The sequence below is a fragment of the Aotus nancymaae genome, unplaced genomic scaffold (assembly GCF_030222135.1).
Source record: "Aotus nancymaae isolate 86718 unplaced genomic scaffold, 86718_ANA_hifiasm-v0.15.2.pri h1tg000033l, whole genome shotgun sequence".
NCBI classification, from domain to species: domain Eukaryota; kingdom Metazoa; phylum Chordata; class Mammalia; order Primates; family Aotidae; genus Aotus; species Aotus nancymaae.
This window is the reverse complement of record NW_026988447.1, coordinates 47,370,255-47,946,970: the sequence shown is the minus strand read 5'-3', so window position 1 is coordinate 47,946,970 and position 576,716 is coordinate 47,370,255. Positions and strand designations below refer to the sequence as shown.

Here is a 576,716-nt window from a genome sequence, read left to right as displayed (position 1 = left end):
ATGAGAACACAACCATATTTAATATTCAAATGTGTTATAGAACCAAATTACAACTTTGCTAAGGTTCAAGACTAGACATATTTCATTGAAACAGAATACAAAGCTTATATAAGCTGCATTTAACAAATAATGAAAGAATTATCACAAATTAGTAGGAAATAAATGGATTATTCAATAAATGATATTGTAATAATTAGCTATTTTGAATGAAAAACAAAGAGAAAAGAATCACTCACCTGCCATCATCCATCAAAATTAATTCCAAAGAATTAAAAATATAAACATGAAATGAAAAATCATAATAGTCTAGGAGAAAATGTCGGTAAATATTTTTCTGATTTCTGGTTGGAGGAAGAACTTCTAAGGATAAAATCAATAGGGAAATCCCATAAAGGAAAAAGATATGTACTTAACTATGTAAATATTAAAAGCTTTTATAGATCAAAAAAGCATTAAAAGAAAATAAAGTCAAATATGTCATAATAATAGATTTTTTAAAAAGGGGTTTATGAGTTCTGATGCAGCAGACTTAAACATACCTGCCCAGCAGCTCTGAATGAACAACGGAGCTCACAGCTCAGCCCTTGAGCTACTATAAAGGACAGACTGTCTCCTCAAGCAGCTCCCTGATCCCCGTATATCCAAAGAGTCACCTCATAAAGGAGAGCTCACACTGACATCTGGCGGGTATCCTTCTGGGACAAAGATAGCAGAAGAAGAAACTGGCAGCAACCCTTACTGTTCTGCAGCCACTGCAGGTGATCCCAAGGTAAACGGAGCCTGGAGTGGACCTCAGCAGTCCTACAGTACAGGGACCTGAATGTTAGAAGGAAAACTAAGAAACAGAAAGAAATAACTTCATCTTAAACAAACTGGACATCCACTCAGAGACCCAATCTGAAAGTCAACAACTACAAAGTCGACAGGTGGATAAATCCACAAACATGGGAAGAAACCAGCGCAAAAAGGATGAAAACACCCGAAACCAGAACGCCTCTCCTCCTACAAGGGATCACAACTCCTCACCAGCAAGGGAACGAGGCTGGATGGAGAATGAGTGTGATGAATTGACAGAATCAGGCTTCAGAAGGTGGGTAATAAGAAACTTCTCTGAGCTAAAAGAACATGTTCTAACCCAATGCAAAGAAACTAAGCACCTTGAAAAAAGATTTGACAAGATGCTAACGAGAATAAACAACTTAGAGAGGAATATACGTGAACTGATGGAGCTGAAAAACACAAAACGAGAACTTTGTGAAGCATACACAAGTTTCAACAGCTGCACTGACCAAGCAGAAGAAAGGATATCAGAGGTCAAAGATCAACTCAATCAAATAAAATGAGAAGGCAAGATTAGAGAAAAAAGGGTAAATAGCAATGAACAAAGTCTCCAAGAAATATGGGACTATGTGAAAAGACCTAATCTACGTTTGATAGGTGTACCTGAATGTGACGAAGAGAATCAATCCAAGCTGAAAAATACTCTTCAGGATATCCTGGAAAACTTCCCCAACCTAGCAAGACAGGCCAATATTCAAGTACAGGAAATACAGAGAACACCACAAAGATACTCCTCTAGAAGAGCAACCCCAAGGCACATAATCGTCAGATTCACCAGGGTTGAAAGGAAGGAGAAAATGCTAAGGGCAGCCAGAGAGAAAGGTTGGGTTACCCATAAAGGGAAGCCCATCAGACTCACAGCAGATCTGTCAGCAGAAACCCTACAAGCCAGAAGAGAGTGGGGGCCAATATTCAATATCCTTAAAGAAAAGAATTTTCAACCCAGAATTTCATATCCAGCCAAACTAAGCTTCATAAGTGAAAGAAAAATAAAATCCTTTATGAACAAGCAAGTATTCAGAGATTTCATCACCACCAGGCCTGCTTTACAAGAACTCCTGAAAGAGGCACTAAACATAGAAAGGAACAACCAGTACCAGCCACTCCAAAAACATACCAAATGGTAAAAAGCATCAACACAATGAAGAAACTGCATCAACTAATATGCAAAACAGGCAGCTAGCATCAAAATGGCAGTATCAAATTCACATATAACAATATTAACCCTAAGTGTAAATGGGCTAAATGCCCCAATCAAAAGACACAGACTGGCAAATTGGGTAAAAAGCCAAAACCCATCGGTGTGCTGTATCCAGGAAACTCATCTCAAATGCAAGGATACACAAAGGCTCAAAATAAAGGGATGGAGGAAGATTTACCAAGCAAATGGAAAGCAAAAAAAAGCAGGAATTGCAATTCTCATCTCAGTCAAAAAAGACTTTAAACCAACAAAGATCAAAAGAGACAAAGAATGACATTACATAATGCTAAAAGGATCAATGCAACAAGAAGAGCTAACGATCCTAAATATATACGCACCCAATACAGGAGCATCCAGATACATAAAGCAAGTTCTTAATGACTTCCAAAGAGACTTAGACTCCCACACAATAATAGTGGGAGACTTTAACACCCCATTGTAATATTAGACAGATCAACGAGACAGAAAATTAACAAGGATATACAGGACTTGAACTCAGACCTGAACCAAGCAAACCTAATAGACATTTATAGAACTCTCCACCCCAAATCCACAGAAGATACATTCTTCTCAGCGCCACATCACACCTAGTCTAAAATTGACCACATAATTGGAAGTAAATCACTCGTCAGCAAATGCAAAAGAATGGAAATCATAACAAACAGTCTCTCAGACCACAGTGCAGTCAAGTTAGAACTCAGAATTAAGAAACTAACTCAGAACTGCACAGCTTGATGGAAACTGAACAACTTGCTCTTGAATGCTGACTGGATAAACAATGAAATGGAGGCAGAAAAAAAGATGTTCTTCAAAATCAATGAGAATGAAGATACAACATACCAGAATCTCTGGGACACATTTAAAGCAATGTCTAGAGGAAAATATATAGCAATAAATGTCCACATTAGAAGCAAGAAAAGATCTAAAATCAACACCCCATCGTCAAAATTGAAAGAGCTAGAGGAACAAGATCAAAAAAACTCAAAAGCTAGCAGAAGACAAGAAATAACTAAGATCAGAACAGATTTGAAGGAGATAGAAACACAAAAAAACCCTTCAAAAATATCAATAAATCCCGGAGCTGGTTTTTCAAAAAAATCAACAAAATAGACCACTAACCAGATTAATAAAAAAGAAAACAGAGAATAATCAAATAGATATAATAAAAATCGATTAAGGGGATGTCACCACAGATTCCACAGAAATACAAACCATCATCAGAGATTATTACAAACAACTCTATGCACATAAACTAGTAAACCTGGAAGAAATGGATAAATTCCTGGACACCTTTGTCCTCCCAAGCCTAAACCAGGAAGAAGCCGAAACCCTGAATAGACCAGTAACAAGGTCTGAAGTGGAGGCAGCAATTAAGAGCCTACCACCCAAAAAAAGCCCAGGTCCAGATGGGTTCACAGCCAAATTCTACCAGACATACAAAGAGGAGCTGCTACCACTCCTTCTGAAACTATTCCAAACAATCCAAAAAGAGGGAATCCTTCCCAAATGATTTTATGGGACCAACATCAACCTGATACCAAAACCTGGCAGAGACTTAGCAAGAAAAGAAAACTTCAGGCCAATATCCATGGTGAACATAGATGCAAAAATCTTCAATAAAATACTGGCAAACCAATTGCAACAGCAAATCAAAAAGCTTATCCACCATGAATAAGTAGGCTTCATCCTGGGAATGCAAGGCTGGTTCAACATACGCAAGTTTATAAACGTAATTCACGACATAAATAGAACCAAAGACAAAAACCACATGACTATCTCAACTGATGGAGAAAAGGCCTTTGACAAAATTCAACAGCCCTTTATGCTAAAAACCCTCAATAAACTAGGTATGGATGGAACGTATCTCAAAATAATAAAAGCTATTTACAACAAACCAACAGCCAATATCATACTGAATGGGCAAAAACTGGAAGCATTCTCTTTGAAATCTTGCACTAGATAAGGATGTCCTCTCCCACCACTCTTATTCAATACAGTATTGGAAGTTCTAGCCAGAGCAATCAGGCAAGAAAAAGAAATAAAGGGTATTCAAATAGGAAAGGAGGAAGTCAAATTGTCTCTATTTGCAGACGACATGATTGTATATCTAGAAGACCCCATCGTCTCAGCCCAAAATCTCCTGAAACTAATAAGTAACTTCAGCAAAGTCTCAGGATACAAAATCAACGTGCAAAAATCACAAGCATTCCTATATACCAATAACAGATTTAAAGAGAGCCCAATCAAGAACAAACTGCCATTCACAATTGCTACAAAGAGAATAAAATACCTAGAAATACAACTAAGAAAGAACATAAAGGACCTCTTCAAAGAGAACTACAAACCACGGCTCAACGAAATAAGAGAGGACATAAACAGATGGAGAAATATTCCATGTTCACGGTTAGGAAGGATCAGTATCACAAAAATGGCCATACTGCCTGAAGTAATTTATAGATTAAACGCTATCCCCATCAAGCCACGAATGACCTTCTTCACAGAATTGGAAAAAACCATCTTAAACTTCATACGGAACCAAAAGAGAGCTCACATAGCCAAGTCAATTCTAAGCAAAAAGAACAAAGTGGGAGGCACCACACTACCGGACTTCAAACTATACTACAAGGCTACAGTAATCAAAACAGCATGGTACTGGTACCAAAACAGAGATATAGACCAATGGAACAGAACAGAGGCCTTGGAGGCAACACCACACATCTACAACCATCCAATCTTTGACAAACCTGACAAAAATAAGCAATGGGGAAAGGAATCCCTATTTAATAAATGGTGTTGGGAAAACTGGCTAGCCATGTGCAGAAAGCAGAAATTGGAATCCTTCTTGACACCTTACACTAAAATTAACTCCAGATGGATTAAAGACTTAAATGTAAGACCTAACACCATAAAAACCATAGAAGAAAACCGAGGCAAAACCATTCAGGACATAGGCGTAGGCAAGGACTTCATGACCAAAACACCAAAAGCATTGGCAACAAAAGCCAAAATAGACAAATGGGACCTAATCAAACTCCACAGCTTCTGCACAGCAAAAGAAACAGTCATTAGAGTGAATCTGCAACCAACAGAATGGGAAAAAAATTTTGCAGTCTACCCATCTGACAAAGGGCTATATCCAGAATCTACAAAGAACTAAAACAGATTTACAAGAAAAAAACAAATAAGCCCATTCAAAAGTGGGCAAAGGATATGAACAGACACTTTACAAAAGAAGACATACATGAGGCCAACAAACATATGAAAAAATGCTCATCATAACTGGTCATTAGAGAAATGCAAATCAAAACTACATTGAGACACCATCTCATGCCAGTTAGAATGGCAATCGTTAAAAAATCTGGAGACAACAGATGCTGGAGAGGATGTGGAGAAATAGGAACACTTTACACTGTTGGTGGGAGTGATTAGTTAAACCATTGTGGAAGGCAGTGTGGTGATTCCTCAATGACCTAGAAATAACAATTCTATTTGACCCAGCAATCCCATTACAGGGTATATATCCAAAGGATTATAAATCATTCTACTATAAGGACACATGCACACGAAAGTTCATTGCGCACTGTTTATAATAGCAAAGACCTGGAACCAACCCAAATGCCCATCAATGATAGACTGGACAGGGAAAATGTGGCACATATACACCATGGAATATTATGCAGTCATCAAAAATGATGAGTTTGTGTCCTTTGTAGGGACATGGATGAACCTGGAAACCATCATTCTCAGCAAACTGACACAAGAGCAAAAAAATCAAACACCGCATGTTCTCACTCATAGGTGAGTGTTGAACAATGAGAACACATGAACACAGGGAGGGAAGCATCACACACTGAGGTCTTTTGGGGGGAAATAGGGGAGGGACAGTGGGGGGTGGGGAGTTGGGGAGAGATAGCATGGGGAGAAATGCCAGATATAGGTGATGGGGAGGAAGGCAGCAAATCACACTGCCATGTGTATACCTATACAACAATTTTGCATGTTCTTCACATGTACCGCAAAACCGAAAATGCAATTAAAAAAAACTATTATATAAAAATTCTCCTGAAAATTATTGAGAAAATCCCCAAATACCAAGAGAAAATAAAACAGAATACAGGTACATGTATGTCAGAGGAAACACATTCTTGTCAATAATAAATTTTTGAAGTTTATCTTAATTAATAAATAAATTCAAGTTAAAACAATGGTGAAATTTCATATTTTACCCATCAAATTTCCAAAAATATGTCAACTCTTAAGTAAAATGTAAGAAAAGATCTCACACATTGCTATAAAGATTATCAATTGGCATGACCTGCCTAAAAAGTAACTCCTAAATATGCATCAAACATTATAAAAATACTTTTATTATTTGAAGTTCCTTCTCTAGAAATCTAGCCAAAGAAATAATCACAGATATAAACAAAGATCTGTGTTGGTTGTTTATATCCATGATTATTTCTTTGGCTAATTTCTAGAGAAGAATATTAAATTGCCATTTTTCATATGTATTTTACAATATTTATAAGAGCAAACTATTGGAAATAAAACAATACAGAAATAACCTAATAATCCACTTGCATAAAAATTCATTTGTTTTCATATATGTGTACATGTACGTATATGTAGACACAGATATATTCATTTTTCTTTTTCTTTTTTTGAGATGGAGTCTTGCCCTGTCTAGGCTGGAGTGCAATGACGCTAATCTCAGCTCACTGCAACCTCTGCCTCCCGGGTTCAAGCCATTCTACTGCCTCAGCCTCCCGAGTAGCTGGGATTACAGGCGCATGCCACCACGCCAGGCTAATTTTTTGTGTTTTAAGTATAGACTGGGTTTACCATGTTGGCCAGGTTGGTCTTGAACTCCTGACCTCCTGATCTGCCCCTGCACCCAGCCAATATATTCATTTTTCTAATATCTATAATACATATGCACAAATATACAGAAAAGTATTGAAGTTACTCAAAAGTTGACTTTTTTTAAGTTCTATAACATGGATTGTCTTAATCAAAAGCAAAAAACATTTAAAACAGAAAAATTTAATTTGATGCTATTCATTCATTTTAGAGCATACTCATACATAATTACATTAAGAAAGCAATCTCTTACCTGTTCTGAACAGTTAAGAATTGATAGTATCTTAGAATATATGAAAATAATATTTTTCAAAGTAGCTGGATGAAAAGCCTATGTTGTTATTTTTGAATTTGGGGATTATTTCATATATAATTTCCTCTCGTTTTTGTGCCCTTTAGATTTTCCTCCCAACTCAGAATCCTTCAATTGTTCTATCACCTATCTATATTTCTTCATTCTTTGGTGTCTACATCATTAAAATGAGATAGGATTTGACCACAAGCTTATAATCAATGAGATCACCTCTGCTGCTCGACATGAAGCAAGAGCTGTTGCAAAAAATGCAGTTCATTGACTGGCAAACAACTTTAGAGGTCTTCTCTTGTTTACATTTAAACTTTCGATTACGAAATCAAATTAAAGATTTTTTTTAGTACTTTGAACCTTTACATTCCAAATAGATTGACATCATATTGCTACTTATCTCTAAAACAATTTTATCTGAAACTTTTCTTTTTCACAAATATGAATAACTGTAGACTTTTTCTAGCAATGGAGTATATACTACTTAAGTTTTGGAACAAATAAGCCTTTCAGTATCCAAATTACTTAATTGTCTTTCCCATTTGACCTTTCTTCACATCAGCAGAATCAAAAAGAAAAATCAAAGGACCTCCATAACCCTAAACTTAAAAGCATCAGGAAACAGATTTTACGCAAAATATTTCCCTGAGGCTAAAAGATGAGATCACATAGCCTTTCTTTGGTTTCCTAGCAGCTTAATTCTTTGCCTTGGCACTTTCTGATAAAATAGCAGTCAGACTCTAAATGATAATACTCTATAGAGTGATAAATTGAAGTGAGCTTGTCCATTAAACCACAAGATAGTGTGCATTTATGAAGTTAATGGCAAATCATCTTTTTCTGTATTAATGTATTACTTAATTCACTATAATTATTGATCCCTAAAAGCTATTCTTTGTACTAAAGTGCTTTAGCCAAAGTGTATTAATAGAAAGTTCATTATTGACCTCATAAAATGACACACACAAGCAAAAGAAAAATAGAAGAGTTAAGTCACATAAAGAAAAACATGAATATGACATACACCACTGGAAATCCTTCAACAGAAATAACATATGAACAAGTAGTATAAAGACCATTCTAAGGCTTGTAGAGACTGGCTTCTGTCCAAAGTGGAATCCAACTCAGATTTCCTGCAGGAATACTGCAGTGATCAGTCACATAGCAGACATCAGGAAGTGGAAAAACAAAGGTAATATGTGAAAACACATTTTTAGTAGACCTCAGGCCAAGCCCTATAAATCTACAAATAATGAATTTAGAGGGGAAGAGTATATTGCTGCATAGTACAGTAATTCTTCTTTATCTAATAAGGCATATGCCACACTCAAGTGTGCATAAATTATTTGATGTTTGTTCCATTTGTACCACATGTGGCTTCATAGGAGTACTTGGGATCAATTATTTTCTAATACTTAATAATTCATTTGATATTATAGCTTAAGTATTTATCCCCAAGTTCTTTTGGTGTTCCTTTACTATACTTCTGTCTTCTTGTCAGGGTATTCCTTGGAGATCTGTTTTAAAGCTATTATGAGAAAGATTAGAAGGAAATACATTATAGAAGGCACAAGTTGAACAATATATGTCTAAGAAAGAGGTCAAACAGATTGATGAGCCCTTTAAAAAGGACACTCAGAAAAATTACCACTGATGTGCTGATTTTTGCAATGTTGTCTGTTGCAATTATTTTTATCCACTTTCAAAAAAGAATGCTTATGACATCTAATACTATTACAACTGTAATGTTGTGATGTTTTAAAAACTGTTTGCTATAAGTCAATATTAAAGCAGTGAGAAACACATCTTGAAATGTTCTTAGGTATATTTAATATTCAGATTTAAGTTCTTCACTATTTTATCTATGCATTTTAGAAGATGGGAAAGCTCCTATTCTCCTGAATCCAAAGCCAATGACTAAAACTAAAATCTCAAACCTAACCTAACATCCAGGTTCCAGGTTGGGAGGGTACCCTACTGGTGGTGGAAAAATAAAGATTAATTTTCAGTCAGTGTTTTTTTTAACAAATGGCAGTTTCCCATATGTAGCATTATTCCCAAGTTAAATGAGTTATATTCTTTCTTCTTACTACTGCATATAGGCCTCAGGCTGTATGTCTTGTTTTTATATTTTTGCATTAATATTATGTTTGATGAAAAATTTCAATCTGATCTCTCCAGTGTAATACTTGGGCATCTGAGGTATAAAGATATTTGGGGCATAAGAACAGGATAGCTCACAGTGTGACTGGTCCCAGGCCTCAAATATTGTCTCAGATAATCATGTGAAGCATACTCGATTTCAAATCTACATCTTCCTTTCTTATTCTGCATTTAAAAAATTCTTTCATACTGTAGTTTCCTTATCATTTCAAAGGAAGTATGTGTTTTCCCTTGCAAGTGAGTCAGGATACTATGGGAAGAGAAAAAAGATATTAATAAGAAGCAGTAACATATTATTTTAAAAATCAAGCTAAAATACTACTCAGGAACTTTATAAGATTCTGCTTGCCCTGTGGAGCTTGTGGCACTTACAGGGGTGAAGATTCATCGTCATCTGTGATCTTAGTACCCCACTCGATAATTTCATTTTATTATTCTCTTCACCCCTCTTCAAGGCTCTTCAATCTTTCCAGTTTTATTTTCAGTGTTTTCCTTCAGCATCGAAATCTTATTGAAATAAAACCTGACTGTGGAATCATTATAGGATTTGTTGACAGTGGGATTGTTAAGTTTGTATGAACATCTCCTTTGTCTCTGTTACGTCTTCATTCTTTTAAGGGCATAACATAAAACTCTTATTATTCCTTTTGTGGGAAGAAATGTTTTTCTGTATGTTCTAAAATAGGAGCAAGAGAAATCACACAGCACTAAATCCTGAAATTTTTAGATCAAAGCTAGCACAGATAAATAAAACATGGCTACAATGTCTACATTGTCTAAAATGTCTATATATAGATTATAATTTTTGTTTATAGAGATGATAGTTATTTAAACAAACCAACCACTATACCCAAAAATATGGCACATAAGGACTAATGGAATCACTAGGGTCAGGGAATAAAAAGAGATTTACAATTTCTAAACACTTTATGGCTTCACTTCATGCATAAGAAAAATTTAAAAGGAAGAAATAGGAATTTAAACTTTAGAGTGCACAAAAATCACTTAAGGTGAAAGGTAAAACTATGGTTCCCTCATGCTCCCATCAAAGATTCTAATTTAATAGGTCTAGTGGGAATCTGCCTTTTAGCAAATGTTCTCAATGATTCTGATTCAAAGACTGTTTGAGAAACACTTAAATAAATGGGTAGAACTCAGGGACCTTGACTCCAAGTTCAATGTTGTTTCTGCTACACTACAAGATCTCTGACTTTTATGGATTTTTTTATATTCAATTTTAAACAAAGTGCTATTAAACCTAAGTTGAATACATTAACATTCCAAAGTGATCACTGAGTTTTGGCCATCACTTACAGAAATCAGTAACTAGAAACTTCATTCTCTCTTCCAACTTGACTCCATTCATTTAGTTACACAGCAGTCACTTGGACTATTTCCATAATATTGTGGTTCCGGCTACAGAGAGGAATGACTAAAATCTGATTGGTGATTACTGATCAAAGATATAGCTGGAGACTCTAAACGTGATTTGGGCTAGAACAGAACCTCTAACTAGTGGTGAGTTTATAGGATAACACCACCTTGAAAAGAACTGCCCTGGGAACATATGAGATATTGGTAGCATTTGATTTAACATCATTAAATGTACTCTGTTTAAAAAAAAAAAAAAAGGTACTGTACTTCACTGAAACCGGATTTATTTTTAAAATGGAAAATCATTTAAATACTTTACCTTCTATAGAAACTTCGAAAATAAAACGCAGCAAAATAGAATCTGGAGTGACACATCAAATGTATGAAGCAATTTGCCTATGAAGAGGAAATAATAAACCACTCCACTTTCAACCAGCTTCATACTTCACCTCCCAGAGGCAGAGTCCTTGCATGTTCTACCTTAATCAATTAGAAAAACAACCAAATCTAAAATCGTGTGAAATGTAAGAAATGTAGAGTTTCTTAGAGTTTCTTTTATTTTCAGAGTGGGAGAGAAAGCTGAGTTGTTTAGCTAGGGATAATTATCAGCTTCTTGCAATTTAAATAAACACAGAGCTTTTAATTCTTTAATTTTCTGCCATGTATTTAAAATACCACACCTCCAAAAATAAGTTTCTTTTCACAAGAATGAGAGTAGTTTGTTGGAAAGAATTTAAGAACCAGAATCAAAGGCTTCATTCTACCACTAATTTGAACCTCCAAGAGCCTCGGTTGCTTCACCTGTGTAATAATATGTGACATCATCTAAGACTTCAAGGAGATTAAATTATAAAAGTATTTGCAAAGCATAAAGCCATCTTCTTACATCCCATCTATATTTTAATTTTCTAGTTATGGAATCTATTTCTGTTTTTATAATGTTTCTAATATAATTATAAGGCATTATCAAATTTTTTAAAGGTTTCAACTACCATACTAAGTACACTGAACTGTGCATCATGCGACCCTGCCATCAGTGCTCCCATTGTCCTACAGTGCAAAGTCACATTGAAATACCCTGGAGTGTTTTAGAAAAAGACCACTTCAATTTAGTGATTGTCTTAGTCTATTTTATGTTGCTACAACAGAATACCAAACACTGAGTAATGTACAAAGAAAAGAAATTTGCCTCTCACAGTTCTGGAGGCTGGGAAGTCTGATATCAAGATGCTAGATCTGATGAGGGCCTTCTTGCTGAAGCACTCCATGATGGTAGGTGAGAGGATAAGAGAGAGAGCAAGAGAGGGCCAAATTTCTTTTTATAATAAACCCAGTCCCACAACAAGGAACCTACTCCAAAGATGATGAAATTAATGCATTCATGAAGGCAGAACCCTCATGACCTTCTGAAAGGTCCCACTTCGCAACACTGCTGTATTAAGAATTAGGTTTCCTTAATACGCATGAACTTTGGGGGACACATTCAAACCACAGGAATTATCTATACTCTGCAAAGTACTCTTGAACATGAAAGCCTCTGAGTGTTAACTGACACCTTCATTTTGAATTGGAGAGTCTCTATAAATTTCTAACATTTTTAAATGTCATATTGTACTTATTTTTGCTTAATTTTCTTTACTTACAAAGGAAATATAGTATGATTACACAGACAGGATTACTTCTATCAAGAACAATACACAGGAAATGTAATCCTCAGAGCTATACCTGCTTAATATAACTTTAGTTCAGAAGATAAGATTGCTACAGAATTCCAGAATTCAGGTTTATAGTTCCTCATCTTATATACTCTTCTTAAATCTTTCTTCATGCACGAATTAAACTCACATACTTTTCATTGAAAACAATCTTTTTTTAATAAGTGCAAAATATAGTCAATGAATTTTAGTCTGTATTTATCAATTAACTGCCCTAGAAAATGCAGAAGAGAGGTGGGGTTGAGACTATCCTTTTTAATAGGGAAAAAGTATCAGGTACTTCATGTCATCTAAGTAGTGCGGATAGAAAATTATCTGGGTTAGGAAATGGAGAAATCACAGAGGTCTGAGTTAATCTAAGACAGATTCCATGAAGAAGCTGAAAGTTCAACTGAACTTTAAAGGAAAAGTTTAATTAGGCAAGTGCAGAGCGGGTTAGAGATCATTGTAGGCTGGAAAGTTGAGAAAAGGCTGGAAGAGGGAGCTGTCTAATTTGGCAAACTAATTTGCCAGGAACCAAGGTTTGCTTTAGGGATAAGTTTATGAAGACAAATTGGCACTATTATGTAGAGGATTAGAACTACTACGAACCTTGGACTTGAAAATTTTTAAAAGAAAACTCTCAAACTAAGATTTAGCCAATCTTTAAATTTTAAAAAGCTATAATTAATAATACAGTAAGTTCAAGTTTGCATAATGTTTAACCTAGTGATAGAGTTTGGCTTTGTGTCTCCACCCAAATCTCATCTTCAATTGTAATCCCATAATCCCCACGTGTCATGGGAGGGACCCATGGGAGGTAATTGAATAATTGGGGCAGTTTCCACCATGCTGTTCTCATGACAGTGAGTGAGTTCTCATGACAGTGAGTTCTCATGAGATCTGATGGTTTTGTAAGTGTCTGGCATTTCCCTGCTGGCACTCATCTCTCTCCTGCCACCCAATGAAGAGGTACCTTCTGCCATGATGGTAAGTTTCCTGAGGCCTCCTTGGCCATGTGGAACTGTGAGTCAATTAAACCTCTCTTCTTAATAAATTATCCAGTCTCTGATATTTCTTCATAGCAGAGTGAGAATAGACTAATACAGCAAGCATTTGAAAATATTAGCAAAATCACAGTATATATATATATGTACAAATTTAAAAATTAAGTAATGACCTGCAATCCATCAGTGAACACACAAAAAAAATCTGAGTACCTAAAATAAGCTACAATAGCCAATTGTTAGAAATCTGACTTCTTTTGTGTTCAGTTATTGAGGTCAAATTTCTGAGTACATAAATATGTGGTCTAAATTGACTTTTTAAAAATAGTTAAATTTTATGAAAATGATAAATGGGATATTTTTCCTCTTTTATGCCACATGCTGGTTTGATTGGATTTTTACATCACCACCAGATGTTTTAAAGTAATTTGTTCAAAAACTTTATCTTATAAACATAGAAGCCATGACATTTAAATGTCACAAATATTTGCTAAAAAGGTCTTCATTTTCAAAATGTTAGATCAAAACACTAAAAAGAAGTACACCAAAATATTAATAGTGGATGTCTTTCAGTGTAAAGTAATGGGTAATATTTCTTCTTCTGTATATGTTGTACTTTCCAAACCACCTATAATAAACATGAATTCTTATTATAGTAAACAGTAAAATAAAATAAATGCTAGTTAAAAATATTTATTGTACTATTTGGAATAATTCAGCATCAAGTGACAGAAAATGCAAAGTAACAAAGACTCAAACAAGATATATGCTTATGTTCACATGAATACCCCTCAGGAACCTGGATCTCTTTCAGCTCAAGTATTCATCATCTTGAAAATGACCCTTCAACTTCTTGGTTCAGTAAAGTTATAGCAGAATTCTAAGCAACAAGATGAAAGAAGACATGAAAAAAGAAAAAGGGTAAAGAGTATGTTCCAGCTGCCTCTGAAGGACTGTATTAGTGCCACATAACAAATTGCCACAAACTTAGCAACTGAGGCAACAGACATTTATTATCTCACAGTTTCCCTAGGTCAGGAGTACAAAAACAGCTTATCTAGATACTATGCTTAGGGCTTCATGATGTTGCTATCAACATGTTGATTGGGCTGCATTACAATCTGGGCTTTTGACTGGGGAAGAATCCATTTCCAAGATGACTCGAGTTACTATCAGAATTTATTTTTTGTGGCTGTGTGACTGGGGACTTCAGCTTCCTGCTGGCTGTTGGCTGGAGGCTTCCCTAATATCCTAGAATTCACAATTCCTATAGGCTATTCATTATTTATTGAGGCCTCTTACAGTTTCTTGCCACATGAGTTTCCCCAATGTGGCCATTTGCTTCATCAAGCTAGAAAGGAGAGCCACTAGGATTATCTGGCAGCAAGATGAAGCCTTATGTAACATAATGTAACATAACATAGCGTAACGTAAGGTAACATAACAACATGAGTGAAATCCCATCATATTTGTCAGATTCTATTAGTTATAAGTAAGTCACAGTTCCTTCCCACACTCCAGGGGAGTGTATTTTACAAGGACCTGAACAGCAAGGGGAGGGTACCATGGGGGCTTCTCCAGTGTCTGTCTGCCACAAGACAGTTCCCAGAAACAATCACACAGTCCTTCCTCTACAACCCATTGGTTAGAGCTGAGCCCCATCTTGTTGGAAAATGTAGCCTCTCTTTACGCATCGTCATGTGTCCTATTACAGATGCTATTATTATAGAGGAAGGAGAGACTAAATATTGGAAGACAACTGGCAGATTGCCTTCCAATCAGAGAACTTCCAGTCAAAAATCCTGTAGCAATTAGGTGAGATGAACAAAACAGCATCTGGCAGTCTCAGGTGGTCAAATGATGTCCTATGATTATAGCCACTAAATTTACTACTAGAGTTAGTATTTTTAATATAATAGAAACTAAATTTCCTTTAAAAAAAAAAAAAAAGAAGGAAAGAAAGAAAAGGGTTTGAGTAGAAAATTATGTTCACTTCATTTTTACAGTAAAATTTAAGTCTTAGGTAAGTCAATTATATCTTATCTTATAGCTAATGCTTTTGTTCTTATAGACATGACCAATCTGATAATCTCATCTTCTTAAAAATATCATTTATTTACATATGTTTCTGTAAATTTCATAGCATTTTCTCACATGTTTTACCCTCAATTCTTTTTTTTGAAGGGTCCATTGTTCTCACTTACTAGGTGAGGTGAAGCAATCAGCCCAAAGTTAAGTAACTGGCAAGTGGCATAGCCAGAGCTGAATCCCAGGTCATGCAGCTCTACATAGATTCCACTAAACTATATTGTCAAGAAATTGATTTCATTGAAGAACAAAAATGTGAACATATTAACCATTTGGACAAATATTTGATGTTGGTCATGCTCCAGAATTGTAGCAATATCCAGATAATTGATGACTTTCCATTTCGTCTCTCTCTCTCTCTCTCTCTGTTTGCTGCGCTTGTTCTAGCCCCAACCAAAAGAAAACTGTCACCCCAAGCATAGACAGGTATGAATAAAAAATAATTCTAATACCACCCAAATCCTTTAACCCAGTTTAAATTTGTTTTATTCTGCTGTAAGTACAAAGCTGTTACAACTTTTAGAACTCTAGGGCGTCTCTGCTAACCTTATACCCTTGCCCTGATCAATAATAAAGTCTAAATGTGTAACTTATATATAATACCATAGACACAAACTACTAGTAGAATTTTTCGAAGATTAATTCTTAAATATAGTTTGCCCACAGGGCTTAAGAAAAATAAAATTTTAAGAATTGAATTCATTTGCCCATCAGTATTATTTACCTTTATCTTTCCCAGAGAGCTGAGCTGTATCCTGTGAAAGGAGTATTAAAGGATCATGGTTCCCAATAACTAAAATGAGACTTCAAAAGAAAAATATTTTGTGCTTGACCATTAGTTTCTGTAATTTCATTTTATTTAGGTGTTTGAGTGCTTGAGTTCGAGTATGAGTTTTAAGAAAAATGAATGAGGGCATGTATTCTCTTATCTTCCAGAATGCAAAAGGTGTGGTGCAACACTTGAATTAGTGCTGTGTGAACAGGGTTTCCATTGTCTATTTCTTCTGTTACTACTGAGGGTAGTTGTTCGTGGTTGAGGGGAAAAAACCATATGCACAGATTGTTCCATTTTCCAATTAAATTTTCTTTTTTATACTCACAGTACTCTAATTGTAACTCAGATGTTTAGTGGAGAATTCAGTCAAAAAGCCTCAAGTCTAACAATATTGGATTTGTAATTCATAATGTACAGTGGATCTCAATTTTTTTATTTCTCTTTTTTATACCGACTTCTCATATCACTTTTTCAAAAACATATTTTCAAAGGAGTTAAACTAATTCATACAACTCCTACTTCTTGAATATTTATTTTCTTTAACCTCCTAAAATCCAAGGATTGGGTATAATGGAAATACATCATTGTAACATGGTAGAGAAAATATTCTGGAGTGTTTATGAAGCTTGTTTTCAGACAAATTGAGAGAGAAATTATCCATTTTATTCACAAAATGAATCTCCCTTGTACTACATGGCATAAGGCCAAGCTATAAAATGATGTTTTAATGTTGCAAGCTAGATCAAAGAAACACCTTAATGATATTTGGTCCTGCCTGAATATTACAAGATAGCTTTGAAGACTCAAATTGTTCTACAATCTGATAATTGCTTATATTTCCCCATTAAGATGGAGCAAAACGACAATAATTCAATAGTTTATGCTAAACCTATAGATATGAATATGTTTCTACTACCAAAGAGTCATCACCCAAGGCTTGTAATTAACTACATACCTACAATCAGCATGTAAGAGTTTAAAATACTCTCACATAGAGAAAAAAAAAGCTATTTTTGAGAAAAATGCATTCAGAAATTAAACAAAACAATGTGTAGAGCTAATTTTTGGCTAAGAATTTTTTTATTTTTGACAGGATAAAATAAGGTTACTTTCTTCAGCAGGGACAGTGTAAAACACTACCTGCTACACTAAGAAAGTAATTTCTTTCTCTTCTTTAGTGTGTTTTAAATGATCGTTGGTGTGCAAGGCAGTGCACCTAGAGCAGGCGGAATCACAAAACGAATGGGTAACAGAGGCAGCCCTCGAGGAGGTCAGAGCACACCATCCATTCTCCCATTTCCAAATTCTGCTGTTTTACCAAGACAAAGGCTGTATATTTTTGAATAAGTCATTTTATTTTCTTTGGTAGTAAATCTAATTGATGATATAAAAAACGAATTCAAATACTGAATTTACTGTATATTTATTATGATAACTATAAAAGCAGAAAATTAGCTTTGAAAATCAAATAACTTATTCAGTAATATATGTTCATTTTTGTAGACCCACATAAAGACACTGGGTTCTCAATAATGCTCTAATCCAGGGGTTCTCGAAGTATGGCCTCAGACAAAACCCATTTGCATCACGTAGGAAATTGCTAACATGCAAATTTTCAGGCCCTACCTCCTGGTCTACTCAATCAGAAACGCTGTGAGGCCAAGCAACCTGTGATTTAATAAACCCTCTAGCAATATTAAGGAACACTAAAATTTGAGAATCACTGTTCTAATCTAATCTGTTAAGCTTAAAGTGGTGTTTCATAAAAATTAGACTTTAATACTACTAATTCAGCCTTCTTTACTTTTCACAGGAAAGGTTTGCAAGGAGACTTAGAAGCAGGTGAGATTTATCTTTCTGCGGCTTTAGGGCAGCCTGAAAGGGGTATACCATCTCCTTCCTCCTTCCTCCCAACCAATCATTTTGCTGAGATTTTTGGTTTTGATGTGTTTTCACTTTGACATCTCTTAAGACAATCAAAGTTGGAGTACATTTCCTTGGACTGAGTTAGCATTTCCTAGTTAGAATACGATTTCCATGAAATCTTCACCCTATTACCTTTAAGCAGCTTAACAGTGTCATTAATTACTATAAAGTCCACGCTGAAGATTTTTAAAGAAATTGTAATCACATGCTTATTAGCTGTTTCAAGTGAGAAATATTAATGTGTCCTATATAAATGCTGGGTTTTTTTATATTTGTCATAATAGAATAACATATGGCTTTAAATTAGACATTGAAAAATTGAACTCTGGAAATTAAAATTAGTTTCCCAAAAGTCTCTTATAATCAGCACCCTCTACATAGAAGCATTTAGATAAAGGACAAAAACCCATCAAAAGATACAAATAATTTTTAGCTTATATAAAGCAGAAGTTATTAAATTTCCACATCACCATTAGTTGTTATTCAATGCCTTTGGCCTCAGTGACTAAATACAAGGATTATTTCAATATAAAAAGTACAAGTTTTACTCTTTTTTCTTCTTTTCAATGATTTCTATAGGCATTTAATTTACAAGCAGATGCTTCCTTTTGTGTCTGAAGCAGGGATTCTAATAAAAATATTTTATATTGTCTCAAGGCTTCTCAGAGTTTGGCAGAAGTCTGAGCCTCTTCCATTGTTTGAGATTCTCAGTATTTATGTAAACAGTAATAACAGGAATGCCAAAGGTGGTTACAAAAACTGTAGAATATCCCAAAGGATTAAACTAAACCTAATTCATTTATTCTGTTAAAAAAAATATTGCACAAGTTCATTTGGAGATGGCTCTATTTGAAGTGCTTCACAGATGTCTGGCCCTGAACCAGATCGCCTTCTCCATCTCTACTTTGGTACTGCCACAGTGTTAGACTAACTAGGCTTATCTCTTTGGAGGAAGGTTCACTGACCTTAATGTCCCTGGGTTAGGAACAGAAGATCAGAAGAGAGGGCTACAGGGGCAATGGTTGGCCATGCTGTCTGTCCTTTCTTACCTCTCTGCTGAGCACATAGCCCAGGAGTGAAAGGAAATATACGCAACATATCAATCTGCTACTACACTGGCTTAGATGACATATGTGTGCAAGTGAGGACTTCCCTAATAGAGCTATAAGATTCAACCATCTTGGCGGGGCACAGTGGCTCAAGCCTGTAATCTCAGTATTTTGGGAGGCCAAGGTGGGCAGATCACGAGGTCAGGAGTTCGAGACCAGCATGGGCAACATGGTGAAACCCTGTCTCTACTAAAAATACAAAAATGAGCCCGGCATGGTGGTGGGCACCTGTAATCTCAGCTACTGGGGAGGCTGAGGCAGGAGAATCCCTTGAAACTGGAAGGCAGAGGTTGCAGTGAGCTGAGATCATGCCACTGCACTCCAGCCTGGGCCAAAGAGCAAAACTTCATCTCAAAAAAAAAGAAAAAAGATGAAAAGAGAATGACCCTAAGCTGTTCATAATTGTTGGATGGTTGGAAGGAGCAGTAGCTGGTGAAGGTAGCAACTTTCCCAAACAAAAGCAATGAGAAATTTGATTATGTCTCTTATCCAACATAGCTGAAGAAAACCCCAAAATACAGTCATAAGAATAGCAAATATCTTATTTTGTAGAAGTTTTTCTGGTTTTTTCTTTCTATGCAGAAGAGGTAGAAAAAGAAAAGAAAAAGTATCATTTCTGAACCTGCCTACATTCCCTGAAACATTTAGTAATTTATGGATTCATGTATCTTGTCCATTCTCTGAAATCTTGTAGAAGAGCCTGACCACCTATTGCTTTATCAGTATAAGCAACTGAAGGGCAGAGAGTGATAATGCTTTTCTTTTTTTCAATGTTATGTATTCCCAGAGCCACTTAGTAGGTGTTCAATAATGTTTTGATTACTAAAATGATGAATGCATGGCTGCTCGGAAGACAAGGCAGGCTCTCTCTCAGGTAAGGAATACATAGAAATAAATGCAGGTTCTTAAAATTCCTGAAAGGCACAAGACTTTCAGGGGACTCCAACTAAAAACTAAAATAAATAAAATCAATCTAATACATGTTATTTGGTCAAAGAATTCTAGCATCCTGACATTTCTGTGGGCTTCCAGAAGGAGCAATTGGTTCCGTCACTTCTCTAACCACGCTATAACATAGAACAAAAAGGATGTATAACTTTCTGGCTTTTAAAAACAATTCCAACTAACCCTTTCAGGAATTGGGTTCTAACTGAAGATCTTGTACTATGAATCAAAATGCTCTGATAAAGTTAATAAACAACCAGAATATTTAATTTCTGTATCATCATTTGGGCCTCTTTCAGTTTCAATGGGTAGAAAATGCAGTCCAAGCTGACTTAAGGTAAAAGTGAATGTATTTGTTTATGAATGAAAAATATCCAGAGATAGAACTTGTTTCAGCCAAAACTCGATTCAGAGCTCGAAAATCTCCATCTGGGTTTCACTTTTCTCCAACTCCCAGATCTGCCTTCTTGAGTATCAGCTTTATTTTCAGACTTCACATAGAAACACGAAAAGCTCTAAGCTCACATCTTCTTCATAATGCAAAGTCCAGTAGAAGAGAGTCCATTTCCTTAAGGGAAGGAGAAAAAAAAAAAGTCCCAGAATGGTAGTTTTTGTCTCTGATTGGCCAGACTTGGTTTACATACCCACCCATGCTACCAGGATATAAAGCTACCACTGGCCAGACCTCAGCTGTGGGTCTACCAGCGAGTCAGAGCAGCGGCTGACATCACTTGAAGCAAATGGGCCGAGGGGTGGGATCAAGTGGTTGGATCTTCCAAAATAAACAGGGGTACTGTTTCAACAAGAGTGAGTGTTGAGAAGCAAAACCACAAATGGCCAATACAAGGTATCATTAGTAGACCTCACTTACTAAAGCTCACATGTTAGTGGAACCAAATGAAATTTTTATAAGTAATTATCATTCGATTCAGACTTCTAATCAAACTATAGTTCTGGTGAGGGCAACCTCACACCTTGAATCCAAAATGTCTCTTCAGTCGCTGGCCTTCCACTTGTCTTCAGGAGCTGGAGCACATGGCCTTTGAAAAAACTGGCGAACAGAGGAAACTTGCAGCCTCGCAGCCACCCTGTGTCCAGTGGCGACCGCAGGAGCGAGACAGGCGGGGACGGGACCGCGAGGGTGCGCCCCACCTTCCCAGCGTCGCCTCAGGGACTCGCACCCCTTTCCCTGGCCGCACAAGAGGTTTTATCCTTGGCGGCTGCCGCCAACCTGCTGGGAGGGGCGGTTGGACCTGGCAACCCGGGAGCGAAACCCCCGGGGGCTCCTTATCCAGGCCCCGGGCAGCCAGATCCGCAAGGCCGGCCGGGGCGTGAGCCCGGCGGATGGAGGCGGCTCTCGTCCCCAGCTCCCACTCCCTCCCCTTCCCCGGGGCGGGCGCGCGGGCCTGGAGCTGGGAGGCGGCGGCGAGGGCGGCGGCGGCGGCGGCGGCAGCGGCGCGGCCGGGCGGGTCCTGGGGCCGCGGTTCTCCAGCGCAGGAGTCCCCGGCGCGCCCGCTGCGCTCGCCCCGCAGCCGCCGCCCGGGCGGTCGGAGTCGCCACCAGCTGTGTCCGCGGGGATCCCGGGCGCGGAGGGGAGGGGTCGCCCCCGCCGGACCCCGGGCACAGTGCAGTCCCCGAGCGCCGCCCAGACGCGGGGCCGCCCTGGGGAGCGGTTGAGGCGGAGGACCCAGGAGAAGGAGGAGCCCGCGTTGGCTGCAGCCCCAGGTAATCTCCGTGGAGGACGGGCCGGTCTCCTCGCCCAGAAACCCGAGCCGGGCGCCTTGGAAGGCGGACTCCAGAGGCGGCACCGCGACCACACAAGTTTATCGCGGCTTGAAATGAGGGAGTCCTGAAACCGACACTCGTTTTATTTAACCAGCTTTTTTTCTCCTGTTTTAAATAAGTTTATTTAGACAATGGAAAGAAAAAAACCAAACAGCCTCTTGGGTAACTGTGGGTTTGTAAATGTAATCCTGAAAGTTTTTCATGGTGTGGTTATTTGCTTGCGCATATTTATTAACCTGTTAATTCTTCGGCTAGTCAGAAAATTGACATGTAAAATATTCTTTGAGGAACGTTACAAGTTTGCTGTTGCATACGGGCATCCTGTTATTTATCAGCTTAGTTAGCATCCGTCTTCCCTCAAAGTGGTACCAAAGTCAGTCCCTTGGCGACAGGTCTTGCATGTGACACTCTTGCCCTCTAGTGCCTCACCAGCTTGGTAGCAGTTTGATGGCTAATATTAATAAGATGTTACATAATATGAGAGTACTGGGCCAGGACTGGTGTTGCTGCCACTTGTAAAGTCAAAAAGCCTGAGCCGATGGTAGCGAGTGATACCGTTTCCGTTTCTTTTCCATCTATTGCAACTTTCTCAAGCATTTTCAGCTCTGAACTTTAATTCCAGGTAAGTGTATTTATTTATACTACGCATTAATGCCTCACTCATAAATGTAGGGGCTTTTAAGAGATAACTTTGTTTCCAAATCTAAAAATTTCAAGATTGAACAAGTGCCTCATTTTATTCTTGAAAAAGAAATACAGAGCATTTTGATTACATTAAGTGAAACAAAGGACGGTCTCATTCAGGGATAATTTTAAAGCTTCCCTTTCATAAGATTACAGTATTAAAGAAATAACCTCTTGTAGTTGTTTAAGATATTCACCAACTTATAATGATTCTGCAGTAGATTTGTTTAACAGATCACATGTCTGTTGCCTTGACAAAATTTTGTAAGGAACGTCAGAGACTTAAACTAAACTACCTGCCTATCTACACAGTAATGATCCTCTGAAGGCTTTCTGTTGGATGCAGTTTATTTTATAGACTTTATTTAAAAGTATACAATTAATAAAATTAAATGCAACTGGAAAGAATCAATCTAGATATCAAATAGAGAAACTTTAAATTTAAAGAAAATAGATATATCTTCTATTTAATATATTCATTTTGTGGGAGCAGGTAAAAACAAAGTTACATCTTTAAGGGGTTTTCTCGGATCCTTTTTCAAATAGTTTTTCTAATAGCTGGATACTGTTTAAGCATCAAAGTTATTTAATGTCGAAAATGTATTAATATCTGTATTCTTTATAAACATTGAAATACAGCAACATGTAATGTGGAAGAATTTAGAAGAAAACACATCTAGATAAACAGCTACATTCTTAATACATTTGTATTAAATTAAAATACAAATCAAATATTAAGATGTGTGCAACTGATCTGGGACACTCTCTTTTTTTATTTTTTTACCTTTAGAAATGTCATCTTATCAACTACTGAGCAATGCTGTTCACCACAAGAGAGCAGAATGATAAGACACAGAAACTGTAGAATATCTGATATTTAGCTGTAGGGAATTTTTTTCTTTTTCTTCATCCATAGCTTCCTATCAATATTATATTTGAGATGGAGATTTCAGATATAAGTTTGAAAGAGTCTCCTTTTGAAAATAGTACTGAACACATAAAGAGGCTTGCCTAAGATAAGCTCTTTGTTTTTTTCTTTCTCTGGCTAACACAGTATTTACCATTTCTAATTTTGTTATTGTTTTTCTTTAGCATCTTGATGGTAAAACAGAATATTTGTTTCTTTGTGTAAATAATGTTAATTTTAACCTCATCACATGAGTTAATTTTCTTCATAGTCTTTAAAATGAAAGATTCTCACATTACTAAAATGTTTTAGATAAAATAAAACTTTTATCTCTTTCTGGAGATATTTATTATAGTTTAATTTGGTGGAGTTATATATACCTTCTGTCAAATTACATTGCAGCAACTATTGATTTTTGGTGTAACTGAAAAGTTTGTTAAAAGTATATATAGTAGAAGAGATAATCAGGCATTGGAGGTTCTTTTTGTAAACAATATATTCTGCTAAACAAGTTATTACAAGCTAAAATATAAACATTTAATTGTTTACCTGTCATTTCAAAATTTTAAAAATGTAAAAAAATTACATTTTTTCTTTTAATCTTGGGACTCTGATTATATGACTTCCTTGAAACCTGGTTGAGTTTCAGCTGCTTTTTGGTGATTAGAGCCAATTTTGTAACCTAAATATGCGTTTGTTAAGATACAAAATATATTTTTTAAAACTACATATAAATACTTTGTGATTTATATGCACTATAAAATCAGGGAAATTGAATAAAGTATAAAAACACTATTCTCAATTAAATGAGTGCCTTGAATTTCTAATTGCCTAACGGTACAGACAGTAAGAGAAGACAGTGGAAGTTCACTTTCCGTGCTATGTCTGTTGTAAATGAGCATTCGCACAGACATGCATGAACTCTGGACACCTGTCCACATTAGGGAACTCTGCCAGGCCGCAAAAGTAACGACTTGCATCATAAAGATAATCAGTCTGAACAATGGTCAAAACTATTGTATGACTGAAGTTTCTCTTAGATTAGTGAAGAGGTGGTTTTAGTATTTGTTGGTTTGTCTGTTTGTTTATGGTAAAAAACTACACTCTTAGATACCTGGATATGACAATGAGTGATTTATTCTTTCCTATCACTCTAAATATTTTCATCAATTTCATGTGAGTTATAGGATGAGAAAAAAAAGTAGTACCTACTACAATTAATTAATGTCTATAATAAATCATTTCCCAAAATCTTCTACATATTACTGAGGACTATAATTCTTGATTATCTGTTGCCAAATAAGAGCTTCAATTATTGCAGTCCTATCCTAAAACCTTTAAGCATCTCAGTAATGGGTATCCATTTTACGTATATATCATTGCTGAATGTTTGTGTTTGATTAAAATATTTGAAAATAACATGAAAGTAGATCTAAATTCTAGGCCTGGCTCTGCCAAGAGAGGAGTGGCCTTGAACAGCTCCCTTGCCGGCTCTGGGGTTCGGTTTCCTCACCTGAAAAATGAGGATTCCAGAGACCCTTTTTCATCCTGTTTGTTCAGCATTTTAGAAATTGCTCTGGAGGACAGGACGGAGACACATGAAAAAACATCAGTGAATAATACGAGGTTTAACTTGGTGATCAAGTACTATTGTCTAGATTTTTGCTAGTAGAGATGTTACAGTTTATACTCATAGAATGGCTACCTTGTACCAGGCACTGTTTTACTTTACATACTAATTTCTAGCTCATATAATCTTCACAAAGATTATTTAAGGTAAATATTATTCCTGTTTCACAAATGAGGAAATTGAGGCACTGAGAGGGTACCTACCTGCCTAAGATCACATCCCTGGCAAGTGGTGAAGCTGGAATTAAGTTTGAGTCTGGCTCCAACACACATTCCTTTAACCATTATATTACATTGCCTCTCTACAGGTTTCAAATATTTGTTCTTGATATGCCTCTTGATGTAACAGAGGCAATCCATATACCACTCCAACAATTTCCACCACTTCCCTTACATAAGAAATACTCATTCATTCACCCAGGACGTATTTACCAAGCAACTACTTTTGTGCCAGGCATAAAGCACACCACAGAACAATTAAATGAGTTGCCTTCCCTAATTAAGTATATTCAGTTTAGTTTAGGTGATTTCTTTCTCCTCTTTTGCTACCCTAGTTAGGTTGAGTCTCACTTGTTCTAAAAGGTGCCCAAGGTAACAGAGGAATAATTTACCTGACTCCTTTATTGATGTGTCCATAGAATAGAACCTTCAACCTCCTCAAGACTCCCTATATCATATTTTTTCATTATTCCTTTCTACTCTTTTTGCATCATCTTCTCTCTGCAGATTGGGTGTCTTTCCTTCTCCGGTTCATGTAACCTAGCAGAGCCAACACTGATTCTTAACTTTACATCTTATGGTCCAGGCAACTAACGAGAGGTCAGGTTAACACTCTCTTGTTCCAATGATTCTAATGAAGAACAAAGAAAAGGCTTGGATTAGACCCTGAAAGCTGCGTTGTCAGCACTCACATGTGTCATATGTGAGCATACGTGACAGAGTATGTCAGCATATTTTGATGCATGCATTCTGGTCCAATCTTAGAGGGTATAGGCAGACATTTACCCCCTTAAGTCATAAAGGCAGAATAAACAGCAAAAAGCAGTGGGGTGGTTTTCTTCTCTTGCATCACTGGATGGCATAACACTGAGGGAGGTAAATAAAACATATTCTTCCCTTCATAATTTTTAATACAAAGAGGGAGGGAGGATTACAATAGAAAGTCATTTTCCATTTAATGTACCAAACAAAGCTAATGCTCTCAAGTGCAGCTTTTCTCTCATCCATCTTTTAAAAATTGCAGTTCTAGAGACAGAGTGTATTCTTGGTCATACTCCATGTAAATCAGCTTCTTACTTGCCTACCACAGCAGTGTTTAATTAACATGACACGATTTCACACATTCTTTCCCCAAGAAAAGCTTGCTTTTGTCAATTTTTAATATTATTACTAAATTACTTTTAGCAAATCCATGTAATGTATTTGAGGTCTCCCGCTGCATTTTTCAACATTACAAACTATAGTTTTATAGTTCATTCTTTTTTCAGGAAAAGGAATATTGTCAGCATCTTTTAAATATCTTTCATTTATGTTAGAACCTGAAGCTCTTTAGTTATTAATACTCATTTTCCAGATGGTAATCTTTTTTCACTTTTCTTGTACTGCCAACTTTAACATGATTCTATTTCATTTAGAAATTGATTTTTACTTTGGGATGATGGTGGGTGTTAGTGGAAGAGAAAAGATAGGTTACATTGACAAGTAGGCACTTCCTCTTGCAAATATTGCTTGCAAAATATATGTTTGTATATATTGGGTTCTTTCACTATGTATATGGAATTGTCTGTGATTCCAAAAACTAATTGCTTCCTCTGCCTTTTGTTAATGGTAAATAATTAATGGCTAATATATGCTTGGTGGAGTCTTTTTAAAAACAGATGCACTGCAAAGCAATTCTATTCATGCTGAATTCTGAAAAATCTCAGAATGGGAAAAAATAAGTAGTTGAGTAAATTTCAGTGAAAAGCACATTCTGGATACACCTGATTTATGGCTCTGATCAAGTGGTCACTGCTATTTGCAATGTTTATATTATCGCCTTGACTGTTTGAGGCCAGTGTGACTGATGAAGGTAGCTGTTCATGGAGGATGGTTTGACTTAAATATTGCCCTAGTTTGTGAGTGCCAGCTGCTATTTGTAAAATTTAGTAGAGGCCTTTTTTCACTCATTTAACAATTATTCAATGGGCTGTTCTCACTTCAAGCACTCTATTAGACATTAAAAATACAGAAGTGAACAGGACAAGTACTTACAGATGCTTCCAAGCTATACAGAAAAATTCCATAACTGATTATAACAGAAAATCACATAAGTAATTATAACTTTGGAACACACTACAGAGGTGAAGTAGAGAGTGATGTGACAGATCAGGGGGATCAGGGAAGACTTTTGTGAGGCAGGGATATTTATACTTAGAACCATAGGATTTGGAAGAAGCCAGATGGGGAAGTGGAGTAAAAAACTTCCAGACTAACAGCATGTGGAAAGACCCTGAAACAGGAAAGAGATTCTCTCTCTAGGGGAACTGAAAGAGGACCCATTTGCCTGGAACTTAGAAAGGAGAGTATCATATAACCAGGCCTGAGAGATAAAAGTGGGAAGCATACCACACAGGGTCTTGTGGGACATGTATAAGAATATGAATTTTAACCAGCAAGTAAAATAAGCAGCCATTCACAGGATCTCAGCTGGAAAGAAGTAACAGAGTTCCGCTTTGATGCTGCATTGAGAAAATGGTAGAGGGAGCCAAGAACATTTGTGGTGAGATTAGTTGCTGCAAGTGAAAGAAGGTGTTAAGGATGCACGATTAGGTGATTGTGGGGACCTGAGGATGGCTCTAGTAGGAAGATTATAAATCCAGTTTTAGACAGGTTAAGTTTGCTTGTGACATGATTCTACTGGAATATAATAAGAAAGGGCACAGTCGATGTGAGTTGTTGTTGCTATTATATCAAGTTGATAGATCAATATAAAATCCTAGAGCCTAGAGGAAGGAGGTCTGAGTTACAAATGAACATTCGGAATTTACTAGAGTGTAGATAGTAATGGAAACCAAGAAGTAGATGAGCTCATCTAAGGAAAGAGGGAAGGATGAAAAGAAGCCCAAGGACATGGTGCTGGCGATGCCTCTGATTGAGCCTCTTTCTTTGTTCTAAGATCCATCTGACTTTAGATCTCTGCACTAAGGGTGGGCTTATGTGCTTCCCATACTCTACTCAAGCTAAAGTGCTCATACCTGTCCCTTTATGAACCCTTAGTACACTTTCACTGGCCATCTTCGGGATATTTCTCTCATTTCCTGTGTTATTTCTATTATTATCATCATAGCAGATAAATTTTGTTTGTTCATTGTAGGTGCCAAACACTATTATAAAGAGCTTTGTTTTGTTGTTGTTTTGAGATAGGGTTTTACTCTGTCGCCCAGGCTGGAGTGCAGTGGTGTGATCATGGCTTACTGTAGTCTTCACCTCCCAGGCTCAAGCAATCCAACCACTTCAGCCTCCCAAGTAGCTGGGACCACCTACCACCATAACCAGCTAATTTATACATACATACATATATATAATAGAGATGAGGTTTTGCTGTGTTGCCCAGGCTGGTCTCCACCCCTAAGCTCAAGTGATATGCCCACCTCAGACTCCCCTTGTGCTGGGATTATAGGGGTGAGCCACTGTACCTGGCCTCATTAAAACCCTCTTAGGAAGGTATCATAGTAGCCAATTTTCTTATAAGGAAACTGCAGCATCTAAAGGTAATAGCTTCCCAATATGCATTTCCTACTTGTTCCTAGCGTGGAAGGATCGTGTTGCAGTTATCTTCCCAGGTGTGTGGTATCTTTGATGCAGGCTGTTGGAGTTCACATTTCAGTTCTACCTCTACTAGCTGTGGCATCTTGAGCAGGTTACTGAACCTCTAAAGGGTCTAACACAGTTTCAGTACCTATGTAAGTGTTTATTAATATTAACTGCATTGCTATTGTTACCCTGCCTTCCCATATCATATTATTTCCTTTAGGGTGCCTTATAGGAAATCTTGATGATGTGGTGACATTTGTAACTGATCCAACATTGTAAATTTCTTGAACCTAACTATTTCAGAATGCCTAAGTGATTTGTTGATTTTCAAAACTTAAAATACGGTTTCTTGGTCATTCAGCATAGTCCTCATCATAGGTTGAACAGGGAGCAGAATTCAACCACAGCTGTCAGTTCTGTACGGTTGATCAAGACAGTTGTGTCCATGGGAACTCTCTGACATCCAGGCTAGTGTGTTTGCTCTGTACTTATTCAGAGTACCCTACTGACCATGCAAAAGTCTTCAGTGTTCTATGTGTTTTTGTGAAAGTGTTTTAAGAACATATTCATCACTATACTGAAATGTTTACCTGTTGATATTGATGGCCTTTAAAAGCGTTTTCATCTCATTTCTTATTTGAAAAATTACTGAGAAAAAATGTGAGCCATATGCCTTTGGAAATTTCAGTCTAACAATGAAGACAGACATTAGATAAATAATGGTGTTAATAATATTTCATAAGAGTTATGATAAAGTCTCCAAAGGGAGCCGTCTAAAGGGGAAGAATAGAATTAGTCAGCAAAGGCTTTCCTCAGGAATTGGGTTTTTGTAGCACATTCAGATGTTTCTGTGACCTGTCATTTCCAAAGATTTTGTTTATTATTTTGTCTACATCCAACTATTTTAAATAACATTAGGATTTTGTTGTCTAATCACATGTATAACTTGGTCCATCTATCGATCTGAATCTGAAGTGTACATCACTGAATCAAGCAAGTTTCCCCTCTAAGCTTTGTGTTTCTATTATACTGGCATCTTTATCTTCTAGTCCCCAAGCCTGCTACCTCCCCAACCATAAGCATTTTCTAGCCCCCAAGCCTGCTACCTCCCCAAACCATAAGCATGTTCTTTTCTTCTTTCTTCCCAAATATCTCTCACTTCCATTCTCCCTCCTAACCTTAATCTAGACCTACACCACCTCCCACATGGATTACAGCAGCAGCCCCTTAGCTGGGACTGTCTTGACTCTGCCTACTTCTTCACTCAGTACAGTGCATGTTCTCTCTCTGTTCATATTAATGTTATTCTTCATTCTGGGTGTCACTACATTAATCATCTGTAAACACCATCTTTATCAAATCCCTCTGTTCAAATGCATCCAATGCTCTTTATTTTCAAGTTCATGACCTTGTACTTCACAATCACTTTTTCAAGGATATTCATTAATCTGCAGCACTTTTTAAATCAAATATTATTTCCATTTTCAACCCAAAACATAGTATCCTATATTTTAGTTAATTTCACTCTGAGCTAAGCACATTGCAACCACTCCATTTCTTCAACCTTGCCAGGGAGTTTTGCCTGACATGTTGTCTCCATCCTCACATCCAAACCCAGTGCATCATGGCATGTCCCTTTCAAGTGCCGTGTCTCTTAGAAATTGCCACCGACTTTCCTAAGCCTTACTAATCTCTCTCTGTCTCTGTCTCTCTCTCTTTTGAAATCTGTAGCAGAGAGTCTGTACCACATAAATCACTATTTATTATGTATAACATACTGTTAGCTGCTGTTTCACAAGTCTCATTTACCTTAATAGAGTCCTCTGTCTAGGGGAAAGGATTATTCCTAATATCCTAATATACTTCTGGGGTGTCTGCAGCACTTAGTACAGCACTAATTCCAAAGTAGGTGTTCAATAAATACCTGATCACTAATTGCATAATGATAGGTGTTTTTGGTGAGTGAAGTTTTTATCTACCATAGATATTATGATATTAAATTTATCCCATGTTGGGATGCTATGATTACATTAACTTAACACTGAATGTTACAGTTATTTGTAACCTCAAGAGATAAGTTAAAGCATTAGAATACAGTAAAAGTGTCAAATTAACCTACAGGCATAAGATGCCATTGTATTCCATTAATTCCACAAAAAGTCATTGCTTTTTGTGGCACAAGTGGTGCAGTGATAGATAAAAGAAAGGTATTATCTCTACCCTCTTGGAGCTTCCAGGCATACAGAGAGGCTGACTTTAAACAAAATTTTAATTATGGCAATAAGCACAAAGGAGATATTCTTTTCACAAAGACCATGTATACCCACTGAGTCTTACCAAGTTTGAAAAGTCAGAGAAGACACCACAGGGCAATTGTGGGGAAGAACTTAATTTTCCATATTTATCCATCTGCATGATGCCTCACAAGTGAAGGGCTCAGGTGAAGTCTGTACCTTTGCCTCTGCCTACTGCTACAGTGCCACCTTCCACAGGAGGAGTGATGGCAACAGTTCAGTCTATCCTGAAGTCTTCAGAGCTAATAGAAACATGGCAGAGAATGGGAAGCAGCTGTCCTTGGCTGAGTTTGCAGTATGAATAGTAAATTCTGAGAATCTGTACCAGGGACTGACGTTGATATGGCAAAGTGAGATGTGCAATTGAAAAGGGTTTGCAGAAAACAGGAGAATTTTAATGTATTCATTTAAATATATCAGACCACAAGAACAGAAAGCCAAACACTGCATGTTCTCACTCATAGGTCGGTGTTGAACAGTGAGAACATGTGGACTCAGAGAGAGGAGCATCACACACTGGGGGCAGTTGCAGGGGTAGGGAAGAGACAGCGGGGGTGGGGAGGGATAACATGGGGAGAAATGCCAGATATAGTATGCACTTAAAGTAAAATAAAATATAAAATGAAATGAATATGTTAGACCAACTCCTCAGGGACATACATTGGAATTTTCTTTAGCTTCAGGAGGAAACTTGAAGAGTTTAATGGAAAAGAAATGTCCTTCAGCATTTTATAATGGCTAACAGAGAAGGTAACTTCGATAGGTTCCTAACATCTGTCCTAAATAGTGAGAGCAAATACTCCTCACCACTCTGCCTCATCACAGATAAGAACTGTATAAGTTACATGCCTTTCACTTTTGACAAAGGGAACAAATTGTAAAATGCTGCTATCTGAAATGGAAAATGTAGCAATACATTTTATATCTAGTCAAAAACACTTCACAGGTAAAATTGAAACATAGAAATGGGAAGATATGAGATTTTGTATTCTGCTGTTATGCTCCAGAATATTATAGTCATAAGCATGTACATAACTTTAAAAGTACTATTACTTATCAAATGAAATAACTATAATTACAACAAAAACTCTGTTGCCCCAGTAAATTTGTATTTGCTTTAATATAATCTGTACCTATACCAAAGTATTTAAAAGAGCCTTCATATGGCATATTAAGTTCTCATCCCCCTTTCTTTGCAGTGTTTGTAAGATTTTTCCCCTCCTTACAATTCTCCCTAACCTATGATGATTAAGAGTTTATGACTGCATTGTGAGAAATGAGACTGCACTGGCCTGCCAGATCAACTCTCTAAGATTGCTCTATGATGTTCTCCATGTTATTAATTCTTTTCCCAGAAAAATCTTACTGTTATGTTATCCCCCTAATCAAGAAAGTATAATGTCTCCTGTTTTATTCTGTTTTGTGTGGCCCTAACAGAATACCACAGATTGGGTAATTTATAAACATTCATTTATATGGCTCGCAGTTCTGTAGGTCTGGAAGTTTGTGAGCATGGTGCTGGCATCTGGTGAGGGCCTTCTTACTGTGTCATCTCATGGTGGAAGGTTGAAGGGCAAGATAGCATGCACAAAGGGGCAAGAGAGCAAGAGCAGGCCAAACTTGCTTTTATAACACTCTCGAGATAAGCAACCCCCTTCCAAGATGATGATATTTATCTATTCGTGAGGGCAGACCCTCTTATTAGGCCCCACCTCCCAATACTGTTGCATCGGTGGTTAAATTTCCAACACAAAAACTTTGGGGGACACATGCAAACCGTAAGATCACCCTACAGACTTTCACAACCTCTGTACGCTCAAGTCTTTCCATACTCTGGGTTACCCATACATAGTCAAATTTATTTTTTAAGTATTTCTCACTCTTTCCTCCCACTCATCATTCATGATCCTTGCCCAATATTGCGCTCACTCCTGCCTCTGTAACATTCCCTCTATCTCAAATGTCTGTTTAAATTACTCCCATCCTTCAAGGCTCTCCCCAAATCCTACTCACACATTCTGGAGCATTTCACAGACTCCCCCACTTGCCATGATCACTTTCTTCTCTCATCCTGTTATTGTCATTGTCTCTAATCCATAACCCACACATTATTGTCATTCTTGCCACTGTCTCTGCTTTATAATTTAGAATGTTTTAAAGAAATTCACTCTGCTGAACATTTGTATTTTAAATAGAATGAGAGCTGCCCCATAAATATTTGAATGTATGACATATATATCCTAAATATTTTAATGAATGAACTACAATGTATAATTTAAAAGATAAATAACATGTTTATCCTGTAAATAGAATATCCTATAAATATCCCACAATTCTGTTCCAGAATATATTATTCATAAAGATAAACTTATTGTTCAAAATATTATTCACTGCTTATGTCACAGAATTTGGGAATCAGAATGTTATTGGTGATCATTTATTCTAACCATATCATTTTAGTTGGTACAGGGGCCCAAATGACACAATGAATAAGAAGCAGAGGTGCAATAGACCCTAATCTTATGACAAACACTAAATACAGTATTTTTCACCAATGCTGCTTGTTGTACCAGCTAGCTTTTAGCCTGCCTTATGTACAATCACAAGACCTGTCTTAATTTTTTTAATTTTCCATTATAATTTCTCAAAAAGTTCCAGGACCATAAAAGTCTAATAAGCTTTTGCTCTAAGAAGCACCCAGAAATTCCAGAGAAGGAGGGCAAGATAGCCAACTAGATGCAGCAAAGAAATGCTATTCCCACTGAGAAAAACCAAGGGTTTGAGTAAATCAACATAATTTGGACAGATCTCTAGAGAGAAAATACTAAAAGTGGATGGAGATACAATGCAGATGCTGAGGCTGAGAAGGGAGAAGGCAGGCACAAGGTAGTGGAATGTGGGGGCTAGTCCCCTGCCCTGAACAGCTCCTGGGGAATAGGTACATGAAGGGACTGTGGGACTGTCCACCCTCACCACGGGCCTATGGGATCCTGGCTTAGAGGGCCCCACATCCCCCATGACATTTGAGCTGACAAGGGGATCTGATAGGAGAGTAGACAAAGACAGAGCTTCATCCAGCATGGAACAGGGGCCTTTGTACATGGTGCAGCTCTGGCAGAACATGGTAATAGGCTTCCATAACCTAGGTCTCCCCATCTCCCTCCAAAAAGCTCTAGCCCCACTTAACCACTGGGCCAGAAGAAAGTAGGGCCGACTTCCCTGTGGGACTCGGTTATGTCTGTTTTTCAGGCCTTCAAGCCTGCCAGCACTTTCATGGCCACACCCTAGCAGCCCTACAAGAATGTGTGCACAGTACCATCTCTGCTGCCCAGCCTGGCTGCCTTGCTCCACCTGATTATGTTCCTGGTGGCTTGGGAGCACTTTGTTTTCCTCACCACACCCAGAATCCAGCTCCAAGTGCCTGAAGGATGGACCCCCAAGCCAATCCAAGTGCTCGAGGGCTGCAACAGCCAGCTTGGGAGTGCCAAGTCAAGTTCTGTGGCTGGCACTCAAGTGAGAGAGAAGCTCACACTCTCAAAGCACTAAGAGGGGTGAGACACTCATTCGTGGGCTGGAATGGGAGTGGGAATGCCTCCCTCCACAGGACTGACCAGGAAAGGTTGTCTCCTATCTCCGTGATGCAACTTCTGGCCTGGGAGCCCTGCAGTGCAGAACACCTAACAAAAGAAATGCAGACACACTGTCAGTGATCAGAGGGGCTCCCCCAAGGTCCAAGAGTGGACATGGTGAGAGGTCATCTCTCTCCCTCGCCACCTCAGGGCACAGCTGCAAATGTGAAAAATAGAGAGAAGCCATGCAGCTAGAGAAGAGGCTATCTACTGCCCATTACTCTCCAGCATCATCTACTGGATCCCAGCCCAAACTACAACGCTAAAAATATTTTGCCACTATACACCCCTGTAAAGCCAAAGGCAAGAATTCAGCCACAAATAAAGACCCTATACAAAGCCTTGGCCATGTGAAAACATCCAGAAACAAATCCAACTGAAGTACTCAATTTACATCACTGTTAAAGAAACTCTGGGCTTCTTAGATGTGAAAAAAATCATACTAAGAATTCTCTCCAGCAACTTAAAAAGTTAGAGTGTCTCCTTACCTTCAAATGAGTCCACTAGCTCCCCAGCAATGGTTCTCAACCAGTCTGAAATGACAGGCATAGAATTTAGAATCTGGATGGCAAGAAAGATCAAGATTCAGAAGACAATTGAAACCCAATTCCAGGAATTTATTTATACTATCCAAGAGATGAAATATGAAATACGATCCAGTTTAGTTCCATGTAAGGAAAAACTAAACTGAACTTGTAAAGCTGAAAATTTTAGTATAAGAATTTCATAATACAATTAGAAGTATTAACAACAGAACAGACCAAACTGAGAAAAGAACCTCAAAGCTTGAAGACTGGATCTTTAAACTAACTCAGTCAGACAAAACTAAAGAAAAAGAATTGTTAACACTGAACAAAACCTCTGAGAAAAAGCGTTATGTAAAGACACCAAATTTATGATTGGCATTCTTGAGAGAGAGGGAGACAGAATAAGCAACTGGGAAAATATATTTGAGTATGTAGTCCATGAATATATTTCCCTAATCACACTAGAGAGGTAGAGCTACAATTTCAAGAAATACAGAGAACCTACGCTGGATACTATATGAGATGACCATCCTTAAGGCACACAGTCATCAGATTCACCAAGGTCAATGCAAAAGAAAAAATCTTAAAGGCAACTAGAGAGAAGAAGGGTCAAGTCATGTACAGAGGGAACCCCATTAAGCTAGCAGCAGACATTTCAGCAGAAACCTTACAAGCCAGAAGCATTTTTAAAACAAAAATTCCAACCAAGAATTTCATATGACACCAAACTAAGTTTCTTAGGAGAAAGAGATATAAAATCCTTCTCAGACAAGCAAGTGCTGAATGAATTCATTTCAACTAGACCAGCCTTACAAGAGGTTCTTAAGGGAGTGCCAAATATGGAATTGAAAAGCAACACCTGCTACCACAAAAACACTAAGCACATAGCCTGCAGGCAGTATAATCCAACTAGGCAATCAAGTCTACATAATAACCTGCTAACAACATGATGACAGGACCAAAATCTTACATATCAATATTAATACTGATTGTAAATCAGCTAAACATCCCACTGAAAACAGAATAGCAAGCTAGATAGAAAAACAAGACCCAACCATCTGCTGTTTTCAAGAGACTGATTTCACATGTAATGGTACCCACAGGTACAAAGTAAAAGGATGGAGAAAGATCTACCATGCAAACAAAAAACATACAAAGATCAGGAGTTGCTATTCTTATTTTAGATAAAACAGACTTTAAACCAATAAAAAGTAAGAAAGGCAAAGAATGGCAATACATAATGATAAAGAGCACAAACAAACAACAAGACTTAACTATCCTAAATATATATACACCCAACATTGGAGCACTAGATTCATAAAACAAGTTCTTCTTCACCTACAAAAGAACTTAGACAACCACACAATAATAATGGAAGATGTCAATACCCCACTCACAATGCTAGAGAGATATTCAAGAGAGAAAATCTAATAAACTCTGGAGTTATACTTGACACCTGACCAACTAGACCTAATAGATATACAGAACCACTCCACCCATCAACCACAAAATATATATCTTTCTCATCTGTACATAAAACATATTCTAAGATTGATCACATGTTTGTTCATAAAGCAAGTCTCAATAAATTTTAAAAAACCGAAATTATACCAAGAACACTCACCAACCTCAGTGCAATTAAAAAATAATAAAGAAATCAATATCAAGATCTCTCAAAACTACACAATTACATGGACACTAAACAACTTGCTCCTGAATAACTCCTTTGTGAACATCAAAATTAAGGAAGAAATCAAAAAATTCTTTGAAATTAATGAAGATAGGGACACAACTTAACAAAATCTCTGGGATGCAGCTATGTTAAGAAGAAAGATTATAGCATTAAATGCCTTCATCAAAAAGTTAGAAAGATCTCAAATCCACAGTCTACCTTTGTACCTAAAGGAATTAAGAAAAGAGAACAAACCCTCAAAGCTGGCAGAAAAATAATAACTAAAGTTAAAGAAGAATTTAATGAAATTGAGATGCCAAAATCCATATAAAAGACCAATGAAACCAGGAGTTGGTTCTTAGAAAAAAATAAACAAGACTGATAGATCACTAGCTAGAATAATAAAGAAAAATAAAGAGAATATCCAAAAGAGAGCAATCAAAAATGAGAAATATAACATTACAACTAATTCCACAGAAATAGAAATATCCTTAAAGATACTATGAATATCTCTATTCACATGAATTAGAAAATCTGGAGGAAATGGATAAGTTCCTGGAAACACAGTCTCCCAAAATTGAATCATGAAGAGATTGAAACTCTGAATAGACCAATATCAAGCTCTGAAATTGAATCAGTAATTAAAAATCTACCAACCAAAAAAAGCCCTGGACCAGATGGATTCACAGTAGAATTATACCAGACATACTAAAATGAACTGGTACCAATCCTACTGAAACTATTCCAAAAAATTGAGGAGAAGGAACTTCTTCCTCACTCATTCTATGAAGCAAGCATCAGCTTGTTACCAAAATCTGGCAGAGACATGATGAAAAAATTCAGGCCAATATCTCTGATGAACATAGATGCAGAAATTCTCAACAAAATACTAGCAAACCAAATCCAGCAGCACATCAAAAAGTTAATATGCCACGATCAAGTAAGCTTTATTCCTAGGATGCAAGGCTGTTTCAACATATGCAAATCAATAAATGTCATTTACCACATCAACATAATTAAAAGTAAAAATCATATGATCATCTTAATAGATGCAGAAAACCTTATAATAAAAATCAAACATACCTTCATGATAAAAACCCTCAACAGTCCAGGCATTAAAGGAACGTATCTCAAAATAATAAGAGACATCTATGACAAACCCACAGCCAATGTCATACTGAATAGGTAAAAGCTGGAACCACTACCCTTGAGAACTGGAATGAGATAAGGATGCCCATTCTCACCACTCCTATAGTACTGGAAGTCCTAGCCAGAGCAATTAGGCAACCAGGTATATATGCAAAGGCAAGAGAAAGAAATAAAGCATACAAATAGAAAAAGAAGTCAAACAATATCTTTTTGCTGATGATATGATTTTATACCCAGAAAGTGCTAAAGATTCTGCCAAAAGGCCTTAAAACTTATAAATGATTTCATGAAAGTTTCAGGATACCAAATCAACATACAAAAATCAGTAGTGTTTCTATACATACATCAATAATGTCAGAGCTGAGAGTCCAAGGGAGAATGCAATCCCATGTACAATAGCCACAAAGAAAATGAAATACCTAACAATACAGCTAGCCAAGGAGGTAAAAGATCTCTACAAGGAGAACCAAAAAGCACTGCTGAAATAAATGAAAGATAATACAAATAAATGAAAATATTTTTCATGCTCATGGATTAGAAGAATCAGCATCATTAAAATGGCCATACTGCCCAAAGCAATTTAGCATTACACCTATCAAATTACAAATGTTATTTTTAAATAAATAGGAAAAAAAACTGTTCTAAAATTCACATGGAACCGAAAATATCCTGAATAGCCAAAGCAAGTCTAAGCAAAAAGAACAAAGCCAGAAGCATCACATCACCTGACTTCAAACTATACTACAGTAACCCAAATAGCATGGTACTGGTACAAAAACAGACAGATAAACCAACGGAACACAATAGAAATCTCAGAAATAAAGCCACACACCTACAATTATCTGATCTTTAACAAGACCAACAAAAACAAGCAATAGGTAAAGCACTCTCTATTCAATAAATGGTGCTGGGATAAATGACTAGCCACATGCAGAAGAATGAAACTGGACCCTTACCTTTTACCATATAAAAAAAAAATTAACTCAAGGTAAGTTGCCTAGGCTATAATCCTAAGCAAATTAAGTCAGCAAATTAATTCAAATGCAGGACATCAAACTATAAAAATTTTAAAAGTAAATCTAAGAAATCTGTTTGTGATATCAGCCTTGGCAAAGAATTTTTGGCTAAGTCCCCAAAAGCAATTGCAATGAAAACAAAAGTTGACTAGTGAGACCTAATTAAACTAAAGACCTGCACAGCAGAAGAAACTATCAACAGAGTAAATAGACTACCTACAGAATGGGAGAAAATATCCACAAAGTATGCATCTGACAAAGGTCTAATATCTGGAGTCTACAAGAAACTTAAACAAATCAACAAGCAAGAAACAAACAACACCATTTAAAAACAGGCAAAGGACATGAACAGATGTTTCTTCAAAGAAGCAATCAGGCAAGAGAAAGAACTAAGACATCAAAATAGAAAAAGAAGTCAAATTATCTCTCTTCACTGATGATATGATTCTATACCTAGAAAGTGCTAAACATTCTGCCAAAATCATCTCTTTATTAAAAGAAGACATACAAGTAGCCAATAAACATGAAAAAATGCTCATCATCACTAATCATCAGAGAAATGCAAATCAACGCCATAGTGAGATATCATCTATACCAGTCAGAATGGCAATTAGTAAGAAGTTAAAAGATAAGAGATGCTGGTGAGGCTGCATAGAAAAGGGAATGCTTGTACACTGTTGGTGGAAATGTAAAAGAATTCAACCACTATGGAAAGAAGTTTGGAGATTTCTGAAAGAACTTAAAACAGAGCTATTACTTGACCACGCAATTCCACTACTGGGTATATATCCAAAGGAAAATAAATCATTCTGCTTAAAAAGATGCATACACTTGTATGTTTATCACAGCACTATTTACAATAGTAAGATAAAGAACCAAACTAGTGCCAATCAAGTGTGAACTAGATAAAGAAAATGTGGTACAAATACACCATGGAATACTATGTGGCCGTAATAATGAATGAAGTCGTGTCTTTTGTATCAACATGGATGCAACTGGAGGACTAAACAAATTAACTCAGGAACAAACAACTAAATACCCCATGTTCTCACTTATAAGTGGGAGCTAAACACTGAGCACAAGTGGACATAAACACGAGAACAACAGACACTGCGGACTATTAAAGGGAGGAGAAGGACTGAGAACATGGTGGAAAAACTACCTGTTGAGTACTATGCTCACTTCTGGGTGACAGGAAGCATACCCTAAACGTCAGCATCCCACAGTATCCCCAGGTAGTAAACCTGCATGTGCACACTCTAAAATAACAGTTGAATTTTTTTAAAAGGAAAAGAATTCCTTAGATGCCCAGGTAAATCCAAGTATGGCTATATATTATTTTGGATTTGACTAGCCAGGAAATACGTTTGTTTCCCATTAGTTCAATTACCTGAGAAAAAATATTGTTCAGTTGACAGAGATCTATACACAGTTTGCTTAAGCTTCATACACTGAAAATACTCTTAACAATAAATCTGTATCAGTGTGCTGTGATATTTGAAGAAGTGAAATCCTAATAAATGTAGAACAGCCAAATAAAAAAAAAGCACCCATGTTTCTTCTTAATTATTTTTCAAAGTTACTAAATGTTCAAAGGTTACTAAGACTTGAAAGGGATTTCAAATTATTGCATAACAAGGTGTTTGCATTTTTACAAACATTTTTGGAGTAGTTTTTCACATCATTGCTAAACTCCTTCTCAAAAAGCAGAAATAGAATGGTATAGAAAGTGAATCAATGGGTAAATATGCTCTTCTCCAACAGTATATGATTCCCTATGGTCTCACACCAGATTTGCAGAAACCCTGGGAAGTAGTTTATTCCTCACATTCATCTTATCACATCACTGTTTTGATTTTTGGAAAATGCAACTATGAAAATATACAGTTCTAAAATGATTAATTGCATTGTGGGACCATATATGCATCTTGAAATGGTTATTCTAATGAGAACAATTATCATAAGGGTGTTTCTCTAATGAATGTAAAATGTATATACAATGATAAAACTGACTGTGTTAACAACTTTTCAGAAAAGAAAAAACATGTTTTAATTGTGGCATAAACATTCAGTACATGTAATTAAACACAAACAGCTTGAGTATGTATTACATAATGTGTAGCCAGATGGCAAGACATGCCAGTGTATGGCTCAGGTGACCTCTCCGTGGTCTTTGTTCTATATTATCTATAGAGTTTGATGCAAAGCACAGTGAATATCATGAAATTTCCTGTTAGCCCAGTCTTTTTTGTACTAGGGATAGAGGGCTCAATGGATCCCTTTTCCTCATTCCATCAGTCCCACGTCTTCACACAGATCTGGAAGAAGGAAAGAGAGGGCTTCAAATATACTGTACCTCAGTTCATCTGCCAAATACTCTGCCACTTATGCTAGTCAACAAGATAAAACTTGCTTATTTTAATGCTGCACACTGACTGTTTTATATTCTTTTCTATTTTTCAGACTATATTTTCTGTGAGTCTTGATTAAGTGATACAAATGAGCTGCAATGGTGACATAAACTCTTGACTGAGATTGGAAAAGTAGCTGGAATACCATCTTTTTTTTTACATTTTATGGTGCTTCTATTGGCAGAGTTGAAGAGAGTATCTACAACATGAGTTTTATCATGAAGCTTCACAGACACTTTCAAAGAACGGTCATTCTGCTTGCCACTTTTTGTATGGTGAGCATTATCATTTCTGCTTACTACCTGTACAGTGGCTACAAACAGGAAAATGAACTCTCTGAGATGGCTTCAGAAGTTGACTGTGGTGACCTCCAACACCTACCATATAAGCTAATGGAAGTGAAAGCAATGAAGCTTTTTGATGCCTCAAGGACAGACCCCACAGTCCTAGTATTTGTAGAGAGCCAGTACTCATCTCTTGGTCAAGACATCATTATGATTCTAGAATCAAGTAGATTCCAGTATCACATTGAAATTGCCCCTGGAAAGGGAGATCTCCCAGTGCTTATAGACAAAATGAAAGGCAAATATATTCTTATTATTTATGAGAATATTTTAAAGTATATAAATATGGACTCTTGGAATCGAAGCCTTCTAGACAAATACTGTGTAGAATACGGTGTGGGTGTCATTGGATTCCACAAAACTAGTGAGAAGAGTGTACAGAGCTTTCAGTTAAAAGGTTTCCCTTTTTCCATTTATGGAAATATTGCAGTAAAAGATTGTTGTATTAATCCTCATTCTCCATTGCTTCATATGACCAAATCTTCCAAGCTTGAAAAAGGTTCTTTACCTGGAACTGACTGGACAGTTTTTCAGATCAATCATTCGGCCTACCAACCAGTAATATTTGCCAAAGTAAAGACCCCAGAAAACCTTTCTCCTTCCATCTCTAAAGGTGCTTTTTATGCTACTATCATACATGACCTGGGGCTTCATGATGGAATTCAGAGGGTTCTTTTTGGCAACAACTTGAACTTTTGGCTGCACAAGCTCATCTTCATAGATGCCATCTCCTTCTTATCAGGGAAGAGGCTGACGTTGTCCTTGGACAGGTATATTCTTGTGGACATTGATGACATATTTGTAGGAAAAGAGGGAACAAGAATGAACACCAATGATGTAAAGGTAAGGCTCTATTTTCTCAAGTTTCAAAGTTTAGTTCATCTCCCAGCAGGGCTACAACTATCGCAGTTTGTACCACAACTGAATTACCCAGGACGTGGGATTTATCGGAAAAGTCTGGGCAATCTAAGATTATTGCTCACCCTAAATTAACTAGGAAGATAATATATTTCTATCTGAATCAAGAAAAATAAAGATTTTACTAAAAGATTGAGTGTGGCAGCATCCTGAAATGGTTTTCTACGTGTATTCACAACTAGAGTAGAAACCATTCTGTTTAATTACTTTCCAGAAACTACCTCAGAAAAACTATTACTGATCTCTGACTTAGTTCATTTAAATATGAAATTAAAGTGAATTTGTCTTTATGATAATAAATATTTTCACAAATTTCAAAAATTACAGATCTCATAGTAGCAAGTTCAGATACTTTTGGAGGTCAAATATACAATGCATATTCTCTTATATTTTTCTGAAACTCTGAAAATCAGTACTACTAAATATGAAGATCAATGACTACAAGCATATTTATTCACATATAAATATGAGGATTTAACTTGATTTCAGTGAACACTTCTGACACATATATGAAGCCAATCATGCTGCATTTAAATTGCATTGCATTTCTTATTGTGTAAAACTGCTGCCCTTAAACAGAAAACAATTATTTGAAAGAGTTTTTCATTATTAAGAATTGATTGTGTTACATAAACCGCTGATTGATTACTATTAATAAAATTTTAAATTAAAATTCTCTACATTTATCTTCGTTTCCTATTTGAAGTGCCATAGGATTCTCTCTCTCTTACGCTACATATTGATTTCTCATAAAAGTGAGACTTTTTATACATAATTTTTATTCTACAGCTTTGATCTTTTGGTAGAATATCTAGAACCAAATCAGATAGCAAACAATATGTCTTGAAAACTTCATCCTTTTCTCTAGTCACTAACATCTGGCAAATAATAGTAGTGTTCATAACACTAGTTAAATGAGCTAAGAATGCCAGAAGGACAATTAAAAATTACTATAAAAGAGTGTGAAGACTGAAAAGAAAAAAAAAAGCCCATATTCTTGGCATTATTTTAATCTCTTCCTTTTAGCTAAATAGAAATTAATTAACAAAGAAGCTGTATTTAAGTTTTCATTAAGTCTTTGTATTTACTTTTGAAAGTATAGCTAAATTAAAACCAAGCTGGTAGTTTAAGCAGTTATTATGTGCTTGAAGATTATACGCAATACATAATTCTTCCATTTCTTTATTTGAAATTATTTTGGTAAGAAATGTGTTCAATATGAATATATTTCTGATGTAAAATTGTTTAAAACTGTCAAATATATATTGTTTTGGAATTTTAAAATATGGTAAATAAATCCCTGAGTTTTGTATGTAGCCCCCATTTCCCCTAATATTATACAAAATACAAAATGCCTTTTGAACTCTTTAGAAGTTAAGCCAGTTTTCAGGGGTATGAAAAATTAGAGGCTTATTGAACACATTAAAGAAGAATTGGCAAGTGTATTTTATGAATTGCTCATATTTAGATAGAAATATATTTCCTAAACTGCCTAAAGGCTTTTTAAAAAAATATATTTTGAATAATCTGAGTTTTTAATTACTTCTAAATTGTATCTGTGATTGTGTCTCAAAATACTAATTTAATGTAGTCAGTTGCCCTGTGTGTGTAAACAGTCACTCGTGTATTCATTCTGTAACTAGTTATTAAGTGTGTACTACATGTGAAGCACCTTTTGGAACTTACAGATATAATCTTGAACTGTAGTCCATTCCTTTAGAAAAGGGGTAGGGGAGAGTAGAGTCATAGGAAAGCACATTGTGCTGAGCATCTATCTGTCTGTACTTCATATGGCTATATCCTATGCCAGGCACAGAGGCAGGCTCTAGGGATACAACGATAAATAAAGTGTCTCATGGGGATGATAAATAGGTATATAGCTTGCAACATGGTAAGCACAATAGCAAACATATCTACACAGTTTTATATAAATTATGTTATGGGAAACACTACCATGTGCACTACATACCTGTAACTATTAAGTATGTAGGACAGAGTTCGAAGGCAAGACTAGATTGATGTGATGATTTGGAAAGGTGTAGCAGTAATTCAGACAAAGACAGCAATTTCTTGAAACCAGGAAATTGGAGTAAGAATGGAGAAGGAAGGACCAAATTAAGATCTATCTGGGAAGTAAAATTAAACAACTTAGTAATTGGTTAAATGGAGATGAAAGAGAATAGAATCATGACATTAGAATTTGTCATGAAAGAGAATAGAAGGATGACATTAGGATTTTTAGCATAGATGAATAATTGATGATATCAACAACAGTAAGGAAAAGGATCATAGTGAAGATCATTAAAGGTCAAAATAAAAAATTCAGTCTTATTCAAGTGCATGTGGGATGCAGAGGTATTTCACAAGTAGTTGCCTCACAAGAAAAGTCTGGGTAGGAAATACAGACTTCAAATTAACCATCCTATAGGGAATCATTCACCACACGAAAGTGTGTGAAATCAGCCAGAGAAAGAATTTATAGAGTGATGAGAGAAGATGATCAAATGCTGAATCTTGAGGAAAATCATCTTTTAGAAAACAAATAGAGGGAAATATCCCTTGAATAAGAGTTTAAAAGAACAGTCAGAGACCAGGAGGCTGAGATGCTACAGTTTCAGAAAGAGTGTAATCACCAGTATAAAACCCAACAGCAGGGTCCACTGAAGTAAGGACTAATAAGATCCTTTGGGAAAAGACAGATCACTGAGGACTCATCATTGGGGATCATTTTAACTGGTAGACTAGTAAACTAATCACTGCATGGATGTTGGGTTTTTTTTTTTTTTCCTTATGTGGAACAGAAAATGCGCTTCCTTATTTAATGGGAAGATTTGAATTAGCAATGCAATATCAGCTTTCCCTGCCTAGATGTTGAATAATATGAGTATACTTTAAAGAGCCTCAAAGCCACAAAAGAAACTGTGACATGGTATGAAGTGTTTCATTTTCTGTACCACAAAAAGAAAAAAAAAAAAAAAAAGCAGACCTAAGTTGAGGTATGCATTTGTCTAAGAATATGCAAGCTACAAGCAATAGCCTGTAAAGAGTCAAAGAAGAAAATTGTTTTAGATAATTCAAATATTCCTTTAAAAAGGCAGGACAAATTTCAGTTAAATTGAAGTCAGTAAAATGTGCCCGTGTGTGTGTGTGTGTGTGTGTGTGTGCACATATGCACGCAAATGTGTTTCACTGGACAATTGGATGAGTTCTAGTGATGTTCAAAATTTCAAGTTCCTTGTGATCTAAGACCTACCCTCAAACTTCCTAAGGGTTTTTAGAGAGAGAAAGTGATGTTTCTATGATTAAAAAAAGCTTCTAACATTAAAGTATTTTAGTTTTACATGAAAGCACTTCATGACCCAGTGAACATTAACAACCCATATTGTCTTTTAGAAGCATTAACTCACTCTTGTCGTAAGATCCATTATACCTTTAGACCTATCATTTCATATAATGTTTATGTCCCAAGACAAAGGAGAAGCTGAATGGGGAGATTATGGAAAAGGTGATTCTTCAGGGTTTTACTGAACTCCTTGCAGTTGAATACTCTCAACACATAAAAGGTTACATATCACTCCCTCCTGCGTCTCTCTTCTATTTCTGTAGTAAGTACACATTCCTTTCAAACTTTGAGAAACTTTCTAAAATTCATCAGAAAATGAAGAACTTGCCCAGTCCCACCTGAGCTTACTGAAGAGGTGACCGTAGCCCCTCCGGGGTACCTTGCATCTCTTTCTAGAGGTTCTCAACAGCCACTTTCCTTTTCTTACTACCTCAGATTTTCCCACTATTTTCTTACATTTCAATGTATCTTAACTTGTGTATTTGTGAATTAGCCCTTTAAAAATCTACATTTTTTAAGTGGCCCCAGAAAAGAGGGCAGTTCTTAAATCTTTAATACAGTGTCACTAGTGGCTTCATCATTATTTGCCTCTCTAATGGAAGATCCAAGAGTGCCCAGGGAAAAGAAAGTGCTGAAAATAGATGTGGAAGCCAGAAAACTGTAAAAACTTAAGAGATATCAAGCTCAGAAGACAAACTTGGCTGACTTTTTAGTCTTGCTTGGGGCTGACTGTGCGAGGCTCTAATTGGAGTGTAAAGGTGCATTCTGTGCTGCTTGCCTTCACCACGAATATTCACCACCCCAGCTAAGGGGAAGCCAGAGGCTTCATAAAGTCACTAAAATATAACAACATACCACATATTGGGAGGAGGGGAAAAACACAACTGCAATCTATTATTCTGTCATAAGTACACATAGAAGGGGAGCAAAAATTTTTCCAGACAGTTCACCATTCATGTGCTCTGTATGGATGTCAAGACCTGTACACTGTACATAGTATTAATGTTATTACATTTTTCTCTTAAACTCATATTTCTTGAGTTCCTTTTCATTATATCTGATGTTTCTTAACTCCTACTTATTGATATTCATTTAATTTTATTATGCTATAGAAGCATGTATCTGCTTGATACCAATACTTCAAATTTGCTAGATTTACTTTATAACTGAATACGGTATGCCTCATGTACTTGACAGGGACATATATTCTTCAATCAAGGTATATTAGCACAACATTGTTAACTACATTTTTCAAATCTGTCTTCTTACTGTATTCTTTTTTGGGGACACGGGGATGAGGGAGAGGAATGGTATGCCTGATGCTATCAAAAGAGTTATGTTTAATTCCCCAACTCTGATAGTTGATTGTAAATATTTCCTTCTTATGAAAATTATTGCCTTCTATATTTTGAAGCTATGTTAAGTGCAAATATTTTTAAATTATATTTTAATATATTTTAACATTCTGTATTATCTTTTTATCAATGTCGTTTTGCCTTTGTTTGTTTTGCTTAATACTAATACAGCTATACTAGCTTTCATTTGATTACTATTTGAGAAATATAACTTACCTCCTTTTATATATTTTTAGTCTCTCTACTGTCTGTCTGTGCACTACAAGTTAGCTTTGAAAACAGCCTCTAGATGAACTTTGCTTTTTGTCTATTCTGTCAATCTTTGTCTTTTAATTAACAAGATCAATCTACATATAGTTAATTGGATTATCAGTGTATATGGATTTATTTCAGCTCCTTAATTTTGTGCTTTATATTCACCCCACTTGTTATATTTCTTCTTTCCTTTCTCTTCCTTATTACCTTCACTTTGTCAGTTTCTTTCTTTTTTCTATCCATTCCTGGTTTAAATTAATGTATTTTATCTTTTTTTTTTGAGTAGTTTCTCCAGAAATTTAAACATGTGTGTTAAACAAATGCCAATATCTTCATATCTCAGTCAAAAGGTACAGAGCTCTTTCTCTAACCATGCTCTCTCTCCTTTGGCTGATGGGCTATTCTTGTTCTGGATATTAACTCTGTTGTTGTTTTGCTCCAGATATTAGGAACTGTTGTTTTACCACTATCAAAGTTTGATTAGATTTGCAAGATTTCTACTGTTTTCTTTGATAACCATTCACCTTTTCTCATCTGATGTGATTCCCAGCTTCTACATCTTACCCCTTTTTGCAAAGAGCAGCCAAAGTCACGCCATTAACATATAATTTTGATCATGACCCTCCTCTCCTCAAAACCCTCCATCGACTTTCAGTGTCTTCATCTCTGGTACATGCCCAGCTCCTTTTCCCTCACTCACTCTTCTGCAGCCTCTCTAGTTTCCTTGCTGTTCCTCACTCCTGTTTCTGAATTTTGCATTTACTGTTCTTTCTCCCTGAAGTGTTCTTCCCCTAAATTGGTGCATGGCTCTCTTCTTTGCTTCCTTTAGGTCTTTACTCAAATGTTACTTTCTCAATGAAGTCTTCTCTGACCATTCTCTTTACAGTTGCAACCCTTAAGTCTCCCCATCTTTTCCTGATAGTGTTTCGTTCTAGCAGTTATGATCATCAATGGTGTGCTAAAATTGGCTCACATGGGCTTATAAGGTCAATTGTGTGCACTTCTTCCCAGCTTTATGGAAGGAATATTTACACCATAAAAATGGACAAATGCTACAAATCTGGGCTTTTTATTCACAAAGACCCAGTTGTTAAAGGCTTCACAGCATGCTACCAGACATACCATATATTTTACTAATTTATTAGTTGGTGTAAAAGTAGTTTCAGTTTTTGCCATTACTTTGTGATTTTGACTATTAAAACGTAAGCTTCACAAGGCAAGATTTTTTTTCATCTATTTTGTTCACTGATGTATCTCCAGCACAGAGAAATGTACCTAGCTCAGTATATATTTGATGAATGAATGAACTGCATTCTTTCTGAAGTATATCCTTCAGGCATGATGAAAGAGAAAGTTCAGCTAAATTAAATTTAAAGGAATTTAACTGAGCAACAAACAATTCATGAATCAGGCAGCCTCCCAAGCCAGAGTAGGTTCAGAGACTTCAGTGCAGCCATGTGGTGGAAAAAGATTTGTGGACTGAAAAAGGAAAGTGACATACAGAAAACAGAAATGAGGTACAGAAACAGCTGGATTTGTTACAGGTTGGTGTTTGCCTTATTTGAACATGGTTTGAACACAACTGACTGGCCAAAACACAGTGATTGGCCCAAGCATAGATTATAGTCTGTTTATACCTCCACTTGTTACAGCTCACAATGTACAGAAAAATCTTTAGGCTGAACTGAAATTATGTAAGGAGGTGGCTTTAGGCTAAACTTTATTTTAAAGAGTTCCTTCAGTGAGAATCTATTCACGGTAAACCATCTCAGATTTTATGCATTGCAAGTATCTTTATTTTCCCTCATCCTTAAAAGATAGTTTGGTTGAGTTCACAATGCCTAGTTAACAGTTACTTCACATATATCCATTGCTGCTCATACCAGGAAGACTGGTGCTCCCTGGAAGTCACCTAAACATTTGTGGTAATAGAATGTCTAGTTCCACTGGTCCCTAATTGTTTTATAATTACCACAAAGTTAGGCAATTTGAGGTCATTCTTACAAATGTATATGAAATGTTTCTCTCTCTCTCTCTCTCTCTCTCTCCTTCCCTCCCTCCCCTCCTTCATTCTCTCTCTTAGTTTGATAGAATACTTATTTCTAAATATGGTATAATGTGATCATATTAATACACAGAAAAATTGATTACTCTCAATATTATTATCACATTCAAATAGTCATAGTTGCTAGCAACTATACAGTTATTTTAAGGAAATAACTTTATAATTTAACATAGGGAAATCATAAAATACATTAGCAAAGGGAAAAACTTTCATATTCATAATCTACTTACATTTAATATATTTTATTAAATTTGTTGTTACATTGTGAAATGGAATATTTCTCTACTATTAAGGAGTGCTTTGTTACGCAATGACATTCTCAAAGAATGAATTATAAATCATTTAAAGAAGCCAAGATGTTGTTACTGAACATATGAATGTGTAAACAGGATATGTGGTGACTGATTACATTTTTAAAGGTCTGATGCAATGAATCCAGCCCACGCATGTTACTGGAGGGCTGTCATAGATGGTACCAAAGCTCAACCAGACAATGATGAGTTCTACTTACTGTATAGCAGAAGAATACAAGAGTCAAATTCAGAACAGAGATTTAGGTTCTAGAGATAGTAAGAAAATTATGCACATTTACTCTGTTAAAATAATGTCATAAGGATTTCAAAGGATATGCAGATGACTAATGAAACACATTTTTGATAAATCAAAAACCTTGGAGAAAATTGTAATATTTGCCAGTTACTGGATTATGTCCTTCTCTTGGTTAAGAGAATTTATTTCTTCTAACATTCATGTTTCTAGAAAATAAATCGGCAGTAAAAAAATCATTTTTGTATCTCTATGCTGGTGGTTTATGCTGTTAAACCTACAAAAAATGCAGTAAGTTACTCCCAAGATAAAAAACACTTACTGAGTGCACACATTGTTTTAAGTGTTTTGCTTTATCATTTAATTCACATAGAAATTCTGTAAAACAAAGATTATAAGTAGCATCATTTTACATAAAGAAACTGAGGCTTATAGATTATGATTAACTTGACCAAGATTTTACAACTAGTAAGTTGGCATTCCTAGAATACAAAATGCAGATCTACCTGGCTCCAAAATCTGAGCTTTTCCACCTCATGTGTTTCACAGTTGTGAGCTTAACACAACTGGTGTTAGGTGGTGTCCATAGCAATTTCTTCCTATCAAACTCTACTTTACAGTAAATTACATCCTATCAGCTTCTATTATAGCTTGATGGGTTGTATCTGAAGCTTTGCCCTAGATTTATTTATAAGTCTGGAACAGAAATTAGTATTAGTCACCTCTTGAAATGCCTTGGGCAGAAATAAGTTTTGGATGAATTAGAGTGGCATAGTGACAGCATAGTGGCAGACACTTCTGGTACTCAATCAATTAAAGAACCAAAGTTGCCCATAATTTTTATCATTTCACTTTTCTATCTGCATGTACTCAGATTTTAAAGTCTGTGTGATGTTTTAAAGTGCTTTATGCAGGCATTCCTAACATTTTTTAAAGCACACAAACAAATAGAAAAAGTCAAGGAAATTCTGACATATTGTTACTTACTCTTTGGGAAACATGAATTAATAGCTAAAGCACTTTTTTATTCTTAACTTTTACAGGCTTCCATGCATAATAAAACTGGAGACTGAAATACAAAATGGATCTTAAAGTCATAATGTTAATATAAAATAAATCATGAGATCTACTTGGGATAATTTATAAATTGTTATAACCAAATAAATATAGCCAACTTATTAAACTTCTAGATGAACTGAAATTTTAAAAATTAAAATTAAAATTTATCCATGTAATACATATTTTACCTTAAAAGTTTACATGCATTCTCATTTTAATATTAATAGTTATGATTATACATGATTATTAGTAGTTATACTTATTAATTATACCAATTACTAAAACAGCTATGTATGGTTTACTATTAATGCCAAAGCAAAATACCACCAACTTAGTGGCTTAAAACAACCTAAATGTCATTTTGCATTCTTGAAGATCAGACATCCAACATGGGTCTTACTGGGCTAAGTTCAAGGTGTCCGTCCACAGGGCTGCGTTCCTTTCTGGAGGCTCTGGGGAAAAACCCATCACCTTGCTGTTTCCATCTTCTAGATTCTGCCTACATTCCTTGGCTCATGTTCCCTTACTTCATCATCAAAGCCAGCAATATTCTCTGTGCCTTATTTCACTGCCACCAAGAGTGGCGCGCTCTCTCTCTCTCTCACTAAAACTGGAAAAGGTTATTTGATTTGAAGGACCCATATGGCCTACCTGGATAATCCAGAATAATCTCCCCATATCAAAGTCTTTAACTTAATCACATCTACAAAATCTCTTTTGCCATGTAATGTCCACATTCATAGGTTCCGGGGATTAGGACATGGATTTCTTGGCAGGGGAGGTAAAGGAGATATTCTGTGTACAACAAGCTATGCTCTTCAGGTAATCATGCCACAATTCCTACAATGACTCAACTCCTCAAGAAAGTGTGCTACTTTACTACTGTTTCCTCACTGGGAAATGAAATCTTGATGGCATATGCATGCTCAAATAATTACTCTAGATCTCTGAGTCAGCAGTAGTTAACTGGGGAAAATTAAATTACTGTGCTGTTAAATGCTTCATACCCCTTACACTCTGGAGGTTAACATGGGTGGGCAAGTAACCCTTCCTTCACTTAGGTATCTTAAAAAAATGTAGCTCTTCAAAGATTGCCTAGTTGGAGCAGATATGTGACTATCATCAATTCACTACTTTCAGAGTTTCTAATACCATGTTTCTAGAATGTTTCTCACAATTATGAGACTAGAGTCCGTTTTGAAAGCCAGTTGATTGGGACTACCACATAGTTACCTAAGCACAGTCTACCATTTTCATAGTCAACATTTTCATTATACTTTTTTCTTTTTTGTTCTCTTTATGTCTCTGCATCAACCCCCATTTTAGTGCCCTTATTTTATGTATTAGCCTTTCCCTCTTTGGAATTTCTGTTCCAACTATCCCAATCTAAAAACACAATGGTGTTTTATCTGTTTATCCCTTCTCTTTTTATCTCCCCTGCTTTTATATCCCGGTGCCTGCTTCAAGAATGTACCTTTTCTTCCCCTTCATATGTACATCTTTATTTTTATGTAACTACTTGTCTCTTTTTTTTTTTCTCTGACTATATAAACTGAGTAGAATCAGATTTCTGGGAAAGAAGAACATTACTTGTAGAAATTAGGCCAACTGGTTGAGGCATTGAACAATGATCTATCCTCAAAAATAATAATAATAAATCCTTCACTATCCTTTTGGATTAAATATATATATATATATATATATATATATATATATATATATATATATATATATAATATTTATATATATATATAAAATACCAGAACAACATATAGCAGAGCCATTTTTATCTCTAAGAATCCTAAGAGAGAAAGTATTTGAGTTCACACAGAAAGACAACTTACTTGATACTCTTGAATAAATGAATTCAAGTGGTTTTGACAATAAAATGAAGATTAGAGTTGCTGCCAATGGGGTAGTTAATAGTTATATCCTGCCAAACTCAGATTTCTGATATGCTGAAAAATACTTTTAGAAAATTTTGTATAACATTTAACAAAAATTATTTGACAATATTTTTAGGAAAAAGAAGACATTGAAAACCCATTTAACTCTAGTGTAATTGCTTTGAAAAAGTAAGTTAGGTTAATATTCAAAGGATCTCGACGTAATTTGCCAATCTGCTCTAGAAACGCATTACGCATTTAAAAGAAGTAAAGGAAGAAAATACTGTCCCAGTCTATGTCATTTCTTATGTGATACAGGGACATTGTCATTGCTCTAACTGAAGGGGAAATGAACAATGGAAAACTAAAGGCCTATTTTTCCTTCTTGCTAGGGCTGTCCTGCAAGAAGCAGATCTCCAATAGCACTGTCATTTGCAACTTTGCAAGAACTACTTAGTGCTCAGTCACCATTCTCAAGGAAGACACAGCTGCATTCAAAAAAGTTATGTTTACCTAAGTGGACTCTATCTCTAAGGATGCCATTAGCAAGAGGCTGTTAGTCAAACTTCAGAATAGTTCAGAGCCTCTGAAGAGGCCTAGGAGATCCTATGTTCAAAGCTCTGTACTTCGAAATTGACACAATGTCAGTGTGGGGGGCAAGGGCAAGAGGAGGAAGAGTATCAGGACAAATAGCTAACGCAGGCTGGGCTTCAAACCTAGGTGACGGATTGATAGGTGCAGCAAACCACTATGGCACACGTATACCTATGTAACAAACCTGCACATTCTACATATGTATCCTGGAATGAGAAAAGAAGAAAGAGAAAAAGAAAGAGAGAGGAGAGAGAGAAAGAGAGAGGAGAGAGAGAGAGAGAGAGAGAGAAAGGGAGGGAGGGAGAGGAAAGAAAAAGGAAAGAAATTGACATAATGTCAATGCAACATCCTCAAAAGCAAGGAAAGCCTAAGAGGATACTTAACTACACATCTTTGTTTTCAAGCCATCAGCAGAGTTCAGATTGGTTCTCTGTTGTAACTGAATGTCTTTAAAGAGCAAAGTTATTACTCAATTAAAACTAATCCTTCCAGTCACTTATGTATGATATAGTCCACAGCTTATACCTGCTTTTTTTTTTTTTTTTTTTTGAGACAGAGTCTTACCATGTTGCCCAAGCTGAACCTGAACTCCCAGGCTCGAGCTCACCCTTCCAAGTAGTTGAAATCACAGGAACATGCCAGTACATACAAGTATACCTTTACTTTTACTGTTGATGAAACTATAGCACAGATATTGCTGGTCACCAGTGATGGATCTAATTATAACTTGTAAATGAACATAAAGCAAAGTGCTACTGTATCTTTTTAAAGGAAAGGTTGAAGAAATTGTTACTAGTTTCGTCTTAAACATTCTTTCACTCAGTGATGTTCAAATGTGTTTAATCACTTATCGATATAAGACTATTTTCATGAGTTTCCAAACCACAGAAAAGGCAAATGTTTGCTTAAAAATGCAGATCCCTCAATTCCACGCTAAAAGAGTTTTGTCTTGGTAGATTGGGGGGAAGAGAGGGGCCCGAATCACCTAGATGATTCTAATGCAGGTAGTAGAAATGCACATTTGGGGAAATATGGGTTTAAATAGACTACATTAGATATTATTGTAAAATACAAAGACCTGGATTCTATTATTTTTCCCTGTAGAAAGTATATTAAAATCATGTTGTATAAAAATATTTAATTGTACATATATAAGCAAATATATAATGGAAATGCATCACAATAGAATTAATAGTTTTGTGACTGATTTCAGTCTGATGCTGGAAAAGTTTTTACATTTAGTTATTTTGAACCATATACCAAGACTGTGTGATCATATTTTACCAAATATGTGTACAGGTGAAACTGCCTATGAAGATCAATAGGGTGGATTTTAATGAAGGGATAAGAAACAGAAGATTGAAGAAAGTGGATGACTTGTTAGTATTGCCTAGTAAGAGGACACTAAATAATTTTGACAAAGTAATGAAAGGTACATTGCTTCTGTGATCTTTCGGGAACCTGTACATCAGATCAATCAGAGAAAGACTCCAGCAGAGAAAGTTATAATCAGGAGGTTTAAGAGCTAGGATAGAGAAATGGGAATTGTTTTCCTAAAGGGGAATGACCAGAAAGAGATTAATTATACTTCAGATTTAATTGACTGTGCTTATAATGAGATATCAAAGAAATTACAAAAGAGATCTGGGGTTGAATTATAGGTGGGATAGAGTACCCCATTAGGTGATTTTTTTTTAATGTTAGCAAGAGATGTATTTTTGAATAAAGAAATTTTACCTTAGGAAGGTTTACACATGCCTTTGAGAAGCTACAATTAGGGTGAGCCCTGTTTGGGGACTTTTGTCCAAATGTCCAAAATGAAAATAAATTATTGTTTTAAATATAAACAATCCATGCATTTTGTAATGAAAATAATATAGAAAACTACAAAGAAAAAAGCAAAAACAAAATCTCTCCTCAGTCTCTCTACATGCTGGATTTAGTCAATCTTTAATGTTTGAAAATCTAATAGGTAAAATTTTATATTTCATTCATTTTTTGTTATTTGTATTTAACTGTAAGAAAGGGTTAATATGATCACTTATATTAATTGTCCATTTGTAGTTCCCTTTTGAGAATTGTCCCTTGTCAATAGTTTTCTGTTGGGGTGTTTATTTTTGTTCTTGACCAATCAGTTATTATGTTTCCTCTTATTTCACACTCCATAAATGGAACAGCTTGTTCCTTTGTTGATATTTAACCTTTATGTATTTGTATTCCCAGAAAGTTTTAATTGTTACAAATTAAAAGGTTTTATTAATATCATAGAGGGGAAAGCTGATGCGACCTCTTTCAAAAGATATCAGGTTGTGAACCTGGCACACTGTGCTCCTGCAGTGAGCAACTTACTGACATGTAACCTCTCAGAGCTCATTTCTCCCCTGCAAAGATGGCAATGAAGTAAGAATGCAGTGAACCTGTAAGTGTGAAAGCACTTTACAAATCATAAATCTTTATCTCTGGGTTTGTTTCTTTTCCTGGGATTAGACAATTAGATTTAATCATTAATAAGATCTTGACCAGTTCTAACTCTGTGAAATTCTTTAAAACATTACTAAGGAAAGCCCAGCACCAATTGATTGAACAGAGTCATTATATGATGAAACAGGATTAGCAGAATACTGCTTCTGAGAATTACAATTCCTATCCTTCCTCCACATGGTATGCTTTGCATAACAGCCCCAATGAATGCATGTGTGAGAAGGTGTGGCTGGCCTCCCTGACTTCTGGTGAGGCAAAGAATTCCAAGTCTGTCTGGTTTCCCTGAATAACATTATCCATCTGGTATATAACTTGTTTAAAATATTCTGTAGGTATTTATACGATTACTCCCTATCATCTATTATTTTGATACAGTCCATAAGCTTACTTTTAATTTGAAACAAATTTCCCAGCCTGTGGTTCTTACCAAATCTGTCATCAATGTGTTCAACCCTCAATTCTGTAGACCTCAACCATTCTTATCATGACTTTCAGATTTTCTTATAACTTTCATTTCAGTTTCAAGGATACATGTGCAGGTTTGTTATATAGGTATCCTGCATGTCACAGGGGTTTGGTTTGCTTATTTCATCACTCAGGAAATAAGCATACTGCCCAATATGCTTAGTTTTTCAGTCCTCACACTCCTCATACCCTCCACCCTCAAGTAAGTGCTGTTGTCTTTGCGTTCATATATACTCAATGTTTAGCTCCCACTAATAAGTGAGAACATGCAGTATTTGACTTTCTCTTCCTGCATTAGTTTGCCTAGGATAATGTCCTCCTGCTCCATCCATTGGGTTGTCCTACAAAGGACATGACCTAGTTCTTTTTCATGACTGCATGATATTCCATGGTGTATATGTATCACATTTTCTTTATCCGGTCTACTACTTATGGGCATCTAGGTTGATTCCATGTCTTTACTATTGTGAATAGTGCTGCCATGAAATGCACATGCATATGCATATGTCTTTATGGTAGAACGATTTATATTTCTTTGAGTATGCATCCAATAATATGGTTGCAATGGTAGTCCTATTTTCAGTTCTTTGAGAAATTGCCAAACTGCTTTCCACAGTGGCTGAACTAATTCACACTCCCACCATTCTTTTCTCTGCAACCTCACCAGCATCGTTTATTTTTTGACTTCTTAAGAATAGCCATTCTGACTGGTATGAGACAGTATCTTCTTGTGGTTTTAATTTGCATTTCTCTAATTATTAGTGATGTTGAACATTAGTGATGTTGAACATCTGTATGAAGATCAGATGGTTGTAAGTGTGAGGCTTTATTTCTGGGTTCTCTAACCTGCTCCATTGGTCTATATGTCTCTTTTAGTACCAGTACCATGCTGTTTGGGTTACTATAGCCTTGTAGTATTGTTTGAAGTCAGGTAATGCGATACCTCCAGATTTGTTCTTTTCACTTAGAATTGCTTTGACTCTTCAGGCACTTTTTTTGTTTCATATGACTTTTAGAGTATTTTTTTCTAATTCTGGGAAGAATGTCATTGATAGTTTGATAGGAATAGCACTGAATCTGTAAATTGCTTTGGGCAGTATGCCATTTTAACAATATTGATTCTTCCTATTCATGAGTATGGAATGTTTTTCCTTTCTTTGTGTTGCCTTTGGTTTCTTCCAACAGCGTTGTATAATTCCCCTTGTAGAAATCTTTGACCTCCCTAGTTAACTGTACTCCTAGATATTTTGGTTTTCAGGTGGCTATTGTAAATGGGATTGTGTTCTTGATTTGGCACTCAACTTTGATATTGTTGGTTTATAGAAATGCTACTGATTTTTGTACACAGACTTTGTGTCTTGAAACTTAGCTGAAGTTGTTCATTAGATCTAGGAGTTTTTGAGCAGAGACTGAGTTTTTCTATATATAAAATTATATCATCTGTAAACAGAAATAGTTTGACTTCCTTTCTTCCTATTTGGATGCCTTTCGTTTCTTTCTCTTGCCTAATTTCTCTGGATAGGATTTCCAGTACTATGTTGGATAGGAGTAGTGACAGTGGGCATCCTTGTCTTGTTTCTAGTAGTCAAAGGGAACACTTCTAGCTTTTGCCTGTTCATTATGATATTGGCTGTGTAAGTTTGTCATAGATGTCCCTTATTATTCTGAGGTATGTTCCTTTAATGCCTGCTCTGTTGAGGGTTTTTAACATGAAGGAAGTTTAATTTTATTGAAAGCCTTTTCTACATTAATTGAGATAATCATGTGTTTTTTAATTCTGTTTATGTGATAAATCACATTTATTGATTTGCATATATTGAACCAATCTTACATCCCAGGGATAAAACCTACTTGATTGTGATGGATTAGCTTTTTGATGCACTGCTGGATTCGATTTGCTAATACTTTGTTGAGGATTTTTGCTTCTGTTTTCATCCAGGATATTGGCCTGAAGTTTTCTGTTTTGTTCTATCTCTGCCAGCTTTTGGTATCAGAATGATGCTTGTCTCATAAGTTAAGGAGGCGTCCCTCCTCAATTCTTTTTGGAATAGTTTCAGTAGGAATGGTACCAGCTCTTCTTTGTATGTCTGGTAGAATTCAGCTGTGAATCCATCTGGTCCTGGCATTTTCCTGGTTGGTAGGCTTTTTATTACTGATTCAATTTCAGAACTCATTATTGGTCTGTTCAGGGTTTCAATTTCTTCCTGGTTGAATTTTGGGAGGTTGCATGTTTCCAGAAATTTGTCCATTTCTTGTCGGTATTCTAGTTTTTGTGGATAAAGGTGTTCATAATAGTCTCTGAGGGTGTCTTTTTATTTCTGTGAGGTGAGTGGTATTGTCCCCTTTGTCATTTCTAATTCTGTTTATTGGGATCGTCTCTCTTTTTTTCTTTGTCTAGTTAGCTATCAATCTTATTTATTCTTTAAAAAAAACTAACTTCTGGTTTTGTTGATCTTTTATATGCTTTTTTATGTCTCAATTTTATTCAGTTCATTTTTCATGTCTCAGTTTCATTCAGTTCAGTCCTGATTTTGGTTATTTCTTGTCTTCTTCTGCTTTTCCAGTTGGTTTGCTATTGTTTCTCCAGTTCATCTAGGTGTGATGTTACATTTAAGGTATTTCTAACTTTTTATGTGAACATTTAGTACTATATAAACTTTCCTCTTAACACTGCTTTAGCTGTATCCCAGAGATTCTGGTATGTTGTATCTTTGTTCTCATTATTTTCAAAGAATTTCCTAATTTCTGATTTAATTTCATTTTTTACCAAGAAGTCATTCAGGAGTAGGTTGCCTAATTTTCATGTAATTGTATAGTTTTGAGTGATCTTCTTAGTATTGCTTTCTATTTTTATTGCATTATGGTCTGAGAGTGTGGTTGATATGATTTCAGTTTTTTTTAATTTGCTGAAAATTGTTTTATGGCCAATTGTATGGTTGATTTTAGAGTATATACCATGTGCCAATATGAAGCATGTACATTCTGTTGGTTTTGGATGGAAAGTTCTGTAGATGTCTATTAGGTCCATTTGGGTCAAGTGTCAAGTTTAGGTACCAAATATCTTTGTTAGTTTTCTGTCTCAGAGAAGTCTCCCACTATTACCATGTGGTTATCTAGGTCCCTTCATAGATCTCTAAGAACTCATTTTATGAATCTGGGTGCTCTAGTGTTAGATGCAAATGTATTTAGGATAGTTAACTCCTGTTGAATTGAACCTTTTATCATTGTGTAATGCCCTTCTTTGTCCTTTTTGATCATTGTTGGTTTAAAGTCTGTTTTGTCTGAAATAAGAATAACAACCCCTGGCCAGGCACAGTGCCTCACACCTGTAATGCCAGCACTTTGGGAGGCCGAGGTAGGCAGATCATGAGGTCAAGAGATCGAGACCATCCTGGCCAACATAGTGAAACCCTATCTCTACTAAAAATACAAAAATTAGCTAGGCATGGTGGCTCATACTTGTAGTCCCAGCTTCTGGGGAGGCTGAGGCAGGAAAATTGCTTGAACCTGGGAGGTAGAGATTGCAGTGAGTCGAGATCATGAGAGGAGAAAGACAAGAAACACATGAGCAAATGAACAAATAAAATAATAAAATAAAATAATAAAATAATCTTATAGGGTTAAGGGAGCTATGAAGAAAATAAAACAGGGTCAGTGGGATACAGAGTGGTAGAATATGCCAGGCAGGTTGAGCACAAGGGGAGTGCTGATTTAGAGAAGCTGAAAGGGAAATCTTCCGTGGTGTAACATGTGAACTGAGACCTGAAAGAGAAGAGCCTACAATAAACATAAATACCTAGGGTATGAGAGTTATATACAAAGGAAACAGGCCCTACTATGAAACAAGCCGGGTACAATCAAGAGAGAGAGAAGAAAGGTCACTGTGAGTAGAGTACAGTGGATGTGAGGGAGCCTGGGATGACATAAGTTCAGAAAAACAGACAGGAACCAGATTACATGGGGTCTGGTGGGCCATGGAGAGGAATCAGGATTCTATTCTGATTTCAGGGAGTAGCCATTGGATATCTTTGGCAAGGACCTGGTTTACATTTTTTTTAAATTATACTGGCTTTCATATAGAGAATGGACTATAAAAAAATAATGGAAGCTAAGAGCCCAGTCAGGCAGCTACTGAATTAGACCCAACAAGTGATAACAGTGGTAACAAAGATGTTGAGAAGTTAACAGGTTTGAGATATATTGAAAATATAGCTGAAGGAACTTGCTCATGGATGGTATGTGGGGAGCACTAGGAAAGAATGGAATCAAGGATACCTCCTAGGATTTTGGCCTGGCAGCAGTGTGTTCCTCCGGTTGGGGAAGCCCAGAGAAGAGGACTGTACTGCAGTAGTTGTGAGACATGCACTGCAGACAAACACTAAGTTAGCATCCCCTCTTCATCACTTACTAGCCTTGGCCAAGTTACTTATCCTCTGTATCAGTTTCCTTTTTGGTAAAATTACATAGTCGCACTTATTACTTAGGTGTGCCTTATGGATTAAATTATTAAACACATGTAAAGTACTTAAAACAGTACCTGGTTTAGTTATTATTAAGTGGATGGGGAGGGGGCAGCAAGATTTCTCTTCCACACTTGCTAGGTCTATGATACCTGTCAGATATCCAAGTGGAGATATGCAGAAGATGTGCTTTCAAATCTAGAGTTCAGAGAGATGTCAGGAGGAAAGATATAAATCAGGAACTCATTAGCATATTGATAGTATTTAAAGTCCTGGCACTGGATGAAATCATCTAGGAAAAGACAGTAGAGAAGAGAGTAAAAAAGGATCATCCCTAGGGTATGTCACCATTGAAGGTCATGGCCACATATACTCAGATGTCACAGAAAGGACTTGAGAGTCTGAACGAATTATTTATTTCACTCTTTATTTTTAGGGAACATCATATTTTTAAATTAATGCATGAAAGTCTCATGTGAAGTTCTGGATCACAAACTGCCCTCCATTTTACATTTCACTCATATGTTCTCCTATCAGATTATAGGTCTCTCATGGTGATGTTATATGCCATATATTTTTAATGTCCTTCACTGTTCCTAGCACAGAGTAATACATATAGGCTCCTTCAATAAATGTCTGCTGGGACAATTATTCAAAGAAATTATGATAAATAATCTGTCTTTTCCATGGTACCATATGAAGACAAGAATTATTTTGCTCCGAAAAAGAAGATAAACTGAACTCATTTTATTAGGGGAAAAAAGGTGAACCCTGTGGAAAACCAAAGATGAATCTAGGCTCATAAACTTATCTTCTTAAAACCTTTCTCTACTGCCAAGGAAGGGATGTAAAGTGAAAAGATAATGAGGCTTTAGACTTAGGCAAACTTGCACTCAAATCTCACATCTGTGTAAGTTGTGAAGCCTGAACAAGTTACTTACTCATGTGAACTCATCTCATCTTTAAAATAGGGATGATAATATTACCTACCTCATGGAGTTTGAAAAGGTCTACATGAGTTTTGTGATGTGAAGAGGGTCAGGTGATGCATGCACATACAATGTGTTGCATTATAGGAGAAGAACCCTACAGTTAAATAACTCATATCTTTTATGGCATAAATTGTATACTCACATTTTAGTTTCCTTCTCTTTCCTAAAAAATATACTACATTTTATGGAAGGTTTTTGCACTTATGAATTCATTATGCTCAGAACACAGCTCACAATTACGTGCATATAAAACTCAGTTTATTTTTTAAATGATGCATACAATGCAAGCGGCATATTGTGTGTGTGTGTATGAGAGAGAGAGAGAAAGAGAGAGAGAGAACTGGAGAGAGAGAGATCTGTTGATACAAAAGTACATTGCAGTATAAAAAATGTACTTAGTTTTACATAAATAAATTTACTTCTTGCTTAATGAAAATATATGTGTGACAAGATCCTTCAGATGTAACAGGAGGGATTTCGTACACTGTAGTAATTTGCTGCTTTTAAACAGACTTATCAGCATCCAGAGGCAAAGGCTGTTATGGTCTCATTATTTCCTGCCCCCGAGAGGATGAACTGTGCTAATTAAGTACATTTAAAGGGAAAAAAAAATGCCTCTTTGCTGTGTCCCCATTATGCTACTGTCTCTTCACTTACTGATGCTTGTTACAATTTATTAGCTGTGAGTTATACCTCACAGTAAATTAACCCTTCTTTCTCCACTCAATTTGTCAGATAAAAAAGTTGCATAAACTTACGAGCTAGCCAGTTGGCTTCCTGAGAATATAGATATGAAACAATTTCCTGCAGCATTGAGCCTCAGAAGAATTTAACAGCTTTTGTGAATCTAGTACCAATTCTCATTTTCAAGCCAGGAGCAAACATATAAATCATGTTCAGTACAATGTACCTGCCTTTAGAAAAGCTGTTTACAGCCATGTATATTTATTAGTTTTCCGTGGTTTCAAGCAATATGTTTTCTTTACCCTCTCCTTTTCCTTGCAAGCACAAACACAAATTTCTATCACCGAGTCTCTCTGGTACATCATAAAACACAGCCTTTGGGGATGATTATTTTTCCTGATTTTTTTTACATCCTCATGCCACTGCTTCAGATAGTACCTTAAATAAACTGGATCTCTTGCTGTTCATGTATACTAACAAGTTTCCTTTGCCACTTGTCAAGAGCAATGAAAAGTCTTGAGACTTCATTTGCAAACTAACAAGTCAACCTGATACAGTTTCATACTTGCTGGCAGAAGGCACAACACGCTTAGGTCAAAGGGAAAAGGACTTTAATACTCACAGCATTAGCATTAGCCAGAGTAGCAGCATTTGAACTGGTTCTCCAAATTCTAATTCCTACAAGGTGATGTGAGAGTGCCAGATGATACCTGCACATACAATGGGTTGCATTATAGGAGAGGAACTCTAAGCTTAGGGAAACCTAATATTTTATAATGGACAGTAAGCCTGAGTAACCTTTGCCACAGAAGTAAATATTGTCTTTTTATACTGCAAAATAAACAAAATTGTTTTTTATTACAATGAAAAACACTGTATTTTCCAAGGCTGTTTATGGATGTCCTCGAAATAACTGTACAGAGCAAAGGCACTAAGTGTCTCTGCCCACAAGACATGCATAAATGTAAGAATACTGTATTAGTCTGTTCTTGCATTGCTATGAAGAACTACCTGAGACTGGGTAGTTTATAAAGAAAAGAGGTTTAATTGACTCACAGTTCCACAGGCTGTATAGGAAGTATGGCTAGGGAGGCCTCAGGAAGCTTCAAATTATGGCAGAAGGTGAAGGGGAAGTAGGCATGTCTTACATGGCCAGAAAAAGAGGAAGAGAGAGTTAAGGGGAGGTGCTACATACTTTTAAGCAACTAGATCTTGTGAGAACTCACCCACAATCACCAGAACAGCGAGCAGGAAAACCACCCCATATGATTCAGTAGCTTCCCACCAGGACCCTCCTTCAACACTGAGGATTATAATTCAACATGAGATTTGGGCAGGAACACAAATCCAAACCATATCCAGTACCATGAATTATTTTAAATACCACTGATGCTTTTTCCTCATGAAAGTGTATTACAATTTAATAGTGTTTTCAATACATAACTTTTTGCAGTTAATATGGACTTAATAACTTGAATACATAATACCAAAATCACAGTTTTCTTTCAAAGAATTCCCTAAAATCCTTTAAGTAAATGGAAATTCAATTTTTAGTAAATATACTTAATCTATGTGTACCTCAATTTCCTCACCTGTATAATGAAAAATAAATATAATACTTAATTCAATGGATTGCTGAGTAGATTAAATCAGATAGTCCATGTAGAATGCTTAGCACAGAGCCTGGTATTCAATAACTGTTCATTTCTCCATAAATGTTAGTTTTAATTAGAATTAACTGTAAGTACTCTTTGATGAGAGGTACTTAAAATACCCCCTTCACTAAACCACCACCATTAAGCCCACTTCCAAATGTACCTTGGGAGTGCTGGTTTGCCTTTTGTTGCTATAGAGCCATTCATCAGGAAAGTGTAGAGGTACAAGGAGGTAATATTTTTGAAGATTTATTATGTGTTTTTAGTTGATTATCTGACCTAGTGCTTCCAGGTATTATTTCATTCATTCTTAATAGCATTCTCATAAAGATGGCATTATTTTATAGATGAGCAAACTGAGATTCAGACATTACTGAAGGTCACACCCTTGGTAATGGAAAAGCAGGAGTCAAACCCAGTCTTACTCTAGTCTGACTCTGTGCCTTTACAATTTTTAACCATTCAGTCTTATTTTCCTGAACAATCCTTTCTCTCTTTTAGGACTTGCTATGCCTTTGTGACAGAAAATCCTCTCTACTCTCTAGACTCCATTGCCAATAAGAACAGTAGGTTCACAGCAGGAAGAGAGATTATGCACCCACCTATATTCTTCTAACAATGATATCCATCTCTTCATATTTGACCTTTTTTGAGGACATGAGAATATGTAGGTCAGAGGACACAAAGTAGTAGATATGTAGCACGAACAAGTCTAAAGATCTGATGTACCACATGAGGACTACAGCTAATAAAATTGTACCATATTTGGGATTCCTGCTAAATGAGGTTTTAACTACTCTTGCCATAAAAACAAAAAATCCATGGGTAACTATGTGAGATGATTGATATGTTAATTTGCTTCGCGTATAGTAATCATTTTACTATCCATATGTATCCCATAACATCATTTTTTAATCTTAATTATACCCGATAAAATTTATTTTTTAAAAAACAGTATCCATGATGTATTAGGCTTGAGCAACTTATGGCCCGAAAGCCACTTTTTGTACCAAAGCCTATTGCTGGATTCACAGGCTTAGTCAACATGTTTTTCTCATTCTTTTTGAAAATACCTGATTCCTAGCTCAGTGCTTCTGAAATCTCTCTCAGGAACTTTAATGACAATGTGACATCTTTGAGAAATGCAAGCATGACCTCTGTTCCATTGTATGTTGGTTTTACAAAGGGCATTACATTAAACAGAAAATACTAAGTGATAAGCCTGCAATAATAACAAAATCCTCATTCAGGAAAATGAAAGGACTCGTATTTTACTTTTAGATAGACTCTTACTATTATACTAACACAAATAAAGTAAAAGACACGCCTTTTTAACTTAGCTCCATAGGAATTTTCTTTCTTACCAACTCTGCCCAAAAGCCAATTAAACATTATTTAAAAACAACTGGAATGAAAACCCATATCAGGAAATAATCTTAACACTAAATCAAGTATGTGGAATTAAGATTTTGTATCTCCCAAAAAGTAGCAGACCACATCAAAAGTCTTCTGAAATAATGCTTTTAGCTCTCCAAAAATATGTTCCACATCAAGAAACTTTTAAAATAAAGTAAAATAAATGCCTAGTAGAAGAGTTCATACAATAGTCCCAGAACTGCCTGAAGACATTAGAATTCATATACAATCTTTACACAGATACTAGAGAAAAAAAGTACTAATAGAAATTGTTCCAGTTTGTAATTGCAAGTATAATCACAGAGTTCCTGAAAATAATAGATTGATGTTATAATATTGCACAAGCCAATCAATGAACATAATATGCAGAATGATGAGTGGTGAAAAAAATGTTGCAACCTTTTGTTGATGACATTGTTGAATCCAAACTCCAACCCTTGCTCAAGTTGAACATTCTTGTGCTTCTCTTTGGGTTAGGTGGGGGTTTGTTATTGTTGTTTGTTTGTTTGTTTGTTTTTTGCTTTGCCCTCTTTAAATTTTTTAGGAAAAAAACACAACAGATAAATAACATGGTCTCATGAGAAAACCAGAATACAAAGCCATGAAATGAAGATTTTCACTCTGTCAACCTGTTTAGCTTTCCCTGGGAGTTCAATCACAGTATTGGCTTTTATGTGTTCCACTGAGCATTTACAGAGAACACCAGCAATTATGGACTGCTGCCTAGCTACATGGCCATGTTGTTACTTTGCATTCATCTGGAATCCTCTATTCTCTCAATAGACATTTTTATTCTGCTCCATATGACTACCATTGTAAGAAAGCTTTGTTATTTTACTTGAATGTGGCAGTGAGTAGGCTCTTTATTATTTTCAGGAACATACTTCTCCCCTGTGGCTGTATCTGAAAATTAGGTGACTTTCTTACAGCTTTTTCAAACCTATACCTCTTCTGTCCCTGTCATGCAATGTAATTACTTATATTTCAATTTTAGCATCTTGCAAACAAGTCTCATTCCTGGACCTTGTTTAAACTTTGGGCTGTTTTTAATTTATGAATCATTTTGGAAATTTTTCTTTGCATTGAGTTATAAAATGTAAACTAAAACTCAAGCAATGTAGTAAAATATTTTCAAAGTTTGTCTTTCATTTATTGATATGATACAGATCCTTTTGTGTGCATCTCCCTAGAAGCCTTCAATTTAATCCATTTTTTTCAGTACCCCTAACATCTTAAAACTTAGTCATTCAGACACCACCCACCCGCCCTCTGACACCTTCTTCCTGATTGAAAGAGGCATTTATGCATATGAGTCACCTCCTGCCAGCTTCACAAGAATTACATAAAAGCAATCTGCCAACCATCTTGGCCTAAGGACAAAAAATCACATTTAGTGTCAAAGTAAAAGTCATTCCTGCTTGTTGGAAAATCACAATAGAGCACTTTAGGACTTTAACTCACAGGACATCAGGCCTTAATCTACACTCTATACTACAAATGAGGGAACTCATAAATGCTACGCTTTTGCTTTCATCGGTTTGGATAAGCTTCTTGGCCTAATAATCCTAAATCCATTTTAAATGCTTTTTTGTAGTAGAAAATGAAAGGCTAATTCATATTCAGGAAAGATTATACATATATTAAGGCAGAGAATGTGGACTAAAAAATAAACATAATATTAGCAAAACATGTTATCTTTCCATGCTAATACAAAAATATTCACGCAGAAAGTTATTTAAAAAGCAGTGCTTATGGCAGGAAAGGTGATTTAATGGTCTAAGAAAAATGAATTGAAAGACTTGCCTAGATAAATTGTTATACCTAGAAATATTGGTCTGGATATTTTTAGTTTTTTTGTTTCTAGACAAGACAGCTTAGACTGTATGGAAATATGGGCTTAAATCTCCCATTTAACCTTTTATTTATTGTGTGGGTTTAAGCAAAACTTTAAACATACTTGAGCTTCAGTTTCCTTAAATGTAAAGTGGTGAAATCATGCATGCCCTCTCTCTCAAGTTGTTTTAAAGATCAAATGTGATGGTATGTAAAAGCACAATGTAGCTTTATGTTTGTCTAATTGCTTATAATTATGAAAAAGCTTTTACATATCATCTCATTTGGGTTGGCTACTGTTTTTGCAAGATCCCTAGGAAGGCAGGGAAAGCCTTAACTCTTTCTAGCTGATAAAGAGAATCCTGGAAGATGCCCTGTATTCTGTATCCCTTCCCTTTCCCACAGCCTTTCCACCTACACATACATAGATTCATGGAACCTCAAAGAAAATCCCATTGTGTTTCTCAGACTCACATTTCTTTCAGCTGTGAATATCTCTAATCAGTTACAGAATATCCTAGGAATTTGGGCCTGGCAGAAATCATCACTATTAGAACTGGAATTTTGGCTGCCAACCTAGAGCATCTCCAGTGTCCATACTTGACATGTATGATTGGGCAGGGGGAGGGAGGAAGAGAATGTGTGTCTCTAAAATGCATAGGTCATTGTTCTTCTGAAAAGGATAGCTTTTTAAAGAATCTCTTCTCATTTGCATACAAGGTTTTCTCTCTCTCTGTTACAAAGAACAGCACGTAGAAGATAATTAAAGTGCACACTTAAGGCCAATACAGACTAATGACAGTTCTCCTGAGGAGAGACACTTCCAAGCCCAGAAGTCTAGATTTTAATGCACGGAATTTGACCTTACCAGTTCTTGACTGGGATAGGTTTCTCCATGTTGAAGCTGTGGAATGTCATCAGATTCAATTGGAGACTATCTCTCATAACAAGGAAACTCACCATATGAGAGATGTTAGAGGAGAAGTTTAAGGTTATATCATTTTTTCTTTCTTTGATTTCAATTTCCACCTTTATTCAGATGAAGTTGAAAATAAGTGAAACAGTTGGCAATACAACCTTAACCACTAACTTGAGTTTTCTGTGAAATGCCAGTCAAGTAAAAGGAATGACAGACATCTACGTAAGCCCCCAGTAGTATTCATGTATTGTGAATTAAAATAATAGCCATGAGAGAACTTTAAATCATATTTCAAAAGATACCTTCTTAAAATAATCACTATTCAGAATTTGATGAAAGTAAAATTTTAGCGTTATCTTCAGTTATTCATGTTCAAATAATTTTCTGTGACTAACCTTTGGTCAAAATAGAAAATGTGTTATTTCCTAGGCTGATAAAGGAATTTATTGTGGATGGAAAGAACTACAGAATACAAATAATATGAAACTCAAAATTACATAAACCAAATGCACTCTGCACATTATACCTTCTCACGGTACCAGGCATCCTGAAGAAGCAACACCTCACTCCTAGTCTAGTCAGCCCCTTTACAATTTTTCTTGGAATGACATTAGCTTTTACACAACCTATAGTAGCGAGCTTGTAAAACAAACCTCAATTTAGTTTTTGCCGATTTGGGGTGACTCCAAAATGTTTGTGTTCAAATTGCCAATAAGACTCGTTTTCATGAAGGGCCTTTCTAAAATACACTTTCTAAGCCATTTGCATATTTTCAAACAGAAAAATTGAGAACAAGGTGAATAGTAACTTTCTTGACACTCAGCTGTGCCTTGGTTGAGAAGTTTGGCTATTAACTCACAGCTTCCAGGTCTAGACCGTTGCTGGCTCTCTGATAGTTAATTGTCTCTATTATGGTATTATCATTAGATTCCTCTTAAACAAAAGAAAGCTATAGATTTCTAGGTCTATTCAATTAAAGCAATTGATTTTCATAGTTTCAAGGAATTACCAATTTAACTCCTATTTAGAATTTGTGATATTGGAAATATTTGTGAAACAGGAGCATGTTCTAAAGTCTTTGAAAGTTTCTTTACTAGTTTTTCTCTAAGTCATTGTTCTATAGTAAACACAGAAACGGACAAAATGAACTCCTAAAGATATAATTTTGGAATTTCAAATTAAGATATAATTTATTTGAAAACACAATATGTTGATTTTTAAATCCTCTCTTCCTTAGTAATAGATCATCTATTATGTTCTTCAGTGGTATGCAGATAATAATGGAGAACTTAAAGGGTCCACATAAATTACCTAGACAATTTTATATTTACTACATAAATATGTTTACGTTACCTTTGTAAAGAAAAAATACTTTTCCCATTGAAGAATACATATCATCCTGGACTTCTTCTGGTGTCACTAAAAGGTCATTGATTTACATCTGAACTGGGTCACTGAAAGCCAATGACTATCTGGTGGCCTAAATAGAGTAAAGTAATGGCATCTTTCCCAGTTTAAGAGTCATCTGACCAATTATAACCCAAAATTTAAATCAAACCTACAACTTATTATTAGAAGAAATACTGAGATTGGTCTGAGGTTACGACATAAACAAATGTGATCTTAGATATTCTGTTTAATTATTTCAAAGACCAAAACAGTGAAGTTTACGTTTTATGCTTCACCTGCGTATATATGAATGCCCCGCACCAATTATACATAAGATCTGGATGCATTCCCAATGTCTTCCCAAATGAAAGACCTATGAAAAACTATTTTATAAAAGGTGATATATTTAGAATGAGAAGGGCTTTATGTAAGGAGGAACACATTATTCATCCTGAGAAGATGAAAAGTAAGACACAAACTTTGAGTACAAGGTGAAAGCAGAGGTGATAACTATAAAAGAATATCTCGTCAAAGAAGAAGCCCATGTCAAGCTTACTCCATCATGGAGATAAATGTCAGCCCTGTTTTTGCACAAAGAGCACACCTAAGAGGAAAAGGCACAAAGGGTTAGAGTGCCAATAGAAAAAGACCACCTGCCACTTACCACAAATGAATAAAACAAATATATATCCCTAGCCCACAGGGCAACCATGGCAAAGGACCCTCTGATCCTCATGACATTGTCTTAAAGCATTCCTTACATCCCCATTAGGAATAAGAAACCATTAAAACCAACTCTATCTACACCTATATAACTAGCACAATCCTACTGACAGGGCTTGGAGGGCATCGAGCAGTTCTGCATTTGATCCTTCTTTTTTCACAAAGAGGTGAATAGCAAATATTTTAAACAGCAAGTTAAAGTATGAGAGCAAATATAATGTGAAATTTGGTTCTGCTTTGGGAAATCCATTTTTGAGGCATTTATAAATGGTTGAAAGGCTCATTCTAAACTGGCATGGATTGCCTCATCCTATCAATGCCCTGGAATGAATATAAGGACAGCAGTGGTGGGTTTTAGTTCTATGTTAATTGGCTTGGGTACTTTGACCTTTAATTGAACAAAATATGAATAAATTAACTTTCTTCCTATGTATGACAGAGGCTTGAAATAGTACAAGTTGGGATAACAGTCTCAACAAGATGCTATTTTTTTCACTAACAAATAAATATAAAACATGATGTTGAAATCTGCATACACTATTTTTGACTGATATTGATCTCATTACTTAATTGGAACCTGTAATATTTCATCTGTCTTCACTCAAAAGGAAGAAAAAACATCAGGAAGAAAGGAGCTATTTCTCACTGGATAAACAGGTCAGACATAAGCAATTTACAAATGTCTTGTGAGCTGGTCTCAGTATTAAAAAAGGCTTCTTTAGCAGAATCTCATACAAAAATTCTAGAGCCTTTACAACATAGAAGAGTTTTATGAAAGGATCTGATTGGATCAGATATAAAGAGAAAAATGTATGTCAAATGCAATTTTTTGTTTTGCTTTTTTGGTTTTATGACTTAACTACATTTAAAAATATGCTGTTAGATGAGATTGTGCCACTGCACTTCGGCCTGGGTGACAGAGAGAGATTCCATCTCAAAAAAAAAAAAATGCTGTTAGAACATGGACACAAAGAAGGGCACAGTAGATACAGATACCAGGGCTTACTTGAGGGCGAAGAGTGGGAGTAGCGTGTGGACTGAAAAACTACCTATTGGATACTATGCTCATTCCCTGGGCGATGAAATAATTTGTACACCATACCCCCACAATACACAGTTTACCCATGTAACAAACCTACGCCCTGGACCTAAAATAAAAGTTGGAAAAGAAAAAAGTTAGGGATCATTAGCAGACCATTGCAAAATCTTCTAGGATTTTGCAGATAAAGGATAAGATCCCTCAAAAATCTTCTTCTTTGTAGGAACCATGTCAGTCTATATAGCACGGTCCCAGAAGGTTGAGGGATGGGCAGAAATATGTTCATCCTCCTATTTAGTGAGAGAAGCTTCCCTGCAACAGTTTGAGAAATTCAGCATGGCAGTCTCGAAGGTATCTTCCAGCTCCAAATCCTTCTTTGTGATAATCATGATTAATGTGATGCATCCTTACTCTGACCCCAAGCAGAGGATTCTCTTCTAAGGTTCTGGTTGCCAAACCTCTCCTGCTTTCACTTACTGAGGGAATGGAAGACTATTTCTATGAAGGAACTCCTGGGATCTCTACCCTTTCCTGTTACAGTAGTAATATGTCTGTGCCCTGCTATCACCACCATCACCACCACCACGTCTACTGAAGTAGAGCCTATACAGACCTAATATTAGAGCCCAAAGTATTGTTGTGTGCCTTTTATATTTGTATTATAATTGACTTCATTTTATCTCTACTATATTTTTCTTTTTCTTAATCACTTATATGCAATGTCTATGATATTTCATATTATACATACTTATGATAACTTTTAGTTCCTTTTTTGGCCCCAGAAATGTACCTCAGCTTCAAGCCTAAACTACTCTAAATTTCAGGTCAGAAGCATTAATTAATTTGTTTATTCATTCAATAAATACTTATGAGTGCCTACTACATAGCACTGGGCAATCTGTAGTGAATGGAACAGACATGCACCCTGCTCTCATGTTTCTTATGTTCAATGGAATAGATAACAATAAACAAGTAAGCATATAGTGTAACATATCAGATACTGGCAGGTGTTGTGCAGAAAATAGTGTGGGGCAAAGGAAATAGAGAAGTCTGAGCCTCAGAAAATAGAGGAGTGCTGTTAAGTTTATAAGGATGTCCAGAAAAAAGCCTCTCCGATAAGGTAATATTTGAGCAGAGACATAAAAGAAATGTGAATTTAAAAGTGATGCTCTGAAGAAGAGACTTAGGGGCAGAGAAAAAGAACAGCATGAGCAAAGGCCCAGAAACAGGAATAATCTTGTTTCCCCTAACAACGAGAAGGCCTGTGCGCTAGAACTGAGTGAGAATGAATTGAGTCCTAAAATTGCTTGACTCATCTATAATTCATTCAAGAATGGCATTTGACTTTTAAAATATGAACCATTTTCCAGAAATTTTATTTTAGATTCTATTAATTTTTTTATACATGTATTTAGTGCTTCACAGAGTAAAAAGGCTTTTCCCAGATATTATCTCATTTTCTCCGCAAAACATGCTGTCACTGAGTGATGGGTGTAATTTGATTTGATTATCCCAGTAACTAACACAAGACATGATGCATAGTAAGCACTCAGTAAATGCATATGGGATTAATTAGTTGATTTATTAGTTCTAGGGCAGAACTTTTAATTTTTCAGCTTTACCATGTTCATTATTATTGAACATTAGTGATGGGATTATAATTCAGTGAAGCTTCAGAGGCTATAAAGATTTATCTGGCCATTTGCCTGACCCTAATTTATATATGTATCTAATTTTTGTAGTAATTTACACTTTTTCTGCCTAACTCTTCCAATAAGTTCTTTAACATCTTTCTTTGCAATCAGTTTCTGTACATCCCTAATTTATGATATCTAATCTGCTATATTCCTGGAAACTAGATCACAGGCCTGTTAGACTTATGTGTAAAATAAAGTGACTTTAAGTGAGAGCATGGAACCCTTTCTTAAAGAATAAATTTGCATTAGTTCATTTGTACTGCTACAACAGAACGCCACAGACTAGGTAATTTATACATAACAGAAATTTAGTTCTGGGGGCTGGAAAGTCTAAGATCAAGGCACCAGCAGTTTCAGTGTCTGGTAAGGGTTAAAAGTCTCTCTGCTTCCAAGATGGCACTTTGTTGCTGTATTCTCCAGAAGGGACAACACTGTTTTCACATGGCAGAAGGGATAGAAAGAAGCAACCCCGCTTCCTCAAGCCCTTTTATACGGTCATTAATCCCAATCATGAGAGCTCCACCCTCATGATTGAATCACCTCCTGAAGGCCTCACTTCTTAATTCTACCACACTGACAATTAAGTTTCAACACATGAATTGTGGGGAACACATTCAGACCATAGCAAAATTCAACAGCTTTACTACTTACTTCCTAATAGCTGTCTGATCTCATAGGCATTTTGCTTATTTCTGCACCTGTAATTTAATTCTAGTGGATTAAAGTTGTTAGGCACAGTATACAGTTGTGCCTTTCCCCCAAATTGCATCCAAAAAAAAATATAAAGCAGTTCATCCCATCAAACACAAAATCTATGATATGATCTAAAGCCATATTAAGAGGTTATCCATCACACCAAAGCTGATTTCATTTATCTGAAGTATCCACAGCTTACAGGTTTATCTGAGCCCTTCTTTTTCCTCACTGAAGCAAAGGTTCCCATCCAATACTGATGATCTACCCACTTGGTGCAACATGATTGTAAATGTGCCTCCTGTAATGGGGTACCCTTAATATGTCCTTTCCATAGAAGTCATTATCTCTATTTAACCTCTAACTATAAAAATTTTCAGTCAAATATTATTCTTTCCTCTTCTAAGAATTTTTGGCATTACCAGTAACTCATTTATTCTTTCATTCTTTCAGGGAGTCTACTACATGCCAAGCACTGCTCTGGTCACTGCGGATTTAGCATTGTAGAGACAGAGGTTATATTTATTCTGTTAGAAAGCTAAATGAATAGCTCTAAGGGTAAGAGCTAAATGGATGGCTATAAATAAATATGTAACAATAGTAATAGTAATAAGTTCTATTTTAAAAAAATAAAGGAGAGAATCCAGGTACATAGTAATAGGCTGAGCATTTATTTAAAAGAGAGTAGTCACAAAAAATATACAAGCATGTGAGGTGATGGACACTTTAATTAGCTTAATTTCATCAACCCACAACTACATTTATTAAAACATCACCTTGTACACCATGAATATATGCAATTTTTGTTTGTCAATTATACCTTAACAGATCTGGGTAAAAATTTAAAAGAAAAAAGAAAGAAGAGTAGTCAAGGAAAGCCTCACCAAAGTGGTTATGAGTAAGTGGAGACCTGAAAGACTAAGAGTAAACCACATGAGTATTTGGGGAAAGCATATCCTTACGAGGAAGCAGCAAGACTAAAACCTTGAGGTGTGAACAAACTTGGTATGTTCTAGGAGTAGCATAAAGGCAAGTATGTCTAGAGTATAGTGAGTAGGAAAGGAAATGATAAAACTTAAGGCCTAAGATAAGGGTCACGTAGGGATTTTTGAACACCAGTTGTCACTACTTCCCAATAATTCATTATGTGTTTGACTTGTTGCTACTTCTGGATAGTTTTCTTAAAGTCAGTGTAAAGAGTATAGGACATCTATGGCAAATAATTTTGGTAGGGTAACTTGCATAATACCATTTTAATAAAATTCAGGTGAAAATATGGAGACAACAGTATTCACAGTTGCACATTCTGGTTTTCTTGTGATGGTTGAGGTAGGTAAAATTCACTTACGTAAAATTAACTATTTTAAACAATTCAGTAGCTTTTAGTACATTCACAGTATTGTACAACTACAACCTCTGTCTAGCTCATAACATTTTTATCACTCCAAAAGGAACCCATACTTATTAAGCAGTTGAGCCCAATTTTTCCCGACACTGGTAACTAGCAGTCTATCTATGGCTGTATATTCTAGATATTTCTTGTAAATAGAAGCATACAATATGTGGCCATATATGTCTGGCTTCTCTCACTTAGCATAATGCTTTTGAAGTTCATTAACATGTATCAGTACATCATTTCTTTTTATAGTTGAATAATATTTCATTGTATGTACATTTCCCAATTTGTTTCTCCATTCATCCATAGACACTTGGATTGTTTCTACCTTTTAGCTGTCGTGAATAGTACAACTATGAACATGTATGTAGAAGTATTTGTCTGAACACTGTTTTTTATTCTTGTAGTACATACCTAGAAGTAGAATTGCTAGGTCATATGGTAATTGTATGTTTAACTTTTTGAGTACTCACCAAAATGTTTTCCAAAGAAGTTGAACCGCATTACAGTCCCACCACACTCTGATTCTTAAAGCCCCTCTATATGCAGATGCTCCTTGACATACAATAGGATTATGTTCTCATGTATTGAATGCCTATCACTTTTACACCATAATAAAGCTGAAAAATCTTTACTTGAACCATCATAAGCCAGGGCTTGTCTGTTCTCTGCAACCACTTGCTTCCTCATACCTTATCTTCCCTAGATTGGAGCTGTTCATACTGAGTTATCACACTTTACCAAAACTGACAACCTGATTAGCTGGTTCTCCCAACCCAGTTGAAATGGACTTTAATTAGAAAAACTAAGAAAAATAAAATTAATAAAAATATAAAGCTAAACTTTAGAAGCTAAAATTCTGTTGTATAATTTCTAACCCAAACTACTCTAATCATGATATATATAAAGGATAGATGGATAATCTTCTATTGATTCTGTTTCACTGGAGAACCCCAATACGTACTCCATTATGGCTAGAGTAGATAGATAGATAGATAGATAGATAGATAGATAGATAGATAGATAGATAGATAGATAGATAGGCAGGCAGGCAGGCAGGCATATTTATCAGGAATTAGCTTATGCAGTTATGGAGGCTGAGAAGTCTCAAGATATGCAGGCAGCAAGTTGGAGATCCAGCAGAGCCAAATGTGTAGTTACTGTCTAGGTTTGACAATCTGAGAACCAGGAGAACTGATAGTGTGCGTTCCAGTCTAAAAGCTGACAGGTTCAATATTCAATAGTCAATGTTTCTGTTTAAGTCTAAAGATAGGAAAAGGTTCCAGCTCAAGGCAGTCAGGCAGAAGGAGTTCCCTCTTACTTGCAAAATAATCAATCTTTTTGTTCCATTTAGGACTTCATGTGATTGCATGAGGGCAAATCTCTTTAGAGAAGGCAATCTGCTTTAGTCAGTCTACTAACTGAATGTTAGTCTCATCCAAAACATCCACACACCCACACCCACAATAATGTTTGACCGATTATCTGGGCACCCCATAGCTCATTCAAGTTAACTCAAGAGTACTTTTAAGTTAACCCTTACAGAGTACTTTTGAGCCAGCACAATTTTTAGGACCTCAACTGTATTCAGATGGCTCTTATATATCCCATGTTGTCTAGAATATGTCTTATTGGATAATCCACAGTGTCTATTAATTATAAGGCTTATGAAATCATTGATTAGCTGAATTATTTCCTTAATATGTACCAGTAACTGTACTAAGAAGTGTCAAAATTTCATACTCAAAAGGAAAAAAAAAATCATAAATAAATAAATTAGAAACTACCTTGAACTATTTAAAATCAAGGAATGGAACAGTGATTCTTAAGAGGGTGGTATGATGTCCCCTATATCAAAATCACCCAGGGTATGTTCCCTTGTTCAGGATGATTGTTTAGAATCTCTGGGTTAGGACCTGGAGGTCTACATTTTATTAAGTTTCCCAGATAATCTTTATGTACATAGAAGTTTGAGAACCACTGAAATAGGAAATGCTTTTAACAATTTTCAAAATAAATAGAAATAAAATGTTTTCTAATTACTTTTTCAATTTGAATTATGTTGAAATTCTTCACCAAGATTCAAAACAGTTTATGAAAATAAAATAGTAAATGAATGTTCTATAATGGCCATTTTCAAATATTTATGAGTTTATTGCCTTATTAGATCAATTGAAATTCATTCATGTTCTCATTCAATAAATACTTCCCCTTCTGTTCTTGACATCATGCTGGGTTTTGGGAATGCAGCAGTGAATAGGATGGACATTGTTCACGGAGTTTATAATCCAGTTTTAATCTCACATTTTGTTTTTAAAACCTAACGCAAACCTTTCTTTGGAGGGGCTGGGTTGCTGAACATTTAATCATTGTGGCGTTTTGTAAGTATTTAGCATTTTCACGTCTTAAGCAGAACAGATTCACTACTTAAGGAGTTTCATACCTCTGCAACTAAAAGGAAATCTAATTTGTTTTACAACAACAGTAAGTGGATTGAGACACCTCAGTCTCCTCATGTGAAATCCTACAGCTCTGCTTCCTTTTCTGCTTTGCTGCTAAAAGCAAGTATTTCAAATTAAGGTATTAAAGTTATGTTTAAATATATAAACATCTCTTTTCTGCACAATTGAATGAGTGAGATTTAACTAATAGTGTCTTAAAGATACTATATAGTAAAAAATAGTGAACTATTTTTAATAATTATTTTCTTTTAAAAAGTACATTAGTGTTTTGACTAAGCATGTCAACTAGAAGCTAAATAGACTATACGTAACAATTTCAAGTTAATACTTGGTGATGGTAGCACTTACTTAATAGTTTTCTATTTTCCCTGCTTACCTATCTTTATTTGCCAAATTCACCTCAAGAAATCCTCTCGGAAAATCATCCTTCACCCCTATAAGTTAGAGGTTATATATAATATATGCTCAAGACCATTTAAAGTATGTAACAGAACTCAAGATTGCTATATAACTCTTCTCTGCTTACACACAAACCTTTGTCCTTACTCTGTTAGTTACTACAATAGAAACAATAAGATATATAAGCATTCGGGTGAAGAATGAATTCACTAATGTCATTTAGAAAGAAACACCAAGCACTATAATGCCCTGTGAAGTTACTATAATACAGCTGCTTGCATTATCTTCTCCTTTAGTGCTGATTAGACAACCCCAAAAGTGTTAAGGCTCAACTTAAAAATATACTTTAAAATTTTAGGCATCTGCCTGATGTTTTCATGTAAGTAACAGAAAGTAATAAAACATGGAATTTTTGGACAGGACAATAAGAACCTTTTAAGGTTGGCAGAAGAACAAAGGATTTCATTCACAGAGCTAAAACTCAACTCTGTGTATTAGGAAAGGATTTGGGGCCATATATCCATTTTCTCATTTGATCTTCATATAAAACCTGTGATCTATATTGCTATTCTTGTTTCCCAAAGGAAGAACTGTGATTTGGAAAGGTTCAGTCATTTGTACAAGCTTAATATTACTGCGTAGCAATCAAGTAGCAGAGTCAGAGTCCTAAGTCACTCTCATTTCAATCTGCTGCTCTTTCATCATGGTCACGTTGGTGAGGCCATACTCAAGAACTGGGCATTCAGCAGATGGTGGCCTTGGCCACCATCTTGTTAAAGTCAATTTAACAAGAGTGAAGATAATCTCTAAAACTCCTCACAGTACTTATCAAATTCCTAGGTGAAAGCTCATAGAAAACACATTCCAGCCTTTGGTCTTTAAGACTGTTTTAATCTGGCGGGATAAATACAGTTTCTACCTTTTTATACGTAGACTTCACATTTAGAATATGAGCAGCTGAGAGCTGAGAGATTGTTTTGCAATTAGAAGTGTTATTAAATTAGATAATGCAGTGCTGTCTATAGATTTCTTGTCAAGGGAGTTTAAATACTGTTGCAAAAACTGACCAGGTATTATGCTTCCCACTAGTTTACCCATCTTTCCTGTATTCTTATTTCCCTGCTGAATGTCAATTGTGTAGGTAGGTCGAATAGTAAAGTTGATCCTGGCCTTATTATTTATTATTTTCCTCTAAGGGTATCTTTCCTCTAATTTTGCATGAAGCCCTGCTCCAATGTTAACCTAATTAACTGTTTCCAGCATATTTCAATGTTTTTCTTGTCTAAGAACAAGGCTTGTATAGTCTTTCCAGTTCTACACCTGGTCAGAGAGAAACTAAGATGATCATTAAAGCACTTCATAGTGCTCCAGTGTCCTGCAATCCAACTCTGCAGATGGTACAATGAATAAGTGTTCTTTAATCTTGATGCCAGTGGGTATACATTACTAGTGTGTCTGGTGTAGTGGCTAATCTTATGTGTAAATGTAACTAAGCTAAGGGATGCCCATGTAGCTGCTACAACATGATTTGGGGTGTGTCTGTGGGAGTGTTTCTGGAATAAGTAAGCTTTTGAATTGGTGAGCTGAGTAAAGTAAATGGCCCTCCCCAATGTAGTGGGCATCATCCAACTTGCTGAGGGCCTAAATAGAACAAAGAGGTGGTGGAAGGGCAAATTCACTATCTCAGCTTGATCTGCGTGTCCATCTTTATCTGCCTCAGACATAAGTACCCCTGGCTTCAGGCTTTCAAATTGGCACTTACACCATCACTCACCACCACCACCAATTTTTCAGGCCTTCAGATGAAAATTGAATTATATCACCAGCTTTCTTAGTTCTCCAGCTTGCCTCCAAAACCACATGAGCCAAATCCTATAATAAATGTCCTCCTATATCTATATCCATATCTATTTCCAGTAGGTTTTGTCTCTGGAAAATCCTAAATAATATAGCTGACTATTCACTGACCAACCTAGTCTTCCCATTCCCCTCATACCTTTAGGCTTTGAAAACACAAAGTGACGGTTACATAGTGAAAGTGGAAGAAAAAAGAGCATCCTTGTGTTCCTTTCTGGAAGATTATGTCACCACAGTTCTGTATACCAGTGATAATAGGGTTCATGTTGGTATTTTGTTGTTTCCATGGACAACAGCAGCAGTTTAAAATCCTTGTTTAAATCACTTCTTTAGCTCTTAAATAGCTTCGTGACCAAGGGAAAGCCACTTAAACTATGTAAATGATGTCTGCCACTCTGAAATGGGAACAGTAATCTCTAGTACACTAAGTATATCTGATGCCTGGAGGAGGTATGTGCATGTACGTGTGTGTGTATAGATAGACACGTAGGCGGAGGAGCTTATCATTAGCTGCCCAGTTGATTTCATTTACTCTAGCAAATACAGGCATTTATATATCTAAATAGTATATGATTGATTATAAATATTAACTCTAAAAGTACTGTGCTTGAAAGTATTTTTGTCTGTTAACATAGGTCAAAATATAATCTAAGAAGCACAAATAAGAAACAAAATATTATCAAGACATTCCACCAAGAATGCCACACGTCATGAACGCTAACATAAATCTTCATATAAAACTTCTTTGCAATTACTTTTAATTTTATTTTCTGCCTCTTCATCTATTTGATGATTTCTTCTGCTAACAAAAGTTAGAGAAAATGCAAAGGCTATCATTTTGCTCAGTTCTCAGAACTCAGTTTCTTTAAATTAGATCTTTTTTTGTCTTCAACTAGATATTTTAATGCCTGCAAACTTTCTTAGCTTTGCAGAATGAAGACTTGAAAAAGAAACAAAGTTAGTGGGGTAGCATACATATTAAAATTTGAAAGATAATTTTGAAATTTTTGTGTTAAATTGTATTTGAAATGCAATTATATAATTAAATTGCATATTTTATTCTCTTGTAACACTCTGATAAGCATTTTCAAATGTTTTGTTTGCTAAAGGATACACAGAATTATTTTCTGCTGTAGAAATGGTTGCTTCATTGCTGTAGTCATAAGTGGCTTAATGATGTAGATGTGCTCTAAAAAATGTGTTGTTAGCCAATTTTGTTGTTGTGCAAATGTCAGAGTATACTTACACAAACTAGATAGTATAGCCTGCTACACACCTAGGACCACCATAATATATGTGCTACACTGTTGACCAAAACATGGTTATAAGGTTTATAACTATATAAATACGTATTGATACACAGAGCAGTATTTATATTAGTCAAAAAAGTAAACAACTTAAACATACAACATTAAGATAAAGTGGGTAAATAAATTATAGTACACTCATTTGATACAATATTCTGCATTCTTCTTTTTTTTTTTTTTTTTTTTTGGATAACTTTTCTGTGGGCCATGAGGTTGAGGAGCTAAGGGGAGAGGAGAGAGGAAGCTGGAAGGGAAGATGAGATGCTCAAGTTAAAATGTTTTCTTTTTTTTTTTTTTTTTAAATATTCTGCATTCTTTAGAAAACTTGGTTTTGAAAGATTAATATGATAGGAGAAAGATCATGATATACTACTGTTAAATGAAAAATTCGAAATTCTATATTTTTAATCCTGATTGGTATAGCTCCAATTTTTATTTTATGATACCAATTTACCTATATATCTATCTATCTGTAAATATAGATATATAGATTTATTTAGTTATTGAGAAAAATGGAAAGAAAACACATTGTAATACTTTTTTAGTGATTTTAATTATTTTTAATTAGAGAAAATGTTATTTTAAAAATAACCATTGATACATGGAATTGTAAATTACCTTCCTATATATAATACAGTACTTTGGAATAATTAAAGTCCTATTTTTTTCAATAATCGAACCAGTTTTGAAGATAGAAATCTATGTTCTTAGGGTTCCTGGATTGGTATTTGAGGCGATCACTAAATTGTACCTCCTCAGACAGTCGTGATTCCCTCACAGTACTCTATCAGACAGGTTGTGCTTGCCCAGAATACATGTGGTTTTCCGACTGTGGTGGTGGAGCACTGACTTATTATAATTAGATTTTTAGATATGATCACCCCATTTTAGACATGTTGCATATACAGAATAAAGTATAATTTTATATCATTTTTATATTTTGTTCATAGTAATGAGTAGACTATTTCAGTTTAAAATAGAATAATGCTGAATCAAATCACTCTGGTAATGAAGGGTTTAGTGAAATGGATATGATCTAGGAATATTGCTGGTTGCTTAAGCTTTTTGCAAGGGTTAGGCCAGTAATAAATATATTTTGAAAAGGTGGGAATGATATATGAATATATTGTTCTCATAAATGCCCTCAAAATCTGGTTTATAAAAACAACATAAAAGATGATAAATATCACTGCTTAAGTATATAAAATATCACCTAGAAATAAATTTCCCCTCTTTACCATATATAGGCATAATTAGTATCTGCCATCTGTTTCAGTGTATCTTTTATGTGTTTTAGTGTTTGTTTCTAGAATATCAAATAAATATGTAAAATGGCAACTCAAATCTGCAAATTCTGGGCTAATTTAGTAACTTAAATCATCGTATTCTAGTTGACTGAGAGGTTAGTTCACAGGAACTTTATTTAGCTTCTAAGACCTAAGAACAGGACAGGTTTCTTATGCATAGTTTTTCTTACCAAGTTTTGCAAATGCACATTATAAATACAATCAAAGATCATAAAGCAAAGTTCAAATTCAAATTTAGCTTGAACAAAAAGAAAAGCAAAAAGAAAGAATATTCATCTTACCAATTGTAAGACTTAAAACATTGAACACACAAAAAATAATCTTCAAATAGATTTGGAATCTATATTTTAACCACTGAAAGAAGAAAAATAAGAGACTGAAATGAAGTGAGTTAAAATGGAAAAAGAATAAAGATACGATCTAAGGGGAAGGAAAGATAGGAAGAGCAGGCTAGAATGTTCAACTGGGGAACAAAAGAATTGAGAAAGAGGAAGAAGGGGAGAAGAAAGAAAGGGAAGATACAATTGTCAGCAGGATACATATACATACACACACAAAATGCGTGTGTATTATAATTGTCAATAGTGTACATATACACACACTTATATATGTCTACTAAATACACCTAGGCCCATCCTTCCCCTCACCAGGGTCCAACAACTGGTCTAGAAGTCCCATTTGTAACTTCATCATGCCCAGCTGGCTGGATCCCCCCTCTCCCACCCAACCCATGCCCCACCTTGTAAGGACCTAACCTGTCCCTGATGACATTGATGTCAGTTCATTCTTTTGCTCCCATAGTTAGGTGTAGAGATCCATCAACAGGCCTGTCTTCTATTTTTGAGTGTCATTAGAATGCACATAGTACATGGTTCAGTTGTGCACACCAAAAACTTGGCCATGTTAAGAGAGTAGTGATACAAAAAGAATTAGATAGCTAAATTTCAAAAACTTACATTGGCTAGATAAGTTTAAATTTGAATCCAGAAATTCTCTTCCTTTGCTTTTACAATCAGGAAGAATATCTTGCATTCAGATAAAGCATACAATCATGCAGTAGTCTATGAATAAAAAACTGTATATTTGTTTATGCCCAAAAAAAGCTGGGACCATGAACATAATGAGGCAGACTTTCCAGATGTCAGAATCATGATTAAGAAAACAAGATTTAGTTGTGGGCCCAACTGTACTAAGGAAAGGCAGAAAGAAGATAAGGTGTGGTAGAGTAAAAGGAGCGCCTAATTTGGATCTATATCCTTAAGCTAGGATCTGCCACTAATTATATCCATGAAAGATCATTTATAAATCTAACAGCACTACTTTCTGCCTAGTTGAAGTGAGCACTCAACTATTGTGTGTGTGCATATGTGTATGTATGTGTGTGTGAGTGAGAGACGGAGACAGAGACGGAGACAGAGAAGGAATATAAGAATCAGAATTTAAGTAAGACTGAAAAAGAAAAAAGAACAAAGAAAAGTACATTAAATACTCAGCATGGTAAATATTTTATAGGATATAACAATTAAAACTCTAATTCAAAATAGCTTTACTTATTAGAAGTAGGATATTCTGTCTGTGTTTTAATGAAAGGGCAAATTAGAGATCTACTTTATCATGATATCTCCTTTTGAATAACAATCATTATCTTTTGGGAATCTCAGATTTGGATTTTGAAAACCAAAGATTTGCTGAGAAATAATCTGTTTCTTTCAACATATGTTATTGCATAGCTTCACTTAAAACGAGTGCCCTTCTTCTGACAATTGGTGATCCATGTGCCTGAAGAGTAAACTGGATATATTTTATATATTTATATATTTAGATAATAGTTCCTTTGATACATGCAGAATAAACTTCTCTTTTCATTTAACTTCCTTTTTCCAACTGACACTTTTTGCTGATTTATTGCAAGCTAAAGGATAAAAACATATGTGTTTCATGTAATCTTGAAAGTATCTCTCTACTTTTAAAGTGATAACGCAACTATTTTCCTTCATTTAATTCTCACATGTATAATGAACTGGTTTTATCCTCTGAATGCAAAAAGGAGATATCTTTTGAAAACTTTTTAATGCCATTCTTTACCTGATATATTTTTAAAATTATATATTTCAGGCCCTGCTTGATACTCAGAATCTTCTGCGTGCACAAATCACAAATTTTACATTCAACCTGGGATTTTCAGGGAAATTTTACCATACAGGTAAGAAAAAAGGATTAACTGTTCTCATTAAGGTCTCTCTGACACTCTACTTAAAATTGCACACTCTGCTCACACCTTCCTACATTCCCTATGTCCCTCCCCAACTTTTTATAATTCAATCCATTTAACATGCTATTTTTTAATTTTTGTAAAATGTTAATGGTTTAAAAGTTTATGGAACTATCTGATGGCTTTTCATTTTTATTGAATTATAATTTACATGTATAAAAGTGCATAAATAGTAAATGTGATGTTCAGTGAATTTTCAAAGTGTACACAGCTGTGTAAACAGCAGGCAGATCAAGAAAGAGAACACTTCCAAAATCTCTACTTATTGAGCCCCTCACAGTAACTAACTTCTCTCAAAGAACAGTAGTATCCTGACTTCTAATATCATGAACTAATTTTGCTTGACTTTGAGAGATATGTAAAAGGAATCATAAAGATTCATCTGTATCCAGCTCATTTTATACAACATTATTTTGTTTCATAGATGTTATTGTCTATAGGTTACAATTCTTTCCTTTTCCTTGCTGTACAGTATTCCATTGTTTGAACATACAATTTACTTATCTAGTCCATTCAACTGTAGATGATTGGGAGTTTCCAGACTTTGGGTTTTTCTGAATAGTCCTATTAGGAACATTTTTATACCTGTCATTCAGATGATTTGAGTATTCTGTTAATCATCAACTAGGAATGGAATTGCTAGTTATGTGGCACACTTATAATTAGCTTTAGTATTTTTCAAAATGGTTGTACCTGTTTATGTTCCCGATAGTATAAGTCACCCTTTATGCTTGCTAATATTTTATATTGTTTGTCTCTTTAATTTTAACTTTTCTGGTGAACATGTAGAGATATCATATTAGGGTTTTAATGTACATTTCTCTGAGGAGCAGTAAATGATCATTGTTCATATGTTGACTGGCTATTTGGATATCCTCTCTTGAGAAGTATCTGGATTTTCTGCTTTTACTTAATCATTTGTAGAAATTCTTTCCTTGAAATCCTTTTACAGTTCCACGTGCTGCAAGTACTTTCTCCTGCTGTCTGGCTGTCTTTTCATCTTCCTTACGGTGTTTTTAATGAACAAAAATACTTAGTGTTGTTCAATTTATCATTTTTTAAATGATCAGCCTTTTCTATCTTATTTAAGAAATCTTTGCATACCACAAGATCATGACGTTTTTTCTTTTTGAGACAGGATCTTGCTCTGCTGCCCAGGGTAGAGTGCAGTAGTGCAAACACAACTCACTGCAGCCTCAACCTCTTGGGCTCAAACAATCCTCCCACCTCAGCATTATGTGTAGCTGGAACTACAGGCCCATGCCACCATGCCTGGCTAATGTTTTTGTAGAGAAGGGGTCTCACTTTGTTGCCCAGGCTGCTCAATTTATAAATCTGTGATACATCTGGAATTGATTTTAGTATATATATCAGATAGGGGGTCAGTATAGTTTCTTTTTTTCATAAAAATATCTAATTGGTTAGCCAGACATGGTGACATGTGCCTGGTAGTCCCAGCTACTTGGGAGACTGAGATGGGAGTCATCACTTGAGCTCAGGAGGTCTAGGCTGCAATTAACTATGATCATGCCACTGCACTTCAGTCTGAACAACAGAGCAAGAATCTGTCTCTTGAAAAAAATCTAATTAGCACCCTGTATTAAAAAGACCATCCTTTCCAACTGCTTTATAGTGTCTTATCATCATAAATTATATGGCCATATAACTGTGGACTCTGATTCCAGATTCCTCTATTAAATGTGAAAAGAGATCACTCTAAATATTGAGAATAATTAAAAAGTTTTTTCACAAACATAATTAAAATGAGTAAAGATATTTTGACTTGCCTCAGGATAGCCGAACACAATTTCATGATTGAAAGAATTAATCTGTATTTTTAGAAGTTAAAAAAAAAACAGATTACATTTATTGGCATACTCATAAAATGGAATACTCTGCAGTCATTAAAAAGAGATAATTTTAAACATAAACCATACAGAAAGAGCTCTCAAGAAACTGAAAAATCAGTGTACAGTACAGTGATTAGAACATTTATATAAAAATGAAAGAGAAGGTAAAAGCTATACAAAATCAAGGTATAGTAAAATCATTAGAATATATTCCCATTTGTATAAAAATAAAGGAGGAGGTGAAAGCTATACAACTCCATGTATAGAACTCTTAATTTATAGCTTAGAAAACTCAGTTACTGTGTAGTTAAGTAACTTGCCCACAGTCACAGGGCTATTCATACAGGTATAGGATATCTGTGAAAGAATTCATAATAAACTGATAGGAATGAATATCCATGAATTTATTAGTCAGTTCTCATGCTGCTAATAAACACATATCTGAGACTGGGTAATTTATAAAGAAAATAGGTTTAAAGAACTCACAGTTCTACATGGCTGGGAAGGCCTCACAGTTCTACATGGCTGGGAAGGCCTCACAATCATGGCAGAAGATGAAGGAAGAGCAAAGGGGTGTCTTACATGGTGGCAGGCAAGAGGGTTTGTGCTAGCTCCCATTTATAAAATCATTAAATCTCGTGAGACTTCTTATTCACTATCATGAGAACAGCATGGGGGAAACTGCCCCCATGATTCGGTTGTCTCCACATGACCCACTCTTGACACATGGGGATTATTACAGTTCAAGTTGAGATCTGAGTGGGACACAGAGCCAAACCTTATCAGTGAAGAAGAGACTTTGAGAATCAAACAAGAGAGATGGAAGTTACTTTTGACTCAATTTTTTCTGGGCCTTGGCATTTTATATGTGTCAGATCTAAATGAATAAACATGTAAGTAATTTTTTAAAGTGATATAATATTTAAGCAAGTTTATCAATTTTCTACAATTGCAAATGCTTTTCAAAATTTAAATTTGATAATATGAGCAAGAGTTATTTTGTATGTATTTGATGAGGACCCTTAAGGGTTTAATAAACATATCATGTTGAGAGTTTTATCTATATACTACTAACATCAACATAATTTCCATATGCACATAAACAACAGAAGTAGTAATTCCATTTTTAGATAGAAGTAATACTGTATTTCTAGAGTAAGTGAATTTCCATTTGTTTCCATGGAAGTTATAGAGCCATGAGACTTGACTATAGTGTTTTTCTATTGTACAACTGTGTAATGAATACAATATGTATAATCATACAACTGCATGTAACTTTCACCTATCAATTTGAAAATTCTGTGGGTTTTAAGAATTCCTTTAACATAAGAAGCTCTGAAGCTTTTATTCCCCTGAATTTCTTAGATCAATATGTAAAATATACTTTCTTTTTTTTTTTTTTTTTTTTTTTTGGAGACGGAGTTTCGCTCTTGTTGCCCAGGCTGGAGTGCAATGACGCGATCTCGGCTCACCGCAACCTTCGCCTCCCGGGTTCAGGCAATTCTCCTGCCTCAGCCTCCCGAGTAGCTGGGACTGCAGGCACGCGCCACCATGCCCAGCTAATTTTTTGTATTTTTAGTAGAGACGGGGTTTCACCATGTTGACCAGGATGGTCTCGATCTCTTGACCTCGTGATCCACCTGCCTCGGCCTCCCAAAGTGCTGGGATTATAGGCGTGAGCCACCGCGCCCAGCCCGTCCTCTTTCTTTACTTGGGTATTTCCAATAGCTCATAATAAGAGTATCCTCTCCCCAAGGCACAGAAAGTACAACACAGGTGGAAACGGAGGCCAAGGTTTGAAGGGGTCTTGTTATCTGTGTATAATATGAGAGTTTCCACAAAACTGCAGCCAGGGCTAAGACCAGTTAAATCGTTTCTAGACGGAATAGATACAAAATTTAATACTTGATCTTTCAAAAATTAGAAGGGATAAAATATAATTGACTTACATTGTCTTCCTTTATAAATGAAGAAATTACTATTCCTTTTTCTATAAAAAATTCTATCCATTTTACTCAATCTTGAAGGGAAAAAGAAAAGTGGCCTTGTCATAATCGTAATACTTTATGTCGGAGAGAGCTTTATCTTGTTTGATTTATTTTAATCTTTGAAGGGTATGTGCATTTATGTGAGAAATAAAGGGATGAAAAAAATAAAAACTATAGTTCTCTTTTGGTGCTTTGTTAAGCACTTTTCATATTCCGTTTTACTGAATTCTAGAAGTTAAAGAACATGTTAACTTATTTTCTAGATAAGAACATAGAAACTTAGAGGGGCCCAAGGTCACATAGCTAATGAAGTGTCAAAAAAAAATTAGTCTTAATCCATCCTTGATTAGGGAAGCCGAATGGCAAAAGATTCTCCTTATTTATAGGTTTGTTAGTTTTTGGTATTTCCCCAAGTCACTGAGATCCAATTGTACCTGTATATTCTAATTATATTGTAGAATAAATTAACAATGGGAAGAGCAATGTTATATTGAATGAGTAAATGCTGGTCTTATTTATAGACTCCACATGTGGTCAGTGAATGATAGCTAAGGGCCCTAAATTTGGAGTTGCTCAATCTGAGTTAGGAGTCAGGATTTGAAATCAAGCTCTGTCTCAAACCTCTCAGTGACATGGAACAAGTTACTTCACCTCTCTAAATATCAATTTCCTTATCTGTAAAATGAGGTTTGCAGTGGCCCTTACCTCATGAGGTTGTTTTGAGAATTAAATGAAATGATGTTTGTGAAGTACTCAACACAGTGCTTGACACAATGCTGTCTCAATGATGATTTTAAATATAATATCAGAATAGGAAACACTACAGATAAAATAGTGTAGAGCCAAGTTATTTATATAAATATATTAAAATAAATTATAGTTTGCAATAACTTTGTATGGTTTCAGCATAGTTTCGTGACACGTTAAGAAATGGCACTTAACGCTGTGGAAAGTAGTTTTGAAATTTCTCAAAGAACTTAAAACAGAACTAACATTCAACCCAGCAATCCCATTATTGGATATATTATATATCCAAAGAAAGCAAATCATTCTACCAAAAAGACACATGTACTCGCATATTCACTACAGCACTATCCTCAGTAGCAAAGATGTGGAATAAACCTAGGTATCCATCAGTGGTGGATTGGATAAAGAAAATCTGATACCTATTCCCCATGGAATACTTCACAGCCATAAAAAAGGAATGAAATCATGTCCTTTGCAGCAACATGGATGCAGCTGGGGGCCATTATCCTAAGTGAATCAATGCAAGAGCAGAAAACCAAATTCCACATGTTCTCATTTATAAGTGAGAACTAAACATTGGGTACTCATGGCCATAGAGGTGGCAACAACAGACACTGGGGATGAATAGACACTGGAGAGAGGAGACGTGCGAAGGTTGAAAAACTGTTATTTATTATGCTCACTACTTGAGTGACAAGATCTTTCACACCCCACACCTCAGCATCATGAAGTCTGCCCAGGCAACAAACCTGCATGTCTACCCTGAATCTAAAATAAAGGTTGAAAATAAAATAAATAAAATAAATATAATCTGCTTCTTCCCCTACCCCCAAAACAAAGAAAGAAATGGCACTTAAAATTGAGGAATTTGACTTCTCATTCTTCTCTCTTCCTCCAGTTCTGACAAAGGTGGGCAAAGTGGGGAAGCAAAGGGGTGGCAAGAGGCCACAACAGTCCAATCAAATGTAATTAACCCACAGTTAATTATATTTGAACTGCTTTTTAATCATAATTTTTAAAGAAATAAGCAACAGACACTTGTTCTCAATTAATTCTAACGTAAAACATTCTCAAAGTAAGATTAAAAGAAAGATGAACGTATAAAGAGAAAAGACATAAAATTATGCCTACTATGAACTGAGATAAATATGTCAGAAGGCAGACATCATCTGTCTAACTCTTGCATGATTCAAATGTATGAATATTTTAGTCACAGATTTCACCATGATATTCAGGAAAGGACGACAAATGCCTGAGCTATCTTTTCAAAGAACCCTGAGATCTGCTGCTCTGTTCTGATAAATTTGAGCAGAGCAAAACTAAAAAAAAATAAAGGAAAGATGACAGGAAAGTTGCAAGGAAAGACAGGAATTATAGGCAACAGGGAATAGAGCTTAAAAGCAGTAGGAGAGGAGATTTCTCATAAACTAGGGAATCTTAGCTCACTGACATTGCTGGGTATGTGGAAATCAGGAATGAATCAATTACTGGGAAACTCCAAGAGACTCTGCCTGCTCTCAGTGTGAGAAAATAAAATGGCCACAAATAACTGACACTAATAAAGCATCCTGGAGACTACAAAATGTTAAGCAACAGGGAGTATCATGGATAGAAGTAGAGATGTTTAAATGCAGGGAAACTAAATGACATCATTCTTATGTCAAGCAAAACATGTGTTTAAGATCACCAGTCACACCTACAAAATGTTTCTTTACCAAGGTCACCTTATTTATCACCTCAAATTTAGTAGGACCCAAGAACCTGCTATGGTTGGGATCATCAGAGTTTCTAAACCCCTGAATCCATCTTCCTATTTTTCTTGCCTTTCTCTCTATAAACCTTCCCTGAGCCATAAGATAACCACTCAGAAGTTCCAAGAGTGCTGGTAACTCATTAATCAGGCCAATGAGTTAACATAATCACTTGGTCAGTTTTTGAACATAATGTCACCTCTGCCACATAGGACATGTGAAAACTACCTCCTCTTTTCATGTAGTATTATAATGAGTGGGGGGAAAACCCAAGGAGACATGCAAGGAAACACAAGAAGAACAGAAGTAGGAAATACAGGAGAAAAGAAAGGGGCATTACAAGTTACCCAATATGTGCTAGAATTATCTAAACACTACCTCCCCCTAAAAAATAAAATAGGTATTGCTGTCCATCTTTTTACAATACAGACATTAAAGAGGTCATGTGACTCAGCCATACAACTCAAATGTGTCGGAACCTACAATAAACTAAAAACTTCTAACTCCAAAGGCTGTACTTGTTCTACCATACAATGGTAACATAAGTGTATGTGAAGAAGAAAAAACACAGAAAATAAAACATTAGATTTAAAGATGTAATCTTTATATGTAGGGGAGAGGAAGATCCTTCATATCCAGCAGAGTACTTAAGCATATGAAAGTAAAACTGAAGACTGTCCTTGTTGAAAGATTGTGCTATTCCACTCACTCCATAGCACTCAATCTTTGTTTCTCCTGTATAAATTAGAATGACCATGAAACCTCACAGTATGCCTTTATCTTTAGTAAAGGTTTTCAATGCCCACCAAATCATAGGACCTGATTCTTTTCCTGCCAACAGTCTATGCCCACCGCCCTCCAACTTCTCCTGGGAAACTAAATGAACAAACAATGTTAACAGGAACTGGGTTTAGTTGACTGGTCCAGAGCAGCAGTCCATTCTCCGTCTTTAGCCTGTAGGGCTCTAATAAAACAAATCACATCAGAGCTGCCACTGAAAATATGGGAGGAGATTTTTCTCCACAAGTATGTCCGTAACACTAGTCATTACAAAACCATGCAGCCACACTTGAATTTTAGCCACAACATTGAATCCAATTAGCTCTCAGAGTAGTGGGTTCTTCTATGATGTTCCTTCTGTGTGGATAAAAATCTCCTCCCATATTTTCAATGGCAGGCTTATACGTGTGTAAAACAGAAAAAATGATGTCTTCTAAATACGTATATGAGAATAGATTAGACTGACTGATTGACAGATCATAGATCCATAGATTAGTGTAACTGAAATTAATTGGATAATCTTTTCCCCCCAAAGGAACTGAAGAGGAAGATGAAGGGGATGACTGTCTTTTGGGGTCTGTGGATGAGTTCTGGTGGTTTCCTCACATGTGGAGCCATATGCAGCCCCACCTCTTCCACAATGAGTCATCTTTGGTGGAGCAGATGATTCTCAACAAAAAGTTTGCCTTAGTAAGTAACTCACTTTAACTGTTGCATTGAGGTAGTGTACACTGATTAAAGAAATGAAAAGGTTTTTATATTGTGGCATAGTGGCACTTTTTTATTATTATTATACTTTAAGTTCCGGGGTACATGTGCAGATCATGCAGGATTGTTACATAGGTATAAACATGCCATGGTGATTTGCTTTATCCACCCCCGATCAGCTTTTCCATATGATCATTTAGCAGATTTTGGTATTGCTGCCTTTCAGTATGTGGCTCTTGAGTTTGTATTGAGTTCTCACCACTATGCTTAATGTTTTGAAGGAACTAATTTAAGAGGAACTTCACAAGATACAAGATGTATTATGACATTATGATCAGAGCTCCTAAAACATGGCTCCTGTCTAGCAGGAATTTCTTGCTGCACTGAGGAGGCAGAAATATGCACGTTAAACAATTCCCCAACAAATGAAATACTTTTTCATGACTTAATGCCAAACCATACGGACACAAAAGCCATAGTTCAAAGAAATAAGTATCACTGGGAATGGCCCAAGATGGTTCTTATGGAAATGAGATTTTAGATACATTCTGAAATAATAATAAGTCTTAGGTATCAGGATGAATTGGAATGAAATGAGACTGAGGGAAAAGACCAGGCAGGAGAGCATAATGACTGCATGAGGTAATAAAGACTCAATCTGAACAGTTAAAAGCATTGCAAGCATACATGTTTTATGGATGGAACATTTCCTTTGCTGAAGCAAGGTGCACTGTTTAATACTGAAGGATTTATTATTCAGGACAAGGAAATGTATAGTAAAAGTTTAAATTAGCACATTATGAAGAAAAAATGTGCTTGTGATCAGAGAGAGTACCGAGGTACTCTTACGTGGAATGGTATTCTACATCAACTGCTAGAGCTCGGAAGTTTTAGTTGGTGCTCACGGTACCTTACTCAAATATACAAGACAGGGTTAGAATTTATACACTATATTTTTTTCTTGAGGATATACAAGACCAAATACTTTTTGGTGGCATCAGAAGCCCATATTTGTCTTTTAGCTTTAATCTACTCCCCAAAATAAACAAAGAGCTTCAGGTGCACTTTTGCCACATATGTAGATTTTGTCAAGAAAGGTGCTCCTCCATGCTGATATTGTGAGCAAATGGGTGTCCAAACAAGAATGGAGGTCATGGATGCAATACTCAAATGGTAACTGGGTTAGAGGACATCTGAAGTGCCCTTCCAACTAAAAGAATCTGAGACTCCGATCTAAAACTTTTGGGTTTTGGCCTTTGCTATCATCATCTACAGCCAAACACCTATTTTCATGGAGTTTTAACAAATATATCTTATCTACTATCTTTTTTCACAATGTAGACACATTTGACTCACAAATTTTTGACATCAATTTTAATTTTTTGAAGGCTCTAATAGGTTATTATGAAAGGTCAAGTAAATCCTTTAAGCAAACTTGCATTTGATGTTTACAGCCATCAGGAAATGCAGCTTTAGAAGTTGATTGGAAAAATTTTTTAGTTACCAAATATAGGCTAATTCAGGTGGTAAACCGAAATTTCGAACACGGGATTCTTTCTTGAAAGGTATGAATTCTGAAACAAAGATTAAATGTATCATTAATAATGACCTACAACAAAATTTAAAATATCTACTGTACAGTGTTTAAAATAGAATAACATATCATTATAAAGGTAAAATAATATTCTATTTAAACCTCAAAAAAGTCTTCAATAGTATATACTCTCAATTGAAGAACTATACCTACATTTTGGGAAATGGTGGTAAATTTTTAATGATAAAATAGTTAATAGGTATTTTTATCATAGAATTCTTTGCCAATATCAGATGATATTTAATGCTTTTATAGACAATACTATTAAAATTAGAACAGTATTCCTGATAACAAAATCTTACTGAAGATTGTACTTGTAATTGCGTTATCATCATTCTTTTACAGGGTCTCCTTTTTGCCTCTTTTCCAAGGGCAGCAGGACCTGTTGATTTACATTAGCTAGAATGTCTATTGTCAATTATAAAACTTTTTAGATTAGTGAGCATGTTAACTTTTCCAATATGGAAACAAAGATTATAGTATCAAAATGTAATTTAAAATGTATTGAAAGACTTGCTGGCTTAAGGAATATATGATGATCTTTTAATTAGTTTCCTTGCCAGCTAGAGAATGAATGAATACTATCTCTTTTATTTCAGTGATACACTTCATAAAAAGGCATATGAGATTTTCATTTTATTGATATTGAACACAAAGTATAATTCTAGGCATCCTAATAGAGAATTCCAGTCAGGATGCAAAGAGTCCAGTGAGCTGGTAAACCACTTTAGAGCAATTCAAGCAGCACAGTTTAAGAAAGACGCTGGTCACTGTTCAGAGAAAAATGGCCAATATGATGAAGTCTATCATTTACTTCATAAAATGAATAGCTGAAGGAAATTCAAGAAGGCAAGAGATAAAAGAGACGGCTAAGGGATGTATTATCACGGCTAATATTCAACTAAGAGTACTGGTATGGCCATGCCAGTTATTACAATATTGAAATGTGATAATACTTTGCCCCTACCCCACTACAACATCAGATCCTTCCCCAGGGTGTTCCAAATCTCCTTATAACTCAGGAACTAAAGGGGCCTGGCCCAGAAAGAGTCTCCAGCTGTCCAGCTGGCAGCAGTTCTGATTGGTCAGTGGCATGGCATGCTGGTTGGTAGATATTTTGAATATCACTCCAGAAGACAATCAGTCAATCTTAAGATTTAGAAGGGACTAGAATCAGTATATTTATAAGGAAAGGGATGGAAGTCATATAGATTTAAGGAGTTCTTCTACTCTAGGTAAATCATGTTTGGAGAATGATGCTTGACATCTAGTAGGTTCTCAACGTTTGCTAAATAAAAATAAAAGTAAATATTTTTTCTAGCCCTCAAGATTCTATCATTACTGTATTAAAATGTAGGTTTTATTATTATTCAGATATGGTGAGTCCCACAGATCAGGAGATGACTGCCATTGAAAAGATTAGTTAATCACAGTTCCCAGGAAAGGGAGTGTGCCATGGATGCAGGGCCACTAAGGGAAGCACCAGGGTTGCTCAGAAGGCAGAGGAAGCAAGGGGAAATGTGGGCAAGAGCCTTTATTGTGGTTTCTGCAGGAAAGGTAAGCAAGACAGGGTAGCAGGTTCAGTATTGGCTACTTTGAATAATTTCAGTGTGCTCTGGGTGTAAGGGCTATCTTTAGTCATCTGGTATTTGGCTCTGGGGCGATTAGAGCAGGGAGATAATTCCTCAACATATGAGAGTCTGATAAAGGAAGCAGTGGGGGGTAGGAGCTCTGAATTGCTTGATTTACATTTGGCAGTGCTCTCAGGAGGGTGTTTGCTATCTCTAGGAATTGGCTAGCCCTGGCAACTGCAGTCTCTCCAGGTATCCAGCAAGGCCCCAATATCAAAGCATCAGAAATACAGAAAATAAAGAGGCACGATGCTTTCTCCTGGTTATGCATTCCCTAGGTTTTCAAATCCCCTCATCATCCCAGCTGTCATATTTGTACAATTTCTAATTTGTCATTCTTCTTCCCAATATATGCCCCAATCTGAATATTATTGTCCACTGATGTGGTGTTATCAAACCAGAAAATAGTAAAATATTTTTTCTTAATGTGCACTTTACTTCTATTAACATAGCCAAAGATCACACCAGTGTCTGCCAAACCCTCTGTCCATGAGCCATTTATTAAACCTTCAAGTATTTATTTTTATCCAATTGATTTTGTAAACTAAATGCTAGCCTTGAAATTACAACATCCTGATAAAGACAAACTCTGTTATTTAACACACTTTGTATCTTTCCCAGCTTTGTGTAATCCCTATGTTTTACAAGTATGACTTCTGCACCTTCAAGTTATCAGTATTGCTGAACATAATAGGAATACATATCTTTTAGCTCTGTTCCCTTGGTATATTTCTAGCAATTGTTTTACAACTATTTTTTCACCAGAATATTTTAAAATCTGCTTTTCTAAATTGAAATTTCATATCTAGTTATTTTTAGAATTACATATTTTAAGTATCTTGAACTCCAAGATAACACTGTCATCTACTCCCAAGTTCTAGCACTTAGACATATGTGGTGGAATCACAGAACATTAGAGCAGGAGTGTTTAGGATGAAGACAAGCAGGGGAAAATTGGATGTAAATAGAAATACTGGATTACTATTAAATTAACCAAAGAATAGGAAATAAAAGCCAGCTTTAACTAAACCAGTGGAAGTGGGATCATAAAGAAGTGAGATATGAAAAGCATTTCTGACATAGATTCAATAAGGTTTTTAATCAGATGGATGATGAGGAAGCAAAAGGGAATAACAGGTCAAAAATAACATCAGGGTTTAAGTCTCCCACTTTTCTATGTGTGTGTGCTTCTTTAAACTTTTTGCATATGTGAACTGCTGCTTTTTCTTTAGAAGTTCTATATTTCACCTACATGAGGATACCCCCCTCCTACCCATATCTACAGTGGTACAAAATTTATTCTCATTTGGATATATCATTGAACTTTTGAAAGTGATTTTAATTGGAATTCTTTTCTTTGTAAATTCCTGTCCATATTACCTTCTTTTCTGTCCTATGAGAAGACTCCATACTCTCTAACGAGATAGACATTGTAGAAAGAATTCCTCAATTCCTTTCCCTTTTTTCTCTAACAGAAATACTAGATTTCATCTTCAGCACATATATCTGGTAACTGAAAATGATTTCATAAAAAGAAAGATAAATTTAGCACATGTACTGCATGAAAATAGTGCCTTACTGTCCAAATTTATGTGGACACAAAATGAACTAAAAGCCTTTATGAATTCTCCTAGAAACTCTTACTGGTGGGCTGGAGTTAGATGTGGGTATGAGGGTGGGGCAGGTCTATTTCCAGATCCATGCCTGCTGCTCCCAAATTTTCACTGTTCCTTCCTTTTATGTCTTTCATTTGCTTAAGACAGAGGGGGCACTTGCATTCTGAGAGGTGGTTATAAACATGGCAGAGATGGAAGTGATGGCAGAAGAAGAAGAAGAGTAAATTCCACATGAGTGCTAACCTGGGCTCTGCTTTGGCATTTTCATGTCTCCTACTCTATGTTCCCACTCATTTAACAATTTCTTTCAGTTTTTTTTTTTCTTTTGTACCAGCTCCTGCTCCTTTTCAAAATTTTCCATCCCTACTTCACTTCCAGATTTTTCAGCCCACACCTAGATTATTGCAGCAGGCTCCATACAAGTCTCTCCTATTTTCCACTTTTTTCCTTTAATCTTTGCTCAGATCAGGAAATGTGAAACTTGAAATGCTGTGATTCTGTTTTCCCAGCATGAAACAGAACCTTACATTTCAGTGAGAAAGATTCTTGACTCTCCTGAGGAAATGTAGGAAGAGAAATTGTTGAGCTCCAAATATTTACTAGACATTGTGCTTAGTGCTTTCCATACATTCTCAGTTAATTCTCACAACCACCTGTGAGGTTGCTTATTTTTGTATTGAAAATGCAGAAAGCAAGGCTTAGAGAGCTTGTATAATTTTCCTAAAATCACACAGCCAGAGAAAGCTGGAGAAAGGGTTTTATCTCAGGTCTGTCAAATCCAAAGCCCATTTAACAACCACAGTTTTTATAATTAACAAATTGCCATGCCACTGATGCTGTTATTACTGTTACACAGACCTCATATCAAAATGTTATTACTTCCTTATATTTTTAAACAAATTCAGAATACAAATCTGACTTTTTACAATGTTTTTCTCCTAAATAGCTGTTTATACGATTTATGTAGTTTCTTGTGTTTGCGATCTCAGTGCTGCAAACATTACTGTCCTCGTGGCTTTTATAAATACTAGAGGGTATACAGTGGTTATAACAAAAATAAATATCTACTTATGTTTTCAGAAATATTAAACTTCACTTAAAATTAGTACTATGTAGCCTTAAAGATTCCTAATCAACCTTGCATATTTTCAGAGAGATTAAATGTGTGTGCACATACTCTGAGAATTTAAGGCTGTCCTGGATTATTTATAGCTTTCTTACCTCTCAAAGACCCCCACAGGCTCACATAAAATTCATTGCTTCAAAGTCTGAGAAAGCTGAATTAAACCAAACTTTCCAATTCCTCCATTATGAATCCAGATAATTTTCTTTTCAGTTGTTTTGCTACAGCATAAAAAGTAAGGTTTCATAAATTCTTTTTTTTTTTTTTTACATTTCTATAAACCTCTTCTTGTGTTTACTTGAATACACCCCAGCAATTCAAAATTACCAACCTGGACTGTGCAAAGTACAAGTGTTTACATCATTCTTTTGAGTATTCTCACAAAAGCACATCTTTCAGTGCTATGTTTACTTATGAGACACTCAACAAAGATATGACAACACTTCAAAAATTCTGGAGGGAACTCCAAGAGAGAAAAACAACATACTTCAGTTAAATGAAAATGTACTTGAAAAAAATTTTATAATTGTTAGGGAAGACTAGGAGAAAATCTGTCACTCTCCCCCAAATAGTTCTTTTCTTAAAGGTTACAAGTGAAAATGAAGATTAAGGCCAAGTATGCTACCTTTTATAACCCTTTTTCAGTATTGATACTACATTTTTAATTAACTTTTGTTACTGAAATTTCTTACCACATTTGGCTTACAAAATGTCATTCCATTTCTTCAAGTAATTTAGCTGCTAACTTGGGATGATACCTAAAGAGGACTACATGGTGTCAAAAAGGGGTTTTTGCTGATGTTATTGGTACAGCTTTATCAAATTTATGGTCAACCGGGGTATTCCTTCCCTCCCACTTTATATGTAATATCTAGTATGTATAATAGAAGAAGTGTATACTGTTTAGTAAGACTTTGTTTTTAGACATGATTGATAATGACAATGTATCTTCTCTGAGGAACGTCTGCCCTGAAATAAGCATTCTGAGTTGTCTGAGGATGGAAGTGACGGTCAGAGGAGTCTTACTTTACCTTTTCATTTTGCTTGTGTTTGTTTCCCCCCAAATAAAGAATACTTTTAACTGAATAAAAGAAAATTAAATGGCACTTCACCAATAACTTTGTTTATATACTTCATTCTCGACAACTCTGTGAGATCATTAGTAATAACCCTACTTGGCAAGTGAGGGAATTGAGGCATGGGGACTTTGCATAACCTGCCAAGGTCCTCAGACCAATGACTCAAATCTGTGCTCTCCTAAATCTGTACTCTCTCCATGATATATGCTACTCCCTATCCCTAGGATTCCTGGTACCAGGATAATTTCATTGTCATGGGTTTGGCTATTTTGAGATATTGAAAGAATAAGACTCTTTTCTCACTATATACTAAATTAAACACCATACATTCATCTCTTTTCCGGAGATGAGTAACTCCAGAGTGATAAGGTGACACTTCTGTTTTATAAGTTGCTATAATGCCATTCGATTTTACAAGATCTCATTATTAACACCTTTAACACTTTTATCCAAGGACTTTTGTTACTTTTATTTTATAGCCATATTTTTTTTGCTATCTGTGAGACAAAGAATATCTCCTTCCTGGGATTAGTGGATCCATAGGAATATCACCACCCAGAGAGACTCACCTAAATCTCAAGTTCCAGATTTTTTTTATGAGGGTTTCATTATGTAGGCATGTTTGGTTGTATTATTGGCCATGTGATTGAACTCAGTCTCTAACTCCCCTCGCCTACCCTAAGGTCAGTCTGATATCACCTGGCTCAAAGCTCTAACTCTCTAATTACATGGTAGGACTTCCTGGCATGACTAACCTTCATCCTGAGTCATCTTGCTAGCATAAACTCAGATATAGTTTCAGGGGCTCACCATAAATAACAAAGACATTTCTATCACTCAGGAAATTCCAACGTTAGAAGTTATCTCCCAGGAATCAGGGATAAGGAAGACCAAATTATCTCTTAATACAATAGCTGCCAACAGGGGATGATTTTTGAACTCTTAAAGCAAATTTATTAAAAATAGCATTGTCATCACAGAAATTTTTTCACATTCTAGCCAGCAAACCAAACTTTATATTATAAATCAAAGAGCACCATGTAAGAAAACTAGAGAAATATTTGGTTATCAAATCTATAAATATTAACCAGATTTATGTAACTGTGCCTATCATATTTTAGAAGATTATTACATCCTTAAGTATGTAGAAATAAAATTGTACATGGGAGTTTAAGATTTGTTCATGGATTAAAAATAGTACTTTCATATTTAGCATCTGAATATAAAATCATTTCTAAAACCACAAAGATTATGTCAAAGAAACACAGAATTATAAACCTGGACTTTAGTGACTACTTGCACAACTTCTTTATTTTAAAATTTTTTTAGAAAATTGAAAAATCAGATTCCTATGCTAATGTAATTAGTCAGTTCAAGATTTTTCATTTCAAACCATACCAGAATTATCATTTATCACAGGAACATAGTCTAATACTTAATAATCTTTGCATGAAATATCCAACCTAAATTCCCTAACCTAATGATCCTGACTTGCATTATTCTGTTGTAGGCTAAGAAGACAGTCAGCTTCCTTTGAATAGCAATTTTACATAATTGGGCCACTTTGCCAAGAGCCACACCATTCCTTACTTTCTCTCAGTGATTGCAGCTACTACAGGACTCCTTCCACAGGTGCCAGAGGTTCCACAGGTTCTTACAAGCTGAATTGTGTGTGTGGCCCATCAGTTTTACCTTAGGAAAATGAATCATCCTTAGAAGCTTGAAAATGCTTCACAAATTCAAGGAAATAGTTTCATATATTTATTTTTTTCATATATATCTGTGTGTCTGTGCACACGCATGTGTATGCCTGCACTCACACAAGTGCCTTACATCTTAAAAGGTGCTAATTTGATTTTCTAAACAGAAGGAGGCAGAAGGTGGTCAGAATTATGCTCCTACCATCTAGAAAAAAATGTATTCTTTTCTTTGTTAAATAACATCTCAAATAGCCACAGTTTTTAAGGAAGACACGGTTTTTTTCCCCCAAAAGCCATAGTTTTTAACAAAGACCCTTTGAAACTCTAGGGGAAAAAATGTTGTTCTAAAATCAACTTCAAAATATGCTATCAAATGTAAATATAAGGAAACTTTATCTTCAACCCATGTAAATTATGTATGTAAATTCTCAATACTATGAGATAGTTAACCAAAGCATGAACTTCTGTATACTGAGGAAATGGGACATTCCAACCAAAATGAACTACAGAAAAGCATTTTGAAGTATTTCCAAATTATACTGTAATGAAGCTTGGGACTCTTTTTTCACTGTAGCACACAGAATGTTTGATTTCCTATCACGGTAGGGTTTTCCATAAATTACTTTGCATATTTACTAATCTGCAAAATATGGAAACAGGCAATAAGTCTAGTCATTAATGAAAATTACAAAGGTTTTTCTGTTTAGAGAGAACTTGAAATAGAGACAAAAACTAAAAGTTAAGCAACATTCTTAATCACTAGCAAGAATCTAAATAAAGACATATCATTAAAGACAGTAATAAACAATCTTCTTCAGTAATGAGGCTAACTGTATTTCTCAAATATCTGAATGCTGTTTGTTTCTTTTTTTAGTTCTTGGGGAAATTGTTCCAAAGACTACAGCATTACTTTTTGCTTGACAAAATTATATTATTTTCACATTGTCTATTTGGAAATATTTCAATGCATAATTTAGGAAAATCTTGTAATTTTTAACTTTATATAACAAATATATGAATTTATTGAAATAAAGTCTTCACTGGAACAATAATTTTCTTTAATTTTTAATTATTGTGGGTACTCAGTAGGGGTATATATTTATGGGATACATGAAATATTTGATAGAGGCATGCAGTGTATAATAATCATATCATGAAAAATGGAATATCCACCCCCCCAAGCATTTATCCTTAGTGTTATGAACAATCCAATTATACTCCTTTAGTTATATTTAAATGTACAATTATATAATTTTGACTATAATCATCCTGTTGTGCTTTCAAATACTACATGTTATTCATGCTTCCTAATTATATTTTGTACTCATTAATCAGGCCCACCTCCCCTCCAACATCCACTATCCTACCCAGCTTCTGGTATCCATCCTTTTACTCCCTATCTCCATGTGTTCAATTGTTTGGAGTTTTACATACCACAAATAAGTGAGAACATGTGATGTTTGTCTTTCTGTGTCTGGCTTATTTCACGTAACATAATGACCTTTAGTTCCATCTATATTGTTGCAGATAACTGAATTCCATTGTTTTTTATGGCTGAATAGTGCACCATTGTGTACTATTATACTGTATGTATGTAGGTATATACATATATATGTGTGTGTATGTATGTATGTATACATATATATATACAGTATGTTTGTATATGTATATATACCCATATATATGTATATATACCTGTATATATGTATGTATATATATATCATTATATACCTTCCAAATATTGGCTATTGTAAACAGTGCTGCAACAAACATGAGAGTGCAGATATCTTTGATATACTGATTTCTTTGCTTTTGGATATATACTCAGCAGAGGGATTGCTGGATCATATGGTAGTTCTATTTTTAGTTTTTTGAGAAATCTCCAAACTGTTCTCCATAGTGGGTGTACTAATTTACATTCCCACCAAAAGCACATGAGAGTTTTCTTTTCTCCACATCTTTTCCAGCATTTGTTATTGCCTGTCGTTTTGGAGAAAAGTCATTTTAAGTGGGGTTAGATGATGTCTCACTGTAGTTTTTATTTGCATTTCTCTGATGATCAGTGATGTTGAGCACCTTTTAAAATGCCTGTTTGCCATTTGTATGTATTCTTTTGAGAAATGTCTATTCAAGCCCTTTGCCCATTTTTTATTCAGAGTACTAATTTTTTTTTCCTATAGAGTTGTTTAAATTTCTTATATAGTCTCGTTATTAATCCCTTGTCAGATGGGTACTTTGCAAACATTTTCTCCCATTCTGTGGGTTGTCTCTTCACTTTGTAGATTGTTTCTTTTGCTATGTAGAGTCATTTTAATTTGATGCAATCCCATTTGTCCATTTTTTTGTTGGTTGCCTATGCTTATGGGGTGTTACCCAAGAAATTTTTGCCCAGACCAATGTCTTGGAGAGTTTCCCAATGTTTTCTTAGAGTAGTTTCATAGTTTGCTTAGAGTAGTTTCATAGTTTGAGGTCATATATTTAAGTTTTTAATCTATTTTGATTTGATTTTTGTATATAGCAAGAGATAGGGGTTCAGATCTAGTTTTTCAAGAAGCATTTATTGAAGAGATTGTCCTTTCTCCAATGTATGTTCTTGGCACCTTGTCAAAAATGAATTCACTGTAGGAGTATGAATTTGTTTCTGGGTTCTCTTTTCTATTCCATTGGTCTATGGTATCAGTTTGTATGCCAGTAGCATTCTGTCTTCCATACTATAACTCCATAGTATAATTTGAAATCAGGTAATATGATTCCTCTAGTTTTGTTTCTTTTGTCCACGATAGCTTTGGCTATTCTGGATCTTCTGTGGTTCCATATAAAGTTTTGGGTTATACTATATATTTCATGAAAAATGTCACTGGTATTTTCATAAAGGTTTTATTGAATTTATAGATTGCTTTGTTTAGTATGGACATTTTAATAATATTTCTTCTCATCCATGAACATGGAATATCTTTTAATTTTTTTGGTGTCCTCTTTAATTTCTTTCATCAGTGTTTTACAATTTTCATTGTAGAGATCTTTAACTTTTTGGATAATTCCTAGGTATTTAATTTTATTTGTGGCTACTATAAATAAGATTACATTTTGACTTCTTTTTCACATTGTTCACCACTGGCATATAGAAATGCTACTGGTTTTTGAATGTTGACCTTGTATCTTAAACTTTACTGAATTTGTTTATCAGTTCTAATAATTTTTTGGTGGAGTCTTTAGGTTTTTCCAAATATAAGATTATATCATTTGGAAATAAGGGTAATTTAATTGCTTCCTTTCCAATTGGAATGCCCTTCATTTCTTTCTCTTTTCTGATTGCTATATAGCTAGGACTTTCAGTGCTATGTTGAATAACAGTAGTGACAGCAGGCATTCTTGTTGTCTTCCAGATCTTAGAGGATAGCCTTTCAGTTTTTCCCAATTTAGTATGAATCCAGCCGTGGGTCTGTCATAGATGGCTTTTATTATGATGAGGTATGTACCTTCTATAACAAGTTTGCTGAGGGTTTTTATCACAAAGGGATGTTCAATTTTATCAGATGCTTTTTCAGCATGAATTGAAATGATCCTAAGATTTTTGTCTTTCATTCTGTTGATATGATGTATCATACTGATTGATTTGTATACTGAACAATCTTTGCAACCCAAGGATAAATGTCACTTAGTCATAATTGATCTTTTTAATGTGGTATTGGTTTTGTTTGTATTTTATTGAAAATTTCTGCATCAATATTTATCAGAGATATTGGCCTGTAGTTTTTTTTTTTCTTTTCTTTTGATGTATTTTTATCTGGTTTTGATATCAGTATAATACCAGCATCATAGAATGAATTTGAAAGAATTTTCTCCTCCTCTATTTTTTAGAATAGTTTTAGTAGGATTTCTGTTTGTTCTTCTTTAAATGTTTGGTAGAAATCAGCAGTAAAACCATCAAGTCCTGGGTGTTTCTTTACTGGAAGACATTTTATTATGTCTTCAATCTCATTACTTGTTATTGGTCCTTTCAAGTTTTGGATTTCTTCATGGTTCAGTTTTAGTAGGTTTTATGTGCCTAGTTACTCATTCATTTCCTGTAAATTTTCCAATTTATTAGCATATAGTTGCTCAAGGTAGCCACTATTGATCCTTTGAATTTCTGCAGTATGAGTTATAGTGTTTGCTTTTTCATATCTGATTTTATTTATTTGGGTCCTCACCCATTTTTTTTCTTGTTAATCTGGCCACTTTTGCTGATTTTGTTTATCTTAGAAAAAAACCTTTGTTTCATTGACTTTTTTGTATTTTTTTACTTCAATTTTATTTATTTCTGCTTTGATCTTTATTATTTCTTTTCTTCTATTACTTTGGGTTCAGTTTGCTTTTTTATAGTTCTTTAAGATGTATTGTTAGGTTATTTAAAGGTTTTTTGTTTGTTTTTTATGTAGGCACTTGTAGCCATAACCTTTCCTCTTAGTACTGCTTTTGTTCTGTCCCATAAGCTTTGGTATGTTTCTTTTTCATTAGAATTTATTTTCCAAAAAATTTTTCAGTTTCCATCTTAATTTTGTCATTGACCCACTGACCATTGAAGAACATATTATTTAGTTTCCTTTGAATTTGTATAGTATCCAAAATTCCTCTCATTGTTGATTTCTAGTTTTATTCCATTGTTGCCAGAGAAGGTGCTTGATATTGTTTTGATTTTTATAAATGTTTTAAGACTTGTTTTATGACCTAACATATGGTCTATCCTTGAAAATGATCTATGTGCTGAGAAAAAGAATGTGTATTCTGTAGCCTTTAGTTGAAATGTTCTATAAATATGTACTAGATTCATTTGGTGTATTGTGTTAAGTCCAATATTTTTTGTTGAGTTTCTCTCTGGGACATCTGTCCAGTGTTGAAAGTGGAGTGTTGAAATCTCCAACTATTATTGTATTGGAGTCTATCTCTCTTTAGCCACTAATATTTTCTTTATATAGCTGGGTGCCCAAGAGTTGGGTACATATATATTTAAAATTGTTTTATGCTATTACTGAGTTGACTCCTTTATCATTATATAGTGATCTTCTTTGTCCCTTCTTATAGTGTTTGATTTCAAATATATTTTGTCCTATATACTACTCCTGTTCATTTTTTAATTCAGTTGACATGGAATATCTTTTTACATCCCTATTTTCAGTCTTTGTGTATCTTTATAGTATGGTGAAGTGTGTTTATTGTAGGCAACAGATCATAGGACGTTGTATTTTCATCCATTTGGCCACTCTGTGTCTTTTGATCAGAGAGTTTAGTTCACTTACATTCAGTGTTATTATTTATTTGTAGAAACTTACTCCTGTCATTTTGTTATTTGTTTTCTGGTTGGTCTTGGGTTTTTCTTTCTTCTTTTCTTCCTTTCTGTCTTCCTTCTAGTGAAAGTAATTTTGTCTTGTGGTATGCTTTAATTTCTTGCTTTTTATTTTTTGTGTTTCTGTTGTGTTTTTTGATTTGACGTTATCATGAGACTAGCAAATACTATTTATTTTAAACTGATGACAACACTGATTGCATAAACAAACACACAAAAAGAAAACTAATAATAACTCTACACTTTAATCCTCTCACTTTTTAATTTTTTGTTGTTCCTTATGTCTTGTTGAACTATGTCTTGAAAATTTTTTGTAGTATTACTTTTGATTGATTCATCATTTAGTCTTTCTACTTAAGAGTAGTTTATATACCACCATTGCAGTGTTATTATATTCTGTGTTTCTCTGTGTGCCTACTATTACCAGTGTACCAGTATTTTTACCTTCAGATGATCTCCTCTTGCTCATTAATATTATTTTCTTTCAGATTGGAAAACTCCCTTTAGCATTTCTTATAAGACAGGTCTGGTGTTGATGAAATCCCTCAGTTTTTGTTTGTCTGTGAAAGTCTTTATTTCTCCTTCATGCTTGAGGAATATTTCCACCAGATATACTATTTTAGCAATAAAGTTCTTTTCCTTCAGCACTTTCAATATGTCTTGCCACCCTCTCTTGGCCTGTCAGGGTTCCACTGAAAAGTCTGCTGCCAGATGTACTGAAGCTCCATTGTATGTTATTTGTTATTTTTCTTGTTGCATTTAGGATATTGTCTTTGTCCTTGACTTTCGGGAGTTTGATTATTAGATGTCTTGAGGTAATCTTCTTTGAGTTAATCTGCTTGGTGTTCCACAACCTTCTTGTACTTGAATGTTGATCTCCAGGTTTGGGAGGTTCTGTTATTATTCCTTTGAATAAACTTTTTACCCCTATCTGTTTCTCTATCTCTTTTTTAAAGCCAGTATCTCTGAGATTTGCCCTTTGGAGGCTATTTTCTAGATCTTATATATGTGCTATATTGTTCTTGGGTTTTTTTTGGGGTTTTTTTTTTTTTTTGGTCTCTTCTGACAGTGTGTTTTCTAATAGGCTGTCTTCAAGCTCACAGATTCTTTCTTTTGCTTGATCAATTCTGCTATTAAATGACTCTGAAGCATTCTTCAGTATGTCAATTGCATTTTTCAAGTCTAGAATTTCTGTGTGATTCTCATTATTTCAATCTCTTTCAAAATTTATCTAATAGATTACTGAATTCCATATCTGTGTTCATCTTGAATTTGTCTTTCCTCAAAAATGACTGTTTTGAGTTCTCTGTCTGAAAGGTCACACATCCTTATTTCTCCAGGATTGATCCCTGGTGCCTTATTTAGTTCACTTGGTGAGGTTGTTTTCCTGGATCATCTTGATGCTTGTAGATTTTCATCTGTGTCTGGGCACAGAAAAGTTAGGTCTTTATTATAGCCTTTGCAGTCTGGGCTTGTTTGTACGTGTCCTTGAGAAGGCTTTTCAGATATTCAAAGGTGCTTGGTCCCCAAGCCCAATGTCACTGTAGTTCTTGCAGACTCATAGAGGTATCATCTTGGTGGTCTTGAAGAAGATCTAAAAGAAGGCTATGGCTTATTAGGCAGAAATTCTTGTTCATCTTCCTTACTTTTTCCCAAATAAACAGAGTCCCTTTCTCTGTGCTGAGCTGCCTGGAACTGGGGTTATGATGATGCAAGCACCCCTGTGGCCACCACAACTGGGACTGCACTGGGTCAGACCTAAAGACTCAGTCAGCACAGCGTTGAGTCTTGTCCAATGCCCACTTTAACCAGTACCTGGCTGCCACCTATGTTCACTCAAGACCCTAGGCCACTACAATCAGCAGGTGGCAAAGCCAGCAAGGTTTGTGTCCTTCCCTTCAGAGCAGCAAGTTCCTCCAGGCCCCAGACATGTCCAGAGTTGCTGGCTGGGAGCCAAGGATTAGAGTGAAAAATATTAGAAATTTGATGTTCTATGCTACTGTGGATAAGTTGATACTCAAACCATACTATAAAGTACTTCCTACTTTTCCTTCCCCTTTCCACAGGGAAAAGAGCCTTTCCCTCTGAGTACCACCACAGCAGCCCATGGCAGGGTTCTGCCAAGCCACCAGTGATGTTCACTTAAGCCCAAGGGCTCTTCTTTCAGCTTATGATGAATGCTGCCAGGCTGGGATTCACACTCTGGGCAGTGGGCTTCCCTCTGACCCAGGAAAGGTCCAGAAATGCTGTTCAAGAGCCTAGGCCTGAACTCAGAGACCCCAAGAGCCTGCTTGTTGCTCTACCCCACTATGGCCAAGCTCATATATGAGGTGCAAGAAAAAGTTCCCTTTACTTTTCCCTATACTTTTCTCAAACAGGAGTCTTTCATCATAGTCACCACTGCTGGGAGTGTGCCAAGGTGCACATGTAGTCATTGCGTCCCAGTGCCCAAGGCTCGCAGCATACACCATGGCTATCACTGATGGTTATTCAGGCCCAAGGGCTCTTTAATCATCAGGTGATGAATCCTTCCAAGACTAGATCTTTCTCTTCAGGACAGTGGGTTCTCTTTTGTCCCAGAGTGTGTCAAGAAATGTTCTTCAGGAGCTAGGGCCTGAAAGGGGGCCTCATGACTCTGTCTGGTGCACTTTCCTACTGTGGCTGAGCCAGTATCCAAGATGCAAGACAATGTCCTCTATGCTCTTTGCCCTCCTCCCCTTAAACAGAAGGAAGAAGACGCTTTCAATGCTGTGAGTTGCACTGTCTGGGATTGGGGGAGGAGTGGCACAAGTAACCCTTTAGCTGCTCAGACTAGTGTCTACCTCAGTCACACCTACCCTAGTCTACTGGCTCTAAGCCCAATCCAGAACTAGGAGTTGCCTAGGAATTGCAGTCCTTGTGTGCTGGACTGTCCTTCAAGTGTATCTAGGACCTTAGAGCATGTTGGCCCATGTGGCAAGACTTGACAAGAAACTCGAGCTCTAACTGATGAGATACGTGAATTCCCCTTGGATAAGTCTAGTCCAAATGCTCCATGTGTGGACACCGGCTGAACCCAGCATGGCTTTGCTTTCTGCTATGACAGGGTAGCACTGAGTTCAATGTAAAGTCCCCCAGTCACTGGGCTCTCCCTCCCCCAAGTACATAGACCCTCTGTACTGCATGGCCACTGCCAAGGGATAGGGGAAAGGTGGCACTGATGATTCAAGACTGTCTCCAACCCTCCTCGATGCCATTTTCATTAACTTCTATGAAGATAAAATGAGGTACTATGATTGCTCACCTAATTTTTGCTTTTTCTAAACAGCACTTTTCTGTTCAGGTAGTTGTTAAAATTTGGTCTTTCTGCAAGGGGCACAAATGGTGTAGGCTTCTATTCTGCCATCCTGCTCTGCCCTCATAATTTTTAACTACAGTCTCAAAAGTACTTTCAAGTATTATTTACACAGATATTAAAATTTCCCTGAGAGTTACCATGTGTTTATTCTTGAGCCAAACAGGCAGTGTAACAAAGATAATTGAGAGAGTGAACACTGAAATGAGAGGGAGGTAATCAGAATCAGATCATGTACTTTTTCACTAATATTTGTTGAGTACTTGCTATTGGAAAGACACTGAGCATATTGCAGTGGATAAAACGGAGCCTAAATTTCATGAAGTTTATAGTTTAATGAAAAAGAGAGATATTATATAAATATCTTTTCTATGCTTACAAACTGTGCTGTGTACTATGTAAAACCAAGGAAAGCTACTAAGAGAAGTCTTAATATCGACTTCATTTAAAGGAACTTGTCAGCAAAGTCTTCTCTGAAGATGTGAAAGAATAAATTAAGATTTATCCAGGTGAAGATTTGGAGTAGAAACGTTTCAGGCTAAGAAACTATATATAGGAAGATGCTGAGGTAGAAAAGTGCTTGGTGAGTTTCAGGGAAAGGTTCACGTGACTAAAATTCAGTGAAGGATGGAGAGTGGTGCAAGTTGAGGCTAGATAGAGAAGCAAGGATCATATGCGGTGCTTGTGATCATGCTAAGAGTTTTGTAATTTAAGTGCAAAGGGAAATCAGGAAAGGATTTTGAGTAGGCAGTCACATAATCATATTTATATCTTTTAAATATTACCTTGTAGGGAATGGATTGGAAGGAAGCAAGAGAGAAAATGGGACTATGCCACAAGGCAATGGGATAAGATGGTGCATTTGACTAGAGTGATGATAATGATAGAACTGAAGAAAAGTAGCTAAACTTAAGATGTATACCAGAGATAGTACTGATAGGATGTGACCATGGACTAGATTTAGGAAAGAAGAAACAGGAGGTGTCAAAACTCTATCTTTCAACACAACAACTTGTTTGTTGATGGTTGATGATGTCATTTAATAATATGGAGAAACCCTGGAGAAAGAGAGTATCTGGTAGGGCTGAGATGTGGAGATCATGAATTCAACTATTAAGATTATTAATTCCACTTGTGTTCCAAGTATTTAATTATATTTTATAGTTACATAGCCATATTCCTCAGTGTTTTTGACCCATATCCTCCACTAGAAAAATTTTGACATATAGTTCCTGGATCTAAGATGCTACTTTCAATCAAGGATTAATGAAAAGAATAATTAGAATTAACTTTTAAGGTAGACTTTTTGCTGCAGTTTATAAAATAATATTTGCTTAATCTCAAATTAAACAGTACAGAGGAAGTAATCAGCCGAAATATTAGCATGATGGCTAAACCTTTTAAAACATGATCGCCTGCCTTCCAGATCACACCACCTGCAATCTTAGCCCAAACTTTTCTATACGGTAACATTTCAGGTGTTCTCTCTGGTGATGAATGCAAATTTGGAAGCAAATTTATGTTGTTTTTTTCTAAAATGAATTTAAAAGAGGCCTCCTACTAACTGTAATGACTCACAAGCTGGAACCACATGGCAGTGGCTGAGCATATTTGGAGGAATCAGAAGGGAAGCAGGCTTAGGAAGGAGTACTGAGATAGTAGTCAGAGTTCACCACAGTAGCCTCATGAAAGAGAATCCCAAAATCTACAGGGAAAGTAGAAAAGACAGTCTGTCTCTCTTATTGGAAAAAAAGTGGCCCAGTAGTTTCATAATTTCCACATTATAGTTGAGTGGTAGAATCATAGCATATAAAAATAATAGAAGCAGGGTAGTAATGACAACAATAATTTTAAAAATTCATTAAATGTGTGTCATGTTTCCAGAACTATACTAACTGCCTTTCAAAACTACCTCTGAACCCCTTTGAGTTAATGCCCTTATTATTAGCATTTTAGAAAACAGGAAAGAAGGCTTAGAGCTCATAGGTTGTTTGCCAAAGGCCATGCAGTTGATAAATGACAGCATGAACAGCCAGATATGTCTGATTCCAGAAACGATGTTTTCTGCTTCTATGCCACACTGCACTGCACCAGCACACAAATAAAAGATGAAACTAAAAACCCCCTTTAGTTGGGTGTGCTGGTGTAAACTTGTAGTCCTAACACTATGGAAGGATTGCTTGCGCCCAGGAGGACAAGGCTGCAGTAAGCTATATTCACCACCACTGTACTCCAGCCTGGGCAACAGAGTGAGATCCAGTCTCAATAAATTAATTAATTAATTAAAAAATCACAGTAGATCTTTAGTGTTAAATCTAGGGAGAAAAAAAGTAAAAACTGTATAGACATTGGTTGCCAAATATTTTTAAATTCAAAATAAGGGAAATGTCTCTGCTGTGCTGGGCCATCGTGTTGTGCTGTGTGGGTCCCAAAGACACAGCTGACTACTCACAAGTATTTAAAATTACTTGAGCTTTTTAACAGCATAATTTCTTATAAATTTGCAGATACCTGAATTTTATAACATAACTCCTGTCATTGTGAATTTCTTCCTTGCTTCTTCCCATACTCTTCAAAAAGCTGTGAACCTCCTCATCACCACACAATATTTCCATGTAACAAGCCTGCACATGCACCCCTGAATCTAAAAGTTGAAATTCAAAATAAAAGAATACTATTTCACCACCACTATAGAAATAATAGTTACTACATCACATTTTTTTAAAGTTGTTAATCTATAATTATTCATTTTTTAGTGTTTGTGATTGAAATTCATTTTTCTTCATCTGGTCTTTATCACCATTTCCCTAGCCTTCAGCCACTTTAGATGAACACAAATTATGTGTTGATAAGTGATGTTTAGTGGGAAAGAAATTACTTTAGTTTGAGTTTTTAAAACTAGGAAAAAAGCAATGAAATATTTCAATTCAACTTTTAGTGGAGTTCTGAATATGATGGTTATGTGGTTATGGCAATGTCTACAAAGGATTCAAATAAAATGAAGAATTTAAAACTTCCCTCTTACCCTTCAGAAACACAGGAATGGTCCACTTTACCTCCAATGCCACCCATTCTCTTTCTCACAGCAGTAATGTAGTGGCTCCCATTTTTGGCATCCTCAAGTACAGCCAACTGCTGAGTTTTCAGCAATAAACAGAGTTTACAAGATAAGAAAAGGGCATTCCAATTGAGGAGGACAGTGGGTACAGTAAACAGCAATGACATGAAGGAAATCAGAAATTGGGGGGAATGAGTGCTGATAGGAGATGAGGCCATATAAGTAGGTTGGGACCAAATTTTGAGGGTCTTTTATGCCATACGAAGGAATCTGAACAAGTATTTAGGTAATGGAAACCACTGGCAAGCTGGTTTCCTTCTACATTCAGGCACTTCATATACTTTCTTCCCCTCCTATTATTATTTAGATTTAAAAAAAAAAGCTAACCATATCTCTAACATTTCCATACCAACTGGCTGCATATTTCTGCAATTTAATTCATTCAGCAGCCTGATACTATGATTCTGTGCATGTGAAATTGTTATTTGGCATGAAGACAGTTGTTAATTTAAAAAACCTATCTTAGTGGAATTTTCAAAAACTTTTTTCAAGCAATTGAAAAATATAATCAGAAAATAAAAAGTAATTTTGGAGAAAAAAATATATGTCACTTACAGAAGCCATGGGTGGTCTGTTTCTAAAGGACACATTTCATTTTGTGTTCTGTGTAATTTTCCTCTATCCCTTTTTTTTTTTAACTGGAGTCATTTTAATGTACAAGAGCTTGACTTCAAATCAACTAAGTGTCCAGAAAATTTGGCTATGTCAGTACTTTCAACTTTCACAATAGGGGCTTTTACTTCAAAAAAAAGTTACTCTACAGAATTTTACCACATTATTCGATCAAAAGTGTGTGCTTCACCTAAGGGAGGGAGCATTGTTACTACTGGTCGGAAATGTGGCAAACTTGGTAGAAACTATACAGCAGACAAAATAAAATCTTGTCAGCAGCCTAGTGAATTTGGAATGTGTTCCTCTAATAAATACTGGCTTCGTTTTGTGGGAAATGCTTAGTTTTGTTTTTAATAAGTGTCTAACATTTAGTTTGTCGATGTTGTGGGCAATGGGAAAACAGGTGGTTATGACAAGGATGTGCAAAATAGAGGCTATTTCAAATTATTCATTAAAATCACTAGTTCTGTCTCACCGTCCCTCAAACACAGATGCATCAATGTAGAGACTGGTGGAATGGCTACCAGGCTTCATGACGTCTAGAGGTGTTAATAGTTGGTACTTTAATTTTACCACACAATTAAGTAATGATGCATTTAAACATATATATTTATAGTACATTTGAAACTCCTGAGGTACCAATAGGATCAAGATAAATCTTTACACATTCTAATTAACATCTGCTTGGTCTTAGGAGCATGGCATTCCTACGGACATGGGCTACGCCGTGGCCCCTCACCATTCCGGCGTCTACCCTGTACATGTTCAGCTTTATGAGGCCTGGAAGAAGGTCTGGAATATTAAAATCACCAGCACTGAAGAATATCCACATCTGAAACCAGCTAGATACCGGAGGGGTTTTATCCACAAAAACATCATGGTGAGCTTCCTCCGGTATGCATAGGGTACAACTAATTCTGCCAGATTTACATTCCTCATGTAAGAAAATGTTAGAGAAAAGCAAATGTTAGAAACATAACTGTAGGAGAAGCTCCATGCTCCAGGAAGCATATTTGTCATATCTAAGCTGAAAATGTTTTAATTAAAATCACTTCTTTTCAATTCTTCAAATATAACTGGAAAAGTTTTTTTTACTGACATTACCACTGGTACGCAGGCACTGATGTTAAAATACTAAAAAAAAATTACATTTAACTTGCAGATAATTTTTAGTAGACATCATTTCTTCAAAATGTTATTCAGTATGAAAAACTAACATCAACTCTGTCTATATTAACCATGCTGCTCTTTGACAAGCCAGTCAAACTGTGTTCTTCTGTTTACCAAGTCAGACTAAAAAAGAACTCAACCATTTGCAGCCAGAAGCCACATGTGAGGCCCTGAATAACCATTAACATATAATAATATAGAGTAAAAATGACAGGTGATGTTAATTAAATCATTTGCAAACACCATTTAACTCTATCTGGGCTTCTCTGTTTTGCTTTTTACAATTTTAGTAAATGTATATTGTCAAAATATGCTACTACCTCCCAAAAGTAAGCAATTAAATCCTAATTTATTCCCAAATCAGAAATCCAAAGAAAGTACTAGGATAGCTAGGAATGGGCCTTCTAATTTAGAATCACACACTGGGAAGAAACACCACAGAAGAACACTATGTGATGAGCCATGGTAACACTCTGTTGAACTGATAAGTCTAAAGAGATGTCTACCCTCTAGAATTAGGTTATAACTGACTTCTTTTCAGACAGTTTTTCAATGTCTGCAAGAATTACAGAGTGGATAGACATATAACTTAGATCATCTCCCATCTTGACTTTTCCCTCAATAAAAACTGTTGTAAATGCTAGACAGGGACATTATGTCCACATTTTATCCCAATCTACCCTTCCTTTGTACTGAAAAAGAACTTACAGTGGCTCAAGCTGCTAGCATTCTGACCAGAGGGAGTTTAGAAGACCTGGGTTATATTTTCCATTTCTCCTAAAAACACATTTTATCTATATTACAAATGCATGAATTTTGCAGGTAATTGAGGCTCTAATAGATTTCCTGTTTTGATGGAACTGTCACTGTGGGCCCACTTTTGCAGCAATCTGTGGAAACTTTCTATATTTGGCTTGTGGGCTCTTAGATGAGAGTTTCCAAATGGGAAATATTCAGCAGACAGTTGATTACACAATAAGAGAGAGAAAACAGGGCTAGGAGCCACCCAAATAGAGAAGCAAGTAGAGACCACAGGAGCCAATATGCCTTCCTGGGAAGAGAATGCATCTAGAAAAAGGGAACTAAAGACTAAACTTTAGATCACATTCTTATTTTGTTGTATGAGAAGAGAGCAACATTTTTTTGATGATCCATTTCCAAATCCAACTCAAAAGACTTCATTATTTTCCTTTTAAACCAGCTATCAATTGTGCTATTATCTTTAATTCAGTTCTGTAATTTGAATATCATTCTATCCCCCCCAGCACTTCTAATCAGTGTCTACATTTCATCAATAATTTCTTTATATCCTTTTTATTTCCTTTGCCACTGCCACCATCTTAATCTACTTCCTTGACTTTCATGTGTTAACTCTGGTGCTGCTTTCTACTTTCTCTATTTACAGCTTTCATCCACGCCCTCACTGCAGTCTATCCCATAGACAGTGCCAACCTTTTAATCTTTCTAAAATGCTGCCTTCATCCTGGCCTTTCTAACCTTGATCAGTTCCAATTGCTTCCATACCCACTAATGTAACCTTCAGGGACCTGAAAAACATCTGGTCTGTCTACCTTTCTATTTCCTATTCCCTGTAGCTGAAATACACTCACTCCAACCAAACCCCATAATAGTATTGCTGTTACCATGCCGGTGTCATTCTTTCCACCTTGAGAGACTTTCTGGCCACTCTCTACCTATTTCTATAACCTTTATTCTTCAATATTAAGTCCCATATCTTAAATAATTGAAAGAAAACCTTAGTATATAGCAACTTAATACCTAACTCATACCTACAGGGATCGTATTCTCCTCTGAATTCCTGTAACACATCATTTTGTGTTTTCATCAGGAACATAAACACCAATTACACTTTAAGGTGTTTGAGCCCTAACCAAAGTCTCTGGACCTCCAGTTTTACTGCATTTTCAACTGAGCCATTTTAATTTCCTTCAGTCAGGACCTGATGGAAAACCAGCACTCTCTACTCTAATTTCTGGTTGTTGAACATGACTCTCTAGAAAGAACCAGTGTATTAGTCCATTCTCACATTGCTATGAGGAAATACCCAAGACTGGGGTGATTTATAAAGGAAAGAGGTTTAATTGATTCACCATTCAGCATGGCTGGGCAGACCTCAGGAAACTTACAGGCAGAAGGCAAAGGGGAAGCAAAGCACCTTCCTCACAAGGCAGCAGGAAGAAGAAGTGCCAAATGGATGGGGAAGACCTCTTATAAAATCATCAGATCTCATGAGAACTCACTATCACAAGAACAGCGTGTGGGATACTACTCCCATGATTCAGTTACCTCCACCTGGTCTCTCCATTGACACATGCGTATAATGGGGATTATAATTTAAGATGAGATTTGGGTGAGGACACAAACTCTAACCATATTAGCCAGAGACTCTAAGAAATTAGACTACACATCCTATCTACTTACTGTTTTTAATGGAAATGCCCATTGGTAGAGACTACTATTAATCCTGCTGAAAACCATCTAAGTGGTCTTTATTGGTATTCCCCAGAAGCATTTGTTGGCAGTTGCTCATGAATGAGCCTTAGGTACAGATGTTGGCTTCAGTTCCCATTGGCCAAGATTCTTGTTGATCATGGCTTTCATAATCAACTCTCAGTTATTTTCAGCAGCAATAAAGTTTCCAGGGGTTCACTGGCATCTCAAAGTTTGAATTTGATGTTGTTACATTCCCAGAACCAAGTCTAGGGGGCCTGTCCACAGCAGAATACCTAAAAACGTTTCTCATCCTTTCTGTAGCACAAGAAAGCTGTTTCAAGGAGCATGCTCATCATTTGGTGCCACTGCATTTAAGGAGCAAGGCACTGGAATATGACCCTTTTAACACTCCTGATTATCTCCATAGCCCCCAATGGTAGTCCACTGACTCCCCCAGGGCCCTCGATGGGGCTCATACCCTCAGCAGTAGTGCTCCTGGAGTTGCAGGGAAGACCTGCCACTTCCTCTTCACTGCACTGAAATTCAAAGAATTTGAGAGACAGACAAAACTCAAATATCTTTTCACTTGTCTCTTCATTTTGCACAGAATCAGCTAGGCAATCAAGTCGAAAGGATGGCTCTTTATATATTCTATAATCTTCCAAGCAAGAGATTCAAACTGAACCCTAGAAGTGATTCAGTCATAGTCATACACTTTTAAAATGTAACATTTACTTGGTATTTAACACGTGAGCATTTTATTATTTAGCTTTGAGGTCTTTCTCATTACCCCGATATAGTTTAAATTCTTTAAGAGTAGAAAACATATCTTTATCTGTTCTCTCACATGGACTGGCATGAAACTAGCACATACATCTAGCATTCTAGCATAAAACTAACTCCATGCAACAGATTAACAGAGTCCATAGCTAGTTCCACTAGCATGGAACTAACTCTGTTCTGTGGGCTAGCATAGAGTTTAGAATAAATATTTGTTAAATAAATGCATAAATGCTATATAAAGCATTTATTTGTTCCAAATGCTTTCCATTTTCAAAATTTCATTTTTAATTTCCAAATGTGACATTTATAATAACTGTTAGAAAATATATTTAATTCTGTTAAAATGTGTTTGCATTTAGCTTTTTTTGTGTGTATAGATAGCATTATGAGGATACATAATGCCTTTAAACATCAGAGATAATATTCTGTGCTTTAAACAGATTTTTTTAACTATTTTATTAAGACCAAATAGCTTCTAAGGATATAACTTCTACCAACTTACCAAAATAAATAGGATATATACAGTTTTGATTTATTCAGTAATAGGTGATATGTTGATTGAACTGTCTGTCCAAGGACTAGATTATATAATAGATTGTATTATATAACCAATATTGTACTGTCCAAGAGCTAGATTAAAATTAATTTTAACATACATTCAAGTTTTTTAAAAAAACTAGTATATTTCCAGAGGGTTGCAAAATATAAGAAGTCTTGGACAGGTAATATTTTGAAAGTACTTACTGAACCAAATATGCTTTAAGAGTCAAGACAGAAAACATCAAGATTGATTTGCTTAGGACAATAACCAGAAGGACCTGCCTGTATATGATTCTGTAACATCTGAAGCTCTCTGAAGTATACTTATTAATGTTCTGCTACTTCAAATGTATAGTGACAAACACAGGTCACCATGAAGTCATTGGAAAATATTTAGCTTAAGGCTTTACCATCTTGCACAGCTTTAATTTACACCTTCTTTTATAATTGCAAAAGGCTGTAAAAATTCAAAAAAACTTATCACAAGTATATATAATTGAAGCAGATAATAGCTCTTATATACAAATGATGAAGAGAAGACCTTTTGCTAAATGACCTTTTATCATGTTGTTGTTACACTTTCTAAAAGTAACAAACTAAGTGGATAATCTCTTGGAACTGGCAGGCTTCACATTTACAGTCTGAGGCAATTACTATAGCCTGCAGTAGTCCTTTCGAACGAGAACAGATACTGTGATTTGCTTCTCAAATATTCATTCTAATTTAAAATGTCATTCCCTAAGAAGCATATTGAGTTGATAATCAACTTCATTTTCTAATGCATGACAGAATTTGGCAGAATTTTTATTGCATTTTATGGCAGAATTTTATTCTTAAAATTCTTGCCTATTAGGATTACAATATGCCATAGACAATCCAATACTTTTAAAGTCTCATTTTCACTTCTTTTTTTTAATCTCTTAAAAAAGATCTCTTTAAGATGCTGGAACCTACTAGGCTTCTTAATAGACTTACTTTGATATTTAAAACAAACAAGTGGCTAAAATAACACAATACCTATTTTAGTTTTAAAATATTTCTTCAACTTTCTTCACTCTTCCTTCCATATTAACATCACCCTCTCTTGCCTAGAGTATGATAGATTGTCCAGGCCCTAGTTAGACCTGAATAATGTCACTACCTTGTGCATCATCTTCCATGAGCAAAAAGCTAAGTTTCAACAAATTGACTGAAAAAAGCTTTTTCCTTACTTTTTTCATTTTTCCTTCAGGTTCTCCCAAGACAAACCTGTGGGCTTTTCACTCACACCATTTTCTACAAAGAATATCCAGGGGGTCCTAAAGAGCTGGATAAAAGTATCCAAGGAGGAGAACTTTTCTTCACTGTCATCCTCAACCCTGTAAGTACTTTATTCTCCAAATAAATAGTGAAAAATGATAGGGCTGGCAAAAATTACCCTGGCAAAGAGGCTAGGGATTGGGCAGTCATTTGCCAAGCCAATATGAAGTTCTAGCTTCGAAACGGTAGTAAAAACTAAATGGAACCCCATCTAGAAATGGGGACAAACCAATTCTACAAGTGGCAGTAACATGAGGAATTCATGGCAGAACCAGGGAAGTGCTCCAGCAGATCCTCCTCTGCGTTGGAAAGTGATCAGAAGCTTTTATGGAGAACAAAATTTTTCACCTGTAAAACTCTATTTCCACTGAGAACCAATTGTTTTTTGTTTGTTTGTTTATTTGTTTTCATTTAGGCAACAATTACCTCTATTATTCTTTTTATCTTACTATTTAAAGTTAATGTAGAAGCGAAATGGTAAAGGAATAAGGTAAGCAAATAGAGTCATATTTTCTCCTTCATGTTAGATCTCATCTTGTTAGGTTATAGGCTGAAGCAGAGCAGGCCTATTTAATGTGCAAGTCTTTTACTTCTCATACCTGTGTGTCAGATCCACAATGAATGAACCATTTGCATATATTTATGCTTGAGGCAAGTATTAGAAAGTTGTGTAGAGAAAGAACAAATTGAAGTAAGCTACACAAGGGAAAGAAGGAATTTTATTTCCCTTCTGAAAATCACTAACATAAAAAATAAAGCTAAGTTTATTTATCAGATGATGTATGGGTTTGCTCCTGGCATTGACAATATTCAAGATAAAAAAAAGAATTATGTCCAAATGTAAAAAATTTTATCAGTAAAAAAGTTGGATAAGATAGGGATAAATTGAATAAAATTTGCAAAACCCCTCTCTTGATCTTAGTTTTATAGTCCCTGCAAATAAAATTGCAGATAGTGCATCTACTTGTATTCAAGGAAATTTATTGTATTCAATTCTACTTGTATTGATACACTATACCTATTTTTTAACTTCTAGAAAATGAGATAGAAGAAAGAGTAACTCATCTTTGGACAAATCCTGCTTGTATATTCAAAAATAGGGATAGTTTGAAGTAGTGTGATATTTGGACTTCTGGAAATTTATCAACCTTCAGATCCCAAAATTACCAAAACTCTGGTTTGAACATTAGAAATAATATGACTCTTCTAACTTAGCTATTTTCACAAATGGAAGTATTTTGAATGTCCTTATACAGCTTTCTTTTCTTTTTTCTCAATTCAGTCAGTACAGGAATATACAAGGCAAAAAGAGTTAAACCAATGCCTGGTTATGAACTGAAGAAGCAGTTAAAACACTCTTAAAATGCCAACATTTTCACCAATAATTGTAAGCACTTTAATATGTCATCTGTAAAATTCTGATGTTTCATATTTACTTTCATCATAGAGCAACAGGAGTATTAACAAATAATCATGAACTTTTTTATTGTACTTTTAAGTTCTGGGGTACAGGTGCAGAACATGCAGATTTGTTACATAGGTATACACATGCCGTGGTGGTTGGCTGCATCCACCAACCTGTCATCTATATTAGGTATTTCTCCTAATGCTATCCCTCCCCTAGCCCTTCACCCCCAAACAGCCCCCAGTGTGTGATGTTCCCCTGTGTCCATGTGTTCTCACTGTTCAACTCCCACTTATGAGTAATAACATGTGGTGTTTGGTTTTCTGTTCTTGTGTTAGTTTGCTGAGAATGATGGTTTCCAGTTTCATCCATGTCCCTGCAAAGGACATGAACTCATCCTTTTTTATGGCTGCATAGTATTCCAAATCATGAACTTCTTAAAAGTTCACAATAGTATTTTATCTCTGAATTTCTAAACCAAATGAGTTTCATTTAGCATCGAAGAAATTCAAAGTTAAATCATTCATGTACAATGGATTTATACTAAAAATTTTACCCATTTGTGATAAGAAATATTACATTTTTCATTAATTAAAAACTGAATTATGTCTTAAATTTTAAAAACCTTAAAGTTTATGTTAATTTTGGACATTAATTGGACTAACTGAGCAAATTCTTTAACAAACCTCACTATTTTTCAGGCCTTTATCAATGATATTTGGCAATTTTATGTCTTGATGAGGAGGTTCATAGGAATAAAAGTAGCAGGGGAGACAGGGGAAGCTGCACAAAACTTGTTCTTTCCTGATTCCGAAAACTTTCAGTAGACAATTACTTTCAGAAAAAATACCTAGACTCAAAATAAATCTTGTCAGATACCACAAGACAGATAAGGAATTCAAAGCTAACTTTATCTGGCACACCAACTCTAATGTTGGAAGCAATTCTACTCACCTGGAGACAAGAGGTTAAGAAGCCCACATATGGATTTAGCCTACATCTAGCCAGAGGGAAAACTGTTATCATTAGTTAGTGATGTGGCCTTGGAGAACAGAGTAAGGAGTAGTGGCATGCTTCTCATGAATTCTCCATCCTGAAATTAAGTGCCTGGATAAAGTTTGTATTGAAACTAAGGAAGATTCAGGTGCAGTAAGGCATGCCAGTAATTTAACAGATGACATTTTTTATTAGGCCAGAATGAAAATGAGAAAACCTTGATAGAATCAAAGTATACATTAGCTGCAGGAAAGTCATGAATTGTAATTATAGTGGATATGAAAAATAGCTATTGTAAGTGTAATACCCCAGGCCTCAATTAGAAATGCCATTTTCTGAGAATGCCAAGTGAGGTTATCATTTACTACAAAAAGATAGATGTGTATTAGAAACATGGCACTTAAATACATTCAAATACATTTGAGCTGAAAACAGAAATATAAACAGGACTTTAGTTAATGAGGGTTTTAATTTTTTTCCCATATGTCAACATAATATCAAGGTGCTCTAATAACTTACCAGTACTGGGGTGAGAGATGAATACAATAAGGTGCCCCTCAGAATTAAACTGGAAAGATCACAGAAAAGGTAAAAACTCCTTAAACAGAATAACTCTCTGGCCTTAAATGTTCTAATGTTACCAAAATATTTGTTATTGTGCAAGAAAGAAGTATAAATCAAGTGAATTTAACAAAATAGAGAATTACAAAGATAAACATTAGTACTGTCTAGGGTAGAGAAAACCTTGGTCATCTCTAAATGAGCCTTTCCAAAGTCATAGGCCTGGACACCTCTCATGTAGGTTGGGTGCAGGGGTTTTGATGAATAGACTTTGAGGTTCAGATCCAGCAGGCTATCTGAGCCTGGAACCATTAAGATTTCAATTTTTCTAATTATAATCTTTCTGATTCTAAACCCAACCGATGACTTCCTCATTATGGTTTACTTTCTCATGTAGCTCCTTCTATAGGAGAAAAATATGTTAATCATAAAAACTTGTACTCTTTGGGAGAATAATTTGCAATATAATTTTACAAGTTTTATTTTAATCGATCAATGTAACCAGACCCCCTGGAAAGAGCCCTCTAACTGTATAGACATCAATTGTAGAGTATTTCAGTTCCTCTCTAATTTACAATTACACATTTTAAACTAATAGAAGGTATCCTGTTTTTATTTATCAGTTTCATGAGCTTTTGCTAATTTGATTCTGCCTCAGAAAAACTGACTGCCTCTGCAAGTGTGCTGAATCAGGTTTTGGAGCCTGTCAGTCAGAAACAGACCTCGAAGTGGTTGTTGATTCAGGATGGTAATGAGAGTTACCTCATGATATACCACGGGAGAGAGCCACTGGAAGTACCCCAGAGTCACTGTTAGCTATACATAGGCATGAAATTTCTACACAAACATGTAGTATACCCAGATATAAATATTCTTGATCAATGTACAATCCTACAGAGTACTCATATATATTTTCAAAAATTGTGAGAGTCTATTGACTTTACTTATATAAAATAATATGTAGAAGGGTACTAACAACTAAAACTTATGAAGATAACAAAAGAATTAATTGGCAATGACTGCATCTGCCCTCAATAAATAGAACACTATGTAGTTTATGGCATATATACTTATACAAAGGAATTAGTAAGACTACAGTGTCCATTTTAACAAGTTTCCAGTTCCACCTATCTTAGGAAAATGCAATAATTGGTCTCTAGCCAATCCCATAGATTTGGGAGTAAACTGAACCTCTTTGGAGAGGCTCAAAAGATTCATTTTGAAGCTTGTAAAGTCTGAGTAGAATAAGTAGTTCTCTTGGGTGGGACCAATTAATTTTATCATTTTATTATCTGTATTGCTCCATACTCCCTTGGAATGCAAGCTCCTATAGGACATTTACAACTTGTGTTTTGTTTACTCTAAACCTCAACACTAGGAAGAGTTCTGGTATTATAAGGTGCTTAAAAAATATTTTATAAACGAATAAATGAACTTAAATGTCCGAAAGGGAGAGGGGGAATGGCCAGTAGCAAAATAAATTATGTTCACCCTTATGTAATATAATACATTATATAATAAAATACACTATGTAATAACATATACAATGTAATAAAATACATTCAGGCATTTAAAAACATGTATAATAATTTTGGCTGGGCATGGTGGCTCAAACCTGTAATTCCAGCACTTTGGGAGGCCGAGATGGGTGGATCACCTGAGGTCAGGAGTTTGTGACCAGCCTGGCCAACATGGTGAAACCACGTCTCTACTAAAAATACAAAAATTAGCCAGGCATGGTGGTGCACACCTGTAATCCCAGCTACTCAGGAGGCTGAGGCAGGAGAATCGCTTGAACCAAGGAGGCAGAGGTTGCAGTGAGCTGAGATCATGCCACTGCACTCCAGCCTGGGCAACAGAGCAAGACTCTGTCTAAAATAATAACAGTTATTTTAATGACTTGGGAAATATTTATGATCTACTCAATGGGAAAAGTAAATTACAAGAAATTGAGATATGAATATGGAAATACACTAGAAAGAACTGAGCAGAATATTAGCAGTAGTCATCCTAGATCACATGACTGAAGATGATTTCCATTATCTTCCTCTAATTTTTTTTTTTTTTTTTTTTTTTTTGAGACGGAGTTTCGCTCTTGTTGCCCAGGCTGGAGGGCAATGGCGCGATCTCGGCTCATCGCAACCTCCGCCTCCTGGGTTCAGGCAATTCTCCTGCCTCAGCCTCCTGAGTAGCTGGGATTACAGGCACACGCCACCATGCCCAGCTAATTTTTTGTATTTTTAGTAGAGACGGGGTTTCACCATGTTGACCAGGATGGTCTCGATCTCTTGACCTCGTGATCCACCCGCCTCGGCCTCCCTAAGTGCTGGGATTACAGGCGTGAGCCACCGCGCCCGGCCATCTTCCTCTAATTTTTATATAATATCTACAGTGAACACCTATTAGTGTTACAACCAAAAACTTCAAACACATGCACACACACAGAGACCCAACACACGCAGAGTTACACAATAAATGCTACATTGAAAATGATTATCTAATAGTGATGTATATAAAATGGAATTATTTTGTGTTATTGGTATATCAGGAATAGAATTTCTATTTACTCAGTTCCAATTGTTCTGTATCTGTAAGTCCTATGTCTCATATGTTGCCTAACACCTCCCACACAGTGCGATTACTTGTGTGTGCATCTGTTCCACTGTATAATGGGGCATTCTTATTACAGAGGTAATCTGCTTGTGTTTCGTCTTTGTGCTTTCCATTGTGTCTAGATCAATGTTTGAATCTAATAAGAGTTTACTAAATGTATTTTAATGATTGACTAAATGCATGAGGAGTTATATTTCAGGGACATGTCTTGCTTTAAGGTAAATCTAAATGTTAATAACAAGCCTAGTTTTAATAAAACTGCATCTGGCAGATTCTCTGCTTGCAAGTAAATAAAATTTAGAATTCAGAAAATGTTTAGATGGCCCTAAATCTTTAGCAGGTTTTTGCAAGTGATAATGAAATTTACCTGACACACAACAAAGGACTATTAAACTGGAAAAGACCATGAAGGTTATCTATCAATCTCCTAATTTTTAGTGGAGAACTAGAATTCCAAACAGATTATTTAGCTCTCTGCAGGTCACTTATATAGTATTTTGACCACAACTCTCTTCTTCCTGACTCTTAGTTCACCACTTCACCCACTACAACACACTGTTTCTGCACATTCCTTCTTAATATGACTCAGTGACCTGGTACTGGGAAAATGTGTGAGTAGTTTAACACGCCAGGCTGTTGTTTAAGAAAAGCAAACCATCTCCATGTAGGGTTAAAAAGCAAAGTATTAGTGCTTTTGAGAAAAGCTGTAAGAAGCAGTAGCAGTTAAGGCAAAATGTCTAGTGTACTTTAAAAGAACTACAAATAAAGAACTATGCTCTTTTTATCTTAAACCAATACATTGTATTGATGTTACTTATAAAATGATAAGACTTTTAAATTTATAAAGCCAAAACATTTTATTTCTTTGCTATCCTCCATATAAGTGCTATTTTTCTATTATTAATGTTCTACATCACTAACTGTGGTGTTATATACAGCAGGTCCTTGAATAATGTTATTTCATTTAATATCATTTAGTTACAATGTTGATAAAGAAAAAATCAATTCCCATCCAGGGCCGATCTGTGTGGAGTTTGCACATTCTCCCCATGTCTATGTGGGTTTTCTCCTGGTACTCTGGTTTCTTCCTACAGCCCAAAGATGTGCCTATCAGGTTAATTTTCCTGTCTATATTGTGATGGAATAGCATATCATCCAGGGTTGGTTCTTGCCTTGTACTGTGAACTGTCAGGATAGGCTCTGGCCCCAAGCAATCCTAAACTGGAATAACTGGGTAAATGATTATCTTACTTGCTTTTATTAATCTTTCTTAAACGTATGTAGAGCTCACATTTATTTCAATGTTTAAAGTGCTTTGGTTCCTATTTAGAAGTTGGGTGATATTTTGAGGAACAGAAATATGTCATAGGAAATTAGTCCTGGTTTAGATTATTTTGCCAATGATAAAATTGGTTTTGTTAGATGTCATTTTGTTTATACTTGTAGTTTCTGAGAACCTACCAATAACATTAAGTGAGAACTTACTGTAATTACTTGTCACTGTGAGATTAAGAAAACCAGAAGAAAGCATGATTAAGTCGTTTTGATCTCCATAATTAAGAAAAATAGGAATATGATAAACTTCCAAGTTTTTGGAATATTATCTTAAAATGTAAGAAAATAGACATTAAGTTTGAGAAATGAATATTATGTTATTCTTTGTTTAATCCTTTGATAGGTTCCCACAGCAATCAATGACACCCAGTAGAAAAGAGCTCAGCTAGTTCTCAGATGTTAATTCCTAAACACTGTTTCTAGCATTCAGGATAAACAAAATTTCTTCGCTTGAAAAAAAATAAATCAAATATGGCTACTGTCCACTTTTCTGATCCTTTTTTCAATAACTTCTTATATGCACCTTTCATTCTATCCATACAGAATAATTCATAGTACCTTGAACAAAACTTTTTACTATCTCACTCTGTGTCTTAAAGTGTTACCACCTCAAGCTAGAATGCCCTCCTGCAAATCTAAGCTAACACACCATCTTTTTAAAAATGACATCCCCAATCCTCCAACTTGATTTCTAATGTTTCTCTGTGTTCTGATAGAACTCAGGCATAACCCAATTATAATTTGCCCACAGTCCTAAAATCAATTACCTTTACCTTACAATAATTTTTGACTTTCTTGATGGAAAACATCATGCCTTATTCTATTTTACATTCAGAATACACTACAAAAGGAGATTTTAAATAAATGGTACATAGGAGATTCTAAATAAATGACAATGTGTTACCTTCCCATGATTACATATGTACTATCTTTGGATTTTGAAAGAAAATTTGGTTGCCTTGGAAGTACCTCACCACAGAATTCACTTGATTACAGAGGGTTTGACTAACTGGACTTTTATTCCCTGCCAACATGGCATCCAGTATATGGCCTTATTGAAGTCATTGAATTTACAAGAAGATGCTCAATTTCACTCATAATAAGAAAAATGCAGAGTAAGATTATACTGAGATACTATTTCTATTCTACCAAATTGACAAAAATTCAAGTGATTTATAAGATACTCTGTTAGCAAGTCTGTGGGAAAACAGGTACTCTCATACATCCTAGTGGGTGAGCAAAATTGTGCAACCCTAATGGAAGAAATTTAGCAATATCTAACAAATCTACATAGCACTTGCTCTTTGCTGCAGAAAGTCTACCTTTAGGACTCTACCTTGAAGAAGGAATTACCACAAAGTCAATTTTTTAATGAAAAGTCTGAGTGCAAACCATTTTTCAGTTATTCATTATAGAATTATCTGTACATCGAATAGTAGGAAAAACTTAAACATCCACCCATAAGAGACTGCTTTAAAAACTCTGTGGTAGAGTCATACAAGAGACTACTATACAAATAAAATTAGGAAGATGTTGATGTACTGTGATTTCCACAATATATTAAGGGAGGAAAAAGTGGGCAATTTGAATACATATTGATATTTACCTACTTGTACAAAAAAAATAGGAAATACACATCAAAAATAAAAGAGTTTTGTTAATTATTAATAGAAATTTTTAAAAAGTAAGGGGGTGAGTGGGAAAAACTCTTCACTAAGTACATTTTTTACATAGGTTTTTGTTGTTGTTGTTGTTTTGAGATAGAATCTCACTATGTCACCCAAGCTGAAGTGCAATGGCCGGATCTCGGCTCACTGCAACCTCTGCCTCCCAGGTTCAAGAGATTCTCCTGCCTCAGCCTCCAAGTAGCTGGGAGGCTATAGTTCATGCCACCATGCCTGGCTAATTTTTTGTATTTTCTGTAGAGATGGGGTTTCACCATGTTAACCAGAATGGTCTCCATCTCCTGACCTCATGATCCACCCACCTTGGCCTCCCAAAGTGCTGGGATTACAGACGTGAACCACGGCGCCCTGCTATAGCTCTGATTTTGAACCATGAAATGTTTTACATCTAATCAAAATAATAAATGAAAAAGGATGAGGGGGAAATGAGCAAACCTGACAATTGAAGAAAAATGAACAATTCTAACATGGACATATGTAATATATTACAGAAAATAATTAAAATAATTTTGAGTAGAGTATTCTAACTGCATACATTTAGTGAAATGTAGGACAAAACTGCATGGAAAATGTAAACTTTATTAATAAATTTTTGTTGAATTATGAAACATTTCTCATGTATTGTCAGATAGAGAAAATAAAAGAATATATTGATACTGTTGGGAACTGAGTTTTCACTGCAAAACACAGAATAAAATTATGGAAAAGAGAATAATAAGGGAGAATCAGAGTATTTGAATTTGAAATGAGGAGATTAATAAGAACTTAAGGTTTCCTAACGCTATCTAGAATCAATGACACCCAGTAGCAAAGAGCTCAGCTAATGCTCAAATTTTAATTTCTAAATACCATTTCTCCCCCAAAAGTAAGTGGGCTTTGGGGGAAAAGGCTAAATTCAAGTCAGATACATGGAAAGTACAAATTGAGTCTGGAACACCTTGTACCAGAAAAAAAGGAAACACTCAAACATTAACAAGGTTGTATTAAACAGGACAGAAATCAGCTAAAAGTGCTGTTGATATGAGATAATTTGAGCATCAAAAAAATGGAGATTATAGACATACTCAAATTATGAATAAAGAAGAAGAGTTCTGTAGAAAAGAATGCCAGTGCCAGCTAATAAATTCAGATAGAATGATGGAATTAGAAGATCATCATTTTGCAGACACCAATGAAAAAAATTAATTGAGAAAAGAAACATCAATAGTTGCTGAAACTTTTTGGTGAAAGATTATACAGTCTTAAGGTTTAATTCCATAAATTATTTGTTAATTACAAAGAGAAAAATCATTCTTTAAAATGGAGAAATCTGACAGTTTCTACTGTAACCAAGTGATCAGACTTAACATCACCAAAGATAAGCTGATATTTTGCACCTCCTATTGTGGTTCAATACAAAATAAAGTAGGGTGACATCAATAAAATGATGAAATAAAAAGCCCCAGATCCTCCTTCCTCCCACAGAGTCATCAACTCAACAATAATACATTAACTAATTCCCTTTGTAAAAAATCCAGAAACAAATTAAGACATGTCGGGACCTCAAGCAAGCACAAAACCAACTGCATAGAGGCCAGTAAAAAAATTTCTAACACTCACTTGCCATAGTTTCTTCCACTGACTTAGCAGAGAGCAACTGGAAGAAAACTCTCAGACTTGGCTTGTACATTTTGCACATTCAACATTTAGGCTTTTGGCAGGAGAGAGAGGGACAGAAGGGTGCGGGGTTGGGGGTTGCCTGAGAAACTAGTTTTTATCTTATCTGTCTCAGAGTACTGACAGGACCCAACAATAGTCTAGAAGTCAGGAGCTGCTGACAACAAAAGAGAGCTGGGCAGCTTATAGCAGCTCCAGAGAACACCAGAAGGAGGAATAAATTACAAGGTCTTGGAAGAAAGTCAACCAGTAAATCCCTCTAATTGAGATTTTACACACACAAATCTAGAGCAGATATATCCACAGACCAGATGTGAGAGGACCTCAGAATCTCTAACCTGGCTGATTGGTGAAGGTTTGTTCCTGTACAAAGCCAGTTCTTTACAGAGTGAGAGAGGTAGCTATTTTTTGAAATGCACAGACCCCAACAAAAGGTAACAAGGCACATAAAGAAAAAGGAAAATACAGTTCAATCCAAGGAATAAAGTAAATCTCCAGAAACCAACTTAATGAAATGGAGAGATATAAATTACCTGACAGAGAATTCAAATTAATCATCATAAAGATCTTTAACAAACTCAGGAGTAAAATGGACAAAGTGAGAATTTCAACAACGAAACAGAAAATATTAAAAATGGAATCAAATAGAAATTTCAGAGCTGAAGAATAAAATAACTGAAGTGAAAAATTCACTACAAATTTTAAATAGCAAACATGATCAAGCAGAAGAAAGAATCAGAAAACTCTAAGACAGGTCATTTGAAATTACCCGCAGAGCAAAATAATACAAAACAAAATAAAATAGTGAAGAAAGTCTAAGGGACTTATGAAATCAAGTTTACAAATATTTGTATTATGGGAGTCTCACAAAGAGAAGAAAGAGAGAAAGATGCAGAAAGCTTATATGAAGAAATAATGGCCCAAACTTCTGAAATATGGAAAAGGAAGTAGAGATCCAAATTCAAGAAGGCCAACAAACTCCAACTAAGAAGCACCCAAAGATAACCACACCAAAAAACATTATAATAAAAATGTCAAAATTCAAAGGATGTAGAAAGAAGAAAAAGAAAAGTGATTCATCACATACAGGAGAGCCTCCATAACACTATGAGCAGATATCTAGCAGAAATCTTTCAGGACAAAATGAAGAAGGGAGTTATATTCAAAGTGCTGAAGGGAAAAAATTGCCAACCAAGAATACCATAGTCTGCAAAATTGTCCTTCGATAATGAAGGAAAAGCTTCTGCACAACAACAGCAAATGGATATATATATTTGTTGTCGTTAGTCACAGAAAATAACAATATCACATCCTTTGCAGTAACATGGATGGAGCTAGAGGCCATTATCCTTAGCAAACTACTACAGGAACAGAAAATCAAATACCACATGTTCTCACTTGTAAGTGGGAACTAAATGATGAGAACACATGGACACAAAGAGGGGAACAACAGACACTGAGGCTGACCACAGGATGGAGGATGGGAGGAGGGAAAGGAGCAGAAAAAATAACTATTGGGTACCAGTCTTGGTATCTGGGTGATGAAATAATATGTACATCTAACTGCTATGACGTGAGATTACCTATATAAAAAAGCTACATATGCAACCCTGAATCTAAAATAAAAAGTGAGAAGAAATAAAGACCTAGATAAGCAAATGCTGAGGGAGTTTATAACCACTATACTGCCTTTGCAAGAAATGCTAAAAGGAGTCCTTCAAATTGAAATGAAAACACCATAGGCAGCAGCAGAAATGCATATGAAATCATCGAGCTGACCAGTAAAGGTAAATATGTAGAAAAATAGAGAATACTATAATATTGTAATGTTTTAATTCTGATACGCAAAACGCATAAGTATAAAAAATCACCATAACTATAAAAATATGTTAATGAAAACACATTATAAAAAGATGTATTTTGTGACAATAAAAAGGGTAAGAGAGGTGAAAGAGTAAAGTTTTTATATGCAATTGAAGTTAAAGTTATCAGCTTAAAACATCAGCTTATATTTGTTATAAGATGTTTTATGTAAACTCCATAGTACCACAAAAAAAAACTTGTTAAAAACACACCACAGGAGGCTGAGGCAGGAGAATTGCCTGAACCCAGGAGGCGGAGATTGCGGTGAGCCGAGATCGCGCCATTGCGCTCCAGCCTGGGTATCAAGAGTGAAACTCCGTCTCAAAAAAAAAAAAAAAAAAAAAAAAAAAAAAAACACACCAAGTAAGTGAGAAAGAAATCAAACCCTATCACTACAAAAATCAATAAAACACAGAAGACAGCAAAAGAAGAAAAGATGGACCAAAAAAAAAGCTACAAGACAAAACAATTTAAAAAATGGTAATAGTAAGTTCTTCCCTATCGGTAGCTACATTAAATGTAAATAAATTAAACTCCTCAATCAAAATGATACAGTAGATGAATGGATAACAAAAACGAGATCCAGCTATATGCTGTCTATAGAAGACTACCTTTAGATTTAAAGGCATGCACAAGCTGAAAGTATGAAAAATTTATTCCATCCAAATGATAACCGAGAGAGAGCAAAAGTAGCCATATTCATATCAGACAAAATGAACTTTAAGTCCAAAACTGTCTTAAAAAAAACAAAGAAGGACATTATCTAATGATTAAAAAGTTAATTAGCCACAATTATAAATATAAATGCATGCAAATTCAGAGCACCCAAATATGTGAAATAATCATTGAGATAACTGAAAGGAGAAATAGACAGTAACACAATAATAGTAGGAGATAACATCCTACTTTCAACAATAGAACCCTTAGACCAAAAATCAATTAAAAAACAATACTAGAACATCAACATTATAGACCAAATTGACCTGTCAGATCTATATGGAACATTTTACCCAACATCAGCAGAATGCACATTCTTCTCAAACTCACACAAAATACATTCTTGGATAGATTACAGGTTGGATCACAAAATAAGTCTCTTTTCAGAATATTGATATCATACTAAGTATTAATTCCTATCACAGGGAATGAAACTAAAAGTCAATAGCAGAAGGAAAAATGGGAAATTCACAAATATGTGGAAATTAAATGAAACATTCTTTAATAACAATTTATGTACAAGAAAAAAATCAAAAGAGTAATTTAAAAATACCTTGATATATCTGTTGGGGGGAAATAGGGGAGGGACAGCGAGGGGTGGGGAGTTGGGGAGAGATAGCACAGGGAAAAATTCCACATATAGGTGAAGGGGAGGAAGGCAGCAAATCACACTGCCACGTATGCACCTATGCAACAATCTTGCATGTTCTTCACATGTACCCCAAAACCTAAAACACAATTAAAAAAATAAAATAAATACCTTGATATAAATAAAAACAAAGCACCTACCAAAACTTATGGAATGCAGCAAAAGCAGTACTATGAAGGAGGTTTATAAAGATGAATATCTACATTTTTAAAAACAGAAAGAAGTCAAATAAACAACTTAATTCTACCTCAAGAAAACTCAAGAAACTAGAAAAAAAGAACAAACTGAACTCAAAATTAGTAGAAAGGAAATAATAAACATTAGAACAAAAATAAATGAAATAGAGAATATAAAAATAAGGGAAAAATCAATGAAATTGGTTTTTTGAAATGATTAACAACATTGGCAAACCTTTAGTTACTAAGAAAAAAAGAAAGAAGACTCAAATAAAATCAGAAATGAAAGAGGAGACATTATAACTGATCACAAATAAAGATGATCATAATAATCAATAATGTACAATTATACACTGATAAATTGGAATAGCCTGGGAAAACGCATAAATTTCTAAACACATACAAACCCCCAAGACTTAATCTTGAAGAAATAGAAAATCTGAGCAGATCTGTAAGTAGTAAGGAGATTGAGTCACTAACCAAAAGGCTTCCAACAAAGAAACTTCGAGGAACAGATGTCTTTACTGGTGAATTATATCAAACATGTACAGAATTAATGCCAATCCTTCTCAAACGCTCCAAAAAAAAATGGAATAGAAGGGAACACTTCAAACTCAGTCTATGAGGTCAGCACCAGCCTGATACCAAAATCAGAAAAATACACTATGAGAAGAGAAACTACAGGACAATATTTCTGATGAACATAGATATATACAAAAATGCTTGACAAAATAGTAGCAAACTAAATTCAACAAGATATTAAAAGGTTACATACCATGGCTAAGTGGCATTAATTCTTAGGATGCAAAGATGGTTCCACATACAAAAATGAGTTAATGTAATATACCAAAATAACATAATTAGGGATAAAAGTTTGTGATCATCCCAATAGATACAGAAAAATTGTTTGACAAAATGTAATACATTTTCATGATAAAAACTTGCAACAAGCTGGGAATAAAAGGAAATTACCTCAACATAATGAAGGCCATGTATGAAAAACCCGACATGTAACATCATTCTTCGTGGTAAAAACCTGAAAACATGCCTGAGGAACAAGGCGAGGATGCCTACTCTCATCATTTTTATTCAACATTGTACTGGAAATACTAGCCGTAGCAATTAGGCAAGAAAAAAAAATAAAAGACATTTAAATTGTAAATAAAGAAGTAAAATTATCTCTGTTTGCACATGACATGATCTTATATGTAGAAAACCCTTAAGAGTTCACACACATACACACACACGCACACATGCATGCACACACACAAAATCAACTGTTAGAATTAACAGTTCCAGGATACCAAATGAGCATACAAAAATGAGTTATGTTTCACTAACCACAAACTATCCAAAAAGAAAATTAAGAAAACAATCCCATTTACAATAGCATAAAAAATAAAATACTTAGAAATAAACTGTCCCAAACAGTAAACAACTCGTAAACTGAGTGCAAAATATTTCCAAAAGAAATTAAAGAAGATAAAAATAAATTGAAAGATTCTCCATGTTCATGGATTAGAAGGTTAATATTATAAAATGTCCAATCTGCAATCTACAGATTCAATGCAAACCCTATCAAAATCCCAGGGGCATTTTTTAACAATCCTAAAATTCACATGAAACCACTAAGTGCCCCAAAAAGCCAAAACAATTTTGAGACAGGAGAACAAAGCTGGAGGCATCACACTTCTGATTTGAAAATATATTACAAAGATATAGTAGTTAAAGCAATATGGTGCTGGTACAAAGATAGACACATAGACCAATGGAACAGAATAGGGAGCCCAGAAATAAATCTATGCATATATTGTCAACTGACCTTTTACAAGAGCATAAAGAATACACAATGAGGATAAGATTTGTCTCTTTCACAAATGGGGTTGAGAAAATTCAATATTCACATATAAAAAATTAAAATGGACCCTTATACCATACACAAAAATCAATTTAAAAAGGATTAAAGACTTAAAAGTAAGATCTGACACTGTAAAACATTCCAATAAAAACATAAAGAAAGAACTTCATTACATTAGTCTTGGCAATGATTCTTGAATATGACACCAAAAGCACATGCCACAAAAGCAAAAATAGACAAGTGGTGGGATTACATCAAATCAAAAAGCTTCTGCACAGCAAAAAATATATATAACCAACTGAGAGAAAATGCAACCTATGGAATGAGATAAAACACTCTCAAATTGTATGTCTAATAAGGATATAATATAAAAGGAACTGCTACAACTCTATAGCAAAAAGCAAATAATACAATTAGAAAATGAGCAAAGAACTTGAATAGTCATTTCTCCAAAGACGACATGACTGACAGACATATGAAAAGAAATTATAGGCCAATGGTCCTGATGAATATAGATGTAAAAAAAAGGCACTAAATTGATATACATATTATTTTTTAAATATATATATTTTTTAAAAAAAAAAAAAAAACAAGTGCTAGTGAGGATGTGGAGAAATTGGAACTCTTGAACACAGTTGGTAGGAATGTAAAATGGTTCAGCTGCTATGGAAAACTATGGAGGTTCCTCAAAAAATTAAAAATAGAACTACCATATCATTCAGCAATTCTATGTCTGGGTATACATCCAAAAAAAACTGAAATTGGGATCTTAAAGAGATATGTGCACTCTCATGTTCACTGCAGCATTCACATAGCCAAGATGGGGAAACAATATAAATACCCATCAACAGGCAAATGGGTAAAAAACATATGATATATTCATACAATGAAATGTTGTTCAGCCTTAAAAAGAACAGAGAAATCCTGTTATGTGTCACAACATGGATCAACATTGAGGACATTATGCTAAGTGAAATAAGCCAGTCACAGAAGAACAAATAGCACTAAATATGAGATATCTAAAACAGTCACTCATACAAGCAGATAGTAGAGTGATGGTTGCCAGGAGCTTGGGGAGGGGTCAATGGATATAAATTTTCAGTTATGCAAGATGAATACACTCTAGAGATTCACTGTACAACATGCACCTATAATTAATGATACTGTAGTGTATATTTAAAAATTTAAGAGGGTAAATTTCCTGTGTTTTACCACAATCTTTGAAAGAAAAAAAGAAATAACTTTTAAAATATCTTTTTGTATTCTTAATCTAATGAAGAAATAATCAGACAGATATATTCTATAAAACAAATAGCCTGGACTTTTCTAAAAAGGACAATATCGTGTTTTTAAAAAATAGGAAGAAGGGATTATTCTAGTTTAAAAAGAAACTAAAAGGCATAATAATATGTCATTTTATAAGCCTACGATTTCACTGGATATAGAATTTTTTTAAATATACATCTATAAAAGTCATTTTTAAATTATTTTTTAGCCACAAAATAAAGTGGCTTAAAAAATATTAATCATTTTATGATCTTCCATGGTTTCAGAAATCAGAAAGATCTGAACCAGGCCAGGTGCAGTGGCTCATGCCTGTAATCCTAGCACTTTGGGAGGCCGAGGCAGGCAGACCACCTGAGGTCAGGGGTTCAAAACCAGCCTGGCCAACATGGCAAAACCCTGTCTTTATAAAAAAAAAAAATACAAAAATCAGCTGGGCATGGTGGTAGGTGCCTGTAATCCCAGCTACTCGGGAGGCTGAGGCAGGAGAATCACTTGAGCCTGGGAGGCAGAGGTTGCAGTGAGCCAAGATCACGCCACTGCACTCCTGCCTGGGTGACAGAGCAAGACTCCATCTCAAAAAAAAAAAAAAAAAAAAAAAAAGAAAGAGATGAACTGGGATGATCCTGGCTCCAGATTTCTCATGAAGTTGCAGTTAAATGGTGACTAGAGCTGGAAAACTAGGTGGCGGTGACTAGAGCATCTGTGAGCTGGTGGGCATCTCTTCATGTAGTTCCAGGGCTTTTCCATGTGATCTTTACCCAGGGGCTTATCTAGGTCTCTTCCCAGAACAATCAGACAGCTTTAGGGCTCCATCAAGTGTTGCAGCAAGCAAGGCAGAAGCAGAATTGCCTTGGATTCAGAAGTCACAGCATCGCTTTTGCTATCACAAAAGCCTGACCATATTCAAATGGAGAAGAAATGAATTCTCTCTCCTATTTTATAGGGGACTGACAACATTCTGGAAGCAAGAGAAATTGTGGCAGTCATTTCTGGAAAATTGAATTTACCACAGACAACAATGAGGCAATTGGGGAAATTTAAATCTGGGCTATATAATAGATGATACTGAATTAATAACCAGTTTTCTTAGTTGTGATGATGATATTTGGTTATGTAGAAAATGTACCTATTCTCACATGATACATACTGAAAGATTTAATGGTAGGGTCTTGATATCTCAACTTATTTTCAAATGATTCAGCAAAATAAAAAAGAAAGAAAGAAAAATTAAGCAAGTGTAGTGAAATCTAAGTAATCAGAGAATAAAGGTTATACAAATGTTCACTCTACTAATTATTTGCCTTTTCTATAGATTTAAAATATTTTTCTCAATTAATTGAGGAGAAAGTAAAATATAAGTCAGATAGCATTATTTTTCTGCTCACAACCATCCAATCTTCTCTTTTGGAGTAGAAGGCAGGCTTCTTACCAAGGTCTACAAGACCCTGCGTGATTCCCAAAGCTTACCTCTCCGATTTCATCTCCAGGCAACGGAAACAGCAGTACAAAATCCCCAGGTGTGTGCTTGGGGTATTTTAGAAACAGCAAGTTGTTTACAATTTCCAACTTTTAATTGATGTTTCAAATATCCTATACTTAAATCTTTGTGTACGTCCTCATCTCCCTGCCTACTCACTTCTTTATTTGTAGTGGAAACTTCAGCCCTAAACGAACTCAGTCAAAGCCAAATCATTTCTCACTGCTCCAAAGAAGGCCTACAAATTTGGCTCAGGAGAGGGAACCTTGGCCAGCAAGGAAATTTTTTTAAAAGGTCCCAGTTACACTCAAATTGGGAGTTTCACTAAATTGGTATCCCCATAGGATGCTTAATGCTCAGCTTCAATCTTACCTTCAGGGCGTATGATGTTATATCATATTTGAGATTTAGATTGCTGAGGCATTCCCAATCATAACTCAGTAGATTCTTAAGAGTTTACTTTGCAGAGTTTAATCCACTGGGTTTTTTTGGGTCTTTTTGTTTTTGTTTTTTGGTTTTTTGCCTGGTTGCTTAGGCTAATGCTGCTTGATCCTCCAAGTAAACTCACTTGCCTGTGGCCCTAGAGTGTGGGGCCACCTGTTGCAGATGTTAGTGATTTCCTACTTTGGGTGGAGGCCCTCACAGAAGCTTTGTTTGCATAGGAGTGTATTTGCTCCTCACATTTTGGTCTTGGATGTCAGCGGAATTGTTGGTCTTTATGAAGGTCATATGATTACTGCTTTCAAGGGAGGTATTAGTAACACAGATAACTGAATAATTGGGCCCTCTGAGTTCCAAAAGGAGTGGGTTTGCCACACTTTTCTTCCAAACTAGCAAACCCAGGGTTAAGTAGGGCTTGTTGGTAAATGTAGCCTGTCAGGAGCTCACAGCCAGATAGGGGCCAATAAGCAGTGTGGGTCTCCTGGGATGACAAGGTGGGACATGTGCACTGCTGTTCTCTTGCTGATTCTACTCTTCTAGGTCCTCTTCTATAAAAATATCAATAACGCTATAATAATAATAGAGTTCTCTCTTATGAGAAATTGGTTATTTAGCAGGCATTAGAAATTAAGTTTTCAAAAATATTATCAGGCCATCTCAATGCTCATTGCATTTGCCATCAGTAAACACAGTCAAGGCGAGATTCTCTATCCATAGTAAAACACAGGGCTGAGGCATTCATTTGGCATAAATAGGACAAATGCCAGTGAGGCTTGCCCAGGTATCCTTTGTAGTAAAATTGTGATTCTGAGATTGCTGTTTTCCAACTTGGCAACAGCCTTAAACATCTTGATATCCTTTAATGTTATGATTCCACTTCTAGGGATGTCTCCTAAGGAAAGAGTGCTAAAAACAGAAAAAGGGCTCCTTGCAATGGGGACAGAAAATGGAAACAACACAAATGTCCAATGCAGGGAAAATGTTTAAATAAATCATACCCACTTAGATTATTGTACAGACTTAAAAATTTATGCTTATGAATAATTAGGTAATAACATGAGGTATGGAAGATATGTATAAAAAGGATACAAAATTATACATAAATGGCAATTTTAAAAAAAATTATTAAAATAATGAAAAGATATGGATCTTTGAATGATGAGGATTGGGTATATTTTTCTTTCTTCTGTATTTTTAAATTTTTCTTTAATGATTTTATATCACTTTTTCTAACAAGAAGGATAAAGCACTGATTAAAAGTGCTAAGACGAGTTCTTAGCAAAGAATTCCCATCTAATTATGTACTAACATTTATATGAATCATTTTAAGATAATATATTAAGGGGTTCATTAAAATAATACTTTTTGAGTATATAAGGAATCTTTTTCTTCACATTTCAAAACATTAACTCCTTCTAAAAGTCCATGGGTTGAGAGGTAAAACACTAATTGTAATATGTCAACTATCTGTGATCCTACTTCTCCCTGTAACAACTGTATGGATTTCAGACAAGAACAAGGGAATAAATAAGAAAGGTCCCTTGAGAAGCGAGAGAAGACAAAAGGAACCTACTTTGTGCCAGGCAATGTGCTACATGCTTTCATAAAAACCTTATTTAATTCTCACAACAACTTCTATGAGGAGATATATATATATATGTGTGTGTATATATATATACACATATATATACACACACACACAAACACACACATATATATAAAATGTTATTTTACCCTAGCAGCAATTCTGTTAGATGAGGAAACTGAAAATTCTGACAGATGAAGAAACTGAAGTTCAAAGGTTATATAAGTTGATCAAAAGAAAACAACTAAGAGACAAATCCATGTTCTTTCCACTGTCATTGTGCTTTGTTGATAGAATATCCCTGGTTCACACACATAGCCTTAGCTAGCCTCATTTTTAAACAGAATTTGGCCACACTTCTTAGTCTGGTTTCTTATCCTAAAATATGTAGTCTACACAAACATTAGAACATGACAGATAAGGACACATGCACACGAATGCTCATTGCAGCACAGTCTACAATAACAAAGACCTGGAACCAACCCAAATGCCCATCAATGATAGACTGGACAGGGAAAATGTGGCACATATACACCATGGAATATTATGCAGCCATCAAAAACGATGAGTTCGCATCCTTTGTAGGGACATGGATGAACCTGGAAACCATCATTCTCAGCAAACTGACACAAGAACACAAAATCAAACACTGCATGTTCTCACTCATAGGCGGGTGTTGAACAATGAGAACACATGGACACAGGGAGGGGAGCACTACACACTGGGGTCTGTTGAGGGGAAATAGGGGAGGGACAGTAGGGGGTGGGAGGTTGGGGAGGGATAGCATGGGGAGAAATGCCACATATAGGTGAAGGGGAGGAAGGCAGCAAATCACACTGCCACATATGCACCTATGCAACAACCTTGCATGTTCTTCACATGTACCCCAAAACCTAAAATGCAATTAAAAAAAAAAACAAAAAAGAACATGACAGAAAGAAGAGAAAGAATGCTAGAGCAGTAGCACTGGGGAATGAAAGCTAACAAAAGAATAAACCACACAAACAGAAAACAAAAACAAAATACAACCCTGTGAAAAAGCAAACCAGGAACTCAAAAAGCATAGCTATATAGCAGTATGGAACTATTTTATGACAAAATTTACAACCCTACGTCATGCTGAAGTAATCATTATATTCGGTACTTTATTTTCCATATACTCCGTATGTACACACTGTATACAGTATGTATATGTATTAGGAATGTAATATGTAAAAATTATTTTGCACAATGGGTATCGCTGCTCTTTCCTTTAAGGGTTCTGGATTGATGAGGTTTTGTTCATCAGTTTATCTTGCTTTGCTTTTGTAATACATACAAATCCAGTAGAAGAATTACAAACACAAGCTGATTCTTAAACTGAGAAATCAATATCCAGAGTCGGAACTTGCTTTTTGCTTATCTACCTAACTAAAAGCTGAAGAATAGATGAAGCAGTGACGTGGTTATTGACATGCTTTGAAACATTTTGCTAGAACAACTTAAAACTGGAATTGAAGCATCAACTGAAGATTTCTGTGCTACTGTGGTTTAAATTGAATGCTGCGCTTTGTATAAACATAATTTTTGTGGTTTAACTTTAGGCTGTTCTCTGCGGTCTTCCCATATAATGGGAATGCGTCAGAAGCACAGCTTCGTTTCCTGTGTAGGCTGGAAACTGTTAACTGCAAAGTTTGGAGACAGTCTCAGAGAGCTCACTGCCATATGTTAAACTAAACTTGATATGAAAAATCATATCAGTTTCCAGTTTCCCAGAACATTAAAAAGAAAAAAAAAAGGAGCTCAAGCTTTATAAATATAAAAAGCATCTGTCTGCACAGGAAATTCTACTCTGTTATTTTGCAAATGATCCCTACTTATATTTACAAGAGAAATCAGATCTGATGAACTATATAGGAAGTAACACATTATTTTGTTCAAAATTTTGAAATATATATTTATAATTCTGTACAGCTGGCTGGACTGTGAACTAACTATCATTGTACAGAGATCTCAACAGTGCTGCCCAGCATGATCTTAAAGCATTTATGTTTCCAAGTGAAAGGTGATGGAATATTTTGACAGCATGCTGCTAACTTAAACATTTTTATTTAATGTAATTTTTGTTTCTAAGTGCTCCCATCCACCATTTCCAAGACAAGAAGACTCATGAGCATTCACAAGATATTTGGCACTGTTTCATTCTAATTTTACTTCTCCTTGACCTTTTGAGCCTTGAAAGAATTCTCCCTGTAGTTGCTTACCGAGGTACAAGTGTCCTAGAGTTAATCTTTTGTAGCTCTTTTTAGATTCTGACTGTGACTAAAGTCGGATTCTGTGACTGCCTTCTTGCCTGCCTCTCCGCTGTCACCAATAATTTTGTCATTTCTTTTGCTCCGAACCAGCTTGCTATGCTAAAAGCCATCCCTTCCTTTCATATTTTATAATCCTCATAAGATTAACAGCCAAAATGCATGACCAGAACTCTGATCACATACAGTCTACAGAGGACTTCACGCAACCTTGATGATATCCCGTATTTTACCAGCAGCCCTCTCTCAGACTTGACTATAAACCCTCTGGTGTACCTCATCAATTCAATGCTCCACTGTTTATCCTTGATTTCATTGTTTTCTTGCCTCACAGAGGTACTAGAGACTTTTTCCAACAGAATCTTTCTGCCTTTTTCACTTAATAGCCTATCCATACCAGTATTCCCAAGCAAACTCCCTTTAACTGTAAAACCATTAATTTTTTCTTCTGATTTCTTCTTTCCTCTTTCCCACCTTTGTCTTGCCTAGTTTTTACTTATCTCATTTTTCTAGTAACTTAAGGCTCCTCTTACCCTCAGTTCCTTTTATTGCCATTCTTTTCTCCAAAATCAGATTAATATCATATATTAATAATAATTAGTCATCCGCCACTAGGTAGTGCCCACATTTATTAACTTCTCTGGCTTAAAAGTCACTGTCTCTATGTTCTTTTCTTTCCTAGACAAAACTCTGGAAGAGTATCTTTTCTCCCGCTACGTTATTATAAAAGGATTAAAATGACTCTTCTAGGTAAAAATTACACCTACCTTCTCTTATCTCGCACACTGGGAGGCACATGCCATGAGCGCACCTTGATAGGGATGAAGCTAAACCATATCCTTGTGGCAACTGATAACAACCTCAATTGTGTGGTTTGCCTCTGCCTGTTCCTGAGGGCATGGAGACACAACAAACTTCTTTCTCAGCCTGGACCTGTGCTGGAAAAGAGCTTGACACCCATTCAAACAGGCATTTCCACTGTGAATTAGAAAGATTCCGGGGAAGAGACTTTAAATAAATGTGTGTTCTCAGTGTGGAATTGTTCTTCCATGTTTACAATTGTTTGTGTGTCTTTTCTCTGTGCCAGTTTCAGGTGACTGGAGACTGCTTAGTTGGTCTGTGCTATCCTCAGTCCACTTTGGCCAACCTATTGTACATTCTTACCTCCAAAGTGGCAAAAAATGTAAATCTGTATCATTATGCCTTATTAGCTTTAGTAAAAAGTTTGCCACATTAAGGTTAAAATTTTTGGCAATTATTTGTACTCCTCTGATATTTATTTAGATTAAAATAATTACATAATTATTTTAGTTACCTTTCTTGAAGTTTTTAGAAAAATCTGCAAGCAAACATTCACCTATGTAACAAACCTGCACATCTCGCACATGTACCCTAGAACTTAAAATTTCAAAAACCCTGCAAGCAAACCTATCCCCTACATATTTTGTCATACTCCATCCATACATTTAACATTACAAATTCTTTTAACTGTTTCTTCTTAAATTACTTTGCACTATGCCTTTATATCATTATATGTAGATTGAAAGTTGTATATTATTATGGCCAAAGGTCATTTATTATCTAACCTTTCATCCTGGTGTTGATGATGGTCAGTTCATTAAATTGTTCTTCTCTACCTGGAAGAATTAAGCCCTTATGCTCTTATGAACCCATTGCATGTGATGAGTTCACTTCTCTAGCTTTGTACCATTGTTGTGAGAATTATGAAAATAGGCATTTGAATTATTTTCTCCATAGTAATATAGAGAAATAATAATATAGAGAATGTAGAATGTTCTCAAGAACTCGTTAAGAAAGGCTACCTTAAGAAATATTTATTAAACTTCTAATGTGAGACACCCACTACATTAACAGATAAAACAAAAAAGCTTTGTAAGCCATAACCCCTTCTCTTAAAGAATTTACATTTCACTTTGAGATATGAAATAAACATCTGAAAAATAATGAAATTTGAGATTGAATTGTGCACCATCAACTTGAAATTTGAAAGAAAAAGAAAATTATGTGAACTTCATCAATAATAATGGTCTTCAGGGAGAAGGTAGATTTAAGTTCAAATCTTAATTTAGATTTAAATTAAAATTGAAAATAGACAATGAATTATCTCTGAATTGTGAGGAAATAAGGAGGCATTCATGACAAGGAAGAGCAAAGCCGTAAGACAGTAATAAGCAAGTCAGATGACAGAACCAAGAGTCACAAGGAAATCATTTAAATAATCTAAATTTCAAATTTATTAACTATTAAAAAAATAGGGAAAATGTCAGTCTCATAGGTTGTGGTAAAGGTCAAGTTTGTGATGACAATGTACATGAAGGTACTGGGAAATAACAGAGACATTAAAGGCTCCTGGTAAATAGGATAGGATTCTTAGGATAAAGACAGATTAGGAAGGATTTTGCCATTTGCCTCTTTCTTATCAAAAAGACATGCAGATTATATCAGCACCCTCTATGCTGTAGAGCATGAATTAATTCTAGAATATTCATCAGCAAATCAAATGCAAAAGCATCCTTCTACTGAGTTTTTTCTTGTCTTTGATGAAATCATTGGGTTCACTGCTTTTATCAGTTTTCATTTGAGTAATATTTAAAATGCTTTTTTATCCCAATTTGAGTACCCTCAATCAATGTCAGCCTCTTTTAATTTGGTTTAAGATTATAGGAAAACATCATGACTCTACAGATTTTTCTACCACAATAATTATGGACAATAGAGCTAGACATATTTTGACAACAAAAGAAAATGAATGGAGTTTGCTTTTTGAGTTACCATTTAAGTTCTGGCTTTCAGATCATGATAAATATTTCAGAATGGGGGCAATCCTGGATCACAATTATAAAGTATATCAAGGCTGCAACACAAGTGCTGCTGGGATTTTTAAAAGGGAAGCATTCTTATGAGAGTCTTGAAGTCTCAATGAAAAATGGAAGATTCGAATGAGTTTTCCTGGATGATCACGATTTGGTTAGGTGAAGGAGTGAAGAAGGCCACTTATCTGCAGAAAGAATAATCCTGAAGTGTTTAGAAATCCAGGAGGGGCTTTACTGAAATGGAAATCGAATACTGGAGAACAATGAGAAATAAAGTTGGATAGTTACTGTAAGGTTTGTTCTTGGGTTCTTGCCGAGTTTAAAAAGGAAAAAACTGAGGCCAACACAAGAAGATCCAATATAAAGGAATTTATTCAGGCTCCCGAGCAAGGTTCTGCTGTCACACAGGAGGGGCCGGAGAAGTCGCATGGACTCCTCTCAGACGTGGGGTTTTATAGGGAGTGGAAGAGCTCGATTGGTTGTGGGAGAGCAGAACTACTATTGGGTAAGGTTACAAGCCTTTGTTTGCATACAGGACTTGGCTGCTATTGGCTAGAAAGACTCGGCTGCTATTGGCTAGAAAGACTCGGCTGCTATTGGCTAGAATCACAAGACCCTGCTTGCATACTGGGTTCTTTAAGGGAAAGCCAGGTTGTGCGAGAAGGGGAAAAGGGAACATCCCCGAGCATGTCCGAGGTTTCGGAAAAAAGAGGGGGTGGGGTATGCGTCCAAGCTCCCGGCGAGACAGCCAGCCTTATGGTTACAGTTAAGATGAATGAGTAACTAATTCAGTCACCAAACACACCCTACTTTAATTTTTTAAACATATTCTGTGGGTTTCAAGGACCCACAGGAAAAAAAAAAAGCGTAAGTCCCTTTAAAAATTGTAATACATATATGACATCCATATAACAAGACTAAAATTAGAATCTGGATGTGTTATTTTATTTTTTTTTAATTGTGGTAAAATATAATGTAAAATTTATATCTTAATCATTTTTAAGTACATAACTCAGTAGTGTTAAGTACATTCACACTGTTGTGACACAGATCTCCAAAACATTTTCATCTTGCAAATCTGCAACTCTATATCCATTAAGCAATAATTCCCTATTCCTCCTGCCCCAAATCATTAGCAACTACCATTCTGTTTTATATCTCTATAAATTTGACTAGTCTAGGTACCTCATTTAAGTGGAACCAAACAGTATTTTTCTTTTTGTGACTGGCTCATTTCACTTAGCATTATGTCCTCAAGGTTCGTTGATATTACAGCATGTGTCAGAATTTCCTTCCTTTTTAAGATTGAATAATATTCCATTGTGTATATACATCACATCTGGTGTAGCCATTCATACATTGATGGACACTTGCATTGCTTCTGCCTTGTGGCCATTGTGTATAAAAGCTGCAGTAAACATGGGTGTACAAACATCTCTTCAAGACTGTTTTTAGTTGTTTTAGGTATATACCCAGAAGCAAAATTGCTGGATCATATAATTCTATCTTCAGTTTTTTAAAGAATCATTATAGTGTTTTCCATAGCAGCTGCACCATTATACATTCCCACCAGCAGTGCACAGGGATTCCAGCTTTTTCACAACCTTGCCAACATGTTTTCTGTTGTTTTAATAGTAGCTATCCTAATAAGTTTGAGATTATTTTAGTATTGTCAAGTATTATGATTTATTCTGCTTGCAAGCTAAAAGTTGACCAGCTGCAATTCATGGATGCTGGAAGAAGGCATGAGGTTAAATACAAGGGATAGCAATAACAATACCCAGAATATCAGATATATTAAATAAGAGGAACTCCAACTGTAGAGAACCCAAGTCTCACATAATAAGTAATAAACCTGTCTGATTTTGCCCTAGAAAGAGTCATGATTCTTATTATGGTGAACAATAGACAAATCTGACCTTTGCTCTGGGGGGAGACACTATTCCTGTCTTTCAAGGCTGCTTGCTTTACAAATACCCTTGAAAAGATAGTCCAGGGGGAAAAAAAGGCAGTCACTATCTTTGCTTATAAGATTTACATAAATGGAGAGAACCAGTGAGAGCCTGCCATAATGAATATCTTCACATATTTTTAATATTATTAGCACTACATAAGAAAATATTTATTCTTATAAATCAGATATGATAGTAATCTATAATTTGAGGTTTGCAAAAAATAGTTTTAATTAAATTACATTGTAATCCAAGCCTTCATTCTGCCATAATGACTGGAAATCTAACTTCAGTCATCTGACCAATGGTGAGAATTTGGAAGTGGTAAGGGAGGGAAGGTGGAGGTCTACTCCCAATTAAAATTTTAAAAACTAGAAAAATTTTGATGCCTGGAAAATGAAGTAATATCCTGTAGTCTTAAATCTATTATTGTGGTCAATATATATGTATCCTAGGCTTAAATGAGCAAGACTAATAAAACCCAATAAGAAACAACCTCATTCTTTTTCCTGTGCCCATCCCTGTAAGCCAATCTATAGAACTAGTTCTTTCCTTTTCACCAGAAAAAAATCTAAAGTAAGCCTCAACATTTTTTGGTTATTCTCAGATACTAAAAAGTTCTCCGGTCACTTTAGCTATGAATAAGTCTCAATTTAGTAAGTAATGTATCCAATATTATATAATAATCAAAGTACTAAATGTAATTCAAGGTTCAAACTTCTAACCGCTGCCCTCATCCTACAGCTCTACTTTACTGCAAGGAAGGCCCTTCAATGGGAAAATGAGGGTGATAGACTTTGTCTCTATTTCCTACCTTATTCCTCCAGTTAACATGGTTCTTAACACATCTAGGGTCAAAATAGAAGGGGAGTGGAGGAAGAAGAGAGGTAAGAGCCAAAGAAAGTTACAGGTTTGTTTTTGTTTGGTTGTTTCTGTTTCTTTTTCAACCTTTGTTTTAGATTCAGGGGATACATATGCAAGTTCGTTAACTGGGTGTATTTCCTGATTCTGAGGTTTGGGTTTCAAATGTTCCATCAACCAGGTAATGAGAACAAACCCAACAGTTGTTAGTTTTTCAGCTCTTGCCTCCCTCCCTTCCTCTCCTCTCCAGCAGTCCCCAGTGTCTATTATTGCCATCTTTATGACCACGAGTATCCAAAGCTTAGCTTCCACTTATAAGTGAGAACACGTGGCATTTGGTTTTCTGTTCCTGCATTAATTCACTTAGGATAATAGCCTTCAGCTACATCTATGTTGCTGCAAAGGATATAATTTCATTACTTTTCATTGCTGTGTCGTATTCCATGGTGTACCTTTTTGAGTGGTACAAGGAAGAACACAGATGGAGCTAGGAGAAAATTCAGTAGCCTGTTCAAAATAGCCAGCTAAATGCCAGAAAGTAATATATTGGAGACAAATTTGGTTAGCTAGGTGGCTTTTCAATTTAGCTTTGGTTTAATCTTGAGTCTTCTCAGAACCCAGATAAAAACCTAAGAGGAAAGCGCCACAGGATTGGATCATGCAGTACATCTACTGTGTAGCTAGTTGTACAGACATTTTCTAGAGGCTGGTGGGTGACTGAATATAAACTAGTCCATTTCTTGACCAGCTTATCCTTTCACAGGTATCTTATTTTTCAATGATGAACACTCTAATATCTCTTAAGTGCCCTCATCTAAGCACACAGGAAAAAGAAAGAGGAAAGAAACCAAATAATTGTGAATTCCAAAAGCCAGAGTTTGTGTCCCCTGCAGTAATAACCATTTACCATAACTACTGTCAGTTACCTTTAAAATTCTAGCTTTTGCCAGTGACTCAGCAGGCAAAATGCCCCCTCATAAAACAAACTAATCCTTGATAACTGAAATGCCAAATAAATCAGGTATCTCAATGTAAAGGAGAGCAGAGCTTCAGACTTGGGGGGACCCTACTCACAACTCTCAGGGCTTCATGAGGAAGACAGAGCACTCCAAAAAATAAATCAGTGGCGCCTTTCCTGTGTTCCTCAAAGGGCATCAGGGTCACCAGAAGTCTCCTTTAGGTCTCTTCATGAGGCCATCAGAACTCTATTTCCTCTTAGTAATTTCCCGTCTACTGATCACCAAATGAAGGAGGTAGGGACTTGAAGAGAAACATATCAAGAATGCAAGGAAACTGGATGGAAGATCAACAATGGTAAAACGGAAGGAGGAGCAGCAGGAAATGGAAAGAATAGATCTGAGAGGAGCCAGTTCGAGGAGATCTTGTTTCCCTAAAAGGCCAATGAAGTTCTACATTATCTTCAGCAAAAATCATGCCAACAAGAAAGAAAGCAGACAGAAGGGCTGAACATATAGTTAGCATGGGTTTGAGAAGCTTCCGTTGACTGAGAAGCTTCCATTGACTAAGAAGTTCCCATGGGAGAAGCAGGATCCAATAGAGAGACCAGAGAGGCCTCAAAGAAATTATAACCTGAATATCAACTTCCAATTAGGCTCACTTCTGACCATAAAGCTTTTTTAAATATCTTTTCAAATATTATCAGAGTTCAGCTGGGAAAAACGACAAATATTCTTGGCTCTATTTTCTCCCTTAAACCAGTAATATTGAACTAGTCTTATATACCAGAGATTTACATAAGTTACATGAACGTGAAAAGCATTTGAGTTATTATATTTTTTAGCAGTTTTAGGTATATTTAATTAATATGAGTGTCCATTTATCTATAAGCCAATTTGAAACTCATTTAAGGGATTTAACAAATAAACCAAAATTTTAAACCAAAGGTATACCTAATAGTTGACCCAAGACCAAAATTAATAAGTCATTTATGGTTTAACCAAGGACTCACAAATCATCTCTGCAGAGGTGCAAATATACAGCCCTCTCAAGATCCACAGCCACTTCCCAAAGACAGCCAAAAGAGAAAAAGATTTAGACAATACTTTGAGAGCTGGCAATAATAGGTACACTAGCTACATATGGGGTCCAACCCACATTTTTGTCTGGCAATATTTTGGGGGCCAGGCCACTTTTCAGTTGGTTCATCATGGAAGCAGGCTCAATAAAATGCATACCCCTGACAGGCAGGAAGCAACCCAAGTACTCAGGACACGAATTGAAACAAACAGGAAAACAAAAGCTGTTCATGGGAGGGAAACAATTAGTAACAAATAGGCAACCCAGGACCAAAATTCACAATTCAAACATTTTTCCTATAGTGACTCAAACCAATAATACCATGGAAAGCTCATTTTCAGAGATTAAGAAAGCAAAGTCCTTCATCGCCACAGGTAGTAATGACAATATTAATATAAATGGTACCTCCTGTCTCCCACAAAATATGCGAGATGCCTCCAGTCACAAACACAGTAATCTGTGACAACAGGCAAACAACATGGGGATGGGAGTTTTCCTTTATTAACCAAGCAATGAGGACAAGGACTTTTTATAAGACAAACTCCCCTGAGAATTGAAATGACCAAAGAAAACCTTTGGGTTCCAGACTATCTAACTGGCTGCCTGACCCAAGACAACACTTGCACTTCCCCAAAATGGGGAATAATAAATGTCATTTATTAATACTACATTGAAATTTTTGCTCAAAAAAGAAAACCAAACTTTATTTTTAGTGTATTATCAATGCTAACATGAATTGTAATGGAACTTTATAAATAAATCTATGAAATTTGTCATATTTTGACCACACAAGATTTCCATAGACCTTTCATGTTTTACATTTTTCCCCAACTCTCTGTTTATCTAATTTTGTTTACTTTTTACTCCTTCAATTTGAAACCTTTAAATAACTTCAAACTACACAAATTTTTTTTAAAACACACATTTTATGTCTTTATTACTTTCTTCATCAAAAGCACATCTTGCTTTTGTTTATACACTCTGCATACAGAATTGTTTTATATCTAATAGTAATATAATTATATATATTAATTATAATTTAACTATTAGAACTCTAATTTCTAGTAAAAACTCTGAAAGTAATTTTGAACTGTTTTATATTAGGATTTATAAATAAAAACCATTTTGTAACTTTTTAGAAAGATGGTTCTTCAAGTTATTGCTTTTTAACAGATCTAAATATATTTAGTTTTTCTGCACAATATAAAAATAACATGTCAAGGTATATAGAATTAAACTCATGTTTAATAAGTAATATTTGTTTTTAACTTACAAATGATTCAGATATTTTATGAATATGTATTACTTAATTTAGCATAGCATGACTTTAAGATTTGAAATAATTGAAATAAATTATGAAACTATGACACAGGTACCCTCCCTAATGTCTTCCCCAGTCATCTTGGGTCCCAAGTAGCCATGTGGCACCCAGGAGGACTATGAAGGTTAGGGCCTGAGTCCTGAATTTGCATACTGGGTATAGAGGTCAGGACAGAAGACAGAGCTGTGAAGACTACCTGGAGAATCTAACCACTCCCAAAATAACCAGGAGGCAAAACTGGGGCAGGGAAGAAAGGGCCATATTGGGTTTCACTTTGCTGCATGGCTACTGGTCTAGGCGCTGAGAACATTCCTCCAGACCTCACCATGGCCACCCATCCAGACACCTGAACCCAGAGGCTCTAAACCAAAACATAAGCTCACAGTCAAATCAAGCATCAAATTATATTCAACTAAATTTTGAAGTCATTCCTATCTTACCAACAATTTTAAAACAAATTTATCAAATATTATCACATATGCATAATACATATAGACCTACAAACACACAGACTGAAGCAAATTTCATAGCTTTCTTAAATGATTCTCATTTGCCAGCTTTTAAAGAGTTTTTCTTTTCCCCATTCAGCCTATCTATCTTCCAATTACCTATTGTCACTTTAAGCAATTGTTAACTAGGCAACAAATTTGCATTTCTAAAGGGAAATTGTTAGGTGAAACAACAAAACTTCTATTTCAAAAGCACAGAGCTAACACTTCAGACCTAAATACAGTATCATTTGCTCAAACCAAAGGGAAAGTGGTGTAGGTAAAAGTTAAGTTAGATAAGATGGCCAGAAAAGTACCTTAAACAAATGTATGACTTGTGTAAATTTAAAACAATGGTAGGAGTTCCTAATGTACTTAGGCAGACATCTTACAAATGGAGATTACCTTTATAGGTGTTAATTTCTTTTACAAAAGGTTTTCAGGAAAACCAGTTAAATGCCAGAAAGGTGTATTCCAGTTAGATAGATGGTGATCTTTTAAACTTAGCTATTGTTTCAGTAATTTTAAAATTACTGAGTTCAGGGTGGAGTCCATTAAGGAATAGGACAAAGAAAGCATTCTCTGTGCCTGGACTCAGCATGGATAGGTCTGAAGAAGAGGCAAACCTACTTTTCCCAAGGGCCTACTTAGTTTTTGTGGGTATATAGTAAGTGTATATGGGATACATCAGATGTATTAATACAGGAATGCAATGTGTAATAATTACATAATGGAAAATGGGAGATGCATCCCCTCAAGCATTTGTGTTAAAAACAATCCATTTATGCTCTTTTAGTGATTTTAAAATGTACAATTAAAATATTGACTATAGTTAACCTGTTGTACTATCAAATGCTAAGTCTTAGTCATTAATTCTAAATATTTTTTGAACACATTAACCATATCCACCACTCTGCAGAACCCCCAATACTCTGCCCAGGCTCTGGTAACCATCCTTCTATTCTTTATCTCCATGGGTTCAATTGAGTTTTAGATCCCACAACTAAGTGAGAATATATGATGTTTGTCATTCTGTGCCTGGCTTGTTTCACAGTAAATAATGACCATGTTCTATCCATGTTATTAAAAATGACTTAATCTTTTTTATGGCTGAATAGTACACCATTACATTTAAATCCCACATTTTCTTTATCCATTCATCTGTTGATGGACACTTAAGTTGCCCACAAATCTTGGCTATTGTGAACAGTGCTGCCACACACAGCGGTCCAGATGTAACCACGGGGAGGGAGCAGAGGCGTCCAGAAGATGCTTTCAGTTTCCCCGATCCAGTGTTTTCCCGATGTGCCCAGGCCCTTGACCTTTCTTGCCCCAGGAATGGGAAAGGGGCCCTGGAGGCGCAGTGAGTTTACCATTTGAATAAATATCACGGATCCAAAGAGTTTAGCAGAGAGCAATTTATTAGGAAGAGAGAGAAAGAAACAGAGAAGGAGCGAGAGAGCTTGCATGCTGCCATGGGAGGGGATCCAAGGGAGGAATCCACACAGGTAGGAAGCAGTGGGTTTTTAACTTTGGAGGTATTCTGCCCCATTCATGTTCTCCTCCACTAAGAGGAATTCTTTCAGACTTCCGCTGGAGTGATTATCTTTGACTTTGATATTGGATTGGCTGCTAGGTCCGCAACAGAGGCCCTTCCTCCCAGAGCTTTTCACGGGCTTTTTTGAACAAAGAAGCACACTTGGAATTTCTTCGTAGCCAGTGAGCGGGAAAGTCAGACAAAGAACTTTACATTCCCGGATGGGGACATGGATGGAGGCATGGCTCAGAGAAGCTCTCGCCTTTGAAACCATGCCCCTTGTGGACTTGGTTTTCCTTAACACAGTCCCTCAGTCTCCCCTCTGAACAGGAAAGTCCAACTGCTGTTGGGACACGGGTGTCGATCGCTCTTTAGCTACTTCCTGCTGAACTGGGGAGTATAAGAGGCCCTGCACTTGAGGCGTCCTCCAGAGGGGAGGCTTCCAGGGGTGCAGGTTCATCCAGAGGTCCACAGTAGAACTCATGAGCCAAGGACATCCAGGGTTCCATTTGCAGAATTATTTGTGGCCTTATGGCTTTAATTCTAAAGAAACTAATTTGACAAGAAGGTTAAAGATGAGAGGCCCAAAGGCCAGCAATAACAGAATGTTTATAAATGGGCCTAAGAGAGGGTAGAGCCAGGACAGCGAGTTGTTAAGCTACATGATACTGCTTCTTAGGAGTTTTGAGCCCTATGTTTGATTGATCCCTGAGTTCTTTAACTTTGTTTAAGATAATACCCGATTGGTTTACAAAGTAGTAGCATTTTTTTCCTAGAAAGATCAGGTTCCTCCTTTCTCTTTGCTGTTAACAGACTTAGGGTCCTTCTGTTTTGAAAAGCTATGGCAGCTAAAGAGTTAAGCTGCTTCTGCAGAGTAAATTAGCAGCATTTTCCATGTTATTATTTAACTCCTGAGGTAGCTTATAATAAAACTGAGTAGAGGTAGTAACTTTTCCAATACCAATACCAAGTCCTCCTATTACTCCACTCCCCACCCACTCATGAAAGGAATAACTGGGGTTTAAGTATGGTGTGGCCTTGGCCAAGAGAAGACTCTGCACCTGAGAGTTGGTGTAAATTGTCATGGGGTGGGCATTAGGAAGGAGAGGAGAGGTATTAGGCCAATCCATAGGGGCAATCGCATAGAGTCTGGTCACAGATAGTAAAGTTAAGAGTGACAGTCCTGTTAATGCCAAGATGTAAGTTAGACTCATGAGTAGTTACTTTCTTGCGGACCTTGTCAGAAGAGCAACCGTAGATCCTCTAACAGCTTGCAAGTGTATGAAGGATCGTCTCCTGGAACTTCAGGCTGTGGAGTGGAGGACCTACGATTTTCTTCAGCAGGTGTCCAAAGCTTCAGCCGAGTGTGATGAATCCACGAGTCAATTCCCACCACCTTAAATGCCATTGGGGTAGACAGAATAACAAAAAATGGTCCTTCCCAAGATTAGGTCTAGAGAGGGAGAGTCTGAGGGGAAGACTGAACAAGCACTAGCTCTCCAGAGCAGAACTCTTTCCCTTTTTCCCTAGGGTGTCCTTCAGGTAAGGTCCTAAGAGCCTGTTGGTACTCAGCCAGGGAGGTTATATCCTTTATTAGATCTGCTGTTTCCTTGTCTAGTACAAGATCATTAGTAAGAAAAGGCCTTCCATAAAGCATCTCATAGAATCTGAGTCCTATTTTCTGAGGACAGTTTCGAGCCCTTAAGAGTCCTGTTGATAATACAGAAGGCCACAGGAGGTGCATTTCCTGTGTCAGTTTAAGTGTCTCTTAAGAATTTTATTCATCTTTTCCACTTTCCCTGACTGAGGGCTCCAAGCACAGTGGAGATGAGACTGTTTTCCTAATGCCTTGGAAATTCCTTGGGTCACTGCAGCTTTGAAGGCAGGGCCATTATCACTTTGAAGACAGCAAGGGAGTCTGAATCTAGGGATTATTTCATTAATCAGGACTTTTATTACCTCTTGAGATTTTTCTGTTTTACAGGGGAAAGACTCAACCCAGTTTGTATAAGTATGTACACATACTAGCAGATATTGATATCCCCGAGACTTAGGCATATGGGTAAAGTCCATTTGCCAGTCCTCACTGGGGTAATGACCAGTTCACTGTTCCCCAGAAGGAACTTTGCAATGTGCCAAAGGATTATTTTTCTGGCATGTTTCACATCCTTTGACCATTTATTGGACAGCCTTGAAGAGACCTTTTTCTGTAAATATAGATTTGGCCATTTGATGTATATTTGTATATTCTCTATACCCATATGGAAGTTTGATGCAGGGTTTTAAGTACTTTCCACAGGCTGGCAGCAGGTAGGAGAACTTTTCCCTCTCCAGTGGCCAGCCATCCTGAAGGAAGAAGATTATGTCCCTGGGAGACTGCCCACTCTACCTCTTCTGATGAGTATTGAGGTCTAGTTCTCTGGAGAGGATTTTTCCATATTAAAGGTCCTTCTTTAAATTCTTGTCTAGCTGTCATTTTTGCTTCTAGGTCAGCTCAGTAATTGCCCCCTGCTTCCTTCTCATCTCCTTTCTGGTGACTCCAGCAGTATAAAACTGCTATGTCTTTGGGCTCTTGGACAGCTTGTAAAAAGTCTAAAATTTCCTTATGGTATTTAATGGAAGTTCCTGCCGAGGTTAGGAACTCTCTTTCCTTCCATATGGCAGCATGAGCATGCAGAACCAGGTAAGCATATTTGGAATCTGTGTGTATGTTTATTCTCCTTCCTTTTCCTAATTTTAGAGCTTGAGTGAGGGCTACTAGTTCTGCCCACTGGGCACTGGTTCCAGGAGAAAGAGAATTACTTTCAAGCACTGTTTCATTGCTGGCTACTGCATAGCCTGCCTTTCAAACTCCATTTTCCATAAATGAACTTCCATCAGTGTTTAGGTTAAGGTTAGGATTGGCTAAAGGAGTTTCTAAGAGATCCTCTCGAGCCACATAGTTCTGGGCTATAAACTGCTGACAGTCATGTTCTTTGTCTGCCCCTTCCTCAGGAAGAAAAGTAGGTGGATTGAAGGCTGCACATGTGCGCAGCTGAAGTATACGCCCTTTGGGCATTAAGGCCTGATATTTGAGTAAGTGGTTGTAGGACAGCCATAAGCCTCCTTTAGAGGCCACAATTCCAGCTACATCATGTGAAGTCCATATAGTTAGATCTTTCCCTTGCACTATTTTAACAGCTTGTGAGACCAATATAGCCACCACAGCTATGACCCACAAGCAATGTGGCCAGCCTTTTGCTACTGCATCAATTTCCTTACTTAGGTATGCCACTGGTTGTGGCTTGGTCCCCTGAGTCTGGATGAGAACCCCCAGTGCCACTCCTGACTTTTCCATAACATATATGGAGAAGCTGTTCCCTGTAGGAAGGCTCAGAGCTGGAGCCTGCAGTAGTGCATGCTTCAGGGTCTGAAAGGCTGCCTCAGCTCTAGGGTCCCATTGTATTAGATGGGTGTGAGCCTTTTGGGTTTCCTTAATCAGAGTGTATAGGGCTTTGGCTATTTCACTATATCTAGGAATCCACAATCAGCAGAAACCAGTTATTTCTAAAATCCCTGCAACTGTTTTAAGGTCTTTGAACAGCAGAAGGCCAGTATGGGTTGAAGACATTCTCCATCAAGGGCCCAAGTGCCCTTAGACAGGACAAGTCCTAGGTATTTTACCTCTTGCCTACAAAGTTGGGCCTTTGGTTTGGAAACCTTATATCCACAGGTAGCAAAAAAGTTTAGGAGATCCTAGGTAGCCTGCTAACACTGGGTTTCTGAGTTAGCAGTTAAAAGTAAGTCATCCATATATTGAAGAACCTTGATGTGAAAAATGACTGAAGTCCTGAGCTAGAGCCTGACTGAACAGGTGGGGGCTAGCTTGAAAGCCCTGGGGTAACACTGTCCAGGTAAGCTGAGAATTCTTGTCTAAAGGGTCTTCAAAGGTGGACAGAAACTGAGGGTGAGAATGAAATGGAACACAAAAAAAAGGCATCCTTAAGGCCCAGGACTGTAAACCATTGCGCCTCTCCTGGAAAGCAAGGTGTATGGGTTGGGTACGGGTGGGTCTAAAGGGATCACAACTTCATTAATAAGCCTGAGATCTTGCACCAGCCTCCATTGCCCATTAGGTTTTTGTACTCCCAAAATTGGGGTATTACAAAGGCTGTTATAGGACTTTACTAGAACTTGAGCTTTTAAGTTTCTTACAATATCCTGTAGCCCCTTTTTGGCTTCCAGTCTTAGGGGTACTGTCTTTGGTAAGGAAAAAAGGTGGGATCCTTTAGCCTTATTTGAATTGGGCATGCATTCTTTGCCCATCCAAATTGTTCCTCCATTGCCCAAACCTCAGGATTAATCCCTTCTCTAAATAATGGGCAGCAGAGAGGGATTTCCTCCCTGATGATGTTCATATAGATAATGGCTCCTTCTCTGGCTAACAGGTCCCGCCCTTGTAAGGGAGTGGGACTTTCTGGCATGATGAGGAAGGCATGGGAGAAGAGTATATCTTCCCAGTTACAGCTTAGGAGCTGGGAGAAATATCGGGGGGCTGCTTGTCCTAGGACTCCTTGGACAGTTACAGACTTGGAGGACAACTGTCCAGGACAGGAAAGCAAAACTGAGAAGGCCACAGCAGCGTCCAGGAGGAGATTAACCACCTGGCCCTCTATGGTGAGCTTTACCTGGGGCTTGGTGAGGGTGATGGCTTGTGCTGGTGCTTGCCCCAGGCACCCTCAGTCCTGCTGTTGGATCATCTGATTAGCCGCCTCAGGCCCTGGGAACCTTTGTCCCCTGGGACAGTGTGACTTCCAGTGATCCCCTTGGCACAGTGGGCAAGGATGAGGAGGTGGTCTGTTCCTCTGGGGACAATCTCTCTTAAAGTGTCCCAGTAGGCTGCAGTGACAGCAAGCTCTGCCAGACTGGCAGCTAACCCAAGCCCTTCCCTCTTCCAAGCCCCTTGGGTCTGCTTGCCTGAAGGCCATGACTAGGGCTGTGGCTTTTCTCTGGTTTCTTCTGTTCCTTTCAGCCTTTTCCTCCTGGTCTCTATTATAGAACACAGAGGTTGCCAGATTTAGTAATGATTCTAGGCTTTCTTCTGGCCCCAGGGCCAGCTTCTGGAGCTTCCTCCTAATGTCGGCTGCTGATTGCATAATAAATTTATCTTTTAATATTAACTGACCCTCGATGTAGTCTGGTGACAAGGGAGTATAATTTCTTAAGTCCTCCTATAACAGCTCAAGGAAAGTAAGACTGTTGGGTTTTCTTCCTTTCCCTGAATTATGGTGGATAACATTGCAGAGTTCATGGGCATTTCCTAGTTCGCCTTAATCCCTCAAGTATGAGGTCAATAGGAGTCTATGACTCCAGTCCCCCTATTCTGAGTCAAGATCCCAGCAAGGTTCCATGCTAGAGATTGCTTGTCTGCCTGTAGGGAATCTAGCCTTTTCCTCTGGCATAATTTGTGCATGTACTAGACTAAGGTACCAGGTGTCCCCAAATTCTTGAGCTGCTGTTAGGGCAGCCTCTCTCATTGTTGGTTAGGGTTTGACTGAGCAAACACATGCCATCTTTCCAATCTAATTTGAAGGACTGACCCAGGCCCTGCAGAACATCTGTGTACTTACCCAGGTCATCTGAAAACTTTCCTAAGTCCACCTTGATTTGCTTTAAGTCAGAAAGTGAAACGGGGGTATGTACCTTGGTTGGACCAAATTCTCCTCCAACTGCCTGTAGGGGGCAGAGTTGGGGCATCCCAGTAGCTTGAGGTGCCTTGGCTGTTTGGGCCTTCCCTGACTCTCTTTGAGTTATAGGAACTGAGGAGACCTGGTCAGCATTAGTGGAGGGAGGTGCCACAGGGAGTCCTAAATGTGGGAGCAGTCCTGAGGAGGGGCCAGTAGGGTTTAGGTTACAAGCCTTACATAGCTGAGGATTATCCCTTAGAGAAAAGAAAACTTGCACATAGGGGACCTCAGTCCATTTACCTTAACTCTTACAGGCCTAATTGTAGAATGGTGTTATAATTTGTACTTCCCTTAGGAGGCCAAGTTTCTGCACTCAACAGAGGGTATGGTGGCCATGCTGTTTGGCAGAGAAAAATGAGCCACTTCTTCAAAGACTGTGTGTCAAATTGGTCCCAGTTATCCAGGATACATTTTAAGGGCAATTTTGCCTTGGTAAGAGTAGCACCCATCTGAAATCGAACACAGAGATACCCACATCCCTGGGCAACTGCAAGACCTGGGACATCCCCCAGTTATAGTGATAGCCCTGGGGAGTCCCCCAGTTATAGAACCTTATAATTACCTTGCACCCTAGATGTGTGATCATCTTCTTGGCTCCCTATGTGCCAGGTTTAATCATGCTTACCAGCGTAATAGGTGCACTCTCACTGTCTAAATGTCCTTATTGAACACCATAAGGATATGAGGACTGCTGGGATTAGTGGTCCTGTACTGGCATATCCTTGAAGAACTAGGCCAGTGAGCCTTGGACAATGGGTGTCAATATTCCCTAGCTAGAGTTCAACTAACATAGGCCTGACCATAAAACTGCCCTAGGAGGATAAACTAGAGAAGGACCTCTAAGCACAACAATCTTAAAGAAGGTAATGGATGGCCACATGGTCCAGGCTGGAACAATGCCCCCAGGGCCCGTGCCTCCTCCCCAACCCCACTTTCCATTATAGGAATATGCTCTAGGGTTGTGGGGCCTGTAATTAACTATTTGAGCCTCGGACCCTGTTTGACTGTAGCATTCTAGATGGAGAAGTTCTGCCATATGGAGAGCTGATCCTAGGTGAGACAAATTGTACATCATTAGATTCTGGCATCATTCAGTTGGACTGAGAAATTTGAGGGTGACAAAAAAAAAAACACAATGTCCTATAGCCTCCAGTACCCACTGATAGACTCTGGCTCCATTAGGACTTAACCTGGCACTGCGGACTAAGGGAACTGGCCCTGTGCACTTGTACTGCAGGAGGTCCTCATAGGCAAAAGCCTGAGGGCACCATGGGCATAAGTCCCTGACTGCCACAGCCCAGTCCAGGGGCTGGGGCCACCAACACTATGCCCCCTGCAGTGCCACTGTCTGCCATGCTGGTGGCCAGGGCCACGTGTGCACATTGGGTCCCTCCCTGCACCACCACCTCCAGGCCAGCTGGCTCAGGTTAGCTTGCCTACTCCTCACTGTTCTGGGGCAAGGATGGTGGCAGGGGCACCTGGGGGCAGCTGCAGCATGTGGAGCCTGCAGGACTGGCCTGGCAGTGCCCTGCACCCTCCCTGTCAATCTGTGCCCACCACTCAGCCCAGGACTTGGCCCCGAAAAACAGAGAGCAGCCAGAAAAGGAGACTGGTTCAGAGAAAGCCTGGTGCCTGTTTTTAAGTCCCGGCAGCCACAATATTGAAAGGCTGGGCGGGGTCTCACAGCCACCCCCGGCCCAGCTGCTGCACCGTGCCCAGTCTCACACAGGCCTGGCTGCCCGCTTTCTCTCTTTAGCAGATTTAAAAGAAGCGAATGGGACAGATTTTAGCAAGTGAAATGAGTCCACTACACTCACTGCTCCAACGTTTGCTCCTGGCTGCCTCACCAAAGATGTAACTGGGGAAGGGAGCAGAGGTATCCCAAAGATGCTTTCAGTTCCCCTGATACAATGTTTTCCCCAATGTGCCCAGGTCCTTGGCCTCTCTTGCCCCAGGAATGGGGAAAGGGGCCCTGGAGGCGCAGTGAGCTTACCATTCAAATAAATATCATGAACCCGAAGAGTTTAGCAGAGAGTGATTTATTAGGTAGAGAGAGAAAGCGAGAGAGCTCCCACGCTGCCATGGGAGGGGATGCAAGGGAGGAATCGGCACAGGTAAGAAGCAGTGGGTTTTTAATTTTGGAGGTACTCCTACTCCATTCATGTTCTCATCCACTGAGAGGAGTTCTTTCAAACTTCTGCTGGAGTGACTGATGTTCGACTTTAATATTAGGTTGGCTGCTAGGTCTGCAACAGAGGCCCTTCCTCCCAGAGCTTTTCACAGGCTTTTTTGAACAAAGAAGCATACCTGGAATTTCTACCTAACCCACACAGGAAAGTCAGACAAAGAACTTTACATTCCCAGATGGGGACGTGGATGGAGGCATGGCTCTGGGAAGCTCTTGCCTTTGGAACCACACCCCTTGTGGACTAGGTTTTCCTTAACACAGTCCCTCACAGATACCTGTTTGTTATACTGATTTTCTTTCTTTGGGTCATATACTCAGCAGTAGGACTGCTGAATCATATGGTAAGCTCTATTTTAAGTTTTTTGAGGAATCTCCAAACTGCTCTCCACAGTGGTTATACTAATTTGCATTCCTACCAACAACGTATGAGGGTTCTCTTTTCTCCAATACCTCACCAGCATTTGTTATTGCCTGTCTTTTGGATATAAGCCATTTTAACTGGGGTCAGATGATGTCTCATTGTAGTTTTGATTTGCACTTCTCTGATGATCAATGATGTTGAGCACTTTTTCATATCCCTATTTGCTGTTTCTATACCTTCCTTTGAGAAATGTCCTTTCAAATCTTTTGTCCATTTTTTAATCAAATTATTGTATTTTCTCCTATAGTGCTGTTTGAGCTACTAATACATTCTGCTTACTAATCTCTTGTCAGATGGGGAGCTTGCAAATATTTTCTCTCATTCTTCTTGGCTTCGTAGGTATTTCATTTTCTTTGTGGCTATTGTAAGTGGGATTGTGTTCTTGATTTCACTCTCAGCCTGGACTTTATTGGCATATAGAAATGCTACTGATTTTTATACAATGATTTTGTATCCTGAAACTTTACTAAAAGTGTTTGTCAATTATAGGAGACTTTTGGCAAAGTCTTTAGGATTTTCTAGGTATAGAGCTATGTCATCAGCGAAGAGGGATGGTTTCACTTCTTCTTTTCCTACTTGGATTCCTTTTATTTCTTTCTCTTGCCTGATTGCTCTGGCTAAAAATTCCAGTACTGTGTCAAACAGGAGTGGTGAGATTGTCCATCTTGGTTTTGTTCCAGTTCTCAAAGGGAATAGATCAAGCTTTTGCCCACATAGTATGATGTTGGCTGTGGGCTTGCCATGGATGGCTCTTACTATTTTGAAGTATGTTCCTTCAATGCCTAGTCTATTGAGGGTTTTTAACATGAAGGATGTTGGATTTTATCAAAAGCTTTTTCTGCATCTGTTGAGAAGATCATTTCATTCTTGCTTTTGATTCTGCTTATGAAGTGAATCATATTTATTGATTTGCATATGTTGAACCAGCCTTGCATTCCAGGAATAAAGCTTACTTGATCATATTGTATTAGCTTTTCAATATGCTGCTGGATTTGATTTCCTAGTATTTGTTGAGGATTTTCATATCTATATTCATGAGAGATATTGGTCTAAAGTTTTCATTTTTAATTGGGTCTCTGACAGAATTGGGTATCAGGTTGATGCTAGCTTCATAGAGTAAGTTAGAAAGAAGCCCCTCATCTTTGATTTTTTTAATAATTTCAGTAGGATTGGTATCAGTTCTTTGTATATCTGGTAGAATTCAGCTATGAATCCATCTGAGCCAGGGCTTTTTTTTTTAATACTTTAAATTCTGGGGTACATGTGCAGAAGGTGCAGGTTTGTTACATAGGTATACATGTGCCATGGTGGTTTGCTGCATCCATCACCCCGTCATCTACATTAGGTATTTCACTTAATGCTATCCCTCCCCTATCACCCCACCCCCGATATCCCTCCCCTAGTCCCCCAACCCCTGCTATCCCTCCCCTAGACCCCACCCCCTGCTATCCCTTCCCTAGACCCCCACCCCCCAACAGGCCCTGGTGTGTGATGTTCCCCTCCCTATGTCCATGTGTTCTCATTATTCAACATCCAACTTATAAGTGAGAACATGTGGTGTTTGGTTTTCTGTTCTTGTGTCAGTTTGCTGAGAATGATGGTTTCCAGGTTTATCCATGTCCCTGCAAAAGACATGAACTCATCCTTTTGTACAGCTGCATAGTTCCATGGTATATATGTGCCAGATTTTCTTTATCTAGTCTATCATTGATGGGCATTTGGGTTGGTTTCAAGTCTTTGCTATTGTGAACAGTGCCACAATAAACACACATGTTCATGTGTCTTTATGATAGAATGATTTATAATCCTTTGGGTATTTACCCAGTAATGGGATTGCTGGGTCAAATGGTATTTCTAGTTCTAGATCCTTGAGGAATCACCACACTGTCTTCAACAATGATTTAACTAATTTATACTCCCACCAACAGTGTAAAGGTGTTCCTATTTCTCCACATCCTCTCCAGCATCTGTTGTCTCCTCATTTTTTAATGATCGCCAATCTAACTGGCATGAGATGGTATCACAATGTGGTTTTGATTTGCATTTCTCTAATGACCAGTGATGATGATAATGTCTTCTTTTGAGAAGTGTCTGTTCATATCCTTTGCACTTTTTGATGGAAAAATATTCCATGTTCATAGTTAGGAAGAATCAATATTGTGAAAATGGCCATACTGCCCAAACTAATTTATACATTCAGTGCTATCCCATCAAGCTATCATTGACTTTCTGCATAGAATTGGAAAAAACCACCTCAAATTTCATATGGAACCAAAAAAGAGCCCGCATAGCCAAGACAATCCTAAGCAACAAAAAAGCCGGAGGCATAATACTACCTGACTTCAAACTATACTATAAGGCTACAGCAAAAACCGTATGGTACTGGTTCCAAAACAGAGATATAGACCAATGGAACAGAACAGAGGCCTCAGAAATAACACTGCACATCTACAACCATCTGACCTTTGACAAACCTGACAAAAACAAGCAATGAGGAAAGGATTTCCTATTTAATAAATGGTGTTGGGAAAACTGGCTAGCCATATGCAGAAAGATGAAACTGGATCCCTTCATTATACTTTATACAATAATTAACTCCAGATGGATTAAAAATTTAAACATAAGACCTAACATCATAAAAACCCTAGAAGAAAACCTAGGCAATACCATTCAGGACATAGGCATGGTCAAGGACTTCATGAGTAAAACACCAAAAGCAATGGCATAAAAGCCAAAATAGACAAATGGGATCTAATTAAACTAAAGAGCTTCTGTGTAGCAAAAGAAACTATCATTAGAGTGAACTAACAACCAAGAGAATGGGGAAAAAAATTTGCAATCTACCCATCTGTCCAAGGGTTAATATCCAGAATCTATAAAAACTAAAACAAATTTACAAGGGCTTTTTTTTGTTAGTATGTTCTTAATTACTGATTCAATTTCAGAAGTTGATAGTGGTCTATTCAGGGTTTCAATCTCTTCCTGATTCAATCTTGGAAGATTGTGTGCTTCCAGGAATTTATCCACTTCCCCTAGATTTTCCAGTTTATGTGCATAAAGTCTTGAGCCCTCATTTCCAACTGCACTTCTTCAAGTGCAGTGTTGTATCTTTGGAATGTTCCATTGTAATTTTAAATTACCTTTGGTAAGATTTTGCTATTTCTAAAAGTATTTGCTGTTTCCAGGACCTAATACTTACACATGTAAATGTGGGCATAACCAGAAGGTAGATTACTCAGTTCTTGAGAAAATAAGGATCCAATTTTTACCTTGAATCTTAGCTTTAATTCTCATATCCTCTTAATCAACTTAGCCAATAATTTTTTCCTACATCAGCACACAAGAAAAACAAAGGTGGTAGAACACAAAAATCCCTATAAATTTCCAAAGCCAAAGTTGGCATCTCCTGAAATATTACCATTTTCTACCGGTTTCTGTCTGACCCATTCAGACATAAGAGGCCTCTAACTAGATCCAAGCCAGTTAATTATCAGATCCAGTCAGATTCTGGACCCAACTCAGTTTTTTTGTGACTTCCAAACCTAGTTTCGATCAGAAATTTGCTCAAACTCAGAGAGCTCAAAACACAAATCTGTGGAGCTTTGAATTCTGAGAGAGGACTTACCATGATCCCCAGTTGCTGTGAAAGAGCAGTGGACACAATGTGTCCTACGGTTACCTCACTTGGTCACTCGATGCTCCTGGAGGTCACTGGAAGCTCTACTTTAGATTCTTCTTCTGACACCATCTGTTAAAATAAATAAATAAATAAATAAAACCCTTAGACAAATTAAATTTAACAGAGTTTAACTGAGCAAAGAATGATTTGCAAACATGACATCTGGCAGCAGCCTTAGCCAGTAAGCTCAGAGAGACTACAGTGCAGCCACGTGGTGGAAGATTTATGGTCACAAAAATGAAAGTGACATACAGAAAATGGAAGTGAGGTAAACAAACAGCCAGATTGGTTACAGCTCATTGCCTTATTTGAACATGGTTTGAACAGTTGATTTGCCATTGATTGGCCAAAACTTTTTGATGAGCACAAGGGTAGATTACTGTCTATTTAAACCTGCATTGAAGTTACTGTTCACTATAGGCCAAACTTAAAGTATGTAAGGAAGCAACTTCAGGATAAACTTGATTTAGCAATATTACATGTGACTATGTGTATATACATATGTGTCCCTGTGAATATAAACATAAATATATATATCCTCTAAGATATTGGCACTTCAGTGAAGTGGTTACTAAATAAAATTTTGAGATATAAAACAATGGATTTGATTAGTTTAGAAAGCAGAGAAAGTTAACAGAGCTAATTCTAACATGAATACAGTTGTTTATCATGTTCAATGTGAAATTAGAGTCAACAAATCCATGTTTTTTAGCATTCACTCACTCTAACTCTGTACAACTAATTGGCTTATTAAAGTTGCTTTTAATTTCATTTTGTTAACTCTAAATAACTGTTAATTCTGGAATTTTTTAATGTTCAATTAATTTAATGTTAAATTCAATGATAATGTTAATGTTATTGCTTCTGTTTTCTACGTGCTTAACATTTCTCTAAAGCTGAGCAGGCCTTATCTTCCACTTTATTTCATTTATGCAGATAGGCTTCAGATATACAAATAGAAACTCGAAGAGAACAACAGAAAAATACACAAGAATGTACACAATACACATACAAATTTATCATCTATTTACAGAATGACAGACATTGCAATTGAGTTCATATGCTAGATACATCAAGTTTATTTACATGTCATTTAAAAATGGAACTCTTCTTATATACAGTAAACCTTTCCCTGCCTTCTAAATCAGGATATTCCACCCATAATTTGCTTATCTCATTGTGCTGTAATACATTGACACTCACAGAGTATAGGACAGTTGTCTCTATATTAGTTCGTTCCAGTTGGTGATGCTGATGTTCTTGCTCAGCTTTTCATAGGTTTTTATTTCTTCAACTTTAGAGATACAGTTCAAGACAGCAGTCATTTCTTGCTGCTATTCTCTGCCAGATAAGTCAATGTAGTACAATGTGAGAGTCTAGGCCTTGCATCCAGATAGACTTGAGCTTAAATCCTGTCACCTGTTGACTAGATATATTGCTTCTCTGACTATAAAGTGGAGATGACAATATCCACCTCCATAAGGTTTCTTCTTATACGTGATAACAGTACAAATATGCAGTACCTGCCACCTAATGGCTTTCGATAAATATGTGTCTCTTGCCACCACCCTCCATAACACCCACACCACCCAACACTCACCCACATCCATCCCCTTCTCATGCCTTCCTTCCTGTCATCTGTGAACTGGGAGACTACATAACCAAGATTTGAATTTCACCTAAACCAAAAACCAATTATTATAATCGAAGTATTTATTTATTCTGAGTATATACTATGAATTAGCAAAACAAAGAACATAAGCTTAAAGGCTAATCTATTTGGACCTTTAGGTAGGTAATATTTGAGATGGTCCTTGAAAGTTGGTAGGATTTAGACTGAAAGACATATGTAGAGAAGCATTCTGTACACAGGAAACTGTTTCAGGCCTAAAGCACAGCATAAAATAAGGAATGATTCAATTTGTCTGTAATACAGGGAATATGTGGTAGAAGATAAAACTCAAGAATGAATATAGGCCTGTTTTATCAAGGATTCTGAGCACCAGGTTAAGAAGTTTAATTTTATGGAAAATAGGAGTTACTGATATTTTCTAAGTGAAGAAGTTTTGTTTTAGGAGAATTTCTCTGGCATTAACATTTGGGATATATTAGTGCCAGGAGAAACAAAAGTGAGAAGTTCATTTAGGAAGTTATTAGAGTGGTTCAAGCAAAAAGTAACAAATTCTAACTCTCACACTTTACTAGTGGTAATTAAATCAGAATCTCTCTGACAGGCAGCTTAGCAGTATCTACCAATTACAATATCTACCACATTACAAATGCACACACCGTTTTCCTTAGCCATGCCACTTTGAAGAATTCATCCTCTCATGTATTTTCAAATGAGTGAAGTGATGCATATACAAAGTTATTCATAATAGCATAAAACCTTAATAAGAACTTGAATAAACTTACAACACATCAATAGTAACAGAATTACAGCATGTATATGCAATAAGAATGGAGAAGTCCCATATGTACTAATTAGAAAAATCTCTAAGATGTACTAATTTTTTAAAAATCAATGTATAAAATTGTGTACCATTTGCTTCCATTTGTGTTTTAAAAATAAAAAAAAAATTCTGGAAGAAACACACACACACACACACACACACAAACACACAAATGATATTGGTGACTTCTTGTTGAATCCAAAATAAATATTAAAAGCAATAAGGCCTAAAGTCAAAGTGATACCTGTAAGATTGGATAGATAACTTATTAGAGGTTGATAGTGGGAGAAAATTTATAAAGGAAGAATACGGACTTACAAGAACAGAAATTTGTAGAAAGCCTAGTTTTGAATAGTATTATGCCAGGTTAAAGCATGAAGCAGATGGGTATAGATTTGCATGCTTTAAGCAGAAAGAAAATTTAAGTAATCTGTTTGGAGAATATAATTGTCATCCCAATTTTGCCAAACAGGCACCAAAATGCTTGGAGATTTATTGTTTCACCCAAAGTCACACAAGTGATGGCATAGTTAAAAACAAAAAAACTTATTTCAAACTAAAAGTTTTAAGTAAAGCTTCAATGGAACAGATATTTACACAAGCATAGAAAATTGCCTTCACAGCCGCAAGTGCCCTCTTTCTCCCTCACCAGTTACCCATGTACCTTCCCTAATAAGGTGAATTTTCTTATTCAGCAGGAAATATTCCCTAGACATTGGTGTTTAATGAAACCATTTATTAAAATCTTTGCAATTCTTCAAACTTCTAACATATCTGAGGCTTGCCTAATTGTGACAATATTCAAGCAAAGATTTTTAGAAATTTTTCCTTAAGTCAGTATGAAATTTTGACATTTAGTCAAGACTGAATCTATGCTTCAGATTTCATAACTTCATTAAGCCTCCTTCTGCCTCTTATGTGCAGTTCTGGCTACTTACTATTATGTGAAGGGTTAACATTTTTAAAAAGGAAACATTTATAAACCCTAGTTCTTTTTCACACGCTGGTTTAGCTAGTTCCTAAGATAATTTACTTTCGGAAAGTATAACCCTCCACTACATAACAGTATTAACTTATAGATTGATTTAACTATCGATAAGTTATTTAAAGGAGTTACAATTTAAAGCAAGAATAACAAAAAATAAACCAAATGTGAATCTACCACTGCAAAATTTTTAATAGATATCTGGCTTAGTTATAGTCTTTTATGAACTTCTCATCTTTTATCCCCAGAGCTAGAAACTGCTATCAGGGTATTATTTTCACTGCAGCTGAAACAGCCCTCCAGATGCCAGCAGCTTTGGCAGTAGGTATCCTCTAGTGCTGACTCATAAAGGTTTGAAATTTTGTATATTTCTGTTCTTTCCCTCATCTCTACAGAAATGCCTTTCTAGGTATCTTGCTTTTAATTAAGTCTTTATACAGTACCTTAGCTGACTCTTGTATCTGGGTCAGTCTTCTCATACCTGCAAAGCCCTAGGAGAACTACTTCACTTAGATTTTCTTCGTGCTAAACTTTATTTCTTAAAATGTCTTATTTCAGTCAAAACAGATATGGCCTGCATAGGCCCCATCAAGCCCTAGTATTTTCTCTCTAATAAAGGAACAGTTCCTGGGTGACTTTGTTAATATCTAGCAAGTGTTTATTCTTTAGCATTGTTCTTTTTGTCCTTTGAGTCTTTACTTTCTACTTAAAGAATTGGGTTTCTGTACCAAATTAGTACTCTCAAAATTTTTCAACATTACACAAAGCACTTCCTTAGAAGGCCTGTCTTAAAATAAATAAGTTTTTTAGAACTGTAAATGTTTGAATATTTAGAAACTTAACAATTGATCACTAGCTTTTTTAAACCTAGCATTTTTTAAAATCACAAAATAAATATATTTGTTTGGTATTTTGATACCCCTCCCCACCCAGAGTGAATTCAGCCTTATGAGTAGATACAATTAATTGAAACCTCCTCATAGTGAAGCTAATCTTTGTGATTACCTAAATTTAATTCATTCACAGGAGCCCAAATCAACTTTTCACGTGGGTCAATTTTCTCAAATGATTTTTTTTTCTAAATTCTGTCAGGTTTTTTAAGTTAAACACATTTAGAGATATTTAATTATCTTCCTGTATCTATTATGTTGTAGAGGCAGTGGTTTAAAATGAAGAAGCAAAATGTTTTCTGCTTGAAAACAAAGATATTTTCATTGCAAAATTGAATATAACCTTTGTGCTACGCTCCTGCTTAAAAAATGATTTCTATTAATCATTTTTAAATCTATCACAAGATGTAACTGTATTCATTATCTGTCACTTTCTAACTCTAACAGAACAAGAACAGCTGTTGTCTGGTCTCTAACTGCAATAGGGTCTTTCAGAGTAATATAGAAAGAACATTAGAACAGCATAAGCAAGACACACAGTTCAAAATTCATTGAAAATTAGTCATCTGAGAACTGGAGACATTCTCATGACATGTAAATATTTGTTCAGCAGCTAAAGTAGATAGCCATGCATTAAACCAATAGAATTACTTTTGACACCTAACAGATATGTTAATTGATCATCAATCATTAGCTTATAATAAAAAGGCTGAACTTGCAGTTCTGAAAGTATAGCCAGTAAATTAAGTGAGAGACATAAATGTTATAAAAAAGACAAACTGCTCCAAGCTAAATTGCTTTAAATTACATTGACCTTATCACTGTACCTTTGAAACCTGTCCCTAATTGAGAGCAATTGATTTACCCTTCCAGCTTTCCTTTAAAGCCTATCAGATCCCAAATTCTAAACGTTGAAAGCCCTTTGCCAAATTATTCTGCAATTGAGCTTTCCTTTGAGATTAAGTGATGACTAAGGCATAAGCCAGCTGAAAAATAGTACTCAAAGAATTTAAAACTTAGAAATTAAGGTGACATCTTTTTTCTCCCCCTGGAGAAGGTGATAAAGTGAAATTAATTTTTAGCATAAAACAGTTGTAATAGCACAAAAATATGAAAGATAATAGACACCAAAATGAGCTGCGAGAGGGACAAACATGCCAAAATTTCTAACATCTAGCCACATCCAGGATAAAAAGGTCAAGTTCCTGGAAATTAAGCAGGATTTGTGCAGAGGATTTTTGGAAAGAGTCGTGCTGTATGGTGAGCATGATCTGACCACCCTCTACCCATGGGAGAACAGAGGGGTGGCTGCCTGCTCTGCTGCTCAGCTGAGCTTTGGCTTGAGGGTCACTGAGACCATCAGAGAGCTTGAGAGGGGTGTTCCCTGCAGAAGGGGGACACAGTAGGTTTGTGTCAACCTTACAACTAATAAATCCAAAGTACCAGAGAGAGATTGGCTAAAGTGGTATCAGAAGAAGAAAAAACCACATATGAGAATTATGTGCCCTCTTTTCCAAAGACAGATCAAAAGCTTCCAAATCCAAGAACCCAAACGTGCAACTCTTAAAAGGAATATTAGCCTAGGGTCCTTTTAAAATGGACTCTGCTCAAGAGGGTTCCTGACAAAAGACTGGGGAGGCACGGGCTACTAAAGGAAGTTGCACTGATGGGGCCCAGCAGTGATATCTCCAAAGATCTCAGACAATTTTAAACACATGCACATGACAACATCAGTTGAGTAATAATTCCCTGCATCCTTTTCACTCCTTCATCTCCATGTTCCAAATACTAAGGGATCAGAAACCTCAGTAAGCAAGTAGAGTAAGATCACCCACTGCAGAACAAAGCATTGATCAGACTTTCTTCCCAGCCTCTCTTGCAAATTCTGTCCTGCACCAGGTCCCAGGTGGATGAGAGGAGCAGATTTAATATTGCAACAAGTTTGGAATTTTGGGGTTTCCTTGAACCAAAAGATTTAAACTACTACATCAAGACTTAAAGCTACATGACAACTTCTGTCACCTAAGAGATTAGGGAGGCCATTCTGCAAGGTAAAACTCATACTGAACAAACTTTAAAGGGACAGTGGGAAAAAGAAGTAAGATCGCTTTAATAATTATGTCCCATGAATCCTAATTGTTTAACATGTGATCTACATAATTATTTTTAAGATTATTTATTTTATATTCAGATTTTTACATCATGAATACACATAGAAATATAAAATTTCTAAGAAATAAAAAGATTTTTAAATGTCTTGCTAATCACAATGGCCTTATATCATGATTAATGATGTAAATCCATATTTCAAACAATCTTGAAACTTTTGAAATTTGGAAGCCTACTGTTGTTAAATGTGATTATGTCATCATTGTTTTCATCACATTAGGGGTTGACAAGAGTTCAGACTAGAAGGAACACAGGGGTTGGCTCTGCCACTTTCCTGTCCTTCACTTGTGCTTTCATTATTATTAATAGCATTAATAGCATTCGCTATGAACCATGGTTTCCTAGCAATCTTTTTAAGACACTTGGACATTTTGTGATGGTTAGCTTAATTAAAGCTAGAAAATACAATCCATAAATCTATGTGACTAAGCTCTCATAAACTGCCATGTACAATAATACACTGCAAGGAAAGTGTACTATGTGTCTGTGTCAAGAAGTCCCCTTGAGGAACCCTCCTTTTCCCTCAGGCTTGCCCACATTCCAGAAGAGGGCTTAGGGAGAAACTTCAGAAGGCAATGACTCAAAGCCCCTCATTTTCATAGACCATCTTCAACAGCTTGTTTGAGACCACTGTTTCTTTCCACTCCACTTTCCCTTGTAGCAAACAAGTCCCTACCTCAGAACACGTAAGGTTGGAATGGCAGCGGGCATCTTTTTGGATCTAATTAGAAGTTGAATGAGGGATATAGTTAGTTTGGGTTCACAATGCAAATACGGCATTTGGAATTTGTATGATGACCTGATGAAAAAGCATGCCAGAAAGTGAATGTTATTGTTTTTTATAAATACAGCAGATAGAGGCAACTACAGTCTGTGATTAAAAGTAGAGAAAGGATAGGCCTGGTGGCTCATGCTTGTAATTTCATCACTTTGGGGGGCCAAGGTAGGCAGATCACTTGAACAGCCCAGAAGTTCAAGACCAGCCTGAGGAACATGGCAAAACCCAATTTCTACAAAAAATACAAAACTTAGCCAGGCAGGGTGGTATGCAACTGTGGTCCCAGCCACTGGTGAGGCTAAGGTGAATTGGTAGATTGAGCCCAGGAGGTTGAGGCTGCAGTGAGCTGTGATGGAGCCACTACACTCCAGCCTGGGTGACAGAGCAAGACATTGTTATTCATTCATTCTTTTAGAAATAAGAAATTATTATACCGAATATAATGTTTGGTATCATAAACACAGCATCAAGAGTATGCCATAACCATTTACAGCAGAACAATCCTACACCGTTACATCAACAACAGAAAAGCAGAGAGCCAAATAATGAGTGAACTCCCATTCACAATTGCTACAAAGAGAATAAAATACCTAGGAATACAACTTACAAGGGATATGAAGGATCTCTTCAAGGAGAACTACAAACCACTGCTCAAGGAAATAAGAGAGGACACAAATTTACAGCAGGACAATCCTATACCATTTTTTGTTTGTTTAAAGGGTTTTTATTTATTCTAATTCTGTGAAGAAAGTCAATGGTAGCTTGATGGGGATAGTACTGATTATATATCACTATGGGCAGCATGGCCATTTTCATGATATTGATTCTTTTTATCCACAAGCATGGAATGTATTTCCATTTGTTTGTGTCCTCTCTTATTTCCTTAAGCAGTGGTTTGTAGTTCTCCTTGAAGAGGTCCTTCACATCCCTTATAAGTTGTATTCCTAGGTATTTTATTCTCTTTGTAGCAATTGTGAATGGGAGTTCACTCATGATTTGGCTCTCTGCTTGTCTATTGTTGATGTATAGGAATGCTTGTGATTTTTTTGCATGTTGATTTTGTATGCTGAGACTTTGCTGAAGTTGCTTATCAGCTTAAGTAGATTTTGGGCTGAGATGATGGTATTTCCTAATTATACAATCATATCATCTTTAATCAGAGACAATTTGACTTTTTCTCTTCCTATTTGAGTATGCTTTATTTCTTTTTCTTGCTTGAATGCCCTGGCCAGAACTTCCAATACTATGTTGAATAGGAGTGGTGAGAGAAGGCATCCTTGTCTCGTGCTGGTTTTCAAAGGAAATGCTTCCAGATTTTGCCCATTCAGTATGATATTGGCTGTGGGTTTGTCATAAATAGCTCTTATTATTTTGAAATACATTCCATCAGTACCTAGTTTATTGAGAGTTTTTTTTTTTTTTTTTTTTTTTTTGAGACGGAGTTTCGCTCGTTACCCAGGCTGGAGTGCAATGGCGCGATCTCGGCTCACCGCAACTTCCGCCTCCTGGGTTCAGGCAATTCTCCTGCCTCAGCCTCCTGAGTAGCTGGGATTACAGACACGCGCCACCATGCCCAGCTAATTTTTTGTATTAGTAGAGACGGGGTTTCACCATGTTGACCAGGATGGTCTCGATCTCTTGACCTCGTGATCCACCCGCCTCGGCCTCCCAAAGTGCTGGGATTACAGGCTTGAGCCACCGCGCCCGGCCTATTGAGAGTTTTTAGCATTAAGGGGTGTTGAATTTTACTGAAGGCCTTTTCTGCACCTATTGAGATAATCATGTGATTTTGGTGATTGCTTCCTTTTATGTGCTGGATTATGTTTCTTGATTTGCATATGTTGAACTAGCCTTGCATCCCAGGGATGAGGCTGACTTAATATTGGTGGATAAGCTTTTTGATGTGCTGCTGGATTTGGTTTGCCAGTATTTTATTGAGGATTTTCACATCAATGTTCGTCAGGGATACTGACCTAAAATTTTCTTTTTGTGTGTGTGTCTTTGCCAGGTTTTGGTATCAGGATGATGCTGGCCTCTTAAAATGAGTTAGAGAGGATTCTCTCTTTTTCTGTTGCTTGGAATAGTTGCAGAAGGAATGATACCAGCTCCTTTTTGTATCTCTGGTAGAATTCAGCCTTGAATCCATTTGGTCCTGGCCTCTTTTTGGTTGGTAGGCTATTAATTTCTGCCTCAACTTCAGAACTTGTTATTGGTCTATTCAGAGATTTCACTTCTTCTTCCTAGTTTAGTCTTGGGAGGGTGTATGTGTCCAGGAATGTATCAATTTCTTCTGGGTTTTCTATTTATTTTGCCTGTTAGTTGATGCAGTTTCTTCATAGTGTCGATGGTCTTTACAATTTGGCATGTTTTTGCAGTGGCTGGTACTGGTTTTTCCTTTCCATATTTAGTGCTTCCTTCAGGAGCTCTTGTAAGGCAGGCCTGGTGGTGACAAAAATCTCTCAGCATTTGCTTGTCTGTAAAGGATTTTATTTCTCCTTGGCTTATGAAGCTTAGTTTGGCTAGATATTAAATTCTGGGTTGAAAAATATTTTATTTAAGGATGTTGAATATTGGCCCCCACTCTCTTCTGGTTTGTAGGGTTTCTGCCAAGAGATCTGTTAGTCTGATGGGCTTCCCTTTGTGGGTATCCCGACCTTTCTCTCTGTCTGCCCTTAACATTTTTTCCTTCATTTCAACCTTGGTGAATCTGGCAATTGTGTGTCTTGGGGTTGCTCTTCTCAAGGAGTATCTTTGTGGTGTTCTCTGTATTTCCTGAATTTGAATGTTGGCCTGTCTTGCTAGGTTGAGAAAATTCTCCTGGATGATATCCTGAAGAGTATTTTCCAACTTGGTTCCATTCTCCTTGTCACTTTCAGGTACACTAATCAAACGTAGGTTTGGTCTTTTCACATAGTCTCTTATTTCTCAGAGGCTTTGTTCGTTCCTTTCCATTCTTTTTTCTCTAATCTGGTCTTCATGCTTTGTTTCATTAAGTTGATCTTCAATCTCATATCCTATCTTCTGCTTGATCGATTTGGCTATGGATATTTGTGTATGCTTCACAAAGTTCTCATGCTGTGTTTTTCAGCTCCATCACGTTATTTATATTCTTATCTAAACTGGTTATTCTAGTTAGCAATTCCTCTAACCTTTTTTCAAGGTTCTTAGTTTCCTTGCATTGGGTCAGAACATGCTCCTTTAGCCCAGAGGAGTTTGTTATTATCCATCTTCTGAAGCCTACTTCTGTCAATTCAACAAACTTATCCTCCATCCAGTTGTGTTCCCTTGCTGGCGAGGAGTTGTGATCCCTTGGAGGAGAAGAGGCGTTCTGATTTTTGGAACTTATCTTCGCAGATTTTCCTGCCTTTGATGTTGGCGACCTTCGGATAGGGTTTCTGTGTGGATGTCCTTTTTGTTGATGTTGATGCTATTCCTTTCTGTTTGCTAGTTTTCCTTCTAATAGTCAGGCCCCTCTGCTGCAGGTCTGCTGGAGTTTGCTAGAGGTCCACTCCATACCTTGTTTGCCTGGGTATTGCCAGCAGAGGCTGCAGAACAGCAAAGATTGCTGCCTGTTCCTTCCCCTGGAAGCTTCGTCCCAGAGGGGCACCCACGAGATGCCAGCTGGAGCTCTCCTGTATGAGGTGTCTGTTGACCCCTCATGGGAGGTGTCTCCCCATCAGGAGGCATGGGGCTGAGGGACACACTTGAGGAGCCAGTCTGTCCCTTAGCAGAGCTCAATCTGCTGTTCTCTTCAGAGCTGGCTGACAGAAATGTTTAATCTGCTGAAGCTGCGCCCACAGCCTCCTTTTCCTCCAAGTGCTCTGTCCCAGGGAGATGAGAGTTTTATCTATAAGTCCCTAACTGGGGCTATTGCCTTTCTTTCAGAGATGCCCTTCCCAGAGAGAAGGAATCTAGAGAGGCAGTCTGGCTACAATGGCTTTGCTGAGCTGCAGTGGGATCTACCCAGTTCTAAATTCCTGGTGGCTTTGCTTACACTGTGAGGGGAAAACCGTCTATTTAAGCCTCAGTAATGGCAGATGCCCCTCCCTCTACCAAGCTCGGGCATCCCAGATTGACTTCAGACTGCTGTGCTGACAGCAAGAATTTCAAGCCAGTGGATCTTAGCTTGTTGGGGTCTGTGAGAGTGGGATCCGCTGAGCAAGACCACTCAGCTCCCTGGCTTCAGCCCCCTTTCCAGGGGAGTGAACTATCTCACTAGCATTCCAGGCACCCCTGGAATATGAAAGAGGGGAAAAAAAAAAAAAAAAAAACTCCTGCAGCTAACTCGGTGTCTGCCCAATGGCAGTCCAGTTTTGTGCTTGAAACCCAGGGCCCTGGTGGCATAAGCACCCAAGAAAATCTCTTGGTCTGTGATTGCAAAGACCATGGAAAAAGCATAGTATCTGGGTCAAAGTGCACCGTTCCTCATGGCATCCTTTGGCTGGAGGAGAGAGTTCCCCGACTCCTTGTGCTTCCCAGGTAGAAGATGCCCCACCCTGCTTTGGCTCACCCTCTGTGGGCTGCATCCACTGTCTAACCAGTCCAATGAGATGAGCCAGGTACCTCAGTTGGAAATGCATAAATCACACACCTTCTGTGTTGATCTTGCTGGGAGCTGCAGACTGGAGCTCTTCCTATTCGGCCATATTGCCAGCCACTCCTCCTACACCTTTAAAGTCTACCTGATTTGGACATTATTTTTAAGTGGATGACGGGTTCTTTGGATGGCTGACTTTTTTTTTTTCTATACATGAGGAAAGGACCAAATGAGCTCCAAAGTATAAGTATACTCACAAGCCTTCCTCCGAATAGATCAAATAATTATGACAGGTTAGCCTTGCATGCAAGAACTTTGAGACAAGTCAAAATGTCGTATTTTACCCAATCTCAGGTAACATGGATTTCTTGGATACTTACTATGCTGTCAGACACTATATTGAACTTTTAATATGTATTATCTCATTGAATCCTCACATGTAATTCATCTGAAGCTGTTAAAGCTAGCATTTGCTCCCCTATAGTCTAATGAAAGACTATTTTTCTGCCTTTCTTATTAGTCTCATTCACATTTGGTTTCTTTTTCATCTGCAGCTCATTATCAATTGAAAGCTAAATAGTCAAAGCTAACACAATTTCCAAATAATGCTTCCCAGCCAGCAAGAATCATGCAAGATAAGAAGCAGTGATTTGACATGAAAAGGACAATTTTCCTCACAGCTCGAACATAAATTGTCACCATTCATGAACTCCAATAGACTGCTTCTTTATGATTTGTTCTTATCCATGCCCCAGCTGAATAGGAATGAAGCCCAGGGCACAGGGCCAGTGTGGCGAACCCAAGACAGGTGGTATATAAGATACTAGCCTTTAAAATATGCATTCTGTTTGAACCTTCAATTTCATCCACTTCTAAAAATTTTTTCTAGGAATATAGTCAGATACAAACTAAGATGTATCAGTGATGATGACCAATCCATTGTTGTTTAAAATAATAAAAATTAGAAGCAAACTAAAGGACCAAAAATAAAAAGGTGACTAAGGAAATTGTGATAACCTATAAGATAAATTTGTATTTAGCCATTAAAAATATATATATATTTATACACACATTTTAAAGCATTTTAAACAATGTATTAAAATGCTGAAGATATATTGCTAAGCAACAAACACTATGTATCAAGTTATACCATGTTAAAGTATGGTATAACATGCACATAGATTTTATATAAAAATAATTTATACATAATTTATTATATATATTTTATACATAAATTATATATATAAGATTTTATATATGAAAACAATTCAGCAATTTTTTTCTCTTTTTTACATTTTCTGGTTTTTATCTTGACTGTATAATTTTTAAAAGCAGAAAGCCCACTTAAGATATAGACTTCAACAAATACTTTTCAGTAGCCTATTATGCAATTAAGTTTAACAAACATTTCTGTAATGAACCATACACATGACTGTAGATTTATTATTGTTGATATATTATTTTGGAGAAACATTATTTATATGTACAGTTTCTTTCTAGCAGCTCACCAGCCTCATCAGAATAGCCTTCCACTTTCTTAACCCTCTTAACTGCATCCATCAATGTGCATCTGATCACTTCTTCTACCAGGCAAGATTCATGGTCCCTGCTCTTGATAAGCTTACAGTGTAGCAAGAGGAATGTATAACAAGTCAAGACAACTAATCCTAATGATTGTTATAAGAGAGCATAGGGTATAGTGGAGATACAAAGAGCAAGTAGTGACCTCAAACTGGAAAAGCCATGGTAAGTCAAGAGACAGGAAGTTATTCCAGGTAGAATAAAAAACATCTACCAATGCATGGAGTCATTTGCACTTGGATGGAAAATAAAAGCAAGAGCAAGTGGGAGCATATGAAGATGAAGAAGAAGGTAGGGGCATTATCATGATGGACTCTTGAAGCATCAAAGGCACAAACTCTACAGGTGCACCAGCCACAGCTGGTGAAAAATGAGAAATACCTCATTAATAATTCTTACGTTGATTACATGCTGAAATGACATTTTGTATACATTGGGTTAAATTGGTTAAATTAAGTATTTTATATAAATTAATGTTATTCAATTCTTTTTATTTTTCATAATGTGGCTACTAAATGTATATTTTAAATTACACATGACTCACTATACATATCTATTGGAAAGCATTGTTCTAGAGGATAGATTACAGGAGCACAGTCCTAGAAGGAGGAAGACCGGTTAGAAAGCTTTTAAAAGAATCCAGGTAAGATTCAGTGAGAGATTAAACCAGACAAGTGCAAATAGGGAGAGAGAGGATCAGTTGGAGTTATAAAAGAGACTGTATTAACAAAACAAGATCAGTTCAATAAGAAATAAGGAGCTGGTAAGTGTCTGGAATGCACTCAGTTGTTTGGCTTGATAACCATATGAACAGTAGTAATCTTAGGCAAAATAAAGAATATAAAAGAAAGACCAGATGTAGCTGTAAAGATTCATTCATTCAAATATTATTTATTGAGCATCTACTATGTGCCAGTTATTATTTAGCTGGTTAGGTGCTAGGAAACTAGCAATAATGAAACAGATAAGGTCCCTGCTCTCCTGGAGCTTTCTTACACTCTATTGTGAACACATAATGAGCTCAATTTATCCATGTTTAAACTGAGATGGCTATGGCACATTCAGTTAAAAATGTCAACTAGACACTTACATATAAAATTTAGGACAAAGAGAGGAATGGTAGTTTGAGATTTGGGGATCATTGTGGTGATTCCACCTACAGACAGCATGTAAAGAACAAAACCCTGAAAAACACCAGCTATCTAAAGGTCATGTGGAGAAGGAAGAATTGTGAAAGACATAGATGAAGGAGAACTGAGAGAAAACAGTGTCAAAAAAGCCAAGGAAGAAGAAGATTTTAAGTGTGGTCAACCATGTCTAATGGAGTAGATTGGTTAATGCAATGACTACCAAGTATCCACATGTAGCTAAGAGGCTATAGCTTACCTTTGAGAAGGCATTTTCCGTGGGGTGGTGGGGACAAAACCCAAGTCACAAAGTACTGAAATGTGAATGGAGGTGAGGAGTAAAGTCAGCACCTGACTTTGTATACACTGAGTTAAATTAATTTAACCATTTAATAGATCGAGCTAGGTACTGTTCCTTTGAAGAACTTGGCTGGGTAGGACAGTGGCTAGAAAGATAAAATCTCAAGAGAGAGCCCAAGATGAGAGAGATTCAAATATGTTTTCAGGTATGAGGCAAGGACCAGTGGAGAAGACTGAAAATAGAGGAAAACAGGAATATGTGATAGAATAAGATCTCATGGGAGTTGAAAGCAGATGGGATGAAAAGCACTGGGGGATGTATTAGTCTTGAATACAAAGTGGAACACCTTTGCTTGACACTCCAGGTGTCAGGAGGAATTATTAAAAGACAAGTGTGTGTAAAGAAGGACTTGAAAGAGTTCCTTCCTGATGACTAGCACTCCCTGTTAATTAGGGGATGATTAGCTAGGGAAAGTAAGGAAAGTGAAAACTGAGCAGAAGGCCTCCAGAGAGGGATGAAAGTTTGAAATAGCTGCTGAAGGGAACAGAAGAGCAAGGTGACAACGAATAAATAAGAAGAATATCCAGTGGTACTAAGGATTCCACTGAGATTGGGGACCATATGCTATGTGCTGTGAATAGCTCCCATTGTGTGTTTTTTCTCTAGCTGTGCTGAACAGTCCATATGCGGAAGTGAACTAATTAAATGGAAAACTGGCCCAACGTCTCATATTTGTAGAGCATTGAAAGCAGAAAGATGATCTGGGAATCCAAGGGTAATGGTAGCAGAGAAATTCAAATCATTGCAGATAGAATATTGCCTGACAGAAGAAGTGATCAGAAGCACATTGATTGATGCAGAAAAAAATAAGAGGGTTAAGAGATTGGAAGGCTATTCTGATAAGGCCAGTGAGCTGCTAGAAAGAAACTGTAAATAAGAAATAATGTTTCTCCAAAATAACAATAATATATCAACAAAAATAAATAGCTGTTACTGACCAGGTGCAGTGGCTCACGCCTGTAATCCCTGCCCTTTGGGAGGCCAAGGTGGATGGATCACAAGGTCAAGAAATGGAGACCATCCTGCACAACATGGTGAAACCCTGTATCTACTAAAAACACAAAAATTAGCTGGGCATAGTGGCACATGCCTGTAGTGCCAGCTACTTGGGAGGCTGAGGAGGGAGAATTGCTTGAACCCAGGAGGCAGAGGTTGCAGTGAGCTGAGATCACGCCACTGTACTGCAGCCAGGTGATACAGGAAGACTCCATCTCAAAAACAATAACAATTAATAAATAGGTCTTATTTATTAGCCAATTACTATGTAACAGGCAGTGTTTTTAAAAAAATTTTAGCTTTACATTTTATTGTAATGACAACCCTGTGAGGTAATTACTATTACTGTATCTTTTTTGTTTTCGTTTAAACAAGTAAAGTACTGAGAGTTTAAATAACTTGCTAAAACTGTAGAGCCAGTAGGTGGCTGAGCTCTCTTTCTTCATCACTGTACAGGCCAAAGTCAAAGACAACAGTTTATTTACAAAGGAGTGAGATTTCACAGAAAACAAAGGGAAATGGACAGTAAGAAAATAAGTAGAGACAAAAGAGGCAGAGTTCAGAAAAAAGAGTACACAGCGAATGGGGAGAAAGTTAGAGGAGACAACTTTGAGGAGGCCTACAATTTTAATGGTGCTAAAAGATTACCAGAATGAGTGGCACTGAAAAAATAACTGAGCCTAGATTTTTTCAACTTTACAAATAAGATTACTGGAGCCAGTTCAAGGCACCTACAATATATTACAGACAGTTCAGAGAATTAAGTTGAAAAGTCCTTGCCAGCCTCCAAGGAACTTTGAATCTAGAGATGAATAAAACAAGTATGTTTAAGAAGCACAAGATAAGCCAGGGTAAGAAAATGTCAGAAAGACAAAACTAGGGGCCCTAGGGCTCACATTTTTAAAAACAAGGTATTTGCCTAGAGAGATATGAAACAGTGGACATGACACTCTTGAATACATAAAACTGAGCTAAGTAGCAAAGTGAGGCAGCATATTTACAGAGAGAAGAAACTGTATAAACAAAGCAATGGAGAGGCAAGTGCAGGAAATGTTGTAAAGCAGCAAGCAAGGCAAGTTGGCTGGTTTACCCGGCACACAGAAGGGTACAGAAGGGAAATCTGTAAAGCTAAACGGGGACCATATAGTGCCTCAGGTTGACACACTGAACTTTACTCAATTCAAAAGCTAATGAGACCCTAGGGAATTATACAATAGGAAATTCAGGCCCAGAGCATCATTAGAATATCCTGTCTGCTCAGAATTTTGTAGTTATTTTTCAGAATGAGATGTGCTCATGTGGCGGAGTACAATCTTGACAGTGATGGAACTCATATATTTTCCACGGTGATAAAAATGGAACTTCTGGAGTTTGTTCATTGCCCTATATAAAAATAAGCTGGTTTCCTTACTTTTTCCGGTCTGGGGATCTAAGTCAAGGAGGAAGAAGGACAGGAAGTAAATTACAATATACTCTTTCTTTGCCATGTTGCCCTTAAAATGCCTTGAAATAAAGCAAAAGTGAATGTGAAAGGCAGCCTTTTAAATAAAGAAATCATATATAAGCCATGTACCTGAGAGGTACATGGAGAAATGGAGAATTTTGCTTTGGTTAAAAAACAGGATTGACACATAGAAACAATAAAAAATGATAAAGAGGATATTATCACTGACCCCACAGAAATACAAACTACCATCAGAGACTACTTTAAATACCTCTCCACAAATAAACTAGAAAATCTGGAAGAAATGGATAAATTCCTGGACACATACACCCTCCTAAGACTAAACCCTGAAGAAGTCGAATCTCAGAATAGACCAATAACAAGTTCTGAAACTGAGGCAATAATTAATAGACTACTAACCAAAAGAAGCCCAAGACCAGACTAATTCACAGCTGAATTCTACGAGAAGTAAAAAATTCTCTCATACCTGGGGCTAGGACATACTATGGACAACTCTAAGTCTAGGACATTGACACATATGTATAAACTTCATAAGACATGGTTGTTTTTAAAATGTATTCAAGCCGGGCGCGGTGGCTCATGCCTGTAATCCCAGCACTTTGGGAGGCCGAGGCGGGTGGATCATGAGGTCAAGAGATCGAGACCATCCCGGTCAACATGGTGAAACCCCGTCTCTACTAAAAATACAAAAAATTAGCTGGGCACGGTGGCGCGTGCCTGTAATCCCAGCTACTCAGGAGGCTGAGGCAGGAGAATTGCCTGAACCCAGGAGGCAGAGGTTGCGGTGAGCCGAGATAGCGCCATTGCACTCCAGCCTGGGTAACAAGAGCAAAACTCCATCTCAAAAAAAAAAAAAAAAAAAAAAAAAAATGTATTCAAAAAGGGCTACTACAAAGCAACCAATGGGTTTGATGATCTGAATCTTGTCTATGGGAATAAAATATACATTTCCATGGAGAATAAAAGTTTCTCTGTGAGGACTGGGTCTAGTTAGGTTTATTCAAACTGCATTCCAATGACACGTGTATTAAGACCATTAGGGATGATTAAAATGCAGGTACCAGGGCCTCCACCAGACCCAGAAAATCGGAATCTCTGAATATAAAGACTGGTAATCAGAATGTTTTAAAAGTTCTCAGTTGATTTGTTTATATCCTAAACGTTTTGAATCTTTGGTCACCCAGAAGGATACTAAAGCAAAACAAAACTTGTTGGCTGAGGTTTGCTGTAATCTCTCTTCTGCCTTCTGAATTCTGACTCTTTTCATGAACAAAACGTAAAAGAATGAGCAGCATATTTATATTTACACCCTCAGAATGAAGCAAAGCATCTGGCAAATAGCAGAAGAATCAGAAAAATATTTGTAGATTTAAACTGAGGAGCATGGTCATGAAAGGCATAGTTTATAATAAATAACATACTTTCTTTTACATCCATATTTCCTCTCCTCTTCCAGCCTTCTCTAAAGAAAGAGAATACCTGCTGTATTTTCAACAGTGTTTGCACTAGGACCTATATTTTGCTTTTTGTTCTTGGTAGTGATCCATGCATTCTCTCATACCTGGGGCTTAATAAAGTCACAGGATTGATGCTAGAAAGTACGGGTTAAGATTCCCACATTTTTCTCTTAGTTACACTTTGAAAAACGGTATCTGTTTCCTTTCTCATAATGTGTGTGGTATTTGACATTTACCTTTTCCCTTTTGCAGAAAAAAATTCACAGATAACCATCTTGCTATACACATCTATATCTCGCAGACTAGAAAGAATTTTTTCAGTTGTTAATCAAATAAACATTATGCCTTCAGCAGAGTTTCCAATGATTTGAGCTTTAAGCAGCTAATTAGTCTTTTTAATGACAACTAATTACTCATAGTGTGTTTATAACAAAAATAGTTTTATAGATGCAATTGTCACTTTTATTGACACTTTCCTTCTCATTGGAATCTACAAGTGCAATAAAAATAATTTATTTTGACACATTTCATCTTTTTTAAAAAAACAAACAAAAAATAAAACCTCAGTCCTTAAGTACTCTTAAAATTGTAAAAGTATCATCTTTAGGAAAAGAATAATATCTACTTCTCCTGAACTAGCAGCCTTTTCTTTGTTTCTTTCTATGCTGTACAGAAATTGTTGTCAGGTGGGGAACTGCCAAGAAGTGAAATGACATTATAAATGTCACAGGTCAGTACGTAGGTAAGGAAGAACTGCTGTCTGGAAAGCAAGCTAACTTTTTGACCAAAACATTCTTGTTATATATCTGTTTTTGCCAATTCTGTTGCTTAATGTGTATACCTTCCTAATTAAAAAATAACAAAGAAAACTTAGAGATGTTACATGTTCAGCAAAAGATATGCAATATTCCATGTCTAGAAAAAATACTGTGATTCATGAAAAAAGTTCAAAAAGAAATTGAAATGTATTACATCCTGACAAACCATACTCCCTTAAAGCCTTGCATTTCTTTAGGAGCACAAAACAAATCTTAGGTGTGAGTCCAGAGTCTCAGAGGGTCATAAGGTGACATGCCTTAAAAGACATTACTTTAAACCATCCTTTAGCTTATGGTGCAGCTTGCATTATGTTAAAGTGGGAATATAAAAACAGACTTGAACATCTGGGAAAAGTTCCATGCTTGGAGGCTACATAGGTTTTCTTTTACAGGACTAAGTTCAACACCTTATAAGTATCACCTTAATTCTTGCAAATCAGGTTCAGTTTGATGAAAAGCAATGTCCCTAACAAGTTCATAACTCATTTTGGGTTGTGTCTGTCTTTATCAGAAAGAGTAGCACTTTTTTACTTTCTATAGTCATGCAGGTAGAGAGTGGCTCTCTGCTTAAATAGTCAGAATAAAATGTTTTCTTAGGTTAAAAAGTGAATTCAGGCCAGGCACGGTGGCTCAGGCCTGTAATCCCAGCACTTTGGGAGGCCGAGGCAGGCAGATCACCTGAGGTCAGGAGTCCTAACCAACATGGAGAAACCCCATCTCTAGAACAATAAAATAAATAAATAATAAAAATAAAATAAAGTGAATTCAAAGGGATTTCAAATGTATTAGTATCATGGGTCATATAGCATCTCTGTTTCCCATTTTCTGTTCCATGCAGATATTATTAAAGTGAAATATAGCATTATATAGACTTACTGACAAATCTTTCATAAAAATAAAGCAAGAAATTTGAACTTACTAACCAGGTTAAAAATACACGCTTTTTAATTGCTTTTTTTTTTAATTAGGAGAAAGGTGACCAGAAGTATGATTTTGCTACCTTATTGAGCTACATTGAAAAACGTGGCATGTAAAACACATCAGTAAAGACTACCTCCAACAAATGTTAGAAAAAAACCTCCAAATTTAAGAGTGATTTTCATAAGTTTCTCAATCACCTAATGTTCTGATAAATTTTACAGGAGGAAAAGAGGAAATTTAAGTCACAGAATTGAAGCTACTATTAAAAAATAACCAGAAGGTTTAATTTTAAAAGTCTCATTTTTTAGAAAGACCCAAATCAGTAAAAGTCTTACTTCCCAATTCTGTGACTGCATTGGTCCGCTGGTACAGATCGTTATTTTGTTTGCAAAAGTTCAGATTTAATATACATTCAGGCAGAGTGAATAGAAATGCAAATATTCTTCATCACATGAAGGTTTTTATGTAAAAGCCTGCAGGATTTGTTCCATAGGATATAAGATATTACTACTTCCACTTATTCATAGTTGTTAATTACATTTTTATTTATTGTATTAAATCTTAATATAACTTTTTCTCTCATCTCTATCATATTACCTCAGTGAATTTTCTTGAATATTTCTTTCAGCCTCTTAATGAATGACCTATTAAACTCATTATTATGATTATAATAAACCATTGTTACTTTCACATGACATTATATATTTCAGGAAAGTACCATTATCACATAAATTATTTTATGATCTTTTTTATAGCAGCATAAATGCCACAATGGTTTTGTCATTAAAAACCTCATACAGAAGAATTCATTTGTCAACACTAACCAACAAAAATTATTTGCATTCACTTAAAGCAGTAGCTTTAAAAATACCCATTCTACATTACATCCCAGACCAACACAATCTCACCTACAGAGTTCAAATTTATTTTATTATAAATTTTCCCACACTTGCTGTGATTTTTTTTTCAATGCATGGATTCAGTGTAGGTCAGCTGCTCCCATAGGAAGAGTCAGTTTTATCTAGCCAACCATTAAATATTTTTCTTAAAGGAGGTGTTTTATATTGGGAATAATGGAACTAAAGAATATGAAAAATGGCCTGAGAAACATATAGGTTATTTTATTCAGCATCAGTCTTGCACCAACATGGGTATATGCAGCTACTGATATTGAATGTATTTTTTGTTATGAAATATATGAAAATTTCAGGGTAAAAATCCTCAAGTCCTGCTGATAATACATCCTCCAGTATGTGTTAATATAATTAGGGTTTGGGGGATATGTCCCAAATCCAAAAACACACCCTGAATTGAAACCCTATGCAAACTACTTAAGGGAAAAAAAAACTTGCATCACTGTGATTATTCTGCCCTCTAGTGTCAAAGTAAACGGTATTTACACTGAAGTTCATTTGCTTTTTTCAGATCAGCATTTTCATGACCCATTTGTCCAACTATGGGAATGACCGACTGGGATTATATACATTTGTTAATCTGGCCAATTTTGTGAAGAGCTGGACCAACCTGCGACTTCAGACCCTGCCTCCAGTACAACTGGCCCACAAGTATTTTGAGCTGTTTCCTGATCAGAAAGACCCTCTCTGGCAGGTAAAATTAATTCAGTAATTGATATAACCAGTTAATTCCAGGAACATAGTTCTGTGAGATATGCCAAATCTGAAAAGTGAAGGCATCTGAAAAAAAAACTGCATTTTGGAAATGTTAGATTTGAGAAACTACTCCTTCCTAAACTGTAATCTTCTATCATGGCTACTACATATTGCACCCAATTCCCTGTTCCCTTGCACATTCAAAATTATGGGATTCAGAAAGCTCAGTGATGGATTCACTGGATGTGATGTTTTCAATCAGGAGTGAGAGATAAATCTACAGATTGCAATAGGCTGCAAGAGTAGAAGATGGCAAACAGGTTGTTAGGCAGGTAGCCTTTGAACACATCTCCATATCTCCAATGACTAAACCACAGAGGATCTCCGAGAAGAGTTCAGACCTGACATCTGCCTTCTTAACCATGTCGTACACTAACAGCCAACAGCCACAGAATGTGAACAGCTTTCAAGAGTATTAATTGGCGATTAATATGGGGGAAAGCATTTCGGGGGAAAGCATTTCATGGGAAAATCACTGAGCTTAAGATAAAATATCACATTCATATGGCATATTCAAATGGTTCTGAAGGTAACCTAGATATGAAAGCATAGAGTCTTATGTATTATAGAATTGCAGGAACAACTTTGAATTTAAATCGTCCACTCTATGATCTGTGAAAAATAATAATTTTGGTAAATAATTACATATTGCTTACTGTATGTCCGACTGGGCACTTTACATGTGTTAACTCATTTAATCCTCACAACTACCTTAAGTGGTAGGTACAGTTATGATTTGCATTTTACAGATGAAGAAACTGAAGCACAGAAAGGCCGAGTCAATTAAGCAAGGTCACACGGCTAGTGTGTGGCGAAGCAGGAATCAGTTATAGACCATCTGGCTCCAAACGTTGTACTTCTTAATCACTGCTCTAAACACTACTAGAGTAACAGACAGAGCTGATGGTAAAATGCTAACGATCTTCAGAAGCAGAACTCAGTAAATTCCACAGATTGAAGTTGTTAACTCTGAACTTTATATTCAATGCATTCAGATTGAAGTTTTTAACTCTGAACTTTATATTCAATGCATTCAGCTTTCAACCCTAAGTTAATAACCTCCTGAGCACAAACAGGTAACTCCAAGAAGAGTCATAACTGCCCATATAGCAGGTTAAAGTTGTTGGTGTGGACTTAAGACTGCATATTACTTTTCAGCTGTTTTAACAAGCATCTTTTCATTTTAACCACCACAAAACATCACCAAATGTTAGCCCGTGGAAAGGCATGCAATTTTCCTGCTAATTTAACCTTGTTTTTAAACTGAAATCATTATTTCAGGTGATAAGTTTTAAACTTTTTTTTTTTTTTTTCAGAAGAACAGCCAAAAAGAATACTTTCGCTTTAGTCTTAACATCTGTTAGTTACTAAAAATAAGCAGAAGGCTTATGTAACTTCACATATCTATGGTATTAATTGACTAGAAATTAAAAGTGGTACTGTTTGCCCATTCCTGGAATGTTAAAGGGTACTGTAATTCTTTCTCCTTTTCTACATAATATATACTTTGCTCTAAAAATGAAGGGTGTTCTAAATAGGACTTGCACGGTGGGTGTTGGTGTGAAATATTATAGACCAAAAGCAGAATCCCTAAGGTAGTAAATCACCCTCATTATGCCCTTTTGCTAAAACTTAGGACTTTCTACCATCATAGTTACATTTTTAGATATACATTTATCAACCTTTGAAGGCAGCTGCAAAGTATCTGCCATCTCTTTAGATAGTATTATTTTGGCAAGATCCCTATCCCTTTGAAGCACAGCTGGAAAGTTCAAAGTTACTTAGAATGAAAATCTGACATGTTATATTTCAGTTATATATTGAATACTGAGAACGTATCATCTTTTAGGTTAGCAGGAAGCATAGTCTCCACCCAGTAAGCTAACTATTAAATATATATATAGAGAGAGAGAGAGAACTGCTAGTAGCTGATTAAACTCTTCGTGCTATGAGACTGTTGACCCAAAGTGGAAATACTTCCCCTCTCCAACCTCCTCTGTAGACTCTCAACCTCAAGATGGAAAGGAGTTATTCAGACCTTCCATGATGCTACTTCAGCGCTTTTGTTTTTTAAAACAGCCTTATTTTTTTATCCCAGTGCTTCCTGGTATACCTTTAAAGAATACACGTTAGAAAAGCTAGCCCGCAATGGACACAATTATGAAAAAAATGTATCTCTATGTTCTTCTCCCATTTAGAATCCTTGCGATGACAAACGCCACAGAGACATTTGGTCTAAAGAAAAAACTTGTGATCGCTTACCAAAATTCTTGGTAATAGGACCCCAGAAAACTGGTGAGAACTTTTTATGTTGTGATTAACCAGTGTAAAATTCCTGATGACTAGACAATGAGTTCTTGTCACAATAAGTTCATCAACTTCCCATAACTGCTAATGAATGAACAACATGTTTTTCTCCGACATAATTTTCATTCAGCTGAGTAATGTACCTAAATGCTTATCGAAGTGTTTTTAAGTGAAAAGAGTAAAGCAGATGTCACAGCATTCAAATTGTCCATCGGTCAATTTGGTGGCACATGTAATTTTTTCCCAAATATTTTAATTGAAAAGCATTGTAATTAGCATTTCTAAAATCAAAGCTAATCACTGACAGGATTGTATCAAAAGTCAAGAGGGACACATACAAGTACCTATAACTCTTTATAATAAATCCCTTCTAGAAAAATAATCTCTTAGGCTGCCATTTTCCTAATATTGTTTATTTGTAAACTATTTCTTGCAAAGATGACTATTTTTTAAAAGTCTAAAAGATGTTTGACAAGTAGAATTCCTAGACATACACAAAACTTTGTGCTAAGAAAGGTGTTTATTCATACCCAGGAGAAATCTTTTTTCCCTTTTCTTAAATTGGTGTGCAATTTTTCCCCGATAAACTTCTTGTTTCTAAGAATCCATATTAAAATGAAGCCCCATGGAAGCTTTAAATTACCAGACATTCATGCTGTATCCTGCATGATAAATCATTCAGGGCCCTTGGTTTCTGGCTTCACAGAATACAGCCTTTACAATCTTATTTTTGCTAAGGGGAATACATTCCCTCTCCTCAATGATCTAGAAATAACTGAGGAAAAGTTCTGTGCAATGTACACAGGGAGTTTAGCATATTAATTTTTTTCCTTAATGTCATTTGCAGATATCAATCTGAAAACAATAAATATTACAAATATTTATACTTTTCTTGTCCTACTTCACTTGTCCTTATCTATCTAAAGTCAAAAGGCAACTAGGACAACATTTAAACTAAAATCTCTTCAGTGAACTCCCACTGTCATCATATAACTTTGTCAAGACTGATCACATCCTGAAGACTTTCTAAAGCATTTGGCTTTGAAAGCTCTGCAGGATTCACTTCCTCTTGTGTTGTGCTGGATATGCAGACATTTAGATATCATGGTTAGATGGTAGAATTATTACTTGTCCTCTTAAACTTAATTGGGTTTCCAAATGTTTGCTACAATTTGGATATGACATTTGTTGATGGAAAAGGCTTTTTATAGAACTTGATTCTTTTTATAGAAATTGATTTTTTTCCAAGTTTTGTTGAGGTATAATTTACATGCAATAAAATCCACCCATTTTAAATGTACAATTAGCTGAAGTCTGAACATTGTGCACAGTTGTGTCCACCACATTCGAGATATAGTTGTTAGCCTAAGAAAATCTCTCCATGCTCCTTTGCAGTCTATCCCCTCCATCCACCACATCCCCAGCCACAAGCAACTACTTTCTACCACTACAGTTTTGCCTTTTCTAGAACTTCAAGTAAATGGAAGCATGTAGTGTGTAGTCTTTTGCATCTGATTTCTTTCATTTAGCATACTTTCGAGATTCATGTTGCTGTAGATACCCTATTTTGTGAAACTGATTTTTTAATTATTTTCTCATATCAGTCACATGAAAATTAAATAGCTTCATTCTTAACTGTACTTTTGTCAAAAGTATTTTTCTGGGCCAGGCCTGGTGGCTCATGCCTTAATCCCAGCACTTTGGGTGGTCAAGGCGGGTAGATCACCTGAGGTGAGGAGTTCAAGACCAGTCTGACCAATATAGTGAAACCCCGCCACTACTAAAAATACAAAAATTAAGCAGGCATGGTGACATGCGCCTGTAGTCCCAGGTACTCGGGAGGCTGAGGCAGGAGAATCGCTGGAACCTGGGAGGCAGAGATTGCAGTGAGCCAAGATCACACCACTGCACTCCAGTCTGGACAACAGAGTAAAACTCCATCTCAAAAACTATATATCTTTTTTCTGGATAATTTTGCACAGATTTCTAGTTATCTGGATATTCAAATACTTTTCAGTGTGGAAGCTGACAAAAATAGAAAACTGAAGATTTATAGGTGGTTATTTAAGCATGTATCTATGATTACGTAGTTGAGTTACCACTGACAAAGTATATATGCAGGACAGTTTATTTAGACCCAATAATATGTATAGGTAAAGACAGAATTCCGAAACCACAACTTAAAAATGTTTTAACACTGATAAATTGTATTATACCTTTTACTATGTAAAATAATTAGATTACATTCATTTTTTCTGTTTGTTTAAGTAATGCTGGTCATGAAAGGCTACTAAAAGTGAACTAAATGTATTTAATACAATTTTTAAAAATAAGATCCAGAAAAGAATGTTTTCAGTTAATCTTGAGGCATCTCAAGTAGCTAATTGAGATTAAAATGTATTTAATATATTTGTTATCATTCTAAGGTATATCTCAATAAAGTTTTTATCTGGAAAAATACCTTTTGAATATTCAGATATGGCACTCTTTAGGTGCTCTCACATACGTTACCTCATTGAGCCTCATAAACCCTGATAGCTAAGTATTTTCTTCCCCACTACACAGATGGAAAAACTAAGACTCAAGAGAGGTTAAACATTTTTTGTTCAAATTCACACAGCTGGTAAGTACAAGAAATAAAAATCCTGATCCTAGAATTTACCTAACTTCAAAGAACATGTTCTTTCTATATTACTATGGATTTCATGTAATGGAGCATCTTTTCCTCAAATAAATTTTAGATATTGCTTCACAGTTATTCTAAGTCAGTGATTCTCAAGGGTGGTTGCCAGACCAGACGCATAAGCATCACCAGAGAACTTAATCAGATAAGTGTAAATCCTTGGGTTATAACAAAGACTTGCTGAATCAGAGATGCTGGGGAAGAGCTGAGCTATCTGCGTTTTAACAAGCCCCCCACATGAATCTGATGCATGTTAGTTGGAGGACCACTGTTTTAAGGCATGCTTGTGAAGAACATTTTTACTTTGTATATCATAGATTACTCTGTTTTATTCCCTATAATGATCTATGATTGCAGACAAAATGTTCATTGTTTGGCTCAGATGTAATATAGGAAGACTGCCTCTTTCAATTTATTTTTTAAGACAATATTGCCATTGACAGAGTTATTTTAACTATTTTTCTATTGTATAGATATGGTAGATTTAAGTAAATAAATACTTAAGAAAGCTTAACATAAATATTTAAATAGTATGTATTTACTTAAATATTATCATATTTGTACTATTTAAGCAAATCAACACTAAAATACTACTTTACTACCATATTAATACTATTTAAGGGCTGGGCCACAGTGGCTCATGCCTGTAATCCCATCACTTTAGGAGGCCAAGGCAGGTGGATCACCTGAGATCAGGAGTTTGAGACCATCCTGGCCAACATGGTGAAATGCTGTCTCTACTAAAAATATAAAAATTAGCTGGGCATGCTGCCAGGAGCCTGTAATGAGGCTGAGGCACAAGAATCACTTGAGCCCAGAAGAAGGTTGTGGTGAGCTGAGATCATACCACTGCACTCCAGCATGGGCAACAGAGCAAGACTCCATCTCAAAAACAAAAAAAATACTATTTAAGTAAATACTAGCATATTGATGCTATTTAAATAAATACTACACTATCATATTAAATACTATTTATACTATTATTTAATTAGTATTAATAATACCATATTAATACCATTTAAGTAAATAAATACTAAAGAAAACTTACTTGAAAGAAAAAATGGCAACATGACATAATTACTAAGCAAAATTAGAGTAGCAATTTCTCCAAGTGAGAGAAATAAGGCCATGTCTTATTACTATTGCTAGCTATTGCCTTGGAATATAATTAACAAGTCCTGCTCCACAGATTGTATAATAGTGTAAATAATAGTATATTTCTCTCTCAGGAGTAGCCAATACCTGTAAATACTTTTATATTGTGATCTTAAAAACACAGTCACAGTTACGAGTATTACATACATGGTTAAATTTTGACAAACTGAACCCAAACGGCCTTACTTTCTCTTGTACCAATCTGACCAAGCTACACACTTTATCTCCTCATTTAGGCTTATAAAACACTATCGTACAGTTTATGACATTGTTTACTTTTTGAAAAATCATACCCTTGCTCCCCAGTAGTCACAAATATACATGAGCACCTGTGATATATCATTCTCTTCCCTATTAAATGCAAATTTTATAAGTTATGTCACTAAGGGCACAATTTTTTTTCAAATTTAGCAATTTAAACAATTTTTGACACTACTTTTATAAAAATATAAGTACATTCAAGCTTAAGCAAATTTGTTGAAAGATTAAATTCTGTCTTAAGTTTAATTGACTTTCATAGGCCTCAGGAAGAACTTAATATGAGAACCCAAGTATTGATTTTGGTAATGTAATATATTAAATAATAATATATTGCATTTACTTAGTGCCTTATTACTGTCAAAATGTCTTCAGGTACATGTCCTTTCATTCTCAAAGAAAATCTATGAAATAAACAAGGCAGGTGATTTTCCATTAAGAAAGCTGAGATAGGCCAGGTAAGGTGGCTCACTCCTGTATTCTCAGCACTTTGGGAGCCCGAGGTGGGAGGACTGCACAAGCTCAAGCATTCAAGACTAGCCTGAGCAACATAGCGAGACCTCACCTCTACTAAAAATAAAAAAAGTTTACAAACTCAGCCAGGCTCAGTGGTCATGCCTATAGTCCCAGCTGCTTGGGAGGCTGAGACAGGAGGATCCCATGAGCCTGGTGTTGAGGTTGTAGTGAGATATGATTCCACCACCACATTCCAGTCTGGGCAACATGTGAGACACTGTCTCAAAAAAAAAAAAAAAAAAAAAGAGTAAAAGCTGAGACAAACAGACACTAAAAGACAAAGACACAGACAAATCAGTCATTGAGCTGAGATCGAAAGCCAGTTCTCTCAATCTCTGCAACAGGCCTCTTTTCACAGCACACTATCTCCATTTTTTTAGAACCTACTTCTATTAAACTGCTGATTATTCAATTTATTTCAAGGAGTAGTTATAACAAATCTGTTTGGGTCATTGTAATATTTAATTTATTAATGACTTTAAAGTGCTAGTCATAGGAAATTGTGTTTTCATTTAATTAATTTCTAAACCTCTATTGTCTTTCCAGGTACCACTGCTTTGTATTTGTTCCTGGTTATGCATCCTTCCATCCTTAGTAACTCCCCCAGCCCAAAAACCTTTGAGGAGGTACAGTTCTTTAATAGAAATAACTACCACAGGGGGATTGATTGGTAAGATGGGTTATTAGTATAAATCTAAAAGTATATGTACTGTGTACAGTATAAACTTAGCACTAATATTTAGAAACATGTAAGTTTGTAGTCACAAATAAAAGTTAACCTCTGCGCCTTGGAAATTGATTGAATACCATAAAGGAGCTCAGAAATTTTTCAGAACAAACTCTAAGTTTCTAAAGGGATTTGTTTCCCCAAGAGGATCACATGTAATTTCAATTGGTATTAATTTTATTTGATGGTAACTACAGATATTAAGTCAGAATAATAGCATAATACTCAGAAATTTCATTCTTCTCTACTCATAAGGAAAAAAATTTTCATATATTTTTCTTCTTGTGCGCTTTTATTAAGTGATGCTATAGCCAATATACGTAATTTTCTATTTTCTTTGGCACATAAAAGAAAAATAAAGAAATAAAACTAGAAATGTTTGTATATTACATGAATAATGAAAGCCATAAAAAAACCAATCAATAATACACAAAATTTAATTTTTGCCTTTGAATTGAAATTAGAAATATGTCAACAATCTGAAGAAAACACTTAAAAAGTAAAAATAACAGAATACATAAAATACAGTCATGTAGTAGAGCTAGATGGTACAAACTAACATGTTCATAAAGTGTATCTAGAGGTCTTGCTATGAAGGTATGCTGGACAGAGAGTGGTATAAAGGAGTGAATTATAATAATTCTACAGCATAAATATATCTTGCATTATTTTAGCATAGTCATATATAGTAACCTCTGTTGTCAAATTGCATGATCTCAATTTTAAAATTATCAACCCCTGAGGAGCTGCTTGTGAACAGTCCGAATGAAAAGCAAAAGAAATGGATTGAGCATAATTTGAGCACCTACTAGGATTTACATATATTCTAATTGTTATATATTTCACTACCAACTTTTCAGTTCAGGGTTTGATATTAATTGTGTTATATTAAATAACAGCTGAAAAATCAAGAAACCATCAAAAACGGCCAGGCACAGTGGCTCACATCTGTAATCCCAGCATTTTGGGAGGCTAAAGTGGGTGGATCACTTGAAGTCAGGAGTTAGAGACTAGCCTGGGAAACAGAGCAAGAACCCATCTCTACCAAAAATACAAAAATTAGCCAGGCATGATGGTGTGCACCTGTGGTCTCAGCTAACTTGAGAGGCTGAGATGGGAGGATCACCTGAGCCCGGGGAGGTTGAGCCTGCAGTGAGCTGTGACTGCAGCACTGCACTCCAGCCTGAGCAACAGAATGAGTCACTGTCTCAAAAAAAGAAAAAGAGGAGAAAGAAACCATCAGCTACTTCAGCTGTATTTGACCACGATTCAAATATGTATGCTAGTATATAATTATAGAATAAAATGATGTTAACATCAGGACTAAAAGGACTGAATAAAAACTGCTTTGGAGGTGGACAGGAATGTATTAGCATTACATTTCTGTCAATATTTGGATTGTATAGGACTTTTTATCAAAAATATTTTTGAAAAATTCATGGTAAAAACTTTTTACAACAGTTATTAATTTTTTTACCATAAATGTTTCATAAATATGTTTTGATCATCATGTGGATGGGTACTCTAATAAGAACAAAAGTCCAGCCAGGCATGGTGGCTCATGCCTGTAATCCCAGCACTTTGGGAGGCTGAGGCGGGCAGATCACCTGAGGTCAGGAGTTCGAAACCAGCCTGGCCAACATGGTGAAACCCTGTCTCTACTAAAAATATAAAAATTAGCTGGGTATGGTGGCACATGCCTGTACTCCCAGCTACTCATGAGTCTGAGGCAGGAGAATCACTTGAACCTGGGAGGTGGAGATTGCAGTGAGCCAAGATCATGCCACTGCACTCCAGCCTGGGTAACAGAGCAAGACTGTGTCTCCAAAAAAAAAAAAAACACAAACAAAAAGGTCCCTTAAGCAGTTTACAAGGAAATGACATAAATAAGTAAAAAGCTAAAAAGCAATGAAAGATCCTAAATATAACTCATTAAAACCACCAAATACATATACTTTTGATGGACAAATTATGTTTACAAAAGTCAATTGACGCAAATAACAAAAAGTAGTAATTGCAAATGTCAATCTGTAGCAATAACTACAGCTTTACTCTCAATGACATCAAATGTTTTCAAACCCTCAGAATGGCCTTGCCTCTCTATGAGGCATCAGCACCTTAGCAGTCCTGTTGAGACTGTGATGTCACAAGTTGAAGATTATGAAGATTATGTGGTCTCAGAGTGCCAGGGTCAACTAAAGAATTAACCCAGAGACGGTGAATGTGTAGATCTGCTTTTTTGGAGAACTAGATAAAAGCAGCAGCCTAAGCACAAGCTTAGGGTACAAGCAAAGTAGGGCATATGAAAATTTAAAAACTTTATCTTTGGCAGTCAACATTTGCAGTCAGACAATTTAAGAAAAATGTTTAACTTATGCACACATGTAAATTTGATGTTTCATGATTTGGTCTTACTATTTTTAGTTACATAGGAACTTACTGGAGGCCTGGAGTAGTATGTAGAAAGCCATGAAATCCTATCAGCATTTAGAACTTCTAAACATTGTAATCTGGTTTTAAGGAAAATCCCGTGCCTGTAATCCCAGAACTTTGGGAGACTGAGGCTGGTGTATCACCTGAGATCAGGAGTTCAAGACCAGCCTAGCCAACATGGTGAAACCCCATCTCTAGTAAAAATACAAAAATTAGCTGGGTGTGGTGGCAGGTGCCTGTAATCCCAGCTACTTGGGAGGCTGAGGCAGGAGAATTGCTTGAACCTGGGAGGTGGAATTTGCAGTGAGCTGAGATCATGCCACTGCACTCCAGCCTGGATGACAGAATGAGACTCCATCTCCAAAAAAAAAAAAAAAAAAAAAAAAACAAATAAATGTGGGGTATTACAAAAAATTCCATTTTTCAGGTAAAAGAAAATGCTGAAATTTTATGTTTTATAGAAGTAGAAAAACTTACAGGAGGCAGGCATTTACATTTAACCCCCAATTTGTTAAAACACTCCAGTTTGCTCACTAATTTTTTTAATAACCTCAATTTACATTCTCTAAATGTGAGCCTTTTGCGGAGCTTCCAGGTCCCATACCAAAAATATGAACCTTTTATTTACTTCTCTATTCATCAAACATCTTTCAAGTGCCTGTAAGTGCTAGCAACTACACCAGAAAAATGCAGCACTGGGCACGGTGGCTCACGCCTGTAATCCCAGCACGTTGGGAGGCCAAGGTGGGGGGATCACAAGGTCAGGAGTTTGAGACCAGCCTAACCAACATGGTGAAACCCTGTCTCTACTAAAATACAAATATTAGCTGGGCGTGGTGGTGCACACCTGTAATCCCAGCTACTCAGGAGGCTGAGGCAGGAGAATCGCTTGAACCCAGGAGGCGGAAGTTGCAGTGAGCCAAGATCTGGCCACTGCACTACAGCCTGGGAGACAGAGTGAGACTGTCTCCAAAATAAAGAAAAGAAAAGAAAAATTCAGACATATAGGCAAACAAGAGTTGCACCCTGCCCTCTCCATGAGCCCCTGGGGCCTGGCAAAAACAACACATTATAGGTCCAAGATCCAGACCTGCTTGAGGAGGTTTTCAAACCCTAAACCATTCCAGATTAAAAGTCTTCTAGGAAGGTGGGACAGGTTAAGAAGCTAAAATTTCTGCTCTTTTTTGTGATTTTTGTAAAGCCTTTTTTCAGAACAAGCAAGCCTGAGACAAGCTTGGACCAAATAAGACACCACTAGACACTTTAAATAATCTTAGCACTTCTGGAACCAGTGTGAGCTCCTACATAAGGAGTATCCTGAAATTTGGCACTTTCTGTAAATAGAATGTACACCAGAACAAATAGCACATCAAATCTTCCAGAAAGTTTTGGGTATCTCTTTCTCTGTACAGGGGTGCCAGAATTATGTATCACCAACAAGCCAATTCCAGACAACATAAAAGGATTTTACTGCTCTGAATCTCAAGATACCACTGTGTTGCACCAGCTAAACTTTGCAAGGTGTTAACTGGAATCCTACCAGAAGCTTTATCATGTTTTAGGATATGATCTCACATTCAAAAATTTATGAACACCTCATGTGATCTTTTGGTCAAAAGAAAACAAGACACTGTTAGAAAAAAAAAAAAAAAACAGGTCATTGCATGAATGTTAATGACTTTTTTGTTCAGTGATTATTGAACTACCTTGTCTTGGTAGCCCAGTGTCATAATGGCTTATGATTGGAAGGGGGTGGCAGTGGAGGCTGAGGCCATTATCATAGAATTTAAGAATTCCTAGAAGCTATATTTTTACAGTCTCTCTAAAAAAGCCCTTTTCCTCTAAAAGATGTTCCTTAGTGCTTCAGAAATATTTCTTATCCTATGCAGAATTTGTTATATTTGACAACTTTTATTCAGGTGGAACATTAAACAAAATCCTACATTTCAGTGCTTGACCCTATAGATATCCCTGTGTTCATTCTTCTGGTAATTTGAATTATCTCTACCTATAAGGATATAGAACATGACCTTGGGAAATTTCTTAGGATTTTATATTTGGAATGTACATACTTTTTAAACAACTCCTATAATTATTCTAAAGAGGACATAAGTGGCTCTATATGATAAAAATTAAGCAAAAAAGTAATATTTATACCAGATATGCTCTGCACCTTTGATACTATGTGATTAAATATAACACTGGCACAATACATGGAAAAGAAATTATTTCACTTGAAATAAAGTAAAAAATATCTCCTCTAAATCCTTTTAAAATGTCTGAACTGAACGTATCATCTGTTTTAATAAATTTTTTTTTGTTTGAGTACTTGAATTTTTCTCTGTACAATGTTTCTACATTCAGACACATTTGATAGGTTAATTCCTGCTGCAGTTTGATCACTATGTTTCTACATTTTTGTTATCTCTTATATTTTTTCCTGATATTAAGCAAAACATAAAGAAAATGTACCTCAAAAAACATCTTCCAAACACATTATTAGTGTTCTGGGTAGTTTTCTCTTGCTAACTATAGAGGACAAATGCTGTAAAGAAAAAGGCTTTTATTTAGGAAACAGATGAATTTGTGGGACACTTTTAACATCTTTGGTCACCAGAATATGAGTATAAACCAGAGTCTTATTTTGAGAAAAATATTCCTTTTCTAGGTATATGGATTTCTTCCCAGTCCCATCTAATGTCACCACTGACTTTTTGTTTGAGAAGAGTGCCAATTATTTCCACTCAGAAGAAGCCCCTAAAAGAGCTGCTTCTCTGGTTCCCAAAGCCAAGATCATCACCATTCTCATTGACCCTTCAGACCGAGCATACTCCTGGTACCAGGTAAGGAAAATGCAAATAGAATCCAACAGGGAGAAGGGGAGTATGGACAATGGAGCATCATTTTTAGCAATAGCCACTACCTCAGGTTTTCACAAAAGAGATTTGCTAGCTGTTTGATATCTACACAAAAATGGATACATTTTTCTTAATTTCCATTGGGAAATTTCCTCCATTTTTTCTTATTTTATTAACGTAATCGATTCATTTAATAAACTGTATTAATGCAATAAAACTAAATTAAAATATAAGAAAATATTTACTTTTTTATATCTCTGCTTCTATATATCTGCATTTTAAAGGTAATAATTTAAATCATTATTTTTTCATCTAATTCATGTGTACTCTATAAAGAGTCAGATGGCAACAATTTCAGTCTTTGTGGGGTATACAGTCTCTGAGGCAATTATACCATTGTATTTCAAAAGCAGCCATAGACAATATGTAAATGCATAAGCACTGCCGTGTTCCAATAAAACTTTACTGAACAGGCAGTAGGCCATAAATTGCTGACCCTAGCTCTAAAAGAGCTTAAATAACTGCTTGTACTAAAGAGACAGCTTAGTGGCAAAGCTAATATAAGAATTTTTAGGCTGGGTGTGGTGGCTTATGCCTGTAATCCAAGTACTTTGGAAGGTGGGAAGATTTTTTGAGCCCAGCAGTTCAGGTGGGAGGATTGTTTGAGCCCAAAAGTTCAAGACCAGCCTGAGCATCATAGGCAGACTCTGTCTCTACAAATAAGAAAAACTAGCCAGACATGGTGGCACATGCCTGTGGTCCTAGCTACTTGGAAGGCTGAAGTGGGAGGATCACCTGAGCCTGGGAAGGTTGAGGCTGCAGTAAGCTGTGACTTTACCATGTACTCCAGCCCAGACAACAGAGGGAGACTGTCTCAAAAAAAAAAAAAAAAGGAAAGGAAAAAATTCTTCATCCCTGAGAACCTAGCATGTCCAAATGTTTCTTGTATACTCATTGCCATTGTTTTCTTATGTTGGTTAGAACCTTATATAGAAATGATAACTTTGAAGTAATTTAACAAACTCTAGTAATAAGACATATATCAAATAGAAAAAAATATATATACTTTTAATAAATCATTACAAATAATAGGAAACAATCTTTTAAAACTTCAGTGATATTTTAACCACCAGTTGGAAGGATTCAATAAGAAGCAGTCAAAATTAACATAAGAACATAATAAAATTAATGGAGTCACTGTCTTTAGTCTCTAGGATCCTTAGTTCTCATTTCTCAGTTTCGTAATTTAAAAAACGCTTTCCTGCTATTCATGTGTTTATCCATTCATTAAATAATTTTAATGACTACTGTGTGCAAAGTTTTGTTCTAAGTATGATTTGAAAAATAAATCCAATGCTATACTCAAAATTGATTTCAGCCTAAGTGGAGAAATATGTATAAACAAACATATAAATTAGAAAGTAATAAGTGATGAACATACAGACTTATTCAGAACGACAAAGCCCACCTGACAAAGACCACCTGGGAAAAGGCAGATTTATTCATGGCTGTCTCAGAGAAGTCCAAATACCAGAACCATGGGGCACATTTTTAAATAAGGAAAAGATATGTAAGGGAAGAAATTTAGGTAAAATTAAAATGAAGAAGTGTTTTCATAAATGCAAAGCAGAGCTATGTAAAGGAGTTATCATCAGGTCAATACTAAAAAGCAGATTAAGGGTCCTATTGTCTTGGAAACTATAATGTTAAGATAAATGTTCTATTTACAAAAATCCCCATTCTGAAATCTGCAAGTAGGCCGGATATATGGCTACTTCCCTGTGTTAAAGTGACCCACATGGCTTAGGTCCTCCCTTCCAGAGTAGGATATTCCATTCTCACTGATTTAATTTAAAACAGCTAAATTCTTGACAATTGTAATATTAGAGATTAAAGTTCTTCATCACTAAGTCTTTTTGCTACTTAACAAAAGCAGTTTTTGCAGTTCGCAAGAGGAAGAACAGATTGTTGGGAAAGGTTTTGTGGCAGGAGCCTAGTGGGGAAAGGTCATAGAAAGCAGAGAAAACTTAGATAGGCATTTTGATAATAATCTGAATAATAGGGAGTGGAGACATCCTGGAAAGCTAAAATCCACAACTCTGTCCTAATCATTCATGCTCAACCTGAAGCCATCTTTTAAATCAAAACAGACAGCAAACTGCAAACTGAGTGATTTGATTTTGCACCTTTTACCTTTTCCACCAAGTATCTGGAGAAAATAGAAATAAGCCTTAATAGACTCCAAGAGAAAGAAGAAAATCAGAGCTTGGCAACCACTTAGTCCCTGAAAAATGAGGAATTTACAGAAAAAGAAGGCTTTAAGGCTGCAAGCTAACAAAAACATCCTAAATATTACAAATAAATCACAGTGGCAAAATGCAGGCCTTAACAAAGTCTTGTAGAGTTTGTAGTCCAGTGATTTGAATCTCAATTGAAGAAAATTTGCTATTCAACTAGATGTGGTAAACATCCACAAACTCACCATTAAGCCTGACTATTTATTGGCCAATTTAAAGAAAAGGTGATTTACTCACACCCATGGGCCTGAGCCTGAGCCATTATGAAACACTTTCCTACTTGCATTGCTGCTTTCTGCATTTTCTGCACAATAAATGATTCTGATTCGCCGCAAAGGTTACCATTAGATAAAATAATCTTGGCTTTTAGATACCAGGCAATGTATGATAAAAGCTGTGGATTTCAGATAATGTACATGTCAGACTTTCTACTACTTTCTCCATTTAAAAGAGCTGATAGGCCTTTTCTAATCTAAAACTGCATTACTAGATGGAGCAAAACTATTTGGCAGAGCTAGTAGAGTGCTTGTCTATTATGGATATTCACTGGACACGATAAATGGTTTGCTTATGAGCTGGAAAGGGAGCATTAACGCAGCTTTCGAAAGTTTACTTTCAGAATAAAATACGTACACTAAGGAAACAAGTCAGTAAAGTTGGTGAAGGAATCCTATCAATAAGAATTCAACTTCTACCAGATAAGTTCTCAAAAATGTACTCCCATAAGTATCAGAACTTTAAATCCTGACGCTCTAAGCAAACATTTTCATGTTATTAATTTCAAAATAAATAACTCTCCAGCAGTGAGGCACTTCTTTCTTTAGCTTTGAGACTTGTCACAAAGATTGGTTTTTAATTATTTATGCCTATGGTTCAGATTAGTTTAATTATCCATCTTTTCATCATAGCATCAGCGATCACATGAAGACCCTGCAGCTCTGAAATTTAGCTTCTACGAAGTGATCTCAGCAGGGCCCCACGCACCCTCGGAGCTCAGAGCCTTGCAGAAGAGATGTTTGGTCCCGGGGTGGTATGCCAGTCACATCGAGAGATGGCTTGTTTATTTCCCCCCGTTTCAGGTATGGAGTAATAAGGATTTACATCATATTAGAATCTCATTAAGTTGATGACTTTGCCTTAGGATAAGAAAATTTTCACTCACTAAACTATTACTCGTTTTTCCTCTTTAGTTGTAAATAATGAGGTTGCTGCAAGGAAAAACAGGCAGAAGTAGAAAAACTGTTTAATTTTTTACGAGTATTTCAGGATAATTCTCCCTGCTCTATTTGCTGTGCATACCTCTCCTGGTTGTAAAAAGCCTAGAAAGCTTTAGGTCCCTGATTCTTATTCTGAGAATAAAGTTTGAAAGAGAACCTCTTAAGCAAATAAGACAAATACTGTGTTGCTTAATTAAGTGCCATTATTTCCTTTCTGAACCATCTTGCTGAATTTTTTATAAGTCCTGTGGTTTTCTCAGCCCCTTGAATCGCGTCTGCCTAGGATCAACCTAGATTACAAAATCAGCCCCGTGTGGGATTGTGTAAGCAATCCAGTCACATCAGACATGATACATGCCTGTGAGTCTAGAACCATGCTGTCCAATATGACAGCCACTACCACGTATGGCTATTTCAATTTATATTAAAATCAAATAAAAAGTTCAGTTCCTCAGTTGCTGTAGCTACATTTCAAATGCTCAATAGCTACATGTTAGACCCAACATGTCCAAAGTTCTATTGAACAGTGCTGGTCTAGACTAAATAGAAATATCAGAGAAGAGGTATGGATAAACAAGACCCGCTTTGCAGGCTTCGTGGGCTTTAATCCTGGTCTCCTCTCATCTTGCAGGGTCCACCCACCTCAGAGCAACAAGCGACTTCTTCTCCTTAGTTTCTTGAAGAACTTTATCCACATTCAGGTGTTCTGAGAGTCTAACCTCATTCCCCAAATGGATTATCAAAATATTTCTTCAACCCTTACAGTGCCATTCCTGAAAGGAATTATGAAGAATGACATGTTCTGTGTCATATTATATCTGAGTTCATTACAACCTTTCTTCTTTTCTACAGGACTCCGCAGCTTGAACGACGAATCATTGCTTTGTCTGTTTTGAAAGTTGGTTTCCCTTTGTGATTTTTTAGTCACATTTCTAAGCTCTCTTGGTCTCTCAACTGCCTTTTATGTTTTCATAGTGTTTGTAGGACTTCTCAGCTTGCAAACCATGAGTGTATTTAATTGGTGTGATTTATTTCTTAATCCAGGTCATTAATGAGGATGAATGTTTACGTGTCTTTTTTCAACCTGCATTTTTTTATTTCTTTGGTAATTTAGTTGCTAATTATTGATGGGCAACAACTAAGAACTGATCCTGCTACAGTGATGGATGATGTACAGAAGTTTCTAGGAGTCTCGCCTCATTACAATTACTCTGAAGCTCTAACGTAAGTTTATATTCTAATTAGTTTATTGAAGTTTCAGCAAAGAACTGATTTCAAAGAAACTGCAGTTTGGTCATACAATTTTCAGGTCACCTGTTCCTCATATATTGATTATTTTTCAATTTGAAAGTAACTACTTAAAAAAAAAAATTTCAACTGTGTGACAAAGAAATGTCCTAAATCCTATGTTGATTCCTAATTGTACAAAGATTTCCCTGGGAGGAAAGTAGAGAAATAAAACAGGTGTAAAGCTTAAAACAAACCACTAACCTTAAAAGAAGTTACCCGAAATAAGTTCGTAAAGCCTGAGCCTATTTAACAGGCAATATGGGGCCTCTTGGAAGTATGAACAGTTGAGTAACTAGGTAGTTTAGGAACTGACTCCTCTCATTTGTGTAATTTTCAAAAACAATATCATGCAGCAACAAATAGTCCATAGGTAATTGAATAAGCAGAGAGAGATGTACTATTATTGCTGCTAAACATACATCCTTTTTTTAATTTTTTTGCATCTTTGTCTTTATCCACTATTCATCTGATCCTGTCACCTCTCCTTCAGAGGCCTCAGCAGCTAAAGCACTGGTTTGATTTTTCTGTTCATTTGCATGGTTTTTTGCGGGTGTCCTCTGATTTTCTTAGGTAACTGACTCTATAAGGTCCATGACTGGGGGCCAGTAAGGCACTAGGATTTAAGAAGGCAGTCACTCTCGGAGGTGTGCACATGCCTAAGACTTAGTGCCGCCTTACATTTGTGTCCTAACTGCCTCTCTTACCTCACCCTAGTGCTGGCTCTGGGCCTCACTTAGCATTTTTTTTAATTTATTTTTTATTTTTTTTTTAGAGGGAGTCTTGCACTGTCGCCTGGGCTGGAATGCAGTGGCACAATCTCGGCTCACTGCAATCTCTGCCTCCCAGGTTCAAGCAATTCTCCTGCCTCAGCCTCCCAAGTAGGAGGGATTACAGGCACCCACCACCATGCCTGATTAATTTTTTTTTTTTTTTTTTTGTATTTTTAGTAGAGATGAGGTTTCACTATGTTGGCCAGGCTGGTCTCAAACTCCTGACCTCATGATCCTCCCACCTCGGCCTCTCAAAGTGCTGGGATTGTAGGCATGAGCCACCGCACCCAGCCCACTTAGCATTCTTGAAGAAGACCTCTATCTTTTCTCTGTCCATTTAAAATGGTTGGCAATCAGATTAAGGAGAGTTATATTCGTTCCTCCCTCACTTGTGTAGGGCAACTGGAAGATACTGAGTTGGATTGAGTCATGGACCTGACTCACGCTATAATTTGGGTTTTTTTTTTTTTTTTAATTACCTTAGGCTCACAGACTAAGCCTTAAAGAAACTGAAAAAGATGATTATGGAATTCTTCCATTTCATTTTTCAGTATAAAATTCAGTTCCATAGATCAAGTAGTTTTCCCTTTTTTTGGTACTCTATTAATATCAATTTAGAAAGTGAGAGGTAGGTTTCCTTTACCTTTCATCGACCTTTGCAGAAAAAAAATGAGATAAGCAGAAAAACATCAAATACTGCTTTTATGTTCTACAAACCAAATATAGAGACATGTAAGGAGGCATTTTGGTTTAGAGGACAAAGGAGTAAGTGGAACTCTGCAGTTTTGAGCTTCCTTCCTAAGAGTCATTTATGCTTTGCTGTTATTATTAACCTTCTGACCTCTGTGTTTTCTATACTATGAGTACTGTCAGAGTTTTGTAGCACTTAGTTCAAGTACTAACACAGACATTGGTCTTAGGTATTTAACATTCAATTTGACCTTAAAGAAAGCTGAGTGATTGCAGTTTGCACTTAAAAATTCAAGACCAGTTTCTGTTTTATATCTTTTTAAGTATCTGTTAGAAAAGAAAGCTTTTATTTTCTAAACAGTTTTCTATTTCAAATTAGGTTATCTTTGGGTCTTTTTTATGGAGTTTGTAGCAAAGCATTGTATTTCAGAAAAAAAGAAGTACAGTATTCTATAAAGACAGAGTTGCTTTTTCTTATGGAATAGTCCTTGAACTGCATGCTGTGTATTTGTCCCCTCTGCAGCCAGCTCAGCAGCAAGCTTTTTATTCATCTCCACTGCTGAGAAAAGGCAGTGTAAACTTAAGAGAATATCAAAGCAACATACTATATACAAAGAAGTGTGGGTCCATTTGCACCTGGGCTGTATCTAGCTAAAATTACCGATTATATGATTCTCTAACCTGGTGGGGTCTCAGTGGATGAAGCAGCAACATAAGATATGTGTAGTCCCTGAAACCACGGTTTCTGGGGCAGCAGTGCTACCCAGGCTCTCACCCTACGGATAGAGATAATGTGCTTTCATTCAGTTTCTTTTTATATATTTTTTTCAGTCATCAGTTGGCCTGACACACCTTGTAAAACCTGGCAGTGCATTAGTTGTAGAATATTTGGAAGTTTCATGTTATTGTCTTAGGTCCAAATTGATCATCCTTCACCCTATGCCCTTTGCAGTTGTTTATCTGAAACCTGTCTTCACAATTTAGTTACTCCTGTTAGAGTAACTGTACTGATAGCTGTTTCTGTAGTGCTTTGGAAATTTTGACAATGACTAGAGGTACAAAATATATATCCTCAGAAATGCCATTTATACCAGTTGGCAAAAGATCCTTTGTACACTTTGGTATTGCTCCTTAATTTCCTGCTGGTGATAATGAAGATTATTTTATTGGTGCTTAAAAAAAAAAATTCTCATTGGACGTCCTCCAAGGATATAGTAAGCTACAAACCAATATGAATTCTCAACTAACTACATAAATGTAGTGTTTTGCTCATAGAATAAATGGATAAAACAAGGTCTATACAAATGTTTTACTATGCAATCTTGGCATGAAGGAGTACTCCAACTTAAGAGATCTTTAAAGTTATTATCTTCCAGATAGCAAATTCCAGCATGAAAACTATTTTCAAGAGAAATCACAATAAGCCTCCATTGTCAAGATTATTGTTTATTCTTTTCCACAAGTGTTAAAGGGTTCAAGACTTCCAAAGACATACAAAAGTCACTGACGAATGTGATGCCTTAAAATGACTTAGTACTGTCAATATGGGTGTTAAATGACATACTTAATGTTAAATAATCTGATTTTCTCAGTGATTGTGGGTGCAAATGAAATAAGCAAAATAAGCTTTAAAAATATAAATAATAATTTTCTCATTCAATCAAGTAAATTATAATCTACAACTCTTGTTCCACATACCCTTAATCCCTAAATGGGATTGATATACTGACATTACTTTTTGTGTTACGTGTTATATAGTGTTTTGAAGCAATCATTTGAAATAAGACAGAAGAAAACAATGCTTAGCATGAAATTGTGCTAATTTGTATGCACTAAAATGAAAAATATCAACTTTTAGTTTTGCCACGAATCTATCCATTCACAATTATACCTAGCCATCAATGCTAGGTATGATTTCTAAACAGATGTCTTCATGTTTAGAGATATTAATTAGATAAATACCTGAACCTGGCATCTTTATGTCTCAGTCAGTTAACTTATTTGTCAAGATGAATGAAACCGGACTATGTTATATGAATTTTTAGTACTAATTTACTTTGAAACATCAATAAATGGGCGATGAGAATTTGAAAGCCAGGGGTTTCGTATAGCTGTTTGTTTTGTGGATAAAGGTTAGGCTAAGTCATGAAGGACTAAGGCTGCTTCAAGATTCAGAAGAACTTCAACGGCTTTTAATATAATTTCCTTGGCAACCAAATTTATATTGCCCAGGAATTGTTTTCCTACTCACTATAGATAAATGTGAGGACCAATTACTATATTAAAACTTTCTTATTAGCATATTATAGTAGCCATAGTAACTAAAATCTGTTGGTTCTCTGGACGTCATGAAAGAATACCTAGAAATGCTAAGTAGGGAGAAGAAAAAAACATGAAAGAATATCTAGAAATGCTAAGTAGGGAGAAGAAAAAAAAAGTCTACTCTAATTTCTTATGATAAATTTTTAAATGGTTTTAACAGTTCAAAATAAATATACATTTATATGTTCTGTATATATACATATATATCTCTTTATAAAAAACACTATGTGATAGGTACAATGAGCACATATTTTGCAGATAAAAAAAACCAGGGCACAGGAAAGTTAAGGCAAAAGTCACTCATCAAGTAAGTTGAGGAGGCAGGATTGAAATTCAATCAGTTATCTTGGGAACCTACAGCACCAACCTGTTAATTTCTTCATATTGGCACAGGATGTTAGAACCATAGAAAAACAATACTGTGAATTTTTACTAGTGAATAGTATATTAACAGGAAGTACTTCCTTAAAAAAAAAACTAGAACCTTTAAACAAACTATATAAGTTGTCTCAGATTTTATTATGAATAAAATTCATCTCCAGATGCACTGAATGTCACTTTTCTTCATAAATGTCTGATCATAAAGATATGCAAATTAAAATAACATTGAAATACCAGTACATACCCATTAGCATGGCTATCATCCAAAAGACAATACCAATTTCCGTATTAGTCCCTTCTCACGCTACTATGAAGAAACACCTGAGACTAGGTAATTTATAAAGGAAAGAGCTTTAGGCCGGGCAGGGTGGCCCACGCCTATAATCCCAGCACTTTGGGAGGCGGCGGCGGGTGGGTCACCTGAGGTCAGAAGTTTATGAAACTAGCCTGGCCAACATGGTGAAACCTCATCTCTACTAAAAACTCAAAAAATTAGCCAGCATGGTGGCAGGCGCCTGTAGTCTCAGCTACTCGGGAGGCTGAGGCAGGAGAATCACTTGAACTGGGAGGTGGAGGTTGCAGTGAGCCAATATCACACCATTGCACTCTAGCCTGGGTAACAAGAGCAAAACTACGTCAAAAAAAAAAAAGGAGGAAGGGAAGGAAGAAAGAAAGAGAGGGAAAGAGACGGAAAGAGAGAAAGCAAGCAAGCAAGAAAGAAAAAGGTTTAATTGACTCACAGTTTCACATGGCTGGGGTGGCCTCGGGAAACTCACAATCATGGCAAAAGCCACCTCTTCGAAAAGAGGCAGAAGAGAGAATGAACGCCAGCTCGGGAAATGCCAGATGCTTATAAAACCATCAGCTCTCGTGAGCACTCACTCACTATCGCGAGAACAGCATAGGCGCAACCACCCCCATGATTGAATTACCTCCACCTGGTCCTGCCCTTAACACGTGGGGATTATTACAATTATTACACGGGCAGGACCGGGTGGAGGTAATTCAGGACCAGGTATTCCTGCTCTTGACAGTGGGTATCATTACAATTTGGTGAGGATACAGAGCCAAACCATTTCGCAAATGTTGGCAAATACGTGGAGAAACTGGAATCCTCACACACTGCTGATAGTAATCCATAATATATGGCCACTTTGGAAAGTAGTTTTGTAGTTTCTTAAAACCTAAACAGAATCTTACCCAAACAATCCAATTTCACTTCTATGAATCTACCTGCAAATAAAAGAAAACCTAAGTCCACAAAAGCTTGTAAGGGAATCATTATAGCATTATTCGTAAGAGCTGAAAAACTGGAAACAATACAAATGTCCTTCATCTGGTGAATGGATTTGTTATATCCAAACCAGCAAAAAAAAAAAAGGAATGTCCAGAAAAGAGACAAATGTAGAGTTAGAAAGAGTATATCTGAAACTGGGGATGACAGCAGGGATTAACTGCAATGGGTGGCAAAAATAGGGGTTTTGGAGGGATAGTGGAAATGTTCTAAAACCGGATTGTGGTGATAATTGTACAACTATATGAACTTGCTAAATAGTGCTGACTTGTACATTTAACAATATGTAAATAATATCTCAAAAAAGTTGTTAAAATGTGTATCATTAAACTGATTCCTTAAATCATAAACTGATTAAAGGAATCATTTTTTTGTTTGCCAGAAGAGAACTGATTAAAAAAACTTCTATGCTTATCCTGTATTAGTAACATCTACATGATGGTATTTTGATTTTGAAATTTACTGAATTGCTATTTGCAATTCAGTATTCACCCATAGAAATGGTTATTTGGCCGGGCTCGTGCCTATAATCCCAGCACTTTGGGAGGCCAAGGCAGACGGATCACGAGGTCAGGAGATCAAGACCATCTTGGACAACATAGTGAAATCCCATCTCTACTAAAATTACAAAAATAGCCAGGTGTGGTGGCGTGTGCCTGTAGTCCCAGCTAGTCAGGAGACTGAGGCAGGAGATCTCTTGAACCTGGGAGGCAAAGGTTGCAGTGAGCCGAGATCACACCATTACACTTCAGACTGGGGTGATAGAACAAGACTCCGTCTCAAAAAAAAAAATAGATTTTTCAATGTAAAGGCATTTCAGTTATACTTTAGTCTTCTAAACGTAATCTGAATGCTTTGTAGGATTAACCTGAATGAGGGTAGAAATAAAGTCGTGTTTTTATTAATATAAAAGTGTCAGCCGTATGCTGTGGCTCACACCTATAAACCTAGCACTTTAGGAGGCCCAGGCGGGTGGATCACCTGAAGTCAGGAGTTCGAGACCAGCCTGACCAATATGGTGATACCCCATCTCTACTAAAAATACAAAAATTAGCCGGGCATGGTGGTGCACACTTATAACCCCAGCTACTAGGGAGGCTGAGGCAGGAAAATTGCTTGAACCCAGGAGGTGGAGGTTGCAGTGAGCTGAGATGACGCCACTTCACTCCAGCCTGAGTGAAAGAGTGAAACTCCATCTCAAAAAAAAGAAAGTCACTGTTTAGAGGTTGAATCATTAGAGAATCTTGGTGCCTCTGCCCACAAGTCTTTTACAGTTACTTCTAAACATCCCAGCTGATATTCCATACAAGCTTAAGAGCCATTGTTACCCATTCTTGTTTTACTCTTTAAATCAACAAAACTTTATTGAATAACTATTATGTGCATGACTCTGGAAACACAATAATAAACAAAGTATCCCCACCTCCAGATTAGGGTAGCCATAGAAGTGGGCACTAAACAATACATTAACACTTCTCTAACATGTTCACTGCCTAAAAGCCTTCAAAGGAGGGGCCCAGCCATGACAATGGTTGCCAGTGCTTATATAAACAGATTGTTTCCTTGCTGTTCCACCAGACATCAGAGAAACACTGCTGCTTTCTGAATAGATGTGGGGAGATCTTTCTCCATCTTCTATTACACTTCTTCATTTGGGCTCTGAAATAGTATCCCTTGTGTCCTAAACTCATAAGACCTTCAATGAACAGCAGTGCCTTCATCTATCTATGACAGTTCTGTATGAAGGACCAGACCTAGTTCCTCAGGCCATCGGGTAAATAAACATGCTTTCCTTTCCAGCTTCTCCTTCTCATTTGCACCCTGACACACTTATACCATTGCCTATGAGTTTATGCATACAGATGCCTAGCCCAGGTGCCAGCTACACACATAATTTTTTTTCTCAGTAAAGCCCAGCATGACACCTGCTCCATAAGATCTAATTAATTAGCAGAGATAAAAGAAAAACCTATTTTTCTTTTGATGCTTAATTTTAGCATGTGTGGAGTTCAGTGTTTCTTAGAAAAACTTTCTCTCAGAAGACTACTCATTTTAACACACAGCATATGTATGCACCAGTTATGTATCTACAGCAAGCTGCATTAGCAAAAAATAATAACTGGTCTGGATTCTGAATTTTGATCACTTGAATACTTAAAATGAGTCAGAATTCGATTTTGAAAATTGCTGATAGCAAAATGTTAATGAAAAATATTACATCAATTGCAGACTTCCAGAAATGTTGTATTAGAGTTTCCCAAAGGTTTTCATGTACAGATTATTTAAATAATACAGTCTTTATTAATGATCTCATTGTAATCCTGAATATAGCACTAATTTATTCAGTTGCCTTACTGATTCAAACAAGAATATAAACAGCATGAAGACATAAAATGTTGTGTACTGATCTGACACAATTGCTTTAATAATGATGAGAAACCAGGCTTTACATAAATGGAATGTGATTACTCTCTCTAATACACAAAGTCTTACGGAGGCAAAAATCTAGGTTTGCATTCTTTCATAGGGCTAGAGTTATAAATTCTACAAGATCAGCTGCATATAGACGACACTCCCACATACACATGCACACATTAAATAACACTATCATTTTAAATGCTTTGTTAATGTATAATGTACATATAATCACCCCTTGTAATTATGCAATTGATGAATACAAATGTATACAGTAGTTTTGTACCAGCAAAATCAAGATATAGAACATTTCCATTAATCCAAAAAGTTTCCTCATGCTCCTCTGCGGTCAACACTTTCTACGCACCCTGACCCCTGGCAGTCATCAAGCTACTTTGTTCCACTTGGCATAATCCTTTGAGTTGCCTCTATGTTGCCAGATCTATCAGGAGTCAATTCTTTATTATTGTTAAGTAGTCCTCCATTTTATGGATATACCACAATTTGTTTATCCTTTCACCAGTTGATGACATGAGTAATTTGCATTTTTTGGCTATCATGAACAAAGCTACTGTGAACATTTGTGTAAAGATCTTTGTGTGGACATACATTTTCATTGCCTTTGAGTAAAAACATAGCAATGGGTTTAGTGGGTCATATAGTAGTTATGTATTTTAATTTCTAAGAAATTTTACAAAGTAAAGTTGAAATAGTTTCAATTTTTACAACAATTCTGTTTGTTCCACATCTTTGCCAACACTTGGTATTTTTAAATTCAGTCATTCTAGTGGGTGTACAGTGCTATTTAATTTGTGATTTTAATTTGTATTTCCTTAATAACAAATGATGTTCAGCAAATTTTCAGTTGTTCATTGACCATTCATATGTGTTCTTTGGTGAAGTGTCTGTTCCAATCTTTTTTTTTAGAGAGTTTTGCTCTTGTTGCCCAGGCTGCAGTGCAATGGCATGCTATCAGCTCACCACAACCTCTGCCTCCTGGGTTCAAGTGATTCTCCTGCCTCAGCCTCCTGAGTAGCTGGGATTACAGGCATGCACCACCATGCCTGGCTAATTTTGTGTTTTTAGTAGAGATGGGGGTTTCTCCATGTTGGTCAGGCTGGTCTCAAACTCCTGACCTCAGGTGATCTGCCCACCTCAGCCTCCCAAAGTGCTGGGATTACAGGTGTGAGCCACTGCACCCAGCCTGTTCCAATCTTTTATCCAGTTTCTATTGATATTTTTATCTTTTATATTGAGTTATATATTCCAAATACAAGTTCTGTATTAGATATATTTTTTACAAATGTTTTCTCCTACTCTGTGGTTTCCCTTTTCATTTTGTTAAGTGTCTTTAAGAGAGCAAAATTTTAAATTTTGATGAATTCACAATTATCATTATTTTTCCTTTATGGTTCATCCTAAGAAATTTTTAACTAACCAAAGGTTACAAATTTTTCTGTGCTTTTTCCCTATATTTTCTTTCAGAATTATAATAATTTTAGCTATAAATTTTTAAGTTTTTAGCTTAAATTTTTATAGTTTAGGTATAGCTCAATAATACATTTCAGTTAATTTTTATATGCAACATGAGGTAAGGGTCAATGTTCACTTTTTTCATATAGATATCCTATTTTTCTTGTGCAATGTAAAAGACTAATCCTTTCCCATTGACTAACCTTGGCAGCTATTTTTTGAAAATCAGTTGACCATAGATGTGAAGGTTTACTTCTGAACTCTTTATTTCATTCCATTGATCCATTGGTTCACTGATGCCAACACCGGACAATCTTCATTACTGTAGAATTACAGTAAATCTTGAAATTAAATAGTATAAGATCTCCAAATTTGCTCTTTGTTTTCCAATTGACTTAGCTTGTCTGCTTCCTTTACATTTTTATACGTACTTTAGAATAATTTTCAGTTTCTACCTAAAATATAGTCCACTGGAATTTTGATAGGAATCACACTGAATCTATAGATAAATTTGGAGAGACTTGGTATTTTAAAAATAGTCTTCTGATTAATGAGCATGGTATAGCTCCCTTTTTTTCTATTTTTTTTCTAAAATTTCTCTTAACATTGTTTGGTAGTTTTAAATGTGCAGCTATTGCACATATTTTTTGTTAATGTCACCCTAGGTATTTCAGGTTTTCACATTATAAATTTAAGCAAAGTGTTGGAAGTAGCATTTCTAGAAGTGGAACAGATTTAAAGCAAACAAAAAAGTCATCTGAAGTAATAATTCCAATTGGGAAGAAAAATGGCAATAGAATTATTGAATATCAATATGTAAAGGAATTATCATTGCTGACTATTACTTTCACTTTTATATCTGAGCATACAAATTAGTGCTTTATTTACAATGAATCATAATATAAAATGCACTCAGAGACCAGTAAAAAAGAAAAAGCCCTGAACCTAGAATCAGGAGGCCCTGAATATTGAAGTATATAGTACAAGATAAATTAACCTTGACAAACATTTTCTCCTTCCTCATTTTTTGTTCAACTAATACTTGGCAAATGTTTATAAGAGCAAAACAGTATGCTAAATGCTATAAAATGGGAAGAATCCTTCACACCAAATCCTTAAGTGTTAGAATGAAACCTCAAATGAGAAAGAGTTATATGAAATAGTTTGGTAAGATAAAACATGTATTTAATGTGCTATTGTTTATTATAATTATGGCATAAAAGGTTCATTTATAGGTGCTATTACTTTAATACAGAGCTCATACGAAAAGAAGAAAGTAGCTCTATAGCTAGAGAATCCTAAAAGTAATCACCCCCATGATACGCTGAAACCTTTTCTCTTCTATTACCTTGTAGTTTTATGATACAAGTTGCCTCTAAATCCATAGACATGGATGAAGACTGACTTGTTTTTAAACTCTACAAAAAAATTGAAAATTTATAAACTTTTTCCTTCCAGATGAAGGAGGTAGCCTTATTAATTTCTATTAATAGGAGACCTGCTGACAATTTTTCTATTAGGCACCTGGCAAATTCACAAATATGACAGATGGACTGAGAATTTAGAAGTATGCCAACAGACTTTATGCAAAGGAATATAATAAAAAATAAATTCAGTTTCTCTGGTTATAGATTGTTATGCAAATAAAATATTTATGTATTGGTCACTATGTCATATAAATCGGTTGAAAAATGATTTTCTGGTTTTTTTGTGTGTATATTTCATTTTTTTTTTTAGGTTTGATTCTCATAAAGGTTTCTGGTGTCAGTTACTGGAAGAAGGTAAAACAAAATGCCTTGGAAAGAGCAAAGGAAGAAAATACCCTCCAATGGATTCTGATGTAAGCATAGAGCTTGAAAATACAAACTAAACCAGCAAAGTGATAACAAATAATATCATCTATTTTCTTAAAAAACTAAAGTCAAATTTCAGCCTTTCTAAAAATTAAAAGTTCCATTTCAATATCAGTACAGGTAGGTTGCTTGTTTTGATTTTACCCACAATATAGTATCACCTGTCATGCAAGAATAAAGGAAAACAATAGAATTTGACATTCTGAATAAGAACGAAAAGATAATATCTCATTCCCAAAAGAATGATACCTGCACAAAAATTTTACCATAAATGTTAACTGAAACCAAGACAGGAAATATTATCAATTGGAAAGTAAAAATAGGACCAAAAGATTTCTATTTTTGGCCAGGCACGGTGGCTCACACCTGTAATCCCAGCACTATGGGAGGCCAAGATGGGTAGATCACTTGAGGTCAGGAGTTCGAGATCAGCCTGGCCAACATGGTAAAACTCCATCTCCACTAAAAATAAAAATAAAAAAAAATTTAGCTGGGCATGCTGGCAGGCGCCTGTAATCCCAGCTACTCAAATCGCTTGAACCCGGGAGGTGGAGGTTGCAGTGAGCCAGGATCACACCATTGCATTCAAGCCTAGGCAACAAGAATGAAAGTCTATCTCAAAAAACAAATTTTTTTTAAGGATTTATATTTTTTTCACTGCTTGGGTCATTCTGTTGTAGCAAGTGCGCCCTGGGCAATAATATCAATTACTGATATATATATACTATATATATATGTGTGTGTGTATATATATATATGTACACATATATACACACACACACACACACACACACACTGTTTTGAGCTGTTAAAATGCTAATAAAATGAAAGAATTAATATATTTCCCAGTATCTATCATACTAGCAGATAATTTAGGTTTTGGGGAATGTAGACACACACTTTGCAGTATGTATGCAGCACTTTGTGTTTATTCTGTTCAGAATGGTGACATGGCGATTATTTAATGCTAGTTTCTCGATTTCTATACCCCGCATTTTTACTTTAATGCTTATTTGACATATATTAAGATTTCCTTATATTTTTATTTATTATTTGTCTAGTTAGTGTATAGTTTCAATATAAGAATGCAAGTAGATTATGATTTGTAATTTTTTTAGATCTCAAAAGTTAAAATATGATTTGGGATTTTTCCCCCCACAATTTATATATTACATTAAGAATCCTAAGACTGAGGATTGTAAGGTGGGTTAAACTTATTTGAATACTTTATCTAACAAGACCTTGAGGACCATTTTTTGTGCCTTGCCTGATAGATACAGGGCCTGTCCTCAGTAAACTCTTAATTAAAACATATATAGAAGAGAGAGGGGGTTTCTGCTGTTTTGATAAACAAATTGCATTTTCAGAACTCCAATTTTCTTTGGCTGATTATTAAAATATACCTTCAGAGCACTTTGAAAGCAATCCTAAAACATTAGAAGAAACTAACGTACAATTTCTATAGTATTTCAAGAAAGTAATATAAAGTATATCATCTACATTTATGTGAAAGCTATTTCTCTGCAAATTTATTAAAGCTAAAATGTTTAAGAGACATGGCAGAATATCTTTCTTAGCATTTTATTTTACTCTGGTCTAACATGGGGAAAGATAAGAAAAACACAACTTTTCAGGATATCATTTCTTCTCAACAAGGTTACTGAGTAATTCATATTGGGTTTATTTAGGGAAGTGGTTGATTTTGTGAAAATAATGTCCAGAAAGGAGATAATAGTAAAGAGGTCTTTAATAGTGTGGGAAGGATTAGAGTGGGCAATACTATCACCATGCCATTTGCCTCTTCCTAATACGAAATGCCAGTACCCAAGACTGTCAGTAAAATAACATAGGATGTGCTAAATAAATAGTCCACATGCTTAATAATACAAATTTTAATCCAGATCTGGTATACTTGACACTTACTTCAACATAGTCAAAGTATATGAAATATAATAAACAAAATAAAATGTACTTTTTTCTCCTCCTCTCCACTTAGAGCAGGATATTTCTGTCAAGCTACTATCGAGATCACAATGTGGAACTCTCAAAGCTGCTTCACAAACTGGGTCAGCCTCTGCCATCCTGGCTGAGACAGGAGCTGCAGAAACTAAGATAGCACTGAGAGAAAACTTGAGACTTCATCTTCCATGTAGAACACACCTTTTCCAAAGCTTCCCGAAGCTACCAAAAGGCAATTGAAAAATATACCTCTTCAAATGAGAAAAAAAACAAAGTTTCTTCCATGTGCTGGCATGTGGATGATGAGAAAAAAGAAAGAGTATGAGTTACAAGCCTTGAGGCCTATGGCCTTTCTCTTAACCCATATCTGAGCCTGTGGGATTACTGTAGACTACTGTGCACTAGTGTGGAAGCCAATTGCAACCAACATAAACATCAAACACAAATGCAGAACTGTTCCATTTCATAGTAATATTTACACTTTTATATGTCAACTAAGATTGTGTCTCTGTAGATTTCTAGACCATTGTTTGCCTGTACAATGTTTTCTCATTCTTTGATTCTAAAAAGTGTCCTACGAAACAAGCAGCAAAATAAACATCACAATGTAGCATAATATGTCAAAAGCATAACACCCATGAAAAATGCTTGCCAAAATTTCAATCCACTGAAGTATTTAGAAATAATTGTAAGTTATAATTTGTACTAGATCAGAGAGTGGAAAAGTTATATATGAGTTTTATCTGCACCAAAAAAAAAAAAAAGATAAGTGCTATAGCTAAAGAAAAGTGATTTTTTTCATATACATAGTCTAGTGAATATATGTAAAAATTACTAACTCTTCCATCACAATATAATTTTTATACTGAGATATATATTGTAAAGCTGTGGATGGTAAATAGAAACACACTCAGTATACCAAAACAGTAAATAACAATGTGAAGTATACTGACTAAATCCTCTATGGGGAGAAATTGTAGGGATCTAAAGATATATGATTGAGAATTCTATGTCCACTTGCTGTAAGCTGTGAATCTATTCCAGTAGTCCTCACTAGTTCTACAGAAATGCATGCCTAGAGTCTGAGGTATGTGTCATCTCCAGAAACAGGTTGACTTTTAAATGTGAATACCTTTTTTTAATGCTCCCCAAAACAAAACCTATTAAATAAAAACTAAAAACAGTTTCCCTAGATGATGTGGTTAGGCTATTTACATTTAGATTATTTAAAAATTCCATTTTCCCAGATAGTTCAAAATAAAATTATGTGATGTAGAGATTTATAACAAAAAACAAATTAATATATTATTTGTAATCTAATGTTTGCAATGATACTTTTGATATATGGCAAAGAAATGTAAGCAGAGCAGAGGCCCATTTTCAAAAATATCTCACCCATTACTCTGGTGGAAGATAACAGAACATAGGTAACATGGGTTAGCTACTAAATTAAATGCAGGAAGTACAAAGATGAGCAAGTCATGGCTCTTGAAATATATTTACATTTAAATTGTAAATGATATATATGGTTAATAAAGTATTCAAAAAAGAAAATAATACATCATACTTATTTTCTTGTTAATATTTACTTAATTCGGGGGTGAAAGGTGGGATAGAGTCTTGCTATGTTACCAAGGCTGGAGTACAGTGGCACAATCTCAGCTCACTGCAGCCTCCACCTCCTGGGTTCAAGCAATTCTCCTGCCTCAGCCTCCTGAGTAGCTGGAATTACAGGCGCACACAACCACACTCAGCTAATTTTTGTATTTTTAGCAGAGATGGGGTTTCACCATGTTGGCCAGGCTGATCTCGAACTCCTGACCTCATGATCCACCCACCTCAGCCTCTCAAAGCGCTGGGATTACAGGCGGAGCCACCGTGCCCAGCCTACTTAATTTTTAAATGTACTTGCATGTACATAAAATTTAAGGAGTAAATTGATTCCCTGCTATGACTATGAGGCTTTATAAAATATTATCAAAGGTATGAGTAGAAAAAAAAAAGACAGGAAAAGCTATAGTTAAAATATTTTCATTGTCATTATAATGTGTAAAATTATCAATTACTAATTAGAAAATAAATTGTGAGATCCACTTACTATAAATTTTTAAATATACATTATAATTACTAATTTTTTAAGTTTTATGTACCTAAAGAATATACTAATTTTTAAATATACCATTAGCAGAAAGAATTGGAAAAATAACCAAATTTTAAGACTCTTGACTCTAAAAGCAAAATCAAAGTCATTTGAACAAATATGGAAAACACAGTCTTCATGCTTAACTGCTGTCTCTTTTGAAGCAGCATGTGCCAGACATGCTAGGAAAATTACTATAGTCTTCCATCTCCACCAATTTAAGAAAACTGGCTTAGGACGGTTAAACGTATCGAGAATAGGCCCCAGCAGTTGTATACAGTGCTATGTTTTCATTTGGCAACAACATTTATTGTAATAAGAAAAAAAGGCAAAACTCATATTTATGCTTTAATGGTAAGATGTACATTTGAACTGCTAAGCAAAGCTGCTGATGGCATAATTTTGTCTAGGTAAATCGAATTGACTGAACACCTCATCCTTTCAAATAGATGTCAAAAACATACTCCATGTTTGTATAAAGGCAGAAGAAAAAGGAAGAGATCTTACCAAAATGTATTCATTCACAAGTACTTGTATTATGCTACCTAGAGCAGCAAAGCTGTGAAAGGATTTTTGACCACTCAATGTGTCTTGAAGACAGCATCAAATTCTAGAGGACATGCATACTTTCCACATTATATACTCCAACTGGTTAATATGCTAATCTGAAAATAACATAAATGCATATGAAAGAATAATGAGATAATTTGATTTAAAACTAGCTTTGTATAGAATTCCCTTTTTCATTGTTTAAAATATGAAACTTCCTCAGGAAGAAATGAAATGGTTTTTTCAATGTTTATAGCTATAATATTCTTGTCATTCACATTGAATGAAAATTACTGGAAACATTTTTTTCTCTGAGTTTTTTAAAATAAAAAACCTGGATATAAGTCTGATAGTAGCATGGTACCTCATATGTACAACAATAAACTGATAGGAAAATGAAGAGTTTGGACCTGGTGATTTTAGATAATCAGTAGGTATTTTATTGTCTTTGCCTGAGGGTGAGTGGGAGGTGGTTATAGAACATAGATACCACTAACATAATTCAAAATGAAGAGACAGCTTTCAAGTAGGATATATATCTATCCTATATTTATAAAACCTTCCACAGATCCTTCTCCTCCTAAATTTATATGTTACTTACAATGATTGTTTTTTAGTTCTAATAAATATAATGCAGCTCCTAGGTCATTTATGGGACTCTAGAACAAGAGAATATGAGAACCACACAGCTGTTAATAAATGGACTTAATTATAGCATTTCTTATTCCCAGTATTCTGTTCTGCCCATTTCTTTCTTCAGAATTTTAAAAAGTGTTCATCTCTCTTTTCTAGAAATCTAGCAAAACAATCTCTGCAAAAAATGGAGGAAGGGGGGATTTAGGGAGTGTAAAGTTTCCATTTATCTTCATTCTCCACAAATTTTCTTTTCTTTCTTCCAATCCCTTTCTTTTCTAGACATCAGCTTTTCACATGTTGTAACCCTGCCTATCTCGGTGCACCAGTTGAATTCCCCACAGGCTTGCCTCCCACACACATGGCTCACGGCTCACTGATTGAGCTGGGACATCTCATCTCATCTTCTGCCTTCAGACTGTGATTTATAACATTGGCTTCCCTGGTCCTCAGGCTTTCAGTCTCAGATTGAATTACGCTGTTAACCACCCAGTCTCCAACGTGCACAGCAGATCATGAGACTTCTCAGCCTCTATAAGCATGTGAGCCAATCCCTCATGATATGTCATATGAACATATCTCTCTACTATTAATTCTGCTTTTCTGGAGACACACAGTTTCACTTTAATTCCATCCCCGCAAAAATCTGCTATCTACTTTGAGTAAGCCTTTCAGCTGTGACCAAGGATACCAACAGAATGTAAGGGATGCTTCTCCCCAAACCAGTGCTGCTACTAGTTCTTGCCATTTATTGTCCCTAATTTGTTATCTATAAGAGTTCTCTACATACTTAGTGCTCTTAATAAATGTTAGAGTAAAATTTATTCACTTATTTATTGGTACTGAAACTAATAAATAAGTTGAACCTTCTTCCATTAATCCTATAACTATCCCCATTGTTAAGTATCTATCACTTCTCAGTCTATTCCCAAAAGTTATAAATACAAAACTTAATAAATCACTAAAGTTGGAATTAGTTACATGCTCACCATCTCGTTTGGAGCATCTCTTAGAGAAAGAGGAACCATGAATAATATCAATAAGTTAAAAAAGACATTTACTTGCCAGAGTCAAGTCAAATATCTCATTTACTATATTATAGTCAAATTTCTCAAGAGAAATAGAAATAGTGCCAGATACACATACACATATGTACTTATAAGTATACAAATACACACACACACACACACACACACACACACACGTATTTAAAGACTCATTATAAGGTATTGGCTTACATGATTTTAGAGGATGCAAAGACCCATGATCTGTCATCCGCAAGTTATAGACCCAGGAAAGCCAGAGGTGTAGTTCAAAGGCCTGAGAGCCAGAGAGCCAATAGTGTTGTAGTCTGGGTTTGAAGGCCTAAAAACCAGGAGCACTGAAGACAGAAGTTCAGTGTTCCAGCTCCAGCAGCCAGGCAGAGTTAACTGGATACTCCTCCACCTTTTTGTTACGTTCAGGCCCTTAATGGATCAGACGATGCCTACCAACACTGAGGGGAGTAATCTGCTTAACTCAGTCTACCAACTGAAATGCTAATCTCATCCAGAAACACCATCATAGCCACACCCAGAAATAATGTTTCACCAGCTATCTAGGTTTCCTTTGACCCAGTCAAAGTTGACACATAAAATTAGCCATCACATTTACTTAGCAATCCCTTTCAAGGAAGTCAAAGCAAATTTTACATATTACATGCTCACAGTATAAACTCTCCAAGATATTGTTAGAAAGAATGTATTTGCCCACATTTCACCATACAAAAAAGTGAATTACACTGAATAAAACGTGAGATGTTTCCAAAGCACCCAGAATCCGTGACAAATCTTACACAAAACTGTCTACATCAAGCTGCTTCTTGGTTTTGAGGGAATACATTAAGTGGAGGAGACGCCTGCTGTCTACATTTCTGATGCCAAAATGCTCTATTTCAAATCAATAACTGAGATGGAAACCAGATCTGGTTTTAAACATCATACATAATTTATACAGTTGGACCAAAGAAGATGAGTCTTCTCTATTTGATAAATAACATTCTGAATCTAAACTTTTTTCAGTTTCAACCACATTAAATGGAAATGCAAGCTCAACATGCTGTATACTCCTAGTGCTTTAGTGTATCGTTTCAGACCTTAATTTATATACTTCAAAGCAAATGAAACTTTTAAAAGCCCACAAAACAAATATGCTATTAAAAATAAAGTTTGCTTCATATACAAGTGAATAAATTGACAAATTTTTAATAATTTAAAGATTATAATTTTAAAAACAATAAAGAGCTATGAAAATATAATATTGATAAATTCTCCCTCTCACCTATCATCATCCTGAGAAGACCATATTGTTTTCATTCTCAGTTAATTACAGGGATGTCCTCAGCGCAATCAGAATAGCAAAAAAGAGATTGGACTATAATTCAACATCTGTTCTTAACTAAGTAACATTCTGTAGGTGACTTTTCTGATCTCAATTTATGCATCTGTCAATGGAAGTCACATGTGATCATGGGTAAGGAGGGGAATGCTTTTCTCCTTGCTTTGTTTACCATGTGCCAGAAGATCAATTATTGTAACATGTGACTCTCTCTGTCTCTGATTTACTCTCCCATAGAGGAGGAACCAGTGAATTAGCTAAGTGGTAAAGTTGGAAGCAGAAATTGGGCTTGAATAGCTCAACCTGTCTCCCTCACTTCTCTTTGGGATCTACCTGCAAAGAACAGTCACCCCGGTCCTCTTGGCCTGTGTTAACTTTAACAGAAATTGATGTTTATTTAAACCCACAAACAAAACCAAAAGAAGAGTTAAAAACATAAATACATGCTAAAAAATTAGGAAGGTAAGCAAGAATGTGAGGAACAAATATAAGTGAACTAAATGTCTCCTCTTCATGTGGGGAGCCAACCGATACTGCTTAAAGTTGACAAATTAAGAAATTAGGGTAAAAGTGAAATTAGAATTATGAAGATAATCAGCAGAGCTTAAACAAATGGCAAAAGCGAGTTGCCTTTGATAAGTGGGACTGGAGTGCTGGACCAGGGAAAAGTATTTGAATTTTTATTTCCAAATGCATGAATTGCTTTACTTTATAAGAACAATAGGTTATCATTTTAAAGACTAAGACTGTATATTCAGGACCAACTGTGTCCAGAAGGAGGAGCACAGAAGCAAGAAATCGAAGCAGCATCAGATACTGGATATTATCCAAGAAATTGACTAATAAATAGGAACTCTGCCATGGTGTAGAGTCTCAGCACTACAGTAAATAGTTTTTAAATGTAGCCTGTGGACCTTTGGCAGACCTGAGTCCTCTTCAGAGGGTCTGCAATGTCAAAACGATTTTTATATTAATGTCAATTCATTATATGCCTTTGTCATTGTGTTGATATTGTTACTAATGGTGCAATAGCAATAATGGGTAAAACTGCTGGTGCTTTAACATAAATAAAGGCAGTAGAACTAATCTGTACTATTGTATTCATCATCGTCACACATTCATCTTTTAAAACAGTGTCACTTATGACTGTCCTTGACAAAGCAGTAAAATTATTAATATTATTACATTTCCACACTACAGTGTATGCTTTTTAATCTTCTGTGTGACAAAATGGGAAATGTGCCTAAAGCACGCTGCTACATACTGAAGCAGGTGGTTTTCTCGAAAAAAAGCCCTTGAGCAACTGTTTGAGCTTCAAGTGGAACCAGCCACTTTATTCGTGGAACATCATTTTTACTTGAAAGAATGACAGAGAATTGTGGTTATTTAGACTTTAGCAATTGGCAAATATTTTCTTAAAACGGAACAAAGTGAGTTTTTCACTTCAAAAAAAAAAAAACAATTGACTATTTCTTGCCGATTATAAAATTTCAGCTTTCAAGCAAAAACTAGAATTTTGTAGAACTTGTATTGCTACCATGAGCTTCACAGCATACTCATATTTAAAGATCTTTCTGATGAGGTTGGTGGTGATATTAAAAATGTAATTTTCTAATATTATATAATGAAAGGTGTCAATGTTTGAAAGATCAGCATAACTCAGTAAACCATTTTCCAGAAAAGCAATGCTGAGGTCACAAGTATAAATAATATATGTATACATAGCATAATCATTATAAGAGTGAAAGATCTATGCTCAGAGTAAGATAAACCAATAGATTTTAATATAGCAGAGTATGAACAGTTTATTGATTTGTTTCAGATTCCACATTGCAAATATCCTTTAAGACAATAGCACTTGTCAATTTTTAATGTAGTATCAAGAAAAATATCCAGAATTATCTAAAAAGGCTATAAACATATACTTTCTTTTTCCAAACACATATGGGTATATAAATATATACTTTCCTTTCCCAAACACATATGGGTATGAGACCAGATTTTCTTCATATACCTCAACAAAACAACCTATCAAAATAAATTGAATGCAGAAAATAGATATGAGAATCCAACATCTCTATTAAGCCAAGCATTACAGAAATTTACCAAAATGTAACACAATGCCGCTCTCCTCATTTTCTTTTATTTTGGAAAGCATAGTTATTTTTTCATTAAAACTATAGCTTTATTATGGGTTTGTTCTTATTTTTTAATGGTTTTTAATTTCTCCATTTTAATTTCTAATGAAGTAAATATTGATAAACATAACTACTATCTATATAGCATTATCTATAACATTGATAAATTTATCTATAATATTGATAAATATAATATTTTATAAACAAAAGTCGTTTGGGGTTCTCAATCATGTTTAAGAATGTAAAAGGATCCCCAGACTAAAAAGAATGAGAGCCATTGGCATGAGAGTTGGAAGTAATTTAAGTACCCAAAGCTAAGATTTACACCATAAACAATAGGCTAAAAAGAAAAGAGTGGAAAGCCAGACTACACCTCTCTTCCACCACCTTCCTACTCTACTCCCAGAATGGAGTTGCCTGGCTGGAGGTGAAGAAATAAAGAGAAAAGAAAGGTAAATACAAATTTGGATTTTTTCTCCCCTGCCTTCTTCCTTGACACCAAGCTGAGCCCTAAGAATGGAGGACGAGAGAGCTTTAAGTCTGAGGATCAAACAGTAGAGAAAGCTGCACCCTACTTCCCATTTAAAATTCTGCAAAGCAGCAACCTCCTCCATGTACTCTGCCCACCAATGGTGAAGGCTCTCCCCCACCAAATAGTAGAGATAGCTTGTGGTATCCTAGGTATAGTTGTCCTTGGTTTGCACAGGTTCCACAGTGGCACAGGAGAACACATAAAAGTTCCATTTCTCCAGATAAGCTGTAGGAATCATTAAGAACAGCCTTTTAAATCCAAAGGGACCTGGCAGCTGGAACAAAGAGGGCATGTAATAACCTGCACCAATTGATGACTACAGGCCATGGGAGGAGCCTAGACCATGAAATCTAGAGACCACTTTACAAAGACTGAGCAACCCTATTGAGGTTCTTCCAATGCCAGCAGAGGAGAGATGATGGCTGAGGCCAGGTGTTACCCTACCACTTCATGTCCACTACCACGACCACCTTTGGAAGAAATGGAGAGAAGAATCTTCATTTTGACTGGGTTTTCCGAAAATATTTAAAAATCGTTAAAGTTCTGAATCATATCTTGAATAGGGACAATTATTAAAAACTAAAAGAAAGCTGTATTTTGAACAAGTTGCGAATTATGGAATTTTAACCCACTACATAAGCGTTACATTCCAGGTCCAATTAGCAACAACAGATACTCAGGAGAAAAGGACAATCAGCTCGGGTTGCGGCTAGTGATAGGCTCTGCCTCGGCTAAGATGACCCAGGGTATGCACAGTGATGTAGTTGAGTCTGCAACTGAGGCACATCTGTAGATTATGATCTTCCTCCAAAAAAACCTTTCCATTCTGTGGTAGACACGCTCTAAGAGTGATGATCCCCTAATATGATCCTATTTCCTTGAGCGTAGACATGAACCATGAATACTATAGGATAGTGAAACCCTTGGTTAGCACACCCCACGTTCGATCTGTCAAGAAATCCTGTTAGCTCAATCTTCAATTGTATCCAAAACCAACCACTTCTCACCAAATCCACGGCTGCCACCTCATTCTAAGATGCCAAAGTCTTTATCCTGGTTATCCTCCCTGCTTCCATGTATCTGTACTACAATCTGTTGTCAACCCGACACCCAGGGTAATCCTTTTACAAATTAAATCACAACACTTTAATTCCTACAATAGCTCTCCTTTTCATTCAGAGTACATGCTACGGTCCTTACAGTGGCCTGCAAGGCCTTACTAATCTGGTATCCATCACCTTTGTTACCGCAGCTCCTCTTCCTCCTCTCTCATTCTGCAACAGTTGCACTGGCTCCCTTACTGACTGTCTTACTCAGGACCTTGGTGTTGACGTGCCCACAAATATTAACGTGGCTGGCTTCCATACTGTAGTTCAGTGTTGGCTCAGATGTCATCTACTCAATAAGGCCTATCCTGAAAACCTTATATAAAATTTCACCCCTTCCTCCTTACCCTGACTCCTGATTCCTACCTGATTCCTATTACTCTGAACTCATCTTTTTTTAACCATAGCACTTATAATCTTATAACCAATTGTATAATTTACCAATTTTATTAGATCTTTTGTCTTTTCCCACTCAAATAAGCTTCTCAAAGGCAAACTATTTGTCTGTTTTCTTTCATCAATATATCCCACATCAATGGGTCTAGTCTCTGAAATAATAAGTGCTCAATAAATACTTGTTGAATTAATTAATTTAACAATAAGTAACTGGAAAAGCAAGACATGACAGTTTTAGCATAGTATATGTTCTTATGTTTAAGTACTAGAAAAAAAGTATAACTTTTTATAAAAATCAATAAATTTGATTCATAAAAATACATATTTCCCCAATCATACAAAGACTTACAATTGTGTTTCTTCTAAATAAAAATAATAATAAATTCAATTTGTAATAATGGTTATTAAATGTAAGACAAAAAAAACAAAACCTCTAACTCTTAAATAATGGTAATTACTAGATAATTCTTATAAATTATTCTAACAACAATACCAAAAAGATACTGCTAGGTTCCTTCTATAGATGAGCAAACAGGTTTGGAATGGATAGTTAACTCTCCTAAGGTCCCACAAGTGGCAAAGCCCAGACTTATTTTATACCTAATATCATTTTTCTTCTGTTACATAGAACATCAGTTAAGAGCATGGGCTCTGAGCCAGAAAGATTACATCCAAATCGACTTCAAACCTTAGGTTAATTACATTATTTCTCTGTGCCTCAATCTACTCATCTGTAAATTGGGGATAATAATTGTATAGCCCTCATAAAATTGTTAGGATTACATGAGTTAATGAGCATGTAAATACTCAATAAACACTAGTTATCACCATTATTACTATCTCTCTTAGAGACTATAAATAATTGTAGTTGAGTGCAGTGACTCATATCTGTAATCCCAGCACTTTGGGAGGCTGAGGCAAGCAGATCACGTAAGGTCAGGAGTTTGAGACCAGCCTGTCAAACATGGCAAAAACCCCGTCTCTACTAAAAATACAAAAATTAGCCAGGTGTGGTGGCATGCACCTGTAATCCCAGCTACTCTGGAGACTGAGGCAGGAGAATTGCTTGAACCTGAAAGACAGAGATTGCAGTGAGCCAAAATCCACCACTGCATTCCAGCCTGGGTGACAGAGAACCCTGTCTTGAAAAAAAAAATTCTATAAATAATTATTTTCAGAACTCCTTTTGTGTTACAGTCATTTTACATATTTCCCCTCTTAGTCCTTTTCAGTAAGTTTTGTTCAATGCTGTAAAGAATGATGAGTATTAAAAAATTTGTATTGCTTTTATCAAATTTAAGTCCTCAATTCCAGAAATTTCTTTCTGGACTTTCTGTTTCCTAAGAAAAACTGTCCATTTACATGAATTATCATACTGATAAAAGGGTTTTAAACTAAAGAAATACAAAAGTCACTTATCTGGTTCTGTTCTACTTAGTTTTCTACAGCTTTACTTATTAAGAAATAACTACTGTAACATCTTACATGTTAAATTGGAGTATTCTTTTTTAAATGATTGTTCACTTGGAGATAAAATTTATTTATTTTTGACTAGGTGCAGTGGCTCACACCTGTAATCCCAGCACTTCGGGAGGCCAAGGCAGGTTGATCACAAGGTCAGGAGTTCGAGACCAGCCTGGCCAATATGGTGAAACTCCATCTCTACTAAAAATACAAAAATTAGCCAGGCGTGGTGGTGGGTGCCTGTAATCCCAGCTATTCAGGAGGCTGAGGCAGGAGAATCACTTGAATCCGGGAGGCGGAGGTTGCAGTGAGCCAAGATTGCACCACTGCACTTCAGCCTGGGTGACAGAGTGAGACTCCATCTCAAAAAAAAAAAAATTATTTATCTTTCTATAGTGTAAGTATGACATTTATTTTTAACCTTTGTTTAAAGCTTTACAAAGACGGCAGAAAACAAAACTATAGACCAATCATATTCCTGAATAAAGAGGCACAATTCTCAATGCAGTGTTAGCATGTGGAATCCAGAAACAGGTTACAGGTAGAATACACAGGGACAGAGTAAAGTTTAAAGAGTGAATATGGAAAGGATGCTTGAACACTGTCCCAGGAAGTCAAGAATTAATCTATTCTTTTACGTCTTTTTAAATAGACTTTTTGAGGATGTATGATTAGATACTATAAAACTCACCAGGTGAAGCGTACATCCTGTAACTGCTGAGTCATTAATAGGATTGTACAGCCATCGTGGTGATCTGATGTCAGAAGATCTCTGATGAAGGTTGATAGATTGGGTTCTTCATGCCCATTTGAAGATAAGCCCTGCCCCCGACCCAGCCCCAGCCAATCATTGATCTGTTTTCTGTCACTATAAATTTGCCTTTTCTGAACATTTCATATAAATAGAATCATATAGTATGTAGTCTTTTGTGTCTGGCTTCTTTTCACTTAGTGGCATGGTTCCGAGTTTCATCTATAGCATGTATTAACCACACTATGCCTCAGTACTCCTTTTTTTTTTAGATTTTTATGTTAAGTTCAGGGGCACACATGCAGGATGTGCAGCTTTGTTACATAGGTAAACGTGTTTCATGGAAGTTTGTTGTACAGATTATTTCCTCACCAGGTACTAAGCCTAGTACCCAATAGTAATTTTTCCTGATCCTCTCTCTCCTCCCTCCCGCCATCCTCAGGTAGGCCCAGTGTGTATTGTTCCCCTCTATGTGTCCACGTGTTCTCATCATTTAACTTAAATTGGAGTATTCTCTTTTTTTTTGGTACATCAAAATGAATTATTTTCATCAATGAAACACATTAAATCTACAGAAAAAGAAAATGTGCATTTGACATCATTTAAGGTGGCTCTTACATCAACTGCTTACTTGGAAAACTGGTATTTAAATGTCAAGAATTTAAACTCTTTCTCCTGTCTTCCCATCATTGATGATTTTGAAGAATTTTTGATTTTATTATACACAACATTGCTTTAGCTAAGTAAGTATATCTTCTCAGTTCCAAGTATCCTATAAAGCCTGCTCTCCAGCCCCTCCTGCTCAGGACTCCCTGTGGTTGGGTGAAACAGGGCTCTTTCCCTTGCTCCAGATGAGAGACCAAAGCTAGTTTGGAAGTGGATGGCACTGTTACAAAGGCCACAGCCTCATAGTTTTCCAGCATCACACAGTACGAGGCCCTCTGTTCAGGCATCATGGTGGCCCATTCCTTCTTAGTGAAGTATACAGCCACGTCCTCAAAAGCCACTGATTCCTGAGGCCTGGCTGTTGAGGACACAGTTGTCATCTTCTGACCTCTTTTATTCCTTTCTTGGGTAAAGGTAAAAGTCTCATGTGCGTGGGATCCTGATGGCCTTTGCAGCTTTTCAGCAAGCCAAACGAGTATTCTTATACAGCATCTGAAGTCTTTTCTTTTACTTTTTTATTTTATTTATTTATTTTGAGATGCAGTCTTACTCTGTTACCCAGGCTGGAGTACAGGGGCACAATCTCTGCTCACTGCAACCTCTGCCTCCCAGGTTCAAGTGATTCTCTTGCCTCAGCCTCTTGAGTAGCTGGGATTACAGGCACCTACCACCACGCCTGGCTAATTTTTATATTGTTTGATAGAGAGTGACGATCTATTCCAGTTATAAATGCTAACTAATAGGAATTAGTTCCACAGTTTGCCACAGAATTTTTCCTCTGAAATGATTTTCATCATAAAATTTGAAATATAGTCCTAACATAGGGGGGAGACTTAATTTAAACCTTTTGGGAAAGACAGAGGTAAGATGTGCCTGAGGCCAAAAGAGTTAGAAATTTTTTGACCTTAAATACTACTCTGCATTTTAAAAAGTTTGTCGTTTTTGCTTAAATGTACTACCCTGCACTCATTTTTCCTTCTGTACATTATGTATAATTTCCCAGAATTCTTTTTCATTTTTTATCATCCTAGCTTCCTCATTCAACAACGTTTCATTGAGCAGGTACCAAAGTACTATTGTAGGTAAGATGAATATGACTACGTTCTTGCCCTCTAGTAGACCAGGCAGAAAGATTTTATTTCTCCAACAGAATCATTGTCTAGTTTGATATATAGCACATTAACAGTGTGTTAAATACTTTGCCCAGTAGGAAATGAATTAAATCTCTAACTGATTAATTCAGTATGTTAAAAACTTGTGTATCAAGTTCCGGTGTATTCCAATGGTATATCTAGAATATGCATCTGGAGAAGGTTGTTCATTTGTGGTAGAACCTGAAATTTTCAATATTCACTGTAGATATTCATTATATAAAACTGAAGTCCAGAGGATAGGCTTTTAGAGCTACTAGATATGCTGCCATTTTCATGTTATTATCCACATATACATTAATACATTCATGCACAATGAACAAATGTATTTAATTCAAAGGGATTTAAACACACACCTAAACAAGGTGACAAATTCAAAGGGGTTTAAACATATACACAAATAATAGGGTAACAGAGCCATCTAGTGGCCCTATAAAAATTGTTGTTTCATGTAATTTTGTTTCGTTCCATCAAGTTTCACATAAATGTAAGTTTATCTTCCCACTGATACAGATATTTATAAGCTTATGGATAATGGGCAAAAGTGATTTGGAGCTGGGGTACTAGAGCAAATGTTTGACATCATAAAACATCTATTATCTATATTGTGTGGATAAAAAGGAGAATTTTATCATGAAAGCATTTGATATTTTTAAATTGTTAGCTTACAAATACTACAAAGCAAGATCTTCTCTTTTACTATGCCATATTAAATGTTAAAATAAACAACAGTCTTCTTTGCATAAAAGCAAGTAAGAAAAAAAAAAAAGCCTCCCTAGGAAGTAGATTAAAGCACGGACCACAAGCCATCTTGGAAAGAAAGAAAGAAAGAGTCAGGCTTTTGAGATGTTAAATATTTAACGAAATATAAGTGCAGAACCTCACTGACGTGCCAGTTTCTACAACCAAGTCAGGCATTCCCTCTTAAAATGCTGGAGGCCAGTTTGAGATCATAGAACACCTGGGTAATTCCAATTTTTAAGGCTAAACTGTAAAAGGCTCACCATGTTGCTTTTCAATACATTTATATTATAAATGTTTCACAATGTCAGACATTTACTCTAATATCCTAGCTCCAAAATTCTTCTGACTCATCGCCACCCCGCAATTCATGGATCCAACTTAAACCACATTTTCAATGTCCCTCACTGTTCTCAAGTATTATCATCTCTTCTTGTCTAACTTATATGCCATGGCAAATCAATATAACCAGTCCTTTGCATGCGTTGCTTTTACCTTCTCTCACTTTGCTTACTCTCTTGGCAAACTACAACTTGGTTAACTCCAAATCCCTGTCAGCTCCATACCAGCACCTATGCAGCTGAGCATGATGAAGAGAAAATACACAATCATGCTAGAGATTTGACTTTGAATTCATTACAAGAACTCAAGTGAGCTCCTAATGTGACCCAGGAAATCTATTACTTTTCCAAGTCTACTAATGCTATCTCCTAATTTTTTCCTCTCTCCTCAAATTTCCAACACTCTCTCCATAATTCCCTGATCCTCACTCTCAGTTGATGGCCTGGCTTTCTATTACCCTGAAAAAAAAATTAGTAGATGAGAACATTCGAAGTTCATACCACCACTCATCCACAAGCATGTGGACCCATATACCATATACTCCTTTTTTTGTTTGGGTTTTTGTTTTGTTTTGTTTTGTTTTTTGAGACGGAGTTTTTTTTCTGTCGCCCAGGCTGGAGGGCAATGGCACAATCTTGGCTCACCGCAACCTCCGCGTCCTGGGTTCAAGCCATTCTCCTGCCTCAGCCTCCCAAGTAGCTGGGATTACAGGCGTGCGCCACCACACTCAGCTAATTTTTTTTTATTTTTGGTGGAGATGGGGTTTCTCCATGTTGGTCAGGCTGGTCTCGAACTCCCAATCTCAGGTGATCAGCCCACCTTGGCCTCCCAAAGTGCTGGGATTACAGGCATGAGCTACCACCCCCGGCCCTAATCCTATTCCTATAGATGAACTGCCTAAACTATCATCTTAGGGTAACCTCTACTTTTCTGCACTAGATCCCATCTCATTTCCCAGGCAGATCAACAAATCTTTGCTGCATCATCAATTTTTCCATTTCTACTAGATCTGTCCCATCAGAACGCAAACATACTTCAAGTTCTCCTGTGCTTGAAAAATGACCGATTCTTGATCCCGCATCCCTGTCCAGATATTGCAGCATTATTTCTCTTCCTCTTTACAGTGTAACTCCTCAAAAGAGTTGTTCCGAATCTGTGATTTCCAATACTTCTGTTCTCTCTGAAACTACTCTTATCAAGGTCCCAAGTGACCTTCATATTGCTAAATCCAATGGTCATTTCTCAACTGCCATCCTGCTTGTATTGTAAACAATTGACCACCTTCTTTTGAAAAACTTTTTTGACTTTTAAGGTACCACACTCTGCTGGCTTTTCTTCTTAAATCACTTCTCAACCTCCTTTACAGGTTCCTACTATTTTTCCTGGTAGATTAATACTGATAGGCTCCAGCGCTGAGTTTCTTATTCCATTTTCTTTTTCTTTTCTTTTTTTCTTTTTTTTCTTAAGAGAAGGGTCTCAGATTCTTGCTCAGGCTGGAGTGTAATGGCACGAGCATAGCTCACTGCAGCTTCAAATTCTTTGGCTCAAGCAATCCTCCTGCCTCAGCCTCCCAATAGCTGGGACTACAGGTGCATGCCACCACACCTGGCTAATTTTTTTTAATTTTTTTGTAGAGATAGGGTTTCACCATTTGCTCAAGCTCATCTCAAATTCCTAGGCTCAAAAGAGCCTTCAGTCTCAACCTCCTAAAGTGCTGGGATTAGAAGCATGAGCCTCTGCACCTGGCCTCTTATTCTACTTTTTATCTCTCCTTCCTCCCTTGGTACCATCATCCAATCTCATGGCTTTACATACCTTCTATAGTTTGCCAATCCACATATTTATTTCTTCAGCCCAAACCTCTCCCCAGGCCACACCTCTCCCCAGACCACCATACTCATATATTGAACTCTTTACTTAATAATTCCACTTGGATGTCTAAAAAGCATCTCAAACATAACATACAAAACTGTGCTCCTAAATACTTCTCCCTGAAAACTTGCTCTTCCTGCAGTCCCCATCTCAGCAAATAATCAAAAACCTTAGTCATTTTTCTCAAAGCCTATATCCCTTTTGTTTATATACTATATCCAATCTGTCAGTAAATTCTGTCAGCTTTACCGTAAAAATATTTCCAGAATGGAATCATTTATTTCTTTCATGGTTACCACTCACCCAACACCATTCTCTCATCTTATTATTACATTAGCCTGTTTTCCCTGTTCCAATCCTATCCCCATCGCTATCCTAGAAATTTTCTAAACAGAGTTTTGAAAGAGAACATGTAAATCCTAAGTTACAGCATGTCGTTCTACTCAAAACTCTCCATTGGCTATCCAACTTATTCCAAAAAACTAAAGATTGTATAATGACCTATAAGGCCATAGGTAGCCTAACATTACCTTTCTAACTTCACTTCCTATGCGCTTACCTCATTCCAGCCAAACTGTTTCAATTTTTGTTCTTCGAACATGCCAAGTTGAGTTATCTATTCCTACATAACAAATTCTCCCAAAACGTAGTGGCTTAAAACAGAATTTATTATCTCACACACTTTGTGTAAGACAAGAATCCAGGTGTGGCTTAGCTGGCTCCTCTTCTATGGTGTCCCTCCAAGGCTGCCATCGACAGCTGGGGCTATAGTCATCTCAGGGATCAACTGGGTAGGGATCCACTTCCAAGCTCATTCACATGGTTGTTGACAGAATTCAATTCCTCGTGGACTACTGGTCTGATAGCCTCAGTTCCTTGTGGGTTGTTGGCCAGAGGCCACTCTCTGTTCTTTGCCACATGGGCCTCTCCAACATAGCAGCTTGCTAGATCAAAGCAAGCAATACAACAAGACACCGTGGAATAGTACAGAGCTATAAAAAACGATGAGTTCGTGCCCTTTGTAGGGATTTGGATGAATCTGGAAACCATCATTCTCAGCAAACTGACACAAGAACAGAAAGCCAAACACCGTATGTTCTCACTAATAGGTGGGTATTGAACAATGAGAAGGCATGGACTCAGGGAGAGGAACATTACACACTGGGGGCAGTTGGCAGGGGTAGAGAAGAGACAGTGAGGGGTGGGGAGGGAGAGGAGGGTGGGGAGGGTAACACAGGGAGAAATGGCAGATATACTATGCACCTAAAGTAAAATAAATAATGTTTTTTTAAAAAAAAAGGCACAAGAGGAAGTGGTAGCAAAACACAAGTCAAGTTTTTATAGCCTGATCTCAGAAGTGACATTTCACCACTTTGCCATTCAAGAGATTACATAAGGGAAGGAATAACAGGAGGTGGGGGTCACTGGGAACTTTACCTACTGTATCAGGTATGGTCCCACTGAGAAAGCACCGGTTGCTTCGAATATTCCTCTTCCAAATGTTCGCATGCTTTGCTCCCTCGCATTCTTCAATTTGACCTAATGTCAGCTTCTGAATAACATTTTCCCTGAACACCTTTTTAAAATTATAATTCCTATCCTCCAAACACTTCTCGACTTCTGTGCTCTGTTTTTCTCCACAGCACTTATTGACTTTAATATACCATATAATTTGCATATTGTGATTGGCTTCTACTTTAGCTAAGCAAGTACTACATTTCCCTTTCCTTCCCTGAATAATTCCAGGATAGAAAAGGCCACAGGAGATGTTTTGTATGAGACTTGGTAAATGAAAGTAAAGCAGCATACACTTTTTACACTTGGAAGGTCAGTGCGGGGCATGAGGCAATGTTGCAGATCATGCAAGTTGTCACTTAGCTACTAACTTGTCTTGTAAGTGTGGGGCAGTAGCCAGATCTATAGCTTCTTCAGTCATCCCAGATCTTCTGTTTCAACTTCAACAACCCCTAAGTCTGTGACAAAGGGCATTGGCTTCTCTGGCAGATCACCCCCATCATCAAAGCTAAACCCTTGGAACCAGGAAGAGATTAGTCCTGATTCTAGTTCATTCTTATGGATTACAGCTCATTCTTGTAGATGCCAATTTTCCTTGGTCCTTCTGCTCCACAATTGTGTAAGGTCAAATTCTACATATATGATTTTGAGCATATGTATTTCCTAGTAGTTCTGATTCTCTGATAGAACCTCTAATACTCTTACTTGCATCTGTTTTCTGCCACTAAAATGTAAGCTCCATGAAAATTTTTTAAATTCTGTTTTGTTTACTGTTTCTAGTCATAGCATCTATGACAGGGCCTGACAGATAGTAGGAACTCATTAAATATTTATTGATGAAAAAAATTTTTAATATAAGGTACAAAGAATAACTACATTAAAATAATAAATACCTTACAATAAAATAATGTAAGGTATAAAGATGGCAAAAAAATAAACCAATATATTCCAATATTCTAGAGGAAGATGACTTTAAAAAGAAAAAGAAGAACTGAAATGTATCTTAAAGGATGGGTAGGAAGAATGGAAAATATATTCTATTATATGAAATAGCATGAACAAAAATAGGAATGAGCATGCTAAGTGTAACATACATCATAGAGGAATTCTACCTGATTACCAATAGGAAAGCCATTACACTATAACAAGTGCTTAACATGTAGAAAATGTTTGGGGAAATTTAATGTTTCATTAATATACTCACTTGATTGGAAGAGGGAATTAGAAATGTAGGGAGACAGCTCAGACATGTTATCTTATATTAGCAGTGTGATATGGTTTGGATTTGGATTTGTATCCCTGTCCAATGTTGAATTGTAATCCCCAGTGTTGGAGGAGGGGCCTGGTGGGAGGTGATTGGATCATTGATTCCCTCTTGGTATTTTTGCCATAGTGAGTTTTCATGAGATCTGGTTACTTTAAAGTGTGTAGCACCTCCCCTGCTCTCTCTTCCTCCTTCTCTGCCCATGTAGGATGTGCCTGCTTCCCCTTCTGCCATGATTGAATGTTTCCTGAGGCCTCCCCAGCCATGCTTCCTGTACAGCCTATGGATCTATGAGCCAATTAAACTTCCTTTCCCTTATAAATTACCCAGTCTCAGGTAGTTCTTTATAGCAACGTGAGAACAGACTAATACACAGTGTAGCAATAGATAAAGGTAACTACAAAAAATAATGTAAAAAGTTGTAACTTGGCCACTGTAGAAATCATTAGTGTTATAATAATATATTGAAATATTTCTGATTATCTTCCTTCTAAGCACACAGTAGGATTCCATTTCCCCATGCTTTTGGAGTTAGGTGTGGCCATGGAACTTGCTTTAGTCCATAGAGTATGAGTCAACGTAACATATGTCACATCAGAATGAAATCCTTTAGGAATACATATGACTATTTTCCCTTCTCCCTAGAACCATTGACTCATATTGCCTAGAACCATTACAAATGGTCAAGGCCTCATTAGCCTGGTCTCTAAAATGAACATGGGCATGATAAGAAACAAACCTCTGTCTTTTTAAGCCACAGAGATTTTGGATCTTGTAACTGCAACACAACCTCACCCATCCTGACTGTGACACTTTTAAAAAATGCAGCAAAATTTTATATTCCCCTCAAGATGGAGCTTAATTTCCCTCCCCTTGAATTTCAGCTGACATTAATAACTATTTCTAACAAGTGATGGTGTGTAAACGAGGCCATAATAAAAAGTACTGGGGCTTCCTCTCTGGATCACTCACTCTGAAGAAAGCCAGCTGCCATGAGAATCATGAGGACACTCAAGCAGCATTATAAAGAGATTTACATGTTGAGGAATTGAGGCTTCCTGCCAACAGTGAGCATTAACTCATCAGGTTTGTGAATGAGCCACCATGAAAGAGAATCCTGCAGCACCAGCCCCAGTCAAGCCTTCAGATGGCTGCAACCCCAGTCAACATCCTGACTGCAACCTCATGAGAGACACTGAGCCAGTTAAGCTGCTCTTAGATTCCTGACCCACAAAAACTATTTTAGAAAATAAGTGCTTATTTTTTTAGGCTACTGTGGTTTAGGCTAATTTGATACACAGAAATAGATAACTAATATATTGATTGATACAAAAATATATCAAATACTGAAAACAGAGGATGGGGAAAAATAAAAACTAATTCTTTGCTTTGAACTTTGAGTAATTTGGAAAACATTGTAACAGCACTAACTATAAGTTACTCAATTATATTCTCAAGTCTTGAGGCAAAGGCCATGTCTGCTCAATAAACATTTGCTGGAGTCTAGTAAATGTTTAACAGCTGAACAAGGTGTTCAGAACTGACAAGAATATTTTAATATGGACAGGAGAGAACTTCCATCTCCTCTCTTTTGGACACCACACTTTTTTAACACTGGATCATACTGCAATACACTATACTTTTATTACTGCAGCAAAAACAATTTTTATAGCAGCAGTATCACGCTACCAGTCTACACTGGAAGTTTAGGTTTCCTAAGTGTTTTAAGATGAAAATAAGTTCACGGGCTATTTCCTCACTATATTTTCTCCTATTCATCTCAGCATTCATATGACAGATGTGCCATTCTATGTTAAATTTGTTTTTCTGATGATTACCAGTTTCTACACTAAACCCCAAAAGGAAAAAAGATATAGTGCAGGGAAAAGCATTGTTGAAGAATAAATATTCTATAATGAACTGTTCACTCCATGTATCAAAAACAGAATTGAAATATTACCTAGCCATCATTCGATCAGTTCTAACAGGTTCACCTTGCACTCTATCTTTAAAATCGTTAGGCTGGGAGTAGTGGCTCGCACCTGCAATCCCAGCACTTTGGGAGGCCGAGGAAGGAGGATCACTTAAGCCCGGGAGCACAGGAGATCAGCCTGAGCAATATAGTGAGACCTTGTCTTTACAAAAAAAGAAAAAGAAAAACTTAAAAATATTAGCCAAGTGTGGTGGCACACACCAGGCAGAAGGATCACTTGAGCCTAGGAGGTGGAGGTTGCACTGAGGCAAGATCATGCCACTGCACTGCAGGCTAGGCAACAGAGCAAGAATATTTCTAAGTAAATAAAGAGATACATAAAATAAAATAATATCCTTAAGCCAATCTTCATTTACCAACCAGTTTTTAATTCTTCTATTTGTTGACTATCCTAAGGCGCAAAGCCTTGGTTTGAATACAGCTAAATTCACTGGGTTTGATCTCAAGTCAAACTTAGAAATACTGTCATCTCAGCCACAAATGTCACACTAAAGCAGACAGAAACCACTACTAAATCACTACTTTGTCCTAAACTGAAAGCATAATAGACTGTAAAGTTACAATTGCTTTTTAAGTTAAGCTTTGTTTTACATTCGCAGAAAAGTTGCAAAAATGGTATCAGGGAGTCCCCACACACCCTCATCCAATTTCCCCTACCGTTAATGTCAACAATACTATGGTACATCTGTCACAATCAAGAAATCAATACTGGCGCTATTAACTAAATTCCACACTTTATTCAGAGTCACCAGTTTTCCATTAATGCCCCTTTTCTGCTGAAGATCCCAGTCAGGATACCACATTACATTTAGTCATATGTATCATTTTCTCCAGTATAATAGTTTCTCAGACTGTTCTTGTTTTATTGTGACCAAGACATTTTTTGAGTACTGGCTAGGTAATTTGTAAAATGTACACAAATTTTGTTTTGTGTGACTTTTTTCTCATGGGTAATCTGGGGTATGGGCTTTGAGGAAGAATAACATAGAGGTGAAGTGTCCTCATCACATGGTAACAGAGTACACATTATCAACATGACATATCCTTGATGTTAAATATTGATCACCTGGACTCCGTAATGTGTGCTGCTTTTCACCAAAGTTCTGCTTTCTCCTCTTTCTGTACTCTACCCCTTGAAAGCAAGGTACTAAGTACAGCTCACAATAAAGTTGGTGGTTAAGATCAGAAAGGGGAATTAAACTCTATCTTCTGGAGAGAAATGGCTTTTTAAAGTAAACATAAAACCTTTCCGATTTCAGAAACATATTGAGTATTTCAAAGCATTCAGTAATGCAACTGACTGTTCAGATAATGAAAGTCATTCTGCTAGGCACTTTAAATAAGAATTAGACATAGTCCTCCACCACAGTTTACGATAAAGACACCACAAGAAAAATGTGAGTTAAGTACTATAGTATGTTAAAAAGAAAAAAACAAATTCAATTGAAGTATCCAAAATTTCATAGAAGTAATATTTCAGCAAAGCACTGAAAGCTGAGTAGAATTCTGACAGATAAAAATAGATGACAAGGCAGTCGAGATGGAAAAAAGATCATAAAATATGGTGGTAGAAAAGAACAGATTTTCTAAAGTCCAGTTTCAGACAAAACACAAAGTTCTAGTTAAAGGCCAGAACACACGGGTGCACACAGGTCTGCATGCACACATGCTGTCATGCATGTTCCTTAAGCCATTGGAAACATTAATTTCAAATCTTCAATCAGACTTTTTAGCTTAGGATAAATGAATGGTGTTATGGGCCGAACTGTGCTTCCCAAAATCATCTGTGAAAGTCCTTGTCCCTGGTACCTCTGAATATGACTGTATTTGGAGACAGGGTCTTTAAAGAGGTAATTAAGTTTGAACGAGTTCATCAGGGTGGGCCCTAATCCAATCTGGCCAGTGTTCTTTTAAGAAGAGGCGATTGAGACAGGTTCAAAAAGAAAACGATATGAAGATACCGGGAAAACACTGTCTGTCATACACATGCCAAGGAGAGAGGCCTCAGAAGAAAGAAGCTAATGACACCTTGATCTCAGACTTCCAACCTACAGAACTGTGACAAGTTTTTGTTGTTTAAGCCACCCGGTCTGTGGTATTTTGTTATGAAAGTCCTAGCAAACTAATGTTGATAATTATTTAGATTTCAATAAAATGTAACTTGGCAGAACTCCCTCCTGTGATTCAGTACGAAAGCCTTGTTATTGAATAGTTCTTTTCGGTTCACAAGTGGAATGAATGGGAGTGAAGTAAGGAGACAAAGTAAGATGGGGTGAAATATGGTGAGCCTTGGAAGCAGCTCTATTATCTCAAACAAAAACTTGTCTCCTATAAGCTTGTCCATTCCAACCCTTACGACAGTTACTGCTCTAATTCTTTACTCAATAAAGTATGTAATGACTTCATGAAGTTTTTGAAGATCTCCACTGTACTTTATTCATCCGTCTTGATACCTTTTTTCTTGACAGCAATTGCTACAATGTACTGCTCCAAATGATTCAGCACTAAGTAAAAACTTCACCTGCTTTATTTCATACAGGAGGAAAGCGAAAACAGAAAAGAAATTTAGCGTTCTTTTAACAGCACGTATCTAATAAGACTATTCCCAAAGGTTGGAAATTCCACTTTCCAAAGGCAGTAGCTCTATTTCATTGCATCCTCCAGGCAATGTACAGGGGGTGAGTTAAGACTGAGGCGTTCCGGTTTCGGGAGTCCAAGGGCGCCCAGATGTGAGCAACAAACAGCGGGTCAGGGTCAGATTGCAAAGTGCAAAAAGTACACACGCGCCCAAAACCGGGTGTGTCACCTAGGCTCAAAGGGTCTAACATCCTTTCCTTTTTAATTTTTTTTTTTTTTTTTTTTTTTGAGACGGATTCTCGCTCTGTCGCCCAGGCTGGAGTGCAGTGGCGCGATCTCTGCTCACCGCAACCTCCGCCTCCCAGGCTCAAGCGATTCTCCCGCCTCAACCATCCGAGTACCCGGGACTACAGGTGTTCACTATCACACCCGGCTAACTTTTGCATTTTTAGTAAAGATGGGGTTTCGCCATATTGGCCAGGCTGGTCTTGAACTCCTGACTTCAAGTAATCTGCCCGCCTCGATCTCCCAAAGTGCTGGGATCACAGGCGTGAGCCACTGCACCCGGCCCCTTTTTCTAATATTGTCTAAAACAAATATCCTAAACAGGAAACACCACAATTTTCCACCTCGCTTCCGTAACCTACAAGAGTAAGCGTCAGATTTTTCGCTATCGCGAGAACCGTCAGACTTCCGTGTGTGCGCATGCGTCAGGATCCGGAGCCGGAGACCCGCTCAGACTTGGATGACGGGCAGGGGAGGGGAGAAAGAAGCCGAGAGAAGGGGGCCACCGAGGAGGTGGGCGAAGTAACAGGTGGAGCCGCGGCGGAGTTGGGCGGGGCGAGGAGTGAAACAACATAGGCCCCGCCCCTCGCGGCGCTTCCCCCGGAATAGCGTCATCAGTTCTATAAGAGAGCGATCGCAGAAGGCCTTGGCCTTTCACTTTGGGGAAGCGTCGGGATTAGGTGAAGTAATGCAGTTGTCTTTTGTAAATTAAAATGATAATTGAGCCAAAACTTAAAGCCTTACCTGAAAGGCAGCGCAGTCAGGATATTGGTAGGTCGGGGACAGCTTTGGAAACCCTTAGGTTTACAAGCATGCGCGGACATGAGTGCTCATTAGGTCGCGGGGTGGCCACGTGCAGCCCAGGACTCTGAACCCTGGCGCACGTGGGCCGTGGGCCCTCGGGGAAAGGTTCCGAGCACCCACCCGGGGACTCCGGTGAAGCGTGTTAATTTGGCCGTCGGTGTCATGTGGCCATCTTGAGTCTAGTCGCTCTTCGTGCCTTAGCACCTCGAGAACCGTCAGTTTGCACCAGATGGTGAGTAATATAATCTGTAGCAGTTTGCTTGCTGGTTAGTAATATAATCTGTAGCAGTTTGCTTGCTGGTTAACTCTGGATTGTGAATCTCCATGTATCTTTGGGACCTGTCAGCTGTGGCAGTCTCCCTTCCTAGCCATGGAAGAGCATATTCTTGTTTATTGGCAAAGCTGTCACCATTTAATTGGTATCAGATTCTGACTTGCACAAGTAACATTCTTCACTGTTAAAAACCTGGAGGGTGCCGGGTTATTAGGCAAACTTTTCTAAACTGTTGTTAAATTGTTCTAGGAAGCTGAACTGAACACATTACGATGGATGATGGAAACATGAGGTACATTTCTTTTTTCATATTCCTTAGTTAATCTGAAATGCCTCAGTGTTAGGACGCTGGAATGCTAAAGTTGGCCCGTTTTGCCGGCTTTTGTAGTTTAAGAGTTAACAGCCAACTGAATTAACTGATAAGATCTCAAAACTGTGAGGTAAGTACACAGGTCCGGGTTTCATAATTTTTTTTTTTTTCTCTTTTTGCAGACTCAAGAAATTAAAAGTCGTAATGAGTGAAGTCTGTTCAGCATCCTGCAATGGATTTATCTTAGTTGGGGAAACGGATGTTTCGAATGATGTTGTGGAAGTTATCAGGACGCCCATTTTCAATATAGGCCTGAATTTTTTAACGTATAATATTTAAGGTGGTCCTTAAATAAAATGCATAATTTTATGTGGCTACTCATTGTTACTGGACTGAGTGATTAATAGACGGAAAGGTATTTAATAGCAAGCAGAATATTTTCTAATGTTACCCACTCATGTGGAAGTAGTGTGAATGAGTACAGTTCTAAGGTTACTGCAGCCTTTGTGAAAAATGTAAAAGATAAAAAGGACTAGTTAACCCCAAGGGAGAGAGCAGAGTCTTTCTAAACCACACAAAAAATTAAAGCAGCTGTACAAGGTGAAAAATTAAGTACTTTATTTACACAAAGATGCACAGAACACTTGTATCTTTCAAAAGTCACACTTAAGACAGGTGGTTCATAAAGCATGCTATATGAACCATGTATTCTTCAGGGTTGAGTAAACTGCAGGCTGTTTACTGCCTTTTAGGTTTAGTCCCTGATTGACTTGAAACATAGATGTTGCTTGCATTAGCACCTGTAGTTTAATTACAAGGGCAGGCTGTGAGAAAATTTCAATAGACTTGTTTCTCACCTATATTGCACGTTTTCCCAAACCCTTGTGCAAGTGTGTGCCATGTGTAGCTCTATTTACATGTAAATGCTGCTTTAAAAGTTTATCAGAATCCTTAAGTTTTTACAAAAGTTTTTAATGCTCTTCTGCATTATATGCAGCGTTGCAAATCTGCAGAGTAGTAAAACTATAAAGCACCTTTTGGTTTGTACCACTTATTACAGAAATGGGGATTTGTGAAAAGGATGTAATTTGATGTCGAAGGGCAAAGTCCTTTCGTGACTGGCATTCAAGAGGATTACTTAAAACCATCTGAAAGTTCATGCTAACCTCTATATACTAGGGACCTGGGGAAGTATCCATGACGTTGAAGTATCTTGAGTGTGCCTTTTAAATATGAGCATTACTGCCGAGAATGTCCTGTAAAAGTGCATAGTTTAATTCTCTAAGGGTTAAGCAGCTATCCCTTAACCCTTAGAGAAATAGCCATAGGGAAACAATCCTTTAGGTGGGAGAACCATGGGGGAAAAAATCCAGCATTGGGACTCCTTTTTCTGGAGTTACGAATCAATGTTTTACCAACTGGTCTCACTTTAAGGCAAATCTGTTTTCCCCTATTTGAAAACTAGGGCTGCTGCTATAAGATCCTACTGGCCTTTTGCAAATTGTCAGTGATGTGCATAGCCATCTAATGTAGTGCCTGGCATACAGCTGCTTATGCATTAAAACAATTGAAAACTACTACAACTTTTCCAATGTATATGACAGGAAAGCATTTTGACTAGTATTTTAAGACTGGATTCTATCAGGTTGGTCTCCAAGTCAGTTACAAGAAAGTGTCAGTAGGTGGCACTCTTAGACCAATTCTGAGTTAAATCTGAAGTGCTTGATAAAAATGAATATAGTAGATACGTTAATGTGTTGGATAAACTAGGTTGTATGTCCAACTGGCACTTTGTTAACCAGAAATCCTTTCAAATTTTGCTAGTAGTTTATACACTGTAGGCAGAAAATATTTTATGTAGGCAGAAAAAATACTCTGTAGCACTTGGTACTTAACAAGGATACTTGTTTCCAAATATCAGATCACTTTGAGAGTGTTGTGACAGGCACATGTCCTTGAGGCTTACTAATCCTGTTCAGGCCTGAAAGTTTACAATAGAATTCCTTAACCATTGATGTCCTCACTTGACAAAGGCTACAGAGAAAATGATGATTTCTTGTCTAGTTTTTTGAAAAGATCTAAGCATAAATACTGCACTCTTCTGATTGTAGTAAAGGGTGTTTATGTCAAATGTAGGTACTATGAATTCAGACACCATTGATTCAATTATAAGGGCTTCTCAATTAAAATGTAAAAATGATCTTTTGTGAAATCAGCACAGAATGATTTTGAGAAAACAGGCACAGATAGATGAGACAGAGTAAGTTACTCCAGTGAAATTTGGGTAGACAACGATGCTCATTAAGGGTTATCACTATTCCACTACAATGAGGTCTCTGAAAATATTCACAATACAAATTCTCACAAGCAGCAAGGGGTACACAATTTTTTAAGCACAAAACAAAGCAAAAACACGGATCTCAGTCCCCATTTGTTGTCATCTCTGCTGAGTGCTAATAGTGGGGGTTCAAAGTTTTCCATCTGTTTAAATGCTGCTTTGAGGTTTCCATGAATTACAGTTTGGTGACACTTTTTATCCAAGGTACAAAGGCTGAGACTTTGGTATAAACACCAGGAGAATCCTTGACTCCACAGCCATACCCCCAGGAGGTCACTCCATATACCACCCAGCTCTCTCCAGGCCGTTCACACATGAGTGGTCCTCCACTGTCTCCCTGGCAGCTGTCCACGTGTTTATGTTCATGGAGGTTTCCAGCACAGAGCATTCTTCCTGTAAACCGACCCTTATAACGTTCTTCACAAAACCTCTTAGGAAGTAAGTGTATGGCTGCTTGTTGTAGTGTTCTTGAATAGGCTTGTCCTACTCAAACCAAACATCTGATTAGTGGCATTTGAGCTAACCATCACAACATGTTAACAGTTAGCATGTAATAGCAATGAAAATAAAATCCCTGTTGTGGCATTAGTGTTTAAAATGAGCAATGCCTAGATGGTATGTACTATTGTTAGCTGCTTTTTTAATGATGACACAATCTTAGCCTCTACAAATTTACTTCTCAGTACTGAACTGAGGAATAACGAATAACATTTGGATTTGTCTGTGGAGGAAGGTAACTAAAGAAAGCACATTTGTGCAGGCTTTCATATTCGAATTCTGTATATTTAAAAGCATAGAATGCATTAATGCTGGTTTTGCATTAGCACATCCATTCATATTCATCTGCTTCACTGAATTTGAATTCTCGGTTTATGAAGAAACTGAGTTCTCAGGTCTCAGTACCAGCAATACCTCCGGAATATGAATCTCAGTTACATGCATGCATTTCACACTAAGCAGAATTTCTCCAAATAAGCCTGAACCCATTCAAGATCTCACCCATTACAGGCCCAAATAAGTGGATAATACCAGACAAAAAACATGCCCTGCTTTGTTTTTTTGTTTTTTGATTATGCATTACCTGTGTCTCCCCATCCTGTTATGTAACAATTGGATGCTGTTTTCTGTGGCCTCTCTCTCCAAAGTGGTAAACAGGCTGGCAAAACGTGGCTGTTGAATCTGGCACATTGCTCTTCTGGTCCTTGTAATCTAACCAGGGCTATGTCATAATCACTGCTGTCAGGTCGATATTCCCGATGAATCACAATCTCTTGAACTCCAATTTCTTCCTCAAACTCCTCTGGTACCAGAGTATGATAATCCCCAACCCGAACAGCATAGTTCCTAGTGCTGTTGCCATACCTGAGAGGCAGAGGGTACTAATGAGAAACTTGAGCTTCAGATACTGAAAATTACTAATTGTCAAGAAGGAAGACTAATGAAGATAAAAGCCTTTCTTCCAAATCATCAGCCCCTTTTGCAAATTCAACCTTTCTTTCCATTTATCTGACCCACCATTGATGATCCTCTACTGGAAACCCATTGTCATAACCTCTTGTCTTCATATCACTGTGTAATAATGTAGGTTACTGTTTTCCAAGGAGCAAATGTGGAAGATGCGTGGAAAATACTGACTGATCATTAACTGTCATTTCCCAAATGAAAAGGGATCAAAACAGGAACAAATAGTATAGGTCAAAATCATTGTCCTGTATTTGCCATTTTTGTTGCTCTGTTATTTCCAAGATTGTTAGTTCATCATTAAGCTCTGTAAGGGCAGAAACTGTCTGATCTAACTTCGTATCCCTCACAGTACTTAGTACAATCCACTTCACTCCTGCAAGGTAGACTTAAATTTGTTCCCTTCCCTCTAAAGTGAATGCAAATCCAAACTATACTTTCACATCAACATATTTTCATTCTATCCTTTCACCTCTTAAGTCTTTATTCAGATGTCACCCCAGTGAAGCCTACTTTGACACCCTCATATTTAGAATTGCAACCCGTCTTACTTTGTCCTCCCAACACTCCCAATATTATCTGCTCTACTTTCCTTTTTTAAGCACCACTATCTAAAAACTAATCTATTATGTTTATTTTCTCTCCTCCCTGCGTTAGTAAAAGCTATTCCAGGTCAGAGATCTTTGTTGTGTTCACTGATGAATCTAAAACACCTAGAATAGTGTTACACTGTTAATTAGGAATGCAAAAAAATGGTTTATTTAGTTAGTGAATAAATGTTTATTGTTAATGTATACTTTTTTCCATGAGAAACTTCAATTAAAATAGAAACACAATATTTACTAGATGGATAGTTCTCAGTCCACTTTTCAACCGTCATACTTTAAGTCTGATACCTAACACACCTAAAGAAGGGTTTCTCAACCTCAGCACCTGTTAACATTTTGGAGCAGATAATTCTCTGTTGTGAGAGCTGTCCTGTGCATTATAGTGTGTTTAGAAGCATCCCTGACCACTATTCGCTAGATGCCACTGGTACATGGTACACACACCCTCCATCCCCAGTTGTGATTGCCAAAAATGACTCCAGACATGGTCAGATGTTCCCTGTTAGGCAAAGTGCCCCTACTTGAGAACCTCTGATCTAGAATGCCTGACCCAACCCATCTCCTGGTTACTTCCTCTTTCTCACTGTAGACTACAGCACCATGCTCACTGCATTCCACTACTTAGAACATTCTTCAGACAATTTCCAATAACTTTTCTTTTGTAGGTCCCTGATTTACTCATCTGCAATGCATGTATTCTCCACTTCATCTCAGCAACCCACTTACAATGTAAGACCTAGACGTTGTATTCACCAGATAACCACACACCTCTGAAATCTTGTTTTCAAGCATATTGTATTTCTGCCTTCTATTTTTACAGCTCTAAAATCCTTCAAACCCATTGGACTTCTATCCCTTGGCCCCACTATTTTTTCATTTCAGTCTTTTATGACTTCCCTTATTATCTGGCTTGGATTCTGCCATCTGCCCGTTAATAATCACTCTTGCAAAACTACCCTTACTTGTCTTTTACCTGCCAAAACTCCAGCCCTGGTTTCATCAACTCTACCTATTTTGTACTGGCATCTGTTAAAGGGGGAAAGCATGCATATAACAACTGTCACTTTAATTTTTTTTACCAGAATTTGACTCATTCATTGTTTACAAGACCTGTAATTGAGTGTGAGCTTAGAAGAGTTGGTATTCAAAAGCTTGGCATTTTCTAGTGTCTATTTAAAATAAAACTTCCCACTTCTATAAAAGTACTGAAGGTTATGAGATGCCTGAATATTCTAATATCCTTAAGTAGTGCTGTGACCGTCTTGTATATATAATTAGCTGTCAGCACTCAAAAACGAAACAGTTAGTTCAACAAAGATGATTTGGCTTATACAGCCACCTACTGTTGATGTTTAATACTAATAATCTATGATTTCTTGAGACTCTCAATCTTAAATCATCACATATCTTTAAAGTTCAGAGGCTTTTTAACATATTGTGCCTAAAGTATGTGCTCTTACCACTTCTACTTCAAAATTTAAGTAAAATTTAGGATTATTTCACATACTTAAACTATAACAATTAATAAGCAATTTGACCTGTTTGAGTTTTTATCTTTTTCTTTTTTGTTTTTTTTTTATTTTCATTCTTGTTTTTTGAGACAAGATCACATACTGTCACTCAGGCTGGAGTGCAGTGGCACAGTCACTGCTCACTGCTCACTGCAGCCTCGACCTCCTGGGCTCAAGTGATCCTCCCACCTCAGCCTCCCAAGTGGCTGGGACCACAAACACACACCACCACACCTGGCTAATCTTTTATTTTTTTGTAGAGACAGGATCTTACTATGTTCCCCAGGTGGATCTGGAACTCCTAGGCTCAAGCAACCCTCCTACCTCAGCCTCCTAAAGTGCTAGAATTACAGGCATGAGCTACCATGCCCAGCCACATTTTTAATCTTTTAATGTGGCTACTAAAAAAATTCAAAGTTACATATATCCCTTGTTATTTGTAGCTTACATTATATTTCTGCTAGACAGCACTAGTCAAGAGTAATTTGCATGAACTAGGCAGCTGAGTTTAATGCAGTCTCTTAAGTTGCTTGTAATTTTTAAGTTTGAGTTAATGAGACACTGCCTTCAAATGTCAACTTTTTATATCCTTTATGATAATAATGTTACTATTCAATGTTTTTAAAAAGTCTCATTGCAACAATATTTTCCATTCTGTAAGAAAGCTGTGACCCTTGGCCAAAATAATCTTTGCAGCTAAACTGGCTTATAAATCTATTCCACGTTATCTATAAAAATTGAGTCTTCAACCAGTAAACAAAGAAACAGGACATTACTACCACAAGGCAATTTATTTTTTAAATAATCTCAGTGTTAAAGCCCTGGGCGATCTTGCCTCAATGTGTCATTTCATGCCAAGACTGTTGCAATAGTCGCCTGAATGGCCTTGCTGCTTCAAGTTTTAACTTTTTCAACCCATCCCTCATGCTGCTGCCAGAGTGATGTTTTTTCTGCCTGATAATGTAACTCCTGAGTACTCTTCAAGGGATCCCCAATCCATGTGATAAATTGAAATTCCTTAAATGATATACAAATGCATCTAAGAGCCGGCCCTTGTTCCCCTCTCTGATACCAGCCTGGCCCCTGTGCTCCTGTCATTTAAACTTATTTGAAGAGTTACCTTACAAACCTGTGTCATTATTCAAACCATGTGCAGTGTTGTTTCCCTTGTCCCCTCTATCCTAATATGGCAAAAACTGATTTTGTCCTGATCAAGTCAGAGTTCTCCTAGGAGGTTCCTCCTAATCATCTGCTCTCCTGTAAACTAGCCAATCCTTTCGAACACCCTCAATGCATATGTAACAGTTTCTAGGACTTAATTAAAGGCTCCTCAAATGCAAGGACCATGTCATGATCACTGTTGTATACTTAGCACCCAGCAAATTGCTTGGCAGAGAAAGTTCTTAATCAATTTATATTGAATGAGTTATTTTGAAAGACATTCATGTCCACATACATACTTATACTCTCATCCCTAACTTACTGAAATTAAAAAGATCTTACTAATTACCATATTATATCAAAACTATCACAAAACTTTTTATTTCATATAAAAATCCCCATGAAAATCCAATGTTCTTGTTAATGCTGGCTATGCATCAGAATCACTTAAACCACTTTAAAAAATATAAATGTCCAAGCCATACAATATCTGAAAATATAAATTAATATGGCTCGTATAGGATCACAGGTGGTTAATATTCACAGTCTGACTTGGGAACTACTGAACCAAAGATTCAAAAGTGTGGGCATAACTCCTGCCCCTACATGCCCAGAATTTCACTGGGTGAAGTAAGCATTCTAAGAGATTACTGATAGATACCAAAATGCAAAAAGCATACATGTTCCATATATATACTGTGTTCTTGGATCAAGTAGATTTTGGCAGGTAATTAGTATGCTCACCAATCAGCAGTTAATATTAAACTGAGATAAAAATATTTACCTAATAAGGCAAACAGCACCATTCTTGTCAAAACGAAGTTCTTAGGTAGTTCATATATATATACATGGAATACACACACACACTTTTTTTTTTTCCTTTTTGAGACAAAGGTTCACTCTGTTGCCCAGGCTGGAGTGCAGTGGTGCGATCACGGCTCACTGCAAGCCTTGATCTCCCAGGCTTAAGCCATCCTCCTGCCTCAGCCTCTCAAGCAGCCAGGACCACACATGCATGCCACCATGCTCGCTAATTTTCGAAAATTATTTTTTGTACAGATAGGGTCTCACTATGTTGCCTAAGTTGGTCTCAAACTCCTGGGCTCAAGCGATAAGCCTGACTTGCCCTCTCGAAGTTCTTAGATTATAGGTACTGCACCCACCAGAACCTATACTTTTAAAGTTGTCCTGATTTAGGGAAATGTACCAGCGAAACCTAAGAATGGAATCCCACACTCCTTTAACTCCAATTATTCTTAGAAAAGATTTTGTGCTTAGAATTTGAAGAGCATCTGACTCAAGATTGGAATAGTTTTCCAACCAAATTTTTGTCTTCTAGTGTCACCTCTCCTGGTGGTGATGATTCTCTGCTTTAGGGATAATACTTTGGCTGAAGTACTCAGTATGTGTGTGGACTTCAGAAGCATCTGTAATGGTTCTAGGCTTCTCAAGACAATATATAAAGCAATCCTCTTTTGCAATGTATTTTAAGGTCTTTCTAGTTGAACTTTTGTTATTTTGATAGACTTTATTATATCCAAAAATGCTTCTAAAACAAACTTTTCAAGTTTTATCTGACACATCATTCAGTTGTTTGCTTTGCTGAAATGCCTTCAACTCCCCCTCATAAAAACTGGATGAAATTCCCAGACAAGCTTGAGCAAGAAAGGATCTGAGATAGCAGTTTATTAAAAGCCAATGTCCAAGTTTCTCTGAGACTCTGAGATTAAAGTAAACAACAACAAATTACTAGAATTAAAAGTAGAATTAATTCAGGTTGCAGGGTCATATTCTTTGTGTTTGTCCTCTACATGGATTCGTCTCTACAGGAAAACAATATTTTACATCGGGCCATGCACATCTACTACTACTAAAATCTGTTTTTCTCTGTCTGGATGAAACTCAAAAAGTAGTTGACTAAAATCGTTTGTGCATATGGTTCCAATTGCTTACAGAGAAGTAAACCTCAGTAGCATCTTGCATTAGCCCTTACACATAGATAAATACTGTGTGTACTACAGAAATTGTTTTAGCATGATTGGTGATATGTGTATTACCAAAGGCTATGTTCCTAAGAACTCTGCTCTACCACATACTACATCATGATGAAATATCTATTAGGCACCTGACACACTGTGTTCTTAAAAAGTAAGTCCCATTACCTCTGTGGCTCATCTTTCTAATTAGAAATATCTAGTCATTTCTGATTTTCAGAGCAATAATTTCTAACCATTTCCAGCTGCTATTGCATTTCTAGGCAAAAAGTCAATGAAATAACGTCAGGTAAAGTTATATTATTGAACAAATCCACTTTGGAGTAAAATTACAGAAATAAGAAAGCCCTTGTTTCAGGTACATTCATTCCTGGAAAATCATGTTTGTTATCAGAATAAGCAATTAAAAGAAATTAGTTTAATATACAGGAACTTTTGTCTCAATCATATTGCTGTACCACAATAAACACAAGGTCATTTCATGGTACTTGTAGTTACAATCTAGATAGAAAACAGCAAAAGTTAGCAATTTATATTATGTAAGATTCACAAGCCAGCTAGAAAAGAATTTATCAAAGTTTCCACTTGAAACTGCCAACAGGATACAGCATACCATGTGTACTGCATTAACATTGCGAAAAAATGAGATAGTCGTTAAAAAGTGATTTACCAACTACTTCAGGTGCTCTTGTTACACTGGCATGGAAATGTGCAAAAGCTATGAGGGACTAAAAGTTGAGTTATGAAAACTCTGCCAGCGCTCACATAAAGTAACCTTAAAGAGACCGCTCTATATGAAATGAGTGTAACTGAGGCTAGCGGCATTATGGCATTAATATGGCATAGTAGAATTATGGCATTTTGATCTCATCCTCATCAGGCCACCATTCCTAGATTATTCTGATATAAGGATTATGTAAAACAGTGACATGCTATGAAGGCAAACAAATCAACATAAAGTTCTCATCCTGTTTAATAACACAAATGGTAATCACAATCTATGCCTTATTGTCTAGAAATGGCTCGAGAACACTGGCCTATATCACTGCAAGAATTAGGTACCAAGGAAGCTTTGATGAACAAAAAACCTTTATGGATACAGAAGACTAGTAGTTGATAAAGCAGTGGAAATTTCAAAAGGGGATGAGGGGAAGCTAATTTCCAAATATGAAATCCAGTTACCCTACTTATAGGCCTTATATTAAACTAAGTATCTTTCACCTGCCATCTAAAAGGACAGGAACCTCTCAGAGCCCAACTACATTGCTTCTATACTACAGTCTCTATTTTGCAAATCTCAGTGTTTCTGATAATGAAAGAAGGATTTGTTCTAAGTGGAAGTCCGTAAACCTACTAAAACAAAATTTGGAGCTTCTTCTAATCACTAGTAACAGGCTGTATGCCTTTTAATAAACTTACTGCAATAGAGATAGGAGCTGTAGCCTCCTTAGGCGCTTCAAACAGGAAGTCTATGAAATCCAGCAAAGGTTAAAGACCAAGTCAGAAGGATATATAACACATTTGCAAAGCAGTTTTTTCCCTACTCACATTAAGAGAATCTTGTATTATAGCCAAAGCATATCAAAATGCTATGTATCATAATCTGTTCCTCTGCTCTTTACTCAAACATTTTTATCTTAAACTGTGCAGATAATGAGAAAAAATTCCAAGTGACATATGGAAGGAATTATCTGTTGATCTAGTTTTAAAAATACCACCAACCTCTAAATAGTCCACTATCTGGCAACGGAGCCACCACTTTCATCATTCAACAATCATTTATCTACTGCGTGCCAAGTCATACAGTAGACATTTGGTGTATAAACACAAACGAGACAATTACTGACTCTAAGCAATAATCTAGAAAGAGCAGGCCAAAGAAGAAATAGTGACATGTAAATAAATAAATCCAACATGTACCAAAAAAAAAAAAAGCCCTTCCAGGGAACACAAAAGTTAAAAGTTTTTAACCTCAAGTGCAACTTTTTTTAGTGATCTCCCTACTTTAAATACTTTAAGCCTTGAATTTCTGTGACTATAACCTTTAGCTGAAATTTGAAAGACAAGAAGTCTTGGATAACAGGAAGATAACAGATTGTTTTTGTTTAAATTCAAAGCCCCCAAAACAGGCTTCTTCAAGTTCTTTGCAGTTTTCTACCTTATTCTTCTCCATTAGTAAGTGAAATAAAATCATCCTCAGTCCCCTACTTTCACTAACACAGTCTTCGATTTCTGCCTTTAAACTCCAACATAAAAATAGCCAATCTTGACTTTGAGTTTTACAGTTTATAAAATACTTTCACATACTTTGCAGATCATTTGTTTCTCACTGTGGAACATTATTATCTTCATTTTACACATATCGAATGAAGTAACTCCAAGAGGTTAAATAATTTCTGCGAAGTTAAACAGTGAACAATCGGAAAAGCTAGAACTGCAACCCTCATCTTGGTGGCCGGATCCAAGTCTCCTTCTGTTGCATTGTACCAAGCACTACTGATTTCTATCACAGCCTCTCTACCTTCACTCCCTCCTTTCCTTTTCACCTATCTCTATTACAATAACCTTATAACTGGTCTCCCTCCAGTATAAAAGTATAAAATTAGGTCCTTCCTCACAGTCCCTCCAGTTCCTACTGAAATCATTTGGTAACACAGATCAATTTGCCAGAAAAAAGGCATGTAAGTACAAACATATACAAAGATTTTTAATATCATGTCAAGCCCATTCGCAGATGCCCCCCCCAAGATTAATAACTTTGCCTTACCCTCTCAGATATATGCCATACATCTCCAAATGACTCATCTCCTAAAACTCTTCCTTGATCATCTCTCAAGGCTCAAAACTTGAGTGGTTTCCCACTGCCTAGTAAATGGAAGAGAAATCCGTAACCTTGGCATCCCAGGCCATTCTCATCTCTCGTCTGTTCACTAACAAATCCCAGATTCCTGTATTCTAGGTAATAACTGCCATCCTTCAAGCATAGCATTAGCTTCCTCACCACAGTACTCTGAACATTACATCTTATCTACCACCAGCCTCTACCTACACACAAACCCAACCTCTCTCTGCTTAAATAGATTCCATAACAGAACACACTTTTCCTCCCACATATAGACTATTCCATCTTTGAACTGTCCTAGTGTCAATGAAATAAAAAATAAACAACAGAAAACTCTTTTGTGTTAAAACAAAAATTATCTCCCTTTAACATCTGTGTTATCTAAAGCAAAAGGCAGCAAACCTAACCCAGTCCCAAACAGTCTTTCCTTTCTGCTTGCCCTTCTTAGGGCACCATGTCCTTTTCTCATCGTGTGGCACACAGAACTGAGCACAGTTGTCTCTGTTTGATGGAGACAGCACTTTTCTCCCGGGCAGTTGCTTGAGCACAGAAAGACAGAATAGCAAGGTTCTTCACTGCTATGGCTGGACACTGTTCGTCAGTGCTACCCAAGACTGCATTAATTTCATGGGCAACCATATCATATTACTGAGTCTTATTAAAGCTGCAGGACACTAAAACCAGTAAGTCTTCTTCACTTGTGCTGTATTTCAGCCAAATTTCCTGGAACTAAAGGCAGCATTTTATTTCATCCTTATTTCATATTGTTTGTTAGAATCAGCCTATCGATATATTTTGCCAGGTGAGGGGAGGGAATGTAGAGGACCAGTCAATTGTTTGTGTCACTCAGGTAATACAAGAATGTGTTAAACCCACTATAAATAGGTGGACTCTGAAGCTCAATTATATCCCAAAATGGCCACTATTATATAAAATACAGGTTTGGCCAGACGTGTGGTGGCTCACCCCTGTAATCCCAGCACTTTGGGAGGGCAAGGTGGGTGGATCACTTGAGGTCAGGAGTTTAAGTCCAGCCTGGGCAACATGGTGAAACCCCAACTCTACTAAAAATACAAAAAGTAGCCAGGCATGGTGATGCATGGCTGTAATCCCAGCTACTCAGGAGGCTGAGGTGGGAGAATTGCTTGAACCTGGCAGGGGCGGAGGTTGCAGTGAGCCAAGATTGCACCACTGCACTCCAGCCTGGGCAACAGAGTGGGACTCTGTCTCAATAAATAAATAAATAAATAAATAAATAAATAAATAAATAAATAAATAAAATACAGGTTTATATTCTCTGCAGCACCTTGAATGTGGAAGATTACTGCACAAATATTTACTGAAGTAAAAAAATGGAATAAAATAGAGATCCTAGAAACAAGGATATATGAGAATTTGGTATATGACAGACTTAGCATAATCAGTGGGTAAAGACTAGAATATTTAATTTAAAATGCTAAGAAAACTATCTATAAAGAAAGGTATAAGATTAGGTCCTTTCTTCATACCATACACTATAAACAAAAATAAACTGGAAAAATTAAAATTCTAAATATTAAAAGCAAAACTATAAAGATTTTTAGGAAAAACAACAGAATCTCTTCACCAAACGGGGCAAAGCAAAGATTTTTAAAATAAGAAATACAAAGCTCTTGTAAAACCTTTAAGAAAATGATGACACTTTTAAATATATTGAGATATTTTTGTAAGAAAAAGACCAAAAACAAACTAGGAAAAGTACTTGTAACACCTAACAACAAAGATTTAGCATACAGAACATATCCAAAAATTTAAAAATCAATGACAAATAGACAGGCAAAGTACATGAACAAACAATTTGTGAAAGAGGAAGGTATTAGTCAGGGAAATACAATTAAAAAGAAACCCCAAACTGTGATTGGCAAAAAATTTTAAATTTTGGTAGTGTCAAGGTTAGATGGAGTCATGAGGAAACAGGAACATAACATTGCTGGGTTATAAACTGATACAATTTCTTCAAAGGATAAATTGGTATGCTTGAAAAATTAAAGGGAATCCATATCCCAGGACTCAGAAAAATGTGCCCATGTGCACACACCCAGTGAGACTTGTACCTGGTTGTTTACTGCAACATTGTTTTCTACCAATGAAAGAATGGAAAGCAGCTAACTACGCAGCAATAGGAGAATAAAAAACTGGTTCAGTCTTTCAACAGCAGGTAAAATTCATAGCAGTTAAAGTGAACGAACAAATCTGCATGATGGATTACAAGTACATAATGAGGCAAAGGTACGTACCATATGATATCACATAAGAAAAAACAGAAAACAAATTTCTGCTTGTAAAAATGTTTCGATCGTGTGGTACACATTTTTTAAAACTTCATTGTGACAATTTTCAAACACACAAAATTAAAATAGTATAATGAAAGTCTGTACTCAACACATTGTATTAATACTTATCAATGTTTTCACAAGCACTGGTATACATATTTAAATACCAAAATTAATGCTAGGAAAGGGCCAATGACTAAGGCCCACAAAAAAGCACTCGACAAAGGAGAGCTGGTTGTACTGCAGGATCTCCCACCAGGAGCTCTGTGACCCTGGTGGACTGACTTTCTCTTCCTGACCTCTCCTCTGAACTGAGAAGCCTTCAGAAAGGACTCATAAAATGTTTGGGACAAGAAGATAATTAGGACTAAACTATAGGAAACCAACAATGACACAGATGCAACCTGACTTTCTCAAAAGTACAAAACACCAAGACTCAAAGGATTGAAAACACTACAACTGCATTCCCTACTCCTTATCATTTATAACTAAATAATCCGAGGTCTCTTCCACCTCTACAAAGATATGATTTCAGCCTCAGATCTATCTTGCAGGGAGCACTGACACTGCTGCCTGCCTCCTCTCCAAAAACCCCTCTTCTTCTGTTCTTCCTAAATCTGGAGTTTGCTTTAACACCAGGGTAGCAAGTGGCTTTCTAAGGGCTCTCTTTGCCCCTTGTGCCACTCCCTCATTCCACAGGGCTGCTGGCACAAGCAAAGAAGGTTCAGCCTGGCTGTGGCACCTTGAGTGCTGTAGAGCATGAGGGGATTGGAATAACTGATGAGTAGAAGCTACACTGGGTTTTTGGCAAGGCGGACACATACCTCTTGAAACAGTGCGCTGCTGTAAGGACCCAGCAGCTACTCAGGAGCGTAGCCCCGCAGAGGAGCCTGCCATCTCTATGGGATGACTTCAGCCGGAGGGAAACCTGCCAAGGCCAACCACCCCTAAGAAGAAAATGAGCTACACATCAACATCAGTAAAAGGCAAAAAAGCAAAGGAAAGCACCGGTTAAAGCAATGGCTTTAGTAACTTTAATGTCTTGCAGGTGGGAGAAAAGGAAAGCAAAAGCAACTCCCTTCCTACTTTGAGAAGGAGACCCCACAACTCTGAGCAGGCCCGGAATCAGCAACTCTGAAGATGTGCCTATAGGCATTTGTATGGATCCCACCTATCTGACACTCTTAAAAACAAGCTGTCTTCTCTGTATTTCATTACTTAAAATGTAATTTCTCTCTTCGCTGTACCTCACCTATGCAGTCTGAAGAAGTATTTAATAAAGCGTGGGTTTTCCATTAGTAAATTCTACAAACAAAAAATTTAGATTAAACTGAGTTAAGTCTGAAACAAATACATTCTAACTTAGATGAATCTTTGTAGTTATACACATTTCCAGGTCTCCTGTTCAGCTGTTTTGTTTCTGACATATAGCTTTGCAGTAACACATCGAATCTCTTAAATCAGGCTGGTGATATAAGAACATGGTCTAAAAACATAGGTCAAAGGATAGTGAAATTTGAATTTAGTTTAGAAATTAAAATGAGTGCAAGTCCCTTATGTGATAATAGAACATCCCCAATTTGTAACATTCTATGTATAAAAATTATTCTACAATATAAAAAATCTCTTTTGAAGAAACTTTTACCTTAAAGAATTTTTCCCACCAATGATCCGCTTCTGCCGACGGTGCAGTAATCTCAAGCCGCAAACAGATGAGAGGGACTCTGAAGCAGAAACAGTCATTAATTAAGCTATCACATTGCTGATGGAGGGGTGAGACGGTAAGTGGCATCTCCACTGATGCTTCCTCCTCTATGTCAAAATGCCTTTTCTCTGCAAATTAAAATTTTTCTTGTAACAAAAATAGTTTATCATTTGACTAAATGACAATAATTTGTAAGTAGACAAGAAACGTTATGAAGTTTCCCATTCTTCACCTCTGAGTGGTTCATGGGCTGCTGACCAGTTTGACTCTGTTCAGTACTTTATCCTGATAGGTACCTGTATCTCCTGCTGCTGCTATTTTGTGTAATGTATGGAACAAAATACATGGAACATTAAACAAAATAAGAGAACTGCAAAGACAGTAATGGCCTAAATTACTTACTTTCCACCCGCAACACTGTTCTAAGTCACATATAAAAATGTAACTCAGAAGAGCAAAGCACATTCCCAGGCTAGAATTCTGATCAGAATTTACATTTGCTTAGCTTGATAACATACAGAAAGGGTTTGCTAAGCCAATTTAAGTGGAAAACCAAGGTTAAGGGTATACAGGTAAACCTCCCAAGGTAACAGACTTCTGTCAAGAACATACGCAAGAGAAGAATTAAATTAAAAATATATGAAAAGGTGGTATATGAAGAAAGGTAAATACAACAGGTATGACTCATTTTTAAAATATCTGAGAAAACAGGAGAATTTACATAGTGGTACTTTATTTCTTTGGTTAAATGTATGCATATAAAGTATAGATATGTACTGTTTTTCCATCCAAGAGGAGGAGGGTAGGAATTGTGCCAAGAACAGGAAGACCTAATCAACACTAATGGTCTCCCATAATAACCAGGTAGAAGGGAACCCAATAGGGAATCAGCAATAGTTACTTCTTGATTGAGAAAGAGGTTCAACAATGTGTACCCAGATGATTAATTTGCCAAATGATCTCAGAGGTGTGCTGTCAAACTTTAACCTTCATCTCTTAGAATATAAGTCCTCTAGATGACACTGCAAATTAAAAGATATTAGAAAAAACATCAGTTTCCAATAATGTTCCAAGTTGGGTCAATGTATATGATGCCAAGAAAAGGAATGATGTAATATTTAAAGCAAGCAAAACTTAAAGTTTACATCATTCTGGGGCAAAGCATCAGACTGCAAGAAAGCAAACTCTATTTAAAGTCATATACTATTATTTAAAAATGTTAAAAGCAAACTGAAGTTCATTTATAAAAGGAGTCTATCAGATGACCAATAACCAATGGCTTCAGTTTGAATCACCTTATAAATGTGTGAACATAAAGGTCCTGGGTGTGAACATAAAATTGACTGGTAATAAGCCAGATTCTGTAATCTAGCCAGTCTAAGATGAAAGCTTTTTACTTGAAGTATGGTAGCATTGCCATGACCAAGGAAAGGTATCAAAAAGAGTACCGCTATAATTCTAGGAAGACACTAAAAACAAACACATAAATAATGAATTTTTTGTGTTTTTCAACTACTTACAGATTTCACATAATCCAAAGAATCATTATATTTCATTTGTAATGGTAATTTAAATTATTGAAGGGAATTTAGTAAATTAAGTTATAATCAGTATTCAGGGGGAAAAGGCTAGCCAAGTCATTTGCATATACACATATATCTATGCACACACTTATATACACAGACATATTCATATATAAAAATGTACACATATATATTTAATATATATATGAATGGAAAATAAAGCACAAAGGATTGTAAGTGTTCTTTCCAGACTCAAATGCTCCTTAGATAGCAAAGAATCACATTAATGACATCCAATTCATTTATTTCATTGTCTTTGGCAGTTATTACAAGGTGTTAGAAAAAGTGCTCAAATATATGTGCACCTGATTTTAACAAAATCCAGTGTATCAGAACTATAAATGTTCAATCCAGAAAGAGGTGACTGTTCTCTTCATAAAGTGTACCACAAATTCCTCCAAAATAGCTCATTTTCTCACTCAGTTATTTAAAGAAGTATTTGTTTCATAAAAACTAAACATGCAGGGCACAGTGGCTCACACCTGTAATCCCAGCACTTTGGGAGGCGGAGGCGGGCAGATCACCTGAGGTCAGGAGTTCAAAAATAGCCTGGACAACATGGTGATACCGGGTCTCTACTAAAAATACAAAAATTAGCCAGGTATGGTGGTGGGTGCCTGTAATCCCAGCTACTCAGGAGGCTGAGGTAGGAGAATCTCTTGAACCTAGGAAGCAAAGGTTGTAGTGAGCTGAGATCTCTACATTGAGTTGTAGTGAGTTCTGAGACTCTGTCTCAAAAAAAAAAAAAAAAATTAAACATACCCAAGCTTTCAAGAACCCTATTCATTTAAAGTATGAAACATTATCATACAAAAGGATTACTTATCATTTTCCTTGAATTTTTAAATTTCAGATAATAAAATCTAAAAAAGATAATTTTCTTTTTGTTGTTGTTTTTGAAGATAGGGTTTCACCCTGATGGCCAGGCTGGTCTTGAACTCCTGACCTCAGGTGATCCACCCACCTCGGCCTCCCAAAGTGCTAGGATTACAGGCGATAATTTTCTTTTTGAAAATCATGTTTTAAATTATCCCCGTTTAAAATATGAGTAAGACTAGAAATGCCTTTAATTCATTTCTATATTTTCATTTCTTTCCTTTTTAGGAAGTAAATATCAATTCTGACTCTTCAAAGATAGCAACAAGCATGAGAGGTTTATTTCACCTAAAAAAGGAAATACAGAAACGGCTACAAAGGTGAAAAGGGGACAATCCTGGAGATTACAAGGCCCTGTAAATGCACTCCTACCCCTGAACTTTGTTCTCCCTGTCAGCCCCACCTAAGCAAGTTTGCCAAGAACTACTGGCTCTAAGTAAAAGCACAAAACATGGGACTGTATGCATTCTTGTTGTACTAGATTTCTGTTATCAAGGTACTGCTTCTAGTAATGGAGTGGGAATCATTATTCTTTGACTTGTTTAGGGCTCCAGAAGGTGACTTACCTTTATTGCTGTTACCTGAGGCCTTCTTGCCAAAATAATCACAAATAACTCCTGCATCTTCACTGTGGCGGCAGTTGTGTCTTCCAATGTCTTGCTTGATACAGTCAGCCAAGGACCTCTCATTTCCTGTGCACTTCACATTATCCACATGGATGGGTCCTTTTCCTTCTCCAAAATAAGCCATGGTTCTTGCCCTGGCAGGACCCCTGAAGACAGAACATTCTTAATGATGTGAAGAATCAGTCAATCCTATATCTGAATAAATCACAACATATACTCACATTCAATTTTATTCCTTAATTTTTACATCTTAAAATTGGTACCTGCATGTGCTAAAAAACATTTGTTTCATGACTGTTAAAAAAATTAAATAAGAAAGGTAATAACTATAACCTCTTTGTGGCCATACTCCACAGCTACTTTATTACATCACTGGCCTCTAATGTAGCTTTGGCTAAGAAACTCACATTTAATGGTATATCAAAAATTCATGATAGTCATTAACTCTCATTTAAGCAGGAAAGAAATCACTTTTAAACTTTCTGCCCTCTTAAGGAGGAGTATTGTGAAGAAAACGATGAGATTAAATAATAACCTACAGAGCTAAGAACTAATTTTTTGCCTCCTTTAGAAGAAAAAAGTACAGTTTTTTAGGCTAGGCATGGTGGCTCCCATCTGAAATCCCAGCACTTTGGGAGGCCATGGCGGGTGGATCACCTGAGGTCAGGAGTTTGAGACAAGCCTGGCTCACATGGTGAAACCCTGTTTCTACTAAAAATACAAAAAATTCACCAGGCCTGCTGGTGGGTACCTGTAATCCCAGCTACTCAGGAGGCTAAGGCAGGAGAATCACTTGAACCCAGGAGGTGGAGGTTGCAGTGAGCCGAGATCATGCCATTGCACTCCAGCTTGGGCGACAAAAGCAAAACTCCATCTCAAACACACACACACACACACACACACACACACACACACACACACACACGCGAACAGACAAATTAGCTGGGCATGATGGCAGGTGGGTGCCTGTAATCCCAGCTACTCAGGAGGCTGAGGAGGGAGAATGGCTTGAACCCGGGAGGCAGAGGTTGCAGTGAACTGAGATCGTACCATTGCACTCCAGCCTGAGTGACAGAGTGAGACTCCATCTCAAAAAGCAAAAAAAAGTAATATATATATATATATATATATATATAAAATATATATATATATATATTTGTTGTTGTGTTTTAAAACAAGGTCTCATTTTTCACCCAGGCTGGAGTGCAGTGGTGTGATCTCAACAGCCTTGACCTCTTGGGCTCAAGAGACTCTTTCACCTCATCCCTAGAGGTAGCTGGGACTATAGGTGCATGCCACCATGCCTGGCTAATTTGTTTGTATTTGTAGTAGAAACAGGGTTTCACCATGTTGCCCAGGCTAATCTTGAACTCCTGACCTCAAGCAATCCACCCAACTCGGCCTCTCAAAGTGCCAGGATTACAGGAGTAAGCCACTGCACCCAGCCTAAAAGTAATATTTTTAACAGAGAGAGAAAAACAGGACTCATGACTAGATGGCAGACTTACTTTTAGTATATTACTATTTTTTGTTTTAATAACACATTTTAAAGTATGCAAATATAAAAATATTTAAATGAAATAAAATATTTCCTATGCCATATTTAGAGCTCAATTCCTGATAAATTAATGAAATAGTCATTAAAATCAAAAAGCTTTAAAGTATGAATTATTGGAAAACTATCCTTGAAACCTCAAGTTAGGGAAAAATTTAAGTGGACATAGAGGGTATAAACTATAAATTTTAAAATTGATAAACTTAACAAAAATTAAATTCAGAATGTAGCTTCACTAAAAACTACCCTACGGAAAGTGAAAAGATAAATTTTAAAGTTGATATTTGTAGAAATATATTTGCTGGTGAATATACGTTCTAGCGGAGAAGAATAGCATACAATATACAAAAAGAAGTCACTTAAAATATAAGTAATCTGTTTTTAACAAAGCTCTAGGCAATTCTTCTGTAGATAGTTCTGCATCAAACTTTGGCAAAAAAACTAAGTTATTTCTCCACTGTTGCACGTGTTTTAAAATTATTAGACTTCTTAAAATTATATATACATATATCTTTGTGGGCAGCTTAGATTTCTTCTTACAAGTTTTATTCTATTTTTTCTATTTTTTATTTCTTATTTATTGTATTTTTTTAATTTTATGTATTTACCATATATCACAGTTCTTGTCTGTCTGAAATTTATTTCTGTTTAGCATTAGTAAGAAATCTAGCTTTATTTTTGTCCCTAAAGTAGTTGTCCCAGTAACTTTTCCTGCTGATTTGAAAGGCTTTCTTATTTATCACGCTATGTGTGCACACGCTATTTCTTGGTCTTTATAGTTCTGTAATTTACAACCATGGCTACCCCTTAGAATTGCCTTTGGAAACATTTAAGATATAGCAAATCCTGAACCTTACCTCACATCAATTAAAGTAGAATGGGTCGTATTTTTTTAAGTTCCCAAGTGATTTCATTCTATAACCAAGGTTGATAGCTGCTGCTGTAGTTGTGTCAATGACCTCTTTGACTATTCCTGTGCCAGTGCCACATGGATTTTATTTCAGATGAATTTGGAAGTCAAATCTCTCTCCTCACCCCACATACACACCAAGAAAACAGAAAGATTTTTCCTAGCATAGCATTTAGTGTATAAATTTATTTCTATTTTGTCTTCACATTCGGGATTGCGGTAAGTCTCTTCATTGATGAGGCCTTCTAGCTTTAGTAAAGACTAGGTTTTTCACATAGGTCTCAATTCTTACAAAGTGTATTCCTAGTTCTTGTTTTGTTGTTAGTTTGTAACTTCTACAAATGTCTTTTTCATTTTCTACTTATCCATAGGCAGACTTTTGCTTTTAAAGTATTTATAGTTTATCTTGTTACAATAATAAACACTAGTTCTGGTGTCTTTCCAGTTGATTCTCATGGGTTTTCGAACAATCCTATTATTCATATAAATATTCTGACCTTTCCTTTTCAATACTGATACCTCAATTCTTAATGTTTTAGTGCAACCCCCAGACGATGCTGTCATTGCAATAATAGCATGCATTCTTTTGTTCCTATTTGATGCTTACTTGTGATATAAAATTAAAAGTTTCATTTTGTTCTCAGCTTCCTCAGAGATTTGAGGAAGGAATGTTGATTTTATCATATCATGTTTCAGCATTATTAAGATGACCATATTTGTTTAATCATTTATTAAAATGATTGTATATTTATGGGTGACACACTGAATTACATTAATTGAATGCCTCAGTTTGAATCACTTACATTCCTACAACAGACTCCACTTAATCTGCTCTTTTAATACACTATCAGATTAAATTTGCTAATATTTTGTTAGCAAAATAACTTTGTATGTAGATTCATGAGATTGAGGTATAGTTTTCTTTTTTATGTGTTTACTTACCTAGTCTTGAAATCAATTTAAATTAGCCTCATAAAATTAATGGAAACATTTCCACGTTTCTTGGCTCTGCAACAATTCATATAATTCAGAAACTGTCTCTTAAGAACTGGTGAAAAGTCCAGTAAAAAAAATCAGAGTCATTTCTTCCACAGCCATTAATCTAATTAGATTTCTATCTTTTGTATCAATTTTGATAATTACATTTTTGTTGAAAATGTAGTTTCTCAGATAATCATCCATTTCATCTAGATTTTCAAGTGTATTTTCTAAAAATAGTTCATATCATTAATCATTTTCTTCTTGTTGTTGTTTTGAGATGAAGTCTCACTCTGTTGCCCAGTCTAGAGTACAACAGCACAATCTCGGCTCGCTGCAACCTCTGCCTTTTTGGTTCAAGCGATTCCCCTGCCTTAGCCTCCCAAGAAGCTGGGATTAGAGGCATGAGCCACCACACCTGGCTAATTTTTGTGTTTTTAGTATAGACGGGGGGTTTCACCATGTTGGCCAGGCTGGTCTTGAACTCCTGGCCTCAAGAGATCCACCCACCTCTGCCTCCCAAAGGGCTGGGTTTACAGGCATGAGCCACTGCGCCCAACTGTATTATTAATCTATAAGGTTTATTGTTTGATTGACCCTCTACGTATCTGTGCTTAAATTTCTTTTCTATTCTTGATGTTTACTTGTATTTCTTTTCTTTTCTCTCCTTTTTCTTAGGCAAAATTGCCATAAGATTGTTGAGATTGTTATCTTATTAATCTTTTTTAAACTAAAAATAATTGCTGATAATGTGTAGATATAATGTAAAGAGATTTGAAATTCAAACCGGCATAATCTGAAGAAAATAAAAACTTAATAGAATTTGGAAACAAAAATTCCAAATGATTTCCAGCAGTTTCAGAGGTGAGAATGGATGGAGGTAGAAAGTAAACAGTATGTTAAATGTCTTTATCTTTTTTAGGAAGGGGAAGTTAAAGATAATAATTTTTGAAATAAGAAAATATATTTCAGCATGTTTGCTAAAAATTTAAAGAGAACTTCTAGAAAAACAGCAAGAATGTTGAATTTCTAGACCACTGAGAAAAAATGAAAACAGAAAATTGAATTAATTGTGCAAATCAAAAAACAGATGATTACACAAAGAACAGAAAATAAAACATGATAAATAACATAAAACTAGATGGCAGGTGGAAGCAGAGATAAAGAAAATAAAATTTAACTCATTTAAATAAACCAAAAGGATCATTTCTTAGCAACTGATCAACTTACAAACTAAAAAAGAAGCACCATTTTAGATGTATCAATAAGTAGAAATTAGAGAATATTTTAACTAATAACAGCACATGATTAAAGAAATTCTCATTGAAATAGTGAAATCTAACAAATTTTCTTTTGACTGTTCTTTCTTTAAACAATTAAGAACTCTGCCATCTATAGAAAAAAAGGAAAAGGCTTCTCATTGGCTTACTGAATCTAGTAATTCATAGCTGAAAATTTCAACGCACAACAGCTTCTAATAATTAATCTTTAAACTGGATGTCAAGTGCTCCTGGTAGATAATAACTTTCCAAGGGATACACAGGCTCTAAAGAAATCAATTTTTATATCCTCAAATTTCATGTATATTCTTTCTTAAAAATAAATCTTGCTGATATCAGGATAAACTTCTCTTTCAAAATTTCCCTTCTCTCACTTCACAAAAAGCGTATCTTGCACTCATTCCAAATCCTACCACAGTGCATTGCTCCAAAGTTTAAAATCCTCTAGAGTGGATAAAAGAAAAGTTCAGGCCAGGCACAGTGGCTCACGCCTGTAATCCCAGCAATTTGGGAGGCCAAGGCGGGTGGATTACAAGGTCAGGAGATCGAGACCATCCTGGCCAATATGGTTTGAAACCCCGTCTCTACTAAAAACACAAAAATTAAACGTGCATGGTGGCTCGTACCTGTAGTCCCAGCTACTTGGGAGACTGAGGCAGGAGAATTGCTTGAACCCAGGCAGCAGAGGTTGCAGTGAGCCAAGATGACACCACTGCACTCCAGCCTGGCGACAGAGCAAAACTCCATCTCAAAAAAAAAATTAAAAATATATGATGGCAATGAAGCTTTCTTAATCCAAGCAGCACAAACCCAACCCACTGGTCTAATTAAAAAATGAGAGCTTTTGTAAAATTTTATTTTCTATGTTTAATAATTATTTAATAATTTTATTAAAATTTGTTGTTGTTTGTTATCAGTTGTATACTAGAAATTATAAAATCTAGAGAAACTTGAAACCTGTTAGCATAATTGCTCTCTCTCCATTTACATATGTGTGTATATCTGTATATATGCATATACATGTGTATATGTATATGTATATGTGTGCATATATGTGTGTGTATATACATATACATACATATTTTTAAGGCATGATAACACTGAGATTCCATGGGGGAAGAAAATTTAAACACAATTTCAAAGAGAACAAAAAATTGTAAAATTTCTGGTCAAAGAAGTATTTTTTGTTCATGTATTTTTTTTAAATGGTAACAAAATCAAATTACTATATATTTCACCAGATATAATTAAAAGAGTGGTGTAACTTTTATATTCAAATGTCATACAAATATGCTAGAAATTAAATCCTTTGCAGCTATTTAAATGTAAAATAGATATACTTAATTTTAGATCTCTACTAAAGCAGTGAGGATATACCATTTAAAAATTTTTTAGGGATTAATACTCTAATAAATATGTTCAAAAACAATGCTATATTGGAACATATGCTAATGGATCCATACAAAGTGTAAACAGAATGGAATTTCCCTCATGACTACTCAGTCTATCTCAATGAATTTAACCCATCTCAACAAACTCTCTAGCAACAATCTATAAACAATATGCTCATACTCTGGACTTTGTCAGACATTATGTAATGCATCATTAAATAATGCCTTTTACTTTTCTGTTCACTTTAAGCATATCTGTATTAGTCACCATTCACATATCCTTTTTTATTATCTCATTTCTGTTTTTCCCATTGTGAAAAGGCTTTCTAATACTATTTTGATTCTCAGTGTTTCCAAGGTGTAATCTTCATGCATTATAGAGCTGGCTGGAGGACAGATCTCTGAATTTCCTATTTATGAGGTGCAAGCCTTTTAACAGCTTCAAAGTTTCCTGGATTGATTTCTACAAATAAATACTTTATTAAAGATTTTTCGTGATTCAAAATAGACATGGAGAAAAAAAGATCCTCTACTGTAGTCACATACCTGCTTATAATTATATGTATATATTTAAAATATATATATTATTTAATTTATATATAAATTAAACAATATACATTATATAAATATATTTAATATATAAATATTAAATACATATTATACTATATATATTTAAACAATGTATATATAAATAATATACATTGTTTAAATATATATTTAAAATATATTTTAATATGAAATGTATGTATTCTTACATAAAATCCAATTTCCCCTCAGTGGGAAATTATAAAAATATTCAAGTATATTTAGATTACCCAAACAGCTAAACAATTCTCATTTAAATACTATTTGATGGCAAATTGCAGATTATGTTATCCAATTTGTTATAGTAACATTAAATCACTGAATTATTTATGAAACTTTAAAACACAATTATAAAATCTTTCGATGCTGTTCTTGATTGATAAATATTACAGAAATATTGAAAGTTGCAAAAAACTTTCGTTCACTTAATCAAGATTGTGTTTCTCATCTAAAATCACTTTTTTAAAGTTTTATTGAGGTATAATTGATATAAAAAATTTTCATCAGTTTGGACATATGCATGTATCTGTAATACCATTACCACAACCAAGATGCTAAATATATCCATCACCTCCAAAAATTTCCTTGTGTTCTTTTCTGAGGTTTGTTTGTTTTGTTTTTTGCTTATGTTCTGTTTCTGTCTTCATTTGTTTTTGGGAAGAACACAAATGCAATCTATACCCTCAACATATTTTGAACTATATAATACCATATTGTTAGCTGTAGGTACTATGTTGTACAGCAGTCTCTAGAACTTATTCATCTTGCATGACAGAAACTTTATACTCATTGAAAAATAATTTCCCATTTTCTTCTCCTCCCAGCTCCTGATAACCACCATTCTATTCCTGCTTCCATAAGTTTGACTATTTTAGATATCTCATATAAGTGGAATCATGCAGTATTTGTCTTTCAGTAACTGTATACGTGTGTGTGTATATATATATATACACACACACACACAACTGTATATGCAGTAACTGTATATATATACACAACAGTATACACACACACACACATTTTCTTTATCCATTCATTTAGGCTGTTTCCATATCTTGGCTAGTGCAAATAATGCTGCAATGAACATGGGAGTGCAGATATTTCTTTGATATCCTAATTTCAATTCTTTTGGCCATATACCCAGAAATGAGTTATCTAGATCATATGGTAGTTCTATTTTTAACTTTTTAAGGAACCGTTTCCATACTGTTTCCATATTATTTTCAACAGTGGCTGCGCCATTCTGCATTCCCACCAACAGTGTATAAGGGTTCTAGTTTCTCCACATCCTCACCAACACTTGTTATCCTTTGTTGTTTTGACCATAGCCAACCTAATATGAGGCTAAATTCACTTTTGAGTTAAATGTTAAATTGACTAAATGATTGTGTTAGGCCATTCTTCTATGGCTATAAAGAAATACCTGTGACTGGGTAATTTATAAAGAAAAGAGGTTTAATTGGCTCATAGTTCTACAGGCTTTTCAGGAAACATGGTGCTAGCATCTGCTTGGCTTCTGCTGAATCCCAGGGAGTTTTCAATCATGGCAGAAGGTGAAGGGGGAACAGGCAGGTCACACAGTAAAAGTAGCAGCAACAAGCGGGTGGGAGGGTGCCACACACTTTTAAACAACCAGATCCCATGTGAACTCAGAGCATGAGTTCATTTATCAGCAAGGGGATGGCCTAAGCCATTCATAAGGGATCCACCCCCATGATCCAAACACCTCCCACCAGATCCCACCTCCAACATTATGGATTACATCTCAACATGAGATTTGGGTGGGGACAAATATCCTAACTGTATTAATGATGATAAATAAAAAGCAATGAAAAATTTAGAAAGAAATTCAAGTAATAACATACAACTCTATGTGTGTTGATGATGCTTGATGAACATGCTTAGGAAATTTTTCTCTCCTTAAACTTGGCTGAGACACACAATTTGAGAATCAACTTTGGTGCCAATCCTTCCCTTCATACCTCCATAGGTAATACTAGGTTTCTTGGATCACCTCCACCAAAACAATAAAATTAAAATATGGCCAAGAAACCAGTCTCAAAGAGCAATATCTTTTAATGGCTGATTTGGAGTGAGGAAATGTACTGAGAATGAAATGCAAGAACAAGAATTTTTTTTTCAAATGGAAAAAGGAGTGATAGAAATACAGTGAGTAAAAGAAATTTAAAATTAATCACTGACTAAATTCCTTTCACATCTAACGTAGACTCCCCCTACTTTCCTCTACTGCCCCATATTTTGAAAACTGAAAATTTCTTTCATAAATAAAGGATTCATTGGCTGTAGGATAACTGGAATTGCAAATGGGTCCAAAACAGCTGTAAATTGAAGTAGTATTGAGTAACCAGGAACAATTTTGATTTTTAAGTTTACCCCCCAAATCTGAACCTTTATTAAAACAGAAATGCTTTTTAAAATAAACATGTATTCTTTATAGAAAATAACCATATGAACGGTTCAATATTTAAGATGTACATAGATATATAATTAAGGATATATTTTTAAATCCAAATTACTATTAGTAATCTACTCTGAGCTAGGGAATTTATGTATATTATCTTAAATTTATAGCCCTCTGAATTATAACATTTTCCATATTTTCATTACTTCAAAATCATTACTTAGGGTGCTTTCACAGTCATTCATGACACATGCAGAGCCAGTAAAACAGGAGATGATCTGCCTTCCTTTTTCTGTTCTCATACTGTAAACAAGCGTCCTTCTCACATTCTGTTTAGTGCCATGTTCTTATTGTAACTTGTGCCTGAGTGAAGCTAACCTAATGCATGCATTTTCTCTTTAAATCACATCACAGCCTTTTTGCACTTCGGAACACTACACAGCATTTCAGTAGTACAAATGGGGGCCATTTTTAACAGTGAAGTCATCAACAAAGAAAGCACAGAAATGCAAAAAAAAAAAAAAAAAAATGGCACCATATAGACTGTAAAAAAGGACAACTGTTTACAAGTATGAAAGCTGAAACAAGAAGGGAGAGCAGTGACCTCGGCTCTAGGAGCAATGGCTCAGCATTTGCTAATTCAGCGTCCAGAGCGACTTTTTAACTATTATGATAAATGAGAACCAACAGTAATTTCAGTAACTGTACAGTCTCTTAAAAGGCCACAGTGTTGAAACATCAATCACAGAGAAAAGGTTAACTGATAGAAGTGATACAAGCAGTATTATGACTAGTCAGAGTTATTAGACTATTTTGTTATTAGATAAAAAGCTACATTTCTCATGTGACATAATATTTCTTGTGAGAAGACAGAAAAATGTGAGTAGGCTCTACTTATTACTCCTTATATAATTCTGGATCAAATCAATATGTGGCCAGTATTTTCAAATGAATGAGAGAAGCTCGTTTTAAGAAGTAACTCATTAGAAAAGCATTTAAAAAATCAGATATGCTCATCAGTAACCACCTCAAATAATTAGATTTTTCTTACTTATAACCAAGCTGACGACAGATCACAGCTGCATCCTTATCAGTCCATCCATCATCACAGATTGTTCCCCATTGGCCATTGATAAAAACCTCTACTCGTCCTTCTTTCTTATTTTCTCCATCCATCAGTCTGACAGGAAAACCTAAGTCATGATTCAAAAGTATTAGAAAAGCCCAAACAAGCAAACTGATGCTAAAGCATGAGCGACTCTACAAAACACAATTGTTCTTTTAAATCAGCTATAAAATCAGATGGGGAATACTTTTTTGAGGGAGAGGAGACACATCAATAAAAATTTTATCCACTTTCATAATGTCTCTTGCAGCCTTGAATTCAAAGTGCCCACCTTCCTCAAGTTTGTATCCTCAGAATGTGGAACAGTGCCTGGCATATAGAGGATATGCAATTGCTGTTTGCTGAATGAATGAATAGCATCATAAAACTGTGAATTATTTTATTATACCTACTACTCAACAAATGTTATGGAGTGCCAACTCTATGTATGCACTGCTTCCTATTAGCTGAATAAAAACTTGGGAGTTTTAGCTATAACACAATATTGAAACTTCATATTTCTTATTAATTTATCTGAAATTTGGGGGTTCTTTGCAAGAAGAGAAAGTGAAAAGTACCCTCAGATACCAAAATCAAACCGATGAAGTTCTTTTCTTAAGGTTTTCATTTTTTATATTTTTGGATATTTGGTTCAAAATTAAGAAAATATTTGTACATGAAATTAGATCTACATGTTCCATTCCAGTAGTTTCACAGGCAGTTTTTAATGTACTCTAAAAATAAAAATGATAAGGTATTTTTAAAGTCTAACTTACATGCTTTGTAAAAATAATGCATATAATATTTCTGAACTTAATTTTAGCCATTCTTTCTATAAAATTATTGAATTCTTAATTCTTGAAGGGAAATTGGATGACAAAAGTCATTCTATCCATACTGTCACTATTAAGTTCATGTTGCTACAGAAACAATAATACACAACATGTTTTATTTCTAAAATCTTAAATAAATATTAAGTTTTTGAGAAAACTAAACAATCCTATAGGTATACAGTTATCTTTAATTGTACATTTCAAGCTGACTTTCAGTAGTTCTCTTTAATTTTTCCTGTAACATATTATTTTTAGAAAATAATACTGTCTTTTAGAAAAAAGATAAATTCTAGCATGCATACATACACATTAAAAGCCTAATTTTAGGCCAGACATGGTGGCTCATGCCTGTAATCTCAGCCCTTTGGGAGGCCAAGGCGGGCAGATCACCTGAGGTCAGGAGTTTGAGACCAGCCTGGCAAACATGGTGAAACCCCGTCTCTACTAAAAATACAAAAGTTAGCTGGGTGTGGTGGTGGGCACCTGTGATCCCAGCTACTCAGGAGGCTGAGGCAGGGAGAATCACTCGAACCCAGGAGGCGGAAGTTGCAGTGAGCCAAGATTGTGCCATTGCACTCCAGCCTGGGCAACAGAGACAGACTCTGTCTCAAAAATAAATAAATAAATATACAGTAGTTTTTAATAGGTGGGACGCTAAATGATCTATGAATGAACAAACAGAAAAATGATTCTATCCCAAAAGGACATTTGGCTCAGACATAATGTTCTTCAGACAAATGACTTTAGTGAATAGACACATTACTGAGATTAGAACCAAAGAGATTCATAATAATGACCATGTGTTTTATTAATGATTATCATCCTCAGGTTTTTAAATTTAAAAAAAAAAAAAACACATCTAGAGTCCTAGAATTAAAAAGATTTTCAAGGGAACTGAAAAGATTAGTTATTCCAACCATATGATGTATTTAACAACATAGGCCTACAGAGAACTCAGATCACAGAGTATTTCATCACTGGGAGCTGGCAAAGCATATTTGCATAGATCACGCCATGATTCCAATCCCTGCTATCTGGGGCTGAGATGATCCACTTCCAGCAAACAAGTTCTATCTCTCCCAACCACATGCAATTCATCTATCACATAATCTTGGGAGAATCACAAATATTTCATAAGAATAAGGGGCGAGGGAAAAGGAGAACGAAATAAAAAGAAAGAAAAATGAAAATTTGTCCTGCAAGGGATGGAGTAAAAACATAGACTTCTACTTGGTATAATGCTAGATTAATGCAGTGTCACCAAGATCTCGTGGTGTAGAGTACAATGGAAGAATCAGCCACAGACTTTGACAAATCTAAAGTATACAATATGGTTAATACTGAGATTCAAAAAGTTTTGTTATTTTATAACATGAAGATTTCAGCTTCACAGTCTCAAAACAGGAGAATACAGGAGAGTTGATTCAATCCAAGGTTACAAGTAAAGATTACCTATGGCTATTTTAACATCTATTCATGTACATATACACACACACAGAGATAGGTATATGAAAAGCTGTGATCGCATACTACAAAGTATTTTGAATATTTCCCTCTGTATTTTTCATTCATATATATTCTGCCCTCCTCACCAGACATTAAGAAACTTGTCAAGAATGTTTAACTGTTCTCTACTCTCAAGAAGATCTTTATCCATAATTATTTCAAGACTGTTAGAGGAGCTACTTACCTTTTATCCAACAACAAGTCTAAAAAAATGTAAATGAAGAGTAACAGAGGTCCTGGTGGGTTTCTAAAATAATAAGTTACGTTAGAAAGATATGTGAGCTATTAAGGAATCTACTTAGAAGACTACTGAGCAACTTAAAAGAGCAATGGATGGCTGGTGACCAAGAAATGACAAGGCTTCAGGACTAGAGAAGAAATGAACCATGAGACAGGGAAAGGAGAATAGTCTTTTTTTTAATCCTGTCCCAAATAGCTCACTAGAATTCAAGGTAAATGAAAATCAGAATAAGTGACCAAGGAGTAAGGGGAATTAGATACTGCAGTTTCTTTATTCCACTGTTCAGATACAGATGATTATAAACATTTTTAGGGAGAAACTTAATTTTCTAAGTGAAGAAAAACAATTTAGGGGTAGAAATTTCATAATGTTGATGCAGAGACTCCAAAGATTATTTTTCTCTACATAAAAATTACTGAAAATTAGACAGTTATGGAAAATGGACCAAAAAAAAAAAAGCCAAAGATGAGAAACATTTCACATTCTAGGCCAGTGGTTAGAGGTGCAATGGCTATTGAATTATGAAAACTTGAGAGCTGCAGCCAGTCCTCACCCAGAGAAAGCCTGTGTCCCTCGCTGCCAGGGTAGCAGACAATGCCAACATCTTCCTGGTGGCTGCAGTCATGCCTTCCCCACTGTCGCCTGGAACACTGAAGAAATCTGGTTTCCTTTCCTGAGCAGCTGACATCATCCAACCATATGGGCCCTGCGCCTTCTTCAAAATGGTTGGCAGACGCTTGTTTACCGTATCTGTGACAATTAAGTAAATACTATGTGAAGAACCGCTGTCACTTGTTTCAGGGAACCGCAAAACATTTAACACAAGCAATCTAATTCAGTGTCATGACTTCAGAGGATAAGTATCTGTTATTTCTCCTACCTTGGGGGCTCAGTTTTAAGAGCTATGTTCGTTCCATCACGTTTTAATCACCTTAAAAATGTTTGATTATTTCCATGAATAACAAATGGAAAAATTAATCCTTTTTCCCCATTCATTCTTGCGTTTTGCCTACAATTTATCTCACCAGAGAGAATGAAGAGATCACTCTCAAATCTCTGACCATAGAAATTGTGCAGAAAGTGAGAACACCTGTCTCGTTTTGCTTCTGATGCACCCTCTGAACTCATTTGATTTCAGCAGCTTCTCTAGGCCTCTTTGGTTTTCTCTCTTTCAAAATGAAAAGGGTGGATTAGTTCAGTGATTGCTCAAGCACTATACCTAATCCATGATTACATTTAGATTTCAGCCCATCAAAATCAGAATTACAATGTTCTTAGCTTTTCATAAGGTATGAAAATTCAACTTTCAACATTTTTATCAATTATATTTGCATTCCAATTGAGTTTATCTGTAACACTGCACTACAGAAAAAAACCTAAATGTATAATAAATATACATTTATTTATATAATAGAATAGGAAAGATCTGAAAAAACTTTTAAATTAGAAAGTAAGTCAATCGGTACCTTCTTTCATTCTCCCAATTTTATTTCCTTTTCTTCCATAAAATCCAAACCTCCAGAAATCACTAAACTTACAAATCTTTAAGATGTCTTTCAGTTCTAACAGTCTATAAAATCCAACTCTTATTCATAATAATTCCCTTACTTGATATTTTTATTATTTCTGTACTAAGAATATGAAGAGATCTTTCTATCTGGCATGAATTTTCTTCATTTTTTTCTATGTAAATATTTATTAAATTTATTTGACAAGATGAACATTTTAATAAACTAAAACAATGAAATAAGCATTGTGTTTTTTCCCTTTTATTTTGCTGACTAATCAAGCCTCAGCTAGAAAAGTAATAAGCCTAAATTGCATATTGCTCATTTTTAACTTACAAACCGTTTTTTCAAAAAATGCATCAGATTATCATCTGTCCATAGCAACTACATAACAAATAACAGGAAGTCATTTTACTTTGGAATTGCAATTGTACAAAGAAACCCAAAGTTTACGTTTTCTCATTACAAAAGAACATTCTTTTTCAAAAATTCCTTTGTAAACTCAAATGTAACACATGCTTTTACTACCTTCTAACACAATCATTTAGAGCTTTTTACACACATTATTGAGAACACTTTTAAAATCAATAAATATGATTACTCCATGCATAGATTTGTAAACAAATAAAATATTTTTTAAAATCAGTGTCAATTGTTTTCATTAATAAGGAAAAAATGTGAAAAATAAAAACAACAGGATTTACGAATCTCTCTAAATATGAAAACAGAAATTATATGATTTTATGAATCTCTCTAAATCTGTGAAAACAGTATAGTTGGTAGTCTAACAGATTCACTTAAATATAAAGTGATGTTTATTAAGCAATTCTTGTTAATTGTCAGTATATTGCATTTATTTGGCTGTAATATCATACCCTTTTTCCCAATAATTACAATAACTTCTCTGCCCAAGAAAAGTCAAAATAGGTGGAAATTATATGAATATTGTAGCTTCATGATAGCATTACTTATCACAGGAAAAAGTAAGCTAAACTAATAATAAGTAAATTACAGTATGAAAATTTGATTAATATTATCATTTAAAATTATGACTATGTAGCAATATAAGGTTAAAAACATGGATAAAAAATTACATGTCCATTACTAGAGCTGATATGAAGTGGTGTACACAAATTATTATAATAGCATAAGTATGAAAAATTATGGAGTTTTTTTATTTTCATCATTTTCCAATGGTTTTACATTATTTTATAAATTTAAAAATATATGTTTAACATGGCTTTCCCTAGCTTGAATGAAGGTATGTTTTTAAAGCGTAGTGAATATCTGCAATCAGCTCTAATCAAACTGAAATGAAATAATTCTGCCAGTTTTTTTAAGCATGAGACAATCACTTCAAGCCTGACATAGAAATATGGAAAACAAGAGAGAATGGGCATTCATAGCTTTCATTCAAATATTTAACTCAAAGGCATCATTTGTAGTCACTTCGACCAACTTAAGCCTTTACTCTGGAATGCATTATGTGTGTGGCATAAAATATATGTCCCAAAGTGTGATACTCAGCTTTTAAGAGAGTGAGGTCAAAGGCGAGTTCTAAAGGTCATCTCATAACAAGAGGGCTGTTTTTCTCAAAGAAAAGTGATGTTATTATCATCACATTCAGAGAAAGGGAATAACGTAATACCAAAGTACTTGACACTGGACTTCTCTGCAATTTTAGACAATGATGTCAAAACTAAAAACATCCAATAGTAATGACGTGTCAGAATAAAAATGAGCAGTCGAAGTCTTACTTGAATAGACACAAGGGTACTTAGAAGTCACCCCTGGCTTCAACCACTTATTCAAGAAGAGGGGTCATGGCAGGAAAGGTAAATGAAATAAATAGCAAGGGGTGGTTATTCATCACCTTAGAAAATGTCATTATTTTTCACTGTTGTACTTACATATACAGGTAGGAAAGAACATGTATTTTTATTACTATAAAAATTACATGTATTTTTACTACTATAAAAAAAAGTAGGGATTAACATAATAAGACTTTTAACGATATAATCTGGCATTTAACTGCCTTTATATTAATGGACCTTACTTAAATCCCAACTGTCGACAAACCACGTATGTATTCAGCTCAGTCCAGCCATCATCACAGACAGTCCCCCACTGGCCACTGTAATACACCTCCAAGCGACCCTCATGGCTGCCTTTCCCACCTGCAAGTCTGATGACCCCATCTGTGACAAGGAGGAGACACAGAGACTAAGCAAGTCAACTTTCAAAAAAAGGCAAAACAACATTTTCATTTCACAAGAAATATCACCATATTTAGGCCTCCTCTAAGCCTTTTGTTAAATTTATATTACATCTGTGCGAAATGACCCAAGCTTATTGCACTGTTACTGAAGTTTGACATAACACATTTCCATCCTAATGAAATATTCTTTCCAGCCAGGCACAGTGGCTCACACCTGTAATCCCAGCATTTGGAGGCCGAGATGGCTGGTTCACCTGAAGTCAGGAGTTCAAGACCAGCCTGGCCAACATGGTGAAACCCCATCTCTACTAAAAATACAAAAATTAGCTGGGCATGTTGGCACACGCCTGTAATCCCAGCTACTTGGGAGGCTGAGGCGGGAGAATCTCTTGAGCCCAAGAAGCAGAGGTTACAGTGAACAGAGATCGCACCACTGCACTCCAGCCTGGACATCAGAGCAAGACTCATCTCATAAAAATAAAACAAACAAACAAACAAAAAATATATATATACACATGTGTGTATATATGTGTGTGTGTGTATATATATATGTGTATATATGTGTGTATATACATATACACATATATATTACATATATACACACATATGTATATATATACACACACACTCATATATATATTTCCTTTTTACCAGCATTCCTATTCTCTAAGTAGGAAAATATATCCTGATATAATTTCGAAGTACCTATTTAGATTTCTCCAGATTAAATAATATTTCAGATATTTCCTATAACTTGAGTCTTAAGTCAGAGCAATACATGGCATTTAAATTTAAAAAGTAAGAAAATATAGTAACTTGGAAATAGCTCAGAATTTTAACTGCAAATGAAAAAAATATATTGAAATAAGAAGACAGAAAAAAACTATTCCGGATAAAGGGCAGTCTGTCATGTCAATGCATCTGTATTTGTTAGGCATTCATGAATTATAAAAACTAGAAGATATGTCTCGCCTTTGTTCTTTTATTGATAATACAGATCTGAATTTGAATCTTATTAACTCAAATGATAATTAATTTGCCTACAACTCTATAAAGAGCTTATAACCAAATAAATAGTATAATAAATGTAATTCCAAAAAAAGTAGATTTAAAAGCCATTTCCATCCAAAATAATCCAAAGATTCTCAATGAAACATACAAATAATCTTGGGTAAGGGTCACACTTTTCATGAATCTCAGGGATCTACTAAAGTAAAGGTCTCTGAGCAACAAATCATTTATTAATATACTACTTTACTGCCTGCAAAGCATCATGGCATGTATTATATCATCTGGGCATAATAGCAACGTTACAAGACTCTCCTCCCTGAAGGAGGGGAAAATTGCAGTTCAAGAAAATGAAGTACTCGGGCTTAAAATCTGGCATAAATGTATTTCTATTGTGTATTAGTATGTTAATCTGCTAATAAAAACAACTGCATGTATAGAAGTACGTCAACAGAAAGATATAAACTTGGTATTTCATAGACTCTAAGAAGTTACTGATTTTCATTAAAGAAATATGTAAACAAAACATTTTTTTAAAGTTCTTTTTACCAAATGGTTTCTGATGACTCAACTTCTCTTGCCTTGTCCATTTCCTTCTTCTCCCTAAACACATAAGTACATACACACACACCAGTTTGCACTCATATATGCCCTTCTTGTAACAAACGATTCATTTTGACAAGTATGCTATCTTTGGAATAGTCTGAAAATTGTGCACAGCAAAGTTAACTTGCTTTCTTTCACAGTGTGCTTTATTCAACAATTGCATCAATACCAGCTCTAAACACATTCTGAGTCAAGAAACATTAATAGATAAATGAACTAAAGATGTAATTATTTCACCTAATATCTGAAATGTATCATTACACACTGATTTTGACTACTGGGTACTACATATTGCAAAAAAGTCCTATTTTCTGATCCAGCTTTACAAGACTATATAGCCTTAAATCGAAAAATTCAGGAGTAACTATGAATAAAAAGAAGGTATCTTAATGTACAGTTTGCGTTCTTTTTGTTTTATTTGGTGAATTTATTTGTAAGCTCATTTGGTAATGCTGTTGAAATTAAGGAGAAGGGAAGCTGAGGCAAGCCCACATGGTACTGGAGGCAAGAACTAGTATATGAATGGAGTGAGGTCCTTACCTGTTAGAGGGGTACAAGACACTCCAGCATCTTCTTTATGGCCACAGTTATGCTCTCCCCAGGAACTCTTCGGACATTGCTCAATTGAAAGCTCATTCCCAGTACAGCGTACTTCATCCAACATAACTGGGCCAGATCCTTCCCCAAAATATGCCTGATGCCATGCTTTGGCAATGCCACTAAACAAATATAAGAACATAAGGATTCTGGATTAGACACCAAAGGTTGGTCCTTTATTTTTTTCCCCCCGAGTAAAAGCATAATTATTAATTCCTGCTTATTAATTCACTTCATAGGTCATGCATGACTTTCTGTATTTCTTTTTGTGTATTTGTTTGTTGCCCTTTATATTTTCAGCAATTTCACGTTTCAAAGACTGCTAGGTACTCCCCAATATTTAACCTCCTTTTCTTCGTTTGTAATGGAACTTCAGATTTTTAGGACAATGGCTATCCAAAATAAAGTCCACATTTTTGCTTCCCCTCCTTCTTGACGACTAAGTTTGTTTGTTTGTGGAAAAGTATACATAACATAAAATTTACCATTTTAAACATTTTTAGTTTATAGTGATTAAGCACATTGACATAATTCTATAATATCGCCACCATCCATCTCCAGAACTTTTTCGTCATCCCCAAATAAAACTTTGCTCCCAACTTAGGCACCTAAGTTTTGTTTCTGTTTTTGTTTTGTTTGAGACATAGTCTCATTCTGTCGCCCAGGCTGGAGTACAGCGGCATAATCATAGCTCACTGCAACCTTTAATTCCTAGACTTAAGCAATCCTCTCACCACAGACTTTTGAGTTGCTAGGACTACAGGTATATGCCACCACACTTGGCTAATTTTCTTTTTATTTTTTATTTTGAAGAGGTGGGTTTCAGTATGTTGCCCAGGCTGGTCTTGAAATCCTGGCCTCAAGCCATCTTCCTACTTCAGCCTCCAAAAGTGCTGGGATTCCAGGTGTGAACCACTGTACCCAGCCATAAGTTTTGACCAGTGATATTTAGGTGGAAGTGCCATGCATTACTTGTAGGAAGTATCTTTGTTCCACTTCCTCTTCCTGACTGCAAGGATATATAGAGACTAGTAAGTTATCCTGGGTCATAGGGTCCCATACTAAGGATGACAGAAATGCAAGCAAGAGAGAGCCAGGGCCCCAGTGACTGCAGAACGACCAAACTACTCTTGAACTGGCTACCTCTAGTCTCTTTTCCTGAGAGTAAAATAAACTCGGCTCTAAACTTGTTTAAACTGGTGTTATTTTTAGCTCTTTGTTACTCACAGCCAAACCTATTTCTTTTTTGTTTTTGTTGTTTTGAAAAAGGGTCTCACTCTGTTGCCCCAGCTGGAGTGCAGCAGCGTGATCATGGCTTAAGGCAGCCTTGACCTCCTGGGCTCAAGTGATCCTCCCACCTCAGTCTACTGAGTATCTGGGACTACAAGTGCATACCACCATGTCTAGTGAATTTTTAATTTTTTGTAGAGATGGGGTTTCACTATGTTGCCCAGCCTGGTTTTGAACTCCTGCACTCAAGCAATCCTCCCACCTCAACCTCCCAAAGTGATAGGATTACAAGTATGAGCCACTACATCTGGCAGCCAAGTCTATTTCTAACAAAAACATCTCTTTATTCAAGTTTATTTGTAGTAAATTTACTTCTCCCACAATTCAAAGTGATGGCATATTCTTAGAACCCCAGATTTAAGTGACGATCACAAACCTGTTAAAATGATTAATAATTTCAGATACTGCATTTTCAGTCCTTTTTAGGCTTTTAATTTTTAGACTATAGCACTTATATTTTTAGTTTGTTTTTCACTGACACTGCATCTATTCCCCCATTATTTTAGCTGCTCTTTTCTTATAGCATTATAACTTCAGAATTTACAACAAAAATATATTAAAGGAAAAAAGTGTGCTAAATGATTGTAATACCCCAGTAATGGTAAAGTCTTAGATATCAATTTTGTGGCTAAAAAGGAGCCTGACTAATTTTACTAGATACCATGGAAGTTTCTTTTAAATGAACACGTCTAAGAAAACAAAACGTCTAAAAGTTAAAACCTATTTTAGTATCATTAGAGGGCCAGACGCAGTGACTCATGCCTGTAATCCCAGCACTTTGGGAGGCCAAGGAGGGTGGACTGCTTGAGCTCAGGAGTTTGAGACCAGCCTGGGCAACAGGGCAAAACCCCATCTGTACAAAAACATACAAAAATCAGCCAGGCATGGTGGCACACACCTGTGGTCCCAGCTATTTGGGAGGCTGAGGTGGGAGGATCACTGGAGCCCAGGAAGTCAAGGCAGCAATGAGCCATAATCATGCCACTGCACTCCAGCCTGGGTGACAGAGTAAGATCCTGTCTCAAAATCATAATAATAATAACAACAACAACAACAACAACATCATTAGAGCAAATACTTAGGGAATGTTCCATCATTGCCTGACTCACTTTCAGTTTAAAATTCAAAGGGTGTGCCAAGAGGAAGGATAAAGGAATATTACAGGAGGTATAGAGGAAGCTGAGGAAAAGAAGATTGCTTAAGGAAGGCATTTTCATGGAGTTAACATTTTAAAATTTAGAATCCTGACACTTGAATCACTATCTGCTATTTGTAACACAGCGGACTCTGAGCAATCTGCCCCAACAAAAATTAAAGACTAATATCTAGAACTAATAGGACAAATGTGAGGAAAACATTTGGAATTCTAACACAAATGATATTGGAGTCCTAACACAAAGGAATCCTAACACAAATGATATTGTCAAAATGACACTTTTGTGAATTTGTTTGTTTTGCTAAGGTAAATGTAATGGTAGAACAGAAAGTCATGTCTACTCTGGAAAGAAGCAATAAATGCTCAATTAATAGGATTGTTCTAAATAACGTTTACAGTTGTTTCAAAGTATGTCTATATGCCTATAGAAGAGTACACTAATCATGTATAAATATTTGTATATTAATGACCATGTCAAAAAACTTGTATTTTCCAAGCTCAGTCTTTGAAGTGGGCAAGTACATGTGGACATAGACTCTGAGGTTCCAATTTGGGCTCTATATTCAACAAGCTGGGCTACCGTGGGGAACTTACTAAAACCTTCCAGGCCGAGAATGCAACAACTGAACACAGAGGTGATAAGGGCTAACTTGCAGGATTGTAGGAATTAAACAGATGCAAAGTAGGAGCTCAGTAAATGCTGGTTCCCTTCCCTCTTCTGGCGCTGTTAAGGAATCCCCACATACCCCCGACAGTTGATAAATAATATATCTTTCACCGCTAAGCAATTTATCTAAAGATCATTTGGTATTTAGTTTAAACAAACACTATAGTTTTTACTTTCCTTCATCCCCAAAAGTAAAGTTGGGGGAATGGTGAGGAAGAAAGGATCAATCAATATTTTAACATTTTCTGGTTTTAATGTTGTTTAATTAATTAATTTCTTTATTTTAAAGTAAATTTCAAAGGAATATTTATGGAAGTAATTTATGGCCTATAAGAGACTGAACAAATGCATGTCTGTGCTATTTTGTATTACAGATTACAAGATGATGGCCCAGAAGACTATTAAGTAAGCTCTGACTTGCATCACTAAACTTCGGATTTTCTTATGGAGAAAGACCTATATCTTTCTCCATAGATATAGAGCTATATCTAATCAGGGGCAAACATTTTCAAATATTTTAATGCACATAAAGTATTTTATTTAAAAATTTGTTGTTCCAAAATAATTTTACGTCTCCAAAATAAAGTATTTTATTTAAAAATTTGTTGTTCCAAAATAAAACTTTCTGTGCAATGAAAGCACTGATGTTCCTAGAAAAATATGTTTTAAACCAAAATGACCTTGCAATAGTATTCTACGAGGCTATGAAAAAAAATTCAACTGTTTTAAAGATTACTTACAGTAGAAAATATATCCTCTCCCAAAGAAAATACGTTTATATAATATTTACAATAGGCCGGGTGCCATGGCCCACACCTGTAATCCCAGAACTTTGGGAGGCCAAGGCAACTGAATCACCTGAGGTCAGGAGTTCGAGACCAGCTTGGCCAATGTGGTGAAACCCTGTCTCTACTAAAAATGCAAAACTTAGCTGGGCATGGTGGCATGCGCCTGTAATCCTAACTACTTGAGAGGATGAGGCAGGAGAATCACTCGAACCTGGGAGGCGTAGGTTGCAGTGAGTGAGACGAGATTGCACCACTGCACTCCAGCCTCCCTGGGCAACACAGCGAGACTCCATCTAAAAAAAATTACAATGCATTAAACAAGAGAAAAGCTTAACACTCACAGAAAATAAAATTCAAAAATCATGCAAAAGCTGTAATTCCCAGAATTTGAGAGTGGAAGATGAGTAACGGAAACGTATTGTTTTTAATATGTTTATGTATATACCAACATTGGTTCAAAGAAAAAAACTGCTTGGAGTTGTGTGCCTGAGACCTGTGACTCCTTTTTACAAGGAAGATAGAGGATAGGAGAGAAGAAGCCCTTGGTCACTCTAGAGGAGAGGTCAGCAAAATACGACCTGTGCACCAAATCCAGCACGCTATCTGTTTTTATGTTGCTCATGAGCTGAGTGGTTTTTAAATTTTATAAATGCCAGGAAAAATAATCAAAACAAAAATATAATTTGTGATGTGCAAAATCAAGCGAGATCCAAATTTTACTGTCCAGAAACAAAGTTTTGTTGGAACGATGTCACACGCATTCCCAAGTTATTGTCTACGGCTGCTTTCATGCTACAGTGGCCCCGCTGAGTAGTTGCAAAGTCTGCTTACTCTCTGGCCCTTTACAGAAAAAGTCTGCAGACTCCTGCTCTAGAGGAAAGAGATTAATGAAAGCAAATATGGAAACTGACTTAGAGAACACTGAGAGTTTAAGGACAAAACAGGAGGAGACAGGATGACTGATGGAGAAGCCAGATAAGAAAGCTCTAGAGAAAGGCAGATTAACAGCCTTCTTGGATCTTTGTCCTGAGATAAATGCCACACACACACACAAAAAAAATCTGTTAAGGAAAATTATACTCAATGAGTATAATTCATTGAGCCAGAATTAGGTGCTATAAGGAAACCTGGGACCAATATGGAAGAATATAAAATTTGATCCCAAACTCATAACAAAAAGATGAAATCCAGATGGCTTAAATACAGGAAAGAAAAAAGAAAAGAAAGAAAGAAGGGAGGGAGAAAGAAGCAAGAGAAAGGAGGAAGAGAGAAGGAAGGAGGGAGGGAAGGAAAAAAGAAAAGAAAGAAAACTAAAAAGTTACTATACTAAATTATAGGAACATCATTCTTAAAACCTTGGATGTAAGACAGAATTCCTAGGAAACCCAGAAGTCAGAAAACAAAAATTAAAAAAGTTAAAGTCAACAACATACAAATTGGAAACTACTATACAGCAGAACACACCATAATCAGAGTCAAAATGCAAACCAACAGACTGGAAGAAATATTTGCAATTTGCGAAAAAACCTCCTAGAAACAAATAGTAATAACTTGTTTTATCTATCTATCTATCTATCTATCTATCTATCTATCTATATATATATATATATATTTATATATATATGTATATACACATGCATACATTTCCGTTACAGTTTATATGTGTGTGTGCGTGTGTGTGCATATATATATTTTTTTCCTTTTTTTTAAGACAGGGTCTGGTCCTGTCTGTGTCTGCACAGACACACACACACACACACACACACACACACACACACACACACACATATATATATATATTTTTTAAAGACAGGGTCTGGTTCTATCACCCAGGCTGTCCAATGGCACACTCTTGGATCACTGTAATCTCTGCCTCCCAGGTTCAAGCCATCCTCCCACCTCAGCTTCCCAAGTAGCTGAGACTATAGGCACATGTCACCATGGCCAGCTACTTTTTGTATTTTTTGTAAAGACCGGGTTTCTCCATGTTGCCCAGTCTGGTCTCAAACTCCTGAACTCAAGCAATCTGCCCACCTTGGCCTCCCAAAGTGCTAGGACATTATTATATTTTAATGAAAGACAAAGCAGCCAACTTAAAAAAAATAGACAATAGAGAGGATCCAGCTATTCACAGAAGAAACATCCATGGCCAATGACCATAGGATAAGATGCTCAAGATCACTAGTGGTAAAATTAAACAATAATGCATGCTTACCTACCACATTTTTGGAGATTTAAAATATTAATACCACTTTCATACAATCTTTGGGCTAAAAGGCAACAAACTAAAGGCTTTTAATTCTCTAGTAAAAGTGACAAACAAACAGTAAAGTCATGCATTGGCTGAGAATACACTGATAGGCTGAGGAAGGGGTACTGAAATATATTGCATTTCAAATACATTAATGATTATATGACACACTTTCAAGGAAAAAGCAAAATTCCTGGTTAATTGTCTTCAAACTAGGCCCATTCCTTAAAGGAGATTATAAGATAGGAGAGTAGAAGCCCCAAACATTGAGTCTGGGGATGTTATCTATTTTTAAATACTCTCTGAAGACATCACTTCATACAAAGGACATGGTCTCATTCTTCTTTATGGCTACATGGTATTCTATGGTGTACATGTGCCGATGTTTCTTTATCCAATCCACCATTGATAAGCAGCAACAGGGAAGAAGGTGGAGGCCATAATCCTAAGCAAATTAACACAGGAACAGAAAACCAAGTACCACATGTTCTCATTTATAAGTGGGAGCTAAATATTAAACACACATGAACATAACAGCAACAGACATGGTGGACTACTGGGGGATGAGAGGCATGGATTGAAGAACTACCTATGGGTATTACGATCATTACATGGGTCCAATATACCCATGAAAAACTGAAAATTAAAAAAAAAGTACTTGGGTGTTTTATTTTCTTCTTAACCATTTCTGTATTTTTATTATTTTAATGATATAAAAATGTTTAAGTAAAATAAACTAAACAGAAAACCCAACAGAATAAACTTGAGAACAACAAAAAAAAAAACATTAACCAGGAAACTATAATGTAACACAAAATCAGGTTTTCTAGCTAACTTTTTAGTTTATTAAAATTAAGAAAATAGTATTTACATATTCACATATTTCTTCAGCCAGTCACTAGTATTTCTTGGTACCCAGAACTGTGCTGGCTTTCAAGAGAATACCAAAAAACAAAAAACAAAAAACTGAGGACTCTGCTTTTAAAGAGTCGTAAATTACAATACTGAGGAAATCAACATAAAACTCATGAACTCGTTCAAGTAAATGCAATGTGAATTTCATAAAGCTGTATGTTCTCTGTCCTTTATGAAAATTATTTCCACACCAGCCCCAGCAGTTTATCTGTAATATGAGCTCCAGTGTTGCCTACTTTTTTACCCTCTGACAAACTGTAAATAAATTTTTGGAGCAGAAGTACTCTGATCTAATACACTGAGTCATTTTCTGTGTAAAGATATTTCGCCTAGATAACGGTATTCCCCAATACTGAACTGGTTCTATTTCTGATCCCTATTCAAAACATTCTTAAATCTATTTATCTAATCAAATTGTATTAATACAAAATTTTTACTTTTGTTTCCACATACACAGAGAAAGGCCAAATAAATGGCACCATCTGACTAAATCCCAGGCTTAGCTACTGCTTTGAGGTAGACCTAGAATAGAGTTAGGCCATTCTATTGAACAATGTAATTATTTATTAGGTTATAAACAATTGGCTCTTTAACTGCAGTTATCAGTTTGTGCCATATCCAGGGTTTGTAATCTATGGATGAAAAAGCTCATTTTTTAATATCCTAGATTTTTCTCTAGAAAACAATCCCTTCCATCTCCAACAATGATATTTAACGTGTATCAAATGCTTCCTGTATGCCTGGCACTGGCCTAACAGTGCTTTTAGACATATTAACTCATTTCATCCTCCCTACAACCCAATGATGCTATAATACCAAATTTACCAATAAGAAAATGGAGGCTCAAAAGTTAAATAATTTGTCCAACATTACACCACTACTAGATGGTAAAGTGTGTCTGACTACAGAGCAGACTTAAACACTGAGCATTCCTACAGCCTCCTGGAATGTTGTCAACTCATGGCTAATGGTACCTCAAATACAGTCTACCTAAAACATCTTCTGTATCATTTTCTTCTTAAATTTAACTTTCTCTCTTGACTTCCCTATTTCTTTCAGCCCTATATTTGTATTTATTCTTATTAACATCTGGCCATTTTACAAATAATGTAACATAAAAGAAAAAATCCTAAATTGAAAGCCATAAACCTGAAGACTCTGCCTGCCACTAACAGTGTGACTTCGGGAATACTATGTAATCTCAGTGGGCCTAACTTCCTCAACTGTTAAACAAGTTCTCTTTCCTGCTCAATAATTCTTATACCAGGCTATCTTTGTTGTAAAGTTTATACCAGGGGTGTCCAATCTTTTGGCTTCCTTGAGCCACATTAGAAGAAGAAGACTTATCTTGGGACACACATCAAATACACTAACACTAACAATAGTTGATAAGCAAAAAAAAAAAAAAAAAATCTCATCATGTTTTAAAAAAGTTTATGAATTTATGTTGGGCCACATTTATAGCTGTCCTAGGCTGCATGTGACCTGCAGGCTGTGGGTTGGACAAGCTTGGTTTATACAATATTTTTTAAAATTTAATGAACAGTAAAATAAAAGAGCAAAGAAAAAAAAAATTTTAAACAGGGTCTCACTCTGGCACCCATGCTAGAGTGCAGTGGTGCAATTACAACTCATTGTAGCTTCAACCTCCTGGATTCATGATCCTCCCACCTCAGCCTCCCGAGTAGCTGGGACCACCAGTATGTGCCACCACAATTGGCTAATTTTTTTTCCTGTAGAGATGGGGGTCTCACTATGTTACCAAGGCTGGTCTGGAACTACTGGGTTCAAGCAGTCTTCCCACTTCAACCCCACAAAGTGTTGGGATTATAGGCGTCAGCGTCCACGCCTGGCAAAAAACAATTTTTAAAGAACAGTTTATATCAGAAGAATTTGTATTCTAACTACTCGATAATATGGTTCTATATAATTTTACAACAAAAAAAGTAAAAATGAAAATGCCCTAAGAGGAAAGAAAGTATCCACAAATTTTAAATTCCCATGTAAGTTACGGCACATCCACAAAATAAAATATGATGTCACAGTTCAAAACTCTTTTAAGAGTTTTGAAAGACATGGAAAATGCTTTTAATGTTAAGCACATAAAAAGGAACTTTAATTAAAATGTCTCCACCTAAACTTCATTGGGTCCATGTGCATTCGCAAGTTATCTAATTTTCTAACATCTGGCTGCCTCCTTTCCAGCGGCTCATCTTTCTCCAAGTTCTGGATTAATCAAATTTAAGTATCTTAAGTATAATAATTCCTTTTGTATTTAGGAAGCTTGCCAGCTACCAAAATATACAGACACCATTAAAAGATGAAGGTCAACAGTGACAGCATCTCATGAAGAAACTGTAACCACTACTCCAGAAAAGCATGATGTAGTTTTCCTGTGGGAATTCAACAAAGCAAGTAAGACTGAGATGAAATTTGCTTAAGAACGAATCTTAAATTGAGACAAGCAACAATAATGCGTCTGCTATCAACCATGTGCCATTAAAAATGATCTCATCTGAAAGTACTTAGCCTTTAAATGAGAAAAACAAATTATAGAGAAAGAAGAGTTGTAGAGCTTTAATGCAAGCTTATGAGAGAGCTATAAAATCAAGTGCAAAAAAGGTAAACAAAGAATGTCAGCTCAGAGCATCAGAGTACTTACAATAAAAACAAATCTCTACAAAGCTGGATTGTTATTTGTTACAAGTACTTGCGGAGGATTTTTGCTTGTATATTTTAATCACTTTTCCAAAGAATCCCCTCATATGAAAAACAGCAACGAGCTAGTGTTTGAGAAAGGCACTATGACTTTACTTCACCCATGAGTGTGTTCAACATTAACATGGCCTTCCTTGTGATTCTTTCCATCTGTATATTATTTCTATGTAACTCACTGTCATCATCAATACGGCCTTTGTTGAAGAACTGTTTCTATCTACGTGAAAAAAATATTTGTCTCTCAAGAAAGAACTCTGTATTACAACATGAATTTCTATTTTTATTTTTTAGAGATAGAGTCTTGCCGTCTCTGTCCAGGCTGGAATACAGTGATGTGATAATGGCTCACAGCAGCCTCAACATCCTGAGCTCAAGTAATCCTCCCACCTCAGCCTTCCTAGTGGTTGGGACTATAGTTGTGCTCCACCACACCTGGCTAATTAAAAAAAAAACTTTTTAAAAACAAAATGTGCTTTGTATTTTAAAAATGCCAAAAACCACTGTGGAAGAAGAGTTACTCATATGCATATTATATTTATGTAAATGTGTATTATTTAAAGTAAAGCACCAAAATGAAATTAATGAGATTATTAGACATAAGTAATGAATAGAAATATGTGCAGCTGATCTTATTATTCACAGATTCTGTGTCTGTAAATTTACCTAATTATTAAAATGCATTTGTAACCCCCCCAAAAAAAAAAAAAAAAAACTTTTTTTTTTTAGACATGGGATCTGGCTATATTGCCCAGTCTAGTCTTCAAGCTATCCTCCCACCTTGGCGTCCCAAAGCATAAACCACTGCACCTGGCCACAACACAAATTTTTGGAATCACTTCAATAACTGTAACGTAACTAACATTCAGTGTGTCACTTAAGTGTTCTGTGCATTTTTCTAAGCAACAAAAGCTTGCCTTTTCCCACAGAAATATATTAATAATTAAAAATGCTTTATCGTTTAAACTTAGAATTATCCATATTATAACTGATAATGTTAAAAATGCCATTACTATACCCTTAAAGTTCTTAATATTTTTGGCAAAGACATAGGTTTCTTAGTAACTCACATGAAAATCAATTAGCACATCACTGAACACATAACTGATAACCCAGTGAATACGCATATATACACATTAGAGTGTTTCAAAAATATAGAAGTTCATAGATACAGCTAACTAAATAGAAATTCCAGATACTAGAATAGTGTTTGATGTTCTGTCACTACCAAATGCTGTTTACTTTGAATGTTTAGCAATATCTTTGAAATATAAAAGTACCTAATTAGAGTGATGTTGATAGCCAATGTATATTGTACTTACTATGCGTGCTAACTGCTTGTAGATACAAAACCCTATAAATTAAGAAATACAGTATAGATGAGAAAACTGCAACTAAGAGATATTCTGTAGCTTTTCTCAACTCCAAAAGTGTGATTTAAATGCAGGTTTTTCAGAGTCCAGAACATATACCCATAATCATATGCTATGCTGACTCCAACAGCAGCACCTGGAAACTTTGAGAAAATTGGTCTTGAAATTGATACCCAGTCAAAACACTTTTAAAAAATATTGTTTTGGCCAGGCGCAGTGGCTCATGCCTGTAATCCCAGCACTTTGGGAGGCCGAGGTGGGCAGATCACAAGGTCAGGAGATCGAGACCATCCTGGCCCAACATGGTGAAACCCCCATCTCTACTACAACACAAAAAATTGGCCAGGTGTGGTGGGGCGTGCCTGTAGTCCCACTATTCAGGAGGCTGAGGCAGGAGAATCGCTTGAATCTGGGAGGCGGAGATTGCAGTGAGCCAAGATCATGCCACTGCATTCTGTCTCAAAAAAAAAAAAAAAAACTTGTCTCAAAAATGTTCTTGTTAGTTTTTCAAAAGAAACCAAGAAGCCCTATTCCTGACCAACCCAAATAAAATGATCATACCATAGTAAACAATGCCAGTAATCCTAACAAAACCTACTAACACAGGACTTGCTGTGTTTGTTCCTGTCCCACATATGAACTATAAATTAGCATTTAGGTCCCATAGTCAGTTACAGATGGAAATGTAACTTTACAGTGAAGGATCAGGCTGACGTCACTTAAACCAGTGCTCAATTTCAGCCTCATTTGTGGGGAAAACCAGAGTTTTTCGTGACTCCTGGTGAGATGCAAGATGAGAACATATCACCTGTGACGATTTCTAGACAAAATGTTTGCTTCGTTCTAATCATGCCTTTAAACCAAAACTCTAATTTTATGAATTACAAGAACCAGGGTAGTAAACTAAATGACACCAGGAGGAAAAAATGAGACAAATTCAGAAGATGGGACATTCTCCAAAACAACTGGCCTAGTCTCTTCAACAAGACAGTGTTAGGGAAAACCGAAACAAAACAAAAAACCATTTAAAGAATCCAGGCCTTTCTAAAGTAAAAGAGACTTAAGAACATCACATCCAGATTGCTCCTGGGCTAAATTCTGCTTCAGAAGGACACTGTAGGGGTAACTCTGAAAATTTGAATAAGATGAAGTATTAGACAATATTAAGAATGACTACCACTGATTAGTTGTGATAATGATAATTTGACTAGGTAGAACAATGTTCTCATTTGCAAGAGGTACATGCTGAAGTGCTCATAGACAAAGTGTTAAAATGTCTACATTTTACTTTAAAATACTTCAATATAACATAGAGTTTTGGAAAAAGGAGCCAATTATTTAAAAATGCAAAAAAAAATTGAACCATATAAATGGTTCAAGGTTCAACACTCATGCTACAGTCAAGGATTACAGTTAACTGAACACATGGACAGGGAAGAACAGGCCTCCCCATCACTGGCCCCTCAGTGCTAAATGAAATATTTTTAAAATCTGAAGAAAATGATTAACTTTTAAAAGATCATCCAAGGCCGGGCGCGGTGGCTCAAGCCTGTAATCCCAGCACTTTGGGAGGCCGAGGCGGGTGGATCACGAGGTCAAGAGATCGAGACCATCCTGGTCACCATGGTGAAACCCCGTCTCTACTAATACAAAAAATTAGCTGGGCACGGTGGCGCGTGCCTGTAATCCCAGCTACTCAGGAGGCTGAGGCAGGAGAATTGCCTGAACCCAGGAGGCGGAGGTTGCGGTGAGCCGAGATCGCGCCATTGCGCTCCAGCCTGGGTATCAAGAGCGAAACTCCGTCTCAAAAAGAAAAAAAAAAAAAAAAAGATCATCCAATATAATTTTAGAGAAACTTTTAGCCTTGTTATACCAATGTTCAGAATCACTAAAGAGAGGGATTAGAAGGTCTAAAATTATAATATTCCAGAATAATCCCAACTGAGGCAACCTGGAATGTCGATTTTCAGACTTCTGTTTCATGACATAGGCTTCCTTTCCAACCCTAGGGGGAAAGTATTTCCTTTGCACATCAATAAACATCCTTTGTTCTAAGCACATACCTAACAAGGAAGTGAAGTTCAAAAGTTTAGACAATATTTCAGGACTACAAGTTAAACTGAGTTACTAGTGTTTCATCATATGGAATTTGATTAAGTCACTATAGTTGACAGTGCTGGTTACTACCTAAGAGTAAGATAGACTACTACTAATTAGAAGCAGTAAAAGCTTAGATTCTTAGTGACATAAAATCAGCCTCATTCAGATACAAGCAGGTTAAACCTACAGAGAACACGTAGCTACTCTTCAGGAAGCCTATGGCCCTACTACAAAGATCAAAAGGTAACTTTTTCTATTTGTTGAAGGAAATATGCAATTTAAACAAACAGCATCTGCTTTTGGGTATGGAAATAATATATTCAAAAGTTTAACCAAAACAAGAGTAGTAAAAACAAACCTGAGGCCCAGCTGCCTGCAGATCACTTCTGCATCGGCATCATCCCATTGGTCATCACAGACGGTTCCCCACTGGCCAGCATGGTAGAGCTCCACCCGGCCTTCATGCACACTGCTGCCCCCAGCAAGGCGAATGAAGGGGAATGCTGGGCCTGCGCAGTGTGAAATTAAAAACAAGCAAAACCTATGCATTTACACCGATTGATAAGATTAGGTATAATCTATATTTTTTGCCATTCTCAATAATTAAATGATATTTATTAAATCACACCAGTGATATGGACATACATATGTATATCTAATATATTATGGTAATCTTGGCCAATTAAAATGTCCCAAATTGAATTACACGAATACAAGTAACTCTTAGGAAGAAATGGTTTAAATTCACTTTTCCCCAACAACCACAGAAACCAGAAGATGCACACTCAAAAGCTGCAGATTACTGGAAACATGTTTGATTTTTATGGTATTATAGTGGTGGCATTGATTTTTTTTATTATAGTAACTTGAGCATTACCAATATGTCATTATTAAAAATGACACATGTCTATAACATACTTGTTTTCAGTATACAATTATTTATGTATTTGTAGAAATCAACTCAAAGTTAATATCTAACTCGTTATAACAAGTTGCTGGACATCATAGCCAGTACCTCAACAGAACAATATTGAAACTATTTGGGCATGAATGAGTTCATATCCATTTTCTCTGATAAGGACCATCAACTGTGATTACATTCTCATAACCTACAATGCCCTGATCTAGCCCTTGTCAGACTACGAACTTCTCTGTCTCTTCTCTGCCCTGGCTAAGACAGCATACTAAGGGACTTCCTATTACATTGCCTAATTCTGTCTTCCTGAGAGTATTTACTTTAATCTAAAATTGTCACTGATTTATTGTTTACATGTCAATTGTCTCTCTCCTCTTGGCTAGAATGAGGACAGAGACACCGTATTCCTTTTCACCTGTGTATTTCAGGTACCTAGTATATAGACGCATATAATCACTACTTATTGACTGCCTCAACTGACAAGCAATGCTGAAAACCTAGAAAAGTTATCCCAAACAAGAAAAAATAATTGGCAACATCCATTCATTAATTTCTGATTAACAAACAAATATCAGACATATGCTTTGTACAAGGTGTTATGATCAGTGTGGCAGGGCCTTCGAAGGGACACTGACACTAGACAGACCCTGCCCTCAAGAAGTTTACTGCCTAAAGGCATAGATAAAAACAAGTACAGACAAGAAACCCTACAGTGGTTCAGAAGCAAAGGATCTTACTCATGGTTGGACGTAGTTAGGGAATTGCTTGTGAAAAAGCTATTTTATTAAGAAGGCCAAGATAGCTGGGATTTGGAAGTCAGAGATGAGGGAAGTGTGTTCAGGCCACTTGAACATTGTGAAAAGAAAGAAGCACAAAGCTGAATGTGTCTGGCAAAGAGCAAGGCAGTATAATTTTACTAAAATAAAGGATGTAATATGGTAAAAATTAACAGATTGGGTCCCTAGTTGTACTTTTTGCCAAATACTAATCATTCATCTGTAAGAAATATGAAGTCTAGTTGTACTTTTTGCCAACTACTAATCATTTATCTGTATGAAATATGCTTCTAATTTTCCACAGTGTAACAAGCAGTAAATGGTATTTGCAAATTCACACTTAAATTCAAATATTTGAATTTGAATTTAACTCAAAATTTGAATTTAACTCAAATATTCATATTTGAGTTTTGTACATGTGCTGCCAAAGCAAGCACTCATATTTCAGTTTTATAACAGAGATTTAGATTAGTGAATATCTGCATATACTGTTTACTTGTATAAGTTAACTAGCACTTACAACTTGTTAATGGATAAAGACAGGTTTAATCTATATGTCTGAATGATGGTAATATAATTCTCAGAAATTATAATGTTTATTTTTCCTTTAAAAAGCTTGCAAAATGTAAAAAAATATAGAAAAACATGTATACATTTCTTAATATACTTTTCCTCACCTGGTAAACTTGGCGAAAACAGAAAAACAAAAAATTTTAAGAGAAAATTTAAAACCATCTAGAACCTAGACTGTTTATGGCATACCACCTTTCACTCTTCTATGTTGTGTTTTATTTTAAAATGTGGTTTCTTTTTCTTTTTGGCTAATTGTTAAAATATAAAAAATACAGAAAAGCACAAGGACAAGATTTAGTTAACAGCCCCATCCTTCCAACAAAAGCAAAAATCATCTGAAAGAAAATTTAGTAAAGCAATTGACTCATATTTAGCTTATGGATAATTAAACTCCCCACATGTTTTCATTTAGATTGCTGCTATTTTCTGTATTCAAATTGTATGCAACTTCTACTTTGTAAATGTTGGAAAAGCTACAAGTACAGAATGACAAGACACTAAATATAATTCCCAAACTTAAGGGATGTATACTAAACATCCATCACTACCCCTTAAGGTGAACTCAATGTTTGCTGACTTCAGCTGTACAACTCCACATTCTCATTCAACTACCATGAGAGAATCTTTTTAAGTTCTCACCTCTAATTTATCACAACTTTCTATATTTTATATATGTTTATAGATGACCATAAAACTATCTTTACAACCAGAATATAAACAGATGAATAGATTATAGAAGGTGGAAGGAGTAAAAAAATGTAGATAGATATCCTGAAAAAAAAACTTGTTGTTTTTAAAATTTTTACCTTTCAAGTAGTAACTTGAAAAATATTTTATCAATCAGGTTGAGCATAGAGTAAAACCAATAATCTATAAAAAGCAATAAATTATTGGGTCCAAGTCACATCATCCTTGAAGCAGCATTGGATTTAGCAAAAGTAGCATTATCCAAAGGCAGAGAATCAAAAGAAGAAAAGGGAAAACTTACAAGACATCAAGGTTTAACATATGCCTCTCCCAACCAAAAAAGGGATTACAGCTCTCAAGAGCTGTAATCTGGAGCATACATCTAGACTATATCCTTCCATTGGCTCTTCCAGCTAATCCGAAGGAATTACTCTAGACTGGGTTTCTCTCTGTTTTGTGGTAGGAGCTTCCTTATTCCTCCCCTGATACTTGTACTCAAACAAAAACCACTGCCCTGGACTGACGGCTACCATTCCGAGTCCTGGGATATCTGGTCATGCTGCTATCTCCAAGGAAAATGCAAAAAGGTATACTGTGAGAGTATGGTAGCTTCAGGTTGTGATCAATCATTAAAATATACCACGGTACCCAGAAAACTCTTTCACCATCTTAAAAGCAGTTGTTCCTTCCTCTACTTTCATGAAAATAAACGTATCTGTATACTCTACCAATAATAATAATTACCACATACTTATTCTATGGAGCTTGAAAGAAGCCCACATTCAAGTCAACAATCCATTTTCAGGGAAGGTGCTCTCTACAGCCCCAGGAACACTGATGCCATAATTATATTGCATTACACAAAGTTAAAATATTTTGTTGTATTTGCTGTATTCTATATTTGAATTTCATGATTATTTTCTATCTTGATTCCATCATAATTTTCCACTATTAAAATATATATTTCATATACAATATATTATACAGTATATATCATATTGCATACAACATACATATCTCTTTAAGCAAATTATATAAAATAGAAAATATGTTGAAAAATGAGATACTATTGGAAAATCAAATGGAATTCAAACTGTTAGCTATCCTTATATTGAAGGCTAATTAGATGGTAAAATATTTTGATTCAGACTTATTTCTGTAATTAAACTCTTTAAAGAAATGATTTAACTAAGACACTTTCATCATCTGGAATCATGTTTAAAACATAACAACATAATGAAAGTAAAACAACAGAATTTTTTTTTTTTTTTTACCATGGGAAAAGCTACACATGACAGCAGCTGCCATCTTCTGAGGACACACCCCACCCTGCCAGATGTCTTTTTCACAAAGCAGTATATTTTCTTCATCTCCTCGGCAACGGACATTGCTCCAGTAAATGGGAATAAGGCCCAGTCCAGAAAACGGGGTTTGTTTTGCTATTCCTTTTCCTCTGAAAGTACAATGATCAATATTAGGTTTATCAAATGTAGGCAAAACTTTTTACCAAAACATTTGAAAAACAATGGAAGAAATCAACAAAGATGAATGTGGAAGAAAAGAAGAAAAAAGAGAAAAACACAATAGATTACATTAATTTCAAGGAAATTAAAACATCAGATCACAACGTGGGTTGATTTTACCTATGGAATTCTTTTCATCAATCTTGAATAACTACCTTATGTGCCTTTACCATCAATGACTGATTTACAAGAAAATAACCAAATACTGTAGATATAAAAAGTAAGGCTTTGTGCAAGAAGTGTGTCATGAGCTTCACTGAGGCTTGGACTCCAGTCTGGACTCACGCCAAGCTGCAAGTGACTCAAAGGCTTTAACTTCTAATGTGTCAAAAGAAAAATCTGGATGCTTGAAGATTCTTTCTGATTCTAACATTCTAGGCTAACATTTTCAAAATTATTATTAGTACATCTAACCACAATAGTACCAAGGAAGGCAATCCATTTTTAATTTTTTTTTTTTTTTAGAAAGAAAGAAAAAAAAGAATGAAGAAGAGGAAGAAAAAGGAAGAGAAAGAGAGAGAATGGGAGTATTGCTTTCTTGCCCAGGCTAGAATGCAATTTAGTAATGGGTATTGAAAACCACTTTTATACCAATAATTATACTTAATGATGTAGACAGGAAGGAATAAGGGAAGAAAATAACAAACAAGCAGCTAACCAATATTTCATTTAAACCTATGAAATGCTATGCGATTACTGAGGAGTGATTTACTTCCAATTATGTAGTCACTTTTGGAATAGGTGTGAGGTGGTAATGTATGTTTTGTATATTTGAAGTGGAGAGTTCTATAAATGTTTATTAAGTTTACTTGTTCCGGGTCTGAGTTCAAGTCCTGGATGTCCTTGTTAATTTTCTATCTCGTTGATCTATAGAATCGTTAGCTCTTCTTGTTACATTGATCCTTTTGCCATTATGTAATGTCCTTCTTTGCCTCTTTTGATCTTTGTTGCTTTAAAGTCTACTTTATCAGAGGCGAGAATTGCATCTCCTGCTTTTTGTTTATTTGTTTATTTTTATTCTCTGTTTGGATGGTAAATCTTCCTCCTCTTTGTTTTGAGTCTTTTTGTATTGTTGCATGTGAGATGGGTCTGGATGCAGCATACCGATGGGTTTTGGCTTTTTATCCAATTAGAATATATATAAGTTTAATACTGCCATTTGATGCTAGCTGGCTGTTTTGCCCATTAGTTGGTGTACATTTTTCATTATGTTAATGCTCTTTGCTTTTTGATATATTTTTGGAAAGGCTGATATTGGTTGTTCCTTTATATGTATAGTGCTTCTTTCAGAAGCTCTTGTAAAGCAGGTCTGGTGGTGGTGAAGTCTCTAAGTACTTGTTTGTTCGCAAAAGATTTAATTTTTCCTTCACTCATAAAGCTTAGTTTGGCTGGATATGAAATTCTGGGTTGAAAGTTCTTTTCTTTAAGGATATTAAATATTGGTCCCCACTCTTTTCTGGCTTGCAGGGTTTCTGCTGAGAGATCTGCTGTAAGTCTGATAGGTTTCCCTTTATGGGTAACCTGACCTTTCTCTCTGGCTGCCCTTAGTATTTTCTCCTTCATTTCAACCCTAATAAATCTGGCAATTATGTGCCTTGGGGTTGGTCTTCTTGAAAAATATCTTTGTGGTGTTCTCTGTATTACCTGGAGTTGAATATTACCCTGCCTTGCCAGGTTGGGAAAGTTTTCCTGAATGATATCCTGAAGAGTATTTTCCAACTTGGATTCATTCTCTTCATCACATTCAGGTACACCTATCAAACGTAAATTAGGTCTTTTCACATAGTCCCATATTTCCTGGAGACTTTGCTCATTCCTTTTTATCCTTTTTTCTCCAATCTTGTCTTCTCATTTCATTTCACTGAGCTGGTCCTCGACTTCTGATATCCTTTCTTCTGCTTGATCAATTCGACTGTTTAAACTTGTGCATACTTCGCGAAGTTCTTGTGTTTTTCAGCTCCATCAATTCACTTATATTCCTCTCTAAATTGTCCATTCTCGTTAGCATTTCGTCAAACCTTTTTTCAAGGTTCTTAGTTTCTTTGCATTGGGTTAGAACAAGTTCTTTTAATTCACGGAAGTTTCTTATCACCCACATTTTGAAGCCTGCTTCTGTTATTGGAACACACTCATTCTCCATTAAGCCTTGTTCCGTTACTGATGAGGAATTGCGATCCCCTGTAGAGGGAGAGGCACTCTGATTTTGAGTATTCTCTGCCTTTTTAGGCTGGTTTCTTCTCTTCATTATATAGTTATCCCTCTGTCGTCTTTGTAATTACCGACTTTCTAACTAGGTCTCTGAGCAGACGTCCAACTTGTTGATTCCCAGCGCTGACATCTGAGCAGTCCACTGCGCCGGCCAAAACAGCGGTGTTAAGATTGATGGTGCTTTTCTGCCCGGGAATCTCTGGACTCTGCACCTAGAACTGCTGTGCTAAGGTGCCAGCAAAACCGCCGCGCCGGCCACAAGAGTCGCCCTGGCGACCCTTGGGGCTCCTCTGCTGGGAATCTCCTAGTCCGTGAGCAACAAATATTCGTCTGAAAGTGTGGCGTCCTCTCGTTCTCTGCGCTTTCACTGGGAGCTACGTGCCCGAGCTGCTAGTGATCAGCCATCTTGGATCTCTCTCCCATTTATAATTTTTAAAACTTTACACAGTATATAGTATTTGCTAGCAAGACTTTGAAACCAATTAATAAAATAGCAACATGCATCTCTTTGCTAATACCAGCAGAGTATTTTAAACAAGAAAAAATGAAAATAATAGCATACAGATGGGCTCTGCTTTTAGCTCATCTAATCCACATATTTTTGGAAGTTACTTCTGCTGTGTATAAATGGGTATTAAATTTTAAAAAGATGAAATGCTTATCTGATTTACATGGTAATCTCTCCAATTGTCTCCACGCTGCAGCATTCCATCAACCAAACTGTAAACATCTGGGGTATATCTAAAATATAAATGTGTCTTCACAGCAATGAAGCTGAGTCTCCCTGGTTTTATTGTGCAATTCCTTTTTTTTTTAATGGACTACTGAGAAATAATAATATATAAGCAGTTGGATCAGCTTATCTGAAGTTTGTTTGCAGAATAATTGTTTACATACTTTCGTCAATCAAAAGACGAATAAACCACACAGTAGTTCACACCTCCACTATAGTGTTCTTGTTTCTTTGTATCTCATAGAAAATTTTACTCCTTTCTGATTTTCAGGGGTAATAAAAGCACATATAGGTATGTACATAAAGGAAGACATTGACATCAGCCTACAAATTTATCACATCTCTTGCCCCTCAAAGGAAAAAGCATGAAATCAACATTCTTTGTGACCTGCCCACCTGTCAATGTCTGTTTGCCAGACAAAGTATTCATGATAAAATCAGTAATTAACATTTCCCAGCACCATAACACTTTATAGGCTCGGACTTACTCCTTCTTTCATCCTGATTTATATCAACTTATTAAAATAATTCATTAACTTTAATTTACTATAATAACCCTATTTATTGCTGTAACAGCATCAAAAGTCTGAGCAAAATTTAGGCCTTCAAGTTTCGCCTCTACTCAATACTCATTCCTCACCTTCCCAGTGGAAGACAAAAGAAATCTGGTAAATTGAAGTTCTACTTCTTTATTTTGTGCCATCATATTAGCCATTACCACTCCGATTATTAATGCAAAATGCTTGTAAACTGCAAATATTTTTTCAGTTTTTTAGACTGCAATTTTTATAACAAAATATTTTCCATGCTTTCTAAAGATCTCTGGTGATAAAGACCAAGAAAAATATATGTTAAGTGCACTTAAAAAATATAAAGGAGATGCAAAAACAAAAATAAAATAAAATAAATAAAACCTGTTGTCCCAGAAAGAAGCCTTCTGCTCCTGGTGAAACTCTATGGCACAAGGAATAAAGATGCTGGGACTGATGAATTCAGTATACACTGACTTGTTTTAAAGATGGTGCCTAGGCTTACAGTGGAGCCAGTTCCCAGTCTGACAGCTCCTTAGCACAGCAGGACACTGCCAGAGCTGACAGAAGCTGCCAACTTCCACAGGACCTCAGCACCAAAATCTAAAGCCTGGGACATCACCACTTCCCCATCAAGGACAAGGGCACAGGAAAACATTGCCCCCTTCACACACAAATGGAATCTGTGGGTGGATAAAAGTAGAAAGGTAAAATCAAATGACAGCAACAACCTAAGGCTGTGCTCATTAATTATAGTTAGTAATTATAATAGAATAATTTAATTAATTGATTATAATTCTAAGAAATTATGATTCTTAGACTCAAATTCTAGTAATTTGAAAAGGCAAAACTTGCCTCAAGGCCTCTATATTTTGTTAAAGACAAAGACCAAAAGACGCTTTTAAATTTGCCCACTTAGTATTTGCCCATTTCCTAGCTCAGCCCAGGTAATTATGTGTGAAGTACATTTGCATGTGAGAGAATTCATTTCTTCCATTTGGGGCCCCTTCTTTATAGCTCTTTTGTGAAATGTGAGAAAGAGGAAAGTGGCAGTAAGAAAGGAAGATAGAAGCTTTACAAAGCAATAACGGGCACCCAGCATTATTCTCAGATTCTAGCAGACTGATCTGGTCAGGGATGGGCGCACTCACCCCAGCTGCAGCTGGTGACAAATGACTGATGCATCAGAATCATCCCAGTGGCTGCTACAGACAGTGCCCCAAACTCCATTTGCATATACTTCCACTGTGCCTTCAAACTCGTTTTTGCCGCCACGAAGTCGTACTGATCCTAAAGTGGAAAAGAATCCCAAAATCCTTTAACAGTAAATAATCATTGGAACATATTGAGCCAGTCCTAGGTCAACACGATTTTTAAACTTAAGTAGTAAGGGATCCAGGCAGAAGGATTTAGCCTCCACTGTGTGTGGCATGTGTTTCTTCCTTCAAGAGAGGATTTAGCAAGCTCCTTCCTTTTTTGTAATTAACATCCTGATATCAATGCTGATTATATTTTCTTTTTTAGTTAGGCAAACAGACAGTCCTATTATAATTTTTTTTATTCCATTATCTCTTCATCAAGAAACAACCACTGTAATCGTCCAAGGGGAAAAACTGGAAGAGTACGACTAACATCAGATCTTGTATCCCAAATACTAGATTACATCACATATGAAGTTCTTATCATTTATTACCCTCCTCTTCTCATGAGGTCATCAGTAAGAAACACAGAAACAAAATTAAGGGTTCTGAATATGAATTAGCTGTAATTAGCTGCGCTACACCTTCCTTCTATTTGATTTGTTCATCCACTATAGAAAAATAAAACGTGTTTTCCCTTTTTAAATTTCGGTTGTGGTCATTAAAATTTTGAAGATTATGTCCATAATTTCAAGAAGATATTCATTTTGAAAATATTGCCTAATGCTAGTCTTGGAAAAATAGCCACTAGGTAGGGTGTATAACTGAATGCCCTTGCAAACTCACCTCCTCTAAGATACCATATCTAAAGAGCTGTACCAAAGTCCACAATTTAAGTCATTCCTTTCAGTCTTTAAAAGAGCCAAAATTTAAATTCAAGTACCCTTGGGAAAGACAACATTTTGGTCTTATCCCTTAAGTGTGGATCGAGACCCTACATTCCTCACTGGGACTAGTTCCGGAGCAGGCACTGGGAGGCAGCAAGTGGGACAACTGAGCAGAGACGGAATTAACCTCAGATGGCTTAAGAATGGCATAAAATTATTTTAAAATCACCTACAATTACCTTTATTTAATAGGTAAGAAAATAAATTAATTTAAAAAATCAATCCTATCCAAAAAAATCTAGCATAATGTGCATATTTCAAAGTTATTATATACGGCTTCATAATAACTTCCAAAAATACTAGATTCCCAAATTATCCATTCATTTCTGCAGGCTTAGTCATTCACCATTATATTCCACATCATCATTATCCTATTAAAATGTAAACATTTGAGAAAAATATATTATATTTCTCATATATATACATAGTCTCATTTAATTCAAACAAAAGGCAATAATAAATGGAGGTAAACATTGTACAGCACTGCCAAATCCTGACTACTCGGGAACAAACAGGTCATGGGTCATTCATATGACAAATCATCTAAAACTCATTCATATATTCTAAACCTCCTTAATTCACACCCAGCAAGAGGAAGTCCTGCCTAGCCTGGTGAAGTGTGAACTACAGAATATTTTGAGGGAAGTATTTCTGAAGAGTTCAACTGATCTTTAAAGAATTTTTTTGTATCACAAAACTTCTTCTACAGAGGTCCACGTAATAATATGCACATCGCTAATAACCAGAAGTTTAAATAAAAGAATTCGTTTGTTGACCTTAAGCAAACTTTATTTGAATTGATATTTAATCTATTATCTCTTTACTAACTCCCCCCCTTAATTACCGAGTTACTCATGTCAAAAGGACTGGAAGAAAGTTCTAGTAATGAAAACAAAGGAAATTTGTACTTAGGCACATTAAGTGATCATAAGATTTAAAATAGTGCCTAAATCAAAAAGCTATCAAGAAATGATGCACACATAGAATCTAAATGATTGAGGCACTTAGAGGTGAGAAGGAGAAAATCCTGAGTAAAGTACAATTATGATCATAACAATATAATGGCAATGATAGAGCTGGAAATAGTTTCCAGGTCAACTATCAGCTGCACCATCATTTTCTCTAACGCTCCAAGCACACTGTGAAAGCCTGGATTCATTCAGCAGTATCTGCTATATGGCAAGAAATGTGCAGTGCTCATCCAATTTTCCTTTAACAAATGAATACAAATATTTACAATGTCAGTGACTAATGAATTCTCTGTTAGATTCCAGGCTCAGCCCGCCCTAACACATACCTTCCTGACAGTGCCCCCTGCTTGGTTTATCCTTTCCTAAGGGCCATAAAAGTGTCTATTCTGAAGAAACCAACTACCTAGAACTCCAAATAATTATTTATTAATTCTATAAAGTTCTCAATTCTTCTAATAACTATTTGAAACACGTTTTTTAAAAACACCATTAAAATATGCTCTAAAAGAGTAAAAGTTTGACCACATGATTCATTCTATTATAGGAGCCAAAAGAACTTTCTCTTTGCCCTCTGAGGGTTCACTGGCAAGAGGCATATTATTAGGATAAAAGGCATATAAATTGATTTGATCATAATTTTACGTGACATGGGAGCCTTCAGAATGAAGATTCAAAGGTACAGAGGATATTGCCCATTTTTATGTTTAGGTTTAACAAAGTACGGACAGCCATGTAGAAATACGATTGGACAAAAAGGGTAGGATCTAATCTTAATAGACTGAGTGGGGAAACCCAGTAAGGCTTTTTTTTGTTTTTTTTTTTCTGAGCTGGGACCAGGTGTGGCTGCACATGCCTGTAACCTTAGCACTTTCGGGAGCCTGAGGTGGGAGGATTGCTTGATCCCAGGAGATTAGCCTGCAGTGAGTCATGATCGTGCCACTGCACTCCAAGCCTGGGTGACAGAGAGAGACTTTGAGTCTAAAAACGGAAAACTGAGGTAGGTCTACCTCTCAGGCAGGCCACTTCAGGGTGAATGCAGACCTCACCCAGATCAGAACCCAGGCAGTCCATCACTTTCGATTTTTCTTGGCCTCTTTGAGTTTTGTTTTGCTGCTTTCTGGGTATGGAGAAGAACCCTGTCTGGAATGGGGGGGGTCTTATGACCAGTAATCAAACAAGGTAGGTCAGATAAATTTTTAAGGCCAGTCCTTACACAGAAAGCTGGGGCATGAGGGGAGTTGAGTAATATTTTTAGGTTTTATGGCTAATTATAGAAACAAGGGATTCTGGTGTCTATGGCCCACCTTGGAAAAGAAGAATTCTAGTTTCTTTCTTTTTTATTTTTTATTTTTTGAGACAGAGTCTCACTCTGTTGCCAGGCATCAGGCTAGAGTGCAGTGGCATGATCTCGGCTCACTGCAACCTCCGCCTCCCAGGTTCAAGCAATTCACCTGCCTCTGCCTCCCAAGTAGCTGGGACTACAGGCACGCACTACCACGCCCAGCTAATTTTTGTATTTTAGTAGAGACGAGGTTTCACCATGTTGGCCAGGATGGTCTCAATCTCTTAACCTTGTGATCTGCCTGCCTCGGCCTCCCAAAGTGCTGGGATTACAGGCGTGAGCCACCACGCCCGGCCTAAAATTCTAGTTTCTGTGGCTAATCTCAGGGGAAAATGAAGGGCCAGTGACAGGAAAGCAGGAAAAGATCAAAGGAAAATTTGTTCCTGACTCTGCTTCTGAGGCCTTCATTTGGGGATACCATTTTCTGAGATCCAACACTAGATACATTTAAGATAAGTAGTAGTTTTCATTTGTTTTTCGGCTTTATTTTGTTCTTGCTGCATTTATTCTCTTGGAAGAGCTGAGGCCAAGATCTTAAACACTATAACTTATTTCCTTCTAATTATGGATGAAGAAACTATAGTCCAAAGCAACTGAGCAGCTGCAGAGCCATGACCAACTATCTCCTAGTTCCCTGCCCTGATTAATGACCATCTACCTCCAAACCTAAGCAAAGACCCTGAAATACAATGAGCACCTTTCAAAACTTCAGCTACTACTTTATGTGTTATACCATGTTAATGTTCATTATCCTCCTTAAAATACGGCAATTAATCCACCAAATGTTATATGGAAATAAACCAACCAGGCAGAGAAGCATAAAGTAGCCTAAAGTTTCTGGACACCGTGGAATAGGAGAGGAGTGGCTTTCTGGTGCTCCTATAGTTAAGGCTGATCCTCCAGTAAAAGCTGATTTGTCCCACAGCTACACAAATTTGTGAGAGGACTATGAATGTGTGTGTATATACATTTGCACAAATATATAGGTACACAATTACACAATGGAGAAAGGGAAATAATCTTAGCTCAAAGAAATGTGCAAAGCTCAAATCTAACCAAGTAAACTAATTTCTATTGCTGTACCTACCACTAAAGTTATCTACGTAAATTGTAGACCAAATTCTTTGTTTGGCAAATATTGTTCAATTGTCGCACTTTTTTATTATTAAGAATTGAGCCCTTGCCTTCCTCCTACACTCTCCTACAGCAGCCAAGCATTCTTCGATACACCTTAGAGTTAGAGCTCTTGTCTCTGGACCACACCCCAGTGTGTGTGATCTAGGGCTGCACTGTCTTAAAGTCTCTCAAGAGCCACGTGCACAGAAAATATTCTATTCCACATATTTCTATTTTAAAATGTGTTAAGAATAATAATTTAAAGTTTCAGCAGAGATTTTAGGTCATTTATATTAAGCATTATAAACATGCAGACCAAACCAGTCATGGAAGAAAGTCTGGAATTGTACCACTATGCGTGATGGCATGTCATGGGGTGAAGGCCCCAGAGTTCCTAAAATGAACTGCTACCAAAAAAGAAAATGGTCGACAGTCTGCTGGTATTGTAACTATTTAAAGGCAAAATGTTCCAATGTACAACAATGTTCAGAATTCTACTCTCTTAATTCCTTCACAAAAATGTTTAACTGCTAAACATTTACAGTAAAATAGTTTACAATTATTTTCCTCCTAAGTACATAGGTCTCCAGTTTTATAAAGGAAAGAAAACATAAAAGGTTCGCGTAACAGAAATTTGCTTGATGGACAGCTTTGCTAGAAAACAGGAATTCCCCAAACGGAGGTCATTCAAGAAGAGTTCTCTTTAACCATCTTATCAGTTTCAATCAATACAGGTAAACTAGAAAAAGCTGACTGGATAAAAATTGCCTTCACAAGTCTCATTGGTTTTTGAGCTTTAAGATTTAAGACTAAGGCAAGGTACCGTGGCTCACACCTATAATCCCAGCACTTTGGGCAGCCAAGGCAGGAGGATGCTTGAGTCCCAGTGTTAGAGATTGGCCTAGCCAACATAGTGAGATGCTGACTCTACAAAAAAATTAAATTAAATTAAAAATTAGCTGGGCTTGGTGGCCCACATGTGTAGCCCCAGCTACTCAGGATACTAAGGTGGAAGGATTGCTTGCACCCAGGAGTTAAAGACTGCAGTGAGCTAGAATTGTGCTACTGCACTCCAGTCTAGGCGACAGAGCAAGACCCTGTCTCGATAATCAAAAAAACAAAAACAAAAACCAAACAACCTTCCTTTCCCCATACTCCATACATGAAGGAAGCCTAAAAGAAATGTGAGGAAAAGAACCAAATGGGTCAGCTATCTTCATTCTATATACCCAGCTCATTCCAAATTAAGCAAATGAAAAGATATGCCTGTTTAGCCTGGCTAACCTAGCAAGACCCCATCTCTACAAAAAGTTTAAAAATTAGCTGGACATGGTGGCCCAGGCCTGTAATCCCAGCAACTTGGGAGGCTGAGGCAAATGATCGCTCGAGCCCAGGCACCTGAGGTTACAGTGAGCTATGACTTGCCACTATACTCCAGCCTGAGCAACAAAGCAAGACCCAGTGGGGGGGAGAAAATGCATGCCTGCTTATTTAGTTAACCCCTCATTAAATGGTACTTACAAGTAGCATTCCTTAATTTAAAGAGAAAGAAATTACAGTAAAAACAAAGACCCACCCCAATAGTGTTTTCTGAATAAAATTAGTAATAAATACTTTTTAATCATTTAAAAAATCAGTTTGATAAAAGAGTAAAAAAAAAACTTCATCTTTTCACACAAATCCTTTCTCGTCTATTATTGAACTTTATAGAGCATAAAATGATTGACTTTAGTCATTTCTGTTGTTCTAGTGGAATAGAAAGAATGCATGCTGGCAATGTTCAGCTAGTGTTCAGATCCTTTACAAAAAGTATACTTAAAGCGTGAGTGATATAGAAATTTCAACTTATGACCTATTCAAAAGAACAGGAAAAAAAAAAAAAACACGACTTGTTGAACAATTTAGTACACATATTTGACATTAAGTTAAATATACTACTAAGTCTTATCCCTTTATATTTGATATAAAATATATTAAAAATTATAGTATCTGAAAACAACTGAATTGGGGGACTCTGTTGAATTTTTCAAGTACAGCAGGGGATGCTAGGTTAATTTTTATGTTATTTTATTTCTTCGCCCTTTTCAACAGTACTAAGTTATACTATTTTCATCTATAATTATATTTGCTCCTAAATTAAACCTACTATATCATTACTAAACAGTAGATTTCATTCAAGTCATCCCAGGTCAAAATGAAAGCAAATCATTTTTTAACATACAAGGCATTCCCCTGAACCAAGATCCAACTGAGCTATATTTGCTTCCATTAGTTCACATCTATAATTCATATTAATTCTTCATTTATTATTCATGTAGATAACTTAAATGCTGAGAAAAAAAATCAGTTGGTATAGTTCAAAATGAGAGTGCATCCTCTGAATTAGCAATTCTACCATTTACATTGTGCTTATTAGAAATTTATAAACCGTATAAATTATGCCTTAATTTAAAACATTATACAATACCAAACAAAAAAAGGAAGACTCTGTCCATGGTTAAGTTATAGTAGGCTAACAATATCTGCATATAACCCTAACAGAAAATTTCACAAATTGTCTGTCCCTAGACCATCTACATATAAACAAACGGTACAGATATTGCCATTTTATGGTATAGCACTGAGTGATGAAATTGAAACCAAACAATAATCTTCTTGTCTCCCAGATCATGTACTACAGGGAAGGTAATAAAAATGATTATTATTCTTCTGACACCTCAACCAGAGAGTGGCTGTTCTCAACCAGAGGATAAAGGTGAATTTCTGATTCATCTTTATAAATTCTGCACCTAGTGTGAACACAGTAAATGTTTAATGAATAAATGAAATCTATCCTTGCCCTGTTAGGAGAATCGGCATTACACTTTGTATCCCTTCTGCTGATCCTAATAAAAAGTACTGAGGCTAAATGTGCATGTGTGGCTTGTAGGGGGGTAAACACCATTACTTCAGTGTTTTGCATACAATAAATTTTTTATTAATATTGTTGCATTGATTTTTAAGAAGGAGGAAGGGAAGAGGAGACTACCCTGGAAAAGGAAGATGCTAAAGGGGCAAAAATAAACATTTCTTTATTTTCTAATGACAGCAGACCGACCATGTAGAATCAGTCTAAATCAATTTTTCATCTAATGCCTATTTACCGTGAAGCTAAGAAGAGAGGTTTCAAAAGACTGCTTTCTTTACAATTTAATTCAGGGGGAAAAAAAAAAACCCTACAAAATTAGAATTAAATCACATAATCATGTTTACTTAACAACTGAATTAAATTCCGTTTTCTCATCAGTTATGGAATTATTCATTTCAGAAATAAATGTGTCGTAATATTTGCCTGCAAATAGCATCTTAAGACAAGAAAATATGCTTTGTCAACCAAACCAGAGTCTAAATGTTATTCATCCAGATATGACTAAAAAATGAATGTAGCATTTCACAGCACTTTTTAGATTACTTACTTACTGTTATTTTTTAATTGCATTACATTTCCCAGATATAAGGACAAGTCCCAACTATTCTCCTTAGCAAACCTTTTTGCTTCTGATCAACAACTGGCTTGCTTCCTCCTTGCCAGTTGAATCCCCAAATGATTCAGAGGTTAAGCTAACTAACCTACATAATTATGGCAATTGTACATTCCTTTCCAAAGAGTGTCAGGAAAGAACATGTGATCCAGTCTGGGCCAATGAAATGTGGAAGTCTGTGGGGAAATTCCAGAAAAGTTTCCTTGTTTCAAAAGGACATTCCAGAAGAGGGGCCTTCTCTTTCTTCTGCAGGTTGTTCTGTCTCTAAGTGAAGCCTGGAATAACCACCAGCCTAAGAATAAAGGCCACGCTTAAGAGGATAGAGTAGCTAAGAAAGTTGCAGAGGAGCAGAGGTATAACGTGCTGGAGCCTGCCCATCAGATGGACTTCTTATAATAGGAACAATAAGCCTCCTTATTGTTTCAATTTTCTATTCTTTGCTATCAAAACCGTCCAAATCGATCCAAGCCACATGCATACGCAAATTAATGATTATCATATTTTCTTCCAAATCATCCAAAAGTATCTTTATTTTCACAGTCATAATGTATTATATATAAATTTTGTACCCATCTTTTCCCTAAACATTATCATAAACACTTTCCTATTATATATATACAATATTTACAATTATTACTTCAGTATCTGTATAATATCCATCAAATGCAGGTACTTGTGAGTAGTACCTTATTACTGAATATTTCAGTTTCTCAGTCATAAACCAAATTACTTTTACATAGGTTATCATATCACAGGGGTCCCCAACCCCTAGACTATGGACCGGTACAGGTTAGGAACTGGGCTGCCCAGGAGGAGGTGACTGGTGAGGGAGGTGAGCAAGTGAAGAAGCTTAATCTGTATTTACAGCCGCTCCCCATCGCTCACATTACCACCTGAGCTCTGCCTCTCATCAGATCAGCAGCAGCATCAGATTCTCCTAGGAGCTTGAACTCTATTGTGAACTGCACATGTGAGGGATCTAAGTTGCAGGCTTCTAATGCCTGATGAAACCATCCCCCAGGTCCATGGAAAAACTGCCTACCACAAAACTGGTCCCTGATGCCAGAAAGGTTGGGGACTGCTGTCTTAACACAGAGGTACACATGTATATACGCAAGCATGCACACACACACACAAGACAGTGACCACATAAGTATATATACATCCCTGGATAATAGCTCATAAAACGCAATAGTAACTGGATATCTTATTTTCTTCTCTAAAAAAAAAAAAATCTTCACACTAGTTACAAATCAGATAATGCCTCCAAATCTAAGTATTCGACATCTGCCTTAGTCTGAAAAGCATATTGAGCTCAATATTTAAAATCAACCAGGAAATGTATCAGATCTGGTGTTGCTAATACATGTTTTTCGGCACCTGCTACATAGAACCAAGATGAAGCACTTAAAATGGGTGAGGGACAGCTTTCAGCTAACTTTTTAATTAACATTCACTACAAACAACAGATGGACTTCAGTGAGTACGGCCTATAAACAATAGTACTTAGCCCACATGTCCTCTATCTCTATTTAAATCAAGAGATTTGGGGTGGGTAGGTGCACATGAACAGATGAACATGACATGACAGAAAGTCAGATCTATGACTTATCCTCTCCTCTAAAATCTCAATGATTAGAACTTTCTCATTTATTTAATCTGTTATACCGCTCAATCATTAGCCATGTATGGTTGCTTGGTAAAAACAGAGATTCTCAGCACAATGTCAAGCAAGTTGCCGAAGACGAGAAAAGTGACTACCCCTCCTAGGCAGGAAACACTAGTTTATTGCAAGCTATTGTATTTTGTTGTGTTTGTTTTGTTTTTGTTTTAGAGACAGGATCTCCCTCTGTTGCCCAAACTGGGGTGCAATATCATCATGACTATAGCTCACTGCAGCCTCCATTTCCTGGCCTCAAGTGATCCTCCTACCTCAGCCTCCTAAAGTGCCGGGATTTCAGGCATAAGCCACCATGCTGGGTCACAAACTATTGTTGAGGGAATCAGATGCCTGTTAATTCTTCCTGTAGAAATGTGAAAATAACCTGACTTACATTCAATTAATAACCATATTCTGGCCGGCCATGGTAGCTCACACCTGTAATTCCAGTATTCTGGGAAGCCAAGGCCAAAGGATCACTTGAGCCCAGGAGTTCAAGAACAGCCTAGGCAACATGGCAAAACTCCATCTCTACAAACAGTACAAAAGAAAAAGAAAAAAAAGTAGCTGTAGTCCCAGCTACTTCAGAGGATGAGGTGAGAGAATTGCTGGATCCCGGGAGGCAGAGGTTGCAGTGAGCTGAGATGACACCACTGCACTTTGTCTCAAACATAAAAATAAAATAACCATATTCCAGTGAACTAGTTCATTATTATCCTACACTAGTCAAAGGAAAAACCAGAGGTGCCATTTCTAAAACCACACAAAAAGTTACCATTGGCATACCCTATACCTACAGCCTAACAGAGTTGAGTCACAGAATGGTGGAACCAGCAAATCTATATCATCACCTACCACTGTGCTTTTTAGGTGGGTTCTAATGCCCTTCCATGTGTTCTGCCTGACTGTGACAGAGTTTTCAGCATCCAAATCACTTTGACTGCTCAATAGAAATGGCATGTTCCACTCCTGGGCCAGATTTGAGAATTACTCAGAGCCTCCTCGGCTACAGTCTAGGAATCTGCATTTTAACAAGTCCCTAGGTGATTCTAAATGCTCATAATGAAACTAGCTCCCTGGGCTGATTCAGGGTATTCCCATACCCAAAACGATTCTTTAGTATTAATTTGCAAGGTTCATAAAACAAGGGCCCAGGTATCGTGTTTCCTGCTCTCTGACATCTGAGCCACTGGAACATCCACGCCCAGCCCTGGCTCACCTGAGGTCCCCACCCTGCCCCTTCAACTTGGCTTCAATCAACACTTCACCATGGAGACACCAACTTCCTTATTTTTCTCGATGCAACTACATATGTGACTCTGGCCACCAGTTTATTTTTCGAAGGAGGGATCACATTACTATACATTGTTCTCTTTTTCTAGCCCTGGGATTTCTGTAAAGAAAAAAATATGCCAGGCAAGGTAGCTCACACCTGTAATCCCAGCACTTTGGGAGGCTGAAGTGGGCGGATCACTTGAGGTCAGGAGTTCGAGACCAGCCTGGCCAACACGGCGAAACCCCATCTCTATTAAAAATACAAAAAAATTAGCCGGGCATGGTGGCACTTGCCTATAATCCCAGCTACTTGGCAGGCTGAGGTAGGAGAATCGTTTGAACCCGGGAGGTAGAGGTTGCAGTGCACCAAGATTGCACCACTGTGCTCCAGCCCAGGTGACAGAGAGAGACCCCATCTCAAAAAAAGAAAAGAAAACAAAACAAAACAAAAAGATACTGGATATCTTTTAAGCATAAGAGACTGTAAATCATGTGCATTGGATCAAACATAATTCCCTTTCTTCCTGTTAGACTAGTCTATAAACTACAAAATGAGGATTACTAGACAACACAGATATTTCTACATGCATATATAAGTAAATAAATACAGCTAAATGAGCTGTGAAGTACAAATATACCTATCTAACTCTATTTTCTCCTGCACTCCTCATAATATATCTTCAGGTGTTTTCATCAGTAAAATGCAGGAACTCACTCATAAGATTGCTACAAGAATGAAATGAGGCCGGGCACAGTGGCTCACGCCTGTAATCCCAGCACGTTGGAAGGTGGGGGTGAGTGGATCACCTGAGGTCAGGAGTTCAAGACCAGCCTGGCCAACATGGTAAAACCCCATCTCTACTAAAAATACAAAAATTATCCAGGCATGGTGGCAGACGCCTGTAATGCCAGCTACTCAAGAGACTGAGGCAGGAGAATTGCTTGAAGCAGGGAGGAAGAGGCTGCAGTGAGCTGAGATTGCACCACTGGGTGACAGAGGGAGCTCTGTCAAAAAAAAAATGAAGTGAGAAAATGCCCATAAAATGTTTAGTCCAGCATCTAACACAGAAGGAATGTGCCTAAGTCCTAACTGATATGATCAGGCCAGGGTGTTTTGCATACATGCTCAGTGCTGCAAAGGTCTTTTAAATTAATTTACTCAAAACCTGCTTTTCTCGTGAGGAAACCAAAGCGCTAAGAGTTAAGAGTCTTACCCAACAATGCACAGCTACTGGCACAGCCAAAGCAGACACCAGCGTTTTCTAAAGCATAAGTCAATATTTTTTACACCATTCCATGATACTTTCATTCACACCCCTAATTGAAATGTAGGACCAAGAGAGCCATAAGGTTCAGAATATGCCAGTCATCTCAAAGCTATGGGTTATGCCCAAGTAGACCTGGAGGAGTAAATGACAGAATGAAATTGAGTCTGAAAGTAATTCAATTATTACACAGCTGATTGTTTTCCTATTTTTCATGGTGGTAGAGAGGGCGTTTATCTCCCATCTTGAGTGGTTTCTTTTGTTTCTCTTTTGTTCTATCACTTTACTCCAGGAAGTACAAACAACTATTATGCAGTATTTGGGGTTTTGTCTGGTGAGTTAGCTACGCACATAAAGGCATTGAAAAGATTTACATTTCTATTTGACTAAAGTGGGCGAAGTGGCAGGAAATCCAAGGACAAGTTACTCTCCATGTTTGAAATATAAATCTGGAAGTGTTATGTCAGAAAGAGAGCAATAGATCACTATGATTTTTTTAACTTTAAATTCCTTTTCTTGAGTCTGTGCTTACGTACTTAAAGAGAAGTTGTATATTCTCACCTACACATTCATTCTCTAATAATTCTCCTCTCTGATCTATTTATAAAACTAAGAATAATATGCAGATGAAAAAATCAGTGCTTGCAAAACGTAAGATTTTACTATAAATAATCTCTTATAGTGAATAACGAGACAATACTAGCACCCTTTGTTTGACATCACTTCAAATTTTTTATAGCCACATTGGCATTCTGTTCATGAAACACAAGTAAAGCGATGCCTTCATTCCCGGGGATGATTGATCTTAACCTTCCTAACACTTTTCCTTAACTCAAAGCACTAATGCAATGCAAGGCACTGATAAATAAAATTTCTCCAGAAAATGAATGGCATTGTGACATCTAATCTCCAAGTTACCTCCAAACAGTATGAAGTACAACATGATTCAGGATCTCAATTCAGGAAACCCTTGCCCCACAGTGTGAATGGAAAGCTGCCAAAAATATTTTGTTGAAAAGAAATTCAAACTTCGGAGGATATGAAGTTTTTCTTCCCCAGTTTTTAAAGAAAAAAAAAAACTAACTTCAATAAAATCCCAACAACTCAAAATGAAGCAATGTTCAAAGCTGGATTATTCATTTACATTGAACTTATGACTGTGATGCTGTTATTACCACAAACCTAAAACATTTTGCCACCTTTATCTCATGATGTTACCTACTAATCCTGATTTTCCACACATAACACATAAAGCTAAGTAATAGCTCTTGAAAGCTGTGTATGACTATATGGAGTTGCTACTTCACCAAGATAGTATCCCTGTCTCCTTTCCCTTTTTTTTCCAGTCACTAATGATATTTACCATACTGTGTTTAAATATGAGTCAGCCATATGTAAATATGGCTGATTTGGGTCACATAATTTTGCCATACATTTTAAAATACAGGTCAACAGTGAGATTAAGGCAAAAATTTTACCACATTTTTCCAAATCGGAGTCTAAAGAAAGGAGGGAAGGTTATTTGGTTGTCAGGTTAGATGTAACATTTCCCTTTCCAGAAAAAGTAATTAGGAACTTGCTCTGCTCCTATGCTTCTTTAATGTAAATATGGTAACACTCTCAACGTAAGCTAATCTAGAGAACAGACGCCCAAAGCACACTGTCACCCAATACACGAGTGTGCGCGCGCGCGCGCACACACACACACACACACACGAGTGGCCAGAGGACAAAGCAGATCCAGAAACCCAGCGCTCAGCACCTGGCATGGAAACTGTCACCCCTGACAACCTTCACACAAGCACACCTGGCTGGCTTAGATTTGCAGCACCAGTACACCTTACTGGTAACCCAGCTGCAGCCCACCATCACACTCCGCAATGCAAACCCACAACCGCACACCCCGTCACTCTCTCCAGGAGACCCGTACGCCGGCCCCAAGCCTCTCTGGCTCCGGGCCCATTCGGAGTTGCCGCGGCCGCCCCGACGCCACTCACCGTGTCTGCAGTCGCAGTAGCCCCAGTCCACCTTGCCGCGGGCGTCTCCGTAGAAGCACCAGGGTCTGCCCGCGCTGTCGGAGCTCCGACAAAAGTTGTGGCGCTTCCCTCGCAGCTGAGCCCAGCCCGCCGGGGACGACCGCTCCAGGGAGGGTGGCACCTCTGCCCACCGCAGACACGGGGCGCCGAAGTCCGTCACGCTGACCCACGGCTCGCCGGCGGGGCAGCCCCGGGGGTGCGGCCCGGGCGTGTGCCCCGCCTGGAGGGCGCGCGGGCGCAGGGCAGGGAGCGCCCTCGGGGGGCGCGGGAAGCGCGGGAGAGGCGGCAGCGGGCGCGTCCTCCGGGGCCGCTGCTCCGTGGGAAAGTAATGAGGGTACTGCGGGCCCAGAGGGGGCGAATGGCGGTGGCGGTGGTGGAGGGAATCATTGAGGACAGACTCAAAGCCGACCACTTCGGGGAGCGCCCCGAACACCAGGGCCAGCGCGAAGCGGGCGAGCCTCATGGTACCAGCGCCGGGGTCTGGTCCATGCTCGCCAGCTTCTCAGGCTAGGAGCAGAGAAGAGGAGGGGGCGGGGGCGGGGCTGCCGCGTCCCCCGAATCCCCCAGCCTCCTCCCGCCCCCGCACGCGGACCGCCTTCACCTCCCCACCTCGCCTCCCCCTGCTGGTGTCCTGCCGCGCCTCGGCTCCCGTCCTCAGGCAGCGGCCGCGGGCGGCGGAATCTGGAGCTCAGCGGAGCCCCGGCCGGCGGAGAGGGCGGAGAAAGGGAAGGTGCTGACCGCTGCGGGAAGTGGTAGGGCCTGAGCCCCAGGTAGCGGCGCAGGCACGAGCCCAGGAACTCTGCCCCCTGGGGGCGGGCGCCGGCCGCGCAGGCTGCTCCGGACCTCCGCTCGGCCCCTGCCCGACCCTCCGCTGTCCGCCCGCGCGGCACTGCCTGCCAGCTGCAGGGGCCGAGCCCGAGGGTGCCCGCGCGGGGCACGGTCTTGGCTGACCCTTGCCAGCATGCGGCACCAGCCCAGCGTTGGCGGCTCCCAAGTCTGGCACCGGCCCCTACGGTATTCTCTCCTCCACCCTCGTCGTCCCGTATCTTGTTTCCTCTGTTTTGAAATCTTTAGCAAAGTGTGAATGGATTTAGATACAGCTCTCCCCTCACAACTCCCAGGATAAAAGTTACCAAAGCCCACGAGGAATGTTAAAGCCATTTCACTAAACTGTAAGCTCTTCAAGGACAAGACCACGTTTTATTCAGCTTGATATCCCCGAGCTTAACACCGTGCCCCAATCAACATTTGCTGAAATTAAATTCCTGAACCGACTCAGGGAAAGGAGCTTGAGCCTTTCTGCTTCCTGCCTCCCACTTTCCAGCCGGTGCCCTGGACACCACCAGTTGTTTGGTTATTATTGGGATTCAGTGAGGCTCTCTTAATACCAAATTTCCTCTCTAACCAGAGAAGACTTCATCCGTCCCGGTCTCCATCCTATCCAAAAAATCCATCCCCGAACACCTGCCTCGGTTTTTGCAGGGCAAGGGACTTCACTTAAGCCTATCATTTGCCTCTCCAGAGTGGACTCTGCCTGCTGGCGATTTTGAAGCTTCACTGTCGGCTCGACCTAGCTCAGTGGGGCCCTTTCAACACTCCCCCGACTCCCGCAGGCTCCAAAAAAATGTTGGCTTAGAATTTAAAAAAAAAAAAAAAAATCACTGGAGCTGGATGTTTTAGCATTTTTCCCTTTCAGTTGTTTCTGACTATGCCACCAAAGTTAAATAAGGAAAAGGAAGCCCGTAAAGAAGGTAACATTTTTTTTTTCTGGCCTGGTCATGTTTCATTGTGAGAGAGCTGTCTCATAATATAATGTACTCTGAAGAAAAATTGAACAAAATTCAGATGTTTATTGTTAAAACCTAGGGTTCAATTAGGAACTGAATTAATTCCCTTCTAGCTTTAAATAAGCCACCTTCAGCCCGGCGAGGTGGAGGCTTACACCTATAATCCCAGCACTTTGGGAGGCCGAGGCAGGCAGATCACATGAGGCCAGGAGTTGGAGACCAGCATCGCCAACATGATGAAACTCCGTCTTCACTAAAAATACAAAACTTAGCCAGGAGTGGCGGCGCGCGCCTGTAATTCCAGCTACTAGGGCAGCTGAGGCACGAGAATCGCTTGAACCCAGGAGGCAGAGGTTGCAATGAGCCGACTTCGTGCCGCTGTACTCCAGCCTGGGAGACAGAGGGAGATCTTGTCACAATTTAAAAAAAAAAAAAAAAAAAAAAAATTGGCTGAGAACGGTGGCTCACGTCTGTAATCCCAGCACTTTGGGAGGCCGAGGCAGGCGGATCACAAAGTCAAGAGATCGAGACCATCCTTGCCAACATGGTGAAACCCCAACTCGACTAAAATACAAAAATTAGCTGGGCGTGGTGGTGAGCACCTGTAGTCCCAGCTACTTGGGAGCCTAAGGCAGGAGAACTGCTTGAACCCGGGAGGCGGAGGTTGCAGTGAGCCGAGATCGCGCCACTGCACTCTAGCCTGGTGCCTAGTGACAGAGCGAGACTCTGTCTCAAAAAAAAAAAAGAAAAAAACCATCTTTATTTTTTGTGGGTCATTTTTTGTTTCACTCTTATTAATGAAATATTTGATTTTACTTCAGAGAGAATGGGTTAAAAGAAATGATATTAAGAGTCCAGTGATGTGTCGTGCGTGGTGGCTCATGCCTATAATCCCAGCACTTTGGGAGGCCGAGGCGGGTGGATCACCTGAGGTCAGGAGATTGAGACAAGCCTGGTCAACATGGTGAAACCCATCTCTACTAAAAATACAAAATTAGCTGGGCGTGGTGGTGGGCACCTGTAATCCCAGCTACTTGGGAGGCTGAGGCAGAGAATTGCTTGAACCCGGGAGTTGGAGGTTGCAGTGAGCCTAGATCGTGCCACTGCACTCCGGAATGGGAGGCAGAACAAGACTTCATCTCAGGAAAAAAAAAAAAAGAAAAAAAAGTCCAGGGATATATTTGTCAAATCTTTATTCAAGACGTTTTTATTCCAGATGTTATTACTCCTTTTTTTTAAAAAAAAAACTAATAGTTTTCTGGCTCCAAAAGCATAGTTAAAACTATACTTGTGGAAGACAATGAAAGATAAAACACACATCTGGGGTCAACTATTTGTTTATTTTAGTAAGGGTTGACAGAGCTCACCGATCACAGATTTTTGAAATAATAGGTGACAGTTCTATCAAGGTCAGCCCTTTTTCTTTCTGACTGTCTCTTCCTCCTTAGGCTACACCCCTGATGGCCCAGGGAAGGCTCATTTTAGGACTGAGCGGTGGCTGTTTGGACACTGCTCCCCTCCCTTCCCACATGACTCCTACAATCATTGCTTCCATGCTTTCTCGGCGCCCGGAGGCAGACCCAGTCTCCATGCATCTACATACCTTGCCGACAGGAAAATAATGAGAGGGAAATGAATAAAACAGAGGATCATTAGATCTGAGCTCCAGAGAGGAGCATAGCTTCGGGCAGTCTGGCTTCTCCTCCACTTCCCTGTACTCCGAGGCCTCCTAACATTTAACAGATTATACAGTTGACATACACAAAGTGGAGTTACCCACAGAAAATTCCACATCCGATTTCATCATTTAAGTTTTAAAATACTTTTCTTAGAAAATATAAGGGCATTTATGTAATTATGATTTGAGGGCCTCAGCTTGGGTTTTCTGTTTGACAGGCAAAGTGTGTCTTAAATAGCTCTGTTGTTGACATATTAGTCGTCTGCTCTGCTGATATTTTCTCTTTCTTCTTTCATTCCTCCTTGCTGCTACCAACATACAGATGTTTAGAATTTCCAATTCCCAATTCAATCGCTGAAATGCATTTCTCCTTCTTCTACCTGTCACATCACAGTGTGTGTGGAATTGGGGGGAATTGAGAGTACATGGCTTTGTAGGAAGAAATCTTTTCCTTTTTTTTAAGACAGAGTCTTGCTCTGTCGCCAGGCAGGAGTGCAGTGGTGCGATCTTGGCTCACTGCAACCTCCGCCTCCCAGGTTCAAGCGATTCTTCTGCCTCAGCCTCCCGAGTAGCTGGGACTACAGGCACGCACCACCACGCCCAGCCAATTTATTTATTTATTTATTTTTAGTAGAGACAGAGTTTTACCATACTGGCCAGGATGATCTTGATCTCTTGACCTTGTGATCCGCCTGCCTCGGCCTCTCAAAGGGCTGGGATTACAGGCATGAGCCACCATGCCCCACCAAAACCCCTTCCTTCTACCTCTGTTAAGGCACTGCTTAGTCAAAGCTCCCTCCCAGGATTCTCATCACCCTCTCTATTATAGATAACAATGCCAAAGGGAAGAGGAGGCAATTCCATCTTGTTACAACTGTAAAAATCCTGGTCATGCGCAGTGAAGTAAGCCCGTAATTCCAGCACCTTGGGAGGCCAAGGTGGGAGGATTACTTGAGCCCAGGAGTTCAATACCAGCCTGGGAAACATAGTGGGATTTCGTTTCTCTAAAAAAAAATTTTTTTTAATTACAAGGAGGCTGAAGCAGGAGAACTCCTTGAACCCAGGAGATTGAGGTTGCAGTGAGATGTGATCACGGCACTACACTCCAGCTTGGTTAACAGAGTGAGACCCTGCTTCAGGAAAAAAAAAAAAAAAAAATCCAAAGCTGATCTTCTGCCTTCCCTTCTTTTCAGCAGCAACAAAGGAGCAAGGAAAGGGACAAAAAGAAACACGTGACATCTTGCAGGCACTCCTCATCACAACACTTGGAAGTCCCAGGGAGGCCCCGATAATGGGACTCTCGCCTCTGTCACCTCAGATTTCATCAGTCCTCTGTCATTGATTTGGGACCCAAGAATTCAGCTCTCCTTTGCTGTGCAGCCTATTCTGGTAGGGCCTAGATCCAGAACCACAACTGGAAACCTAGGGAAATGAAGGGAAGAGTCTTCCTGCACACACAACAGCAGGGAAGGTGGGCAGTCTTGGGGATGGGGGTATGGGACACATTCATCTGCTTATCTGTACTTCCCCACGGCAACTATGTTATATAGGAACATCTGGTTTTGTGGTAGTTTAGGGGATCATCTTACTTCATATAAGTCATGGGCTGAATAGCTCTTGTGTAGTTTGATTTGGGAACATAGCCGATATGTATATTATTTTTACAGAGTTCCAAAAACCAATATACAAAATAACTTTTGGAAAAGGCCCATTTACAATTTAGATATTGCCTGTATTTGGAAAAGCTAAGAACTTTTAAACAGATGGTATAAGAACAGTATTTACTTTGACAATTCCGATGGCAAAAAAAAATTGTCAAAAGAACACTGAGCATTGCTCTTTCACAACAAAGGAAAAAAAGTCAAATAATATGAGGGACTGTAGGAGACTGAAAATTATAGAATATTGTCCAGCCTATAGAGAGGTGAAAAGACAATTAGATGACAATATTTTATGTAAAATTCAAAAAGAAGAGAAACATCCAGAAAATAAATGATGAATTGTCAAATGAATGGTACAATGCTTTGTGGTCAGAAGTCCCTGTTAGCAGGCAGTCTCTGGCAGTACAGGGAAAGTCTCTACTTCTACCTTGTATTAGTCACATTCTTCTCTGCCCTCCCCAAACTATGAAGACATCTGAAGGCCAATTATTGTAACAGTAGTACCATAAGAGTCATTTGGTCTTGATTTTTCTCATGGTTTAAGGTTGAATTTCATAAAACAGAACAAAATGTTTTTTAAGTTTGAATTGATTTTTTAAATTCACCTAAACTTGGTATAATTTCTATACAGAAATTTTCTGCAGGCTGATATTCAGAATTACCCAAATTATATATTCTAATAGGTAAGGAATATGTGTGGTGTGCGTATGTATGTGTGTGTGTGTGCCTCACACTCTCTCTATATATGGTTCCTAAACTTGGTTACTTTAACCTTGGCATCAAACCTGTACTTGATCTGCACGCTAATCAGTAGGAACATCAGACCAGTTTCCTTACCTCCTAAGCCCAAGGCTCCTTATCTGTCACTGAAAAAGAGGCAGTGACAGTACTTGCATGCTAGATCTCTTAGGGGTAACTGAGATAATGCATGTAAACTGTTGAACAGAGTACTCCATATCATATGGCAGAATAGTATCAGTAACTGCAGTGAAAATCTACATCAGTGATGCAGGAAATTTGTCCAGATTTCCTTCCCCATCATGTTCTGCCTCTTACTGCACCTCAGCAATTTCCCCTTTAAGATTGACAAGCAGTCATGAGGCTGCTCTAGCTCTGCTCACTTGAGTGTTTGTTCTCTCTCTTTGTTCTCTCTTCCTCTCCACAAGTTTTGTCCCTGAAAGGCAATGAAATACTAAGTATCTCAAGTTAAAACACTTTTCCAGAGGAGTTTGCCTAAGTATAATGAGTGATTTTCAAATCCCTCAGCCTTCTAGTTGCGAGTGGGCTGTGATCACATAGGAAAAGAGTAAACAGATTGAAAGAAACACAACACCAGAACTGCTTGCCAATTATCTGGGAATCACAGAATCTTAGTGTTGAAAGGGCTTAAAGCTCCAACTTTCTGTCAAATGCAGGAATCCTTCCAGAACTTTCTGACAAATGGACCTCCATTTTTTTTTCTCTTGCTTTTCTTTTCCTTCTTTTTGAGATGGAGTCTGACTCTGTCACCCAGGCTGGAGTGCAATGGCTCAGTTTTGGCTCACTGCAGCCTCCGCCTCCCAGGTTCAAGTGATTCTCCTGCCTCAGCCTCCCGAGTAGCTGGGACTACAGGCATGTGCCACCATGCCTGGCTAATTTTTTTTGTATTTTTAGTTGAGACAGGGTTTCACCATGTTGACCAGACTGGTCTCAAACTCCTGACCTAATGTAATCTGCCTGCCTTGGCCTCCCAAAGTGCTAGGATTACAGGCGTAAGCCACCACACCTGGCCCCATTTATTTCTTTAAAACTAATCAAGGGAGAAATTCCTTCTTGGAAGCCAGCACACTCCATCTCTAGCATATCCAAATTGTTCAGAAAATCTTCCCTTCCACAGAGCCAGAAGTTGCCTACAAGTAGAAATCTACTCTATCTAGCTGTAATTCTGCTTCTATCCTCCTACTGATTTGGGAGAATAGAGTTATTTGAGTGGGCAGTAACAGCTGTGGAATCCACCCAACCTGGGTTTAAATCCCTATTAAATTATGTGTCAGCTTCTTGGCCTCCAGGGGATGCTGAAGACTCCTTTCTGCCTCACTTCTCTCTATCCTCGAGAAAGAGGAAATATGTTGACTTGAGGGGGCAGATCCAAGAACAGTAATTAGTTCACATTACTGGGATCCCTTAGTAGTATTATTATGTGAGGTATGAATAAGTCTGTATATGGCTGGGAGCAATGACTCATGCCTGTAATCCCAGCATTTTGGGATGCCCAGGTAGGAGGATTGCTTGAGCCCAGGAATTCAAGACCAGTCCAGGCAACATAACAAGACCCTGCCTCGGCAAAAATAAAAATAAAAAATAAGCCTGCATAAGCATAAGTAATCAATTCCCTATTTTCTCTTCTTTTGTTTATTGTCTTTTTCTTTACTTCATCGTTGGAATCATAAGAACTATAAAGCTGAGGTTTGGGTAAGGGTTGTAGTCAAAGGAAGGGAAAGGCACTGTTTAGCTATTTGGCTTAGCTACTAATAAACTGCTTTGGGGTTTGGGTGCAAACTCCCAGTTAATTTTAAAAGCTTGCATTTGCCTGAGCTTGTCCTCTACATATAAATGTTTTCTGAGGAATTCGTTAGGAGTGGGCAGGCATGAAGAAAGTGTCAGAGTGTTCCAACAAGAGCAACTCCATCTTGAATAGGGGCTGGTTTCTTGGAGTAGGAGACCTGCTGGGCTGTATTCCCTGGAGGTCAGGCATTCTTAGTCACAGGATGAGATAGGAGGTCAGCAGGACTAGTTCCACAAGATACAGGTCACAAAGACCCAGCTGATAAAATGAGATGTGGTAAAGAAGCCAGTGAAAGTCCACCAAAAGGAAGATGACAATGAAACCAACCTTTGGTCATCCTAGCTGCTTATTATACACCAATTATAATGCATTAGTGTGCTAAAAGACACTCCCACCAGTGCCATGATAGTTTGCAAATGTCATGGCAACATCCAAAAGTTACCCTGCGTAGTCTAAAAAGGGGAGAAACCGTCGTTTTCAGAAACTTCCAACCCCTTTCCCAGAAGACATGTGAATAACCCATCCTTTGTTTGCATACAATCAAGAAATACCCTTAAGTATACGTAAGCAGCCCATGCCGCTGCTCTGCCTATGGAATAACCACCCTGTTATTCCTCTACTTTTTTTTAATTAACTTGCTTTCACTGTACTCTGTTGGCTTACTCTTAAAATCCTTCCTGCATGAAACCAAGAACTCATGTGGCCTCCCAAGTTTGGGATTCACCCTGTGATAACAGGATTTAGGGATCCTGGCTTCCCAGTATTGCATCAATTACTGGTAACCTCTCAAAATATAGTTTGCCTGTCCATAATCTGGAGGTAACAATTCTACTCTACAGGATTAAAAATAGTGTGTTGGACACTAAGCAAATGACTATCATTTAAGCTTGTGAAAACAATTATCAGGGCTTTTCTACTTCTTCTAGACTAAATATACTATTTTTTTTTCTACCACTTCTTATTTTCATGCCTTATACTGGAACCCCTTCTCTGGTTAAACCCAAGTGTAGCAATAGCCTCATTAAACTGTAGCTCATAGGATTAAAAAAATTAGTTTAGATATTATTTGACCAGTGCAGATTTCAGTGGAATATAAATATTGCCCTTGTTTCAAATATCACACTGTGATTATATTAACTGGTTTACAGCCACATAACATTTGGTTCTTATACAATAAGCACAAAGTTACCTCAATTCTTGTCAACCTGACAAAATTGTCAACAGCCCTGTTCAAACTGTGAAATCTTCCCTAACCAAATTCTGCTCTCAAAATATGTGTTAGCCTGGCATGCTGCACACACAGAAATTCACAATCATAGTCACATTAATCCAGAGCTGTCTTCATTATAAGCTCTTTAATGGAAAGAATTATGCACTCCACAGTGATTGGTCCTTAACTGGCAGCCAATGAACAGTCATTGAACAAATGAGGTTTTCAAGTTAAGAACAAATGATTCTTTTACTTTTATATCTATCTATCTATCTATCTACCCATCTATCTATCTATGTATAATATGGTAGTGTAGTGTCTACAAAAGGCATCACAAACCAGAAGCCAGCAAAATGAATATGACATTCAGATATGTTTTATGCGCTACCAACTCATTTTATTTTACTTTTATTTTTTTGAGACGGCGTTTCGCTCTTGTTGCCCAGGTGGGAGTACAATGGTGCAACCTCAGCTCACTGCAGCCTTTACCTCCTGGGTTCAACTGATTCTCCTGCCTCAGCCTCCCTAACAGCTGGGATTACAGGTGCCTGCAACAATACCCAGCAAATCCTGTATTTTTAGTAGAGATGGGTTTTACTATGTTGGCCAGGCTTGTCTCAAGCTCCAGACCTCAGGTGATCCACTCACCTCAGCCTCCCAAAGTTCAGGGAGTACAGGCATAAGCAATCATGCCCAGCCCCAATTCCTTTTTAAAATTAAATTTCATTCATGATTTTAAGATCAGTAGCTCACACATAAAATTTTTTATTTCTAGCTTCCCTTATGTAAATGTTAGAATGATTTTGGCTGCAAGTAAAATAAATCTCAAACTGCCTTACAATAAAGTTTTTTAAAAGACCATATAGGTCTCATAAAATAGGAAGCATCCCAGCACTTTGGGAGGCTGAGGTGGGCAGATCACAAGGTCAAGAGTTCGAGACCAGACTGGACAATATGGTGAAACCTCGTGTCTACTAAAAATACAAAAATTAGCTGGGCGTGATGGCAGGCACCTGTAGTCCCAGCTACTTGGGAGGCTGAGGCAGGAGAATTGGTTGAACCCAGAAAGCGGAGGTTGCAGTGAGCCGAGATCACGCCACTGCACTCCAGCCTGGGCAACAGATACTCGGTCTCAGAAAAAAAAAAATAGGAAGCATCAAGTTCCTCAGGGTTAATTACTTCAATGTCTAACTAACTATGTTCTTGAGGTCCCAGGCTCCTTATCTTTTTCTGCCTGCCCATCTTACTGTTAGCTTCACCTTTGTACTGCCTGCAAGGCATCATATTCAGATAGAGCCCATATTCAGAGGAAGAAGACAAAAACCTCTTTTTTAGGAGCAAAGAAATCTCTCCCAGAAGCCTCCTTGGAGATTTTTCCTCTAACATTGTTGACTAGAATAGGGTCATATATTTGTTCAACAAACATTCTCTGGTGGGGAGGATAAACTTCCTAGGATCAGCTTGGACTAATTATCTGAGGTATAATGGATGCTTGGGAAGAGATCAACCCAACCTATGTGTACAACCTTAAAAAATCAAAAGATCTGGCAACATTGCAATTCAAATTCCTACATGGCAACAAATGTCTAGAGCTGTTTCTACCCTTACAGAGACCTAGAAAATGGTCCTCAGTTCACAATGGTCCCCTCCTTGCCTGGCCTTTGTAACCATTTGAGTTTTACCACACCTAGTTTATACTTTTTTATCTGCCAGGAATTTCATGCTAAGTTATAATGTTTCATGGGTATTTTAGCCTACGGATTCTGCACAATAAACGATGTGTAGGTAATTGTGTGAATTATCTATAGCACATAAATTGTTCCACAATTTAGGGTCTTAAAACAACAAACATTTATTATCTCACAGAGTTCTGAGGATCAGAGAGCTGGGAGTGGCTAATCTGCAGCTCAAGGTCATGAAGTTGTAGTAAAAATGTTAGTGAGATTGCAGTCATCTGAAGGCTTGACTGAGGTAGAGGAACTGTTTCCCAAATCACTCATGTGGCTGTTGGCTGGAAGCCTTAGTTCCTTAATGCATGGACTTCTCCATAGTGATGCTTAAAACGTAACATCAGCTTCCCCATTGCAAATGACCCAAAAGAACAAGCAAGACAGAAGACACAAACGTTTTTATAACTTAATCTCAGGAATGGCATATCATTAATTCTGTCATAGTCTATTACTCACACAGTAAATTAAGCCTGGTACAGGACAGGAGAAGACTATGCAATGATGTGAATTCTAGGAGTTGGGGGATTATTGGGGGACATCTTTGAGGCTGGTTAACACAGTTACATTCTCCAAAATTGCTCTACAACAGACAATTTAAAAATACCATATTTGTAATGTGGCCATGTGTATTTTCTAAATGCTAAATAAGTAAGTGCAGTTTCAATTAACAAGCGTTTTAAACAAAACATAGGGTTAGTTCCAAGCAAAAGTGTTTCAATTTCCCTACAATTGCACCTCTCACTATACTTTATGAGCAGACTCATTCTTGGTCTGTTATTTGCCTGGTTACAAGAAAGCAAAAGATTTCATCCCTGAATTTAGGTATCCAGACTCATAGTAGGACTTCAGAGTGTACCAGCTGCCTGAAAAGGCTTAATAGGTCAACCAGCATGGACTTATTAATATTTTTTTTAGTTATTAATATTTAATAGGGACAAAAGAATGCATGAAATTGACCAGAGAATTATGGGATTTCAGGTACCCTCTCAAATGAGTCCTGGGGAGCAGAAATTTGGATAAGAAAGATGTTTCCTGAAAAGCTATCACTTGTAAGGCCTCCCATATTAGAGTATTGCTAAAGACAAAGAATTGTAAAACAAAAACAAAGCAGCCGTGGTTTAATTTGACAAAAAGATTACCAAACTTTTTCAATTAAATTATATTTGCTATCTGCAGAACAAACAACTCAATTTTGTAATGCGTTAGAATTTCCTGTCCAGTAAATTAAGCTACACACATTTCTATTGCCTCCCAATATACTCAAGCCAAACAGAAAAACCCCAAAGCATCAAAAGCGTACATGCATAATACAGCTATAACAACTAGAAACAAAATTTGCTGGTACAGCTAAATCAGAAGGAATTTCTTTTCTTCCCCCCTTTCATAAAACGGCTACATTGTGAAGGATATATGCCCTCATTTTGGTGCTGAAAGATTGACACAGTTTTGAAACAGAGACTCATTGGCAGTATTAACAGCTGAGTTGTGTAATAAAACAAACACAGGGCATTAAAAATATGACGCTACCCTAGACTAGTCTTTATTTTTAGAAGGCTTAGAAACCTCTACCCAGTGTAAAGGCTTTTGCATATGACTTAATGTTCTTTACTATGGAATGGTCATTTAAAAGATTAAATATGGTCAGTAAACAAGAAAGACAGGACTTGGCACATAGCATTAGTTATGTTGCAGCCCACAGCTGAGGTTCAGCAGACAACTCTGTAGAAGTTGCTAGGTTCCATCAAGGATTCTAAAATAAGAAGTGGTAACTGGTTAGGCTTTGTTCCATGAAAGAATGGCTATTAATGCAATGCATATGTCTTGTGGAATGTTCATCTTCAGAAACATTTTAAGTAAATTATTTCAGAGAATCAGCAATAACTTTGGATGACATTAACCTTTGGACCTTAATTAGCTCAAGGCATATAATGATTAAAGCTGAAGGGACAACCTGTTAAAAAATAGATCTCTAGAAGGGAGGGGTTTAAATGTTCAAATATTGAAAACATACACACACACACACAAAAACCCAGAAAAATGACATGAGTTTAAGAAGACAAATAATGCCACAATTATTCATTTTTTATTGTGATACACAGTGTCTTTGGAAGCTATGATTTTATACTTTATAATTTTCTATATTGTTTTATTTTGATATGCTTGATAAAGATCTTTAAAGAGAGAGTGCAAGCAGAGTAAAAATACCTTTAATGTACACCCATCTAGTAGCATTCATTTGATTACTTAAAGATATACTAACTTACAAATAATGAAGAAAAATTTTTCTCAAGTGGCTGGATGGATTTCTGTTGACTGTAAATAAGCTTTTGAGGGAGGTATTGGATCTTAATCATTTCTGGATCCTAATCATTTAGTGAAAGCTGCTCAATAAATATTTTTCACTGATTCTATCCTCCTGTCTCTTAGTTCTGTTTATGGTTGGTGGATTAGATTACTTTTGTGAGGTGATTGGCTGGAGGTAAATCCATAGAATGCAGTGAATACAGGGTTACAGGGTTGTTCTTATTGTATTCTGCAAATTTAATAGGTTTTATGGGAAATGTTAATAAAAACTTACTTTGTTTAGAATATTTTACTAAAAATATACATTTTCACTACATTTTCTAATTCTCTCAGAAAACAGATTTGATTATCAGTTCTAGAGGCTTGGAACCAGATGGATTGTAACCTATACAATTGCTAAAAGCATCTGGATATGAATTTGGAGCAACAATAATTTGAAAAGTGCTTTAAGAGGTCAGACAAATGCTAAATCAATCACACACAACCACCTGTATTTCTCTTTTGCAAATACAGAAGAACAATGAGATTTTAGTGTTTTTCGTGTAGCTTCACTCTAGCCCACGGGGCTCATGAATTTGAAGGCTATTAAACAATCTAGAAACATTTCTGCACACAATGTAAATTGCTGTATTTAAATCAGCAAAATAAAAAACATATGCTATATTCAGGAAAAATAAATGAATAGATCAGATATTTGGGGAAGTTATAAAACTGGTAAAAGAGATGTAATTAATGATACTGTTTTATTTCAAAGAGAAACTCATTATCTACATTTGATTATTCATAAACCTAAGTTACTGTGAGGGGGTTGAGAATTTTTACCTTTGCTTGCTTCATATTTGCAAGAATTAAAGCCAGATCATTTTCTCTTTTTTGTATACTTTAATATCTAGTATGATTTGTTCCAAACTAAACTATGTTATGAATGCCAAATCAAATTTTATGTGAAATAAAAAGGGACAAACTATAAAGAAGGATTATAAATGGTAAATCTACTAAATAAACATTAAATTTTAAAATGCATCCTTATTCCTTCAGATTTGTCTGCCTGTTGACTCTAGTACTTGTTCAAATCTTGCTTTAACAGCATACAACCTATACACAGGGGAAGAGTCCAAGTGAATGTCTTGACAATTTAGGTAAAATAATAAGAGTTGGCACTAATTGAATACTTACTCTGTTCAAGACCCCACAATAAGCATATCATCAATCATATCAATCATTCATTTAATGTAGATGCATTAATCCTTCCCAAAGCCTAGAATATGGGCAGATAGGCATTATTATCCAATGGAGAAAAAATAAGAAAACAAAAGAAAACTGAAGTTCAGAGAGATTAATCAACTTGCCTAAACCTATATAGGTAGTAAGTGATTAAGATGAGATACCCAGGCAGAACCATAACCATTTTATTGCAGAACAGAAAATAAGCTTTCTTTTCTTTCTCTTGAGACAGAGTCTCACTTTTGCTGCCCAGGCTGGAGTGTAGTGGTGCGATCTTGGCTTACTGCACCACTCCGCCTCCCAGGTTCAAGCCTGGGATTATAGGTGCGTGCCAACATGCCCGGGCTAATTTTCTTTTGTATTTTTAGTAAAGATGGGTTTTCACTATGTTGGTCAGGCTGGTCTTGAACTCCTGATCTCGTGATCCACCTACCTCAGGTTCCCAAAGTGCTGGGATTACAGGCAAGCCACCATGCCCGACCAATAAGCTTTATTTTCAACTAAATTATCCTAATTATCTTCAACTATAAAACTCAGTACAGATGCTCAATTCATCATTTCTCAAAAGCAAAGACAAGGATCCTAGTAGACTTCGTTAATCTACAAAGTTATATTAGACTGAATGCTTGAATCAAGTTTTAGTGAATTGTAGCCATGCAGCCATTCAATTTAGAAAAGTAGATTTAAATAACTTAAAATCTTCAGGTCTCTCTGGTGACCGAGTTTATCAGGCAAGTTTTAATACTTGAGCACCAGCTGAATATAAAGATCTGAACTTTGAAAAGCTGGAAAACCAAATGGAAATATTATAGCTAATGAGGGGCCACCACTTGCCACTGAGCTGAATGCCAACCTGGTTGTGATTTTGTTACATAGGTGAGTTTGTGACATCATTTGGCAGTTATCAACACAGGCTATGGACTCACATAGCTTTGGTTCAAATTCATCTCAACAGCTTATGATCAACTTGAGCATTTTGGCAAGTTATAAAACCTCATTAAGCCTTTTAAAATTGTTTCAAGAATTAAGTGGGATAAATTTTTGTATATTTCTGTATAGCACTTTTTTTTTTTAAGACAGAGTTTCGCTCTTGCTGTTTTTGCTCTAGTAGTGCAATCTTGGCTCACTGCAACTCCGCCTCCCGGGTTCAAGCAATTCTCCTGTCTCAGCCTCCTGAGTAGCTGGGATTACAGGTGCGCACCACCACAGCTGGCTAATTTTTTGTATTTTTAATAAAGACGGGGTTTTACCATATTGGCCAGGCTGGTCTCAAACTCCTGACTTCAGGTGATCCGCCCACCTAGACCTCCCAAAGTGCTGGGATTACAGGCATGAGCCACCATGCCCAGCCAGGTCTGACTTTTTTATTCCTTTAGACAGAGTCTCACTCTGTCGCCCAGGCTAGAGTGCAGTGGTGTGATCTCCACTAACCGCAACCTCCGCCTCCTGGTTTAAGCGATGCTCCTGCCTCAGCCTCCCAAGTAGCTGGGGTTACAGATGAATGCCACTGCACCCAGCTAATTTTTGTATTTTTGGTAGAGACAGGGTGCCACCATGTTGGCCAGGCTGGTCTCCAACTCCTGACCTCAGGTGATCTGCCCACTGGCCTCCCAAAGTGCTGGGATTACAGGTGTGAGCCACCGTGCCCAGCCTAAGTCTGACTTTAATAAAAAATACAAGAGTATTAATTTAAGGAGAAAGTGAGGAGTATTTAGTTCATAAACTTCTCTTATTGAAAATAATAGGTTGGGTGGCTTACGTCTGTAATCCCAGCACACTTTGGGAGGCTGAGACAGGAGGATCACTTGAGGCCAGGATTTAGAGACCATCCTGGGCTACAAAGTGAGATCCCATCTCTACAAAAAAACATTTTTTTTAAATTAGCCGAGGTTGGTGGCCCACATGTGTAGTCCCAGCTACTCAGGTTACTAAGGTAGAAAGATTGCTTGCACCCAGGAGTTCAAGGCTGCTCTGAGCTATGATTATGCCACTGCATTCCAGCCTGAATGACAGAGTGAGACCCTATCTCTTGAAAGAAATAAAGAAAATAACAAAAATAGTTATTTGAAGACCACTGGCCACTAACACACAGTTTCAAAGAAATTTTGTTCCTATTATGTTATACTGTGTAATGTAGCAATTAAGGACTGAGGTTCAAGAGAAGTCAGAAGAAGTTTGTGTTCAAAATTTAACTCTGCTTCTTAACTCAGATGACATCAGGCAAGTTGCTTAACTTCCTTTAGCTCAGTTTACTCATCTATAAATACGGATAACTCTAATACCTCAGCAGTAATAATTTTTTTAAATTTTAATTTCTTTTGTACAGACAAGGTCTCTCTGTGTTGCCCAGGCTGATCTCAAACTCCTAGCCTCAAGTGATCCTCCCACCTTGGCCTCTTGACGTGTGATGTGCTGGGATTACAGGTGTGAGCAACCATACCCAGCTGGTAATCATTTTTTGATGAATAAATAATGCAATAACAACATGATAAGTGGCATATACTACACTTTAGATAATTGTCTGCTAATAATGTTAATAAAATTATTATTGTTAAAGTACAAAATAAGAAATCTGAAGCTCAAGTAAAGGGAGGTGAAAAGAACTTTGGCTTTTTCTCCCTGTTGCTTGCAATTCAGTCTGGCCCCACACTGGGCCACTAGACTGTCTTCTGAGAAAGAGGTAGGAGAGGGAAATGTTAGACATGGTTTAATGAAGTTGCATGTTCAATGACAGTTAGACTCAGCCTGCCCAGGAGCTGGGGAAACATTAGGCTCTCTGGGCTCAAGTGGTTGGTGCTTGAGAACAGGCATAACGATCTTCTGTCAAGGGAAAATATTGATCAATAAACATAAATGTTACCTGAAAGAGTTCTTAACATTTCAATGATTATTTTGTTAAGAAAGAAAAAACAAAGATTGATTGTTTCAGAAATTTTTAAGGTGCCCAGCCTAGGCTTCTGTGTGAATTCCTGAATAACAACAGGCCAAAACAATTCAAGCCTGGGTGTGATGGCTCACAGCTGTAATCCCAACACCTTGGGAGACCAGGGTGGGAGGATGGCTTGAGGCCGAGAGTTGGAGACCATCCTGGGGAACATAGTGAGATCTCCCCATATACAAAAATTTTTTTTAATTAGCCAGGTGTGGTGGTGCACCCCTGTAGTCTTAGCTACTTGGAAGGCTGAGGCAGGAGAATTACTCGAACCCAGGAAGTCAAGGCTGCAGTGAGCTATCATCCCACCACTGTACTCCAGCCTGGAAAACGGAATGAAATCCTCTTAAAAAAATTAAATTTAAATTAAAAAAAAAATTCAAGAAAATTCCTCTTCCTCAATCACCGATGGATAAGGCTTCTAGGGCTCCCATGCAGGCTGTAATTAGCTGCAAATGATTTTGTTCTTCCTTCTTTCCCCAGGCTTCCAACATCTCAAGCTCTCTTTGAAATATAACCTTGATCCTTGGCAGGTTTCTAACCATTAACTCTCTGTCAGAACAAGGGAATATTACCATTAAGGTGATCATTCAAAAGCTGAATTTACTTATTTGTTTCTTAACGTTAAATTATTTTTTGGTTTTTGTTGTTGTTGTTTGTTTGTTGTTGTTTTTTTTTTTTTTTTTTGAGACCGAGCCTCGCTCTGTTGCCCAGGCTGATGTGATCTTGGCTCACCACAACCTCTGCTTCCTGGGTTCAAGGGATTCTCCTGCCTCAGCCTCCCAAGTACCTGGGATTACAGGCTTGTGGCACCACACTCGGCTAATTTTTGTATTTTTAATAGAGACAGGGTTTCACCATGTTGGTCAGGCTGGTCTCGAACTCCTGACCTTGTGGTCTGCCCCCCCCTTCGGCCTCCCAAAGTGCTGGGATTACAGACATGAGCCACCGCGCCCGGCCAACATTAAATTATTCTTTATATTCATTGTTCTATTTAAATAAGGAGACACCATGTTCCCTAGTGGATAGCACATAGATTAGCAATCAATGGACATTATGTCAGATTCTACTTGGCTATTTAGTACCTCAGATTTGCTGATTTTGATTGAGTTGCATCTGTCGGTGACAATTTCACCTCACAGTAATGTTTTGCAGAGATGTTGTAAAAAAAAAAAAAATGCTGTGTTTGCTACTTCACACATACTCAACAGGAGATGGCATGTTTTTTGTTCCTTTTTTCTGGTATAACAAGCAGGAGAATCGCTTGAACCCACATGGCAGAGGCTACAGTGAGCCAAGATTGTGCCACTGCACTCCAGCCTGGGCAACAGAGCAAGATATCATCTCAAAAAAAAAAAAAAAAAAGATCAATGTTCATTCAAAATTATTAGAGGGTTAAATTTTTATGCCCTTCCAAAGCATGTGTCAAGAAGCAGTTTCACAGTCCAGACTGAAATGGAACTAGTCAGGAAAAGTTGTTATAAACCCTTTAGGACACGTTAACCTTTTAAAAAAAACAACTCACCCAGTGTTTATTTGAGAACCTAATCCAGTAAATAATGTGTACTTAATTAAAATCTCAGCTTCTTTGGGAAGGAAGTGAACTTTCTTTGTCGTTCAAATTGATAGGCAAAGGAATTTCAACCAAATTAAAGTTTATTAAGCCTCCAAAATACAAAACAAATGAAATAATACTTCTATGGACTAAATTATATGCTGATTTTTTTTTTGTCTTCCCACATAGAAGTTTTAACTCTTTTACTGTATTAAAAATATAAAGCACTTAGGCCATTGAACTTTATCTGTGATGCAGTTTCATAAATATTTCTTGAAGGAATAAGTAAATGAATCAATGGCTATCTTTACTCTGTTCTCCACCTATCTAAATCTGATTAATCAAGGTCCATTTTTTCCCCTATAAATGTCCTTCCAGAGGATTCCAGCCCAAAATGTTGATTAAAACAGGCACCCTCATTTTCAAAAGTACTAGACTGCCTTTCAGAATTCTCTACCACTCTACCCTGTTTCAATTGCTAGTTAACTCTAATCCAAACGATCACCTCTGAGTTTAGGTTAGAACCAATCAATTATGTTCTCATAATCAGTTCTCAGAGACTATTCAGTATGTAATCTCTTAAAGCATTAGTCTCAAAATTGAGCTTAGGACTCTTAAGGCTGCCACCGTGCTCTTCCAGACAGCCAATTTTAGGAGGAAGAATAGTGTAATCCCTGACTTTTCATGCCAGTCTGCTCAAAACACTGAGAAACCTCATCCAGGCCCATTCCAGTCCTGGCTGTCAATAGGCATCAAACCAAAGTAAGCCCTATGTAAAACAGATATTTTTTAAAAGGTAGCCAGGCTCAGTGGCTCATGCCTATAATTCCAGCACTTTGGGAGGCTGAGGCAGGTGGATCACCTGAGGTCAAGAGTTCGAGACCAGCCTGACCAACATAGCGAAACCCTATCTCTACTGAAAACAAAATAAGCTAGGCGTGGTGGCTTATGCTTGTAGTCCCAGCTGCTTGGGAGGCCGAGGCAGAAGTATCACTTGAACCTGGGAGGCGGAGGTTGTAGTGGGCTGAGATCGTGCCATTGCACTGCAGCCTGGGCGAAAAAGACAAAAAAAATCTGTACTTCTTGCTTTTCCAGAGTCTTCACTTTGGTTACTCTTGCCCTCTCTAAGCGTCTGCTTCATGAATCAGAGCCCAGGGCCTACTTTCCTAGGTCTGGTGCTTTCCAGAGATTCCTACTTAGAAGGCAGCTTTAGGAGTACAATCGTTGAGTTACTAGCTTTCCTCTTTCTGTAATTCCCTTAGTGCAAACACTTTCTTGTGGAGCATATCAGGTTCTTGGTGCTTTCAGATAGTACCAGTGAATCTGATAAATTCCTCTATGCTACACTAAAACAACCTTCAGGGACCCTTCCCTATCTTAAAAAGTCTTAATGACAGTTTTTTACGATACTTTGGCATGTCACCGAAAGGAATGAGAGAAGACGTTAAAATTCTAGACCAGGTGAGAGGTGAAGGTGAACGGGTTAAGACAGATACTTTTGATGAGCAGCTTGCTGAGGAGCTCAGATTCTTCTGTGTATGTGGCCAACAGCTTTCTCCCAGCTTTCCAGAGCCTGCTGAACAACGAACTTGAGCAAGTCATTTGGGGAAAAAGAAAGTTTTCCACTCGATGTTTTTGATTTTCTATGGTGATTTCTAAACATCTCCATTCCTTATTGTCCTTCCCTCATTTTCTCAGCCATTTTTCTCCTGAATGCTCTTTGTCTCTTCCCACACCCATTCAGTGGTATTTTTTCTGCACAGCTTACTAAGCCTGAAATCATTCTCCTGCTTCTCTTGTTTCTATCTTCCTCTTCCACATCTTCCACATACATGTTCTATCATTCTTTAAAAGTCTCTTTTTGTGTGAGATGGAGTCTCGCTCTGTCGCCAGGCTGGATGAAGTGTGCAGTGACACGATCTTGCCTCACTGCAACTTCTGCCTCTCAGCTTCGAGTGATTCTCCCACCTCAGCCTCCCGAGCAGTTAAAATTACAGGCATGCACCACCACCCCCAGCTAATTTTTTTTGTATGTTTAGTAGAGACGGGGTTTCATCATATTTTTAGTAGAGATGGGGTTTCATCATGTTTCAACTCCTGACCTCAAGTGATCCTCTCGCCTTGGCCTCCCAAAGTGCTAGGGTTGCAGGCGTGAGCCACCACGCCCAGCCTTAAAATTCTTTTGAAATCATTACTTGCATAATGGACATGCCAGCTCTGAAATTTTCCTCTTGGAACTGGAATAAAGGGAAAAATGGGAGAAAAAAAGATAAAAGAAGCATTAGCTCTGTTTCTCATCTTCCTCTGTGAGACTATAAGAGAAACAGAAACCAGGCTATCCCTCTCTATGAGAAACCACAAACCTTGGAGATTTCCTCATCTCCCTTGACAGACTGAAGCCTTAATTATCTGTCTAAAGTTATTAGACTGTTAAAGTGTTTACCTTTTATTTATGCACTATTCTGTTAATATTACCTTTACTATGATTGATCATAGTAAGAGAAACAATGATATCGCCCATTTTCTTTGTTATTTAATCTTCTCTAATCTGGCATAATTTGTTGATATCATTAAAATAGAATGGTGCACAATGTCAACATGTTAAAAGATTCATAGAATGATTACATATTTCAGTGAGGCATCTAACTGATACTTTAACATTGTAGACATAATAAAAGAATTCCTATGAAAATTACTTATCACAAGATAACTGTTGCCAGAAACTCATAAGGGAATTCACAAAATCAGCTTTCAGAGTGAAAAAAAATACCTTGAAATTTAAATTATAAAAATATATGTGTTGCGATTGTGAGATTTTATCTTAGTTTTTCTAGAAAGCATGCAAAAATGAAGCATTTTTACCACCATGACATTATAGTCGCTTAATCTGATGAAATTACAATGAAGAAGAAGACTTTTGTGTCCATCTATAATGAGCTCTGTAGAATGACTGTATATTTATTCAAGCTGTTGAGGATCAGCTTGTCGCTAAAGAGACTTACATTACTATCTAGTGAGGTTTAGTTAGTGTGATAATGAGAGTACAGGGAAATTTTCAAAAAAAAAAAAAAACAGTTGGGTTTTAAATAGATAATGTGAATTTAGCTACAAAGAGGCATAGGTCACAAAGACCAAAAGGTAAGAGCCACTACTGTATCCTAACAGCACAGTGGCAAAAGGTAGTAAGAAATGAATTAAAGAAAATGTGAAATAATTCAACCTAGAATACCAAAACAGTCCTCAAATTTCTCCACTTAAGATGTCACATACAATGTGATATATTATCCACTTAATTAAGGTATCACAAAGAATGATAAGGAATCACATATTTTAGAAAAATACTGACTATAAATACATAAATAAACAATTCTAGTGGAAAAATCACCAAGCACATCCTGACCAATGGCTTAAAAGTCTGCTTTTTGTTTTTGTGCTATTTGGATAATAACAGTGGCCATTGCTTGGTTAATTACTGGCAATGATAAATCAACCTAATATATGTTACCTCTAATTAACCCAGCAACCTGTACAAGATAGACATTTTCACATGAGCATACTGAGGTTTAAAGAGATTGAATAATGTGCTGCATCTTAAGATGTGAAAACCAAGACCGAAGCACTTGTCCTTCACCGCTACCTTGTGCTGCCACCTGTATGCAGGGAAACTTACAGGCAGTGAGATGGTCACAAGCTTTCTGCCCATCTTCAAACAGATGCATACAGTACTTTGTGAGCTCACTAGTGTAAAGCTAAATGAAAGCAAAAATATGAATGCACTGAGGTTTAAAAAAAAAAACTAAACAAAGCCAATGGATTTCATCGTCTGAGCTTTGTCTGGTTTCTTGATTGGTGATGAAATATAGTTGAACTTATGAGCCTCTCGGAAAAATGCAGACATTTGTGGGGGAAAATATGCAAAACATGATAATCCTCTGGACTGTTGTTCTTACAAAATATAGACATCTCTCTTAGACAGCAACAACATTAGTCATGACCTACACATTCTTTTTAAAATACATCACTGAGTTCATTTAAAGTTACAAAATGTGTTACTCAGTGCACAAATAGAATAACAGTTGTTAAAACTAAATTAAGGGCTCCCCTCAAATATCTCTTTTATTGAGAGTATATTGGTACACAGGAGCTACAGCCTTTAAATAAGTGCTGTATTCTCAACCTAGAAGATTTGGTGGGAAATAACTTCTGAAATTGATGTTGACCGAAACAAGTGGCTTTCTAGTTAATGTTTATAGATACTTTGGTTCTTCCTGAATGACCTGTAAATTTTATCACATTCCTGCAATGACTTGTATACATCTTTCTCTTTTACTAAACTATGAACCACTGGAGTGTGGGCTATGGGTGTGATTCCTCTTTATATACCCAGGTTATAAAAATAATTCATGAGTTTACAGTGATACTAAAAAAGAAAAAATGGGAGAAAGTGAAGCTACTCTTCAAAGAAGAATGTCAGATAATGAACATTGAAAGGATGATAGAATTTGCAAATCACCATTTTCCAGCCACCAACATAATAACATTCAGGAAAGTATTATTAATAGATGCTAAAACCTTTGGGTGGTTAATTAAAATATCGTTGGAAAACGAGATATTCACTGTCAAATAATCAACCACACATTCATTATTTTCAGGAATAAATGTTTCCTTTACAATTGGAAAAAGGTGGTAGACACCTAAACTAAGTGACAACAATTAATATTAACAATAACTGGAGAGATTCCTTCTTCCTCTTCTCTTTTGATAGAGTTTGGCTGTGTCCCAAATCTCATCTTGAGTTGTAGCTCCCACAATTTCCATGTGTTGTGGGAGGGACCTGGTGGGAGCTAATTGAATCATGGGAGTGGGTCTTTCCCATGCTGTTCTTATCATAGTGAATAAGTCTCATGCAATCTGATGGTTTTATAAAGGGGAGTTCCCCTGCACAAGCTCTCTCTTGCCTGCTGCCATGTAAGACATCTCTTGCTCTTCTGCTATGATTGTGAGGCCTCTCCAGCCATGTGCAACTGTGAATCAATTAAACATCTTTTGTTTATAAATTACTCAGTCTTAGGTATGTCTTTATTAAATTACTCAGTCTTAGATATGTCTTTATTAGCAGCACGAGAACATGAGAACAAACTAATACATCCTTTCTCGACATAGCTTTCTGAAGCAAGTTTTTTTTTTTTTGAGACAGAGTTTCACTCTTCTTGCCCGGGCTATAGTGCAATGGTGCAATCTTGGCCCACCGCAACCTCTGTGCCACTACACTCAGTAATTTTGTATTTTTAGTAGAGACAGGGTTTCTTCATGTTGGTCAGGCTGGTCTCAAACTCCTGACCTCAGGTAATCCACCTGCCTTGGCCTCCCAAAGTGCTAGGATTACAGGCATGAGCCACCACGCCCAGCAGAAGCTATGCTTTAATGGACCTTTCTGCTGCTTCTTTTCTATGTTGTCCTCCCTTTCTTCTTCTTTCTTCATCAGGCTGAGAGATTTCAGATAGTGAGGCCCAGGAATTTGGTTGCATACAGAGAAAATTGGAAATAATGGGAGCAAGGGAAAAAAAAAAGTACTAATATGGAAAGAGAAAATGCTGGAATGAATCCTGTGCCATTGGATTGGAATTGGAGATACCTATGTAAACTCATTGTTTCAAATAAATTAACAGCTTAAAATATAGGTAGATATGGATATAGAAATAGATACAATAACAGAAACAGGGTCGGCACTATGGCTGATGCCTATAATCCAGCACTTCAGGAGGCCAAGGCAGGCGGATTGGTTGAGCCCAGGAGTTCAAGACCAGCCTGGGCAACACAGCAAGACCTTGTATGCACAACAACTTAAAAAATTAGCAGGGTGTGGTGGTGCACACCTGCAGTCCCAGCTACTCAGGAGGCTGAGGTGAGAGAATCGTTTGAGCCTGGAAGGATCATTTGAGCCAGGAAGAATCATTTGAGCCCAGAAGAATCATTTGAGACCAGGAGGTTGAGACTGCAGTAAGCCATGATCACACCACTGCACTCCAGCCCAGGTGACAGAGTACCTTATCTTAAAAAAACAAAACCAGGATAGGTGCAGGGGCTCATGCCTGTAATCCCAGCACTTTGGGAGTCCAAGGCGGGTGGATCACGAGGTCAAGAGATCACGAGTTCAAGAGATCACGAGGTCAAGAGACTATCCTAGCCAACATGGTGAAAACCCATTGCTACTAAAAATACAAAAATTAGCTGGGCGTGGTGGCACATGTCTGTAGTCCCAGCTACCTGAGAAGCTAAGGCAGGAGAATCTCTTGAACCCAGGAGGCCGAGGTTGCAGTGAGCTGAGATCATGCCACTGCACTCCAGCCTAGCAACGAGGCGAGACTCCATCAAAAAAAACAAAAACAGAAAAACAGCAACAACAAAAACAAAACAAAACAAAACCCAAAGAAAATAACCAAAAAAAAGACACAGAAATAAATGGACATATGTGTGATTGTACATACAGCTTTATATTCAAATATACACATGTGTATTTCCTAACCTGATACCCTGAGAAGTTCAAGAAGTGAAGAAATCACTTTAGCAAGAGCAAACTTATGCCTAGATCTAGTTTTCCAGAAGTAATTCTCCACTAGAAGGAACCAGGGGTCCTCAGAGAAATGGTTGATCTTAGGTATAGAACAGGCATTCCTTGTTGGGCTAGAGAATAAGGAAAGAGCAAAACATAGTGGAGGCATATCAAAAGGGCACAGAAACCAGTTGGAAGGGGCTTCACTGGCCAAGGGTGAGACAATTTGAGCAGCAAAATAAAGGAGGTGAAATCTAACTTCAGTTTCCCTGAGAAGCTGGTGTATCATAGGGTAGGACAGACAACTCTAAAAGGACCAAACCACAGCTGTCCTCCTCAAGCAGCTCTGGCAGAGCTTCAGCCTCTTAAGAACAGAGGCTTTGTGCTACAATAATGGAGATGTGCTTGAGGCAGAAGAGGAAACTAGAAGAGGTGGCACCAGGAAGTGAGGTCCAAAATAAATCAACAAACAAATGATGATGATAATGGATGAAAACTCTTTGAGTAAAGTAGAAAGCCTTGAATCTATAATGATGTTAACTGACTAATTCAGTTTATTGGCACAAAGCATAATCTCAAGTGTGTTGTCAAATGTCACAATCCATACCCAGGCAAGAATAATCAAAAAATGCTAAAACTGATGGGTGAATGTATTAGTCTGTTCTCATGCTGTTGATAAAGACATACCTGAGACTGGGTAATTTATAAAGGATAGAGGTTTAATTGACTCACAGTTCCACATGACTGGGGAGGCCTCACAATCAAGGTGGAAAGCAAAGGCATGTCTTACATGGTGGCAGGCAAAAGAGCACATGCAAAAGAACTCCCCTTTATAAAACCATCAGATCTCATGAGACTTACTCACTATCACAAGAACAGCATAGGAAAAACCACTCCCATGGTTAAATTACCTCCCACCAGGCCCCTCCCGCAACACATAGAGATTATGGAAGCTACAATTCAAGATGAGATTTGGGTGGGAACACAGCCAAACCTTATCAGTGAAGTACGATGAGGAACAGAATATTCACAGTCAGAGTGTTTTATTAATTACTTATTAATTAATAAGGACAACATATTTAACCAATTTTCAAGTAGAAAAAACTGGAAAACACCATCTTAACCAAGTTTTCAAAATTAACATCATCAGATAAAGGACAGATTGATTCCTTGTGGGTCTTGATATGATCCACTGAGGAGACCACAACATCATTTATGTGGAATTTCTGTCAAAAATGCACAAATCATGAGAAATCAGACAAAACCAATTTGGGGGACTTTCTACAAAATAACTCTTCAAAAGTAACAAGAGCATGAAAGAGAAAGACAGGAAATGTTTCAGATTAAAGGAATCTAAAAAAACATATTAATTAAATGTGTCATGTGATCCTGGATTAGATCCAGGACCTATGATGAAGATCATTGGACAATTAGTAAAATTTGAATGGGGCCTGTGGATTAGATGGTAATTTATAATGCTAATTTCCTAATTTTGATGGTCTTAGTGTAATTTTGTGGTAAAGTATCCTTGTATACAGGAAACGCACACTGAACTATTAAGAGGTAATGTGGTATTATGTCTTCAGCTTATTCTCAAATGGCTTAGAAATATTAACAGAGGATCTAGATGATAAAAAACAAAGGGGAAAATTTTGTGTGAGATGTCAAAACACTTATCTATGTAATTTATGATTTCAAAAGGTAACCACCATGGAGGCTGATATTTAGGACTGAATGAAAATGAACTCACTTATGCAAATTTGTAGAATATAACTATGATGGTAGTTGGAAGGAATTATAGCATTTTAAATACTTATATTAGAAAAATATACATATGTCATTTGTGATGACATGGATGAACCTGGAGGACATAAGTTAGGTGAAATAATTCAGGTTCAGAAGGACAAATGCCATATGAAATATGAAAAAGTAAAACTTCATTGGAGCAAGATGTAGAATGGTGGTTACCAGACTTTGGAATAAGGAAACTGGGGAGATGTTGCTCAAAGGACATAAAATTTTTCCCTTCCTCTCCCTTCTCCTCACTTGCTCTCTATCCCTGGAAGATGGGAGTACTAAATAGAAGTCATGTGGAATTTTCAGTTCTGTTCTCTGACTTTTTCACTCATTATCATTGCAGAGTATTTTCCTTGCTATTAACATTTATTTGAAACTTTCATTTTGGCTGCACAATATTTAATACATTCTCCCATTGTTGAAGATTTTGACCATTTCCAAATATCCTTTATTATAAATGATTATAACAAGGAAATAATTCACAGAAAAGGAGTTTGGATAGCAAGAGAAAATGCTGATGATAGTATGAAACTAAGTAAATTTTTAAAATATTCCTTTTGATATATTTCTTTCACTCATTTTATAACAGGAGATGCTACACCTTATCTGATTTTCCAGTTAGTTTATATGATGATTTTGCTGAATTGGCTCCTAACGGTATTCAATATAAGAAAATCAGGTTATATGTTAATATTTGTAATGTGAAATTATAATTCTTCATTTGATTTTTCTACTTCTGAATGAAATTTTAATATAAAATACAATGTAAAGGAAATACTTTACTATATTAAAAATACTTTTTCTTATTTAATATCCTTCTTCCTTTAACCTTCCCCCTTAAACTTCTCCGTGGATTTTATTATCTCCTGAAATGAAAAATTCTTTGAGCATTTATAAATCAGCGTTGTTTTTTTGTTTCTGTTTTTGAGACCAAGTCTTGCTCTGTTGCCCAGGCTAGAGTGCAGTGAAATGATCATGGCTACCTGCAGCCTTAGCCTCTTGGGCTCAGACAATCCTCCCACCCTAGCCTTTCAAGTAGCTGGACCACAGGCACACACCATCACATTCAGCTATATATTTTTTTGTTTTATACACTGGTCTCCCTATGTTGCCCAGAGTGGTCTCAAACTCCTGGCCTCCCAAAGTGTTGCGATTACAGGTGTGAGCCATTGCACTGGGCTAGAGTGTTGTTTGGAGCAGTTTAAAAGGGGAAGGCACTCTCACATGCCATTTATGGGAATGAAATTTGATAGAACTTTTTTGTAGGATGCTCATATGCCTAACCATGTTCTTATCCTTATTTTAAGGTTTTAAAAACATATACAGACAACTTATAATTGTCTTTGGAAGAAACAGACTAATATATAAACTAATATAGCTAATGGAAACATTAAAGTCCACTGACAGTCACTTTACACAGGCACTTTCATTCCCTCTTTCATCAAAGATTTTATTAAATATTCTAAGAAATCGCAAAATGATGGACAACATCATCTCCTGCTTTCCCCTATCTCCAGACTACTCTTGGCAGATATATTAGTGATTAGTGAAATAGCTAAATAGCCACAGTGAGACAAAGTAAAGGCCAAATGCTTGTATAATCCCCAAACAGGACAGGTGGCCACTGAATAATTATGGTTTGATTTATATATAATTTGATTTGTTATATATAATTTGATTCATTTGATTCGTTAGGCATAATTTTATAAATTATGCCTAACAAATCCCTTCTGCTCAGCCCTTTCATTATATCATACAAAATGGATTGTATAGAGTAAGGCTTTCCACAAATGGTTCATAGCAGAGGATGTTCTGCAGTTTCAATGAGGATTCTAAATAAGTTAAATGGTCTAAGTACAGAGAAGAGAAAAACGGTAATTAGAAACATGCTAAATGGTTGCCCGGTACTAAAGTCTCTAATACTTCTTCGGAGACTCCCTTTATGTTATCTCGATTCCTATAAAGAAATGGTAACAAATCAAATAGATTATATCCACAAAAGACATTTTATAATTGTACAAGTGTCCCTAAATGGCAATGTAACTGGAAAACAATCAAACTTTACCTTATACAGTTACAACCCACAGTTTTCTTAATGAGCCCAGCTGCATATTGGGTTTTTATAGCTAGTTTTTCCCACTTTCAATCTCTGAAGACATGAAATGGTCTTTTTGTTTTGGCCCAGAAACTTTTTTTTACTCTAAATGTACCCAAAATATTTTTATTTATGTGTGTGTGCACACGTGTGTGTCTCAACACAGATGTGACAGGTCCTCCAATGATGGATCAGAAAGCTGGGAAGGTAAAGTCACCTTACCTGCTAAGATCTATTTCTTCTAATGTATGACAGCTGTTTACATTCAAGATCTTAAAAGGTTAAGTGAAGCATCAGTATTGTCCTCTTGATGTTACTCTTTATATTTAGATTCATGTCTTTTATATTGAAATGTAATTGTAACTTATTTTATAAATATCATAGAGTATGAAAATACTTCTTTTTCTCCTTAACCTATTATTTTATTATTTTAGTTATCTTAAAGTGCAACTCTTTGATTTAGTGTTATTTATGCACTTTTGTAATGTAATCAATTACATCCAATCTATAAGTAGCAGCAGGATTACTGACAACATTCAGCACAAGCAATGAGGTTGATTTTTAGATTTTAGACACTTGGCTCGTTCCTAAATAAAAAAGCAGTTTTGGCCAGGCATGGTGGCTCACACCTATAATCCCAGCATTTTAGGAGGCCGAGGCTGGAGTTTGAGACCAGCTTGAGGTCAAGAGTTTGAGACCAGTCTGGCCAACATGGAGAAAACCCGTCTCTACTAAAAATACAAAAATTAGCTGAGTGGGGTGACACGTGCCTGTAATCCTGGCTACTTAGGAGGTTGAGGCAGGAAAATGGTTTAAACCCGGGAGCCGGAGATTGCAGTGAGCCAAGACCACAACACTGCACTCCAGCCTGGGCTACGAAGTGAGATTCTGTCAAAAAATAAATAAAGAAATAAGTAAATAAATAAGGAAATAAAAAATTTTAAAAACAGCAGTTTTAAGTTACAAGGTTAATGATTTACCCTTTTAACTAATTTCCTTTTATTTCACTAGGTCCAGTTTTTAATTTTTTTAAACAATTAATTAATTCATTTTATAAAAATAGAGATGGGGTCTTGTTATGTTGCCCAGGCTGGTCTCGAACTCCTAGAGTCAAGTAAATCCTCCCACCTTGCCCTCCCAAAGTGCTGGGATTACAAATGTGAGCCACCGTGCCTGGCCTAGGTCCAGTTTTATTTATTTGTTTATGTTTTCTTAACAATTGGTCGTGCTATATCTTGGCTCTCCTATTGGTAGACTCGATAAAAATACAACAAACATGGAATGAGAGTCAACGACTCATCTTGCCTAGGGTAGGAAAAACTCCATGTAGTTCAGTTCTGGAAATGCCATAATAATGTGGAAATCTGTGAAGCAGACTGTGTTCCAATTGGTTGATACAATATTATAAGTGGATTATTAATGACTCATCAAAGAGCTTAGCATTAAAAATATAGAAATGTATTATGAATATCTAACAATTTAAAAATTTATCTCAAACCAGTAAAATCGAGCTGTAATTATGAGATTGCTAGAAGGTACTTGTCAACTAATCTAATATCTTCATTTTACAAATGAGGAAACCAAGGCACAGATAAGTTAATTTTATTTTTTTTTTTTGAGACAGTCATGCTCTGTCGCCCAGGCTGCAGTGTAGTAGTACAATCTTAGCTCACTGTAGCCTACCTTCCTTCCTTCCCTCCCTTTTTCTCTCTCTCCCTTCCTTTCTTTCTTCCTCCCTCCTTCTCTGCCTCTCTCTCTCTCTTCCTTTCTCTCTTTTTTTTCTCTCTTTCTTCTTTAGAGACAGAGTCTTGCTTTTTCACCCAGGATGGAGTGTACTGACACAATCATGTTCATTGTAACCTTCAACTCCTGGGCTCAATTGATCATCTCATCTCAGCCTCCCAAGTAGCTAGGACTACAGGGGCACACCACCACACCCAGCTAAATTTCTTAAAACAATTTTTTTTTGTAGAGATGAGGTTTTACTATGTTGCCCCGACTGGTCTTAAATTCCTGGCCTCAAGTGATCCTACCACCTCAGCCTCCCAAAATGCTTGAATTAAAGGCGTAAGCCACCACATCTAGACTCATCTTAAAATCTAAAACTACTTCTTCTTTCTCAGTAATCTCCTTGGAGCAAGGTGCAATACATTTTTCAATCAAGCATTCCTTTTTCACAGTAATAGCCTTTGCAACATCTTAGAGAAATCAATAAATATTTATTGAGCATCTTTTATTTTTGAGCCAGGGACTGTGCTAGGTACTTGGGATGCAGTGGTTAAACCAGACAGAGAAGGTTCCTGTTACTACAGAGCTTTCATTCTAATGTGTGTGCATGCACATGTTTGTGTGTGTGTACATGCATGTAGTAGTCATAGGGAGCAAACAAAATGAAATAAGAAAATATCGCTGACATAGTTTTGATGCTTGTCCCCTCAAATGTCATGTTGAAATGTGATCCCCAGTGTTGGCGCTGGAGCCTAGTGGAAGGTGTTTGGGTCTCTTATGAATGGCTTGGTGCCCTCCCCGTGGTAATCAATGAGTTCTCACTCTATTAGTTCACATGAGAGCTGGTTGTTTAAAAGAGGCTGGCATCTCCTCCTCTCTCTCTTGCTCCCTCTCTTACCATGTGATACTCTAGCACCCCATTTGCCTTCCTCCATGATTGTAAGCTTCCTGAAACCTCACCAGAAGCTGAGCACATGCTGGTGCCACACTTGTACAGCCTGCAGAACTGTAAGCCAAATAAACTTCTTTTTATAAGTTACCCAGTCTAAGGTATTCCTTTATAACAATGCAAAATGGACTAAAGGAATCACAAAGTAATAAAGGCTATGAGGAATAAAGGGTGATGTAATAGAGAATAGCTGTAGGCTACTCTAGTGTGGAAAATAAAGGTTTCCTAAGGAATTGAATACCCAAGGAAAGAATGACTGTAATCCCCGTACTTTAGGAGGCTGAGGTTGAGAGGATCACTTGAGTCCAGGAGTTCAAGACCAGCTGGGTAACATAGTGAGACCCCTGTATATGTAAAAAAAATAAAAAATTATCTGGGCATGGTGGTGCAAACCTGTAGTCCTAGCTACTCAGGAAGCTGAGGTAAGAGGATCACTTATGCTCAGGAGTTTAAAGTTAAAGTGAGCTATGATCATGCTAATGCACTGCAGCCTGGGTGACAGAGTGAGACACTGTCAAAGAAAGAGAAAGAGAGAGAGAAAAACAAGACAAAAGTGAAAGGAAAGAAAAGAAAGGGAAGGGGAGGGGAGGGAAGGGAAGGGGAGGGGAGGGAAGGGAAGGAAAGGGAAGGAAGGAAGGAACAAGTTAGCTAGAAAATAGGTAAAGAATACCCCAAGCAATGGTGAAAGCCAGTATAAAGGATTTAAGAGGGGATAAGGTTGGCCCACTCAAGAAACAATAAAAGAAAGAAATAAAAATGATTAAAACAGAGATAAATAAAATGAAATAGGCCAGGAATGGTGGCTCATGGTTGTAATTCCAACACTTTGGGAGGCTGAGGTGGGAGGATTGCTTGAACCCAGGAATTTGAGACCAGCCTTGGCAATATGGACCGCTATCTCTATAAAAATAAATAAATAAATAAAAATTAGTTGAGTGTAGGGTGTGGTGGCATATACCTGTGATCCCAGCTATTTGGGAGGCTAAGGTGGGAGGATTGGTTGAGCCCAAAAGGTCAAGGCTGCAGTGAGCCATGATCTTGCCATTGCACTCCAGCCTGGGTGACAGAGTGAGACTCTGTCTCAAACAAACAGACAGACAGACATAAATAAATAAGTAAATATATAAAATAAGAATATAGAAAGACAATAGAGAAAATAGATAAAACCCAAAGTTGATTCTTCAAATAGATTAACAAAATGACAAGCCATTAGAGTGACAAAGAAAAAAACAGAGAAGACTCAAATTGTTAAAATCAGAAATGAAAATAGAGACATATCAATGTTACAGAAATAAAGAGATTATAAGAGAATGAAACAGGAAGACTGAAACACAAAGAAATAGAAAATCTGAATAGACTCATCACTAGTAAGAAGGTTGAATTAGGAATCAGAAACCTCCCAACAACAACAAAGAAAGCCCTGAACCTGAGGGCTCCACTGGCAAATTCTACCAAACATTTGAAGAAGAACCAACAACAACCCTTCTTCAGCTCTTCCAAAAAAGCTAAAGAAACATTTTCCAACTCATTCTATGAGGCCAAAAATGCCCTAATACCAAAGCCAGACAAAAACTACAAGAAAAGTACAGACCAATATCCCTTATGAACACTGAGGCAAAACTTCTCAACAAAGTACTAGCAAACACAATTCAACAGCATATTAAAAGGATTACACACTATGTCCAAGTAGAACTTATTCCTGGAATGCAACGATGTTTCAATATATGAAAATTAATTAACATAATACACCACATTAACAGAATGAAGGTGAAAAGTCATATGATCATCTTAATTGATGCAGAAAAAAAGCATTTTACAAAATTTAATAACCTTTCATGATAAAAATGCACAACAAACTAGAAATAGAAAAAATCCACCTCAACATAAAAACTATATATGAAAAACCCACAGCTAATGTAATACTGTTTGCCTTTCCATAGGAGTAGTCTTGAATGAAGTTTTAAAGCAAATAAGATTTTCCCAATATTGTTCTATTCTGCTTGCATTCTGTTGGTCAAAGCTCATCTAACACACAACCCTTATCCAAAGTGAAGGAGCTGAAAATTTACATGACAAAGGATGTGCATACAGGAGTATAAAAAGTTGTGAGGATTTGGAAATATATCACAGCCATCTTCATGTTTGTAATGGATATTTATTTTTTTCAGGTCACACAACATACATTTATCCTGTTTTCACCAATAGTACTCCAATTTCTTTCTGAGGAAATAATTCTTCCCCAAAGTATATACTTTTGGTAAATTAAGCTATTTTGTGTTCCTATGTAATGTAAGCTAGGGGTGGCAAAGACTGCTAATTATACCAAACAGGACCAGAACTAGGTTAAGGCAAGCGAAGTTCTCAGGGTGCAAAGTTTAAGGAACACATGCATTTATCCAACATTGAGTGTATTAGTCAATTTTCTTTTTTTTTTCAGACAGTTTTACTCTGTCACCAGGCTGGAGTGCAGTGGCACAGTCTCATCTCACTGCAACCTCTGCCTGCCAGGTTCAAGCCATTCTTCTGCCTCAGCCTCCCAAGTACCTGGGATTACAGGTATGCAACACTATGACTGGCTAATTTTTGTATTTTGGGTAAAGACAGGATTTCACCATGTTTTCCAGGCTGGTCTCAAACTCCTGACCTCAAATGACCCACCCACCTCGACCTCCCAAAGTGCTGTGATTACAGGCATGAGCCACTGCACCCGGTCGGTATTAGTCTATTTTTACACTGCTATAAGAAAATATCCAAGACTGAGTAATTTATAAAAGAAAGAGGTTTAATTGACTCACAGTTCTGCATGTCTGGGGAAGCCTCAGGAAACTTAAATCGTGGCAGAAGGTGAACAGGAAGCAAGGCATATCTTATAAGGTGGCAGGAGAGAAGAGAGCAGTGGGGAACTGACAAACACTTTTTAAAACCAGCAGATCTCATGAGAACTCATTCACTATCACAAGCACAGCATGGTGGAAACTGCCCCCATAATCCAATCACCTTCCACCAGGTCCCTCCGTTGATACGTGGGGATTACAAATTCAAGATGAGATTTGGGTGGAGACAGAGAAATGAACCTTATCACCTTGAGTGTCTCCTTAAATTTTGCACCTTAGGCAATATACTTGCTGCATTCGAGTCTTTGCTGTGGTCCCCAGCAGTCATTCTCCTCTGCCATTTTTTAGTAGTGGAATATTTCCAAGTTTTAGTTTGGAAACCACATTTCTAACTTTCTTTCAGATCTGTGCATGTGTGGCTAGCATTCAGAAAATGGGAAATGAATATAAATATTATATTCAGAATTTTAAAACCTATTTTATATTTGTAAACAAAAATTTTAGTTTTATAAATTAAATGATTGATTTTGCTGAATTATATGGCAGTATTATGGCTACTTATAGTAAAGTAATTATAAGGCTCTTTTGACATTTTAAAATCTTTGAAAAAATTCTACATAATGCATCCTATCAAACTATATTTATTTCAAATCCCAGTTTCTTTGAGAAAGATGGATAGTATCCTTTCAGAATATTATATTCGACTTCTAGGTGACAGCATCATTTAAAATAATTAAGCTACTTATCCACTAAGCTCTGTATCCCCCTTTGCTGTGAGCCATCTCTGGTTATCTGGCTAGAGTTGATCTTCCCTAAGGGATGGTGGTAGTACAATGAAACAAAACAAACCATGTGGTCTTTGAATAACATTGTGGGACAGATTATCAGCCTTGAATTATAATCTGGAATGTGAGAGAGAAATAAATTTGTATTTATTTTTCATCCACTGTATTTTGGAGTGTTCGTTGCTTTAAAACACAAAGCCAATGAGCCTTCTGGGGTTTTCAATCTCAAGCACAGTGAAACCAAGACAGGAAAAGCAGTTGGAGCTAATTCCAGTAGAGGATATTGACAAGAGATTTTAGGGAGTTCTGCAGCCCGGAGTATCTACTCTAGAGCGATATTTTAGCTTCTGTTCAACCCTGAACCTGTTTTAGAAATGTCCCATTAATTTTGTGACTTATCTACTATCTTTTCTACAAATACAATTTGCTGAACATTTTCAGAATTAATTGTGTTACTTGTAACAATAATCACATCCATACTTTCCCATATTTTGGAATATTTTCTAATGATAGATTTGCTAGCATTGGGATTATTGAGTCAACATTCTTGACCGTTTTTTTTGGACTTTGATATAAATACCATTTTTGTGTGTTTTCATAGGCTAAACTAAATTTTAAAAATTCTTCTTTATACTTGCAGGAGATGACAAAAGTAATTGCTTTCTTTACGAGGTAGATATTTTAGAAAAAGAAAAGGGAATAACTTTTCTCCATATGACCTTCTGTCGTAATGTGCAGCTATTGCTATAATTGTGCTAATGAGATAATTATGACAAGGTCCTTCAATAAAGACAACATGCTAACATTAAACTTTAGACATACGATAGCTTTATACCAAAGATAGAGCTTTGTGTGTGTTTGAGTATGTAGTGTGACTGTGTTGTGAGAGGTGGGAAGGGGTCTGAAAAGGTAAGGCTACAGTGAAAGGGACATGTGAAGAAAAGATACAATAAAAATGTGCAGGGCATTGGTATATTAACTGGTTCACCTCCTAGTGAATCAGAAAGCAAAGGCTTTGGTTGTAAGGATGACTAATGTTAACGATTCTTTGCCTATTGTTTCCAATCTAACTTGTACTTCCTTTTATAAATGGAAAAAGAAATTCTGTTATTGTATATTTGAGTTAATTACTCTGCTTTGGAGGTCCAGTTACCAAAAATAAACACAGTTGCGGGGTTTTAGTAAACATTTGTTTAGAATCCATCCCATTCCCAGCTGGGCGCTCTGTCTCATGCCTGTTATTCCAGCACTTTGGGAGGCCAAGGCAGGCAGATCATGAGGTCAGGAGCTCAAGACCACCCTAGCCAACATAGTGAAACCCCATCTCTACTAAAAATACAAAAATTAGCCAGGCATGGTGGCACATGCCTGTAGTCCCAGGTATTTGGGAGGCTGTGGCAGGAGAATCTCTTGAATTCAGGAGGCAGAGGTTACAGTGAGCCAAGATTGCTCCGCTGCACTTCAGCTTGGGTGACAGAGTGAGACTTTGTATCAAAAAAAAAAAAAAGGAAAAAAAGAACACATCCCATTCCTTCATTTAACTTCGCTAGTAACCTCTGTTAAACCTTGTGACAAATGCACTCTTATGCCCGAGAGTTGTTGGAGGATAAAGGCAGAGTAGGTTTGACCCTGGCCATCTCATTATTTCTTTATAGACTTGCCCCTCTAAAAAATGAACAGTTTATCTTTTAATTGTTGAGAATGCTTGCTTTTCAGAAATTCAGAATACATATATTCACTATCCAGGGGTAATTTTTATGATGTGGGAGGTTTAATTTACTTATTAAAATTTAGCAAATGAAGTCTGTGTTAAATGAAAAACAGATTTGTGACTTTCCATGAAGGTCAGGGCAACTACGTTTTGAAATCATTAGCAATGCTACTTGGTTTAGAGAGTTTAGTTTATCTCACATTTTTAAGGCAAAATTCTTGAATTTACTTGAAAAGAAAAAATACTTTTTTTTCCTGAGATTCATATTTCTTTCCTGCACAGATTTAGCCAAAGAATTGACACATTAAAATTTTAAAGGGATAATAAAATATGACACTTGAAAGTTTTCAAAACTTGGCTTATTTACAAATTTTTCAATATTTTGTCATATGTTATTTCTGTTCTGTTAAATTTGAAAACAAAGAATCTTCATGGTTTATTTAAGTAATATTCAATCATTCAAATAAGACACATTCTTAAATTTTTTTTTTTTTTTGGAGATACAGTCTCACTCCGTTGCTCAGGCTGGAGTGCAGTGTCATGATCTCAGCTCACTGCAACCTCTGCCTCCTGGGTTCAAGCAATTCTCCTGCCACAGCCTCCTGAGTAGCTGGGACTACAGGCATATGCCACCATGCCCAGCAAATTTTTGTATTTTTAGTAGAGATGGAGTTTCACCATGTTGGCCAGGATGGTCTCAAACTCCTGACCTCAGGTGATCCACCTGCCTTGGCCTCCCAAAGTGCTGGGATTACAGGCATGAGCCACCGCATCCAGCCAAATAAGACACATTTATTGCACACTTTCTATGTACCAGGGAGTGAATAAGGGAGTGAATAAAGCAGAGAATGAAAGAAATGTCCTGTTCTTATGGTGCTTAGAGTCTAATGAAATATGCATACAATAAATATAAAAATATACAACTGTAAGCCAGGTGGTGATAATGTTATGAAGAAATAAAGTAGGGCAAAGGGACAGCAAACAACAGAGCTGACTGCTATTTTATATAGCTTGTCCAGGATCTTCACTCTTATGGTTTATAATCTCATTTTGGAGATCAACATAATTTAAGGGTCATGCTAATAATTCCAATGTCCAGGTCCTACAAAGATTCTACCATATCTAATACGTAACACACACACATAAACACATACACATATCTTTTAGAAAAGACAGTATTCAGCCAGGTGCAGTGGTATGTGTCTGTAATCCCAGCTACTCAGGAGGCTGAGGGAGGAGGATAACTTGAGCACAGGAATTCCAGGCTGCAGTGAGCTATGACTGCACCACTGTACTCCAGCCTGGATGACAGAGTGAGACCCTATCTCCCTATCTCAAAAAAAGCAAAAAGAGGGCTGAGCACAGTGGCTCAATGCCTGTAATCCTAGCACTTTGGGAGGCCAAGGCTAGTCTACTGCTCCAACCCAGGAGTTCAAGACCAGCCTGGGTGACATACCAAGACCCCCTCTCTACAAAATATTTTTTAAAAAATTAGCTGGGCAACAGTAGCACATACCTGTGATCCAAGCTTCTTAGTAGCGTAAGGCAGGAGAATTGCTTGATCCCAGGAGGTTGAGGCTGCAATAAGCCATGTTCGCACCACTGCACTCCAGCCTGGGTAACACGGTTAGACTCTGTCTCCAAAAAAAAGCTAAATGAAAAAGAAAATATTAATACTTGACCTGATGATTAATTATATATCTAAGCAAGTGTTACTTGGCAATATGAGAATTATGAAATATGAGGCTAAGTAAATATGGTTTAATTTTTGAGATACTGAAAGTTCTTTACTTATAAGCAAATTGTGTTTTTAAAAGTTCATTTGTAAATACATATTTGAATCTATGAATACATTTTCCCATAGAAACAATATTAAGTATAGGCTATATAGTCAAATTTATTATTTACCTGAAATGCAGTTAATTGGAATTGAAGAAATAGTAGAAAATAATATTGTTTCCAATTACAGTCTTTAAACAAGTGGAGTATCTATAAAAAAAATCAGATTTTTTTTCTTAAGGGATAATTTCTTAAGGAAAAAGATTGGGTTCATTTAGAGGAAAACAGAGAGAGAAAAAAGAGAAAGAGATTGTTGAGGGAACTTAGGGACATTTCAAGGTCTTTAGAGGTTGCTGGGATTATTCATTATGTCTAATTGCTTTTTATATTACATATTTCTCTATTTTTGAGAAATCATGTCATTTAACACTAGTCATATGAAATCATGATTAAGGCTGATTTTTTTCTCTTCTCACAAATCTAATTAAGAAGAGAGCCAAAAAGAGAGTAATTGTCTTTTAGGCTTGGAAATAATCAAAAAGGAAAAATAAAGTTTATTTATAAGAATATTACAGGCTGGGTATGGTGGCTCACACCTGTAATCCCAGTACTTTGGGAGGCTGAGCTGGATGAATCGTCAAGCCTAGGAGTTTAAAAGCAGTCTTGGCAACATGGCAAAACCCCATATCTACAAAAAATACAAAAATTTAGCCACGTGTGGTGGTGTGTTCCTGTAGTCCCAGCTACTCAGGAGGCTGAGGTGGGAGGTCGAGGCTACAGGGAGCTGTGAGTTTGCTTGAGCCTGGGAGGTCGAGGCTAGCAGTGAGCTGTGACTATGCCACAGCACTCCAGCCTAGGCATTATTCAAATCCTGCTTCAATACAATATTGCAATGCAATATTGAAACATGGTTTGAAATAATGAAGAATTGAAAAGAAACTTAACATCCACTAGTAGCAAAATAAGAAAGAAATTTAGACTTAGAATATATTGAAAAAAACACTAATGGGAAGCTTCTGAAGAATATGTAATGGAGAAGGAAGAAAACAAAATATGCTCATTGAAAAAAGAAAAGGAAAAAAATATGGTGACAAGAATGTCTGATTCCATACAGATTTTTCTAGAAGCTTTTAAACTAAAAATATTCAAGTGTTGAATATTATGCAGCCATTAAAAACGAGGAGTTCACATCTTTGTAGGGACATGGATGAACCTGGAAACCATCATTCTCAGCAAACTGACACAAGAACACAAAATCAAACACCACATGTTCTCACTCATAGGCAGGTGTTGAACAAGGAGAACCCATGGACACAGGGAGGAGGGGAGCACTATACACGGGGGGCTGTTGGGGAGGAGGGGGGACAGCGGGGGGGTGGGGAGTTGGGCAGGGATAGCATGGGGAGAAATGCCAGATATAGGTGAAGGGGAGGGAGGCAGCAAATCACACTGCCACGTATGCACCTATGCAACAACCTTGCATGTTTTTCACATGTACCCCAAAACCTAAAATGCAATAAAAAAAAAATATTCAAGTGTTATTTCTAGGTGATAAAATAATGATAGTTTAATGTTTTTTCTCTATATTTTTTAGATTTCTAAAATGAACACTACTGATTTTATAATTTTAAACATAGTTTTCTGAGTAATAATAATAAATGCAACCCATACTTTCCTGAGTATGAGTTGCATAGGAAAAGTAAATAAGAAAAGGTTTTGCAATAACTATATTAAAACTATATATAAATATAAATATATAAACTAAATTATAATGAATCTATATGGAGAATAAAATTTCTAAGAAGAAAGCAACTGAAAAGAAGTGAAATGAAAGAAACAGCTTGGAGGTAAAGATACTGTCAACAGAAAATTGTGGTGGCCGAAAATTTCAGGGCCTTTGTAACAGTTGTCTGTACTAAATTACCTCTATTGAACTACCTTGGGAGGGCTCTGTTTTTCTGACTGGATGCTGATTAACAGTAGCACTTTTCTTCTAAGTAGTACTCCTGAATAACAAAAATTAGATGTGCCAAATCATTCTACATACTGCATACCGAGCACTTTTCTGTCTCGGTCTTCTGTGTATCTGAGCATAGTCAGCACACTCCTTTGTACCACCTGTGCCCGTCTCATTTTCCACCAGTTATCCTCAGCCGGAAACCAAGTGGCTCTGGCCATGACTAAAATGTGGACTGGGATCAAAAAAGGGGTTTAAATCCTTTTATGGATTAGCAGAATCCAAAGATTATGGAAGCAGAATCCTTGCTTAAAGATTGTTTAAAACATTTAAAAAAGTAGTATGTTCCAGAACATAGCACCTGTTCCTATATGCTATTTATTGCCAGTATTATAGATCATCAGGACCATCTAATCTAGAGTCTGTGTTTCCTCCGGGCAGCAATTTTTTTTTTTACTGGTGCTCTGACCTTAAATGAATCTCACTATATTGTAGGAATCATCAGATTATTCTCATGAATTTCAACTTGTCTTTTAAAGTTGTTTAAAATGAGCCTTGAGAAGCAGCAGGCCATGCATGGCGGCTTACTCCTGTAATCCCACTGTTTGGGAGGTCAAGGCAGGAGGCTCTCTTGAGCCCAGGAGTTTGAAATGAACTGTTACTGTGCACAATGACCTGTTACTGTGCCGCTGCACTCCAGTTTAGACAAGAGTAAGACCCTGTCTCTTATTTTGAAAAAAAAAAAAAAAAAAAAAAAAAGCAGCAAACTTTTTTTTCCATTGTGGGCGGATTTTCTAAAAAATGTCAAGGACTCAATAGATTGCTTTGTTCAAAATATTCAAACTGAAGCGTAGTTTCCCTGTAATTATTTCTCTTATTATCCTTTCAAGTTGAAAAGAAAGGTAATACAATAAATAGTAAGAAATTAAGTTACAGTAAAGATAAAAGTTTTAAGGCATCCATCCTCCTTCATTCTGTTCCACAAGTACAGAAAGAACTAAATGTTTCACTTCGTGGACCAGTGTAAGAGAACTGGGATTCAAAGGCACTCTTGCGTCTAAAAAAATTGCTGCTTCCAGGCTATATTTCCTTTTATGCCTTGGGTGGTGAAATTTCAATAATTACATGAATGTTAAAGTGGTGTAGAACAAGACACAATAATTTCTAAAATTGAAACAAAAAAGAAGCATGCTTAGTGACCTTCATCTTTGAACTAAAGTGGAACAATAATGGACCTTGTCTCAGCAAAAAGCAAGCAGGAGAACTTCCTCCACCACCATAGAACGTTAATTTACGGAAAACGCAGACAGAGGTTTAAAAGAGGTAGGCTGGAGACTCACTCTCATCGGAGCTGCTGTGGAATATTTTAGACTTTTCACTTTCTACAGTTTCCCTTGAGGTTTCCCTAACTTTAATGCACTGAAGATTAAGGTGATTGTATCAGTGGCAAAACATTGCTCTATTTGTAAAATTAAGTAACCAAATTTGGAGATTTTCAAAGAGCTATTATTTTCATGCAGTCACATCTTTAGCTGAGCCTTCCAGAAAACAGTATTTTCCTATTTTAAATTCCTGTGAGGTAGGCATATGACTATTTAAATTTTATGGAAGAGGCTTAGAGTGGGTCAGTGACTTGTCTGAGGTCCCATGGTAGGTGACAGAGACAGGATCTGACCCAGAACTGACTCTAAAACCTTTGGTGTCTTTACACCAGGACTTGCTGCCTCACTTTGAATGCTTACACTTTTTCACCACTATAATCCAAGTTATAATCCAAATATTTTTAGTAACATATTTGACTATCCTTAGAAGAAATTCCTAGAAACAGAAGTATCATTCAGAAGGCCCTCACCTCTCAATACACAGAAAGAGATCAGAGCCCGGTTCAAATTGTGACCATCTAAGCTGCCTGTATTTGCAGCTTCACTGTACATCTTTGGATTAGTTAATTCATCTGAGTTCCCCATTTATATGAAAGAGTTAATATTAATACTTAACTCAGGACTATTGAGAAAACCAAATGAGTTAATACATTTAAAGTCTGGCACATAGTTGGTTATAATGATGTTACCAAGTTACCCTCCAGACAGTTGATAAGCATTTGCACTTCCTAGTAGCAAGTGTTTTTATTATGTTAAGCCACTAAAATTTTGCATTTGAATTTACTTCTCCGGCTCACATAACCTCGGGTGTGCATACCCAATTTCTGACCTGTTTCTAGTTCTTAGGTTTCTAACTCTTATCCCAAAAAGCCTCCTTCTTTTAATGTTCTCAGAGCTAACCACTCTTTACCTTTCCGAAACTATCACGCCCTGCCCACAGCCTTCCATCACAGTTGTACAGATGGTCTGCAATAAGGCCTTCAATGATTTTCAGGCTTTTTATCAGTTTCTACCCTCTGAAGAGCTTAGAGCAGTTTGCAGGATGTCTTCAATTTTAGCCTTGTCACAGAGTTCACTGGTTTCTCCAAATCATCAATGACCTCCAAAGGTTCCTAGTACACCAGGTGTACTAGGCTTCATTTTGCATTTATTTGGCATTTATTTAGCATTTGTTTACGGAGTACTTCTTATGTGCTAGCACTGTGCTAAGTGTTGGGAATAGGGAATGAGGTAGGCACAGTCTCAGTCTTCCAGGAGCTTGCAATGTAGTCCCCACCACTGTCTCTAACATGTCAATTAGCTGTAATTTTAAGGAAGGAAGTAATCTTTGGAGCACACAGACAATGCACCAGGATATAACGTTGCTCCATGAGGCTCCAAAATAAACCTGAATTCCATTAAGCCATTCCAGGCTAGAGGTGGAATGACAGGTTCACAATAACATTCCTCTGTCCTCAACCTCTTTAGAAGCATCAGACATTTCCTCACATTTCCAGAGGCCTTCTCATTTGTTCTCATGGCCTCAGTCATCTCACTGATCATAGCTTGCCCCCTCCTCCTCCTCCTCTTCCTCCTCTGGGTTAGTGCCCTGAGAAAGTTATCCCTAAGCCCTTAAAGGAGAAGTCCTACTGTATTCCTGCTGAAGTTGTAGGAATCACTCTTCCCTCACTTTAGTGATAAACTCTGATATCTGAGTTTCAAACAGTAATGAAATTAGGTTTTCATTTGCTGGTTGGTTGGTGGGAAGAGTTTTTCATATCCATTCATTGTCCTCTCTCCCCAGAAATCATATGTGGGTCTGTGGGGCTGGTATGAATCCCAACTGGGAGCCCCACTCACCTCACAATTCTCTCCCCTGGCAGGCCTCAGCAAGACCTTGAGATGTACCCAGACATATCTGAGTTCTGGTGTAAGCATAGTTTATTCTGAAGCTGGGAATGTTGCTCTACATGTTTATAAAAATGACTGTACATTAAAAACTTTATAGGAATAATTATACCAAACGTCTTAAAGGGATTGTGTTGGATGTAGTGATATTATGTGTGAAATTTGTCCTTATTTGTAAAATTTTCAAATGTTGTATCATGTAATTATGGCTTTTATAATGAAAAAAAAATGTATAGCCATACTGAAGAAAGGCATTGTGCTTCTGGAAAATCATGCCCTCTATGGCAAGGCTTCAGCTGTTCTGGGCAGATGTGAGTCTGTATTCTAGGGTTGGAGCTGGCACAATGTCAGTGATCCAGCCCATCTGTTACCGGTTGAGGTTTTGGATAGAACTCCAGTTGTTCTAGTCAGGAAAAGGAGTGCTAGACAGGGAAACAGAGGCAAAAATACAATTTTACGTTCTGGGCACATATCTCTGATGAAGGAAACCAAAATATTCTTCTCTAAAATAAGGGATTTGTTGAGCTAAAATTAAGGTTGAAATGCAAGAGCACATGCTGCCCCTCTCCTCTGCTTTTCCCATCTGAAGATGGGCTCCTTTGCTGCACTTGCTTATCAGCTCAAAAACAGAACTCAGAGAACTGGTGCCAGAGGATCTAGGAGCAGGCTTTCCTCTTCCCGTACATTTACCTTCCTACTTTTTTTTTTTTTTTTTTTTTTTGCGTTTTGGAAACCTGAAGATACTCTTTTCCATTACACATGTTTAGCCTGAAGCTACCTCCTTACATATTTTAAGTTCAGCCTAAAGGTTTCTTTGTACATAGTGAACTATAACTTAAATGAGAGTGTAAACAGACTAAAGCCTATGCTTGTGCAGCCACTGTGTTTTGGCCAAAGGGGGCCAACTGTTCAAACCATGTTCAATAAGGTAAATGCCAAGCTATAACCAACCCAGCTGATTCCTATTGCACTTCCGTTTTCTGTATGTCACTTTCCTTTCCATCTGTAAATCTTCTCCCACCACATGGTTGCACTGGAGTCTCAGCCTACTCTAGCTCAGGAGGCTGCCTGATTTATGAGTTGTTTTTGATCGATTAAACTCTGTTAAATTTAATTTGGCTAAGGGTTGTCTTTTAACACTTCTTTGTCTTGTCCCTACATAGGATTTATGGGTCATTGTTAAAACACCATTTCAGCAAGGCCCCTAAAACACTATCTTGAAAGATAAATACATTTGCCCAGAGGCCTCTCCCGCATAATGGGTACAAGTGTTAGTAAACTTCTGCTCATTTTTCTTTTGTTAATCTGACTTCAGGAGAGTGTCTCAACTTAGAACCTAAGAAAAAGGAAAGAAATTGTTTTTTCCCCTACACTAGCATGCCCAGTACTAGGTCAATTAGCAAAAGAACTAAGTCCAAGTCTCATCAGTCAGTGAGATATATTTCTTGACTGGTTAAGAGTGGCTTGGGATTTACAGGTGGTAACTTTTAGAGACTCTAGCCTGTGTGGAGAGTCTCATTTGACACTCTTGAATAAGAAGCCCTAGTTATTTCCTGATCCCTTTACAACTTAACCTGGTACAGAGACAAAAGCATGGGAAGCACAGTGTTTGCTGAGTTTCTCTGTCCTCTGAACATGTTTTAAGCCATCCATTATCGGTTTCTTTGTCAGAAAAAAAAATTCTTATTTATTGTTTTTTTGAAACAGGATTTCGCTCTGTCACTCAGGCTGGAGTGCAGTGGTACAATCATGGCTCACTGCCGCCGCATCCTCCCAGGCTCAAGTGATCCTCCCATCTCAGCCTCCCGAGTAGCTGGGATTGTAGGCATGCACCACCACTCCCAGTTGATTTTTGTTTTTTTGTTTTTCTGTAGAAATGGGGCCTTGCTATGTTGCCCAGGCTGGTCTCAAAGTCCTGGGATCAAGCGATCCTCCCACCTCAGCCTCTCAAAGTGCTGGGACGAGGTATGAGCCATTTGTGCCCAGCCAGAAAAAAAAAATTCTTTACTCCAGTCCAATTTTTTCGTTTTAATTCCTTCTTATTTACCTATACTAGAGCTTCTGACAAGAAATAGGATACTACTAACAGCCTGTGCCAAATGTGTCGTAGGATGACTTGATAATTTAACTATATTTTAGAATGATCCACAGTTACAGTGTTTTTAATATGTCTATTTTCTCATTTATGTTGGAATAGGAATGACTATACCAAACTTCTTAAAGGGATTGTGTTGGGAGTAGTGGTATGATGTGTGAAATTTGTCCTCATTTTCTAAATTTTCTAATTTTATAAATTATTATCTAATTTATGTATTAAGCCTTTATCATTTATACAAATTTTTTCTTTTTACGAAGATGTATATAACAGCTGTATATGTTATGACAGTTGTATATGTTAATTTCATATGTGTCATTTCATTTATTTCTTTTCTGTTTGTAGCTTTCACAGTCTATGCAGATTGTTTTGAAATGCTGAAAAACTAATAATTACAAAGCAAAACCTTATTGTAGAAAAGTTAATAAATGCAGAACAACATTAACAATTTAAATGATCCATAATTCTACCACAGTGGAAAATCATTTTAATATATTTGTGCATCATTCATTTTAGTGGATTTTTTTTTGGCGGGGGAGGGGGATGGAACAATCATTTATTTTCACACCCTTTGACAAGGTTTTCCGTAAACAACCTTTCCAGTGGATAACAGAGGACATGAGAATCAGCCTTCAGACATCAGCAGCTGCTCTGCTTAGGGCCGAGATTCCCCCTTGCTCACATAGTGAGGTGAAGGGATGTACTTCCCTTCTTTAGCAGCGTATCCCACTGCTTCCTGATGGTACTCATATGTCTCATCGTCTTCTGCTGAAGTATACACTCTATGAAATCATCATATTCTATTTTGCACTCTTTCTCTGCCTGAATACTACCGATTCCAGGTGCACATTCTATCCATTCTTTTTCAAAAGGATGGCATCGAGCAGGAATCTTGTAGGGCTGTTCAGCACTTTGGATTGTCAACCATCGATCTATGTTAAGGCCAAACCTTTTCTGTGCGGCCAAAAAAGTCATGGCGATCAATGCTCGTGCCCTTGTCTTATCTCTAGTTGAGTGGTTTTTTTTTTAAAATCACAATATAATTACTGGATTTACTGGCTAAGCAAGGCTCAGCATGCTTGCCATGCTCATAACATTCTTCTAAATGATTTCTTTCACCTAAATTACTCTCCTGCTACTGTATGACCTGCTCGTTAGCTAAATCTGTGGTCAGAATGGGCACTGCCCTCAAAAATAAGGGAGTAGGCATAATAATGGTCCCTCTAAAGACATACACATCTGAATCCCTGGAACCTGTCAATATGTTATGTTACATGCAAAGGGGAATTAAGATTGCAGACAGAATTAAGGTTGCTGATTGGCTGACAGATTATCCTGGATTATCCAGGTGGACCCAATGTAACCACAAGTTTCCTTAAAAGTGGAAGGGAGAGTTCAAAAATTAAGAGTTAAAAAAAGATGTGATATTGAAAGCTGGGTCAGAGAGATCCTATGTTGCTGGCTTCGGAGTCAGAGAAGGGGAGCCTTCTCACATTTTATAATCAAGATTCTAAATTAATCTAACCTTTTATTTATTTTGAGGCAAGTAAAATATAGGCCAGAAAAAATGATGATGAGCCAGTGGATGCAGGTGGCCTCTAGCAGTTGGAACAGAAACAGATTTTCTCCTATTGCTTCTAGTAAGTAATGTTGCTGTGTTCACACCTCAATTTTAGTTGAGAGCCCCATATGAGACTTATGAACTACAGAACTATAGTTGTTTTAAACCACTGAGTTTGTGGTAATTTGTTATGGCAGTAATAGGAAACTGAATTCTTTCCTTCCTTCCTTCTACTTTCTCAAAAAGTCAGGACTCTTCAATGCAGGGCACTGTATTAGGTACTGAGGTACTATGCTAGACGCCAGAAACAGTAATGAAGTAACTAACAGAAGGAAACAGAGCAGAGAAAAAAGGAATTAATGCCACCCTTAATTCCACAGTTTAGCAATCTATCGGAATAACTGCAGCCTCTCTGCCTCTTGCTTTACTGCAAGGAGAGAGTTCTCTACATATCTCACATTTCTTTACATCTTTTGAGAAGAAGCGCCTGACTGCCTTTGTTCAAGACTATCTTTTCAAGGATGTTTGTATGGCAGACATCAGAATATACAGAATAACAAGTAAAATATAGGCCAGAAAAAAAATGATGTTGATATAACGGCTTCAAAAAATAAATTTCACAATGGAATAGCTCATCTTATATGTATAAAAGCAAGTTAGGGCATACACAGTGGCTCACACCTGTAATCGCAGAATTTTGGGAGGCCAAGGCAAATGGATCACTTGAGGCCAGGAGATTCAGACCAGCCTGGCCAGCATGGTGAAGCCTTGTCTCTACAAAAAATACAAAAATTAGCTGGGCATGGTGGCACATGCTTGTAATCCCAGCTACTTGGGAGGTTGAGGTGGAAGGATTGCTTGAACCCAGGAGGTGGAGGTTACAGTGAGCTGAGATCACACAACTGCACTCTAGCCTGGGCTACAGAGCAAGACTCCATCTCTAAATAAATAAATAAATAAATGCAAGTTGGATGAATTTAGAATCTTGATTATAAAATGTGACAGTAAGTTTAGTAAAGATAAAAATAGGAAAACCCAGAAATGTTAACTAAGCTATTGTATTAGTCTATTCTCACACTGCTAATAAAAATATGCCTGAGACTGGATAATTTATAAAGGAAAAAGGTTTAATTGACTCACAGTTCAGCATGGCTGGGGAGGCCTCAGGAAATTTACAATCATGGCAAAAGTCCAAGGGGAAGCAAGGCACCTTCTTCATAAGGCAGCAGGAAGGAGAAATGAAAGCAGGGGAAATGCCAGACACTTATAAAACCATCACATCTTGTGAGACTCACTCATTATTAGGAGAACAGCATGGGGAACCAACCCCATGATTCAATTACCTCCACCTGATTCTGCCCTTGATGTGGGGATTATAATTCAAGGTGAGATTTGGATGGGGACACAAGGCCAAACCATATCGGAAAGTTGAGGAATGATCTGGTTTTTGGAATTTGCACTGAAAATACTTTATGGTTGGATAACCAAGTAGTATGCAAGTTTTTACACTGTGATTATATTTGTATTTAATATTTCTTCAGAGTTAAATTGGCATTGAAATGGTAGGATCAAAACTGAAGAAGTATGCGTCTTACAACAACAAGAAAAATACCTAACTAAAATACTTGGGTAAAACTTTTGAAATGTCATATTGAAAATATGACTTCTCATGTATTTGATAAATTACTTTTAAACAAAGTAATTTCTGAAGCACTGAAAGAAGCAGTGCCTTTGGTGTTTGACTACGTTTATTTATCTACTTTCAGATGTAAAATCTGTAAGTTTTCAGAAAAATAATCATTGAAAGATTTCAAGTAATCAACTCCAACATCTACCAAATAAAGCAGAAAAGAATTTTAGAGTCTTTTTTGTTTCTTTGTATTGATTCCACAAGTGTGATCATCTCATTTCCTTTTAAGTGTTCCTACATCAGTAAGTGAAATAAAACAGTTCAGGACATTTACTCTGATTTATTTAGACAAAAGATTTGCAAATATACAGCTAAACTTAAAAGTCATTTTTCCTTATTTTTCCAGGAAATTTATGCATTTTTAAAATTTTCCCCATGTTCATCATAGGAAATAAAAGAAATAATAAAATCACCTGAAGTTCCACCATCCCAAGATAAACATTGTTATATTTTGCACATTTCCTTCCAGCTTTTTGAGATCATATATTTTATATGATATCATATAGCAAAATATAATACTGCCTGAGTTTTCACTATAGAAGTAGTATATTCTATTGTAGAAAATTTAGAAAAATTGCAACATAGATAAAAATATTAAAATACATAATTGGAATAATGACAAATAGAATTTACTATCAAGTATGAAAAGTTCACCAAGTAAACTAATCAGTTTCACTAATTTATAATTCTCTACATTTTCCTAATTTATTAGAAAAAAATTAAATAACATTAGAAGGCTATAAAAGCCATATGTAACTTTCCATCAACTTTTTCCCACAGTGGGAAGAAATCTCAACTACTAGAAAGATTGATAAGATCGTCAAAAATGTACAAAACTCAGCTATATAAACTGAGAAACTTATGTCACAAATAGATTTGTATTACAATAGTGTTCATTTTAAAATATTGAAACAAGTTAGAAAATAAGTAAAAGCAAACAAAAACAAAAAGGCACTTCCACTGAACAAGTGTAAGGACAGATTGCTGCTACCAAATGGTTGTAGGCTTCAAAGTTGGCATGTATCTTTCCTAATAGTATACCTTAAGGCAGCAAGGTAGGTCTGCTCTTAAGTTAGGAAAAACCATTGTATCCTCACAAAAATTAATAGATGTTTCGAGAAAAAATAAAGTGTTTGTGGCCAAACATGTTTGAGAAAAGTTGTCTATTTTTGTTTCCTCCTAGAAAACAAAGAATGAGAGCATGTTAAAGACTGAAAAATTTTATTTCAGAATTTCTCAGATTTATTTTGATAAAGGGATTCACTTTTTTCCCCCCTCTAAAGATGATGATCTTACAAAGATAAAGTCCTGGAGAATCCAGTTTGGGAAATTCACACAGCTCAGTAGATATCTACTCAGGGTCTCATCCAATTATCTTGGATTTTTAAAGATTGTCTGAATAGTTCGTGATTCATTCCTTTGGAATAATCTCGTTTGATCTCTAATTTAATGTCCTATAGCCCACCCCAGAGTTACTTCCAAGTATTCTCTTCTGCTTACCAGTCACCTTTCTATGTCTGTCTGACTACTAGCATGCTTTAAATACTAATAAATCCAGACAGACATTTCAGAATTCCAAATATAAACCACAACTACTGATGATAGTAATAATAAAATAATGTCATAAGAAAATCTCCAGAGATCTTCCCTGAGTCTTCCCTACTTTTTGAAGAGCCCATACCAATTTATCTTCTTTTATTCTTTCTAAATTCTTCATAAAAGAGGAAGTCTCATTACATTCTAGAACTAATTTCACCTCTAGAGGCTGGAAAAGTTCTTTTTTTAAAAAAATTACAGAGCATTAATTCAGAGCTTTTCAATCACGCTTTTGAGGCACAAATAGTTGTCAAGTGTGTTGGAGATGGCACTCTCCTCATCCCTTAACGGGGTGGTACAAGACCTATAAACGGGGCACTTGCCTTTGGCTACAGGCAACTTCACTGGATTTTCTCAGGATGCCTTAGAAATATCATATTATGGGCCAGGCATGGTGGCTCACACCTGTAATCCCAGCACTTTGGGAGGACCAGGCAGGTGGATCACAAGGTCAAGAGATCAAGACCATCCCGGCCAACATGGTGAAACCTCATCTCTACTAAAAATACAAAAATTAGCTGGGTGTGGTGGCACACGCCTGTAGTCCGGCTACTCAGGAGGCTGAGGCAGGAGAATTGCTTGAACCCAGGAGGCAGAGGTTGCAGTGAGCTGAGATCATGCCACTGCACTTCAGTGTGGGACAGAGCGAGACTGTCGAAAGAAAGGAAGAAAGGAAGCAAGAAAGAAAGAGAAAGAAAAGAAAGAGAGAGAAAGAAAGAAAGAGAAGAAGGAAGGAAGGAAAGAAGGAAAGAGAAAGAAATTATGTTGCTGGGGTATGAAAAATGGTGAAAAGACATACATTAGTATGCTCAAAACATTTGTATACTGACCCACTTTCCCTTAAGCTGGAAAAGAACTAGAATTTGTTGGATAAAGAAATCACAAAATTCATAAACAAGAAACATACATATTTAAATAATAGGAGCAATTTTGATAGGTTCTCAAACATTTTAGTAAAGCTATTAAACTATGACTTAAAGGATATTTTTTAAAATACTGGTAATAAAATCATATTGTTCCTAAAATATAAAAACACCGTAAGAAAAGGTAGTCGTAGTGAATCTTTCTTTTTAAACCAAGAGAAAAATCCATGAAAACTTCTATATGAAGCTAGATATAAAAAAGTAGTGCCATTTGAATATTGTAGTCGACAGGATTCAACCTTCATTTAATTGTACAGTTAAATTGCTACGATTTATTAAGTACAATATGTGCAGAAATGACATAATATCTAAAAGACTTAGTGTTTTTAAAGAGCCTAAGATTAATGCCAAGAACACAAAACAGTGAAATAATGCAGTATGTTAAGCGTGACAGAGCAGCATTTAATAGCTATGCAGTAATTTGTGGTATATTGCTTGCATAACAATTAATGTTAGGGAATATTTTATTAATAGATAAAAGGTTTTGTCAGTGAGTACATGCAAGGAAATAATATCAGAACAAGAAAACCTGATACTTTTAAACTACTTTCTGACAGATTACATGAAACTAAATAAAAAACAATCTTTTGACAGGCTATTTGTGTTTTCCAGATTTACAGAGCAATTTTCTTGTAATATTAAATAACCATACTTTTAAATTTCTACTCTCCTAGACTAATTGTTGGAGGCAAATTAATTTTAGATTATTTTCTAACACTTTTGATGGAGGAAAATATCTAAAGCAAGAATTTGTATTAATCACATATCTATCTGTCTTCTACATAAGCCATTCAGATCTTATCTGTTTTAAAACCAGTGTGTCCTTTTGCTGAGAACATTACTTAAATATTCCTCCCCAAATTAGGACACATATGCATCATCTGTGAGTCATACAGCTCTCAGATACATGGATTTCAGATTCCATCATCATTATGAGTCCATACAATGCCTCTCTACTTTTATTTCATCATCCTTTCCCCTTTGTCCTAATTATTCTTATATACATTGTCCTTCCCATCAGAGATATTCACATTAATATATCCAATATGTTTCCTTAGGCATCTGAAAATATAGCCCTGAGATACAATATATCGTTGTTTCTCTGTGTGTATATGTATATTCTGAATATATAAAAATTGTTTTGGCCTATAGAATTCATTCCATATTTCCAAGATCCATCTACATTACTATATATAAAAATGATTAACTATTTCTTCCCATTGCATGTATATGCTACACCTTCTAATTAGCCATTTCTCCAGGGATGAACATTAAGCTTCTTGCTAACACAAATAATGCTAGGATACCACACTCTAAAATATCCCCTTAAGGATTTGTATGTAATATAAACCCAGGTGAAGGAGTGATATATATACAGAATTATATGAATAATTAATTTCACTAGGTATTGTGAGTTACACTCCCACCAATAGTGCATGAGGTTTCTGATTTCTCAACATCCTAGCCAGCACTTAGTATTAGCTGACTTTGTAATTTTCAGCGATTCTTTGTTGACTTAATCTGAATTTCTCTGATTACAAGTGAAGTTGAACATCTCTTCATATACATTTTGGCTGTTTAGAATTCCCCTACCATGAATTGTCTATTTTAGTCCTTGTTCAATTTTTTAGTTTCCTTGTACATTTTAGTAGTTCCTTATGTATTCTACATGTAATCACTTTTTAGTGTTAAAAAATATCACCTCCTAATGTGTTTGCAACCAGTTTGTCTATCTTATCTTCTTTGTATAGAAATATCCAGTTTTAATATAATCACATCCATCAATTTCCACCACCCACCCTTAAAGTTTGTTCTTTTTAGGTCTTGTTTAAAAATCCTTTCCCATCCCAAGTTCACAAAGAAAGTTTCATGTATTTTACTGACTTCATAGTGTTGCCTTTTATAGTTAGATTTTTTACCCATTCAAAATTTATTTTTGTATTTGGAGTGTGATAAGAATCTAAGTTTATTTTTTCCTATGTTTTGAGCCACATCTTAAATAATCTCTTTCCTCTATGAGTTATGATGCTAATTTCTATTATATTCCACATTCTCATATATAACATAGGCTTGTTTACTGATTCTCTATTCAGTCGCATCAGTTTTTTTTTTTTGTCCATTCCTATGCTGGCATCATATTATTTTTATTGCTATGGTTTTATATCTTAATATATCCAACAAGACAAGTTCCCTCTCTTTGTTCTTCTTTTTAAAAAATTCACTTTATTTATTTGTGGTCTATTACTATTATATGCACATTTTATTAACTAATTGTCTAGTTCTCCACAAAATCCTGATGAAATTTTCATTAAAATTGCATTGAATTTATATATAAATTTAGGGAGAATGATATTTTTACAATATCATGAACATGGTACCTTTCTCTTTTTACCTAGATCTTGTTTTTTGTCCTTTAATAGAGCTTGAAAAGCTCTCTGTAAAGGATGAATTCATTCATTAGTTTATATCCTATGTACTTTGTAGTTTTTATTGCTATTGTGAATGGAATTGCATTTCTATACTAATTTCCAGTTGGTCACTGCTGATATATAAGAATGTTATTATTTTTATATAGAATTTAAATGATTAATACACATAAAGTATTTATAAGATTTCTTATATACTAATTATGTAAATGCTATATGTGTTCACTATTATTATTGTTTTGTTGCCTATCATCAATCTTGCATCTGCACAACCTTTCTGAACTCCCCTATTATTTCTAATAGTTTGTCTGCTGATTCAGTTGGGTCTTCTGGTAGAGAAGATCTAATAATCTGTAAACAGTGAAAGGTTTGGGTTGTCCATTCTATCCAATCCTTATACTTCCTACTTTTTTGGAAGGAAAAAATATTGTGTTGACTGACAACCCCTTACCATATTCAGTGGAAGCTAACATAACAAGACTCTTTCTTTTTCCTAAATATGACATGTCACAAATTTTTGCCTCAGTTTGCTAAATTAAAAAATTATCTTTTATTCATAGTTGTTCTAACACTTTAAAATATCTCATAATTAGATGTTAAACATTTTCAAATGGTCTTTCTGTATATGTTGAAGTCATTTTTTCCCTTTAGTCCACTAATATTATAAATTACATTATATAGTTTCTCGTGATGAACCCCCTTACATTTCTGAAATAAAATTTGCATTGACATGTTTTATTAAAACATGGTTTTTATTAAAACATGGTTAAAATAAGCTAATATTTATTTAGAATTTCACTTTTTTTGTTTTTTGAGATGGAGTCTTGCTCTGTCACCAGTCTGCAGTGCAATGGCACGATCTCAGCTCACTGGAACCTCTGCCTCCTGGGTTCAAGTGATTCTCCTGTCTCAGCCTCCTGAGTAGCTGGGACTACAAGCGCCAGCCACCAGGCCCAGCTAATATTTGTATTTTTAGTAGAGATGGAGTTTCACCATGTTGGCCAGGATAATCTCGATCTTTTGACCTTGTGATCCACCCCCATCGGCCTCCTAAAGTGCTGAGATTACAGGCATGAGCCACTGCCCCTGGCCTAGAATTCCACCTGTTTGCTCATAAGTGAGCTAATAACTTACTTATGGCTGACAAGTAGCTAATAACTTTCTTTTCTTATACTGTCCTAATCTAGTGGTTGTCTGAAGATTATAATTAACTTCTTAAAATGAATTGAGAGTTGAAGATTTAAAATGAGTTGTGCAGCTGTCCTTCACTTTCTTTTTTCTGCAACACTCTGCATAAACTGGACTTATCTCTACCGGGAAAGGTTTGAAGAATGCATTTTCAAAACAATCTGATCCTGTGGATTAATTTTTCAATCTTGTTCCAACTGCTTTATAAGATACAGAGACTGAAAGTAAAATCTACATGTTTCAGATTCTCCAGCAGTTAGGATTCTGAATGTAATTTGGGTTCTCTTAATAATATTCACTGTGGGAGATTTTGATTCAAGATTGAATTATGTGGAAACAGGGTACAGTACATTTGGTTTTATAGTACAGATTGTGGAAGTGGCAGTGGCAGTGTGATACTAAAACCAGTACTGCTGGTGGCAAATTCCTGATCATAAAATAGTGGCTGCGGTTCTCTTAGCTGTCCAGTTCTGCTGGGTTTTGGAGATAATTCTTGGAAACTCAGCCAGTCTGTTATTTAAGTCTTTATAGTACTTCTGTGATCTATATACATTTCCTTTTAAAATTTTATTTATTTATTTATTTATTTTGAGGTAGGGTCTCACTCTGTTGCCCAGGAGTACAGAGGCACTGATCAAAGCTCACTGCCACCTCTGACCCATGGGCTCAAGTCATCCTCCTACCTCAACCCCTGAGTAGCTGGGACTGCAGGGACACATCACCACGCCCGGCTGTTTTGTGTGTATTTTTTGTAGATACAGGGTTTTGCCATTTTGCCCAGGTGGGTCTTGAACTCCTGAGCTCAAATGATCTGCCCTCTTAAGTCTCCCAAAGTGCTGGAATTATAGGCATGAGCCACCATGCTGGGCCTCATACATTTCTTAATAAAGCATTTTCAGATTATAATAGCTAGAGTGGATTTGCTTAACTAGAATAAAGAACTTTGACCGTAACAAACATTACCTACACTGGAGGCCTGACAGGTGATTAGAAATCTCTTTCATAGCTAACAGGCAATTCAAGTTTTCTGCTTTTTCTCAGGCAAATTATTCCTGGAAATTTATTTCTGTTTTCATTTAAGTTTTTCAATACTATTGTTATATAGTTCATTATTTTTGAAAATTTTTTTTAAAATAAAATAAAATATAAATATATAAATTTATTTATATAAATAAAATATAAAAAATAATTATTATTTCTAGAGGTGATTCTTTTTTGGAGGTTGAATTTTAATTTTTTAGTCTCTTTTATTATTTGTATTGACCAGGATTCTCCAGAGATACAGAATCTATAGATAGATATATAGATGACAGATAAGAGGGGGATTTATTGGAGACACTGTGACTACGGAAGATGAGAAGTCTAACAACCCATCTGTAAGTGAGAGGGAGACTCTGGGATGTAGATGACTAAGTTTGGATGCCTCAGAAGCACAGAAGCTGATGATGTATTTCTCAGCCTGGCAATGCCACTGCTATAAGTCCTGAAATTCAAAAGCCAGAGAGCCTGGAGTTCTGTTGTCCAAGGGCAGGAGAAGAAGAGTGTTCTAGCTCTGAGGGCCAGGGGGTGTGAGGTGGGGAGAAGACAGATTTTTTCTCTGTGGTTTTTTGTTTTATCTATGCCCCAAGCTCATTGGATGGTGCCTGTTCACATTGAAGGCAGACCTTCCTTGCTGGGTCCCTGACTCACGTGCCAGTATCCTCTGGAAATATCTGTGTAATGCGCTATCAGTATTCTAAGTATTCCTTAATCCAAACAAGTTGACACCTAATATTAACCATCACAATTTATTTGGTCAGCTTTGTCAGATCAAATTTTTTAAAATCTCTTCAAATAAATAGGGTTTTGATCGTTAAATTATCTCTACTAATTTTTTCTTTACCATTTTATTTATTTTCTCTTACTTGTATAATCTCGTCCCATCTTGTTTCCACATATTTATTCCTTTGTTTCCACATATTTATTCCTTTGTTTCCACATATTTATTCCTTTGTTTCCACATATTTATTCCTTTGTTTCCTTTTCTAGCTCTTTGAGCTTTATATTTGCTTTATTTTTCTCAATTTTTCTTGTTTTTGATAAATGCATTCAGTCTAAAGAATTTTTTAATTTCTCCCTTTGAATCCAATGAATATTAATTACTTTCAATTCCTAGAGTTATGAGATTTTAAAAATCCACCTTTTTAGTGTTCATTCTTTTTTTTTTTTTTGAGACAGAAGTTTCGCTCTTGTCACCCAGGCTGGACTGCAACAGCATGATGTTGGCTCTCTGCAACCTCCGCCTCCCGGGCTCAAGCAATTCTCCTGTCTCAGCCTCCTTAGTAGCTAGGATTACAGGCATGCACCACCACACCCTGCTAATGTTTGTATTTTTATAGAGATGACGTTTCACCATGTTGGCCAGGCTGGTCTGAAACTCCTGACGTCAAGTGATCCACCCTCTTGGCCTCCCAAAGTCCTGGGATTACAGATGTGGGCCACTGTGCCCAGCTTTAGTGTTTATTCTTAAATTATATACTGATGAAAGAACATAATCTCCATTACAGGAATTCTTTGAAATATTTGAAGTTTTCTTTATGACTTCATTCATGGTGATTTTTGTGGATGTTCCCTATGTGTTTTAAAAAATATGTATTCTATGTTGAGTATAAGATACTGTATCTTCATTTATTAATTTTAGTTTATTAATCAGATAATTTGATATCATTTTGATTGTATTTTTTGGTCAGCTTGTTTCATCAGTATTTAAGAGGGGTGGGTTAAAATTATTAATTTTAATTGACTTGTTGGTTTTTTCCCATAGTTCTGTCCACTGCCTCCTCTTATCACTCAGTAGTGGTATACTAAAGGAAGGCATAATTTCTATTAGTATCTTCAAGACATTCCCAACATGCCATTCTTTGATATGGATATTTTTTCAATCTTAATATAAAAAATTTATTGCTATGCTTCAGATTTCACACAGCAACCAGGCTTTAAGACATTACTACATGTGAAATTTCCATGTAAGTATTAAAGGGAAACTAGGGGCCAGGCGTGGTGGCTCATGCCTATAATCCCAGCACTCTGGGAGGCTGAGGTGGGTGCATTTCCTGAGGTCAGAAGTTCAAGACCAGCCTGACCAACATGGTGAAACCCCATCTCTAATAAAAATCAAAATTAGCCAGGTGTGGTGGTGCCTGCCTGTAATCCCAGCTACTTGGGAGGCTGAGGCAGGAGAACCGCTGAAACCTGGGAGGTGGAAGTTACAGTGAGCTGAGATCACGCCACTACACTCCAGCCTGAGCAGCAAGAATGAAACTCTGCCTCAAAAAAAAAAAAGGAGAAAAAAGAAACCAGAAACTCTCTAGACAAGCATTACTGAGCTGACTGAGTAAGCCCTCTTCTCTGATTCTAAAAGCAGGCAGCCCAAGATGCTATTAACTACCCCTTTTGCCCATCTTCCTTTTGATGATATAAGCATATTAGCAACAAACAATTATCTGAAATGAATATTAAAGTTTTAAAGGCATAAATCCCTTTCCAAATATATATTCTGTATAAGACCAAATTTTCTCCATATACTTTTGCCAAAACAACATGAATGAATGCAAAATGCAAAACAACATCAATGAATAAATGCACAGCAGAATGAATGCAGAAAAAGATACATGAATCCAGCCACCTTTTACTAAGCTAGACATTAAAGAGGTTTGAAAAAAGATAAAACAATGTCACTCTTCTTAAAAAAAAAGCTCTCTTTGAAAAATACAGTTTTTCACAAAATATACTGTGTATGCTAACATGTAATAGAACATTTAATTATTTTTAAATGAATTAATCAATAAATATCTCAGTTTTCTTCTTAATAGTTTTAATTTCTAATATGGTAAAAAAAAAATTGATATAATCCACATAAACATAAATTAAGCTCTTTGAGGTCCTCAGTTTTTAAGAGGGTAAAGGTGTTCTTGACCAAGATGTTTGGGAATCACTGAATTATTTCATTTCCTTTGAATTGCAATTGAGGAATCTGATACAGTGTGGCTAGATGACTCAATTCAAGTCAGAAAGCTAATTCATTTTGATGACTTCAGAATTTTAAAACCTTATTTTATATTTGAAAACAAAAATTTTAATTTTATGAATTAAATGATTGATTTTGCTGAATGCTATTGCACTATTATGGGTACTTAGAGTAAAGTACGTATAAGGAAGGCTCTTTTGACTTTTTAAAATCTTTGAAAAAACTCTACATAATGCATCCTATCAAACTATACTTATTGCAAGTCCCAATGTCTTTGAGAATGATGGATAGTATCCCTTCAGAATCAAAATTATATCTTGGATATGTTAGCAATCCTTTCTCCAGCTCTATTATTTGTTGAGTTCCACAGGGTCTTAAGAAAATGGAGGCTAATATCAGAAAGTTTTTTCATTTCAAAATAAGGAATGTGTCTGCAATGCTCTATTTATATGATACATAAAACACATAAATTTTATAACTTTACAAGCTTATAAGGCGTATTTCCCTGATTTTCTACTAAAGTTTTGAGGCTATCCTGAGATATTTAAGTGTCATATTCTAAAAACATAATTTAAAATGATTTGAAACAATTCTTCAGCCTAGTTAAATTCCAAATTTATCTTTAGATCTAACTGCAACACAATCCCCAAAATTAATTAGATATATGCACTGTAATCCTTCTAGTATCTCCAAGAATATGGCATCCTTCATGATACAAAATCTTTTGATGCCATCATGTAATGAGTGTGTTGTTCCACACCAATATAGACACAAAAATCATGCAGTATTTGCAATAAATAGAAACTGTTTTACATAGCATCTTGGTGAGGTAAGCTTGTATTAAATCCTTTTAACAAAACAAGAAGCTAAGCTGTAGAGACCTGTTCAGACTTGCCTAGGGTAAGTCAGAATTACTGCTGAAGCTGAGCATACAAATTTACAGTTTTTGGAGTTTGTGACCACACAATAATGGTATCCACTCTTGCAGTTAGCATCAAGATATACCTGAGATATATTTTACTCTATTTTATATTTGTGTACCTCAGGTAACATGAATAAAAGACATGACTTAGTAGCATGGGTTGAATTTATTCAGAAACTAGAATTCTCTTACCTTTTTTCCTCTAATTAATTAGCATGATTACAAATAATTTCTTTTGAGGACATGTTTAATCTACCAGTAGCTGAATACTCAAAAAGAAATTTGCTTTTGAAAAATAAAGGAAGTGTTCAACATTTAATAAATATTAACTGAGTGACTGCCATGTGCTGGGAGTTTGAGATGTAGGGATGAACATGACAGGCAAGGTCACTGCTCTGATAGTTTACATTTGGGTAGGATATGCAGAATAAACAAATAAATAACTTCAGCTAATAAAGTGCTATATACAAATAAAAGGAGTAATAATACAAAGTGATAAGAGAAAGATAAGCTACTTTACATATGGTGATGAGTGGAGGCTTCTTGGGGAAGTTGACATTTGAACTGAGTCCTGAAAGAGAAGAAGCTAATCCTGCAAACATTGGGGAGGGACCCGCATATACAAGGACCTGAAGTGAGAGGGAGCTTGTTGTGTTTGAGTTGGGTGAGAATATAAACAAAGAGAAAGGAGTGTAGCTATAGTTTAGGGCACCACAGTGAGATGGAGGGAGGTGGAAGGTTAGTGTACCAGGGTGAGCCCAGATGGGGCAGGTTCTTGTAGACTGTGGTAGAGTCTGGATTTTGTTTTGTTTTGGTTTTTTTGGAGACAAAGTTTCACTCTGTCATGAGTTTGGATTTTAAGTGTGAATGGGAAACCACTGGGAGATTTTAAGCTACAAGGTCACATAATATAAGAAGGGAGACCAACTGAGTGAGAGATGATGATGGTTTGAAGCTTGGTGATAGCAATAAAAATGGAGAAAGGTACACACATTTAGGTTATATTTTGGAGATGGTGCTGACAGGACCTGCCAATGGATTGGACATGGGAGAGAGGGAATGAGACAATGTACATATTTCCACACATAAAATGTTAACTATTATGTCATAACAAATGCACCATCCAAAAAGTAAAACCTAAACTCATCAAAATTAAAACTCATTCTGTAAAGCTCGGCAAGGTGGCTCCCGCCTGTAATCCCAGCACTTTGGGAGGCCCAGGTGGGCAGATCACCTGAGGTCCGGGAGTTTGAGACCAGCTGGTCAACATAGTGAAACCCTGTCTCTATTAAAAATACAAAAATTAGTCAGGCATGGTGGTGAGTGCCATAATCCAGCTACTCGGGAGGGTGAAGCAGGAGAATCCCTTGATCCTGGGAAGCAGAGGCTGCAGTGAGCCGAGATCACACCACTGCACTCCAGCTTGGGCAACAGAGTGAGACTCTGTTTAAAAAAACAAACAACAACAAAAAAAACTAAATCTGCAAAAGACTCTGTTAAGAGGACAAAAAGGCAAGCTACAAACAGGAAGAAAATACTTGAAACCACATATCCAACAAAGGACTAATAAATGAAATATATAAAAAATTTTTCAAAACTCAACAGTATAAGAAAATCCAATTAGAACACGGACGAAAGACATGAAGGCATATTTCACACACACGATAATAGAGATGGCAAATAAACACATGAAATGATGCTCAACATCATCATTATTCATTGGGGAAATGCAAATAAAACCACTAGCCGTCTGGGTGCGGTGGCTCATGCCTGTAATCCCTGAACTTTGGGAGGCTAAGGTGGGTGGATCATGAGGTCAGGAGTTCCAGACCAGCCTGGCCAACATGGTGAAACCCAGTCTCTACTGAAAAAACAAAAAATTAGCTGGGCGTAGTGGTGGGCACCTGTAATCCCAGCTACTAAGGAGGCTGAGGCAGGAGAATCGCTGGTACCTGGGAGGCAGAGGTTGCAGTGAGCTGAGATTGTGCCACTGCTCTCCAGCCTGGGTGACAGAGTGAGACTTCGTCTCAAAAAACAAAACAAAACAAAACAAAAAGCCACAAGCTATCAGTATGGTAATGAATTTCTATAATTTTATATTGCTTTGGCATCCACTTTAAATATAAGCTGGGCTTTTTCACACCAGAGGCAGGACTCCGTCACCTTGGACATAGTTTTCAGTTTGAAGCTCCCTTCCCCCAGTTCCCCAATGTGGTATATCCAGGCATCTGCCTTATACAACTGCTCTCTGGTGACCACTTCCCTAGGGGGTGGCTAGATGCAGGCTGCTTGACTGGCCCTCCTGATCCTTACACATGGGACAGACTATGCAGACATGCCACAGTGACTACCTCTCAGTCACAGTGTGACCCCCTAGAACTCATGCCTGCTTACTTTAAGCCCACCAATTAAACTGTTTGGAAACTCTCTGGACCCAATAAGGGTAATGGCCTACAGGTCCCTTTCTCTCCCTGTCAGCACTCCCTGACTTCTGTGTGTGTGTGCTCGAGGAGTGTCATGTGCTCTCAACCTTTAAGTAATAAAATCTTAATTTCCATCTTATGTCTCTCCTAATCATTGAAAATGTGCTCTTTATCTTAAAAATCCTAAATTTAAATAAACATATCTATTAAAATGGGCAAAATAGGCCACATACATGCCTATAATCTCAGCATTTTGGGAGGCTGAGGCAGGAGGATGACCTGATCCCAGGAGTTTGAGATTAGCTTCTCCAACATAGTAAAACCACGTCTCTGCAAAATGAAATAAAAAGAAAAATCAGCCAGGCCTGGTGGCAGATGCCTACAGTCCTGCTGCCGGTGGTTGGTGCCCCACCCTACTTCCAGCATTAAGGTGGGCAGTTCACTTGAGCCCAAGGAGATCAGACTTCAGCGAGCCTTGATTATGCTACTGAATTCCAGCCTGAGCAACACAGAAAGACCCTGTCCCAAAACAAACAAACAAAGTAAAATAAAAAAATAAAGAAAACACTGGAAAGGATGTAGAGAAACTAGGTCATTGATACATTGCTGGTGAGAATATAAAATAATACAGATGCTCTGAAAAACAGTTTGGCAGTTTCTTTAAAAAAGAAATATGCAACTACTATGTAACACAGTAATTGAACTTCAGTCATCTATTCCAAATAAATGAAGACTTGTATTAATATAAAAATCTGTACATGAATTTTTACAGTAGCTTTATTTATAACAGCAAAAACTGGAAACAAACTATTAATATATGTCCTTCACTGAGCAAATGGTTAAGCAAACTATAGTACATCCATACAATGGAATACTGCTCAGCAGTAAAAAGGAATGAACTATTGATACATGCAACAAACTAGATGAACCTCCAGAGAATCATGCTGAGGGCAAAAAGATAAGCCCTAAAGATTATACACTAAGAGATTATTCCATTTCTACAGTATTCTTAAAATGACAAAATTATAAAATGGACAACAGATGAGTGGTTGTCATGGGTTAAAGAGAGGGTGGAAGCAGAAGGGAAATGAGTGTAGCTATGAAAGGGCAACATGAGGGACCCTTGTGGTGATGAAAGTGATCTATCAATGCCAGTATCTTGGTTGTGATATTGGACTATAGTTTAGCAAGGTGTTATCACTGGGGAAACTGGCTAAAGGCTACATGGGATCTTTCTGTGTTATTTCTTATAAGTGTATGAGAATCTATATCTCAAAATTAAGTTTATCTTTTCAAAAAAAGTTAACCATTTGACATATTTGATATATTATCTATCTGTCTGTCTGTCTGTCTGTCTATGTATCTATAAAAGAACATCTTTCAGTTAAATGCACCACAGGATTTGTTGTGGAAATTTTGGGTAGGGCACTAGGTAAGTAAATGCAACATTCCAAAGTGAGGACTGAGACCACCTGGTTGTAGGACTTGTACAAGAAGTAGAGCATAATTGGCTGTAAGGCTTTAAACTACATTATCCACTTTGAAAGTCTAAACTGGTTGAGAATTAGAGGCTGGAGGAGAAAATTTTTGGAAATTATTCTTGTTAGGCTACAATACCACCCCTCTCCTCAAGACAAGGGGGTAGAAGGCAGTCTCTTTTCACCCTAATTCAAGAGAGGAAGCTTAAAGACACCACTAGAAGAACTTAAGGTCTTAGGGACATGGATGTGTTTACTTCTCACTTGGAAAATCCAGAGAAGTAGAGCTGGCTGGTTGTTCAGAGGGCAGAGACAAAAAGGGGTAATGTGAATGTTTAGAGGAGCCATTTTGTAATAGGATTTCTGGTTTTACTTAATTCCAGCAGTAAAATAAATATTACTTCCAAAGTTTGTTGGGGACAAACAATGCGGTTTTCCTTTGAACCAAATGTGTACCACTCACTTAAAGCCAGCATGGGTCTTGTTAGGTTATGCTCAAAAGCCAGGCAAATAAAGGTCCAGAAGGAACAGAGATGTATTAATCCTTCTCACAGGAACCCACAGGTTGGGTAACATGGATCTCAGAGGAACCCATGAAAATGCTGATGAGAATAAGAGTCAATTTTAAATATCTGTCAAGTCCAGAAAATTTCAATGCTGGATCAGGAAGAAAGTATTAGTTTAGTTTGAACATTACCCTTAAGCTGCTTCCATTAAATCTTCTCCTCCCCCACACTCCAAACCTGGGAAACACTGTAGGCCTGGTGAAATCAAAGTTGGTGCATCCCTGTGCGGAAAGAGGGAAGCAGAAGATTGTGTCCTCTTGTCTCTACCTCCCAGACTGCTGGTATCATTCCTGCAACTGGCCTGGAAGTGTGGCAGGAGAGAGAAGCCTTAATTCTATAGCAAGAATTAAATTTTAACCTCATATTTGGTTATTAAACTGAGATTAAAGCTTAAGTAATCAAATAACCATTTCTAATATTTAGGAATGAACACAAAAAGCATAGAGACTGCATAAGTTTACATTCAGGGACAGAGGAAGAACCAAATCCACAGAAAGGGTAGAAGAAAAATAATTAATTTTTCTTGATTTTACACTATGAGTCCTGTTTATTCAATATTCTGAATAAAAAGATACTCTTCCTATATATCTTAACAAAATTTTTCCAAATTATATGTTAGCATATGTGTGTGTGTGCACACATGTGTACATACACATACATTATGAGCTTACCCCCCCCTTGTATGAATATAACACCTGTTTCCAGCAGCTACCAATGTAGACTTAGATACAGATGTGGTAGAGCTGCTTCTTCAAAATATGATTTCCAGTTTTCCTGAATACAGTTCTACCAATGTGAAACTATATTTTTGCTTAAGTATTGCCATATGCAAGGTTCAGACTTTAGATAAACAGCAAAACTATTACAGTTGGAAGTTTAAGTTGGAATCCAGTTCATATCCAGGATGAAAAGATACCCAATTTATTTCCTTTCGGTAAAGCTTTTCAAGTTTCTGTGGCCACCAGCCAAAGCTATTTTTCTCTGCTAAATTTCACCAGAATCAACATGTTTTGGTTTACTGTACAATCAACTCATAAATGGATGTGAGAAAAAAACATTAGATGTAATTCAAATCAGAAGGAATTCTAAGTAATCAATGTCTGACCGGTGAACACTAATTCTGCATCACTCATAAGTTATCTGACATAAATGCCCAGAGGAGAATGCTGGGAAGCCAACAATGAACAGTAACTCCAGTGATTACTTTCGGATGCACTCATTCATAATCCGAAACAGATTTAGTGTGTTTGCCATAATTTTTATTATCTTTCTTTTGAGCATATATACAAAGATTGCCTTTCGTATTCACTCAAAACCTAATTCTTTGGGGTAAAAATTACAGTATTTCTATTGGCTACAATAATGTGACATACATTTTAAAGAATGTGTACAACTAAATCCATTTTTATGCTCATCTGGTATAAAGTAAAAAAATATTTTTTGGTATTTTTCTAATTTATAATAATATTTTTTTAATGGCACAAAGTTTACCGTTTACAAATAGTAGTTTGTAAATTCTCAGACCAGATCTTTTATTGTTTTGGGTTATAAAATGATATAAATATTTAAAATCCCAAACATATCATTAATAAAAATAAGTAGGACTTAATGATATTGTATTTTCAATCTCTTTGAATGCAAGCTTTATTTTTTATTTTTTTTTTATTTTATTTTTTTTTTTTGAGACGGGGTCTCACTCTTGTTACCCAGGCTGGAGTGCAATGGCGCGATCTCGGCTCACCGCAACCTCCGCCTCCTGGGTTCAGGCAATTCTCCTGCCTCAGCCTCCTGAGTAGCTGGGATTACAGGCACGCACCACCGTGCCCAGCTAATTTTTTTTTGTATTAATAGAGACGGGGTTTCACCATGTTGACCAGGATGGTCTCGATCTCTCGACCTCGTGATCCACCCGCCTCGGCCTCCCAAAGTGCTGGGATTACAGGCTTGAGCCACCGCGCCCGGCCGCAAGCTTTATTTTTGATTCATCATAGAATGCACTTTCTTTTTCTAATTGCTTTTACCATTTCAAATTTAACTTAGGGAGAAAATACTCAACTTCAGGAAAAGAATTAAGTTGTAAAAACAAATTAAAAAACAGTGTTAAACTATTTAGACTGTTTGAATAAGCTACATCACAGAATTTCATATTCTTTAAACATCACAAAGTTAATGCCAAGAAGTATTTGCCTGATAAACAATTTCATTTCTTATGTAAGTATGGTAACTTATTACAGAGATCCCTATAAGCAATTTATACATACAGCTATTTCACACAGCTATTTCACTTACCTTGACAAGTTTTTAACTAGCTATTTTCTGTAATGCATAGAGATACAGTGACCTGCCAAAGAAAATAAATTATAAAAGAGATAAATTAGAAATTAATTACTTTTTTTGTGGGGGAGGAAGGAGTTTTGCTTTGTCTCCCAGGTTGGAGTGCAGTGGCAAGATCTCAGCTCACTGCAACCTCCACCTCCTGGGTTCAAGCAATTTTCCTGCCTCAGCCTCCTGAGTAGCTGGGATTACAGGTACATGCCACCACCCCCGGCCAACTTTTGTATTTTTAGTAGAGACAGGGTTTCACCATGTTGGCCAGACTGGTCTCGAACTACTGACCTCAGGTGATCCACTTGCCTTGGCCTCCCAAAGTGCTAGGATTACAGGCGTCAGCCACCATGCCTAGCCTAGTTTCATTTTAAAGATATATTTCATTTTAATAAATTTTTTATTCCATAAATATTTAAGATAGTTGCATTATTAATTTTTTTTAGGTAGGAATACATTTACAGGGGATGCTTCAGTAATTTTATATAAATAATAAAAACTTTTATAGAAAGTATTATTTTATATGCATTTTTTTCCCAGTTTTTTTTTTTTTTTTTAGTTTTAGGTATTTTAAAAGCCTGTTACTTTTCTCTCTTTAAAAATGTAGTAAACATTTTTTACAAACCTGTAATGCTATATAGCATGAATTAAATGAAATTCAGGATAGTCCAGGTGCGGTGGCTCATACCTGTAATCCCAGCACTTTGGCAGGCCAAGGCAGGATTGCTTGAGGCCAGGGAGTTTGAGACCATCCTGGGCCACACAGTGAGACCCCTGTCTCTACAAAAAATAAAAATTAGCTGCGTGTGGTGATGTGCACCTATAGTCCTAGCTACTTGGGAGGCTGAGATGGGACAATTACTTGAGCCCAGGAGTTTGAGATTACAATGAGCTGTGATCACACCACTGCACTCCAGCTGGGCAGCAGAGGAAGAGATTCTTTTTTGTAAAAAAAAAAAAAAAAAAAAAAAAAGTCGAAGAAGAAAGAAAGAAAAGGAAAGAAACAAAGAAAAAAACAGAGGCAGAGACAGAGAGAAAAGAAAGAGAAAGAAAGAGAGAGAAAAAGAGGAAAGAAAGAAAGAGAGGCGGGAGGGAGGGAAGGAAGGAAGGAAAAAGGAAAGGAAAGAAAGAGGAGGAGGAAGAAGAAGGAGGAGGAAGAGGAAAAAGAAATTCAGGGATTAGTCCACTTGTTGGACTTTGTTGTATTTACCTCTGAAACTGTTATTTTGGTCTCAGAAATAAAACAGAATCGGTATCAATGACAGTTATACATTGCCCCAAACCATGCCTTTCTTTCTTGTCTCATTTCTTTTTCTATAAATCAATTTAGAAAAAAAATCTTTTCCACATTTTATCTCTTGATTTGTCCCTTACTTTTTATTGTCTTTCAGTCTATTAATGACACAATTTGTGACTACCTTTCTTTCTCCTCTTTAGATTACTTTCCTTTACACTACACAATGCCATGTCCTTATTTTTCTAAGTTTTTTGTAGTTGCTATGAGATATTACCTTGATGCAATGGTGACCTCCAAGTACAGTACAAGGCAAGCTATCCTGGAAGTCACAAACCAGGCTCAAAGATTAAATGAAGATGTTTGAATCACATCGTTTATTAAATCACTTTAAAGCACATAACCTGAAGCAAGAGGAAAGAGATGGGGTAACTTTCCACACTTAGGATAGGGTTCAAGTGGGAAAGACCACACCAGGTGAATCCTGAGTTAGGCAGTATTCATATATCCTGTGTCTCTGTCCATCTGTGGCATCAGCCTTCTTCACTGATGGTTAGAACAGATTGAAGTTTGAGTGAGGTCAACAGACAGAAGGTGCTTGGGGCCAATGATACACACTTGCTCTATTAAAGACAAACAGTCACAAGTACGCCTGACCACAGCCATAACTTGTCAATCAGCCTGGAAACAGCTATGGGTATTATAAGCATTTCTTAGGTAGAGCATATGTGGTCCCACGGTAGGACCGTAAGCGGCTGGTATAAGGGTGATAAGTTCTTTCCATTCCTTTCCATCTATAAATAACACTCTCCTTTCTTTCATCATACATTTAATTTGGTCTGTCTAGTTTTAATGCATCTTTCAGATTGTTAGGTTCTTTTGTATCTATATTTAGTACATTATGAATTCTACCTATGTCTCACAAGCTACTCGATTACCCGTTATCTGTGCTTAACACATCCTATGGGATTAATCCACCTCATTCTGTGCTCTATGACAGAAATGAATTTTCTCAATGAATAGAGCAAACTCATGTTACACTAATCAACCTTTATTTTCTCATTTATGCAGTGAAATGTATTGACATTATTTGTAACGTTTTTGTATTATTTTATTCTATTCACCTTGTCATTTCTCACTTTCCTTACAGTTTTTGTCATTTTGAAGAAAACAAAAGGGATGTTTGGTGCAAATTCCCAAAATAAATCAAACATTGAATTCTCAATGTTTCTATTTGATATTGACATACAGGCTCATTGTTAAGGGTGTCACCCTCTTAAGATGAAGAAAAGAGGGGCTGCTCTAACTGGCTCTAGACTTTGTAAGGGACATAGACATTGCTCTAGATGCCAGTAGCAGAGTGTAAAAGAAATGGACAACAGTTTTCCCATGTTCCACCTTTTGATTTCCTTCCTGTGCCTCCAGTGGGCAGAGTCTTACAGGAAGCCATCTAACAAAGAAGGCTGGGAAATGTAGTCTGTGGACTCCCTGCCTAGCCATCATCTCGAAGCTAAGGGTCGGTGAGTATGGGGCTCAAAGATTACAGGCATATAATCTGCATAGCACCTTATCAGAAAAAAAAAAAATCCTCCATTTGATAGTAAACTCCGTAAAGAAAAACTGACTTATTTTGTAGTTAATCTTTGATGAACTCTATAGACTCTAGGGCTTATCACAGTGCTTGCCATATAAAATGTTTGATCAATATCAACAGACATTTAAATGAATAAATGCCTATTCTTACCATTGGTAAAATTTAAATCAGTATTCAACTTAAATGATTGGCAGGTAATACAATTGATTTTTAAAGAAATACATTTTAACTCATATGGACATAAATGCGTTACAGCATCCAAATAGTGCTGACATGACCCAAGGAATTTAGAACTACTTGTTCAAAATTGCCTTCCAGACCTAGTTCTTGAGAAATATATTATAATTATTTCTAGTTTCCACTAGTCCTTGCCCACTTTTGGCCCAGTCTGACTCAACTGGTTTTAATCTGGATGATTTAATATTATTTTTGAAAATTAAATCCACTCTCAAAGAACAGACTTGTTACTAATTTTGGTTAAGTACTTACCATGACTTCCAATTAAACTTGAGGCAACATGATGTTTTAGTCCACTTCCGCCGCTGTAAGTTTGAAATAAGATGGCAAATGTGATGAATAATAATGGTAATAACTCAAATAAGACTTTGGCCTTTACTACCTTCCTTTGAGGAGAGAATCACCACCTCCCAGCCCTCACCCTTCATCCTTCATCCCAGAAATTACTTCCGAGTAATTTCATGAAGCTACGTGTTTCCTTATCCTTGGGTTATTTTCAGTTAAGACAAATGTACAAGCACAAAAAGGAGTCCCTTAGCTTCTGACTCCTGGGACATAACCCAAGACACACTTTACTGTCACACACTCATTTCCCTAAACGGAAATAGCTCTATGTGCCACGTTCTGTTTATCCTTTCAATCACAGTTCTGTGAGGTAGACACTTATTACTCCCAGTTTACAGATGAGAAGACTCAGGCTCAGGAAGGTGGTTAACTAACCAAGGCCACTCGGCTAGGAAGTGAGAGACCAAGATTCAATCCTGGGCAGTCTGGCTTAAGTTTGTGTTCTCAGTTAAAACAAAAAAATTAAATGTATCTGGCAATTTTTTAAACGTCAGGAATTGTCATCTGTGTAATCAATTGAAAAGGGAATCAACACTTCGGAAACAGTATGATACACCAAGGGAGCCCGATACCCTGGCAAGGAGAGATAAAGGAGACGTCAGTGACTGTCCTCCTTCCGACCAGCTCAGACCATCCCATCCCGCGGCGGCCTAGGGGCCTGGAGACCTCTGTAACGCCACAGATCCCTTTGTGTCTCTTCATAGTGGCGTCAGATCGCGAGCGTACGGAAGGAGGCGGGACTTCCGGGCCAAGCGAGCCAATTCCTGCCGCGCCGGAAGTCCCTACTGAGGAAAGCATGGCGGTTACTCTCTCCTTAAGCTCCCGGTGAATACTGTGTTCCACAGACTCGGAAGAAAAGTTGGACAGGGGTTCACTGGCGATTGACAAATATTCGGGGTAGTGAAAAACAGCAGTTGGAACATGGATAGCCGCTTGCAGGAGATCCGGGAGCGGCAGAAGTTACGGCGACAGCTCCTCGCGCAGCAGGTCCGCGGCCCTGGTGGTCCCTGTGGGAGGGATCGCGAATTCGAGTGCGCGGTCGCCTCCTACCTCCACACTCCGCCTTTTTCTGTTCTCTTTCTACCTGCCGCTGTCAAGGCCTTTCTGGTCCTGCGATCCTGATCCCTGGTTCTCCCTTTCTTGCTCTCAGTTTTCGCGATTCTTCGAATGTTTTTCCATTTCTTTCCGCGGTCTTTGTTATGCTAAACCGAATGCTAAGATTGGCCTCGAATCTCTGGAACGCCCACCGAGTGTCTGGCAAGGATGTACGCTTTGGTCTTTCTAAATAAATTACCGCAGTTCATTCTGGGATGAGTGGCATGTTATCCCCTACATTTCTCTTCACTATTTAAATGACCATCTGTTTCTTTTCCTCGTGTCAGCACCAAATTCTTGAGATTGTGGTTTCATTGTGAAATATGTTTGCAGTATTTGACGTCTTTCTAAGGACTGCACTGGAAGTAGCCTGAGTGTAAATTTTAGATTCTGCATCTTATGTACAGTATCCTTGTCACACCCACAGTTAATATTTGAAATCTTTACTCTGTGTTAGTCATAATAATCTCCTGAAACAGGTAGTGTTACCTAAACTTAACAAATAATGAAATAGGCCCCATAGGTTAAGGAATTTTACTCCTGGTCGCTCACTTCTCGGCTGGGGAATAGAACCTAGGTTTGTCTCCCCAAAGCTTGTCTTCTTTTTTTTTTTTTTTTTTTTTTTAAAAAAATATGGAACGCTTCACGAATTTGCGTGTCATCCTTGCGCAGGGGCCATGCTAATCTTCTCTGTATCGTTCCAATTTTAGTATATGTGCTGCCGAAGCGAGCACCCAAAGCTTGTCTTCTAAACCATTGTCCTTCACTGCTTCTTGTGTATAAGTAAGTTAACATTTGCCGATCAGTAGGGTATACGTGAAGAAAATGCAGATTGTGCACAGTTCTACTTAAAATCGAGGCTATGTTTTCCATTCTACCATTCAGATCAGTAAAAGTGATAGAAGAAATGCTCATGGACTGTAATTGGTCATCTTGCTGTTATTTTTCAGTAATGAAACTTGGTTTTAGTAAATGGAATTCTGAAACCTATCCTATTTATGATCTGATGAACGGATTTATGGTCTACTGCTGAAACAATGGGAACTTAGAATCACATTTGTTCCTTGTCCCTCTGGCATTATGATCTTGGACAAATCGAGTATCCTAAGTCTTCTTTTCCCCAATTTCTTCAAAAATGTTCAGTAGCTCTTTGTTGCTACCACAGAAGATGTTTTATTCCTTAATATTGAATTCAAACTTCTGTTTGACTCAGGACACATTCATAGGACAATTATTGAGTGTTTTACACTCAACAAATTGCAAGGGGCTCTAGTAGGCATTGGCAAATGAACTACAAGTAATAGGTAGTCCCTATCCTTAAAGAGCTTAAAAAGTGCATAAAGTTTAATGATGGTTGCCATTTTAAAAGTCTCTTCTAATTATGTGTCAGACTAAGATTTTTACGTACATTATCTTCCCTCCTACATATCAGATGCTATCTGCATTTTATAGATGAAGAAATTAAGTCAAAGAATTTAAGTTACATGCCTAAAGCCAAAAAGCTGGCAAGTTTGCAAGCTGCGATTTTTAACTTAGGCCCTGTCTTTATTAGTGCATCTAGCTGTCTCCTGGTCTTCTAGTTGGACATGAACCATTCTACTTCAGTAAGGATGCCCAATATAATCAATGACAAACATCCTCTTCCTCTTTACCAATTAGCTTCAGCCTCTCTTTCACTTACTTTTGTCTTTATGATGAACATGGCAGACTGGTTTATTACTCTCCAGAACACGCTTTGTGCAATATACGCTTTACAATGTTTTCTCCTTCCATTCTGAATTCCTTGTAGCTTCCATGTCACAGCTTACAACATAGTGATGAAATCTATCCCAATCACCTTGGCTTAGGCTCATGCTTTGAGCTTTCATTGTCCTTCTTGTTGAGTCTACTACTCTATATAGTTTGTTAATTGTCAAACAGAATACAAACTGTTCGGGTGCAGAGTCTTTGCGTTTGACTCCTGTTGGGTTAATCTTCTATCCCAGCATTGCTTCTTGCACAAAATAAACTTTTAATAATTGTTTGTTGATTGATGAAACATCAGTGTAGAGCACAACTCTGTGTGTATAATTTGCTTAGGTCTGCTGGTTGAAGACATTGGATGCATTAGGTAGGCCCAGACCATGATGTTGGCAATTGGATGCTATCACCAGCAACTTATACCTGCCTTTTATTTCAGCTTGTAGTTTTGTTTTATGAATTAGTTGCACTCTACTTAGCCTTATTTTAACCATTATTTGTTAACATTTGTTAACTTCAAAAGATACCAAATTGTTATAATTATTCAGATAACATGTTTAGTGCTACCATAACAACAACAAAAAAAAGTTGGCTTGTGAGAAGACAGTTAAACATGTAAGCAGAATTATGATTTAATATGTTTCTCCTGTGATACATTGTATCCTAACTGAGACCCTAGTAGGAAATCTCATTTGTTCATTCAGCAGATATTGATTAACATTTACTGTTAGTCAAGTGTTACACTAGTTGCTGAACATATAGGCAGGGTCTTCCTCCAGGGATTTTACATTTTATTGGGGAGAAGTGAACAAAAACTGATAAAATAATTGAAGTATGCAAATAATTGAAAGTTTTGACTATGAAAAAATGTAAATAGAAAGTAAAAATAAAAGATAAAATAATTGAAAGTTGTATTAAGTGCCATGAAATGGATAAGGAAACAAGGTAAAAAGGAGAATAATGGAAGGGGACTGCTTATCCACACAGTTAAGGAAAAAAATCTCTGAGTAAATAATGTGTACTCATCCGAGATAGGAAAAGAAAGGAGTCAGTTACGGGAAGAAAGTTAGATAGCATTCCAACTGTAGGAAGTAGGTCTGTTGTCTCCTGACTAAGGAGAAAAGGGGTCAGAAAGAGTTTATGGAGGAGTTGAAATTTCAGAAAGCATTGATGTATTGGAAGAGATTTATCATTGGGGAAACCTGAGGGGAGTCATATTGTGTGGGTGGACTACAAGGTTAGTGGATAGTTGTTTAAGATCAAGGCTAGTGACTTGTTAGTCTGATATTTTAGTATGCTTCCTCCCTTTTCCTGAGGTAAAAGGACTGTTTAATACAGATTTCTTCATGCCTTTCTTGTGCTTAAAATATGTGTATTTAGAGATAGGGTCTTGATCAGTCACCCAGGCTGGAGTGCAGTTATGTGATCATAGCTCACTCCAACCATCAGCTCCTGGGCCCATGTGCTTGAAAATACTAAATGGTTCCTCATGGCCTATAAATTGCATTCTACATTCTGGTCTGGCTTTTAAAGTTTATTTATGAATTGGTTGCACTCTATTTAGCCAGCCTTATCTTAACCATTATTTGTTCACATTTGTTTGTATTTTGCAAAATTTTCCCAACTGCCAAACAAAATTTATGTTACCATTTTAAGGTAATAAAGTTCAGCATTGTGTCTATAAATAGTAAAACTTAGCTTCAGTAAAACTAGATAGATTTTTTATTAGTGCATAGGATATAAATTACATTATATAAGCTGATGCCTACAAAATGATTAACTTGGTACCCACAACTCTATGCAAACACTGTCTTAGCTGCTTTTTTTTTTTTTTGGTTATTGCTACTGCAGGATGAATCTCTTTTATCTGAAATGCTTGGGCCAGAAGTGTTTTGGATTTCAGACTTGTTTTCAGGATTTGGATTATTTGTCTATTACTTACTGGTTGAGCATGCCAAAACTCGAAATCTGAATGCTTCAGTGACCATTTCCTTTGAATGTCATGTCAGTACTCAAAAATTTCCAGATTTTGGAGCATTTTGGATTTTCTGTTTTGAAAAGCTCAACCTGTACTAAATCGTGTTTATTACTTTATAGGAAATTGGCTAAAGTGTCTTATTTTCAAATACAGATAGCCCTAGACTTACTATCATTTGACTTAACAATTGACTTTATGATGCTTTGAAAGTGATGGGCGGTCGGCACAGTGGCTCATGCCTGTAATCCCAGCACTTTGGGAGGCCAAGGCGGGTGGATCACGAGGTCAGGAGATGAGACCATGCTGGCCAACATGGTCTCTACTAAAAATACAAAAAAATTAGCTGGGTGGGTGGCACACACCTGTAGTCCCACCTACTCAGGGGCTGAGACAGGAGAATTGCTTGAACCCAGGAGGCAGAGATTGTAATGAGCTGGGATCGTGCCACTGCACTGCAGCCTAGGCGACAGTGTGAGACTCTGTCTCAAAAAAAAAAAAAAAAAAAAGGAAAGCAATAGGCATCCAGGCTGCTCCTTGACTTATGATGTTATGATGGAGTTATGTCCTGATACATCCATTATAAGTGGAAAATATAAGTTGAAAATGCACTTACAACATTTGTTTTGAAACAGATTTACTTTCAACTTACAATGGGTTTATCAGGACATAACCTCATCGTAAATCAAGGAGCATCTGTATAACTGAAAGCATAACATGCTTTGCCAACCATCAAACTCATCCTTAATACAGTTTGTTTCCAGGTTTTTTCCAGTTTGTCTTGCAAGCTGATTAATTCATTGTGTTTGTGTGTGTGTGTGAATTAAGGTGTTTTTGATTTTTAAATATTTAATATATCAAATGCTGCTACAAATGCTTAGAAAGGCTGTCTAATGCATTGTGACCTAATTTCTGATTTTGCCTTTTCTCAGTTGGGAGCTGAAAGTGCCGACAGCATTGGTGCAGTGTTAAATAGCAAAGATGAGCAGAGAGAAATTGCTGAAACAAGAGAAACTTGCAGGTCAGTCAAATAATTTTTTTTTCTTTGAGACAGGGTTTCACTCTTGCCTAGGCTGGAGTGTAGTAGTATGATCATGGCTCCCTACAGCCTCGACCTCCTGGGCTCAAGTGGTATGCTTCCCTTGGCCTCCCAAAGTGCTGAGATTACAGGCATGAGCAATTGTGCCCAACTGAATAATATTTTTTTCTAAATGACATGTTACTATTGTGAAAGTGGCTGGGCGAGGTGGCTCACACCTGTAATCCCAGCATTTGGGAGGCCAAGGCAAATGGATCACTTGAGGTCAGAAGTTCAAGACCAGCCTGGCCAACATGGTGAAACCCCATCTCTACTAAAAATACAAAAATTAGCCGGTGGGGTGGCAGGTGCCTGTAATCCCTGCTACTTGGGAGACTGAGGCAGGAGAATCGCTTGAAACTGGGAGGCAGAGATTTCAATGAGCTGAGATTATGCTACAGCTCCAGTCTGGGCAATAGAGTGAGACTGTGTCTCCAAAAAAAAAAAAAAGGAAAAGATTACTGTTTTAATAAACAAATAACTGTAGGTAGGTATGCAGTGTATTAAGAAAAGCACCAAAACTGTGATTTTAGACACAATGGTTTTTATCGTCAGTTCATTATTAAATATTTATTTTCTGAAGATAGTAAGTTCCCATTTGTAAAGTACTTAGAAAATGGAATGTTAGACTAAGAATTAGCATATATACTATAAATAAATAAGTGTATTTTAAAAATTTTTTATAAAAGAAAATATACTTTACCCTAAAAGTGGTATTTATTTGGTAGTTCAGAAAGCATTTCAAAATTTTTTCATTATTCTAATCTTCAATTTGGCCATCTGTTTTGCTAAAAACAGGTTAAAATAATGCATACTATGTAAGTTTTCTTTTTTTCAACATATCCCTTATAGCGGCATATTTTCTCATTTGGTTGCTTTCTCATAATAATGAAGTACAGAATTAATTAATCATGTTGTGTGACTTTTTGGATGACTTATAAACTGGGTAAATAGTAACTCTTTAATCAGCAAAAATTTTCCTTGTTTTGTTTTTATAACTTGTTATGCATTTCTATATCTTGTATATATTTGTGGGTAGTATTTCTGTTTTATTTTTCAGGGCGTCCTATGATACCTCTGCTCCAACTGCAAAACGTAAGTATCTGGATGAAGGAGAGACCGATGAAGACAAAATAGAAGAATATAAGGCAAGTAGATAGTGAAATAAGTTTATGGTCAAAGAAAAATCCAAATGATAGATTCATATCCGTGAAAACAAATTTGATGGAAAGCCTAATTTTAAGATATGCTAAAATAATTGTCAGTGGTGTATGTTATCACCAGTTAAATTAAGACCACTGTATTAGTTTTCTTATCTTAATACGAGAGTTGGATTAAATTAAGTTTTGTATATAAAGCACTCAGCATAATGTCTGATAAGCACCAAGCAGTAATATTCTTGAAGATAAGTGAGGATATAAGTGTGTCAGAAACTTTAGGCCCAGTGTCGTGGCTCATACTTGTAATCCCAACACTTTGGGAGGCCAAGGCAAGTGGATTACTTGAGGTCAGGAGTTCAAGACCCGCCTGACCAACATGTTGAAACCCTATCTCTACTAAAAATGCAAAACATTAGCTGGGTATGGTGTCACATGCCTGTTATCCCAGCTACTCAGGTGGCTAAGGCAGGAGCATAGTTGGAACCTGGGAGGCGGAGGTTGCAGTGAGCCGAGATCATGCCACTGCACTCCAGCCTGGGTAACAGAGTGAGACTCCATCTCAAAAAAGAAAAGAAAAAAAAAAAAGAAACTTTGAATAACTGAATCAGATTTTGAGAAGCTTCAATAGTCTTTTTTGAGGAGTTGTTGTTCCATGTTAACAATATTGGAGAGTACAATCAAGATATTTTTAGGATTCATGGCCTAGTCTACATTGTAGAAATATTTCTGAAACAGGCTCAAGGAAAACCCAACTTCTAACTTGTAATTGCAGTATTTAGTTGAAATAGTTGAAAAGAAAGTATTATGGGGCAAAAGACTTTTGTTTCTTCAGGTTAATTGTATATAATAGAGATAAGAATGTATAGTTTCAATAAATTCTCTAGAAAGTTTAGTGATACAGTACCTAATCTCATGAATATTGTCTTATATGTTGCAGTTCTAATAATATGTAACTTAAATGTTTGCGATTATTTTAGGTGGAACCATATGCAATTGCTGATATTCTAACCTTTTGACCTATAAACATAGCAGTTTCATATGGTTTAATCTAATGGAAATAAAATTGCAACATTGGTGGTCATATCGCTATGATTCAAACTAAACTCTTAACATTTATAGTATTGTATAAGATAAATAATTTTAGACAATTCAGTCAACAAAATAGTTATAGTAATTATTATTTATGATAATAAGGAAAATTTTTTGTGTGAAAATAATCAATTAGCTAGATCTAATGATGGAAAAGTAAAGACTTCAATGTTTGACTTTAATGCTAACTTAAAGCACTTATTAAATCTTAAGGAAATAAAATATTTATGTTGAGTTTTAATCAAGATGGGATAATTAGAGAAATAGCCCCTATTTGTAAAATATTTACTTAATCTTATGTTTTTCAAGGATGAACTAGAAATGCAACAGGAGGAAGAAAATTTGCCATATGAAGAAGAAATTTACAAAGATTCTAGTACTTTTCTTAAGGTAAAATAAGTAATTTTCAAATTTAGTAACTCTTCACATTTAAGTTCTATACCTGGAAAGATTTTAAATACCTATTTGTCTTCAAGATATTTTTCAATGATTGAGGGATCATTGTTATAAAATAAAGACTATTTAAAATTACTCATGAAATAGTCTTCTGATATTTGGCAATTTGTGTGAGATAATAGTATATTAATATCAGCTACTGAAAAGTAACAATTTTAGTTGTATTTTCAAATATACTGATTTTTAAATCTATCAGTTGATTGCATTTTATATGATGTTGTAATAAAAAACAAAGTACAGAGATAATGTATCTGCCATTATAGTACATGTTACAAATTTAATTTTGTCTTTTAATTTAGGGAACACAGAGCTTAAATCCCCATAATGATTACTGCCAACATTTTGTAGACACTGGACATAGACCTCAGAATTTCATCAGGGATGTAGGTACGTCAGATTTGTTTGGAATACACTATTGCTGACTCTCAATTACGTGCATGTAATTTATCCAATTTGTGGATATTTCTAACAAAATTATTTTTCCCAGCTTGACATCTTTTTTCTGTTCTTAGTACTTCTGGTTCTCTCTCTCTCTCTCTCTCTGTCTCTCTCTCTCTCTCTCTTTCTCTCCTTCCTTCCCCCCTCCCCCTTTCCATCCCTCTAGCTCTGTTGCCCAGGCTGGAGTGCAGTGGTGCGATCTCGGCTCACTACAACCTCCGCCTCCCAGGTTCAAGCGATTCTTCTGCCTCAGCCTCCCAAGTAGTTGGGATTACAGGTGCCCACCACCTTACCCAGCTAATTTTTGTATTTTTAGTAGAGATGGGGTTTCACCTGTTGGCCAGACTGGTCTTGAACTCCTGACCTCAGGTGATCCACCTGCCTTGGCCTCCCAAAATGCTGATATTACAAAGGTGTGAGCCACCGCACCTAGACCAGTACACCTTCTTTTTCTATTATTGAGTATTACTATTTTTGTGTATTTGTTTCTTTTTGGCTCCAGTTTGGTACTGTGCCTATTTTTGCATTTTAGACAAATTTATTGAGATTTTATATATATATATATGTGTGTATGTATATGTATACACACACACACACACACACACACACACACACATACTATACAACTCACTCAAAGAGTATAATTCAGTGTTTTTTTTAAATGTATCCACAGGGTTGTGTAACTATTACCACAGTCTGTGTTAGAACATGTGCATCTCCCCTAAGGAAGCTCTGTACCCATTAGCAGTTAGTCTACATTTGCTCCCTCTCATCTGCCCCTTCTCAGACTTAAGTAACTACTGATCTACTTTCTATTTCTATACATTTGCCTTTTTTGGACATTTCACATAAATGAAATTATATAGTGTGTGGTGGTTTGTCACTGGCTTCTTTCACTTAGTGTATTTTCACGGGTCATTGATACTGAAGCATGTGCCCATACTTCATGTTTTTAAATTGCCAAGTAATATGCCATTGTATATGCTTAACTTTTTGACAAACTAATCAAGTGTTCTTCCAAGCTGCTGCACCATTTTACATTTTTACTAACAATGTATGATGGTTCTAATTTCTTCACGTCTTGGGCACTATTATCTATTTTTTATTGTGGCCATCCTCGTAAGTGTGAAGTGATATTTTATTGTGGTTTTGATTTGCATTTGCCTAGTGACTGATGATATTAAGCATCTTTTTGTATGTTTATTGGTCATTTAAATATCTTCTGTAGAGAAATATCCAAATACTTCGTGTATTTTTTAATTGTTTAACTATCTTTTTACATATGCTGAGTACAAGTCTCTTACCTGATGAATAATTTGCAAATATTTTCTTACATTCTGTAGGTCACTTTCTTGATATTATATTTTGCAGAACAAACATTTTATTTTTGATATAATCAAATTTAGTTTTTCCTTTTTACATGTAAACAACATTACTCTTAAAGTAGAGAAACTAATTTTAATGTTTTTGTAAGCAAAATATAGATATAGCATAAAAATTTATGATAAATTGTATAGCCAGATTTAGATATAAACCGTTCTGCTCTTAAGATACCTGTCTTCCCAAGGCAAAGAAAGCACACTTAGAAAACTATTACAGATTGAGGAAAAGTTGTACCTTCTTTTTGTAGATGATTAAAAGCTGACTCTGCTGTCTTGAAACTTGACTGTAATAAAATCTTCAAATTCATTTTATTTGAAATGTGATCTGCAACCACTGATTGAGGAAGCTTTACAAAATCTTTTACTTTTTTCTTTGATATTAAAGTTACTAATATTTGTACATTGGTTTTTAAATTAGGAAGTTTATTTAATTTATATTGTTATGAATATGCTTCCTCTGGGAGCGGGGAAGAAAAGAAACACTCATTTTCTCTGCTTTGGATAACTATGCAAGAAATTAAGTTAAAATCTTAACAATCAGCTTATTTAAGATATGGAATTTTTTTTTTTTTTTTTAGCTAAGAAGTAGGGGGAAAAAATCATGCAAGAAAGGTAGTTATATTTTTTTTCCTGAATGTTAAACTGGATGCTATGAGCAGATTGTTTAACTTAATAAATAATGTGATATTAAGTGGTTTATTGACTTGGACTAGGTTTTAGAATGTCTAGGTTTTTACTTGCATGTCATTAATTATGAAATGTGCATACATATTATTTAAAATTATTAGAAATTAAGCTTCCTTAAAAGATACGTGTGTGGTGTGTATTGTTTTGTTTTCTTGAGAGGGCTGATAACTTTTGAATTACTGATAATAACTTCAGTTGAGTTGAAATCCAGAATTTACTATTTTATCTCCTTAGGTTTAGCTGACAGATTTGAAGAATATCCTAAACTGAGGGAGCTCATCAGGCTAAAGGATGAGTTAATAGCTAAATCTAACACTCCTCCTATGTAAGTGTTTTTATTACTGTTTGTTCCCAGCTCAGGCTTAAAGTAACTATTTGTTTATCCTATAACCTTTTTTCTTTTTCCTAAATTCACCACTTTTATTAACATGCTTTATTACTGTGTTTTTTCTCTTTGCTTTTTTTTTTTTTTTTTAAAGACTGGGTCTCATTACGCTGTCCAGGCTCATGTGCATCTCCTGGGATCAAGCAATCTCCTCCCACCTCAGCTGGACTACAGGCATTTCAGCCACCACTCCTGGCTCTATTTTTTTCTTTTCTTTCTTTTTTTTTTTTTTTTTTTTCCCAAGATAGAGTCTCCCTCTGTTGCCCAGGCTGGAATATGGAGTGCAGTGGTGCAATCTCGGCTTAATCAGCCTCCACCTCCTAGGTTCAAGCGATTCTCATGCCTCAGCCTTCTGAATAGCTGGGATTACAGGCAGGCACCACCATCCCTGGCTAATTTTTGGCATGCACCAGCATGTCTTGTGAATTTTTGTATATTTAGTAGAGACGGTGTTTCACCATGTTACTCAGGCTTGTCTTGAATTCCTGACCTCGGGGTGATCTGCCCACCTTGGCCTCAAAGTGCTGGGATTACAGGCATGAGCCACCACACTGAGGCTTATTTCTTCTTTATAGCAAAAATCTTAATTTGAAACTCTGGTGCTGAGTTCACAGTGGGCTCTCAATTTTTTTTCAGCTTTTCAGATAATTTGCTTAAAGTGCCTCTATATTTTTTCTTCTTAAAAATCATTTAGGGGCTGGGCGCGGTGGCTCACGCTTGTAATCCCAGCACTTTGGGAGGCCGAGGCGGGTGGATCACGAGGTCAAGAGATCGAGACCATCCTGGTCAACATGGTGAAACCCTGTCTCTACTAAAAATACAAAAAAAAATTAGCTGGGCATAGTGGCACGTGCGTGTAGTCCCAGCTACTCGGGAGGCTGAGGCAGGAGAATTGCCTGAACCCAGGAGGCAGAGGTTGCGGTGAGCCGAGGTTGCCATGAGCCGAGATCGCGCCATTGCACTCCAGCCTGGGTAACAAGAGCGAAACTCTGTCTCAAAAAAAAAAAATCATTCAGGCTGGGCATAGTGGGTGATTACCGGCATGAGCCACTTGGGGAGGCTGAGGCAGGTTAATCACCTGAGGTCAGGAATTTGAGACCAGTCTGGGATTACAGGCATTAGCCATTTTAGGAGGCTGAGGCAGGTGGATCACCTGAGGTCAGGAGTTTGAGACCAGCCTGGCCAACATACTGAAACCCTGTCTCTACTAAAAATACAAATATTAGCTGGGCATGGTGGCACATGCCTGTAATCCCAGCTACTCAGGAGGCTGAGGCAGGAGAATCATTTGAACCTGGGAGACAGAGGTTGCAGTGAGCTGAGATAGCGCCATTGCACTTGAGCCTGGGTGACAGAGCAAGACTCTGTATTCTTGATAACTTATTTAAAATGCCTTTAAATGACTTCTTGTCAAGTAATTTGTTTATTAAAGGAAGCTTAGAAAAGTTAGATTCAGGAAAAGAACACAAAAATTAATCACAGCATGGCATTCTGAGATACTGTTCTTAACAATTTGGAATATGATAATTCATTTTAATTGTTGCTAAACAGAATAATGTTTCCTCAGAAATGTATATAAGAGCTTTGAAATTGGAGAATTTAGCTTGGAATGTTTTATACATTTAACGATTTGATAAAATGTATTCGGTAAGTTATTAGAAGTACCACAGAATGTCTTAGTATGTGGAGAAGAAGTGTAAGTATACTCTAGTATTCATTGTATTTTAATATACACCTTTACTTGCTTATTTATTCATTTATCTATTTAAATAGAGATAGGGTCTCACTGTGTTGTCCAGGCTGGTCTCAAACTCCTGGGGTCAATTGATCCTCCCACCTTGGCCTTCCAAATGTTGATATTATAGGCATGAGCCACCATGCCTATAATAGTTGAGATGTTGAGGCAGGAAGATCACTTGAGCCCAGGAGTTTGAGATTGTAGTACTCTGTGATCAGGCCTGTGAATAGCCATTGCATTCAGCCTGAGCAATATAGTGAGACCTTGTCTCAAAAAAAATAAACGAAAACCCATTTACATTTGAAGTATTTTAAATTTGAAATATTTTCATGCTATGTGAAGTAACTTTTCAGTAAAAGCCAATACTAACTTATATTAGGTAGCGTGAAAAGACTCAATATAAACGTTTTTACTAATGAAAAAACTAATAAAAGAAAATTATGTGAAAACTGTGTTTTAGGGGGAAGAACTTAAAGCTTACAGAGAAATGGGTTTTCTAACCTAACTAAACAATTGAGAAAAAAACAATGTGATATTCCTTAGAAAATTCGGGTGAGAATGGAAATGGATTCAAAGACATATCTGAGTATATGGATTTTTAATATTGAGAGAAGAATATTTCTGGATGTACATGAGCAATAATATGACTTTTACTATGTAGTTTAATTATGTTCATGTCCTAAGACCATTAGTAGATGGTTTAAGTCTATACTGAAGAAAAAAAGACCCTCAATAAAAACACTTTTAGTAATTAGCTTATTGATTACTTTGTAAATGATGTTTAGTAATAATGTTTAGTGATATCTAAGACATTTCTTCCATTACCTTCTGAAAGGTACTTATTTAAAAAATCTTATTTAAAAGAGCTTATTAAAAAAATGTATTTTTTATGCTTTAATCACATAGGTACTTACAAGCAGATATAGAAGCCTTTGACATCAGAGAACTAACACCCAAATTTGATGTGATTCTTCTGGAACCCCCTTTAGAAGAGTATTACAGAGAAACTGGCATCACTGCTAATGAAAAATGCTGGACTTGGGATGATGTATGATGAAACTTTCTGTATTGTAATGAATTTTTTATTTTCAAATGAATATATGTTTATTTGATCAGAAAGTGAGATAATAAATATCCCTACTTTTGTAGGGATTATAAATATAGATTTATAGTGTAATAGCTGAAGGTCCAAAATACATTAACCAATATTACAGTTTCTTTAATTTGATTCTTCTTTATGAGGCAAAAATTGAGCAGATAGTAAGTGAATAGGCTATAGAAGACTTACAATTTTAGTCTTAAAGCCCTTGGCTATATAGCTAGAAAAGTGTAAAAACACACGGAATGATTCATAATTCATTCTGCGTTTGATTAGTTTCAGTAAACATTAGAATTTGGTTACATATATTTATATAAACATTTCTGTTCTTTAAACGACTTTCAGTATAGTAAAGTATGGATAAAGAGGATATATGGACACATAATTAGAATTTTGTTGATTAAATAATGGAGTCCTGCGTAAGATGATATGAGGACAACTGACTAAGCCTAGATAGATGGGACGTATGGACATAGAGGAGGTGGTGACACCTGAACAATATAAATATATGAGTTGGATTACCCAAGAAAGATGTGGGATGGGGCTTACAAGCAGAAAGAACAACAAGAACAGAAGGGATGGAGGCAAACAACTATCTCTTAGGGGGAGGTCTGTATGTAAGTTGATATTGGTGGAACACAGATTGGGACTATCTTGAGGTGATGTGTCAGGAGTCTGGACTTTTATTCTGAAGACATTAATAAGTCTTTGAAGAGTTTTAACCAGTTTAGTAAAAAGGTCAGATTGGTGTTTGGAGGCTGGGCTAGAGTCTGGGAAAGAATTCTGGAAAAAGGAGAGCGATTAGAAGACTCTTTCATACAGTAACCTACTGCTGAGATGAAGAGACCCTGAATTAGGGTAATAGTAGGAATGGAAAGAAGGTGATAAATTCAGTAATATTTAGGAGGTAGATTTGGTAAGATTGAGTGATTGGGATGAGGGGAAGAGTTAAGGATAACTAAGGGTTTCTATCTTGGGGTAGGTGGATTGAATTATCACCAACTGAGGGTGGGTTTCAGAAGATGAGCAGGATTAGAGAGATTAAATAATTTTGAATAAGTTGATCTCTAGGTATATGTGAGACACTCAAATGGAAGAGGTAATAGGAATATGAAACTCAAAGGACAGACAGATCTGGTTTCAAAATACATATTTTAGAAGATTATCACATAAAATCCATGCAAATAGTTGAGTTTGTCCTGGGATCATGTCTCAGGATATAAAGGTGGACTGACAGTAAAGCCTGGGAAAACATTTGCATTTAAGAACCACAACATATAAAAGAAATGCAAAAACGAGTTGTTCAGTGATGAATAAAGAGAACCAGAAGAGTATGAATGTAATGGAAACCAAGGGAATAGTGAGTTTCAAGGAGAGTGTAGTCAGGAGTATCCTTCATTTTTAGAAAGATGTAGGCCAAGGAAAGGACTGAAACTGGAAGACATGTTTTAGGAAACTGATTGGAATCCTTGCATGTCCCTTTCTGAGTTAATGGTAGTTACTACTATGAATAATGTCTGTTTTTCCAAGATTTACCTCTAATTCTTCATCTTCCTTGAAGCTTTTCCTATTAGCTTTAATACTCCTAGCACTTTTATTTATATTTGTATGGCCCTTATAATGTAAAAGTTTTTCCCCTTCCTTGTTTAAAGTGTTATCTGTGTTTTTTGTTGAAAAAATCAGAAAAGTGCACAGAATATAGTATTTCTAACACTTAAGATTAAAGAATTAATGCTCTTGGTGTTTAGTGCAGAGAAGTTTTCCAGATAGCTGTAAATTTACATTATTTTCAGTAGTTTTAACAATGTCTAGTTAACTGTATCCTCATTAAAGTTGAATATTAATGTTAAAAACCATTTTTTTGTCAGTTTGATCAAAAGAAAAGAAAATTTAAACAATGAATCTGATTATGTCATTGATTAATAATTAGTCAGAACTTTGTTTTCTCTAGCCAGTCCATGAAGTTTCAGCAATGAAGATACAAGACCTTCAATTATATGTGATAAACTAATACAGTTTTTGAAATAAATTCTATTTTATATGCAGATTTTTTATTTCAGTTTAATTTCACTGTTCACCAGTTCTGGCTGGCATATTGAAAAATTTGGCCCCAGAGCTCTTTAACTTTTATGAGATATTATCCTAAAGAAAGCGCCATTAGATAATGTAATAAACAAAATGTAAATAAGAAAAGTGTTTGAGTTTCACAGGTGTTCTTTTTCATGTTAGAGAGTCAGTAGTGGTCATTGTGTTTTACTTAAGAACACAAGCACCTAATTAAAATACCAACACTTAGCTTTTAGAATTAGTGTCAAAAGAGGATAATTAATTTTTTTTTTTGGCATTTCAGACAAAGTAGTAATCGTAGGAAAATAATGTGTATTGATTTATTGAGAAGTTCTGTAGACACTGTATATCACAGTCCTCCCCAAAACATTTATTGTTATATTTTAATTTTGTTCCTAACTTTGAGTTCAGTTAAGCTCTTCATTCTTTTTTGGTAAATGGTAAAACATTGCTGGAGAATCTCTCTCAAGCTCCATCTTAAAAGATTCCATAGTTCTATAGCTATGGTTTCCTATAAGCTCTTTCCATATAAAAGCAAGTGTATATATGGAGTGCAGTGTTGCAATCATGTGTGCACAAATGTGTATGTTGTTTATATATAATGTAACAAAACAACAATTGGACAAGTAATTTTAAGGATAACTTTTTTTTTCTATTATAGTTCCTAATGGAAACTAATGCACTGAAAAAACACATCTACTGAGTAAATCTCAATTGTTGTTCTTTTGGATTTAGTATGAATGGGAAACAAAATACTTTTATGCAATATTCTTTTGATTTCTTACAGATTATGAAGTTAGAAATTGATGAGATTGCAGCACCTCGATCGTTTATTTTTCTCTGGTGTGGTTCTGGGGAGGGGTTGGACCTTGGAAGAGTGGTAAGATGGTGCTTTTATAAAGTGAATTTTTACATTAATAAGAAAAAAAGTAACAGTATTTTGCATAGGAAGTTTGAAAATCGATGTTATTTTGTCCTTTGTTTCTTGAATAATTCTAAAATAGTGAGAAAAAAAAAGTCCAGAAAAGAATGTAAGAAATGCAATATTTGTAAGTCAGTTAACCAGCACTAGGGATGAATGTGTAGCTCTTTCAAAAGATACTTTATTGCAAGTGTAGGAAGAGAACAGCTTAAAGATTTGAAACTCCAAATTATACCTCAAAAATGAGCTGCTTTGGTATTATTTACTATTCTTTATGAGTAGCTAAAAAGTATTCTAACTAGCCTTGGCTCCTGAAATCCAAATAGAAGTCACATAAAATTGGAAAAGTAACACAGCATGTGGAAGACATGAATGAATGAATGAGAAAGATATAACATCTGAACTTATTTTAAGTATCTGATATTTAATTGTATTTTAGAGCTTTTTTATTTTTTATTTTTTATTGGATTTTTTTCTTTTTTTTTTTTTGAGACAAGGTCCAACTCTATTCCCCAGGCTGGAGTGCATTGTTGCAAACATGGTTTACTGCAGCCTCGATCAACCTCCTGGGCTCATGCAGTTTTCCCATCTCAGCCTCCTAATAGCTGGGACCACAGGCACAACACCACCCCTGGTTAGTTTTTTTAGTATTTGTAGAGATGAGGTCTTGTTATGTTGCCCAAGCTGTCCTCAAACTCCTGGGCTCAAGGGATCCTCCCACCTCAGCCTCCCAAAGTGCTGGGATTACAGGCATGAGCCACCACACCTGGCCCTGATTGGAGTATTTTGCCAAAAGGAACAAAATAATATTTATACATGCTATTTTAAATAAGAATAATGACAGTATTATGACTGTGTATCACGAATCTTAATTTTGCTCTCAATTCAGCTGCTATGCAAAAAGGTACTTACTGCTGAGGGTCCCAGTTTTGTCATGTTTTGTTGGTTGACGCTTTCCATTTTTATGACATATTACTTCTTACACTCCAAATGATTTCATTTAATCATTCCAATTTGGGGAGGTATCCATTTAACAGTTGAAAAATTTAAGTAGGATTATATGAGATAACAAGTACAATTGGACGGCAATAAGATTGTGCTCCAATTCTGAAATTCCACAATTACTTTATATTCTTTACATAAATAGTAAGGCTGTTGGGTAATACCATTGCTTCTATCATTTACTAACTCCAAGATAGACTATAATTGTATTTCAGTTGGGTGTCTCCTGTTTTTTGGTAGTGGCTCTTCAAGATGGTATAGAAAAGTTAGAGAGAAACAAATGTTTTTGTAGGTATATTGGTATTTACTTTGTTTTAACATTAATATCTGACTTTGATCTTTCCTCGAATTCCCCAAATTAGATTGAAAATGATTAGGAGGTTTTTTATCCCTTTTTTTTTTTTTTTCAGACAGAGTCTTGATCTGTTGCCCATGTTAGAGTGCGATCATGGCTCACTACAAAACTCTGCCCCCAGTTGAAGCAGTTCTTCTGCCTCAGCCTCCTCAGTAGCCATCCAGGAGATTTTTATCTTATTTGCTTATGCAGCAGTTTATCATACTGGTAAGAGTTTAGCGAAAAACAATTAAAAAAAATAATTCAGCATGAGAAATACTCATGAGCTTTTGATAAATTAGTGGATTAAGGCATGTAGAATTTAGGTCATAGTGATGTTAATGACACCTGGTGCAAAATAAATATTTAGTAATAGGAACAGATATTGATCTTGATTTTGGAGATTTTAAAGTAAAATTCTACTGGGCACAGTGGCTCATGTCTATCTTCTAGCACTTTGGGAGGCTGAGGCTGGCAGATCACTTGAGGCTAGGGGTTCAAGACCCTCAGCCTGGCCAACATGGTGAAACCCTATCTCTACTAAAAATACAAAAATTAGCAGGGAATGGTGGCACGTGCTTGTGGTCCCAGCCACTTGGGAAGCTGAGGCATGAGAATTGCTTGAACCTCGGAGGTGAAGGTTGCAGTGAGCCAAGATTATACCACTGAACTCCAGCCTTGGTGACAGAGTCAGACTCTGTCTAAAACAAAAAAATAAAATTTATATTTTATTTTGAGGTGTTATCTTACATTTCCCAATAAGCATTTCTGAAAAGTATATGTTTCATACTCTGCCGTATCTTTATATGTACTGATCATCATACCAGCAATATAGTACTTATTTATTTTCCCTCCTTTACTCTTAATCTTAAGTTGATGGGGGTAGGGACTGTATCTTATTCATGTTTTTATTCCCAGCAGCTAGCCAGCAATGGCATATGGTAGGCTTTCAAATGTCACTGTGAGCAATCATTTAGCTGGTATTTGTTTCATGTTCATGTATAACAGATTCTAGGACATTAAGGTTCACATCTTTATTTTCTAGATTATACAGAGATGAAAGTACAGTTTTACCCAACAAAGAGATACACTTAACAATTTTAAGTCTGAACATTTTTACAGTTGTATTAAATATAGAAATACAGTTTTATAAGACTCTCATTTGATGTTTGCATTTAGAAAACTTTCAACAGTGTATAGCTTTGTCAGAGAATAGAATATTGAGGTGGCAGGAATCAAATTGTGTTTTGAACTATTTTGTGATTACAGAAGGTCTGAGTGTCTGCTTACAATTTAAAACCCAGTATCCATTAATGATAAGAGAATGCAGAATTGGGATATTATGTAATCCTTTCTATGTTTTGATATTTAACTATATATGTGACATTGATATCCAAAAGGTAAAATAAGTATTCTATATTATGGCTGTATATTTAAAGACTGGCATTTCTTTCTATACTCTACGCTAAGACAAAATTACCTTGAAACCTTGGAATTCAGTGTCTGAAACCTCTAGAAAGTTTTTTTTTTAATGCTGTTGGTTATTGTAAGTATTGTTTATTTCTTTAAGTTAAGGATTTCTGTTTAAAATTCTTTTCTAGTGTTTACGAAAATGGGGTTACAGAAGATGTGAAGATATTTGTTGGATTAAAACCAATAAAAACAATCCTGGGAAGACTAAGACTTTAGATCCAAAGGCTGTCTTTCAGAGAACAAAGGTATTGCCTTTACTGATTTGTTTTTTTAAATTCTCATGATTTTCTCTCAAGCTTTTCCAAATCACTATATGCTGTTTAATTAACTTTATGAAAAGGTCCTTTTCTTAAACTTGTAAAGACAGCATTGAGCATTACAGGAATACATCCAAGTTAGGTTTTAAATGATTTATTCACCATCTTAGATGAACTCCCACCATGCTAGAAAGGGGAGTATGTATTCCTCTATGTCCTAAATGCCATATTTCTAAGTTAGATAAAGGCTTTTGATCACCCTGTCCCATAGAATTTTTCTTTTTCTAGGCTCAGAAAGAAAAGATAGCAGCAAGACTCTAGCTGGCCAGCTTAGAAACATATTTCTCTCTTCTTCTTTTTCCTTTAAGAACCCCTAAGAACTTCTGTTTCATGTGACTCTGCCCTGCTAGTATCAGGCTTTAACAGTTTTTATTCTTCACTTTTGAGGGAGCGAGTGGTGGGAGGGTCTTTCTTATTAAGTCTTTTTAGGACTGGAATCATGCCTAGGTAATGAAGCCTCCATAAAATCCTAAGACAGGGGTTGGAGAGCTTCTGTGTTGGTGAAACTGTGGAGTTTCTGGGAAGGTGGTCCGCTTGGAGAGGGCACAACAGCTCCATGACCCATGCCCCATACCTTTCAATGTGTGTCTCTTCCATTTGGCTGTTTTGAATTGTATCCTTTTATAACAAATAGGTCATAATAAGTAAAGTGCTTTCCTGAATTCTTGAGCTGTTCTAGCAAATGATCTAACCTGAGAAAGAGGTCATGGGAACCTCTGATTTATAGCTGGTTGGTCAGAAGCACAGGTGACAATCTGGACTTGTGATTGGTATCTGAAGGTGGGGCAGTCGTGTGGAGTCTGCACTAAGTAGGTAGATAGTGTCAGAATTGAATTGAATTATAGTGTTGGTGGAGAAGTGGAGAATTGCTTGGTATGGGAAAAACCCACACATCTGGGATCAGAAATGAAGTATTCTGAAAATACTGAGTGTTGTAAGTGAGAGTGTAGAAAAGAGTTTGTTTTTCTTATTTACATGGCAGTCTTTCCTCATCCAGAAATCCAGGTTCTCCTGTTGGTTTTTTGCCCATAGAGCTGTATCCCATCAGGAATGGTAGCTCACTTCTGTAATCCCAGCACTTTGGGAGGCCAAGGTGGGTAGATCACTTGAGCCCAGGAGTTCGAGACCAGCCTGGGCAACATGGCATGTCTTTACAAACAATTTAAACATTGGCCAGGTGTGGTGGCATGTTCTGGTGATCCCAGCTATTTGGAAGGCTGAGGCGGGAGGATTGCTTGAGCCCAGGAGGTCAAGGCTACAGAGCTGAGATCGTGCCACTGAACTTCAGCCTGGATGACAGAGCAAGACCCTGTCTTAAAAAAAAAAAAAGAGAAAGAACTGTATCCCAAAGATTTGGAGAAATGAGGATTGTTTTAGAATTGAGGACATCAGAAATGTAAAAGGTTTTGGAATGACTGTTGATTAAAAGAGATTAATTGGTCTGCTCTTGTTATTTAGGAACACTGCCTCATGGGGATCAAAGGAACTGTGAAGCGTAGCACAGATGGGGACTTCATTCATGCTAATGTTGACATTGACTTAATTATCACAGAAGAACCTGAAATTGGCAACATAGAAAAACCTGTAGAAATTTTTCATATAATTGAGCATTTTTGTCTTGGTAGAAGACGCCTTCATCTATTTGGAAGAGATAGTACAATTCGACCAGGTAGGACCTCAGTTAAAACAACAACTTTATGATTCTTTGGATTATGCATGTCAAGAAATAGGACATGGTGCTGTGTAAAATAAAGTTCTTATGTGTTTAATTCATTTTCTTGCTGTACTTAAAATATGAAAAGTTTTAGGTACACAGCAAAATCAAGAGGAAGGCACAGAGACTTTCTATATACCCTCTGCCCCCACACATGCATAACCTCCCCAGTTATCAGTATCTCCCACCAGAGTGGTACATTTGTTACAAATGATGAACCCACATTGACAGGTCATAATCACCCAAAGTCCACAGTCTATATTAGGATTCACTTTTGGTGTGGTAATTCTGTGGGTTTAGACAAATGTATAAGGACATGTATCCACCATTATAGGATCATACTCAATAGTTGCACTGCCCTAAAAATCTGTGCTCCACTTATTCATCCCTCCCACAACCCTTGACAACCACTTATCTTTTTACTGTCTCCATAATTTGCCTTTTTAAGAATGTTATATAGTTGGAATTGTATAGTATGTAGCCTTTTTAGATTGGCTTCTTTTATTTGGCAATTGGCATTTAAGATTTCTCTATGCCTTTTTATGGTTTAATAGGTCATTTCTTTTTAGTGCTGAATAATATTCCATTGGATGTACCACAGTTTATGTATCCATTTACCTAATGAAGGACATCTTCCCAAGTTTTGGCAGCCATGGATATCTGTGTGCAGGCTTTTGTGTGGTCATAAGTTTTCAGCTCCTTTGGGTAAATACCAAGGAACACAAATGCTGGATTGTATAAGAATATCTTTAATTTTGTAAGAAACTGCCAAGACTGTCTTCTGAAGTGCCTGTACCATTTTGCATTTCCACCTGCAGTGAGAGTTCCTGTTGCTCCACATCCTCACCAGCATTCAGTGCTGTCAGTGATCAGGACTTTGGCAATTTTAGTGTGTGTGTAGTGGTATCACATTGTTGTTTTAATTTACGTTTTTTCTGATGACATATGATGTAGAACATCTTTTCATATGCTTATTGGCTATCTGTATGTCTTCCTCGGTGAGATGTCTTTTAAGGTCTTTGGGCCATTTTTTATTTGGCTGTTTGTTTTCTTATTGTTGAGGTTTAAGAGTTATTTGTGTATTTTGGAGAATAGTACTTTATCAGATTTGTTTTTTGCAAATATTTTCTCTTAGGTGGTGACTGTCTTCTCATTGCCTTGTTGCATGTTTATTTTTATTTAATTAATTTCTGCTTTTTTGTTTTCTTTCTACTTTGGGTTTACTTGCTATCTTTCTATCTGAAGTATTTTCAGATTGATATTTAGCTTTTTTGTATTATGGTATTATATTGCGAGCTCTAAATTTCTCTAAGCACAGCTTTATTGCACTCCAAAAGTTAGGCATGTAGTGTTTTATTATCATTTATTTCAAATATTTTTTCAGATTTTCACTGTGATTCCATATTTAATCTGTTGGTTTTTTAGTATTATGTTGCTTAAGTTATTTTGTTACTGCTTTTGGGCTATATTGTGGTCAAATAACATATATTGTAAGGTTCACTTCTTTGTAATTTGTTGGGATTTGCTTTATGACTCAGTTTTAATAAATATTCTAAGTCCAGTTGAAAAGAATGTGTACTCTGTTTTTGTTGTGGTTGTGCTATTTATTAACTGTATACTATGTAGATCACGAATATCTTTACTGATATTTTTAAAGTACTTGTTCTGTGACAAAGGTCTATTGAAATCTGTTATGGTTATGGATTTGTAGTTTGTTTAGTTGTCAGTTTTTATTTATATCTACTAGAGGTGCATAGAAAAGGTGGAATTTTTTTTTTTGAGACAGAGTTTCGCTCTTGTTACCCAGGCTGGAGTGCAGTGGCGCGATCTTGGCTCACCGCAACCTCCGCCTCCTGGGTTCAGGCAATTCTCCTGCCTCAGCCTCCGGAGTAGCTGGGATTACAGGCGCGCACCACCACGCCAGCTAATTTTTGTATTTTTAGTAGAGACAGGGTTTCACCATGTTGACCAGGAGGGTCTCGATCTCTTGACCTCGTGATCCACCCGCCTCGGCCTCCCAAAGTGCTGGGATTACAGGCTTGAGCCACCGCACCCGGCCTGAAAAGATGGAATTTTTATGCCTTCCTGGTAGATTGGTCTCCTTAATGCTATGAAATGTCCTTTATCCAGTGTTTTTGACCCTAAATTCTACCTCACCTGATAGTATAGCTATTACAACTTTCTTAGATTTGTGTTTGCGTGGCATATTATTTCCAGCCTTGTACTTTCAGTTTTTCTGTTGTTACATATAAGATGTATCTTTTGCAAATAAACACACAGTTGCTTTTTCATCCAGTTTACCTTTATCTTTTAATTGGACATTTAGTCAATCTATATGTAATGTAATTTCTGACATTTTTGGGCATAAATTACCATCTTCCTGTTTCCTTTGTGTTGATACCACCTGTTCTGTTTCTTTTTCTCTCATTTCTTTTGTATTGATTAATTACTCTTTTATCATTTCATTTTTCCTTTTCATTAACTTGTTATGTATTCTTTTGTTGTTCTTTCATTGATTATCTTGGAAACTGCAGCGTGTTTCCTTGAATTATTAAATTCTAAATTAAAATAGTATAGATTTTTAAAGAGTGAGAATACTATGGCTTAATCTTTAGAATTTCCTTAATTTTTTTAAACCAATTTTTCTTCAATATGCATATAGATCATATGTATATTATTTTATACATAGTGTATATATATATATATGGCTATGTAATGAAATTTGAGTTGTTTAGGCTTTCTCTGCAAATATACATGAATATCTTGTTTGGAAGTTCTATGGATGATTTTATTCTCTTATAAAAGTAAAATATTTTTTGGCAGCAGAGCTTGTGGTAAGCAAATATTTCCCCTTCACTGAGTTAAGAGAAAATAATGTCTCTAAAATTTCAACTGAAGGAGTGTGTTTGTTCAGGAAGCATAAGTGTCCATATATATTACATATCAAGAATATAGCCATCATGTTTTAATAAATAAAGAACAGATTTTTCTCTTCCTTTCATTAACCTGTTCTGCACTAATATAGCTCCTGAGTCTGAGAATAATCTCAGTGGCAACTGCTGTTGAAGGAAACAGAAAACTTAAGAAAAAACAAAACTATTACAAGAATAAAAGCAAACATCAGATGGTAATCTCTTAATAATTGAAAAGTTAATGTAACATTTAGGAAAGTTTCGAATAATTATTTTTTTACATAATACTTTTCAATCCCTATGCATACAAATTTTATCGTATTTTCTTTATTTACTAAAACAAGATATATACCTGTGAAATCTTTAAAATATGACCACAATTCAGTGCCATTCTGTAAAAGAGATCAATATTGGATGAATGATGGGAACATCTTTAAGAATGCATTGGGGATTTGAACTAGGTTCTAAAGAATTAATAAGAGAAGAGAGAATTGCAAATAAAAAGGATAATCTTTTTTTCCTCCATTTTAGGCTGGCTCACAGTTGGACCAACGCTTACAAATAGCAACTACAATGCGGAAACATATGCATCCTATTTCAGTGCTCCTAATTCCTACTTGACTGGTTGTACAGAAGAAATTGAGAGACTTCGACCAAAATCACCTCCTCCCAAATCTAAATCTGACAGAGGAGGTGGAGCTCCCCGAGGTGGAGGAAGAGGTGGAACTTCCGCTGGCCGTGGACGAGAAAGAAATCGATCTAACTTCCGAGGAGAAAGAGGTGGCTTTAGAGGGGGCCGTGGAGGAGCACACAGAGGTGGCTTCCCACCTCGATAATTGTTGAAGACATTGATCCTGTTCATGCTCCTCTAACCTTCTTTATTGTAGTTAAATTTCAAGTGGGAGACTTTAGAATGCACTTGCAGCTTGCACTTTGCTTTAATTTCTCTGAGCTGCAGGAATGTCTTAGGCAACCTCACTTGCAGTTGTCACACACACTGTATAGTTTTTTTCAGGATAAATGAATGATCCTGGCTTTTGTTATGTGCATGAACAGAATGGAACAACTCAAGTAGCTTCATCTTTGGAGACTGAATTTATTCTGATAGAGTTCAACTAATTAAAAAGGATTTTGCTAATTTTTGGAAATAGACAATGGAAAAAGATCCAATCTGTGGTGTCATGCTAGTGCTGACAGGAGCTGGTAATGCACATCCTGTCACTGCTGCCATAGCAAATGGGGAGCTGTTTGGGAGCCTTGATAGAGTAGAGTTGGAACAGATGGTAAGCTTCTGTCAGGTTTTAACATTTTCTTGGTGAAACAATAAAAAGAGGTAAGCTTTTTTATTTCCTTCTTTTTAAAGTCTTGAATAAACTCAGATATAATTTGAATACTGAAGAAATTAAAGAGACTTTGAACAAAACCACCTCTTCCCAAATCTAAATCTGATAGGGGAGGTGGAGATTCCAGAAGCAGATGAAAGAAGAGATAGAACTTAGTAGACAGACTTAAAAAAAAAAAAAAAAGAAAAGTTCATCACCATAATCTCAGTTTTGTGGCTATGACTCTTAATCATGCTTCCTAAGAAGCAAAGGAGGACAGATATTCATGTGCTAGATAGAACTCTGGTGTGGACTTGAACTTGGATTGACCTTAAAGTAATTTTATATTCCTCAGCAAAATAAATGAGAGGCAAGAACAGGATACCTCACTATCAGATGCTTGGTTTAACATTTTGGGACAAAAATACTTGGTGATGAAATGACATACACCTTTAAACTTGTTATGGAGATAGTTTAATATAAAACCAACTACAGAAAACTTTCAACTTAAGGATACAGCTTGGAAATTGGAACTGCAGTTGCCTTTTATTAAACTCATATGGTGTAATGTTTGTTTTTAAGGACTTCTTGTGCAGATGAATTAGTTATATAAGACTTCATGCTGTCATTTCTCTTGCTATACTGTAATTCATGGTTTAAATGAATTTGATAATGAAATAATACCATTATTGTTCTTGATGAATACTTTTCTTATTTTTATGATTTTTCTAATGAAACTTGAAACTTTTAAGATTTGAGAGCCTGTTTTCTATAAGTAGAATTATTGTTGTTACCAAATAGAAAAGTTTTGGTCTGTGATGCATTTTAATGGCTATTCTCTGCTCATATCTAAGATGAGATTATATTACATCCACCAAAGACTCAGTTTCAAGATAAGGACTGGATGATAGAAATAAGGCTGACATCCTTAAAAGACGAATGAATTTAACTTGCTTAACCCATTAATACTATCTAATACAAGACAGCATTTGACTAACACCTCTCTTAGTATAGATGTTACTTGTCATAATTGGTTAGAGGTTTTGCTGAAATTTTGGTATATTTTCAACTTCACTAATTACAGTTTATCTAGAATTAGAACTCTATATGCCAGAGTTGACCTGGGAATGAAGTCAGGATAGAGAAATTCCAGTTGCCTGTGATGGGTCCTTAGAAGTTTCAGCTAAGGAGTGACCCTGCCTTATACACAGTGCTCTTTATTACATTCCATGCCCTGGGCCTACCCAAGATGACATTCCTGGAGGAGGTGACATTCCTGCTGTTTACATGGCATAGGCACCTGTGAGATTGTTATCACAATTTCATCTTACAAAGAGGTAGGTGTGGCTGCTTTGACAGTTGAAAGTTAAGGGGAGCCATGATCTACCATGTTTAGGAAAAAGTAATTTAAAAAAGAGTAGATGGTGGAAAAAGAATGTAAGACCTAGAATTTATCCCTTTGACAATAATCTGGCCTTTTTAATAATGGGATGGAGTTGACTCACTAGTTTTTGCTAACTTTCACTTTCAGTAAAGGTTGAGGTATTGTTTTTGCAGTAGACTATTCATTGAGGAAAGGTTTCCAATGAAAATTCGTTACTTTGACCTCTTCAAATTTTTGATCTTCTTTATATTTACGTGTTTTACATTCCACAAAATTATGTAGAAATGCTGAGTGTGGTCGCTTACGCCTGTAATCCCAGCACTTTGGGAGACCTGATGTGGGTAGATCACTTGAGGTCAGAAGTTTGAGACCAGCCTAACCCCATCTCTACTAAAAATAAAAATACAAAAATTAGCCAGTCATGGTGGCACACACCTGTAATCCCAGCTACTCAGGAGATTGAGGCAGGAGAATTGCTTGAACCCAGGAGGCGGAGGTTGCAGTGAGCCGAGACTCTCCAGGCTGGGTGACAGAGTGAGACTCTTGTAAAAAAAAAAAAAAAAAAATTATATAGAAATAAATTTTTAGTTGCTTTATGCACTAATTCCTTATTGGGAATAGAAGCTAATTATTGTGAAATAACTACGTTTTTGAGTTTAGAAGTTATAAGATCAGCCTGTCTGAGTTTTTACAGCATTATAATTCTTGGTATTCCAAACCAACTGCTGATATTTATTTCCAGTGAGAACCATTTTCCTGCTGACCTTCCTCCTTTCAGAGGATGGGGATTAGGAGGCCCAAAGTACTGCTTGGTAGGAATACTTTTTACTCTTCCTCACAGTGGAGAAAGAAGAGGGGAGGTAGTTGATGATGTCGGGTGGAACAGATTTTGTGGTGGGGAATACCATACCCAAACACAACTGAATCAGATTAGACCACAGATTTGTGGTGATGGCAGTCAGAACGTACAACAGTCATCATGAAACAGCACAGTGTGAGACGTCAAGGTGTCAACCTGGCAAGTGAGAATCAAGCATGGAGTATGGCATGGCAACCAGCTCACAGATCCAGAGTTGAGAGGAATCACTACTGCAGCAGCTCTGCTCTGATACTCTGGTAAGTAGCAGAGCCACCTTAGGAGCCCTTATTTCGTATCTCCCTTATTCTAAAGCCAGGTCAGTGATGTCAGTTTCATTTAAGCTAACAGAGTGTAAAGGTGGGATACTTGGGAGCTCTACATCATGCATCTGTGTGTCACAGCTGCTACTAGGAGTTACTCCTTTTCATGTCTTTTAAAATACTTTCTACTCATCCTAATTGCTAAATTGTCTTTCAGTTAGTTACAGCAGCTTATTTTAAAACCTGTACTGTTTTCATCCTGAATTTAGAACATAAGATTTAGCCTTTGAAGTGTAGTTTCAGACTTTACTAATTTGTTTAATAAAATCCTTATTAAATTGACAAAATGAAAGCCCAGTTGGGACTTATTCTAAACAGTGGTCTTTGATCTGAAAGTGTCTCAAATTTTGTGATCTATTAAAAACATAAACCTTTGCTTATGCGAAAGGTCTTTCTTAGAACAGTCCTGTAATCTTAGGGTTCATGTAGGACTTCAGCATTATCCTCTTTTGATGTTTGGTAATAGGGGCTGAACTTTTGCTAGGGTCTCATGTGTATATATAGTCAGTTATGAAGCTATAAATCTAGGACTTCTCAAAAGATTAGAACATTTATCCAGCAAACTGACTCCATTGAAGACTTAATTTCTGGATATACCACATTGCTTCTGCTCTCAAGAAGTCCATCATTTACTGATGTATAAATATTGCTAGCTACAATGCACAGAGAAAAACTACCTCATTCAATCTAGATAATTGGGACATCCTTTTCCTGTAAACCTATTCTCCAGTATTGGACAAAATATTAAAAGGATCAGTTTGAGTACGTTAGCGTTCATGTTTCTCTAACTAATGGTGCTAATAAACTGAAATTAGATACGGTAGGTTTTTCCAAAAATACTTCTAAATAATTGAAAACCTAGAAGTCAACAATGTAAAATGCACATAGAACTCAAGTATGTTAATAAATCAGAGAAGCAGGCCAGGAACTTTTTAATAGGATAATTGTCTTTTTTAGGCACATTGTTTGCATACTAACTACATGGAAATATTTTCACTCATTTACTTTCACCTGTTTATCCGTGCTTTTTCTCACTTTGATGAGTTTTCTCAACTCCTTTCTCAGAAAAGCAGAGCAGAGCAGCATAGAATGCCTTAGTAAATGGCCACTGACTCTTGGTCTCAGGCCATAGTGACTATAGAGAGAGTAGTGGGGGCTGGAGACCTCATACCCTGGATAAGGTGGACGTGACTTGTCAGCTCCAGTTAATTGTCACCACAGAGGGAAGAGGGTAAGTCTGAGATGTTCATGTGGAATTTCCGTACATTTCAGAGGTTAACAAAATTGTTTGTGATTTTTGCTTACATTTGCCATTCATGGGACTAAAAATTTAAATTAATTTGGCTAGCAAAATACTGCATGCATATTTTATTTTTTATCCTTAGTTTTTGAGACAGTCTCACTCTGTTACCCAGGCTGGAGGGCAGTGGTGAGATCTTGGCTCACTGCAACCTCTGCCTCCAGGGTTGAAGCGATTCTCCTGCCTCAGCCTCCTGAGTAGTTGGAATTACATACAGGTGCCTGCCACCACAGTCAGCTAATTTTAGTATTCTTAGTAGAGACAGGGTTTCACCATGTGGGCCAGGCTGGTCTTGAACTCCCGACCTCAAGTGATCCGCCCGCCCCGGCCTCCCAAAGTGTCAGGATTACAGGCATGAGCCACTGTGCCCTGCCGGCATGCATATTTAAATTATGCATGCATTATAGCTGTATAACTGTGTGACCAGATTTACTAAAAAAGGAAAAAAAGTTGCTTGAGACAGGAAACTATCACCTTTGAAAGCATATTAAGTAGTTGGCTTACTTTGTAACACACAGGAAATTGAAAATGTGAACTAATACTTTAAAATTGCCATACAGTGATGTCACTGCAAGCCATTAATCTGTCCAGTGGTAGAAAATGTAGAGGTCTAGGCTGTGTTGTCACAAAATACACCTTTTAGAGAATCCTCTGCCTTTACAGATTTTTATAACTATTACTATCATAAGAGAATACATCATTCATCCTGTCTTTTCTGTATGTGTGTTTTTGTTGTTGTTGCTGTAGTTTTGAAAGCAGGGGAAAAACCTCAAAACACAATTATGTTCAGATTATCCAGTTGAGTAGTTTATGATGGTTAAGTGATCAAAGTAATAGCTTAAATGTTTGTGGAATTAGCTGTCACTTTATAGGTTTATGTATTTTGGTGGGTACTTTAATAAAAAGATTTTTGACATAATATTGTTCATAATTTATGGAAGCTACACAGGTAGTTGGATTATTGTTTTGTCTAAGAAGCTAGGTTTGTAAATAAAAACTCAAGCTTATAGCTTCATTTTCTACTATTAAGCTCAATTAAAGGATAATACGTGATTAACAATATATTTATAAAAATAATTCCAAAGCAAAATTTAGAAAAATGTAAACACAAATGTAAACCTGTCAGTCAACTAGCTCCTTGAATCTTAACTCCATATTCCTTCCTCAGATGGTGCTGACAAGATAGTGGATGAGAATGGCATCAGCACTTCTTTGGGGACCTTTCCCAGTTCATATTGCTTTCCTTTATTCTGATTCAAATAGAAAGCCTGCCTTTTCATCTAATACCTGCATTTGTCTACTCACCTAGTCCTGAGATTTTACCCTGCTGCTTGGGATCTTATGACTTAGTTTTTGTCGTTTGCTTTATAAGGGCAGTGGTATGCTTTCTCAGCTTCTAATGTTTGGCATATGATAATAAGTGTTCAATAAATAGTCCCTTATTCCCTTGCTCCTTGCTTAATTGGAATTAACTCCCAGGAGAGTTTTCATAACTTTCCCTTGTCAGGTCTTTTCCCTTCTGCTGATGATTTCTTGCTGCATAAGAGGACTGTGTTTTTCTAACAAAGATTTTTTTCTGTCTCAAATAAGAGAACATTATCTTTGAGGATGAAGGAAACAAAGCAGTTTCCACTGAATTACCATTTATCAGAGGTCTTGAACAGAACTAATTTTCCCTGGTCTGACTTTAAAGGCACTTGACTCCTTCCTTAGGATGTAAATTTTTAATTACTTATCTGCCAAGGGCAACATGTTAAAATGAGAGTGATTTAACTACACCTGTGTCATCTCGTTTAATTATACCCTAAGTGGAAAAAGTAGACTATATTTCTCTTGTGAATAATAGAGACAGTAGATTGCCTGAGAGTGAGGAGGGGACAAGATGGTGGAGGATGGGTGTGGGGTGGCACCCAGGAGTCTTGGGAAACTGCTGCTGGTCAGCAAGGATGGCCCAAGGAGAGAGAACTTCCTGGGGAAAGAGCTCAGTGGCAGGGAGCTCCACTGGGAAAGTAACTCAGCTCAGACTACACATTCATTTCCCCCAAGCATGGTGTGGAAGCAGAGAGCCCTGGACTTCAGAAAGCCATGGGGCACTTTGACACTAGTTATCAGTGTGGATAGATTCCCTTTCAGTCCTGTGGGATAGAGATTCAGATTCGGGTTGATTTTAAAAACAGGACTTTTTGCACACCGGAGTGTACAGTTGCAATTCATATCTGCTTGAAACTTCCCTAATTCATAAAGGTAATAAACTTTTTGCCACATAGGCATATGAGGTGGGGTCCCTAAAACATTATTGGGTAACATAAAACCCCATTGGATATTCTAAAATTGTATTCTTCAAACATGAATAATGTGTATTTAAACAGTTTTTCATGGACCCAAGGAATACCTCAGCTTGAAAAATACTGACTAAAAAACTAGATCTCATTCTTCAGAAGGTCTTAAAATTAAAAATCTCATTGCAAAAGAGTCGTTTTTATAACCGGTAAGAGAATTTTTTCAACTTTTATTTTAAATTCAGGGGATACATATGTAGGTTTGTTACCTGGGTATATTGCATGATGCTGAGGTTTGGGGTATGAATGATCACTCAGGTACTGAACACAGTACCATAGTACACAGGTTTTTCTTTTTCTTTTTTCAGTGGAGCAGTCAGACAGAACACACACAACATTTGTTGATTAGGGTTTGCCATCTTATATGGGTGTGGTTTGTGGCACTCCCAAAACAATTATGATAGTAACATCAAAGATCACTTATCACACATAACCATGATAGACGTAACAAACAGGTTTGCAATATTGTGATAATTACCAAAATGTGACACAGAGACATAAAGTGAACACACACTGTTGGATCAACACTTTTTCAACCCTTGCCCCACTCCCTCCCACCTCAAATAGTCCCGTGTCTGTTGCCATTTTATGAGTAGCCAATGTTTAGCTCCCACGTATGAGAACATGTGGTATTTGGTTTTCTGTTCTTGTGTTAATTTACTTAGGATAATGGCCTCCGGCTGCATCCATGTTGTTACAAAGAACATGATTTCATTCTTTTATATGGCTGTGAAGTATTCCATGTTGTATATGTACCACATTGTCTTCATCTAGTTCACCAGTGATGGGTACTGAGGTTGACTCGATGGCTTTGCTATTGTGAACAGTGCTGCTATGAACATGGGAATGCATTTGTCTTTTTGGTAGAATGATTTTTTTTCTTTTGGGCATATACCCAGTAATAGGTCAACTGGCAATTCTGTAATATAATTTTTAAAAATTATCAAAGCCAGGCATGGTGGCCTGTAATCCTAGCTACGTGGCAAGCTGAGATGGAAGGATTACTTGAACCCAGGAGCTGGAGAACAGCCTGGGTGACATAGTAAGACTTCATCTCAAAAAATAAAAAAGTGGAAAAATAAAATCAAAAAGCATTCCCTAAAAATTTGTACACAACTCATGTCTTCTTGAGACTGCATCTGTAATCGCTATTACAGTTTCCTTAATGAAACACTAGCAATTTGTCTCCCCAAATTGACTTTGTTCTTTATGTGATTCAACACTAGATTCTCATTTATTAAGTTTGGATAAAAATGGCTCTGGAAATGTTTACGAAGGTACATTTTGGAAATTGAGGGAGTTTAGCCTGCACAAGAAATATGACAGGGATATGTCTTTGAACTATCTGAAAACTGCTGTTCATTGCAGGAGGAATTCACCTCTGGCCTCAAAAGACGAGAGTACTTGTACCACAAAGAATAGTTTTAGGTAAAGTCCACCAAATATAATTTTCTAACAGAACTGTTCATAAATGGTTGTTTGAGAAAGTAATCTTCTCATCACTTTTTTTTTTTTTGTTTTTTGAGACAGGGTCTTGCTTTGTTGCCCAGGCTGGAGTGCAGCAGCAAGATCAGGACTCACTGCAACCTCAACCTCCTGGGTTCGAGTGATCCTTCTGCTTTGGCCTCCCAAGTATCTGGGGCTACAGGAATATACTACCATGCCCGGCTAATTTTTTGTAGAGAAGGGGTTTCACCATGTTGCCCATGCTGGTCACAAACTCCTGGGCTCAAGCAGTCCTCCTGCCTCAGCTTCCCAAAATGTTGGGATTACACGCATGAACCACCACGCCCAATCCTCTTCCCTGTTTCTCAAACAGAGGCTAGGAAAAATCTATTAAAGATGATGACTAGGGAATTTCTATTGCTTCTTCCAATCATTATGCTTTTATTTTTCTTTTAATTCAGATTAGTTGGCATTACATGTTGTGTTTTTCAGCAGTTAAAATTTGTATATTCAGTTACCTAAAGAATTGCCTTTTCTGGAAGATTACTAACCTTTCTGAAGGTTTAGACAGATTAATGTAGAATGCCCCCTAGTGGAGCTCAAGTTCAACTTCAGATTATCTTTCCATGTTCAAAAAATTGATCTAAAATTTGATCTTTGCTTTTCATTGCTTTCTGAGTAGAGAAATATGTTTCTATATGGGTAGACATTTTAAAAATTATTAATAGATGATTCCTAATTATTCTCAGTCTACTACCATTATGTTAAACTTTTAGAAGTGAACCTTCTAGGAAAGTTGCCATTTGGTAGTCTCAAAGATATGCCTTCAAAAATTGAGTGAACTCATTTTTTTTAAATAATGGTTTCTTAACATTTGAAATACAAGTTCTTGTCTTTGGTTTATATATTATTGGTTTTTAACATTTAAAGTAGTTTAAGCTGCAAGTTTCTCGTATGGCAAATTAATTCTAATCTCTGAAACCATCTGCTAATTGGAATTTCTATAGCATTAAAAGATAGCTTGATTTGGAGGATGTCAATTACGATACTAGTGGCATAGCAGCAAATCCAATTAGGAGTCAGATTAGTCCTAGTTTTCATGATCCTTAGCAAGTTTAGTAAAAAACCTAATGAAACAGTAACAGCAATGAACACTTAAATTGCAGCACCATGTGTCAGATGCTGTTCTAGGCCCTTTATAAACTTTAATTCTTGAAAAAACTGTGGAGGAAACAGTCACAGGAAAGTTTCTAACTTGCCCTGGGTCACACAGCTAGTGGTAGGACTAGTATAGAAACCCATGTCATTGGCTCCAGAGCCTGTGTTCTGTCCCACTGTGCTTCACTGCCTCTTCCAGTTTGGAGAACCATTTCAGGGCAGCACTTACACCATTTTTTGGCAGGTGGTCATTCAGGGCTCACCAGAGCATTTCCATTACATATTGGGTTTCTTCTACGATGAAAGCTAACCTCACCATTTATATTATATTCCCTCTGTTTTCCAAGGGTCTTGCTCTTTTGAATATTTTTTCTCTGTCTTGAATCTTCAACATTCTTTGTAGTATAGTATTGTCACTATATATATTTTTTGAACATAATTCTGTCTTCTTTCCACCAGCATTTAAATGGCAAATCCCTTAAATTTAAAAAATCCTCCTGTCTACCTGTGACTCACCCTCTCATCCCCTTTTGAGTTGCCTCCATGCTGCTTCCCCTTCTTCAGACTGTTCTAATCTAGCCTTTATCCTGACTGATTTAGAGAAACTGTTTTCACCAATGTCACCCATGACCTTTTTACTAATCCCAACAAACATTTTCGTCTTTTCTTTTGGAAGCCTGTGACTTGGCTGCCCACTCTCTTCATGCACCCCCGCCTTTTACCTTGAGCTTTGTGACATCTTCTAGCCAAGTTCCCTTCCTATCTCTCTGGCCTGTCCCCAGTCTCCTTTAAGGTTTCTGGTGACTGTCTGCCCTAGGGATTTGCTACCTTCCTGCTCTACAGAGCCAAAGTTTTTTCAGCCACTTGTTTGGCTTCTTTTTGATATTCAGGTAGGTGGCTTGCAAATCTTTAGCTCACAGCTCTCTCCTGAGATTCACACCCATATTTTTAGGTGCTATAGCTTATCTCACTTGGATAGCTTGCAAGCTACCTTAAATATGTACAATCTGACTATACCTTTTACATACACACTGACATACAAAAGCTGTTTTTATTCTCAGAGAATCATCTCACTGTCTACCCAGTTGCTCAAAACGAATCATTTTCTGACATTTTCTCCTCCCTTACATCAGCTCTCCCCCAAATTCCCCACCCCCAACTAAATACCATTATTTTAATTCAGGCCACTGTGAACTCAAATGGACTATTCTGATGATAGCCTCCTAAATGGTCTCTCTGCTGCAAGTTACATCACCTTACAACCCCAAAGTGATCTTTCTAGAGTGATCCTGCTCTGTAAGTGATCCTGCTTAAATTACTTTGAATGTCTTCACTTTGTCATTAGGATTAAGTCCAAACTCCTCCTTGGCTTAGTCTCACTCTACTTGCTTCTCCAACTTTATCTTTTATGACTTTGTCTCTTCTTGGTAGTTTCAGCCAAGTTTAACTTCTTTAGTTTACTGAAAGTGAGGGATTGTATTCTCTTCCTGGGTCCACAAGGGGGCATGGTTTCAAAGGCAAGAACTTCCCAGTGCCATACCTCCACCCACTCCTCCATGCAGGAGCTTAGAGGTCTTTGTTAAGATAGACTGGTCAGGTAAGCTCCCTTTGTCTAGAAAAGCCCGCAAGAAGCTATGGGAGGACTGTGGGCCAAAACAACAAATCAAAGGTCAGAATCAAAGATCAATCACTACAGTGGAAGTTTAAAGGAACTCCTTTCATAGGACAGAAAACTTGAATGGGGCAGGAATATCTCCCATGTTAAAAGTCCCCTTCTCCCACATCAGTGCGGACTCCATTTCTGGATCCCCTTCCATGACATCGTGGGAGCTGCTTTTCTTTCCCCTTTCTGCAAAACTCTTTGGGGTCCGATATTTACTTAAAACATGCTCACCGTGCCCAGCAGGGTCCTCTCCCCCATTGTTGGGTGAGTGAGGGACCAAGGACCAACATCCTATTGGGGAGCAACCTGTGCCCATCATCCGCAATTTGGTCACAAAAGGGTGATGTATGCTCTCTCCACTCTGGGCCTTTATGCTTATTTTCTCCTCTGCTGGCATATTTACCAATACTGCCAATCACCTGGTAAATGTTTACAATTTTTTCAGGTCTCATCTTCATTGTAACTTCCTTTGGAAAATCTTTACTGACTACACCTTGCTCCCCAGCTAGACCATATCCTTGCTCTGTGCTTACTGTAGCATTTCATGGCATTTCTGAAACTTTGCTGTAATTGTAGAGATGGCAGGGACTTTGCTTGTGCTGCTCACAGTTGTCTCCCCAGCATAGCACCTAGTGTTTGGCACACAGAACATGTGCAATCAATCAGTGTTTGTTAAATGAGAACATACTATTTCCAATGGCATATTCTTTGAGCACCTATTTACAAGTTTTTTCTGTTAAGTGTCCCTTTGTCTCTTCTATTTAATGGTTCTGGTCTGTACCCTAAAGAACATAGAGAACAAATCATTAGGAAGTCTTCAAATGATTAAAGGAATGTGCTCTGTGCTTCTATTCCACATAGGGCATGGTGCCTAGAATTGAACACTCACCTAGCTGTGGTCTGACCTCAGAGAGGGACCATCACTATGCTCATTTGACAGCCTATCCTTGTAATAAAGTAGATTGAGATCATATCTGCTTCCATTCCACTACTGATTCATAATGGCAAACTCCCTAAGTTCTTTTTCTAACCTGTTGTTTCCAAGAATGATCTCCTGCATACGCATTTGTTTTTTAGATACAAGTCTAGGAGCTTACATTTCTTCTTGTTAAACTTATCCAAGTTGATCGTAAGCAACATGCCAGTTGGCTAACGGGGGGATTTTAGTCCTGCCACTGTGTTTGTTTTTCTATTCCACTTTATGACATCTAATTTGTAAATAAACCTTACTAGCCATATAATCAGAAACAAGGTACTTAAGCCTGTTTCTTCATGTATAAATGGGGCTGATAACAGGATCAGGGTTGCTGTGAAGAATACATGTGCATGTGTTCACAAAAAACATGCAGTCCTTGGGATATGATATGTACTCCTATTATTATTCATATAATTGATAACAAAGTTGAACTGGGAGGTAGGGGCAGATGCCTGTGTGACATCACTCAAACCCATTCTCCTAGGTTTAGATAAATTCATTAACAAATGGTTTCATGTAGCCCGTTTCTATTTATTTTGCCCACAAAAACATATTAGAGAACTTTGAAATGCCTTTCTCGAGTACGCTATGATGTTTCCTAGATTTATTGCCTAGTACTCCTCAACCCTCAAAAAAAGAGAAATTTTTGTTTTCCAAATTTGTTCTTAGTGACCTACCCAACAACCTTTTGCCAAGACGTTTTGAATACTACCCTTATTTCTTCTTAAGACCTAAAAATACATAATAATTCTACCTACCAAATAAGAGTATATGAAATGATTTATTGATATTGGTTAAGATCCATTATATACAGGTAGAAACTTCCAAATTGTACAAAGAACCATTAAGAATATGGATAAAGACAGTTTTATAGACAAAACAACTGGAAAATAGTTTTAACATACACAATATATAATTATGAAAAAAATGTAGAACACAAATTGTTCTACCAAATAGATTCCAAGGTTATTGAAAGTCTGCTATGCAATCCTTAAGTTGAAAAATGTGTTCAATGGAGTTACATGGTTTTAAAAAAAAATAGGTATAATGTAAAAATTAAAATTTTTTTTTTCTCATTGCAATTGGGAGAGGAACCAAGACAACTTTTCACCCCCGTCTATACAGTTTGAAAAATAATTTATATGTCTAGCACAAAGAAAGAAAATTGAGAATGTTTATGGTTCTGTAAACTTTGCCTTTCATGAAATGCAAACCACATCAGTTTTAAAAATTAGAAACTGTGCAATCAGAAACAGACTGTTCCCTTTATGGTACAATTGTACCTTAATTGGCTTTATACCTGAGCACCAAAGCTGAAGTTCTAAATGCCATCTTTTCCTGGAAAGCTATTCTGAAAATGAGCAAGAAATCAAAACTAGCCTGTTATCATCTAGAAAATTAGGCACCAAGAAGGAGATTATCTCCTTAGAAATGCAACATCAATGACAGAGAAGTTTCAATTAATTAAGCAGCTGACAGATCTCCTTGTAAACACAGCAAATGAAATCCACATAAGAAGGGCCTCCATAAAGTCCTTTGTCTTCTACCAGGAATTGTCGGAAAACCATTTCTGGCTGTTCTCGCTGCTTTACTATTGTAAGCTAGGAAAAAAAAACACAAACACACACACAAAATATAACAGCACCTGGTTATATAACACATAATATGAAAATGGCTCACTTTTGTCTATTTCAGTTTCAGAAAACATTATTGAATGTCCATTATGTCTGAGGTTATGGAGGATGATGGGAAAGTGCCTAATATCTAGAGTGGAAAGAGGCATGGACCCCGAAACCCCATACAATTTTAAGTAGCAAAAATGAAACCTAAGCAGAGTGTTATGAGAAAGGCTTCACAATGGTAGTAACTGTCTCCTGAGCCTTAAAAGATAGGGGTAGGGCTAGAGAGTATTCTGTGCTGGAATACATGTACCATGTACCAGAGATACGATTATGGCTGGCATGTAAATTATCACAGGCTTCTAAAAGGGACAAATTATCATAATAATGAGTTTGGGCTTTTGTAGGAAATGTGATCCAGTGAAGGTGCAGAAGAATGAAATGAGGCAGTTAAGTGGCAGCAGTGTGTACAAAACATTTGCGAGATGAGGGACACTAGATAGGAAGTGGTTTGAAGCATCTGGGTGGGAAATGATCAGGTTCTGAATTAGAGCAGTGGAGGTGGAAAGTGGGTAGACTGGAGAGATGCTAGAGAGGTTAACATGCAGGGAAAACCAGGAGAACTGTCCTTTGCTCATCATGATTCTCTAGACCTGTGCTGTCCAGTACGACAGCCAGCCAACATATTATTGAGCACTTAAAATGTGGCTCATTCAAATCAAGATGTGCTGTAAATATAAGATACACAATTGATTTCTAAGACTTAGTATAAAAAATAAAATGTAAAAATATCTTAATAATTGCTACAGATTACATATAGAAATGATATTTTGGATATACTGGGTTAAATTAATTATTTAAATGATTTTTTCACTTTAAATGTGGTCATCAGGAAACAGAATTGCATATGCATTTGCATTACTGGAGAGTGCTGCTCTAGAAGAAACTCACAGGGAAGAAGCCCAGAAGACAGGGAGTTTTGTCATGAACACTTTGAGCCCTTCTCTCTACTCCTGTATTCCTATTCGAGGAAGTCAAGGTAGATGATCTAAATGATCAGAATTTCATATTTACTGGGCCACAAATGGGGTTAACTGAGCTATACATATACAACAATGCCACCTGCCTCCTATATAATTAAGAGGAGCCAGGGTTCTTCTCTTCTTCTTCACAGGAGGTAAAACTACCAGAAAGGCCTGCAATAGGGAAGTGCATGCAGTTAACAGCTTCACAAGCTGCAGCAGGGAAGGTATGTGCAATTTTGGCTAGGAGGGCAGGGCCTCCCTACTTTTGCATTCTATGCTTTTTAGTTATCAAGTAGAATAAGTAGAATAATTCTGTCAACACCACTTGTTTTTTTCCTTTATAATGTTTTGGCCTGGGTCCAAGGATGTTAAGTTTTAAACTGCCCCTGACCTAGTAAAATAATAATATATAAGAACAACCACTGCTGTTGCAACTCAGCTAATTCCCTGTGGACACAGACGTGTGTGATGCCTTGGCTTTTGGGTGTCAGCTCTAGGTACTGGGCGTTGGCACTGGAATAGCTGTGTGCATAGGCAGATTCCACTCCTATGGAAGCCCAACTAACCCTTAATGGAGATTTCTCCAAAGAAGTTTAAGATTTGCCTCCTGATAAACCTGAAGTCAAGATTCTTTTCATTGTATGTTTTATCCACCCACATGCCACTATGACTTTACTATTGTCCATGACTGGTAGGAGCAGTGTGGGTCTAGACTATGACACAACTCAGGTTGAGACTGGGCAGAATGAGACATTGAAGGAGGAAAGATTTGAAATTCCAATTTCTTTAGAACTTACTTTCTTTATGGAAATAATTGGAAAGACGTTCAGGTTGCTCATCTTAGATATTTTCTATTGCTGCCATTCACTTGGTGTTTTTTTTGGTTTTTGTGTGGTGCTCACTGTACAACCGCCTCTGACAAAGTATCTGGCTATGAGTGGAGGTGGTAAGTAGAACAGGGAATGAATTTCAACCTTGGGAGAAACTTAACTTGAAGCTACAGTGATGAACATCCTACCCTACCATTTGATTATCTACAGGTGCCAGGATGACACAAAGTATAGTGGAAGGTCTCAGGGGAGTGGACTCGTGGAAGTGGTGTTGGCCTGTCTTGACATAGTGATGGCTGCCTCCTCAAGGGGCACACCCACACCAATAAAAGGAAAACATACTGGTGTGGATTGGTAGATCTGTGTTTATTTCCCCGCTTTATATTTCTATAGGGAGGGGGATGACCCTATAGAGTAGGAGGAGAACATTAAAATAATCACTGCTTGGATTGTTACCTCCTTGCTTCTTGTGTGCCCTCTCCAAGGAAGGACTGGCTAACTCTGAATGTGACATTCTCTGAGTCACATTACCAGAGGCCTTAAAGAATGAATGTGCATAGAACATGCTGAGTGAGGAAAGAAGAGAGCCATTGCACAACCTTAGGGGAATATCAACTCTTAAGAGGCACATGAATGAAGAGAAGCCAACGAAAAAGGGTCACTGAGAAAGAAGAATCAGGAGCAGGAAATGTTTTGAAAGCTGACAGAAGAGAGAATTTGAGGAAGTAGTCAACCTTGTAAATGCTGTAAAAGGATTGAGAATCAATTGTCTTTAGCAATTTGGCAGTTTACAGAGAACTGGACTGATGAGAAGAAGGAAAGAGCAGTTAATATAGAGTTTTTCAAGGAGCTTGGTTGGTGAATGTTTGGTATATTGCCGGTGTTCAATAAATATTTGTAGAATGAATGAAAGGAAGGGGAAGCAGAATCTCGGAGAAGAGGCAGCTTCAATGAAGGTAGATTTGAACAGTTTGTAAACTGTGGAAAAGGGCCAGTGGGGAAGGAGTAATCTAGAAAATACAAGTGGAACGAGAGAGAATGAAAAACATTTGGAGCACAAAGAACCATGCAGGGCAGGACTAGCATTTATCAGGAAGGCACTTGGTTTCAGTCATCATCTGGAGACATACTGTGGTAGAAATATTTTTTTTTTGTTCCCCCACAAATATGAGAATAATCAACAATAAGGTCTAAGAGGACTGATTTTTTTAAAAGTAATTAGCATAACCTAGAAAGTAGCAGTTCCTTCTAGATTTGATTTTGTTATTCTTGATCCTTCCATTCCAGCTCTTTTCTCCTCCTTAATCTTAACCCTTTAAAAGTATGTTTTCATTTCCTTTGTTTGGTCAGTTTTTAAGTGTCAGAGAAAAGGTGTAATGCTAAGTGCACTGGGACTAAGCAGCTGGTACAAGCCCTGTATCTTCTATGATCCAGCTGTGAGACCCTGATCACGCTAGTGAGCTCATTTGAGCCTCACTTTCATGTCTGTGATGTGCAGGTGTAAGGAGCCAGGCATCTCCCAGATTCCTTCCAGCTCTGACATCTGTAGATTTTAGATATTTCAAATTCTTTTTAGAGATAGCACTCTATGAACAGATGGACAAATTTGCAGGTAGTACATAAGAAAATCTGATTCTTTAAGTATTCAAGCTAAAATTGTTTTATTACACATTGCTTAATATTTTATTCACATATAATATTTGAAGCTTACCCCCAGATGCTTTTATAACCAAAGCTGACATAACTTTGATAAGAGGTTGGAACAGGTGGGAGAAAGCAGAGGAAAGTTTTATTTTTTTCCCTGAAGGAGGAACTACTGAGGATAGGGATGATCTCTATACTTAGTCGTGCCTCTTTGCAAATGGCCAGTTGGAGGGATGCAGTTGCTGCAGCTGGAGCTGGGATGAAGGTGAATCATTATTGCTGTGCATTCTAAATACTGGTGGTTTTCAATTTGCATTTCAAGAGACTCAAGATTTGGTTACATGTTTCTAGGGTGTTCAGACAGAATGCCCTAGAAAAATGTGTAACCAAATCTTAAGAGAATGTGTTTAGTTGAGCCTTGTCTGTCATCTCTAGGTCCTGCCCTTAAACTGAACCCACATAGGTGCTGTGTGGTGTGACAACTGTTCTAGAAAAGTTCTGTATTCATCCAGATGTCATTAGTTCAGTTTACCTAAGCTCTACCTAAAGCTGATGTTCGCATGCATGAGTTACTTTCAAAGTTACGAATGTTGGTTTAGATTGACATCACATTTACATTTCAGGAGACATCTGGCCCCATAAATACCCTGGCACTTGTAGACACATGCCTCCAGGTGAGTGTCTTATAGCTCTTCAGTAAGCAGTGTTACACAGCACATCATCATCTATACATTCCAGATCCCAGGAGACTAATACTGAGCTTGGGAAGGAAGACAAGTAAGTATTTGGAAGTTGGCAACAAGTTTTAATTTTCTTGGGTTCTAGACATATTAAATTCTTTTACTCAAACTCGGAAAAGGCTAGAAGGGCTTGGAAGGACAAGAATAACAACACTTTTCAGAGATCATAAACTAAACATTGTAATAAATCTTACAAATGTTCTAAAGGATACTTCTATAATTAATTAATTTTAGGCACCAAAAGAAAAGTCATTTCAAAGTCTTTTAATGATACCAATTGCTATTAAATCATGAAGTTAATACTGACTAAGATACCCCATAGTTAACCCATGGTAATAGCTGTTTATGTTTGTGACTGATAAGTAGGTATAGATACTTACTTATATGTAAGGTTAATGTGAGTTTTTTTTTTTTAAATTTGTGATGGTGTGAGTTTTTAAAATCAAAGATCACATCATAAAAACATAAGGTATGCATTTTAAGAGTCTTTACTGAAATTTTTAACACTTGGAGAACGGGAAAAAATAAAATCGCTTTCTTACCTTCATTGAATATGGCCTCTTTTGTTGGATAATACCCATTATCATTCTGAGTTGTTGAGAGTATGGGTTTCCTACCTCAGGCAGCAATGTCTAAATTTAAGAAAATCAAAGTTTTAGTGCAGTTTATAACATTTAGATAGAAGTAGCAATATGAGATTATCATAATGTTTATAACATCCTTCTAAAACCATGTACTTGAATATTGGTGTAGTTCATTACCTGAAAACCAAAACTGGGGAAAATGTACTAAAAATTCTTGTTGGCACCCATTCCCACCAATGATTCAATTATTTCTGTCTTTTGAAAAAAAAACAGCTCTTCCTCTTGAATTTGACACATGTACATCACTGAAATGATACAACACAGATGTAATCGACCCTCTGTATCTGTAGGTTCTGCATCCACAGACCAAAAATAATATTTGTAAAAAATGCATCTGTACTGAAAATGCATGGATTTTGTTTTTTTGCCATTATTCTGTAAACAATATAGTTTAACAACTATTTACATAGCATTTTACATTGTATTAAGTGTTACAAGTAATCTTTTTTTTAAAATAGAGATGAAGTCTCACTATGTTGTCCTGACTGGTCTTGAACACTTGAGCTCAAGCAATCCTCCCACTTCAGCCTCCCAAAGTGCTGAAAGTTTGATCCCTTTTCAAAATTCAAGGCTATGTTGTGAGAGAAAAGACTATACTTTATTCCTTCAGTGGATGGAAAATGCCATCCAAGTACTACTGTTCCAGCATTAAAACAAACTGCCAAATGTTGATTTCTTATAGGGAATGCAGCCTCTTAGATATCCCAGAAACCTGGTTAGTGGTCTATAGACCAATCCAGTTGCACATGGCATCCAGGAGATATGAAGGATTTTGACTTATTTATTCCATTAAGACAGAGTAAAATGCTAATGTTTGCTTCTCAGCAAGAAGATGCCAAGAGCCAATGCATCATCGTGAGTTAGCCAGAGAATATGTGAGCTAGAATGTTTCACCATAAACCTGAAGTGTCAGGAAAAGTTTATGGTCAATATTTTTCACAGGAGTAAGGAAAGCAAAAAATTCTTTATTTAAATTCACACTCCTATCCCCTATGTGTATTATTTGACATATTATGGTAGATCTATTTGTTCAACAAACAATATAAGTATTCTTCATGTATATATTTTAACGTGCCAACTGCCTCTAAAAAGAAAGTAGCTAACATTTAGTTTTTAACTTTGTTTCATTTTGTTGATGAAAGTCAAGGAAAGGTATGCTGATATAAGCACAGACCTACATCTGCTGCCTTGTGGTAAAGAGACTGGCTATTTCCTGTGGATGTTCAGTTCAGCAACTATGCATTCAGCATTTACTATGTCAATATAAGAGGAAGCTCCCTTAACTTTTATATAAACATTCTTTAGACTCATAGTTCTTTGCCTACTGAATTTTATTTTTAAATTACATTTCTTATTTCTTAACTTCAAACATATGCAGATATCTTACTATTTCTAAATCTTCATCTTAAAACTAGTCTCTAACTGGAATATGGATACCCTTGAATTCTTTTAAAAATACTTTTGATATTCCTAATGAATATGCAGCTCTCTAAGCTGATCACCTATCATGGCCTTGAATTTTAATTCTGTCTTTTTCTGCAAGATGCTATATATATATTGATAAATTGTACTTCATACCATTGTGTTCAACAACTAGACTTAAGCCATCTTGCCACAATGTAAGTGAGACTTTGGGGAATAAACTAACTGCTGAGCTCTACTGGAATCCGCTATCAGAGTCAGACAATAGCCATCTGGCAGTGATGCTCATGCAACATGGTCTACAAATAAGGCTTGCAATAAATGTTGACTCTTGTACAACTTATAATTGCTGGGTTTTCCTAAGATGCTTTAAAATAGTCATTTTTATTAATTTAACATCAAACCCACAATTTCTCTTGTAATTGCAACAAAGGGGTATATAATCTATTGTTATGGAATTATTATTTTGTTAACTCAGTAATTTGATTTAGTCTGTAGCCAAACACCTATGAAAGATTTCTACATTCTTTTGAGTATGCAGTTCAGCACCAGGGATGAGCCCAGAGCATAAGAACTAAATTCAGTTCCCATCTCTGCCACTTTACTACCTGAAGGAACTTGCCTCTAAGCCTCAATTGATTCCTCTGTAAAATGTTGATACCATATCCATCTCAGGTATGGTATATTTAAGTATTTAGAGTACAAAGACTGGCACACAGTTAATGATCTGGAAGTGTTAGCATTTTCTATTAAAGTCATATATTTTAGTTGTTTGAAAGTACTCTATACAAATAACTGTAGGCCAGCTAATTGATATTGATCAAAACATGAAATTCTTTCATTCATATACAGAAATATATGCCTTATTGTTTCTTTCTGTAATATTTGACTGCACATAAGTAAAAACATTTAAGAATTGATATTTTTCATATTACTACAAAAGCAATGAAAAAAATACTTACCATATCTGTGTTGATATGTGCAAAAGATGGCACATTAAATATTCCTTGGATCAGTTCTGGTGGGCTGCTGACTCCCAACCATAGGAACATGTGTAGACCATTAGCCAGTAAGAATATTCCTCCTTCTGAAAGACGGGACTCAGAGCAACGAACAGCAGCAGGTAATGTTGTACTCTTGACATCTAATGTATGCTGGGCAGACACAGACAAGAGAGATAGAAGCTCCTTTCTTCCCCTTCCCTTCCCCCCTTCCTCTCTTCCTTTCCTGTTTCTTCCCTCCCCTCCCTCAGTGCATATTTAGTAAGTACCTATTATGTGCCAGACTTTATTCCAGTCATTAGATAATAATCCCTACCTTGTGCAGCAAATAGTTTTTTGCAGGGAGGAAAAGACAACACATAAAGTAAGTAAAATATACAGAATATAGATGGTGTTAAGAGTTATGAAGAAAAGATGGAAGAGAGTGGTATGGGGTGTGTCGCTGGTGAAGGTGGGGACAATTTTAACTAGGATAGTCCAGGGAGCCCACCAGCTTTTAAGAAGGCAGCCTGAGGAGGTAAGTGAAGGAGCCATGGGGACAACTGGAGAAGACCATTTCAGATGGAAGGAAAGCTAGTGCACAGGTCCTAAAGAAGGGCCTGACTGAAGTGTTTGAGGATCAGCACGAAGGCTGAAGTGGGATGAGGAAAGGGAGAGTAACAGAAGATTTCAGAGCGAAGGGAGGGGAGGAGAGGGCAGACAGCACTGGGGTAGGGCTTTTACTGAGATGGGAAATCCTGGAGTGTTTTGAGTGGAGGAGTGATACAAGCTGACAATTTTTTTTCTTTTTTGAGACAGACTCTCGCTCTGTTGCCCAGGTTGGAGTGCAGTGGCACAATCTTGGCTCACTGCAACCTCCACTTCCTTAGTTCAAGCAATTCCCCTGCCTCAGCCCCCTCCCCGCCCCCAGTAGCTAATTTGTTTGTATTTTTAGTAGAGATGGGGTTTCACCATATTGGCCAGACTGGTCTCGAACTCCTGCCTCGGCCTCCCAAAGTTCTGGGATTACAGGCGTGAGCCACTGCACCCAGCCTACCTTCTGGGCTGAAAACAGACTGAAGGAGACGCAGAACTCCTCAGATTCCCTCCCCTCACCATAGTAAGCACATACTAATGTACATAAGCAACTTGCAGAAAGAGACTCGGCTCAAAACCCCACACCATACATTTTGATGGCATTTGTGACTAACTTTACTCTTAAGAACAAAATGTTTCAGATATAACATATGGTTTAAGCACAAAATAGGATTCCCTTCCAGCCTCCTCTGAGAAATGCAGCACCCCAGCATGCTTACTATGGGCAGAAGTTGTGGGTAGAAGAAAAGCTGAGAGTCACCCACACCCATGGTCATGACCAGCTGTCTCTGGAATGCCCGCTCATCGGTTGAGATCTCTGGTCTGCTGAGCAGCACACAGTTTTTCAACAAACAGTTCATGTACACTGGCAATACTTTCATGGAATCTGGTAGAATAAGCTGAAAAATACAATTGTTTCATATGCTTGATCATTACTGAGAACAATCCTGAGCTTCATCTGTAAGACTGAAACATCATTTGCTTTTGAACTTGTAAGGATTAACTGGTAACCCATGTAAAGCACCCAGAGTACACAGTAATCTGGCACAGAGTAGGCATTCAAAGAGCAGCAGTTGTTTTTATTTTATCTAGTGCTACAGCAGCCTGGTGTAGCTGTTAGCAACACCACCCACTCAGTGCTTAGGATGCAATTCCAGCTCTGTCTTTTACCAGGTGTGTGACCTTGGGCAAATTACTTGCCCTCTCTTTTCTTTTTTTTTTTTTTAAGCTGAATATGGAATAATGGTATATCTACTTCATGATAACTGAGTTATATAATAAGAATTAAATGATGTGTAAAGCACAATAGTGCCTAGCACATCGGATGTACCATATATATGTTTATATATATATATATATATATATATATATATATATAAAATAAAACTTCTTTAAAAAGTGATTTCTTAACCTATATTTCCAACTTCAAGAAAAGCATTTCTAACTGCCCACAGGATATCTCTTCCTTTATGCTCTTCATGCATCTTAAACTCATCAAACAAATAATAAATGCCATTGTGTCATAGGTTCTGTGCAAAGTGTCAAGGATATAAAGAGGAATAAGGCATAGTCCATATGGTAAGATGGCTGAAGTTCGCCTGGGATAGACATATAAATGCAAAAAACATAATAAAAAGATTGCAGTACTATAGATTAAAAAAGGAAATGCTTCCTGCATTTAGATGTGTCACTACTGAATGATAACCTGCAAAATCAAACTCCTACAATTCCACAAACATGTTCTTCCTCCCATGTTTCTTATTCAGTGTAGAACTTCTAAATGAACCCAATTCATTTATTTCTTTACCCTTAATTAATAAACAAATCCTTTTAATTCTGCCTTCATAATCTACCTGTACCTTCTCTCCATCCTCACTTTGGTTCACATGACCTCATTCTAACTGCCCCAAAGTACATGCCCTTGTGAGATACTACAACCTAACACAGTGCAGCAATTCTAGGAACACAACCTGATGATTTAAAAAATTGTAATTTCCTATATTATTTAACTTTCTCCTAAATCACTATTGTAAGAATAGCTAATAATTAAATTTGACTGATCCGAATGTCACTTCCTTCCATTTAATAGCACAAGTCAGTGAACAAGGATATATCCAAAAGAAAAATTATACATAGGAGATAATGATAATTTGCAAACAGATAACTGAAATATCTGGTCTATAAATTCATGGTTTCTTTTCAGCTTTCTCTCTTTTTTATTTATTTTTATTTTTGAGACAGAGTCTCACTCTGTTGCCCAGGCTAGAGTGCAGTGGTGCAGTCTCTGCTCACTGCAACCTTCGCCTCCTGGGTTCAAGTGATTGTCCTGCCTTGGCCCCCTGAGTAGCTGGGATTACAGGCATGTGCCATAATGCATGGCAAATTTTGTGTTTTTAGTAGGGATGGGGTTTCATCATGTTGGCCAGGCTGGTCTCAAACTCCTGACCTCAAGACCTCAAGCCATTTGCCCACCTCAGCCTCCCAAAGTGCTGGGATTACAGGTGTGAGCCACCGTGCCTGGCTTAATTTTCTATCTTAATGATGAAGATGATGGATATACACTTATCAGAATCCATACTGAAAAGAAAATGTCCCTGAGACTCTGTTAGAATTTATTCTGCAACTTAAATTTATATCATAGGTCTCTTCTTATTATGTACTAACTAAGGAGTGTGGGACAGAACTTCCTAACTGGCTCAGGCAAACATATTCCAAAATGATTCTGCTTTGCAGTTTGTTTCCCCTGTCAACTTCTAATCTTTTTCAAAGAACCAAGGACAGTTAAATGTATGTTTATTCATAAGAGTAGAACACTCTCTTCTGATTTTTTCTCTAGCATAATATATCTTCATTTAACAACATTTGGTACTGGGTTACTTTCTCAGCCAAGGAAAACTATGATAAAAAGATGTAGGAACCAGATAATGGTCATATTCCAGAGCCATGTGGCCCCCATGCTATTTCTGGTCTAGTTACCAGTTAGGCATTTTACATGTTGTTATGGATCAGGAATGTGCTTAGATTCCTGTATAAGGCATGTACATTTGGTTTTAAAAGATCAGATTGAAATTTCACTAGTTGCTTCTAATTAATCAGGTCACACTAAGAGTTCAGAAATCTGTGATCCTAAATGCCACAAAGGGGTGAGGTTGGCCCAAAATGACATTATTAGGACTAAAACGTCTAATCAGAGGAGGTTGGATTGTAGGAGGGAGAGGGAAGAAAACAGCTGATAAATGAGAAGGAAAATCTAATCATGAAAACAACAAAAAAAAATGGAGTTAAAAAATGAAAGAAAACAAAAAGACATTCTTCAATGTTTTTGAGTGAGGAAGAAAATGTTGCCACAGATTTCCACTATAAAATCTCCCCACCCTACTGGCCCCCCTCTATAAATAACTAAATTATTCTCTGGGAGTAAGGTATGAGAGTGAGGTGGGAGCAGCAATTCATGTAAGTCGAGCTTGCCTGAATTTGGAAAATTCTTTTCTTCTTTAGGTTTTGAAGTGACAGAAGTAGTAATAATTTTTTTTTTAAGAAAAAAATTTATTTTGCAGTTAAGGTCATTTGACTTGCCTTTTGAAATCAATGCACTTCCATATGAAATTAACATACTTAAGCTCAGAACAGTCAGCTATTAGATTTAATGTTAAAAAATCTACATTGCTTATGTATGACTTATAAGCCTTAAAGTTAGCTTTTTTTTTTTTAAGATACTGGGTCTCGCCGGGTGCTGTGGCTCAAGCCTGTAATCCCAGCACTTTGGGAGGCCGAGGCGGGTGGATCACGAGGTCAAGAGATCGAGACCATCCTGGTCAACATGGTGAAACCCCGTCTCTACTAATACAAAAAATTAGCTGGGCATGGTGGCGCGTGCCTGTAATCCCAGCTACTCAGGAGGCTGAGGCAGGAGAATTGCCTGAACCCAGGAGGTGGAGGTTGCAGTGAGCCGAGATCGTGCCATTGCACTCCAGTCTGGGTAACAAGAGCAAAAACTATGTCTCAAAAAAAAAAAGATACTGGGTCTCACGTTGTCTTCCAGGCTAGAGGACAGTAGCACAATCATGGCTCACTGCAGCCTCGAACTCCTGGGCTCCAGGGATCTTCTTGCCTCAGCTTCCCAAGTGGCTGGGATTATTGTTGTGTACCACCACACCTAAGTTTTTATTTTTAGTAGAGGTGGGGGTTTCACTATGTTGCCCAGGCTGGCCTTGAACTGCTGGCCTCAAGCGTTCCTCCTGTCTTGACCTCCCAAAGTGCTGCAATTTACAGATGTAAGCCACTGCACCCAGCCTAATTTGTCTTAATATTGTTTCTAGTTATATGTCTTTTTTTTTTTTCTTTTTGAGATAGAGTCTTGCTCTGTCACCCAGGCTGGAGTACAGTGGCATGATCTGGGCTCACTGCAACCTCCACCTCCCAGGTTCAAACAATTCTCCTGCCTCAGCCTCCTGAGCAGCTGGGACTGCAGGCACATGCCACCACGCCCAGCTAATGTTTTGTATTTTTAGTAGAGACAGGGTTTCACCATATTGGTCAGGTTGGTCTCGAACTCCTGACCTCATAATCTACCAGCCTCGGGATTACAGGCATGAGACACTGTGCTTGGCCTTTGTTTTTTTTTCTTTTGTGATAGGGTTGCTCTGTTGCCCAGACTGGAGTGCAATGGTATGATCTTGGCTCACTGAAACCTCCGCCTCCTGGGTTCAAGCTATTCTGCCTCAGCCTTCTGAGTAACTACAATTAGAGGTCTGTACCACCACGCCCAGCTAATTTTTTGTATTTTTAGTAGATGGAGCAGGGTTTTACCATGTTGGCCAGGATGGTCTTGAACTCCTGACCTCAAGTGATGCACCTGCTTTGGGCTCTCAAAGGGCTGGGATTACAGTTGTGAACCACCGTGCCCAGCCATATGTCTTAACCCAGCATCTATCATACGATCCTCAGAGTGAATGCTTCCTTAAATTTTGTACCCTAATGCCTTCTCTTGCTGCAGCCTAGTTTTGGCTCTGGCAATTCAGTAAAAGTAGTTCTATTGAGGTCCAGTATCATACAATCTAAATAGCTCCTTGATGGTCTTGCTTGGGTCACGGAAACTTTGGGCTCTATGGTAAAATAGTGGAATTCCTTTAGGAATCGCTCCATCTCCATAGATACTAATTTTCACAAGTAAACTGTAGGAAAGTGTGAAGTTTACAGTAAGATTTTCTGAAGAGAACATTAAGTCCAACTATTCTGTTTTCAGATAATACTAACTGTTTTAGAATCTCCACATTTTCCAGACTCCATGATGGTTGGTTAATCATAAGGTACTTAAGTTACATTATTTTTTTTTAAGCATATCATTGGTTGAAAGGCACACTTGAAAAGTGGTCATGGAAAAACCTTATTATAAAAACAGGAACAATCTCTATCAACTTATTCATAGAAAATTTAACATCATAATGTTTTTACTCCAGAAATAATTTATTTGTGCACACAGGTGATCCAATGGTAGAGACAATCCTTTAAACTTTTAAACCAGAATAAAATGACAGGTTTTATTTTCTTCCATAAGTAGTCAATAAGTTTGTTTTTAACTTAAGGTCTTTGAATCCAGTTGTTTCAAAGTTAACAAATAAATGTCCAGAGAGGACACTAACTGTATCTGTACTACTTCAACTAATCCTTCTGGAGTGTGAGATACTCCAGAAACAGAATAATGTTTCCATAGCTCTAAGACAAATAGTAAAATGAAGTAAATGTTTAAAGTGCTCATGACTGGACTCTTTTGGCTAGATTCCAGGTGTACCTGGTAGGCTTTTGTGTAACTTGAACAAGCATGCTATGAAATAGCACTGATATTCGAGTTGACTAAAATGGCAGATCTTCTGAATAATAAAGAGGACTGAATACTCATGTAGATTCAAGAGTTGCTTATATGATTATCAACATAGGAGATAAAAGAATGGATGACTAATTTAATCACTTTGGACAGCATGGAAAGGAACTTTTATGAAAGGTCCATCTAGTAAATGTGTTTGTCTTGTTTTCCTTCTTTGCCCAGATTATAAATTTGGACCCCAAATTTGTCTGCATTATCTTTTCTGTCAAGAATTTTCTTTTAGGTGGGGCTTCAGATGTCCTATCAGCACTCATTTTTGACAATGAATAAACTAGAAAGTTTTCTCATCTGTTGCTGTCTTAATTGAAATTCTATATTCACATATTTGATACACAGCTGTAAAAATGCCATCTAACTTTTATTGACACAGAGGAGAATGTGAACACAAGAACAAATGCAAAATTAAATGTGGACTTGAGGTTCTGCTTTTTCTTTTATAGGAGAAAGACTAAGTGAAGTTTATTTAAAGAATCTTCTAAAATTTCAAATTACCAGATGATGGAGACAGTCAATTCTTTGAAAACTCTTCACACCTATTAAAAACTTTTAAATGTAAAGAACTCCAGTATTTATATTTATAAATTATATGTTTATAAAATATGTTATTACTGCCATCTCCTCATGTCAGCTTTGTTACTATGCCTAAAATGTATTTAAGCATACACATTTCAGAACAAAATACCTATCTCTGGATAAAAAAAGAGAATCCTGTTTATATTAGGACACTTCTTACATATAACATTCTTAATCTTCTCAGCTACATGGTTTACTATCACAGTCACAGCATCTAAGTGCCTGCAACATCATAAGCCTTCAACAGCTATGTGCTGAAGAACTGAGTAGTCGACTGTAACAGTTTAACATCTATGTACAATAGGTAGCTCACCTGGCTTGCTGCAGAAGGACTGGCACAGTTCTTCCGGTAACATGCCAACATATGGGCAGTCTGATTAACTAGAATTTCCCGGATGACCTTCAAAGGCTGGTGGAGAACTGCTTTAAAAGCTATGTGCACAAAACAATGAAAAGGACATCAGTTTTAGCTCAGACACCGATAATAATAATCAGACTCTTCAAATAATCAGACAAGGAACAAGTTGCTATTATCTTCAGACCACCAAGCAAGAATAATATTTAAATCTGTTCAAGTCATTTGCTATGGTCTCTTCTTGACTAAATATGATGATCTAGCTAATGGAGAACATTGGCCTACCTACGGCAAAGGTTACACTGGCCAGATTTATCTTCAGAGTATTAAAATTGTACACACAGGAAAAAAAGGCAGGCCTATTTGTCATGTTTTGAGATCCTGAATTCTTACGGGCTAGATTGCTACCTTTTCCAAACCTTAGTGTATGTAGAATTTCTCAAGGAAAGCCAAAGAAAAGTCCACCTCGGGCCCATTCTATTTCATAGTTAACATGGTATCGATAAGCAAGTTTAGTCTAGCATTAGAGGTGGTCTCATCCATTAACCCAATGTGTCAGAGGGCATGATTACACACCATGATGAGGGTCTAAGCATCCTATTCCTAAATTTCAACTCAGACTGCCACTCCGGAAGGAAACTTCAAGTAAGTCTGTATAGACTGGCCCTGAACTGAGTTATCTCACTTATTAATTTAGAGTTAAGAATCTGACTATTCTCCCTCAGACTTTGCTCGTATTAGTTCTGAATTTACCCACCAGAAGGTTGCAAAACTACCGTGCTTTTTAGCTACTGACATACCTTGACTGAATTACTAAGCAAGGTTTCCTGAACCTCAGGATTGGCAAAGTGTTACCTGACTTGGCAAAGAAGTTGATAAGAGCGTCTGTTTCACAGCTCTTATAAAGATCACCCAGCTGGGAGCTGCAGTTTAAGCCAAGATTGTGAATCCGAAGTCTTCTTTGACCACTGATTGTCGTGTAAAGCACAGCACACTGTAGAAGCAACATTGAGGTCACATGTTTTTCTGATTAACATATCCACCCAAACTACCTTGATCTTACTTGCATTTACAAAACACTGTGTACAGATAGATAAAAGACCTCTGTTTTTTTTCTATTATTGTTAAAGAATGAACAATAGGAAGTATATGAATAATGACTCATTCATTTGCTGGGTTTCAAGGTAGCACAGCACTTCACTAGTTTAAACTGATGAGTGATTCACATGTAAATAATCACATTTCTACAACTAGTCTTCATTTTTTTTTTTTTTTTTTTTTTTTTTTTTGAGACGGAGTTTCGCTCTTGATACCCAGGCTGGAGCGCAATGGCGCGATCTCGGCTCACCGCAACCTCCGCCTCCTGGGTTCAGGCAATTCTCCTGCCTCAGCCTCCTGAGTAGCTGGGATTACAGGCACGCGCCACCGTGCCCAGCTAATTTTTTGTATTAGTAGAGACGGGGTTTCACCATGTTGACCAGGATGGTCTCGATTTCTTGACCTCGTGATCCACCCGCCTCGGCCTCCCAAAGTGCTGGGATTACAGGCTTGAGCCACCGCGCCCGGCCTAGTCTTCATTTTTTGTAGCTCATGTTTTATTACCAGGGATCAAGGTCCAGAGACAATGCCTTCACATGCTCAGAGCCCTACTCAAGGCTCACTTCCTTAAAAACATACAACTAGCTTTCACAATGGACTTAGGTCTTATGCTGATGATATACATTTCGAGAATGCATAGATAGAACCACTTCCCCAAATATCTGTGATTGAAATATAAACTTTAATTAAAAGTTCTTCCTCAACCTAATGCCAGCCTCTCTTCATCCTTTAAAGATGATGCTAATGTTTGAAAACTATGACCATGTATATCTAGTGGCCATAGTTTTTCTTTTTTTAATTCAAAGTCTCCATGGCTTTTAGCTAGTTTCACTTTAAACAAAGCAAATCCTATTTCACTTGCTTATAATATAATATGATTAACGTGGTATTAGGGGCTGAACTGTGGCTCCTCCAACGTCCTAACCCCCTAGTACCTAAGTATTTGGAGATGAGGTCTTTAAAGAGGTAAATTAATTAAAGTGAGTTCAGTAGAGTGCACCTAATTCATTATGACTGAATAAGAGGAAAAACTTTGGACATAGACATGTAACAGAGGAAAGATGATGTGAAGACACAGGGGAGAAGAAAACCATCTACAAACCAAGGGCAGGGGCCTGGAACAGATCCTTCCCTCCAGGCCCTCAGAAACCTTGATCTTGGACTTCCAGCCTCCAGAACTGTGAGAAAATAAATTTCTGTTGTTTAAGCTGCTCACTCTGTAGTGTTTCTTAGAGCAGCCCTAGCAAACTAATACAGATATGGTAGACATGAATGGGTGCTGAAGCCCAACAGAAGTGAATACTGTTAGAAGCCAGTTTGCTGATGCCTCTGATACCACAAATTTGCTGGACTTGCATGCAATGACAAAACTGTCACTTCATGTAAGTAGCAAATATGAATGAGTATGGAGAAACCTCACAATTGAGTGTTCTAATCTACTGACTTTTGACTCTGGAGAAAGAGAGGTGAATTTTTTTTATCAAGACACTAATACATTTGATGGTATTTCAGTCTCCCCACTGATCACTGTCGGTAACAAACTAAAAAACAAAACATGGGAATAAATTTTCAATCACCTGGATTAAGGCTCCACTGTCTTCACTGAGTTTGTCATCATGCTTGAACTCCACAGTAACTGCCTTGTCACAGTCGATGGCAGCCATTTCTACATCGGTGGTGTTATTCATCAAGATTCCACCAAAGAAATCAGTGGCTCTGAAACCTAAAGATAAGGGAAAAGGGAAATGTTCCTTCTATTTATTTTACTGTTATTTTCTTTGTTGGCCTGTTATTAATTTGAAAAAGAAACAATTATACAAGAGAGACCTGAAAAATTGTATAAATGATAATTACCTGTGCTGGTACGAACCCTCATAATAGCATCAAAGCCTATTTTCTTTTCAATATCATTTCTGAGGTCGTTCAAAAATTGTTGGCTATCCAAGTGCATCTAAAAAATAAAGTCTGATCAGTGTCCACCAGATGGCAGTAAAATACTTAAAATAACAGTTCTCATTTTAATCATGAGTTAAAATAATTTTTAAATCCCGATTTGGCATATTTTTGCATATATCTTATGCTTCTTTGGTTAAAGAAAATATAAGATCTTTGCACACTGTTTCTTAACTTTTGAAACTAAAATCAAATCTATTATTTTCTTTCATTTTAACACTTAGATGAGAAAATCTATTATTAATCACAAATGGGAAAATTAAGAGCGCATAAGTGATCCACTCAGTGGCTTAGGGTAAGAGACACGATTAAGACTCAGTGTATAATACCCATTTAATGAGGTTGGGGAAAGACCCTGCAATTGGGGCTTTTTAAAAATCTGACTACATTCAGAGCTTTGTGAAGCTATGTAAGGGGAAGTATAAACCTGTCTCCTACCTCTATTAACTATTCTATGATCACCATATATCTGAAAGATGACCACATTCCACAACTAAGCAACATTTATATAATATGCACATGTGCACAATACTGAGCTCAGAGGTCAACCAAGACAGTAAACAAACTAGCTGAACACCAGCTTCTAAAGCTTCTCATCTGACCTTGTCAGTGAAGCTCTTTAGGAAATTTTCACTACTATTTGACATGTAGGAGAGACACTGACACACACATCCCAAAAAGAATGAAGGAGGAAAGGAAAGAGGGAGATGACAGACACAATCTTTATAACAATCCCTTTATTTGCTTACATACAACTGGGTGGTGCCTGCATAGTTCTTGACCATGATTTTCATCTTATGTTACTGAATGGAAAAGGCTATTAAAATTTGTATTGTTGAAGATGAAAAAGAAATGCTATGGTAGGATTCAGTTTTGCAACATTAGAGTAAACACGAACAACTGAATAGCAGCATAGGCAACATTAACACTCTTTTATTATAAAATATTTTACTGCCTGTTTACATCTTAGAGGCTTTTCCTCTGCTGGATTATAACCCCATTTCTTTTTTAGTAACATTGAAGGAATCAATAATAATTATGAATATGTTGAGGTACAAGTAAATATCCTTTCTTATATCAGAAACTACATACGGTTGGCACATAACTCAAAAACTTAAATAGAAAAAACAGTAATATGCCTGGATGATTACACCGCAGAGCACCCCTGCCTACACATCACTTCGTAGGCTGCTCTTCGAAGCCAAGTCACTACCATGTAGATGATCACACCAGTACATAGCGAAGGACCTAGCAAGAACCCCAGTACAATTCACATATGCCAGGAATGGAGGATGATAAAGTCCTTTTTGGAAAAGCGGGGGGAAAAAAGCTTCTGATGAAATTTATCCCCCTAGCTGGAAGAGGAGCTAACATTGATCAGCATGGTAGGTTTCATGTACCTCAATACCCAGAATATGTGTAGAATGAGTAAGGGTTAGAATTCTGTATGATTATTAAGAGCTTATTTTCTAGAGTGTGGCTGAAAATACTTTTATCCAGAAGTCTTAAAAAGAGTTGTTAAAGCTTTTTCAATTTTATTTCATTTACAATCTTTGGTCTTATCAAGTCCCTTAACTAGTTTATAATATAAATATGTAACTAGTCTCTATTAAGAATAGTATTGATGATTAACAAAAGTAGATGACTAACATTTGTTATTTATGTTGGAGAACACACCTTCCCAGTCCATGCCTCCATGTATGTCCAGGCACACACATTAGGTTAAGGGGAGTGACTCATCTGATTAATAAGTTTGGGAAAAGGAACTAGGTGGGCACAGCTCAGCCTCTTCTGAGTCCTCTTCATAGGAAGGCAGCTGGCCTGCAGGAGGCACACATTTTCTGTCCCTCAATACAGTGTGTATTCAAGGCATAAGGGTCCACAGGAGAAACTCAAATTGTGCCCACTCTGTGCCTGGGTGTATAAGTTTGTCAAATTCAGGGGTAAATGATTAGCAAGCCCACTTGCCTACAGACTCAGGTCCATTATAGTGCTGACATTCTGATCATCTTTTGAACATGTCTCTCAATTCAGGTTTGGAAGAGAGATGTGTAATGAATTGATCCCTAAAATCCCAATAATTTAAAACAAATATGCAGTCACTTTTAAAAGTATTATCTTAAGTATATTTTACATAAAATATATTTTTCCCCATTACAAAAGCTCACACTGATATTTAACTCTGAGGATAAATGAGCTCATTCTATCACCAAACACTTAGGAAGTATGGAATTGCTGAACCATATATACACATACACACACACCCCCCCCACACACAGTCATCCCTCATTATCTGTGGGAGATTGGTTCCAGAACCTCCCACATATACCAAAATGTACCAGATGCTCAAATCCCTAACATAAAATGGTATATTTGCATATAACCTACACATATCTTACATATCCCTTAAGTCATCTCTAGATTACTTAGTTTTTAATTTTTTGTCAAGACAGGGTCTTGCTTTGTAGCCCAGACTGATTTTGAAGTCCTGGTCTCAAGTGATCTTCCCACCTCAACCTCTCAAAGCACTGAGATTACACACATTGGGCCACTGCGCCCAGCTTACATTACTTATAATACCCAATTCAATGTGAATGTTATGTACATAATTGTTATACTATAGAGCATAACGAAAAGTCTGTACATATTCAGTATGTTACAATATTTTATTTTGAATATTTTTGATCCAAGGTTGGTTGAAGCCAAGATGCAGAACTCTTCTGATAAAAAGGGCCAACAATATACTTTGTTTTCCATCTGCTCTTGAATTTATAATTGTCATCTACCCACAAGTGAACACAGCTTTTTAAACCTATAATTTAAACACCATAATTAAAATGGGAGTGGAAGACTGAGGTGAACAAATTGCTGGCATTTACCTGGAAATTGCTGTATTTGTAAAGGGTTCCTCCAGTGAGCTGAGGAACCAGCCCCAGCGAGGCCACGTCCACATACTGACTGGGAAAGAGGAAGAGGGTCACAGAGCAGCCGTGAGCCACGCAGTCCTTGGCCAATGAGTCATAGACATTTGTTTGGGGCTGGAAAAGTATCTGGAAGAAAGATGTATAAAAGGAAAAAGAAAAATTATGAAATGTTTTTGGTTTAAATTTTAAATTTCTATTGAATTCTTGTTGAATTTTCAAAATGGAAAAATAGGCATTTTCCAGGTAAGTGAACTAGGCTGAAGAAACACACTGTGGTCATCATCAGTGCAGTGGCCACCTGCTGAGGACTCCGTCTGTGCCAGGTCCATGCTGTGTGAAATAATTTTGTGTTCAATTTTATTTGATACTCCATCAATCCTAATGAAGCTGATATTGCAGCCCTTACTTTACAGACTTAGATGAAGCAACCTCTAGTTGCCGTGTAACCACTAGTTGGATCCTTATGTCCATAGCCTTATCCATTCCACAGACCTTCCCTTCACTGCTACACTGTCAGAGGTTTTAGGCAAAGGCATATTTTGAGAACCCCATGCCTATGCTTCATGCCTCAGGTCTCTACCTCCAAGGGGTATCGTCAGATGGTACAGTCTATATATCAGACATCACAGTCTAAAGCGCTTTCAATCTTCTGTTTTTCCCCCACTTCCTCCATTTCTATAATAGTCTTATCATTCAGTCTCTCTTATGCTGATTATGCATGAAAAAGTTTGGGACACCCCACCTTTTTTTTTTTTTTTTTTTTTAGATGGAGTCTCACTCTGCTGCCCAGGCTGCAGTGCAGTGGTGTGATGCAACATCCACTTCTTAGGTTCAAGCGATTCTCCTGCCTCAGCCTCCCAAGTAGCTCCCACCCCTGGCTAATTTTTGTATTTTTAGTAGAGATGGAGTTTCACCATGTTGGCCAGACTGAACTCCTGACTTCAAGTGATCCGCCTACCTCGGCCTCCCAGAGTGCCGATATTACAGGCATGAGCCGCCATGCCTAGCTTGGGCCCTTATTTTAATTTACATATTTCAGAAATCGGTTTTTCTAGGAATATAAAATATTTTAAGCTGTTTGTAATCCAAAATATTCCTGTAATATGCAATGCCCTTGACTTAATTTATCTTAATTTATGAGATTTAGTTTCTCCCCTTTCCTTACACTAAGAACACATTGCCTCTTTAACTCCTCTTAATACCTGACATATAGATACTAAAAGAGTAACTGTTTACAAGTACCTTCTCTTTGTCTGTATTAACCAGTTTTTTGTCATCTCTGTTTTTGAGCTTTCCTGGTGCTTCAGCAGTTGGCAAGGAAGAATGGAAGATGAACAGCTTCCCAGGACAGTCTGCTGCCTAAAAAAAAAAAAAACCAAAACCCACAGAAAATGCCTTGAGTAGGAACATTTTAAGAGAATCAGGAAATAAATTAAAACATAAGTTCTTTCTATGAGCTAAGCACTGTATTCATTTAATTTAATCCTCATAATAACCTTTGTGTCCTGGAGGAGGTACTATTCTATTTTATAGATTAGAAAATTGAGGCTGAGAGAGGATAGGCCAAAAGTCATAAAAGTTGTAAATGAAAGACAGCCAACATTTAAAGCTAGGTCTATGTATCATGACGCTTAAAAAAAAACTACAAAAATGATGTTATGGTGAAAACACTTTCTTGTTTAGCCTACAGTATAGCTTCCCAGACCAGGTAATCTCATAATGTAAAGTAGAGGGTAGAATTCCCAGGATGATGATGCAAGAGAAGCTCTTATTTCAGATCTTTAGTAAACATGGATTAAAGCTACAGTGGTATTTTGAGGAAGAACGCATAAGAACGTAGTGGTGGTTGGCAGCAGTAGACACCAGGAACTATAAGCTATGAGGCATGATGCCAAGAGGAAAAGTATGGGATCAAGATTATATATCTGTAGTCTCTGGGAAGCAACAAAAAGAAGAGTCAAGCTCCGTGACAGTCAAGTCAGCATTAAGAATCAAGACTTAAATTCTTATTTAAGGTGCTAAGAAGTAACCTACTAAGCAAAGTTTCCTGGAATTAAGTATGATTCAATATATTGTCCTTCCAACTCCACCATCCTGCTTTTCTCCAAACCACACTGCACACTGCACCAGAGCAGTGCCTCTGAAATGAAGACAATAGCTCTGATCAGGTATGCGGCTTTTATCCTGACGAATCCTGAAAAGCTGAGTACAATTGCTCATGGTGGTAATCCTAACACCTTGGGATGCCAATGCAGGACGACTGCTTGAACCCAGGAGTTTGAGACCAGCCCAGGCAATGTAGTGAGACTCTCATCTCTACAAAAACTAAAAGATTGGCTGAGTATGGTGGTGCATGCTTGTAGTATCCACTACTAAGGAGGCTGAGGTGAAGGGATTGCTTAAGCCTAGGAGTTTGAGGCTGCAGTGAGCTATGATCATGCCACTGCACTCCAGCCTAGGTGACAGAGCCAGATCCTGGAAGGAAAGGAAGGAAGGAAGGAAGGGAGGGAGGGAGGGAGGGAGAGAGGGAAAGGGGAAGATGAAGGGAGGAAGGAATCCTGAAGGTTTTCTAGTACAGGATAAAGTCCACAGTCCTTTATCTGGGTAGGAGCAGGAAGGGTGAGAAACAGTGAGATGAGCTGCTACCAATATTTACTGCATGCAGCTCTGTGCCAGGCTCTTCACACGTTTTCTTTAACACTTACAACCTTGTTCAGCAGGTACTACTGTTTGCATTTTAAGAATAGGGAAACAGACTCATTCAGTTTGCCCCAGGTCACATAACCAGTAAATGATAACTTTAAAGGCCCTTTGAAGTTGAGTCTGAATCTATCTTTCCAGTTTTACTTCCTGCATGTCCTTACCCCTGACATCTGCTTACACTGGAAGTTTTAGCCACACAAGCTTCTTGCTTTCCTGGGATATACCACATGCTTTACACACCTCCCTATCTGTGCACATTCTGTTCCTTTGGTCTGGAATGCATTTCTCCAGCTCTCTGCCTGCAGCTGTTATTTGCGAAGGCACAGTGTGCCTGGCTCAGTGGCAAGATGTGCAGTAAGTGCTGCTAATAATAAGGTACTTAGGTTTGTGAATAGCTCTCTTAAAAACAAAGAGAGAGAATTCAAGGTCAGCCCTGTCCCAATGTCTCTCTCAGTGACTGACATTCTAATCTCTGTGGAGTGAGTGAGAGAGGTGAAGACACAGCTGACATGCTGAGAAGGGGCGTAACCTGGGGCCTGCTGTCTCGTCTCTGCTATGGCCAGTAGTGAGCAAAAATTTGTGTGCTGTGATCTTATTGCTGCATGTGTCTTCTACTGAAAATTACTGACAGATGCAGTTCTTATTAATATAAGAACACATAAGGATGAATGAAGAAGAACAGGTATGAATCTATAGGTATATGTGTACTGCATAGGAGAAAGGGACTAGCAAGATTTTGGCCAGTAAAGACGCATTAGCTCCAATGACCAAGTCAGAGTAAAATTTACAGTAATATTGATTACAAAATGTTAAGCATGTTGAAACCCTGAAATTCTATGACTGTAAATTTATTATTTCTGTAGTTTTCTTTTTTTTTTGGAGACAGAGTCTTGCTCTTGTTGCCCAGGCTGGAGTGCCACGGCGCAATCTCAGCTTACTGCAACCTCTGCTTCCCAGGTTCAAGCAATTCTTGTGCCTCAGCCTCCTGAGTAGCTGGGATTACAGGTGTGCAACACTATGCCCTGCTAATTTTGTATTTTTAGTAGAGATGGGGTTTATCCATGTTGGTCAGGCTGGTCTTGAACTCCCGACCTCAGGTAATCTGCTCACCTCAGCCTCCCAAAGTGTTGGGATTATAGGCGTGAGCCACCATGCCCGGCCCTGTAGCTTTTATTATTATAAACATACTTTTAAAAAACATTCAAATATCATAGAGAGTATAAAGCTTTAATAAAAAGTCTACCTTCTCACCAGCTTTTCATGCCTGGCCTATCCAATGCCTCTAAGGCATTCACTGTCCAAAAGTCTATTCATTTAGATATTCTCTACTCATATTAATATTGTCATTTTATACCATAGCAGTAAAGAACATGGGTCCTACCTGTCATGATCAGAATCAGCCATTTTATTATCTGAGTGACACTGGACAAATTATTTAACTTCTTTAATTTTCAGTTATCTCATGACACATTTAGGTACATATATGGATAATTTAAAGATAAATTCCCCCCAACTCATATATTTTAAGCAGAACCACTAAAGATCATTTTCCTCCTTTTTTTTTTTTTTTTTTTTGCCAAATATTACCCCTAATTTTATGGTGGAAATAATAGCTAACTCAGTAAACTGTTCTTTGGCCAAATTAAAAGACAATGCCAGCAATTCATGTATAGTTGAGTTATGAAGGTCAGATTTTGAAATAAATGCAGATTTTTAAAGGCTATGTGGGAAAAAAGTGCTAAGAGTACAAGATGCTGTGGACATGGAGGCATTTACAACAGAAAATAGTACACTAAAGCCTGTAGTTGGATATTTCAAGGACTTTTCAAAAGTACACATAAGAACTTTCCAAAGAGTTGCTGTTTATTTTCATGACAAATTAGCATATTTTTTGGTTAGTTTTTGTCTACTCTGTCTGCTTCAAGAAGTTTACTGCTACTGATTATATATAGATTTTACGTGGCATGTAGCTGATAGAAAATAAAGCTACAATTCAAATAGGGGAGTATAGTTCTGAAATGTTTTCACTTGGACACACAATAAGAAAGCTTTCACTTTATGTTCTTTCCATTTCTACTCCCTGTGCACAGGGGATGAGACTCTCATCTCTGGTCTTCTGGGCAGAATATCCTGAGCTATCTGGCTGACCAGCCACAGTCCTGGGCTTTCCAAAGTTACTCTTTGCCCTTCTCCCACCCCCATTTAAAAAATATAACCAACGAACATTGTGTTTTGTATTACAGAGTTACATCTCCTCCAGCATACCGTAAGCAGCCCAGGGGCAGGGACAGCAGTGGAGCATCACGCAGCCTCCACATGAAGACTGACGTCGGGGAGAACAATGTTTACTTTGCCAGCAGGGATGGTAGTAACTGCCATTGACATTATGTCCAACAGTGGCATTTTGTCAAGATAGTTCCTTATCTATTTTTAAAGAGTTATTTACCTTTTATAAAGATAGTTCATTCTACTTTGTAAGAACACTATTATACTACTCATTAACTTTGTATTTATGAACTTATCCTGAGTTGTTGCATATTTAGATATTAGTTTCTTCTCATTTTTAAACATCAAGGTAAAAATATACATTATTATAACAATAAAATTACAAATATGACCAAAAAAACATGGAAAAGATATGAAGATACATCACATTGGCTGAAATGAGCTGGACTCTAGTAAACTAGCTGATAGCAGAATATACTGATTGCTGCGGTCATTGTACTGCATGAGTAACCTTGGAGAACATGGCTACTAAGAACATAGTGATTTTCAATAATGCATCATAATTCTATCAAATTTCAGATACATAGAATGCGTGTACCTAATTTGCTTTATATAGCTTTTCTTTCTAAGCTGCCAAACAGCCTCTAGACCTCTTGTGGACAGCCAATGTGGAAACCACTGTTGTAAGATTGCTCCCTTTTAGAAATGAAATATGGGGTTGAGGTAGGATTCTACGCTCAGGTCCTCTGGAAGCCTTGGCTTTACAATTCTACTTTACTATGCTCTCTTAATTGATGAAATATTAGCTAATGAATATCTACTCATCCTTCCTTTCATATACAAATCCATGAATATAGTATTATTCCCAGTCCTAATTTCTTAAGAGTAGAAAGACTTGTACGGTGATATATGACTTATTGTGTACAGGAACATTTACATATGGATTTCTAGATACCTTAATGGAGGAGAAAAGAACAAAAACAACCCTTTCAAATTGAAATAGAAGGTATTTATTTGTAGAAATGTAGAATAAAACGAATTCCCTTCTTTCTGAAGACCAACCAGTTATCATTTGTTGGCTTCTGTTAAGTGAGCCCTAATATCTTCAAGTTGCTTTATGACATCATATTTCTTATTAATTTTATGTTAAATTAACATATATTCTGAGACTTTTTGGGTGATATCCACAGAAATCTTTGATCCCATAAGTAAGTACTCTTGAAGATAAAGAAAATCCAAGCAAGAATCACTGTCTTAGAACCAAGTTATACATTGAGATATAAAATTATGTGGGAAGGCCGGGCGCGGTGGCTCACACCTGTAATCCCAGCACTTTGGGAGGCCGAGGCGGGTGGATCACGAGGTCAAGAGATCGAGACCATCCTGGTCAACATGGTGAAACCCCGTCTCTACTAAAAATACAAAAAATTAGCTGGGCATGGTGGCACGTGCCTGTAATCCCAGCTACTCAGGAGGCTGAGGCAGGAGAATTGCCTGAACCCAGGAGGCGGAGGTTGTGGTGAGCCGAGATTGCGCCACTGCACTCCAGCCTGGGTAACAAGAGCGAAACTCCGTCTCAAAAAAAAAAAAAAAAAAAAATTATGTGGGAAGTGTTTCATAAACTCAGTTCTGCAATATTGTTGTTGCTGTTGTTATTATTACTAAGCATTTTATTTTAAAATTTATATTTAACTTTCATAATAACATTTTAAAATTAATTTTAGGAACCAGCTGTAAGGGCCAAAGTGGTCTGACTTGTGTTAAGGTAATAATGATGATTTAGAGTGAGTGCTTTTTAATCATTATGCCTTCTTCAGTTTACTGTCTTCATTACTATGAGGATGACCAGAGTCATTCTGGGATCAGCTTCCCAACTGGAGACATGGCCAATCTCTCATCTACTTCTGGCAATCAGCATTCACATCTCTGTCATTGGCTGTCACAAGGACTTGGCCTGGCATGTTTGAAAATCCCATGGCTGGGGAGGGTGATATGGTAATCTGGTAGTTCTGATATTGTTGGACTAATTTTAAAATAGACCATATAAAGTTCATACAAAAGCCAGAGAGAGGAGCTAAACTGGAAATCCTGGCAAAATCAGTTGCTCAGATGCTAACAGTGCTGGAATGGAAATGCTGGGACCAATCTGCAGTTTTGGCCATTTCCTCCTGAGAGTTGAGTGGAAGTTTAGAATAGCCTCTAGTGACCCACGTTTTAATGAAGAGTATATTTTCTTTCATAACAAACTTTCTTTTTTTTTGTCTCTCTGTTTTAAAAATTTATTTACCAGCAATTAGAAGTGGCTTCTTCTCACCTTTAGTGCTTCCATGCCAGCCTGGATGACAGGAGCAAAGACAGTCTCATTTTCATTAGAGTCTGCAAACATGTCTGGAATCTGGTCCAACAAACTATAAGACATGAGTAAGCAAAAGGTTTGAAATGTTTAGCATATTTTAATAAACTTTAAGCAATAAATCATTGACATTTCAAGCCTAAACACATATGGTATTTATTTGACACCAACACTTATAGGTGAGTTCCCTTAGGAAATAATATCTTAGCATGGCTTGGCACCAAAATCTATGATTTGAATAGAACATTAACAAAATCACTCTTTGTAGATATTTTTTCCTATTCACTCCATTACTGATCTCTTAGACCATAAATTATTGGAACAGTGGCTATATCTTCAGTTGTGACTATCATCACTGAATACATTCATCCACATATAGGAAATAGCTCCCTTAAAATACCTTTCCAGAAAAAAAGGAAGAACCGATAGGGTTGAATATGAGTATTCAAAGAATTCTTTCTTTTAGATACTGGCCTATATTAAAAAAAAGACAGGCTTAACATAAATGATAGAGTTTTATAATCCATGTCTTGAACCCCTCTTGCTAATGACAAAACAATGCATGATTGAATCAAAACACAGTACAACTAAAGACGGACACCTGATTCACTTTTAAATTATAAAACACTTGATATTTACTTATGAATCACAGATTGGGATTCTTGATAGTTCACAAGGAAACCATCCAACAAAGGAACAAAGACTTCTCCAACATCAGTCACTACCATCATCTGAGGCTGGGCCAAATTACTCTTCACATTAAAGAAATGGAGAACTTTGTTATACGTGATAAAACCCACTCGAATTGCAGATGTCTCTTCTTGCTCTTCCCTATAAGGAAAAAACGTGTTTGAGATACATTATAAACTTAGAATGAAAAGGAGGTTTTTATCTGAAATTCAGTAAGTGTGTCTTCTATAAAATACATAAAGACATGTTTAAAATTTTTGTCTTATTTTCTATTACCAGGTATAAACAATACTAGTCACGGCAATAGGGGATAAGAGTTATCACAAAAATAAACAAACTGATAAGGAAAAAAATCTTCAAAATTCTAGGTAAAAATCATATTTCTGTAACATTTATTTTTAATCTATAGAAAATAATAATGCTTTTTTCATGAATAAACTAGGCTTATTACATTCCTTATAAGCAAGGCTCTCTCAAAAGTCACCAGAAGGTCAGAAGAACAAATGGAATATCTGAAGCAAGGGATGAGGAAACCACACTCATATTACTAACAGGACAGCTGCTTTTATCGAGAAAACACTTGCTCCTCCTCTCTGATTCTTTTCTTACATATCAGAAAATCTCAATAGCAAACAGGCTAGATATTGAGAACTATATACCTTATAAACACATAGGGTAAATATATAAAATACACTTGTAAAATGAAGGTGTAGTTGTTATAAGTTGAGCATTTATGATGGTCATGGCAAAGCACTAAAAAGCTCCAAGGCTCCAAAACTGTAACAAAAGGTAGATTTTTTTTAAAAATTCCAAAATGAGGCTTTAGTATTCCTATAAGTGTAAAGGCATGAATATTATAATTCCAGTCTATAGTCTACAGTCTATAGTAAGTACATTCAGAATTTTGTGGTCTAAACTTTAGTTTCATGTTTGCTGAGTGCATTGTACTGTCTATTTTTCTCTCCTTTAAAATAAAACACCTAGATACTATTGATGCTTTTACTAATTTTCAATGGAGAATATTACATAGTGCTCAATGGTTAAGTAAAAGCCACAAAAGATACATGCCACTTTGTTTGACCATTAGATGTCAGTTTAACTTATTCTGATTAAAGGGCAACTATTTTGAAAAGGAACCTGATAGCCCAGCATGGTGGCTCATGCCTGTAATCCCAGCATTTTGGGAGGCTGAGGTGGGCAGATCACAAGGTCAGGAGTTTGAGACCAGCCTGACCAACATGATGAAACCCAGTCTCTACTACAAATACAAAAATTAGCTGGGCATGGTGGCGCACACCTGTAATCCCAGCTACTCAGGAGGCTCGCTTGAACCCAGGAGGTGAAGGTTGCAGTGAGCCAAGATTGTGCCACCGCACTCCAGCCTGGGTGACAAAGCGAGACTCTGTCGCAAAAAAAAAAAAAAAAAAAAAAAAGAAAGGAGTCTGGTTTGCCCAGCTTCTAAATTTTGCATATGTCCTAAAGAGTTACTCAAGTATAGCTGGGCGCAGTGGCTCACACCTGTAATCCCAGCACTTTGGGAGGCTCAGGTGGGTGGATCACGAGGTCAAGAGGTCGAGACCATCCTGGTCAACATGGAGAAACCCCGTCTCTACTAAAAATACAAAAAATTAGCTGGGCATGGTGGCAATCACCTGTAATCTCAGCTACTCAGGAGGCTGAGGCAGGAGAATTGCTTGAACCCAGGCGGCGGAGGTTGCGGTGAGCCAAGATTGCACCATCGCACTCCAGCCTGGGCAACAAGAGCGAAACTCCATCTCAAAAAAAAAAAAAGTTACTCAAGTATAAGAGAGAGGAAAATGGGTGTATCTAGATGGAAGTATCTCAAGTTCAAATTGCTGATTCTGCTGCAGACTTACCCATTTCTTTGATACGTCATCAGAGTACAGGCTGATAAGGTACTGACTTTGAACTGTGTTTTCTTCTCTACTTCCTTCACTAACTGAAGGTAGTTGTTCTTTACTTGTTCTTCACTGGGCAGTTAAAATAGATTCTTATAATCCCTTCCAAAAGCACTTGGTAACTGTTTATATTTTGGACACTTGCAAAGCTTTCAGAAATGAGAATCCCTGTTTTTTCTAACTACACATACACAGACACTTATGCACACCTCAATATCCTAAATGGTGCAACTTTATGCAACTAACCACTATGCTATACTGCATCCATGCTTGCCCCAACCCTTTCCTGATTCATTAGAATCTTACTCTTCAAAACCAAGTGCAAATTCTTCCTCCTCTGAAATCTCTCCTGATGCTACCAATTGGAAGTCATTTCCTCTTCTAAACTCTTATAAATCATTCTCATTGGGCTCCTAGCATAAGGTACCTTTTAGTAAACATTTCATGAGTCCTTGAGTACGTGCTAATAAAGGGCAGGACCCAAAGTTTATGTTATCTGTCCCCTGAGGGTCAAGTACAATGTGGAGAATCAGAGGTTTTATTGAGGATGATTATCATGATGGTGAAAAACTGGATTGGGGATGGCAAGTTAGAGCCCCAACTGATAACCCAATAGTACACATTTCTTCCCAGCTCCAGTTTAGTGATGTCACCCTGACAGTTTAGAAGCAGCCTGGCTAGAAGGACTGATACCATGGATTGAGCAAACACTACAAATCAAGGCTTTCTTTTTTTGAGAGACAGCTTACCAGCACACCACTAGTTAAGCTCCCATTTCCAGTAAAACTTTTTATGACATTAGGTGAAACACATCCCAGCAAATCGCAAAGGGATTTATTCTCTTTTGATAGTTAATTTAGAATCAACTAAGGCAAAAGACACAAAAGAAAGTCTACAGAGGAAAATCTAGATTACTATTTCCCATTGGCTTTGGATATTTTTGAGTGATGGGAAAGGAGTATCCTGGGATTCACAGGGTTCACTTAAGATCTAAATTAACATTTTTTAAAAGCATCTAATCAGAACACCCTACACTATTACAAAATATTAGTACTTGTCTCCATGGGAACATTTTCAAAAATTCTGTTGAGAAACAGAACTGTCCTAAAATTTTCTTCAACAGTGTAACTGCCTTATTAAATCATACCCAGAAGAAAACTAATTTTCAGCTTCTCCTTCATATTAATTCTAGACAAGTTTTGTGAAGTTATATAAGAGGCATCATAAAGACTAACACATTTTGTTCTTCTGCTTTTCAATGATCACTTCTCTCAATGCTTGCCCTATCATCATTTTAATGGAATGAACCTGACAGAGCAATACTGAAGACGTTAGCAACTAGGTGAACCAGAAAATTTTAAGATCAAGCATTTGGAATGTTTTAGTTTCAGCAGCACTAAAAACAAACAGATTAAAAAAACAAAACAAAACTAAAGAGCTTGATCTGAACAACAGATGAAACATTTCAAATCTTTTCTTTCCTGTTCCAGAGAAGTGAGAAAAGTCTGGCGACCTTGAGAGGCCAAAGGTATAAATTCAAAGTTAAATAGTAAAGAATGAGTCCTTCTTGTTCCAAAAGATTAGCTAAGAGATTAACATACCCTAAGATGTTAATCAAGACTTCAGACTGTGCTTTTTAAAAAGCTGTTTGGCATAGTACCTGCTTTAGTACAAAGAAGTAGATCAAACTGATGACAATCTTACCATTAAAAAAATAAAGTTACACACATGCACAGCCCAAAATAAATTTCAGGGAGAAGAAACAACAAGATTTTTTTTAAAAAGATGAAGGAGAAAAAGGTAATTGGCTTGAATAAACTCTTTTAAAAGAGAGATTGGAATAGTGGCAGAGAATAATCAACAGTATCCTTTTATTTTTTCCTCCTATCTTTTGCCAAAGTCACACATCTCTGCTCCAATGGGACATAACGTTATAATGACACAAAAGAAGGGGGTGTGATTTCATAACTTACATCAACAGGCTATTAGCTTCATATCACCAGCATTGATAAGAAACAAGGGATTGGTGAAGTAACTGTCTATGATAATAGATTAGCCTAAGTTGAACCAGTTTGAGAGAAGGAAAAGAGAGAAAGACCATTTCCAGACATTAGTTTTCTTTCATGCTAATCAAGTTCAAAATTCAGATTAAACCAGCCCTATGAGAGAGTTCTGTAAGAAAATACATCATATTCAGCAGAAAATCCATACTTCTCAAGTTTCTTTAAGAATGGGGTAAGGGAAACTATAGTCGCAAACACATCTGCAGGCATCAGATGCCTTATGCCACCATCTTCAACTTGCTCCCAGCTCATTCTTCACTTTAGAATTTAGTTTGGAATTGCCTCAGTGTTTTTTAAACATCCCCACTGCTTTTCCAAACCATCTCAAAAATATTATGACTTCAGCTTCACAGATACAAACAAAACTATTCCTGGGAGGTCCAGAGGTCATCTGTCTGAGTCTCATGAGTCCCAAAGCACCAGTCATATGTGCAAACAATACAGAGAAGTGGGCACCCAAAGATTCATGGAGCTCTAAGGGCTGAAGCCAATACCCCACCCTCCAGAAAAACAACCCTGTCCAGAACAAAGACTGCTGATATTCAGGGAGACAGGGAGCGGGTGGGACGTGTAGGGACTAGGCTACAGACAACATTTTCTAGCCTGTTCATGTTTCCTCACATGAAGGATGGCATTCTCCCTGCTCATGAATCTCCTTAGATGTTATTCCCCATCCTAAACAACTAGTTTTTACAATAAGATAATTTAAAAATAGCCATGTTTGACTTAGAGGCAGTAAGAGAGAGAGAAAAAAGGATACTGCTAGTTATTCCCTGCTAGTTTCCAAATCTCTCTCTTAAAAGCCTTTATTCACACCAACATATATTTTTTTCCTCTTTATCTTTCAAAACACATCTGGTTGTTTTTTCTTCCCAGAAATTTATTTTGGGCTGTATATGTGTGTAACTTTATATTTCTTATGGTAAGATAGTCATCAGTTTGATTTACTTCTCTGTTCTACAGAAGGTAATATGCCAAACAGCCTTTTTAAAGCACAGTCTGAAGTCTTGACTAAGGTCTAGGGTATATTCATTTGTTAGCGATTACAGTGAGTTGTCCACCTTTCCTTGCTGCCCTCTTGCAATGGCAAGGAATGTGGTGCACCTCGTCCTGTTAAGTTACAGGACACAGAGGCAGTAAAGCTGCAAGTGGGTTGGACAGCTTATCATAAGGGCAAAAGGAAATTGCCTAAACATCTACTATCTCTGCCATAAGACAACAGTTCAGTTTCCTGTCATCCCTTCGAACTCTGCCATGCTCAGCAACTACTAGTTTCCTCTGGAAAATCAATGCTTCGAAAAGTGTAACACATCCGAAGTCTTTCCCATCACACTGTTGGGATTCTTCTTAGAATTTATAATGTACTTTGAATGTTTTTTACCATAGCATTTTTTTTTATCAGTTTGTTTCTTTTGCTTTGTACAAAAGATCACTCTAACTTTTTAAGAACTCAAAACAATGGTGCTGTTTGATTTATGACTAATTACCCTATGTCCTCATTAGCAAAAAATATCAATTGGTCATTCAGCACTTATCTTCTGGTTAATAAATTAACTAGGCAATAATGTATAAGTTGTAAAGAGAATGACGGTTCCCTTACTTTGGAAGTTTTTCCAGCACGGTCTTCAGTTCTTCACATATGAGCTTGACAAGTCCATTCTTTATGTTACTATATGAAACATCAATCATGAAGATGAAGGCTGGTGGGTTGGGAAGCTTATTCTTCTACAGAAAAGCAAACACATCACATAAATAGATAGAAAGTAAATACATTGCATAATAAAATGTTGATACTCATTAGAAATCCTTGAAAGTTATGAGATGTTTCATTTAATTTTTAGGACATATCATTGGTGGAATTAAATCATTTTTCTAGAATATCTGAGCATCTGGTTTCAGATACTATTAAAAAGATAAAAGAATTTGTTTATTTTCCAGGGTATGACCTGGGTCAGTATTGAGTTAGACATTATTATGACATCTAGCACAGAAGGTTCACTTTTGCAAAGTTTTATTACTACAGTTGCTGAAGGGAGAGTACAGTATTATGGCCAGACTTGCTTATAACACTCTGCCTTAGGTCAAAATATGTTTGGCACACTAACAAATTATGCTTAAAAAGAGTACATATAATAGTGTTTGTTTCTGAAACTGTAATAAAACTTCATTAATTTGGATGTCACTATTTTAGACTCTCTTCTATTAGTTCTTTCTGTTTTAAAGATATGGAATTGTTTATGAAAATATAACTGTATACTTCTAAAAACTGTACTATATTGTTAAGTCCTCACCTAATTTCTTACACATTTGTGGTAACATGGAATGTTAGGCCTTTTCTGTATCTGTTTAAAACAATCACTGTAACATAAAGCAGCTGCTATGAAAATGTTTTTTAATTGTTAGTCCCTTTACTGGCTGGTGTTCAAACAGCTTTTAGGAAGTGATCCTTCAGCTGCATCTTACAAAATATTTAGAAAAGAGAGCCACAGGCAAACAACTTTAGTGACCTACACTAGAGAAGAATTAAGACCAACGTGATTTTTAACTTTATGATAAATCACAAAAATTTCTAAAATTGTATTTTAATTATTTAAAAATTAGATGACAATGTCTGTAAATTATCTTACTGATTCATTCTATATCTACTACAAGGCTAGATACAAGTTTTTAAAATAAAATCCTTCATTTTAAATAAAAACCAGTTATAGGACTTAAAAATCATCATCCTGAAAATTTCATCCCCTTGCCAAAATCAGACCAACAGAGAAATGAAGAAATTCTGCTTTCTTGAATAATTTTTATTGCAAATCATTCCTGATTTACACCTACTTTAATTCACAACATAGACTTGTGCTGATCTATAATGGATGAAAATAATAAGCATTTCCATTCATTAAACCAAAACCTCTTTGTGAAAAATCCAAGTGTGCTGTAATCTCTTCTAAATTCTTGTAATCTCTTCTAAATTCAGCATTCTTGTAATCTCTTCTAAATTCAGCATTACCAATTCCTTATGGAATATTTTCCATATCTCCAATTTGCACATTTCTACAGAAATGCTTCACTATAACTTGTTTTTGATATACTCAAAATTAATTCATCATTCCTCTAAGTCACATTCTCTTCCCATTTTTCTGTCTCTATCAATAACATCACCACATGCCAACTCAAAGGCTTGAAAGCAAGAAATTAGATTTGGCTGTTTCCTTTCCTTCAATAACTGAGTCCCATTGTTTTCATTTTTCAGAATGATTCTTAAATGATGTTTTGGCCCATCCCTACTCTTAACCATCTGAAAGCTTGTCATCTCGTGCCTAGATGACTGTCATGGCTTCATCATTACCTTCCTTAATCTATTACTCTACCCATTCAATCCAGCTGGCTTTGTTCAACAAGTTTAACATGTATGTACTCGATAAAACACTGGTTTTCCATGCCATCTTACTAAAACTGTTCTCTTAAAGGTCACTAAACCATCTAGATTGCAAACTACAGTGACTTGAAATAAAATCCAGCTCTCATCCTAGATCTCTTCTCTCTTTGCAATTTTAGGCACACCAGACCACTTTGGCTCTCTTAGCTGTTAAGGCACTGAAGCATCATTTCCTCTCCCAGTTCTCTAACTGTTGTTTCTGTTTTTCATTTTCTCATCTTTATCCAACTTCTCTCCTCCCACCCATGTCCATCACAGAAATCTCATTCATTTGCTCAGTTTTAACCAGCACCTCTATATAGGCAACTCTTCAAATTCTCTCTCATTGTGACCCCTTTTGGGCTCAAGACCACCATTCCAATTAACTATAGCACACATCCACATAAAAGTTCTACCAGCACCTTAGACTCAAAATTTTAGAGATTATGACAACATTTTCCCCACTGTATTTGTCTTTCCTATAAGAAACTTACTTAAACAACACAATTAGCTAAAATAATCTGGGCTTGAAATCTCACTCTCTCCTTGGACTTGTCCACCTCACTTAGATTACACAGCCAGTTAATTGTGAAGGCCCATGTGGCTCTCCTAGTTCCAGTAGCCAAATTTAGATTCTCAATTTCTCTCTTTTTCTATTATTTTTAACTGTGGAAAAGTAAACATAAAAACTGCCATCTTAACCCTTTCAAATGTACAGTTCAGTGGCATTAAGTGCACTCATATTGCTGTGCAACCACTACCACCATCCATCACAGAATGCTTTTCAGCTTGTAAAACTGAAACTGTACCCTTAAACAATCTGTTTCCTCTCTCCAGCACCTGGCAATCACCATCCTATGTTCTGTCTCTATGAATTTGACTACTCTACATACCACATACAGAATCATTCCATATTTATCCTTTTTGTGGCTGGCTTATTTTACTTAGCATAACATCTTCAACATTCATCCATGTTGTAGCATAGGTCAGACTTCCCTTCCTTTTTGAGGCTGAATAATATTCCATTGTACATATATATCACATTTTGCTTTTCCATTCTTCTGTCGATAGACACTTGGTTGCTTCCTCTTTTTGGCTATTGTGAATACTGCTGCTATGAACATGGATATGTGAATGTCTTTTTGAGACTCTGCTTTCAATTATTTTGGGTATATACCCAGAAGTGAAATTGCTAGTTCATATAGTAATTATATTTTTAATTTTTTGAGGAATTATCATACTACCCTCATTTTCTCTTAGTTGGGCAATTACATTAATTTCTAATGAACCCTTGCCTCTAATCTCTCCTCTCATTATATAGACTGCTGTCAGAATAAACTATCTAATGCTCAATACAGATCACAATGCTACCTTCTCTGAGAACAGGAAGTTTACTGAGTCCTTAGAGCCTAACACAGAGCATGGTACCACAAAGAATGCTTGTTAACTGTTGACTGAGTGAGTGAATGCGTGGATGAATGAACGGAAACAACTCCATCTTCACCTTTAATTGTCCTCATGGCCTACCGAATTAACATAAATTCTTCAATGCCTGGCATTGAAGACCTACCATGATACTCATTTTAAAAATATGTATAAAAACCTAAGAAATCAAAGATACGATGCTGGACCCAGGGGAAAATAAAAAGATAGACTGTGTCCTCAAAACAACTTCCCATTATTCCCAATACGCATTCTCCCAACAACTTAAGTGGTTGACATTTCCAAAACATCTCCTGTCCAGAAGTCACAGATAAGCCAAAAATTTGGCCAGAAAAGTGTTTTGTTTGGCAGAGTGTTTCAAAAAATATTTGAATTTAAATATGTTTTGAGGGAAGGGATAATACACTCTCTAATTATCGTGGGCCACGTCACTTCATCTACAATGTCTGCCTGGCCCCTAAAGAAATCTGAATAAATTGTCAATATGTTTGTGAAACTGTGTCTGCTCACTGTTCTAGTTCCCCTCTCCAGGCTCATAGTTTAACCTGCTTAAATGTCACCTTCTCTATGAAGCCTTCCCAATCCTGTTTTCTTATGGTACTATAATTATTCTATTCTTACAGGGTTTATAATATTTGAGTTTATACCAAAATTATATACATTTCTTATCAGGTCTATACATGGTAAGTACATTGAGAGCAGGTTTATCATCTTGCTAATTTTGTTATCCCTTACAGCACATAAACAAGTACCTTAGAAATGTTATGCATCTGGTAATGTCAAAGTGAATTACAATTAAGTGAAGAAACTACATTTTTGTTCAGGAAAAATAAAAGCTGACTTGGAAGGAGGTTTTACATTTCAAGTATACTTTACATGCAGATATATTCCATAAACTTATAAATGATAAACTCTCAATTATGTGACAAAACTGAGGCCTTTTTTTTTCACCAAGGGAACTCCAGGATGATTGTGCTAATACTTGCTTGTGTATACACAGTGTATTGACAGAGAATAGGGCTTCTGTGGTCACACAGATATGGTTTTCAGTCTGGCTCCATCATTTCCTGGATGCATATGAAACTGGCATTTAGGTACTCTCTAAGCCTAAGTTTTCTCTAATAATGATGGTATGTACCACACGGGTTGACCATGAGGACTAAACGATACAATACATAAAAAGAATTTAGCCTACAGCTTGACACATGGTAAATGTTCAACAATTGTCAATGTTACTATCTAAAATCATCATTAAGATAAGCCATGATGGCCGGGCGCAGTGGCTCACGCCTGTAATCCCAGCACTTTGGGAGGCCGAGGTGGGTGGATCACGAGGTCAAGAGATCGAGACCATCCTGGTCAACGTGGTGAAACTCCATCTCTACTAAAAATACAAAAAATTAGCTGGGCATGGTGGCGCGTGCCTGTAATCCCAGCTACTCAGGAGGCTGAGGCAGGAGAATTGCCTGAACCCAGGAGGCAGAGGTTGCAGTGAGCCGAGATTGCGCCACTGCACTCCAGCCTGGGTAACAAGAGCGAAACTCCATCTCAAAAAAAAAAAAAAAAAAAAAGATAAGCCATGATGAAAAGGAAAATGTGATTTTGTAATTCCTCTTTCCAAGTGTATGGTATAAAAAAAACAAGTACAAATTAAATAAGCTTTTTCATTGTCTGAATAGCTAAGCCAACTCATTATTATACTTTATTTACATTTTAACTTATAATTAAATTTTAAGACGTTTACAGCATATTTATTATGAACTCTACTTGGAATAATAAAAGGAAGATTATGCTTACAAAAAGCTCTTCAAAATGTACAATTTTTGTTTGGTTCCTTGACTGACTGGGCGAGATTTCCCATCAATTAGACTTCTGGAATATTTCCAGATAACAGAGTTTGAAGATACTAAGACTTTTGTTCCCAGAAACAGATTTGACTCTCTGCCTAAGTTTCTACTAAAAAAGCATACAATCAAGATCATGTCGCTTTTTTTGGCAGAGAACTGGAGACTGAGAGTATGGTCAGGTTTATACTATGGTTTCAAAGATGAGCGAATAAATTTTCCATCATTAGTTACAATGGCTTTCTTACGTTCAATTAAAATATTAAATGTTTGCATGTTGCCTAATGATTGTCCTTCAGTTAACAGCAGTTAGGAACATATACTGTCCAAAAGTCATTGTATTTTAGGACATGCTTCTTGCCTAAAAATAAAGCATTTGTACCAAAAATATTCCTAGATTTCCCCAAGAATGTTCAGATGTTGCAACATTTTAAACTAATAAAGCATTATGTTTTCTTTAACAACTAGTTCTATGTGATACAGTGCAAAATAATTATATAAAGCAGTAAAATAAATGCAGTAAGTTATGTTAATGGAAAAAATTTTAAGAGTCAGTCAATGAAAAAAAAAATCTGTTTAGAAAAAATGTTCACTGTCATCTATACTCAATACATTACTGCTCCACATGACTGCTCCCCTTGCAAACATCTATAAAATAAATTTGTGGGTCAGAAGTTGTTTTCTGGGAATTGGGCATTAGTAGACATTCATTTTTAGAAGAGAAAACAAGAAAATAAGTCAGAATGACCCTGTTTCTTCAAGTCCACACATGCTGCTTCAAATATGTGCTGAAATCTGAATGATACCCAAGAAAACGTGATTTTCAAATCAGTGAAGAATTTTAAAGTCCTGCAAGGTACACATATGGTATCACTGTGACACTGGACAAGGAAAATGGATAGTCCTGGCAATAGTAATACTCACAAATTCATTCATTTATTCATTCCACATACACTGACCAACTACCTATCCTGTGCCATATAGTGTGGTAAATGTCATAAAGATGACTAGGGTATCAGAATCTGTAAAGATGGCAGATATGCAATAAGATTTAAATTCCAAGGGGATAAATGCTAATAGAGAGATACAGACCAAATTCCGTGAAAAAACAGAAGCTATAGTAAATAATTGCCATGATAAAGACAGAGAAAGTTGCATATGCCTACACACAATAAAATTTCAGCCAGGCATTACAGAATAAATAGGGTGGGGTTTGCCAGTTGGGGTCTGTATAGATGTGACAGGAAAATGGAAAGATATTCTGGTTAAATGAACATCTGGCATAAAGGCATGGAGTTGTCAAAGGGGCTGAGTTCAGAATATGAGGTGAAAAGTTTTGTACAACTGAAGATACAGCTGAGGTGATAGTTTGGGGTCCAATGCTTAATGGCCTTATAAAGAAAGCTAATTTTTTTTAAATTTAAGTTTTTAGAAAAGAAATAACCAATAGAGGTTTATGGGAGGCAGTGAGTGTACAGGCGGTGTCTCATGATCACATTACAGAGCAGTAGAATCAAAGGCCAGGATCTCAGGCTGCTGAGATAGTGTGAGAGGGATTCCGCGAGCCCAAACCACTGTGGTAGTAACTGGAGTAAAGAGAGGTGCAGACACACGTCAACAGTCCTCCTAACCATTTTGTTGCGCTTTTCTCTTTGAAGGGAAGTTTTTCTGAGACTCTACAAAATAAAGGCGGCACAAACAATGTATGAAACTACTGCATTAAGAACCAGGTATATTCTGTCTGTCAGGGCCTTAAAAATTATTGTTTTCTGTTTCTAACACCACATTTCAGTTTTTTGGCAGAGAACTAGAAACTGAGAGTATGGTTAGATTTATACTATGGTTGCAAAGATCAGCAAATAAATTTTCCATCATTAGTTACAATGGCTTTCTTACATTTAATTTAAAAATTAAGTGTTTGCATATGATTCTCCTTCAGTTAACAGCAGTTAGGAGTATGTGGTGAAATGGTACCACCACTACCAGCATTTTGGTACCACCAGAATGCTTTGTTTGTGAATCAAGAGTCAGCTGTTTACATATGAAAGTTATTCACTTGAATCTGACATTGATGCATAAACCCTTGAAGTTCTGGGAACACTTACTCTGCAATAATCCAAAGTGGCAACATATTCATAAGATCCTAGAGATAACTCTGGTTTCTCATAGTGGTCTAGTCTTCTTCCAATGTGGTCCAGATGTTGGAAATAGAATGGTGGAACTAATAAAAACAAAATAAGAAAGAAAATATTTTGTTTTTATAAACACAGACAATTTAATAAGTTCTCAAAATTTATTATGGGAGGAAAGGCGTTAGTATCAGGAAAAAAGTATTTTAAAGCTGGAATGTAGTATATCTTAAATATGTACTATTTTAAAAACATGTCTTGGAAAGGAGGAGGGTTCCTCTTCTACAAGTTATTGATGACAAGGAACATTTATGATTTAGAACATCCTAGAAAAACAGGATATAAAAGTATTGGTGTTTTTAAGTTGTCACAACCCAAATTTAATTGTCCACATTACCTCTTTTAAAAAGAATTCTACTTTTCTAACTATTTGAATTTTTAATATACCTAACAGAAATAAACATTCGTTATTTGAACTATACTATGAACTACAATATTTATTATGCTTTAATTAAGAGATGTCTTCACCCACGGGGAGTTTGCATGGTAATCTTTTAATGTTTGGGCTTAAGAGTGGAGAGGATTACTGTATTAGGGAAAGACTACACCACTTAGATCTCAGCTAAGGAACTTTAATTTGATTCAAATGTCTAAGAAGGTTAGTTCTGGCAAAGATCTGGAAGTCATCCAATAGCACAGGAACACTTATGAGTCACATACCGAACACTTGGACAAATATGGCTTGGTATCTCTGTAAAAACGAACTCCTGTTGCCTTGAGATTAATAGGGCTGGCTATTAAACCACTGCCAATAAAAGTATTTAGAAAAACTACCAATGATCTGGTTTTAAGCTGTTTGTAAAGAACAACATTACCATTTGTAAAAACCATACAAGTAATGCTTCTTGTTTTTAAACCAACAATTCAGCATTATATATTTTTGACTGTGAAACTGACATAATAACAAGACTGCTTTCTGAGGTTGTACTTTTTAAAAAAACCCATTGAGGCTTGATTTTTCTACATTGTTACTGTATCACAACCATTACTTTTAAAGTTTTATAAGATTCTTATGCACATAAAGATCTCTGAATTTGGAAATTTCAACTTCTTGAAAAGCTTACAGAAGTAGAAACTGACAGGCTCAGCTGAGGTAAGTAAACGTTGAGGGTCTTAAATTGCTGTTTTGTTACATTTAGATGAGATGGAGGATGCTGCAGAAAGGTACTATGTGAAATTTTTTTCCTTTAAATTTTTGATATTCATTAGCATTTAATATTGTCTGTCATCTTTTGTAAGCCCAAATTCAAGTCATCCCATAAATCATGCACTGCCCTTTGACCCCTGTCTTGCTGCATGCCTCTGACCACACATGCTCCCCACTAGGCAATATCTGGACACTTTGCAAGTAAATAAGAGTGGAACCTCGAAACCAAGCCTGCTGGGTTCTTTCTAACTCCAACAAACCTCTGTCTTTGTTAAACCTAAATGAAGAATGTAGGGGTCAGCATACATTTATGGGAGTCTGGCTTCCTTGTAGAGACAAATATTTAAGCCTAGTATGAATAATTCTATTGGAAAATAAACATGGCAGCTTCCTAGGAGTGGATACCTGAGGGAACATAATCTGCTGTTCTGAGACACAAGAATTCTGAGTCGTTTTTCTCTTCCTGGAAGTGGCTGGGCCTTTTAAGGCTCTGAGCCGACACTTTGGGTAGGAGGCCAAAGAGACACAGCAAACTGAAGATCCTTGCTGCTCTTCATGCTGGGGAGGATTTTGGTCACCTTTCTAAGAAAGCTGAGGGATTGGGTGAAGACATCTGAGGAACTGGTGGGCTCGGTGGAGGACTGTGTCCAAATGCTTTGGGAGAAGCCTCTGTCCCTTCTCAGGATTTTTTCCTCTAAAACTAAAGCACAGAGAAATGAATTGTCACAGGGCTCCAGAAATCCAGGTCCCAGGACTGAATGATAGCCATGAATTTGGTTGCAGATTTCATCCAGGTTGAGAGAGGAAACAAGATCTTCCTTAGAAAGAGACGTAAGGGTAGAGAACTAACAGAATCTGGTCTCAATGGATATCCAGTTTGCACTGAGTGGAAACCACAGTTAATGCAAGGAAAGACACATCCCAAGAGGTTGAGGCCATAGTTGGGAACCAGTCTAGAAGTCAATGATTCAACTCCACAGCAAGGTATGTTTAAGAACTGACCAAATGTCTACATGAGAGGCACTCACAAGGCCAGTCTCTGGAGCTCTAAGTTGGGTAAAGCCCATGGATTGTGTGTGTGTGTGAGACAAGGGGGCAGGGACACAAGAAGGCAAGCAGTGCTCTCCCACAGAGAACTCTCACACAGCCAAGATGCTCACAGAGCCATTAATGCAATGATGTAGGAGGAATACTGTCCCCAGCTCAGTTGTCATTAGGGAGTAGCCAGTACCCATGGGCAGTGTTCACAGGCAGACAGTGCTATATGCTCTTCAGATTTAATTACCTGCAGGGAAGTCTGTCTACAAAGATAAGAAACAGAAGAAAACTTGTATTCTAATAATCATCACATGGTTCAAAAACTGTCAATGAATATGCAAATGTTCTCAGCCTGAGTATGTACCTCATTTAACAACAAATAATTAAAAATATACAGACATGTTATAAATGCAATAAATGTGAGAATACTTTCAGCAACTTTGCAGTTTTCTTCAACATCAGTGAATTCATACTGGAATAAAACAAAATATAATGAATACAGGAAAGTTCTTTTTAATAATGTTCCTTCCTCCTTAAACAATCCAACATTTACATCAGAGTGAAGTGTGTGTGTGTGTGTGTGTGTGTGTGTTAAAGCCCTTGGTTATACCTGAGCTTTTCCTAAGTATCAATGAGCTCATATTCAAGAATAACCTTGAGGAGTGACAACAGAGGAAAAGTCTCCCAAGTTTATCATCTGTAATCATAAGAGGTAAAAATCTTATTTTGTTTCTCACTGAGGCTTGGTGGAAGGGGACTAAGAAATACAATTTTCCCCTACATTTGAGTTTTCTTTTATAAGAAACATTTCAACTTCCATGTGGGGCTCACGTAGTTACCTAAGGTTAAAAGGGGCTTAAATTTCCCAAATAGAGCCTGTTACAGTTGGTTTCCTTCCAGATAAATTATAAAGAAGGTACTGCTATATAGAAAAAAGAATCTATACTTCTCCTAAACTAACACATATAATGCATTTTACTTAATAAAGAATTTCACAAAGGGCTTTTAAGGGCACTGCTTACCATCATTCACACAGTTGCAAAATCCACACTGATATCTCCTTCCTCCTTCGATGAACTGCATAAATGGGCACATGTAGGCCTTGCACCTATTGCATCTGACTGGTCCACTCTCGCCGTGATTTACCAAGTAAAGGGGAGTCTATGGAGAGGCAAGAAAAATTAGAATTTCTAGGTATTATAATTTGGAAAGCCTTCTAGTGGCACTTTTTTTTCTTTGAGACTGAGTCTCACTCTGTTACCCAAGCTGGAGTGCAATGGCGTGATCTTGGCTCATTGCAACCTCTGCCTCCTGGGTTCAAGCAATTCTCCTGCCTCAGCCTCCCAAGTGGCTGTCATTATAGGTGCCCACCACCACGCCTGGCTAATTTTTGTATTTTTAGTAAAAACGAGGTTTTACCATGTTGGCCAGGCTGATCTCCAACTTCCAACTGCAGGTGATCTGCCCAAAGTGCTGGGATTACAGGCATAAGCCACCATGCCTGGCCTAATGGCACTTTTTAAGGAACTCAACTCTTAGCTTTTTGCCCCAGGACAGTAAAGATGTCTTTCTTGATAACACATACATTCAAGGCCATAAGATGTTGTCCATGATATCCAAACAGAAGTTAATTTGTTTATTTCATTTATAAGGATATATTAATATATGTATATTTATGTCTATGTGTGTATACATATTTGCCAAAATGTATGTGGAAAGAGAATATATAGTGATGGCAATAATACTTAATTATGCTTATGTTAAAAACATTCTGGACACTTTGTGTCACACATTTTCACATTTTGCTAAGTTTCTTCATAGATTATAGAGTTAGATCTGATCTTAAAAGTTCTAGTTTGCATAGCAGTATGCTGTCTGCGTAGTTCCCCCAAAGCACATCAACTGTTTCTTCAAAAATGCAACTATTTGAAGAAATATGCAATAATGTTTATTTACTTAGGCAAGGAGGATAATTCTACCTTTTCTGCTACTTTATTAGAAAAAAAAAATTTCACAGAATACTCACAATGTGGCTGGCCATGCTGTGCCAGAACTGAAAAAAGTAAATCATTCAATTGCTTCTTCCTCATAAACATACATAGAACCCATGATACATCTTTTATAGTTTAAAAGTAAAAAAGCTCAGCATTAAGTCTGCCTTGTTTCTCAACTCTTCCAGCTTTCAGGAGAAAACCACAGAGATCCTTATTGGTTTTCTAAATCTCCTTAAAGATAACATTTAAAGAAAAACTTGAGAATTGCAGGCTTTGGCGTGTCAATTAAATTTTTCTTTACTGAAAAATATATAAGTAAAGCAGACTGCTGTTGAATGGAGGCCTGAAGAGCAGGAGTTCAGTGGGGTCAGGGCAACAGGCTGTCTTCTGCTCCAGCCTTAGAAAACTGAGATTTCCCACTGTCCCTGCCCAGATGTTCAATGTGAAAGCTGAGGTTTACAGAAATCAGTTGGGAGGTCTCAGAGCAGAAGAAAACAGGTTTAACACAATACTGAAAAAAATCAGGGAAAGGGTTAAACTTTTTTTTTTTTTTTTAAATCATTCCCCTCTATTTCTGCACTGCCCTCTTCGCCACCTCTTTCCTCAAGAAAGCCAGACGATCTATTGGATTTTCTTATTTATGGTCACTTCTGATCCACAGCACGGGCTCTGCTGCCCCACTGGTATGGGTTGTGTCAAGGATTAGATGAGTAATACATGTGTAGTGCACAGCATTGTGCCTGGGACAAAGAAGTTGGAAAATTTTTATCCAGAACAGCATTTCCTCTCTCAAAACCACTCAGCTCAGGACAGAGTCTTCTTTGACAGGAGAGTTATAGCTGGGTAAATGGGATGGACTTCAGCTCCTGAAGGCTACCTGGTCAGTTATTGTAAAACATTATTGTAAAAATGATCTCGAAGACAGAGAATGAGCTTTCAGGAGATCCTGATATACTCTAATGGTTAAAAGTTGAGAGGCAGAATGGATTTTTAAAACACTCTAGGAATTTTGTTTAATTACATAGTCACACATACAAATTCATATATCTGATGCATATACTACTCTTTTAGACAAATTTTTTTGTTAGGAAGGCATATAGTGACAAATGTCTGTTCTCTTCAGGTAGTAATAAGAAGAAATTATTTGAGGAGGCAAGAGAGAAGCAAAACCATGCAGGTACAAAGAAAGAGATTCTTAGAACAATAAATGGAGAGCCAGAAGAGTAAGAAGTGGAAGACAACAAATATGTGCTGTTCAGGTAGCTTCTCCTGGATTAAAACTGCAATTATCAATTATGACTCCAGTTACTGTTCTGTTCCACAACTCCAACCTCTGAGATCAGGGGATGCTTTCAGAAGTTAAAATTGGGAGAAATTCTGCAGTTTCCATTCACTCAGCCAAGTTTACTTTTCTCATCCTTTTATTTTCAAAAAGTCCAAAGGCTGTAACAAATCCCCTGATTTTAGAAACCAAATATGATCCAATTATTTGCTAGACAAGCCAAAAGTAACGGAAGGAAATTTTACCTTATTATCACTGATTTGCTCAAGGCCAAGCCCAGCCTAAAATTACTGTGAAATTGTCGGCAACTAACACCTATGCATTCCAGTCCTGGCAGATTCAAACTTGCAGGACTGAAAATGAATGTCTAACAAGAAACTGGAGTCAAGTCATGACTGTGTCTAGGCTATTAAATACACTTTTTAAATACAGTTTTTTCAATTTTTACTTTTTTAGAAACCAGATGATGGATAGGTAAGTAATGTTTTCAGACAACTGAGGTGACAGTAAAGAATGTTAAAAGCTTTTTAACTGTTTACATTTTATTTTCAGGCAACAGGGAAAGGGCTTCTAAATTACACTGGCTTGTTTCATCTCTCTCAGGCCATGTTGAAAACCAACAGAGATTTCCCTTTGCACTCTCCAGATGTCGGCTTATCTGCACCACAGTAGTGTGCATGAGCTCATAAATAGCTAACCTTACTTTTGAGCTCCATCTTGGTGTGTATGGCTTAAAAAAATCAAGCTACTTTTCAAAAAAATTCCCTAAGTTATTTCAAAAATATTTTCAGATTTAAAAAATTTGATTTACAAATGTACTTAATCTTTAGCTCCTAGTGTATCCCTGTCTGCCCTTGCTTTTCTGTTCTCTTAAGTGGAAAAGTGAAAGGTTAGAGAGACTGGCTATAAAAACCTCACCTGGCTATTGTTTGATTCTGGCCCTGTGTGGCTTCAGTTTACAAAACACGAAAGTGATAGGGAAGCTGAGGAAAAATGTGAATCTTTTCCTTGTATTTTTGGATTAATAGGGGTGTGCCAAATACTATGTTAATACTAATTTTAATAAAAGTGCTTTAATTGAATAAAACGTATCTCTTCTGTGTATATATAATACTAGTTGATTTTGGACCACAAGCGAGAATATCATTCTAAGAAATGAGGCTTAGTGCTAAAATGATGTCTAACAATTAAGAAACAAAATAACTTTTGATTACTTTTCCATGCAAAAGAAATAGACATTAAGATGTATCAACCAATACGTTCTTAATACCACTAGTAAAAATTTTAAAAGTCTTATTTGAATACATTATCAGTTTTCCAAGTATTCCTGCCATTCTCTTGAATAACTTTAACATCAGTACCACAGGTACCTTTGAGGGACTTACAATGTAGCCGGGTAGAAAGACAGTAAACAAAAAAGTACACACAAATGCAATGAAAAACACAAGGTCTGAGTAGAAACAATACTTGGGAGAACATCATCAACAAGAGCTCTTTTTAAAGCTCTTTTTAGCTTAGAAAGGCGATGTTAAGCTATTCACAGATTGTATTTCCAAAACAAACACAGATGCTCAAAGAAAATAAAGCACAGTGTAGTAAGATCCATCATGGAAAATTTGTACCAAGTTTGTAGGCTGTGAGTAGTTTTGTTTTGGCATGTATATTATTAGGAACAATCTGAGTACCCAAGCCTGGCTACAGTATTTCTGTTTTAGGAAAGTAATGAATTACAGTAAGGAATTAAAGAAAGCAGCTAAAATACCAAAGTGTTTTTATCCCACAGATCCAATAGGTGGCACTGTGTAACTAAAATTAAAGCTGTATATACCTTATCAGTATTCAAGACAACAACCAGGATAATCAAGATACATTCATTTCATGTAACTCTAACAACTTTTAACTGAACTTGCTTTTCTCAAAGAAAACTTTTGATAATGGTTTAAAAATATTCTGGGCCAAACAAAATATGATTAAACACGGAATGCAAGACTATTGTATGCATACATTGTATAGAAACTATAGAACATGCCAATTTTACTAACAGCCAAGAGAAACATTTTAAAAGTTTCTAATCCTCTGCCAAGTTTCCTTGAGTATATGTAGGGAAATAGAGGTGAGGTTGGGATAGGGAGCCACACAGTGGAGCAGGCAACCTAATGATGGCCTGGGAAGCAGAGGGAACGACACGAATGCCCCGTCACCAGCATCCATGCCTGCTTTCCACATTAGCCATCATGGTGCAAAATAACAAAGCAACAGTGACACCTGGTGCGTCCTGGCACTCGGAAGTACACTGCAATGAAGAAAAATGATTTTCTTTTATTTATTTATTTTTTATTTTACTTTAAGTTCTGGGGTACATGTGCAGATTGTGCAGGTTTGTTACATAGGTATACACGTGCCATGGTGGTGGTTTGATTCATTCATCGCCCCGTCATCTACATTAGGTATTTCTCCTAATGCTATCCCTCCCCAATCCCCCCATCCCCTGCTATTCCTCCCCTAGCTCCCCACCCCCCAGGCCCCAGTGTGTGATGTTCCCCTCCCTGTGTCCATGTGTTCTCATTGTTCAACACCCACTTATGAGTGAGAACATGCGGTATTTGGTTTTCTGTTCTTGTGTCAGTTTGCTGAGAATGATGGTTTCCAGTTTCATCCATGTCCCTGGAAAGGATATGAACTCATCCTTTCTGATGGCTGCATAGTATTCCATGGTGTATATGTGCCACATTTTTTTTATCCAGTCTATCATTGATGGGCATTTGGGTTGGTTCCAAGTCTTTGCTATTGTGAACAGTGCCACAATAAACATATGCGTGCATGCATCTTTATAACAGAATGATTTACAATCCTTTGAGTATACACCCAGTAATGGGATTGCTGGGTCAAATGGTATTTCTAGTTCTATATCCTAGAGGAATCGCCACACTGTCTTCCACAATGGTTGAATTAATTTACACTACCACCAACAGTGTAAAAGCGTTCCTATTTCTCCACATCCTCTCCAGCATCTGTTGTCTCCTGATTTTTTAATGATCACCATTCTAACTGGTGTGAGGTGGTATCTCAATGTGGTTTTGATTTGCATTTCTCTAATGACCAGTGATGATGAGCTTCTCTTCATACGTTTGTTGGCTGCATAAATGTCTTCTTTTGAGAAGTATGTGTTCATATCCTTTGCCCAATTTTTGATGGGGTTGTTTGTTTTCTCCTTGTAAATTTGTTTAAGTTCTCCATAAATTCCGGATATTAGCCCTTTGTCTGATGGGTAGATTGCAAAATTTTTTTCCCATTCTGTTGGTTGCTGGTTCACTCTATTGATAGTTTCTTTTGCTGTGCAGAAGCTCTTAAGTTTAATTAGATCTCACTTGTCTATTTTGGCTTTTGTTGCCATTGCTTTTGGTGTTTTAGTCATGAAGTCCTTGCCCATGCCTATGTTCTGGATGGTATTGCCTAGGTTTTCTTCTAGAGTTTTTATGGTGTTAGGCCTCGTGTTTAAATCTTTAATCCATCTAGAGTTAATTTTTGTATAAGATGTAAGGAAGGGGTCCAGTTTCAGCTTTCTGCATATGGCTAGCCAGTTTTCCCAACACCATTTATTAAATAGGGAATCCTTTCCCTGTTGCTTGTTTTTCTCAGGTCTGTCAAAGATCGGATGGTTGTAGTTGTGTGGTGTTCCTTCTGAGGCCTCTGTTCTGTTCCACTGGTATATATCTCTGTTTTGATACCAGTACCATGCTGTTTTGATTATAGTAGTGTTGTAATATAGTTTGAAGTCAGGTAGTGTGATGCCTCCAGCTTCGTTTTTTTTTTTTGCTTAGGATTGTCTTGGCTATGAGGGCTCTTTTTTGGTTCTGTATGAAGTTTAAGATGGTTTTTTCCAGTTCTATGAAGAAAGTCACTGGTAGCTTGATGGGAATAGCATTGAATCTATAAATTACTTTGGGCAATATGGCCATTTTCACGATATTGATTCTTCCTAACCATGAGCACGGAATGTTTTTCCATGTTTGTGTCCTCTCTTATTTCCTTGAGCAGTGGTTTGTAGTTCTCCTTGAAGAGGTCCTTCACATCCCTTGTTAGTTGTATTCCTAGGTATTTTATTCTCTTTGTAGCAATTGTGAATGGGCAAATGTCTACCTTCCTGTTGGAACATCATATCACAGGCATGGTGCTGGTAAAGAGTGGAGACAGAGTAGCCAAAGCCTAGATTTCAAGAATACCCTGAATGTGTAATGTCATACCTGCCCACACCCAGGACATTGCTGGGTGAAACTGGCCCCATCTCTCCTTTCTTCTCTCATTTGCCCACCATATGCTCTCCTTATTTTTTAGCACCAGAGTTCATAGTTCTAATATACATACACAAACTCACTCTTCAACCACCTACTTTCCCCTCTCTTCTAACACTTATTCACTAATTAAAAAGAAAATATTTATATTATGTTTTCTATGTATACTTCTTCCTCCTCCACTTTTTTCTCTCTTTATTTCCTTCATTAGAAGTCTTCAGGAAAGTTATCAGTGTCCTGGGACTATACAGTTGTCCCCACAGCACCAATATTTTACTTTACAAAGTGCCTGAAGGAAATACCTTGGCTAAGCAGTTACTGGTTATGGGAGAGAAATTTTTGCCCACAATGGAATCTAAATAAGATGAATTTAAAATAAGACCTGCTAAAATGTTTTCCAGGCTGATTAAGGATCATATTCAGCATCAATTTATATTTCCCAGGAAATCACTATAAATGTATCTCTCTAGCAGCAGTGATTTCCTATTGTCAATGTAACTTTGGCAAGCAGCTATTTCTTGGAATTGGAGTGCTGATTATTTTTTGGAACTGTCTCAAGAGAGGGTCAGTTGGTAATTTGGATTAATTGAGGGATATAAGTAGAAGTCTGGAAATGGTATGTGAAAAGATAATCCAGAACCTGTGATGAACAACTATCCTTTAAAAATGTTAAACATTCAGACTATTAGGCATGCTGGAAGATGAGCAGTCAGTCAGATTCCCAGAGGATTATGCCCAGAGGCCAAAAGGAAAAAAGCCTGTATCAACTGCATTTATTAAAAACATTTCTATGTGAAAGAGAAATGAGAAGCAGCTCATATGTGCTTTCTGCTTTTAGTTTTACCATATATGACATTCACTCGGCCGATATGGACAAAAAAGGTGCAGTTCAATAGGCTATTTACTGTACATGTGCTTTTTAGAGGGCAGTACTATTCTAGTTAGACTTTTTAAAATAAGTGTGAAATGAAAGAATATTTTCTGAATTAAAAAATAAAACAGAGCCAGGCACAGTGGCTCACGCCTGTAATCCCAGCACTTTGGGAGGCCGAGGTTGGGCGGATCATGAGGTCAAGAGATCGAGACCATCCTGGCCAACATGGTGTAAACCTCGTCTCTACTAAAAAATGCAAAAATTAGCTGGGCGTGGTGGTGTGCACCTGTAGTCCCAGCTACTCGGGAGGCTAAGGCAGGAGAATTGCTTGAACCCAGGAGGCGGAGGTTGCAGTGAGCCAAGATCACGCCACTGCACTCCAGCCAGGCACATGGCAACAGAGCAAGACTCTGCCTCAAATAAATAAATAAATAAATAAATAAATAAATAAATAAATAAATAAACCAACAAATAAAACAGAGATAAGACACAATATATTGTAATAGTTCTAAGACTATATTTATATTTTTGTAAATAATATTTCTTTAAAAATTTTAATGTTTTTAATTGGCCTTTCTTAACCTAAAACTTTGCTGCATTTTCAGAAGATCAGTTTTGTTAGAATGTTAGTGACACCTGAGAGATTGTTTTCCTTTTTTCTTTGAACAATACTATCAGAGAGTCTATTTGTTCTGTTTTAACTATAACTACAGCTTGTATTATACTTGGATAGCTCTTTAATTTGGAAGTTAGTTTTTTATTTTTGGCGTTTTTTGGCACTGAAAAATTTTTACTGATTCAGACTTTTCATAATAAATGTAAGGATATAACTATTATCTTTACGGTCTTACGGTCATTTGTCGTTTAAAATACTATCATTTATAAAATCTCAATTTGATATCGAGGGGCTAACAGCCCAGGGAGTAGGGAATTTCCATCCACATTGTTCAGAGGAATGCAAGGTCAGTGATAGGAAGTGATCCGTAAAACAAACTGCAGAGCTGTAGCTTGAATTCTGATTTATTCCAACTATTTATGTCCTCTATGCTATATATACAAGAAACAGCTTGTAGACTGCATCTGTAGAAAAGCATACTGTTTCAGAGAAAGGTACCATTCTCCCTGGTCTGTGGCTTGCATCAAGCCCTTGAACCATGCTCCTTGGTAAGCAGTCTAATTGTCTCTAGTCATTTCTCTCTCCCATTCTCTATAGGAGCTGCCATATACTTTCGCATCCTTATTTAATCCTCCCCATAAGCTCCTTCTCCACCTCCCTTGGTAGATAAATTTGCATTCTTCTTCACAAAGAAAATAGAAAACCTCAGGTAAAAACTCTCTTGACTTTCCCCCGCTAACTTACCAGCATCTATCCAACATTTTCCTTTCTCTCCTTCTCCTTATATAGTGGAAGGGATCTCCTCTCTCTTCTGACTTCTCAGAGGCTTTGTCTAAACCAGGACCATGTCTAAACCTGGCCCCTCAAGATCCTTTCATCCACAAGGGAGAATTATATGTTGTTGTCTAATTCCAGGCTACTTGCAGGAAACATATTTAATTGCTATACATTCCCATATAACTTTGTGCCTGAGAGCACTCATCACACTATTTTACTTTTCAGAACCACTACTACATTCTCAAATCCATGACTCTCAGGTCCAGCCTGTTTACTGTTGTATCTCCTGTAGCACAATACCTGAGAGAGGGATCAGTCAATGGTTGCTAAATGAACAAACAAAATAGCTCAGGTACCCACAAATATATTGTCATATGCTCAGGATAACTTGTGATAGGTGTTAAAGCAAAAGGCCAAATAAAAGAAGAAATCTTCAGAAGGGTCAATAAAGCCTTCATTCAAGGAAGACATGGGCATGCATGAGGAGTAATGACAGAGAGAGGGTAAGAATTTCAACAAGTGAGAACAGCTTAACACAAGAAGAAAAGCCCAGGGTATGTTGGTGGCCGGTAGGCAGGTAGCCTAGACCAGCTGGGATGAAGGGAGATAAAGAGAAAGGCTAGAGTGATTTTGAGGAGAGCCTTCAAAGCCAGGTAGAATAGTAGTATACTCAGCAGGTTTCAGACAGACAGACACAGACACACAGACACACAGACACACACACACACACCCCTACCTAAAATCTGTTGTTACTATATGGTAGGAATTCTGACAGAAGTTAGTAAGATATTTCACCATTCACTAAAATGATGTCCTTGGAAAAATAGTACATTTGGTATAAATTTTGAAATGTGCTTATAAATTAGCAAATACTATTATGTTTTACCATTATGAAGAGTTTTTAGAATTTTTGTTTTTTATCATCTTTCACTCAATTCATAAAATTCTTGGGTTTATTTTTAAAATAAACTTAAAATATGTTTGAATACCATAAACAATTTTTAAATTAAATTTCTAACTAAAAAACTTCACCCCTTAACAGCAGTATGTAAGCTACAGCAGTATGTAAGCTTCATGTTCACCACTGATCCCAAGGGCCGACATTACAGAGTAAATTCGCAGCAAATATTTGGGTGGATGACAAGGAAGAGTGACAGGAAAGGATTGAGGGAGGGGAAACTGAAGGAAGGGAAGGAAGGCGGGGGGAGGGAACAGAGAAGTCTCCTTTGGAATTAAGGATATCTGCCCATTCTTTTATCGCAGAAAATCAGGGTGTGACGAACCCTAATGTGCTTTCATCCCAAAATATGCACTGATAACTGTACCAGGAGACTCTTCACTTGGAATGGCCCAAAATGCTTTAAAACAAGCACAGCTGTGACCTTTCTACCCAGGCCTGTAATGCCAGGAGGGCTTTTTGGTGGGAAGGTCACATCAAACTGTACACTGAAGTCTATGAAAGGGCAGCTGCTGGTGATAGGGCAGCCTTAGTTTCAGAAGGGAAAATAAATACCAGTGCAGTTAAGAGAGCATCTTAATTAGTTTTCCTGAATGGCAGTCCTAATTCATAACTAAACTATCAATGGTAGGTAATGATTCTTAAGCAAATAATGGTCTGTTTGAATTGGGTTATGCTGACACAGTGTTTCAATTTATGGGCTTATTTGCAAATATCAGCATTATTTTTCTTGCTAGAAAAACTTTTGAGTAAGATACTGTCTCTCCAGAATTTTATACTTGAGCAACATTTTGCCACATTTCTTACAATCTTTGATCTACTGCAATTTATCTTTTATCTCTATGGGAGAAATATATGTTGTCTAACTACAGGCCACTAGCAGAAAACATACTTCATTGCTACAACAATGCACCATGTTCTACAGATGATTAATATATCTTAGACTTAAAAACCTTCTGTATCAAGTGTGTTTCTTCTATGACAGAACAATTGGCAGCTTTCTGCTCCTCAAAGAAAAGTTGTGAAATACTCTAAAGATAAAAGCGTTAAAAATAATAAGCACAGAGGCAAACTCTCTTTGTCTCTCTGGCAGAATTATAAATTAGTCAAAGTATTCCCTCTATTAGTCTTACTTCTTTATAAGGCCATAAAAAGAATTTCCCTCTATGTAAAGGTCTGAATTTAAATGACACCTTCTCAATCAAGCCTGCCCTGAACACCCTATTTAATCTACAAAAGACACACTCCACCTCCTCCCAGGCAGATGTCATCCCCCAAGTCTGCTCTACTGTTTCCTTCCTCTATAGCCTCAGATAACCTTCTTACTAGGTTCAGTGTCTAATCTCCATTAGAATGTAAGCTCCATGAGGGCAGAGATCATTGTCTCCTCTGTTCGCTGATGTATCTCAAGTGCCAAGAACAGTATCTGGCACATACTGAGCAAACAGTAAGTATTCAATTGAACTGGCTATTCTTAAATCCTTTTTGAAATAAGGTGTCATACACTAAGTCTTCCATAAAAATGGTCATAGCTTATAAACTATCATATCAAATAACAACATATTGTTGTCCAGATTATGGTATATGAGATGACTGAAAACATCACTAAAATCCCAAGAGTGATTATACAAGTATAAATACAAGTATAAAACTGTTTCCATAAAGAAGCTTAAGAGAACTCAAACCAAATGATCAATTCCTTTTTCAGAGTAGACACCTATGGAAGCATTTATCCAAATATGCCTAAAACTTTCTCTACAAATTCTTTTCAGAGTAGAAAAAAATATAGGACTTCAAGGGTCATGCAGTTCAATCTGTTATTGGTGTAAACATTGTTGACTGTCCAGGCACAGTGGTTCACATCTGTAATCCCAGCAATTTGGGAGGCTGAGGAGGGCAGATCACTTGAGCTCAGGAGTGCAAGACCAGCCTGGCCAACATGGTGAAACCCCGTCACTATTTAAACAAAATAGAACATTGGTGACTAACCATCCCCGTGCACCAGTGGCCTACTTCCAGTAACACAGCAAATCATCTTTGGTGAGTTAATTTTATTTGGGCACACAGCCAAAGATCATTCAGAGGACAGCATTTTTGAAAATAGGGTTAAAAAAAGTTGAGAAAAATCTTTAATTTAAAAAACAGATGACCAATTCAAAAGTATCTAAAGAAATAAATACATTTATATATTTATTCTATATCAGTAATAAACTGAAATAAAAGGAAAGATGACTTCTTATCAGAAATAAAAGTTAATAAATATGAAACACTTTCCTTTTCTGTAAGAAATATGAAATATAGACAAAATTATGTTTGAACTACTTAGATAAAGAATTTTTCAAAACTTTTCAAACTATAGAGGACGAGAGAGTATGGGATGTAGTAAACCAAAAAAATTTAAATCTCATCCCATGTTAGATTACAATATACTTTAATTTACAGTTTAGGATAAAGGAAAGTGATTTTTGTGGTAGATGAACTCCAGGAAATCTACAGACACTAGATTTGATAATTATGGTTTTTCTATTTTGCCTGCATTTTACAGAAATATTTTCAAGAATGTCAGTGATGGTCATATTTTCCTAAACAACAAATAACATTTTTAAAGTTTTTTAAATGCTCTTTTTTGTTACACATAACAACATGCTTTCCTGCCCCTGCCCTGCCCACCAAATCCACACAAACACACACTCACAAATACCATATACCTTCCTGTGTGAGATGATATTGAGAGAAACAGTGGAGTGGGAAGAGAACAGAAGTGAAACCTAAGCTAAACTTTATGCAGAATTTTGCTGTCCTGGAAATTCCTTAAGCAACTGTTATTCTAGTCAGTGCAGCTGTTTTTATCTGCTAGCAATACTAGAGAATAATAATTTGTAGTGGGTCCCCAAGTGGCTATTTTTTTATAAGAACATATGTGTGGAAAATAAAATATTTTCATTGATATAGACCATGGAAACTGAACTCAAGCAGACACCTGGATAAAGAGATGACTCTAAATACAAGATCCTGGCCTTAGTTTGGCTTTTAAATTGTCAATTCCTTTCTTACCTACTTTGTAACACTTTCGGTATCAAATATGGCATTTATATACAACAAGCTCAATAAATGCTTGAGCACAGACAGACCTCTATGGTGAAAATTTCATCAAATTGCTTGGCATCAAAATTCGACTTTACTTTCATATATAAATGCTATTAATATGATTAAAATATCACTTAAATATTATTTAGCTAAAAATGTTTCATGTACTATTTTAGGTCCTAGAAATGCAGTAGTGAGAAAAATCAGATGTGGTCCCTACCCTTGTAAACCCAGCAGGAAAGACGTTAGCCAAATGTACGTATCAAAATTGCAAACTGGAATTCACGGTATGAGTTGAGCTACAGGGGAGAATGGGGCTGGCGAAGTATCCCAAAAGCTCTCTTCAGGAAGTGACTAAAAGAACAGAATAGTGTGAAGGAGTTGAAGAAAAATTATTCCAGTAAATGCGCATGAACACCTTATAAAGAAACAGTCTATATAAATATTTATGTTATGGTGATGCTTATAATTTGAATAATCAAAACAGAGAAAATAGTGATCTAATATCAAATGACAGATACCATGCAACATTTCTTTAAAATCAGAGTAATTAAATCTCTTTTCCCATTTACATATGACTACAAATTGTGCAGTCTAACTCATTTGCCTCCTTCTTACATAATAATATGTAGCTAGAATCACTGAAGGAGTTTGACAACATCCCTCTTAAATGTATACACTTTAAGTAAATATAAATTGCCTGAAGTTCTCATACTTTTCTTTTTTGTATATAGCAGACATCCAAAATCAAGATTATAAGATTAAAATAAAAATTTCATTTCTATGGTGAAATTTAATATTATATAGAAAATAATCATAATAATGATAAAGATGATAAGACTAGTTTATTTTTAAACAACTACAGGTTAAGGGGTATTATCGAAATTTTACTTATGAAAAAAATAAGGCTCAAAAAAGTAAATTTTTCAAGGTCATACTGCTGAGATAGGGTCAAGTTATGCACCTAACTCCATTTAACTCCCAAATTCCTGACCTAGTCACCACATTCATGATGATGCTATATTCCTGACAAAGAATTACTTGAAAAATAATCTGTGTTTCAGACCAACTTGGGTGTCACTTTCAAACATTTCAAGAAAACAATGCCAGATTAAAATTTAGACAGGATTTTTCTTTTCCTACATTTTTCTCTTTCTTCTTTCCACCTTTCTTAAAAATATAATTTTATTAAATTTTTAGACTTTTATTCAATGCGAACTCGATTATAAACATCAAAATATTTGACTTTCTTGTACTTGATCAGCAAAGATGCACAACTGCCCACATTGTAGACCCTGGTACTCTTGAATTATCTAAATATCCACAAAATTTGACAGAAGTTAGAAGCATGAAGCAAGGTATAGACAGTATATTTCATTGATTCTAATATCCCTTCAATTCTAAGAGACACCAAACCTTCCAGGTGAACATGACACATTGCTAAGAAGCCTTTGCTAATAAGGCACATTCCTGTTTTTAAAATGCTAAATATATGAGAGAATATAGGTCTTAGAACTAACAGAAATAGCAGCAAAAAGGCTCTAACACAGTTCTTCATCTGTGGTGGCTTCTCACTCCTCCCCACTATTCTACTTCTAGGAAGGTTGATTTGGGTCCTCAATCACTAGGGCATAGAAAGTCAAAGAAGTAAATTTTTACACAAAAAAGTAAATTTTTCAAGGTCATAACCCACACTTACATTCACTGAAAATTAAATCATGGCAGAATGTTTTCTTTTTATTATTTCTCTTGAAGTTGTTCCCCACTTAATAAGAGAATAAAGATTTATAAGAATAATTCTGTGATTGAGAAAATAAGCTTGGTCCATTTAGCTTCTAAAATGTAACTTAAAAAGAATTCAAATGACCTCTGCCCCGACAAATGTGATTCTCCCTACACATATGCTATAATGCTAGAACACTGTTTAAAAGGGGATAATATTCTGTTCTTCAGCTGCCAAACTTTTTCATAGCACTTTTTCACAGCACTATATAACTAATGACCAAAAATCTTAAGGGATGAGATTCAGTTGCTAAAGTAACTGGATACGACAAAGGTATTTTAAATGTTATATTCATCATTTTATGTCTGAGTACATGCATTTTATATTTTCAAGTTTTTTATATTGATAATTTAAAATACTTCATTAAAGCAGACAAGATTATGATATACAACTTAAAAAATAAATTCTGACTTTTGAAGTTGTCATTTAAAAATAAATAATTTAAGTCTTGTTTAAGTTATTTCCAGGCCATGATATCATACAGTAATCAGTTTAATTTCAGAGCATGCTCATCACTAAACTAGCTAAATTTTGGCTATATGTGAAAATGCATAGTCTCCCAATCTTCATATGTTCTTTTTATTTTTAAAGTTGAGGCTGGATGTGGTGGCTCAAGCCTGTAATCCCAGCACTTTGGAAGGCCGAGGCAGGCAGATTGCTTGAGCTAACAGTTTGAAACCAGCCTGGGCAATATAGTGAGACCTCGTCTTTACAAAAAATACAAAAATTAGCCAGGTGTGGTACGCATGCCTGTGGTCCCTATTTGGGAGGCTGAGGTGTGAGGATCGCTTGAGCCTGGGAGGTGAAGTTTGCAGTGAACCGAGATTGCACCACTGTACTCCAGCCTGGGTGACAGAGTAAGACCCTGTCTCGATCAATAAATAAATAATGAAATGAAAAAATTAAAGTTGAGATCTCACTCTGTCACCAGGCTAGAGTAGAGTGACACTATCATAGCTCATTGCAGTCTCAAGTAAGTCTCAAGTCCAGGGCACGAGTGATTCTCCTGCCTCAGCTCCTGAGTAGCTGGGACTACAGGCATGTATCGATGCACTTGGCTACTTAACAAAAACTTTTTTTGGTAGATATGGGGTCTCACTATGTTGCCCAGGCTGGTCTCAATCTCTTGGCCTCAAGTGATTCTCTGACCTCATCCTCCTGAGAAGCTGGGATTACAAGTGTCAGCCACCATGCCTGGCCATGTGTTTCTTTTTAAATGAATAATATTATACACTCCAGACTTACACTGAAAGTACTATACAAATGAAATCATTTTTGGTTGGGTTGTGAAATTTGTTCACATTAATTTCTAATAACATATAGGACTTCATGAATGGTATCCACGGTGAATGTCCAATAAAAACTGGAAAAGTAAGACAGACACCATCAGCTTCCTGGATTTACAAGACCTTAGAACCAGACTTCTCCCTCTTAGAAATGGAAGCCCAAGGTCACAATAAAGGCACAGTAGAGACCTGAAATCATTCCCTGGCTCCTAATCCAGTGTTCCACCATTTAGCTAATGTTTATTGTGCTTTGGAATAAGTAGCCAGTTTTTACTGGTTTCTAAAATATCTTGGTCCAAAATTCATTCAATTGTTTTACTGTTCTGTCCTTTCTAGTGAAATAGAACCTCTCTCATTAATATGTGATAGAAGAAACTAATTCTCCCACAGTGTTAAGGAACTTGTAAAAAATACATTGCCTTTCAAATGATTTTTTTCTTTACCTACAGAGTTTGTTAGATAGGTGAACAGGGTTATAAGTGCAGTCTGTAGTCATTTAAAACTAAGACATGAAATATCCAAAGTAGGATTTTAAAAAGTGTTTATTTCATTAGCAACATGTTTATCAGAAGACCCAGCTGCTGCCAACAAACAACTAAGAAGAAAAAAATTAGAGGCCTAAAATATCTACAAATCAACCACCATTCTGTGATATGGTTTTGTGTTTTTGGTTGTTTGTTTGTCTTTTAAATGTCTCTACAACCCTGAGGAGAGTGCATTTATTCAACTAGGACCTCTATTCCCAGCCCACTGCTGAACTCTGTAGTCTTTGCCTTCAAGGAGTATTATGCAAAGGCTTACAGTCAAAAAGACTTTAAGAACTCTAAAATGGATATTTTAAGATAACTCATAAGCTTCTAGGGAGAGCAAGAGGCCCACTGCTAAAACTTTAGCCAGCAAGAAAAATAAATACTGTTTTATTGAAATTTAGAATCTTGAGTTTCAGTAGTATCACTACCAGCTAGTAACTTTAATAGCCCCAGAACCTGTGGAGCTTCATCATTTATAAAAGTGGTATTACACCTACTACAAAGCTGCTATCTTCCTAAAAGAAGGATGATATAGTCATCGTGAATACACTATTACAGTGAGGCACTATAAATTCTGTCAAAACTATGTCACCCCATGCAAGCAAGATTAGCTGAAAAGTCAAACTAATGACCAGCAATTCCTTTTGCTGGTGACAGATGTAAAGATCATTCCTGACATAAAGTATTGGTGTTAGGCTTATTCCCTAACAGAATTTTCCCTTCTTGTTAACTCCATTAATCGGTTCTTTGACATCCATTCCTTTTTCCTCCACAACGGTACCTTCTTTAGACCTACTATATCTGTCAAAATATAAACAATCATTAACAAGAAAGGTTTTTTTTTTTTTTTAGACAGAGTCTTGCTCTTGTTACCCAGGCTGGAGTGTTTGGCTCACTACAACCTCCACTTCCCGGGTTCATGTGAATCTCCTGCCTCAGGCTCCCTTGTAGCTGGGATTACAGGTACGTGCCATCATGCCTGGCCAATTTTTTGTATTTTTAGTAGAAACATGGTTTCACCATATTAGCCAGGATAGTCTCAAACTCCTGACCTCAGGTGATCCACCCGCCTTGGCCTCCCAAAGTGCTGGGATTACAGGTGTAAGCCACCGCACCCAGTCACAAGATTTAAGCAGCATTTATTAGTAGGGCCAAGTCCTTATTTATTTATTAAGTCATAATTCAGGTAAAACTTTCCCTGAAACTAAGCTCCATATAAAAATGAAGCTATCCCCATCAGAGCCTTTTTCACATTGTACAAAAGTTAGCTGTATACACAAAATTTTTTTATAAGTTCTGGGCGAGAGTAACCAATTCTTGTTTTTCCTGTTTTCCAAATCCCTAAAGTTCAGCACAATTCCTAGCACAGAGTAAGTAGGGGATGAAAACTCAACTGAAATGTTGAGTCTTGGATGAAAGTTTATTTTTGCTAATTAAATAGGCAAGGAAATTACTTTGAATATTATATCCATTTATAACCTAAAAATATACAGAGATATTCCTGAATCTAGTCACAGATGGAATAAAAGCTTCTACCATCTGGTTTATAGGTGAAATTACTTAATTGCATGTGTAATTAGACTATGCACTTGTCCAAAATATAAACATTTCCTATTTTAGAGAAAAAAATGCAAAATTAAATTAGTTATAATCTCCAATCCTTTTGTACTGGACTTCTACACCATTCTACCTCAGTTCCTAAAATACAGCATCAAAAATTAAAACACAGTTTTCTAAACAAAAGGGTTTGCAGCATAACCAATTACTTTTGCTAAATATATACCTCATAATTATACTTACTGTGGGGATGGGTGTCACTTAAAAGACAAAAAATTAAAATGTATGGTAAGGAATACAAAATTTAAACAGTGACAACATAGATATGCCCCTGGAAATAGAATACATCTCCAAAGCAAATGTTCACAAGGAACATCCTCTCCTCCAAACCACTGGGGTTAGGTTTATTTTTATAGGCCGTTGCTAACACAATAGCATGCTTAAAAATGTTGGAACCTGTCAAACAATGGAACCAACTTTAAAAAACACTGTACTAAATAAATCCTTTCATAGTTGCCAAATCAGGTTATCGCTAAGGAATGATTTTAAAATTGCAGTAATGATGGCAATATTAGCTAAGCAAACAAATTCTAAAATGTTATTAACCCCAACATAAATCATTTATAGTAGAGGAAAATGATTTAAAGATGAGTTTATATGTAGAATAACAGTATTCATGTAATTCATTTGCTTAGAAAACATGCTTTAAAACTGTTATTTCCTTGATTATGGATAATAAATATCTAAAATAAGCATGTCCCTCATTTTCTTTTATTATTTAACTAAAATTGTTTAGTTTTTGTTTTTTGTCTCACAATTAGATAAATGATAGTGCCACTTATTGATATGTGGAAGAATAAGCAGTTTTGGGGTGCAGAGATCAGAAATTCATTTTCGGACATGTTAAGTTTGAGGTTTCAATGAGGCACCCATGGAAAAATTTCAGAGAGGTATTTGGATGTGTGAGTATGGGACTGAAAATGTAGAAATGAATGAATGAATAACAGAGTAACAGTGCAGTGCTTTAGTTACCAGAGTCTGTGTGAGTTTGCATCCTAGCTCTGCTATTTAGCAGCTGCTGACCTTAACAAATTATCTAACTCTCGGCCTCAGTTTACTTATATCTAAAATGGGGATAAGTAGGTTAATGTGAGAATTAAGTAAATAAACAATTTTTTTTTAAACTTATAGTTTTGCTTGTTATAAATTTTGATTTTTATTATTCTTATCACTAGTAGCAGCAGCTATTACAGATGATACTTAACCTTTGGAGAGGATAGGGTATCTAAAGAGAGTGGAAAGAAGCTCCCAAGTTCAAGCCTTGACTAACCCCCAAATTAGAGATCAGGAAAACAATAAAGGGAATTTAAATGTTCCCTGCCTATGACGTAGGAAAAATTACACCAGGAAGGTGTCATGGAAGCCAAAACAGGAGAATCTGTCAAGAAGGCCCAAACACTTGGTAGTATACAGACTTGCATCTAGCTAGCTGGTATGATATAGCAACAATAATTCCCTAATACTGGTGGCTCTCCAAGTATAGGTCCAGCTATATGCCCAAAGAGGAAGACATTTTTTGAGCACATGCTCTGGAGAAACTTCTTCCTGGTGTTGCAGCATCCCTCTCACAGTCCTTACTTTTTTGACTTCTAGTCTATTTCAACAAATAAAAATAAAAGTACTCCTTTAAATAAAGAGTGTCTTCATTCAAACCAGGAAGCATTGCTATATAAGGGAAAGTAATTCTTAAATATATTCAGAATAATTATATTCTTGAATGTCTAGGGGAAAAGAAAGGGCTTTGTGTAGAGAGAAGTAGAGAAAACAGTACTGTCAAATACATTTACATGGTCAGTATTCAGAGTCTCCAACAACATTAAAGGAATAGAGTGTGTTATTTTCACAAGTAGAGCTTCTCCCTAAGTCAAATTCCAAAAATAAGCTACTACTCTAACCTCCTCTGTTTAATACTTTGGAAAGCACAGAGATGAAAATGCAGCACAAGTCTTTACTAAAAAAAGATCTGATGTTGGTGGGCAGGTAGTATTTGGTTAAAACAACTTTGGAAAACAGAAACCACACTCACTCCATTTATATACAAAATGCATATATGCATTGTTAAAAAGAGGCTTAAACTAATGTTTGAAAGATTTTTTTCAATAGCAACAAAAACATGAAATGCCAGGTTTTATTTTCCAGAAGACATTAGTGAATAATTTTATTGTTAATACTAAATAATGATAACAAGAATAAGGTTCCAGACACTGGTTTTGGGTGTGAACAACTGCTGAGTTTTGTTCCGTTTCATGCATATTTGACCCAGGTCAGCTTTATCACAAGGAAGGAGCAAGGAGGGGGATTTTGCTAGTAGATAGCTGAAAACCATGCAAACTCACTGCCATTAACAAAGTGCAGCCAAAACTGACACTATTCATGGGCATAAATCCCACGTATCCACAATACTGATATACAGTAGAATTGCTTCCTATGATATTTTGTTACTTATATATGCTGCAGGTTTCCATCAAGGTAGAAATGTTATCTTCGGTTTATGAAAATAAAAGATCTCTTTGATAAAGTTCAGATAGCAAAGGAACAAGAAAGTTAGAGGCTGCACATGTATAGCCATTCCATCCCCGAGAGAAGCTGTGGGGACAGTTCTTCTAGGCACACTGATGGCAATACATTTCCTCAATTTTAGGATTCATAAAGGTTTCATATTTTTCACATCTGTATGCATCTCAAAATTGATTTTGTATGTATGGTTATAACAATGTTTCTCAAATTAATATATTACCCAGCTGTTTTAAAGAAGGAGGGAGCTCTGTAGGTAATAATATAAAATCAGTGCCAGATATATTAAATTTAAAAAGCACAGAACAATGTGTGTAACATCATTTACATTTACATACTATTTTTTAAAGGATAGATACATATATGTTGTTATATGCATATTTCATTTCTAGAAGGAATCACAAAGAACAGGTAAGGGCAGTATGAAAGGGGAGGGGGCAGAGGTAGGCAGAGGCTTATTTTTCATTGTATACCCTTTTCATCTTTCGATTGTTTATGTTTTACTTATTTAAAAGTACAGTAATTGACTTTTTCAAAAGAAAAGACCAATTCTGCATATTGTTATGGATACCTGCAGATGAAGTCAGCACATAAAAACTTTTTTTTTTTTTGAGACAATCTCCCTCTGTTGCCCAGGCTGGAGTGCAGTGGTGCAATCTTGGCTCACTGCAACCTCTGCCTCCTGGGTTCAAGCAATTCTCCTGCCTCAGCCTCCCGAGTAGCTGTAACTATGGGCACATGCCACCATGCCCAGCTAATTTTTTTATTTTTAGTAGAGGCGGGGTTTCACCATATTGGTCAGACTGGTCTCAAACTCCTGACTTCAGGTGATCCACCTGCCTCAACCTTCCAAAGTGCTGGGATTATAGGCATGAGCCACTCTGCCCAGCCTAAAACCTCTATTAGGAGGCCAGGGTGTGTGGTAAACTCACACAATGAATTACTATTCAGCAATAAAAAACAAACTACTGATACATGCAATGTCAAAATGGCTCTTTAAAACATTACACTGAGTAAGAGAACCTTTGTACAAAATAGTGCATACTTTATGATTCTATTTACATGGAGTACTAGAATAGGCTAAATAAATCTATCACAGAAAACAATCACAATTGTTTTCTGCTGCCAAGGAAGAGAGGTTATGTGAAGGGGTGGGGGCAGCCTAGGAAAGGGCATGAGATAACTTTCTGGGGTAACAATTATGTTCTGTTTTGATAGGTGGCTGGGCTACATAGGTATATACAGTTGTCAAAACTCAATAAATGTTCACTTAAGACATTTTTATTGTAAATGAAGTTTTCCTCATGAGAAAATAATCCATAAGCAAATTTTGAACACTAGTTAATGATATGCATTCTGGAGGAGAGTGAAGTGTCTAAATGCAATTTACTCTGAAATGCATCAGAAGAAAAAAGTTGGGTTGATGGACAAACATCATGATATGTGACAAAACAAGTGTAGTTACATGTTAATGGTAATATCTAGGTGACAGGGATATAGGTGTTCACTATGAAATCCTTTTAGATTTTCTGTATGTTTAAAAATTTTCAAAACCAAATGTTGAAAATAGCTTTGAAAATACTTCTAGTTAAGTTATTCTTTAAAATGCATACATTGTACGTAGCAACATCTCTTTGTCAATACACATTGGTCTACCTCATATACTAAACATAGTGAGTTTAATAAAGAGTTTACAAATATTATATTAAATTATGTTAATATTATATTAAATTTCCAGAACCATCATGGAAGAGATTGTGGTTAAAATATGTAAAGGAAATACTGAATGTACATCTTGATCTGCAAATATGAAATGATACCATTTGTAAGTTTGGCTTCTAGCAACAGTTCAATGCCTCTCCCATGACCTACTCTAAGCCAGTTCACTCTACTACCAAAAAGAAGTGTTGGCAGCACTACACTACACTCATAAGGACAGTAAGTGAAGATCCCGAAGGGTATAAAAGCCACCGCACACATCACACATCTCTCTTTTCTCTCTTCTTTCCCTCAGGGGACATAAAGTAAGCCCCGCTCACCACAGCTTCCTCTCACTTCCTTCCCTTCCCCACACGGCTTTACTCTCCATACCAGCTGGTGTGGTGAGACCAAGAAGGGGAACGAATCTGTATTCTCTTGCACATGGCTCTGCCTCTTGCTCAGATGCTGCTAGGTGTGCACTGGATCAGCCTACTTCAAAGGATCATTAGATCTAAGACTGAGGTTTATGCTGGGAGGGAATACTGGGGCTGTGGGCTTTAGTGCAGCAAGAGGAATCTGTGGTTCAGCCTAGCTTATAGGGATACTGCAATGGATTATGGTCACAGCTCCAGCTGCAAGTCAAGCTTTTCTTCACCTGTGTGACTTGCTCTGCTATAGTGCCTGTGTCTCTGTGTGTATGTGGGCATCCATCACTCTGGGGCATCAAAAGAAGGAATGGCAGCAGCGTAGGTTGGAATTAGGTTATTTCTGGAAGTTTAGCTCAAATACCCACTAGCAGCATCCTGATATTGCAGATTTTAAATGTAAATCATTTCTTATCTTTTTTTTCCCACTCAATTATATGTTAGGCACATATTTTCAAATCAATATACACAGATTTATCTACCCCATGCTTTCTAATCTTTAAGTAGGAGTTGATGAGTATCCTGGCCCAGTGATAATTAAAGCAGATATAGTAAGATTTGCTCTAATAGATCAAGGACTATAGATCTATCATCTTCCCTCAACAGAACACCTATATGTCAGGGCTCTAAACTAGAGCATAAGGGCCTCATGACAAGTCATGATACTTTTACCGTGTGACATTCTATATTTTCTGTACATGTGCATTACTACAATAAGCCAAAAATGACTTAGTTCATCTGTATTTTGTGGACAGGATGCCAAAACCCATAGCTTGTTCTATTATTTGTTTTCCTGATGAATTCAGTGACTAGATGTTTTTACATTATATAAATATATTCCAGTTTCTGAATAATGTATAAGAAAACTGTTAGAAAAGAGTAATTTTGGAATTGATAAATTATTGAATTGCTATTACATATCATTCTTACCTCATTTGAAGGAATGGTGGCAAAGGGTTTGATGACAGCAGCTAATGGAATCTGAGCTTGCTTTGCCATATCTGACGTGCATGGAAAACAGTATGTTGTGCAACGGATAAATCGAGGACTGGCATTTCCTAAAACATTCAAAAGGATACACTTAAAGCTTGTTTAAAAAAAAAACCTTCCCTAAGATATTCAAATATTTATAAAGGTACTTCTAGATAACGCATTGCATTTTTTCTGATTTGTAAAAACTCTCTTCATGATTTTTTTTTTTAAAGTAGTATTGTGCAATTCTACAATCTATTTCTAGGAACACTATAATTTCTTACAAAATAAAAATACTCTGAATCCTACTACAAAGACATAAAAGAAATATCTTAGTTATTATTAATTTCCATAAGCAGAGTCTTAATATAGCCTTACTATAGATTTGAGAAGTATTTAGATTCAATGGAAAAAATAAAACAAAGAGGCATATAAATATGAAAGAACAAAATTTTTGAATCGCAATCATTTCCTCTTCATCTTCTTCTATCTGCTTATGGGAAAGGTAAGCATTTGTATATCATTTCATATTACCAAGTGATACTTTATCAAATATGATGCCATTTGTCTATTTTTTTCTAAATTTGGAAATTGCATTTAGAAATGAAAATTCTACTTGTAACAGAAATATTATTTTCAAAAACACCCTAATCTATTTGTAATAGATGTTAGGCTTCCTGACCAAATATCTTTACTTCATGGCATACACGAGTGTTAAAACAACATCTATGACATAAAGAATAATTTAACACTAGAATACTTTATCTAAAATAAATTTTGAAATGAAATTATGACTAAAGGAATGTAATCATCAAATGTTCACTGAGTGTCTACAACATTTCAGGCTCTGCCCTAGGTGCTTGCAGAGCTTATTCTTGTAGATGACACAGACAATTATATAGGATATTAGAAGGTGATAAATGCTGTGAAAAAGCATACCTATGAAGGGGTACCAAGAAGTGGGAGGTAGATTACAATTTTAAATACTTACAAGGTAGGCCTTATTTAAAAGTTCACATCCAAGCAAAGAGTCACAGGAGGCAAGCGATTTACTCAAGCAGGTATCTGGGGAAGGATACTCCTGGAGTAGAGGGACAGCAGGTGGCCCATGGAACTGGAACGGAGGCACTATGGGGGGCCAGGCTGGTGAGGAGTTCAGCAAAGCTAAAGGCCAGATGAGGTAGACTCTTGAGACCATTTTAAGCCCTCCGACATTTCTCCCAATGAAATGGGGAGTCACTGATGGCTTCAGAACAGAGGAGTGTCATTATGTGATATAGGTTCCTCTGCCTGCATTTTCAGAATGGATTGCAGTGGCGAAGAGTAGAACCAGGGAGACCATGTGGACGCTGCTGCAGTACCAGCCCAATAGCAGTATAGCTGTTGAGATGTGGCTAAATTCTGGATGTATTTTGAAGGTACAGTGACTTATTTGTTAAAGGGCATGATGTATAAGGTGTGACGATATGAGGTATGAGAGAGCGTGATGGTGAAGAATGACTCTAAGGTTACTGGCCTGAGAAACTAGAAGCATAAAATTGCCATCAATTGACAAAGGAAAGGCTGCAAGAAGGGAAGGGATGTTTTAACGGATGTGCAGGTGGAGACAGGAATCTAGTCTGGGACATGTCCAGTTTGGGAAATCTATTACACAGTGAAACAGCAATGCTGAGTAGACAATTAGATATGTGCATCTGGAGACTGGGCTGAAGTCTGGGCTGGAAATACACATTTGGGAATTCTTCCCATATAGATGGTATTTAAAGCCATGAAACCAAGTTAAAACCACCAAGGGAATAATTATGGCCAAAGAAGAGACGATGATCAAGCACTAAGCCCTGGGGTCCTCCAAGATAAAGAGATTAGAGGAGGAGAAGAAAGCAGCCAAAGGACTGAGGAGGATGAAACGAGGAGCCTAGGACGTATATCATGCGGAGGCATGATCATCTATGCCAGATGGTGCTGCTGGAGATGCTAAAGTGACAGTTTTGGTGGAATGCTGGGGGAAAATCTGCTCAGAATGAGTTTGAGAGATAACAGAAGGAGAAGAATTGGCAATAGTCCTTCAAAATTTTGCTGTAGAGGGGTGGAAAGAGAAGAGTGCTAGCTGGTAAGGGAAGCAGATCAAGAAAACATTTTTATATTTTAAGATAGGAGAAGATTTTTTTAAAAAGATGGAAATCATTCTGTAGAAAGAAAAATATTGGTGATTTAAGAAGAAGAGTGGAGACTTATTGTGGGAATACACTTGAGTAGTGCACAGGGAGAGAGGCTGGCTTTTGACCAGAACACAGATTGCTCACTGAGGGCCAAACACAGGCCGCCACAGTGGGAGGATGTGCTGAGGCAGGGGGTCCATGTGGTCGGGGGAGGGGGGTGTATGGAAGTTTTCCTCCTAAAAGGAGGATGTAAAGCGGCTAAAAGAAAGATGTGAGAGAAGGTGCTGCAGGTTTTGAAAAAGTGTAAAATAGTCACTAAGGAGAGTGGAAAAGTGAAAAGACCGGGGAATACAGTGTGTTGGGAAGTTTATGGTCCTGAGTTTAAACAGAGATTGCAGTGGGGTTGTGAGACTTTCTCTGGCCATGTTTCGTTACACAGATGCAGGCCTGAAATGAACGGAAGGTTGAACTTAAGAATGCTTTTATTCTGCTCATTTCCAAGCTACTAGTGCCAGATTTCACAGTTTTTAGGACAAACTGGAAATCTGGATTTTTATACAACATATTCTGATTTTTAAATAATGACAGTTAATTACAATAGAAACAAAAGAAATTACTGTATAGGGCAAATTAACATGACTGCAGGCTGAACCCAGTCCTTGGGCTCCTCTGCAGAGCATCTGAGAGAAGGGGAAGACATAGTACTAACAACAAGGATAATAATAATAATAATAACAATAGCAGCCAACGTGTTAGACATCATTCTAAGACTTACATGTAAACTCATTTAGCCCCACAATAACTCTATAGATTAATATATTTATAATCTACTCTAATGAGGAGGAAATTGAGACACTAGGAGATTAAGTGATTTGTCAATGGTTAAAGAGTTAGTAAGTGGCAAAAGTAGGATTAGAACCGATTATAATTTTCTACAACATCCCAGAAAAATTGAGTCCAGGTTGTCAAGGCCGACAATGCTGGATAAGGAGTTGAGACGAACCCTGCCTGCCCATGGACAACGGTGACATTTCTTTAGCAAGGGTTAAAAAAAAAAAAGAACTTTTTTTAGCAAGGGTAAAATTATCAAATAAGTAATTGAAGAAAATCAATCTGCCCAAAGTTAGGTAGCTTCTAGGAGCAGAAAAAGAATAGAGACAGGTAAGCTGGTCCGTTGCTTTAAGAGCTCAGGTGAGCAGTAATAGAGGATGAAACCAGATTTTTGGCAGCAGGAATAAAAGAAAATGAACTATTAGATAATATTAATAAATGTAAATATGCTTAACTGCTTATTAGTGTTTGTTTCATATTTAGACAACACTTTCCCCATTATCATTATTACACAATGCTGTAGAGACTGTGAACTAATAATTTAAAAAATATTTTAAAGTTTATTTTAATTTTCCATTGCACTCAATTTTACTTGTTAAAATTACAATATTGAAATTGGATATTTGTTATCTTTTTTGACAGTGAAATATGCATAAATGAATGAGCTCTAAAGGTGACTAAACAAATGCTTTGTTCAGGAAGATAACGTGCACAAAGAATAAAATTTGAAAAAGCAACTGAGAATTTATTTTTACAAACAGGTATATGACAGTGGGGCATAAAAGGTCTGGCTACAGTGGATAATTTAGCAACCTTAGGAACTAAAATTTGAAGCTTTTTGAGATGCTTAGTAAAGAGCATTATGGGATAATTTGACTGAAAACATTCAATAAATTCATTCCCTAAACATTTACTAAGCTAAGCTCCATGCAAGGGCTTAGAAACAGAATAGAGTAAAGTCTCTGGCTTCACAATCTAGTTGGAAAGAGTGATAGTAAAAATAGATCATTGCAACATAGCATGGTAAACATCACAGAAGAGCAAACAGGTTAAGAAACAGAACAAAGGAGACAATGACTGTCACTTGGACCAGAATTGACTACACAAAGGATGAAGTGCTTGAACAGGTTCTTGAAGAATGGGAACCAAAGGACAAGTAGAATCTTAAAATAAGATCCTGTAGCCAAAGGCAAAGGAATAATATTTTAAAGTTTAAGACTATTTTATCTTTATTGGTTCTGATCCTAACCAGCTGTATGGCCTTGGGCAAGCCACTTAACCTCCCTGGGTCTTACCCTTATATCTGTAAAGTGAGAGAACTGAGCAAATAAAGTTCAAGATTCCTTCCAGCTGTATATTCTACTTAGTCTGTGAATTTATATACATGTCTGAGAACCTTGGGCTACATCCTAAAAAGTGTATTACTATTATCAAATAAGCCAGGCCAGATAAAGGGACTTCATAGCAAAAGGATACCAGGCCTGCTCCACATCAGGCCTCCATACCAGGCCTGCTCTCATATCTTGCCAGGGCTTGGCTGCAGGCTAAGGAGAAATAATGATGAATCAGGCCCTGCCACCTTACTAGTCCTGCCTCCTCACCCACTCCTTCCTTCATACTTTTTCCATACTATACCACCCAGCAATTTCACTTCTAGGTACAGTATATAAGCCAAAGAAGTGAAAGCAGGGGCTCACATAGATACTTGTACATAAATATTCACAGCAGCATTACTCACAATAGCCCAAAGGTAGAAACAACCCAAATGTCCTTCAACAGATGAATGGAAAACAAAATGTGGTATGTATAAAAAATGGAATGTTACACAGCCTTAAAAAGGAATGAAATTCTGATATATGCTACGAGGTAGATGAATCCTGAAAATATTATGCTAAGTAAAATAAACCAGACACAAAAGGACAAATATTGTATGATTCCACTCAAATGAGGTGCCTAGAGTAAACTCATAGAGACAGAAAGTAGAATTAGAGGCTAACAGGGGCCAGGTAGGGTGGAAGAATGGGGAGTTATTGTTTAATGGGTACAGAGTTTCAGTGTGAGATGATTTTTTTTAAAGTTCTAGAAACAGGTAACAAGAAGGATTTGGTTGTACAACATTGTGAATATAATTAAGGCCATTGAATTGTACACTTAAATATGATTAAAATAATACATTTTATGTTATATACACACACACACACACACACACACACACACACAGAGATTTAACCACAATTTTAAAACTACCCACAAGTCACTCAAAAAACAAAAAACTATGCAGATGCTGTTACCTGACATGTACTATGCTCTCTCTCACTACCATACTTTAGCACATTCACCTCCTCTGCCTGGCAACCCTCCCCTCCCCCATCTCCCTAGTTTTGTGGGTTACACTTGCTCACTAAAGACACAGTTCAGGTGTCTCCAACTAGAGCAAAGACAGGCTGGGTCAGTTATCTGGTTGGTGACCTCGCATTTAAGTTTTCATGGCAACATGCTTTTTATCCTTCTATTAGAACATTCATCTCACTGTATTAATATTTAGTTTTCTCTTTTTCCCTGACAGATTGTTCACTCATTTAAAAAAAAGAGCCATGTCTTTTATTTCTGAATAGATGCAGTGAAGTTAAGAACACAGGCATTTGCATCCGTGCTCAAGTTCAAATTATAGCTTTGCTTCCTACTAGCTACATCTCTTAGGTAAATTACCTAAGCATTCTGTGCCTCAGTTTTCCACTCTATAATATGAGAATGATATTAATGCCTATCTCACAACATTATAGGGGGGATTAAATGAATTATTCCATATAAAGTGGTTAGAAAATTGTCTGGATACATACTAAGTACTTGCAATTATTAGCTATAATAATAATAATGTTAATTTGTCTATTTTTTATTATATTATTAACCTCAGGTTTAGCATAGAGGCCTGGCACATAATAGGTACTGCATAAACACTTTCCACTTTCTGGATGTATGCCATGAATGAGTGAAGTTCTGAACAAGTGGAATTCTGATCCCAGATAGCTCAAAGATTTGTAGGGGAGACCTATCTCCACAGTAAAATGTAATGTGATGGGGCGATATATAAATGAAGCACTATGGGAAAAGACACTGGAGAAGACTTCAAAGAGAAAATTTAAATTGAGTTTGGAGGAACTAAATGTTTCCCAAGTAAAGGGTTGAGAGTCTTATTGGTCAACTAGTTTGTTCTAGGTACTAGGTGAATTTCTAAGGATACAGTGGTGAACAAAAAACCATCCTCAGGCTGTTGCAGAGAAAACAGTACACATAAGAATCAGAGACATGAGGAGAAAGAGGATGAGTTTGGTATATTAAGGCAGTTGTAAAGGAAGAAACAGGTGGGAGATGACGCTGATCAGGAATATTCTTTAGGTTGAAAAAAAGCCCCAAATTTTATATTTATTTTAAATATTAAATAAAATAGATATTAAAACACTTACGTAACACTTATCATTAGGTTGAAATGAAATTGCCACTTGTATAGGTCACAATGATAGAAAAAAAATCAACAATTTCATATAACTCAACCTATTATCTACCAAGCCCTAAATGCTTTACAAATATAAACTCATCTAACTAGTTGGAATGGATTCTCTAAGTAATGAGGAAGAAACAAATTATTTTGACGCTAGATCTTACCAAAAGGCCAGGAAGCACAAACTATTTTTGGAATAATAAATGAAGTGATCTGAATTGTTTTAATATTAATATCTACAACACCTATAATTTACATGAAACCTTTCTGTGTATATGACACACAAAGACACACACACAGTCACCTCTAATCCTTACATTGGTTCTGCAGGGCCAGTCTTAGTCTCCACATATTACTGAGGGTGATGCTGAGGTTGAGAGACAGGTGAGATAGACAAAGTTCACTTGAGCAGTGAGGAGGGGAGTCTGAATTCTCCCAATCAAAATCTCTTTCTACCTCACTTATGCTGCCTGCTCTATAAGGTTAGCTCTGAAGGCGGCACGGAGGATAGAGAGATGATCCCCAACTAGAACTTGGCTAACTCAACAACTCTGAGATGAGACAAACTGCTTGTTTGTATGCTGATTTTATGTTTCTAGGATAAAGTACATGATCCATTAAAATGGTATATTCAGAATCTCAGACATCAGATTTCATCAGGCTATATTTTAACTTGCCATAAACAATAGGGTAATATATTCTTGTGCTGAAATGTATGGAACAGTCAGTAGAGATGCAGCTCAGCTTCTCTTCCCAGTTTAAAAGTGGGAAAACAGAACCCAAAATGTTAATAAGATCTGCTTAGAAAATGTTGTTTGGGCTAGAACCAGGTCTGCTGACATTTCAAAGAGTCTAATCCCTTACTGCTCTGCTCATGCCAGCATTCCAACATAGTGAATAAATTAAACCAAAGTAGGGTATAAACCAAATGAAACCCATAAATTAAAATAAATAATTGTATTAAGCAGATCTATTGTTCTGCATCTCACTAGAAACTCTCTAGACTTCTGTACTCAGAGAATAAAATTCAGTTGACAGCACTCTCTTGGTACTTGAGGGATTAATGGAGAACTGGTTCATTATCTGCTATAATGGGGTTTTTCATCATTAAAAGCGTTATTGAAGGGTGTCAGTGTATTTGCTTTAAAAATGGTGAGAAATTTTAAAACCTTAATAAATGGTATAATTGAAAACAAATACCTTGGTCTTGTATTATACAATCTGTAGTGACCAGGGGAGGGATCTGGCCTCTGGTGTTGGTGGCATAAACTTGTCCTCCTCTGCTGGCTCTATCATTCTCGATCACCTGAATCTGATAAATAAGACATCAAGAGCTGGTTAAAGTAGGTTCAGACTTCCCAACATTCAATTTAGAGAGTACCTTTGCTCTCTCCTCCCTCCTTTCCCCCTCCCTCTCAATATTCACATGCACAGAGATACACACACACACACACACACACACAGTCTCACACATTCACACAAACTGGCATTTCTAAATCCTTTCAGTTCATTTCAGATCAACTTGTCATGGAAAAACCTACCGTGTCTTCAGTTAAAATGGTTACAATTTTAGAATAGTAGTTTCCAATTCTATTCTGCAATTTTTTAAGCTTCAGACCTGACAACGTGACCCTTCAGAGAACTTTATTTTTTATCGAATTTGTTTATTAGGAACATAGGTAAGCATTTTCTTTTCTTTTCTTTTTTTTCTGTTTTTTCATTTTTTGAGACGGGGTCTCACTCTGTCACCAAGGCTGGAGTGCTGTGGTGCAATCACGGCTCACTGCAGCCTTGACCTCCCTGACACAAGCCATTCCAAGTAGCTGTGACCACAGGTGGGTGCTACCACAACTGGCTAATTTCTTTTCTTCATCTTTTTGTAGAGACAGAATCTCCTCGCCCTATGTTACCTATGCTGGTCTCAAACTCCTGGACTCAAGCAATCCTGCTGCCTTGGCCTCTCAAAGTGTTGGTGTCAAAGGTGTAAGCCACTAAACCTGGCCAGCATTTTCTTTAAAAAAAAAAAATCTGGTAAGAAAATAAATTGAAAACAACTATTTAAAGGAAATACTGGCTTAGCACAATGATTCACGCCTGTAATCCCAGCACTTTGGGGGGGCCAAGGTGGGAGGACCACTTGAGCTCAGGAGTTCGAGAACAGCCTGGGCACAGAGTGAGGCCTCATCTTTACTAAAAAGGCTTAAAAAATTAGCCACGTATGATGGCATCTGCCTGTAGTCCCAGCTACTCTGGAGGATGAGGTAGGAGGATTGCTTATGCTCAGTAGTTCAAGGCTGGAATAAGCTTTGATCATGCCATGGCATTCTAGCCTGGGCGACAGAGCAAGGTTTTATCTCAAAATAAATAAATAAACACTTTTTTAAGTAAAAGAAACTTCTAAAAGGCTAAAAATTATCTCAGAAGAGATGATTTATAATATACAACCTATAAAAACCTTAACTTTCTCCTCAAATGCCTTTTGATCTTCAATTTGCTTTTCAAGTTTCCCCAACTGCATCCCTGGCTCCTTGAGATAGAAGACACAAACAGTAAAGCAATCCCATGTGGTTTTTCCCACTGTTGAGAAGTCAACAGGAGCAAAAGTCTCGTATGTTCTGTCATCTAACGTGGAAACATCTGATATTTCTCTACTAAAAACAATTGTTACTGATGAAGAACATAAGAGATACAAAATGTCTCTCTATTCTGTTTAGGGATGAAAATTATGAGCAAAATCTAGTAATATGGAGTTAAAAAGAGAACAAGAAAAAATCCTAATAATTATCTTTTCCTCTTTATCTTCTCCCTTCCCTTATTTCTTTCTTCATAGGTGAAACAAGGAGGAATAAAAGGAAAAAAAAAATGGAGGGGATGTAATAAGAGGAAAAAAAATGGAGAAACAGGAAGTGTGTCCAGACTGGAATAGTGTGTCCAAACTGCACCTAAGGATGCAGTTTTTAATACTCCTAAAACCATTAGCAATATGAAAACTGCCTTCTGCCAAACTCTGAAATGTTGCTTTCTCTAATCTTCCCTCCCATTCCATCCAATCCAGCCCCCAGCTGGTATTGACAACATTGGTTTTATGAAATGTTGATGACATATTTAGCCTGCCTTTAAGTCTACAGATCTTCCCTCCTAATTTCTTAGGATGTGAATTATTAGATTAAAATATAAAATGGCTCCAAACATAACAGCTGTCAGACACAGATAAGACTAAAGCTACCATGAGCGGAGACTAGAAGCAGAGAAACGGAAACACTATAATTATATTCTGTATTTTGACCACAAGCTTAATTGGATTCATTAAAATCAGAGTTGTTTTTTATTTTTTATTTTTTTGAGACAGGGTCTTGCTCTGATGCCCAGGCTAGAGTACAGTGGCGTGAAGAGGGCTCACTGCAGCCTCAAACTCCTGGGCACAAGCCATTCTCTTGCCACAGCCTCCTGAATAGCTGGGATTACAGGTATGCACTACTATGCCGAGTTAATCTTTAAATTTTTTGTAGAGATAGGGTCTAATTTTGTTGTCCACGCTTGTCTCAAATTCTTGGGCTCAAGCTTTTCTTCTACCTTAGCCACTAAAAGTGTTGGGATTATAGGCGTGAGCCATTGCACCTGGCCTAGAGTCCTTTTTATATTTTTCAATATTTATTACAATCATTTCAACTAACAGAGTCAAATATGAAAGTGAGGTAAAAGCCATGATAATGTATTAGTATGCATAATATACAGAACATATTGAACATAGTCTTTAATCAACTATATTTCCAAAAAGTTAATTTTTAAATCATCCATTTGCAATTTACAAAACCCTGCTTCCAAAGAAACAGTGTTATCAGTAGTAATTATATTTCTAAATTAATTCAGATCTTGGATGGAATACTACAAAGACTAGGAGATATTAAAGTATTTCTGATAATTGCTAAAAAAATACTACACCTATTTTATTTACCTCAAGTGCACATTCTTGAAAAGCAGGCTTAGAGATAAAATAAACAAGCTTCAACAGCAATTTTGACTGTGACTTGGTACTTGAAGGGTTTAGATTTAATGACAGTGATTGTTGATAATTCCGAAACTACTTCAAAAGGCATTTTGAAGCACATTTTCCCTTCAGAAGATGTGCTGCTAGAATTACGATTATACTTATCAGCTATGAATGGAGCATTCTGGGTTCATAAAACAGAATTGGAAAAGAGAAAAAAAAAGGAAGTGATTCTCTTGAAATAAATGAGCAAGGATAAGGGAAAAACAAGAGGATGTGTGTGCCAGACAAAAAAGGCTACTTAGCAGAATTGTGAATTTTGGAGAGGTAAGATAAAGTGGAGCAGAAAGCACCCAACTTCGGAATAATCCTCTTATGGACACAGAAAGGGAGGGAGAAAGAGTTTTGATGATGATAAGTTTCCTTACTTTTAAAATTTGTCTAAAACCATCACCCAAAAATGTTGTAATAAGCACCTGGCTCAGGACTGGAGTATAGCAGAAGCCCAGTAAATGTGACTTTACATCTTTCTTTCCAGAAGGAAAAATTTTGTTTGGAAAAGCACGTTACTTTGGTAATAGGAGCATAAACAGGTCCCATCTGATATCACTATTTAATTACTTTTAAGATAAAAATAAATATTGGACTGATTTGTCTGTATGTATTATAATGGCCCTGGATGAGTCACAGCATCTACTCCTTCTTGCTTTTGTTGCCCATTCATTCAAGGAATACATGGACATATACTATGTATCAGTTCTGTTCTAAGTGTTAAAAACACAGCAGTGAACAAAACCAAATCCTCATGGAGTGGACATTCTCGTGTGGAAGACAGGAAATAAGTAAACAAATGTACAAATAACACACCCAACATCAGGCAGTAATCAGTGCTGTGGATATGGAGTGAAATGGATGGGGTACCAGGGAGACTGAGGATGAGCAATGAGGACATTAAGGAAATGAGGACATGAGCCATGCCCTGCCTATACCTAGGGGAAGAGCATCTAAGCAGAATAAATATCAAGTGCAAAGACCTTGAGGCAGGGGCATAGGAGGCAGGTATTGTTGAGTCAAAGGGTGTGGGGAAGAGTGGTAAGAGACCAAGTGAGAAGTAGGGCTGGGGGGGTGTGGGCGGGTGTAGGGGAGCCAGGGGTGGCCAATAATGTAGGGTCCTGCAGACTATTGTAAGAACTTTGGTTTTTAACTAGAGTTTTGACTTTCTTAGCCATGACATGATATGACTTAGCATTCGAATGGATGACTCTGGTTACTCTGTGTAGACTAAAAGGGTAGGGAGACCAATTAGGAGGCTCTTAGAAGAACCTAGGTAGGTAGATAGTAGAGGCTTGGAACAGGATGAATAGACAAGGTAGGACCAAGAGAATTAGCAAAAGAACTAAATGTGAGATGTGCAAGAAAGGAAGAATCAGAGATGATTCCTAGGTTTTGGCCTGAGGAGTTAGAAGAATGGAATTGGATCTGGATTTCAGGAAAAAGGTCTTTACTAGGAATATCTGCATTCTCATTCAAAGCCATGAGAATGAATGGGATTACCTAGAGTGGTGCTTTGCATACTTTAGTGTGCCTAAATCATCTGAAGAGCTTGTTGAAATACAGATTCCAGGGTCTTACCCTTAGAGATTCTGATTCCCTAGCTTTGGGCTGAGGCCTGAGAACATAAATTTTTAATAAGCTCCCAGCTGATGTTGATGGTGCTGTCCTGGGAGCACATTTTGAGAAGTGTTGATCCAGAGAGTAAATGTCAATGGAGAAAGGGACAGGCCCAAAGACTAAGCCTTAGAACACTTTTAACACTAGGTGATAAGAGAGATGGGGAGATATCAACAAAGGAGACAGGGCCTCCAGTGCTGTAGGCAGATATGTAACCAAATGGGTGGAATCCCACAAGCCAAATGTAAAAGTTTGTTTCAAGGTGAACGGAGTAAACAGATGTGTCAAATTGCTGCTGTCAAGTCACAAGATAGCTGAGAATAGACCATTAGATTTGGTAACAGGAAGTCATTGGGAACTGGACTAGCACAGTATTGTGGGGTTGTGGTGATAAAATCTAAGCTGGAATAGGATCAGGAGAGAGTGGGAGGAGATGAACTGAAAACAGCAGATATAGGCAACTCTTTGGGAGATTTCTTGCTATAAAAGCAAGCCAAGAGATGGGAGGAAACTGAATCCAGGTTTGGGGAGAGGCCAAGGAAAGCTTCTTCTATTAATGATGAGAGGCATCATAGGATATATATATTCTGACAAGAGTGATCTAGACAGAGAAAAAATTAAGTTCATTTTCAAAGAAGTGTAGATGATGCAAGAGAAAGGGGATGTGATAGTTAATTTTATGTGTCAACTTGGCTAGGCCATTTTTAGGACAAACACCAGTCTTAATCTAGATGGCGCTGTGAAGTACTGTTAAAGTATTTTTAAGATCTAATTAACATTTAAACAGGCAGACTTTGAGTAAAGCAGATTACCTTCCATAATGTGGGTGGGACTCAACTAATCAGTTGACAGCCTTAGGAGAAAAAGACAGGTTCTGTGAGAAAGAGGAAAAGTCTGCCTCCAGATGCCTTTAAACTAGAGCTGCAATATCAACTCCTCCCTAGGTCTCCAGCCTGCTGCCCTAACTTTCCCATTCCGTTCCCATAACCAAGTAAAATTATTAATTAAAATAAATCTCCCTCCCTCTTTTAAGCCATAAAAGTAATGACTGGCAATATGATTATCAATAAAGACAATAAGAATTGTCAAAATTTAATTTCTAACATGTTATAGCAGTAGATAGTATTACAAATCTTCAAATTCAAATAAAGTGACAGATTACAAAAATAGCCAATATTATCTACGCTTCCCTGTATAATTCTCTTTTCAATGTTGCCTTGCCCCACCTCCCATCAAGAGGCAAAGTCCATTTTCTTACTCCTTGAATCTGAGGCAGTCTTGTGACTTGCTTTGGCCGAGAGAATGTAGCAGAAGTAGTGATGTGCCAGTTTCAAGCCTAAGCCTCAAAAGGCCATACACACTCCTACCTTCCCTCTTGGATGTCTGTCACCCCATGAACAAACCCAGTGTACCCTGCTTGATAACATGGCCTGGTCATCCCCCATCAACAGATGGATACCAAACACAAGATACACAAATGACACTGTGATGGGCAGAGTAGTGGCCCTCAGCAAGATACGTCCATGTCCTAATCTCTGAAATCTGTGAATATTACTGATACGGAAGGCAGGCAGGGAAGTGCTGGGTGGAGAAAGGCAGTTTCCTGTCTAGGGCTCTACACCCACGGACCTAGGTGAGGACAGGCACTCCTACTTTCACCAAATGATGCATTTTTCAAGACCACCCTAGCCCACCACACCCTCATCCTGGGCTTATAAAAACCCAAGTCCCTAACGTGTAGGCACACAGGCAGCCAGACGTGCAGGGGAACACATCAGTGGATAAAGATACAAGTAGTTGGACAGCAAGAGGATGTTGAGGGAGCATGCCAGTAAAAGAGCACACTGACAGACACCAGCACACTGGCAGGCCATCCATGGGCGGGCCAAGGCGGAGTTTGGTCAGGGCAGTCAGAGGAGAGCCTGGGCCACTGAGTGGCGGGACTCCAGGGGAAAACCATCTCCCTCTGGCTCCCCCATCTGCTGAGCACTACGTCTACTGAATAAAACCTTGGACTCATTCTCCAAGCCCACATGTGATCCAATTCTTCCAGTACATCAAGGCAAAAACCTGGGATACAGAAATCCCTCTGTCCTTGTGATAAGGAAGAGGTCTAATTGAGCTGGTTAACACAAGTCGCCTATAGACGGCAAACTAAAAGAGCACCCTGTAACACACGTCCACCGGGGCTTCAAGAGCTGTAAACATCCACCCCTAGACACTGTCATGGGAGCCAGAGCCCCACAGCCTGCCTGTCTGTATGGTCCCCTAGAGGATTGAGCAGCAAGGTACTGAAGAAGTAAGCCACTCTCTCACTGCATGCCCTGCGAGGGGCACAAGGGAGCCTTTCCCATTTCATTACCTAATATGGCAAAAGAATTTTATGACGTTAAGGATCTTGAGAGAAGGAGCTTATCCTGGCCCTGCATGGAATCACATGTATAAGAAAGAGGCAGAGGAATTTTGAGATAGACTCTCAGAGAAGACGACACAAAGAGGAGGAGGACGCAATGTGACCACAGAAGCAGAGACTGGAGTCATATGGTCACAAGCCAAGGAAAACCTGGTGCCACCAGAAGCTGAAAGAGCCTAGGAACAGATTCTCCTCCACAGCCTTCAGAGGCAGCACAGCACTGGTTAGTGTGTTTTTCATTGTTTATAACAGAACATCTGGAACAGTCATTTGTAAAAAAAAGACATTTATTTCTTATAGTTATGGAGGCTAAGAAGTCCCAGGTTGATGGGCCACATCTGGTGAGAGCCTTCTTCCAGGTGGAGGCTCTGCAGAATCCCAAAGCGTCACAGCATGACATGGCAAGGGGGCTGAGCGTGCCAGCTCAGGTCTCTCTTCCTCTTCTTATAAGGCCACCAGTTCCACTCCCATGATAACCCATTAATCCATTAACCCACTAATCCATGAATGGATTAATCTATTCACCAGGGCAGAACCCTCATGACCCAATCATCTCTCAATACTGCCACACTGAAGATTAAGTTTCAACATGAGTTTTGGAGAAGATAAATATTCAAACCATAGCACACTTGCCAACACTGATTTTGGACTTTTGGTCCCCAGAACTGTAAGAGAATAAATTTCTGTTGTTTTAAGTCACCTAATTTGTGGTAAATTGTTACAAATTTGTTATAGTAGCCACAGGAAACTAATACATTATCCTAAACCATCCACACCTCAGCCAAGCCTCCAGCTGACCCCAGATGCATGAGCAAGCCCAGCCCAAACCAGGTGAGCCTGGCCCAAATTAGCAAAACTGCTCAGGGAATCCACTGACTCATGAGTATTAAGATATAGTAGTGCTAAGCTACTGAGCTAATATGGTAGCTTTCCGTGCTCCTTAGTTTATTTCTAACTTCTTCTGCTTATATTTATAGAACCTATTCAAAGACCCAAAATTAACTGTGGCCAATTTCATTATTATTCTGAAAGGATTTTACATCCCAGTGCCACAAGATTGGCAGCTTCCCTGCCCCACTGACATTGAGCTTTGTTTTATGACTTGCTTCAGCCAAGGGCACATGAGTGGAAGCTTTAAGCGCCGTTGTATGTTTTGGCCAGCTCTCTTTCTTTCCTTCCTCTGCCAAAAAATAGCATGTCCTCAGTAGTGGGTGCCTGTTCACTCTGGATTCTGGAATAAGGACGGATGAAGCAGAGCCTAAAGCCAATCTGCAGCCACTGCAGCCTACATGTAAACCAAGTGACAAATGCATCTTTGCAGTTGTAAGCAAAGTTGGGGATTGTTTGCTATGCAGAATAACCTTGTAAAGCTGACTAATACAATTATTAAAGAGTAACCCTTCAAAGAAGTCACTGGAGTGAAGAGTTTAGTTCTAACTTTACATAAAACAATTTTATTTTTTAATGTGCAAGATGTAAAATATACTTTATGGGTTTCTCTTATTGAAAAGGATCCTTTATCTAAAATAGCATGCTTATATAGGATATAGTCTTACTGTTAATTACTCATTAGACAGCAACAGATACTGCCAAAATATGTATATAAACATTACAGACACTGCCAAGTTTATATGACACCAAAAAAAAATCTATATAGGCTGCTTTTTCATGGAGACCTTTAGTATGCCCATAACCCGAGCATGCCTTCCCCCATACACACATATAAGGAAGGGAAGCTTTCCCTCTATGTGATGAGTATCTCCTAACTTTTATGATAATGAATAGAATAAATGTTAACAAACTGAAGAGTTGCTGAGAACAATGAATGCTCCTCTGTGAGTGAGACCGTGAGAGTGAGAAGAGCACTTACTGGGCTAGGGATAGAGTCAAGATCCAGCTTCTTCTGGGGCTGTGGTGGACCAGCCATCTGTGCAGGACTTCCAGGAAAGCCTCCTGGGTAAGAGAGCTGTGCGCCTGCCATCTGGGGGCCAGAGTTGGCTGCTTGGAAAAAAATTTAAAGAGAAATGACTATCATCCCAAATCCAGCATGTAAGATTTGTTGACAATATCATGCTGTTCAGTCAATCATGTTGTAGTTTTCATCTTATTTAAAAAGGCAGGCTGTCAAGTATGAATGTGGTTTCCCCGTCTCTTTGCTCTTGCCACACTCTTCAAAATACCGTTTCTTAAAAGTAAGTGATAGAGACCTAGTAACATAGGAACAAAGTTGATTTTCAGTTAAGGGTCCCCCTGGGTAACCCAAAGCCTTCCCCTGAACCCTGCCTGCCTTACCCTGCTGTGGAGGATATCCAGCGCCCAGGGTCTGGCCTGAAAGAGGCGGGGGCTGGTACTGGGCATTTGGAGGAGGAGGTCCAGCAAGCCCATCTGGCCTGTACATTGTCGGAGGCAAAGGTGAAGCACCAGGACCATTGAGTTTGGTGGGTGGTGGTGGAAGAACCTGAGATCCAGGCTGCAAAATGGACGGCTGTGGAGGTCGTGGAGGAGTCTGGAATGATGTGACTGACAGAGGGCCAGGGGGTCCCTGGCTTGCAGGAGCCACGCCTGAACCTGTGTGAGAAAGAAGATCAGCCTACTTAAATACCACATATCTCAACTCTCTGACTTCTGCAAAGTACATGACAGAGATGCTTGTTTTTCTGACATAAAGCTAGAGGACACCCTTAGAAATCCATGTTTGGGTTTTTTGCCAGAAATTGAAATCTTCATTCAGAAAATAGAACAAACGCTATTTTATACAATAGGATTTTTTTTAAGATAGGGTCTTACTCTGTCACCGAGGCTGCAGTGCAATGGCAAGATAATGGATCACTCTAGCTTTAACATCCTGGACAAAGTGCTCCTCCCACCTCAGCCTCCCAAGTAACTGAGACTACAAGAGCACACCACTACACCCAGTTCTTTTTTTCTTTTCTCTCTTTTTTTTTTTTTTTTTTTTTTTAATATAGAGAAGTGTTGTCATGATATTGTTCAGGCTGGTCTCAAACTCATGGGCTCAAGCAACACTTCCTCCTTGGCCTCCCAAAGTGCTGGGATTATAGGTGTGAGCCCCCAGGCCTGGCCTGAAAAATTTTTAAAAGGTAAAATCAGTATTTCTAATTTAAGTGAGGGAATTCATAGAATAAATTTTAACTCAGTTGTGTAATTACATAATATATGCAATAATTAAAGCATCTGTATCTGGTACAAAATCTAGAAAATTATATAAAAATTTCGTTACATAATAAGCATTACTCAGGTAAATTATACATTCAATAAATTATTTGCATCCTGTGTGTGACTTGACCAAACAAATTTCAGAATTAGGTTGAAATAACCAGAGAGGAGGGAAGGGCCAATAACATGCTCTCCAATCATATTAGAAACCGCTGTAAAACCAGATTATGTCTTCCTTTCTCTGATCATGGGAAATTGGGTTGCTTCTTTGGAGACTTTTCCCTTTCAAAATTGGCAAAAGACAGAAAATATTCTGAGGGGTTTTAATGATACTTAAAAAACTAATTTTAAGTAACATGGAAACATTCTTCATCTAGATATATGGCTGACTGTGCTGCCATTACAGTGGATATTTCCATGACTCGTAGGATATACAGCATTTTTGTTGATGTAAATTTCAGTACTGTGACTCTTTCCTCTCCTGTTCTTCTCTTTTCTGCCTCACAACATCTGAGCTTCCATTCTTTCCATGATCTAAACACATAATTAAAATGTACTGTGAAACAATGAGTACTGTATTTCCGATTTTGAGTCCCCATCATAAACAATACAAGGTTAAACTTATCTTTATTTTATTTCTTAAAGTAATTTCACTGTTCTAATGTTTATTTGTTAAGTCAGCATATTTTATTTCATTGTTCAATCATTGAATAGAAGGTATTCTGAGGGTCCTTCAATTACCTTGAAATAAGTGGCAGCATGATCAGGAAAACAACTATAGCAATACATAATATAGATGCTTTATATTAAAATGTCCAAATACTACTTCGATACAGTATGCCCTAGTCATGTCTATATTAAAAATGAAGAAAACCTCTCTCATTAAAAATAACCAGGACACAAGGCAGTCAATAAACACTAATAATAAAACTTTTACCATAGCTGTTGATTTGCATAGCACTGAGCTGGCTGCCCAGCTGGGTGACAGATGAAGTGGACATAGAATTTGGACAAGATGATTGTGCAGAGGGTTGGTATGGTGCATATGAAGATGTCACATTGTTGACAGGTGGAGGGCCTGAAAATCTGAGAAAAACAGGATGTTAATATCATAGCATGTCAAGCAAATGACATACAACAATGTTAACAGTTTATAAATTAAATAAGCCTGTCTAGTGGGCCTAGGAAAATGATTGATATTATATACTCAATCTTTAATTAAGCTTGACGTGAGCTCAATACATTCATGCAGCATCATCTTATGTTTATGCTCACATGCTGAACATGCCAAAAAAGAAAAAAAATTCTAATGTGAGCATAAAACCAGTTTTGGAAATCAATTTGGGAAACTAAGCCCACCACAGTCTTATCTATACTAAAGTTAATGATCAATAGAACGAAAATCAAGACAACAATATAGCCAGGAGCAGTGGCTCATGCCTATAATTCTAGCACTTTGGGAAGCTGAAGTGGGAGGACAACCTGAGCCCAGGAATTCAAGACCAGCCTGGGCAACATAGTGAGACCCTGTCTCTACAAAATAAAAAAATAAATAAAAATTAGCCAGGAGTGGTGGCGCTATTTGGGTGGTTGAGGTGAGAGGATCACTTGAGCCCAGTAGGTCAAGGCTACAGTGAGCCGAGACCGTGCCACTGCACTCTAGCCTGGGCAACAGAGCCAGACCCTGTCTCAAAGAAAAAGAAAAATCTAAAAGTTACATCATGCTTTACCTTTGATTTAGCTTGAACTTGTTAGATGTTTATTTTTTCTTATTCTGCATTAAACAATGATCACTATCTGGACAGTGTACTAGTATGGTTAGTCTGCCAAATGAGATTAAAGCCTGCCTGAGAGTCACATTATAAATTCTTATAAATTTCAAATTTTAAATAAAATTAAATTTTCCCAAATGGTATACTCTGATTTCAATTTCTCTATCTGTAAACCAGAAACTATTTTCCTATGGCTCATGTTTTGCCTTCTGCCCCCTACTGCCATTGAGAAGTTAGAATCAGAGCCTGAGGGAGACCACCGCTTGCCTGAAGTCCTACAATTTATTTGTGACAACACTAGGACCAGCATTTTTCCAGGTCTTCAGTGAGTACAACTTTTTTTTTTTCATGAATGTTAATATTTTTAAAATATGCAATTCTGTGAATCTTTTTTTTTTTTAACAATACAGAAAATACGGTAGGACAAAATATATTTCAAACAGGAGTTATAACACAAGCAGCTTCAAGTATTTTTTTAAACATAAGAAAGGTTAAGGATTTGAAATAGAGAATGAGAGACTGTATAACCATCAGCCACTACTTTCAACCCATAAATGCCTACTTATCATTCATTGCCTAACATATACCCCGGGGATTAGGTGTCAGAAATTCACAAATAAATTATTTCTTCCTGACCAACTTAAATATGGTGAGTCTTATATAGATTTGGTTTTAAACACAATTATTATCAATTTAAAAATAAAATAGTATTAAATGGCTAACAAAACTTTCACATAAAAGAGAAAAAAGAGATGAAAGAACATCTTAAACATACAAATTAGTTTAATATTCAATTTCATTACTTTGTTCAAAGTCACATAGCATGTCGTACAAAGCTGGGTCCTCCTGTCCTCGTGTAGAAACCTAGTGTGTGCCTATAGGTAAGCCACTTAATCTCTGTAGCTCTCAGCTTCCAGATTCTAAAAATGAGCGAGTGAAAAGGAACGATCCTCTTTTTTTTGCTATAAATACAATGTAGTTAAAATTAAGAACCATTAAATAAATAACAATTAAATACATATTTATTAAAAATTAAGAACCATTAAATAAATACATATTTATTTAACAGAGTTAAATAAATATTCCTCATGTTGACTGCCTTTATTTAACATGGTTCTGGACTGAAAAACATTCAATTATATATTTTAATATACAGTTTTATTGAATGTCAATTATATATTTTAATTTACTGTTTCACTGAATGTCAGAGAAGGGCAGATTCACCATCAGAAAGAAGTCTATGAAGAATTACCACCAGATGATTAGTAAGACATGAAAATTTAGCCTCGATTTAATCCTAATCCTCTGTAGAGTTGGCTCAGTTTTCTGTGCCCTGTTCAACTTCAAACACTCCCTATTTTCAAGTTTGCAACAAATTGCTCAAGAAATGAGATGTATGCTGAAGTTTGTATGCGGAGATAAGATGTCAAATTTTTAAAGATTTGATTGAAACAAAATCTGAATTTTGAATACCTACCCCACAGATAGAAAAAAAAAAAAGTTCCAACAAATTCTAGCATCATTTTGTACATTAAATAAAATAGAAGAAAAAACAACTACTTCTCTTATTTTTATTGTTCCTTGCTTCAACTTTTGTTAAAATCAATTTCTTAGTAGACTCACATATATTAGCTTCAATTTGGGAAGATGGGTCTCCTGTTCCCTCTAATTCACTGTTTCTTCATCAGAATACATCACTTTAAATTGATTGATTAAATTTTTCCTTATAATTAAAAAAAACTGATTTTTAGGTTGCAGATTTTATTTAATATCCTACCCAGTAGTAACTCTATATACATAACTTTAGTACTGCTTGCAAGTTTAAGACATTTATTCTTCCTCAGTCAAATCAAAACAACAAATAACTTGGTATGATTTTTAAATTTTATAAAACATTATCTTTAAAATAGCAGTATTTTTAAAATAAAAATTTTACATGTTAAATTCAAATCAACATAGTAACTCATTTATATTTTGGGTTTTATTTGATTATTTAGATACAGTAAAATTAAAATATTTCTTTTATTGGTATACTAAGTACAAATGACAGAGATGAAATGCTGGAATCCACAAAGAAAAGTCATATGCCATTTTGCTCTTTGACGGCCTCTGTCATCATCAGACTGGTGTGATTCACCTGCACAATCACGGTGCACTTTACCCTTGCATTGCACTACATTCACAGAAGCATGTCCCATGAGGGCAAGGCAGCATGGTAACCAGGAAGGCTTAGCCTGAAATACTATAATTTTCCCTGACTTTTTCAATTTTTAACCCTAATTCTACTTCAATCCAGTATGCAAGTTGTAGCAACTGAACGGTAGAAGAGAGGGAGAAAAATCTGTCAGTACTTCCCTAGGAATCACTATAAAAGCAGATTCTTAAAGCTGTCATGAGATTCTTGAGCTGTCATAAGTAATTAGAATTGAGTTCTAGGGACGGACAAGCTATAAACAGTGGGCTTTTCAGATCTAATGGAAATGATATTGACAACTGCTAAGGTGTTGAGTCCATGGGCACTGTGCACTGTGTAAGGTACTCTGCATGCATTAATCATTAAAATCCTCACAACCACATATTGTTGTTACAATTGTCATGAGTAAACCAAGGCACATAGAGGTTAGGTAATTATCTAGCTAGTAACTGTCTGGGCCAAGATTAGCAAACATGTCCTGACTCTAGAGTCCTCTGCCCTTCACTGGGCCAGACCCTGTTCTGAGCTCACAATCACAAAGTTAGGGCCTGTTTGATGGCAAAGTCCATGGTTTATTTATTCCTAAGCAACCTGATCAAGTGAAATAAATGGCTATAAACCAAAAAGATCAATCAATTCCAGGCTAATACCAGTGACCAAAAACATTTTTCTAAACTTGAAACCAGCTGTTCAATCTTTGCATTTCTTTCTTTTTTTTTTTTTTTTTGCCTTGAGACAGGGTCTCCCTGGGCTCAAGCAATCCTCCTACCTCAGCCTCTCAAGTAGCTGGTATCACAGGTGCATGCCACCATGCTTGGCTAATTTTTGAATTTTTTTGTAGAGATGGAGTCTCATTATGTTGCCCAGGCTGGTCTCAAACTCCTGGGCTCAGGCAATCCTCTCACATCAGACATGAGCCACCACACCCAGCAACAATGAATTTTTCCAGGTCTTCTCTCCTTTACTTCTGGACTGAGAATTCTACATTCTTATTTTACAAATGAGCCTGTGAGTCACCACACCTGGCAACAATGAATTTTTCCAGGTTTTCTCCCCTTTACTTCTGGACTGAGAATTCTATATTCTCATTTTACAAGTGAGGAAAATGAGAATGGACATAGCCAAGAAACTGCACCAGTGTCCACAGTAAGTAAACCACTTGAACCAGAAGAGGCATCTTGGTTCTCCATCTTTCTGGTCTTCCTATCTTGCCTTTTTATCATTCTTTTGAGACTCAAGGCAGTAGGGTCAGGTCCTGAGTAAGGCCCTTTGACTTCTTGCTCAAAGTTTAAACAACAATCACACTTAAACCAAACTAAACCCATCCCCTGTTTCTTGCGTGACCAACCCTCTGCATCCCAGAGCTACCATTTCAACTGGCAAATGTTATCATGACGAATAAGAGCCAGCAAGTGCCAAACTCACAAAGGCCTTATAGGTGAATTAGCCTGAAGACAAAAAATCCCAGAGGGAGTTTTCCTATTATGGACTACAGGCTTTGTGAAAGGCCAAGACTAAAAGCCTTCACAATTAGCAGGGTCTAGAGTCATAACTAGGGGTTACTGACCACCCCCCTCCAAACCTAGCTACCTGGGAAGGAACCTGAGAAATGAAGCCTGTGGGTAATCCTTGGAAAAACTCCAAAACAAACACTGCCTGCGGCTTGGCACTGGTTCTCAGCAGCTACACCTCACAGGACAAACAATAATGGGATTTCTAACAGGGAAGGTGTGATGCTGGCTTCTTTCCCAGGGACTGGTCCCTAGTGGGCTGCAGTCTCTAAATATTTCATACAGCTTGAAATATCCAGGCCTGCTTCCAACTTTTCCCTTCCTCAACTTATTATAAACACAAACACAAGATTTGTTTCCTGTGTTGTTTTTACTATAGCGCTGCCTTTTGAGAATCCCTCACTGGCATCTGTGTGCCTTCCACATCAAACTCGTAGACTTTACCATTGGCGACAATCCGATTTAATTTTAAAATATTTATTAAGCACTCATTGGCACTGAGCTCACTTCTGTGAAGGATTCAAGAAAATAGAATGATTTAAAATTTTATTCAAGAATATGGTCCAGGACACCTAAAGGAACTAGAAATTAATATAAAATTCTAAAATAAACTGACTATAACTCAGAACTAAAATGTATGGTATTAACACAAGTAATTTTTGATATGCTTCTAAATGCCTACTAATATTGTCTTTTTCTTCATAACTTTTCTTATCTTTTTGAGACAGGGTCTTACTCTGTTGCCCAGGCTGGAGTGCAATGGCACAATCATAGCTCACTGCAGCCTTGACTTCCTGGGCTTACAACATCCTTTCACCTCAGCCTCTCCAGTAGCTAGGACTACAAGCGTGCACCACCAGGCCAGCTAACTTTTTCTATTTTTGTAGAGACGTGGTCTCACTATGTTGCCTAGGCTGGTCTCAAGCTATCTACCCAACTCGACCTCTCAAAGTGCTGGGATTATATGTGTGAACCACTGTGCCAGGCAACAACTTTTCTTAATGCTTTGTTTCCTAGGGCAGTTATCTAGTAGATTCTTTCAGGGATGTAGACATTATCAAAAGGTCAAACTTTCAACCAATAAACATACAAGCTTGAAGGTATTTCTGAAATCATTTTAGGAGAATATACAAACAAAGGTTGGAATCTACCTCGCTCACCTTTGGGGAGGGTGACCAGCGGCATGAGCTCCATTCTGGCCAAACTGATGGGGTCCAGGAGGTGGAGGACCTGGAGGCAACATCGCTCCAGTGGCAGTGGCCCCCAAAGGCCCTGCTGGCTTCATCATACCTGCAAGAGAGGGGCATGAATTTAGAAGTGTATTAAAGTACAAAGAGAGACGAGGCAAAGGCATTAGGTTGAAAATGAAAACTAGGCTCAAGCCTGTAATCCCAGCACTTTGGGAGGCCGAGGCGGGTGGATCACGAGGTCAAGAGATCGAGACCATCCTGGTCAACATGGTGAAACCCCGTCTCTACTAATACAAAAAAAAAATTAGCTGGGCACGGTGGCGCGTGCCTGTAATCCCAGCTACTCAGGAGGCTGAGGCAGGAGAATTGCCTGAACCCAGGAGGCGGAGATTGCGGTGAGCCGAGATCGCGCCATTGCGCTCCAGCCTGGGTATCAAGAGCGAAACTCCGTCTCAAAAAAAAAAAAAAAAAAAAAAAAAAAAGAAAATGAAAACTAGATGGAGGAGGAGGGAAACAAATGGATTACAGCAAAATCTCTTTCAAGCTTAATCATCACCTACAGACCTGTCAATACCAGGCTCTGGCATGAGTATCTGATTATCATAATGATGAAAGAGCAGAAAAGAAGGAAATCACCTTATCACTAAACAGAAACTAAAACAGAAAAAATAACTTTGCATATGACAGAGGGACCTTGATAAAGCACATTACCACACAGAGAATACTAGAACATGTAATGAAAATGGCAGTTAGATATCAGAAAATAAATCTGGAAAAAGTGGGAAGGATCATGGTACAGCATTCTAACTGTAACTATATGGAAGCATGAGAGAGACCACTAGAAGTGCCTTTGATTTACAGCACAACAAAAGCAGATGGGGGTAGGGTCTATTTTTCTTAAAATCCTGAGCATATCCTTCAGAGCTTAATAATTTTTCCAGGATCCTAAATGGCTGGATAATAAACAGCTGAGGGACTGCTCACTCTGAGTCAGACTTACATGCTTGCTCAGACAAAATATGGGACTACATGCAATTAATGGATGCTTCTGGGAATGACTGTGTTTTCACTTATTAGCAGCTCTTCTCAAATAGAGACCTTTAAAGACTTCTCTTTGGAACTGCCCTCAGACATTTTTCTCTTTTCTTTTTGAGAAATTGCAATAGAGGAGAAAAATCACTGGGCTTGGGTTAGAGTAGTTCAAGGCCCCACATGGTTACTTAGTTGTATGACCCTGGGAAAGAAGCTTATCTTTAAGGACCTCAGTTTTCTCCCTGCAAAATTAAAGGATGAGACTAGATTACCTGAGACCTCTTCTAGCTTCTAGAAAGAAGAAAAGAGAAAAAAGGAGAAAAACTTCAATTCTTCTATCTGCTCTCTCTACTTGCTTGTTTTCACTCATTCAATGTACTTCTGACGGTACCCTGCTCTCTGGCAAGGTCATCGATGACCACCTAGCTGCCTGCTGTGCACTCCTCCCTTTGGCTTCATCATGGTACTTCACATTAACATTTCCTTTCTTTTGTTATATTCCTCTTGAAAGTTTATTCCCTCGGATAGAAAGGAACTGACTGATGACCTGCAGTCACCCAGGAAGAGTTTCTTATATTGTCACCATAACTGCTTTCGAGAGAATGCTTTCAGATGTTTGGGTAATCTAAAATGACAGGTATCTAGAAGTACCAATCTTCATGAATAATATTGAAACTTTTACAAGGTTTCTTCTCTTAAAATAGGATTCCTTTAACTGAGGACATTTTTATATTAATTCTACATAGTTTTGCTTAGCACATTTATATACTACCATTTCAACAAATACTATTCTAATACCACATTTTAATACAAAGTTCTAAACCCCAAACCCAGCAAAGTTAGAAAAACATGAGACTTGCAGTTACAGACAGGTTTGAATTTGTGACTCTGACAAGATATTCTATTTTTCAGAACCTCAACCTGTCATCCCATGTCATGGTAATAATATCCCCTAGCTCCAAGGATTGTTCTGAGAATTAAATAAAGCAATGGATATGACAGTATTCAGAACAGCTGATTCGTCTCTCCCGGCCATAGACCCTGCTCTCCTTTTGCAAGCATTTTTATCCTACTAAAGCGTATTCACCATAATTACATGCACATTTGTATTTTCATCTTAAAAATATTATTTTGGACAAAAGTAGGCAATTCACAACAGTATCATTAATATATTTTCAACTTAAATAATTACATGCACTATAAGAAATCAAACATATTCTTTGTCTTTATTTTTGTTTTTTTCCTTTTTTTAAATTTGCCTCACAGCTCTCCCCCAAAATAGTCTCCATTTTTAAAAAAATAAGTAGAATAATAGCAATTTTCATGAACAACCCCTGTAAACATGTGTAGAGAATTTTTTAAAAAAACAGCTATAATATGTGCAAGCAGAACTTTATACATCAGTCTTACTGTACTCTCCCTTTTATTTGGGCATCAACTCTATAGCAATGATTCAAATCATTCTGTGGCATTCTTAAATCATTCTCATTATTATTCAACATACATTTAAGGTGATTTTGAGGCACTGAGATAAGAAACAACCATATAAACAAATAATTACAATGTCTTGTGATGACTGTTAGAATATGCAGAGAGACTACTCTACTCTTCCTGGGGGAATCCAGAAGGGTTCAAAGAAAAAGGACTGCTTGAGCTGAATCTTTAAGGACAAGCAGAAGCTTTCTTAGTATAGAAGACAGGATAAGGGATTCCAGTTAGAAGGCAAAGCTTGAGCAAAGACAGGAGAGAGGATGGCACAATCAGGACAGGGAAAGGGCTTGGTGTGGAGAGGCTGGGAGGGAAAGTAGCCAGAGTGGAGGCCGTCCAGGTTGGCTGGGGTCAGACTGCAAAGTCCTGTATGTCACTTGCACTCCACCCTCAGGGCAAAGGGAAGTCAGTATCATTGATATCTGCAAAGTCATGGTCTTCCCCCAGCCATGTTATTGGCATTTTCAAAAATACTCAAACACAAAGAGAATCAGGCTCTTTATAGAACAATATAAGAATTTTAACAGAAAAGGCACACCATGCAGTGACAATGAACTAACTGTGCTTAGACACGCCTCACCAAAAAAATCTAAGATCACAAATTGGTCTCTAATAGGGTGGCAGAGCCTATAGACCAGTTAACTCAACAATTCCAATCCCTTTGACTTGCCTTTCTGTTAATATTAATATACGGTCTTGAGGTGGAAAGTGAAAATTCCTAGATTGCCTTACAATTTGTTTTGCCATGTGCTCTAAATTCAGCAAAGCAGCACACCTCTGGGAGGCTCTGGCAAGCCTGGTGGCAGAGATGGTTCGTCTGGGAGAGAAAGGTGGTGACTTCTAGTGGAATGGTCCTGCATGGGACTGTTCATCTTCATGGACCACATACTCCCAAGTCTGGTTCTCTGCCTTTTTCTGATGTTTTGTTTGCTTCCTAATACCTTTTAACAAATCCCTTTCCACTAGAGGGGATTGTTAACAGCAAAGGAATACTGACCAAAACCACATCACAGAAAAGCATGTTTTGAATTTTGTCCTGGACCTGACAAACTAAAACCAAAATTATAAGCCATTTGTTGGGAGGAAAATGTTTATCTAAAATAAACAAAGATAAGCTCCATATTATATCAGTAGAATTGTAATGGCTATGGTCCCTGAAGCACCGTGCTGGGTGGTGCACCTACATAAGCTATTAGGAGCCCTATCACCACCCCACTACCCCTGTCCTAGTTTCAGGACATTAATACTTCTTGACTCTCAGTCTCCAGACCAGTGTCCTCAACCAAGGGTGATTTTGTCCCTAAAAGGACATTTGGCAATGTCTGGGACATGTTTGGTTGCCACAACTCCCAGGTGGGAGGACATACTACTGGCATCCAGTGGATGTGCTGTGTAGCTTTCTAAAATGTACATACATTGGATTGTGACCCTTCCCAGATTAAATCACTTAAGTGGTACTCTACTGCCCTTACAATAAAGTCTAAGTTCCTTAAAATGGTCCCACATTCCCCTGCCAGTGGCATCTCTCACCGTTCCCATGCCATACCCCAGCCATGCCAAATGTCTTGCAGGTCCTGAAAAGTACCGCCTTCCAATCTCAGCAAACTGATTCCTGACTTGGCCAATTCTCACTCATGTTTCACTGCATTCCCTCCGGGAAGGAGCCCTTTCACCCTAAGTCTTGTTTAGGTGACCCTGCCTCGTGCTTCCATACCACCCTCTACTTCCTTTACAATAGTATTTCCCCCCAAAACTGTCATTGTTAATTTATTTAATGCATTTTTCGCTAGCTAAGTAAACACTATGAGGGTTGAGATTAGGCTTATTTTATTTAATGTCATATTACCAGAAGTATTTTGTTCACCAAATAAATCTGTTAGAATTTGTGGTTGGGTGCAGTGGCTCATGACTATAATTTCTGCATTTGGGGAGGCCAAGGCAGGAGGATGGCTTAAGGCTAGGAGATCAAGACAACCCTGGGAAACATAGTGAAACCTCGTCTCTACAAAAAATTTTTTAAATTAGCTGGGCATGGTGGGGCACACCTATACTCACAGCCACTTGGGAAGCTGGGGCAGGAGGATAATTTGAGCCCAGGAGGTCAAGGCTGCAGTGAGCGGTAATCTCTTCACTGCAATCTAGCCTGAACAACAGGGCAAGGCACTCTCTCTTTAAAAAAAAGTGTTAGTATACAGCACTAGTTTTACAAAAACACAATGAGTAGGCATAAATGGAGATATGATAATATAAGCAACACAAAGCAAGAGTTTGAACTGGCCAGAACTACAGTGGAATAGATACTTCAAAAAACTACAACTAGGTTGCTGTGTCTGTCCGAAGACCAATAAAAAAGTCGCTAAAAGGCTAGCCAAGAAGACACATAAGACTGAAGATTAAGGTATCTAAGGTTATTCAGCAGAATATAATCAGAGAAGTAAGAGCTGGGGTAATTTGGTGAAAGCCTTAAATAATTAAACACCAGAACACCTTAATATGCACAGAAAGGTAAATTTGCAGAGAATATAACAGCTCGATTATTCATCTGATAAATTTAACATCCATCAAATAAGGAGAAAGCAGTTTAAATTAAAGCATGAAAAATTGAATTCAACAAAGACAGCTTTTAAAAACACTGGTAAGGCCAGATGCCAAGGCTAACGACTATAATCCCAGCACTTTTCGAAGCCAAGAAGAGAGGATCACTTGAGCTGAGGAGTTCAAGACCAGCCTGGGAAACCTAGGGAGACCCCATCTCTACCAGCTACTTGAAAGCTAGGCAACAGAGCAAAACTCTGTCTCAAATAAATAAATTAAATATTGGTAAATATTTAATCAAATCAAATATTGGTAAATATTTGATTAAATATTGGTAAATACCAGAGTGCTTTGCTAATGACTGCTACAGCTTGTCATTCACTTCACTCATTGAATAAACATTTATAAATTAGCTCAATTTAACCTTTCTACAGTGTATACATGATAATATATATGTATATATAATTTTTTATTTGTCAATTAAAAAAAATTTTTTAAACAGTCATGAGTGCTTTCTCTGCTCCAGGAACATCTATTATAGGTACATCTATTATAACACAGTATGATAAATAGTATAGAGGCCTGCAAAAGTATTAGGAGAACACAAAAGGAGAATTCAAATTAGATTTGCATGCTATAAAAAATCCCCCTGGCTCGGAAGTTGATGGTGTAGAAAAAGGCAGTATTGGAGAGATCATCTTAGTAATCCAGGTGAGAGATGGATGGATTGAACAAAAAGAGTGACAGGAGAATGGAAAGAAGAAAGCAGGTAGGAAAGCTGTTTACAATCACTCCAAAAAGATTTGGGAAACCAATTGCATTGGAGGAGGTAAAAAAGAGGGTGAGGTTTTTTGCCTGTTTGTTTGAGAGAGTCTCACTCTGTTCCCCAGGCTGGCTGGAGTGCAGTGGCATGATCTTGGCTCACTGCAACCTCCATCTTCCTGGTTTAAGTGATTCTCATGCCTACCTCAGCCTTCCAAGTAGCTGAGATTATAGGCATAAGCCACCACACCAGCTAATTTTTTTTTCAATTTTTTAATCATTTTCGTAGAGACTGGGTTTCACCATGTTGGCCAGACTGGTCTCAAACTCTGGGTCTCAAGTGATCCACTTGTCTTGGCCTTCCAAAGTGCTGGGATGATAGGTGTGAGCCACCATACCCCGCCAAGTTTTTTGTTGTTGTTGTTTTCTTTTTTTTTAGTTAAAGTTTCTGGTGTGGATCACCAAATAAATGATGCTAATGAGTGAGATTTGAAATGCCAGAAAACATGGGCTTCCATGATGAATATGGAATTGTTTTGGGCATGGTGATCGTGATGTGCCTTAACAAAGGTGGACAACTGGAACAACCCACGGCCCACATGCGGCCCAGGACAGCTTTGAATGTGGCCCAACACAAATTTGTAAACTTTCTTAAAACATGAGATTTTTTGGACTTTTTTTTTTCTCATCAGCTATTGTTACTGTATTTTATGTGTGGCCCAGGGAAGCCAATGTGGCCCAGGGAAGCCAAAAGGCTGGATACCCCTGGCCTAGAGCTTAGGAGAGACATCTGGGCTGGAGAAATAGATCCAAGAGACAAGCACTTTCTGGGAATGATCCAGCTTAGGGAAAAATCTACAGAGTGGTAGAACAGTGGTGAAGATGGAACACGAAGGGAGAAACAGCAACAGTTAAGGGTCATGTAGAAGAACTCCTTCAAAAGAGATGTCCACAAAGCAACCAAAAAAATCAGCACAATTGCTCATGCCTGTAATTCCAGCAGTTTGGGAGGCGTAGGCGTAGGCAGAGGCGAGTGGATCACTTGAGGTCAGAAGTTCGAGAATGGCCTGGCCAACATGGTGAAACCCCGTCTCTACTTAAAATACAAAAATTACCAGGGTCCGGTGGCGGGCGCCTGTAATCCCAGTTATTCAGGAGGCTGAGGCAGGAGAATCACTAGAACCCGGTAGGTGGAGGTTGCAGTGAGCTGAGATTGCACCACTGCACCACAGCCTGGGCACAGAGAGAGAGTCCCCCTCAAAAGCAACAACGAAAGGATAGTGTCATTGAAACCAAAGGAGCAAAGAGTTTTGTAAAAATGAGAGCAGTAAACAGTGTCAAATACAAAAGAGGACAGACAGCACAATGTCTACTGCATTGAGAATTAAGACACTGATAGTCCTGGTAAGGGAAGTGGAAGTGTGGATGGGGTGGCAAGCTATGGAGTGTAAACTATGCAGGGAAGGAGAGGCAAAGGTGGAGATCACCAAGCATAGTGAGTACTTTCTCAAGAAGATGCCTGTGAAGAGAAAAGGGTGAATAATAATGAGTGTTACACTTAGGTGTGTATGCAGTTTGTTTTTTGCCTTCTTGAGAGACCTGGGTACAAATCCTGGCGCTACTACTTGCTATCTGTGACCTTAGACAAGTCACATGACACCATGACACCAGACATTTAATTTTCCTAGCTGCAAAAATATCTTACTGCATAGCATTGTATGAGTATTAATTAAGACAATACAGAGAAAGCTTTTAGGACCAGATTTCGATACATCCTAAGCACCCAAAATAGAATAATTTATAACTATCATTATAAATACATGCTGAGGAGGAATGAACCACCAGATAGAAACTGGAAGGGTTAATGGTTTCTACAAGATCCAGAAAGGCAAGATTATAAATGTTCTGGAGAGGACTGTCCTGAACAAGAAGAGGGATGCTTCATCTGGACATCTTTAAAATTTGGGGAAGAATAAATCATAAGAGTGACTTTCCACAGAAAATTCACAAACTCAGAGCATCTTCTGCAGAATACTGTGTATGGCTGCTAACATCAAGCCCCACCACAGGGAGTCCTTGCTGACTCTGCACTATATATACATGCTACCTAGCACAGCCTGGATCCCAGATACCTGAGTTAGTTCCAGTGAGCCCTGAGAGCTACTCATTGATTTACACATGGTCCATTTGTACAAAGAATTATCCTCACATATAACTGATGTACAAATTTATCTAGGACCAATCATAGCTAAGAATACGTAAATTTAATTCATTTATAAATTTAATTCATTTTTTATTCAATGTTTACAATAGCCTTCCACCACTAATTAACAGCAAGAACAAGACTCACAGTAAAAATAAAACAGGAAGTGTTTTAGTCTATATTTAAAAAACAAACTTGTATTCCATGCAATAACCAAACTAGTGATGTAGAGCTCTGCTATAAGAGCCTTTTCCAAATGATCCTGTAATCTAAGCCATTTCATTATATAATGATCATTCAATGCATTCAAATCTCCTCTTTCAGAACATCTTATGTCTCTGAGCCTGAGAACTGAATAATCACCTACAAGTCAAAATAACACACTTTACCTGTTGGAGATGCTGTGTGTGATGGATCCCCATAGTGCCCGTAATGAGGTGGAGAAAGGCCTATTCCAGGCTGGGGCTGAGAATATGGGGGTGTAGCCACGTAACCTTGTTGACTCATTATGAAAATATCATTCCAAAGGATAATCTTACAAAAGAACTCTGCAACAGAGAAACAAAAAACATGTTACCAAGAGAGTTTTAGTCACTTAATGCTATTAAAAATATAAACACTGTTAATACATGTTTATGATGGTTTGAGGACAAGTACAATTATCAGGTACATGAGAAATCTTTGTATTATACAATATAATATACCATTATCCCCTTAAAAGGGTCTAACCATACCTCTCTGAAACTCAGTAAATCACTTCAATAATTCTGGGCAAATTCTCAAGCATGAGACCTGAATAACAACTGCCAAACACTTTTTTATTGGAAGCCTGAAGCATTTCAGATAGTCTTTCCTAAGTGTTCCTACAATTCTGTGCTTTTGGTTTCCATGGTCACATTTCAGCAGAGAGCACACCATGCCATTCAATTGACTGACCACTATAACTGCCAGCAGTCTGCAATCAGACCTTTTATGACTTACCTCTTTTTAGTGCTCCTCTAATTAGTCATTTTAATCTGGTCATCAGGACAAAGAAAAATCACAGTCCAACAAACATGGCAAAATATAAAATTGATAATGGGCTTATTTTATGAGTCATAATTTGAACAAGCCAGGTAGTCACTATAACGACTTGAGTGTTTTCAGTGGTTTTTCAAAGGCGACAGAATTTTTTTTTTCTAATTTAAATGATATCACATCTCTAAGAACATATGCACCTATATTTAAGGGACTAAGGAAAAAAAGTGTAATTCTGTAAATGTGTAGGCACACACATCACAAATAAAACAGACTCATCTTGATCCTTTTATTTTCATCTTGATTCTACTCAGAACCCAAATTTGCTTTAAATTTTCCATTTTTCCCGGTTTTCACAAAAAAAGAGCCATTTCATAGGACATTTTTTAAAAAATAAAATAAGATAGAAAATGCTCTGAATCCTGGCAAGAGAGGTGTGTTTTCATTCTATATCTGCCATACTTAACTGTGTGACATGGAATGAGCTGAAGAACCTCCTTGAGCCTCAGTTCTTTCTTTTAGAAAATGAAGCCTTTAGGAGCCTTTCCAGATTTCCACTAATTCTACAATTCCTCTCCAGTTTATTTGCCCCATACAAGCATATTTTTCCTTTTGTTCTTTTATTTGCTGCAATTTAAGATAACAGATCAGTGATACCTGCTAAGACTTAGAATCTGTCTATATTCAAGAAATGACATTTCAAATTTAAAATCTGTGATTTGATTTTGTTTCCATATTAAACTATACGTTTCCAAAATTAAAGCAACCATGTAAAAATATCATGATATCACTTCCTTCTCCTGGAAAAGGGAGAACTGAAAAAGAGGACAGAGGCAGGCAAAGGCCTTCTGGTCCACTTTGTTCTTGACAACTCTTTTTCCCTCCTCCCACTTAGCAGAGAGAGACGTGGCAGCCTGAGCTTTGGTCAAGCTCATCCAACCAAGAGCATTTAGGAAGTCGGCACGAACCCACCTAAGTAGCAGCCTGTTGCTGAGTGACAGAAAAGAGAGGCAAAGATGGTCACTCCAAAGAAGAGGAAGCAGCCAGGTCCCTCTAAACTGGTCCTGGGAGGAATCAGCTTCCTCATGCAACCCAGTTTGCCACGTCAAACTTCCTCACACAGCACCAAGTTAAAGAAACCTGACTCAGCTTCAAGCGGCGACATGGCAGAAAGCCACTTGGCATGAGCAGGCCTAGGATCAAAATCTGGGGAGCCCCAACCTCAGAACGGCCCCCTGGCCCACTGTCACCCAGCAACTCTAGCCAAGGTGCGCTTCTAACCCCGGAACAAGTTCGGATATAGCCAGATCAGTTTCACTATTCGGATGTCCCGAAGCTACAAGATATAGTTGCCATTTTTATCATGAATATTTCCAACAGTCCCTTCCTTCGAAAAAGGAAATTAAGTTGATACGGAGAAAAGAAAACCACTGGCAATGACACTGGAATGGTGGCCACTGAGGATCCTAACTAGGCGGTTCCAGCATCCCAAGGCAAAAGGTGGGGGCGGGTAAAACATGCCCACGCCCACCTCCTTCTCCCCCATCCCGCCCGCCCCACTATTAAACTGCACTGAAAGGCTAAAGGAACAAAGAATGAGGTGTCCTCCCACCGCCCCAGCCTCAGGTAACACCCGGCCTCCCGCCGCGTCCCCGGGCCGGGCGCCACACCCGGCTCCGCGGTGCCTGGTCAGGGGCTGTCCCGCCTGAGCGCGTCGGCGGGTGCTTTACCTGCTCCCACTCCCGCACCTCGCGGACTTCCGAGCGCTGGCGGCTCTGCGCTTAGTGCCGGTGACCCGGCTCCCGCTGCTGCCGTTCCTCTCGCGGCGCCTCTTCCCCGGCCGGCGTCCCCTCAGCCAGGTCTCACGCTCGGAGTTGCAGCTGGGCTGTGAACTGCCACGTCAAACCCTCTCCCGGCCGCGCGCCCCCGGCGCGAGGCTTGGACCCGCCGCCGCCGCGCTCCCGCCTGCGCACGCGCACAGCGCCGGCCGCGACGGGGAGGGGCGGGGCCACCGGGCCGGGCCAGAGAGCAGCCGAGCGACCTCCTCCTTTTCGCTTTTTGCCTTTTTCCGGTTTTTTTTTTTGTTTTTTTGTTTTTCTTTTTCCCGTCTTTCCTTTTCCCTCCCCCTACAGGTCAAACAGTTGAACGTCGTGGCTAAATCAGAACCGTATTTTCTCCGTGCAGCCCGGTAGGAAGGAGGGGACCGCGTTCATTCATTCTTCCATCAACAGGTTGCAGTTTCAGCTCTTCATTCATTACGTATTACTTAAATAAGGAATAGTTCAGGCACGGCACTACCGTTACTTACAGGAAAATACACGATCTGGACCTAGAGGAAATTACTGTTTAAACGCGAATCTGGCACGTGTACACGCACATTTGATGACGTACTCGTGCGAGACACTACAGAGGAAGGAACGCCCAAAGCAGCTTGGCAACGTGTAACACGGAGGGGTGGGGGAGTGGGGAAGATGTCCCAAAGGAAAAGTGTGGGAAGTGGGGTTTCCATTGACATCGCGGTTGCTAGCGTTCTATACACTCCTTCGTCCTCATATTCCTTGTTTGTGAACTAGGATGACTGATCCCAGCCCCAAACAGGATCTCTGCATGTAAAAGCACTCAGCGTTTATAGCTCACTGTCCTGTCAGAAACCGTTCAGAAATAAAGGCAACGTGTATGATATATGAGCTTACCTCTCTAATCTCACCCTAAAATCAGGAGCATTTAGCTGGTTTCCCATCATCTCTCACTGCTAAATTCTAAAGACATTCAGCCACACCCAGGTTTGGTGTAGCTACCACTTTGCTCAAACTTACAAAGTAAAAACCAGCCTTGTGCTGTTGTTCTTTAACATGTCCTTTCTTCTGGGCCACAGGAAACCTGCTTGACAAATACCTTTACTGATGAACTGCCTACGTAAAAACGTACCTGAGGATGTTGCTACTCCTGAGATGCTACATGAATTGTGCAGGAATTTTAAGTCATTTTAGCCGTAAAGATTTATGGTCCCTTTTTTTTCTTTCTTTTTTTTTTTAAAGGAAGAAAGAGAGAAAGAAAAAAAAGAAAAAAAAAGAATGAAGAAGAGGAAGAAAAAGGAAGAGAAAGAGGGAGAGAGAACGGGTATATTGCTTTATTGCCCAGGCTAGAATGCAGTCTAAAAATGGGAATTGAAAACCTCTTTTATGCCAATAATTGTGCTTAACAATGGAGACAGGAAGGAATAAGGGAAGAAAATAACAAATAAGCAGCCAACCAATATTTCATTTAAACCTATGAAATGCTATGCAATTATTGAGGAGTGATTTACTTGCAATTATGTAGTCACTTTTGGAATAGGTGTGATATGGTACTGATAAGAATGTATGTTTTGTGTATTTGAAGTGGAGAGTTCTATAAATGTTTATTAAGTTTACTTGTTCTGGGTCTGAATTCAAGTCCTGGATATCCTTGTTAATTTTCTGTCTCGTTGATCTGTCTAGTATTGACAATGTGATGTTACAGTCTCCCACTACTATTGTGTGGGAGGCCGTCTCTTTATAAGTCATTAAGAACTTGTCTTATGTATCTGGATGCTCCTGTATTGGGTGTGTGTATGTATAGGATCGTTAGCTCTTCTTGTTGCATTGATCCTTTTACCATTATGTAATGTCCTTTTTTGCCTCTTTTGATCTTTGTTGCTTTAAGGTCTATTTTATCAGAGGTGAGAATTGCAACTCCTGCTTTTTATTTATTTATTTATGTTTGCTCTCCGTTTGGTTGGTAAATCTTCCTCTGTCCCTTTGAGTCTTTGTGTATCGTTGCATGTGAGATGGGTCTGGATACAGTGTACCGATGGGTTTTGGCTTTTTATCCAGTTAATAATATATATGAGTTTAATACTGCCATTTGATGCCAGCTGGATTTATTTTTGGAAAGGCTGATACTGGTTGTTCGTTTAAATGTGTAGTGCTTCTTTCAGAAGCTTCTGCAAAGCAGGCCTGGTGATGGTAAAATCTCTAAGTACTTGCTTGTTTGCAAAAGATTTTATTTTTCCTTCGCTTTTGAAGCTCAGTTTGGCTGGATATGAAATTCTGGGTTGAAAGTTCTTTTCTTTAAGGATGTTGAATATTGGTCCCACTCTTTTCTGGCTTGTAAGGTTTCTGCTGAGAGATCTGCTATAAGTCTGATAGGCTTCCCTTTGTGGGTAACCTGACCTTTCTCTCTAGCTGCTCTTAGTATTTTCTCCTTCATTTCAACCCTAGTGAATCTGACGATTATGTGCCTTGGGGTTGGTCTTCTTGAGGAATATCTTTGTGGTGTTCTCTGTATTACCTGGAGTTGAATATTGTCCTGTCTTACTAGGTTAGGAAAGTTTTCCTGAATGATATCCTGAAGAGTATTTTCCAACTTGGATTCATTCTCTTCATCACATTCAGGTACACCTATCAAACGTAGATTAGGTCTTTTCACATAGTCCCGTATTTCTTGGAGACTTTGCTCATTCTTTTTTATCCTTTTTTCTCTAATCTTGACTTCTCGTTTTATTTTGTTAAGTTGGTCTTCGAACTCTGATAGCCTTTTTTCTGCTTGATCAATTCGACTGTTAAAACTTGTGCATTCTTTGCGAAGTTCTTGTGTTGTGTTTTACAGCTCCATTAATTCACGTATATTCCTCTCCAAATTGTCTATTCTCGTTAGCATTTCATCAAACCTTTTTTCAAAGTTCTTAGTTTCTTTGCATTGGGTTAGAGCAAGTTCTTTTAATTCACAGAAGTTTCTCATCATCCACCTTCTGAAGTCTACTTCTGTTAATGGAACGCACTCGTTCTCCATCAGGGCTTGTTCCGTTGCTGATGAGGAACTGTGATCACCTGTAGAGGGAGAGGCATTCTAATTTTGGATATTCTCAGCCTTTTCACGCTGGTTTCTTCCCATGATTGTAAATTTATCCACCTGTCGTCTTTGTGATTTCCAACTTTCAAATTAGGTTTCTGAGTGGATGTCGAACTTGTTGATTCCCAGCACCGAAATTTGAGCAATCCACTGCGCCGGCCAAAACAGCGGTGTTAAGATTGATGGTGCTTTTCTGCCCAGGAATCGGCCAAAAGGGGACCCAGTTCCGCTCACTCTGCGCCAAGAACTGCCGCACTGAGGCGCCAGCAAAACCGCCACGCCGGCCACAAGAGTCACACTAGCGACCCGTGGGGCTCCTCCGCTGGGAATCTCCTGGTCCATGAGCAACAAAAATTCGTCTGAAAGTGTGGCGTCCTCTCGTTCTCTGCACTTTCACTAGGAGCTACTATCCCGAGCTGCTAGTGGTCAGCCATGTTGGATCTCTCTCTCTCTATGGTCCCTTTTTCTCACTCTTTTAAGTTTTTAAGGTACGTGCCACGGTGCAGTGGCTCACACCTGTCATCTCAGCACTTTGGGAGGCCAACGGGGGAGGATTGCTTGAGGCCAGGAGGCAGTGAGCTATGATCACACCGCTGCATTCCAGCCTGGAGAACAGAGTGTGAGACCCTGTCCCAAGAAAAAGAAAAAAATATTTTAAGGTGTGATATCCTGCCTACATCCAGCTTCAACACTGGTCAGGTTTGAAAAATCACATCGAAAATTTTGTTTCAAACTGTTTCTTATATTCTCAATGTGATGAAAATGTTTGGTGGAAGTTTAGGAAGTTTTGGCCAGTGTTGAAGCAGTACAGCTTGTAAGAGTAGTGAAAGAAATTGTCATATCACAGCTGCATAACAAAGGGAGAGTGAAGCTATGATGCAAGGATAGGAGAGAGTAAAGTCAGAAACAGTCACACCTATGTGATGACCTGCTTGACTTGGTACCCCTATAAAACCACTACATTTGAATTGTAAATACATCCTCACTTCTGCTCAGGTACCAAACTTGTCTGAGACTAGGGCAATTTCAATTCTAAAACAGTTTTTAATTTCTAAATGTTAAAGCTAGAAGGGACTTTAGAGAGATGAGTCTTCAACTCAACATTCAATGAGAACTGAATTCCATTTAATCATCTAATGGATTAATAGGTTTATTGAGAAAATTTAAATGACTTACTAGTCATTTACAGCTAGTTAGAAATCATGGCTTCCATTTCCAAAGCTCTCTTCACCTCCCTATGCTTTTTACCTTTTGATACTCTGATTTGCTGTTCCCTTTTAACTGATTCTGCCTTTTTCTCCTGTGACTGCCTTATATTCAAGTTCTCAAATAACTAAGTATTAACTGAATGCATAGTTCCACCAACAATTGGAGTTACTTATCACAAATCTCTTTTTTTTTTAATGAAATGGGCTTCTGGTTTGCATTTTGCTTTCTTGTCCTGTCCCCAAGTGCCCATGCCTTAGGTGACTAACTCCTAACCTTGTTCATGTGATTGGGTCACTGGCCTTCACGAGCTGTGAGGGTTGGCCTGGAGTCTCAGCCTTCCTTGATCTGACCCATCCTGTTGCCACCTGAGCTTAGCCTCTGACGTTCCATATGTAATTAACTTAGTTTCCCAGGTAACCATATCTATTTGAAAGGTGAGGTCACAAGGACCTCACAATGCCATGTACTGGGGTTCTATGTTCTAACTTAAAAAGGGAAGAAAGCAGAGAGTCATCTATGCTTAAGACTATATAGAAAGATAAGGAATTTCCTGACAACACTTAAGATTTCTAATTGGCCACCTTTTGAAGGTTATGATGCTCTAAGCGTTTATGTAACTTACAAAGTTTGGATGTTTCTGATTCCAAAGCTGAAAACAGTTTGAAAAAGATTTATTAAAAAAAAAAAATTGAGGTGGCCAAATCTGGAGTATTTTAAATACCTGGAAATGTAGTAAATAAGGTCAAGTTAAATGGGGGTGATAGGAAGGGTACATGTTACGATAGGCCAAGTAGCAACTAATAATGGTAATGATAGAGTTCAAGTAATACCAAGGTGCTTCTAGAATTACTTCTTTGATATCTCAAATATCATGCTCTAAGTATACTCTATCACATACAGCTTCAACCACAAAATGGGCAGTGGGACATCACATTGCCAGCTCAAATTGACTCAGGTTTGAATCCTGACAGTTTCATTTACTACTAACTGTGCAAGTTTTACTTATTCAACAAGTGTTTATTAAGCACCTACTATAAACTGGATACTGTACTAAGCACTGTGAATTTAAAGTCAGATCAGACATTGCCCTAAGCTGTGAGAAACTCATCCAATAGTGCAAGGATTAGCCAATGGCAGCCCATACATTATATTTGGCCTACCTGTTTTTGTACAGACTTCAAACTAAGAATGACATTTACAGTTTTACATGGTTGAAATTTTTAAAAAATATTTTGTGACACATGAAAATTATATGAAATTCAAATTTCAGTGGCCATAAATAAGTTCACTTGGAACACAGCCATGCTTCTATATTATCATATTCTGTGGTTGCTTTTGTACTATAAATGGTAGAGTTAAGTAGTTATGACAGAGACCACAAGGTCTGCAAAACCTAAAATATATACTACCTGGCCATTTACAGAAAAAATTTGCTGCCCCTGGTCTGATAGGATGTACAATTACAATATAGTTCATTTTCATTCTATGAGGAGACACAGGTTGCCACGAGAATATGTAAGAAGGGACACTTAACCCAGATTTGGAAAGCAAGTGACATGTCCCTGGTGGAGGTGGCATCTGAGCTGAGGATCTGAGGACAGTAGTAATGCAAAAAAAAGGTAAAGGGCAGCAGGGAATAGCATGAATGATTTGAGGACGATGAGGAACATGAGGCATTCAGAGGTGCCAAAAGTCCCTTACAGCTTGGACATGGGTTTCTAGAGGAAACGAGATTACGCAGGAATGCTAGCATAGCTCATGGACCCCTCAAAGGCACTGGAAAAGGCAATGAAACATTTTAAGCATGGAAATGACACAGTGGATTCTTTTTTCTTTCCAGAAAGATCAGTCTGGAGTTACCGAACTGATGTGGGTAGAGTCTGGAGATGTGGGTAGAGAAGACAGACAGGTGGGAAAGAGGTTGATAAGGAGTATCAATGGGAATGGGTACAGAAATCAGGAAAGTGAGGCAGAATACAGACAAACACTCAAATTTTTGATCTGGGACAATTAGTGGATGAGTGGTAGAGCTATATAAGTGCTTAGGGAAACAAAAATGAGCAGATATGGGGAAGGGATGGGATCAGTTTTGGAGAAGTCCATTTTGAACTATCTGTGGGACATCTATCTGTGTGGAAGTGTCTAGTCACCTGTCAGATATGTGTGTCTGGAGCTAGGAGACAAATCTGAACTGGAGGTAATAGAAGGCAGCCAGCAATGAAAATTTAAAAATCAATCTGGCAGAGAAAAGGTCAATCAGGCTCTGCAGTCAGACTAAGTCATGACTTCCGGTTCTGTCCCTTATAAGCTGTGTGTACTCTCCCTAAACCTCAGTATCCTTATCTTTAAAAATTAAAGGAATAATAATAATCTCAAAGGTTGTTGTGGGGATTAAATGAGATAATACAGGTAAATCACTTAGTACAATGTTTGGTATATAATAACTGATCAATAATGTTATTGTGGCATCATCATCCCAGTCACGATTAATAACATATAACTGACAATTGAAGTCATATGAGTAAAGTCAAAGGATGAAACCCTTGGGAACCCTAGAATAGATACATGTTCTAAGTTTACTAAACCTCAGTTTACTTATTGTAAATTAAGAAGATTGCATTTCTCTCACTGTGATGGAGTAAAAAGGGTTATGGAACAAAGTAAAAGTAGACTAGGGTAAAAAGCACTGGGGATGGTGAGCTGGTGATCTACAGTAGTATTATACAGGGTAGGTAGGCAGGGCTCTTGGGGCCACAAGGTTGTGCCACTCAGCTCTCCTTTCAATATAACCTGCTCTGAGGAATGTTAAGTGACTGACAACCTTCAGCTGCTACCCCACTGGAGCTACTAAGGCACTTAGCCCAAAGCCACTCTCTCAGCAGCCCCTAGCCAATGACTGCACCTGGTGGGGTTCATGAAGTTAGCATTTTTGCCTAACATGGGACAACTCTAGAGGGAAATCTTTTATCTGGGGTTCCCTTTGCCCTGGCCAAGACCTTCTCAGAGCTGCACTGCAATCTGAGGCTCATCCTACCTCATCCTCCTTCCTTCTCTTTTTCACAGGTGTTAGATCTGCATACACCAGAAGGCTTTTTCTTCTCCTCTTGCTCCCTAGCTCATCTGTTCTTGTAGGCGTTTCCACCAGTGAATCTCTTATATGTCTTGTTCCATGTTGTCTGCTTTTCATCTGACCTGATCTGACAGCCTCATCAAGAAGGTGAGATTTGAACAAAGCTTTGGAGGAGGTAAAGGAGTTAGCAACACAGACTATCTGGGGTGGAGAAGGGAATTCAGGCAGAAGAGAGAGCCCCCAAAAGTTCCTATGTCAGGAAGTTAAGTACCTGGCATGTTTCAGGAGTAGAAGGATGCTAAGGAGCCTGGAGCAGAAAAAAATGAGGGGAAGGTTGTAAGAGAGAAGGGCCTAGAGATAAGGGAGGGGGGTAGATAGTATAGGATCCTTAGGCTATTTTAAAGTTTGTTTTGTAATTTGAATGAAAAGGGAGTCATTACAGGTTTTGAACTGAGGAATGACATGATTCGACTCACTTTCCAATTTCTTTTTACTGATATGGGAGGCAGAATCTGGTGTTCAGAGAAATATTTATTTTTACAGTCTTAGTGAGATTTCAGGCCTCAGAAATTATTCTCTAATGGTTTGGTTTCACACAGGTTTTCTTGGGGATGGCCAACAATTGAGAATAACAGTAAGTAAGTGTTTTGGAGCCTACTGTATTATAAAAGCATGTGGAAAATTGAATTCTGACTGCTGCATGACCACAGCCCTGTATTCATAGCTCACCCCTCACTCCCACCACATTCCTGGTGACTTGAAAGATTTTCCAACTGTTGGAGTAAGGTGTGACTCAATGCTTTCATTGCACTGATTTTCTTGAGGGATTTAAGTAGGCAGGTGAGCTAGTAGTACTAAACTGAGAAATTAAAAGCACCTGACTCATCCTAATAATAGGAAGAGGTAAAAATGGTACTAACAATCGAATTAAAATCAGTACTTGAGTATATGATCATTAGTAGGAAGAAATGGTGTTCCTTTGATTCTTTCCTCAAATCCACTTTTGTGATTACCTAGAAAAATAATGCAATACTATGTTGTTGCATAAATGAGAAATATCAGAAACTTGGATTTGGGAATATTATATATGTGGTAGAGACTGTGAATTTTTCTGGAGTATGTGGCTGGTGTGTGGATGCCCGGCCTCCCCTGTAGCTGGTTGTAGCCTTGTGGCTCACAGAAGCACAGTAGACATGATGTGTGCAACTTCTTTGTTTCATCTTTAAAAGTCCCATCCTGAGTCTTTCACTTTCTGCAAGCTAGAATGAAAACATGGTGGTAGTAAAGCCAAATTAATCCTCCAGGTGAGGATAATCCTCTAGGGTTGATGGTAAGAAATAAGGAACCCTGGTCTCTGTTTGTCTTCATAACCAGGGCTGCCTATCCCTCTTGAACCCCATGTCTACCTCTGAGCTGATACATGAGAGAGAAAAAAACTCCATGCTTTTGGGCCCTTCAATAAGTTAGGTGGTTTTGTTTTTGTTTTTTCATGTATAGGTCCTGTATTATTATTATTATTATTATTATTATTATTATTTTGAGACAAAGTCTCGCTCTGTTGCCAGTCTGGAGTATAGTGGTACAATCTCAGCTCACTGCAACTTCTGCCTGCCAGGTCCAAACAATTCTCCTGCCTCAGCCTCCAGAGTAGCTGGGACTACAGGCACATGCCACAATGCCCAGCTAATTTTTGTGTTTTTAGTAGAGACAGGGTTTCACCATGTTGGCCAGGATGGTCTCAATCTCTTGACTGTGTGATCCGCCTCCCTTGGCCTCCCAGAGTGCTGGGATTACATGTGTGAGCCACCGTACCCAGTCAGGTTTCTGTATTTTTTAACCTAATTTTTTACTATTATGTTTTATGTGAATTCGCTTTTTTCCATTTCTAGTGTTTATTACCAGTAAATACATTTCTAAATATATATGAGTGATAAAATTTTCAAATTATCTTTCTTATTTTATTACTTTAAAATTGCAATTTGGGGGTTTTCTACATATACAGCAACCTCATCAACATTCCATTTTTTTTCTTATTGAACTCACAAGAAACTCCAAAATAGTACTGAGTAATAACCCTGTTGTTGGACATTTCTCTCTGGTTGTGCTTTTAAAGAAATGACTTTAGCATATGCATTTAGAATAATATTTTAGGTAAAGGTGGCATGATGGTTAATTTTAATATATCAGCCCTACTATGATATCTGATTAAACATAATTTCTGGGTTTGTCTGTGGTTGTTTTGGGAAGAGAATAGCATTTGAATTGATGGAATGAATAAAGCAGGTGTCCTTCCTCAATGTGGGTGGGCCTTATCCAATCAGTTGAGAACCTGAATAGAACAAAAAGGTAGAGGAAAGTTGAATTCACTCTCTGACTACTGAGCTGAAACATTAATCTGCCCTCTGTACTTTTGTTCCCAGGAGAACCCTGACTAGTATAGGTAGTGGGCATGGCAAATACAGAAACACCTGTTCTAGCTTGCTTGTTTTCCTTTAATGGAGAGAGTTGAAAGCTAAAACTACATTTTCCAGTCCTTGCATTAAGGCTTTTACAACTTCTTTGATTTTTTTTCTGTATTCTTCCAATTTTCTACAGTTAACCCATAACTCACCTACTCAACTAAACATTGCTGATAAGTGGCCAAGCCAACTATGTTCAACCAGATCTGTTGAATCCTTGATCCCTAAACTATCACAATGCTCCAGTGAGAGTGTTGGCTTCTCACTGGATTTATTTTCCATATTGCAACTGCATCAAATTTCTAAATTTTATTTGCATTACCTATTTTACCTGGAAATTCTAGTGAAGAGGGCAGCCCAGCATACATGCTGGTTCTTGTCTTTTGGTGAACTTAACGTATGTGTTCTTGGCTTTGCTACTTTTAGCCCTATTTACTTATGAGAAATACTACATGCTGCTATTACCATGATCTGTTTTGTTCCTATCTGTTATGAAGCAAGCTACTCATTTGTTGAGGGGAGCAATTTCAATATTTCAGAATCTGATTTTGACTCTCCCTAATATTTTTTAGGTGTGCCTCTCTACCACGTGTTAATGTGCCATGTGAGAGTGGCTATCTACTTAACATCACCTAGAATTCACTGTATAATCAAGTGTCAGAGCCGTAAGAAGCCTCAAAGATCATTCTAGCCCAATATTTTCATTCCCCAGATAGACAAGCTGAGGTTCAGATAGTCAAGCTCATAGGGCCAAGAATTTTGGAAGAGCTGGGACTAGAACCTAAATCTCTATTTGCACTCCTGTGGCTTTTTTATGATTCCAAACTTTCTCCACATTTTCTAGACTTTACGTTCATTCAAAAGCCTCTTTTAAGAGTTTAACAATCATTAAAAAATCTGGAGACAACAGATGCTGGAGAGGATGTGGAGAAATAGGAACACTTTTACACTGTTGGTGGGAGTGTAAATTAGTTCAGCCACTGTGGAAAACAGTGTGGCGATTCCTCAAGGACCTAGAAATAGAAATTCCATTTGACCCAGCAATCCCATTACTGGGTATATATCCAAAGGATTATAAATCGTTCTACTATAAGGACACATGCACACGAATGTTCACTGCAGCACAGTTTACAATAGCAAAGACCTGGAACCAACCCAAATGCCCATCGATGATAGACTGGACAGGAAAAATGTGGCATATATACACCATGGAATATTATGCAGCCATCAAAAACGATGAGTTCGCATCCTTTGTAGGGACATGGATGAACCTGGAAACCATCATTCTCGGCAAACTGACACAAGAACACAAAATCAAACATCGCATGTTCTCACTCATAGGCGGGTGTTGATCAATGGGAACACATGGACACAGGGAGGGGAGCACTATACACTGGGGTCTGTTGGGGGGGAGTGGGGGGACAGCAGGGGGTGGGGAGTTGGGGAGAGATAGCATGGGGAGAAATGCCACATATAGGTGAAAGGGAGGAAGGCAGCAAATCACACTGCCACGTATGCACCTATGCAACAATCTTGCATGTTTTTCACATGTACCCCAAAACCTAAAATGCAATAAAAAAAAAAAAAAAGAATATCTTGGATGAAGCAGTAAAAATTAGTAACTTTATTAAATCATGCTGCTGGCCAGGCTCAGTGACTCACACCTATAATCCCAGCATTTTGGGAGGCCAAGGCAGGAGGATCCCTTGAGCCCAGGAGTTTGAGACCAGCTTGGGCAACATAGTAAGAACTCTGTCTCTAAAAAATAAAAAGGAAAAACCAAAAAAAAGAGTTTAACTTCAAATTATAACTGTGTGTTAAGGAGATACTTTGAAACCAACTTTAAAAACAGAATAAGCTTCTTAAAAAATTATATACACACACACATACATATATATATATATATATATATATATATTGCCCCCACCTCCACCCACACACAGGGACATACACAGACACAGCTCAGGGAGGGGAGGGGAGAGAAGGGAAGGAAAAGGAAGCGAAGGGAAAGTCTTCCATTTATGGCTTGCTTTATCCAACACTGTACAGTCCTTGATAACCTGAGGATCTGGCTCTCAGCTTCTGCCTTTCTAGGCTCTATGCCTTCCTTCTGTGGCTTGAATTCACTGTTTCCAAGTAATCCAAAGGAAGGTGCAAAACTGCTTTTGTAGCCTGATGCTTTAACTATAAAAGCCAGTTCTTCTGCCTCCAGATTTCAGCTTTAACATCTCATCTTTGCACAAAGCAGGAACAAAGTGTCTCTGAGTGGGGAGTAGAAGTTGGAAATCCAAACTGTTCTCCTCCGATAGGATGATTTTACCATTTACACCTTCAGAGAGGCGAGACAACCTCCTTCCTCCTGTTCCTGAGGCTGAGAGCTATCTTTCCTATTTAAATGTATTGTAATACCTTTTGCTCTACTTTCCCCACATACTTTCAAACCATTTGTTACTCCCACTAATCACACAGCTTTCAAGAAAACAATATTTTAAACAAAAATAAATGGAAAAAAAATCTAGTTTATCAAAGATATCGTCACTCCTACATAAAACTTTGCTTCAATAAGTTTGTTTGTTGTTGTTGTTGTTGTTGTTTTTTGAGACAGATCTCACTCTATTGACCAAGCTAGAGTGCAATGGGGTGATCATGGCTCACTGTAGCCCCAGACTCCCAGGCTCAAGCTGTCCTCTAACCTTAGCCACCCAAGCACATGGGACCACAGGTGCACACCACCATGCCTGGCTATTTTTTTTTTTTTTTTTTTTTGTAGAGACGGGGTTCTTACTATGTTGCCTAGGCTGGTCTCAAACTCTTGGACTCAATCTTCCTTCCTCAGTCTCCCAAAATGCTGGAATTATAAGCATGAGCCACCACATCCAGCCTTCAGTAAGTCTTGATTTTTTTCATTCTCAATATTAAGGATCTTAACTTCTGTATTCCTATAGTGTCCACAAATGTTGACTCATTTCTCAGATGATTTTCATATCTTTTTTCTTCTATAATTCCTGTCTTGTTTTCTTATTTTTTTGTCTTCCTCTACTAGCCATTTTTCAAAAAAGTCAGCTACATCCTTTCATGAATATAGTGCTTACAAGGCACTGAAAAGCATCACCACCATAACAAACTTACTGCAAATCCAATGGCACCAAATCCCCCCAGGAGCAAATAGATGATGCCTCCCATGCCTTTGTGATTGTTGTTTCTGCTCTTAGAATGCATGAATAGACATGGAGTCTTTCTGTATAGAAGAATCACAATTTCTAAAAGTGGGATAATGTCCTGTTGATAAAGTCTATAAAAACTATGAGTATTCTGCATCTCCTCAATAATTTATATACACCTCTGTCCAAATTTGTCTTTTTTTTTTTTTTTTTTTTTTAGACAGGGTCTTGCTCTGTCGCTCAAGCTGGAGTACAGTGGCATGAACATGGCTCACTGAAGCCTCTACCAACTGGGCTCAAGCAGTCCTCCCACCTGCTACCTCAGCCTCCCAAGTAGCTGGGACCACAGGTGTGCAACACCATGCCTGGCTAATTTTAAAAAAAATTTTTGTAGAGATGGGGTCTTGCCATGTTGCCCAGGCTGGTCACAAACTCCTGGGCTCAAGTGATCCTTCCACTTCTGTCTCTCAAAGTGTTGGGATGACAGGCATGAACCACTGTACCTGGCCCATATTTGTCTTGAACAAGTTATTTTTAGCTCTGTGTTTAGGCAGTACCTATTGACATGATCTCTAGGCACCTTACTAAGAATGTTGTGCCAGCATTCTGCCTTTAAGACCAAGAAACCAGAGCACGATGAAGATCTAACTATGAGAACTACCTCCTTGCTTATATCACTTATTATTAATCTTTTCTTTGATGAAATTCTTCTTATAGATTATTTTAGTAGAATTAGAAAACTTAATGCAGTTTAGATCACTAGGAGTTCATGTACAATGTCAAGTGTGGATAAATCATTTAACTGAAGGTCCTTTATAAACTAAGAATATGCCATTTTTTTTCTAATTGACTTCATAAAACACCCTTCCAAGTTTCTGTGTTTTTCACAGAAAACTGCCAGAGCTCACTGATTATGGGGACTTGAGCCCAATCATGAAGTAAGTCTCTGGCAGGCTTATCCATAACTAACACTGATACCACTAGAATTCAGAGGATGGCAGATAGGACTATGATGTTGGTACTTAAGAATTTTAATCCTTTTTCAAAGGAACTGTGAATGATTAGCTACAGTTAAAATAAAAGACTGGAAAGTTGGCTCTGGGGAAAGAAACCTCAAAAAACAAAATCCTTGCTATGAAGTTAGAGAAATGTCAAATCTATTTTTTTTAAAAGAGCTAATTCATATTATTCAAAGAATTCTAGCAATATTAAATAATTTGTGAAACAAGTTTTTAAAGGGCATAATACATGCTTGTATACTGGACATGTGTTTATAAACCCTAACTCTTTGTTTTCCAGTTTATATGATGGAATGTGAGAAGAAATACCAAATTTGGTACTTTCTGTGAGACATTTGAGTTTTCTTTGCTCTTTATTTAACATAATGTGAGTCTACATAAAATGCCTCATACCATACTATTTTGTGCTGTGGAGGGGGAGGTTATCTTCTCTGGATGTAGAAAGGAGAAGTGGATTAAAAATAGTTTCAGAAATAGATTTCAAATGCAAATACAGGTGCTCCTTGACTTAAGATGGAGCTATGTCCTGATAAATCCACTGTAAGTTGAAAATATCAAAGTCAAAAAGGCACTCAAGACTCCTAACCTATCAAACATAGATTAGCCTAACTTACCTTAAGTGCACTCAGAACATTGTATTAGCCTAAAGTTGGGCAAAATCATCTGGCAGCACAATACACTGTATATTACAGGTCATTTACCCTCATGATCATGTGGCTGACTGGGAACTGCAACTTACTGCCACTGCCCAATATCCTGCAGGACAGGAGTGTTACACTGCATATGTCACTCTAGGAAAAAACCAAAATTCAAAATTCAAAGTATGATTTTTACTGACTGTGTATCACTTTTGTGGAATCTTCCTAAATTGGGGACCTTCTGTAATCATTTTCAAGATGTTTGTGTTAAAATAAGTTAAATATACTGTTTAACCCAATGTGAAGAGATGGGTTCTTAGAGAAAACATCTTGAGAACAATCTGGAAAGTAGTTATTATTCTTTGTTGGTGGAGCAGGGAAGGGAATTCTTGGAAGAGAAAGCACCCGAACAAGAGCATGGAAACGTAAGGCAACCTGGAGATCTAGGGGGAACTGCAAGCTTTTTGATATGGCAGCAGCAAGAAACATGCTTGTCATGGCTGAGGAGGGGCCCTGCCAAGCAACAGCATTAAGGTGTAATCGAGGGCCAGATAATGAATGGCGTTTTTTTTTTTTTTTTTTTAATTGCATTTTAGGTTTTGGGGTACATGTGAAAAACATGCAAGGTTGTTGCATAGGTGCATACGTGGCAGTATGATTTGCTGCCTCCCTCCCCTTCACCTATATCTGGCATTTCTCCCCATGCTATCCCTCCCCAACTCCCCACCCCCCCGCTATCCCCCCCCGCAACAGACCCCCGTGTATAGTGCTCCCCTCCCTGTGTCCATGTGTTCTCCTTGTTCAACACCCGCCTATGAGTGAGAACATGTGGTGTTTGATTTTGTGTTCTTGTGTCAGTTTGCTGAGAATGATGTTTTCCAGGTTCATCCATGTCTCTACAAAGGATGTGAACTCCTCGTTTTTAATGGCTGCATAATATTCCATGGTGTATATGTGCCACATTTTTCCTGTCCAGTCTATCATTGATGGGCATTTGGGCTGGTTCCAGGTCTTTGCTATTGTAAACTGTGCTGCAATGAACATTCGTGTGCATGTGTCCTTATAGTAGAACAATTTATAATCCTTTGGATATATGCCCAGTAATGGGATTGCTGGGTCAAATGGAATTTCTAGGTCCTTGAGGAATCGCCACACTGTTTTCCACAGTGGTTGAACTAATTTACACTCCTACCAACAGTGTAAAATTGTTCCTATTTCTCCACATCCTCTCCAGCATCTGTTTTCTCCAGATTTTTTAATGATCGCCATTCTAACTGGCGTGAGATGGTATCTCAATGTAGTTTTGATTTGCATTTTTCTAATGACCAGTGATGATGAGCATTTTTTCATATGTTTGTTGGCCTCATGTATGTCTTCTTTTGTAAAGTATCTGTTCATATCCTTCACCCATTTTTGAATGGGCTTGTTTGTTTTTTTCTTGTAAATCTTTTTTAGTTCGTTGTAAATTCTGGATATCAGCCCTTTGTCAGACGGGTAGGCTGCAAAAATTTTTTCCCATTCTGTTGGTTGCCGATTCACTTTATTGACTGTTTCTTTTGCCGTGCAAAAGCTGTGGAGTTTGATTAGGTCCCATTTGTCTATTTTGGCTTTTGTTGCCAATGCTTTTGGTGTTTTGGTCATAAAGTCCTTGAGTACCACTGAGGTGTTAGTGATTCATCCTGGAGGGAGGCATCAAAAGGTTTCAAAACAGGGAAGCAACATGATTTGTTGCTTTTGTACTATTGGTTTTGGCAGCAATGTAGAAGATGGAATGGAAGATCATTAGACTAGGGGCAAAAAGAACTAAGAAAACAGCCTGATAATATAGAAAAGAAAGACAAGAAACAGTGGTAATGAAGGGTCATCCAATTGAATGTATGTGAAAGAAGAAGGTGAGACTGGAAATCAAGGTGATGTGCTGGGTGGGGAGGAGCCAAGAAAGAGGATACAGGAAGAGAGTGGGGTCCAGGGAAACGTTTGTTTCACTTTCAGTTTGCTGCCTTCAAAATACTCAGAACATACTGTTCTGGAGCTTAGGAGAGAAGGTGAGGTAAAGATCTGAATTTGGCAGCTCAGAAGTGAAGCTCCAATCTTGAGAATGAATCAAGATTTATGAGGGAGACCATCATATAGAGTGAGAAGAGAGATCCAAGGGACAGAACTGTAGGGAGTATCAATATCTGTGGAATGAGAAAGGAAGAAAACCTCCCACAAAGGAGATGAGACCAGAGGAATGGTTACACAGGTAAGAAGAGAAGCAGAGATGAATGGCGTCCTCTTTACATTTCAATCACCTGAACTCATTACTTATTATTGCCTGAGAATATCAGGTGTTTCGCTGTTTCTCAGCTTTTACTCATACCTTTCATTTTTTCAAAAAGAGTTTCAAAATCCTACTCACTTTTCAGAGTCTAAGTGGAATACCAGATCTTCTGTCAGAACTTTCCTGACCATTATCGTGATCTCTCTTCCTCACATTGTCCTAGTAACCCCAGTACCATGAAATTGAATACAATTATGTTTTTTAAGACAGTTTTTCAACAAGTTTTTGGTCTCGGGAACCCTTTACATTCTTAAAAATGATTGAGGATCCCAAAGGGCTTTTGCTTATGTAAGATACCACTATCAATATTATGGAAAACATAAACACATATTGTTACAATATTTATTAACTTATTTAAAACAGCAATAATGTAATTGCATGTCAATGTAAATAACATTTTCATTAAAAATACTATATTTTCTAAAACAGAAAAATGTAGTGAGAATAGTGGCATTATTTTAAGTTTTTTTTCAAATGTCTTTAATGTCTCGCTTAATAGAACACAGCTGGATTACCATAACCACCTTTATATTCAATCTGTTGTGATGTGCCATTTTGGTGGAAGTATGGAAAGAAAATCCAGTCTAACACAGGGATATACTGGGGAGGAAAGGGCATATTTTAATAGTCTTTCCAGAAAATGAAAACTGTGGATTTTCTTCTTTGATACCACACCAAAACTCAGCAACAGTTTTTTCCCCCACCCCCTAAAGGTTAATTGCAATGTGGAATCTGAAACCATATCAATAAAGTGTTCAATCTGTTATATAAAAATTCATTGGTCTATCATGCAAGTTGAATGGTAAACTTTTACCCATGTATGATTTTGCAACGTCACACATTTGTCAATTAGAAAATATTGATTTGCCATATAAAAAAGCTCAACATCACTCATCATTAGAGAAATGTAAATCAAAACCACAATGAGATTCCATCTCACACTAGTCAGAATGGCTATTGTTAAAAAGAAAATAGCAGATCCTGGCAAGGTTGTGGAGAAAAAGGAACGTTTATACACTACCTGTGGGAGTGTAAATTAGTTCAACCCTTGTGGAAGACAGTGTGGTGATTCTTCAAAGACCTAAAGACAGAAATACCATTAGACCCAGCAATCTCATTACTGGATATATACACAAAGGAATATAAATCATTGACTAGGTATGGTGGCTCATGCCTATAATCCCAGCACTTTGGCAGGCTGAGGTGGGCAGATCATGAGATTAGGAATTTGAGACCACCCTGGCTAACACAGTGAAACCTCGACTCTACTGAAAATACAAAAAAATTAGCCAGACGTAGTGGCATGCTCCTGTAGTCACAGCTACTCGGGAGGCTCAGGCAGGTGCTTGAACCCAGGAGGCAGAGGTTGCAGTGAGTCGAGATCATACCATTGCACTCCAGCCTGGATAACAAGAGCAAAATACCATCACACACACACACAAAAAAAGGAATATAAATCATTCTATCAGAAAGACACACACACGTATATTCATTACAGCAGTATTCACAATAGCAAAGACATGGAATCAACCTAAATGCTCATCGGTGACAGATTGGATAAAGAAAATGTGGTACATACACACCATGGAATGCTATACAGCCATAAAAAAAGAACAGTATCATTCCTTTGCAGGGACACACATGAATCTGGAGGCCATTATCTTCAGCAAACTAACACAGGAACAGAAAACCAAATACCACATGTTCTTACTTATAAGTGGGAGCCAATGATGAGAACACATGGGCACAGAGAGGGGAACAACATACACTGGGGTCTATCGGAGTGGGGAGGGTGGGAGGAGGGAGAGAATCAAGAAAAATAACTAATGGGTACTAGGCTTAATACCTGAGTGATGAAATAATCTGTACAACAAATCCCTATGACACAATTTACCTATTTAACAAACCTACACATGTACTCCTGAACTTAAAAAGTTAAATTAAAAAAAATTGATTTACTGAGTTATTCAAGTCTTCAAAATGTTGACATATTTCATTATCATATTTTGTTAATATTACCATCAATTTAATCAGAAAAGCTTTTAAATATTAAGAAATTGTCAAGCTCACAGTGGCAGATACAACTTTTCCAAATTCTTATTTTTACATGAAAGCCCAAGTTTTATCATTGGCAACAAGCATGAGAGATTTTTTCTTTGCTGTAAGAGGTCACTTTGTTAATTTTCAAGAGAATGTCATACCATTCTCCTCTAAATATGAATTCTTTGCATACATGCCTAGAGATAAAAGAAAGAGGTTGACTTTATTACTGTTTGAATTTTCCCTTCAGTTCATAGCAAAAGTTCTTGGGCTTAGTAGGTTCTCAACAGATGATTGTAGATTTGAATTAAATTTATTTCCATTGTGAATTTAAACTGCTATAAGGGTTTCATTATGTCCTACTTTGCCCAAGATGATCCCCACGTATGTATATTCTCTTCCTATACCATCAAATTTAGAATATTTCCCCCACCTCCTGATTTAAATTAGTATTAAGCATTGCAATAAAATGTTCACATCAATTTGATGGACCTAAACTTGGCACTTTCAATTTCGACTCTAGGTTCACCCAGAAGTGTGACACTATGGTTCAGAAAACAGAAATCTCATCTTAACCCATATAAAGACAAACAGAGATAGCCTATCTCTAGTTTAGAACTTTTCTAAATGCAGAATAATTAATGCCTCCTGTTCAGGACAGTGTGCAGAGTCCTAGCTGGTAAAACAATGTGCACTTGGACTCAAGTGGCTACGGAGAGTTAAATCCTTCTGGTCTTAGGGGTAGCAGAAGTATTCAACATCATTGCCTCCTACGGTCTTGGCATTCTAGCCAATTATGCCGTGGCCTGTGCTGCAAGATTCAATATGTAACAAGCCTCCAGGCTACCAGGCTGCCAATCAGCAGTGTCATGGGGAAATGTGGGAAATTACAGATTAGGCATCCAGGAAATATGTGCAGGAAATAGAGGCTGGATACCATACTTTGTACAGAGAGTCATCTGACACTATTGCAATAGCCATTTTGTCAGTATCCTATGGTGCAAACCTTTCATGTGTTATTTTGTTGTCAACGCTTTTTTAAAAAAAAAAAAAAAAATACAATAAACTCTCTTGGCAGCAATGATCCAAAAGCTAAGAGTATTTAGTAAAAAACTATATACTGAGTTTTCTGTTTCTCAAAAAAGCCAATGATAGAAGCATCACTTAGAAAAATGTTGAAATTTCCCATCCAGCAATGGACCATAATTGCTAACTACACAAAACCAAAGAATCTGTTTCAGAAGTTCATGTTACCTTAAGATAATTGTAACTGCCCAGAGATCATGATTTAACATGTACAGCTGCAGAAAGTGTATTTACATGTCACGCTGTGAAGCATGACTTTCCATTTGCTCATTTTAGAGTGCAGGTTTTCTTGTAATCATACAAAAAGTAAAGAAATAGCTATTATCTTATTGGTTCCATTAATAGAATAATTTCACAAATAGTTAAATGATAAGAATTTTATAGCAATATATTAGATGCTACAAATAGAAAACCAGCCAATTCAAAATAGTTCAATTTTTTTTTCTGTATGAATCAAGGAATCAAAGTAAAACTATTTAAAGTTCATCATGTCAAGAAACATCTGATACTATTGTTAAAGCCATTGTAAATTTACTTTAAAAGTTCAGCATTTAAGATAAAATTATTTGCCTTATGCAGCAATAACACGAATACAAATTTTGGTGAAGCATCTTGTTATTATAAAAACAATATTCCACCAAATTAACAAACATGTAAGGAAGAATTATGCTTACAGCTGGTTGTGGTACGTAAAAAATGCATAATGGCATCCTAAAAGAGCTGAAAACTGAAATTGAAGTTATAGTTGTCAAATTGTATAAATGCTTTGTACATACACACAGAGTAACTGCACTGTATGATTTTTATGCACTTAATGTTGAAATAAAAAATAATTCAGATGCAGCACTGAAGTAGGTGCTTTCTCTTTGGTTCTCATTATTAACCAAATTTAGAAATGCTTGAGCCGTTACCATTTCTGTAATGGGTCTAAGTGTTATACAGTAATATTAAACTCACTTGCAAGTGTTCAAACTCAAAACTGTCAGTAAATAGAGTGCCCAAAATTCAGTTTGTGAAGTGTTTAGCAAGTTGCAATTAATGACAATACTTGCAAACAGGTTGATGTTCTAATTAATTTATTTTTACTAAAGCAAAAAAAGAAAAAAAACTGAACACATTAAATAAGGTTAAAATTTGATTTTGAAATTTGAAGGTAGATCTTTGGAATATTTTGACTCATTAAAAGAATCTTCTGATAAATCTTCTATTTCTAGTTGGAAAAAATTCTGTGCTGAAATAGAATGAAATTTAAGAGAATCTAAATTTGGTAGGCATCCAAAAGAATCATATAGACAATTCGCTTGATGAATTATTTATTGAAATAATTACTCTGAATATAGGCAAAAGACAGTAACTATGAACATATGTTAACTGAGTTTATTAGTATTTTTCAATACAAAGCAATCATAATTGAGAATATTCTCAATTTAGGATTATTTTTCATCTGAGAAGATATCTCACAACTGTAGAGAGAGCATTTTCATATTAAAAGTAGTTTGATTGAAAGAGAATAATCAATTGAATGTGTCGATAATTTCAAATATATTAACCATTTAAATGCCACTTTAAATATTGCTAGTAACTTTGTGAAACACATGCAAAATAATTAGATTATAGTAAAATAAAACATTTTTCAGGAAAATGCCAGTGACATGATATTAGAAATGTATATGGCTAAGAAACTGATTAAAATAGGTGAAGATGTCATAACAATAATTATTGTCTATATCATTTTTACTGTCTATATTACTGATTATCTCTTTAAAGATATGATTTACAAAAAGTCCACCAGATTTGCAGCTTAATGATTTCTTACATACATATATACTTGTGCAGGCAGCACTCAGATCTCTTTCCCTCTCTCATTCTCTTTCTTTTTCTGTCTATAAAGTCCAGCTCAAATATAATTTCTTCTCTTGGCAGTGTTTCATAAGCAGCCCTCTCATCATAACTCCCAGGAAAATTCTTTGTTTCTCTTCTGGGGTGCCGTAACATAGTGAATCTATTATACCCCTCTTCTAGCCCATGTTGTATGGTATATTGTGATTTGCATTTATACTTGGCCCCACAACTAGTCAGTGAGTCATTTGAGGGTAAGGACCATATATATTTTTTCACCTTTATCCTAAGTGCCTAGCATGGTGTGCAAGAAACATATTAGTTCCTCAGAAGATGTCCTGTGAAATGAAAATCTCTTTAGTTATTGTATCATCTAATAGGGTTAAATACATTGTTGGCTCTCAATAATTATTTTTTGAAGTAAGTAACCCAATATCTTCTTGTTCATTGGAGTCTGCACATACTAGTTTTGAGACGCATATAGATTTATTAGAGGGGATTATAAAACCTAACACAGGATAATGAGGGCCTCCTTACAGCAAAGCTTCACGCTAAGCAATGGTTTATAGTGGAATGCATATTAATTACTCCAGATTATTATTTCAAATATATATATATTATTTTATTATACGTTTATTGACTTTTAAAAATGTATTTTATTGCACTTTAGGTTCTGGGGTTCATGTGCAGAACATGCAGGGTTGTTGCATAGGTACTTACATGGCAATGTGGTTTGCTGCCTCTATCCCTGTCACCTGTATCTGGCATTTCTCCCCATGTTATCCCTCCCCAACTCCCTACACCCCACTGTCCCTCCCCATTCCCCCCCAACAGACCCCAGTGTGTGATGCTCCCCTCCCTGTGTCCATGTATTCTCATTGTTCGACACCTGCCTATGAGTGAGAACATGCAGTGTTTGATTTTCTGTTCTCCTGTCAGTTTGCTGAGAATGCTGGTTCCCAGATTCATCCATGTCCCGACAAAAGACACGTACTCATTGTTTTTTATGGCTGCATAGTATTCCATGATGTATATGTGCCACATTTTCCTTGTCCAGTCTATCATTGATGGGCATTTGGGTTGGTTCTAGGTCTTTGCTATTGCAAACAGTGCCGCAATGAACATACCTGTGCATGTGTCTTTTTTTTTTTTTTTTTTTTTTTTTTTTTGAGACGGAGTTTCACTCTTGTTACCCAGGCTGGAGTGCAGTGGCGCAATCTCGGCTCACCGCAACTTCCGCCTCCTGGGTTCAGGCAATTCACCTGCCTCAGCCTCCCGAGTAGCTGGGATTACAGGCACGCGCCATCATGCCCAGCTAATTTTTTGTATTTTTAGTAGAGACGGGGTGCCACATGTGTCTTTATGATAGAACGATTTATAATCCTTTGGATATATACCCAGTAATAGGATTGCTGGGTCATATGGAATTTCTATTTCTAGGTCCTTGAGGAATTGCCACACTGTCTTCCACAATGGTTGAACTAATTTACACTCCCACCAACAGTGTAAAAGTGTTCCTATTTCTCCACATTCTCCATCTGTTGTCTCCAGATTTTTTAATGATCGCCATTCTAACTAGCATGAGATAGTATCTCAATGTGGTTTTGATTTGCATTTCTCTAATGGCCAGTGATGATAAGCATTTTTTTATATGTTTCTTGGCCTCATATACGTCTTCTTTTGAAAAGTGTCTGTTGATATCCTTCACCCATTTTTGAATGGGTTTGTTGGTTTTTATTCTTGTAAATCTGTTTTAGTTCTTTGTAGATTCTGGATATTAGCCCTTTGTCAGATGGGTAGATTGCAAAAATTTTTTCCCATTCTGTGGGTTGCCAGTTCACTCTAATGATTGTTTCTTTTGCTGTGCAGAAGCTTTGGAGTTTAATTAGATCACATTTGTCTATTTTGGCTTTTGTTGCCAATACTTTTGGTGTTTTAGTCATGAAGTCCTTGCCTATGCCTATGTCTTGGATAATTTTGCCTAGGTTTTCTTCTAGGGATTTTATGGTGCTAGGTCTTATGTTCAAGGCTTTAATCCATCTGGAGTTAATTTTAGTGTAAGGTGTCAGGAAGGGGTCCAGTTTCTGCTTTCTGCACATGGCTAGCCAGTTTTCCCAACACCATTTATTAAACAGGGAATCCTTTCCCCATTGCTTGTTTTTGTCAGGTTTGTCAAAGATCAGATGGTTGTAGATACGTGGCATTGCCTCTGAGGCCTCTGTTCGGTTCCATTGGTCTATATCTCTGTTTTGGTAACAGTACCATGCTGTTTTGATTACTGTAGCCTTGTAGTATAGTTTGAAGTCAGGTAGCATGATGTCTCTCCAGCTTTATTCTTTTTGCTTAGAATTGACTTGGTTATGCGGGCTCTCTTTTGGTTCCATATGAAGTTTAAGATGGTTTTTTTCCAGTCCTGTGAAGAGGGTCATAGGTAGCCTGATGGGGATAGTGTTGAATCTATAAATTACTTTGGGTAGTATGGCCATTTTCACAATATTGATTCTTCCTAACCATGAGCATGGAATGTTTTTCCGTCTGTTTGTGTCCTCTCTTATTTCGTTGAGCAGTGGTTTGTAGTTCTCCTTGAAGAGATCCTTTACATCCTTTGTTAGTTGTATTCCTAGGTATTTTATTCTCTTTGTAGCAATTGTGAATGGCAGTTGGTTCTTGATTTGGCTCTCTTTAAGTCTGTTATTGGTGTACAGGAATGCTTGTGATTTCTGCACATTGATTTTGTAACCTGAGCTTTGCTGAAGTTGCTTATCAGATTAAGGAGATTTGGGGCTGAGACGATGGGGTCTTCTAAATATACAATCATGTCATCTGCATATAGAGACAATTTGACTTTTCTAATTGAATACCCTTTATTTCTTTTTCTTGCCTGGTTGCTCTGGCTAAAACTTCCAATACTATATTGAATAGGAGTGGTGAGAGTCCGTCCTTGTCTAGTGCCAGATTTCAAAGGGAATGCTTCCAGTTTTTGCCCATTCAGTATGATATCGGCTGTGGGTTTGTCGTAAATAGCTTTTATGATTTTGAGATATGTTCCATTGATACCTAGTTTATTGAGAGTTTTTAGCATGAAGGGCTGTTGAATTTTGTCAAAGGCCTTCTCTACATCTATTGAGACAATCATGTGGTTTTTGTCTTTGGTTCTGTTTATGTGGTGAATTACATTTATAGACTTGCATATGGTGAACCAGCCTTGCATCCCCGGGATGAAGCCTACTTGATTGTGATGGATAAGTTTTTTGATGTGCTGTTGCAATTGGTTTGCCAGTATTTTATTGAAGATTTTTGCATCTATGTTCATCATGGATATTGGCCTGAAGTTTTCTTTTCTTGTTGAGTCTCTGCTGGGTTTTGGCATCAGGATGATGTTGGTCACATGAAATGATTTGGGAAGGATTCCCTCTTTTTGGATCATTTGGAATGGTTTCAGAAGGAGTGGTACCAGCTCCTCTTTGTATGTCTGGTAGAATTCAACTGTGAACGCAGCTGAACCTGGGCTTTTTTTGGTTGGTAGGCTATTAATTGCTGCCTCAACTTCAGTCCTTGTTATTGGTCTATTTAGGGTTTTGACTTCTTCCTGGTTTAGGCTTGGGAGGGTGCAAGTGTCCAGGAATTTATCCATTTTTTCCAGGTTTACTGGTTTATGTGCATAGAGTTGTTTGTAGTAATCTCTGATGGTAGTTTGTATTTCTGTGGAATTGGTGGTGATATCCCTTTATCGTTTTTTATTGCATCTATTTGATTCTTCTCTCTTTTCCTTTTTATTAATCTGGCTAGTGGTCTGTCTATTTTGTTGATCTTTTCAAAAAACCAGCTCCTAGATTTATTAATTTATTGAAGGGTTTTTTGTGTCTCTATCTCCTTCAGTTCTGCTCTAATCTGAGTTATTTCTTGTCTTCTGCTAGCTTTTCAGTTTTTTTTAATCTTGCTCCTCTACCTCTTTCAATTTTGAGGATAGGGTGTTGATTTTAGATCTTTCCTTGCTTCTCATGTGGGCATTTATTGAAATTTTCCTGTAGACACTGCTTTAAATGTGTCCCAGAGATTCTGGTACATTGTGTCTTCATTCTTGTTGATTTCAAAGAACATCTTTATTTCTGCCTTCTTTTCATTGTTTATCCCATCAACATTCAAGAGCCAGTTGTTCAGTTCCCATGAAGTTGTGCGGTTCTGAGTTAGTTTCTTAATCCTGAATTCTAATTTGATTACATTGTGGTCTGAGAGACTGTTTGTTCTGATTTCCGTTCTATTGCATTTGCTGAGGAGTGATTTACTTCCAATTATGCGGTCAATATTAGAGTAGGTGTGATGTGGTGCTGAGAAGAATGTATATTCTGTGGATTTGAGGTGGAGAGTTCTGTAAATGTCTGTTAGGTTTGCTTCTTCCAGATCTGAATTTAAGTCCTGGATATCCTTGTTAATTTTCTGTCTCATTGATCTGTCTAATATTGACAGTGAAGTGTTAAAGTCTCCCACTATTGTTGTGTGGGAGTCTAAGTCTCTTTGTAGATTGTTAAGAACTTACTTTATGTATCTGGGTGCTCCTGTATTGGGTGCATATATATTTAGGATCATTAGCTCTTCTTGTTGCCTTGATCCTTTTACCATTATGTAATACCCTTCTATGTCTCTTTTGATCTTTGTTGGTTTAAAGTCTATTTTATCAGAGACTAGGATTGCAACTCCTGCTTATTTTTGCTCTCCATTTGCTTGGTAAATCTTCCTCCATCCCTTTATTTTGAGCCTATATGTATCTTTGCACGTGAGATGGGTTTCATGGATACAGCACACCAATGGGTTTTGACTTTTTATCCAATATGCCTGTCTGTGTCTTTTGATTGGGGCATTTAGCCCATTTACATTTAAGGTTAATATTGTTATGTGTGAATTTGATCCTGCCATTTTGATGCTGGCTGGTTGTTTTGCCCATTAGTTGATGCAGTTTCTTCATTGCCTTGATGCTTTTTACCATTTGGTATGTTTCTGGAGTGGCTGGTACTAGTTGTTCCTTTCTATGTTTAGTGCTTCTTTCAGGAGCTCTTGTAAGGCAGGCCTGGTGGTGATGAAATCTCTGAGCAATTGCTTGTTCATAAAGAATTTTATTTCTCCTTCAGTTATGAAGCTTAGTTTGGCTGGATATAAAATTCTAGGCTGAACGTTCTTTTCTTTAAGGATGTTAAATATTGGCCCCCACTCTCTTTTGGCTTGTAGGGTTTCTGCCAAGAGATCCACTGTGAATCTGATGGGCTTCCCTTTGTAGGTAACCTGACCATTCTCTCTGGCTGCCCTTAGCATTTTTTCCTTCATTTCAACCCTAGTGAATCTGATGATTATGTGCCTTGGGGTTGCTCTTCTTGAGGAATATCTTTGTGGGGTTCTCTGTATTTCCAGGACTTTGATATTGGCCTGCCTTACTAGGTTGGGGAAGTTTTCCTGGATAATATCCTGAAGAGTATTTTCCAGCTTGAATTCATTCTCTCCGTCACATTCAGGTTCACATATCAAATGTAGATTATGTCTTTTCACATAATCCCATATTTCTTGGAGGCTTTGTTCATTTCTTTTCACTCTTTTTTCTCTAATCTTGCCTTCTTGTTTTATTTCATTGAGTTGGTCTTCAATCTCTGGTATCTTTTCTTCTGCTTGATCGATTTGGCTATTGAAACTTGTGTATGCTTCGTGAAGTTCTCCTACTGTGTTTTTCAGCTCCATCAAGTCATTTATATTTTTCTCTAAGCTGTTTATTCTCGTTAGCATTTCATCAAACCTTTTTTCAGGGTTCTTAGTTTCTTTGTATTGGGTTAGAACATGTTCTTTTAGCTCAGAGATGTTTGTTATTACCCACTTTCTGAAGCCTGTTTCTGTCAATTCATCAGACTCATTCTCCATCCAGCCTTGTTCCCTCGCTGGTAAGGAGTTGTGTTCCCTCAAAGGAGGAGAGGCGTTCTGGTTTTGGGTGTTTTCATTCTTTTTGCACTGGTTTCTACCCATCTTTGTGGATTTATCTACCTGTGGTCTTTGTAGTTGGTGACTTTCGGATGGGGGTCTCTGAGTGGTTGTCCTTTTTGTGGATGTTGAAGTTATTTCTTTCTGTTTTTTAGTTTTCCTTCTAACAGTCAGGCCTCTCTGCTGTAGGGCTGCTGGAGTTCCACTCCAGACCCTGCTTGCCTGGGGATCACCTGCAGTGGCTGCAGAACAGTAAAGGTTGCTGCCAGTTTCTTCTTATGTTATCTTTCTCCCAGATGGATACTCACCAGATGTTGTCCTGAGCTCTCCTTTATAAGGTGTCTCTTTGACTATATGGAGATTGGGGAGCTGCTTGAGGAGACAGTCTGTCCCTTATAGGAACTCAAGTGTTGAGCTGTGGGTTCCATTGTTCCATTCAGAGCTGCTGGGCAGGTACATTTAAGTCTGCTGCAGTGGAACTCATAACCGCCTTTTTTTCCCCGGTGCTCTGTCCTGGGAAGGTGGGGCTTTATTTATAAGTTCCTGACCTGCTGCTGCCTTTCTTCAGAGATGCCCTGCCCAGTGAGGTGGTAGCCCACCAGAGGCATTGCTGAGCTGCTGTGGGCTCTGCCCAGTTGCTATGTGACCTTCCTTGTGGTTTTGTTTATAGAGGTATAGTTAGAACTGCCTCAGTAATGGCAGTCTGTGTCAGTAATGGTGGACTCTCTCTGTAATGATGGACTGCCTCAGTAATGGCGGATTGCCTCAGTAATGGCAGACTGCCTTGGTAATGGTGGACTGCTTCAGTAATGGCAGACGCCCTTCCCCCCACAGAGCTGAACCGTCCTGCCCTGGTCCAGCTGTGCTTGCTGTGAAACTCATAATCCAGAGTGATTCAGATTGCTGGTCTTTGTGGGGGTGGGACTGCTGGGCCAGATCAGCTGGCTCCCTGTTTCAGCCCCCTTTTTTTCAGTTGAATGGGCGACTCTATCTCCCAGGCATTCCAGGCACCAGTTGAAACAGCACCCAGATTTGTGTGAGTTTTTGTGTGGAGACATGCTGTACTGGCTGAAACAGCCATGCTGGAGACTCATGCTACTTTTCCTCCCTGGAATCTCCTGGTCTATGGGCAGTAAAAACTGGTTTGGAAATGTGGTGATCACTCACCCTCTGCGTTCTCACTGGAAACTGCACTCCAGAGCTGTTGCTATTCGGCTTTCTGGTTTATGTTTATTGACGTTTTTTGAGACAGGGTCTCACTCTGTTGCCCAGTTGAAGTACTCACTGCAGCCTCAACCTAAAGTCATCCTCCCACCTCAGCCTCCCAAGTAACTGGGACCTTATGCACATACCATCACACCCAGCTAATTATTTTATTTTTTGTAGATGGCATCTCCCAGTGTTGCCCAGGCTGGTCCTGAACTCCTGGGCTCAAGCAATCTGCTTGCCTTGGTGTCCCAAAGTGCTGGGATTACAGGCATGAGCCTCACCTGGCCTATATTTTTTAAAATAGTGTTTCTTCTTCTATTGTTGATAAGAGGAAGAAAATGCAAAGAGCCTTCAATTGAATAGAAATAATGGACATTCTCCCTTTCCTTTTATTCTATATGGTATTTTAAGTAAAGAGTATGAATTTACTTTGTTTTTAAAACATCAATAAAAGCTCTTTATTCATAAATGCATTCTTTATAATACATTTATATATAGCCCATAATACAGACTTTTATTTTTATAATTAAAAATAAAATATTGGCATCAAAATGATTTATTAATAAGTATATAATCAAGCTACTTACATGATGATAGTGTATTAAACTCAGCAATCACTGGGTAATTTTACAAAGAAGTGCAAAAGAAACACTAAATGTGGGAAAATTCTTCATTTTGGGAAATTATTAGTAGTGGGGCATATCCAGCCACATACAGCAATGCAATTCCCCAGGAAACTTCATAAAATGATGATAACCATGCTAAACTGAGGACAGGACAAAGGTAATAGCTGTACATATTTTCTAACTTATAAAATAAATGATAACCTCAAAGGCTAGCAAAGACACTGTAAATTAATAGTAGATGTGTTGCATTTGTCAGTAAAAGCCTTTCATGAAAAATTTCTGTACTTGCCAGTAAAGAACCACACAGAGCATATGATTCATTGAAACAAGATAAAATTATTATTTTTAAATAAAACCTTTAGTAACCTGTGAAACTACTAAAATTTAAAGTTTCTTCACAGATTAACATAACATGAAAATTAGTTAAAAGAAACACTCTGAAATTCACTGTAGAGTTTAAGTTTGTACTTTAACTTCCAATAGAGTAGAATGCTCTCATACTAAGAAGGTCATTTTTCTAGCAGTATCATTTATTTGAATAGCTTTGACCATTTAGATACATTTAGAATATTTTTATTTATTATAAGGCAAATGAATGGATTTTTTGAGAGGATTTTTGGCTATCTTTACAAAAAATAAATTTGGTACAAATAGTACACAGTGAGATTTCTCTCTCTCCTGCCCCAATGTGAAAATGTGCTTGCTTTCCCTTCACCTTCTGTCATGATTGTAGGTTTCCTGAGGCCTCCCTAGCCATGCAGAGCTGTAAGCTTATTAAACCTTTTTTCTTCATAAATCACCCAGTCTCAGGTGGTTCTTTATAGCTGTGTGAGAATGGACTAATATACCCTAATATCCAGAAACAGAATTTCAAAGAACTTTTTAAAGTTATTCACTTCTTTAGTTCTCCTTTTCTTTTTTCTTTTTTTAGTCTAACTGAGGAATTAGCAAACTTCAACCTAGGGGCCAAATATAGATGTTACCTGTTTTAGAAAAAAAGTTTTATTGCAATACATTCATACCCATTCATTCACATATTGCTTATGGCAACTTTTGCACTAAGACCACAGAGTAGTTTCCATAGAGACCATATGACCCCTAGGCCATAGTTTACAAACATTTGCTCCAGACCTTAAACACATTAAAGGTAAGAACCAAGAGTTTGTATCCACCGTATCTAATATATTGACTTCATATTTAAATCTTCTTAGATTTATCTAAAATTATTTATTGAACTTAGTTGTTTTCTTTCAAATGACTACATACAATGAAAGATCTTACTGTATCTGCCTGTATTGTATATTGGATGAGCCAAATGCCATGGTTAAAGAAGGATACCAAAGGGTTTAATTTTAAGATTATAAGATATTTCCTGGTTGTTCCTATTAGTTTCTTTATTTCTTTTTTTTTTCAGTCTTAGACTGCTCCTCAACCTTTACTACCCATGTTTCAAAAGTGTAATTATTTGTTACAAAGAGAATAGGACACAGTGAACAGATGCTTCAGTACAAATCAGTCATGCCTACAGATTTTAAAAGTCAGTATATTTATTAAAAGTGGTTACTTATTCATCTTTCCCCAAGTATCTTTTTTACATTATACATGTTACATGTTCTGTTTGATCTTCTTCTGAAAAAAATGTAATTTATATTGATATATTTGATAATTTTGTATTTGACAATAAGAATGTTTTCTGTTTAGTTTCTTTCAAAACCAGATAGCCTTCAAATTGTTACCTTTTCTACTCCTTCATTCACAGGCAAAAATGAGGTAGAGGCAATTGGTATAATTGTATGTCACAAATAGGCTCATAAACCAAGGAAAAGAAATTATTTACTAGCTCACAGTTGTTGAGATTAGTTGTCCTTGTGCTAAAATAATATTTGTGTACCCTGTCTGCCAACATAGTACAGTGGTTATCTGTATACTTCCACTACAAAATCTTAGAATTCTTTTTTTTTTTTTTGATGAATAATCAAACTGGAAACATCTTATAATTTTTAATAATGATTTGTTCTACTAATCTTTAATAATGAACACCATTAGTCAGACATTATCCTGAACTCACCTGTATCTTGAACGTTATGTGTGTATATTTGTCATTCCATTAATTCTGTGACAAAAGCACATTTACCATTCTATAAATTCTACTAGTCTCTAAATAAAAATTACTTGAAACTCTGAAACAGTGTTATTTTATGGTTTTGGATTGCCACTGTACCTGTGTAGTTCCTATTATTTATTTATTTGTCTATTGAAAGCTATTGGTAATTCTTAATAATATATACACCAGGAGTTCCTTGATCAAAACAATTTTCTAGATAAACCATTTGTTTTTCAAATGAACACGATTCTTACTAGAAAGCATGGACTCTGTTTTATTAGGTTTACAGCAAAGTATCTTGCATCATTCCAACATCTGGATTTCATTTATTATTAAGGCAGGATAAGATGAATTTGGAAAAAATGAAGTAAAACCAGTTTCAATGATCATTATCTGGTTGTGCTTTGGACTGAAAATTTCCCTCCAGTCAGGCTCTGTCATGTTTAACTTTGAATAAAAATGTGTACTTCATAGGTAAAAAAGTTACAGTGACCTAATGTACTCTTCCCCTCACTTCAATTAAAAAAAACTACATAGTTAATGAAAAACAGTGGAGTAAGGAACAAAATCTTATTTAAATTTTTTGTGCAATGGTTCTTTTGAATTTTATATATTTAAAAAATAGGATGCTCTTGTTAAATGATTTTATTCCCCCAAAACTATAACACACCTGGTCTAGACTTCATTATTTTTCAAATTGATTTCTAAATTTGGGTAATTATTGGATTTTAAAAAATGCATTCATAAATGATATATATAAGAAACAATGTATCTCATATATCTCACCTGTGAATCAAATTTTCTTATAATATTACATTTTAAAGTTATCAACTTGAACAAATTTTCATGTTTGCCTTTTAAAAAATTTTTACTTTTTTTGAAATTTTATAGATATTTGGCAGAACAGATTACTCTTCAAACATCATGTTAATGTGTTGATAAACAAATCTACCTTTTAGTTAAAAAGAGAAAGGATTTTTTAAGGACATTTTAAATCATTGCAGAGAATGAATTTTTCATATATGATGGCCTCATTCCCAATAATCTTAATTATTACTAGTATCAACACTAAAAAGGAATAAAAAGATAGTAGGAAGAGTATAACTAGAAATAATGAAATGAGATCTGGAAGTTGTACTTGGAATGACAGGCAAACTTTTCCTTTTATATGCTGGCATAATTACCCAAGTTAGAAAGAAGGAAAATGGAAGGAAAAACTTTATTTAAGGCTAGATTTAGCAAACTGATAGAAAACAAAATAGAGGAAAATACCCTGAATATGTTGCTAGGAAAATGGCCTAAGTGACCTCCTTTTACCTTTTCCTATGTGCCACTGATGTGGGCGGAGAGGCTTGCTTTCCCACTGATTCCAGCATGACCTCAGGAGATGTGCTTGTCTGGCTGCCTGTGTCCTCTCTTCCCAGAAAGTTTAGCAAATGACACTTGGTAGGGCTTAATGTCTATAAGCGCTTTAGGATTGCAAAAAGAAAATTATTTTTATAAGTATAAGAATTATTGCTTTCTGTTACTCTACTTGTTGGTCAATAAAAGTTGAAATCTGGAAATATAAAATTTAAACCAGGTTTACTATGTTCATTAAAGCCTGCATTTAGTGTTTACATTTAATTCAGTTTGATTCTATGCAATTTCATTTCATGCATATTCACTGAGGGACCATGATTGCTTTCAGTTAACTCAAAGCCTGGGGCCTATAAAATTGGTTCACTGGCCATGTTGGAAGTTCAAGAGGTTCCTCTACTTAAAGGGTAGAAAAAAAAAAACTCCCAAGTTCCTATCTGGTTTAGCAATTTCATTAAGCCTCGATATACAATACAGTGGAAAATACTCACAACTGGGAGATAGGACAGCTGATTTGTCAGCAAATATTTTTGAGCTCCTAGTAGATTTCGGGCACCATTCTAAATGCTTGGGATTAAGAGAACTGAAATGAAATCCCAGCCATGGTTACCTGGCTCATTTCATAATTCTTTTCAAAGGTATGATGATGTTTCTACAAATTTATGGTTCCGTGAGAAACCTACGAGTGAATGAGAAATCATTCTGAGTGAAAAAGTTATGTCACTACAAAATAACAACAACAACGACAGAAATAAACAAGATATCTCCAGTATTCCAGCACAGTGTGAGCATTGACTCTCCTGATCTATTGGCAGACTCAGGCCTAATTCCAAAGCCTGCTACAGAGTTGTGAGGGGTAATGAAATCTGGTCAGCTGAACACTTATTCTTCAAACTCAGTGGTGGCTGTTTTACTCTACTTGCCAGTGCCTGCTGGCTGCCTTGTAATAATTAGCAATTTTCTAGGAAATTCTTTACTTTTGCGGGAAACCTGCTATACTAGCCCACAAGGAAAAGTAATTTCCTTCCAGAAACTCTCAGTTTTTAGTTTGGGATCCTTCCCCCTTCAGAGGCAGCTTTGTTTCCATCCAGAGAGGACCATTTGAGATAGCAAAGGGAGGGTTTAAGGAAAGATTTATTAAGCAGTTGTTTATTGTCAGGCACTTGTTTAAAAAGCAGATGTTCCACATTTTATTTATTCAGTCAATCACTGATGGGCATTTGGGTTGATTCCATGTCTTTGCCATTGTGAACAGTGCTGCAATGAACATATACATGCATGTTTCTTTATAATAGGATGATTTATATTCCTTTGGGTATAAACCTAGTAAGGGCATTGCTGGGTCAAATGTTATTTCTGTTTCTAGATCTCTGAGGAATTGCCACACTGTCTTCCACAATGGTTGAACTCATTTACATTCCCACCAACAATGTAAAAGCATTCCTATTTCTCTACAGCCATGCCAGCATCTGTTGTTTCTTGACTTTTTAATAATCGCCATTTTGGCTGTAGGGGGTGTTGGGGGAGGGAGAACATCAGGATAAATAGCCAAAGCATGCAGGACTTAATACCTAGGTAATGGGTTGATAGATGCAGCAAACCACCACAGCACATGTTTACCAATGTAACAAATCTGCACATCCTGCACATGTATCCCAGAACTTAAAGATTTAAAAAAGCAGATGTTTAAAAAGTCTTATTTATCACTCACAGCAAGCTCAAAAGAGGACAATACCAAGGTTAAGAAAGACAAGTGACAGGCAAGACTGTGCAGAAATTAGGTTTGAATTCATGCCAAACCTTGCCTCTCAAACCTACCTGTGCTGCCTCTGGAAATAATATATACTCAGCATCTTGTTTGGTCAAAATAATTTTATGATTTAAATCTGTAACAACCACTAATACTGCATCAACACCAAACAGGTCAAATATCACCTCCACATAACAGATAGCTTTTCTTGGAGTAGCCAGCCTTCCTATACCACATCCCTCCCCACACCTTCATATCTTTCTTTTTCTTTTCTTTCTTTTTTTTCTTTGAGATGGAGTCTCGCTCTGTTATCCAGGCTGGAGTGCAGTGGTGTGATCTTGGCTCACTGCAAACTCTACCTCCCAGGTTCAATCGATTCTCCTGTCTCAGCCTCCCTAGTAGTTGGGATTACAGGTGTGCACCACTACACTGGGCTAATTTTTGTATTTTTAGTAGAGACGGGGTTTTACCATGTTGGCTAGGGTGGTCTCAAACTCCTGACCTCAAGTGATCCACCCTCCTCAGTCTCCCAAAGTGCTGGAGTTGCAGGTGTGACCCATAGTGCCCAGCCTCTTTTCCTTTTTCTAAATAATTTTTTCCAGATTCTGCACAAACCACATCTTTATTTTTCTTCATAGCATTTGCCATCATGTGACAAAATATAAGGTTATTTGTATTTTTCCTCTGTTCTGCCTACTGGAATATGTGCTTGTAGGAGATTTAGACCTTGTCTGACTTGTTAATTTCTACATCCCTTGTGCCTAGGACAGTGCCTGAAATAGATAATAAACAGTTGTTAAGTAAATGACTGGGTCAAAGCAGGTTTCTGAAGGCAGAGTAGATAGCAAGACTGTGACCTGTTGAGAGCGCAATATGGTTTAGTCTGGAAAACATGTTTCAATGCAGCAAACGTAGCAATTTGTATCATGCTTTTGTCTTAATATGTTAAAAGTGATAACCAATTTAAGAAAATTTGGCTCTAATATAAAGCTTCACTCAGGAATCCATTGGCATTATTTATTTTACTTATTAGGCATTTTTTTTCTTTGCATAAATGAATGGGGTACAACTGTAATTTTGTTATATGCAGAGATTGTGCAGGGGCGAAGTCAGGGTTTTTAAGGTACCCATTATCTGAATAACATATATTATACCTGTTAGGGAAACAGGTGCATGGGAGAGCCAGGGTGACACTTTTTTAAAATCAACTTCATCTTAAAACAAGCAAGGCACATTCCTTGCCAGTCACAACCAATTGTCATAAGATGTTTATGGCTAAAAAGCAACTTAATAATACCTGCAAAGACAAACTCCTATGACAACAAAAAAAAGTCCAGATGCCCTGATATTGCATAACAATGCATGTTGTAAAAATGATCATGGTCATGCTTTAATGTACTTATGCATTAAAATGACAAGAATAATTTTCTTTAAGTTAGCAAAATAATAAATTTTGGCATGCTGTCAGCCCACCCACACGTAGAGGTAGCTTAGCTTTCATGTAGGTAAGACTTCTACATAAGAAAAACTTAAAAGACCAGGCATTCCTCCTCTTGCTTTCTGAGGACACCATACTCTGTATCTTAGTAGCTTTCAGTAAACTATCTTTCCTCATCGCACTCTGAGACACCTTGAATTCCTTCCTGCATGAGATCCAAGAATTCTCTCTTGGGATCTGGATCATACCCCTTTTCCTGGTGACATACCAGGAAAAGTAATTTCTCATCATTCATCCACCCCCTCACACCCTGCCCACCTTTTGAGTTTCTATTATCTATCATTCCACACTCTATGTCCACGTGTACGCATTATTTAGCTCCCACTTACAAGCGAGAACATGCAGTATTTGTCTGAGTTGTTTCATTTAAGAAAATGGCCTCCACTTCCATCCATGTTGCTATAAAAGATATCATTTCCCTCTTTTTTATGGCTCAATAGTATTCCATTGTGTGTGTATACACACTGCCCCCCTACACACATACACACACACCACTTTTCTTTCTCCAGTCATTCTAACCATCCATGAAAAGACACTTAGGTTGCATTCATATGCTTGCTATTGTGAATAGTGCTGCAACAAACACACCGGTGCAGGTATCTTTTTGATATAATGACTTCTTTTCCTTTGAGCAGATACTAAGTAGTGGGACTGCTGGATCAAATAGTAGTTCTAATTTTAGTTCTTTGAGAAATCTCCGTACTGTTTTCCACAGAGGTTGTACTAATTTACATTCCCACCAACAGTGGATAAGTGTTTCTGGGTTTTGTTTTGTTTTTTGTCTTTTTAATAATAGCCATTCTGATTGGTGTAAGATGATACCATATTGTGGCTTTAATTTGTATTTCTCTGATGAATGGTGATATGTAGCATTTTTCATATGCCTATTGGCTATCTGTATGTCTTCTTTTGAAAAATGCCTATTCATATCCTTTGCCCATTTTTAAATGGGATTATTACTATTATTTGCTGTTGTTTTTGAGTTGTGTTCCTTGTGGATTCTAAATATTAGTCCTTTGTTGGATGCATAGTTTGCCAATATTTTCTTCCATTCCACAGGTTGTCTGTTCACTTTCTTTCTTTTGCTGTGCAGAAGCTTTTTAGTTGAATGAAGTCCCATTTGTCTATTTTTGTTTTTGTTGCCTGTGCTTTTGAAGTCTCAGTAATGAATTCTTTGCCTAGCCTAATATTCAGAAGATATTTTTTTCTAGATTTTCTTCTGTATTTTTGTAGTTTCAGGTTTTTAATTCGCCTTGAGTTGATTTTTGTATATGGTGAGAGAGAGGAGTCCAGTCTCATTCTTCTGCATATGGCAATCTAGTTTTCCCAGCACTGTTTATTAAAAAGGGTATCCTTTTCCTAGTGTAAGTTCTTGTTTATTTGGTCAAAGATCAGTCAGCTATAAATATGTAGCTTTATTTCTGGGTTCTCTTTTCTATTCTATTGATCTGTGTGTCTGCTTTTATACGAGTACCATGCTGTTTTGGCTACTATAGCCTTGTAGTATAATTTGAAGTCAGGTAATGTGATGTTATTAGGCATTTTAAATACTACTATTATAACTGTTTAAATATTCATTTGACTTTATAAATGTAAATGTATTTATTTTTAATATTATTAGCTTCCAGAAGCCTAAGGGCAAAGCAGGCATTTTAATTCACCTTGTAAAGCTGTGAAGTAAGAGATGGGATAGGAAGAGTGAGGTGGAAAATTAAAAGGTCAGACAAGGGCCAAATAAATTATAACAATCTAAAGACTATTGATTTTATCTATGGAAAAAATTACACAAATTAATCCCCATTACAAGGCAAAATTATCCCCTAATTTGTGTGACATCTATTTTAAAAAATCAAAATAAACTAAAACTAAAACCAGTGGACACCATGCAATACAACTGTGCATCTGATATATCTGAAACTAGCCCTGTGACTGAACCATGGCTCTTTTTTATAGCTGGATAAGTTTTGTTGCCTTTTCTCCTTTCTGTGGACTTCCTTGCTGTAAATAAACAAGGCAGGGGTAGATAGAGGCTTTGTGGGGTCTGACCAGAAACAATTCAATGGCAGGTGTGGAGGCCTTTTAAGAAAAAGAATACAAAAATATAAATTATAATTATAAAATTAGACGTGAAACTGCACATTTATTTAGAATGAGAAAAAAAACCCCAAAATTTCAAGTTTTTGGAAAGATCATAAATACCACAAACACACAATGCTGCAAAAATACACAAAACCCAGATAAATAACAGTATTTTTTTTCAACTTTTATTTTAAATTTGGGGGTACATGTGCAGGGTGTACAGGTTTATTACTTATGTAAATGTGTGCCATGGTGCTTTGCTGCACGGATCATCCCATCACCCAGGTATTAAGCAGAACATCCATTAGCTATTCTTCTTGAAGCTCTCTCTCTTCCCATGCCCCACCTGACAGGCCCCAGTGTCTGTTGTTCCCCACCTTGTGTCCATGTGTTTTCATTATTCAGCTCTCAATTCTAGGTGAGAACATGCAGTATTTGGTTTTCTGTTCCTTTGTTAGTTTGTGGAGGATAATGGTTTCCAGCTCCATCCATGTCTCTGCAAAGGATATGATATCATTCCTTTTTATGGCTGTGTAGTATTCCATGGTGTATATGTACCATATTTTCTTTATCCAGTTTATCATTGATGGGCATTTAGATTGGAATAACAGTATTTTTATTAACCATTTTACATACTTTTTTCTCTTTTTTTTTGGTCGAGTACTCTGATTTTTTATATGATAATAATTTTGTAATAACATAGTTTACATTAACCAGCATGGTTTATCACAATTAGTTTTTTATTATTGATCATTGAATTATACAACACACAACTTCCTATATGGATGTCATCACTGTAACATGGTTGCAGGTTTGTGCCCCAAAATATAGGAATTCTGATAAATTATATTTTTCATGATAGCCATAAAAATATATGATGTGATTATGATCATGTGTGCTTGCATTACCTAGCATATTCCTGAAAAGGGAGTTCCTTGTATTTGACTACACCTTAATAAGAAATGAATTCTTCACTGGCAGTTTTTATTTTTGATGATTATAAGAGTTTTCCAAAGACTAGCTTCTGGCTCTTTACATGTCAACCTTCATTTCTCCTCCACTACCCAAATACGTGCAGTGTCAGCATCTTACAATGTGTTGGTGTTGTGGTAAACCTTTGCCCTTTCATGTTTCCATGCTGGGTGAATTGGCACAACACATGGTAGAAGGATGCCTGGGAGCTGTTCATTCCTTCACTGGGCAGTGGCAATAAATTTACATGAATGCCATTTTAAACCACATACATATATTCCACTAAACCCAAACTGAACAAATCCTCAACTCATTTTCCCTTAGCTTGGATTCCAAAAATGCTCAAGGCTACTCTGGTACCATGAGAAGAAGTTGAAGTTGACAACAATCTTAACCAAATTTGGTTTAAGTATTTTACTTTGGCAGATTTTACAAAGGCATATGAACATGTGAGCACGTGCTGGGGTCCTTCAGTTCCTTCAACGGATTCTGAAAGTGAGGGCGCAAGAGGCTTCAGCTTCATCAGTGTCCTATTAAATTGTTCCCTGGTAATAGGTAGGAATCCACTACACTTCAATTGCACTGGTCTTCATCTGTTCTTGGTGTTGACAAAGCATGTTTTTGCCCTGCTTCCCACTCTTCCTGCTTTTCAAATAACTGTCTCCTTGTCAGTTTGTGTCTCAGCTATTTGTGTCCCAGCTCAGGGAGGGGTTTTTGATCACCTTATGTGTTGTATTACTCCCATCACTCTCTGCCACATCACCCTGCTTTATTTCTTTTTTAACCCTTATTTCTCTCTGAAACTCTTTTGTTTGCTTATTTATTGTCTAGCTTCTCCAGTAAAATGTAGTCTCTAAGGGAGGAGGCATCTTTCTTCTGTGACTCATAGATACATCACCTGAACTAAGAACAGTAACCAGCATTTATTTGTTCCGATTCCCTCCCTCCCTCCTTCCTTTCTTTCTTTCAGTCTTTTCTTTCCTTCCTTCCTTCATTTTTTCTTTCTCTCTTTCTTTCTCCTCCTTCCTTTCTGCCTTCCTTTCTTTCATTCTTCCTTTTCTTTTTCTTCCTTTCTTTTTCTCTCTTTTTCTTTCTCTCTGTCTCTCCCTCCCTCCCTCCCTCCCTCCTTTTCCCTCCCTCCCTCTGTGCCTGCCTTCCTTCCATCCTTCCTTCCTTCCTTCCTTCTTTCCTCCCTCCCTCCCTCCTCCCTCCCTTCCTTCTTTCCTTTACACAGGGTCTTGCTCTGTTGCCAAGGCTAGAGTGCAGTGGCGTGATCATGGTTCACTGCAGCCTTGACCTCCTAGGCTCAAGCAATCCTCCAACCTCAGCCTCCTGAGTAGCTGGGACTATAGATATATGCCACTATGCTCACTATGCCCAGCTAATTAAATTTTATTTTATTTTTGTAGAGGCAAGTTCTCCTTATGTTGCCCAGCCTGGTCTTGAATTCCTGGGCCCAAGTGACCCTCCTGCCTCAGCCTCCCAAAATGCTGGGACTGCAGGGAGCCACTGCACCTGGCCTTCAGATACTTTTCAAATGATTAAATGAATAAACTATAAACTTAAAAGCATATAAATGTGTTTTTAGTTAGCTCAAGAATATTATTTTACCCCTTCCTTACACCATATACAAAAATCAACTCAAGATGGATTAAAGTCTTAAATATCAAACCTGAAATTATAAAAACCCTGGAAGATAACCTAGGAAATACCTTTCTGGACATAGGACCAGGCAAATTTTATGAGGAAGATACCAAAAGCAATTTTACAAAAACAAAAATTGACAAATGGGACCCAATTAAACTAAAGAGCTTCTGCACAGCAAAAGGAACTATTAAGAGAGTAAACAGACAACCTACAGAAAGGGAGAAGATATCTGCAAACTGTGCATCTGACAAAGTTCTAATAAGAATCTGTAAGGAACTTAAACAAATTTACAAGCAAAAACTGAACAATCCCATTAAAAAGTAGTCAGAGGACATGAACAGACAATTTTCAAAAGAAGACATACATGCAGCCAACAAGCGTATGAAAAAAATCAACATCACTGATCATCAGACACATATAAATTAACACCATAATGAGATACTATCTCACACCAGTCAGAATGGCTATTACTAAAAAGTCAAAAAATAACAGATCCTGGTGAGGTTGTGAAGAATAGCGAACACTTACACACTTCTGGTGGGAATGGAAATTAGTCCAGACATTGTGAAAAGCAGTGTGGCAATTACTCAACAAACTTAAAACAGAATTACCATTCAGCCCAGCAATTCTGTTATTGGGTATATATCCAAAGGAATATAAATTGTTCTACCATAAAGACACATGCATGTGAATGTTCATTGCAGCACTATGCACAATAGTGAAGACACGGAATCAACCTAAATGCCCATCAACATTAGACTGGATTAAAAAGTAGGGTACATATACAAAACGGAATACTATGCAGCCATAAAAATGAGATTATATCATTTGTAGCAACATGGATGGAACTGGAGGCCATTATTCTCAGCAAACTAACACAGGAACAGAAAACCAAATATCGCATGTTCTTATTTACAAGTGGGAGCTAAACTTTGAGTACATACTGATATAAAAAGGGGAACAATAGACATCAGAGCCTACTTGAGGGTGGATGGTAGGGGGAAGATGAGGATTGAAAAACGACCTATGTACTATGCTTATTAGCTGGGTGACAAAATAATCTGTGCACAAACCCCTGTGACATGCAATTTACCTGTATAATAAACTTGCACATGTACCCCTGAACCTAAAATAAAGTTAACAAATAAATAAAACAAAAAGAATATTATCTTATCATTTAAATCAATTTACTCCAACCCTAGTTCCCCATCTCACTGAGTTGGTGGAAGCGCCAATTCAGGTATGGTTAGGGCCCCTTCTTCTCCAGGCTCTATGGACTAAATGTTTTTGTCTCCCCTGAAATTCGTATGTTGAATTCTAAATCCCCAGTGTATATTTGGAAGTGGGGACTTTGGAAGGTAATTAGCTCATGAGGGTAGAGCCCTTGTGAATGGATTAGTGTCCTTATAAGAAGAGAGACACAAGAGAGATGACATTTTTCTGTGTTTCTGCTATGTGAGGATACAATGAGAAGACAGCCATTTACAAGCCAGGAAGAGGGCCCTCCACAGACACTGGACCTGGCAGCACTTTGATCTTGGACTTCCCAGCTGCCAGACCTGTGGGAAATACATTTTTGTGGTTTAAATCGTGCAGTGTGTGATATTCTGTTACGGCAGTCCGAACAGACTAAAACATCAGGGGCTGCAAAGGTCTTGGGATTCAGTAGAGCAGCAGGTCATCAATCATTTGCCCTCATTGGTCACTGAAATGTTTGTGGTCTTGGCTGGCAGTCCGATACCTAACTGCAGCTTTTGTGACATTCATGTGGCTGAAGAATGTTGGTGGCATTGGCAGCCCTGCCCTTGATATCCCGCCTCCTTCCTGAGACCCTGTGAAGAAGGGAATTAAATAATAGCAATAACAGTAAAACAAAACTTTACAGTTTGTAGTTGCTATATAATAAATAAATTTTGCGATGTTGTGTGCTGTTTAATGTAATATCTCCCCAGCTCTGTCTAAGGCAGAATGTTAACTGCCTCCCTGTGAACCATTTAAACTTATCTATCCTCCCCACATTCTTAGCAAGGTTCCCAGGCATCTAAAAGTTCCTGTGTTTCTTGCTCACCAGCTGCAAGATCACAAAGTGGACAGGCTCAACACTGCAGCATGTGTTTCTCAAAATGTCACTTTTCAAATGTGAAGTGCATCACAAAACA

At 37.0% G+C, this 576,716-nt stretch overlaps 6 protein-coding genes, 1 long non-coding RNA gene and 2 other non-coding genes across 18 annotated transcripts; 3 read left to right on the top strand and 6 right to left on the bottom strand.

The window, feature by feature from the left end:
- Positions 1-21,926: 21,926 nt before the first annotated feature.
- LOC105731347 (N-deacetylase and N-sulfotransferase 3) lies at positions 21,927-222,632 on the top strand. Of its 3 annotated transcripts, none has more exons than XM_012473042.2 (14): positions 21,927-22,011; positions 41,837-42,971; positions 85,439-85,526; positions 93,247-93,401; positions 115,247-115,432; positions 120,731-120,859; positions 188,401-188,583; positions 190,844-190,940; positions 196,111-196,234; positions 201,393-201,567; positions 204,788-204,958; positions 206,211-206,320; positions 217,469-217,571; positions 219,586-222,632. In XM_012473042.2, the coding sequence occupies exons 2-14, from the start codon at positions 41,991-41,993 to the stop codon at positions 219,781-219,783; spliced, it is 2,700 nt and encodes an 899-aa protein (XP_012328465.2). In that variant the 5' UTR covers positions 21,927-22,011; positions 41,837-41,990; the 3' UTR covers positions 219,784-222,632. The 3 variants fall into 3 exon arrangements, with proteins under 3 accessions (XP_012328465.2, XP_012328463.2, XP_012328466.2); XM_012473040.2 differs by lacking the exon at positions 21,927-22,011 and adding an exon at positions 22,567-22,693; XM_012473043.2 differs by lacking the exon at positions 21,927-22,011 and adding an exon at positions 22,567-22,693 and having other exon boundaries at positions 219,581-222,632.
- Positions 222,633-232,314: 9,682 nt separating this feature from the next.
- LOC105731307 (KRAB domain-containing protein 1-like) lies at positions 232,315-232,674 on the bottom strand. Its single transcript, XM_012472988.2, has one exon. The coding sequence runs from the start codon at positions 232,672-232,674 to the stop codon at positions 232,315-232,317; it is 360 nt and encodes a 119-aa protein (XP_012328411.2).
- A 12,484-nt stretch (positions 232,675-245,158) lies between these two features.
- Positions 245,159-245,289, top strand: LOC135277863 (small nucleolar RNA SNORA24). The gene has a single exon (XR_010345439.1). It is a non-coding gene; the product is annotated as a small nucleolar RNA SNORA24 (small nucleolar RNA).
- Positions 245,290-246,018: 729 nt separating this feature from the next.
- PRSS12 (serine protease 12) lies at positions 246,019-320,136 on the bottom strand. Its single transcript, XM_012473059.3, has 13 exons — positions 319,617-320,136; positions 305,535-305,673; positions 300,664-300,842; positions 296,796-296,946; positions 283,126-283,304; positions 280,810-280,951; positions 277,799-277,995; positions 274,612-274,753; positions 264,380-264,585; positions 261,295-261,373; positions 260,474-260,596; positions 248,842-249,122; positions 246,019-248,243 (listed from the first exon to the last, which is right to left on the bottom strand). Exons 1-13 carry the CDS (start codon positions 320,116-320,118, stop codon positions 247,936-247,938), a joined length of 2,628 nt encoding a protein of 875 aa, XP_012328482.2. The 5' UTR covers positions 320,119-320,136; the 3' UTR covers positions 246,019-247,935.
- Positions 320,137-330,373: 10,237 nt separating this feature from the next.
- On the bottom strand, positions 330,374-391,044 carry LOC105731338 (uncharacterized). 5 transcript variants are annotated; one of them, XR_010345396.1, is made up of 8 exons: positions 390,920-391,044; positions 390,255-390,307; positions 386,902-386,953; positions 384,790-384,913; positions 382,802-382,898; positions 358,642-358,722; positions 358,250-358,384; positions 330,374-333,828 (listed from the first exon to the last, which is right to left on the bottom strand). It is a non-coding gene; the product is annotated as an uncharacterized LOC105731338 (long non-coding RNA). The 5 variants fall into 5 exon arrangements; XR_010345395.1 differs by lacking the exon at positions 382,802-382,898 and having other exon boundaries at positions 384,744-384,913; XR_010345397.1 differs by lacking the exon at positions 382,802-382,898 and having other exon boundaries at positions 330,374-332,016; positions 384,744-384,913.
- LOC105731337 (NADH dehydrogenase [ubiquinone] iron-sulfur protein 5-like) lies at positions 361,198-367,885 on the bottom strand. The gene has a single exon (XM_064383927.1). It carries the CDS (start codon positions 366,806-366,808, stop codon positions 366,512-366,514), a length of 297 nt encoding a protein of 98 aa, XP_064239997.1. The 5' UTR covers positions 366,809-367,885; the 3' UTR covers positions 361,198-366,511.
- Positions 391,045-391,133: 89 nt separating the features above from the next.
- METTL14 (methyltransferase 14, N6-adenosine-methyltransferase non-catalytic subunit) lies at positions 391,134-434,582 on the top strand. The gene is made up of 11 exons (XM_012473035.2): positions 391,134-391,334; positions 396,090-396,178; positions 397,296-397,383; positions 398,794-398,874; positions 399,240-399,327; positions 401,682-401,772; positions 404,477-404,618; positions 407,524-407,616; positions 410,596-410,712; positions 412,243-412,453; positions 415,942-434,582. The coding sequence occupies exons 1-11, from the start codon at positions 391,269-391,271 to the stop codon at positions 416,244-416,246; spliced, it is 1,371 nt and encodes a 456-aa protein (XP_012328458.1). The 5' UTR covers positions 391,134-391,268; the 3' UTR covers positions 416,247-434,582.
- Positions 392,070-392,176, bottom strand: LOC135277907 (U6 spliceosomal RNA). Its single transcript, XR_010345469.1, has one exon. It is a non-coding gene; the product is annotated as a U6 spliceosomal RNA (small nuclear RNA).
- Positions 428,940-533,535, bottom strand: SEC24D (SEC24 homolog D, COPII coat complex component). Of its 4 annotated transcripts, none has more exons than XM_064383923.1 (23): positions 533,370-533,535; positions 531,012-531,170; positions 522,573-522,702; positions 516,873-517,021; positions 515,054-515,329; positions 514,632-514,762; positions 505,890-506,001; positions 498,159-498,286; positions 474,515-474,653; positions 471,224-471,339; positions 464,020-464,144; positions 458,387-458,578; positions 457,709-457,802; positions 451,708-451,824; positions 450,421-450,591; positions 447,443-447,539; positions 447,166-447,311; positions 445,346-445,484; positions 444,449-444,567; positions 438,398-438,577; positions 437,064-437,255; positions 434,578-434,667; positions 428,940-429,778 (listed from the first exon to the last, which is right to left on the bottom strand). In XM_064383923.1, exons 2-23 carry the CDS (start codon positions 531,127-531,129, stop codon positions 429,638-429,640), a joined length of 3,102 nt encoding a protein of 1,033 aa, XP_064239993.1. In that variant the 5' UTR covers positions 531,130-531,170; positions 533,370-533,535; the 3' UTR covers positions 428,940-429,637. The 4 variants fall into 4 exon arrangements, with proteins under 4 accessions (XP_064239993.1, XP_064239995.1, XP_064239994.1 ...); XM_064383925.1 differs by having other exon boundaries at positions 514,632-514,759; XM_064383924.1 differs by having other exon boundaries at positions 533,388-533,535.
- Positions 533,536-576,716: the final 43,181 nt, after the last annotated feature.

Bases quoted from the DNA above. Each gene is read 5' to 3' on its own strand.
- LOC105731347 (XM_012473042.2), top strand. From the start codon at position 41,991: ATGAGTTTTATCATGAAGCTTCACAGACACTTTCAAAGAACGGTCATT. The intron at 120,860-188,400 runs GTAAGTACTTTA...TGCTTTTTTCAG, and splicing joins TCACTGTCATCCTCAACCCT to ATCAGCATTTTCATGACCCA. The intron at 206,321-217,468 runs GTAAGTTTATAT...TTTTTTTTTTAG, and splicing joins AATTACTCTGAAGCTCTAAC to GTTTGATTCTCATAAAGGTT.
- LOC105731307 (XM_012472988.2), bottom strand. From the start codon at position 232,674: ATGACAACTGTGTCCTCAACAGCCAGGCCTCAGGAATCAGTGGCTTTT.
- PRSS12 (XM_012473059.3), bottom strand. From the start codon at position 320,118: ATGAGGCTCGCCCGCTTCGCGCTGGCCCTGGTGTTCGGGGCGCTCCCC. The intron at 280,952-283,125 runs GTAAGGACCTCA...TCCTTGTCACAG, and splicing joins GTCTTGTACCCCTCTAACAG to ATGGGGTCATCAGACTTGCA. The intron at 249,123-260,473 runs GTATGTGTCCGC...TCTGCCTCTCAG, and splicing joins GCAGCGCACTGTTTCAAGAG to GTATGGCAACAGCACTAGGA.
- LOC105731337 (XM_064383927.1), bottom strand. From the start codon at position 366,808: ATGACTTTTTTGGCCGCACAGAAAAGGTTTGGCCTTAACATAGATCGA.
- METTL14 (XM_012473035.2), top strand. From the start codon at position 391,269: ATGGATAGCCGCTTGCAGGAGATCCGGGAGCGGCAGAAGTTACGGCGA. The intron at 396,179-397,295 runs GTCAGTCAAATA...TTTATTTTTCAG, and splicing joins GAAACAAGAGAAACTTGCAG to GGCGTCCTATGATACCTCTG. The intron at 398,875-399,239 runs GTAAAATAAGTA...CTTTTAATTTAG, and splicing joins ATTCTAGTACTTTTCTTAAG to GGAACACAGAGCTTAAATCC.
- SEC24D (XM_064383923.1), bottom strand. From the start codon at position 531,129: ATGAGTCAACAAGGTTACGTGGCTACACCCCCATATTCTCAGCCCCAG. The intron at 506,002-514,631 runs GTAAGTGCTCTT...CTTATTTATCAG, and splicing joins TTGACTCTATCCCTAGCCCA to ATTCAGGTGATCGAGAATGA. The intron at 474,654-498,158 runs GTAAGAATGATA...GCCTCTCCATAG, and splicing joins CCACCATTCCTTCAAATGAG to ACTCCCCTTTACTTGGTAAA.